At 46.0% G+C, this 576,716-nt stretch overlaps 4 protein-coding genes and 1 long non-coding RNA gene across 9 annotated transcripts; 3 read left to right on the top strand and 2 right to left on the bottom strand.

Annotated features, from left to right (window-relative positions):
• Positions 1-90,910: 90,910 nt before the first annotated feature.
• On the top strand, positions 90,911-367,593 carry LOC146855735 (uncharacterized). The gene is made up of 8 exons (XM_085653647.1): positions 90,911-90,988; positions 97,752-98,117; positions 174,572-174,862; positions 317,806-317,901; positions 327,516-327,549; positions 347,333-347,373; positions 348,216-348,253; positions 364,685-367,593. The coding sequence occupies exons 1-8, from the start codon at positions 90,934-90,936 to the stop codon at positions 364,793-364,795; spliced, it is 1,032 nt and encodes a 343-aa protein (XP_085509773.1). The 5' UTR covers positions 90,911-90,933; the 3' UTR covers positions 364,796-367,593.
• LOC146855738 (uncharacterized) lies at positions 197,705-212,120 on the bottom strand. Of its 2 annotated transcripts, none has more exons than XR_014980870.1 (4): positions 211,992-212,120; positions 211,834-211,915; positions 208,429-208,504; positions 197,705-198,049 (listed from the first exon to the last, which is right to left on the bottom strand). It is a non-coding gene; the product is annotated as an uncharacterized LOC146855738 (long non-coding RNA). The 2 variants fall into 2 exon arrangements; XR_014980871.1 differs by having other exon boundaries at positions 197,705-197,980.
• Positions 213,298-244,831, top strand: LOC146855737 (t-SNARE domain-containing protein 1-like). 2 transcript variants are annotated; one of them, XR_014981380.1, is made up of 4 exons: positions 213,298-213,318; positions 213,416-213,528; positions 213,890-213,971; positions 214,369-215,176. XR_014981380.1 is itself a non-coding variant. In XM_085653648.1 (4 exons), exons 3-4 carry the CDS (start codon positions 243,029-243,031, stop codon positions 244,614-244,616), a joined length of 678 nt encoding a protein of 225 aa, XP_085509774.1. In that variant the 5' UTR covers positions 213,298-213,318; positions 213,416-213,528; positions 242,963-243,028; the 3' UTR covers positions 244,617-244,831. The 2 variants fall into 2 exon arrangements, 1 of the variants encoding a protein (XP_085509774.1); XM_085653648.1 differs by lacking the exons at positions 213,890-213,971; positions 214,369-215,176 and adding exons at positions 242,963-243,608; positions 244,519-244,831.
• LOC146855736 (uncharacterized) lies at positions 274,881-276,695 on the bottom strand. The gene has a single exon (XM_085650649.1). The coding sequence runs from the start codon at positions 276,693-276,695 to the stop codon at positions 274,881-274,883; it is 1,815 nt and encodes a 604-aa protein (XP_085506775.1).
• Positions 367,594-385,750: 18,157 nt separating the features above from the next.
• Positions 385,751-571,277, top strand: TSPAN33 (tetraspanin 33). Of its 3 annotated transcripts, none has more exons than XM_085653644.1 (8): positions 385,751-387,668; positions 461,341-461,398; positions 471,372-471,499; positions 490,810-490,884; positions 499,613-499,708; positions 505,154-505,282; positions 562,552-562,713; positions 567,761-571,277. In XM_085653644.1, exons 1-8 carry the CDS (start codon positions 387,570-387,572, stop codon positions 567,860-567,862), a joined length of 849 nt encoding a protein of 282 aa, XP_085509770.1. In that variant the 5' UTR covers positions 385,751-387,569; the 3' UTR covers positions 567,863-571,277. The 3 variants fall into 3 exon arrangements, with proteins under 3 accessions (XP_085509770.1, XP_085509771.1, XP_085509772.1); XM_085653645.1 differs by having other exon boundaries at positions 385,798-387,668; positions 471,375-471,499; XM_085653646.1 differs by lacking the exon at positions 385,751-387,668 and adding an exon at positions 391,817-391,906.
• Positions 571,278-576,716: the final 5,439 nt, after the last annotated feature.

Below are 576,716 nucleotides of genomic sequence, written 5' to 3'. Positions count from 1 at the left end.
GAGCGCGCAACCCTAGGAGAAGATCCGCCCGAACATTTATAAGTTTCTTATAGATGAGCGAAATCGTGCTCTCTGGCATGTGGCCATCCAGGATCCGATCCTCCAACGGAGAGGACTCGGGCACCTTCTCCCCCTCCACAAGGACTGACCGCAAGGCGTGGCGCACTTGAGCATAACGGAAGAACTCGGTGCTCCCCAGCTCGTATTCCTTCTGCAGCTCCTCGAACGACTTTATCTTACCCTTAACCAAAAGGTCTCCAACCCTGGATATGCCGATCAAATCCCATTTCTCGAACCCTTTTGTGCGCCAGAGCTTCCCCAGAATCTCGGAGTCAAACAGAGGGGTGGCCAGGGTAAGCTTACCCCTCCAGCCCAGCGAGTCCGTCGCCACCTTCCACACATGGACGGCCACTCTGGTGGGCCCCGTGAGGGTGAGGTCCGACGATTTCGAATACAACGCTCTGTAGTAATTACCCCCACGGAGCAACCGCGGTCCATGGCGAAGCCAGGGCTCAGCGCAGGACCATAGACACCATGGTTAATCGCGCTCAACTGGGTGGCCCAGTAATAACGTCGAATATCTGGAAGCGCGATACCACCGTCGTACCACGGAAGCGTCAACTTAGCGACTGCGATACGCGGACGCCCGTCCCATAAGAGCGCGCGCTGGTGGCTTTCGATCTCATGGAAGTAGCTGGCCGGGACCAGGTCAAGAGTGTTCTGCAGGGCGTAGAGGAAATGGGGAAGGGACATCATTTTAAACAGTGCAGCGCGGCCAAGGAGGGAGAGCGGCAATCGCCGCCAGCCCGCCACATCCCGCCGCAGGCGCGCCAAGGGAGGGAGCAAGTTCCTCTCGTAGCGCAAGATGGGGTCGGTGGAAATATAGATCCCCAAATACAAAAAGCCCTGCTGGGCTATCTGGATCGAACAGTTACGCGGGACAGGCGGGACATCCCCACACAGGACATACAAGTGTGACTTCCCCCAATTAATGACTAGGCCCGAGTTTCTACCGAAAGATGTCAAGACGTCACAAACCACTATCAGAGATTTCTTAGGCGAGGCAAGATATAACAGAATGTCGTCGGCGTAGAGTGAAATACGGTCTTCGTGGTCAGGCGACCAGCGAATCCCACGTATATCCGGGTGCCACCGTATCCACGCCGCCAACGGCTCGAGAGCAAGGGCAAACAGCAACGGCGACAGGGGGCAACCCTGCCGGGTGCCTCTCCCGAGCTCGAACAGTGCCGATGCCCGCCCGTTCACCACGACGCTTGCAAGAGGCCGCTCATAGAGCAGCCTCGCCCATCCCACGAACCCAGGCCCGAAGCCAAATTTGGCCAGAACCGCCCACAAGTATGCCCACTCTACCGTGTCAAAGGCCATCGTGGCGTCGAGGGACGCCACAATAGCCGGCTCTCGCATCGTACCCGTCCTGGCAATCACTCCATGGAGGCGTCTAAGGTTTAGTGCAGTGATCCGGGTGGATCAAGTCGCCAAGTACCCGGACCAGGCGGTTCGCGAGAATCTTGGCAAGGATTTTCGGCTCGGCGTTGAGGAGCGAGATCGGCCGATAGGAACCACACCTATCCCGGGGCTTTCCGTCTTTATGTATTACCACAATCGTCGCCAGCCGTTGATCGAGCGGAAGAAACCCATTCTCCCGCGCCTCCACGAACATGGCGGTCAAGTGAGGAGCCAACTTATCCGGACAAAGCTTGTATAGCTCTATCGGCAGACCATTTGGGCCCGAAGCCTTGCCGGAGCGCAACGCATGGATAGCACCTGCCACCTCGTCTACAGTGATATCACCATCGAGGTCTTCCCTATCTATGGCGGAAAGGCAGGGCAGAGCAATGTCACGCATAAGATCACACGAGTCCTCAGTCGGTCTATCTGAGACCGAGGCGTATACCGTACGAAAGTAGTCTGAGAAACACCGGACTATACCGTCGGGATCCGTGACAACCTCTCCCCCATCCGTCAACAACTCCGGCACCACACGATTAACACGCTCCTTTTTGTCCAGCCATGCCAGCAACTTCCCGGCCTTATCACCAACATCATACAACCGCCCCTGCTGCTCCCTGTGGAGGGTCTTGGCGGCACTAGTCACCAGGTCCCTATACTCCAATTGCTTCAGGCTCAAATTGTGCAGCGTGGACGTATCAATATCCCCTTCCAAGGCCAACTCTAAAGCCGCTATCTCGTCCTCCACTTGTATCACCTCGGCGTCTCTCCGCCGCTTGGCGGCCACTACCAAGGACAAGGCTTCTCCTCTCAGTACAGCCTTAGAAGCTTCCCACAAGGACACCGCGGAGTCAACTGAGCCCTGATTTTCGCGAAAATAGTGGTCAACTGTCTTCAGCAACGCGCTGCGCAGCTTGGGGTCCCGAAAGTACCAGGGGTTAATGGGAGCCACCCTGCCCCCCGCCACCCGGCCTATGTCCAGACGTGCCCACACCGGTGAATGATCTGATATGCCCCGTGCCATGTGCCTAGCCTCAGTTACCAAAGAGGCGTGTGCCGCCAGTGTGAGCAGATAATCAATCCGGGAGAGACTCCCGTGGGCCCCGGAATGGAAGGTGTATTGCCGCTGAGTGGGGTGCCGCAGCCTCCAACAATCTGTCAGGCCAAAAGTATCAATAAAGTCGGGAAGCCACTTCTGAGCCCCACCGGTGTCTCTGGGCGGGTACCTATCTAGCATTCCAGAACCAACCGCATTGAAGTCTCCTCCCACCACTAGCATCCCTTCGGGGAGTTCCAACAAGGCCTTGCCCAGATCAGCAAACGTGGAGGCCTGCAAGGCAGGAGGGACATAAACAGAAACCAAAACCAACGTTCTGCCCTCCCCGACACGGCCACAAAGCGCCCCCTATCATCAGCAATGGTGGAGTCGACCTCAAATGGTAGGGAAGCTCTGACGAGTATGCCCGCACCCCTGGATCCCGAGGAAAACCCCGAGTGAGCAATGAATTTGTAGCCCTTTCTGTTAAGTGCATAACACATATTCCCTATAAGGTGGGTCTCCTGCAAGAGGACCACATCCGGCAAGGTCCGTTTCAAAAATTGCAGGACTATACCCCGTTTTATACGGTCCCCTAAGCCATTAACATTCCAGCTGAGTACGTTTAAGCCCCTATCCCCCATCCCTGAACACAAAGAGACCTCCCCCCCCCCAGAGAACCACAATCGGACAATTCTGACAGTCATTACTACGCCTTGCAAGAAAAAACAACAAACCCAAACTACAACCCCAACATCCTGAAACCCCCCCCCCACCCTGCACCCCTGCGTCAGCTTACAAAACCCCCCAACTTGCAGTGTGCCTGTCGCCCTACCAGAAACAAATCTACAAAAAGCACCCCAAGGGAGGAAAGAGCCCCTATCTTCCCCCCGCCGCCCTCCCATTACTGCAATAAGGTGCGAGTCACTGTCCAGGGCTGAATCGAAGCTGGCCAGCACCGAAGGTATCACTTCTGTCCATCCCGGCCACCTTCCACCCCAGCCACGCCGTCCCGGCCGGGCTGCCGCCGAGGGAGTGCATCCAACCAGTCCCCTGCCATGTCCGGCGATTCGAAGAAGAAAGTCCGATCCTCATATACCACACGCAGCTTAGCGGGGAAAAGCATGGCATACTTCAGGTCCATATCCCTAAGCCGCCGCTTCACCCCCAGGAAACTTTGCCTCTGTTTCTGCACCATCTGGGTGAAATCAGGGTAAAAGCTCACAGAGGCATTTTGAAAAGGCATCGGGCCTGTCACCCTCGATGCTTGCAGGATAGCGTCCCGATCTCGAAAGTAGAAGATCCGGGCGACAATCGGCCGCGGGGGGGCTCCCACCTTAGGCCGTCCGCCAGGCACTCGGTGAGCCCGCTCCACCGCGAAAAACTTGCCGAGGCCCTTTGGTGCAAGATGATTCACCACCAAATCCTCAACGAGAAGGTCCACGGAGAGCTCCTCCGAAGTCTCCGGGACCCCAATAATGCGCACATTATTGCGCCGGGCCCGACCTTCAAAGTCCTCGAGCCGGCGGGCGGAGAGGTCATTCGCGGTTCGTTGCTTGCGGACCTCAGCCTGGAGTTCCGAGACATCGTCCGCGAGGCCAGTAGTCTTGAGGTCCAGGGACTTGACCCGCTCATTGGCTTTCCCCAGGTCCGCGCGAATCAAGTTGACATCGACCAAAATCATGTCCTCCTTGTGCGCCAGGGTCTCGAACTGTCGCCCAATCGAAGATTGCATCCCATCTATCGCCCCCTTGATATCCTGCAAGGATAACTCCGAGGCTGGGGATGAATCGGCCTTCTGTGCTTCCAGCAACTGTCCCGATCCACCAGGCGACCCCTTCTGCTGGGCATAACGATCCATATTGTTGGATTGGATATAGGCTCCCCGCCTGGTAGTCTTAGACTTCGACCTGTCTGCCTCCGATTTGGTCGACATCCCGGACAGCAGGACAGTCAATCGCAAGAGGACGTCCCTCACTCGGGTAGAGGAGATAGGGATGACTAGTTCTTCAACAGCCAGTCAGGACCGGGTGGAGGTCTTCCAGTCAACAGAGGATCTGTATGACGCACTCCCAACCCGGAGCAAACAAAGGGCGAGAAAGCGAAAGTGAAAGTGCAGCGACCTCCGTCCGTCAGTTCACACCTCCCAGGGCCGCTGTTGTTCAATTAGTGGCCGGGCATCCTGCCAACGCAAGCCCCTGGCATCCCTCGGAGGTAGGCCGCAATCTTCCGCCGTGTACAACTTCGGTCCCCGGTGGGCGATCTCGGCCCGGACAACGTCAATCGCCCCAGCTGTGACTCATCTGCAGGATTCCGTGCATGAAAATCAGGATTTAGGACAGGATGATTGCCGGAGGGCGCGAGGGTAGCGGGAGCTCAAGGCTCACGCGGCCATCTTGGTCAAGCGCTAGGCTCCTCCATAAACATTTTTAATACACTTCCCACCCTTATCCCCTATAAACCAACATCCCGCTCCTAAAATTTTTTTTTTAATTCTAAATTTAATTTACAATTTCTAGAAGATTATTTTTTAAAATGTACTAATATATAAAAAATTTAAAAACACTTCCCACCCTTATACCCTATAAACCAACATCCCGCTCCTAAAATTATTTTTAAAATTCTAAATTTTATTTACAATTTCGAAATAATTTTTTAAAAAATTCAAACAATATATAAACATTTTTAATACACTTCCCACCCTTATCCCCTATAAACCAACATCCCGCTCCTAAAATTAAATATACATTTCACATTTTAAATTAAATTTAATAATTAAATTTTACAATATATTAAAAAAATAAATTTACTTTTTTAAAACACTCCCCACCCTTATCCCCTATAACCCAACATCCCGCCCCTAAAACAATATCAATATTTCTCATATTATATACATTTTAACTATTTATACAAACAACTTCAAAATATTTACTAAACACACAATAACGATATTTTCACATGTCGATATTATTACTAACGATATTACTTACATCGACATATAAGTAAAAAAAAAAAAACGAGATTTTTCACATCGATATTAGCTATTTCGATATTTTGGACATTCGATATTTTTGACTCGATATTTATGTCCCTCGATATTAAAAAGTCGATATATAGACTGCTCACCACCTCACTGATTCCTTCCCATTCCTTTGGTATTTCCTTCATTCGACATGGAGAATCCCTGCATGTTTTATCCTGCACTGGGATCAGAGTCTAGCGCTGGACTACGTAGCTTCATTCCCTGTACACCTCCATTTTGCACTAATTGGGTTTGTGCCACCATGAATTTTTCCTTTCGCCCTCTTCATTTGGCTTCTAGCATATCGCTGCAATATTTTATATACTTCAGAATTCCATGTACAGGCTTGCTTTGCCAGCAGAGAACACGTTGTATGATCCGATTGCTGATCTCGGGTCCCTGTCATTGTACAAAGAATGAGAGAAATCCTCCCATGTTGTCTACAAGTATGTCATTCAGACGATTTTGTTCCCTATATACCTGCATTAATCTCTCAAAATATGCAAATACTGATTCTTTGAGCTCTTGGGATGTGTGGAAAATCATGGGCCAATTCATCTCCTTATGGGGAACCTCAGTCTTAAGGTGAGCAATGACTGTGTCATACTTGGTTTTAACCAATGGTGAAGGTGCATTTGTGTTTGCTACTCTAGGGGGTTCCTGTGTTGGCCAATTCATATCTCTCTTACATCCTGCCCATAGGTCTTTTGGTACCGCCACTTCAAACGGCACATGCAAATCTTCCCACAGGGCTTTTAGAAATGGTCACTATCTACTCTATCTGAGTATACCATTTATCAGGATTCTCCCTCAGTCTGGGAAGGGAATTTGTGAAATGGAAGAGGTTCTCCTTGACCAGGTGACATGTACATATGCTCCATTCTCGACCTCCCTCAAGGCGTATTCCTTCACTACTCCTTCGGTGCCTTCTCAATCATTGTTCCCTGCACATTCTTTCTTCCATTTCACCGTTGACCTTTCTTTCTTACACCACAGCACCCTAAGTTTCTCCAGGTCACTCCATTCCCTGACACTCTCAATCAGTTCCATCACATGCGTCTTCAGTCCTCACAGTTTAAATAATCTCAACTCCTTGTCGCCCATCATTTTCCTTAAATTCTTTCACAGTTCATTTGCATTTGATCAAATCCTCATTCACCTGCCACTTGCGCAGCTTCCTTACTCATGTAAAAGCAATTCATTCTCATTGCAATGCCCTAAGAAATCTAACCCTACATTACTCTTCACAATCTATTTAAACTCAGGTTTGAATTGGGCTATATTAAGTCTCTGAGGGATCTGTTCTTTGGTTTGCAGGATAATTTTTGGAGTTGCAATAATTATAGTGCCTCCTGCAACGGGAGTTCCTAAGTCTTCTGTAGTGGGCTTGAATCTAAGATACTGGATATATCTGCTGATTTCAGAGAGACACTCGGAAAGAAATAACTCTTTGGCATGCCAGCAATTGCTGTAATGGAGGAGATACTTGGGTTGTGATGGTGACTTATCCAATCCAACACAACGTCTAGACAGGGGGTGAGACAGTAGTCTTGGTGTAACTTGGAGGTGCGCTAGCTTCCAGAGGGGTTGCAGTGCCTGCTCTGTTCCTGGCAACTGCCTGTGCTGTAGCCCCCTGCATTATATGATGGTGGTCTTATTCTTAGGAGTTTATCAATGAAGGTGTCCTCCTCCTTGCTTTCTGCCTCAGTCTCATCCTGACATTTCATTTTATTCATTAGCTTTTCCTTTTCTGTCCTACTTCTCTATCAATGGGTAAGCTCCTTCCTTTTCAATCACTTCCTCACTCATTCTCTTCTACCTGTCATCATCCTGTGCACTTATCCCCCAACAAGTCTTATTGGGGACTTTTAATAGAAATGTATTTTCTCTTTTTGTTTGCAATTTGCTCCTGAAGATTCACTGCTTCAAATTGTGTGGGTCTAGGCTGGGGTCTTAGATCGTAAATTCTCCTTCTCAGGGTTTCTATTCTCGGTATGTGCAAAATGCCACTTAATGAGATTCGTAATTGCCCATCTTTTGTGGTATATTCATGTTATTGACTAAGCCAAATTCTTTAGCTATTGTGCCTTCGGCTGGAACTTCTCTTCCATATTTGCATGCTTTTGCTTTTAAAAAAATGAATTTCCCATTCTGCCAATATCCTCAATCACTCCTTGTTCCAGTCTCACATACTTTCCACTCAGCAGAGTTCACATTTCGTCCACCAATACCAGTATGTTTCAGTCAAAGGTCAACCAATTGCAGCACAGCTCCAGCATTGACAGTCAATATCCTGGCAGGCACCATATAACATAAGCACATGTATACTGCCGGCTCCTCCCAAACTCTTCCTGCCTTTATCTCACTGTTAAAGTCCGTATGCTTCTTGTAAACAGAATTTTTTATAATACAGAGAACACTATCTACTTTCACACAGTAGTAAACCTTCAATCTGTGAAAGTCTACCATAACCCGCACACTCATTGCCGTGCACCAAGGAATGAACAACCACTGAGCTTGTTTAGTACAATCATTCAACAGAAATGTTACATCCCTGTTCCAGTGATAATGTGTCACAGTACACCTCACTTTAGCACAGAATTTTCAACAATTTAATAAATCTGAGCGAGGTACCTCTCTATAATGTTGTACTGTACATGTCTTTCAGCTGAAACAATTCAGACGCTGCCATCTTCAAAAGTCAAAAAACATAGTCAAGAACACAATTTCTGTTGTTCCCGTAAGTCCAAGAACTAATCCAATCTAGTAGTTGAATTCAAAATCCGTCTACTGCATTTCACCACAACTTTCTAAACTTGAGTTACAAAATGCACTGTTTTAAGCCCCACTAATCATTCACTCTTTGCACGTGTATAAAACCCTATTGATACTCAATTTGTTTTCTCTGGGTTACCACAACAGCCACCTCGTTCAGTATCAGGATCAGGATGTGGCTGGGGCAACTTAAATCTCTGGACAAAACAGCCTGAACCACGCAGTTGCAGCTATCGGTTTCATAGTCAATTTACCTCATCCAAGCAGGTCCACTCAGTGGTGGACAGATCCATTCAGAACCATCCTTTGCTTCCAGATCTGACATCACGCAAACCTTTATCTCATTTACTTTCTAAGTGTGCCAACTGCGCGTATCAGAAGCGGTGTAGTCCTATACAGACTTTGATGGTCTTAGATGGACCCGTCTCTCTGTGTTCTTATCAATCCATTTGAATTTAGCTGTGAACAGTCTCAATAAGAAATGCTAGACAAGGGCTAACGTTGAAAAGGTTTACTCGAAGGATATGAATTTTAAAATACATGAGCTGGACAATCATCAATTAGGCATATAAGCATATAATCGTCAGTACATGGAGAACTCTGTAATGCTCTGTCGAAAATCCAGCATAGATTTGCCTTCTAAGAAAGGATAAAGGTGGCCCTCCAATAGTGGAAGTATTTTTATAAGACTTTAGATAAAGGATTTTATACATTCACAACACAAATACATGGTTCACAAGGTATGCACCAATATGATACAAGGAAGAAGAAATATTTTACTACAGAATACATTCAGGGATTCTCTCACAAATCTATTACATTAGACTCAGGCATTCCCAGGGTCTGTTCAGATGGCATGATTTGTAACTTGACTTGTTACACGGTCTGCAGTAGTTAGGTCATTCTTAAGTAGGTACATCACATTCAGTGTGACTGGTAAAATCTTGGCTTCTCAATGTAAGCCTGAAATTCTTTATTGCAGCGAAACAAAAACCACCACAGTAATAGATTAAAATGCCACTTCTAGAATGGAAGAAAGCAAAAAATTGACTTATTAGGGTCAGCTTGATTTCTCGTATGTTAAACTCTACAAATGAGAAAGCAGATCCCATCCTGCTACCACCTCACTTGTGCTACTTAAATCTTGGCAAAGGCAGTAGCCTTTCACCGGTATGAGGTTAGTGCTTTGGGTGCCTTTCCTGAGTCCAACAAAACTGCAATCCATTGGACAGGCCTATGTCATGGCACACCCGCATGATGAGTGTTCACCCATGACAACAAAAATCATCATCAGGAATCCGGACATTGTTGCAGCTGGGGCTCTTAGGGCAGGGGTGCATGTCCATCACTGTGCAAGGGACTTTTCAGTCCCACTAAATATTCTCAGCAATATAAACATCTACAGACTTCAGATGACGAGTTGGGCAAATGTGCCAGGGGGAGCCAGTGATATTTGTTGGTGGCAATGAGCTTAAGATAATCCGCTTTGGTAATGGGAGTAATAATAGCCAAGTTTAGTCCAATGGAATGAATTAGCCCTGATCAGATGGTGGGGAGGGTTATAGAAGAGATTGATTATATAAGTTGTTGATTAGGTATGGGGATGTGCTGTAGAGTTCTTCTCTGATAGAACAAATGTTATTATAAAAACAGGATGAGTGTTGATAAAGAAGATCCTGTAATGGAATCAGAATTTAGTTAGTGGCGCAATGGTCATACTGATATTCAACAATTCAATAAAGTGTGCAAAAGTGTTATTGAGGGCCGACAGAATTTTTGGGGTGTAAGAATTCCTTTTTGCTTTCCTTATTAATTGATTGTATTTACGTATTTGTCTCTGAAAGTACATTTTGTCTGTGTCGGTGTAAGATTTTCTCCAATATGTCTCTAACCACTTTAACATGTTTGTTTCCTAATTAAGGTCCTAATAAAACCACGGTTGCAGGCTGTATTCACATTGCCCAGGTTTTTTTTTCAGAATGGGAGTTTATCTGGGGTGTGAATTAGTTTCCTGCTGAATAGTGTTATTAGGTTTTCGGCCAACTGAATGTCAATAGTTTGTGCAGATAACTGGAATAATTGCCGAATTTGCCCAGCATGATGTGTTTCCAGTTTCTGCAGGAAATGTTAACACTATCTAAATGGGCTTTCCTGATTTGGTATTGATTATTTCAAATTTAATAAGGTGGTGGTCAGACCAGACCAAGGTGTATATTTATAAGAGCCATGTGTTATGTTTGTATCATGCTAAGTGGTACATGCGTGACACAAGGCTCTGAGTCAGATTTATAAAGCCACACAAAACCGCATTGCATGGCTTTGAGTGACCTCATAAATCTGGAGTAAGGCAATGCAGCTTAAATCACTGCTCCACCTTGCTCTGCACAAGGGAGGTGTTCCATGGGTATTGCAGTCGGTGTTCCCATGCAACTCCCATGGATTTTGACACATTCCCAGATTTTCCAGGACTTGTAAACCTGGGAATGCATCACAATCTTACGTCTCCCCAAGGCAGGGGTAAGGAGGAGAAATATCTCTATTTCTCCTCTTTTTTTCCTCTACCTATGTGTGCTGCATTCTGAGGAAAACATCTCTATGGATTGTTTCTGTGCAGGAAGGTGTCCTTTTCTGCACTTAAACAATCCTGCCGACAACACAGGCACCCTTGCACCATTGTGCAAGGGTGCCTGCATTGGTCCTAGTCTGCCGAAAAGACACCAGCGCAGGCGGAAAGGACAGGATTGCACCATATTGGATAAATACGGTGCATTCCTGACCTTTCACTTTGGCATAGAACAATGCTGCAATGTGACTGTGTAATGTTGCCCTAAGCCCAATCCGCATAAATAAGGGCTCAAGTCTTTAACAGTTTCAAGCTTGATTTGGTCAGAGACAAAGTGAAATTACTTCAAGAAAAATGCTCCTGGCATATATTATTAACTCTTTCAACCAATGTAATAAACTTAAAGGTATAGGAGGGGGACTGAAAAAGGAGAATGCAAATTATTTTATTTTTTTACTTATGTGCATTGAGAGAAATAGCACCTCTGTGCCTTTAAAAGATTCACAGGGGAGAACTCACATCTTTAGATTAATATTTCTAGACTCCCTTTAAATGTCACAATTATCGAATAATATATTCTTGTACGACATTATATTCATTGTGTGGATTGATTTCTTTAACATGTATGATGCATCTAGATGAATTCATGGAAAGTAATCATCGTAGAGATTTGGGGCGCACATGCAAGTGCACAATTGTTCAACTGAACCATATAATTGTGTTTCTTTATTTACGTTTTGCATTTATTCTTAAAATTATATGTGTGTATGTATAATCATATATTCAAAGTTCGTGTTGGCTACTGAGTTAATTTAGCCTGACTACAGGCCTCAATTAAAATGTGTTTAGCCTTGCCAGTATGTTATTTATTTTCTCTTAAAGGTGTGTTATTATGTTTCTCGTTAGCTTGAGTAAGGCTTAAAATATGTGTATTTGTAAAGCACATGTTCACAACAAAGGGTATCTTGGAAGGGGTGGGCGGAATTTGCGTAATCGCGTTATGCAAATCTTCACGAAAACGTTAAAAATCTCTGTGAACACGCGGAAATATCGCGAAGACGCAGACGTTTTTGTCCCACCTGTTCGTGATGTTTTTTGCGTGATCGCATTGGAAATGTGTCGCCAACTTGCCCATGTGGTCGCTAATGGGCACGGCCATCTTGTTTTCACTTGTGCGCCCGCTCGCGATGCTATTTCCTGTTCCGGGTAGCGCAATGCATGCTCACACCCGTTCGCGATAGGTATTCCCTGTTCGGGAACGCGTATTACGTGTTTGCGACGCTTTTTGCGTGCTCGGGGGGAAAATATTTAGCGAACTTGCCCATGCGGTCGCAATGGGCACGGCCATCTTGTTTTTCACTCTATTGCTATGGTTCTGGGGCCTGCTTTTCAATCCTCCCTCTATCTTTTCAATCCTTTGTTTCTGGAAACTTTTTTTTGATCTTTTTTATTTATTATCTCTCTCTCTATTTTCCTGATTCTATATTTTTTTGTTTTTGTCTACTTTGTGTGTGTGTTTTAACTACTTTTTCACTCTTTTCTATTACCTGCTTTTTTCATTTCTTTTACTTACTTTTTTAATTTTTACCTTTTCTTTTCCGCCCCCGCCTACCCCAGAACCATGGCAAAGGGCCACAGGGTGCATCGAAGCCAGAGCCGCGACCGCCTTCCTTGCGGAAGGCGGCGCCCACAAGGGGTGCAGGCACGGACGGGCCTTATTTGCGGAGGTGGAGTTGGCCGCACTGGTTTTTTTTGTGCAGCACCACCTCCCCTTAACCCTGGCAGCAGGCAGCAGGCAGCAGGCCTAAGTCCGGGTATGGGCTCCGGGAGCATCGGCAGCGGTAGGGAAAGGTGCGCCGGGCAGTGTTTTGCTGCTCTGGTGTCCGGCGCAGCCAGAACCAGTTGATGAACCGGTGGTCCGATATCCTGGACCGGGAGCAGGACCTGCTGGACCTGCTAGGAGTGGAGGTCCCGGGTCTTGGTGAGTAGCTATTTAATTATTTCTACTTTGTGTCTGTTCTTCTGTTCTGTGTTAAAAATTGCGAATATATATTTTTTCCGACCAACTAGAATGCTGCTGCTTACATTACAGGTAATTTACGTTTAAAAGTCTTCTGTGATTGTTATGACACAGGTGCTCTGCACTACTAATCTTGTTATTTGCAACTTTGCATTTGCGCTCGTTTTGCGTGATTATGTAAGAGTTTATTTTAGAAAACTTAAGTTAGGTAATGCTAGAGTGACTCTAGTCCTTCCTTTGTCCTGTCACTAAGAGATAGGGGTGGATTGATACTTAGGTTTAGTTACTTATTATGAGTTTGTAATCTTTTAGTGGTCTGCGACGCGTGACACCCCCTCTGTTACGTCACGTGCTGCTGAGTGCTGCTAGTGCTTACCCCAGTCCTTAGTAGAACCTTTTGTAGATTGTTCAGTGAGTGGTAATAGGCTTAGCACTAGCAGAACATCAGCATCAACCAACCAACAATTTGGTGTATGCAAAAATGTAGGCATGTGTCCTCCATTTATGCATTTTTGAGGACGAAAAGATGTGGAAATGCTTACTTAATGTACAATTGGCACGCCTGGAATCGGTGGGCTAGGTCAGGTGGTACGTACTACTTAGGCTTAGTTAGTATTCTGGATTTAGAATGGAACACTGGATTAGTGTAGATAAATAATAACTAGTCGGTACATGAATCCCCCGATACTACTTGTCGACCAGATTAGATAGGTCAATTTTATTGCAATTGTTGTTTACACAAATGTTTTTTTGACAGTCTTTTAAAAATATTTTATTTGTTTCACACCAATCAATGTTTGTCTCTTTCTTTCTTATATCTTTCATGATCAGCACCCAGGGGCAAGAAGACAGGGCAGAGTCGGCGGGAGCAGTTCCACAACACCAAGGACAGGAGGACCAGAACGAGGGTTCTTCTGCTGGCCCAGTAAGTCTTCCTGCTTTTAATATGAATCATTCTTATCCACTAACTTTTACTGCACCGTATTTCTTCCGAACTATTGTTTCCGTTTCCTAATGCTATTTTTTACCAACAATTATCCTTCAATCTAGACTATCTGTTTCTAAATTCTTGGTATCCATGCCTCTAACTGCCTCTGCTACGACTCTCTGTACTACTTCTATTCGTCTGTCTGTAGCTAAGCATGCCCAGTTGGTCACTCTTTATCTAAAAGGTTTTAAATAAAACTCAGATTCACCAGTAGCTCTAGCCATTGAGTCCAGTCCTTTGGGTTGTCCTCTTGTACTCCTTCTATTCTTCTTAATCTTTGAGGCTTTATTAATCTTGATGTTTTTCGACAATTCCCACCAACAAAATGCCCTACCAGATTTGACTATTTTGATAGGATAGGCCATACTACTACTGTTGTAGGGATTTTCCACATACAGAACTTTGCACAAGAAAATAGGATGTTGGTGATGGGAGATTGGACCTTCCTCACACCTCAATCAGAACAGAACCCACCACAATCCCCTGCCCGACTGGTTATACTAGTGTTTCATTACTATTAGCTCTCCGAACCCCCCCCAAGATACCCAATGAGTAGACAACCCAGAACATAACACTCCGGACCTCTCAGTCGTGGAAGCAATGCACATGCACACCCTTTCTTTCGCTCGCTCACTCGTGTAAGTCCAGCCACACCAAATACCACCCAGTCTATGTAAGTTCAAAAGTTTTATTTGCAACTAACAAGCTCTGTACCTTGTTCTATAATGCAGCACCAACAGCAAAATGCATAAGATTAAAACTATAAACATTGTTCCACTTAGTATACTTACAAAAACTACAAGTCCATAGAACGAAGAAAACAAAATACGAAATCATGATAACTGAACAGTGGTGGAAGCACCACCAACCCCTTTGTAGGACTATAGTTTATATAAAATTATAAATGAAGATCTCTGAGCGAATTCTGTGGACCCCTCACCTTAGAAGAACCTAGTACTGGTTACATCATAAGCTCTGCAAAGCTCTGGTTTGTAGAAGGGAATCTTCCGTCTGTTAGGAGAAAAATGGTGCGTGTAAGTATATTGCAAGCATTTCTCTGTTGTGCCAAAAAGTGTAGCATTTTGGATAAGCAATATGGACTAAAACCAGAACTCCATAACAAAGTGGCTTGTTTTGTTTGACCTTGTACATAGCGCTTAGACAGTAGCAGTATGAGCTCATGTGGGCTCAAAGGCGTCACTCTTTATACAACAAGCCGCGAGGTAACGACGCGTGTGCAAAAATAAAAGACACAAAGGTAAAATGGTTGCATAACTCGGGCTAACTAAGCAAAGAATAGAATGACCCTAGGGACGATATAATTACTAGTGCCTACTCTACTACTATCTGATTTGTACTAGTGATGTATGTTGTATATGTATGTATTACAATTAACTAATTTTTCAATCTTGCTAGTGAAAAATAGGGGGAGGTGAATATGACACCTAAAAAATGTGTAATGTTTTTTCAAAGGCGCACTACCAACCACCAGTGCCGGGGTCAGCGGTGAAGGCGACGCGGCTGCTGACGGAGGAGAGGATGCAGCAGTTGCAGGAAGAGCTGCAGGGGGTGAGTCAGCAGCAGTGGTGGGCGGTGGTAAGTTAGATTCCTAATCCTTACTTATTGACATTACACTCACTGCAAGGGTGTACTGTATAATACTGTACAGTTGAGACTTACTAAATAAGAAGTTGTTGTGAACGGTTGAAGACACCCTTTACTTAGCATTCGTTAAAGCATTATCGGTGGGAGTGTTGAGTAACCAATGGCCTCTTCTATCTGATTTCAACTCGGCTGTGAAAGTTTTATGGAGAACACTAAAAGTCAGATCAGATGACCTTGATCGATGGGTTGAACAAAAAGGGAAAGAAGAGTGGAAGGAAGAAGGACGGGCGAGATTTAATATTTATGACTGGCAGAGAAGGATACGTGGGATGCATGCATGCATAGGTGGCTGATAGGAATCAGATGCATGGTTGGTTGAATGACTGAAACTCCCACAAATGTCAAAGTCCAAGAAAGTGGGAGGATAGATACATACCACAAATGTTATGTACTGTGCTTGCTAGTGATACGGTGACACTATGGGGTCGATTCTGATCCTGTATTTTTTTTTTTTCCGTATGACCTGTATCCGTAAATTTTTCCGTACGAATCGTACAAGTCCCGGCCGACCCATGAAGTACGATTCCTATTGGAAAAATACATACGGATCTGCCCCATCCGTACGAATCAGATCGGGAAAAGTTGTACGAGACGGACCCGGACACTTTTCCGTACGACACCAAAAAATACAGTCCGACCGTACAAGTACGATCCGGACCGCGTTTCCGATTTACGAATTGTACAGAAAACGTCCCGTACACGGGGAATGACTTTACCTGCTACGAAGCGAACTTAGTACGACTCTTATCCCGGGAAAAGTTGTTCCCGGGGTGCGAGTCGTACAGGGGTACGAGTTGTACAGCCCTCCCCCCCATGTATATATACGCACCTTACAACAACATCGCGTATGTACGCACCGTACATACGCAATGTCGGTGTACGCACCGTACATACGCAATGTTGTTGTACGCACCGTACATACGCAATGTTGGTGTACGCACTGTACATACGCAATGTCGGCTTATGCACCGTACATACGCAATGTTGTTGTACGCACCAATGTTGTTGTACGCACCGTACATATGCAATGTTGTTGTACACACCAATATTGTTGTACGCACCGTACATACGCAATGTCGGTGTATGCACTGTACATACGCAATGTCGGTGTATGCACCGTACATACGCAATGTTGTTGTACGCACCAATGTTGTTGTACGCACCGTACATACGCAATGTTGTTGTACGCACCAATGTTGTTGTACGCACGGTACATATGCAATGTCGGTGTACGCACTGTACATACGCAATGTCGGTGTACGCACCATACATACGCAATGTTGTTGTACGCACCAATGTTGTTGTACACACTGTACATACGCAATGTCGGTGTACGCACCGTACATACACAACACATGGGGGTGTGTGCCTGTTTGACTCGTACCCCTGTACCGTACAGAACCACAGACACTGTAAAACAGCACAAGGAGGGTCAATTCGACTCGCACAACACCACAAAACACGTCTACAGTGCACAAAAAATGGAAATGACTGACCTGGCCACATCCAAACAGGCAAACAGAGGGGCAAACTTACAACCACCCCTTATAACACACCCACCAAAAATTCTAACTGAGGCCCACCCACAAATGGACCAATAAAAAGGGCCCATGCACACAAACCATGAGCCTTTGCAACAGACTTACTGCAGCTAGAGAGCACACACCAACAACTGCACCCATCCACCTTAACATATACACCTTCACACAACCTCCTTCACACATACCCCCTCTTCACATTCATACCCACACCTTCACATTCAGACCCACACACCCACAACCATCCACACCCTCACCCCACACCATGCCCACAGACAAGAATCCAAAGTTCACAAGGGAGGAGCTGGAGATCCTTTGCAATGAAGTCATCAGAGTCGAGCCACAGCTGTTTGGAACATTGGTCAGACAGACCAGCATAGCCGAAAAATCACGCCTGTGGCAGAGGATCGTCGATAGGGTGAATGCTGTTGCACCCATCAGAAGGACCAGGACTGAATGCCAAGCCAGGTGGTACGATCTGCGGAGGTCGGTCAAGCAAAAAATGAATGACGACCGCGCCCAGAGCAACATCACTGGAGGTGGTGGGCCCCGCAGACCAGTACATTTCCATCCCTGGGAGGAGAAGGTGATGGCCCTGCTTCCGCCGGTGGGAGTACATGGACTTCAAGGAGTACCAGAGCCTGGTGAGTACACAAACAACTTATGTAACATGGGGGTAATGGCATCCACACCCCAACTACACAAAATGCACGCAACTACCCCCAAGCCCTCACCGGCCAGAACCACAGTCAAAAACAACGCTAATGCCAATAACATGTGTATGGCCCGTTGAGAAAGCAAGGCCATGCTATGTCCCATGCTACACGAAGCACCAACCCAAGAATGGATGTCCGGTATGCTGGGAGGGTGGGTGTCACAAAACACATTGTTGAACTCCAAATCAGACACAGTTGCCCTCATCCCATATGGCCCAGGTACATACCCATGCACCATGCGCAATGCACAGGGATTGGGAAAGTACTGACAAGATAGCTCACACTTGGCCCGGGTGTAGGCAGCACAAGGCCCTCCTGTGACCAGTGCAAACACCAAGACAACAAGGTCAGATATCTAGGACAGGAACTTACACTCACTGTCATGGCAGCATGCTCCATGGGGGGACAGCTACATCACCTGGGAGCACCAGTGCCAAATCACACTACACACACCAGCAGGCCCTGCCACACACACCCCTTACACAAGCAGACACCCCGGGACAGGCAATGGATTTACCCACTGTCACAATGGACATGTAACACAACAAGACCAATACATAGCTGAAGAAGTATCCAAGCCAAAAATCTACATGTCAAAGACTCAGGAGAACATATCAATCTGTCCCCCGCAACATACCCATCCACAAGTGAACATTGAGGAGAATGCTAGGCACATACAACTACCTGGAGGAACAGTGCCAACTTGAATGTGTATGAAACATGGATTAACATTGTCTGTCTCTCACACACAGGGCAACGTGATGAATCTCCCCCCAACAATGGGGGGAAGAATCACAGTCCCAGGCTCGGGAGGAACCTGATCCCACCGGCAGCGACGCCTCTCAACACTCCGCAGATGACCCCGACCGACCTGGACCCTCTGGTGTCCAAGCCCCTGCAGCACCTGGTTCAGGAACATCTGTGCCAACCACCACCCCCATTCCTGTCACATCCCAGGCGACACCGAGGAGCCCTGCCCGCAGTGAACAACTGAGCCAGTCTGACCAGGAGGGACAAGGTGCGGCGGGCACCCAGGAGGAGGCAGACAACACCGCCACTGCCATCCCTCAGGGGTCCCGTAGACCCGATGTGCCCACAACGGCAGGCCAGGCTCATGTGGGCAGGGGTGGTGGGAGTGGAGGCAGGCGGAGGCGAGAACCTGACCAGCCAGCTGAAGGGACCGGTATGTCACACATAGACAAAATCATGGACGCATACCGGCGTGACACCAGGGAGTTCAGCCAGGTAGTGGTGACCCTCACCGAGATGAAGAACCAGCAGGCCGAGCAACACGCCAGTCAACAAGAACACCAAGGATGGATGGAGGCAAGACTGGTTGAGCTCCTGGCGGTGCAAAGGGACATAAGCCATTCACTCCGTCGGACCGCCGACAACATGGGCAACCCTCCCTGTGCCACCAGGCGAAGACCACCACCAGCCACAGTGAGGGAGGAGGAGGAGGATTCGTCCGACAGAGCGTCCCAAGCATTGTCAAGGCCTGCATCTGAGGGTCTCCCAAGGAAGGTGGGACGTCCACGTAAAAGACTGTGAGAGGCAGCGGCACATCCACATCTCCCAGGTCACCTGGCCTGGCACCTGGCCTTCATGTGCGACAGCATCACCTCATTGACTGACATCATCTGCCACATGGACTTGCTGGTCACAGTCTGACCAATGATGCCAAACACTGTGGTCTGGACTCTGATGACTTCAAATGCCAAGGAACCCATCTCCCCCGTGAACTTTGGATTCTATGGTCCCTGTATTGCACCTTTTTCTGTGCACAAATCACGCCCCAGACCTATAATAAAAAAATTAATAATTCAAATTTTATGTTGCAGTCATTTAGCATGAGTCCACAACATACATGTGGGGATATGTCAAAGTATGCCTGAGTGTGGAACTAACTCCAGCCATCCATGCACTTGGATCGGAGTCCGGTCGAGGACACACATGGGTCACAATGTCTCACCAAATACAGACATGGAGCCCAATGCTCACCTGTGATGGCCTCAAGCTGCTGAGGGGGAGCTTGCAATACTGCTCAGACAGAACAATTTGGAAGAGTATCATGAAGGTGTAGAGGTCATGGGTCATGTTGAGGTGCCCGGGGAGGGAGTCCCAGGTCTGTTTGGCAAGGTGGGAGAACTATCTCCTGCATGCAGTTGTTTTGTGGATGTGATGAATGGTGGCCAGGGCAAGGTGGGCTGCACAGAGTTGGGCCAACGGGGTTTTGGATGACAGACGTCCAAGGTCGGTTTTGGGTCTGGGGTTGTGGACTACATCCTGAGTGTGGGTGAGGAGTCTGAAGGTGATCCTGCAGCAGTGAGCCATTGTAGCTATCTCAGGTGGACGGTGATGTGGCTGGGGCGGGGGATGTTGAAGATGAGGTGTGCGGATGCCCCCTGGATGTGGACAAGTTCTCCTGCAGTTTTGCTGTTGTCCTCCGTAGAGGGCGGTGCGGTAGTTGAGCCGGCTGGTGTCGTGGACTTGGGGGACGGTCTGTCTTGCCTTGGAGTGGATCTATCTGTGGATCATTTGCAGCATGCGGAGGGTGTTGCAGCATGAGGTACAGATAGTGGTGAGTTGCATGGTAATTGTGAGCGATGAGTCCATGATGAACACCAGCTTGCGTGCGTGGCCACTGGGTGCTGGTGCGGTGCCCAGGCCGGTGGGACACAAGGAGTTCACCCAGCCGTAAGGGGACAATCCTCAGATGATGACCTCATTCCTGTCCAAGTCCAGCCTCAGGTGGCTGATGACAGCCATTCGTCAATGGATCTCATACCTTCTTGAAGGTTGGATCTGGCAATGGCTGGGTCTTTGGTGAGGTTGAGGAGCAGCTGGGTGTCAATGGCATACGAGATGATGATGAGGTCGTGTGCGCATGTGATGGTGGAGAGGGGGGTCATGGAGACATTTAAGATCGTCACGCTGAGAGATGAGCCCTGGGGCATGGGCCAGATGACCCCAGTGTACTACATGCTGCAGGGTGGAGGCCAACTCCCTGGGCCTTGCTGGTGAGCTACTTGTTGATTTAATCCTGGGCCCTCCTCTGGATACCAGTGTTGGTGATGTGTGAGCTGACAGTGTGGTAGCACATGGTGTAGAATGCCGTTGAGAGGTCAAGGGGGGTGGTCTCACCATTGTTGAGCAGGGCAAAGTTGTCGTTGGTGGTGGCAATGATGACGGTTGCAGTGGTGTGATTACTGTGGAAGATGGTCTGGTGCCGGTTGCCTGGAGCTGTTTGCGTGGAGGAAGTTTGTCAGTTGCTCGTTGAGTGTCTTCCTGATGACATTTGCTGGGTAGGGAAGCAGGGTGATGTTCCAGGAGATCCTGCGGTACTGCCGTCCGTTGTTTAAGAAGGGCCTGGGTCTCTGCATGCCTCCAGCTCCCATGGAATGTGGCATACTCAAAGGAGACATTCATGACGCGCTGGACGTGGGCCTCAAGGATGGGGAATGATGTGGTTGAGATGTTGTGTGGGAAGGGGCCTGATGGAGAGCCAGAGTGGATGGTGCACATGAGGCAGGTGGTGTATTTGCTGCTGACGGGAGTCCAGAACCTGAGGGGGGTTTGTCCTGCGGGTAATAGTGCTGTCTGCCTCTGTGTGCCAAGGCTGTCGTGTATGGCCATGAGCTTGCAGTGGTAGAAAGTTGCAAGGGATGTGATCTGCCTTGCAAGGGTGGGGTGTCTTTTGGATGGAGATCTGCTGTCAGTTCACTCACCATGCTGATGAGCTCCTTGATGTTGTGTGTTTTGGTGCCTTGGCCCTATCTGAAGGATCTCCACTTGTCCTTGCTGATGATATGGTGATGGCTCTGTGTGGCGTTTTCCAGGGCTGTAAGGTAAATGATGGTTATTGGTGTTGCAAGGTTTGCACAAGAGTCCGGCTCGATCTGTATGAGTCCAGTAGGTCTGCCTTGTCCCAGGTGGCTTAACTGTTGTTGTGCTTCACAGGAAAGTCTGTCAATGTGGCAAGATTGTTGGATCAGTTGCTGATCCAGTGTGTGAGTTTGCAGGGTGTGGCGGTGGTGTTGTTTTGAGTGTCCCACACAGCTTGTCTGTGGTGACTCACATCAAGCATCTTTGGGGGATCGGTAGCGGGGTGTGGCCTGTGGGAGGCGTGGATGCAAATGTTGATGACCAATGATGAATGGTGGTGTGGTTCTCCTCCAGCAAAAAGTTACTGGCCCCCTGCCACATGTAGCCTGTGGAGGTGAGGGCGTGCGTGCAGATGTACGTGTTGATGGCTTAGCAGAATTGTGGATGTAGGCCTGGAGATCTGTAGATGAGTGTTACTCTGAGGGTTGCCAGGGGGTTGGTGCGAAACCGGATTTGTGTCTCTGAGGGTGTACTTGGGAAAAAATTGCAATTCATCCTCCGTGATTGTTGGTGCCGTCCCTGCGGGTGATCTTGTATCCGTCTGAGATGGCAATGAAGAAGTTGTGTGCTGAGGATGCTTTTGTCCAGGTTACTGTCATGAAGGTGATGTGTGAGGCTATTGTGTTGAGGAGGTAACAGAGTCCAATGGTGTGCTGGTGGACGGAGCGGGTGTGGAGTAGGAGGCACATGACCTGGTTGTTCTGATAGGGTCTGGTAGGCGGGGCAGCACTGTGTAGGCAGTTGGATTTGCACACTCACCATGCAAGGGTGTCGTGTGTGCGCTTAGGGGTTGCCTGATAGCAGGCGGTTGATTGTCTTGAGGACATTGCTTGGAGGGTGGCTGCAGCATGAGCCTGTTGTGTGACGTGGGTCATGCAAAGACCAGAGGGTCATGCACTGTGCACGTTGCAGGCGCAGGCGGTCCTGCCTTTGGCACGGCATTGGCGCAACAGTGGCACAGACAAGCTGCTGGCTGCATTTTGAATGGGTGGAGGGGGAAGGGAGGAGCATTTTGGAGGCGTGTGGTTGTAAGAATCAGGGCACTCTGTGGGGCGGTGCCACAGGTGAGGCAGCAGCAGGTGGAAGGGGTGAGAAACTAGGCAAAAAGTAGCACACAAAGACAAGGAGGTCAGAAAGACACAGTGCAACAGGTGTATGTAAAGGAAGGAGTGTCAGATTACTCATGGGTCACTCCGAGAAAATGTATGAACAATCACCAAAAATGACGGCCACAGGATCAGGCAAGAAAATGCAAAACTGCGCACAGGAGACACACCATCAGCAGGCTTTCACGTCCCGTTGTGGGGTGCAACCTGCACAAATACATACACAACCAGGTACTTCATGCACAATAGATATTATTAGCCATGAAGAACTGCATGGATGTTGCCGAAGTAACTTACACCCATATGCTCAATCTTTGTCAATTATGCCATAGATTACGCATGCAAACTGGCAAGAGATCTGCAGTGACAGAGATGAGGCACTTTGGATTGTGCAGAACACCTTTATTCCACAAACTCACACAAAGGGAAATGCATCTATATGAACAGACTCACAGGTCAGTTGACATAAAATGTGGGACATACGCTGGACCCCCCCCCTTCACAACATGGATGATGTAAATCCCAATGAACTGGCACACAAGTTAAGGGGATGAGCCAAACACATCCTGCTGCACACGGAGAGGCTGCAATTCCCCATAGAGCCTGTTGTTGTGATGTCCCACACTATGTCCACCCGTACCATCCACAATGATTCAGAGGCAAGGTTTACACACGGTGATGCCTTCATCAGACTCCACACTCCACGACAGATGACTGACAAGAAGGGTGACTATCATGTCATGGGAGTGATGCTACATGTGATATGCTCCATGGTGAGAAGACATGTATGCATGGTACCACAACATGCACAGAAGCAGTCTCCACACATTCCCAACCCGTACCACCACCAAAAAGCCTTGCAGCAATCCTTACCCAAACTGACATTTACACATGTCCATGCATGGAACTCTGATTCTGCACACATTGCAATCCTCATGAGGAATAGCAGGAGGACAACGATGACACGAGCAGACAACAGGTGCGAAAACCTGGGAATGACAGACACACAAGAAGTCACCCCGCACACATGGTCATTTACGAAACATGAACAATGTTGGACACATGCAAATGTCAAAACAAAACTCTCCCCAAAACTGTGTGGCATGACATCATCACTCGAGTGACACATCAGTACACACATCAAAGTCACTTTGCATTCAGTCAGCTGGACACACACATTACAACACATGCCACTCAATGCTACAAGCTTGCACACTCATACCCAGTGACTCACCACTATGAGAAGAAGTTGCGTATGAGCTGACTCCGGATATCATCCTCCTCCTCCTCATCACTAGCCTCGTGACCAAGCTCTTGATCCTCCACGGGTAGATGTTCCTGCTCATCCGGATCCAGGATGAGTGGCACTGCCTTCTCAACTGCCATGTTGTGCAGCATGCAGAACACGAGGAAGATTTGGCAGACCTTCTCCGGTGCATATGGGAGGGACCCGCCTGTCTTGTCAAGGCACCGGAATCGGCTCTTCAGGAGTCCAAACGTCCTCTCAATCACTCGCCTGGTCTGCCCGTGTGCATTGTTGTACCGGTGATCTGCAGCTGTTCTTGGGTTGCGGAGAGGTGTCATCAGCCATGGCATGTTGGGATACATGGAAACATACTGTAAATAAGTGGGTCAGGAGATGCCGTAAGAGCCAAAGATACGGCAACACACAAGACAAACAGAGTATACCCACCAACAAGACATGCTCGTTCGTTGTGCAGCCACAGCATAATTTGTGGCACCCTGCTATGCCTCAGGATGTAGGCATCGTGTGCTGATCCTGGAAAACGTGCACAGACATGGGAAATCAGCATGTTAGCAAGATACACCACAAGGGCATTTATTGAGTGGTAATGTTTTCTATTGCGATAGGCTTGCTCCTGTGCCTGTGGTGGTACCAAAGCCACATGTGTCCCATCAATGGACCCAATGACATGGGGCATCCCTCCCAGGGCATAGAAATCACCCTTGACATCTGTCAACTCCTCAGGAGTAGGAAATTTTATGAATTCATCAAGGTGCTCCAACATGGCTGCCAAAACTTCACGCAGGACATGGCTGAACATTGTCTGTGACATCCCACCAACATCAGCTATGGTCAATTGAAACGTACCTGTGGCAAAAAAATGTAGGGCTGCCATCACCTTCATCTTGGGGGTCAGCGCAGTAGGATACCTGTGTCGCGGTTGGAGGTGTGGTGCCAGCTTGTTTGTCAAGTCCTCAATCAATTGACGAGTGAATCTGTAACGGTGGATGCAGGCACGTTCCCTCATGGCAGCCAAGTCATGCATTGTTCTTGGGACAGGCGGTGCCCTGCAAGACATTGTTTGGAAGAATGAAGATTGAGAGTCGGCCCACATCAATGTCAATGAACATAGCACATGCTAAACTGCTACTACACATCAGGTAACTATGGAGTCGGGTGTGTGCAATACATCCAGAACACAGATGCCAGCTTGCTGGCACTCCTACGAAAAGCCAGATACACCTGTTGATTGTCAAGTCTACATGACATGCCCTGAAATGAGCTGGGGTAGAGTCTGAGTGAACAGCCAAAGATATCACCGGAGTGACACACATCCACATAGCTGCATTGGAAGGATGTCATCTCATCCAGACAGCTGATTGCAAGGCACACGCACAGGTCACATGGAATGTCAAATGTACATATCAAACACATTGCGATGAAGGGGTACACGTGACAACAGAAAAACACAGCCATTGAGACAAGGCAGACATGTATGCCCCTGGGAAAATATGATGTCCGATGCACACAGACCCTACAGCCGTGGGAATCCACATGTGGCATGATGTGCGTAGATGTGTGCCATGCCCATCTCCACACAGACCCATGTTGGATGCACCAACAGCAGATGTAGTTGACGGAACACTGACAGCAAGCTCATGGGAACACATGACACATACCTGACATAGTCACAAAGGGGCACGCTGATCGTGACATGTCAGTTGGTAGAGTGTCCCTGTCCCTGGCATCAGGAGACAGGTGCGGGTGTTGATGACTGTGCCATCCCACTGCTGCTGTGCATGACACAGTTGGACTACAGACACACATGTGGCAAGTGGCAAGGTGATGTGTGCCACATAGTGCCCCATCACACATGACATGTGTCCACAGGTCATCCCACATCAATTGTGCAACTAGATGAGATGACCTGTGCAATATCACTGGCTGCTGCACCTAGGGCCTGCACATGAAAGTATGCAATGACAAGTACTTGATGGACATCCTTGTGCGACTCGTAGCCCTCCATTCCTAGCATGTGTATGCCTGTATTACCATTGTAAGCGTGTGAAATGCACTGTACAACTAGTGGGTACCTGTACGTGTGAAACGCACCATACAACTAGTGCCGTAGGGGTATGTGTGAAACGCACTGTACAACTAGTGCCGTAGGGGTACGTGTGAAACGCACCGTACAACTAGTGCGTACCTGTACGTGTGAAACGCACCGTATAACTAATGCCGTGGGGGTACGTGTGAAACGCACCATACAACTATTGCATACCTGTACGTGTGAAACGCACCGTACAACTAGTGCCATAGGGGTACGTGTGCAACGCACTGTACAACTAGTGCGTACCTGTACGTGTGAAACACACCGTACACCCGCAATCATTGCGTGTGTATGCTTTGTTTCACCATTGTACTGGTGCCGTAGGGGTACGTGTGAAACACACCGTACACCCGCAATCATTGCATGTGTACGCTTCGTTTCACCATTGTACTGGTGCCGTAGGGGTACGTGTGAAACGCACCGTACACCCGCAATCATTGCGTGTGTACGCTTCGTTTCACCATTGTGCTGGTGCCGTAGGGGTACGTGTGAAACACACCGTACACCCGCAATCATTGCATGTGTACGCTTCGTTTCACCATTGTACTGGTGCCGTAGGGGTACGTGTGAAACGCACCGTACACCCGCAATCATTGCGTGTGTACGCTTCGTTTCACCATTGTACTGGTGCCGTAGGGGTACGTGTGAAACGCACCGTACACCCGCAATCATTGCGTGTGTACGCTTTGTTTCACCATTGTACTGGTGCCGTAGGGGTAGTGTGAAACGCACCGTACCTGTGTGTGGATTTCAAAATTACATAGGGGACACATAAGGGACAAGTATTAGGCCCTAAATGCATGCTGGTTGTCATGGATACAGAGTTTTCAGTTGAAATGTGGCCATCAGGTGTCCTGGAACAGTCAGTTGGCCACAAAATACAATGTTGCAAAGTGGTTGTTGACTTGACATGAAGCTCAAAATTTGAACGATGCAAATGCGTGTCATTTGTGTATGTTTAAAGGGATTGGAGTAAACGTACGATGCTAATGAGTCTGACCAATCACTATGCACTCCTCTAAATGAATGCCCCTCAGCAAGACAGATATAAGGCAGCCAGAACCCATGAGAGGGCACTTGCCTGCACAACTTTCTAGTCGACCACACTGCTGCTGTCTCTGCTTCCTCTGGACCATGTCACGTACTGTGGAGAGGGCCCAGCCATTCAGCATGGAGGAGAATGAGGCTTTGCTGGCCTGCCTCCTCCCACAGTACACCAAGCTTTATGGGAGACCAGGGGAGCAGGTGAGTGATGACTCCACTACCTTTGCCTATGCACCTGTTGTGTGACTGTCAATATTTTGTCCAGGTGGGACAGACATGCAATGTTGTTTACAGTGGGTCCCAGCGGGGGGGACATGCTGATGTCTCTCATGCAGAGCATGATGTAGTTCCTGTGTGCACTCCTCACTTGCATTATGCTTACTGTGACATTCACTGCATAGTGCATGACACATTCAGCCTGGCAAATCCTTGGTGGCTTCTTTTCCTATCGTCCTGAGGTGATTCAGTGGTCCCCCCGGTGTGACAGGTGACTGTACCCACAGATGTGTATGAGTTGAGTGGAGCTGTGGTGAGAGTGTCCAAATGATGTGTACGGTGTACGACCTCATGGGCATTGATGTGTGTGAATGTTCCTTGACATGTGGGTGAGTTTCTATGTGAAGTGTTGCACCACAGCTGCATGGAGGAGGCAACAGATCTACCCATCTGATGTGACAAGTAAGCCGTGCTGTGTGTCTGACTTGCAGAGCTAGCACGACACCTGTGACACCCCACTGGCAAGTGGCACATGTTCAGAGTGAGGGTTGTATCCACTGTTGTCAATGACAGGCGAGTGATCTGTGCTTGGGTGTGTCTGTCTAGTCTGCTGAGGGTGCGTCAGTGGAGTGGGACATGTGACTACTTGGCACGTGCTGGCCATCAGCCTGCTGTTGCATGTGCTGCACAGTGTGTGGCATGATCAGTGAGTGTGTTGCACCCCTCATGCCACCTGTTGACTTTCAATGCCATGTAGTGCATTGGGGCTTGCACACAGGCCAATTTCTTAGTGTGAATGATGCAATTCCTGTCTGCATCCTATGCCCTGTTCAACATTTCAAAGATGTTCAAATGTGTGTCTCTGGGACATGGAGCAGGTGTATTGATGTTGTGTCACTTTGTCAACCTGACAGGTAACTGCCTACGAGAAGGGAGAGATATGGCGGGACATCGTCAGGGCCGTGAGATCTGCGGGGGAGCGTAGTCGGCAGCTGCCACAGGTCCGCAAGAGGTGGCAGGACATCCGGTGCTGGACCCGGCGGATCGCCCGGGTCCAGCTGGAGCTCGACAGTCCTCGCCCCCACGGCGGGCGCCGACGCCTGACCCCCCACATGAGCCGTGTCCTGGCGGTGGTCTTCCCTGACCTCGATAGGCAGTTACAGGAGAGACTGCAGCAAGGAGTGGGTAGGTACATGGCTGTTTGTTGTGTTATGTGTCACCAGCTTTTGGAAGTGCTCTGTAGCCTGGATACACTCCAAGAGTTTATATGTGAAGTGCATTTTCTGTTCCCCAATGTCACCTGGTGCTCTTTTTCATCCCTTCCCCTCCTTGACATGTGTCCCCTGGTCTGTGTGTAATTACATTTGCACATGGTCATCTAGGGTGCCAGAAAATCTAAGTGCACATTGCTTTCTGCATCATGTGGTAGGGTGGTCTGTGACTTAGGTTGGTACCTTGCCTGTGCCATGACCTGTTCACTATGTTGGGAGTCCATATTTGTTGGCACTGATGATGATTCTCAACATAGGAGTGTGAGGTTTCAACTGAACACCCTTGCACCATGCATGACCAATGTTGTGGCCTCAGACATGATGTGCATGAGTGGGAGATATGCATAGTGCCATGACGGTTGATCATGGTACAGTCAGCTCATTCCAGGAACATGGAGCAGTGTGCCCACTACAGTCTCCTGAGACACCCTGGTCTCCAAATCATGTGTGTCATCCAACACTGTGCACATTCTCTGTGGGTTCAGCATAGGTCTGCCTCTGTGGCATTGTTCCCTGGCCTAGTTTGTATTTTTCAAATGTGTGCTACATGTGTCCACTGGACAGGGATACACCATTTTGCTTGTGCATGCTCACACTGGGCAGTGCCTGTGTGGCTATTCACAACAATCTGTTGATGGTTGTTTGTCACAAATATGTGTTGCCAGCCCCACGAGGTGATGTTGTGTAAATGTAGCAATTTTTTGCTGCACAGTTCTTGTAACCCTGAATAAGAGGTGTCACTTCTTGATCTGTATCAATCACATTGACTCAGGTATGGGTGGTTGTGCGGGAGAGGCCAACATGGGCAACCCTGATTTTTCCTTGCCAGGTCTGACCTGTGTGTGAGAATTGGCTGTACAAATAATCAGCGTGCAGTGCCCCTGTGATGCTGGCCAAAGCTTAATGTTCGTGCTTTGCAGCCTGTGTCAGTTTTTCAAAAACATGATTCCTGATCATACATTTTTGGCACCTGTGTGTGGTTCAGATGCAACGCAGTTTGGACTTTGTGTGCTGACATCTGTGTGTACATTCTGGCTTGCCATGAGGGTGTCTCCACAGTACAGCTATGCTTTTTTACAACCCAATTGCAGGCCCATTAGCTTATGCATTGTCCTGGGTGTGGACATGTGTGCCACTCCAGATGACAGGCAGTAGGTCATATGTGTAGCCAACTGTGTAATCAGGTGATGGATGGCCATGTTACAACTGACATAATTCAAGTTGTTATTCTAAACAAATTGTACCTTGGCACTCACAGCGATTGTCAACAGTTCTTCATGTTTTAAATGTGGTAATTTGATGATTTGTGTTAAGCACACTGATGTGCCTACATGAAAGATGTCTCCCAAGGAAGTGCACACCAAACAGCATTTCCACTTTCATGGAACACGCTGGCACCTTTTCAAAGAAGCCACTGTTCAAATTAAATGGTGTTGCAGATTCTCCATATACATGTTCCCACAGTGGTCTTGATTTTGTGAGACTCCTTTGTTGTTGGTGATACAAACTAACGAGTCTCAAGACATCAATACCTCCGTGGGCCCATGTATATGTACTTTCGGCAACACCATTTAATTCTAACAGTGGCTTCTTAGAAAAGGTGCCAGCCTCTTCAATGACAGTGTAAATGTAGTTTTGTGAGACATATTTCACGCAGGCACATAAGTGTTCTTTTCAAGAAATGGTGAATTGGCACATTCAAAACATGTTGATTGTGTAAAGTATTGTGAGTCCCAAGGTACCAAATGTTTTTCGTTTTGTGTTCCAAAGTACTTACAGATCTCTGAGTGTGGTGACACCTTGAGTATTGGGGTGTGTTAGTTTACCTTGGGTGCACCACTACTGTTTCTTTCAGGGTAAACAAGAGCTTGCATGACTTCATTGTATTGGTGTGCTCACCGGTTCACAGACACTAGCTTCTCAGTGTATTTCTCATTCAAGTTGTGGCCTGGTGTGTTATTTTTTTCATGGTGTCCAAGTGGCATAGTGGGTCTACCAACTGGGCAGTACAGGACTTACACATGTGAGGAGTAATCTAGCTGTTACTCATGATGCATTGCCTGATATGCACTGTGACCATTTGTTTTTGTGCTCATGTGTCAGATGTATACAGGTGACTGATGCATTTCGGTTTCTTCTCCTTGCCCACAGCATCATCATCCGCAACAGAGGGAGACACCTGCACGGACCTGGAGGAGGGACCCAGCAACAGTGCCACCAGTGCTGTAGAGTCAAAAGGAGCCAGTGGCACGGAGGGCGAGGGGAGTCAGTCTGAGGACCTGTCTGGAGGCAATACCAGCTACGATGCCGACGGGTCCGACGCTGACCTCCTCGAGGAGGCGGAGGCTGCAACACCACCTGCCAGCATCCCCACATCTGTCCCCGCCTCCTCCGTTACCATCCCCGCCCTCCCAGTTGCTCCCGTCACTTCTGTCTGTGCAGAGGTACACCATGTCTCCTTCGGCCCAGGCACCGCACCCCCTGCCCCTGTCACCCCTGCTGCCCTCAGTGAAGAGTCTGTGGACATACTGCGGCAGTTGCAGGTTGGGCAGGCATCGGTGCTGAATGTCCTCCATGGACACACTAAACTGATCACACAGATGGTGTCGTTCATGGAGGGCATGTCAGCAACGATGTCTGACCAACGCAGGTTTCTGCGGTCCATGGACTCTTCCCTGACGGCAGCAGTTACTCTCCTGCAGCGCTCCGTCCCCCCCCTACCCCGGACCCATCCACACTTCCCTCTCCCATACCTGTCCAATGCACACCCAGACAGTCACGATCGCGCACCCCACCAGACACAGCCAGCACACCCCCAAGTAAGGCGAAGCACACACCTCCTGGCACGCACACTCAGGGGGATGTAGGCACACCCACAGGGTCTGGGGACAGACGACATATACGCAGCTACAGTCGCAGTCCGCAGTCCTCACAACCCTGTCCCTCCAAAACCACTCCCCTTGGCTCCCCTGCCGAACGCTCACCCAAGCAGCTCTTTCTGGGTGAGCAGGACCTCACCCCCGCTGAGACACCACCCCACAAGCGGGCGAGGAAGTCCCCGGGCACGGGAGTTGAGTCCCACACCATGGTGACCCCCTCCCCCACGAGCTCTGCACCCCATCCCTCATCCACCACACCCTCCCTTGACCCTGCTGAATCCTCAGGTGCAGGGGCTAGTATGGACATACTGGCAGCGGTGTGCAGTGCCGAGCTCGCCTCCACCTTCGGCGCTGCACCCCCTGTGTTGGAGACGTCCACCCCTGCACCCACCACACCTACCCTTCCCCCTCCTGACCCTGCGGTGCCTGGGACTGCCACAGATGATGCCCCCCCCCCGGTCAAAAACCCTTGAGGTTCCTTTGTGCAGGCAAGCTAGGGGGAGACGCGGTCCCCTACGTCCCCCCTTGGACTTGAAATTTAGACTGGACATTGGCCTTTGTACATAGTCTCTTTTTTTTTTTCTTTTTTGGTGCTGAATAAAGCCTTTTGTTTTACTTTCAACACTATTGCATTTCAGGTACTTGATGTCGGTGATGAGGCTCCTGGAGTTGGTGTTCTGGTGATGTGTTAGGGTTCTGAGAAATGTTTTTGTATGAGGGTCATGAGGTGGACCATGGTATCTGTGTGCTATCACAATGTGTCTGCAAAGAATCATTGGTGGTGTGTGTTCATTTTGTTTTGAGACATTGTCCCAAGGAGTGTTCCTTGCTCTGTGGCACCTGACATCTTCCCTGCAAACAGTTGCACTATTGTTGTGCTGACCTGTGTTAACATTTTGTTTGTTGGTGATGGATCCCTTCAACAATGGCCATGCCTGCTCACCGATGTCTCCTGCTGAATCGTCTGTGCCATCCTTGCTAGTCACTGTACTTGTGTTTTGAGTAGGTAGGAATGCCTTCAGGGACAAATTCCCCCTTTTCAGCACTATGCATGTGTGTAATCACGGCCTACCACACAAATGGTACTTGTTATGCAGGGTATTTGGGCACCTGACTCACAATTGTGGGCATGGTATCTAGGGGAATTCCACCCTATACCTTCCATGAGAGACAACATCTTGGTGGCTGCACCAGCACCTGGACATTCCTATCACTCCTGGGATGTGCGTGACAGTGTGTGTTCCCTTAGGCTATCTTAGTTTTTTAGGCAGTTACATGATTATACAGTCTTGTGGCATGATACCAGGGTGTGTATTGTGCTGCATCCGCCATGGGTGGGTATGCATGTGTTATATGTCCTCACACCCACATGTGGTGTGTCATGCAGTGTGTGAAAGACATCCATCCTCCTGGGAGTGGGACACTGCTGTCAGTGATGTGTTGTTATAGCACTATCATCATACTCCAAAGTTAGGTATGCGTCCATACCACCATGTAAGTGTGGTCATCTGATAATGATGTACACACCCCCATATCTCTGTTCACTGCTGGTAGTCCTCTGCACCCACCCCCATATCTCTGTCCACTGCTGGGAGTCATATGCACCCACCCCTCATATTGCAGGCCACAGCTGGTAGTCCTCTGCACCCACCCCCATATCTCTGTCCACTGCTGGTACTCATATGCACCCACCCCTCATATTGCAGGCCACTGCTGGTAGTCCTCTGCACCCACCCCCATATCTCTGTCCACTGCTGGTAGTCATATGCACCCACCCCTATATGTGTGGTCACTGCTGGTATTGATCTGCAACCACCCCCATATGGCTGGCCACTGCTGGGAGTCCTCTGCACCCACCCGTCTTATGGCAGGCCACTGCTGGTAGTCCTCTGCACCCACCCCCATATCTCTGTCCACTGCTGGGAGTCAAATGCACCCACCCCTATATGTATGGTCACTGCTGGTATTGATCTGCAGCCACCCCATATGGCTGGCCACTGCTGAGAGTCCTCTGCACCCACCTGTCATATTGCAGGCCACTGCTGGTAGTCCTCTGCACCCACCCCCATATCTCTGTCCACTGCTGGGAGTCATATGCACCCACCCCTCATATTGCAGGCCACTGCTGGTAGTCATATGCACCCACCCCCATATCTCTGTCCACTGCTGGTAGTCATATGCACCCACCCCTCATATTGCAGGCCACTGCTGGTAGTCCTCTGCACCCACCCCCATATCTCTGTCCACTGCTGGTAGTCATATTCACCCAGCCCTATATGTGTGGTCACTGCTGGTATTGATCTGCAGCCACCCCCATATGGCTGGCCACTGCTGGGAGTCCTCTGCACCCACCCCTCATATTGCAGGCCACTGCTGGTAGTCCTCTGCACCCACCCCCATATCCCTGTCCACTGCTGGGAGTCATATGCACCCACCCCTCATATTGCAGGCCACTGCTGGTAGTCCTCTGCACCCACCCCCATATCCCTGTCCACTGCTGGTAGTCATATGCACCCACCCCTCATATTGCAGGCCACTGCTGGTAGTCCTCTGCACCCACCCCATATCTCTGTCCACTGCTGGTAGTCATATGCACCCATCCCTATATGTGTGGTCACTGCTGGTATTGATCTGCAGCCACCCCCATATGGCTGGCCACTGCTGGGAATCCTCTCCACCCACCCACCCACCCCCTTGGAGCAGTACATTGCTGGCCTGGACCTACACACACACCAATATGAAGGTAACATGCAGGGCCAGTCTGTAAGCCCACATTCCTGGCGTATGTACGCCTCGTAGCCCAAATGTACTGGTGCCGTAACAGGGTACATGTGCAACGCACCGTACCCACGCATTCATTGCGTGGGTACGGTCCGTATCACTGTTCTACTGGTGCCGTAGGAGTACGTGTGCAACGCACCATACCCACGCATTCATTGCGTGTGTATGGTCCGTATCACTGTTCTACTGGTGCCGTAGGAGTACGTGTGCAACGCACCGTACCCACGCATTCATTGCGTGTGTACGGTCCGTATCACTGTTCTACTGGTGCCGTAGGAGTACGTGTGCAACGCACCGTACACGTCCACTTCCGTTGTTGCGGTACGCAGGGGTTGCTGGACACGCCCCCCAAGTGACCACACCCTGGTGGTAATGTATGGGCTCCATATTATAGGTTTGGCTTTGGGTATGGGGTATGTTTCCTGCTCCTCACCCCCACCCTGGCCCCTGGGTGTTGTTCTCACCTTCTGCGGCGTGTGCGTCGGGTCCGGTGCATCAGGTCGTAGGCTAAGAGGATCGGGAAGACACATACGATGGGGTTCATGGCGTGAACGTCGCGTACCGGGGCTCCGTTGCGTAGCGGTTCGCATAGGACTCTGCTTTTCCGGCTGTGTTTGGCTCCCGTAAGAAAAGAGCCGTACGGAGTGCCGTAGGGGGTGATTGGCAACAAACCAGAGATCACCTATAGAAAAGGGACCTGTCTTAGAAATCTCCTCAGCCCCAGCTACCCAACACCCGCTACCAGTAAGAACTGGCTTTCCATGTACATGGTGGGTTTCCACAGATGTGGACACTGCTCAGCCTGTAAATGGGCTCTGAGCAAGAAATTGGACTTCATGGGTCCTAACGAGAGACGCTACAAGATTCATACGAACATCAACTGCAACACAAATTTTGTTGTGTATATTATTGAGTGCAGATGTAACAGAAAATATGTAGGTAGCACGATACGACCCCTACGTGTCAGAATAGGGGAACACATGAGGGCGGTCAAACATGGCGATCTAAGATACCCCATTGCGACACACATTCTAGAATGCCCCTCGCAGGGTATACATAAGGACTTCCTATTCTATGGTATAGAGCAGACGATGAGAAACCCCAGAGGGGGTAATAGAGAACTCTTGCTTCGTAGAAATGAAGCATCCTGGATCCTGAAATTACGTATGACTGATATAGGGATGAATATTGATGATGAGATGCACTATTTTCTTGGCAAATGAAAGTTAGGCATCATATACAACCATACTGATGTATCATCCCCTGTCATGCTGTTATTGTATTGAATGGTTCATTTGTTTTTACCTTGCAAAATATCCAAAATTGGATCTCATTAGATCGAAAGAGAACTATGTGAATCATGTAAATATTTTGTTTAAAGATGTCATTCACTTACGCACTATAGTCACAAATATCCACTTCTGATAAACCATTATATACCCTTAACACTTCACGGTATGTTCAGTCTCTTGTGCTTATAAGATTTTTTAGGTTAGCCAATAGGTTAGCCAATACCGGTACATACGAATACCGGCACGCTCAGGCCTCTATACATGTTAAGTTTCTCAACATCATCAAACTTTATCAGATATCCACAAGTGCCACCCCATTTGGGGTGATCCTGATATCTACTGAGCCACTGGATAGGCAGTGCACTCGAGTAGTCTTGAGGGCCATTCCGCTCTTATATCCTAACTAACACTAATATTCAGGGGCTCATATGCACCTTACGCATATCTACGTCTGACGTATAACAAGACACTTCTAATCTCAATAGTCATGGTGGTTGTTCATCTTGGGGCTTTAATAAAGTTTCCTCCTTCTTACTGCCGTGGGTTTATCCTGACCCAAGATGGCTGCCACTCTTCTCCTATACACCATGCTGATTACATTTCTATAACAAGAATTTACTTATGACCAGGCACCTCAAGCCTTTTTTCACCATATACGACGTATGCGTCTATAAATAGGATTCTGGAACTAATTTACCGACCCATTCGTGAACCCGATTACGCTACGTTCTTTCCCGTTTTTTTCACCAGAGATATAATTTCTGGCATTCATGGGCCTTTTCCCCATTTAACACACATACACGAGAGTGGTATTTATTGTATTAGGAATGCTGGACTCAGTCTATTTTACTAGTCCCAACAATATTTGAATATGGCGCCTTTGATAACGATTCCGAATATACACGCATATGACCAACTTCCGGTCACGTGACATCCGAGCCGCAGATAAACCTGCCGAGTAACCTGTTACCGGCAACTCGAATTTGGAGCCAGACGCGGTTGGGGGCAGCTACGGATTGCGGTGATATTTTCTTCTACCCGGAGGTAAGGGAAGAGCCTTTTACGGGGCGCACGTCTACATGTAGCTGACCACGTGTCTCTTCTTTTCTTCGCTTTTTTGAAAGCGAGTGTACTTACAGATAGATTACTAGTCTCTGACGCGGAGAACATATTCTTTTCTTGGTTTTGTAGACGGGGTGTCTAATTACAGAGCTCAGCTGATTTTGAAAGCATAATCCATGCTAAATACCAGCCCCCCACGTCGCTAGATTGTATGACCTGGAATTATCGTCATACCTTATGTATGTATACCCTTCTTGACATTTATTCCTCATTAAGTTTCACCACTCCACAAAGTTGTCCTTAGACGTGGACATTAATAGCTATGTATTCTTTCTCTTCTTGATCCCTTTTTTTTTACAGACTTTGCTTACTAAACAGTGTACAGGTCAGTTTTTTGGAATAACTTTCAAACTTTTCAATATAGCACGTGAGACTTATATACTCATAGCCATTCTATATATTACTGGCCATCGCCCTTATTTTTCGTTCCGGCCTCGTAGACTCTCCATACCGCATGAGATATATGAAAACTGCACATGGAACGATCTTCTATCACATATATGAAATTTTCACATACATCACGGGCACGTTAAAGCTATACATTTCAGATACTCACCAACTGATATGATAAGGCTAGTACTCACCTGATCTCACGGTGCTTGGTAGTACACTATAGCCTTGTGATACCACCACCACACGTACCCTGGGAGCACATTTGTTTACGCTGTTAACAAATGTTTGCAACATCGTTTTAAATAAATTTTTGGACTAATGTGGATTACTATATCAATTTTGTACCTAGCCGTGAACAAGTCGCATGTACAATATTACTAGAGGCGACGAAACACGTGTTGGCTTGGGAACCCCTGTGAAGACTGAGAAATCATTATGCAAATGAGAATATTAAACTGAAGAAAATCATATGAAAGAGACGAAGATTCACTCATTGTGTTATATGCTCATGTGTACTATAACCTGTGTTTATTTTATTTCTGCGTGTGCTTGGGTATCCTTATCTTGCCGTAGGGACGAATCGTACTTGCTGGGCCGGAAACCGCTGCTTAAATAAGTCCGGACGTCACGTACAAGCTGTTCCAGATCAGAATAGTTTTTTTTTTTTTCCCGTATGGTCTTTTGTACGATTCGTACGGAAAAAGGCTTTCTGTACGAATCGTACTTCCTAAGTTGTAAGAAAAGTTTACCGGGTACGAGTCGTATGGAGAAAACGCTCTGTACAACGATTCGTACAGCATTTTCCCAGGATCGGAATCGGCCCCCATGTGTAGAATTAATTTGTCTTATTGCTTTGCTAAGAGTATATTTTGCAATAGTCTTCTTTTTTCTTCTTCATATATAGCTACTCCTTCCAAGGGGAAACCTGACAGGAAGGAGTTGGCAGCCAAGGCCCGGCGCCTGAAGCTGGAGGCAATACAGACTGAATATCGTCGGCTGGTGGTTCTGGAAGAGGAGGAGGAAGAGGCGGCAGCAGCTGCAGCCTCCTCTAATGCCCCAGGCCCCAGCCACCGCCCTCCAGTGGTACTGCGCCACCATCTGGCAGCCGCCCGCCGCCACCCCTCCATCAGTGCTGCCCTCCCCTGTGGATGCAACTGCCGCACATTGAAGCGCCTTGTTGCCCGCCTGGAGGAGCAAGTACGTGCCCTCCAGAGTCAAGCCCGCCGAACTTAAGACCCTGTTTATTGCCCTTTTTTAATTGTTCTTTGAGTGGGTGGGAATCGGGCGTTGGGTTTTCTCTTTTCATTGGACAATTGGATATTTTGTTTTACGTTTTCTTTACAGACATTGGTTGGGGTTAGGGAGAGGGGTGGGTCAGGTGTTGTGGGATTTTTTTACATAGTTTATTTTTGTTAGGGTATTAAATAATATATTTCTACTTTACATACAATGTTGTTAATGTTTTTTGGGTGGGGTTACTGTTTTACATCACACTGTATCCTTCTTTCCTTGCTGGTGCAGGGCCGCCCACAGCCAGTGTTTGATTTTAATAATTGGATGACTTTGTAAGACAGAAACAGATAGATGCGGCACCCCTCACTAAGTGACTTGTCCTACTAGTGCTGTCATTCTCTTCTACTCTAGGCACTCTGCAACTGGACTCAAAGGGGTGTGTGGAATTGAATTAATGAAAACATGTCCATTAATAATTATGCCTGCCCCAAACATCTCTTACCTTTGCTTGATGTTTAACTTAGGCAAAGAGATGGCTGCATGGTGATGATGGTTTTCTTTCCTAACATGCCATGGTTGTGGTGGTGGTGGTGGTAGTAGTAGTTGTAGACACTGGCAGCAGCATTTGCAAAAAAAGGAACTGAGACAGTCAGTAGCCTGAGAGAGACTCTTCAAGGAGGAGTAGAATGAAGTAAAGTACAGAACTTACTGCAAAACAATAATATGCAAAAATACAATAAAACCTAAATGGTGGTGGGGAAAGCCGAGTAGTACACAGAGTTATAAACTATTGTTCTGTCAAGTCACTTGACTAGGCCTACAGTACACTGGACACAAGCGTAACTGTTAGTGCTGTGTAGGAGGATGACAACAAATCCATTAATCCAATCAATGCCGGCAATTAATGCTGATGTATTAGGTTCCTTTGGTAAAAAAATTACCTCACAGATATACTGCTCATGGGTGGGCAAGCAGAAGAAGATCCCCACCGTGCCTTGAAATTGAAGTACTGTTGCTTTTGCCACATCTGCCCCAGGAAGCGTGTGATAAATTATTGGTGTACATTTAATTTAGTCATACCTCAATAAGTCACACAGCCCGGGGGAAGAGGGTTAGGGTTTGTTGAATGTTTGGGAACGGGGGTTTGGGGAATGGTGTGAGAAAGAAAAACAGTACGCATGGACAAACAACAAACGACAGAATCTTTGTAGACTACCATATCCATATCAATATGTTAAGGGAGAAAAAGGAAATGCATGCATGATGATGATAAGGAGACCCGGATTACATACAGTTTGTGTTCAGTGTTACCGGGCTTACTTTTACAGATAGCAAAGAAAATTTTAAAACATCTGTAGGGATGAATTATAAACAGAGAGCAAACCTAATGATAATAATAATAATAGCGACAAGAACACACTATTGTAATGATTGTAGACAAAAATATGAATCGAATTATTTAAAAGATGATGAAAGTTGATACTGTTACTGTGTAATCCTGGTCAAATGGGGAGTTGAATCTCTGCAATTCTCTTGGTCCTCCCTTCCATGGATGCTCCGTCCATCAATCTTGGGTGACGCCACTGCCTGCCTGGCAGATGTACATTAATTGGTAAGGTAAGTGTGCATTGTTTTCCCAAGTATACCACAGGGTAAGGCCCGGCCTGTAACTGTAGATGCAAAAACAAAAGGGATATTGAGAAACCAAGTTGAAAGAAATGCACAAGTTATGGTGTAGTGCAACAAGAACCCTTTCCGAGGCGGCATGGATACATCATCTCTACTCTAGTCTGTTTCCAGCATTAACCTACAACACCAACAGGACAGAGCAGGCCCACGGTGACGGCACCCTTTGTACATCCTCGATTTAGCGTACATTTTTTGATAGAGTTGGACAAAGCACATATCCAGCAACATAGCATTTTACAATTTAAGTGACTAAATCAATGCACCGCAGTCATACCACCGCTATACTTGACTCCACCGCTACACAGACATTTAGGTCTGCTGTGGTTGTTGTTTACTTGTTTACCTTTTATGCCACTCATGAAACGCCCTGACTTATTCCATCAATCATCTCCGATCCATGTAATGAGTGACTGTGAAGATACTATGTCACTGTGGTCATCATGATGGTGTTGTTCAACTCAGTCTGCAGTGTACCGAGTGAGTCCCCTTCCTATATTCAAAATGCAATGTATCGGCCTGCAGTAGAAGTACACATTTGTTATTAAAAATACAGGAAGGGAAAAGGGACTTGAGTTACTTTTAGTGTGTAGATTATTACATAAAGTACACAATGAAGTAACTTCATGCACAACAAACAACAACAAAATCCCTCAGTCAGCATCCAATGCATGACATCATTCATTACCTGTTCCTTCTCATCTTCAATTAATGGGCAGTCTCTCTCGGATCAGAAAGGAGGATAGCTATAGTAGTCATCATCAATCATGTTCCACTTCTTTTGGAGGGACTAGGAAATATTTTCTTTTTTCTTCTATTTTGCATCATCCAATCATCATCTGTCTTCTTGAGGGCAATGGATTTAGGGAGATTCAGGAGGATGGAGGAGCAGGATTCGGAGGAGTGTACTGTGATATGCAGACAGCTGAAACTTGTATATGGCAATAAAACAATTAGAAGACGGAGGTGATGGATTTGTTGTGATTCGAAGTTTCTAATCAAAAAGACAGACACAAAAAAAAAAAAAATAAGGGAGGGAGACAGTAAGAAGTGCAAGCCTAATTGTCAGGGAAGTATAGCTCGTCCTCAAACTCTGGGGGTTCAACCAGAAGTAGGTAATCATCATCTAACACACCACTTCCATCACCTGAGCCGCTGTCCTCATCTTCCTCCCTTGATTCATGTATTGTGTAATTCGGTGGTATAAAGTGCTGATTCATTTTGATCATGGTTAACCTCTCCACGTTTTTGGGTGAGAGACTGGTCCTTTTCACTGTTACAATGGAACCAGCAGCACTGAAAACACGTTCAGAAGAGACACTTGCGACAGGGCAAGCCAGATAGTTTATCGCCAGCCTGCTGAGCAGTGGCCATTGGCCCCTTTTCCCATACCAATACCGCAATGGGTTTTGATCAATGTACACCTCTGTTGGGTCGTCCAGATAGGCCTGGACCATCCACTCAATGTTCAGGGGTGCTAAACTTTTTTCGGGCTCTTTTCTCGTTGCATCAGCACTGGACTTACCAATGCCTTGCTATAAATACCAATCCTGTAACGATTTTATTGGGCATAATGATCCAGTTCTTGCTGTTGTCGATAATGTTGGTGAGTTTTCTGAGCCAAATGCACTGCCCTCAGGCTCCGAAGTTGAACTTGACGCCGGATGCCCTGCTGCAGTACTTGTTGTGGGTTTATCTAGCGGGCTTTTAATTAGCAGCCGTTCATTTTCCAACTTACTCGCTGACTCAGCTATCCAAGTTTTGTACCAGGCAACATCCATTTCTGAAAAAGGAATTAATGTCTTTAGTGCCCATTTTGTCAGTGGATCCAGAATTGTGGCACAAATGTAATGTTTTTGTGACAAAATCTTATTTTGCACCCTTGTATTGTCAGCTAAGCGACGGGCTAAGCTCTACACCAACTCATATGCTTCTTTTTTTCCCTCTACATCTTTGTGTGCTTCAGACACTTCCTTCAGCTGATGCTCTAGTATTTGCAACAATGGGATAGCTTGGCCCATAGTACAGTCCTCCTTGCTGACTTCACGTGTGAAGACCTCGAAAGGAAGAAGCATCTCAGTCAGGCATTTAACTAGGCACCATTGGCACCATTGGTCCATCTGAAGGGCCGTTCACAGTAGCATCCCCTCTTCACATGACATATTCATTGATTGGCCTGTACTGCTCAAACAGACGGTCAAGCATGGAATAAGTTGAGTTCCAACGTGTTGCCACCTCCTGGATGAGTGCTTTGACTGGCATTCTATAGTCACGTTGAATGATCCTCAGCTGCTTCTGAGCTTTAAAAGAATGGCTGAAATGAGTGCATATTCTTCCGCAGGTGGTCAGTAAGTTGCTGACTATGGCTTCTTTTTTCAGAAAGTCTTGAACAATAATATTAATGCAGTGCGCCAAACACGGAACCCAGAAATAGGAACCAAGCTCCATGGCCTTAAGTACATTACTGCCATTATCTGTGGAGACAAAACCAATTTTAAGCCCTCTTGGGCGCAGCCATTCAAAAACCTTGCTGTGAAACTCTTCCATTATGTTTACAGCAGTATGAGATTTCTCCATGGCGAACATGGAAACAGTTGCATGTTTCCGAGTAGCTTTAAAAATCTCAGCTGTATCAACAGCACCTACTTCAGATAACTTATCTCTAACCCCCACAAATGAGACCCAGTGTGCAGTGATGCACATGTAATCAGTGGCTTGGCAACTGGTCCACATGTCTGTTGTTAGGTGGATATTGTGAACAGCAAAGCTTGTCCAACCAATTCCAGCACATCATGATGTAGTGCTAGAACAGCAACTCTTGCGAAATAGGACTGGCTGGGAACCTTCCATTTAGGGCAGATTGTTGACACAAATTCAAGGAAACCCACCCCTTCCACAAATGAAAAAGGGAGAAGGTCCAGGGCTAACATTTTAGCCAGCTTCGCATTGTACAACCGTGCCGTTGGGTGGTTGCCTTGGTACTGCCCCTCCAACCTAAGCATGCTGTCAATGGTAGGCTGGATTATTTTCCTTTGTGGTGCAGTTGTTTTCTCTAACCCAGTTAGGCTCAACAACGCACTTTGTTTCATTGCAGTACTACTTGGTCGCCTTGGTGTCTCAGCCTGACTCTGACTCTTACTGCAGTGTCACTGAGATGTTGCTGAGGTGGATGTGGGCGGTACCACTACACTACTGGGGACAGGGCTAGAAATGTCTCCTTCCACCTCGATAATATCGTCCCGTGATTCTTCATGCCCAACAACAATGGGTTGAGTTTTACTTTGTTCTAAGCGATGTAGGTGAGCCTCCCACACGATAGTGTGGTGTATTTTGAGATGACTTGTTTGGCCTCCGGTACCATAGTTTGTACCAAGCTTACTCCGCCTAACAGCATGTCGACAAATTGAGCATATAGCAATGTTCTCCTCCTTACTGCTAACCGAAAAGAAGTCCCAAACTGGGGAGGAGAACTTTCTGGTGCTGCTGGATGTGCCACTTTCAATACCAGATGAACTGGAGGGTGTGCTTGGAATGTGACTCTGTGCAGCTACACTGTGATTTCTACCACTACCTACTGAGGTGGTGGTTGAGCTGGATCTAGGTCCTTGCCTTTCCTTTGCAAATGAAAATATGGAAGCTGGAGATTGTGGTGGTGTTACCTGTGTTGGTGGTATCCGTGCTACATCCCTTGCAGCCATTTTGGATAGGGTAATAATGTTGGTCTCCATATCCTTTGGGCCGGGAGTGATGTCCGTGATGACTGGCTCATCATCATCATCATCCCCCTCTTGTACATCTACCTTCATAACTCTAAGGCTTTCTGGAACCTTCCTTTTAACTAGCCTTGTCTTGTGGCGTGCATCACTCTCAGACTGAGCTGGTGGCTTCCAAGTGACATCAAGATCATCAGAAGCGGGGCCTGAAGAAGAAGATGATGGACTAACCCTCCTTTTCCTTGCTGGTGGTCTGGAAGACAGTGGATCTTCTGAAACAGTGGCTTGCACCTCTTTGTCTGCAGGAAGCTCGATTTCCTGAAATGCCCCTACTTCAGGAGGAACAACTACTATTGTGGGCTGTTGTTGTGGCTGTTCTTGTGGCTGCTGCTGTTCTTGTGGCGGCTGCTGTTCTTGCGGCTGCTGCTGTTCTTGCAGCTGCGGCTGTTCTTGCGGCTGCGGCTGTTCTTGCAGCTGCGGCTGTTCTCGCGGCTGCGGCTGTTCTTGACGCTGCTGCTGTTCTTGCGGCTGCGCCTGCTGCTGCAGACTTATCTGCTGAGTTTCCGCCTGCGTTGATTGTGTACTACTTTACGATAATGACATTTCAACATCGCTACTCGTTAGTAGACTGGCTACCTCTGCGACACTCATGGGCTTGGGCCTAGGTTGGTGGGGTTGGCCCGCTGGTGCGGAGGTGCTGCTTCTAGCTTGGTTCCCGCCGGACAAAGCTGCTGCAGGAGTGTGTTTTTTGGTCCCAAAAAACAAATTTGCCGGCAAACCAGTCGTGGTTAGTGCCTCTTGCCTTTTCTGTTCCTTCTTCTTCTCACCGGAAAATTTCTTGGTACTGGAGGACCTGGTACCTTTCTTTGGGGCCATCTTCTTCAGATGTCAGACAGGACGCAGGTGCACAAGTTGCAGAGATGTCTGTGGTCACACGTGGACGTGATGTGATGCGCAGCAGGACTTCTGTCTGGCAGTACAACAGATGATGTTGATAGTTACCTCCTCCTCTGTCTTTTTGTGCACCTAAAAGCAAATAAGCCAGGAGAAGAACATAAGTGAAATGTTGCATTTGTTGTTGTGGTTCAATTACTACTAGTACAAACAAACAAATAAAATATATAGTGTAGCCATTTGTGAGACTTTGGCAACAAGGGCTATGGTATACTACTTACTGTGTACAGTGTAAACACTACACTCTCAGGAAGGATAGGAAAGAATAAGAACAACAACCAAAATACAAATGTAATGGAAGGGAGCTGCTGGCAAAGGGGTTGGATGGAAGCAGTAAGCCAATAGGAAAACCATGCAGGCCCATATGGCAAAAGCAGCACACTAATAATAACTCCCATCAGAAAAAGCCACCAGCCACATGGACACTCACACGCAAGAAGCAGGAGGCCTGGGAAACAATGAACTGACAAAAGGACTATAAAAGAAGCCAGGCAAAAGATGCATGCTAACCCACACTGCTGTGTATTCTTAATGCAATAAAATGCAAAAACGAAATTCCACAGGGCAAAACAAGGTCTGCAGGGTGCACACCAACACATCAGGCACACACAACAAAGGTATTTCTTTAACACACACCCAAAAACAGAAAACACATTTTCCAACTCAATCCAATGCCATCCATGCCCTAAATGATGTTTAAATTCAACAGAACACACAGAAACACTTGTTTAATGCACCTGTGGCTACCTGCTCTGAGCCTACTGGATTAAAGCAGGCCAGTGGGCAGACAAGGCCACACAAGCTTGCAGGCCTAGGCTTCAAAATGGCCACCAGCCACATGGCCAGGCCCACCCAATTACAAGAAACAGAAGACAGACAATGCAGGCCTGTTGCAAAAAACACACTGCCTGCCTTCAAAATGGCCGCCAGCCTCATGGCCAGGCCCACAACAAGAAGCCTAGGCCACAAAGGAATAACTTTGCAGGCCTATATATGACAAAAGCAGCACACTAATAACTCCCACCAGAAAAGGCCACCAGCCACATGGACACTCACAAGCAACAAGCAGGAGGCCGGGGAAACAATGAACTGACAAAAGGCCTATAACCCCTTCGATGCGCATGACGGAGCGGTTCCGTCATGCGCGTCGGTTGCGCTGTGCGCATGACGGAACCGCTCCGTCATGGCCCCGCCCGCGCACAGAACCTTTAGCACAGCGCGGAAATCCGCGCTGCGCTGAAGGGGATAAAAGAAGCCAGGCAAAAGATGCATGCTAAACCACACTGCTGTGCCTCTTTAATGCAATAAAATGCAAAAACGAAAATCCACAGGGCAAAACAAGGTCTGCAGGGTGCACACCAACACACCAGACACACACAACAAAAGCATTTCCTTAACACACACCCAAAAACAGAAATACCCCCCAATAAACACATTTTCCAACTCAATCCAATGCCATACATGCCCTAAATGATGTTTGAAAAACATTCAACACACACTAAAGGAACAGTTGCTTCATCATGCACCCACCCATGACTAGCTCTGGGCCTACTGGCTACCCCCAACAATTTTGAAAAAAGAATGATAAGTACCAAAATTGTAGTTGCAGCAACTGCAATGCCCCAAAACAAACAGACACAACACCAACTTACTTGTAAAATATCAAATTCAAAAGTCCTCAAATCCAATGATAATGATGTAGCAGACACAAAGAGTGATCCTTCCAGCTCAAATCCAAAGGCAGAATGAACAGGAGATGGACAAAGCACTCTGAGGAGCCTGCTGGACAGGAACAGGAAGTTGGAGACTCTGTGGCACTTCCTTCCTCTCCCCCCCAAATTTTTTTTTTTTAAAAAGGACTCCTTGCACAACAAAGGGCAGCCAAATGTCAATCTGAGGAGTTTTTTTCATCCAAATCATCATTTACAGAAGGTTTTATGCAACTAGAGTTAATATTCTTCTCCGTGACGTGTTTGCGACCTCACGCTCTCTCTCGCGGTTGAAAATGACGTTTTCGCGATCTCAGACTCTCTCGGTGTCTGATGGCGAGGCGAATGACGTGATCACGATCGCAAACTCTCACGGGATAGCGCGACCGGTTATCAATATCTCGTGGAGCACGCAAACGGATTGGAAAACTCGTCGGCGAACGCGGGGATCCCGGTAAGGCGATCGCAAACGCGAGAATACATTTTCAAAGCGCGAACATGAAAAAAATCTTCGCAGCACGTCAAATAGTGGACATTTTGCCATTTTCGCGCTCTCCGCGGAACGCGAAAATGTAAAAATATCGAAAGTTCCGCAAGTGGAAGGGAATTTGACGCCCACCATTACTAAATAACAGATCTTTATTGTTACCCAATTCAATGGTATCCATTTTATCAACCTCAGATGAACAAAAGCAGGCCGGGATTGGAGCCTGTGACCATGAGGTCAAACACAGGCCCCTATAGTGGACGCATTGCTCCTCTAAACCACCAGACCTAGCTTATTGTTTGTATTAGACTGGCGATAGTGAGGCCTGCAGGGAGGAACCGGGCAATGAACAAGGAGACAATGGGACGCTCAAGGTTGCTGTCTGCAGTCTCAGTTTCAATTAGATGGGAAACTCAGGAGAAAGTGTTGATGCTCCTCTTAGCTAATTATTTGGTTGGTTCCTGGTGGCGTAAGAAAAGATATGGATGTTTTTGAAACTCCTGTGTAGAAAAGTAACCCTCTGGCCCACATATAAGTCCCTTGTAAAAGGTACCAGTGGTACCAAGGGCCTTGTGACCAGAGAGGGTCCCTAAGCCCTGCAGCATGTATTGTGCCACATAAAGAGACCCCTCACCAAATGCAGGAATACTGCCACTGCAGCCTGCGTCTTTTGGTGCATATAAAAATGAAGAGTCGGCCTGGCACACATCCCTGTGTGCCAGACATACCAGCACTGCAAGAGGCATAGGTAAGTCACCCCTACAGCAGGCCTTACAGCCTTAAGGAAGGGTTCACTATGCCTCCTATGAGGATATAACTGCATGTGAAGATATGCCCTTATGGTGTCTAAGTACATTCTTAGACATTATAAGTGCATAGTGAAGCTATACTGAGTACATGGGCTGAGAGCTTGTCATTACGAGTTCCACAGCTCCATAAGGGCTTTACTGAATTCCAAGATGCTTGGTATCAAACATCTCAGATTAATAAACCCACACTGATGCCAATGTTGGATTTATTAACCCCTTCGCCGCGGGGGTAATTCCCCCACAGCGCGGGGGGGTGGCTGCGGCGGCACTGTGCTCGCGACGAGCCAAACTCGTCATGAGGCACAGTGGAGCTGTGCTCAAGATGAGCTGAGCTTGTCACGACCCCGCCCACTGATTGATTCTGCCGCACAGGCGGGGAATCAATCGCTCGTGGGCGGGCCGCGACCATTATGACGAAGCCAGCACCGAAGCGGTTACGAAATGCACCTCAGGGGTTCCCCTCGGAAACCTATCAACCCGATAGTGTGTGCCTGACTGATTCTCACCAGCCTGCCAGCTCTAGACATGTTTCTGCCCCCCTGAGGTAGGAGCCTTTTGCTCTTGTGGGTCTGAAACAAAGCCTGCTCTGGGTGGAGGTGCTTCACACCTACCCCCAAGCAAGTAGAGCATAGAAAGGGGGTGAGCCTCAAAGGCTTCCCGTCCTTCGTTATGCTGCCCAGGGCCTCTCCAGTTTTGGCAGCAAGGTCGGTGGGAAAATTAGTAAGCAATAGAGTTATCCCCTCTCAGTCAAGAACACTCCTAAGGTGCCCTGTGCTTAAGTGACCCCCTCCTTTCAGAATCCTCCATATTGGTTTGGAGGATTGTAGACAATAGGGTTAGGGGGACATCCAAAGGGTGTTGTCACCCTAAGGTAAGTAGCCCATTGGCTACTACCTTCTAATCCATGTAATCCCCCTAAATTGAGTATTTAGGGGCACTCCTGAACCTTAATCCTCAGATTACCAATGACCTACAAAGAAGAGCCATTCAGCAGTGAAGACTGAAGACATCAACTGACTTGGCCCCAGCCCTACCAACCTGTCTGCAGCCCTCCAAGACCCTGCTAAAGAAGATCGACTCGTCCCGCAGTCCAATGACTTCCAAAACCCTGGGAGGCCTACCTGCCTTCTTAAAAGACTCCTAATCTCCCATGGACAGTGGATCTATTCAGAAGAAAACCAACCCTTAAGACAAATAGCTCTGCCTGCAGAATCGCAAAACTGACCACCTTTGCACCCGACGCTCACGGCCTGAGTCCAAGTGGTCCAGCAAAACTTCCCCAGCAATTCAGAGCAAGAGTGTACCATGGGCTGACCCCTGCCAGACTCCACGTCGAAGCCTGCAGGCTCTGCACGTCAACCCTCCCAACCGCAACCTGCACTGGTGAGCTGTTTTGTGACACAAAACGACACCCCTGCACCCAGAGCCCCTGGGCTTTGGGGAGATCCATCAACAGTGTTCTGATGCCCCAACACATCCCAACTGACCTCTGCAGCTATAGGTTTCCATTGATCGGCCTCCTGGCCTGAGCATGCAGCCTTTTTACAAGTTTGAGATTCTGTGCCGCTGGAGGTGTAAGTTTGGTGCTGCCTTGTGGCCTCCCTGTGCTTACTTTAACCCCCAGAGACTGGGTTACCAAACTGTGCTACTTACCTGTAAATAGTACCACTATGATTGCCCCCTTTCTCTATTGGATAACATTGGCACCAGAGACCGAGTTTGACCTCTGCACCAAGCCGCCCCAGTGCCGCTGGTGGTACAGTTTTGTCACTTATCTGACCCTTGCCTGGTACTAATTCTTTATCCAGAAACTCAATGTCGTAAATCGTTTACGAGCATATTGCTGATTGTGTTTCCTCCCATAGGATAACATTGTATTGTTGAGAAATGCACTGTATCCTCTTTTTACATTGAGAAACATTGATATTGCAAAACGTATTTACATTTCTTTGGGCCTATAAAATAAACATAGTAAAAGTAATACATTTACAAACCGTTTGTCTTGGATTTAGTCATTGAGTGTGTGTAATCGTTTATTGCCTGTGTGTGGACAACAAATGCTTAGCACTGCCCTCTGATAAGCCTAACTGCTCGCCCACACTACCACAAAAGGGAGTGTTAGAGTTATCTACTTTTGCCTCTGTAAAGCCTCTGGGGATCTACTGGACTCTGTGCACACTATACCTGTTAGACCTGTCACATTGGCGTGGGTCTCCCTTCCATTTTTCGCTGTTGCCTCATATGTTTTTGCTGATGTTAGTTGCTCAGGGCACTGTGCCACTGCTGTCCAGTGCCACAGTGCAAGTGCTCCCTATTGTAAATTAATGTATAATTTGGGCTTCCATGATTGGCTGATTTGGTTTACTTGTCAGACCCTAGTACAGTGCACCAGGAGTGCCCAGGGCTTGTAAATCCAAATGCTGCTGGTGGGCTTGCAGCACTGTTTGTGCCACCCACAGAAGCAGCCTGGAAAAGTGTGTCTAAGGTCTGCCATTGCAGAGCCTGCGTGCAGTCTGGTACTGTCATACTGACTGGGCAAGTGCACCCACTTGCCAGTCCCTAAACCTTCCCTTTTCTTCATATCAGACACCCCTATGGTAGGCCCAAGGGCAGGGTACATTGTAAGGATAAGGTAGGACATGCCCTGGTGTGTGTGGCATGTTCTAATAGTGAATTACAGCCATTTTTGTTTTTCACTATTGCAAGGCTATCTGTTCTCCATAGGCCAGAATGGGCAGTTTGGTTCTTACATTTTATAATCCTAACTGACTCAGAGAACATGGTAGAAATTCGAATTTGTATGCCTGAACTCAGAATGATAAAATACATCTTTTAGTGAAGTTGGATTTAACATTCTGTGTTTGAAAGTGCCACTTTTAGAAAGTAGGCATTTTCTTGTCTAACCATTCAAACGTGCCTCTGCTAGGCTGTGTATTCCCTGTCTGGAGTTTGAGTGACAGGGCTGGGGAATTCCAGGAGACAGGGTGAGGTGTCCCAGTGGTGAACAGAGAGATCTGCATCTAGATGTGTGGGAGGAGTTGCACCTGGGACCTGAATAGGGCTGTGCCTTCCCTCCACAATGCTGGCTCCACCTCCTGTGGTGCGTCTGATGTCTCTGCCCTGCACTCTGAAAGGAAAGAAGGAGTCAGGTAAACAAAGTGCTCCAGGACTGACCAGAACCGGTTTGAACAAGGCAAAGGCCCCTCTGCCTTCAGAGGACAAAGGATTTTGGGGTATAAGTATTGTGACCCTGATCCCAAGAATTTAGATCACTTTGGGAAAACAAGAAGAACCTCTGCTGAGGTAGGAACCAGAAGAAGCTGAGGAGGAAACTATCTCTGTACCTGGGGGATTGGCCTGCAGTGGTTTCCTTACTGCCAAAGAGAGGAGAAAGGAACTTTGTGTGTACTTTTGCTCAACTTGTGAAGGATCTCCAAGGGCTTGGAAAAGAGCTTGCCTTCTGCTGAAGTCTCAGGAACAACAGACTTCACCCCCCAGCTCCCCAGAGTTCTTTGGAAGTGCCTGCTGCTGTTGTTGGGCCTTCTGAGGGACTGCGTGTCGCAAGGAGCTGGAAGCGCGACTCAAGAAGGAGCAATGTGCCGCCGTCTGTGCTGTTGTCGCATCTCATAAAGTGTGTCGCCGCTGCAGCATCGCATCGAGCGGAAGCATCTCGCATCATCCCGGAAGTGTCTCGCAACGCTGAAGAAGCGTGTCGCTATCGCAGCCATCGTAGCTGCCACATTGCAACGCACCAAGAGAAGACTCTTGCATCGAGGAAGAAGCGTGTCGCCATCGCAGCCTTCATAGTTGTCGCATTGCACCGCATCAAGAAAAGCACCACGCATCCATGGAGAAGCATGCCGCCATCTGAGCTGTTGTTGTCGCATCGCGTAAAGGGGTGTCGCCGCTGCAGCATCACATCGAGCGAAAGCGTCTCGCAACGTCGGAGAAGAGTGCCGCTGCCAAGGCCGCTGGCGTCGCATCGTGTAAAGTGTGTCGCCGCTGCGCTGAAGCATCGAATCGAGTCTTCTCGCATCATCGGAGAAGCGTACCGCATCTGGAAGATCTTCACGTCTTAATTTCTTTGCACCAAAACCTTCAACGCATCAACATCGTTGCAACACTTTTGTTGCCCTGCGTGTCACATCTAAAAGGTACATTGACTTAAAGTGTCGCATTTAATAACTAAAGAGAACTAAGCAAAATTCTACCATCTAAACTAACAGTATTGTGTATTTTTGTCGTTTAATGGTCTTGTGGTAAATCTATATAAAGAGTACTTATTTTTTATATAAAACCTGTGTGGTGTCCATCTGTAGTGTTGTCACTTGGTTACTGTATGTGTTCACAAATGCTTTACACACTGCCTCTGAGATAAGCCTGTCTGCTCGTGCCAAGCTACCAAGGAGGTGAGCAGGGGTTATTTTAGGAGTGTACCCCCTTACCCTGACTAGAGGAGAGGGTCCCTATTTGTCACAAGTGAATACCTGTGCCAACTAGAGACCCCCAAGTCTAACAATACCTTACTTTGATATAGTACATACAGAGCCAGCTTCCTACATCCTTTTATTTTAATTGGTGTTTCCGAAGTTAGTTGGGCAGATTCCTTCAAAATTTGGAGAGGGAACAGTCCTCTTTCTGAGCTTTTCATGAGAGTGAAAAGCTCTATGCTAAACCCTGATTTCCCTCTTTTGCCAAGTCTTCTACAGAAGACTATACTATGCTGACTCCTTATCAGCTCCCTAAATAGAGCCTTGGTTAGATGGTCCTGTAGTCGCTCTATGTTTCGAAGAGAGAAGGGGAAATTCTTTATGGAACATCCATTTACAACAATTTGTTTCATTACTGTTGTGGCTGTCACTGTTCTGTATCTCATTTTATTTATTTTTGGCTTATCTATAAAATTATTTCAGCTTACCGCCTGCATTGCTGTATTTATTGAACTCATTTTTATTCTGTTTATATTCTTGACTGATTAGTATCCCAAACTAAAACCTATTAGATCATAATTGGTGATTCTTGGTCCTCATTGGGAAGTTACATTGGCTTCCCAAGTTGAAAATGTATTGCTGATGTCTTCTCCTTTACACTGCTTCAAGTCAACCAACAAAGGTCCATACGACCAATGGGGAAATGTCTTTAACGACTTCACTAAAAGATTAAGGTGTAAGTACCAGCGCTCCATCAACTGCAATAACTCCTCATTTCTGAAGGCAGAAGTTTTAAATGAGTTTATAATTTTGTGACATTAGATCCTCTAAAATGGAATTACAATCTGGTGTCAGCCAAGTTTTAAAGAGTACATTCAATGACTCGTTGTTAATGAGTGAAGTGAATAAAATTCAGTTTTTTACTACCAATCTCACATTGCAGAGTCTGGCTAGAATTGGGTTCAGGACCTTTATATTCTGTAGTTTGTGCGAGTTAGCAAAAAATCTCTTCTATCTTTAATATTTCTGTGATTGAATAATGTAGTCTATAGTCACTCAGAAACCTCTTGTTGATCATTACGCTTTGATCCCCCTCCACTTAGCATCTATTCTAGTCTTAAATACTGGTTTGAATTGCCACCTGCTAACATTTGTGGATTGTCATAGAATGTCTTTTGCTGTACGGCGCGGCTGGAGTGGCTGATACGTGCTCTATAACTGCCAAGGCTGTGGACACATTAGGGCCTGTTGCATGGGTGTAGCTTAGTCAGTGAGATTTGGGGGGTGTGAATCTCAAATTTCTAATTACAAAAGCAGTTAGACACATGCTATATGTGTGTGTGAAGACCAAGGTTTGGGAGGAACTTTTCCCATGAGGAGCAGGGTCAGTACTGGTTTGCATTTGGTGGACCTTTATTGCTGATTTAGAGTTTGGCAGACAGGTACTCTGTTGCAAAGGTGGCAAAGTACCCTGTCGACCAAATTGATGGTCTGCCTGCACAATTATGAGATTGGCGGACCACAAGTTATCCCCTAATGGATTAAATATACTCTGTCAGTGTAAAACTTCCTTAAACGCCCCAAACGGAGTAGGTCCATGCGGAAGTAAGCCATCGACCTTCCGTCTTGTTGAGAGTGGGCAGTCAGTGACTTTCTTTTAACTGTCCACTAAACTCAAGGTCCGCCTACCCGAATTTGAGGTGTGTGGACCATAAGATTTACGCTGTAAGAGTGAAATTTGCTCTGTCAGTGTAAAACTTCCTTTTAATGACTGACAGAATAGGTGCCATCGGCAGTAAGCCATTTGACCTTCCGCCCTACTTAGGGTGGACGGTCAAATGTTTTTTTTCTTTTTACCTTCCATCACTGCCAGGTATATCTTGATAGTGAGGGACAGTAAAAAAAAAGAATGACCCTCCACTCCATGGGAGAAAACTGTTGTAGTAGTCATTATGTTTTTTCTTAACTTTCAAAAACAAACTACCGCTTTGGAGGGTTGTTTTTGAAAAATAAAAATCTTAGGAAATGTTTGACAGCCAGCATTCATGTTTGACGGTGCCGTCAGTTAAATGTTTTCAACATTGACAGGAACTGCCATGACCGTGGTTCTGTCCAATGTATAGAGATCTCTGCTGGCCTGGCGTACATTTCGAAACATGGAGGGTGGAGTAAAGGCAATTAAGTCCTCTGCCACCCTGTCTGCTTTTACACCATCTGACAAATCCTAAATCAGGCTCTCTGTCTAGAGTGGTTCAGTGGAGGAAAAACAAGGGATTGGGATGCTACTTCGAGAGATTTCCGATGGTTAGACTATTTGCAAGCATTCACCACATCACCTTCAGCTGTTTGATTGCCAGTAGTATGCTTGGAAACCTGAAACTGGGAAACTTTCCAAACCTACTACTGCCAATTTTTATGAATTGTAAAAAGTTGTAAATTTGCATTTCTTCAAGGAGTACTGCTATGAGCGCAGATTTGCTACTTTTTTAATAAACAGGTCCCCGTGGGTCATATTTAGGAAAAAGTGGTGCAACACTGTGCAGCAAGAAAAGTTGCTGGTCTTGCTCATATCACTGTAAGAGAGCAGAACTGCACCATAACTTCAAAGAAATGGCGCAGTTGTGTTCTCTCCATCCCTCCATAAACTGGTGCACTTTGGACTCATGTCTACAACTCTTTGTAAATATGGGTTTGCTTCAAAATCTAGGGGTGGATGCAGGGAAACACCCATGCACTACCCATGGGGCACCTACCTCATGCAAAGTAACGCAGGGCAGCCCTTTTGCGTTACTTTTTCTTGCAAACCCACTTCAATTGGCTTTTGCATGGCTTTTTAAATACCAAATAGGATTTCACGTAGGGTTTACATCACTTTTTTGACACAGCCCGGATGCAAAATTATTTTTGATATTTTGAAAGCCACTCAAAAGTTGATTTGGGTAGCTTTGTACATCTTTGTAAATTTGTGCCTAAATATATTTAATTTTGTGATCTAAAAACATTAGCAAATAAAAAACAGTTAGAGGAATCAGGTTGACAAGGAAAATGGGCACAGACATAGGAGACCCAAACATTTTAAGTGTCAGACTCATGAAGAACAGGGACACCATAACAGGTCACCTACAAAAAAATGGCAAAGAATTCCGCAACAATATAATAATTAAAGGTTATGCAATTATTTTGCAATTATTTAGCACTAACCCATTTCTTAAGGTAAGAGAAATCTTCCACTTGGTTCCTCAGCAACAGCACTCCAGAGATGTATAATACAAATGAAACATTTCTTAACAATGGCTCATAGAACTATCACCAATACGTCTCCAGCTAAACTTCCAGCGGAAGTCTTTGAAAATTTTACATTGGGTACATCATGGAAGCCTCATTCACAATGCATACTTTCTAACAAATGTTGGACATCGCTATTACATTGACGTCATTCACTTGATGCTGATCAAAAAGGAGGGGAGAGGTGGCCTTTGCATGAGACACTGATTGGGAGGCAAGTAAGCAGAAGTTAAACAGAGCTCTAGAACCCACATCCATTTTTCAATAATGGTATTCTACATGAAAATGTGGCATAACTATTCATAGCATTATTTACTCTTCTAATGACCTAGGTAATTTGTTTCATGTGCAATCTCAACAGTGTATCGGGTACAACTATATGCATGATTAAAAATACAATATTTCAAAACACCTTTGCACAGGATTATTGCACATTCTGCATATTTTGAAAGAAGTTTTAACAGTAGTTCTCTTGCATCCAGTGATGTTTGTTTTTAAATCTAATCAATATTGTGATAGCTGGCACTTGAGCACTCTATCATTCTGTGTAGCACTGAAATTGAAATTGCTGTCGTCAGATCATATTGGCTACTTTTTTCAGGTAAATATTCAAGGGTAGATGTGAAAAATGAAGCAGCCAAAGGTATGAATAGTCTTCTGTCTTCGGCTACTGACCTTATGTTGGACTTGGCCCTTTTTGCAGGGTCATCCCTAAACATTTTGTCTTTCTCCTAGCCTTTTTTCTGACATGGTGTTGGCGGTTTTAGGACTCTGGGCATTTTAGCACTGCTGTTCAGTGTAAAGTGCGTGTGCTCTCTGTGATAAAAATGGTAAGATTGGTCTACACCTGTTTGGCATATTTAATTTACCTGTCAGTCCCTTGTAAAGTGGTATCTCATATACCAGGGCTGGTAAATTAAATGCTTCTGGTGGGCTTGCAACGCTGATTGCACCACCCACCAAAGTAGCCTTTCAAACCTATCTCAGGCCTCTACCATTGTAGGGCCTGTGCGCGCAGTGTTACTGCCGCTGTGACGTGGCACCTAAAGTGTGTGCCATGTCTGTGACCCCCCTTTTACTACATGTCAGTCACCCCTAAGGTAGACCCTAGCTAGCCCCATGGGCAGGGTGAATTGCTGGTGAAAGGTAGGACATGTACCTTAAGTGTGTGACATGTCCTGGTAGTGACAAACAGCCATTTTGGTTTCTCACTGCTATGGGGCTGTCCTGCCATAGGAATGCATTGGGGATTCCCTGATAAGTGTTTCAGTGGCAATTCCTGATATGAGAGGAGCAGCGTGGTCAAGTTTGGTATGTTTGGAATAGTAATAATAAATGCTACGCAATGGTGTGCGTAGATTTATTATAACTATTTTAGAAATGCCACTTTTAGAAGTTGGCATTTCTGTGTGCTATGTGTCTGCCTGCCTGATGTGGATTGCATGTCTGGCTCTAGAGTGACAGAGGTGGTGAGGTGTGTGTGGCTCCAGGAGGGGCAGGGCGAGTCAGCGCTAGGCTGAATAGGGCATCTGCATTTGGAGTAATGGGAGGAGTAGTCCCCTGTCCCTGAATACACCTGTGCCTGCTTATGTGAATGCTGGCTATGCCCCCCTGTGGTGTGTCTGAGGGCAGAGCCCTCATCTCACAAAGGAGAGTGTGAGCACTGTACACAAAGTGATCCACACTCCCCAGAACCAGTTAGGACTGGTTCCCCCCAAGCCCTGTGCCCGGGCAGACAGAGAGAATGCTGGTATAAGTACTGGAGCTGTGACCCCATGAAAAGGTTGTTCCTGTGCTTCCCTGTGATGTGGGGGCTTAATGCTGATGCTGCACCCAGGAGGAACCGCCACAAGGGACTGCCTCCCTGCTGGAGGGCCCTGTGAGCTGGCCTGCCTGGGCCCAGCCTTGTGCCCCCTGAAACTTGGAGAATTGAGCACCTTGTGAGCGCTGGGTCACTCTCCCAGGACGGGGAGAGTGCTGAGACCCTGCAGCCCTGAGCTGTGACCTACTTGGAGGGAATCCTGGCGTGGGGATTCTCCCGCAGTGATACCTTCGAGCCTTGAGCTCACCCAGCATTGGTGCTTATTACGAGCGGGAGCCCACCTCGCGTTTATGCCAGAGAAGCGGGTGCCCACCCCGCATTTGTGTGGTTTGGGCCGGATCCTACCCCGCTGTGGATGCCTCCGTTTTAGCGGGAGCCCACCCCGCATGCTGGTGCCATCATTGGTGGAGCGGGTGCCCACCCCGCATTTGTGTGCAGCCTTACCAGCAGGTGCCCACCCCGCAAGTAAGCTTCTCTTAGCGGGTGCCCACCCTGCTGTTGTGTTTTATGTTACAGCGTGAGCCCACCCCACACTTCGCCACAAGGAGATCACCACCACGGCCCGAGACGAAGGAGAGATCGTGGGCGGGGGCTAAGGCCCAGGAAGTAGAGAGCACCGTGGGCTACCACCGGAGGGCAAGACCAGTGTCCCAAGTAGGACGGTGTCTCGCAGGTTCAGCAAGCGGCTCGAGAAGGAAACGGAGCCTCACGGGCTGCTCTTTGTCAGCGTCACACCTTCCCTGCAAAGACCGCCCCCAGGGAGGAGACCAGAAGCCATGGGCACAGGGAGGAGCCCGGTGAATGGGGCTTCAGAGGCACGGTGAGTGCCAGTGCTTGTTGCTTCACAGCTGCGCCACCAGTTAGCAGCAGCTGCAACATGTGGCACATTGTTTTTAGGGCCCGAGCGGGGCTCCAGGGGCACAGTAGGGCCTGCGCTCATTTGGCATGTTTTATTTTGCTTCACAACTGCACCGCCATTGCGGACAGATGCACCAAGAGGGCACTTCTGTTTTTAAGCGTCCCGGAGTGGGGTTCAGGTGGGACAAGTGGTGCCAGGCCTTTTTCCACAGCTGCCCCGCGGGACAGTGGGTAGCTGCAATGTTTGGGGGCCATTTCTTTTGTTAAGGAAGGCTAGAGTTGCGCCCCAGCGCATCTGTGCACGGTGACTTTGCTGCATTGGCAGCTACACCCTGACTTTGTGGGACATAGGGCATTTGAGCCCCAGTGAAAGGCCAGTTGGCCTGGGGTCAGTTCAGTGTGGGCTTGGGTGCTGTGTGCACCTTTTAATTGTTACTGTAGTGCACTGTTTATGCCCAATGTGATGCTTACTGCATAATGTATTTTATGCCTAAGGTGATATATGCTGATGGTTGCCAAATGTGATTTATGCACCATGATTTTTGCATAATTTGTTTATGCTAGTGAGGCCTATTGCGTAATGTGTTTATGCTTAGAAGGTTATTGCATAATGTGTTTATGCTGGTGAGGCCAATTGCGTAATGTGCTTATGCTAATGAGGTTTGGGCCCAATGTGTTTTATGCCTACTGTGATGCAGACATAATGTGTTTATGTTGCTAGATATAATGATGAGGTCATTATTGTGCCAGTAGTTACTGGTTGTGTTTTACATCTGCTACTTGTGCTTTGTGATGGTTCTGACAGTGGCCCGATTGGCCCTGTCCTGTATATAGTTCCCTGTGAATATTGCCTAGTGCCAGTTGGCACAGTGTATATTGTGTGATTATGATCCTAATGTGTTTATGAAGATACAAAGGCTATTTTTGATATAACCTTGTGTGAAGTTTCTTTAGTGGTGTGCCGAGTGTGTTGCTGCTGTGTGAGTGTGTTGCTCAAACGCTTTACACATTGCCTCTGAGATAAGCCTGACTGCTCATGCCAAGCTACCAAGGGGGTGAGCAGGGGTTATCTTCAGCGTGTAACTCCCTTGCCCTCACAAGAGTGGTGGTTTCTGCCTGGCTTAGGCGCATGCCCTAGCCAACCAGAAATCCCATTTCTAACACCTTAGGGAATTATTTAGATCTAGGCAGATCTGGTCCCGCTGTCACTTTTTCAACAGTTTTATTGACCTCCTATTTGGCGGTCCACCCGCTTGATTTAGAAGTTGGGGAGCCCATTGATGAAAGACCATCTGAGTGCTGCTGACTCTGCTTGGATTTCACTCCCCTGTCGACAGTGCCATAGGCAAAAGCGGCTGTCACAATCTGCCATTCCGTCAGGACAACTACGGCAGGAATACCTCCATACTTGAGTTGGCGAATTAGAAAGAAATGGAGTAAAAACTGACCTTTTTTTACTGTTTCCAACCTCCATTTCCATCTTGAACCCAATTGTCCATGTCTGTCCTTTGCTGCTACAACTTGACCATGAGGCTAATCAACTCCATTGTCGCCGGGATCAATGGTACGTTTTTTACACATGTCTTACTAAGAATCGTGTGTTAACATTTCCTTTAGCCTTGTCTATTTTTACATTGCCCTTACATGCAATTTTATTCTTATGGGTAATGCATTAGTGTTCATTTTTCAACTTATCATTATAAAATGAGCACACCTGTATTGCAGGGGTTTCTTTTTTAATTGTTGTTGTGGTTGTGGGTGTTGCGATTGTGATCCATGTGGGTATATATTCATTAGTGTATGTATGTTGTATGTCTGCTATGCTATATGTACAAAAAGGGGCATGACATATTACCTACATATATTTTTAAACCAAACACAACCTATATGTGTAGTGACACATTTCAAAAGTGGTACTTACCAATCTCCACTCAACTAGGGAATCACCCCTTCAGGCAACAGTCGCTAGGACAACGCCAGCACAACTGGGAAATCTAAATCAGCTCGGTGCAAACCCGCTGGCTTGATGGCAACGGAGTCTGTTAGCCAGCAATGGAGTGCACCGCGTCGACAGAGGTGTACCGCTTACGCAACAGTAAAAGGTCTGTCAATAAGGACAGGGATTCAGCCAGCACATGCCTAAATACGGCAGGTGGCACTCTGTCAGCACAAGGGAGCACTTCCAACTGCCTCCACGGAGGGACGACGGGGGTCCCACCAAGATCTAAATCATGCCCTTAGTTCTGAAGAAGGTTTTCTACTGACTCTGAGTGAGGCAGAGATGCAGAAGTGACATGAACAAGCTTCTAACCATGTTACAGTGGTTGAGGCTATTGAAGCGCATCAAAGCGGCACTGTTTTATTTCTTTAACTCTGTAACGCGGCTTACACATTCTATGGGAGCCAATATTGAATGTTACTCTATGCCTGATATTTATGCCCCCTACATCATAATAGCCAGTCAGGTTACTGTAGAGATTACCACAAGTCAAACCTGGGAGATGTATTAGAAGATAATTACCTTCATTGCAAAAATGGTTGATTTCTTTGACGTGTGAACTGCTAACTGGAATGAATGTAAGCAAACCCTGGCTTGTCTACAAGTCGCGATTGCAGTGGTGGCTCCTCCGCGAAGGCAGAGGAGCGTCACCTCACTGCCAGGAGTAGCAAAGAAAGGAAAAAATAAGATGATAATAACCAAAAGTTATTATCATTTTATTTTTTCCTCCTGCTGTGGCAGTGTGTGAGGGGGCGGATGGAGCTGAAGGAAAGGAGTGGTAGAACACTCCTGTGTACAGTGACTGTTTGGTTGGCCCTCTTGGGCTCCCCAAAATAGTCATGCGCTCTGCTCTGTTCTCCATGCAGGCTGCATTACAGCCTGCACGGAGAACATGCCAACCCCTACAGCCCATGGCTGAACGCCGTATCACGGCGCTTAGACCAATCGCAATGCTCCATTGGAGCTTTGTGATTGGCTTATGGGTGGGATGCTGGCTGCCTGCTTCCTGTTCTGACCTGGAGTTGGACACAAGTGAGCAGGAGAGAAGATGTGGGACCTGACGGCAGCGGCGGCGGTGGCGGCAGCAATAAAAGTTTTATTTTGCTATTATGTTTTTTTTGTAATGCAGCACGCGAGCTTCCACCTCCATGGCCCCCCACGCCCGCCCCCCCCCTCCCGCAAGCTGTGCCGGCCACACCCGTGCGTTTGTACTACTGAATTTCAAGCTAAGAACATCAAGGTAAAAGAAAATCGCAGACAAAATATCGAATATCAAAATAACAAATGGTAAGTGTATATCGAGGCAGTACTAGTATCCCTAATCTACATACCTTGAAGATATATTTGTTGTCAAGGTACATATATGTGGAGTTAGATAGAGAAAATCTATACTTACTTACTTTCCAATACTGTGGATTCGATATTTTGTCTTTGATATTTGTGTTCCTAAATATTCTATCTTCAGTATTCAGGGACCATATCCGAGTCACCAATCTTTTTAACCCGTTCGGTGCTCATGACGAGCTGGACTCGTCATGGAACACAGTGGCCATGTGCTCATGACGAGTCCAGCTCGTCATGACACCCATCCACGGGGGAAGCGCTGGCGCTCCCCCCGTGGGCGGCCAATCCGGGTATTTTTACCGGGGAAGGCAGGGGAAGCCCTTCCCCTGCCTCCCCCTGCCCCCTCCTCCTCCGCGTCATCCATGACGTCGGCACGTGAGGTGCGCGGACGTCATCGGAGGTTTCCCATTGTTCCCCAATGCGCAGGAAGCCATTTGCTTCCAGCGCGTCGGGGAACAAACAGGTAAGTTTTGGGGCTGGGGAGGGGGGTTTTAACCAAAAGAGGCATCGGGGGGAAAGGAAATGGTTTTCCTTTCCCCCGATGCCTCTTTTGTGCATTCCTGCTGCATGCCCACTAGCGCCAGGGATTTTTGTTTTTTTAAATGTCGAGTGCTTTTTTGTTGTTTGGGGATGCAGCCCCTTAGGCAAGGGTCGCTTCCCTTATGGGGGCCTTAATTTTGGCTTTGTCTGCCCCCTTGGGGGGGAAGATTTTCATTATTTTTAATTAAAATCGGCCCACTGGACCAGTAGTTTAAATGTAGTGGGGAGTGGCCCCGTGGGCAAGGGTCACTCCCCTTTGGGGGGCATTTTTTTAATGTGTATGCATGTTAGTTTTGTTTGTGGGAGTGACCCCTTAGGCAAGGGTCACTCCCCTTATGGGGGTAATAATTTAGGCGTTGTCTGCCCCCCAGGGGGGGCAGATTTTGATTATATAAAAGAAACTGCCCACTGGACCACCAGGGAGTGTTTAGTGGGGAGTGGCCCCTTGGGTAGGGGTCACTCCCCTTTGGGGGCTATGTTTTTGGCTGTGTCTGGCCCCCAGGGGGCCAGATCGCCATGTTTTCTCTAAATTAGGCTCACTAGACGACCAGGGAATTTTCTGTGGGGAGTTGCCCCTTGGGCAAGGGTCGCTCCCCTTTGGGGTGCATTAATTTGGCCGTTTCTGTCCCCCTGTGTGGGCAGATCAGCTGATTTTTTCTTTTTTTTGTATGGCCACTAGGCCACCACAGATTTATTTGTGGGGAGTGGCCCCTAGGGCAAGGGTCACTCCCCCTTCGGGGCATTGTTTGTGGCTGTGTGGCCCCATGGGGGGGCAGATTTCGCCATTTTTTAAATTTGTGCCCACTAGACCACCATGGATTTATTTGTGGAGAGTGACCCCTTGGTCAAGGGTCGCTCTCCTTTGGGGGCACTGTTTGTGGCTGTGTCTGGTGGGCAGATCTCGCCATGTTTTTTTTTAATACAATGAACGCAACGATGAGGGTTACAGCTATGTGTGCACCAGAGAGTAATATCTAGTGTAATAATGTCATTTACCTACAATTAATGGTCTCCTGCTCACTCCTAGTGGCCCACCGTTAAAGCCACTTAAATACAGAACATTAGAAGTATAATAGAAAGGAGTGGAGTAATATTACATGCTATAAACAAATAAATGTTGTAGTACAAAATAAATTTGAGTTATTTGTTTTTATTTCTTATTCTTTGTGATTCTTTATATGTTTCCTTCCTAATTCTTTCCATTAATCAGTCGTTCAATAGTATTCCAATAAACTGATACATTGGTTTCCATCTAAACCATCACATGTAAAACTGTTACATTAATTCCTATATAATGTTCAAACAATATTCAAAATTGTAAACATTATAATAAGTCCATTCAGTAAATAATGCTCAGTGTATACAATCATACAGCCAACGCGTTTTGTCCTATCTAGGACATCATCATGACTGTAATGAAAGAAAAAGAACATCGTATCACTATACATTATTCAGTATATAAATCCTACAACAATACCTATACAAGGAAGAAATATATCCACAGTATACAGAATATACCTATTTGACAATACAATCTTATTAATCATGATCAGAAATATCCCTTTATGATAGAACAGTGTTAACAGCTACTTTCAATTCTGGTAATGATCGGATTGTTACTCTATCCCCTGATTATCCAGTTGTGCCCATGATCCCACCCATGGCCTGTCATCCATGTTACATATTCTGTTATTTAGGAGGATAGCCCATAATATCCTACTTCCCACATACCTTTTTCCAAGTTTATCATCCATTCAAGATCTCACAATTTATTATTTATTTATTTATGTAAATAATGCAGGACGATGTATCTTCTCCAACTGCGCACCCTTTATTCTCCAAACATGAAAGTATAATCTAAAAATAAAATAATGTTTCCTGAACGTTGACCCTTACGTCATAAATCCACTAGACCTCTTCCCTCTCACCAATAATATCCTCTAGCTTCCATATCCCTGCTAGTTATTTCTCACCTCCATATTACTTGGAACAATCCTTGCAAATCTATGCTCTCATTTACTTCAGTACTCTTTTCAATTCTTCGTTTCCTAGCACTTGACAATAATTTTTTATCCCATTCGATCCTTCCGTATGTCGATTAGTAAGTCTAAAAAATATATAACAAAAGACATATCAATAATAACACTCCTTCAATCTCTACCGTTAATAAGCTGACACACCTAACTACCATAACGTACCTTGCAATAATATATCCTTATATCTTCCACTTCTGGTCCGATAGTCCAGCTCAGTAGCTTGAAACCACCATCTTTATTTAATACATTCCAACATCCATCATTATTCCTGCAATTTCCACTTGTTAATTATCCTCCTGTTTGCTGACAATTAATCTGAAAATATAACCAAATGGCACCCAATTAGTATCACTACTACTGGTCCTCTAAAAGTAAAGTGAATCGCCCTATTCTAAACACGTACCTTACAACAGTGTATCCTCGTGACTTGCAGCCGGTCCGATAGCCCTGCTCTGTGGTCTGAGACCGCTAAAATTCCTTTTAAAAGATTCAAACACCAATCATTTACTCCAATTTCAAGTGTCAGCACACAGGAGGATAATTAACAAGTGGAAATTGCAGGAATAATGATGGATGTTGGAATGTATTAAATGAAGATGGTGGTTTCAAGCTACTGAGCTGGACTATCGGACCAGATGTGGAAGATATAAGGATATATTATTGCAAGGTACGTTATGGTAGTTAGGTGCGTCAGCTTATTAACGGTAGAAATTGAAGGAGTGTTATTATTGATATTTCTTTTGTTATATATTTTTTAGACTTACTAATCGACATACGGAACGATCGAATGGGATAAAAAATTATTGACAAGTGCTAGGAAACGAAGAATTGAAAAGAGTACTGAAGTAAATGAGAGCAAAGATTTGCAAGGATTGTTCCAAGTAATATGGAGGTGTGAAATAACTAGCAGGGATATGGAAGCTAGAGGATATTATTGGTGAGAGGGAAGAGGTCTAGTGGATTTCTGACGTAAGGGTCAACGTTCAGGAAACATTATTTTATTTTTAGATTATACTTTCATGTTTGGAGAATAAAGGGTGCGCAGTTGGAGAAGATACATCGTCCTGCATTATTTACATAAATAAATAAATAATAAATTGTGAGATCTTGAATGGATGATAAACTTGGAAAAAGGTATGTGGGAAGTAGGATATTATGGGCTATCCTCCTAAATAACAGAATATGTAACATGGATGACAGGCCATGGGTGGGATCATGGGCACAACTGGATAATCAGGGGATAGAGTAACAATCAGATCATTACCAGAATTGAAAGTAGCTGTTACCACTGTTCTATCATAAAGGGATATTTCTGATCATGATTAATAAGATTGTATTGTCAAATAGGTATATTCTGTATACTGTGGATATATTTCTTCCTTGTATAGGTATTGTCGTAGGATTTATATACTGAATGATGTATAGTGATACGATGTTCTTTTTCTTTCATTACAGCCCTGATGATGTCCTAGATAGGACGAAACGCGTTGGCTGTATGATTGTATACACTGAGCATTATTTACTGAATGGACTCATTATAATGTTTACAATTTTGAATATTGTTTGAACATTATATATGAATTAAAGTAACAAGTTTACATGTGATGGTTTAGATGGAAACCAATGTATCAGTTTATTGGAATACTATTGAACGACTGATTAATGGAAATAATTAGGAAGGAAACATATAAAGAATCACAAAGAATAGGAAATAAAAACAAATAACTCAAATTTATTTTGTACTACAACATTTATTTGTTTATAGCATGTAATATTACTCCGCTCCTTTCTATTATACTTCTAATGTTTTTTTTTTAATTGGGCCCACTAGACCACCAGGGATTTGTTTGTGGGGAGTGGCCTCTTGGGCAAGGGTTGCTCCCCTTTGGGGAGCATTAATTTGCCTGTTTCTGCCACCCTGAGGGGCAGATCGGCTGATTTGTTTTTTGTAGGGCCACTAGGCCACCAGGGTTTTTTTTTTATGTTGGGGAGCGGCCCCTTGGACATGGGTCTCTCCCCTTTATGAGAGGATGATTGTGGCCATCTCTGCCCTCTTTGGGTGGCAGAATAGCAGTATGTTTTTAGGCCCATCTGCAGAAGCCACTAGACACCAGGTTTTTTTTAATTTTTGTTTTGGGGAGTGGCCTCAAGGGCAAGGGTTGCTCCTCTTTTACGGGGGTGAATATTTAATTTATACTCTTAGGCCCACCTACCCCTTAGCTTGGCTGGTTGACTGTGTGTGGACTGGTGCATTATTTGCATATGTGATTGTAATGTTTTTTCTCCTTTTTATTCTAGTGTAAAGCTTTTGATTTCTGTTTGCGGTTTCCACAGTGGTTGTTCTGCAGTTTTGCGTAGTTGCATTTTTTTGGTAAGAAAAACATTTTTGTTGTATTTACTCCAAATTAAAAACCAAAGGAAATGATGGACGGAGTGTTGAACATTGCAAGCACTCACCCCCAGTCAACTGATCTGGGTTTAATCCATCACCGTTCTTTAGCCCACTCTGCCACCCCAGTTCAGACATGGCCATATGCAAATCAGTCTGACCCTGTGCCTCATGGGAACAGTCCAGCCTGAACTGCCAAGCCATGTCTTCCCTGGACCAGAATCAAGCTTCCTAGGACCGGTTTCTGGCATTTCAGCCGTCTTCAGCCAGGCTTGCTTGAATCCAGTGGCAAAGTGAGCAAGGGACTCACGTCTGAGCATACCCTGCCAACGTATGGCGAACAAAGCAAAAACCAAAGGAAATGATGGACGGAGTGTTGAACATTGCAAGCACTCACCCCCAGTCAACTGATCTGGGTTTAATCCATCACCGTTCTTTAGCCCACTCTGCCACCCCAGTTCAGACATGGCCATATGCAAATCAGTCTGACCCTGTGCCTCATGGGAACAGTCCAGCCTGAACTGCCAAGCCATGTCTTCCCTGGACCAGAATCAAGCTTCCTAGGACCGGTTTCTGGCATTTCAGCCGTCTTCAGCCAGGCTTGCTTGAATCCAGTGGCAAAGTGAGCAAGGGACTCACGTCTGAGCATACCCTGCCAACTTATGGCGAACAAAGCAAAAACCAAAGGAAATGATGGACGAAGTGTTGAACATTGCAAGCACTCACCCCCAGTCAACTGATCTGGGTTTAATCCATCACCGTTCTTTAGCCCACTCTGCCACCCCAGTTCAGACATGGCCATATGCAAATCAGTCTGACCCTGTGCCTCATGGGAACAGTCCAGCCTGAACTGCCAAGCCATGTCTTCCCTGGACCAGAATCAAGCTTCCTAGGACCGGTTTCTGGCATTTCAGCCGTCTTCAGCCAGGCTTGCTTGAATCCAGTGGCAAAGTGAGCAAGGGACTCACGTCTGAGCATACCCTGCCAACTTATGGCGAACAAAGCAAAAACCAAAGGAAATCATGGACGGAGTGTTGAACATTGCAAGCACTCACCCCCAGTCAACTGATCTGGGTTTAATCCATCACCGTTCTTTAGCCCACTCTGCCACCCCAGTTCAGACATGGCCATATGCAAATCAGTCTGACCCTGTGCCTCATGGGAACAGTCCAGCCTGAACTGCCAAGCCATGTCTTCCCTGGACCAGAATCAAGCTTCCTAGGACCGGTTTCTGGCATTTCAGCCGTCTTCAGCCAGGCTTGCTTGAATCCAGTGGCAAAGTGAGCAAGGGACTCACGTCTGAGCATACCCTGCCAACTTATGGCGAACAAAGCAAAAACCAAAGGAAATGATGGACGGAGTGTTGAACATTGCAAGCACTCACCCCCAGTCAACTGATCTGGGTTTAATCCATCACCGTTCTTTAGCCCACTCTGCCACCCCAGTTCAGACATGGCCATATGAAAATCAGTCTGACCCTGTGCCTCATGGGAACAGTCCAGCCTGAACTGCCAAGCCATGTCTTCCCTGGACCAGAATCAAGCTTCCTAGGACCGGTTTCTGGCATTTCAGCCGTCTTCAGCCAGGCTTGCTTGAATCCAGTGGCAAAGTGAGCAAGGGACTCACGTCTGAGCATACCCTGCCAACTTATGGCGAACAAAGCAAAAACCAAAGGAAATGATGGACGGAGTGTTGAACATTGCAAGCACTCACCCCCAGTCAACTGATCTGGGTTTAATCCATCACCGTTCTTTAGCCCACTCTGCCACCCCAGTTCAGACATGGCCATATGCAAATCAGTCTGACCCTGTGCCTCATGGGAACAGTCCAGCCTGAACTGCCAAGCCATGTCTTCCCTGGACCAGAATCAAGCTTCCTAGGACCAGTTTCTGGCATTTCAGCCGTCTTCAGCCAGGCTTGCTTGAATCCAGTGGCAAAGTGAGCAAGGGACTCACGTCTGAGCATACCCTGCCAACTTATGGCGAACAAAGCAAAAACCAAAGGAAATGATGGACGGAGTGTTGAACATTGCAAGCACTCACCCCCAGTCAACTGATCTGGGTTTAATCCATCACCGTTCTTTAGCCCACTCTGCCACCCCAGTTCAGACATGGCCATATGCAAATCAGTCTGACCCTGTGCCTCATGGGAACAGTCCAGCCTGAACTGCCAAGCCATGTCTTCCCTGGACCAGAATCAAGCTTCCTAGGACCGGTTTCTGGCATTTCAGCCGTCTTCAGCCAGGCTTGCTTGAATCCAGTGGCAAAGTGAGCAAGGGACTCACGTCTGAGCATACCCTGCCAACTTATGGCGAACAAAGCAAAAACCAAAGGAAATGATGGACGGAGTGTTGAACATTGCAAGCACTCACCCCCAGTCAACTGATCTGGGTTTAATCCATCACCGTTCTTTAGCCCACTCTGCCACCCCAGTTCAGACATGGCCATATGCAAATCAGTCTGACCCTGTGCCTCATGGGAACAGTCCAGCCTGAACTGCCAAGCCATGTCTTCCCTGGACCAGAATCAAGCTTCCTAGGACCGGTTTCTGGCATTTCAGCCGTCTTCAGCCAGGCTTGCTTGAATCCAGTGGCAAAGTGAGCAAGGGACTCACGTCTGAGCATACCCTGCCAACTTATGGCGAACAAAGCAAAAACCAAAGGAAATGATGGACGGAGTGTTGAACATTGCAAGCACTCACCCCCAGTCAACTGATCTGGGTTTAATCCATCACCGTTCTTTAGCCCACTCTGCCACCCCAGTTCAGACATGGCCATATGCAAATCAGTCTGACCCTGTGCCTCATGGGAACAGTCCAGCCTGAACTGCCAAGCCATGTCTTCCCTGGACCAGAATCAAGCTTCCTAGGACCGGTTTCTGGCATTTCAGCCGTCTTCAGCCAGGCTTGCTTGAATCCAGTGGCAAAGTGAGCAAGGGACTCACGTCTGAGCATACCCTGCCAACTTATGGCGAACAAAGCAAAAACCAAAGGAAATGATGGACGGAGTGTTGAACATTGCAAGCACTCACCCCCAGTCAACTGATCTGGGTTTAATCCATCACCGTTCTTTAGCCCACTCTGCCACCCCAGTTCAGACATGGCCATATGCAAATCAGTCTGACCCTGTGCCTCATGGGAACAGTCCAGTCTGAACTGCCAAGCCATGTCTTCCCTGGACCAGAATCAAGCTTCCTAGGACCGGTTTCTGGCATTTCAGCCGTCTTCAGCCAGGCTTGCTTGAATCCAGTGGCAAAGTGAGCAAGGGACTCACGTCTGAGCATACCCTGCCAACTTATGGCGAACAAAGCAAAAACCAAAGGAAATGATGGACGGAGTGTTGAACATTGCAAGCACTCACCCCCAGTCAACTGATCTGGGTTTAATCCATCACCGTTCTTTAGCCCACTCTGCCACCCCAGTTCAGACATGGCCATATGCAAATCAGTCTGACCCTGTGCCTCATGGGAACAGTCCAGCCTGAACTGCCAAGCCATGTCTTCCCTGGACCAGAATCAAGCTTCCTAGGACCGGTTTCTGGCATTTCAGCCGTCTTCAGCCAGGCTTGCTTGAATCCAGTGGCAAAGTGAGCAAGGGACTCACGTCTGAGCATACCCTGCCAACTTATGGCGAACAAAGCAAAAAGCAAAGGAAATGATGGACGGAGTGTTGAACATTGCAAGCACTCACCCCCAGTCAACTGATCTGGGTTTAATCCATCACCGTTCTTTAGCCCACTCTGCCACCCCAGTTCAGACATGGCCATATGCAAATCAGTCTGACCCTGTGCCTCATGGGAACAGTCCAGCCTGAACTGCCAAGCCATGTCTTCCCTGGACCAGAATCAAGCTTCCTAGGACCGGTTTCTGGCATTTCAGCCGTCTTCAGCCAGGCTTGCTTGAATCCAGTGGCAAAGTGAGCAAGGGACTCACGTCTGAGCATACCCTGCCAACTTATGGCGAACAAAGCAAAACCCAAAGGAAATGATGGACGGAGTGTTGAACATTGCAAGCACTCACCCCCAGTCAACTGATCTGGGTTTAATCCATCACCGTTCTTTAGCCCACTCTGCCACCCCAGTTCAGACATGGCCATATGCAAATCAGTCTGACCCTGTGCCTCATGGGAACAGTCCAGCCTGAACTGCCGAACCATGTCTTCCCTGGACCAGAATCAAGCTTCCTAGGACGGGTTTCTGGCATTTCAGCCGTCTTCAGCCAGGCTTGCTTGAATCCAGTGGCAAAGTGAGCAAGGGACTCACGTCTGAGCATACCCTGCCAACTTATGGCGAACAAAGCAAAAACCAAAGGAAATGATGGACGGACTGTTGAACATTGCAAGCACTCACCCCCAGTCAACTGATCTGGGTTTAATCCATCACCGTTCTTTAGCCCACTCTGCCACCCCAGTTCAGACATGGCCATATGCAAATCAGTCTGACCCTGTGCCTCATGGGAACAGTCCAGCCTGAACTGCCAAGCCATGTCTTCCCTGGACCAGAATCAAGCTTCCTAGGACCGGTTTCTGGCATTTCAGCCGTCTTCAGCCAGGCTTGCTTGAATCCAGTGGCAAAGTGAGCAAGGGACTCACGTCTGAGCATACCCTGCCAACTTATGGCGAACAAAGCAAAAACCAAAGGAAATGATGGACGGAGTGTTGAACATTGCAAGCACTCACCCCCAGTCAACTGATCTGGGTTTAATCCATCACCGTTCTTTAGCCCACTCTGCCACCCCAGTTCAGACATGGCCATATGCAAATCAGTCTGACCCTGTGCCTCATGGGAACAGTCCAGCCTGAACTGCCAAGCCATGTCTTCCCTGGACCAGAATCAAGCTTCCTAGGACCGGGTTCTGGCATTTCAGCCGTCTTCAGCCAGGCTTGCTTGAATCCAGTGGCAAAGTGAGCAAGGGACTCACGTCTGAGCATACCCTGCCAACTTATGGCGAACAAAGCAAAAACCAAAGGAAATGATGGACGGAGTGTTGAACATTGCAAGCACTCACCCCCAGTCAACTGATCTGGGTTTAATCCATCACCGTTCTTTAGCCCACTCTGCCACCCCAGTTCAGACATGGCCATATGCAAATCAGTCTGACCCTGTGCCTCATGGGAACAGTCCAGCCTGAACTGCCAAGCCATGTCTTCCCTGGACCAGAATCAAGCTTCCTAGGACTGGTTTCTGGCATTTCAGCCGTCTTCAGCCAGGCTTGCTTGAATCCAGTGGCAAAGTGAGCAAGGGACTCACGTCTGAGCATACCCTGCCAACTTATGGCGAACAAAGCAAAAACCAAAGGAAATGATGGACGGAGTGTTGAACATTGCAAGCACTCACCCCCAGTCAACTGATCTGGGTTTAATCCATCACCGTTCTTTAGCCCACTCTGCCACCCCAGTTCAGACATGGCCATATGCAAATCAGTCTGACCCTGTGCCTCATGGGAACAGTCCAGCCTGAACTGCCAAGCCATGTCTTCCCTGGACCAGAATCAAGCTTCCTAGGACCGGTTTCTGGCATTTCAGCCGTCTTCAGCCAGGCTTGCTTGAATCCAGTGGCAAAGTGAGCAAGGGACTCACGTCTGAGCATACCCTGCCAAATTATGGCGAACAAAGCAAAAACCAAAGGAAATGATGGACGGAGTGTTGAACATTGCAAGCACTCACCCCCAGTCAACTGATCTGGGTTTAATCCATCACCGTTCTTTAGCCCACTCTGCCACCCCAGTTCAGACATGGCCATGGCAGTTCGGGCTGGACTGTTCCCATGAGGCACAGGGTCAGACTGATTTGCATACGGCCATGTCTGAACTGGGGTGGCAGAGTGGGCTAAAGAATGGTGGTGGATTAAACCCAGATCAGTTGACTGGGGGTGAGTGCTTGCAATGTTCAACACTCCGTCCATCATTTCCTTTGGTTTTGCTTTGTTCGCCATAAGTTGGCAGGGTATGCTCAGACGTGAGTCCCTTGCTCACTTTGCCACTGGATTCAAGCAAGCCTGGCTGAAGACGGCTGAAATGCCAGAAACCGGTTCTAGGAAGCTTGTTTCCGGTCCAGGGAAGACATGGCTTGGCAGTTCGGGCTGGACTGTTCCCATGAGGCACAGGGTCAGACTGATTTGCATACGGCCATGTCTGAACTGGGGTGGCAGAGTGGGCTAAAGAATGGTGGTGGATTAAACCCAGATCAGTTGACTGGGGGTGAGTGCTTGCAATGTTCAACACTCCGTCCATCATTTCCTTTGGTTTTGCTTTGTTCGCCATAAGTTGGCAGGGTATGCTCAGACGTGAGTCCCTTGCTCACTTTGCCACTGGATTCAAGCAAGCCTGGCTGAAGACGGCTGAAATGCCAGAAACCGGTCCTAGGAAGCTTGTTTCCGGTCCAGGGAAGACATGGCTTGGCAGTTCGGGCTGGACTGTTCCCATGAGGCCCAGGGTCAGACTGATTTGCATACGGCCATGTCTGAACTGGGGTGGCAGAGTGGGCTAAAGAATGGTGGTGGATTAAACCCAGATCAGTTGACTGGGGGTGAGTGCTTGCAATGTTCAACACTCCGTCCATCATTTCCTTTGGTTTTGCTTTACTCCAAATTAGTAATATTGTAATGTATGAATGAATTGTTTTGTAAGTGGTGTCATAATGGCAGCATATTTAGTTAGTGTTTTGAGCATGAAATTCTTTGCAATGTGTTTTGCATTGTCTTATGTGTAATTTTCTTTTCTCTTTCATTTTTTAGTGGGATATTGTTGATCCATACTGTGTCTGTGCAGAGTAGGTGGTGGTAAGTTTAGCTGCTTCTGGCAAGTGAGTGGTATAGTTTTGGAGTATAGAGGTATTTCTGATAAAGGTGCATTTTGTTTATTACTTATTTTACAAAGTGTTTGTTGTTGTTGACTTGTTTGAAAAGTTACCTTTATTAGTAAGCATTATGGCTAGCCGTAGAATGACTGCTCAGCAGGTGGTTGGTATGCTTCTTGAATCTTCCTCTGAGCAGGATTATGAGACTGACAGTGCTTCTGAGGGAGAGGAGGGAGGGGAAGATACAGGCAGTGAGTTTTCTCTCAACATGGAATCATCGGATGATGAAGGTTCTCTCAGTGCAGATGAAGCTACTCTTGGCGTGGATGAAGGTACTCTCAGTGCGGATGAAGTGCCTGTTTTAGATGAGGATACTGCTGTGCCGATGGTGCAAGAGGCATCTGGATTGCAGCCTGAGGCTGCTAGGCTTCCTACTGGAAGTGCTAGACTCTGGGTTGATCCAAACATGGTGCAGCCGGTGTTGCCTGCCTTTAGCGGTGATGCAGGGTGTAGAGTGGTTTGTGAACATATTTTGCCTATACAGTTTTTTCAGTTTTTTATGGATGATGTATTTTTGGGTGAGATCGTTGAACAGACTAATTTTTATGCTGACCAGTTTTTGAGGGACAACAGTGACAAACTTAGGCCCCACTCTAGAGCTACCCGGTGGACTCCCACAAATCTGGAAGAGTTTAAGAAGTTATGGGGTTTGACTTTATTGATGTCTTTGATAAGGAAGCCGCCCCTGGCTTCATATTGGTCTACCAGTCCCTTGATGGCAACAGCCATATTTCCTGCAGTTATGACTCGTGATCGGTATTTACATTTGCAACGTGAACTGGGGTGGCAGAGTGGGCTAAAGAATGGTGGTGGATTAAACCCAGATCAGTTGACTGGGGGTGAGTGCTTGCAATGTTCAACACTCCGTCCATCATTTCCTTTGGTTTTGCTTTGTTCGCCATAAGTTGGCAGGGTATGCTCAGACGTGAGTCCCTTGCTCACTTTGCCACTGGATTCAAGCAAGCCTGGCTGAAGACGGCTGAAATGCCAGAAACCGGTCCTAGGAAGCTTGTTTCCGGTCCAGGGAAGACATGGCTTGGCAGTTCGGGCTGGACTGTTCCCATGAGGCACAGGGTCAGACTGATTTGCATACGGCCATGTCTGAACTGGGGTGGCAGAGTGGGCTAAAGAATGGTGGTGGATTAAACCCAGATCAGTTGACTGGGGGTGAGTGCTTGCAATGTTCAACACTCCGTCCATCATTTCCTTTGGTTTTGCTTTGTTCGCCATAAGTTGGCAGGGTATGCTCAGACGTGAGTCCCTTGCTCACTTTGCCACTGGATTCAAGCAAGCCTGGCTGAAGACGGCTGAAATGCCAGAAACCGGTCCTAGGAAGCTTGTTTCCGGTCCAGGGAAGACATGGCTTGGCAGTTCGGGCTGGACTGTTCCCATGAGGCACAGGGTCAGACTGATTTGCATACGGCCATGTCTGAACTGGGGTGGCAGAGTGGGCTAAAGAATGGTGGTGGATTAAACCCAGATCAGTTGACTGGGGGTGAGTGCTTGCAATGTTCAACACTCCGTCCATCATTTCCTTTGGTTTTGCTTTACTCCAAATTAGTAATATTGTAATGTATGAATGAATTGTTTTGTAAGTGGTGTCATAATGGCAGCATATTTAGTTAGTGTTTTGAGCATGAAATTCTTTGCAATGTGTTTTGCATTGTCTTATGTGTAATTTTCTTTTCTCTTTCATTTTTTAGTGGGATATTGTTGATCCATACTGTGTCTGTGCAGAGTAGGTGGTGGTAAGTTTAGCTGCTTCTGGCAAGTGAGTGGTATCGTTTTGGAGTATAGAGGTATTTCTGATAAAGGTGCATTTTGTTTATTACTTATTTTACAAAGTGTTTGTTGTTGTTGACTTGTTTGAAAAGTTACCTTTATTAGTAAGCATTATGGCTAGCCGTAGAATGACTGCTCAGCAGGTGGTTGGTATGCTTCTTGAATCTTCCTCTGAGCAGGATTATGAGACTGACAGTGCTTCTGAGGGAGAGGAGGGAGGGGAAGATACAGGCAGTGAGTTTTCTCTCAACATGGAATCATCGGATGATGAAGGTTCTCTCAGTGCAGATGAAGCTACTCTTGGCGTGGATGAAGGTACTCTCAGTGCGGATGAAGTGCCTGTTTTAGATGAGGATACTGCTGTGCCGATGGTGCAAGAGGCATCTGGATTGCAGCCTGAGGCTGCTAGGCTTCCTACTGGAAGTGCTAGACTCTGGGTTGATCCAAACATGGTGCAGCCGGTGTTGCCTGCCTTTAGCGGTGATGCAGGGTGTAGAGTGGTTTGTGAACATATTTTGCCTATACAGTTTTTTCAGTTTTTTATGGATGATGTATTTTTGGGTGAGATCGTTGAACAGACTAATTTTTATGCTGACCAGTTTTTGAGGGACAACAGTGACAAACTTAGGCCCCACTCTAGAGCTACCCGGTGGACTCCCACAAATCTGGAAGAGTTTAAGAAGTTATGGGGTTTGACTTTATTGATGTCTTTGATAAGGAAGCCGCCCCTGGCTTCATATTGGTCTACCAGTCCCTTGATGGCAACAGCCATATTTCCTGCAGTTATGACTCGTGATCGGTATTTACATTTGCAACGTGAACTGGGGTGGCAGAGTGGGCTAAAGAATGGTGGTGGATTAAACCCAGATCAGTTGACTGGGGGTGAGTGCTTGCAATGTTCAACACTCCGTCCATCATTTCCTTTGGTTTTGCTTTGTTCGCCATAAGTTGGCAGGGTATGCTCAGACGTGAGTCCCTTGCTCACTTTGCCACTGGATTCAAGCAAGCCTGGCTGAAGACGGCTGAAATGCCAGAAACCGGTCCTAGGAAGCTTGTTTCCGGTCCAGGGAAGACATGGCTTGGCAGTTCGGGCTGGACTGTTCCCATAAGGCACAGGGTCAGACTGATTTGCATACGGCCATGTCTGAACTGGGGTGGCAGAGTGGGCTAAAGAATGGTGGTGGATTAAACCCAGATCAGTTGACTGGGGGTGAGTGCTTGCAATGTTCAACACTCCGTCCATCATTTCCTTTGGTTTTGCTTTGTTCGCCATAAGTTGGCAGGGTATGCTCAGACGTGAGTCCCTTGCTCACTTTGCCACTGGATTCAAGCAAGCCTGGCTGAAGACGGCTGAAATGCCAGAAACCGGTCCTAGGAAGCTTGTTTCCGGTCCAGGGAAGACATGGCTTGGCAGTTCGGGCTGGACTGTTCCCATGAGGCACAGGGTCAGACTGATTTGCATACGGCCATGTCTGAACTGGGGTGGCAGAGTGGGCTAAAGAATGGTGGTGGATTAAACCCCGATCAGTTGACTGGGGGTGAGTGCTTGCAATGTTCAACACTCCGTCCATCATTTCCTTTGGTTTTGCTTTACTCCAAATTAGTAATATTGTAATGTATGAATGAATTGTTTTGTAAGTGGTGTCATAATGGCAGCATATTTAGTTAGTGTTTTGAGCATGAAATTCTTTGCAATGTGTTTTGCATTGTCTTATGTGTAATTTTCTTTTCTCTTTCATTTTTTAGTGGGATATTGTTGATCCATACTGTGTCTGTGCAGAGTAGGTGGTGGTAAGTTTAGCTGCTTCTGGCAAGTAAGTGGTATAGTTTTGGAGTATAGAGGTATTTCTGATAAAGGTGCATTTTGTTTATTACTTATTTTACAAAGTGTTTGTTGTTGTTGACTTGTTTGAAAAGTTACCTTTATTAGTAAGCATTATGGCTAGCCGTAGAATGACTGCTCAGCAGGTGGTTGGTATGCTTCTTGAATCTTCCTCTGAGCAGGATTATGAGACTGACAGTGCTTCTGAGGGAGAGGAGGGAGGGGAAGATACAGGCAGTGAGTTTTCTCTCAACATGGAATCATCGGATGATGAAGGTTCTCTCAGTGCAGATGAAGCTACTCTTGGCGTGGATGAAGGTACTCTCAGTGCGGATGAAGTGCCTGTTTTAGATGAGGATACTGCTGTGCCGATGGTGCAAGAGGCATCTGGATTGCAGCCTGAGGCTGCTAGGCTTCCTACTGGAAGTGCTAGACTCTGGGTTGATCCAAACATGGTGCAGCCGGTGTTGCCTGCCTTTAGCGGTGATGCAGGGTGTAGAGTGGTTTGTGAACATATTTTGCCTATACAGTTTTTTCAGTTTTTTATGGATGATGTATTTTTGGGTGAGATCGTTGAACAGACTAATTTTTATGCTGACCAGTTTTTGAGGGACAACAGTGACAAACTTAGGCCCCACTCTAGAGCTACCCGGTGGACTCCCACAAATCTGGAAGAGTTTAAGAAGTTATGGGGTTTGACTTTATTGATGTCTTTGATAAGGAAGCCGCCCCTGGCTTCATATTGGTCTACCAGTCCCTTGATGGCAACAGCCATATTTCCTGCAGTTATGACTCGTGATCGGTATTTACTTTTGCAACGTGAACTGGGGTGGCAGAGTGGGCTAAAGAATGGTGGTGGATTAAACCCAGATCAGTTGACTGGGGGTGAGTGCTTGCAATGTTCAACACTCCGTCCATCATTTCCTTTGGTTTTGCTTTGTTCGCCATAAGTTGGCAGGGTATGCTCAGACGTGAGTCCCTTGCTCACTTTGCCACTGGATTCAAGCAAGCCTGGCTGAAGACGGCTGAAATGCCAGAAACCGGTCCTAGGAAGCTTGTTTCCGGTCCAGGGAAGACATGGCTTGGCAGTTCGGGCTGGACTGTTCCCATGAGGCACAGGGTCAGACTGATTTGCATACGGCCATGTCTGAACTGGGGTGGCAGAGTGGGCTAAAGAATGGTGGTGGATTAAACCCAGATCAGTTGACTGGGGGTGAGTGCTTGCAATGTTCAACACTCCGTCCATCATTTCCTTTGGTTTTGCTTTGTTCGCCATAAGTTGGCAGGGTATGCTCAGACGTGAGTCCCTTGCTCACTTTGCCACTGGATTCAAGCAAGCCTGGCTGAAGACGGCTGAAATGCCAGAAACCGGTCCTAGGAAGCTTGTTTCCGGTCCAGGGAAGACATGGCTTGGCAGTTCGGGCTGGACTGTTCCCATGAGGCACAGGGTCAGACTGATTTGCATACGGCCATGTCTGAACTGGGGTGGCAGAGTGGGCTAAAGAATGGTGGTGGATTAAACCCAGATCAGTTGACTGGGGGTGAGTGCTTGCAATGTTCAACACTCCGTCCATCATTTCCTTTGGTTTTGCTTTACTCCAAATTAGTAATATTGTAATGTATGAATGAATTGTTTTGTAAGTGGTGTCATAATGGCAGCATATTTAGTTAGTGTTTTGAGCATGAAATTCTTTGCAATGTGTTTTGCATTGTCTTATGTGTAATTTTCTTTTCTCTTTCATTTTTTAGTGGGATATTGTTGATCCATACTGTGTCTGTGCAGAGTAGGTGGTGGTAAGTTTAGCTGCTTCTGGCAAGTGAGTGGTATAGTTTTGGAGTATAGAGGTATTTCTGATAAAGGTGCATTTTGTTTATTACTTATTTTACAAAGTGTTTGTTGTTGTTGACTTGTTTGAAAAGTTACCTTTATTAGTAAGCATTATGGCTAGCCGTAGAATGACTGCTCAGCAGGTGGTTGGTATGCTTCTTGAATCTTCCTCTGAGCAGGATTATGAGACTGACAGTGCTTCTGAGGGAGAGGATGGAGGGGAAGATACAGGCAGTGAGTTTTCTCTCAACATGGAATCATCGGATGATGAAGGTTCTCTCAGTGCAGATGAAGCTACTCTTGGCGTGGATGAAGGTACTCTCAGTGCGGATGAAGTGCCTGTTTTAGATGAGGATACTGCTGTGCCGATGGTGCAAGAGGCATCTGGATTGCAGCCTGAGGCTGCTAGGCTTCCTACTGGAAGTGCTAGACTCTGGGTTGATCCAAACATGGTGCAGCCGGTGTTGCCTGCCTTTAGCGGTGATGCAGGGTGTAGAGTGGTTTGTGAACATATTTTGCCTATACAGTTTTTTCAGTTTTTTATGGATGATGTATTTTTGGGTGAGATCGTTGAACAGACTAATTTTTATGCTGACCAGTTTTTGAGGGACAACAGTGACAAACTTAGGCCCCACTCTAGAGCTACCCGGTGGACTCCCACAAATCTGGAAGAGTTTAAGAAGTTATGGGGTTTGACTTTATTGATGTCTTTGATAAGGAAGCCGCCCCTGGCTTCATATTGGTCTACCAGTCCCTTGATGGCAACAGCCATATTTCCTGCAGTTATGACTCGTGATCGGTATTTACATTTGCAACGTGAACTGGGGTGGCAGAGTGGGCTAAAGAATGGTGGTGGATTAAACCCAGATCAGTTGACTGGGGGTGAGTGCTTGCAATGTTCAACACTCCGTCCATCATTTCCTTTGGTTTTGCTTTGTTCGCCATAAGTTGGCAGGGTATGCTCAGACGTGAGTCCCTTGCTCACTTTGCCACTGGATTCAAGCAAGCCTGGCTGAAGACGGCTGAAATGCCAGAAACCGGTCCTAGGAAGCTTGTTTCCGGTCCAGGGAAGACATGGCTTGGCAGTTCGGGCTGGACTGTTCCCATAAGGCACAGGGTCAGACTGATTTGCATACGGCCATGTCTGAACTGGGGTGGCAGAGTGGGCTAAAGAATGGTGGTGGATTAAACCCAGATCAGTTGACTGGGGGTGAGTGCTTGCAATGTTCAACACTCCGTCCATCATTTCCTTTGGTTTTGCTTTGTTCGCCATAAGTTGGCAGGGTATGCTCAGACGTGAGTCCCTTGCTCACTTTGCCACTGGATTCAAGCAAGCCTGGCTGAAGACGGCTGAAATGCCAGAAACCGGTCCTAGGAAGCTTGTTTCCGGTCCAGGGAAGACATGGCTTGGCAGTTCGGGCTGGACTGTTCCCATGAGGCACAGGGTCAGACTGATTTGCATACGGCCATGTCTGAACTGGGGTGGCAGAGTGGGCTAAAGAATGGTGGTGGATTAAACCCCGATCAGTTGACTGGGGGTGAGTGCTTGCAATGTTCAACACTCCGTCCATCATTTCCTTTGGTTTTGCTTTACTCCAAATTAGTAATATTGTAATGTATGAATGAATTGTTTTGTAAGTGGTGTCATAATGGCAGCATATTTAGTTAGTGTTTTGAGCATGAAATTCTTTGCAATGTGTTTTGCATTGTCTTATGTGTAATTTTCTTTTCTCTTTCATTTTTTAGTGGGATATTGTTGATCCATACTGTGTCTGTGCAGAGTAGGTGGTGGTAAGTTTAGCTGCTTCTGGCAAGTAAGTGGTATAGTTTTGGAGTATAGAGGTATTTCTGATAAAGGTGCATTTTGTTTATTACTTATTTTACAAAGTGTTTGTTGTTGTTGACTTGTTTGAAAAGTTACCTTTATTAGTAAGCATTATGGCTAGCCGTAGAATGACTGCTCAGCAGGTGGTTGGTATGCTTCTTGAATCTTCCTCTGAGCAGGATTATGAGACTGACAGTGCTTCTGAGGGAGAGGAGGGAGGGGAAGATACAGGCAGTGAGTTTTCTCTCAACATGGAATCATCGGATGATGAAGGTTCTCTCAGTGCAGATGAAGCTACTCTTGGCGTGGATGAAGGTACTCTCAGTGCGGATGAAGTGCCTGTTTTAGATGAGGATACTGCTGTGCCGATGGTGCAAGAGGCATCTGGATTGCAGCCTGAGGCTGCTAGGCTTCCTACTGGAAGTGCTAGACTCTGGGTTGATCCAAACATGGTGCAGCCGGTGTTGCCTGCCTTTAGCGGTGATGCAGGGTGTAGAGTGGTTTGTGAACATATTTTGCCTATACAGTTTTTTCAGTTTTTTATGGATGATGTATTTTTGGGTGAGATCGTTGAACAGACTAATTTTTATGCTGACCAGTTTTTGAGGGACAACAGTGACAAACTTAGGCCCCACTCTAGAGCTACCCGGTGGACTCCCACAAATCTGGAAGAGTTTAAGAAGTTTTGGGGTTTGACTTTATTGATGTCTTTGATAAGGAAGCCGCCCCTGGCTTCATATTGGTCTACCAGTCCCTTGATGGCAACAGCCATATTTCCTGCAGTTATGACTCGTGATCGGTATTTACTTTTGCAACGTATGCTGCATTTTGTTGATAATTCTTTGGCGTTGCCACATATTCACCCTGACTGTGACCATATTTTTAAGATTCGGCCTGTTCTTGATCACTTTGTAGATCGATTTTCAGAGATCTATACTCCAGGGAAAGAAATATCTATTTCCGTCCTCCCGATTACCTGGTCCGATCATTTTGTAGTTACTTTTGAACTTAAGTATGCTATGAGGGGACCTATCGGCCCTAAATATAAGAAGGAGATTACGATTAGGGCTTGGGGTAAAATCGATGCCAAACATCTTGAATCTTCCCTCATGGATTCAATGCCTACAGTTTCGCATGACCCTGAAGTAGCAACGTGTTTGTATAACAGTTGGCTAAAAGATGCGTGTCTTCACGCAGCACCCCCTAGAAAATGGATGCCGAGAAGTGCCTTACCCACCGCCCCTTGGTATTCAGAAGAGCTCAGGGATAAAAAATTAGTATGTAAACAGGCCGAAAGATCCTGGCGAAAAAACTATGCTACGGCTGATGAAATAGTGTTTAAATCAGCGATTGTGAACTATAAGCAATCTCTCCTGCTAGCTTAGAAAGAATACTTCTCCTCTCAAATTACGAAAGCGAAATCTGATACAAAGGAGCTTTTTAAAACAGTCATTAAATTATCCAATCCCAGGACACCTAATGTACCTGTTATCCCTGATTTTTGCAACACTGTTGCCGTATTCTTTAAGTCAAAAGTGGAAAGTATCTTTTCCTCCCTGTCAGATTTGGTCAACAAAAATATTAATGATCCTACTACCAATATCCCCCCGCCTCCGGTTGGCATCCTGGATCATTATCTTCCTTTGGACACAGAGGACACGATGAAACTTATGAACAATACAAAATCAGGGGCTCCTAGTGATCCCTGTCCTACTTGGATTATTAAGCAGATTGCAGACATTACTTGTAGGGTTTTAACTCCTCTGTTTAATGATGTATTTCTCACCGGAATTTTTCCCAGCTCTTGGAAAAAAGCCTCAGTGCTTCCGCTATTAAAAAAACAATCTCTTGACCCTAAAGATCCATCCAATTATCGTCCTATCTCCAGACTTCCCTTACCAGCTAAAATGCTCGAGAAAGCCATTAACAGACAACTCAGCGACTTTCTTCTGTCTAACAATTCCCTGGATCACTCTCAATATGGCTTCAGAGCCTATCATAGCACTGAGCTAGCGCTTCTCAAATCTACTGAGGAGATTCGTGAGGTATTGGACAAAGGAGGGAACGCGATGCTGATCCTTTTAGACCTATCTGCGGCCTTTGATACCGTGCATCATAAGGTACTGCTTAATCGGTTGTCAGAGATCGAGATAGGAGGACAAGCATGGAATCTGCTAGCTTCCTTCCTGAAGGATAGATCACAAATAGTCGAATTAAACGGTGACACCTCTGATCCTTTTTCCCTGCCATGCGGGGTGCCACAGGGCTCATCCCTTAGCCCTACACTTTTTAATATCTATGTGGCACCCCTGGCTGGCATTATTAGATCCTTTGGGTTTCAGCTCACCTCCTACGCAGACGACACGCAAATTGTGTTGTCTGTGATGAAAGGAGCTGAAAAGGAAACGGGCATCCGCTTCTCTGAATGCATGGTGTCCATCTCCAGGTGGATGTCGCCTAACTGCCTTAAGCTAAACTCAGCTAAGACAGAAGTGATGCGTTTTGGCAATAATCCTCGGATGTGGACACCTGATTGGTGGCCTGACTCGCTTGGTCTCTGCCCCACACTTTGTAGTAAAGCCAAAAACTTGGGAGTGGTGGTGGATGTTAAACTTAACATGGGGGACCAGGTGAGCAGGGTCACATCTGGATGTGCCATGGTTCTCAGAATGATCAGAAAAATTAGGACATATCTATCTGAGGGGTGTCTCCGCACGGTGGTGACTGCACTGATATTATCGCGTCTTGACTACTGTAACGGCCTTTAGGTCAATATGCAACTTCAACATCAAAACAGGTTGCAGGTCATTCAAAATGCCGCGGTCAGGCTTCTGACTCGGACTCCCAGGACTGTGTCAGTCAAAGGAGATTTGAAGAAACTGCACTGGCTTCCCATCCACCTGAGAGTATGTTTTAAATCCGCGTGTATAGTGTTTAGAGCCTTGAACGGGATGGGACCCGAGTTTTTCATAGACAAGTTTTCCTGGTATACCCCCGGCAGAATGCTTAGATCTGCCGGGGCTAAGATAGTGAAAACACCCTGCATCAAAAAGGTTAACTGGGGAGGAAGGAGTTTTGTTCATGGGGCATCAAAGATCTGGAACGAACTCCCTTTTATGTTGAGAAATGCCTCTGATTTCAGTTTTTTCAGGAAAAATCTTAAAACATGGTTTTTCTCTCAGTTTTAGTTCTTTCAGCGTAGGTTATCAGTGCTCAGCGCCAGGACACCGTAAGGTAATCGTGCGCTTTATAAACTTTAATAACATAACATAACATGAGTCTTTGGTCTTGTCCAAGGGCCGTTTGGTTTTTAGGCAGTACATCCCTAGCAAGAGGGCACACCATGGAATTAAGCTGTATATGTTGTCTGAGAGTAGGAACAGGATATGTTTTTAATTTCCGTGTGTACACTGGTAGAGATTCCACTATTGACCCCCCTGGTTGTCCGTCCACTTTTGGAGTTTCAGAGAAAATTGTGTGGGATCTTGCTTGAAGACTGTTTAACAGAGGCCACCATTTGTACCTTGATAACTTCTACACTGCTGTGCAATTGTTTAAGGAATTGTTTATAGTGGACACTTTTGCATGTGGCACAATCCGCTCTAACCGTAAAGGTTATCCAAAAGAGCTTGTTTTCAAAAAACTTCAGAGGGGACAGTGCAGTTCCTTGCATAGTGATGAACTACTAGCTGTGAAATTTATGGACAGTAGGGATGTGTACATGATGACTACCATCCATGATGAGAATACTTCACCTGTGCCTGTTTGGGGTCAGGTTGCTGAAGTGCGCAAACCTGTGTGCATTGTAGACTACAATAAGCACATGGGTGGTGTTGACAGAGTTGATCAGAGGTTGGAACCTTACACTACTATTCGTAAGGCTTATGTCTGGTATAAGAAGTTGGCCATCCATCTCTTCAACTTAGCAACTTTCAATGCTTTTGTTGTGCTCAAGGAGTGTTCTCCTGCGTCAAAGTTGACATTTGTTCAGTTTCAGCACTCTGTGATAGGCAGCCTTGTTGTTGTGGAAAAGTCAAGTGTTCCTAGAGTTGGAGTGGTGGAGGATGTGGCTTGATTGAAAGATCGCCAATTTCCTGATTACATTCCTCCCACATCTTCAAAAGACTTTCCCACTAGGAGATGTAGAGTCTGTTGGCGAAGAGTTTTGCGGAAGGAGACTCGTCTTTTCTGCCACGAGTGTCCTTCTAACCCTGGGCTGTGTGTGCCTGCTTGTTTTAGAGCGTACCACACGCAAAATAATTTTTGGGAGCATCCATGAGTGGTAAAGTGAACTGCCTGGTCTGTATTGTTTAAAAAAAATTATTCTGTTTCAAGGTTGGCATTAGTGCAATGTATTTAGTTTCAGATTTTGTGTTAGTAGATTTGTATCTATTTGCAATTTGTTTGTGGTTTTTTTGTATAAAGAAATCCTAAATGTGATGGCGGTGTGTGTAGGCTGGTGCTTGGCTGGCGGTGTGCATGGTCTGGCGCTTGGCTGGCGGTGTGCGTTGACTGGTGCTTGGCTGGCGGTGTGCGTGGACTGGTGCTTGGCTGGCAGTGTGCATGGACTGGCACTCGGCTGGCGGTGTGTGAGTAGTGACTTGCTGCTGGTCACTACACACACTGCTAGTTGAGCGCCACTCCACGCAATCCATCGGTTTGTGTAGTTGCTGTGTCAGGAATGTGGGCGTGTGAAAGTGATGGGCCCTTGAATGGTGCTGTCTGCTGTTGTGAGTGTTGTAATGTGATGAGCCCGCGGCTGGCGGTGTGACTGTTTTGTATGTGTCACATGTATGAAAGGTGTATGAATGGCCTGTAAAGAGGTTGGTGCCTTGTCTTGGCTTTACAGCTCACGAGCTGTGAGTCAATGGTTCAGTTTCTCGTCCTTTCAATTATTAACAGTGTATTTCATTTTTGTGAAATCACTTGCTAATACAATTGTATATACTGAATCATCACTCACCCTCATGTCAAATCCAACCAGTATGTGTGTGTGCTTGAGGATTAGATGGCTGTGCAGCAATATTTGTCTTTTTTGTCTTTCTGAAGCAGGGTGTACCTTGTCCTTTTTTGTGAATGTTGTGATGTGTTGGTTTCGTGCCTGGTGGTGTGAATGGTCTTGTGTGTATCACGTATGAAAGGTGTATGAATGGCCTGTAAAGTGGTTGGTGCCTTGCCGTGGCTTTACAGCTCACGAGCTGCGAGTCACTGGTTCCGTTTTTTGTCCATTTAATTATTGACAGTGCATTTAATTTTTGTGAAATCTCTTGTTAATAAAATTTTATATACTGAACCATCAGTCGTCCTTGTGCCAAATCCAACCAGCATGTGTGTGTGTTTGAGGAATAGATGGCTGTGCAGGAATCTTAGTCTTTTTAGTCTCTCTGCCAAGGTGTACATTCCATCTAAGAATAACCTACCAACTGTAGATATTGTCGTAAACCCATGGGAGTACATGGTGATGTCTCTCTTGTGAATTCCAACAAGTTATTTTATCCACAATGTCCTGCAAACCTCAAAATGTCTGTTACATTTTCCTTGCAATACTGTGCCAAAATTCACACGCTGCAGAAATAAACAACTAATTATGTCAAAACGATCTGGTTTTGCAAGGGGGGTCACCTGGATTTTTGGCCCCGTGCTCGGCAGCCATCTAGGGAAACCTACCAAACCCACACATTTCTGAAAACTAGACACATGGGGGCTTCCAGGGAGGTATGGCTTGCGTGGATCCCCCAATGTTTCCTTACCCAGAATCCCCTGATTCTACTAGCCAGGGTTAAAAAACTACAGCTAGACACCGCAAAAAAAGGGTAAATTTTCATTGTGAAAATGTGGTGTGTTCACGTTGGGTTTTGAGCCATTTCCTGTTGTGGGCACTATGCCTACCTACACAAGTGAGGTACCATTTTTATCGGGAGACTTAAGGTAATTCAGATTTGTAAAGCAACTGTTATTACCTATTGATTTTTGATGCATTTCTGCTTTCCAAATGAAAGACATTGTGTAAAAAAGAAGTCATTTTGAAAAATGACCGATAATTCTCATGCTAGTATGAGTATTCCCAATTTCGAAAATGTGCAAATATGTTCTGTTTCCTAACTCTATAATTTGTTCCCATTTCAGAAATACATAGGTGTCTTTCATACCGATTTTTCCATGTATACATTTTCCCACAATAATTGCTATATACCCGGTACATAATATAAAGCCATTGCAAATTGCTGCTCAGTTTTTGACTCTTGGTTCGTCTGGTTCTTGGTGAACCTACAAGTCCTAAATATCCCCACAACCAGGAAGGTCCAGTGGATGTAATGGTATATTGCTTTCAAAGAGCTGTCATAATTAGAAGAAGTTACAGGTGAAAACGTTGACACAAAAGGCTGTTTTTTTCAACTAATTTTCAATTTTTCCTATATTTAACTGTTAGTTTCTATAAAGACACCTTGATGGATCTACACAAATGACCCCTTGCTGAATTCAGAATTTTGTCTACTTTTCTAAAATGTATAGCTTTCCATTATTGCTTTCACACCCATTTCTACCATTAACTGGAAGGAGGTTGAAAGTACAAAAAATAGCAAAAATAGGCTATGTCCCAGAAAAATGCCAAAACTATGTAAAAAATGTTGGTTTTCTGACAAAAGTCTGTAATTCCCTAAAAGCTGGGGAAATGGTGATTTCAGCCCCACAAACCCTTTTTTGATACCATTTGCAGGGAAAACCCCAGACGCTTTCATTTGCAGCCCGTTTTTCCCATTTTTCCCACACAAAAAACATTTTGCTGTATTTTGGCTAATTTCTCGGACCCCTCCAGGAGAATCCACAAACCCTGGGTACCTTTAGAATCTCCATGATGTTGGAAGAAAAGGACGCAAATTTGGTGTGGATACCTTATGTGGTCAAAATGTTACAGGGGCCTAAACGCGCACTACCCCACATAGCCCAAAAAAGGCTTAGCACGGGGGGGGGGGGACAGGCCTAGCAGCGAAGGGGTTAAAACAGTGTTTCACAATGAGAATCACAAATAGATAACTGTCACAGTAGCACATTTGCGGCATTAAGGATAGGCTGTACTGTAGCTGAGAGCTCCAAATGCTACAAACACTGGGTACAAGTGTAACAGGACAAGCCAGGATACTGCAAGATGATGTTTTATCTCAATGAACTCGATACCCTTGTAAAGGACCTAATACAGAGACCAAACAATAAAAAATTAGGCAGAGGATCTAATGCCACTCCATTTTGTACGGGAGCTCAGGAAATACAAGTATAGATGTGGGGGTAGCCTAGAAATTCCCCAATTTTAAAAGATGGCACCAGGTATAAATATTTTGCTTGAGGCCTGCCTTGTTTTTCAGATGACTGCCCTGCTGCTTGAGGCTTGCCTTGTTCCCCAGAGGACTGCTGTGCTGCTTGAGGCCGGTGCTGCTCTCTGCAAAGGCAAACTGGACCTGCTCCCTTCACCCCATACTACCTGAGTGACTCCAAGTGTCAATTGGCTGACCTCTTGTCTGAACTACAGGGACACAACAAGCTCCAGAGGTCTCCCTGCAACTGCCCAGCAAACCTTCTGCAACCTGGACCTGCAACTGGACCTTCCTGAGACCTGCTGGCCTCTGCTATAGTGAGTCCCTGACCCCCAAGAGGCGCCTCCCGGGCCCTGGACCCTTGACTGGCATCAGAATGCCCTTGTCTACAAGAAGAGAAGAAATCCTAAAGTACTGGAGTCTTGGTGCCGGACTTTGAGAAGGTAACTTTTTCAGTGGGACTAACCTGGTCTCTGTACCCGGCCTGCGCTTCATCGTGGTCAGCCTGAATTTATGACTTTCTATTCCACCATGACCAGATTACTGCAAGTAGCGCTTTGTGGTTTCAGGTGCTATACTTACCTGAAAGTTTTTAAGTGTATACCTCCAGTTCTATTGATCGGATTTTTGTTGGTTGGTGTCATTCTATTTATTAAAATTGTCTCTATTTTACTAAATTAGTTTGGGATTTTTTTGTGCTGTGTTTTACTTTAATGTTTGTGTGCTGCATAAATACTTTACATTTTGCCTCTATGTTAAAGCCTGATGTCTTTTGCCAAGCTAGCAGAGGGCTAAGCACGGGTAAATTGTATGACTTTTGAGGTTTACCCTGACAGAGATTGTGGTTGTTGCCTGAGAGGGGCTTCAAAGCCTCTCAACCAATAACCTAGTTTCTCACAGTAATTATGTGAACGTTTTTAAAAAACTACATTAAATTACGTGCAAAATATTTGAAATGAAAATCTGAATGCATTTCGCATTAAAAAAAAAAAGCACAAAACCACAAGTGCCGTGAATAATAGCTACTACCCTTTCTGTTCGTTCGTATTGTCCCCATGCTCCCGCAATAGGAATTTTACCTGAACAGACCTGATTTGAACGAATGGCGTCATATCAGGACTTTTTTGTGCCAAGCAAACCTCAAATACCGGAAATTGCACAAGATAATGCCAATTTAATTAGCCATTTCCCAGCATCAAACCTGCTCCAGCACAAAGAGCAGCTAATTGAGAACATCTTGGCATCCGATGCAATACAAAAATGTGACACGAAGACACATCAGCAGAGAACCCAGCACCCCACTCCCATGCAGTAAAAAAAATAAACCTCCTTAAAAAGGTTTGGGATCAAGTATGTAAGCAAATGCAAGTACATGTAGGGCACAATGACTAAGGTCAACAATGAGGTAACATCAGAATGCATGCTGGGAAGTGTCATAAAATTATAGTTGCATTCGTAAATTACATGAGTTGCATTTACTGCTCGAAGTTGTGAGTGAGCTTCACTATTGATGGCCGATCTGCTGTCCTCGGTTTCATGCAGAAGATCCTTCTGTCTGTCTGCCTGACTCTCATGACGAGTAACAAGTCACCAAAACACTTCAGGTGATGTAATGGTATCTCAGCCATTTTAAGAAGCCCATTCTGAGCCAACACTGCGACATGCATGGCATACCCACAAAGGGGGAAGCAGCATCCCATGAGAGCCAGGGTGATACCCTGCAACAAATGTACTCCGAGGCCTCGAAAGGGCCGTGATGCGAGTGCAAAAGAAGCAATGAAAACATTAACAGGCATGGTCGTTAAAATGGTTGCAGAGACAGTGCACTCCATGGAGACAGGCAGGCGAAGACCAAAGCAGAGCAGCCAAATCACATGACCACATGTTCAACCTTTATGGTTATCGACTAACAACCGTAGCGTCCATGTTGTTTTATAGCACATTCAATTTACAGGTGGCATTTGTATTTTCCAACTGTGACAAGGGAAGGGGTTTGCTCCAAGTGACACTTGAGCAGTGAGGTGGGCAATGCCTGTGACAAGACTCTTCCATGGCATCTGTTGCTGAGTAGCTGCCAAGGGTCAGGAGGGGCATTTAACAGAACTGCACGAGATGACAGGGACAGATGGTGCTGTGCATTTTCCCTACAAACAAAAATAAGAGACAAGGAAACCCTGGAAGTCAGAAGGGACCAAGGGTAGACAAGTATTTTAAAGTAACAATGGTCCCATTCACAAAGAGTAGGAATACATATCACAATTACTAAAATAAGAAATTGGAGTTCAAACAAGTGATCAATGCAAATAATGAAAAAAATGTAATTATAATTAGGAACAAGTGATAAACAAAGCAATGAGTGAGCTAGCCGTGATGAGGTAAAAGGGAAATCAGCCGATTTCCTTAACCCAGGCTGGTGACTTTAAAAAGTGCCTTTTTGGTGAACAGTTGCAGATACAGAAAAGTCAGATCAGCGTCTCATACTCAATCATCAAATATACAATACAATATGGAGTTTAGAGACGTAACACTGGAAACTCCAGTCAGAAAAAACTTGATCTAGGAAATAGAATATTAATGCACATTTTTAAACTTTCCCAAGCCAAATTTGTATTTCTTTCAGAAAATGTTTTATTGTTTTAAGAAAAATTGTAACACAAAACAACCAGTTTAAAGAAAATAGCAATATCGGGCTAAAATATCTTTGTGAATAAGAAAGAATGAAAAGAAAGTAATGCCGACCAGATACATGGCTGAGATAACCTTGTGTTAAATAATGATGGTATATTCAGTATGAAATCTTCGTCTTCACACGGGTATATATTACGTCTATGAAAAATAACAAGTCTTATAACACACATAAATTATCAGGTTTAAAATGTAAATAGAATTTACGACATCATTTAACAACAAAATAAATCCCCTCTTTTTTAAGTGACCGCCTGAAAAGAAATGTAACTTTGGATCTGCAACCCTGCAAAGAAATTGGTTTCTGTTTTTCAAGGAAGGGTTACCGCCAGTGACGTGTGATCTGTGGTTGCTTCTTTTAGTAGGTCACACAGATCACAATCTGTCCCCAGGGAGGATGGCACGGCCTCGTCTCTCTTGCCTCTTGCTGCTGGAGCTGGCCCTCTTTACAGGTAGGATTTGTGCTTTTAGTACAAATGTGAGAAATCTCGCACGGCGTAAGTCTCTCGGCAATCGTGAAATATTTTAAAGCAACACCAGTAAAAATAGTATTTTGAAAGAAGTATGGGTTCAGTTTTAAGGGAACTCCTAGTAAAGCAGTGAGGCAGTAATTTCTAGGTGCGGTATTATTGCAGTAATATGAACTGTTCCCCGTAATGGGAAATTACCACAGGACGTTTCTGCGTCAGTTTCTGCAGCTTATTCCTACATGTTTGCCTAATTTCCAGAGCCGTATTCCAGCAGGTTTTTACAAGTATGTCCACGGAGAACCACACTGGTGCGGTACTGTCACACGCTGAAGCCCCAGATTACTGTTTGTTGTTACCAGCCGAATTGGGCATTCAGAGAAACTTGGCATGTGAATACATATATTTAGAATGCACCATAAACTGAATCGTTTCTTCCCCTCTTAAATGACAGGTGTTCTGTTCACCTAACACAATCATGCCCCTTTTTAGGGCCTGTAAGGATGGGCATCAGAATCAGCTGAAGTGGGTTTAGATTTGTAACTTACTGATTACAGTACATGATCTTTTATACAGTGATGTAACTTGAGGGCCCCCCTTGCAAAGTACATGAAGGCCCCCCCACACTCCGACCCATTCAGAAGCTCTCAGGCCAGGGGTCCACCACCCGTGCACAGTGCTGGAGGGGCACCCTGGAAGCTTCCCCCTTCCACACCCCCACCGCAGGAGTTAGGGGAGCTATTGTTACACCAATGAATCTATAGACCATTTATAATATGTCCTTGCTCATGGACACCCCAGAGGAAATTTAAATTGGAATTGCCTAGGTCCATGGTTGAGATGTGTGCTTTATTCTAATGGTGATACTAGGAAATGAGTTGGCAGTGTGTGCTGATCCCTCTGGGTGCCCTGGATGGTAGTGGGCTTGGGTTTCCCATTTACCGGGTGTAGTCATTGCAAGGGTCCATTTAAATCTCTCATGCCATCACCACCCAATGTGACTGGAAATTTTACAGGAGTGCGTGCAGCCTTGGGGTTGGGGCACAGTCCCAGAGGAGATGTCCAGAGAGATCGAATCCACATTTCCGAGTGTTTATCTTGTCAATCTGCCAATGCCCCAACCATGAGCTCCTACATTTGACATCCCTGTGTCTATGTCCTCAGCAGTAGCTCACAGGAGCCTCCCTCTTTGGTGTTGTATTCCATAATTATAACCTGTACTGAATCACTATATCATATCTCAAATTTCCTTCCGTGTTTTTGCTGTTGGCTCCCTATCTTTTTACCTTTGCACGTTATAGGCTTCTAATTAACCAAATTATGGTAGTGCACTAATAGGTGTGCGTTAATTTGCTAATGTAGCATAAGCCAACATTTTCAGACATAAAAATCCAAGCCCCATGGAGTCTCTTTATGCTTCTCTTCTTTTTTTATTCAATAAGTGCTCAAGAAAATTCAGATTCACAAGCAGCCAAGTCATGGTTCCTGCTTGTTAATAAACTTTTTGAAAGCTGCATACAATTCTGTCTTTTGATGGTGTATCACGAAGAAGTACACAAAATCTATACATATTCCTTGTGGTAATTCGCAAGAAAGTAACCAACAAATGAACAGACCTCTTGCAAACCCTGTGCCACCAAAAGAAGACAAATCCACCTTTAAGTGCCCCTGTACCAGGGCCAGAACAGTTCCCCGTGTGCTCTTCAATCAGGGCCGGACTGGCCGTAGCGGGCAACAGTTGTTTCCCCGGTGGGCCGCTAGGGTGGGTGCCGGTTTTGGACCCCAGGAGGGTTGTTTTTGTTACTGGGGCAGTCTTGCAGCATAGCTGCAATATCGGCCCCCTGTAACAAAAGTTGCCGAAACCGGCCCTGGCAAACAGCTCGGCTGCCCTTCACTGTCCGCCCCCATGGGGGTGCTGGCCGAGCTGTTTGCCAGGGCCGGTTTTGGTTCCCAGTCCGGCCGTGTCTTCAATATTTCTACTTTGAGGGCTGGTTGTCAAAGCGACTTTCAAAGGACAGAACCCGAATAGGGGGTGAAGCAGGGCATGTTGTAATTGTAATTGTATTTATATAGTGCTTACGACCCCTGATGAGGCATCAAAGCAATTTTCAGTAAGTAGCACGCTACTCCGGAACACAAAAGGATTAGTGGTGGATTAGTATAGGGAAAAATTAGTTAATTTGAGCGGTGGACATGTGAGTCTGTTAGTTGAATTGAATAAGATAATGGAGAGATAGAAGAGGGCAGAGTCTAGAAAGTGTTATTTGGGAGATCAAAGTAGTATGATAAGGTTTGTGATGAGCTAAAAGGAGATATGGAGGAGGGAAGAGTCTCTAGAAAGAGAATATTAGGGAGATCATAGTAGTATGTCATATATATATATATATATATACATATATATATATATATATATATATATACGTTTTCATGCACAATAGCTGGCCCTTCATTGCTGTGCCTACTAAGGCTAAGAAAAGCAATAATCGTAAGACTTTGAAACTACTATAGTAAATTACTAACTCACCATCAAGAACTACAAATCCTACAATGCCTTTCCAAACACTGTACTAGACCCCGCCCACTAATGGCGTGCATAAAATGAAACTGAGGTGAGCCATCAATGTTTTAACTCTGCCCAAGAAGAAGAGGCGTGTGATGCCTCGAAACGTGTCGGCAACTTCAAAGAAATGCTACAGCAATGAGGAGCGAGCTGCAACGAGGTGACAATGGACCGTGAGGTCGGAAACGTGGTCGAGTGCTCCTTTCAAAAGCTTTAGGGCATTTGGTGAATAAATTTACTGACACGGCAGCCTGGCCGTGGAAAGCTGCACCATTCGTGAATACGAAGGCTGAGGAGCGAAATGGATCGACTCCGCACAGCACCACGTTTTCATGCACAATAGCTGGCCCTTCATCGCTGTGCCTACTAAGGCTAAGAAAAGCAATAATCGTAAGACATTGAAACTACTATAGTAAATTACTAACTCACCATCAAGAACTACGAATCCTACAATGCCTTTCCAAACACTGTACTAGGCCCCGCCCACTAATGGCGTGCATAAAATGAAACTGAGGTGAGCCATCAATGTTTTAACACTGCCCAAGAAGAAGAGGCGTGTAATGCTTCGAAACGCGTCGGCAACTTCAAAGAAATGCTACAGCAATGAGGAGCGAGCTGCAACGAGGTGACAATGGACCGCGAGGTCGGAAACGTGGTCGAGTGCTCCTTTCAAAAGCTTTAGGGCATTTGGTGAATAATATATATATATATATATATATATATATATATATATATATATATATATATATATATATAAATCAACCATTAGTAATATATACATTTGTTAAGCAGACCTAAAGAATATCTATGTATTTTAACATCCATAGTTACTATACATATTTGTACAAAGAAATACACGTAGCTAGATACTTACATATAATCAAATTTTAAATGTTTACGTACACAGGGATATCCTGTACATTAGTGTTTGAGTATGGTGGTTATGTAAATAAAGATAAGCTACATATCTGTGGATCTTATGTAGGCTGTCCCGGACTGGGAATCCCAAGCAGCCCTGGCAATTTTGTCAGTCACGCTGCCACGGGGGCACAAGCGTGAAGCACTGCGGCTTAACAAAACCAGCCCGCAGCACTAGTGCTTTTGTTACTGAGGGCCAAGATTGCAGCATTGCTGCAAAACTTACCCTCACCGCTCCAAAACCGGCCCCCGCCCTTCCAGCTTCCGGGGCAAACGTCCGATGACCGCTATGGTCAGTCCAGCCCCTGTATGTGGGGGGATAATTAATTCCATAGTCTGGCTGCTAGAACAGAGAAAGATGTACCGCCTATGGTTTTTTCTTGTATTATGGTGTTTTGAGGCGAGTGCTAAACTTGAGCAGAGGTTCCTTTGTTGAATGTATTTGGTGATTTTATTCCTGGTGAAAAGTGGTCCTGTTCCATATATTGCTTTGTGGGTGATAAAAAGCAGCTTGAACGTGGATCTTCTGGCAATCGGTAACCAATGTAGGGCCCTCAATGCACGGGAGATGTGGGCTTGTGGCTTTAGATGTAGGAGTAGTAGACAAAGAGGGTCTGTGAGCAAACCGGTGCCCGAAAACGGGCTGACTGTATGGGCAGAGCGATCGTGTCCTGCTTCACAATTAAATTGTTCCTGTAAGATTATGGTGCAATTACTAAACCTGCCTGGCCGACAGTCACCAACTCACACTTCAATACCTTCCACTTCAACAACCCTAATTTCCAACGGCTTGTTGTCATCTCCGTGATCCTAACAATAGCCTTACGACTATTTGAGAAACTCTATGACTACTCCAAATCTCTCTGATATGGTCACAAAAGGAATATGTGAAAGATACAGTTATTTGACAGGTCTGCACTTCGAGGTAAGACTGGGCATGGTTTTGAGGGCACGTGTCAGTACCTTGAATTGTATCCCAATTTAGGTGGGCAGTCAATGTAGTTTTTCCATGATCAAAGAGCATAGCATCAGAGTAATGAGTTTTAAGTATTGTGCTAAAAAAAGTAAGAGCAAACTACAGTCTACCAATATATCAACAAGCTAACAGCTAACTATATATATATATATATGTAAAAGTTTGCTGTACTTAACTCCACATCTATGCACATTGATGATAGATACATTCAAGATCGATAGATGTGGAGTTAAGGATAGTGAATCTATACTTACCAATAAATGCTTACCTCCTCAATATTTTGGTTGTCTATATTTTTGTGTCAATGTTTTTGTAGCAAGACATTTCGGATCTAACTCTGCTCCAGTTTAGATAAGAGTTGAAGACTCTCCTCTTTAGATAACACTACATCACAATGCATTAACAGTCCACAATCCAGCTACCTCTCCTATCATTCGTTAGCTTTATACTTGTCTTTGACGCTGTACAACTTCTGCTTCCTTTTGGCTAGGTTCACACTATAGAAATACCATATACATAGATACATACTTTCTGTAGCTGTTATCCTGATATACAACTGTAACATATGAAAGTGTTGTCTGGCCTTTTGCTAAGTAATTTATTCCTGACGGGGCTGACAGAGTGCAGAACTATCACCTACCAGAATAGTAGGTCCCATGTACCCCACTGTGCATGCAAACCATGAACCACGAAGTACATAGATACCGTCCTACCTTGGAGGCAAAAAAATGTCACTTGCAGATTGAAACGTATCAGTAATTCTAAATAAAATATCTGCCTATTGAGCTTGGCTAGTGAACCACATTCATGAGACAAATTACTCAAAACTTCGAAAAACAAGTGGGAGGAGTTAGTTATCTGTCCTTAATTAATGTTTTAGTTGTTAGATGAGTTTTTTGAGGGGTGTTTTGCAATTGCCAATTCGAAAACGTACTAATGAGGCGATAATAGCATTGAAGATGGTGAATGATCACATTAAGCAGTCTATATAAAATCATGAGACGAGGAGAGGAGTTGGCCTAACGGCTAGGGCGGTCGACCTCGAATCAGGGGAACCGGGTTCAAATCTCTGAAAAGATGCTGAATATCCTGTGATTCTGGGCAAATCACTTAATCTCCCCGTGGCTAACAAAAATTAATGTGTCCTCATGTAACGCAACTGGTGCTATGTAAAGCGCTCTGATACCCGATACCTTCAGGTCAAGTTCGCACTATACAAAACTCCGTAAAAAAAAAATGAGTCTGATATTCAGCCTTAACAGTGTCTGTAGACTAAAGTCCAGACCTTACAAGATTGACCACAGACCTAGATATGAATGCGCCTGAGAGCATTAAATCACAAATTAAAGTCACCCATAACAAAGATCTTGCTTTAATGTGGTTATGTAGGCGGGCTCTGATTAGAACAGATTTGACCCCTTGGGTGGATGATAAAACAGACCTTTGGTGAAGTATCATTTGGATAAACAGCAACATTCCAAAAATGATTTATAGACTAATGCAACTCCCCACCAAACTGCATTGAACAGCAGCCTTCAAGGTAACATAATGCTCGGGGAGGGCCATTGAGAACATGGGGTCTGAGACCTCATATAGCGGTAGCCACATTTTGCTAATTTCAATGATGTTTTGACCAATACACTAGCAAACATCCATTTCAAGAGCTACCGGTGATCTAGCACTAGTTAAAGTATATTACAATGCATTGAATGATGTACACACTTGAGTTAGCAGCATCAGTTGGAGAAAGTGGCATTTCTGTTTACATTGACAGCAGGAGTTTTAGCAAGTGTAAGAAGTAATAAAGTGGTAGCACAGATCCTTTCCTAGGTATTAAAGACCTGTCATTAGGGCTTCCTGCTCCCTTTGCACCTACAGCCTTCTTGGCCTAAGGCACCTCAAGGTGCTGTAGATACATTCATCGACATGGAGGACCCTCGCCCCCTATCAACTTCCCAACGAGCTGTTTAGAAAAAGTCTAGCAAGTGACGTTGTTTGAACCTAGCTTGCCTCACAGGTAAGACAGCTCAGTTTGTTAATATTCCTTCCAGAGTATGCTGTGTGCAACCTGCAGATCTCTGTCTCGGACCTCAGTAGGTCAGACTCCCCCCTGAGACAAAAGGAACATGAGTGAGGGCGGCCTTACTAAGTCCTGCTTGTTGTTCTCTGTGTATGTGTACGGGATGGGATGCAGTGCTTTATTAAAACCAAGCTAGAATGATCACTGCCTGCGCTGTGCGAATGCTTTAAAGATGTGTTATCATTCCACAACCACCTTGTCTTCTCTCTGGCAGGTTTTCTGCGGGGCCTGGGTGTGCAGCAGCCTGCCCTGCTTACAGGATTCCTGGGGTCGTCTGTGACTCTGAACTGCACGTGCCAGTGTCAAGGACGAAGTCTCAATAGGTCGTCTTCACGGTGGGATGTCCATCACAACAACACCACCAAAGAAATATGGCGCGGAGGGGAGGAGCAGCAGACCCTGGGAGCGGCATCTCAAGAAGGGACACGTTACATCGGGCATCATACAAACCATGCCTCCTCCTTGGTGATTAAAGCCCTGCAGATCAGCGATACTGGAACCTACATCTGCACAATGAGAACAATTCTACCCCCACCCGTCCGGGAGGAGAGGGGACATGGGACTGTGCTCAGAGTAGTGGGTAAGTTTCAGGGTCCTATAAATCTTAAGGGGCCGGTAAAATATAGCAATCCATCAATTTCAAAATGCTCACAGACTCTGGGTCAGTAAATACAATAAATGCGCTCGCACTGGGTATAATGAAAGTAGGCCAAACGACACACGAGGGGTAACCATGGTCATTGTAGTCCTAGTACGCCATGCAGGGTAACACGAGGATGAAGCACAAGGGGAGGGCAGAGAGATGCATGAATTCTACCAGAAGACCCAATGGAACACTGTGAATACCAGTGTGTGATTGTTTATACCTCATGGTACACTTTGGTGAGCATGGCATGAAAAATGTTTGCCTCTTTCTCAAATAGGAAATATTCCTTAACAGCATTATGTTGAATACTGTAGTGTTTCTTTATCTGTAGGTTCGTCTTCCCACTTTTGATTCTTTCATTCCCTCCACGCTAACTCTCTTCTAGCGTTCTCTGCAGAAGCATCACTCTATCCCCTGCCTCAGTTCATGCCCTCTCCTGACTCTCCACACTCAGTGATTTACTGATTATTTTAAATCCTCCTGCAAAGCGCCTTGTAGGCAGAGAGGAGGTGGAAGAAATCTCACTCTTCCTTGACCTCGTCTTTCTGCTCATCTTTCCATTCAGCAGAACTCAAAAACTCTATTCCAAATCCTCTGTATCTCTTCACCATACTTACTCAATCCCCTTATGTTCCTGATCATGCCTTTCTCTTTCCATCTCTCTCTTCATTGATTGCCTTTGCCCTGCTCCACAGTCTCGGCCACTGCTATTTCCGACTCGGGTCTCATTCATGGCCTGCATCATGCTAATCATATTCTTGATACGATTTACCAATTTTCCTTCTTTCTAATTTAATTTTCTTTATACCTACTCCTATTTTCTATGCACTCTTTCCTTGATTTAGCACCTAAAAACTGCCTTTTCCTTGCTATTTAGAACAACCGAATATGACCCCTCTTTTTCAATTCATTTCCATTCCATTAGCCTTATTCCTTTTTCTGAAATTCTTGTGTATCATTTACAATTAAAGTCTATCACGACCTACTTTCTGATTGTTTTTTTCTCATCTCTGATCTGATATCAGTCTGCCAAGTTATTGAATCTCTTGTTCTTTCTGTCACTAGCTCTTTCACATCTCCCTTTTTTTTAAAAAAATTCTTATCTTTGTATTCTCCTTAACCTACTGAGTGAGCATAATAGAACTGGCAAGCCTGTCTTCTGCTCTGTGCTTTCTTTGATTGGGATTTTGGGATCCATACTCTCTTCACTCTTTCCTTCTTCACTGTCATACACCTTTTGCCCCTAGAGTTACGCAATCCTAATTCCTTCTTCATCTTCTTATGGGTTTGCCAAAGTCCATATCCTAGAGACACTCTTATTCTCCATCTATTTCAGTCCCTAGCTTACGTTATTTCATCCTTTAATCACTCGGGTGATGATTACACCCCCTGGCTTTACAAATACCATCTCCTCATCCTGTCTGCAATATAGTCTCAGCACTTTCCATGCCTTTACCCTCAATTCTGGTTATTCATTTCCCCATGCTCTTTTGCTTGAATCCCACGTCTTCTATTCTGTTTCCTCCTGCTCTTCCTCCTCCTCATTCTCTGGGTATCATCTTTGACTCTGCCTTGTCTACCAATATTTCAGCAACTGTCCCAACTTTCAGCTTCCCGCCTCATAATAGACTTACAAATCTGTTCCTTTATCAACTTTCAGCCGATCAAATGTCTTATCCGCAGGTTTATATCAGCGGTTTTTACTGTACTATTAACTTTCAGTACTAGCTAGTCTTCCTGAATTTGCCTCCTGAATTTACCTCTTATTCTTTCAAATATGTTTTCAACTCGTTCATCTTCCTTATCTTGAAGCTTCCTCCTACTATCTTTTCCTACTCTTCTTAAAATCAGTTTATATTTATGCATAATCTTTAATTGGTCTTGCTTCCCCGTTCTTCCTTTTTGTTCAATATCTGTATGCCTTCTTTTTAAAATGTGTTCTGTTTCCCAGATCCAGTTGGCCAGCCCTTATCCTCATTGGATAGTTATTCTGTTCTTTTTCTCTATTGACGTTTGTAAAGCTGTTTTGTGCAGTAATTTTTACTCAAAATCTTCTTTTAATATGCTTCTTAGAGAACACTTTTATGCTTCTGTTTCTACAGTTTCATTCTTCATCATGATATTGTCATTAGGTCCTGCCTCGCATGACCTGTTGTATCTCTTCTATAGGCATTTGGTACACCCACCAATTGCCATTGGTTGTTATCTGTGTCATTTAGAAATGCTGACATGCTTTTGGTGCATTTGTTCGAATGCCCCTCCTTTGTGTGCTTAGCTCCCTCCTTGGTGATTACGCTAAGAGAACATTTTATTTGGCAATCACACTCTACACAGCTGTGATGGCCCCTTCTTCCGTCTGGTCAGTCTCACTAAAGCCCAGCCTCCTCGGCTCCTCCTGCTGCTCACGGGGCAGAATTCTGAACAGCTCTTCACGTCATGCCTCATTTTATTCTTTCCCTCACGTGTGTATCAGCTCTGGCGAAAACAAATCTGGCCTCAGGTTTAGAGTAAGCTTGTAAATCTTTCTTTTGAGGAATTTCCCCCCTCTGCCACCCCACCCAATCCCGTCCATCGCTGCCTGTTATTTTCAATGCTTCTGAGCTGTCACTGTCACCTAATATTCCATGCCATGATCCGCTCTCTCTCCTGCCCGTTGCTGTCTGTTCATTTTAGTGCTTTACCGACCGTTTTCCGTTTATTTTGCAAACACGTTCCACTGCCGAGAGACACCCAGTCTGGGCTTGCTCTGTTTACCTTGGTTCAGTTTAACCACTTCGATGCTCATGACGGAATGGTCCCGTCATGAGCATCGGAGCTCCTGTGCTCATGACGGAACCATTCCATCATGAGGACAGGGGCACGAAATCCCTCTGCTGCAGACAGCAGATGGATTTCTTTTTCTCCCCCACAGTAGCCCCCAATCTGCCCCCCCGGGGGAGCAGAAAGCCCACTAAACACCAGGAATTATTTTTTGCACAATTTGTTTTAGGGTGGGGGCTGCCCAAAATGGGCAGGCCAATGCCCCCACTCCCCTGCCACCATTACATCCATTCTGCCCCCCCTGGGGGAAGATGGGGGTGGTAGCCCCCAATCTGCCACCCTGAGGGGGCAGAAAGCCCACTAAATGCCAGGGATTTTTTTATCCACAATTTGTTTTAGGGTGGGGGCTGCCCGAAATGGGCACGCCAATGCTTCCACCCCCGCCACCATTACAGCCTTTCTGCCCCCACGGGGGGCAGAAAGCCCACTAAACAGCAGGGATCTCTTTTTACGCAATTAATTTTAGAGTCGGGGCTGCTCGAAACGGGCACGCCAATGCCCCCACACCCCCCTCAGTCTTTCTGCCCCCCGGGAGGCAGATGGGAGCTGTGGCCCCCAATCTGGCCCCTGGGGGGGTAGAAAGCCCACTAGTAACCAGGGATTTTTTTGTTTTATTCGTGTAGGGGTAGTGGTTTCCCAAAATGGGCATGACAATACCCCCACCCCCAGAGAAATTCCAGTCTTTCTGCCCCCGGGAGGGCAGATGGGGGCAGTGCCCTCTGATCTGCCCCCTGGGGGGCAGAAAGCCCACTAGGCGTCAGCGATCATGCTGATCATGCGTGGGGGCTGCCCAAAATGGTCATACCAATGCCTCCACCCCCACAAAATATAGCCACAGTCCTTCTGCCCCCCTTGGGCGCATTTCGGGGCGAACCCCCCTCCTCCGATTCCCCCCCAGGGCGGCAGACTTTTTTTTAGCAATGTGCCTACCTGTGGTTTTTGGGTCCCAGCTGGCACCTAGGGAAACGTAGCAAACCTGTACATTTTTTAAAACTAGACACAAAGGGGAATCCAGGATGGGGTGACTTGTCTGGTTCTCACCAGGTTCTACTACCCAGAATCCCTTGCAAAACTCAAGCTTTGTAAAAGAAAACACATTTTCCTCACAATTCTGTTGTGGGAAAGTTCTGGAATCTGCGTGGATCCACAAATTTCCTTCGACACAGCATTCCCCCAGGTCTCCTGATAAAAATGGTACCTCAATCGCGTGGGTGGGTCAAGTACCTGCGACAGGCAAGTGCCCAAAACCTAGTGAGGCGACATCAAAATTACCTGTCACAAACCAACCTGGTTTTCAAGGGGGGTCCCATGAGTTTTTGGCCCTGGGCTCAGCGGCCATCTAGGGAAACCTACCAAACCCACACATTTCTGAAAACTAGACACCCGGGGGATTCCAGGGAGATATCGCTTGCGTGGATCCCCCAACGCTTTCTTACCCAGAATCCCCTGCACACCTCAAATTTAGCTGAAAAAAATCACTTTTTCCGCACATATTTGTGTGGGAAAGTTGTGGCATCACCGGGCTGACACCAATTTCCTACCACCCAGCATTTCCCCAGGTCTCCCGATAAAAATGGTGCCTCACTCATGTGGGAGGCCCAAGTACCCGCGACAGGCAAGGGCCCAAAACTTATTGAAGAGACATCAAAATTCCCAATCACAAAACGACCTGGTTTTGCAAGGGGGTCACCTGGGTTTTTGGCCCCGTGCTCGGCGGCCAGCTAGGGAAACCTACCAAACCCACACATTTCTGAAAACTAGACACCCGGGGGATTCCAGGGAAGTATGGCTTGTGTGGATCCCCCAACATTTTCTTACCCAGAATCCCCTGCACACCTCAAATTTAGCTGAAAAAATCACTTTTTTCACACATTTTTGTGTGGGAAAGTTGTGGCATCACCGGGTTGACACAAATTTCCTATCACACAGGTTCCCCGAGGTCTCCCAATAAAAATGGTGCCTCACTCGTGTGGGAGGCCCAAGTACCCGTGACAGGCAAGAGCCCAAAACGTATTGAGGCGACATCAAAATTACCTATCACAAACCAACCTGGTTTTGCAAGGGGGGTCCCATGGGTTTTTGGCCCGAGGCTCGGCGGCCATCTAGGGAAACCTACCAAACCCACATATTTATGGAGGGAGTCCAGCGAGGTATGGCTTGCGTGGGTCCCCCAACATTCTCCTACTCAGAATCCCCTGCAAACCTCACATTTCGCTGAAAAAATCACTTTTTTCTCAAATTTCTGTGTGGGAAAGTTCTGGAATCTGCATGGATTCACAAATTGCCTCCCACCCAGCGTTCCCCCAGGTCTCCCAATAAAAATGGTATCTCACTTGCGTGGGTGGGTCAAGGACCCGCGACAGGCAAGGGCCCAAAATCTATTGAGGCGACATCAAAATTACCTATCACAAACCAACCTGGTTTTGCAAGGGGGGTCCCATGAGTTTTTGGCCCTGGGCTCGGTGTCCATCTAGGGAAACCTACCAAACCCACACATTTCTGGAAACTAGACACCCGGGGGAGTCCAGCGAGGTATGGCTTGCGGGGGCCCCCCAACATTCTCCTACCCAGAATCCCCTGCAAACCTCAAATTTCACTGAAAAAAATAACGTTTTAATCAAATTTCTGTGTGGGAATGTTCTGGAATCTGTGGGGATCCACAAGTTTCCTCCCACCCAGCGTTTCCCCAGGTCTTCCGATAAACATGGTACCTCACTTGTGTGGGTAGGCATAGTGGCTGCAACAGGAAATGGCCCAAATCGTACTGTGGAGATTTATTTCAAAATTACCTATAAGAAAACTACCTGGTTTTGGGGGGGGCACCTGAGATTTTGACCCCGTTCTCAGAGGCCATCATGGGAAAGTACCAAACCCAAACATTTCTGAAAACTAGACACCCGGTGGAGTCCAATGAGGTATGGCTTGCATGGATCACCCAAAGCTTTCCTACCCAGAATGCCATGCAAACCTCAAAATTTGCTGAAACAACACATTTTCCACATATTTTTGTGTGGAATCACCGTGCCGGCACAATTGTCCTACCCGACAGCGTTCTCCTTAGTGTCCCGAGTAAAATGATACCTATAAAGAAACATTGAAGGATCTACACAAATGAACCCTTGCTGAATTCAGAATTTTGTCTATTTTTCAAAAAATGGATAGCTTTCCAGGATCCATTATTGGTTTCATACCCATGTCTACCATTAACTGGAAGGAGGTTGAAACTTGAAAGCACAAAAAATAGCAAAAATTGTCTATGTCCCAGAAAAATGCCAAAACTGTGTAACACATTTTGGTTTTCTGACAAAAGTCTGTCATTGCCTAAAAGCTGTGAAAATGGTGATTTCAGCCCCACAAACCCTTTTTTGATACCATTTGTAGGGAAAAACCCAGACGCTTTCATTTGGTGCACTTTTTTCCCATTTTTCCCCCAAAAAACAAAATTTAGTGGTATTTTGGCTAATTTCTGGGTTCCCTTTAGGGGAATCCACAAACCCTGGGTACCTTTAGAATCCCCAGGATGTTGGAAGAAAAGGATGCAAATTTGGCATGGATACCTTATGTGGTCAAAAAGTTACGGGGGCCTAAGCGCCAACTACCCCAAATAGCCCAAAAAAAGGCTCAGCACAAGGGGAGGGGGGAGGGGGGGGAGGCCTAGCAGCGAAGGGGTTAAAACCATTGCCAGTATGGATCGGCATTTGCAATTTTGTTTCCTGTTTTCGAGGGACTCTTGCTGAATATGAGCAATGTATGCTGTTTCCCTCCCACAGCAGTTGGTTGATAATCATTTTCGATGACAGCCAGAGCAGTAATCTGTTCACAAAATGCGTTTACACCGGGTTACCTTCAAACGTGGCCCTACGCCTTCTGGGTTGATTATGTATCCAAGCTCACCTTCTGCATCTCTCTGAAGGGTTTGAGGGGCAGTGGTCGCTGCTGCGAAAAATGTGGCCCAGATATGATTTCCTGAGTAGCTCAAGCTGCGTGCTTATGTTTTCGCTTTACAATTGTAGTGGAAGAGCTTGTAACTCCACTGATGAACGGCATCATGCTGCCGGGTGTAGTCAGGCTCAGCCTGCTGGACCTATCGCTTTAGTGGGGAGTTGACAGGCTTATAGTAGTATTAAAATGTTGTCGCCGCTAAGCTGCATTTATCATTGCTTTTCTCTTAGGATCCTATCTGGTGACCATAGTGTTTATTCTGTATGGGTGAAAGTCTAAAAAATTCAAAAACCCTCGCAAGCATATGCGGATTCCAACCTGAAAAGATTTCCAATCCACCTTCATCCCCTCCAATCCGTGCACCAATAAAACAATATTTTTCTGTCTTCCATACCATAGCCCTAACCCTGAAGTGTGTGTGTTGTCTGAATTGCTTATAGTGTGCACACGTGTGGCTGCGGTTGCTGTGGGAATTCTGCTAAGGAAGCAATTTTTCATGTTTCGTTCTTCCTGAAAAACAGATGTCGTTGCATGAGCAGTCCCATACTTACTGTACGTTCTAGTGTGTTTTAAGTTTGGAAGTGCAGTGTGTGGGATTTACCACCAAAAACTACTCGGCTGACATAGTTTTCCACCGGTCAGCCTGATAGTTGCCAATGAAAACATGAGCAGTAGATCCTGTATTTATGACTTGGGTATAATATTGTTTACAGTCAACAGTTACATTTACGTGCAGAAGATATTTTGTGATTCTGCCCCTTTTGACTAAAGCTAATGCAGTGAGGGTGCAGGGCCAGGGCAATATCATATTAGATGTTCCCCTACAGCAGCACCTTCAGTTGCAAATGTTCCCCTCAGCCACAGTTAAAAATTAATCTCACTTTTCCTTTTTGTAACAGACATAGCTACAACTGTCTGGACAGCCCCAGGGGGGAACTTATGCTGCTACACGGCACTCTTAACTACTGAGAGGCTGATGGGGGTTGGGGGCTGGGGATGGCACATAGAGAAATGTGAGGTTTAACAGGCGTGCACCTCTGAACCAGCAGCTGGCCTGGTAGCTGTCAGTGCTGCCTGCCTCACATGAGGACTGACTGACTGTCACCAGCTGTTCTGGCCTTTAGGGTCACTGGACTGTTGCCGAATTTCATTCCCCCATCTGCAAGCCCACCGGGTTACATTCAACAATGTTCTATTTATATATACCAAGCATGTACGTATTGACTGCTATACAGCTACCCTCATACCGCACAGCTGAATTAAGCCTTTGACATGGAAAAACAAAAGCACAAGGGTCCCTTCTCTTACACTACTGCCCACCCGTATCTTTCGCAGGAATAGCCTCATTCTGAGTTTGAGGTCAGACTCAAAGGTGTTCCATGTACAGTGCTCTCAGTTCCCAGTTGTTTGCATGTATAATGTCCCCCCAGTAATATCTGGTGGCGGGCCTGCTTTTTGTATAACACTGCGCTAAAACTAATACCATAAGATAAAACTAGACGGAAAGACCATTTCAGCACCTTACTCCACATTGCATGAGGAAAAAATCAGATTCGGAAGCAAAAAACTGCCCAATTCCACCAGCTAGCTCTATTTCCCTTGGTGGTTTTTAACCCGATTATGTCACGGCACACAAAATGAGGCTCTCGTTGTTGTGCAGCGTCCTTAGACAACAAGCATTGAAGATGGTTAGATCTTGATAGGAAGTACTACTGTAAAGCAGTAAGTGCCCCACAATTACACGTCAAAGGTTTATTACATCCAGTTGTAGCTGTAGATGGTCTGGGGTCCACTGCTGCTGAAACCTCAACAGCTCATGTTTTCAAGCATGCTGGATTGCACCGACTTGGCTGAATGAAGGAGAAGACAAGTAACTGGTGGCCTGAGTTCAACACCAAAGCAACCAATTGCTAGTGCCAACTTTGCTTTAAGAGTGCGGAAAACATGTTGTAAGTGTAAAACAAGAGTACAGTTCCAAAAAGAGAGAAGGAAGCATGAGCTACCCTGTGTCTAAATGTCTCTCCGCTTCACTCAAGTAAGGAGATATATTTACACTGGCAAGTTCCATCATAAATTGACTTACCTATAATTTTGCTTTCCTTTCTTGGCTGCCGTTTTTAGATCTCGGCCTGAAGTAAGCAGCGCATGCGCTGCTCTCGTCTTACGAGGCTTCTTGGAATCGATACGATTCCAGAAGCCTCGTCTCAGCGCCGCCTTAAGTTGTGATTCGTGCGCGTCGTTTTGCGTCACGAATTATGCCAAGGGCAGTGGAATGATTGCACTGAAGGCATGTCAATAGGCGCTTGTTGCCACCCTGTCTCCTTTAAGCCCCGCCCACAGGGATTTGATCTTTTACTTGCGGCGGGACAGTGTCTCCTAATCAGCCGCAATGCACTTTTTTGTGATCATTCCCCTTTGGCAAAGGCAGCGCGTGTTTATAATTGCATCGCGCTGCCTTTGCCTTGGCACTGCCTGTCCGCGCTGCAATCTCCTTGCAGCATTACAAACAGCCACGGCCTGTATAGGGCGTGCCACCGGGTGGTGACATTGGGCGAGGAGGGGCAGGGTGGGGGGTTGTAAAATGCGGCAAACGGACAATTTCAGGTAAGTAACGAAAAGAAAAAAAAACGAATTTTGTTGCGCGCACTGCATCGCCAAATGCGATGCAGCACGCACAACAAAAATGTTTTTTTTTTTTTCGTTACCTGAAATCGTCCGTTTGCTGCATTTTACTTCATGTCCAAAAGGCGAGGGTTACCCTACTCTGGACTCTTGGGTTTCTCTACTACTCACTCTCTACTACTCTCTACTCTCTACTACTCTCTACTCTCTACTACTCTCTACTACTCACTCTCTACTACTCACTCTCTAATGCTCTCTACTACTCACTCTCTACTACTCTCTACTACTCCCTCTCTGCTACTCACTCTCTACTACTCTGTACTACTCTGTACTACTCTGTACTACTCACTCTGTACTACTCACTCTCTACTACTCTCTACTACTCACTCTCTACTACTCTCAAATCTCAGCTACTCACTCTCTACTACTCTCTACTACTCTGTACTACTCTATACTACTCACTCTCTACTACCCACTCTCTACTACTCTCTACTACTCACTCTCTACTACTCTCTACTACTACTACTCACTCTCTACTACTCACTCTCTACTCACTCTCTGCTACGCACTCTCTAATACTCACTCTCTACTACTCTCCACTACTCACTCTCTGCTACTCACGTTCTACTTCTCTCTACTACTCCGTACTACTCACTCTGTACTACTCACTCTCTACTACTCTCTGCTACTCACTCTCTACTACTCTCTACTACCCTCTCTACTACTCACTCTCTACTACTCACTCTCTACTACTCACTCTCTACTACTCATTCTCTACTCACTCTCTACTACTCTCTACTGCTCTCTACTACTCACTCTCTACTACTCTCTCTCTACTACTCACTCTCTACTACTCACTCTCTACTATTCTCTCTACTACTCTCTACTACTCACTCTCTACTACTCTTTCTACCACTCACTCTCTACTCTGTACTCTCTACCTCTCTCTCTACCTCTCTCTCTACCTCTACCTTTCTCTACCTCTCTCTACCTCTACCTCTCTCTACATCTCTACGGGGCACACATATGCACATATATAGATATATATAAATATGTATATATATGCATTTATATATATGTATGTGGATATATATACATACATACATACATACATATATAACAATATATATACATCTGCATATCTATTTAAATACAAATATAAATGCATGCATACATACACATATATGCATATATATGCATGTTATGTACATGAAAGTTTGAAAAACACTAATAAAAGCAAAGCTAAAAAGCCACCTAATTACAAACAGAATTGCTTTAACTTAAATGAGGGCAAGACCTATTGCAATTTCAATGCTTGTTATTTAATTGGTGTCTGGTTGAGGCTCCTCAACTGGCTGCTCTTTTGATGGGGCCAGTGTCTTCATATATATCCCATGACTACTCTCTAAACATGTTGCGCAATTGCTGCTTTCTCTATAACATATAGGGGAAAGGATGTGGTGTAATGGCCAGAGCTGCCAACTTTTGAGCTGGGAACCAGGTTCAAGTCTTGGCGTGGGGTCAGCACCTGTGATTCTGGGCAAATCACTTAATCTCTCTGTGTCTATCAAAAATGAATGTGTCCTTGTGTAACGTAACTGTTGCTCACATAAAGTGCTCCAATACCTTCAGGTTGAGTTTACACTATATCTATATAAAAATGCAAAAGAAGAAAACAAAAAAAAACCTAGGTTCTCTGTCTTTATTTTCTGCTCCCTCGTGGGCTCTGTGTGTGCTCTTTGGCAGCACTTTAGTAAGGGAATGAGGACCTATTGGGACTGTCTCCCTCTCTCTAGGGTAGGGTGTCTTTGTTTGACTTCACTGGCTACTGTGGATAGAGCAGCTTTGTGACTATGGTGCCTGGTTGATCTTTCTTGAATGATCTGGCTTTGGGTCCCCTCGGCACCTTCACTGACTGGATTGTGGATGGTCTCTTCATGTGTGTGGATCTGACCAGTCCTTGCCTGCCCTCAAGCTCCTCTTGTTGTAGTGCAGCAGTTTGTACTTATGCTGCTTCCTCCCTTCCCTCTCTGGCTGTTGTCTCCCTTCCTCCGCTGGCTGCTGTCTCCTGCACAGTGAATGTCAATGTCAGTTGCTATTTATATCAAGTGGCAATGTAAAAATTGTCTACTCTTTCTAACACGGAGGTATGTCTCTGGCAGGGCCGGCTTTAGGTCTAGTACCCCCTCAAGTCTCCATAACCACACTCTCTCAGATGTATTTGATTAGTTATATAGCGCAGTTATATAGCGCCACCTACACCAGTTTAGGTTGTCAGAGCACTTTACATCACACACACATTACACAGAGACAATCAATCATATGTGTGTAAATCAGTGTATAGGAAATGTTACAAAGGCCAGAAAACTACAAGGCGAGTCACGTCATCCATATTGGTAGACAGTATAGGTTGAGTGCTTGGTCTTGAGAAGCTTAGAATCCAAATGTAAAACATAACCCCATGGTTGGGGGTTACAGTTAATAAGAATTTTATTTCTTACCGAAATGTACCCTTTTTGAAACATTAGAATAATGAAAGATGGAAAAAAAATCATAACGCTCTAATCTGTACCTTGCAGTTTGCATGGAACTCTTTGATGACAGTTATTAGTTCACTGTTCCATGTTAGGATTTTAACATCCACACTGCTAGTAACAAAAGGATCTCTCTGACTAAAATACTGATATATTTAAACTATATGCACGTTGTGATCTGCATGGTACACTTTCTTTGCAGCAGGGATATTAACCCTCTGTGCTACCATAAAATGAGTTAAAACTTCCACTGGACAAAACTCATTCTCTCTCTCCGAAGAACATTAATCACCGGAGTTATCTAGACATTTTTATTGTTGTATGAAAATTGCCGAAGGCCAGCAATGCAGCAGCAGGTGCTTTTAAAACCATGAAATACTTCCAAAGACGGCGCCCCCTCGACGAGTCATCACCCGGTGCGGTGGCACCGTTCGCACCGCCCAAGAGCCGGCCTGACTCTGCTCTTACTTCACTCTTGCAGCTGCTCTCTGTCGCACAGTTTGCCTCCTAACTGCTTCCTGGCTCTTCGCTGTATGGCCTGGGGCGGAGTGTCAGCACTTCCTATGACTGCATTCTACCTCCTGGTGCTAATGTCTGTAGCTTGGAGGCAAGTGCCTCCTATAGCAGCTCTCTAGTCTGCCTACCAGCCTTGCATTTTAATGTGCATGGCTGCTCGTGGCTTGGTGCTCTGTACGTCCTCTGACAGCATCCTACCTCCTGTGACGGGCCTTTGTAGCGCAGGGGTCAGCATCTCCTGGCTGCATTCAGCCTCCTGTGACTGGCCTTTGTAGCGAGGGGGTCAGCATCTCCTGGCTGCATTCAGCCTCCTGTGACTGGCCTTTGTAGCGCGGGGGTCAGCATCTCCTGGCTGCATTCAGCCTCCTGTGACTGGCCTTTGTAGCGAGGGGGTCAGCATCTCCTGGCTGCATTCAGCCTCCTGTGACTGGCCTTTGTAGCGAGGGGGTCAGCATCTCCTGGCTGCATTCAGCCTCCTGTGACTGGCCTTTGTAGCGCGGGGGTCAGCATCTCCTGGCTGCATTCAGCCTCCTGTGACTGGCCTTTGTAGCGAGGGGGTCAGCATCTCCTGGCTGCATTCAGCCTCCTGTGACTGGCCTTTGTAGCGCGGGGGTCAGCATCTCCTGGCTGCATTCTTCCTCCTGTGACTGGCCTTTGTAGCGAGGGGGTCAGCATCTCCTGGCTGCATTCTGCCTCCTGTGACTGGCCTTTGTAGCGCGGGGGTCAGCATCTCCTGGCTGCATTCTGCCTCCTGTGACTGGCCTTTGTAGCGAGGGGGTCAGCATCTCCTGGCTGCATTCTGCCTCCTGTGACTGGCCTTTGTAGCGCGGGGGTCAGCATCTCCTGGCTGCATTCTGCCTCCTGTGACTGGCCTTTGTAGCGCGGGGGTCAGCATCTCCTGGCTGCATTCTGCCTCCTGTGACTGGCCTTTGTAGCGAGGGGGTCAGCATCTCTTGGCTGCATTCTGCCTCCTGTGACTGGCCTTTGTAGCGAGGGGGTCAGCATCTCTTGGCTGCATTCTGCCTCGTCTCACTGCTCGGTGTAGCATAGGCTCTGCACTTGCAGTGACTGCTCTCTGAAGGGCTGGGTCTTTGCCTCATAGGACTGCATTTTATCTCCTATGGCTGGCTTGTATATCATGGGTTTCTGCACATCATTCGAACGCTTTCTATCTCATGTGGTTGCTTCTATAGCAGGGGGTCTATACCTCCAATGGTACTTCTGTCTCAACATATTGAGGGAAGCAGTAGTGTTGTATATCTTATCTACCAGGATGTCAACATGTAAAAGCTGCAGTTTGTGAGTTTTTGCAGCCTCTTTCAACTGTTCTCCTAAAGTAATCATTATGTCCACTGGTTCTGCCAGTCATGATGAAAAGCGGCTTCTATCTTGGAATGGTAATCATCTTTCACTGGCTGAGGGGCTCCAATAAAAGTATGAAATGCAAGCTTGTGTTTCTGCAAGGTTCGTTTTTTTAGTTCCTCGTGATTTTGTGGCAATTGAACTGTAGTGGAACGCTTGGATGGCAATACATTTGTATTATCTTTAAAAGTTTAAGAGCTATTACACATTTGTATGAAAAAATTAATTCAATATGCTGCTTTGCTAGTGCCAACTCTTCAACCCCCGAAGGCACAGCACCCAAGATAATGTGCTGCATGGCTAAACACTTATAAGTGCCAATGCTTGTTTTTAAGCTGGTATGCCCAGTTTGTCTCCATATGCGCCCTTTGCTTTGTAACTACTAGCAGAGCTTTATACATTTAGTACAAATACAAAACATTTGTATAGTATAATGGAAACATATACTGTTATTGTGAGGGGGTGGGTTTAGTAAAAAAAAACACATTTCAGTTTTAAAAGTATGTTTTGGTTACAAGAGTGGTCAAGGTTTGCAACTGTGTATTGGAATATTCAAATAATATCGAGTCTCGACTGCATGGACTGGCTGTGGTTTGTTTACACATTTGATAATGCGTTTCTGATAAGTCACAGAAATGCTTTTCTTCCCAAACATGATGACTGTTGAAATTACTTTTGTTTGCGCAATAGTTTACCTTTTTCAAGGAGTTTAGGTTACAATCGTGAGCGTGAGTTAGAATTATCCACCATCGTCACAAAGGTTGTGAACTTTAAAAGACAAATAAACGGAGACGATTTTAGCTAAAAGTAGGTTTTTGTGGGAGAAAACCCCCAGGGTCAATCTGCTTTTATTTGAAAGATTCTCTTGCGAAAAGGTGTAAAGAGTGAATTCATTTGAAACAATCTTTTTTTAATCAAACTTTATGTATTTTTTGTTTTATGCTGTGTCGTCACGTAACCTATCTTAATATTGTAACAAGGTAGGTAGTATTTTCAAAATATTTTTATTAGATTTTGCTGTATTAAATCACTCTCGTGGGATACATTATACGTCTTACTAATTGTTCGCAGCCTTGTAGTCGAGTGCACTCTCAGCCTAATGGTTCATAGAATACAAACCAATTAAACAAACAACTCAAACTTAGGGAAATCATCCATGTCAAGCACAGTAAGTACGAGATGGCACACGATTATCGATAGGAATCTTGTGGAATTGTTATCCTGCTGGAGTGTAGGATTATTCTATGGAGATGCAGGATGTCACAATTCATTTTGATAGTTTATTGATATTCACCCCATAGGTGGTTTGTCTTCAGATTTCGTGAGGAGTGCTAATACCAATTCCATTCCATGGCTCCTGCCTTTTTCAGGTTTCTGCATGTGTTATCCTCAGTCTGTGCTATTTATAGAGTTCAGACTTCCATATATCAATGTTTGGGGCGTTTACAGACTTCAGTTTAAAGGCTAATGCCCTTTTACGCAATGTCTACACATTTACAGTTGGGTTTTCTGGCGTTAGTGTTGGCGCTAGCCTCAGTAAGCATAGATTGGTCCCATACAGTCAGGTTCTGTTTCCTTATGATAGTCCAGTTTCTGGTCTAAAATCTTTCTCCTGTACTTTTCTATTTCTTGACACACCAGACTATGTGGTAAATGGTGGACTCATCAGCCTTGCACCTAAGGTCATATTATGGGACATTGAAGAACATGGAGTGCAGTCGGGGGAACAGCCTTTACAACGCGGTTTTTACCACGCGCAGCCATTACATCGCATGCGTAACAACGCATGCGATGTTACAACGCAATGCCATTACAACGCAAGTCTTTACATCGACTTGCGCTAGATGGCGTGCTAACATTACAAATAGTGTAGTTTACTATCCCAACACCTTCCCTACTGTTAAGTGGACTGGAGTTGGAATAGTAAATTACACTTTTCTAATGTTAGCACGCCATCTAGCGCAAGTCGATGTAAAGACTTGCGTTGTAATGGCATTGCGTTGTAACATCGCATGCGTTGTAATGCATGCGATGTAACTGCACGCGTTGTAATGACACGCGTTGTAATGTCATACATCCGTGCAGTCGTGATGGGGTTATTCATGTGTGGTGTGTAACTAAATTAGATCCCATTGAACCTTGCATTTCTTGACCGGAGACACGTGTTGGAGGGCAATGGACAATTTACAGTCAGTTAGCACCTTATTTAGGTCTGTTTGTCATCTATTCCTCTGCTACTCTACCTCCTGTTGATGTGAGTTTATGCATGTTTGCTAGTGTTTTATAAAAAGTTGTTAAAATGCGACACTGCATCCAGCATTTTAATAATGTCTGTAGGACTCCCTATGTTTGCTGGTTCGTTGCCCCATTTGACCCATGCCAGTTCTGCTGCTTTGTGTAGGGAACTGAATGTTAGAAACTCTCCCCTTGGTATCCTTTATCACTCACTGATCTCTGAGAAGGTCATGAGCGAGCCTGAGCCTCACATCTGCCCCTTCAAAGTGATTGACGCCCTCATCCTAACGGCTGGATTTTTAGTAAGTTTCACACATTTGCATTTGGGTCTGTGGTCTACAAGTAGCTTAGCGGTGGAGAGATGGTTTACCTGATTCTAGTACTTATAAAAAATTCCCAATATAGCACAATCTTCACAAGTATATAATGTTGTTTATTTCTACATTATGGCATCCTTAACCTGCAGGCTGTTTCAAAAATATTCTCTACATTCTTTAAATCCAACATTAAAAAACTGTCCTTTAATTTAAGCTTCTGTTTGTCACCACTCCTTTTTCTTCTCTTTCGATGTCTCTCTCCTTCCCTTCCATCCTCTGCATGTCTCCAATCTCTGAGCACAACCTACTTTGACACATGCACGCTTGACTGTTCTCTATTTCAGCGAACTTCCCACAGCTCATTTACAAGATCACAATCTATACTCCTTCCGCTGCAAGTCATACCTAATCAACCTAACAATGCCTAATCTCCTCTAAATGTACACAACCAACCACTATTACTTTAGTCCACCATAAAAACAAGCATTGACATAGCCAATAGGTCTCGCATTTGGGACCTTATAAGTATTTAGTTATGCAGCACAATATCCTTGGTGCAACAACATCAACTGTTGCATGGCTAAACACTTATAAGGTCCCAAAGGCGAGACCTATTGTCTATGCCAATGCTTGTTTTTTAGTGCCTCAGGACCATGTGGAGTGGATTAGGGTGCTTTACAGAAAACATCACAGTAAAACAAATTTCGGAGGGAAGTACAGCATTCATTCAAGTACAGACGGAAAAGATATGTTTAAGGCTGTTCACATAAGGCGGGTAGGTTGAGTTCTGATATAAAGGGCTGGAGAGTTCCACATGTAAGTCACAGTCTTCGGAAAAGTGCTGCTGTTAATTCTTTTCATTGGAGTACTGTGGTTCAGAGAAAAGTTCAGGCATGGGAGTTTAATTTAGTAAATGGTTCTGTAGGTAAGACCACGTACTTCAAATAGGACCATTGTTTGAGCTCAATGTAGATCACGAAACAGAGGAGTCATGTGGCTGAAATGTATTTTGTGACAGTGATGAGTTTAGCCACAGAGTGTGTTTGCTATTGATCAGAAAGGGCAACAACAGCGTAACTTCTGCTACAATAGCATTACAAAGTCCAGACTAATTAAAATAAGAGCATGAATTGTTTTAAAGAGGGGTGCGCGCTCAACGGCAAACACGCGAGTGGTGCGCGTGCAGCAGCACAAAAAGTGAAAGGTCCAGATGGCACCTTGGGCACTGAAAGCTGCCAGCTGTGTGCGTGCACGCTCATGTGAACGGAAGCGCTAGGCCGTGTGGCAGCACTTTCAAACCCCGTACACTAAGGTGCCGATTCCGATCCGTTAAAAATATTCCCCGTACGATTCGTATCCGGATTTTTTTACGTACGAATCGTACAAGTCCCGTACAAACTGGCAAGTACGATTCGTATGTGAAAAAATACATACGAATCGCATTGGGAAAATTCCCCAACACGTCCTCGGGTCGGAAAAAGTGTCCGACATGTCCCCGGACAGTTTTACGTACGAATCGGAAGTCCGAGCGCGCAACTACGATCCGTCCCGTCCGTCCGAATGCACAACCGTATGGAAAAAACACCGTGCGGAGCGAACTCCCATAGCAACCATGGAGACGTCCAAACATGTGCCTGCATACGCGCCGAGCACCCCCCGAGACCCCACCAAGTACGCAGCGTACCCCTTGCCCCCCATGTACGCGCCGTACCCCCAGCCCCCCCCATGTACGCGCCGTACCCCACCACACCCCCGTAGGTCCGGAGCGTACCCCCACCCCGTAGGTACGGAGCGTAGCCCCACCCCACCCCCGTAGGTACGGAGCGTACCTCCACCCCCGTATGGACGGTGCGGACGAGGTCCGCACCGTACCTACGGGGGTGGGGGTACGCTCCGTACCTACGGGGTGGGGGTACGCAGCGTCCATAGGGGGGTGGGGGTACGCAGCGTACATGCGGGGGGCTGGGGGTACGGTGCGTACATACGGGGGCTGGGGGTACTGCGCGTACATACGGGGGCTGGGGGTACGGTGCGTACATACGGGGGCTGGGGGTACTGCGCGTACATACGGGGGGCTGGGGGTATGTGCTCGGGGTACAGTGCGTACATACGGGGGCTGGGGGTATGGCCCGTACCCACGTCCCAAAGGCATGGGTACGGGCCGTACCGCCATTGTTGGGGTGCCATAGGGGTACAGACCGTACCAATGCCTTTAGGACATGGGTACGGGCCGTACCGCCATTGTTGGAGTGCCGTAGGGGTAAGCGTGGTACGACCCGTACCCACGTCCTAAAGGCATGGGTATGGTCCGTACCCCTACGGCACCCCAACAATGGCGGTACGGCCCGTACCCACATCCTAAAGGCATTGGTACGGTCCGTACCCCTACGGCACCCCAACAATGGGGGTACGGACCGTACCCATGCCTCTAGGATGTGGGTACGGGTCGTACCACGCCTACCCCTACGGCACCACAACAATGGCGGTACGGCCCGCACTCATGCCTTTGGGACGTGGGTACGGGCCGTACCGCCATTGTTGGGGTGACGTAGGGGTGGGCGTGGTACGACCCGTACACACGCTCTTAAGGCGTGGGTACGGTGCGTACCACAATTGTTGTGTTGGCGGTTCGCGTCAACGTCCACTTCCGTTGTGGCGGACGCAGGCCTTGGTGGACACGCCCCCACCCCCGAAGTGACCAGGCCCTGGGTGTCAGGTATGTACAGGGCATGTATGATTTGTAACTTGGGTGGGGGTTATGTTTCCTGCCCCTACCCCCCCCCCCTTTGCCCCTGGGTGTTGTTCTGACCTTCTGCGGCGTCTGCGTCGGTTCCTGTACACCAGGTGTACTGCTATGAGTGCCGGGATGACACGTAGGTTGGGGTCCATGGCTGTCCGTCGCGTACAGGTGCTCCTTCTGCGCGTCGTCCTGATTTCCCGGCAGTTTTTGGCTGCCGTAAAAAATAATCCGTGCGGAGTGACATGGGCATGGATCGTACTTGCTGGTTCGTGAAATGCAGCCTGACTCCGTCCGGACGTCACGTCCGCGGTGTCCCGGATCAGAATTGTGGTTATGTTTTTGTCGGTCGGTGGTTTTTGCGATTCATACGGAAATGGTGTTTCCGTACGAATCGTACTTGCATGTCTGTAAGGTTTTATTCCCGGGTACGAGTCGGACGGAGAAATCGCTCCGTCCGACGATTCGTACCCGGTTTTTCCAGGATTGGAATCTACACCTAAATGTCTCGGCAAGTGTAGCGCATGCACTGGATCAGGCGAGACCTAAAAATTGAAATGACTGGATGGAATGGTTTGCTCTGAGTGCACAAGACAAACCCAATAACTAACAGTAACCAATAACACTGAACTTACCATTACCCTTGGGTTACGGAGCAGTGTGCTGCCCGTGTTGAAGCGCTTTGATGCCACGTCTGAGGTAGTAAGCGCTATATAAATGCAATTACAATACAAAACATTTGAACCTAGTATGAGACAATGTAGGCAGCTCATGGAAATACTCATTTTCAAGTATCTTGTATGTGTCTTTTCCAGCCATTTCTGGTCATTTCCAGTAAAAGCGAGTGTGGCTTGATACTCGGGTAGTCTCTGAATAGATGTCAATTCACTTGGGTACCGCCTGGCGCTGTCAGTATGTATCTTTCTTCTGGTGTGCCAGTCACCAACCACTGGAGCTGCACCACCAGATAGTGGGCCACAAAGTAGGGCACCCCCAGGTCCCCTCTCTCTGCTGCATAGACACGTTTTTCTAATGCTACCCTACACCTACCCGGTCTCATGTCTGTTCTCTCTGAAACCTAAGTGCATTACAAGGGGTGCAATATATGAGTTAATTCATGTGTCATCCAGGCCAATGACCTGCACGCCCCGGTCCATCAGCGAGAAAAGGCATGACGTTGTTTGTTTAATCATCAATCCGATGCCTTCTCGAATTCTCCAAATTTGCCCACTGCAGTGGCTGCCTCACTGTCATTTCATGCTTCCACGGTAGTAGGTTAAGAGTGAAAGTCGTCGTATTGCTTTGTTCCACTTGTGCTTTCTGTGCATGCAAGGTAGAAGTCTTTGTGGTATTGATACAATGTTAGGCGATGTTACGTTGTATGTAATGTAATGCAATGCTTTTTAGGTGAAGGGTGCATTGTATTCTAATTTATTTGCCTTTTGTGCCGATGGAGCATTGGTAAAATGAAATAATCTTTTATATCCAGCAGCAAATTATTTTATTATGTTAAAATGTTATGTGTAGGTCTGGTGACTCTCTTGTTTGCAGAGTGCTGTAGTTGTAGGGTGGTTGCAGTAATTTTGGGCATATCTATTAATTAAATTGGCGCTATCTCATTTATACTGAGATGACTGTCATGTACAGTGCCAGTATGTAATCCTAGGTCATTATTCCATACCTGTATGAACATACATAATGCAAGCATTATTATTCTTTTTATAAAATTCTTCTTGAAATGTGTCCAATAATACATTCTTTCAATTTGCCACAGTCTCATACTGATTCCATTTCAGATCGCTGCCACTACTGATACCAAGTACTTTTTGAAATGTTTCTTGTCAGCTGGGAGAAATACATATTGAGCATTGCGTACATGTGCTGATTTGATACATCACAAATATTGCAAATATTTCAAGTTCCATATTTTTCATTTTGCAGTTTGGTCTTTGTATACAAATTCATTTACATTTTGCATTGAAGAGTTGGAAAATTTTGGGGTGGAAAAAGTAGATAAAAGAGCTTGGGTTGGAGATTCGGACACCTTTGCGGCAACGTCCCACTGAAGCTCCCGAGCTTTTAGAAACCCAAAGATTTTCTAAGTTCCAAAGTTTCATAATTTCTGGAGCAATTCCTCTTGCCCATTTCTCCCTGACCTCAGGAACAGCAGTTGGGGCCAGAATTTGTCCAGCAGAGCCCATCGAAGGGTCCAGTCCAGGTCCAGTTGTTACTGGTTACCTGATCAGTCTTGCAGCTTGTTGTGTGCCTGTAGTCACACAGGAGGTCAGTCAACTGACTCCATTTCTCAGCCCTGGTGCAAAGCAAAGGTTGAGCGTTGTTGGACTTGGCCAACCATGTCTTATTGATTGCAGATGATTAGTCGCCTACCCGCAAAGGGTTAAGTACAGGGCAAAGGCTGTGCGTAGTAGGGGCTTGGTCAGCTAATCGGTCTTGGATGTCTGAAGGGAGTCAGCTCCCTCTAAAGACTTCTGTACAAAGGAAAAGCTGTGCATTGTATGGGCTTGGCCACTCACGTGTCATTGATTGCACATGAGAGGTCACCTACCTGCAAAAGCCCAGTACAGGGTGAAGGCTGTGCATAGTAGGAGCTTGGTCAGCTAATGGGGCTTTGATGTCTGGAGAGAGTGGGTTCTCCATAAAGATTTTTGTACAAGATGAAAGCTGTGCGTTGTAAAGGCTTAGCCACCCACATCTCACTGATTGAGCAAAAGAGGTCACCTAGTTGAAAAAATTCCTGAACAGAGTGAAAGATGTATCTTAGAACCCTTTTCAGTGGGCCACAGGCAAGCAGGGGTTACTCAACCGAGGCCGTTTACTCCTGATGTCACGAGGCCAAACCTACAATAGACCCTGAGCAACTGAGCCAAGTATTCCTTATGCACTTGACTATCAGTGGTAGCTATGGTAGAGTAGTCCAAGGCTACCTCGGGGTGGGGGTCAGAGGGGCAGTGATGCTACAGGCAAATGAACGTGACTCATAAATTAAATAGCGCACAGCGATGCCAAGAAATTAATGAGGTCGAGGCTCTAGTGTTTCACTGGCAAAATCCCTGTCCCACCGGTCCTTGTAATGTGGTCAGTGTTATTCCCCATTCACTGGTGGGCGCATCCGAATGCCCACTAGTAGATCTTACTCAAGAGTCCACTCCGACTCTTAGAAATTAGTCAAAAATGTATTTGGCAGCATCTATAGCAGCGAGTTCCCCCAGGCAAGGTAGGCCTGTAACAAGTCTTTTCTGCTCCAGCACTGACGAAGCATTCTGCATCTTAGCAGGTGCCCCAACTGCAGGCAGTCTCAATGCTCCAGTCCTGCTGGGTCAAGTCAGGCTGTATGCTGGACACGCTGTGACTCCCAGCAGGCACTCCCGGAGTGTGCTCGGCCAGCTCCAGCAGCCATCGGAGGTGTTCCTGTGCTTATGTTAGCAAGGTAAGTTCAGTGCATCCCAAAAGGGTAAGGGGGTTGATCCTGGTACTCCCACTCTGGTCCCATCAATGTGGCGATGAACTCATGGTATCCTCCACAGTCCACAGAATAGGTCGGGCAGTCATTGATGCTTGTTTCGACCCACACATTGCGGCTTTTCAGTTTTGTTGGTGGCAGCCAAAACTTCACAGCTCACTCGGGAACCGACAGCTTCTCTTGGTATACAGGGTTGCCACAGGACCTGCTAACAAGGTGCAAAATCTCTGTCCCACCAGTCCTCGTAATGTGTTCAGTGTTATTTCCCATTAACTGGTGGCTGCATCCAGGGAATGCCCACTAGTAGACTCTTAGAAATTAGTCATAGGTGTCTTTGGCGTCACAGAACCTATAGCAGCGAGTCCCCCCAGGCAAGGTAGGCCTGTAACAAATCTTACCTGCTCCAGCTGCGAGGAAGCATTTAGCATCTCAGCAGGTGCCCCGACTACAGGGAGTCTAAATGCTCCAGTCCTGCATGCGTTATGGCTCCCGGCAGGCGCAGGCACTCCCTGAGCATGCCTGGCCAGCTCCAGCAGCCATCAGAGGTGCTCCCGTGTTCTGTTAGCAATGTAAGTTCAGGGCTCACCAATGGAGTAAGGGAGTTGATCCTGGTGCTCCCGATCTGGTCCCATCAATGTGGTAATGCACTCTTAGCGTCCTCCACAGTCCACGGAAACAGGTTGGGTCAGCCATTGATGCTTGTTTCGACCCACGGTTTGTGGCTTTTCAGTTTTCTGGGTGGCTGTCCAAACCTCACAGCTCACTCGGTACCGACAACTCCTCCTGGTGTAGGGGTTGCCTCAGCACCTGCTAACAAGGTGCAACTGCACTGCAGTCTATATCACATAGGTCCCTCCTGTCTCATGGGGGGGTCGCTGCTATGGCCCACACAGGTGTAGGCAATTGTCGGCAGTAATAACTTCCGCAGCGGCATATGGAGCATACAGGGTCTCTGCAATTATGCGGGATGGGTTTCACTCTCTCCACGTAGCATACAGCTACAGAATATCTCTCTATGCTGATGATATTCTGCTGTAGGCTGCAGCTCCACAATGCTCCATCTGTAGAATATTGGACATATTCACCACCTTTGGTAAATATACAGAATTAAACATGTATGTCTTGAACCCCAAACCCAGAATGACTCCAAGAGCTAGTTGGATGACTACATGATCTGAAGTCTCAGGGACATAAAAGACTTCTAACCATCCTGCTTCTACACCTGGAGTGTGCCATCTGTAAGTCTACCCTGCCAAGTGGTTCCACCCCAGTCCTTGACCCTTGAAAGTGGACTTAAGGTGCTTACCAGCAGAACCATGCTTCTTCTCTGTTGAGAGGCTCATCCTCGAGCAGAACCAATGCATCTCCTCGGCTGAGCAGCGTATGCTTGAGTAGAAATGACGTATCACCACTGGTGCATGGATTTGGACCTTGCAGAGAAGGGCAGTATCGCCTTTGCAGTCCTCTGAAATGACGTATCTCTGACCCAGGTCCTCACATCCCTGGTCAGCGGCAGCCTAGACGATGATGACAGACACCGCATCACAGCCTCATAGCTCCTCGGAACTGACATATCGCCAGCTGCGTGCCACATCCCCAACTCTGAACTTCGCATTGCAAGCCTCATCAATGGGATCCTCGATTATGATGATGCAACAGGATGCTGCACAGCAGCCTCACCGCATCTCAGAACCAACGCATCATTTCTGCTTTGTGGCCCTTTTCGACTAAGGTCCATGCAATGCTCAGCAACCAAGATTTAAGGTACTTTGTTCAGCAGGCCTGACTGGAGCACTTCAGTCGTCCCACGCTCCATCAGGCTTGGCCTGAACTTCTAACTTTATCCTGTCCAGCGCTCAAGACATCCCATCTTGGCACTTTGTGCTTTTTGGCGCTTGTTGGAACTGGCAGTTTCTGGTTGGCTGAGGCAGTACCCCAGCCAGGCAGAAACTACCACTCCCATCTGAGGCAGCTGATTGCACACACTTTATAACCTGCGCTCATCCTTCAGTAGTGTGGCACTGAGCAGTCAGGCTTAACAGAAAGCCAATGTGTGAAGTATTGGCACACCACTCACTCACAATAAATACCTTGAATGTCACAAAAGAGACTTCATACGTGATGAATGGGAATAACGTTTGTATTTGTATAATAACCAACACAATGCAGCGCCGGGGACGCCCAAAGTCCCACAGGAGGCGTCAGTCCCACAGAGAGTCACCCAGATCATTGAGCCTGGCAGCCTGCAGGCCTGGAGTCTCTCCTAGCCCTCAGGGATCCCCATCTCGCCACAGACATCACTTGACCAGCGGCACATCCGGGGCACCTCTTTCGCTGGGTCACCGGGACTTGGCGGCTGTAGATTCGGACATGTCCCGTAGCCCAACCATCTGAAAACCTAAGGAAAATAAATTGTGGTCTGGGGGGTTGGCACCGCCCCTCAGTGTGATATAAAGTCGATGAGCCACACACAGCAGAAGGGAGTGTGGGTGGGTACCTCTCATGGTCACCGCGGGCAGAGACCCTGCCTGAATTGTGAAACTCTGCACCCCGGAGCACCACCTGCTCCCCACGACGATCTGTCTCCTCAAGTTACACGGAACTGTTACAGGGCCTTCCTAAGACTTGTCCGACAGTGCCTTGATGAACTTGGGCTTCCACGGTCCCATTCGGGGATGTGTCCTCACTGACTTAGTGGCAAGGTGCCACGGCAGAGCTGTTGCTCCACTCCGCTTGTCTCTCTGCTGATAGACTATACATCCGTCTCCAAGGATGGATCCTCCACGAAACCTAACCTGAGCATTTTAGTTTAGTTCTTACTTTGCTGAAGTTGGGGCGACAGATGCTTCTGTTCTCGAAGTGTAGGGTGGGGGAGGGAAAGGTGTTGGTACCATTGTCCCACTGTTGACATTAAGTTGATGTATTTTTTCACCAGCCTTATTGACCCACACTACGATATTCCCGCGTACCAGCTGCAAAGCGCAGTCACACTTGCTATCCTGTGCCCGCGCCAGGCCCCATACTCACCCACTGCTATTCAAGGTGCGGCGAACCATCATTCTACCCAGCGGCCACCATGACTGACACAACCATTTCGGGAGCGTCCCTCCGCACACTGTCCTGGAACGTTAATGGGCTCCTAGATAGTGTCAAGCGAACAGCCGTCCTACGCTATGCCCAACGGCTATGTGCTGACGTACTCCTGCTCCAGGAGACTCACTTGGTGGGGAATCACTACCCCTTCCTGGCACACTACGGGTACGATAGAGTATGGCATTTAGGGTTTGCCCAGGGCTCCCGGGGGGTGGCTATCCTTCTAAGGAGTACTCTTCCCTTTGTGGCCACACAGGCCACTCATGACGCCCAGGGAGCATACGTGGCTCTCAGCAGAACGTTGGGCGGGAATTCCCTCAATCTTGTGTCCATCTATTCACCCTCATCGATGCTTATGTCGACCCTGGAACGCACCACCGATCTCCTCATCTCCCAGTCCCAGGGCACCACAATAGTCAAGGGAGATTTTAAGGCGATTCCTAACCCTAACCTCAACACTACAGGTCCACCGCCCACCTCTAGAATTGCTCACGCTAAACAATTAACAAGCTGGTACGATTCACTGGGCCTGTGCGATGCATGGAGAATTTGGCACCCTCACGCCAGACAGTTTACTCATACATCTGCGGCACACCACACTCAGGCGCGCATAGAAGCTATATTCGTCCCCTCCACTGACTGCCAAATGATCCAAGACATCTCTATACTTCCTAGAGGTATCTTCGACCATTCACTACTGCTTCTCAGTATCGGGGCTTCTCCCTCCTTGACGCACCCAATCTGGCGGATGAATGCCTAGTTCCTCTAGGAGACAGAATTTAGAAAGGTGTTGGGGATAGAACTTCAATAGTATTTCCTTGCCAACACTGGCTCAGTTCCCTTCCTGGGTACCCTATGGGAAGCAGGCAAAGCCACCATCCGAGGCTTCGCCAAGGGCCAACTCAAACATCAGCAGCAAGACCAGGTACACCAGATCAACCTGCGAGAGGTGCAAGCATTGCTCCTCGAGTAATCCCCTCCTGGTGACTGCGACACCACCCGAGAGAGGCAACTCTCACGCATTCGGGCCGAAATCAAGCAACTCTCCCTGGATGCCACCAGGCTCCTCTGGAGATCATCCATAGCTAGGGTGTACAGATGGGGCATCAAGAATGGGACGATCCTCCACAGATTAGCCACATACCCAAGGGCCAACCGCATCATCCCGTAAATTGTCGACCTTGATGGGCAAGCACACCGATCCACTTTGGCAATGGCCCGCGCCTTTGCCGCCTACTATCGCACACTCTACTCAGCGCAGAGCCCTGCAATGTCCCTCGATGACCTGCTGGGCACAGGCCATACCTGCTTCCCTCGCCTAAGCCCCGCCGAGTCAGCTGGGTTTGACCTCCCCATCACCCATGAGGAAATTAACGAATCAATAGCGCATGCCTCGTCGGGCTAAACCCCGGGCCCGGACGGGCTCCCGCAGGAATACTACGCGTCATATCGAGAAACTCTAGTCCCACACCTCGCAGACCTCTTCGATGAGGCCCTAGAGAAAGGCTTCTTCCCGCCCGAGACAGACATGGCCACATGTTCTCCCTAAAACACAACCCCGTCTCCTCGTTGCGCAGACTACCGTCCAATTTCTCTCATAAATACAGAGATTAAAATATATGCTACAATTCCTGCCCAACGGCTGAGGCCCTACCTCGCCAAGCTGATTCACCCAGACCAATGCGGGTTTATGCCCATACGAGGGACTAGACATTGCCTTCGTCGTCTCCATCTGGCCTTGGCACACCGCCACTTGCTCACACCCTACTTCGCACTTCTTCTCGTCAATTTCGAGAAGGCCTTGGATTCTGTGGACTGGCAATACCTGGGCGCCGTGAGGGAAGAGATGGGTTTCGGCCCAAGCTTTCGCAACCTGTTAAAGGTTCTTTACACCCGGCACCAAGTACGGGTGCTTGTCAACAGGGTTTTATCAGAGGCCTTCCCCGTCCGTAGAGGGACGAGGCAGGAGTGCCCCCTCTCGCCCCTCCTTTTTGCCTTGGCGATGGAGTGCCATGGCGAATTTGATTCGGTCGGAGGAACGCATCCAGGGATGGGAGCAGCCTGAATCGGAGGTGGACAATCCTTCAAATAATTAGGGCTCTGGGTTGCCCTGCTCCCTGACCTCTCCTGGTCCCTCAACATCACCCCGCCGGCATAAAAGGTGAAGGAAGACCTCCACAGGTGGCAGACAGTCCCCCTAAATCCCCTGGGGGGGTTGCCCTGCTTAAAATATTGATTCTCCCCAGATTCCTTTACGTCCTCAAAAACACCCCCTTTCATCTTTCCGCAGGGTTGGTTTCGGGAACTAGACAGTACAGCTACCAAATTCCTCTGGGGGGTTGGGAGGTCCTGTATAGCCCTGACCCGCTGCCGGATCCTGCTCTTCAACAGGGGCATGGGGATGTCCACCTTACACCTATACTACTTAGCGACCCGCCTCCTCACAATACACGATTGGTTCAATGGGGATGGTCTGATCCGGCCTACAGGCTCAAGCTGAGTGAACTGGGCTTGCCTAAAATCCAATCTATGATGTACGGAGGGTACATACCGTTCACTTTACCAGATGTGACATGTACCGTACTTCTGGCCTAGCGGGCATCACTGCATCACACCAAAAGGAAACAGAAACTAACCCAAAATACGCCTCTCTGGCACAGTACTTGGCACCGGGAGGTTATTTGGTTAAGGGGATTTCGGTCTTGGTATCTTATAGGGTTCTCCCAATTCGTTGATGTGTGGGCCGTGGCCCATGCGCTCCTTCCAGGACCTTCAACCCAGGTACTCCCTACACCCATCACAATTTTATAAGTACTTGCAGCTACGTCATGCAGCGACACAGCGGTCCCAGAATACAACCCTCCCGAAGCACAGATCATGATGGGCAATGTGGGGAAAGTGGGCATCTCCCGCATTTACCGCACACTAATAAACAACACCTCGACCACACTAGACCGGCTCAGAAGCCAGTGGGAGGAATGGGTGGGCCCACTGGAGGAAGAAGACTGGAGGGATGCGCTCATGGCACCTAACCTGGTCACTGCTTTGTCTAGACTCCGCCTGATTCAACTGTACTACCTGCATGCTACCTATTTAACCCCTGCACACCTTCACAGGGCTGGCCTTTACCCAAATGCCTCCTGTACACACTGCAGCCAAGACCATGCGGATTTCTTCCATATGGTCTGGGCATGTCCTCAACTGACACGATTCTGGGGGGGCATTGAGGAGAAACTCATGGAGGTTCTGGGGTGGGAAGTTCCCCATGACCCACGACACATGCTCCTGGGGATCACGGATGGGCTGGATGGGTCCAGAAAGAAGCTGTTTTTTAACACGGCTATGGTTGTAGCCAAGCGTGACATAGCCGCTAACTGGAAGCGTCCGGCTCCACCTAGCCTCAAGAAATGGCGGAGGGAGTGGATTGGTGCGCTGCACAAGAAAAACCTATGTATGAAGCACAGGGCTGTCTGAAGAAACACCCCAAGGTGTGGGGCAAACGGCTGGGTATTATGGATTAACTCTGGGTCACATGCTAAATGGTTCTATCAAGCTAAATTTCATGGGGTCGTGCGGTACAAGATCATCATCCAACTGATTGGGAATTGTCATTTCTGCTGTAATGTGCTGAATTGCTGGTCTTTGTTCTCTTCTCAAAAATCAATAAAATTGTTTATCAAAAAAATAATTAACACAACATATACCTCATGTATATAGTGGCACAAGTCACATTTGGAATTATTACTAGCAGTACTAGGCCCAGCCGTGCTCAAATGGGAAATTGTTCAAATTGGGAAAGATCCTTATCTACACCCCCTAGGCAACCTTATGCGGTGCAACACGTTGTCCACCCCAGGCCCACCCAAGTAATTCTTATAATTCAATACCACACAATTAGAGGGCGCACCCCGGGTCACAATGATATCAAAAATATGTACATACACAAAATTATAGCACTTTTTAGCAGCACCATGGGCTGAGGCTGCGCTGGGAAAACCAATGTCAAATATAATGCTTTTCTGGCAAGAAAGCAATGTATTGGGCAAACCACCATCCAGTGTCATGAATCACAGGTGCTTCCCCACTGTCACTCCCACACACACACTCATTCTGCATCGCTACGCGGTACAACGGACATCAGACAAGTCTGCACGGAAGCACTCGTATCCATACGTACTCAGCACCCTAATGCGAGGCACCTGATACCCAGCAGATCAATTGGGCACATTCGGCAGACTCCATGGCCTCAAGTCTCCCTCCGCCCTCCAACTCACCATGACTAGCCTACACCCACAAATTTGAGACACCCCGTACTCCCCCGGGTACTAGGCCGCACATGGCTGAAGTCCCTGTAAGTCAGTGTCCCAGGAAGCAGGTGAGGTAAGGCAGGAAGGTCAGTTAGGAGGCATTAAACAAAATGGGTTTGGCAGCCACTCGAGAAGTTCGCCCACAGGAATCGGAGCGGACCCAGGCCGAGGGCAATAGATGGTCACCCCAAAGTGGTCCTCAAGGGCCTTCCGGCACCAGCCCAATTCTGCGAAGCACAGGGATGTCAACCCGTCAGTCACTCTCACCACCCAAGCCCGAACCAGGCAGTACTACCTGGCAACACGGTGTCACTGGGGAAGGCCGGGTAAAGAGAGGGGGTTGGTCCACCGCGCTGAGGGACAAGTAAGGGAATAGTAGACAAATGGAGAATGAAATAGGGGGGCCTCTCAGAAGGAGGAGGCACCCAATCAGGTCCACATTGATCAGAGTCACACCCAGGCAATCCGGGTCCAACGCAGGGTGCATGCTGATACAAGTCATACCAGACCGTTCCAGTCACAAAAAACGAAGAGTTGTAAAATCCAGATCTCCTTGGGAATGAGGCACAATGTCCAGTGCACGTCAATTTTGGCCACATCAGACAGTTATGGTCACTCACACGCTTGAAGAGTTGCAAATTCTATACCTCCCTGGAGATAAGGCACAGCGTCTGGTGCACGTCGATATTGGTCGCACCAGACAGTTCTGGTCACACACACAGGCGCAAGTTCAGCAATGCCTCACGAGGTAGAATGAGTCACTACTAGGGTTACTCCCCCACCTCCGAGGGTCGCAACCTGTGAATCAGACACCACATGCAATGAGCATACAGTAGGCGAGTCGCATGAGAGAGGTGCAGCACGATCGAAGAAGTTGGCCACGCTGAGTACCACAACCGGTGAAACCACTCACCTCAAACTAGACGTTTATGCGTGCTAAGGTCCCAACGGTGCGGGGGCCAAATGCCTTAGATGCGGAGCAGACTTAGGGGCTCCACACACGGCGAGCCGGTCTCCAGGCACAATCCTTTGTTGCATAGTCACACTGCGCTACCAGCTGGAATCCAGCAGATGAAGTGGGCACTTGAGAGACCACCGCACTTCAGGTGTCACAGGTAAATTCTGTGGGTCCCTCTTAGGAGATCTTTGATGTCTCTGAGACCTTCGAAGAAACAGGGGGCAAGCTCAACCAGCCCTTGAGAACACACTTCAGGATGCCACACAGCAGCAGATAGTCGGTCCAGGCCAGCCACTTTTCAGGAAGGGTACACAGTCCGATTCAACAGCAGTAATTCTCCTTGTGCACAACAGAGTCCTCTGGCAATGTGCACCACACAGTTCCAGGTTCTCCGGTCCCACATCCCCAAAAGCGTATCTCACCCTTTACTGCAGGATGGCACTATTAGTCATACTGGAGTGTGCCTTTGAAGTTGGGGGTGAACTTTGAACTCCCTTTGAACCACAGATATCTCCCCTCAACTACAGTCCTGGTTGTCATGACACTGTGGAATGCAATCTTTAGCGGGGCCATGATTTGGTCAAAACCTCCTCCTACAATCTCTGCAGCCAGGCCCGCAAATGGCAGAGTTCGGTCTTTCCAATTGAATGCCCAGTGTGTTATAGCTGTCGCTGGGGAATGCTCAGATGTGCTCCCCCAACCTCCAGTGTGGACTGGAGACAAGCACCAAGGCACACAAAGAGTTCTAGAGCTTAGAAATTCCCACTTTCTAGTAGTTGCATTTCTATGCGAATCATGGCAAAGCCACCTTGACCACTGGCAAGGGGTAGTCGCTGTGAATTCAATGATTGGAAACATCATGAGAATGCTCCACTGCAATCAACTATTGCAGCCTAATGTAATTTCAGCCATTTCCTCATGTTAGCCTATGGGAAGAGCAAACCTTATAGATAGCGATGACACACATGGTTATTCCTCACTACCTGGTCAGGGGACACATGTGCACATGCCTTGCCTTTCACCTACTACTCATTTCACCCTTTAGGACGTACCCTTGGGGTACTCGGGTGGAAGCGAAAGGTCCACACATAATGACTAGTGACTCACACGGGCCAGTGTGACTAAATGCTCAATTGTGCGTATTATCCTGCAATAGCAGGCTGGACACGTATTTAAGAGCACCATCGATGCCAAGTGCACACATGCCTACAGTGGCAGGCTGGGCACGTATTTAAGAGCACTATTGGTGCAAAGCTCATACCAGCCTGCAATGGCAGGCTGGACACGTATTTAGGTGTACCATTGGCACGAGTGCGCACACCAGCCTACAATGTCAGGCCGGACACGTATTTAGAGGCATTGGGGTAAGCACCACTTCCTAACGTGTGTAGGAAGGCACGCACACTTTCACACTGTATCTACATTGGGAAAGTGCCCTAGGTCATAAGGTCACCGCAAGAGAATCAGTAAAACCCGGAAAGTAAAAGCAAAATGTTTGGGAAACGCTACCTGAAGTGTTCAGGTATAACAGCACTAACAGAGGCTTAGAAAATGGGAGGTGGGGTCTGTCCCAAAATTCATTTTCCCCATGCAATTTCCCATAGGAATTTTGAACACGACTACAGCCTGAACCGCTGAACGGAAGTGGACCAATTATATACATTTGACAGAAAGCTAGATCTTGGTCCAGAAAGAGTTCTTTTTGCAGTTTGGTGTAAATCCTTTCAGTAGTTTTAGAGTTATTAAAGAAAAACGATTTATATTTATATCTAGGCAGGCAAATCCTCTGCGGATCCGACTGATCTCTTGGTAAAATCTGATTGGCTGCCAATACCTCAAACAGAAAGTGTTGACAACCATCTTGGGACTTGGCCGAGTCCGAAGAAAAAACATTTTTAAAAAAACAAGGTGGCAGGGTAGAAATACACATTTTTATAAAAAGTTCCAGCAAATTCAAATCGCAGGTTTTCTTTTTTTTTTTTTTTTTACACAAAAAGCACAATTACCATTTTTTTGCCCCCTGGGTGGGCCAGGTCCCGGGAAGACGTTATTTATATATTAGGGGGAGGGTGCGCATGTAGCTATCTCCCCAGGCTGATTAAGGCCACGGGGACACCATCCTCCAGGACTCGGACGCTTATCTAAATGAGCAGGGGCGCCGTGTGGCCCCCTCCCTGGCCTAATTTCAGACCGGAGACTGTCCCCCCGGGCCACAGACGTCTCAAAAAAAGGGAAAGGGGCCCACATGGCCCCCCTCACTGGTCAGTTTGCAGCCCAGGGGACCCCAACCTCTGGAGGCCCGCTGTGCACACATAAAGGAGCGGAGCATGTGGCCCCCCCTCCCAGAGCCAGTAATGGTCCTGGGGACCTCATCCCCCAGGGGTGGCTCCAGCTATGTACAGGACAGGGGAGCCACACGGCACCCTCCCTGATCCCTTCATACACAGGCCAGCTCAATTACTGCATTACTGCACAAGTGCGTGGGCAGGGAAACAAAAGTCTGCTTCCACCCGGTAGAAGAATTTTTAAACCTCCCGTTGGATGGAAGCAGACTTTTACTTCCCTGCTAGCACCCTTGCGGGCAGGGAATCACGCATTGGTCCTGCCTAGTAGAAGCAAACTAAATCAGCTGATCTCTGCTCCTACAGCATCCAGAATGGGCATGTGTGTGCTCTTCTGCGGCCTCCAATGTATTGTTTGGTGTGTGCCTCAGGTTGACAACAGAGCACCCACCCAGAAGGTGCACAGGCCCCCTCTCCCGAATGCAATTCACCCAGGGATACTTTAAGTATCAGGAAGGGGGGGGGCGCATGTGCCCCTCCCTTATTAATGGAATTTGGCCCACGGGTATGAGATCCCTGGTGCATATTAAGGCTCAAGGGGGGGCACAGCCACCTCCCCTTATTGTACATTTCAGTCAGAAGGGGAACATCAAGCCTCTTACAGGCTCAGGGGGAGTCCCTGGGACCACTATTGCCTTGGGGAGGGGCCATGCCCCCCTTAATTATAAAAATCCCCATGGCCACAGGGTCCCTGGGGCCCTTAGTGGCTCGGTGAGAGTGAATACAGCCGCTTCCCCTTAATAAAAACCCCAAAAGTCCCAGGGGATGGGGTCTCCTGGGCCCTTAGTGGCTCAGGGAGGGGCGCGTGGTCCCCTTCCCTTAATAAAAATCAAAGGCTATGCCAATGGGTTGGGCTGGACCCTGCAGCCAACCCCATGCTGCTCACAGCCAAAGGGGTTGGCTGCCCACGTAGTGTTGGACGCAGGGCATGGCCGCATGCCAGGCCCTGTGAAGAACCCTACGTTGTGCGCTGCTGAAGTCTGTGCATGAGTTGGGGCTGACAGCCTGCAGAGGATTGGCCACAGGGCCTGGTCATGCGTGGTGAGGGGTTGGCTTTACGTATGGTAATAAAATATTACTTTATGTAAAAAAAAGAAATTGGAATTCGCAAAAAAAAAAACCCGGGTTAAAAGAACTTTATGGTTAGGTGAAAATATCAGTTAAACAAACCATTTTAAATTTACAAAACCACTGAAATACATCAACTATAGTTGTCTTAAGTAACTATAACTAATGCTCTAAGGTAACTGTAACTCGTGCCCTGACCATTTACTGCTAAAAACCACCCATTTATTACATCACTCCTGACATCTTCTATGACAATATTGATAATCTCACTGCAATATCTGCACTGAAATTAATGATGACAATAACTGTGTATATATGTGTTTGACTGGGTAGTGAGTTATAGCTACCTTAGGGTACGAGTTATATATTTGAGATAACTATAACTGGTGAATTTCAGTGATTTTGTACGTTTAAAATGATATGTTTTCAATTTCATTTTCACCTAACCATACGGTACCTCTTTTTTTAGTATAATATTTATATCTATATATTACAGAGTGGCGGTAGCTACTCTGTAATTATAGTTAGGGTTACCAGAGATAGAGAGATAGGCTTTCCTGTGAATTTTGGGTGCTAATAACATTGAGCCCATTTGACAAATCTCCACAAAACTCTGCAGACCTATTTCGTTTTCTACATTGGCGGATGATGCAAAGTTTCACCGAGATTCATCAAGAGGGTGCAAAGAAAACAGAGGGGGTACAAAAAGTGTTTTGGCACCAATGCATTTTCCCTAGAAATTGTACTCATGCGTAGCGTGAAAATGACAACTAATTTGAATTAAATTTGGCAGGAATATAGATTATGGTGTGTAGATGATCCTTTTGGGTGGTACAGGTAAGCCGGGTAAGAATTTGTTAACTTACAAGGAATGTTTTTAGTGTTATATTTTTGTCGGGTAATTTTGAAGTATTTAACAAAAGTACAGCAGTACCTAGCAATGACAAGGCATTGTGTGATTGGCTAATTACTACCTTTACAAACGTGTATGGCAGCCATGTTGTTTTTAGGCCACTCGCCCTCTCTTGAGGGTTAGGGGCTTAGATATAGCTAAGTATTAGGTTTGATCATTTTCCCCCACCTATTACCACTTATTACCGCTAGGTAGGGAAAAAACTATAGTTTCTATATAGTTTTTAAAAAGTCAGTACTGAAGAACTTTCCCAGAAGATAGTACAGTACTTAAAAATAATATATGTAAAAAATAAAAAAAACTATGTAATACACTATATTTCACAAATATAGTGTTTTACAATTCAATTTAGATTTTTAACATATTAAATTCTTTATGAATAAAGTGTATGGAGGACTGGGGAAATATAGAGAAAGTCATGTGTGATTTAAAAAGAATAAAAAAAGGTACTTTTCCTTTTAAAACAATGGTATTTCCTAGCTGGTAATGAGCCAGTCTATGCCACTCCGCTCTACACTATTCCACTATATGCCAAATCACGGCCCCTACTCCACTCTATCACCCTCCACTGAATGCTATTCTACTCTGCCCCACTACTGTATGACACTCTAGTCTAGGCCACTCCACTATATGTCACTACACTGCCACTTCACTGTACGCTACTCCATTGTACGCTACTCCACTGTATGCCACTATACTCTACGCCACTCCACTCTATACTTTTTCACTTTATGCCTCTCCACTGTATGCACATCATAAAGTGCTATGCCACTCCAATGCACGCCACCCCACTCTACACCATGCTACTCTACGCTATTCTGCTGTATGCCACTTCACTCTACGCCACTGCACAGTATGCAGCTCTACTCTATGCCACTCCGCTCTATGCTATTTCGCTCTACCCTACTCTACTGTATGCCACTTCAGTGTATTTCACTACACTGTATGCCACTTCACTGCACGATATTTCACTGTGTGGCACTCCACTGTACACTAGTCCTCTGTACCCCACTCAACTGTATGCTATTCCACTCTGCCCTACTCCACTCTACACCACTCCAGTCTAGGACACTCAACCATATGTCACTCCACTTTATGCTACTTCATCCTGCACTATCCCACTATATGCCACTTCACTGTATGTCACTCCACTGTATGCCTCTCAAGTGTACGCCTCTCCACTATACGCTATTCCAATCTATGCCACTCCACTCCACACCACTCTACTTCACTCGACAACCCTCCACTGTGCACAACAACGCTCTGCGCTACAACACTCTATACCATGACACTGTACGCCATGATACTCTACGATACAACACTTTTTGCTTTTGTACTTCCTAGTTTTCTGCTGATCTACATGCTAGCATTAGGACTTTGAGCGCTTTTGAAACTGCCATTCAGTGACAAACCACTGTGCTTGTCATATACATACTGGTGATTGGTGTATACGCGAATGGCTGATTTGAGTTAGCTGTAAGTCCCTTGTCTAAAGGTAAGACATATATCTGGGGCATGTAACTCAAATGCTCCTCTGTGGGCCTGCAGCACTGGTTGAGCCACCCACGGAGGTAGCTTTCCAAATGTGCCACAGGTTTGCTATGAAGGTGCCTGTGTGTGCAGTTTATTGTTACTCGGCTTGGCCCTTTAAAACTACTTGCCAGGGTTCAGCATGTCTCTTGTTATATCGGAGTACTCCCTGGGGACAGGGTGTGGTGTCTGGAAGAGGTAGGGCATGTGCGCATGAACACTATATGTCCTGGTAGTGAATGGCACCAGATGGTTTGTTTGGTATGGTAGGGCCTGCTTCTCGCATTGGACTGATGTGAGGGATTTGTGGAAAGACTATTTAGCGGTATTTCCTACATGCAGAAAAGTGGCAGTATAGTGTTTGATTTTGATGCGCTGGTAATGGCAAATCCTCTTTGGTGGTGCGAGTAGATTTGACATTACTAACGTGGAAATACCTCTTTGGGAAAGTAGGCATTTCCGTGCCTGTGGCTCTATGTGCTTGTCAGCCTGTCTCCAATCCACATCTTGGTGCTGGGGGACAGCTACACCAGTGCGTTCCTGATGAAACAGCCATAAACTAGGGGCTCAAGGGAAACTGCAGACCTCCGACTCTGAGGGAACTTCCCTGGACGGATAGGTGGGGGTTTAACTGGCACTTGAATTCCAAGAGGCAGGCACTAAAGATATTTATCAAGCCTCCCAGGGTAGGATGGCAGACAGGACAGAATTTAGAGCCGGCCCATGTATTTCAAAGGCCCTCCTTTTGAACTGATCTCATCTTCAAAGTACATTGTGGGTATATCTACTGGGGCTCTTGCCTCAGAAGTTAAAGACACTTTGGGGATTGGAGCCATACTAAGCTGGGTCAATGCTGGAACATTGACAAGAGGAACTATTGGGGCAGGACGGACTACAACTGGATTATCTGCAGACTTGTGGTGGCCTGGGGCTTGTTGTGCCCTAGAAAGGGGACTATTACTTGGTGGATTTTGACTGGATGTTGTTGGCCTGCAAGTAATTCCAACCATCGTGAACCAGTTACCTAAGCACTCTCCGAGGGCTTGCTGGACTCCTGTCCACGTGATCCCAGGGACATAAAAGAACTCCTCATTTCCACCAGATTGTAAGGACTGCGCTGGGTGTGGTGGAAACGGGTGGAAGTGATTGTCGGTTGAGACAAGGACCGTCCTGATGTTACGCTATAATCACACTGTGCAGAGGAGTGTGCTTGTAAAGATCAGCAGCCCACCTGGAGTAGCTTGCACTCTGTAGCATGGGGTGGCCGAGGGATGTTGGGGGAAGTTGCCAAGTCCGCAGGACCCGAGCTGGTAGCCTAGAATATCTCTGACCTCTGGATCGGGAGGACAACAGTGCCTGACATCCTGGCCTCAGTTCGAGGTCACTGACTCCCTCTCCTCAGACCCATGCCACAAGGTACTCTGTTATTGAGAACGTCGTGACTGGACCCGAGGGGTCTTGTTGTGCCTTGTGGGTACCCATGCTGGCTGCTGGGAGCAAGTGCAACATGCACCAACACCAGAGGGGGAACATTTCTCCAATTGGGATGCATACCAGGTTCCAGTGTTACAGACTTTTGCCTACGGGGGTATAGTGATCCCACACTTGCGAAGGTGCCTCTGGGTGTCTGTAGGCCTGACCTGGAGGGACGAAATCCAGTAACTGTTCTCTTCCACTTTAGCTTATCCCGATAATCTAATCAAAGTGTCGCCAGCAGGGGCAACGTTTATCGTGGGCTGGTGCGGCTTGAGTAACAGGGGCTGGTTAACGAGGTGTATGCGAAACCTGTGAATTCTTGACCATTGCATCTGTATGGGGTATGCACTATTAGGAATGTTAGGTTTTATGAATTCCTCTGAATAGAGCTCAAGCTCAACTCCACCCTCAATCGTGATGCCCCCACCACCTCGACCGAAGCTAACCTCGCAGCCAAAGAACTCCACAGATAGGTCTCCAACTGGGCAGGCGAGCTCGCACCCTTATGCAACTCCGACAGACAGCGCCACAGGAAGGCCACCTGGTTCACCACCGACCTCCAAGAATCCAGATGCACCTGCAGACATCGCAAGAAGAACTGGAGAAACAGCAAAATGCCAGAAGACCGCACCACCTACAAAAACGCCATGATGGAATATCACCAATGCATCAGATCCACCAAAAGGACCTGGATCAAAAATAGGATCCTCGCCAACTCCAAGGAACTCTTGAGCATCATCCAGGAATTCACCAAGCCCCCCAGCGAAACCATGGACATCACCCCCTCCCAGGACCTCTGCAAGAAGCTTGGATCCTACTTCCATCTGAAAATCAAGGGCCTCTATGACCACTTCAACAGCCAGACACTTGACGCCGAAACCACCTCCTTTTCCAGCAATGCCAGCCAGCCTGCCGTCTCATCATGGACCCCAGTCACCACCGAAGACACCATCTCGACCATGAAAAGCATCCACTCAGGGGCCCCCATGGACCCCTGCCCGCCACACCTCAACCACAGAGCCACCACCACCATCGCTCCAGAACTACGATGCACCATCAACACCACCTTCAAGACCAGCACCTTTCCCAACAATGACCAGAAGTTAGACTCCTGTTCAAGAAGCCCTCAGCAGATCCAACAGACCTCAAGAACTACCGACCCATCTCCCTCCTCCCCTTTGCGCCCAAAGTCACAGAGAAGATCTTAAATGCCCAGCTAATGAAATTCATCGAAGAAAACCCCATCCTCGACCACTCCCAATCCGGATTCCACAGCAACTGCAGCACCAAGACCACTCTACTCGCCGCCACAGATGACATCTACACCCTCCTTGACCAAGGACATACCACAGCCCTGATCCTACTCGACCTCTTGGCAGTATTCAACATAGTCTCCCACCACACCCTCACCGCCAGACTCCATGATGTCGGCATACACGGAATGGCCCTGACTGGATCCACTCATTCCTCACCAGCAGAACCCAAAGAATCAGACTGCCTCCCTTCCTCTCTGAACCCATGGAAATCAACTGCGGAGTACCCCAAGGATCGTCGCTCAGCCTCACGCTCTTCAACATCTACATGGCACCCCTCGCCACCATCGTCAGACAGCATCCAGCTCGTCCTCTCCCTCACCAAGGACCCCGTCACCACCAGACTCAATTTCCAGGAAGGAATGAAGGATGTCGCAGCATGGATGAGCAGCCACTTCCTGAAGCTCAACTTAAAGAAGACAGAGGTCCTCGTCCTCCGACCCTCTCCATCCGCATGGGACAACACCTGGTGGCCCACCGCCCTCGGCAGCCCTCCCACCCCCAAGGACCACGCCCGAAACCTCGGCATCATACTTGACTCCTCCCTCTCCGTGACCCGACAAGTCAACGCCGCCGCCTCCAGATGCTTCAACACCCTCCGCATACTCCGAAAGACCTTCAAATGGATCCCTCCCGAATCACAGAAGACTCACCCACGCCCTCATAACCAGCAGACTGGACTACGGAAACGCCCTCTACACCGGGATCAACAAGTCTCTGCTCCACAACCTCCAGACCATACAGAACACCACAGACAAACTCGTCCTCTGCATCCCTCGTCACGAACACATCACCCAGCACCTGCATACACTCCACTGGCTTCCAGTTGAGAAGAGAGTCACTTTCAACATACCTCCGATATAATGACCTCGCCGAAACCCTGCGCATCGGCAAAGCCAGAACAGGCGGGAGAGCCTTCTCCTACATCACAGCCAAGACCTGGAATGAGCTCCCGATCGACATCAGATGCGCCCCCTTTCTGAACATCTTCAGGAAGACACTCAAGACCTGGCTCTTCGACTGATCGGAGCTGCTTATCCCCCCTTCCCCCAGCGCCTTGAGACCCTCACGGGTGAGGAGTTCACTTACAATCCCCTTGATTGATTGATTGATTGATTGATTGATTGATTGATATATGTTGATGTCGTTCTGCTGCTAAGAGGAGAGTTCTACAATTGCATATAACTGTAAAATATACATCCAATGCATATGTCGTGTTGATTTCAAAGTGTATGTAATACAAAGAACAGTGTTTTATACATACAGTATGGAGTCTTTTTGTAGCATACGAAGTGTGCTGCAAGGGTGGAGTTGTGCCAACAGTTTAAATTTTTTGTTGTTGTTGCAGTTTTATATAGAGAAAACTCGAACTAAAGGTATTAGAGCTCTTTACATGAGCACCAGCTGCATTACAGATGGACACATTCATTTTAGACACAGGGAGATTAAGTGATTTGCTAGAATCACAGGATGTTTGAGCCTCCTGCTAGACTCAAACCTGGTTCCCCAGATTCAAAGTTGGCCGCCCTAGCCGTTAAGCCACACCCACTTGAGGCTAAGCCTGACTGCTCTGTGCCGAGGTACCCAAGGGTGAGCATAGGTTATCGGATAAGTGTATCATAATCATCCTATCTAGGACGGTGGATTCTGTCTGGCTTGGATGCGTACCAGCCAGTCAGAAGCCGCTGGATCTAAGAGACACTCTATGTAACTCTCGCTATGCCATGCCACCTGAATTTACTCCACTTTACTCTATAAGTCACCACTGTACTCTACTCCACTACTCCACTCTACGTCACTGCACTCAACAGCGCTGCATGCCACTTAACTCCACAACACTCCATGCCATTCCACTGTACCTCACTCTACTCTACTGCACCTCACTCCACTCTGCAACACTGTACTCCACTCTATGCTACTCCACTCTAATCCACTCAATAACACTTACCCACACTGTACGACAAAGCATACCACTACATTGTACGACACGCCATTCCATGCTATAACACTTTACTCCACTCTAAGCTATGCCACTACGATGTACTCCACTCCATGGCATTGTACTACACGAGTTACCATTCCACTGTCTGACAGTTTAGTTTAATTTATGCTACACCACTCCATTTGAAACCACTGTACGACAGTTTATTCCAATTCTTCGCCACTGTACAACACTCCAGTGTACGCCGCTCCACTCTACAACCTCTACTCTACTCTAAAAGTGCACTCTACAACACTCTACTACACTCTATGCCAATGTATGACACTGTACTACACAATATGCCCCTACACTCCACTGTACAGCACTTTATTCCACTCTGTATCACTGTACAACACGCTACTCTACTCTATGCCACTCTGTATCACTCTACTCCACTCTAAGGCTCACCACGCAGCTACCTCTATGGCACTCTACAACACTGGCACTGTACTGTACTCTATGACACCCTACTCCACAACTCAACTGCACACCACTCCATTCTACATGACTCTATGCCACTCGACTCTGCAACACTCTATACGACTACAGTCTACCACTGTTGAGATTGAAAAGTCCTCTGCATGGTAAAAGACGTGTGCCCCTGCTTGAGTGCCCAACTGTACTGTTGTTTGGATCCCTAATGCTGATTTGTTTGTCATAGGTGAGCGTGGATCATGCGTTTATGCCATGTCCTACCCCTGTGTCACATATTGCGGTCTTGTTGAACAGAGAGGGGCGCCCAAAGCGCTACCCTCATAGTGGTGGAAGGCTACCGCCTTCACCAGGAGTTAAGCAGCATGAGCGTGTGGGTGGCAGCATACTTTTATGATCAGTAATAGTGAACAGGACCTTTTTACACTGTGTCACATTAATGAGGCCTACAGGCTCACTCACCTTCTTAAAAGTTCCACTGCTGTGTACTTAACTCATTCTTGACCAACATCAAGTAAGTTGTGTAGTACTGCACAGTACAAGGATGGAGAAGTACTGTGCAGTGCATGTGTGGTTAGGTCGTGTAATGGGTGTATGTATGCCAAGAGGAGTACAGTACAAGGATAGGGCAGTATCGTGCAGAACATGTGTGTTTAGTACGTGTGCTGGGCATAAGTATACCTTAGAGGAATACATTACATGAGAGATGTGGTGCTGTGCAGTGTGAGTGCAGAGACCGCATGTGCTGGGTGTATGTGTGCTTGTGTAAAGTAAAATACATAAAGGGTGAACTTAGGAAAGCTTCAGGACTGAACAATGCGCGCATACCGAGTGTGTGTGCTGAATGCATGTGTACATGTGAGGGTAGAATGTATAGAGGTATTAATGCTGAAAAGTAAAGGCCAAATTCACAAAGGTGAACTTACACTTTTGTGTATGTTTACGATTGTTTCCAATTCACAAAGGGATTTATGAATAGTATCTTCATGAGTTTGATGTCTGAAGGAAATGGCCCAAATAGGGTCACCCGGGTCACTCACGACCACCTCTCAGCCTTCCATACTAAATGAAGAGTCGGTCATACAGTACAGAATACAAACAAAACACATTATCTATTGTTCAAGGTCATTCTGCCTGTGCCCGCCACTAGACAAGTGGGAGAAGACCTACATCTAACAAGGTATGTGTTAATAAGAACATTGTATACATTAGTGCAGCAGAACTCCGCTCAGAAGAAAAATAACCTAAAGAAGGCCGTGTCTCAGAAACGGCAAAAGACAGGTTTTGATTACATCTTAAAATGGTGGCCGCAAAAAAAACGGTGCCGCGAATGCTAACTTCAAGTAGATTAACAGGAAAAGCCATATTTATTTTTATTATTCTAACAGACCCTCCTTTAAGCATGAGCTAACAGCTATCATTTTATTGCAGAATACATATAACACAAAAAAATCAGAATGAGCCATTTTAAGAACACTCCATGTCTTCAGCTTCAGGCAGGGAGGCAGAAATGAGGGAAATGAGGGAAGAAGTCTCGAAAATACCCTTGTCAATGTGCATAAGGTCATCCACCTCCTTCTGTATCATTATTATTGCATTCAGGGCACAAATCCTAAAAAAGAAGTGGGGGTACTGACCAAGTCAGGCAGCATGCAAGTGACATCATGACGCATGCTATCAAAGCACATAAGGTCACGACACCTGACATTCCACATGGCATAACAGGAAGTGATGCTCTGATATGTGTATGTTATAACATAGGCCAACTGAAAATGCAATAAAACTATTTTTTACATTGTCTCCTGCAAAGCATGTCATGTAACATGCAGATCACAGATTTTTATTTTATGTAGATAGGTAAGTGGATTACTGCTATGAACACAGAGATCCTTTTGTTACTTGCAGTTAATAAATTGTAATCCTTCTACTAGACCACAGTAAGTTATGAAGGGTATTTGACTCCTACACCTTGTAACCCTGCCTGTCTCATGTAACACATATTGTACATTAATTTACACACTTACATGATTTATTTGGAATGGATAATGTGTATGTTATGTAAAGTGCCTTAACATTCTGCATTGGGATGAGTAGTGCTATCAAAGAAATAAAATAGTGCTATTTAAATTATTTGTGTACATACTGAGACAGACCATCCCATCTGACATTCTTACAGTGCATGCAGTTATATACAACAAAGTAAAAAAGCATGCATTTCTTAAGTACTTACGAAGAGATAACAAGCTGTGTGCTTCTGTTTTCTTGCCAGTGCATTTGCGAGGTTCCAGGATGCCTCCAGTCCCATACTCAATCAAAAGGAGGCCTGGTGGCCCCTTAACTTCTGTATTGATCATTGACGAGCTGGAGGTGAAATAAAGCCCCCTCGCTGCCTGCATGTTGCGACTGGGAATCGAAAGCAGACAACGTGCAGAAGCTGATGAACATGTCCCGGTGTTTCAAATATATACTGGGGCAAGTTCAACGTATTTCTGTGGGACCCAACTTCTTAGCTGGGGGAACGGTGTCTACCCTGTGAAAATAGTGGGTGGATGCTGTGTACCCGCGTGTACCCCCGACTCGTGCCCTGGTTGTATTGGTATCATGAATAGATATTTTTTTAGGGGCAAGAAAGGTGGTGCAATAAGAGCAGCAGAGGGGTAGGCACTGAACCAGGACACAGCAAGAAACTAGAATGAAATCACCCTTTCAAGAATCCAACCCCAACTGCCAAAAAGTGACCAACTCCAATTCCCACTCTCCATTCCTTTTACATTTTCCAAGATGTCCAAAATATGTTGGGTAATATTCTTCTCCGTGTTAGTGATCGCGACTACACATTGGTCGCCCTTTACTACGCACACACCACCGTTCTTAGCTAAAATGAAGTCAACAGCGTATCTAGTCTGCTCGGTATATATCCGCATACTTTCCAATTGGGTGGTGATGTCACACAAGGCTGCTACTGTAGAGTTAGACAGTATCTGCAGCTTACATCCAAAGTATTCTCTAGCTCTTTCACCCCTGGCCATAGCTGTACCACCAAAGGTAATAATAGATGAGAGGATATATCCAAAGCTAATACTATTACTTTAGTTCTTGACTTCCAAATCTGTCATACCGTCGCAAAATTCTGTGGTCATCTTACACTTGGCTTACTATGTTTATATGGGACACCTAGAGGGAGCATCATTCCTAAAGCAACATCATCAGTACCATTATGAACATTCAAATTAGTGCCATCAGACAAAAAATTAAATCCTGGTTGTGCATATAGTGGGCCTTGATAATCTACAGGGGCATGTCGGGTATTCATCCCGAATGTACTTGGATCCTTTTTTGAACTCTAAAGACATTGTATTTTTGAACAATATTACTCCAGAACAGTTGACATATAGAAACTCATCAGTACTATTAATTATGGGGCAACATGCATGATAGTGACCAGCTTTTCGAGTAACCATCAAATCTTGATATTGCCAACCCACTAAGGAGACATTCTGCTCTCTTATGTACAAATTATTACAATACGTATTATTATCACATCCCGGGTACCCCTTTCCTCGTGGTTTTCTGCAATACAAACAAGGACAAGGATACCCCATACCAAACTCACACCTTACTTATAAGAAGTAAGCTGGGCGAGTATGCGTGTAATTAACAAGGGACAATGGATAAGCAGTCCATAAACTTGTAACAGATTCAGTGGGATAGAAAGCTATACCTTTTCCCAAAAATCTTTTATGGGTGTCTAAAAATATATTACTCGGGGGTGTAATCTTCGTGCGGACCTGTGAAACAACCTTATTCTAAGTGCATGACGGTGCATTTTGATCACATTCCAAAACCCAACCCATCCCACCCTGAATTATTAACAGCAAGATCACAAAAATAATGCATAACATTTTCTTTTTAGTAGACCAAAATATAAGTGTATGAGCAAGCGGGATCACTGGCTGCTCTTCATCAGCAGCCATTCTGCCAAAGGGGTGCATAGCAAATGGTTGAACCAGGGGGAAGAAAATGCCAGCAAGGGGATTATGCAAGTTCCCAGTGTCCGTCAGAACCTCACTGGTACGGGCTTCTATTGCTCAACAAACATTGGCGCTCCTGAGCAACGACGATGGAGCTTGCTCTGTCCTAAGCTCAAGTTCCCACGTCAGTCAGGATATGCTATCCCCCTTCCAGGGAATACTTTTAAGCTATCCTGTCCAAATGTTCAAAACAGTGCACAAATCTCACATCGCCCTGAACTACTCTAGCAAAGTACACCCTAACTTACACAGTCCATGCCTAATGAATCTGATTTCTCCTTTGGTGCACTGTCTTTCAACTGGGGGCGCAAATTGTACCTAGTGACTTCAGGCACAGAAGGTTCAACAAAAATGGGTTCCTAATTTGCTCTCATTTCTGGAGGAACCACTGCGTTCAACACTTCATCATTTTCCTCATCTGTTTTGGTACAGGTCCAACTTCCATCAATAAAGGGGACAGACCAGGGCGCCACCTGGCACTCCGAGTCCCCGAATCCATCACTCGCCCATTGATCATAGAGCAGAGGAAGAGGGACCTTGCTGCAGTGGGTTGCGTGCACCCAGTTCTTCCGGTCAGCGACTTTAACAGCAGTACGCGTAGATAAGAGGACCTGTTTGAGTCCCTTCGATCACGGCTCCAAACTCTTTTTCTGCTGGAAGTTGCATATTAAGATGTAGTTGTCAGGCTGGATGTCATGCCTAGGCCCCTCTGGTGTAACTGGCAAAACGTCCCGGATCTGTTGGTGAATAGAACGTACATTTTCAGTTAACTGGCAAAGGTAATCTATCAACAATGGGTACTCAATGTCGGAGAACCGCCAAGGGCGCAGGACACCCCAGACATTCGCCGGGCTTCCAAACACGACCTTGGCCTGTGACAATCCTGTTCTTGAATGAGCTGCTGTTCTAGTAGATAAAAGAGCTAGTGGTAAAGCATCTGCCCACTGTAACCCTGTAGTCTCTTGAATTCTTGCCAATTTCAGCTTAAGAGTACCATTGTTCTTCTCAACCAAACCTGCTGACTGTGGATGATTGGCACCGTGCAACTTTTGCTTGATACTCAAGCCATCACAAATTAGCTGGATTCCTTTGGCGTTAAAATGACTTCCGTTATCACTCCAGATCAAACGTGGCATACCAAAGTGAGGAAAGAATTCCTTCAGGAGTACCTTTGCAGTCATAACGGCTGCATTGTCTTTAGTGGGATAAGCCTCAACCCATTTACTGAAGGTGCAACCAACCACCAAAACATACTGAAAATTATTGCACCTCTCCAGTTTGATGTAATCCATCTGGAGAACCTCAAAAGGAAAAGTGGTGGTACCAAATTACCGGGCAGTGTAGGGGTACCCTTACCAGGAGTGTGCTTCATGCATTCCATACAATACTTCACTAAATGTGCGGCCATTTTCTAAATGTTATCATTCTGCCATACAGGGTCTAGTAACTTGCAAATACCCTTAGCACTAATATTGGCTGGGCCATGGGCCATTATGACTACAGAAAGAACATAGTAATATCTGTGCTTCCAACTAAGTTTGTTTGCATCCCCCTTTGGGTACTCACTTTGTGCCTTCGTTGAGGTTGGAAAATTAATCGAATCCAAATCAAAAATGTTGTCTTAAATCAGTTCCTTTTTATTTGAAATTATTTTCATTTCAGTTTTTCTTCTTGTACATTGTTAATTCATTCATATATTCATGAGTCTCCAATGCATTTCGAGCGTTACTCGCTCTTCATCAGGGAGCAATTCTACAATAAAGACATGATGCACTGTTTATGTCACTTTGTACTTGCATTCAATCAAACTGTGCATTGTGTACATTTGGTGAGTGAAAAAATGCCCTCGTGTTTATAAACTCATGTGCCCATTCTTTACTGTGCTTAGTGTGCATGCAGTGAATACGACGTGTGTGTACCCATCTCGCCCGTCTTTTAAAATTGAGCTACAAATTTAAACTTTAAACTCACGAGTGTGTTGCGTGTTTGATCGAATATTCTCGGCTAAAAGTTATCTGTGTAAATGAACAAAAACCATGATCCTCATTAGAAGGATATCGGTGTTCAAAACATTGTCTCATCCAATTTTTAAATAAAGTTCTAAAATGCGTTGCAAGATACACTTACTCAGGAATTGATTTTCGACAGCTGTGGGCAGTCTCCAGCAGCATGTTCATGTTGCTTAGTGCAGCTCCGATTATTAGTCACCAAACGCTATGTTTTCCTCGCGGTTTGTGTACGTGACGTCAGGCTGCGCGAGATTTAAAAAACGGACTGTTTTGTGTATGTGTGTTGTGGCGGCCATGTTGGATGTGAGTAAGCCTGAGTGTTTCATTATGGCTTCTATGCCTAAGTAAAGAATATGTTAATAATTGCGCAAATGTGTGTGTGTAGTTAATGTAGGCACCTATTGGGACATTGTGAATCACTGTCTATACTAATGGTACAGTACAATGTTTATAGATAGTACAATTGCAAATATTAGGCAACCATACAGTTCCTCAGAACAGGGCGATTTAATAACTAATTATAAGTAACATGCCTATTCAATGCGTTCATTGAGACCATTCGGGCTGCATGATCGCATTTTCATAATCCAATAATTTTCACGTTTTAGCAGATATTTTCTGTTGCCTCTTCCTTCCACCCGTTCAATTACTTCCAATATATCGTAATTGGGATATGTTGTGTTTGGCCTCCAAGAAATGGGTAGCAATCGTCGACATCATGTTGGCTGTTCTAATATTGGACTTGTGTCTGTTAATCCTTATCTTGAATTTTCTTTCAGTTTTCCCACGTATACTTTGCCGCAGGGCATTTCAACATGTAAATTACATTTTCTGTATCGCAAGTGGCTGTCACGTAGATTTTAATAGCGTGTCCTTTCATGGGGTGATTTATTTTAACTCCTCGTATGATGCAATTACAGTTATTGCAGTTCAAACAGGGTATGGTGCCCCTGGGGTTAGTTATTGTTCTGGGCTGCTGTTTTAGTATTTCACCTAAATTTCTACTTCGCGTGTATGCGAAAATTGGTGATTCTAAAAATGAGTTCCTGAAGTCAGGTTCTATGGTTAACATGGGCCAGTGTTTGGTGATAGTTTTCTTGAACATTTTGCTTGCTGTTGAGAATTTTGAAACTATCACCGTTCTGGTGTTTCCCGGTTTTTGTGTAGTTTTCAGTAAATCATCCCTTGTTTTAGATTCACATATTTTTTTGCGTTTTCCAAAATTGTGGGAGGGTACCCTCTTTGTCTGAATCTTTCTTGTCGTCAGGTTTGAAACAATCGTTTTTACTCTCATCATTTGTTATGTGGGTAAATGTGTTTTTAATGATAGTTGGTGATAACTGCTGTAATGTAACATGTTGTTCCTGTCAGTTTTCTTCCGGTAGATGTCTGTTTCTAATCCTTTTTCAGTTCTAGTGATTAGCACATCCAAAAAGGTTATGTGGGTTTCCGAGATCTCACTGGTAAACTGAATTCACCCATCTATCGAATTCCATCTTGATAAGGCCATTTTTGCTCCTTCATGGCTGCCTGTCCACAGCATGAATATATCGTCGATGTATCTAAAATACGCTTTTATGTGTGGCTTCCATTGGGGGTTAGACAATATATGTTCCTCTTCAAATCTCTGCATTACTAGATCAGCATACGCCGGCTCAGTACAATTGCCCATGGATGTTCCGGTGAGCTGAAGATACCATTCATTTTGCCACTGAAAATAACTCTGATAGAGGGTGAAATAGATTAATGCCATGAGGAAAAACCTGCATTGGTATTTCAAGTTCTGTGTGTGTCAGCGCATGTTCCATCGCTTCCAAACCCATTAAATGTGGGATGGAAGTGTATAATGATTTTATGTCCGCTGTACATAATAATACTGTTTCATGTTTCATCAAGGTTATGTTTTGTATTTTGCACAAAAAGTCGGTGGTATCCTTAATGTAGGAATTCATCTTTTTCACACTGGGTTGAAGGTATTTGTTAATGAATTGACCTATAGGTTCATGTATGCTGCCGCAGGTAGACACGATAGGTCTAAACGGCGGATCTTTTTGGTCCTTATGGATTTTTGGAACCATGTATAATACAGGGGTCCTGGGGTTTTGTTTGATCAAAAATTTAATGTTTTTTTCTTTTATGACACCAGAATCAAAAGCTTTGTTAACTATTTCTTTAAGTAAATTTGTGAACTCTCTTGTGGGATTCCTCTCCAGTTTCATGTAGGTGGTATGGTCTGATATATGTTCTTGTACTCGACTCTCATAATGTGCTTTGTTAATAATTACTAGTGTGCCTCCTTTGTCAGCTTTCTGACAGATGATATTAGGGTTGTTAGCTAGTTTTTTCAGGGTGTCCAAATCATTTTGTGTGAGATTGTTAGTGGAGTGGTTCTTCTGTTGTGATTTATTTTTGATAAATCCTTTTTTATTAAATTTTCGAATAGATCCAATGTTTTATGGCTAGCAGGAGCCATAAAAGTACTCTCACATTTTAAACCTCGTAGTTCATCTAGTTCTTGTGGTCTTTGATCTTGTAGAATGTTGTCGAAAAAAATTCTCAATCGTAATTTTCTCATTAGTTTGAACAAACTTACTTCCAACTCCAAAGGGTTTGTTGTTGTGGTAGGAAAAAATGATGTCCCTTTTTGTAATTATTTTAATTCTAGTGGTGATAATTTGTAATCAGAAATGTTGATGACTAAGTTTCCTTTGGAGTCTTCTTTTTGTCCTTCTTGGTCATGGTTGTGCTCCTTGTGTTTGGGTGTTCTTTTTCCCCTCCTGGGTCTCCTTTTTCTGATTGGCCTGTTTCTAAAAAAGGCTGTGCAGAGGACGATTGGTGTGCTGTTTCGTCTCTTTGGACTTGTAACGATCCACTTGGTGTTGATGTTTTTTTCTGGAAAGTTTGTTGTTGTGTTCTAGCCATGCTTTTACTCCCGGATGAAGATGTGTCTGTCTGTTGCGTGTAAGGGTGATTTCGTCGTCTCTGTGCGTATACCTCAGCCCATGTATACACCTCCCCTAATTTATAGTCCAGGGTGTCTCTCCTGAATTTTCTAATTTTACGTTCGTTGATTTCTGGTGAGTGTATGGAAATTTGTATATTGATATCCTCCAGAATGTTTGACCAATCTTCGGCTGACATCATATTAGTCAATTTGTTTCTCACTTCCACGATCTCTTTAGATAACTCTTCTAATATGTTTGATAATTCCTCCACAATAAGTAACATTAAATCAAGAGAGCACTTGTTCAAGATGGCATACCAATGTTCTTGGAACTTTTGTGCATTTTTGCAGAGGGATGGTTTTAGTGCTATCCTCAATTCACGGGGTATGCGTTGCGCCCTATTATATTTTATCAGCGTGCTCGCGTGCAATCGTTGGTTGATCTCTCTTTTTGATAAGTACATCGGTTGTTTAATGCTCTGTTCCTTGGTTCGGTTAGGGGTTGCCTGAGACGTTTCTTTATGTACCAGTGCATAAATCCTAGAAGCCTCATCATTTGAGAATGCGAATGTTTCCGCTCTTTGGTCTGTTGTTTTAGTTACTTCGTCATTTGACATTTTTTGTTTGTATTATGGTGTGCTGCAGGCTAATGGACGGAAATGTAAGCACAGTAAAGAATGGGCACATGAGTTTATAAACACGAGGGCATTTTTTCACTCACCAAATGTACACAATGCACGGTTTGATTGAATGCAAGTGCAAAGTGACATAAACAGTGCATAATGTCTTTATTGTAGAATTGCTCCCTGATGAAGAGCGAGTAACGCTCGAAATGCATTGGAGACTCATGAATATATGAATTAATTAACAATGTACCAGAAGAAAAACTGAAATGAAAATAATTTCAAATAAAAAGGAACTGATTTAAGAAAACATGTTTGATTTGGATTTGATTAATTTTCCAACCTCAACGAAGGCGCAAAGAGAGTGCCCAAAGGGGGATGCAACCAAACTTAGTTGGAAGCACAGATATTACAGTGAAACGTTGACGTACCTTAGGACGGTTACGTCACCCCAGGAGCACCTCAGAAAAGAGTAAACTCACTCAAAGATCCAATTACCACAAGTTGTGCGCACAACTATTATATTCATTGATCAATACAGAAAGAACATACACATCTGGTAACATTCATCTCTGTTTTCCTGAATTGTCAATCCAACACCCCTCATCATTCAATTGTGCTGTACTTTCCTGCCACACGGCTAATTCCTCTATTGTAGCTTCACTTTGTATCTCTTTTACATTCTCAAGTATATCTTCAAACATAGTAACTTCAGGCAACCACCTGGCGGGACCCGCTACAAACATTCTTTTCATTTAGTCCGGGCTGTTTCCTTGGCTATCTGATCTGCAAATGCATTACCCCTTCCCACATCATCAGTAACCTTCCGATGGGCACTACACTACACTATAGCCAATTTCTTAGGGTGTCAAGGTGGATAAAAGCCTTAATATAAGATGCCCATGTTGGATCTTTGTGCCATGTGAAGTAAGGAACCCTCTCTCTGTCCAGAGTCACCCAAAGTTGTGTGGAACTCCGAAGGCATACTGGCTGTCAGTATAAATATTGACAAGCAGTCCTTCACTCAATTTACAAGCTTGTATCAAGGCAACGAGCTCTGCAACTTGGGCTGACTGATAGGGGACTCGGGATGTCTCAACTACTGTACGCAGCTCAGTACTAGCATAGGCAGAAGTTGTTCCATCTGGTAATTTGAAACAAGAGCCATCAACAAATAATCTCCCTTGTGGGTCAGATAAGGGTACATCAGTCAAGTCTACCCGTCCTTTTGCTTCTTCTTCCATCCAGAAGATAAAGTCATATTTGTTGACTTCATCACTCTCAGAAGGGAGGGGCAGTAGCGTGGCAGAGTGGCACATCTTTTAATCGTGATGTGTTTGGCAAACAATGTTAATTCATAACCAGTTAGATGTGCACTGGTGAGGTGCTGTGTCTTTGTCTTATTCAAAAGGGTATCCACAGCATGAGGTACCATGACTGTGAGATCAGTATCAAGTACAAGTCCAGTCGATTGTCTTATTGAGACGGCCACAGTCGTGACCGCTCTTAGACAGCTCGGGAAGGCTCTTGCGACAGGGTCAAGAACAGCAGAGAAATAAGCACACGGCCGTTGCTTATCTCCAAATTTTTTTTATTTTTTTTGCGAAAACCTTTATTGTACATAAAAATCAATACAAACATGGGCCTACAACCACCAGGGCCGGCCGCTAATATGTACATGATCAACAACATCAGGGCAGCAACAGGCCCCCTGGGGCCCAGCCGAATTAACGAGTTACTGAGTACACCTCAGAGATTATCAGGATACATAGATTTTAGAAATACAAACAAAGAAAAAGAAAATAACACCAAAAAGCAAGGCGGAAACCATCGAAAAAGGGGGCGTCTAACCACATCCGGGGAACTGCACAATACATACTCCACCCTCAGGTGGACAATGAGGATGAGCAAGAGGGAGGTGGGGGCGACGGGAGAACCACAACCGTCTACAGGTAAAATGTAATAGTCCGGGAACCTCAGGATCAGGGGGACAAGGCAGCATCAGATGTGTCCACGAGGGGGGGCGTGCAGATGTTCCCTCGGTACGCGTTCCACTGACCCCAGATTCTACCCCACGCCCCCGGCTTACCCCGAGACACATACACAGTCTTCTCTCTGCACATGCACCAATCCATGCTCTCCTTCCATACTGACACGGTGGGAGGCCGTCGGGAACCCCAACGCTGTGCGATGTCCCTCTTAGCAATCATGTTCCCAAGGGCCGCCCACCGAGTCTGAGCCGCATTATAGTCATTAGGCTCCCACACGTTCAACAAACATCGGCGAGCCTCGGGCAACAAAGCGACCCCAGTGACGCATTCCATGACAGCATGCACCCGGCGCCAATACTCCGCTACCTCACAGCACTCCCAGAGAACATGGAGAAAAGTGGCGCTGAGCCCACAGCCGCGCCTACAGAGCCCGTCTTCAGAAAAACCCATCAAAACTAAACGAGGGCCCGTCACGTAGACACGGTGGAGAATTGTAAGCTGGACAAGACGGAGACGCGCGGGTATGGCCACTTCCTTAGGGGAGGACAGCGCAGACTGCCAGTCCTCATCGTCCAGTTCCACACCATCCCCGGTCCACGCCTCCCGAAGGCGCACGAGGAGATCCGCCCGCACGTTTATTCGTTTTTTATAGATAAGGGAAATAGTACTGTCGGGCAAGTGACCTTCAAGTATGCGGTCCTCGAGTGGCGAAGACACAGGGACTGCAGTCCCAGCCCCGAAGGCCGAGAGCAAGGCGTGCCGAACCTGGACGTACCGAAAGAACTCCCGCTCACTCAATTCGTACTCACTCTGCAACGCAGCAAAGGATTTAACCGCACCCTTCACCCAAAGGTCACCTACTCTACTGATGCCAATCGTGTCCCAACGCTCGAAGCCCTTCGTCGTCCAGAGGCTTCCCAATCTTTCAGACGCAAACAGAGGGGTCGCACCCGTCAAACGCTCATTCCAGCCCATGGCCACATTCGCAGCCCTCCACACGCGCACAGCAATCTTAGTGGGACCGGTTAAGTTCCTCCCAGCCGATCGAGAGTAAAGCGCTCTGTTAAAGTTGCCGCCAGGCAACAAAAATCTATCCATTTCGAAAGCCGGATTCGGACCAGGTGCGTACGTTGCATGGTTAATAGCAGATAGCTGGGAGGCCCAATAGTACCTCCTGATGTACGGGAGCGCAATGCCCCCGTCATACCAGGGGAGAGTCAGTTTTGCAAGAGCAATACGTGCACGACCATCCCAAACAAGCCTCCTCTGTAAGCTCTCCACCTCCCGGAAGTAGGCCGCCGGAATAATATCAAAGGAGTTCTGAAGTGCGTAAAGGAATCGGGGAAGAGACATTTTAAAAAGCGCCGCACGACCGAGGGGAGACAAGGGAAGCTTACACCAACGGGCCACGTCTAACCTCAATCTCCGAAGTGGAGAGAGGAGATTATGCTCGTAGCGGATCGCCGGGTCCAATGAGACGTACACCCCCAGGTACGTAAAGCCGGAGTGGGACGCCTTAATAGGAAAACAAGAAGGCAAGAGAGGAAAGTCACCGGATATAGCATAGACACGATTCACAGAACTAACTTAAGACAAAATCCTAAACTTACTACCATTTTGGTATTCACAGAAGGCACTTACTCATTTTGGTATTCACAGAAGGCACTTACTCATTTCGGTATTCACAGAAGTTAGGAGTCCTAACTTTAGGACTCCTAAATGCCTTCTGTGAATACCGAAAGTCTTAAAATTAGGATTTTTCGCAGTTTAGTAGTAGTATAGTTAGGACTCCTAACTTTAGGACTCCTAAATGCCTTCTGTGAATACCGAAATTCTTAAAATTAGGATTTTTCTCAATTTAGTAGTCCTAAATTTAGGACTCCTAACTTTAGGACTCCTAAATGCCTTCTGTGACTACCGAAAGCCTTAAAATTAAGATTTTTCTCAGTTTAGTAGTAGTATAGTTAGGACTCCTAACTTTAGGACTCCTAAATGCCTTCTGTGAATACCGAAAGTCTTAAAATTAGGATTTTTCTCAATTTAGTAGTCCTAAGTTTAGATTTAGGACTACTAAATTGAGAAAAATCCTAATTTTAAGAATTTCGGTATTCACAGAAGGCATTTAGGAGTCCTAAAGTTAGGAGTCCTAACTATACTACTACTAAACTGCGAAAAATCCTAATTTTAAGACTTTCGGTATTCACAGAAGGCATTTAGGAGTCCTAAAGTTAGGACTCCTAACTTCTGTGAATACCGAAATGAGTAAGTGCCTTCTGTGAATACCAAAATGAGTAAGTGCCTTCTGTGAATACCAAAATGGTAGTAAGTTTAGGATTTTGTCTTAAGTTAGTTCTGTGAATCGGGCCCAAGATTTGGACCAGTTAATAATCAAACCAGAGTTCTTGCCAAAGGAAGTAAGGATGTCAAAGAGCACATTGAGTGACTGACGTGGTGAGGTGAGGTATAAAAGAATGTCATCCGCGTACAACGAAACTCGATCCTCGAAGCCAGGGGCCCACCGGATCCCTCTTATCGACGGTTCCCAACGAAGCCAAGCAGCGAGCGGCTCCAAAGCCAGAGCGAAGAGCAGGGGAGACAACGGACACCCCTGCCTAGTGCCTCTCCCAAGAACGAAGGGCCGGGAAACCCTTCCATTAACGACAACCTGAGCCAATGGAGCAGCGTATAAGAGTTTAACCCAACTAATAAATCCCGCCCCGAGTCCAAACTTTGCCTGGGCGGCCCAAAGATACGGCCATTCTATCGTATCAAAGGCCATCGTGGCGTCCAAGGAAACCAAGATGGCCGGCTCTGAGAGATATTCCGCCCTTGCAAGTACGCCATGTAGGCGCCGCAAGTTAAGGGCCGTATTCCGGTGCGGGATAAAACCGGATTGGTCCGGATGCACCAGGTCACAGATAACAGTAAGCAGGCGATTAGCAAGAACCTTGGCAAGGATTTTCGGCTCAGCGTTCAACAGAGAAATAGGCCTGTACGAGGTGCAACGGTCCCGAGGCTTACCGTCCTTGGGAATCACGACTATAGTGGCCAAGCGCTGGTCAGCAGGGAGAGAACCAAGTTCAAGTGACTTCGCAAACATACGACGGAGAAATGGCGCAATTTTATCCGGTTGCAGTTTGTAAAGTTCAATAGGGAGTCCGTTGGGGCCCATAGCCTTGCCTGAGCGAAGGGAACGAATCGCGGTAGCAATCTCGTCGACCGACAACGGGGCATCTAACTGCTCACGCTCATCCACCGACAGGCAGGGCAAAGCAATATCATTCAACAAGTGACGGGAGTCAGCCTCATCCCTATCAGACACCGGGGAGTACACAGCACGGAAGTAATCAGCGAAACACTCCACAATCTCACCAGGGTCAGTCACACTCACTCCCTCCGACGTCTGAAGCACGGGGACCACTCGATTCACTCTCTCCTTCTTATCAAGCCAAGCAATCAATTTACCCGCCTTATCCCCAGCATCATACAGTCTACCCTGCTGTTCCCTATACATTGTTCGAGCAGCATCCGTAACAAGGGATTTATATTCGAATTGCTTCAGGCTGAGAGCGTGGAGCCCGTCCTGAGTGACAGCCGTCTCCAAGGCAGCCTCCAACCCCGATATCTCGGCCTCCAACGCAACCACCTCCCCGTTCTTAGCTTTCTTGGCCTCCACGATCAGGGATAGGGCGTGTCCTCGGAGAACCGTTTTGAAAGCCTCCCACAAGGACACAGAGGACAAGATGGACCCCTCATTCTCAAGAAAATACTTGTCAAGCGACTTAATGAGACCCTTGCGGATCTTGGGGTCACGCAGGTACCAGGGGTTAATGGGGGCGACCCGCCCGGCGGATCGCATCCCGGTATCGAAGAGGAGCCACAATGGGGAATGATCGGAAATGCCCCGGGCCAGGTGCTTAACCTCCCGGACCCGGGTGGTCTGGGCCGCTGGCATAAGAAAGTAATCTAGTCTGGAGAGACTCCCGTGAGCCCCGGAGTGAAATGTGTACTGACTCTGTGTCGGATGTATCAACCTCCAGCAGTCCACTAGGCCAAAAGTGTCCAAGAACCCGCCGAGCCACGCCTGGGCGGCAGAGAGGGCTCTGGGAGGGTAACGATCCAACTCGCCAGAAATCACGGAATTAAAATCCCCACCCACAAGCAAGAGACTATCAGGAAGTTCAAGTAACATACGACCCACATCAGAGAAAGTGGAGGTCTGGAGGCCCGGGGGAACATAGACCGAGACCAATGAAAGAGTCTGACCCTCCCACCGTCCAGTCAAGGACGCATAGCGCCCTCTATCATCAAGAGTAACTTTGTCAATCTCAAGCGGGAGGGAAGATCGCAGTAAGATGCCCACCCCTCTGGATCCAGTGGTGAAGCCAGAATGCGCAACCAATCGGTAGCCCCCCATGTTCATGGCATGACATACATTACCCACCAAGTGCGTCTCTTGAAGGAATACCACATCAGGGGCCAATCGGCGCAAAAATTGCAACACCACCCCACGTTTGATACGGTCCCCCAATCCGTTGACGTTCCAAGACATGAGTTTCAACCCATCCCCCCCCATCCCAACACAAGAAGCTGGAGTCCCCGGGCACGCAGCCAGACACCTAAAACTGAAAGGAAACAAACACACCGCCTTGAAAAGAAAAAACACACAACCCAACAACCACTGTCCCCCTCCCACCCCCACGCCATTACAACTCCCCCCACCCTGCACCCCTGCGGACTATACAGCCCCCCCAACTTGCAGTGTGCCTGTCGCCCTAACAATCCCATGCTACAAAAAGACCCTAGAGGAGGGAAGGGACCCGTCCCCGCCCGCATCCAAACAGCACATTAATAGACAAAATATACAATTGAAGTAGAACCTGGCTGGGCGCAGAAGGAAATGTCAAAGTAGAGGACCAAGAATCATTCCTGCGGAGGCCCTCCGCCCTCAGCACCGCCAGTACGCCCAGATCGTTCGCCCCGGTCCGGCAGGGAGTCTAACCAGTCACTCACAATATCAGGGCGTTCAAAAAAGATAGTCCGATCTTCATATTCCACACGAAGCCTGGCAGGGAAAAGCATAGAGTATTTAAGTTCCAAATCTCGAAGACGGCGCTTCACCCCCTGAAAGCCCATTCTCTGTTTCTGAACGAGTTGGGTGAAGTCCGGAAAGAAGTTAACGGAGGCATTCTCATAGTTAACTGGGCCGTGTACCCTCGAGGCCTGCAGGATCGCATCCCGGTCTCTGTAGTGAAAAAGTTTTGCAATAATAGGCCTCGGGGGAGCTCCTGGTCGAGGCCTACCGCCCGGGACACGATGAGCACGCTCCACGGCAAAGAACTTGCTCAGGCCTGAAGGAGCAAGATGATTGAGGACTAGATCTTCGACCATGAGGTCCACCGGACGATTATCGAGAGTCTCCGGCACACCTATGACGCGAATATTATTGCGTCGTGCCCGACCCTCGAAATCCTCCAGCCGGCGGGACATCGTGTCGTTCGCCGACTTTAGATCGCCAAGAGTTGCCTGGAGGTCTGATACATCCGTGACAAGAGTGGATGTCCTCAAGTCCAGCGATTGAACCCTCTCGTTAGTCTTAGAGAGATCCGCCCGAATTAGCGTGACATCAATGGCAACCGTGTCAATTTTACGGGCCAGAGCCTCGTACTGCAGGGCGATGGTCTCCCTTATGCCGTTGATGGCACCCATAACGTCTTGCAGCGACAATTCCGTGGGCACGGACGGGCCACCACCAGAGTCCTCCACGGCGGCACTTGCTGGCCCGGGGGATCCTTTACCCTGGGTATAACGATCCATGATGTTACTCTGGACTGGTCCCCCACGGTGGGATGTCTTGGTCCTCCGTTTCTCGGGATCCCCCTTGCCCGCCATGTTAAGCGATGCTCACCGGAGGGGTCCGCCAGGACCGATAGCAAAGGGGTGCCATCAGATCAGACACCGACTGTCCGAGAGCCCGCTCGGAAAAGTGGAGAAAAAGGCACAAATCAGTCCAGTACAAAGGCCGGAGGACGCCCCAGTCGCGCGAAGCAGCTCCTCAATCAGGCCATGCAGAAGTGCGAAAGCGAAACCGAAAGTGGGGGCGCGGTCATTGGCAAGGCTCCGATGCCGTTGTTGTTCAACTACTCCCCGGCCCCACAGTTCACCAAAGCACCGGGCACAGCTTCCAGGTGGGCCTCCAAAATGCAAGACGCTATATTTCAGGTCTCCCAGGTCCGATTTTCGTTCTGAAAAGAGTTATGGATTCAGCCAAGGTTCATCTTCCAGAATCCGTTCACAAATCCAGGATAATGTCAGGATAAGTTGCGAGGAGCGGCAAGGGTCCGGGGAGCCCTGTGCCTACGCGTCCATCTTGGTTGCGTGCTAGGCTCCTCCTATCTCCAAATTTTTGTGTTAAAAAAAAAGCACGCAACTAGCCATCTCATGGACGCACAATACAATCCATTTAGTATAATCAGGTGTGCCAAGTACTGCAGCTGAGCAAAGCACAGTTTTCAAATGCTCAAAAGACTGCTAACATTCAGGCGTCCAAGTCAGAGACTCATGCACGTCTTTCGTGGTTAGAGCAAGCAAGGGTTTGATTAGTAAGGAGTAGTTAGGTATCCACTGCCTTCAGTGGATAGTGATACCTATAAAAGCATGCACATCTTTCTAAGTCTGTGGGATGGGCATTTGAACGATGGTGTCAGCCTCCTACCCTCCTTCGACAGTAGGTGACCTCCTGTCGACAATACTGAAATTTAGAAAAAGAGACTTTATGTCCCCTTTGGGCCAAATGCAACAACAATTTAACTGTACTATCTCTATAACCCTGCTCTGTATCAGAAGTGATAAGGAGATCGTCAACATACTGCACCAATACGTTACCTGTAGGAAGCGAAAGGGAATCTAATTGACTCTTTAAAGCCTGGCTATAAATACTAGGACTCTCAGAATAGCCCTGAGGAGCTCGACAGAACCTAAAGCTCCTACCGGCTAGTGTACACCCAAACAAATACCTGCTATCTGGATGAATAGGGATACTAAAGAATACATTATTCAAGTCAATGACAGAGAAGAATTTAGCGGTAGAAGGAATCATAGTCAAAAGAGTAGTAATGTCCGGGACCACTGGAAACTGGGGAACCACTATTTTATTAACTTTGTGCAAATCAATCACAAAACGATAAACATCTTCATGATCATCAGCAGAACCTGAAGGTGTCCTTTTAAGAATGGGAAGAATAGGACTATTACAAATATTGGCAGATGTGTCCTCTACCACTCCCTTCTTCATCAAGTCCTGAATAATTTGCAATAAGGCTCGCTCTCCTGCCTGTGGTATTTTATACTGAGGAATACGTGGCAAAAAAGCACCATCCTTAACCTGTATCAAAACTGGTGATATCTGGAGCAGTCCCACATCTGTATCACCTGTCGCCCACAAAGTGGGTGGCACGTCCTTAGATTCAACAGGGGGAACATTTTTGGACAAACACTGTTTAGCGCGCACTACATGTGGACCCATTGTCATATAGACACCTGCTGGAGAACAATAAATTGTAGCATACAGGTTCTTCAACAAATCCAAACCCATCAAATTTTCACCACAATTAGATATCAACAGGAATGGCGAATCCACAGTGAAAGGACCAATAGTTAACGCAAGGGGTTTTGAAATGGGGCTTACAACCGGTACGCCAAAAAAACCTACCGAAACATTATTATGGTCAGACAGAGTCGCCCCAGGGACCATATTTTGAGAAACAGAGGTTTTTGTCGCACCTGGGTCCACCAGAAGTTACTTAATTGAACCTTGCAGTTCTGCTGTTACATAAGGGCCACGCTGATCTAGTTATCAAAACTGGTCCCCCACTCTGTCGCTGGGTGTCCTAGCTGTAAGACATTCCTGTCGCCTCATCTATATCATAATCACCATGATAATACAGCCCCTCATGAGGGTCATCAAAATTATTATTATCAGAAAGACCCTGTGCTGCTGCAGCATTCTGAACTCTATCAGCCCCTCCAGCTCCACGACCCCGTCCACGAGAACCTGGTCCTCTAGGGACTGCCACCTTCTGAAAAAGCACGGGACACTCACTACGCCAATGTCCCTCCTCCTTACAGTATGCACACTGATTTGGCCCCAAAGGTGTAGCATTGGGCTGCCTACTAGTACGTGGAAGCTGTTGGGAAGGACCACCACGTCCTCTGCCGATCCCTCTAAAAGCCTGCTGTAACAACACCTTCGTTTTCAAATCTTTATGCTTCTTCTCCTTCCTCTCATTTGCCTCATTATCCCTATGCTCATAATACTGTGCCATATTCAAAATACCAGAAGGGGAAGAGGTCGCCCAGGTGCTTTTGGAAGCCTGCAACAAGTCACTATTTCAGGAAGCAGATTGGAAACAAATCTATTAACAAACAACCGAACACCTCCCTCAATAGACAAATCCTGTCCACTGTAATCCAAAAATGTGTCTTCAAATCGAGTAAAGAAATCAAACATGTTCTCATCTTTCTTCTGTCTATAAGCTGACAATTTATTCCAATCTACCTTCCTCGGCAGAATAAGAGAATGCATATATATATAATAATGCAACGAGGCAAGGCAAGTATCTCAGCTCGAGGTTTGTCTCCCGATTTCCTTTCCTGATCCCATGTCTTATTTTGGTCCCATGTTCTTCCTAACTCCGCAACATGATCTTGTGTGTGTACCTGCCTCCAAATGTTAACCGGAACCAGCAGGTCAAAGAACATTTCAATATCAGCAAAAGTCATTACAATAGAAGAAGCAGCTTCAGTCAATTCCTTATAATATGCAGTAGGCTTTTTCCCAGGCTAGGGCAAATTAGTTTTAAGAAACAAAACTTCACTTCTTTTCCTTGGAGAATAAACCCGTTTGTCTTGAAAAAGGGCCACCTCCCTAGCCCTTGTAACATTACCACGGCCATCCGTTAATTCTGGTATTTCTGGATGATATATGGGATGAACCTCCTGCATCGGAAACTGAGACACTGACCTGGGACTTTTCTCGTGTAATCGCCCCCTATAAGCTATTATTGTTGTAACATTAGAAAAAACTTGTTCTTGGCCCATTTCACTACTATATACCCGATCCCTGATGTCATATAAAATTTTATACACTTCCGCTTTGAAATACTGTTGTAAAAGACCAATCAATGCACATGTGTTTAAGAGCATGCTGCTGTATAAAAGGTTAAAAATCTTGCATTGTCGCCCAAACATCCTCTACACTATAAATAGGATTACAGGCCCACTGCACAGCCTGGTTAGCTATTACCTGCTTCTCATCATCTGCCACATCAGATCACACTAGCGGTCCCATACGCTCCTTAAATCTCATCTAATCCCTATCCTCAAATCCACGTATCGGTGTACTGCTACTTACTAATATCGGAGGATGAAAAACCATAGTGGGAGAAGCAACAGAAGTAACAGGTACCTAGATCGCTGATGTTTGCATTACAGGAGAAAGAGCTGGCGAGACGGACGCTGGGACAATAAGTGTGGCAGGGGTACTAGAAGACACAGTTGCCACAGACGGCAAAGATACAGAAGGAAGAGGAGGAGCCGAAGCCACAGCTTTTGAAACAACAGCAGTAGATACGGGAACAGAGACAGTGGAAGCAACGGTAATGGGTGGCTGTGAAGGCACCGGAACAGTGGGGTGGATTCGTTGTGGGGCATATGGAGGCGGGGTTGGGTGTCTAGCAACCCTTCCACAAACACATCATCTTCTTCCTGAACCACATAAGATTTATCAATCTGCAATCGAAACCTCCTATCTTCACATTCAACACCTTTTTCCTATTTCTCCCTATCGTAAGCAACTGCTTTCGGGTTAGTGTCTGCATTCTCCCCTTCCGAGCTTCCTTCTCAGCTTTCAACTGCTTCTGCCTAACTGCTTTCTGCCATGTCCTAAGAGAATCAAACTTAGACTGTCTACTTCATCTATTAAATAACTGTTCTTGTAAATACTCAATCTTCTGTCCATCAAAATTACCAGTCAGTGGCCTCTGCAACTCAGCATTGTCCCTCGTATATTAGTGCCAGAACGTACTAAACATAATAGGGCCAAGACCATGTTTCACATACATATCAAAATTCTGAGTGCCTTCTGAAGGCGCTGGCTGAATTTCTTCTAATTGAGCATCAGTAGAACAAAAACAACAACCCATAGAAAACAGCTTACTGATTCCAGGCATTCTCCAAAGAAAACAAGTTCACTGTTTTATGCCTGGCAAAACAATTGCAATTGTTTTTATCCAAAGGACAATCGTTAGACCATACCAAATACAAACCCAAATTGTAAAATATCCACAAAGAACCAAAACAAACTGACCTGGTATACGCAGGTCAAACAAATTAATTCTCCACTGCCGACTCTTCAAACCAAACGGTCAGATCCACGGATTTCACTGTTCAGGACTCCAGTCGGGATGACCACTGGTCGAAGCACCGTCCAGCGGGACAGAAGGGGCAACTGCAAGTGTCAGAAACTCTTTGTGCAGGGATCCCTGATCTGTCATGCCGATCCGACGATGACTTTGACCTCCCCCCGTCCGCAGAAGGGGATGGGTCACTCACCCAAAGGAGTCCCTGTTCAGGCGCCAACTGAAGGAAATGGCCCAAATAGGATCACCCGGGTCACTCACAACCACCTCTCAGCCTTCCATACTAAATGAAGAGTCGGTCAGACAGTAGAGAATACAAACCAATACTTGTTTATTCAAACACACCCAGAGTGGAGCCCGGTCTGTCCAGTCACTTAGGAGTGCTGCACAGGGACTGACATAAGCAAACACAGCAATACATTATGTACACTTCGAAACCAGTGAAAGCACGCCCACCATGGAATTTTCCAAGCAGATGCAGCTGATTGGTAAGACCAGGCACACATTATCTGTTGTTCAAGGTCATTCTGCCTGTGCCCGCCACTAGACAAGTGGGAGAAGGCCTACATCTAACAAGAAAGGTATGCGTTACTGAGAACAGTGTATTCATTAGTGTAGCAGAACTCAGCTATGAAGTAACATAACCTAAAGAAGGCCGTTTCTCGGAAACGGCAAAAGACAGGTTTCAATTACATCTTAAAATGGCTGCCATAAATAAAATGGTGCAGCAAATGCTAACTTTACGTAGATTAACAGGAAAAGATATATATTGTTTAAAATTATTTTAACATGTCTCCTCAAATAAAAAGATAGGTTTTATTATGTGTGGAGACTCCACACTTGTGAAGATGCTACTCTTAAATCCCTTTGTGAATAGCAATCAGTCATGAACTTACACAAACGCGTACATTTACCTTTGTGAATCAGACCCTAAGGGGCATATTAACATGAAAATGGCAGAGCCCGGTGTTACGCCAAAATTGGTAACGCAGCACTCCGACAGTTTCAAAACACAGGGATGCGCGATATTCACAAGAATGCAACGCACCCCTGCATTACCCCTAGTAAATAAATAATTTTCCCTCGTCGTCTATTGAGTCCCCACACACCCCGCCCCACCACCCCACCGCTCTTACCTGCACAGGCAGCTCCTGGCAGCTCCGATCACTGGAAACTGCCCAACAATAATGCTAAACAGGAAGAGTCTGCGCCCCTGGGCGCTGATGAGTTCATCACGAGCGGCCCGACTTCTCTGATCAGGATCCATACTTAGGAGTGCCCGAGGAGTGGGTACTTGCTGTACCGCTAAACACTGTCACATCACTGGAGCCGGTACGACTGACACCGTGCCTTTGGGGTCCTGGGGAATCACTGCCTGAGATGCTGCAGCACAATAGACGCTTTATACTGAACTCATGAAAAGGGAAACAAGCTTCCTAGGACCGGTTTCTGGCCATGTCTGAACTGGGGTGGCAGAGTGGGCTAAAGAATGGTGATGGATTAAACCCAGATCAGTTGCCTGGGGGTGAGTGCTTACAATGTTTAACACTCCGTCCATCATTTCCTTTGGTTTTGCTTTGTTCGCCATAAGTTGGCAGGGTATGCTCAGACGTGAGTCCCTTGCTCACTTTGCCACTGGATTCCAGCAAGCCTGGCTGAAGACGGCTGAAATGCCAGAAACCGGTCCTAGGCAGCTTGTTTCCGGTCCAGGGAAGACATGGCTTGGCAGTTCGGGCTGGACTGTTCCCATGAGGCACAGGGTCAGACTGATTTGCATATGGCCATGTCTGAACTGGGGTGGCAGAGTGGGCTAAAGAATGGTGATGGATTGAACCCAGATCAGTTGACTGGGGGCGAGTGCTTACAATGTTTAACACTCCGTCCATCATTTCCTTTGGTTTTGCTTAATTGCACATCGCTACAAACAACTCTGCCAGCACCAGAACATGGTTCCAGATCGGTGCATCGACCATGGCTTTCACCGCAAGCCCCAGCTTTCCATCGCAGTGCATCAGAAAAACCGCCGCACCGTGAGTTTCAACTAAGAGCAAGAAGTGTCCTAGCCGTCACCTTTCAATTGCTGCTACATTAATTTGACAGACTATGAACCAACAATTCAATTGAGGTTGGCTTGAGGCAGGTATTTGCTGCTCATTTCTATGATTCAAATGTGGAGTACAGTACATAGAAATGAGCCGCAAATAAATGCCTCAAGTCAATATCAATTGAATTGTTGGTTCATGGTCTGTTACATTAATGTAGCAGCATTTGAAAGATGATGGCTAGGACACTTCTTGCTCTTAGTTTAATACGGCCCCGTCCAGCCACCGAAGGCCAAACCCCTTGATGCTTTTACGCACCGTGAGTTTCAAGCACCGCATCACGAAGTCCGTGCGACGCACCACTCCACTCCAACACAGTGCCTGCTTCATCACTGTGGAATCGACACAGCATGTCTGGATTTTCTACGCATCATCCCTGGGTGCCGATTTCTTCATCAACGTTGCCCAGCAGTAAAGAACTGAGTCAGCGTGTCTGGAGACCGATGATTCACCTTCCCTTCCAGGGAGGAACCAATGCATCACCTACCCTGACAGTAAGGAACCGATGCATAACCTTCCCTGCACAGCAGTAAGGAACTGACTCATCACCTCACCTGGCAGTAAGGAACCAACGCATCACCTACCTTCGGATTAAGGAACCGATGCATCACTTTGCTCTTCCAGTACCTCACCTCCACTGCGCCTGACACATCCAAGGTATTTTGCGCTACAAGTGACACATCCATAGATTTCTATAGGCTGAACTGATTTAACCTTTGAAAAGTGGTATCTTTACTTATGTATGTTGGCTTTTTGTCTTTTTGGTCTTGTTTTATTGAGATAAATATTGGCTATTTTCCTAAAATGGTGTGGACTCATTTTGTAGTGTTTTTTCTGTATTACTGTGTGCGTGTGTGTACAAATGCCTTACACATTGCCTCTGAGATAAGCCTGACTGCTCATGCCAAGCTACGAAGAGGGTGAGCAGGGGTTATCTTATCTCGTAATCCCCTTACTCTGACTAGAGTGAGGGTTTCTACTTGGACAGGGTGCAAACCACTGCCAACTAGAGACCTCATTTCTATCATTGCTGAACAGTAAGTGTGCAGTAAGTGTGCTGATAGTACACTGAGTAAATGTGCCTGCAATGTTACATTGTTTGGGGGACTTTTGGTTCCATTTTGTGAAGTCTAGGCCTGCCTATTAAAAACATAAGGAATAGAGGAATCCCCCCAGACATATTTGTGTATTGCTACATTCTAGTGAGTTGGGTGGGAACCCACTGGGTGGAAGGAAGAGACTCCCTTTACATCTTAAAAGGTTGCTCTTTTTGATTCAGTGATGGATCACAAGGAAGGGACCTGGACACATCTCAGATGGAACTCATAATAGAATCATAATGAGTAGGACTGGGGATCTGGGATTAACCCTCTGATGCACATATCATCAAGGTGTAAACTCTGGTCATTCATATGAATTTAGTTGTGGACAATCAGCTTCTGAGTCATTCCTGCAGTGACAGACCTCTTTCATGAAGGAAGATGAAAAGGAGAAATCCCCACTTCAAAAGAAGCAAAACCCCAACATAAAACTTCAAATATCCAAACCCTTAATCCCATTTGGTGCCTGGAAAAAGACTGCAAGAAGAGGAGGTGGAGTCCACAAAGGTTTGTCATCTTCTAGGCAGAATTAGAAATTAGAATTAGAAACAAAATGTTACTTTTTCTTATAAAAGTAAGTATTTGGCTGGACATTGATTGATTGTTCGTACTGTGTGCACGTTGAGTTATGAGTCATGTTCACTGACCTGTATGTACATCCCTTGACTTCTCAACTACAACTACCACTGAGAGTCAAGTGCACAAGGGGCACTTGGCCAGATGAGCAGGATCCATAGGAGTTTGAGCCCCGAGACCTCAGGAGCAAAAGGTCTCAATCACCACAATTGTGCCCAGTAGCTCCTGCATGCCCTGTGACCCTCTGAAAGGAGTTCTGACAACCACACTCTACAACACTATACTGTACACCACTCCATTCTACCAGACTCTACTCCACTCTATGCCACTCAACCGTACACTACTGCACAACACCTTCCAACACTATACAACACACCACTCCACTCCACAGTACCACACAACACTCCACTCTGTGACACTTTCCTACATTGTATGATTCACCAGACCACTTCATTTCACTCCACGACACTCAATTATACAACATAATACTCACCTGTATTACAGTTGACTACATTGCATCCCATTTCACTCCACTGAACTCCACTTCACTCTACTCCACTGTACGATACTTTAGTCCACTCTACGCCTCTCTTTCGGACTCCACTGTACACCGGTCCACTGAAAGACACCCGGCTATACTCTATGCAATTCCAGTCTACAATATTCTACTACACTTAATGCCACTATATGACTCTTTACTCCACGCTATACTCATCCACTCTATGCCACTGTATTACCCTGTATGACACTGTAGCACATGCACCTCCACTCCTCTCTACAACACGCCACTCCACTATATGACACTGGACTCCATTCTACAACACTCTCCTACACTTCACAACACTGTACCACTTTCCACTGTACTCTATGATACTACAGTGTACGACACTACACTATACGATTCTCTACACCACTCTACTGGATGACATTCAACTGATCTGTACAAAACTTTACTTAACTGTACTCCACTCTATGCAACTAAATCGTACAACACTCTTCACCACACTATGCCACTGTAAGACAATATACCCCACTCCATGATACTGCAGTCGACAACACTCCACTCTAAGACACTCGACTGTATTGTACATGTCACTTCACTGTACAACACACCACTCCACTCTACAATACTCCACTCCACTATACCACACACTATGCCACTTCACTGTATAACACGTTGCCACTCCACTGTATAACATTTTACTCCACTATATGCAATGCCACTCCTCTCTACTCCGCTCCACTCTATTCCACTCTAAAACACTAAACTCTATGACACTTGACTGTGCTACACTGTCCTTCACTATACTCTAAGACACAGCACTTAACAACACTTAACTAAATGAAAATCGGCACTACGATTTGAAACACGTTTTTATTTAAAAATAAAAAACATTTAAATATAATGAAAAAAAACCAAAGGTTAAAGATATGTTATAGTTCGGGAAACTTTAATTATTCTTTTCATAAAACCCAACTTAAACTGTGCAGACTTTAGAAATTCTAAAGTTTTAGCTATTAATTTCTGAGCACCACCTTCAATTTACTACAAGTCATTCACCTCCGTACACAGTGTTGTCACCTCAGTCGCAACACTACATTAACTCTCTCTCTATATATATATATATATATATAAATATAAATATATTCTAATTCAGTGCTTTATCTCTCTCTCTCTCTCTATATATATATATCTTCAAAGCAACTCGGCAGCGTCCCCCACCAGAGTATCCACAGCACAGAGGAAATCCACAGCACGGCAAGGTAGTTCAATTTATGTTTATTTCATTTTCTTCAAACACCAGGTGCCAACATATATATTATTACCTATATATAGTTAGGACCTATTTGCCATAGGAAATTTGCAACATTCTATTTGGAATAACTTTGGCGCCGATTGCCGAATCTTCGCAAAATTTTCCAAACTGTTGGCCAGCTCCGGTCCGCTCCTATCCTGAAAGTTTCACGGTGATGCGATAAGCGGGGGTCGAGAAAAAAGGGGGGTCCCAAAACGTGTTTTCCCCATGCATTTTCCCATAGGACCTTTAGCCACAGCTACAGCCCGAACTGCTGAACGGAATTACACCAAATTTGGCAAAGAGGTAGTCCTCAGTTCAGACTCATGCCTTTTGCTTAAATGGTGTAAATCTGTTCAGTAGTTCCTGAGAAAATTAGAGTTAAATGTACATATATATCTATGGCCTCGGAGGACCCGCGCACCCTCCCGATCATGAGCTGAATTTTAATTGGCTGCCAACACTCTGAATCAGGAAGTGTTGGCAGCCATCTAGTGCCTCGGTAGAACCGAGGCACAAGAAACCCCCCAAAAAAGGCACAAAACGCGAAAAGGGGGCAGGGTAGAAACACCCTGACCCCCTAGGCCTGCTCAGGGGGTCCCACAAGGACCCCCAAGGCCAAAAACAATTTGTTTTAAACGGGAGGATGCACGCTGGATGCGCGCATCCTGCCGATAGAAAAAAAAATAGCATATTTCCTGCATATGCTAATTTGCCCCCAGGGGCCCAAATCCCAGGGGCATATTGAAAAAGGAGGTGTGGGGGGTCCCAATCCCCCCACACTGCCCCGGGGACCGCCACCCCCGGGGCACTAACATAAAATAGGCGGGGGCCTCATGGCCCCCCGCACCCTGTGGACCGCAACCCCTTGGAGCTTCTTAAAAATGGGTGGGGGGGCTCTCAGGCCCCCGAGCCCGGGGACTGCCACCCCCCGGGGCTTGTTTAAAATGGGTGGGGGGGCTCTCAGGCCCCCCCAGCCCCGGGGACCGCCACCCCCCCGGGCAACTTTAAAAGAGGTGGGGGGGCTCTCAGGCCCTCCCAGCCCCGGGGACCGCCCCGGGGACCGCCACCCCCGGGGCAACTTTAAAATAGGTGAGGGGGCTCTCAGGCCCCCCCAGCCCCAGGGATCGCCACCTCCGGGGCAACATTAAAATGTGGGAGGGCGCCTTCCTGGAACCTTGTACAGGCCCTGAGGACTGCCACCCCACCAGGGCCGGCTCCTGCAGTGTCCCGGGGTGCCCACCCCGGGACACCTTGCGGCTCCCACCCTGCCATTGCAAACTGCTTTGCTTCATTGAAGTGAGAGCAGGGAAACCTGCTCTCGCTTCAATGAAGCAAAGGCGATTGCTTTTCCACATGGGGAGCAGCATATTAGCTGCTCCCCATGTGGAAAAGCAATGCTGGCTCCCGCAGGAGGTGGGGAGCCGGCTGGGACCGTGGGGTATTGTGAACCCCCCACGGTCCCCCCTCCCCATTAAAGAAAAAAAAAATTAATAACAAAAACAATGGCCGGCCCCGGGGGATGGGTTCTCCGGGGCCTTAAGTGGCCAGAGGAGGGGGGCTACGCAGCCCCCCTCCATAAAAAGAGGAAAAAAGTTGGCCAATTAGTCCCCCAGGTACCTCCAGTAAACGCCAAGGAGTTGCGTTGTAGAGTGTTGTAAAAAGGGGTGTGGCCTCATGGCCCCCCGCACCCTGTGGACCGCCACCCCTTGGAGCTTCTTAAAAATGGGTGGGGGGCTCTCAGGCCCCCCGAGCCCGGGGACTGCCACCCCCCAGGGCTTGTTTAAAATGGGTGGGGGGGCTCTCAGGCCCCCCCAGCCCCGGGGACCGCCACCCCCCCCGGGCAACTTTAAAAGAGGTGGGGGGCTCTCAGGCCCTCCCAGCCCCGGGGACCGCCCCGGGGACCGCCACCCCCGGGGCAACTTTAAAATAGGTGAGGGGGCTCTCAGGCCCCCCCGCCCCGGGGATCGCCACCTCCGGGGCAACATTAAAATGCGGGAGGGCGCCTTCCTGGAGCCTTGTACAGGCCCTGAGGACTGCCACCCCACCAGGGCCGGCTCCTGCAGTGTCCCGGGGTGCCCACCCCGGGACACCTCGCGGCTCCCACCCTGCCATTGCAAACTGCTTTGCTTCATTGAAGCGAGAGCAGGGAAACCTGCTCTCGCTTCAATGAAGCAAAGGCGATTGCTTTTCCACATGGGGAGCAGCATATTAGCTGCTCCCCATGTGGAAAAGCAATGCTGGCTCCCGCAGGAGGCGGGGAGCCGGCTGGGACCGTGGGGTATTGTGAACCCCCCACAGTCCCCTCTCTCCATTAAAGAAAAAAAAAATTAATAAAAAAAACAATCGCCGGCCCCGGGGGATGGGTTCTCCGGGGCCTTAAGTGGCCAGAGGAGGAGGGCTACGCAGCCCCCCTCCATAAAAAGAGGAAAAAAGTTGGCCAACTAGTCCACCAGGTACCTCCAGTAAGCGCCAAGGAGTTGCGTTGTAGAGTGTTGTAAAAAGGGGTGTGGCCTCTGAACACCTCTCTGCAACCCAGCTCCCTGGCGCATACTGGAGGTACCTGGTGGACTAGTTGGCCCCAGGAGACCTCAGGATTGAGGAGGAATTAATTCCACAACTTAAGACGCGCCACAGGGCGTGTTTGCACACATATCACCTCAGGCCCCGCCCCCTTCCTTCACAATTGTGCAAATATTCCTCTAAAATCAGCCGAACTATGAATTCCGATTTACTCACCTGTTATCAGGAGAGAACCCAGGGCTGCATCTTTTAGCCCAGCACTGACCCTGAAAAGTACTTCTACGTACTTACCAGTAACTTGTATTTCCTTCCATAGGAATCCATTGTGTGGTTTCCAGCAGAAAAGTTTCTAAGTGTCTATTTTCACAAACTAAAAATATTCCTAAAGAATTGTCTGTATGACTTAAACACATTCATTCAACTGTTTACAGGAGATTCACCAGTGCTGGATCCAGGATCCAACACTGAGTAAGAAAAAGTAACAATAACACTACTTACCTGCTAAGTGAATTTTCTGCCATAGGATAACATTGGTGATTCTATGTGAAACAATTTCTAAGTGTCAACTTTTAAAATACAATAATATTCCTTAAAAATCACTACTGTAACCAAAACGCTTTTACTCAACTGTTTACAGGAGATGTCCAAGGACTGAATCTAGGATCCAGTCCTGTAGTTAGAAGAGTAATCTATAAAGTAACTAATTGCATTTGACTAGAAATTCACATTGAGCTCAATGTTGCATTGTGTTTAAAACGGTGTTGCCCCTTGCAACAACTGTAACTACTGTACTTAAAAGTCTATTGCCTATTTGCAAAGTATTTAAACTAAAGTAATTTATTCTGAGAAAGTATATTTTGTATTGTAATGTATAATGTAATTATAATGTAATTAAAAAAAATCTAAAAAATAAAGTTTAAAAAATGTAGTAAATCAGTATAAAAAAAATCAGTATAACAATTAATACATTAAAAATTGTCATTTACAAAACCTTTGAAATTCACTGAAAAAACCATAGGTTTCAGGCCTGATATAGTTAGGAATTAGCATTTAAAAAAACCTTTGAAATTCACTGAAAAAAGCATAGGTTTCAGGCCTGATATAGTTAGGAATTAGCATTTAAAAAACCTTTGAAATTCACTGAAAAAACCGTAGGTTTCAGGCCTGATATAGTTAGGAATTAGCATTTAAAAAACCTTTGAAATTCACTGAAAAAACAATAGGTTTTAGGGGTGTTATGGTTAGCTGGACATTTCACTTGAACAAAACCATTGAAATTCCTCCGATATAGTTAGCTATACTAACTACATCTCGCGCGCCCGCAATCCACTGCTGATGATGTCACATATTACATCATTCATGACATGGTCAGTGACATCACTGATGACATCTCAAAGGACATCACTGATGACATCATCCACGTGACAATCAGATACACCTCATCATACACTAATATAACCTTTCCTCACTCACTGTAAAATACAGAGTGCCAGATTTAAAACCATTGACACACCAATACAAGTTTCTAAATACCCACTCAGTGATTCCTAGATCTATAGACACATCTAATCACTTACCTATAGATTCACTCATACATGCTGTCAATGATCAATAGAACAGTAACAAATAAACTTATACACCTATATCGACATTACACACCAGCACACATCCTAATCATTTATGAAGTCATCCTACTCACTTATGCAAACAATGGATCATACTTACTTTTACTTAGCTATACACTTATAAAAACACCACTTCATCTATTCATATATATAATAGCTCATACTAAGGTGCCGATTCCGATCCTGGAAAAAATTTCCCCGTACGAATCGTATCCGGATTTTTTTCCGTACGAATCGTACAAGTACCGTACAAACTGGCAAGTATGATTCGTATGGGAAAAAGTCCATTGGGAAAATTCCCCCACACTTCCTCCGTCGGAAAAAGTGTCCGACACGTCCCCGGACGATTTTACGTACGAATCGGAAAACTGTCCGAGCGCGCAAGTACGATCCGTCCCGTGCGTCCGATTGTCCAACCGTATGGAAAAAACACCGTACGGAGCGAACTTCAATAGCAACCATGGAGACATGTGCCTGCATACGCTCCGAACACCCCCCCAGCCCCCCATATGTACGTTACGAACACACCCCCAGCCCCCGTATGTATGTGCCGAACACCCCCCCAGGCCGCTGAAGGACGCGCTGTACCCCCAGCCGCCGCGGAAGGACGCGCCGTACCCCCACCCCCGTATGTACGGAGCGTACCCCCACCCCCGTATGTACGGAGCGTACCCCCACCCCCGCATGTAGGAGCGTACCCCCACCCCCGTATGTACGGAGCGTACCCCCACCCCACCCCCGTATGTATGGAGCGTACCCCCACCCCCGTATGTATGGAGCGTACCCCCAACCCCACGTAGCGCTGGGGTTCCGCACCGTACATACGAGGGTGGGGGTATGCTCCGTACATACGGGGGTGGGGGTACGCTCCGTACATACGGGGGTGGGAGTACACTTCGTACATACGGGGTGGGGGTATGCTCCGTACATACGGGGGTGGGGGTACGCTCCATACATACAGGGGTGGGGGTACGCTCCGTACATACAGGGGTGGGAGTACGCTCCGTACATACACGGTGGGGGTACGGTGCGTCCTTCCGTGGGGGGGGGCTGGGGGTACAACGCGTACATACGGGGGCTGGGGGGGTGTTCGGCACGTACATACGGGTGGCTGGGGGGGTACGGCACGTATCTGGCCCCCTATTCCGCTCGCATCGCGGCGTACTTAGCTTTTCCGGCACTTTTTGGGTGCCGGAAAAATATTGCCATCCGGACTGCTGTGGGTATGAATCGTACTTCCTGGTTCGTGAAACGCAGCCTGAATGCGTCCCGACGTCACGTCGGTGCTGTCCCGGATCACATTGGTATGTATTTTTTCCTCGGTCGGTGTTTTTTACGATTCGTACGGAAATGGTGTTTCCGTACGAATCGTACTTGCAAGTTCGTAGGGTTTTTTTACCGGGTACGAGTCGGACGGAGAAAACGCTCCGACCGACGGTTCGTACCCGGTTATTCCAGGATCGGAATCTACACCTTAGTGTGTTATAAAATCCCTATTACAAGTATACAGTTATCCATACAGTCACTCATACAATCACTGACTCTTATTTATACTTATTTCTATACAACAACTGACACATACACTGGCTTTTATTTTTCTAGTTTGTTGGATATGTACCATTGAGACATATATTTGCTCATCACCACACCCATAAAGATATTCCCTCACCCAAACACGTTATAACATGTAGTTTTAACTTCATATACCTACTGAATCAACTATTCACACATCTTTGGTCTGTCACACACCCCCCACCGAACCACACACACGTTCACTCTCCCATACAAATACTCAGTTAACTAATCAATAACTAATATAGACTTTCACGTAGCTAGTAACCAATTGGTGCAGCAGTTTACACAACAACTGACAAAGTGATACAGATATTCACACAGTTTAGTCAATATCCAATATATTTAGTGAGACACTATAGATTAGTCAAGTAAACAGTCAATCACACTGCTACTAAATCCTCTATCCATATATTTACATATATATATCCACTCATTCTTCAATGCAAATTGCTATATATATATATAATACATATTTAAATAACGAACCAAACCACATTCACTGGATGATGTCATCAGTGATGTCATTTGAGATGTCATCAGTGATGTCGCTGACCATGTCATGAATGATGTAATATGTGACATCATCAGCAGTGGATTGCGGGCGCGCGAGATGTAGTTAGTACAACTAACTATATCGGAGGAATTTCAATGGTTCCGTTCGAGTGAAATGTCCAGCTAACTAGAACACCCCTAAAACCTATTGTTTTTTTCAGTGAATTTCTAAGGTTTTTTAAATGCCAATTCCTAACTATTTCAGGCCTGAAACCTATGTTTTTTTCAGTGAATATATATATATATATATATAGTCAATAGCCGAAAAAGTATGAAATATATGCCAATTGCAGTTTATAAGGTAGCTCAGTGGGTTGAACACATGTGGACAAAAGCTATGTGTGACTTAAAAGTCATAATTTCAAATTCTAGTAGGGTTCCTACACTATTTTATCCGTCTCAGGATTATAAAATGTACATCATTGACCTTCCTATACCAATTAAAATGTAAATATTAATAATATCTTTAGTTTGAGGTTAGCGCTCCATGAAAAGACAATGGTATGATTATATTAAAGGTTTCATCATTTGCTCTTCTCTGCAGCGCCCCCACGTGTCCGGCTATCACTGTCTCCTGCTGATAAGTCCCCCCTGGCAGTGGTGCTGTGTGCAGTGAGTGAGTTCTATCCAGACTCTATAGATGTCACATTGGCCTCAACGTGTGGAGGATCCCAGGATCTGGATGACTACACAAACCCAATAAAGAACCCCGATGGAACCTACAATACGATGCACAGAGCCCGACTGAACACCAGCGGCTGCGCAAACGGGACAGAGGTAACCTGCTCTGCAAAGCACGAGACTGGAGAATGGAGCAAGAAGTCCAGGATCCCAGGTACAAATGGAATGAATGAATGAATAATCGACTTGTAGAGTGCAAACAAATGCCCAAAGGCGCCGGTTGGTCTGTTTATTTAATTATTAATTGGTTTGTTCATTACATAGAAGTGGTATTACTTTTGTTTATAAAGCACAATTCGACTAGTCGTGTCAGTGTATGGAACGGGATACCTTTCACACAGCGCACCCTGTGAGCTGAGTAACAGGCACAAGGCCGATTTTGACCGCTGACTTGGTGCTCACTGAAAATGGCAGTATTAGGAGTATGGAATGAGGCTGCCACGGCTCACGCAGGCAGCCTCAAAAGTGCGGCCACCTTAGTGCCACATTAGGCACACTGCCACCCCTCTAGTTGAGGGGACCCCAGGGAGGAGTCCCCCATCCTGGAGCGCCGGTCGCATCACTTGCGGCGCGCAGTGGGTAGGGGCGAGGTATTTATACCTGCACACACCCATCTGGCGCCCTCTTTGGCTCTGGACACGCCATCACTTGGGGGCTTGCCTTGCAACGCTCCGCCCTTAAAAGGGCGTGAGTAAAGTAGTGGACCAGGGGTTCACGGTATTCAAGGGGGGGAATCCCCTCATAACTGGAAGCACTGATTGGATTGGCCATGGTGCAATTGGGCTCTTCAGTCGGTGAGGGCAGCATAGGTCGGTCACCGCTGCCAGCCCTTGGATCGCCTGTAAATTAACCCACCACGTTGGCATACTTTTGTATGGCATAAACCTGCAGCAAACTTTTCCCTACAAAATTGTGTTGTGTGATTTATTTATTCCAATTGCATGCTAGGTTCTGCAAAGGTGGGGAGGGTTGCCTATATAGGCACTAAGTTCTGATCACATGGGGTAAACGTCATCTCAGAGGACATACAAAAGTTTATCGAAGAGGATGCACAGTACACTAGCGCCTTATAGCCGTTTACTGCCTTTCTCTTACTATATCTGCTTTTCTACACACCAAGAAACAGCCACCAAAACGTGATATCTAGTTGCACTGTGCTCTTTACGAAATCTGATTCAAACCCTTGTCCTGCACTGTGCACTTAAAACCGAGGGGGGAGGGGCGGGTGGAGGACTGCGTCTTCCACTGCAACTGTTGCAGTTGTGACACGGCCGCCAGGGTGGTGTGTGGCTTGAGCGGGTGCTAGCTGCGCATTAAACCACCTGGCGATCTCCTGCCTGTGCTTGATCCAATTGGCATCCCCATATAGTGTGAAGCTAAAAAAGAGTGATAGTATGTGAAGCCCACAGAGAGCAGCTCTGATGGGCTGACATGCGAAGGACAGAGGGCCAGGGCCCGGACCCATGTTTTTCTTGATTCAGTTTCTTCATGTGGTTTCGCCCAGGGGAGGGGAGGCGCCCAGAGCTGCTGATAAATCTAAAGGGGGTCCTTGCCTCGTGTACCCTTTCAGATTAGTGGCTCAAATATCTCTCCCTTGTTGTATGGATTCAACATTTTGGAGGAAAACATTTAGGTAAAAAAGTGAAAGTAGATATTTCTGGAACTGGAGCAATCCGTTCTATAGACATTGAGGCTCCCACACACAATGGAACTGATGACCAATGTCACTTGTTTGCCCCAGTTCTTCTTCGGTGGAGCAAGGGTCCTCATCGTTCTCCTGTGTGTTACACTTCCCTTGTATCTTATAATTACAGAGTTAAGCTGTGTAAGTTTGCCTACTACCTCCATGTTACCAACTGATAATGCTTGTGCTCATCATGGCTCTCTCCAAGGGTCCTGGGTTTACCAGGACACCCAGGGGTGTTCATTCGATGATGATATTGACTTGACATGACCCCCCTCGATGCTGAACTGGATGAGGCTCATGAAGGGTGCGTTACAGTGCATTTCAGAAGCATTACTGACAGTTCATTAACAATTAATTAACAACATTCTTTGCAATCCATCTTACTTCAAGCCACACACGGTGAGATGTGCCTAGCAAACATTGTGGGCCTGATTCACAAAGGTACACTTACACTTTCCTGTAAGCTGACACTTTCTCCATCTCGTGGAAGTTATTTGCAAAATGCGTAGCAAGCTCTCCAGGAGGGGAAGGGAGAGAAAGACAGAGAGAGATGCAAGGGGAGAAGAAAGAGCGAGAGGAGAAAGGAAGAGAGAGAGAATGGATGGATGGATGGATGGATGGATGGGAGAGACAAAAAGAGATAGAGAGAGGGGACTAATGGCGTGGGGCTGGTTGAACATTTTGCCAGTTTTTCCTACTGTTCTCTAGCATAGCCAAAAATGTATGTCTGGCTACAAGTCATTTCCAAACTCGGCAAAGCCCATGCATAGAGGATGAGCAAAAGGCAATGGCAGAGCCATTCATCTTAAAGGCGAGACCTACTGACTTTGCCAACGAATGTTAGGTCTCAACACAGCACCCCTGTGATTTTAAGCAAATCATTTACTCTCCCTGTGTTTGAAAATGAAAAAAAAGTGCCATCTGGCAAAAAATTCTATTACGGAAAGAAAGCAATTGCACCCATGTCAACGTCTTAGTGGAAATACATTTGGAAGCAGATAACATCTGTTGTAACAATAAATATCCATTTAAAAGGAGGAAAGGGCTTCTTTGAAATGATTGTGGTATAGTAAAATATAATTACAAATCCAAAGAGGTTCAACATGGTTGACAGGGAAGAAGAAAATATAAAAGGAGCTCTTCAAAGTCTGCATGATCAGTGGAAGGGTTGCAATCAAGCCAACGCAATCAGTACTTGGTCCATACTCCAGTTAAAATAAGAGCAAGTGAAGCCAGCACACACTGGCCAATTAGAAGGCAGCAAATAAGAGTTACAATGAAGCCAACAGATGTTAATCAATGGACGGGCTGTAAGCCCCTTGCATACAATATATCTCGAAAGTGAGAGTTTAGGGGTGGGCAGAGATCGCAGAGTTTTACTTTGCGGAATTCCACGGAGTTGCATAAAAACTTAGCAGAAGTCTGCAGAGTTTCTCCTGCCCCTAATTTTAGCACACAGCACAATGCATGCATGAGTTTTGGTGTACCGCATCCCGCGTAGGTTAACAAAAATGCCATGGTGAATACATGCACCGTGGCTTTGATGAAAATCAAACGCAGGTCAGCTATCGGCTATAAACTACTTGCTCGATGAGCGTGTACCTCACAGGAATGGATGTGCAACATGGACTTCCATAAATGAGGAGGGGGGGGGGGGGGTGCACACAACAATCTTACATGCAAGACCCATAATGCATTCTATTTTTGACAAGATATTATTCTATTGGCTGATTAGAACAGGCGCCTGAACTGCTTTCCTCATGAGGCAGCTAGGTTAAACAATGCTCCCTCTTCTAGCCCTCCTGACCCTGTACAAATGATCCATAGAAATATAATCTCAGAAATTGCTTACCCCCTCCGAATCTTCAAATCCATACATGTACAAATTGTCGTACATGGAGGTTTAACAACCCAAATCACGGCATAACACAAAAAACACAAAAACAAAACATTATCAGGATTACTACAAACCAGAGGCAGGGGACAGATAGGGTGGAGGCCTTCACGAGGAGCTCAGCCTGCCTGGTGCATTTTCAGCGGACTCCTCAGCCGAGGCTGCGTTCATTCACATTATAGCTATGGGGAGGGAAGGTTACCCAAGAGGCAGTCCTGACCTGGCATTTTATTTGCCGAGCAAACACCGAGCAAGACAGCAAAAGCAGAGTCTTCCCGAGCAGGCGTCGGTGGTAGAGGGACGCATGCATGGTCCTGCATGCTACAGTCAGCTGGAAGGGCGTTCTTCCAAAATGCATGTTTTAAAGCAGCAAACATAACACCTTGCAGCAACTTCACAGCGTTTTGTGGCACACCCAATGGTTGAATATCAACATTTCTAGAGTACAATGGGGCCGCCTCCTTGATCAATTTAGGAAATAAGCTGCCTTAATCGTTGCACAAGTTTCCCGTGCTCCTTTCCCACTACCCCCTCTTCAATCAATACATTAATTTCATAACAGACAGATTTAGGCCGGTGGGAGAGTTGTATGACAGAGGCACGCATGGCTAAATCATGCGTGCCTCTGCAATGCAGCCTGATGTACGAATGCATCTTAACTACGCATTATTTTACCACACATGCCTTTACCATGCAATTTTGTTGTAAAGGCAAGATTGGTAAGGAAATATGGGGGGTTAAGTTTGCCACTACACCGACCCCCTGCCCTAAGCCCTAAAATTCTATTCCCGCTACCTCAACCCCCACCATCACCCTGAGGCCAAAACCTACCCCATTCTTCCCTTAAAACTACCCCTTCCCCTCCCTGAGGCCTAAAACACTGCCCCCTTTAAAAAAAACGACCCCTCGACCCCCTCCACCCTGAGGCCTTAAACGTATCCCCGCTCTGCCTGTAAAACAACCCTTACCCCTTCCCCCACCCTGAGGCCTAAAACCTTTCCCCATTTAAAAAAACTACCCGACCCCCCTCACCCTGAGCTCTAAAACCTACCCTCAACGCTAAACCCCCCAAACCCAGCCCCAGTCTTTAAAACTACCCCAACCCCCTCACTCTGTGCCCTAAAACCTACCCTTACCCCTAAACCCCTCCAAACCCAGCCCCAGCCCTGAAAACTACCCCAACCCCCCTCACCCGGCCTGAGCCCTAAAACTGAAAACTCAGCCCCCTTTCCAAAAATTACCCCGACGCACCCACCCCAGGCCTGAGCCCTAAAACGGACCCCCAACCCTTTAAAACTGACCGACCCCCTTTATTGTCCACGTCCAGAGCTTCCTGTTCCAACGCTTCCTCTCTTGACGTATCCTTTCAGACTCCCGGCCCATCTGGACAGCTTGATCACGCACTGCCTTAACCATACATATACGTGGTTAAGGCATTTGCGTGGATAAGGCAAGTGTGATTTAGCTTGCGGAGAAACGGCGTACATGTCTCAGCCCATGTAGTAAAGGCCGTACCTGTTCTTGCACCCAGTAGCTCTTCTAAGATGAAGCGCACGACCACCAGCAAATTCGACGTCTGCACGTCCATGCACGAAAGTATCTACTTGTGTCCGGGTTTTACATTGACCCATGTCTGGAGAAATAGTGTGGTTTTCAGTTTCACTCTGCTACGGGACTTGCTCCTTCCTGTGCCAGCTAGAACCCCAAAGAGCCATGCGCCTAAGCCTGGGTGCCAGGGGTGCTCGGCTCCTTTTGTTTCAATGTAGTTAGCACTCTTAGTCGACGACAAACTTGGGCAATGAGGAAATTCTAGTTTACTATGGGGCTGATATTAGCATAGTCCTCTCTTCTTCAGTACCCCATCTTGTAACTTCAACTTTTTGAATCTTCCCGCGAAACAGAATAACGAAATCAGACGAAAATAAAGTGGTCGCCACTAAGGATATTTCTTCTGCCGGCTGATAAGGAAGGCAGCTTGTTGTCAAACGTGACTCCACAGAATGGCCAGTTCAGGTGCTACTGGAGGAGGGATGTACAGAGGAAGAGGAGGAGGACTCAGTGGGGTAGAGAGGGTTGGGATAGAGATGGAGCTAGAATGCATTCCCCATTGGACATCTGACCTCTCAGTCTCTTGTGTAGGGTGGGAATTACAAGCCACTAAACCCTCACAGTTCAGGTGCCGCATATAAGTGGCAGAAATGTTTCAGCTCATGTGGGCAGTGGTCGCATAATTACTGGCTGGTGGCCGTGCATGCAAGTGTTAAAATTCACTTTGTTTGAAAACCCAAGCGAATCTTTGACATGTCCCCATCAGCACTTGTTAAAATAAGGTGCCAACAGTATATACAATTCAGAAATGTTAAATGCCTCAACTTCTATGGGTGGGTGCTGGTAAACTCTGCTACCCGAGAAGGGTGGAGTTTTTTGCCGAACTCTGTACTCCAAGCAGAGTGGCAAAACTCCGCCAACTCCACCAGCAGAGCGGAGCTTTCCACCCACCCCTACAGTGCATGCGGTGCATGCGCTGTCGCAGATTAGACCTACAAATGAAGAGAGCACTCACAGAAACTGTCGTCTTTCTTCCTCATAATTAGCTGGAGAAGAGCATGAATAAGGAGGCCAGAAGAGATATATGCTTCAGACAGCATTCCATAACCATTTACAAAAGGAAGAAAAAGCTTCCATTGCAATAGTCATGACCTCTTAAATCAAGGTTTTCATACGCTATGAACTGAACATGTGCATACAATTACTTATGCCTTTACCAATTTTTCTCAGCAGCCCCTAGAGGCATCAGAAGTTTAGAGGATCCAAGTGTTGTCAAGATTATCTTCCTGTTAATCCTTTCTTGATCTTAATGTTTATCAAAAAATCATGGGTTCTTCAAAACTGGGGATTACTGGGCTATACTGAATTTAATAAATTATCTCGGAATGAGAACGAGGGTCACCGCTTAGGAGAACTATTAACGCTGCTATCAAGTCATCCAAGTTCTCAAAAAAGCCATCAACCGCCAACTCAAGTGACACCTGGAGAACAACAAACTTCTGAACATCTCCCAGTCCAGATTCCGCACCAATTACATAACCAAAACTGCCCACCTCGCCGCCACGGACTACATCAGAGCCCTCTTTAACCAAGAGGAAAGGGCGGCCCTGAACCTCCTCGACCACTCAGCAGCATTTGACACTGTGTCCCACCACAACCTTATCAAGAGACTCCACCATATCAGAATCCAAGGAGACTCCTACAGATGGATCACCTCCTTCCTCACTGGAAGAACCCAGAAACTCCACCTTCCTTCCACACTGCCGAGTGTGGTACACTGTGGTGTACCTCATGGCTCATCCCTCAGCCCCATCCTGTTCAACACCTAAATGACACCCAATGGCCGACATCATCAGAATCCATGGACTTAACATCATTCCTACGCCGATGACGGCCAACTCATCCTCTCACTATCAGAAGAGCCCTTCACCACAAGAGCCAATTTCCACAGATGTATGACGAACTTTGCCGATTGGATGAAAGACAATCTCCTAAAACTCAACACAGATAAAACAAAAGTACTGTTATTTGGGAACATATCTCCTTTCCAATCAGGAATTATAGTTTAAAAGTGTATGAAGGAATTCCCAATATTAACCTATGAGAGGGGTAGGCCTCACAGTAGTGAAAAATGAATTTAGGTGTTTTTCACTACCAGGACATGTAAAACTTAAAAGTACACGTCCTATCTTTTACTTACACAGCACCCTGCCTTATGGGCTACCTAGGGCCTACCTTAGGGGTCACGTATGTGTAATAAAAGGCGAGTTTAAGGCTTGGCAACTGGTTTTTAAAGCCAAGTCAGACCGGCAGTGAAACTGAACACAGAGGCTCTGCAGTGGCAGTCCCGAGACATGTTTAAAAGGCTAATTGTGTGGGTAGCATAATCAGTGCTGCAGGACCACTACTAGCATTTAATTTACAGGCCCTGGGTATATGGTATACCACTTGACAAGGGACTTACAAGTTTATTTTTATTTTATTTTGAAGGTTTTATATAGTGCGAACATGACCCTTGCGGGTATCAGAGCACTTTACAAGAGTCGTGCATAGGGAACAAAAACAACATATGAAAACATCGGTAAGAATTGAAATACAGGTCTTAGTTGTGTGGATGCAAATGTACCAGACTTGACATAGGTCTAGATTAGGAACAAAAGGAATGTATGAAAACATAGCTACAAAATTGAGATACAAGTAAATTAAATATAGCAATTATGTATACACCAATTTTGCCATTTTTCGGGGAGAAGCACATGCCCTTTCGCATTGGTCAACAGTGGTAAAGTGCTTAGAGTCCTAATGCCAACAAAAAGAATTAGCAAAAAAGAGGAGGTAAGCAGGAAAAATGTTTGGTGGAAGGCCGCCCTTAGGCTGACAGATCTAACACATATCTTTAGCCAATGTATTGTTATGTTATACATAGTTTGATAATCACACATATCATTTATTTGTCCTCATTGTATGAATCTCAAAATTTTGATTAGTACAATCCACCCACATCTCATATTGTCATCCCTCTTAAAAAGACACATCTTTATTCATACTCCACACATTGTATACATACCATCTCCTAAAAAAACATATACAGGTGTCCAACACCCATGGATATAATCTTTTGTTAAAGTTTCCAAATCAAAATCATCCCATCAAATTCATTTTGATATTAATCTACATAATTTGTATTCGTTTCTCATAGTTCTCCTTTAAGCGGCCAGTGTTGGGCCTGTCATGTCAGATTGTAATATCCTTCCGATTGTGGTTCCAAACATTGTTCCAACACATGTTTTGGTGTAATACAGCAAACACTGGACACCTTCTTCAGGACACTAGCAACAACCCACCTAGAACCAACATGGTTGACCTGGGAGTTGGCACAATAACCTACAAACTTGATAGATCAAAGTAAATATTACAAAGGACTCCATAATGTGTGCATAAATAACAATAATAAGACACTCCCTACACCACTTACGTATTCCACCACGCCACAATGTCCCCTCAACAGTGAAATTGCTATCATGCAATAAGTTTACACCATTAAGGGAAACATTACCCATGCATATCTCTAACTATATATATAGCACCCACTTATTCAAACACCAATCATGCAAAATTACTCCACCAACTCATCAATCAGTCACCCTTCTTCATGACCTTTCTACCTCACTCTTCATTACTGTAGTTATTGAAACTGAGATATTTGTCTTCCTTTTCCTGAAAACTGGAGTAAACAACAACAAAATGCACTGTGCCTTCTGTATTATCTCATTAAATTGGCAATAACATTAGAACTAGGCCTCTAAATTTAATCAGATTACGTGCAATGTGTGATTCTCTTGATCTAAACAAATATTGCAAGAGGCACCTGGATTCAATTCCTATTCAACAATCTGGTTTTACTCCACAAAACGCCCCATCAAATATATGCAGTATTTTGTTCCTAAAAAAACAGATACAGATATATATAGAGTCAGCCTTATCTCACTCTCAAACAAACAAGTTCTATCTGTAACTTATATAAACAACGAGAGTGTCCCAACCAAAGCGACTATATGGGGATACCAAGGGTCCTGACTGCCAAATACCGATATCACCACCCAACAGTCCCTAGCATACTAACCTTCATAATGTATAACACGGGGTCTAGTCCAGAGGATCTCCGTGAACACGGGGCAAAAAGAGTGACTCCAAACAGCAGCCAGAAATAAATATCTTAACTCCCAACATGCCACAGGTCCTCTAAGATATAAACCAGGGGGAATACAATATAAACCAGAAAACAGCAATAGTGTGCCAAAAAACATAATCTATACCCTAGAACTTAAATGAATCAACATGAGAAAAAAGACTTTCCTAAAGAGATCAATCAGCGGGAGTATACTATATGGCATTTTCCTACGATATTTTAGCATTGAGGCCCTGCTTGTGTGTGCCCAAAGTAAAAATCCAGTATACTTCTCTTTTTTTTCAATAAGGGGTGCTGTCTTTCCCTTGAATTGTTCTCATTGTCTCCAGTATAACCCACTTGCAACTACTGTCTACGTGATTGTATTCTATACAGTTTTGCACCACGGGGCCGGACTGCTGACTTATGTTTGCTAGATCTATGGAGGAATTTACACCCTGTTTTCCCCACATACCCAAGATCACAAGGGCGCCTCCAAACATCCACCACTGCTGAGGCCCCGGTGATGAGTAGCCATCGGAGTGGGCACGGCCATACATTCCAAGGAGCGATGGCAACTGCTAACATAAGATACACGGGTCTACCGATAGTATTGAAAAGGATGACCAATTGTAGAACATCTAATGTGGTATTTCTAGTCTTATGCCCTTGTGATCTTGGCTATCAAAAGGAGAGAGACGTACACTGGATTTTAAGTTTGTGCACACACAAGCAGGGCCTCACTGATAAAATACTATGGGAAAATGCCATATAGTATACTCCTGGTGGTTGATCTGTTTAGGAAAGTCTTTTTTCTCACGTTTATTGATTTAACCCATAGGGTATAGATTATGTGTTTTGGCACACTATTGTTGCTTTCTGTTTGTGTTATATTTTTTTTGTCTTGGTTTATGTCTTAGAGGACCTGGGCATATTGGGAGTTATGAACCTAGTTTAAGATGACTGCGGTGAAGTACATTTGATACAGGGTCAGCACTTGCCTTGCCTGCTTCTGTTTATGATGTGTTGAATACTTATTCTCGGTCAGTCCGAAGGCAAATATGTTATTCATATATTCAATGTTTTTTCTCTACATCAGTTTTACTCTTAGGAGTTGGCATTTAGTGTTCCTAACTAAATACTATTTTGTTAAAATGACAGGTAGTGTAGAACCATAAGGAGCAGTCCTAAAGCTCTTTGTTAATTATATAACAATTGTGACAAATATTTGACTGTATTGGGGTTGTTAATGTCCCTGGTCTCAGCATATGAAACATTTGGTGGTAATAACTATTGTTTTTATGATCTACTCTAGTCACACAAAGATGGCCGCCTGATTAGTGCTACAAGCAGGGAGTGCCATTGGGCTCTCACTTAATGACTAAGAAAGGCTACGGATATTTATCTTTCTTTTTGCCATGTTCATGGAAATCCTTGGGACTAGAACCTGTGTTATATGTTACGAAGGTTAGTATGCTAGGGACTGTTTCATGGGGATATCGGAATTGGGCAGTCAGGACCCTTGGCATCCGTATATAGTCACTTTGGTTTAGACATTTTTGTTGTTTGTACAAATTACTGAGCGAGCCTTTTTGTTTGAGAGTGGGATGAGGCTGACTCTGCCTATATCTGTATCCTTTCTGTAGGAATAACATACCGTATATGTTTGATGGGGCCTTTTGGGGAGTAAAACCAGGTTGTCTTAGAGGAATTGGATTCAGGGGCCTCTTGGGATATTTATTTAGATCAAGAGGATCACACATTGGAGGTAATCTGTTTAAAAGTAAAGGCCTATTTCCAATTTTACTGCCATTTTAACGAGATAAGACTTGACTGATAGAAGGCACAATGCATTTTCTTGTTGTTTACTCCAGTTATCAAGAAAAGATAGAGAGATGTATATAGCTCAGAATCAAGATCTCCAGTAACCTGGTGTGAGTTAGGAAGGTCGTGGAGAAGGGTGGCTGATTTTATAAGTAGGTGGAATAATGTTGCACGATTGGTGTTTGGATAAATCGGTGCTAGATGTACAGCTAGAGATATGCATTGGTAAAGTTCCACTTAGGGGTGTACACTTATTGCATGTTTGCAAATTCACTGCTGAGCAGATATCCTGGCTTGCTTGAATACGTAAGTGGTGTCAGGAGTGTTTGATATTATTTATATTTTATATTTGTAATATTTACCTCAATCTATTATGTTTCGAGGTTATTGTGTCATCTCCTAGGTCAACACTGTTGGTTTTAGGTGGATAGTTGCTGGTGTCCTGAAGAAGCTGTACAGTGCTTGCTGGATTTCACTGAAACGAGCGTTGGCACATCTTTTGGGCCCTTGATTGGAAAGACATTACCATCTGACATGACAGGCCCAACACTGGGTGCCTAAAGGAGAAACATGAGAAAGGAATTCAAATTATGTTGATCAATATAAAATGAATTTGTTTGGAAGGTTTCAATTTGGAAACCTTAACAAAAGATTATATTCATAAGTGTTGGATACATGTATATGTGCTTTTTAGGAGATAGTATGTATGGGATGTATGGCGTATGAATGGAGATGTGCCTTTTTAAGGGGGATAGATTTATGAGATGTGGGATGATTGTAGTAATCCAGGTTTTGAAATTCATACAATGATGTGAAATAAAAGACATGTGATTATTGAACTATGTATTATATGAGGATCCATTGTCTAAAGATATATTTGTCCTAATAAATATGGTTTCATAGGAACAGTTGATTTTAAATGAAATATGTTAATGTTCTGAACTAGATTATGTATGTAAAATGACTGGAAGACGAATTTTGTTTATATTGTTATGCCTTGTTCTGCTCCCTTAATCTGTTTTTCAGGGGCTCTCTGTGTGGTTTTTCAATCTGTGGCATTTCCACCGGAGCTTTCTACCTCCTTGGCCACCAAATGCAGAATTCCATAGTGCTCTCTACTCCCCCCAATGCTGTTTAAATTCTAGATGCGCATACTGGGCCAGCTGATTGGGTCTATTGGCTGTTTGGCCCGTCTCTTATGCAGATGACACACAACTAATTGTGTGTTTTGACAACCACCTGCCTAAATCTCAGTTAATCTGACTAAATGCTTGCATGAAGTCCAATATGGATGTCGATATTTACTAGATAACAACTTTGAGTGATGGCAAAACAACCAATGGCCTCCAGCCATGGGAGAAGCCCACTACCCAGCACCAAAGCCAAATGCCTAGGAGTTCTGTTAGATAAAGATATTTCCTTCCAGATTGATGCAGTCTCTCCAGCATGTTCCTGCTCACTAATACTTCTGGGAAAAGTTCTCCTGTTCTCACCAGTGTTTATCTTCAAGTTCAGGCGGTGTTGGCATATGTTTTTATAGAGAATTGATTACTGAAAAAGCTCTACCTGAATCCCCCTTAACTAAGCTGCATAAAATACAGAATGTGGCAGGAAGGAAAGCAAGTAACCTTCGAAAATACTTTCTCTACTAAACCGAAATTAAACTCTATTGGTTTCAAGTAGTGAATTCTCTTTTTAAATGATTGTAAGTACATCCCGGCGAGAAACCTGCTTTTCAGTTCGCACCTTCTCTTCTCTAATCCTTGCTTTAAGCTATCCCAGCTGAACGGGCGCCCTCTTCGTTTGCTTGGTTCTCCTCTCATTACCTTTTTCTGTTGCTTAAGAACATGTACTCACACCTTGCATTCTGAAAGGCCTTAAAAAGTAAACTCGTTTTTATTTGACTCTTATGCTTTCATTGTCCTCTCGTTTCATAGTGCCTAGATGCCTAGGTTGGTAAACATGCACTCTACAAAAAGAAATCAAATCAAAATAATTTTAGGTTTCATAACACGAGTTGCTGACGAAGTTCATGTATCCAAAGTCAAGCACTTGACTCAAGATTGCAAGAGGCTGAATGTACATTAAGGAAGAAAATAAGCACTATTGTCACCGGGCATGATGCATATGTCAGGTGCGGTACACCTTGGGCCCAGCTGAAAGAATTGACAGAATCCATCATATCATAGGACCACCAATTCCTGCTTCAATAATCTGGGTTGTAGAGTGTCATAGTTGATGGTGTTATATGTGCCAGGGCTCCAATAACATCTCAGTACAAAATGGTTCTCAGGCTGTGCCCAGGAGCATTCTGTAGCTCTTCCAGATCGGAAACCTGACCTAAAGGGGTATGAAGACACCTCAATAAACGCTGACCAAATAGTCGACAAAGGAAAAGCGTGTTGAAAATTGACCTGTAAATCCTCTGGTCTTGGAATGCTTTTCCAGAAGAAGAGTCACTGCTCCTTTCAGAGCAGCAGACTCACTGAGGGGCAGATTTATGTTTCCTGGCGCATCCCTGCAAATCAGCAGGGATGCGCCAGGAAAGATGCGTCACGCAAGTTTACCCTTGCGCCACCACAGAAGTGCCGCATTTACAATGCAGCGCATCGTGGCGCAAGGATAAACAGATGCGTGACGCATCTGATGGCGTAAGGGCGGCGCATTGCTGTAGTCGCGTCGCAAGCATGACGCAACTCCAGCAATGTTTAGGGGCTGCCCATACCTAACATGCTGCGTCATGCCTTACGCCTGCTTCAAGCAGGCGCAAGGTTTTGACGCAGCAGCGTCGGAAAAGTGACTGAGTGAAATCTTGTAGATTTCACTGCGTCACTTTTCCAAGGCTTTTTCCGATGGAACGCCCCCCCTGCATACATTAAACCTGACGCAGGTTTAATGTAGCACAGGGCTTTACAACGTGGCGCATCTCCCTAGATGCGTCACGTTGTAAATAAGGCGCAACATGGCGCATGGTTTACGCCTCCGCTGCGTCACAGAAGTGACGCAACGGCGGCTTAAAAGTGGCGCAAGTCTAACATAAATCTGCCCCTGAGTACTTTGAGTCAGCCTACGTAATTTTCCAGCTACAAGGTCAGATCGGGTCTGGCTGCTCAGTGGAAAATGTATCCATTGAATGGACTTGCGCCTGCTCCCTTGGTCACTGGGTCGAATCGAGAAAGTTTTCAGCCTTTCACTTTCAAACGACTTTGATTGTCCTCTATAGAGAACATGATTTAGGTGGAGGTGAAGTGGCCTAAACGGACACTGAGAGAATTGCTAAAAGGACAACTCTTCTGAAACCCATGTGGGGATGTGCTTCGTCAGTCACATGTCAGACCTGTGCATCTGTAAGACCTGTACCGATACACAGACAAGGTAAGTCTGATCGGACCAGTGACCGATGTGTCAAAAGTTATGAGCACAAGATGCCAATATATAATAAGTGCAAGGCTTTCCCAAAAGGTTATCCATCATTCATAAATTATTTTACTCGAATGCAATATTTCCCCACAATGATATAACATGGCAAATCCTACTCATTGGGTGAAGAGAGGGCATTTCATGGCAGTGTTTGCCTGAAATGTTTGGGGAAAACTACAAGCTTGAGAGTTTGTAGGCATTATGAACTCTTTTGCAACTCTGGAAAAGCTCAGTTATTTACTTTTGTTGAGGGCTGGACCACAACACTTTCCAGAGAGGGTAGGGAAAACCCCCAGAAATGGAAGGGTTATGGAGCAAAGGTTTTCTCCTTTCTAGTAATTAATTTTTCCTATGGAGAGAACATTTAAGCAAATTGTATTCCACAAAGGATAGGACATTTTATCAAGTGTTGATTGTACAACATGTACAATTAGGCACGTGATAATGCCTACACAGAGACCAACAATGAAATTCACAAACTTTTTTTCCTGGATGTGTCCTGTAAACGTGTAGCTGTAACAATTTCCCAGATGTACTTTTAGAAACTTTTGTATATTCTATAAAGTCATAAATCTGCATCCATGTCAAGCCGCAGACCTCTGGGCGTGGGTTCACAACTTCATCTGAGCATTGAACCCCAGCAGTCTTGTGGCGTCAGAGGGCAGCTCCCACCCTCACTGCTTTTTCCGGAGAACGTGCCTCAAACCAACCCTAATGACACCAACATGATCTTTCTGTTTAAAACTATGTCCGCCGGCTGTGGAGGTGGTTTCACACCTTCTGTCTCTCTCTCTCTCTCTCTCTCTGTGCTGCAGCGTGAAACACAGAAGTCTTCCATTCCTGTTGAGGCGGCCCTCAGATGTTCGTATTTGGTCATGCCCCGCACTGATAGCCAGGGGCGTAACAAAGGCCCCCGCAGCCCGAGCTCCAGGGGGGCCCCTTCAGCCCAGTACGCTGTCAGATGAGCTCCTTAGTGTGGTCGGAGGGGGGCCACTTCATGTACTGTGCAGGTGGGCCCCTTCGAGTTTCGTTACGCCACTGCTGATAGCGCCTAGCAAAACTGACCCCCATACATGCTGCTGGGCTCAGCTGCAGTAAGGAGATGACAGGCTATGTAGAATACATTCAGACTCCTGATCGGAGGTAAAGGGTGTGGCTGTGTAATGGCAAGAAACTGGCGACTGCTGCCTTCGTTATTGTTGCTTGCTGCGTTCACATAAACAGAGGTAATATGTGGTGTGATGCAGAAGTGGAGTTGATGGCTTTGAAACTGGCTGAATGCTAGCGGCTTTGGGATTTATGTTTACTTCAGCACCACATTATTTCACCAGCATTTTTCTTTATTTAGCAAGAGCAGAAGGCAAAGTCTGTAGACTGTATTCGAAGAAATAATCTGGCATGGCCTGAGCTAGCTTCAGCGAGTCTTTCCCACATTGTGCAAGAACTATTTATTGCACGTGGCACTTCCGGCCTCTGAAGAAAAGTGAACAGCGCCTCCTGCTGGGTTCTCCAGGCGGAGAGCTGTAGGGAGCACCTGTCCACTGTCGCACACCAACCCACGCAGGCGCCAGGCCTCCGCTGTGCCCGTCAGAAACACCGATTAACCCTTCACGCCGAGCTCCACCACACAACCGAGCACACTTGGGGGCATATCAACAAGCAGGCGATAAAAAATTATCGCCGCTTTTCGTACGTTTTTGGCCGAAAAGCGGCGATAATTTTATCGCCTAATCAGCAAGGTCACGCTAACGCGTGAAACCTTGCTTTAGCGTGGGGATTCCTAACGCCCAGCTTTGCATCTCTAATGAGATGCAAAGTGGGCGTTCCTGACCGGGCATGACAGGAGAAATGTCGCTAAGCGACATTTCTCCTATCAGCAAGACTAACGCTATTAAGCATAGCGTCAGGAAAAGTAGCTATAACCCCTGTTATCGCTACTTTCCTTACGCCTGCTTCAGGACTGACTTAGCCATGATAGCCTATGGAAGGTGGATATCATGGCTAAGTTTGTGAGTCCCTATCAACTAGCTAACGTGAGATTATCGCTGGGTTTCCAGCGATAATCTCACGTTAGGCAGTTAGCGCTAGGATTTTTATCGTGGATGAGATAAGCGTTGCTAATAGCACGCTATCTCAGCGATAAAAATCGGCGCTAGCCGGCGATAATTATCCGAGCGCTAAGTGCGCTCAGCGATAATTATCGCCAGTTGTTGTTGATATGCCCCTTGATGCTTGAAGCTACTATTAGCAGTGATTCGGGGAGGCCAGCGAGGGATGGGTCCGAATGTGTTTCTAACCAGGAGCTATGGGAAATACAACAGATTCTCCTCATGTAGGCCATGCTTTACTTTTACGATGATATTAGCAAAAAGACACATCTGATAAGAGGGGGCAAAAAACAAATGGAAGTACTGACAAAAATGGCAATTATTAATTTTGCCAAAAATAGAAGTGAGGGGACCAGCTGTGATTGTCATGATGAGCCAATCGGGCTCAAGTAGGAGCTGCACAGTACTTGGGAGAAATCAGGGACGTGCCTGACAGAATAGAAATGGAGCAGGATAGAGGGTTAAACATCAAGACACTATAAAGCGCCCCACCTTTCCATCTAGCTGCTTTTATAAGGCAGAATGGCCCCTTTCAAAGCAGTGGAATGGGTTGTTTCAGGTTTGTCTCATTAAGAAATCCATTCTGCCCAGTGAGTTCTGATAAGGAGCAGAATCATTTTTATCTGTTAGCACTTATGCAAATGTCCAGTTGTTGATTCTATTTCTGAGCACTCAATTAAGGGCACTTAGAGAGAGATTATGTGATTTGCCCAGGATCACACGGTTTAGGTCTAGAGGAACACTAGAAGTTGTATTCAGGCCCGATGGGTTCACAGTAAGAGTAGTCATTATTAGCTGGATTCACAAAGGTAAACTTACACTGTTGTGTCTGTTTATTCTTTTTTAATATTCACATACTATGATTTTGGCCCTGATTACGATGTCCAAGCAGACGTGAGGTAACCGACTGACCTCAAGTCGGCGGTTCCAACTGCATCATTTGGATGTGACTGCACACAGTGCGGTCAGAGACATACATTTGTTTATGGGAGCATGTGTTGTGGGCGGAAATCGCCCGCAGCAAAAAGCTCCCATAGAAAAATTGATGTTTCCAAACATACCTGCACCTCAAGGGGCCTGCCACATGGTGCAGGGATGTAGAGTGGCGCACCATAGGTGCCCACAGGGCAGTATATGGAGGCCGCAGAAGGATGGGGGCCCTGCTAGGGGCCCCCAAAGACACTCTCTGATAGCAATTTTCAATGTCGGAAAGGCAGACATGGAATTGCTGTTGGATAGTGCCATCATAATCCCAACAGCAGAAACGCTGTCCTTAAGATATTATGAGGCCTTTCATACTGCCGACGACAGCATCAGATTCCCCGGCTGGTTTAAACTCTGACTGCTGACATTGTAATACGGCGGTCGGACTTTAAACCTACAATGTCAGTTGGAATGCCTCCGACTAGTGGTCAGAGGCTTTTCGACTGACATTCTAATTAGGCCCTTAATCGTTACTTTACTACTGTGGAGATTAAGCACTCAGGGCAGAGAACTGAACATAAAAAATAGGGCACCCTATCTTTTTAGTTTGTGAATTCCGAAAAAGAATAAACTTACACAAAAGAGTACGTTTACCTTTGTGAATCAGACAGCAAATCTTTTTTGATTTACCATCATAAATCTTGTACCAGACATTATAATTTGTTTTAGCTATGGCTAAAAGCAAAGAAAACGACTCAACTAAAGCTTAGTGAAACAGTCCCAAAGGTTCGTTCAAGGCTGTCGGCTGGGAGCATTTTTCACAGAAGCCAGAGAAGGCTGTTTTAAGAATTAGTGTTAACCCTTGGGTTTTTGTGAGAAATATTATATATAAATATATCCTTGGGATTTTGAAAACCATATACCATATTTGTACTCATTAGTAGTCATATAAAAGCATTGCCTTTGAAATGTACCTGAGACTAGTCCTCACAAATCTAGAATGTTAGAGAAGTGGTCTCTGTAGTAATTCATGTGTTAATTGCTTTACTACAGCCTACAAAATACTAGATTTTCAATTTTTTTAAAAGTTTCTTTGTGTATATATATATATATATATATATATATGTGTATTTGGTATTTCTATAGCGTGAACCTAGCCAAAAGGCAGAGGAGCACTGTACATGGTCAGAGTCCAGCATAAAGTTAATGAGCGAGAGGAGAGGTAGTTGGTTCATGGACTGTTAATGCACTGTGATGTAGTGTTCTTTTAAGAGAAGCGTTTTCAACTCTTTCTTAAATTGGAGCAGTTCTCGTGCAGTCCTAATGAATATAATCATGTTGTTCCAAGATAGAAAAGGCCCACTGCCTTTAAAATAAAAAATACACTCCTTAGACTGCAGTCTGATGGTATCCTGGCTCCGCATGTACGGAGAACTATCAGAGATGGTGAGCTTGTCTGCAAGATAAGCATGGGAGCTGGATGTGGTGGCTATGTAAAGGATTGTCTTGGTTTTAAAGATGGCATGGGCTGGCAAGGGAAGGTAATGAAGTTCCTTCAGGATAGGAGTGAAGTGATTATATTTCTTCAGGGCATGGATGAGATGTGCTGTGGTCTGCAGCATTGGGTGCCGGTGTGGAATCTGGGAGGCCATGGAGTAGAGAGTTACCACCATCCCGATGCAAAAGTATGAGGGCTTCAACATGATTTTTAATGTCATATTCTGAAGGTGAAGTCTTTGTATACAAAATAATAGTAGCAGTCATTCTTTTGGCATATATCACTTGCAGCAAGGGTGACTGGAAAGTAATGAAACCTCCACCCATTGTACTGCAGTGTTGTGCCTCCTAACACTGCCCCCTTGTATTTAAACCAAATAAAATTGTTTTGATGTGTTTTTGATGGTTATGTCCTATGCTGTACTCTTGTGACTCTGCTTTCTCTCTCATGGAAAATAATCAAGTGTGTTTAGGGTTTTAAATGGTAGGAAGGACACTAGTGGCAAACGACCTCAGTCATCACATTTGGGACCCACTAGCCGCCTGGGTCTCACTAGGGGCATTTATACTTTCATGATGAGCAAAAAGACAATACCTTCCAGGCCTGTTGGGAAAAGAGTGAATGTGGAGCTCACCCACAGAAAAGTTTGGGGGAAAAAAGGGGGGGGGTGCAAAATTGTGCCTTTTGCAGTGTAGTTTAATTACATTAGACCGATTGATAGATTATTATGTGTGGCAGTCACAGTTGACAAGTTCCTTATTGGAGTTGGGTAATCCAACATTTTTAATGTGCCCTAGGATGTTGCAATTAGGGTAATGGTGCAATTGTTTTTAAAGGGGCGGTGCTTTGTTTCCTCCTACTCAATAGCAATAAAAGTTGACGACTCTACAGATAATGTAACCCTCTGCTGAGCATGGTCTGCCACCTCATCACAGTATCCCGTCCCTCAGATACTTTAATATGGTTGTCTACATAATTCACAGTACATTCTGAGAACACCTGCTGATTTTACTGATGCTATTTGAATCCAAATGAATGTCAGGCTCCAATGCACCTTAAACTGTCTTCTAGGGGGAGGGTGATCATTATCCACATGCCTTCCCTCTCTCATCAGGCAAACAGGAATCTAAGCTCTTAGAGAGGTGTGGCTCAACAGTAAGAGCAGCTGACTCCGGAGCTTGGGTCTCACGGTTAGATCCCCGGTGCGATCCCAGGTGCCCGTGGCAGCTCAGCCCAACAACATGTGACTGTGGGCAATTAATTAGAGACAGATAAAGGACCAGGCTCTGGCTGGAAAACTATTGATGTTAAACAACAAAAACTGCAGTCCCACCACTCACCCTTACCATCCACCAAGTGACAGGACTCTGGAAGAACTAATCAGCAGTCATTTGCTAACAAGGCTCTCATGGAATTTCTAAAGGTAGCCCCATCCTCATCCTCATCCTCCTCCCTTTAGTTTCTGGTTCTCCTCCCCCCACCCACAGAAATGCAAACAATACATTTCCACTGTCTGGGGAAGCCACTGTCACCCTCAGTGTTGTGCCATGCTAAACCAGGAGCATTCAAAATGTATCCCGCTGGCCCCAGTACCCAGACTCATGCATCAAACATACTCATACAACCCAACATGTGCCACACATGTACTATACTCACACACACACTCAACATACAGATGGGATGGATTTCACATAACACCAGAACTTTACACAAGAGGGGTCAGTAGACCACGCACTCATTGACACAGCCAGAATGGTCTATTGACACTAATTCACAAAACATACCACTGATTTATGTGATGTACCTAGAGCATGGACAGAACTCCACTGTCAACAATGAATGCACACGTGGTACAGCCATTCAGGTCACAGGACAGGTCCTTTTTCTCAAATTGTATGGAGAAGGATTCTGCATACATGCTAGATGAGCATGACGCTAGGCCAAAACAAAAGACAGGATAACATGCAGTTTCACACTCAGGGCCAGATTTCTAAAAGGGTTGCATTGCCCTTGCATCACACAAGGTGACACAAGGGCAATGCGAGCCTTAAGTTAGATTACCTATGCCAAGGAGAACAACATTGCGTGGCATGGTAAATCTAGAGTAATGCAACACAGTGCAAGTTGTCTTGTGTCATTTTACTCTGGAAAGGCTATTTTAATCACCTAGTACACACCTCTACACCCACATCCTCACTTGCACTCATCTTAACGGCTAAGATCAGAAGATCTCCGACAAATAGCCCCCACTGAGGGGCCCGTCGGACATTGTAGCGCTGGCTCGACAAGTAGCAGCCCTATGATGAAGCATGACACCCATCTGGGTGTGTGAGGACATTCAGGTCTGATCACTTCAAACCCCCCGGATCCCTCTGGTCAAACCTCCAGTCTTGACCGTCACCTTTATACCTTACACTTTCCCTCTGAGGAACAGTACCCTCCTTTCTTGTGACAGTGTTCATGTAGGAGCACGGATGCTGGACTTAATTAAACCACGCCTTGTCCCTCCCTTGATTTACTCAACTGTACATCAACATGTAGAACACCATGGTTAAATAGAGCATCTGGAATGTAAGCAACCTAAATTCATCTTTAAAGCTTCTGGGGATTCTATAATGGCAGCTGAAATTATGGGAGTAGACCTATGTCTGCTTGAAGAGTGATTGGCATCATCTTTAATCCTCAACTTTTCCTATACAAATCTTTGTCAGACCAATCAAAAACAAAAAGGAATGTTACACTCCTGACCAAAAAAGTGATTGATATACTGACTGGCCCACAGGGGATATGGATATTTCTCGCTTCACGCGTAAATCACCTCTAATTTTTGCACAGTGGGGTCATCAGCTAAACGCCCTTTCTTGATAATACACCTGAGGAGAGTCTTGGATTTGCAGAAGGGAGCAAATATGTTATGGTATTAACGTGGTGATGGATGGACCAAAGAACTGAACCATACAGAGATCAGTATCTGCTGAGATTTTATCACCCAAGGATAAGGGCGGATGTTGATCTGGATAGCACATTGAACACTAAAATTAGGTGGCCAGCAAATGATTTTGCTAGTATATATTAAATGTATAGCATTGTTGGACAAAACAGGAATACGCTTACAAAACCAATATTAACACACTTAGAGACTGATTTAGAGTTTGGTGGATGGGATACTACGTTACAAATGTGACGAAGTGTGCTGTCTGCCATATTACAAGTGCCACAGGACAGAATGCACTTGTAATATGGCGGACGGGATAACGGCCACGTTTGTGATAGAGTATCCCTTCCACCAAAGTCTAAATCAGGCCCTTATTTCATAAAGTAAGGGTAATGATATGATCATTAATATATAAAGAAGAAGATTGTTATCTATGGAAGAAAAGTTTGAAAAAAAATAAGGTTGAATAGCTGTCACGTTACATATGACTGTAAATGTTGTCCTAGGTTGTCCTAGTATTGTGGGTGCCAAGTTCACCATTTAGCATCGCTTACATTGAAAGACCCATCTCTCAATTTTACCATAGACAGCAAGAATGACTAACATTGAGTGGGATCCAATTCTCTTGCTTTTAGTACAGAACTTCATTCTAGGCCTCTGATGAAGCACATACACCCCCAAAAAAGTGCATTTCAGTGATAGGGCTTGAGAACAAATCTTTCTTTTAATTTACTGTTTTTGCCAAATGTTTGTATCTACTGAGTCCTACATATTTGCAAAGTTGTCCAAAATAGAAGGTGGTGAGGGCCTCACACGTGTGCGCACTGGTGAGTATTTCAGGTATATTGATTAGAAGTATTGTGTTTTTTCAATGCTCAGTTTTCCATGGTCCACCGCTCCTAGGCCACAATCCTCATATAATCATCCCAATAAGTATCAAGTCCGTAGGCAAGCTTTCTTTGTAAAAAAGTTCTGTAGTTCATTTGGAGACATCAATTTTTCAATAAAATCAATCGAAAAACTTGTATAACATAAATTACATCAGCCTACGCGTTTCGGCCGCACTTGGACATCATCAGGGCTCAATATTTATGTATTGTCAATTATTTCCACATAAGTTTCTCAGTTCTTCTTCTCTTCCCAATCTTGGGGGATTATTTCTCCTTAGTAGCGTTGTTCCCATCTGAGCATCAGTGACGCAGCCGGTCCGATAAATCCCGTTGTGTCACACACATCATGCATTCGTTTTGTGCATTAATTTACATGCTGGCGAAGGGTCACAAAAAGGAAATGTGAAGTGACATAACCATCATTGATTTTGATCATTATAATGACCTGCAAAAATATTCATACGATGTGTTTTATTTATTTTTTGTAGCATGACTGTTTTTCTGAGACTCATTGTTAAAACATTCGAGTTTATATGCTTTCAAATAAGTTTTTAGGATTAAATTGGCAAAGAAGTAGGTGTGAAATTGCTGTGGGTATGTTCTGTGTTGTTTTACAAAGGAGGGCCTTGTGCAGAGGGAAGGAACTTCACTTTGTGCACAGGGTCTTTGAAAGGGGTCAAGGAGGGACCCAATGACAGATGACGTCAACACACATTGGGTAATCATCGCTATCTAAAAGGAGCATGGGCAAAGAGATTGTACTCTCTCTTCATTGGGATGCTGAGGAAGCAGTCTGCCTCAGTGCACAAGCTCATAGAGGTAGCCTTGCAGGCCACCAAGGAGTTGCTGAATGCCAATGGGCTGTAATACAGGCAAGAGAAGAGGTTCATGGCCAAAAGTCTAGACCTATAAGAAATTGGGTTATTAATTGAGGGAAGTCAGTGCCCACCCCAAATAATAACCACAGTCCTTATCAGGGTAAGCCACTAAAGTCATTAAACGAACCTGAACTCAACTCCCTGGTAACTATGGCACAAAGCAGACAGGCTTAACTTAAAGGCGATGTGCAGTAATAAAGTAGAAATGCTAAACAATACAAATCTCAAAACAAATTAGAGTAATAGAGCACAATTTAATAACCAAAATGGCACCAGAAGTGAAACTGGAGATCTGATTTTTTTTTTTTTGTTTTAAGTAAAGTAGCATCACAAAGCAGAACGTGTCAATGGTAGTCAATGGTTGAGGCACAATTTTATGCTGACCACGATAGAGTGCTATTCAGATACTCCAACCAGGTTCATCCTGGTCCAAGGTTTTACCTTTTGGCTTAGGGCCTGATTTAGAGTTCGGCGGATGGGTTATTCAATCACAAACCTGACGGATATCCCGCCCACCCTACTACAAGTGCATTATATCCCATGGCACTTGTAATACAATGGACAGGATATCCGTCATGTTTGTAATGGAGTAACCCGTCCGCCAACCTCCAGATCGTGCATATAGTCCTTTAAGTTTCAATTCACTACAGGAGTACACTTCTAAAATATCCCCAGAATCTCAAGGAATGCACTTAGAAACTCACAAGGTGGAAGGCAGAGGCCTTCAGGAGAGTCTAGTCCAGGTCCAGTTGCCACTGGTCAGCTAAGCAGTTGCAGGACAAGACCTCTTGTAGTTTGCTATGTCCTTGCAGCTTGAACAGGAGGTTGGTATTATGAACTTTGCAGTCCATTTCTTTATCCTGATTAGAAGAGGGAGAACACGCCAAGTCTTCATGGCTCTTCTCAGGTCACAGACTGGAGGTCAAGTTCTCTTCTGTTCTTCCACACATCCAGAAAGGATTCTGAAGTGGGTGCCTGGAGATGTCACATTTATGTCTGGCACGTGCTAGTGGGTGATAATGACCCTTGGAGATGCCCAAACCAATGGGGTAAAAATTTGCAAAGCAAACTCTATCCACTTTGGGCATTTTCAAGGTGATGGAAATCCTGGGACATACTAAACTTGGGCTCTGAGGGTGTGTGTTGGGAATGTACTATGGTAATCCTAATGTTCTCCCACATCTAACACTGAGGTCCAGTTCGGGGCAGGTCCTGTACCCACAACAACCTCAGAGACAGAAGTATGGAAGATCAAAAGCTGAGTTTTCAGCAAGTGACAGTGGATACACCAGACGTGTTTAGGTAAACTGTTTCCCTCCTTTGAAGTGTCCTCCAAGAATCATATGAAAAATCCCAGCAGGATTAGACACTGTGATGTTAACAAGAGGCCCACTGTGAATGGGACGAGTCTGGCTGGGGAGATAAAAGAAGAGTGCAGACCTGGCAGCTGGCTCATCTGCTTGTGATAGAGTAGGTCTCTTTGAAGTCAATCAAGTTCCTGGGCTCAGCCCACAGGTCATCCTGTCAATGTTGTAACAACATCTCCCCACACCCAAGACCTTTTGTTCCTGTCCTGGGAGCAAGTCACACGTCATTCACACATATCAAAATGCAAATTACAGGCTGGCAGAAGGGGGGGGGAGCGAAATGCAGATTAGCTTCCAGGGACATCAGGCAGGACAAAGGTAACTTTCTAAAAGTACCTTTTCCTTAACAGTTGCACAAAATTCGATTTTACCATTAAATTAGACTTTGAATAACTATTAAAAAGGAAGTAATTGAATATTTTTTTCTTGCTGCTTCATAACCAAAATTAGCAATATTAGATGCAACAATGTAATTCAGTGCTTTCCTATAGAGCAGTTAGCCTTGCTACAGTAAAAATAGCTTTTGAGGCTTTTTCACTGTAAGGCCATGTGAAACAGTAAACTTTTACATGTTTGACTTTTAAATAACATGCACCCTGCCTTATGGGCAATAAGGCCTACTGAGGGGTGACCTATTAATATTTAAAAGGACGGTTTTGACCTGTCAAAAAAGGTTCATTTTGGCAGGTTGAAATAGCAGTTTAAAACTGCACAGTCAGGCTACAGTGGTAGGCCTGGAGACATGTTTGCTTCATCACTGCAGTGGGTGGAACAATGGGTGCTGCAGCCCACTAGTGACTTTTCTACTTACTGGGTACACTTTGTACCATATACTAGGGATGTTTAGATAAGATAAATATGCAAATCAGGTGTATACAAATTTCAACATGCTAAACGTGGGAACATAGCACTTTACTGCTAGTTAGCAGGTGTAAAGTATGTCAAGATCTATGGACAGCAAAAAATAAGGTTTAGCAAAAATGTAGGGTGACCCTGTCAAAAGGGCGAATATCTATCAATTCTAAATAGGACAGTGTCTGTGAGGACACCCGTAGCAGTATTGGCCTTCAGGACACCCTGCAAGGGGAAGCACCAAGGGCCTCCAGGAGCAACAGAGGGGCTGCTGTAGTGCACTAACAAGGCAGAAAGGAGCAGGTCTGTCTGCAATGGCTACTGAAATGAGGAGACAAGCCTCTGTAAACACTGCAGCACACACATGGCGCACGCCCTTTTACAATTAAGCACCAACAAATGGAAGGCAGAGTTGGGGGCCTCTTGGAACGGACACCCAGGAAGGTGTCACCAGGGCGATGTAATGGAAAGGTCAGGTCACAGGTGTAGACATGACCAGGGACAGGCCACTAGACAGCAAGAAGAAAGGAGTGAGCAATACTGGAGCAGGAACAGTCAGTGGTAAGGAGGAAGCAATACAACAGGTGCACAGGAACAGGAGGCAGCGGGGTGGCAGGTGAGGCAGAGGTGGATGGAAGGGCAGAGAAGCATGAACAAACTGGAAAGCAAAAGGAGAGGGCAAGAAAGAAGATGGAAGGTGAGCTACAGCCCGCATTAGTCGGAAGACAGTCACAGCAGTGACAGCGGCAGTTGTTAACGGTACAAGGTCCCAAGAAGAGGGATGTAGGTGATAAGAGGCCAAGGTTGATGGGTACCCCACCTGCCCAGGTTACGGATGCAGATAATGATTTTGCGGGGGAATGGTGGTTAATTTGGGGGAACGAAAAAAATGGACAAGAGAAGTCAAAAGGGAAAAGGACACAGGAAGTGGGGTAATAAAAGCAGGATGAGAGGAGAGAGTGAGTTTGAAAAGATCCAAAATAAATGGTAGAAGTCTTGGGCTAAATTCTTTGACTGGAAGATGTAACTGTGGAAAGAAGGAGGGGATAGAAAGGATGGGGTCATGTAAGTACAAGAGACAGACAGCATTGGGCATGTGTGGATGGAATGTAGGGCAAGGTGAGAATTGAGCCCCACCAAATCGTAAGGAGGAGTGAATCAGAAGTCATAGTTATACTGTATAACGCCAACCCGGCCAATACCAATTGTTTACACCACAAGCTGGTTACTTGTGCCATGTAGCCTTTCAGGGCCACTCTGTCCTGGGAGGTGTTGGGCCCCAATATAAGAATTGACCAGGCAGCGCATGCTGGAACATTGGAAAGGGTAGTTGTTTCAGGTCACTATGTAGGTTTAAACATGAGTGCTTCAAGTGTGGGATAAGTGTCATTGGTGTAGTGCTTGACAGGTCAGAGAGAGAACACCAGTGCAGGGTAGGAGCAAAATAAGGAACATGGGTAAATGCCAATAAACCAGTTAAGTTGGAGTCATTGAAGCCATGGCTGTGCCATTTTCCTAATAGGGCGACCACGGAGAAGTTAAGGAGAGGTTTTAAAATTCGATTGGGGGGTACAATACACTGGATGTATTCAAGACACTGAGCTGACAACTTGAGATATGTAAATGGATTGGAGACCATCATGCTTGGCAAATTGACAAAAGAGGTTTGACTAGTCAGGACAGCAGGCCCCTTTGAGGAGATGCCCCTCCTCACCCTGATGACACCCCGTTAGGGATTGTGCCAAAGAAGACAAAGGGAGAATACAAGGTGATTCACCACCTGTCTTGACCATAAAATATTTGGTCAATGACTACATAACAGAAGAAGTATGCTCAGTTTAATACACAGGCATTAATGAAGCAATAGCATTAGTTAGGACATGTGAGCTCAGAACAGAAATGAGAAGGCAAACATAAATGTAGCCTTCTAGGCTGCTACTGGTACACCCAAATGACTTTCCAGTGGTAGGATTCTACTTTGTACACAAGGCCACATCCTATTGGGTGCGTGTTGGCATGTGCAGTTTTTGAAACGTTTATCTATTTCTTGGAATGGGTGATGAATCATGGATTAGTATATGAAAAAAGTTATCACAAAGACCCAAGGTTGAAAGAAAGTCTGCTGGTTATATCACAGGAATAATTACCTGAAAAGAACCCTCTTGAACATCTTTTTTATTAGATATTGGTTCACTCCTCTGAGGGATAACATGGAGCTAACTACTGAGGGGCTTGAGTGTGATGGAAAGATTTGGCTACAGTCCTTGACCTGTCTCCTGAGGAAGAGCATGTCATGGTCTTGACGTCTGGTTTGGTTTCTTATGCTATTTCTCGACATCAATGGCCTAGTCATCAAAGACATATTCTGCCATAGATGAGGGTGACCCCAGTTCCATTACCCATGATGCTGCTGACACACAAAAAGTGCCTAGCAGTTAGTGCCTTCCAGAAGGAGCCCCAAAGATGGAAACAGCTCAATAGGCAAAAATCTTCAAGAAAAATCAATGAAGGCCCCGGAAGGCTAAGATTACTTGACTCCAGAAGAAGCCATGCGGTGAGCTAGAAATTAGCTGGATTGATGGCAACTGGAATTGCCATCTTGAACAATGGTACAGAGAAGGCAAGGTGGGAGTAGGAGACCACTGAAGTACAAAGGAATTATGGAAATGAAAACAGGCAAATGTTCAGAAAGAAATCTAGGAACAAGGAACCGGTCAAACAACTACTCAAAGCATTGTAACTCTAAGATTAGAAGGAATCACTTTCTTTTATAGGTCAGGAAACAGGAAGTCGGTAAGGCCCATGGCTTAATACGCGCTGTCTGCAAAAAAAATCCCCCAAAGAAGAATACCAAGAAGAAGGACCACACCAGTGGGTCGGCTGTTGTCAGGTACAGCGTAAAGGGAAATACAGCGATCTACCATGTGGAGAAAGAAAATCATCTTATCCACCTTAGCTACACTCGAAGAATGGTGAGCGACATGGCGACTGAACCCAGGAATTGTCACTGTGGCTTGACAAACCACTGCAAAAGAGCAGCATCACCCTCCTGAAGGGCATTTCTTTTGTTCCCTGATGTCAGAAGCAGGGCCGGCTCTAGGGCGGCATGACCAATGGAGGCACACCTGGGGCTGACCTTCACTGGCAACATGTTTAAAAATGACTGGTTTCAAAACAGATGCTGCAGTGTTGTGGTCTTCTAGGTGTTGGGTGAGTTGTTGATTGATTGCTTCCTCAAGGACATTTGCTGGATAAGGGAGCAGAGAGAATAGGCCAGTAGTTCTTCAGTTCAGCTGGGTCGCCAGATGTTTTTTTCAGGAGGTGCCTCACTTCAGCTTGTTTTCAGTCCTCAGGAAAGGTGGCTTCAGTGATGAAGTTGTTCAGGACCTTCCTGAGCTCTTCACCGATAGTCTTGCTTCCAAGGTTGAAGATGTGCTGCAGGCATGGGTCCGTGGGTGCTCCTGACTTCACGGAGTTCATGATGGATATGGTGTTTTGCATGGTGAGGTGTTCCCAGTGGGTGAGAAGGTGTTCAGGATTTGTGTTCATGATTGTGCGCTGGTTGATGCTGTTTGCAGTGGTGGGTTGGCATTCAAAGTTTTCGTAGATGGCCGAGATCTTATCATGGAAAAAGTCAGAGAGATTGTCACACAGTTCCTTGGAGGGGTGATGTTGTTCTCAGTGGCTGTAGGATTGGTGAACTCCCTCACAATAGCAAAGAGTTCTTTCTTGGGTTTTCGCAGGCTTTGATGAGGTCTGCTAGGGTGTTCCTCTTGGTTTCTTTCAAGAGGTGGTGGTACTGGTTGAGAGCATTCCTGAAGGTAGTGTGGTCCTTTCTTTTTTCCTTTCAAGTTGTTGGCACTTGCATTTGGAGAAGTGCAGTTCCTCGGTGAACCAGCTTGCTTTTATGTTTTGTTCTTTGACTTTGGCGGTCTTGGCAGGGGCGATGGCATTGGCGCATTCTGTGATCCACTGGGAGAGGCTCTTTGCTGCTTGTTCAGGGTCATATGTAGGTCTAGGGGGTGAGAGCATTCCACTGTTCTTGTGATACAATTTTCTAGTCCCTTCGTGTAGATCTGGGGGGCACGGAGCCGGTGTGGGTGGGTAAAGTGTACACTGTGGTGGTCAGCTCAGGTGAGTGGTGTGCTGTGGATGTACCTGACTTTGTCTCTGGAGGTGAAGATGGGGTCATGCGCGTGTCCTGCGATGTGGGTACGTTCAGTGATGAGTTGCTTCAGGCTGATGTTGTTAAGCTACAAGTGGTTCTGTTGGGTAAGTACCACGCGGTGCTGGTTCAGAACCTGATTATTTCTTTCACAATCAATACTGAACTTTTATAAATGTACCACACCTCAGTTAGTTTTTATCAAAAATATATATTTTTTAAATTATTTGTTCTGTTTTTCTATTTTACTCGCCAACTGTGTAAATAGTTTTATACAAAAAGATAATACCAATGGGGGCTGTCTGACAAAGAAAACACAATAACAAACACACAGACAATTCGATGGGTGACTGTGGTGACATATTGTGCAAATGAGTGACCTTTCAAACTCAAATGATACACAAGACAATAACATACATTCTCTGTTCTTTTCAGGTCTTTCACTTTAGCTAGTCCTATTTCTTAAATTAATTGCTATAGTGAGCCATTACATGAGATGGTTGTACGTCGATGTTTCGATCCTGTTTGTATTTGTGTTTGCAGATACATCAAGTAGGGCCTTCCTCAGGACAAAAGAAGGAAGTGCGACAGCCTTTTCAATGGAAAATGAAATTCCTATTAGTATGGTGTGGAATAAAAATGTACAATGTGTGAGCCACCATACTCTTGGGGTACTCATGCTTGGTGGTTGGGAGGTCACAAGAATAAGTCTATTAACTCCTCAGAGCCTGGAAGGAGTTTTTATTCAAGGATCATTTGTAAAATGGTGAGAGTGCCAGTTACTATCTGCATCCCTATATGTGTATAGCTAATACTCTATGCAATTGCTGCATCCGTTACATGTACTCACCATTCAACTAGCTGTGTACCTGTAATGAGAGAGAAAGACTAAGTATACTCCTCTCCCTTTGGTAAAGCAAGCCCACACATGGACTCCCAAAGATGACCCCTCAATGTAAGGTCTTAGAAACTCACCCCTCTGGATGTGCTCGTTGGCCTCCAGGGGGTAGGGAGTTCAAAGTATTAGTAGTATTTAGTCCTTAGAGATCATCATGTATTGATGCCGAAGTCCATCAGTGCTTCCTTCACAAACCTCCTTAAATCCTGGAGGCAACAGGAACATAAAATTAATTTAAGAACCTAAGCGCTCAGCGGTGCAAAACTACATGCTCCCGCCTACCCGCATCCCAACAACAATCATAGTCTCCTTACCCGTATTCTCGAGTGTCTCTAACCAACTCACAGACAAGTGAGCTGCGGCTGGTGTTCCCTGCTTAAATAGATTGCTGGGACACCATGTGATGATGTCACATGGCCATGAGATGTCTGCTGTTGGTGAATGCTAACGTGATGGCAATCTTGACCTCTGTTGCCCCGTCAGGATACACGTGGGTATGGAAGCAGTGTGGTGCAGTGGGTGGTTACTACCGCAGCCCCAAGTCAAAGAAATACATTTTCTTGATAGACTCATGTCTCACCAAGGCTCGTGATGACTTGAGCTGTGGCTGGAAATTCTATATATCAGTGCTTACATCACATAACAGTGTCACATGGTCAAAAGAGGTCGGGCGCCTGTGACTAGAAATGTGGTGGCCTTCTTAACCTCTGTTCCATCATATAGAGTGTAGGGGCTCACGATGTGGCAAATGACTACTCACGTCGCCCCGAATGGAACAAAACAATTCACAAGAGAGATGCACAACACCCCCTCGTGGTTGTGCGGTTTGAGAAGAACATTAGAAATAATCAGGTTCTGAACCAGTACCCCTTGGTACTTACCCAACGGAACCACTTGTAGCTTTATAACTATTAACCCAGGTTCCAAGGGATTCAGGGTGACCTCATTGATCTTAATGAGGCTGATGTTGCTCATGCTCTCCAGAAGGTCGGTGGAGTTGGGATTGCTGGGGTCATAGAGGTGTAAGTTAAGGTCCTCTAGGAAGATATAGCATTTAGAGTCGAATGCAAGTAGGGTGAGGAGTTCTGGAATGGCAGAAGCTGGGGTGTGTCCTGGGGGTCTGTAAGTGAGGGTGCCTCTGATGGTGCTTTTTCCGTCTACTTGAAGTTGGAAGTTGAGGTGTTCCATTATAGGTATTGGGTCGTCGAGGGATGACGTGCAGTGGATGTTGTCCATGTAGATGATGGTGATTCCTCCTCCATGTTTGCAGTGGCGACTGGTATTTACCGTGGGGGTGATGGATTGAAAATTCAAAAGACATTTGCCTGTCTGCTGCAGCCGCTGCCACCTCCTCCTCCTTTCAGTCCTCTTTGCCCGCAGGGCAGGAAGCACCCAGCTCCCAACCTCCTAATAGCCAATCACAACATAGCAATGCAGCGTTGTGGTTGATCTGAACGCCGTGGATCAGTGCTCAGCCAGAGAATGGGAGGCTAGGCATGATCTCCATGCAGGCTGTAATGCAGCCTGCATGGAGAACCTACAAAGTACACATGACGGTTTGACCAGACTGAGAGGGCCAGCCAAAGCGTCATGCACACTCCTGCCCTGCTCTGTGAGCAGAAAAGCCCCGGCCCGCCCTGCCCAGCTGAGCAAGGACGTTAAACTAAAATGATAATAACAATTGAACGTGCGTTGAGCAGGATGCACTGGAGTTGTATTCTGTTGACCTTGGTAGATGTAGCGGATACGGCTGCAATTGCGGTGTCACTGTTGTCGTTGGTGACTACAGTGCTGAAGGTGAGGCAGCAGTGTTGGCAGGAGAACGGGCCTCTCGTGGTGCAGCGGGATGTGCAGCTGCAGAGGTTTTGGTAGGTCCAGGGCTGGTGCTGGGCACAGTCCAAACGCAGACGGGCTTGCCTTTTTTGCGCCAGCAGTGCGGCATCACAGTGGCCTCCATAAGTTGTACTTGGAGGTGGGAGGGGCAGGCAGGGAGACGGGAGGGCTGGAAGCAAGAGAACAGCAGGAACAGGAAAATGGCGGGGCTACGAGCCAATTAGGAACCAGGAACTACAGAGGAAAAACAGGGTGCCAAACAACCAAGAGCTCTAAAGTAAACCCAACCCTAAACGCAAAACACAAACTACGTCCAAAAACTCCAGTGGACCCAATAGACTCAATAATCCCAATTAGGTGAGAGTCTAGCCCAAAATCATCAGTGGTCACCTGACAGCAGGACCAAACTGGCAGTCTCGGGCTGTGGAACAGCTGCACTGTCAGCAGGAGACAGGCGGCAGAGGCAGCGGGGAGAGCAGCGTACAGGACCAAGAGGTCAGGTCCTACTAAAGACACCCTACTCAGCAAGAGATTTGATTGTGCCTAGGATTAGAGGTTAGTGACTGTCTTACAACAATAACATATAAAATAGCCTGGGGATTGCGGGTCAACTCCCCCACCCCTACACAAATGCATGTTTGCACATCACCATGAAAGTGTCTCAGAATTGACTGCTGTCTGCTCTAGCATTATACTCCACGGCCATACACTCTTGCTCGAGAATGTCCTCACCAATTTTAGAGCAGCGAAGGCAGGACAGAGCAGTGACGATCGAACAACCACGCCTGAGAATGCGGCTGGTAAACAAGTTACTAACTAGTAAACTCTTACCTTATTTAGACGCTTTATCGTGTGCCTGTAACTCCGACAGGAAACATGCAGGACTTCCTGTGGGCAGAGATGTGTCCTGTAGGAGGAAGTGAGATCTAGATCACAATATTTATTTTTACATCATAGATTACTCTGAAAACCAGTCTCCAGCGTGAGACTCACCCTCACATGTTCAGGATTGGGACAAGCAAGGGGGGGTCAGGGAGGTAACGATTTATTCCTCTGGAGACTCCTCCATATTTGGCTCATTACACTTTCAAATGAATCTTTTATTCAGCTGGCCTTTTTTTGTTTCTTCTTAGTGAGTCACTGAGGGAAACAGTAAGTGGTGCAAACATTGGTGTCTGTGCTTTCAGGCCATTACCCTATCTCCTTGATCTCCTTATAAAAAGATATACATAGGCTGTCTATTGAGCCTCGTTCCTTGACGTTAAATGGGTCTTTCCTAAGAGATCTAGTTGTAACAAGTAGTACCCCCAAGCTATTGCCACTTATTTGTAGGAAAACAAGCCAGAGGATAAAAAGAGCATCCAATGGGACAAGTCTAAATAAGCAAAGACTCTTCACATCGCATTCCGATGCGGGCACCACCTAAACAAAACAATAGATACAAAACTGTTGGAGTTGGATTAAAGAAACATAAAACGTCCCAATCCCGAAAGGTCTGTCAAGTCATTGCAGTCTGGTTGCAGCTCTGAATGCTGAAGCTAGAAAAGTACAATTTTCCCTGCTCCGGGTCAAATGATTCTATTTTGAGGGTGAAAACAAGGAGGGGATAACATTGGCTTGTAAGCCCAAGACAACGGATTCCCTGTCCAGGATCAAAGAAATGGCTTCTGCAATGGAAGACATTGTCATTAGGGTTACAGGTAACTCTTCCCCATTTCAAGCAATTTAGCAAGAGTTATTCAGGGAAGAGTCACTAGACACAAGGGTTTTCTATCTTATTTTATTAAGGTTTCATTACCTTACACTCCCTTGAACTAGTTGATAAACTGATACCTCAATCAACATTGTGAAAAATAACTTTGTGATCAAAAAGGTGAAGACCGAGAAGCCTCTGGGTCTTGGTGGGATTTATCAAAGTCTTTGCCATTTCCTCACCAAGATACTGGCTTAGCTGTTCAGTGGGTTTAGTGACTCCCACATGGGAAACAGCGTTTGCAACGCTGTCTCCACAACGCGGTACCTTTACAACACGGCCTTTACAACGACTGCTTTGTTACCACACATACCAATACATCGCAAGTGGTTTCAACGACTTGCTGTAGGGGGCGCGCTGGTTTTGGATTTACAATCAAACATCTTTCCTACTGTTGCGCAAACTGGGAGTAGGAATAGTAAATAATACTATTCCTAAATCCAGCGTGCCCCCTACAGCAAGTCATTGTAACGACTTGCGATGTACTGGTTCGCGTTGTTGCAACGCAGTCGTTGGAACGACCAAGTTGTAATGGCATGCAATGTATTCACATGCCATGTGAAGATACATATTCCTCCCACATATAATGCCTTCATGGCAGAAGCTCTGAACTCATAGTTTCTTGAACCAGGGAAGGACCCTCCCATCCCCAGACATTGGGGCAGGGGCGTAACACAGGCCCCTGCAGCCCCCGCGGTGCGGAGGCCCCCCGAGCTACAGAGGGCCCCCTCAGCACAAAACTCGGGCCCAATAAGTCCGGATTAAATCTGAAGAGGGGGTTGTGTTTGTGTATGTGCAAGGGGGGCCCTCTCAACATTCGTTACGCCACTGCATTGGGGATCCTAAAAACCAAGAGTTCTGGCAGCTCGCCTTAATCCACTAATCAACCAGACCTCACTGGGTTTATTACACGGCAACATAGTGGCAATAATAGCCAACAATTATTGCATACAGTAGATAACATTAACAAGCCAGGAAAAAGAGGTGTGCTTTTTGAGCGTTGACTCAGAGCAGGCATTTATACATTGTTCACGGAGGCTTTTGGTTAAATAAACTGAACCGTGTTGGTATGGTGGGGAATTATGACCCCAGGTTACTGATAGGTTATCATGCTCTGAAAGTAAGAATCAGGGTAAAAGGCTGCTCATCATCTCACCTATAGATCTACAGAAGCACTAAACAGAGAAGTCCCCTTTCTCTGCTTCTTTTTTCCCAGACCTTGGAGCCTCAGGTGTCGAGAAACCATTCTAATCCACTTTTGAGATAATATAAATGTGTCAAGAGGTGATTAAAATCCCTCTGTATGCTTGTTGGACCTGGCCATGTTTGCAGGGTCATCCCCAAACCTTTTCCCTTCCTCCTTTCTTTTTTTCTGACATGTTTGTTGGCTTTAGGACTCTGGGCACTTTACCACTGTTGGCCAGTGCTAAAATGCATGTGCTCTCTCCCTTAAACATGTTATGATAGGCATGGTTACACTTCTACAAATGTACACCTTACTTTAGAGAAGGCAGAATTTACACACACACAACCCTGACTCCTATCTTTAATTTCACAGGCTGTCCCCCCCCTCCCCATTGTCCTGATGAAGACCCGCTACAGGTGATTATGAATCTGCACTAACTATTTGGGTCGAAACGTCGACGTTATTTGCTCAATTTGTCCTCGCAACACCCCATCTAGAATTAGGAATAATCATATCCTGTTGGGTGTTATGCATCTTATGCTGGACACACTTGTAAAATATTTTCCTTATTTGTAAATATGTGTTATTTATGTCACCTATGTACAGCACCTTGTCACTGATCACGACTAGTCACTCGCATCACCTCCGCATGCTACATTGTATTTGTACTTTTTTGATAAGCCCGTTATTTAGTTGTATTACTAAAAAGTAAAAAAACTCACTAAGGAAGTTTTCCTATGAGCTAATTCATGTTGTGTGTGTTACTATTCTACATTCAATGATCAATGTAATGTCATAAATCATATTGAGTACACTTGATCGAAGTACACGTGATTCCCAACAGAACCATTGTTTTTTACTAGTATACCTACCCAGGTTCTGAGGGTTACCCCATTATTGCTAAAGTGGGCAAACAACAGTGGCATACAGTGTATGTAGAGAATACAATGCTACCAAGCAGCAATCAATACAGTTAATACAATACATGCTTATTAGGGGAAGTCAGGAGGCTCAGCTTCAAAATAGGTTGTGCAAAATAAGCCGAATCCGTGGAGCAAGGGCACACTAGAAGGAAATATACAGTGTGGTGAAACCAGCTGAAAACAAAAGCGATAGGTCACCAGTAAAGTGTGCCGTAGTTGTTTTCTAATTGTAGAGGAAGGAGTCAGGCACACACGGAGGGACCTGATATAATGCCAGTAGCCAAAACCATAGGATAGTGTGAGGAATGGATTGAAGATGTGAAGCCCAGACAGAAGAGAAAGCACGCTTCAAGGCAGATAGAATAGATAGCTACCTGGGCTCCTGGACGGGCGGGCTGATAACAACAGACAACCAGCTTCCCAAATGTGGGAATAAAACTAAATCCAAATATACACCTGATAATAAATAATAACAGATGAAGTATACAGAAAAACAGAATAAAGGATAAACAAATGGAAAACGGAGTCTTACCGCAAAGAATAAACAGTGTTAAGTTAATTGAGTTTAAGCAAAATAGTAGTTCAGTACAGCGATGCTTGAGAACTAGGTATGGCAAGCATAAACTCTCCAGACGACTCCAACGACTTGAGAGAGGCCTGTGCAGGAGAAAGAACAGAACGCTCGTTTTCCATAGTGCCGGAGCTTTTCCGTCTAGGGGCAGAGAACAAGGAGGGGCAAAGATGGAGGAAGAGCGCCACGCAAGAGGGCTAGGTACTACAACCGTGAGACCATGTTTCAACCCAGAAACAAGGAACAGACTGATTTAGTTGTCTGCGTAACTAAACACTCTAACTTCGAACACAAGATACGCCAAATAATAAACTCTCAATGGCATATCTTAAATTTGGGCCAACAGCCACAAGTGATCCAGAAGCCCCTTTTCGCCTTCAAAAGGAATAAGAAACATCTTGGTGAGGGCTAAAAGACCTAATAAAAATCGCTTCATCCAGAAGTCCATGATGGGGGCCCAACCAGTCAAGCACAACCACAAATGTGGAACTTGCCAAGCCTGGCCCAATGCTATAGTCAATGACCACATTTGCATCAATGACCGTACAGTCTTCTTTAAAGACATGACCAACTGCAGATCGTCCAATATCATCCACACGATTCTTTGCCCCTGCGATTTAGCATACATTGGGGAAACTGGCAGGGAGTGTAGAAAACACATTGGGGATCACAAATCCAACATAAGGCTACTTAAACGAGCCGCCTCCCTTGTTAGTCATTGGATCGAAGTCCACCACACAGAAGGAGATCTCTGTTGGACCATACTGGAGAAGATACATGTTCCGACAGTTACTGATGCCACGTAAAAAACAAGAGGTGTTCTGGATGTACACCCTCAATACAAAAGAGAAGGGACTTAATGAGATTCTCCAATGGGAGAATGCAATCACGTGAACTAGAAATCTGCATATTAGGTGGGGCTCCACCTAGATGTAATTCTCTGATATTTACTTCCTTGTGTTTACAACCTCCAAGCTATCGGGATTCTATCTTTGCTTTTGTTTCCCATTAAATCTCAATTTGAATGCATTTTGGGGATTTTGCGTACTTTTTCCTCCTTCCCTTTTTGGGCTATTAGAGTTCTCTCTTTTTAGAGGAGCCCTTGGACAACTGCTCTTTCCCGCGCTGCTTATTAGTTACCATTCATATAGGTGTAGTCCCGCCCCTACCTTCTAACCGAACGGCCGCTGACTGGGTCTGTATTTAAATACCGCTTCCCGCCCTTTGGCGTTCCAGCTGATCCTGCCTTTGGCCGGCTCTCAGCTAAGCGGTCTGTTTCTGCAGACAGGTAAGCCTTTGTGACCCCCGGGATCTTTGTTACCAAACTTTTCTCCCTTGCGCAGCGTTCCCCGTTTACCTGTTGTCTTTTTATCTTTCACCTGTAGACAGAGAAGCGTCCGCTCGATTCAGTTCCTAAACATCATCCCCCTCCTTTGTGCGGCCCTACAGATCTGGCGCCCGACCGGCCATTATTCGAGTGGCTTGTTTATTGAGACAGGTGAGGCTGTCTGACGTTAGGGATGCTTGCCATTTTGTTTCTCTTTCTTGCGTGGCGCTCTTCCTCCATCTTTGCCCCTCCTTGTTCTCTGCCCCTAGACGGAGAAGCTCCAGCACTATTGAAAGCAAGTGTTCTGTTCTTTCTCCTGCACAGGCCCCTCTCAAGTCGTTGCAGCCATCTGGAGAGTTTATGCTTGCCATACCTAGTTCTCCAGCATCGCTGTACTGAACTACTATTTTGCTTGAACTCAATTAACTTAACACTGTTTATTCTTTGCGGAAAGACTCCATTTTCTGTTTTCCATTTGTTTATCCTTTATTCTGTTTTTCTGTATATTTCATCTGTTATTATTCTTTATCAGGTGAATATTTGGATTTAGTTTTATTCCCACATTTGGGAAGCTGGTTTTCTGTTGTTGTTAGCCGGCCCGGCCAGGAGCCCAGGTAGCTATTTATTCTATCTGCCTTGAAGCGTGCTTTCTCTTCTGTCTGGGCTTCACATCTCCAATCCATTCCTCACACTATCCTATGGTTTCGGCTACTGGCAATATATCAGGCCACTCCGTGTGTGCCTGACTCCTTCCTCTACAATTAGAAAACACCTACAGCACACTTTACTGGTGACCTATTGCTTTTGTTTTCAACTGGTTTTACCACACAGTATATTTCCTTCTAGTGTGCACTTACTCCACGGATCCTGCTTATTTTGCACAACCTAGTTTGAAGCTGAGCCTCCTGACTTGCCCTAATAAGCATGTATTTTATTAACTGTATTAATTGCTGCTTGGTATTATTTTATTCTCTACATATACTGTATGCCACTGTTGTTTGCCCACTTTAGGCACATCCCACGGCCACTGTCTCGGATACATTCGCCCTGAGGAAGGTGAGACCCACACGGGGGTTGAACACCTAAACGCTTGTCGGCGTTGTAACATTCTCGTAGACCACATTAAGTTTATGATTAACCCTGTCTGTCCCAATATGTTGATTTGAACTCAAAGGTTGTCATTACACATCATGTCAGTTTGATCAACGATTTGTGCTTCCTTAAAAATATTACTATAATGTTATTATTGGCTGAATATTTTGGTCCATTTGTCAATGTATTGCCTTTGGTGCTTTCTGTATGACTGGATTCCTGATTTTCAGGACGTATGAGCATGTGTGGGTATGAGTTTGGTTGTTTGAATGGCTGAGTGAGTGTGGGCTGGGATGGGATCTATTCTATTTATTGCTTATTTAATAAATTACAATGTGAACTGATTATTCATAAATTTTGATATGTCTTGATACTTTGATTGTGGGATATTTTTGTCAGTAGGCCAGCTTCTTTGGTGTTTATATAATTGTGACGTACAGCGCTTTTTGATTCATACCGGGAGATAATGTTTGTATGAGTAGTTTGTTCATTTCCCCTATTGTTCTCTACCTTTATTTGAGTTTAGGGGCCCCCTCTGTTAGAGTGGTCTTTGTTACATGCATTGAAAGTAATATTGAGGAAATGTTGACTTTCCACATCATTGTGATACTTTAAACCTGCATACCTGCGAAAGTACTTATGTGTTACAGACACCTAAAGTGATATTAAGACCTTTGTCGTTTGGCCTTATGATGTTTTATGCGCAATATAGAATGCTTTTTTTGTATTACCCGGTGTTTTGTCTCTTTTGTGGTGTATTCATTGGGTTACTGTATGAGTGTGCTGCACAAATGCTTTACACATTGCCTCTGATGATAAGTCTGCCTGCTCTGCGCCAAGCTACCAGAGGGTGAGCAAAGGTTCTCTTGGTGTGTATCTGATTTGCCCTGACTAGAGGGGTAGGTTCTGCCTGACTGGGTGCATACCCTAGCCAACCATACACCCCATTTCTAACAATGCTAACAATATTATTGTCATCATAACTAAGCTAGAAACCTCTCCTCCGGTGCTTCTTGGGTGACAGGAATTTTCTAAAACTGAATCAGGTTTGAAGACTAACACCCTAAAAGCGATTTTTTTAATTTGTACATCCGTCTGAAACAGGCAAAGGCACTTGAACAAAAATATGGATTTCATTGACGATCAAAAATGAACCAATTTCGGGACAAAAATGCAATCTCCTCTATCAAGGAGATAGGGTTGAATTACCCAAAAGACAGAAAAAAGCCACGGGTCCGGAGAACAAGAGAGGTCAAAGGTACAACCAAGTCTACTCATCCAAATGTTGGGGGAATCCCTTCTCAGGACGGTTCCTCTCACACACCAAAGGTGTCATGCTTCATTATAGGGGTGCCTCCTCGCATGAGGGACCTAGTCTCTACGCGGGCTACAACCTCCTTGCTGTGAGGGAGGAGCTCAGGGATGTTTTGGTATGGGTAAGGTGGGTGTACTAAAACCCTATGTGAGCTTGGTGTGGTGAGTGAAGTGCAGTGCTAGTGTGTACGTAGTTAAAACTACAGGGTTAGCTATGCAACAACTTTATTCGACTACCCTGTGTCAGGATTAAAAAATAGCTGGTAACGCAGTTGCCGTCATTAGAGGCATCTGTGTTGGTGCATGACCAACATGTTTCGGCCTAGGGACCTATTCAAGTGTCACAGCCTTCTTCAGGGTCAGATGTTCAGCTACTGCAATTTAAGTGAAAAATACAAGCTCATGTGAAAATAGATTTGCATTATTAATGGTGTTGTATACTGAACCAGTGATCCTGCTGTTCAGTATGTTCCCCGTGAAACCTGTGGTGAGAGAAGAAACAAAATGTAATATTTACATACGTGATAAATTGTGGTAAATGTATTTAGGTTTGGTAGACTAGTGATGCAATGTATCCTCTGATGCAAAACAACACTGGACAGCATTTAGCTAATAGGTAATTGAGTAACATATTAAGATACGTGAAACCCCATCATTGGTTAAAGAATTCGCCACATCTGTCCTGACATACTAGCCAAATTGTACGTTGCGCCTAACCTATCGGAGAAGGTTTGTGGCATTTTAAAATGAGAACAGAAGGCGTAATAGAAAAAAGAACGTCATGAAAAAGAGACTGCAGGTTTTACTGTGTTCGTTTTAGGATCAAAGTGCTGGAAGAAGGGGGGAGTATGTATTCTTTAAAAGTTGATAGGCATCTAGTGGAGGACCCGTCTTGTGTGTACAGGCCATAGAACCGTGGATACTCAGGTAACCAGAGATGGGGTGTTAAAGTGTCTACAACGGCACCCCCATGGCTGGTTGGTATGGTAGGCAAATGCGCTGGAGGGTGCGGGTAGCCCATCTCAAGAAAAGGACTCCTGTGTGTTGTTGTGTCCAAATAATTATTCCAAGGGCCACACTTACCACTGGCCCGCAATATTAAGAAAAATAAGGAGCAGTTGGCAACGTGAAAGGTTCAAACGTTTATTAGCCACCACAGAACTCTATATAGAGGAGCCTCGTCGATCCTCACCCATCAGGTGCGCCGAGGAAGACTGCTGGCTCCTTGACAGTAACACACTTTTATACATTATCAGTACAGCATACAAAACCTTATATGTGGAAAAGTACCAGTTAGTCCTGGCGCTCCTAATGAGCTCATGCCTATTTCTAGTTTCGGTTACACATACAAAGGGTTACTATCTTTACAGAGAAGGTCGAAAGGGTGACTCCCTTCTCGTCCCAGGTCTAGAGGAATTTGCTTGATACTCCCTTTTAGCAGATGTGACCTTGCTTCTCAGCAACTCAGCCTGTCTCCTAATAAATGCAAGAAAAGGGGGAGCAGAGGGTGTGCGGAAGAGACCACGTGATTCCCAAGTGAAAGAGCCGCAATCCAAGATGGAGGCGGTTCAGTTCTCGGCCCTTTTGTCGTGCTAAACATAACGGGGATTTCTAACCTTTGAATACACCATAACTAATCACACTATCATTAGATATACTGAGCTAATCATACCATAGTGACTTGAATACCTCAGAACGGCCCTTTTAGCGCAGCATAGCTAATAACGGGGTCAGTCTTCAAAAATACCCTCATCGATCTGCATTAAGTCATGCATCTCCTTCTGAGCCCGCTGGGTATCCATCCTGGTTTGGACGGACTTGGGCCTAGGGATGGATCGGCGGACCTGAGTAGCGCAATACGCACAACAAGCAGGTCCGCACTGTAGACAAAGGCAGCAGGTGAAAATGAACCCTACTACTCCCAAAAGAATCATGAATAACTTCCATCCCCAGGTGGTCACCAAATCCCAAAACCACCCGGACAAAGACCAAGTACCAGTCTCGGTGTGAATTTCAGAGGCTAGCCGATGCAGTTTCTGGATGGCTAAATGGACAGAAGGGGCGGAGTCAGGTATATATACACAACAGGAACTGCCGATGACTCTACAAGCTCCTCCGCGATCAGCTAGGATAACATCTAAAACAAGACGATTTTGAAGGGTCACGGGCCGGGTCGCCTGGAGCTCCACTGTGATATTAGTTAATATTCCTGCAGTAGTATTAACCACCCCTTCCACCACTCTAGATAGCCTCCTAATTTCTTTACTAGTGAGGATGGGTCCCCATATGGGCAACACCCCTTTTATGATATCAACGAAGTGTTGGGCTGGAGTGTCAGTCTGGTCAGTGGCATCATTACTGGCGGCTTCAGCTTTCAGACTCCGCCGATTTAAGGAATGGGACTTATGATAATCAGAAGGAGCTATGTAAACCGGTGGGTAAAGGAAAGATAAGTAACACCTACCTGCCCATCCTCTGGGTAGCCAAGTGTATGCGTTTTCACCGCACACAAAATAAACATTGGGAGGGGTGAGCGTTGGGGGACTGCTGAACGTCTGCAGTCTATAAGTGTAATTACATCTACTATAACCTACAAATAAATGTCCAGTACCCTGCACGCAGAAGGAGGAGGATGTATTCAGTACCGGGACCGGAATGATTTTCTCATCTGAGACATTTCGCTCCTGGAAATACTTGAAATACTCAGTAAAGTTAAAAGTCATGAAATCCAATACTTCATCCCTCAACCAGGTATCATTTTCATGATCAGTGTACACGTTCATGCAGGCGGTAGGATCAAGGGTACCATCCGTTCCCTCAGCATTAGGAGTAAAACCTTGGTGTTTCTCTATATAGGCTAGAATCAAGGCATACTCCTTCTCTGAGAATCGACGTTCATCTATAGTGTAGTGTTCATATAGCATGGATAACATTTTGAACCAGGCTTCGCAACTACCTAAATAAGATAAGGGCATTGATATAAACAAATCTTGCTTATGCATCACTGACGGGAGGAGACCACAGACCCAACAATCAGTAACATTTGTGGAACTATGAGTCTGGTGCAGCATCTCAATGAAGGCATTATGTACATATGTCTGTCGGTGCCTTTCCTTATGAGGGGCAAAGGTCTGAAAATGATGTTCCTTAGGAGCAGGGGTAGACACTATCAAGGTGTGTACAGGATGGCGGAACTCTAGATATATAAACAAACCTAAGCATAGTACAAATGATACAATCAGTATAGAAATGAAAACAATTTTAACACGCAAACTCCCTGAGGAGAACATTGGCAAATGCGGGGGAATGGTACGGGGTACTATGGGACGCCCTTCTTCAGGGACAAAACGAGCAAAAGGGTACATTTGTCTCACTAAAAGTCCAATATAATCTCGGGAAAAGGGGCTGCAAGCAGTCTGACCTGCCGGAGGGTGCTTCTTTCCTGTGTCCGTATAGAGCCTCACAGGCAGACTCCTATCGTTCAGAGCAACCAAAAAGGTAAAAAAGATAAAAACTTCTCGCGTTGGGGTCGCACTTGATGCAACCCTTGTTGAAAATAAACTCCACCTGGGCCCCCACCAATCGATCAATGTCTCTATCTTCGTTCTGAAAAGAGCTTTACTTAAAGTTCCATGCTCTCAACGAGTTCAGTCCAGTGTTCTACCAATCCTCAGGTCTTTGCCGAGGCCTCCAACTTCGCTCGCCAAGGCTAGACCTGGGATTCTCTATTTCCGGGGCCGCAGGTGATATCGATCCCGACCAGGGGTTTCAGGATTCATAAACAAAGCGGGCACAGTGGGGTCAGACGAGGAGCTGGGCTCCCAACCAGATGCCTCGCTTTGGGCAATTGGGTGGCCACAAAAAGGGGTTTCCAAGCTCACAGCACTCTCCCCTCGCCCTTCAACCTCTCTGCGGGTGTCCAGGGAAAGTGGCTCTCTAGTGCTGGGTTCGCCCTGAGTTGGCAGGCCTTCCTCCTGGTCAAGCTGCTCCCTGGGCAACGGGAGGGGAACTCGCTTAGGATGGGAGATATGGATCCAGTGCTGCTTCCCCTCAACTTTCACCGCCGTTCGCGTGGCCAGGAGCACCTGGTACGGCCGGGACCAGCGTGGATCCAAACTCGACTTTCGTTGGTAGTTTCGGACCAAGACCCACTGTCCAGGTTCTACGCTGTGTCCAGGACCCTCTGGCAGGGGCTGCAGTACGGCAGATATCTGTTGATGAATGGAATGGAGATCTTTAGTCAAAGCATACAAATAGTCAGTCAACATAGGATGGTCAATGTCCCTTAAGGATTTGGGCCGGGGTACTCCCCACACATTGGCAGGTCTGCCAAAAATTACTTCATAAGGGGAGATACCGCTCCGTGAATGGGGAGTAGTTCTCACGGACAACAGGGCCAGGGGCAGGAGATCAGGCCATTTTAATCCTGTCGTGTCCTGAAGTTTAGCCAGTTTCAACTTCAGAATCCCATTATATTTCTCAACCAGGCCCGCTGACTGAGGATGTCGGGCTGCGTGAAACTTCTGCTGGATGGACAGACCCTTGCATACATACTTAACTAAGTTAGCATTAAAATGTGTCCCGTTGTCACTCCAAATCACCCGTGGCAACCCATATCGAGGAAAAAACTCTTTTACCAGAGCTTTCGCAGTTGCCAGGGCAGTATTTTCCTTTGTGGGATACGCCTCTACCCATTTACTAAAAGTACAAATCACCACTAGCACGTATTTCAGATTGTTAACTCGCTCTAGCTGGATGTAATCCATTTGGAGTACTTCATAAGGCAGAGTGGGTGGCGCAAAATTACCCGCCAAGACGGGAATACTAACCCCAGGATTATGCTGGAGACAAATTATGCAATGCTGGACCAAGTTCCTAGCCGTCTTATGGATATTAACATTATACCAGACAGGATCCAATGTTGCACAGATGCCCTGAACTCCCACATGTGAAGGTCCGTGTGCCATGGTTACTACCGCATTTACAAATGCGTTTGGCAGTAACCATCGACATCTCTCTGACAAGTCAGTCCAACATCCATTCTCATCAAGCCACCCCACCTGTTCTTGCCAGTATGTCAGCTCTTCCGGGGTCTCTTCCTTTTGTAGCTCTTTCACACTATCTATGGTGTTGTTAAAAAACCCCTGCTTCTATCATTCTTGTTACTACAAACATGGAAGTGGTGTCAGACTGGGCCGTTTCCTTGGCGATTCGATCCGCAAAGAAATTTCCCCTCCCCACATCATCAATTATAACCTTGTGTGCACTGCATTTGACTATGGCCAAGGTCTTGGGCAATGTTAATGCGGCTAGTAATCGCTCAACCAATGGTCCATTCTTTATTTTCTCGCCATGGGATGTCAAGAATCCTCTTTCCGCCCATAACCTCCCGAAGCTATGTGCTACACCGAACGCGTACTGGCTATCGGTGTAGACATTTAGCCTTAAGCCTTTCCCCAACTCGCAGGCCCTGAATAATGCAACCAATTCGGCCGCCTGGGCCGACCGGTATGGTATCTTTGCTGCCTCGACTACCGTTTGTAGGGTAGTGATCGCATAAGCCGCAGCTGTCGTACCATCCGGTAATCTGAAACAGGACCCATCAACGTACAATTCTCCTTGGGCATCAGATAGTGGGGTGTCAGTTAGATCTATCCGGCCCTTGGTTTCTTCTTCAGTTCGAAAGATACAATCATGTATGTCTTGTCCACCGTCTCCCGAAGGGAGGGGTAACAACGTGGCAGGGTTCAAATTAAGTAATCACAAAAGAGGCACTGTTCCAAGGGGAATCAGGTCAAGAAGCGACCGTCATCCGCAAATAGAGGTGAGACAGAAGAAGAAGAGGATTGGGTCAGGGTTTAGGTACTATGGGTGACAGGGGAGACACGTTATTGTCTCTTGTTGCCCTCACACACCCCGAAGGATGTCATGCTTCATCATCGGGCGTTTGCTCCTCGTCGGGCCGGCGGTGCAATGCCCTACGGGTCCCCCGAAGGGTCTCTTTGGCGGAGATCTTTTAGAGAACTGCCGATGGATGCATGCGGGTATGTGGAAGGGAAGTACCAAAGTGAGCAGTGCAAAGAGTGTGTGCTATGTGAATTTAAAAATGCCTAAGGATACCAAACAAGTTATCATTTAATAAAGAGATATCCTTGGTATAGTAAAAAACCCGTAGGTTAATAGTTATCTGTCGAGACGTTATGTGTCTGGATAACTTAGAGGATGGTCGACATGTTTCACGCCTTGGGTGGTCACAGTGATCCTTGGCGTTTCATCAGGACCAGTGGTGGTGGTGAGATGTGAATAGTGCACAGACTAAAAAATGCGGGTAGGGTGATATTAGCCCTCTCGCTATTAAAGGGAAGGGGGGGAAGACGGTTTAGATTACCTCCATAGGTAGTGTGTGTAAAAACCAGTATGTTATGCCCCCTTTGGAACTGACCTGTAAAAGAGAAGAGAGAGAAGACAAAGGAAAAAAGCATGTTTTTAAGGTGCAGGCCACTGACATGGCAAAGGCGGGGCACACTTGTCCCCGCACAGCGCACCGGGTACCGCAGAAACATACACTACGGAACAACATGGCAAAGGCGGAGCATACTTGTCCCCGCACAGCGCTCCAGGTATCAAAGAAACAGACATTCCTGACATGACAGAGGTGGAGGCAGATAAACACACGGTGTACAAGGTATGCGTGCATTTTACACAGCGTCAGCTGTCACTGGGTGTGCGGAGGGAAGTCGGGCCCCTGCAACATGAGCCGGGTGGGCACGGAGGCAGAGGCCAAACCAGCACACTCCAAGACCATCCAACGCAGGCTCAAACACGGGGTAAAAAATCACGCTCGTGAGTGCGTACCGCTAAAAATATATATTCCCGGTTCAAAGTTTACCGAGCCCCCAACCGAAGCGTCGGGAATGCGAGCTTACCTAAAAGAGGAGTAAGTGTTTCTCCATGAGTCTGCGGCGTAGGATGCCCACACCATCTAGGGCTGTAGGCAAGGGGAACGAATTCCAGTTCAGCAGGACCCACAGGGGAGGAGGGAGGAAGTACAAGGAGTGGAAATAGCATGAGAAATTACATAGCCTAGGTCACACTCGTAATGTCGAGACTTACTTTGTGCGGGGAGGTAGGTGGAACTTCTGTAGAATACTCACGGGTTACTCAGGTGACGGCACTGGAAACCTGCCCAGTCCAGACGCCAGCTCGAAGGTGGATTGTGAGTTGCAGATACGCTGTATTTAAATGCGGTGGGCTAGTGAGAGTGGGGAGGTGCCCGTTTCCGGTTTGGCGCGAGGAGTAGTGTCTCCAGAGATCTCGACGCTCATGCGTGTTGTGTGACACTTGCCCAGATAGTCTCGCGCATGCGTGGAAATTAAAAAACAGTGTCTGCGTATGTTAAGAGCTGTGACGTACGACGCAATTCAAGTGGAGGCTGAATAGTGGTTAAAATAGAGCGTGGATTAAGTGCTCATCAATTAAAGGTACATGCACTCACGTGGTGATCGAGAGAGTGTCGTTTAACACGTCGTGGAGCCCACGGCATTGGTGGTTGAGAGACGTGTGTCTAAAGCCAAGAATGGTTAAGGGAGTAGGATGAAGATAAGGGTATAGGTAGACAGTGATCCGGGGTCACACGTCCGCCTTACAGATGTTGTAATCCGAGACGAGGGTCTCCAATAGTATATGCGTGCAAAGACAGACGTATAGTCCAGAGGAAGATGGGAAAGGCGGGTACTGGACACAGTGGTTGCCCTGGGGGTCAGTCTTAAAGTTCTGACCACGGGATGTCATCGTTCAGGCCCAGTGTGTCAGTGTGTAGGCGATGGACCCAGCGTTGTTCTTGTCTGAGGAGGGACTTACAGCTCCAGTTGGAGTTAGTTTCCAGAATAGTCCATTGGATGGCTTCACATGGGTGGCCCTTCTCCAAGAAATGGTTCGTCAATTTTGTGGCTGCGCGTGCTCGTCTGATCGTACTTTTGTGTTCACTGATCCTTTTCTTGATAGCTCTAGTCGTCATCCCTACATAGTAGAGGGTACAGGGGCATGAGATTAGATATACGCAATTCGTGGTATTGCAATTCGTATGTTTTCGTTGTTCCCATCTAATGTTGCCTAGTTGTAGTACTTTGGTGTGCTGGGTGGAAGCACATGCGCCACATGAGCCGCATGGATAGTGACCTCTGACGGCTGGAAGGTTCCAGAGGGTATTTTCTCTCGTCATCTGTGCAGGCCGGGGTCTGGTGTTAACAAGTTGATCCCTAAGGTTCTCTGTCCTTTTGAAAGCAAAGCGGGGCGCTGGAATGTTCAGGTTATCGCTGTTAATGATGTGCCAATTGCGACTGATGACCTTCTTCAGTTGATTGGAGAGTGGGGTAAAGGTGGTTACGCATGTGATCAGGTTGTTGGTTTTTGGCTCCCTTGTCTCCAGGAGGCCGTCACGGGTATTATTTCTGGCCCGCCTTTTGGCCTGCTTGATCACCTGTTGAGGGTAATGCCTTTGCTTAAGGTTTTCTGCTAAGTTCTTGGCTTGTAGTTCGAAGTCCTGTGTTTTGCTACAGTTGCGTCGTATTCTCAAGAATTGCCCGTAGGGAAGGTTTTCCCTCAGGGCTTTCGGATGATGGCTTTTGAAGCTCAGGAGGCTATTGCAATCCGTATCTTTCTTATAAGTATTGGTGTGTAGTGCTCCATTCTCAAGGCTGATGGAAAGGTCCAGGAAGGCAATCCTTTCCTTGCTAGTTGTCATGGTGAACTTGAGATGCGGATCTAGGTTGTTAATCCAATTGTAAAAGTCTTTAGTCAAGGCTAAGGGACCATTCCAAAAGACCAGAATGTCATCAATGTAGCGTTTCCAGGTCACCAGGTGTTGTTGGAAAGGGTTAGTGTCCGCAAGAATGTGAGTTGTTTCGAAATGGGACATGTATAGGCCCGCCAGGCTCGGCGCGAAGGTGCTGCCCATGCTGGTACCCTGAACCTGGTGGTAGATGGTGGTTTTATACATAAAAAAATTATTGGTAAGTGCCAATGTGATAAGTGCTGCGATGAAGGTTGCCGGGGTCTGAGTAGGGAGCTCGGATTCCTGCAGGAGGTTACTCACCACCTCGATGGTAGCACCTTGTGGTATATTGGTGTACAGTGCTTCAACATCGAATGTGAGTAGTAGATTGATGTTTTCGGTGTTCTCCTCATTGATGTTCTGGATGAGGTTGAGGACATCCCGGGTGTCCTTGAGGTATGCAGGTGTAGCTTGGACCAAAGGGCGCAGGAAGAAGTCACAGAACTGACTGAGAGGCTCCAGTAAGGACCCAATCCCTGAGACAATCGGGCGGCCTGGACAAGGGGAGACCCCCTTGTGGATCTTAGGGAGGATGTAAAAGTAAGGCATTGTCGGTGTCGAGTTTACCAAAAAAGCTGCTTCTTTGGGTGTCCTCCATCCTTCCAAGGAGGCTTCGTTGACCAGAATGCGGATCTGCCCCAGTAACGTCATTGTGGGGTCGGTCTCCAAGATTGCATAGTATTCTCTATTGCTTAATTGGCGACAACATTCCCGGTCATAGTCCTGTGCATTGAGAATCACTGTGGCACCCCCTTTGTCCGCCGGTTTGATAACAATGGTGTCGTCATTTTTGAGGGACGTCACCGCGTCTCGTAGTTTTCTCAAAGTTGTTAAAAGTCCTGGGTGGTCTCAGGAGGTTAATTTCCTTCAGGACTGCTTTTTCAAAGGTGAGAACCTCCGGTGGAACCATCCCTGTGGTGGGGGTAAACCTGGAGGGGGGTCTCAAACCTGTGTCGTCCTGTGCTGGTATTTCCGTGTCCTTGAAAAATGACCTCAATCTCACTTTGCGAAAAAGTTGATGAAGTTCTTCATTAAGTCTAAAGTTGTCCTCTTTAGGGGTAGGAACAAAGCCCAGACCTAGTTCCAGTGCTTCAACCTCGTCAGGATTAAGTACTTTTGTAGAAAGGTTAACGATCAGTTTTTTTGCTGAGTCATACTCCTGGTTGTCCTCTGTTGGTTGTTCTGGTCTTGCCATTGAACTTGTTTGTTGCCTCTTCTTCTTCCTCTGCCTCTGCCCCTGCCTCTGTTCTGAAAAGGAGGTGGAGGGGTTTGGAAGAAAGGTTGCTGGAATCCCGGTTGGGGTGGGCCGTAGGGAGGGTACCACATAGGTCCAGGGTGTGGAAATGGTTGGGCATGGAACCCGTAGAATGGTGGCAAACCTGGTGGAGGTAGTAGGCCCTGTTGGTTGGAGCGTCGGCCCCAACTTTGGTTGCTCGAGTTGCTGCCAGAGGACCGGCCTGATTGGTTAGATGTAGAGGAGCCATCATCAGAGACTGTATCATTCTCTGTGGGTTGGAAGTCCTCTTTAGTGTACGGATAAATCTTTTCCCGGTCGAATCTTTTGAGGTCCTTTTGTAATTTGGTTATCTTTTGGTTGAGCAGGTAGTCTCGATGGTCGGAGATCTCGGAGTTAATCTCCGCCAAACGGGTCTTATATGCCGAAATGCTAATGCCTGTTTTTAGGCCATTCTCAGCAATGTTAATTTTAATAACCAGAGCCTCAGATAAGCGTTTAGCCGTGCTAATGATCAAAACGATCCAGTCACGGGTGCACTTCCATGCTATCTGACTCCATTCTCTTCTGAACACAAGGTCTTCCAGGAAAATTCTTGGTGCCGTCCGTACCAGCAATCCATTGGGTGCTGCATTGGCTCTCAAGTATTCAGTCAAGACCGATCCATGGAGGGCGATCTTTACTTGTAGTTTTTTAAGGGATGCCAATGAATTCCAGTCTCCTTGCGTACTTGTACAGGCCGTGTTACCGTCACCATCTAGTAGTGACGGGGTTCTTAGGATCTCTGCTACTAGATCCTCGCCAAAGCTAAGGCCTAGGTTATCCCCCATCGTGGATAGTGACATGTCCGTGAGGAGTGAGGAGAGAGGGGAAAGAGATGGGAAGAGAGAGAGAGAGAAGGTCCGTGTGCCATGGTTACTACCGCATTTACAAATGCGTTTGGCAGTAACCATCGACATCTCTCTGACAAGTCAGTCCAACATCCATTCTCATCAAGCCACCCCACCTGTTCTTGCCAGTATGTCAGCTCTTCCGGGGTCTCTTCCTTTTGTAGCTCTTTCACACTATCTATGGTGTTGTTAAAAACCCCTGCTTCTATCATTCTTGTTACTACAAACATGGAAGTGGTGTCAGACTGGGCCGTTTCCTTGGCGATTCGATCCGCAAAGAAATTTCCCCTCCCCACATCATCAATTATAACCTTGTGTGCACTGCATTTGACTATGGCCAAGGTCTTGGGCAATGTTAATGCGGCTAGTAATCGCTCAACCAATGGTCCATTCTTTATTTTCTCGCCATGGGATGTCAAGAATCCTCTTTCCGCCCATAACCTCCCGAAGCTATGTGTTACACCGAACGCGTACTGGCTATCGGTGTAGACATTTAGCCTTAAGCCTTTCCCCAACTCGCAGGCCCTGAATAATGCAACCAATTCGGCCGCCTGGGCCGACCGGTATGGTATCTTTGCTGCCTCGACTACCGTTTGCAGGGTAGTGATCGCATAAGCCGCAGCTGTCGTACCATCCGGTAATCTGAAACAGGACCCATCAACGTACAATTCTCCTTGGGCATCAGATAGTGGGGTGTCAGTTAGATCTATCCGGCCCTTGGTTTCTTCTTCAGTTCGAAAGATACAATCATGTATGTCTTGTCCACCGTCTCCCGAAGGGAGGGGTAACAACGTGGCAGGGTTCAAATTAACACATCTTTTGTTCGTTATATGAGGTGCAAACAGGGTCAATTGGTACCCTGTAAGACGCGCACTAGTTAAGTGCTGCGTCTGTGTCCTGTTTAATAATACGTCCACCGCATGAGGCACCATCACTGTCAGATCCGTATTCAGGACTAGCCCTTCCGATTGTCTGATCGCTATGGCCACTGCCGCTGCAGCCCTCAGACAACTGGGAAGTGCTCTGGCGACATTGTCCAAAACCGCCGAGAAATATGCACAAGGCCTTTGCTTACCACCAAAGTCTTGTGTCAACACTGAAAGAGAACAACCGTCCACCTCATGCACGTAGAGCACAAAAGGTTTCCGGTAGTCAGGGGTGCCAAGCACAGGAGCAGAGCAAAGAGCAGTTTTCAGAGCGGAAAAGGCAGTCTGGCATTCATCAGTCCAAGGTAAAGGTTCATGCACATCCTTCGTAGTTAGATACAGGAAAGGTTTAGTCAAGAGAGAATAGTTAGCAATCCATTGGCGACAGTAGGAGGTTATACCAAGCAAAGCGCGGACATCACGTTGCGTGCGAGTAACAGGCATGTTAGTTATGGTTGCGATGCGCTCAGAAGTCAACCGTCTTCCCTCCTTCGACAGGAGATGACCGAGATAGGTCACCTCCGGTCGACAATATTGAAATTTAGAGAGCGACACCTTGTTACCATGAGTAGCCAAATGCTGTAGCAGGGTAACCGTGGCATCGCGGCAACCATGTTCTGTATCAGAGGCCACAAGGAGGTCGTCGACATACTGCAATAGGACATTACCTGGCGGCAATTGTAAAGAATCCAATACTCTCTTTAGGGCTTGGCTGTAGATACTAAGACTTTCGGTATACCCCTGGGGGGCGCGACAGAATCTAAAGCTGCGGCCCCCCAATGAGAAACCAAACAAATGTCTACTATCTGGATGTATGGGAATACTAAAGAAAGCATTCTTCAAATCAACCACCGAGAAAAATGTTGCAGTGGGAGGAATCATGGTCAAAATGGAATTAATATCTGGTACCACAGGATATTGGGGTACCACAATCTTGTTAATCTCTCGCAAGTCAATCACAAATCGATAGGTATCAGCATAATCAGGGGACTGGGGTACGGGGGCTCGTTTAAGAATCGGAAGAATAGGGCTGTTGCAGATGTTGGAAGTCATTTCCTCCACCACCCCTGTTTTAATCAGAACAGAAATAATGGCCAGTAAAGCGCGTTCTCTCTCGGGGGCTATTTTGTACTGTGGGATCCTCGGCAATTTGGCATTCTGTTTCAAAGTGATGGACACCGGGGAAATTTGTAGGAACCCTACGTCAGTGTCCCCCAGGGCCCAAAGATCCCTCGGGAGTTTTGCAAGCTCAGGGGGTAAGGAGTCCGTTTTTGAAAAACATTGAATGGAGGAGATAGAGGTATTCCTAATGGTCAGGTAAACTCCATCGGGGGAGCAAAAGATGCGGGCATGCAATCTTTTTAATATATCCATACCTAGGAGATTTTCCCCACACTGGGAGGTGAGGAGGAAAGGCGATTCTATCGTTACCGGTCCCAGAGTAAGGGAAAGTGGCTTAGAAATGGGGCTCACCACCGGAGTTCCAGAGAACCCCACGGACACATTAGTCTGGCCAGACAGAGCGGCCCCCGGGACCAGGGCACGTGAAACAGAACTGTTCATAGCCCCTGTGTCAACCAAAAACTTACCTGATGCATCCAGTAATTGTGCATGGACATAAGGTCCAGCTTGATCTATCGGGATTGACACATGCCCCTTACTCTGCCCTTGGCTGTCCTATGCTTGAGTATATCCGGAGCCTTCGTCCGTCACACGTCCGTCATGGTAGTACTGCTTACCTTGGCTTTGGTCAAAATAATTCTGACTGTTCTCACCTCGGGCTGCCTGTTCTTGTCTCGTGTATCCACCCCGGTGCCCACTCATTCTTCCACGACCCCTTGAAGCAGTATTCTGCTCATACAACAACGGGCACTGTGCTCTCCAATGCCCCTCCTCTTTACAGAAAGCACATTGATTTATGCCTAGATCTGTTCGCCCGGCTGTTTGCGCGGGTCCCGCCCCTCTTGGAGCGAAATTCTGCAACCCTCTTCTTCTTCCTCTACCCCTCTCCACTTGCTGCAGTAACACTCGTGTTTTCAAATCTTTCGACTTTCTTTCTGTCTTATCCTTGCTCTCATTTTCCCGATGCTCATAATACTGAGCCATGCTTAGTATTGTGGAAGGCGTGGTGGTCGTCCAGGTACTCTCAGCTGCCTGTAACCGGGCTGATACCTCAGGTAGCAAATTGGTTACGAATCTATTGACAAATAAACGCACACCCCCCTCCGTGGCCAGGTCCTGTCCGCTGAAATCAATGAATACTCCCTCAAACCTCGTGAAAAAATCGGATACACTTTCATCCTTCTTTTGCTTACAAGCCGTCAGTTTATCCCAATCTACTTTCCTGGGTGGGATCAATGAATTCATATAGGTTATTATTTTTTCAGGCAAGGTCAGTATCTCAGGTCGGGGCTTGTTCCCCGGTTTACGATCTCTATCCCAGTTTCTCAGTTGGTCCCATGTCCCACCAAATTCCGTAACATGGTCCTGGTCATGTACCTGGCGCCAAATGTCCACCGGTACTTATAAGGCAAAGAATAATTCAATATCCGCTAACGTCATTACTGCTGATGAGGCGGCCTCGGTCAGTTCCTTGTAATATGCAGTGGGGTTTTTTCCAGGATCTGGCAACTGGCTTTTTAGGGATAATACCTCACTCTGCTTCTAGGGGGTATAGACCCATTGTTCCTGGAACCGGGCGTCTATTCCCGGGCGGGTAACGACACCGTGGGCATCCACCACCTCAGCAACTTCCGGATGGAAGATAGGGTGCACTTCTCGCATAGGGAACTGGGAGAATCCGGCGGGAATGGCAGACTGTAAACGAGTTCTATAAGAAACCAAAGTCTGCACCTTCCCATACACCTCTTCCGGCGTCAACTGAGATTTGTGAATCTGATCAAGGATATCATACAATATAGCCGGAGCTCTCCCTCCCTGGTGTACCTGTTCCCATACAGAAATAAGATGGTTGGCCATATGTTCCAGTGCATGCTGTTGCATCACCGGTTCGTAGTCTTTCATGGTACTCCAAATATCAGAAAGAGTATAAATAGGATGTCGCATCCACTGGGACGCTTGTGTGGCAATAGTTTCTCTTTCTTCCGCTCCCAAGGCAGAACGAGTGAACAACCTCCTACCCTCCGTTAGACTGGCCGGATGTATCGGAGTAGTCACAGCTGTTACCGGCGTTGTACTGGCGGAGGAGGAGGGCAGAACAGAAGGGGAAGACATTGACCCCGGCAACAGCGGAGGGGTCCCGGCTGCAGCTGCTGTCAATAAATTAGGCAGCATGGCCATAACTTCAGACACAGATGTCGGCAACCGGGAGAGGTTCGGCAGGGAGGGAGGGGTAGAAGTGGCCGGGGGAGCCAAAGCCGAGGCCCCCAGAGACATATTTGGGGCCGGGGCCGAGGCCCCTGACACCTCCGGATATATCCTCTGCGGTACATAAGGGGGCGGGGGCCTGGTGTCCAATAAATCCTCTATTTCATCTTCCGCATTCGGGCGGGTCACATAGCTCTTATCAACCTTTAATCTAAATTCGCGATTCATGCAATCCAATCCCTTTTCTACTCTGTCTCGGTCATAGGCCATAGCTTTCTGAGTAACATTCTGTCCTGCCTTGGCTCTAGCTACTTTCTCTTCCCTTATTCGCCGTTGTTTGGCCTCCTTCTGCCATGCGATTAGAGCATCGAACATAGCCTGCCTACTGCGCCTAGAAAACAGTTGTTCCTGTAGGAACGCAATTTTCTTCTCATCAAACGAACCCGTCTTGGGCCATCTTAACTCCTCATTTCCCTTAGTATACTTATGCCACAGAGTGCAGAACAATAAGGGAGAGATCCCATGTTTGACATACATAAAATGGCTAGGACTGCCCTCCGGCGGGGTGGGTTGGCTCTCAGCTAATCTGGAGTCACTTGTTCGGCAGCAGCAGCCAAAACAATTCAGTTTACTAAAACAGGACATTTTGGTTAGTTTTCAGACATGTACACACAAAACAACGATCAACACGAATCATACATAATATACAATCGGTTATCAGAGAACCAAGCCCGTCGACTCTGGTTCACAGTTCAGACACCAAACTGCACGCGGGATTCCGGCCACCCTTCCGGCTCACCACTAAGACCAGCTCCCAACGAGGACTTGCCCCGTCAGGAGTATGCCTTGTGGCTACCCAGTCTAGGTCGCAGGTCCTTCCACGTGCAATCCGTCTATATTCCTCCGGCGCGCTGTTTTAATCAAACCAATACGATCTGTACGTACTTCGAGTCAAACCACTGTAACGCTAACCCGACCAAGCAAGGCACCACCCTCCGGTGCGCGCCTTCAAATCAATGCACCGCTGTCCAGCGCGAGCTTCAAACAAATGCAGCCAGTGTTCAAATCAAAAAATGCATCGTTCTCAACGAATGCTCTTAAATCAATCAAATAGCACACCGTCCTCAACGCGTGCTTCAACAAAAATAATGCACCGTTTACAACGCGTGCGTCAAATCAAATCAATCTATACTCACCGGGTGCACCCAGATACGAATGTTCATTCTCCGCTGCCAACTTCTCCCGACCAAATCAGTCCATTTTCTGGGTTAAGCCCGTAGGACCCCGGTGAAGGGTGACTAGCAGCAGGGGACGTACCGAAAAGTCGCGCAGGGTGGGAGAAATCCTCAGGCTCCTCTCCCGCCAACCGGTCAGGACGCCCCCAATCCCACCACCCGAATACGGGGGGGGAAAGACCCTCTCACGGGGTCCCTTCGTGGTCGCCAACTGTTGTGTCCAAATAATTATTCCAAGGGCCACACTTACCACTGGCCCGCAATATTAAGAAAAATAAGGAGCAGTTGGCAACGTGGAAGGTTCAAACGTTTATTAGCCACCACAGAACTCTATATAGAGGAGCCTCGTCGATTCTCACCCATCAGGTGCGCCGAGGAAGACTGCTGGCTCCTTGACAGTAACACACTTTTATACATTATCAGTACAGCATACAAAACCTTATATGTGGAAAAGTACCAGTTAGTCCTGGCGCTCCTAATGAGCTCATGCCTATTTCTAGTTTCGGTTACACATACAAAGGGTTACTATCTTTACAGAGAAGGTCGAAAGGGTGACTCCCTTCTCGTCCCAGGTCTAGAGGAATTTGCTTGATACTCCCTTTTAGCAGATGTGACCTTGCTTCTCAGCAACTCAGCCTGTCTCCTAATAAATGCAAGAAAAGGGGGAGCAGAGGGTGTGCGGAAGAGACCACGTGATTCCCAAGTGAAAGAGCCGCAATCCAAGATGGAGGCGGTTCAGTTCTCGGCCCTTTTGTCGTGCTAAACATAACGGGGATTTCGAACCTTTGAATACACCATAACTAATCACACTATCATTAGATATACTGCGCTAATCATACCATAGTGACTTGAATACCTCAGTGTTGCCGCGGGTGTGACATAACATGTCGGCCGATAAAGGCCAGTACAGGAAAGTAGAAATGGCGGGAAAACCGGGAGCGGGCTGGGAGCCCGCTGGGCTGCTGGTGTAGCCTGAACGTAGCGGCCGGTGCAGGGGACTCGGGCTCTCAGTGATAGCTGATCCTGCCTGATGGGAGAGGCAGTGGGAAGTGCAAGGTGTACAAAACCGGAAACAGGCTGGAGGCCTGGTATGCTGCCCCAGTAAGGTGGACATCTAGGGGTGGAAACAGTACTTGCCGCTAATTTGCGGCATCTGTGACGAGAGGCACACGTCCACAGGGCAGGAGACCGAAGCCCTGGGACTGCTCTTGTTATATAGTGCCGATCTGAGGGAGTGCAGGTGCTGTGAGCCGCTGACGGCGACCGAAAGTCTGCCGGAAGTGAAAGACTCAAGGGAGTTGTTGTTCATGTGTCTCTCAAGCTGGGGCGGTCTGGCAAGTACGAAACGAAATTGGCTCTGAAATGGAAATCGGTGCTTCCTAAGGTGCTAGTGAAATGACGGAAGAATGTTAAAAAATCAGACAATGCTCGGGAGGGCGATGTGGCAGGTTCAAGCCCCGATTATGGGCGAGCCGGCAGGATCAATGGCAAAATAGGAATGCAGGCGCCTCTAATATGGGTCGGAACGACGACATCCCCTGGTTGGCACTCTCCTGAGCAGCATACACTGTTTGTTGTACACCACTTTGCTCTCCATACCGCCCTAGGAGGATGCCCCCCCCCCCCTTTTTTACCCCAGACAGCAGCCTGTCCCACCAGACCGCAAAAGCCAGCAGCCTCATTACTGGGCAATGACGCGTCTCACATATGGAGTTGTCAGGTCTACCATGCAACTTGAACCAGTTGTCTGTTTCTCTTGTGTGTCGCTCATACGTTTAGCCTACCTCCTCCTCCATGCTCCCCACCATCAGCATGTTACATTGTGGTGGCAGTACCATCCTCTTTCCCAGCCACACCACTGTCTCCACTGTACCGGGCTGCAATTCAAACCTTTGGATCAGGACTCTATTGACTCTATTTCTGCCGGCTCGCCTGCATTCTTATTTTGCCATTCATCCTGCCGGCTCACCCGCAATCGGGGCTTGAACCTGTCACATCGCCCTCCCTAGCGATTTCCAGATTTTGTAAACATCTTTCAGTCATTTCACTAGCACCTTAGGGAGCATCGATTCCCATTTCAGAGCCAATCTCGGTTCGTACTTGCCTGACCGCCCCAGCTTGGGAGACACATGAACTACATCTCCCTTGAGTCATCCACTTCCGGTCGCCTGTGCCCGACTCCTGGGTACCTACCTATCCTCCAACTACCCAATTACCCAACTTACCTCTCGAAGTGGTGGTGGCACCTGAAGAATCTTCGTCCCTGAGCTTGCAGCCTTTGTTCGTCCTTGAGCTTCTCCATAGCAATCCATTGAGCGCCCGAAGGCTCAAAAGCACCCTGCACCCAGCCGCCCGAGTGGCTCTGGCAGTGTAACTTCTACTCCTACCTACTTCCCCATTTGGCCTGAGCAAGTGACCAGGAGCCCAGCTCCCACAGCCGCGTGGCCTGCTAGTCAGCAGCCACCAACCAAGGGCCCCCTGCCTCCCTTAGGATAACATTGGGCCTAACTCACTTTGCACCCGGCCGCCCCAGTGCCGCTGAGGGTGTAACAACTGTACTTACCTGATCCTGGGTGACCCCCGAGTCTGTGCCCAGAAACTTAACTCTGCCAGTCGAGTACTTACCGAAAAGCCGATTACTCACTTTTCTTCCATAGGGTAACATTGACTGGTTTCTTCTGAAATTTCTTCGACGCGTGGAGTTTCTAAAACTAAAAATATTCACCTAAACTCAACGAAAACGGAAATACTCACCTGCTATTAGGAGAGATCCCAGTGCTGGATCTTGGTGCACAGCACTGACCCTAAAAAGTACTCACAACCGTACTTACCCAATTTTCTTCCATAGGAAATCATTGACAGTTTTTCTGTGAAATATCTTCTAAGGGTCGATTTTTGCAAACTACAAATATTCTTTAAAAATCGTACCAACTGTGAAAACGCAATTACTTACCTGTTTTAGATATAGGTCCCAGTACTGAGCCTAGGAGCCCAGCACTGGATTACAAAAGTAACGAGAACATACTTTACCCGTAACTTGAATTTTCTTTCAAAGGAAACCATTGACTGTTTTTCTATGAAATTTCTTCAAAGTGCCGATTTTGCAAACTTATAAATATTGCCTAAAAATCGCCTGTATAACTTAAACGCAGTTTCTCAACTGCTTACAGGTGGTACACTAGTGCTCAATCCAGGATCCAACACTGACCTAGAAAAAGGAACCATAACCCCACTTACCTGCTAAGTGAATTTCCTTCCATAGGATAACATTGGTAATGTGATCAGAAAAAGTTTCTAAGTGTCAACTTTTAAAATAGCAAAATATTGCTTAAAAATCACAACAGTAACTAAATCGAATTTACTCACTTATTTCCAAGAACTGTCCCAGGACTGAATCTAGGATCCAGTCCTGGAGTTAGAAAAGTAATCCTGAAAGTAATCAATTGCATACAACTTTAAATTCCCGTTGACCTCAATGTATTATTGTGCTTGAAATTGTGTTGCCTATAGCAACAAACTGTAACTATTACCTACAAAAGTCAACTGCATATTGCAAAGTGTTTAACTAAAGCATCTCATTCTGAGAAAGTATATTTTAATACCTATTGTTGGTTCTAAAATAAAACAACCATATATTTTTATACAAACCATTGGCCTGAGTGTGTCAGACCATTGGCTGACTGAGTGTGTACAACAAATGCTTTACATTGACGAAGAGGTGTGGTGCCGAGGACAGTGCGATTGACTCCGGAATCTGGGGATCACGGTTTGATCCCCAGCGCCGGCGGCAGATTAGCCCACCACCATGTGACTCTGCGTAATAGCTTGCTTAATCTTCCCGGCGGCCCCCAGCACCTAGAGACCCTTACAGGTGATTGTTCGTGCTTTACAAATGTGGATTATTTGGGAATAGTATATATAGAGCCACTTTCCTACAGGAACGCCCACTTTGCATCTCATTAGAGATGCAAATCTGGGCATTCAGTAAACAGGCGCTAAGGCAAGGACTCACGCGATAGCGTGACCTTGCTGATATAGCGATAAAATTATCGCTGCTTTTCGTCCGAAAACGGCCGCAAAAGCGGCAATTTTTTAGCACCGCCTTGTAGATATGCCCCTAAGTTGTACAGACCTGAATAATAATCTACTTTTCTGCCCCTCACCCAGCTCTTCGGTACCTTAACAGCATAGTCTAAGCACTCAACCCTGCTCTGTGTGGATAACTTATGACTGGCCCTGAACCTCTGTCAGTATTTTTTCAGGTGTAAGCCCAAACTTATTGGTTAAGATGGCCTTCATCACAGTGTAGCAGGTCTGGTCCCCCACCTCTAGTGTAAGAAGAGTCTCCCTCCCCATCATGGACATGTACCTGCATTCTCTACTACCCCAGAACTCCTCTGGGACCTTGTGCATTCTTAGAGCCACTTCATGGGCAGCAAATCACTTGTCCACATCATCCTTCACCTCCTTGCTAGCCACCATATCCTTGGGTATTCTGACTCTTGACTCATGTAAAGACACTGCAGGTATGCTGCCACCATTACTGTTACTGGACCCTGCTTGCAGGGCTCTGATATCCAGCTCTCTGAGGTTGAGCTCATGGCGAAGTTTACTCTCCTTCAAAGCCATCCTCCTCTCCTCCAGAGCTGGCTTCCTCTCTAGCTTTAGCTTGCCAAGCTCTAGCTTTAACTATCTCTCCTCCCTCCTGTCTGCCAGCTCCTCTGGGGACAGGTTCTTGGAGGAAACGCTGCTGCCTGCTTTGGGACCCACTACTGCTGCTGGCAAGTTGCTGGCCCCGTCTACAGGCAGGTCCAGAGCCACGGCAGACTCCAGAATCAGCTCATCTTCTTACTCAGGACTTTCATTTTCCTGATTTAGGTTCTCATTTCCTACAACCCGGGACTTAGCCCAGGCCCTCATGGCCTTCTGCAGCTCTACCTACCAGGTGAAGCCTCTCTTTGAAACAGTGTAAGACTCTAACCTGGCCAGATCAAATTCCAAAACTTCAGGTGCAGTTGCAGGTGTAGCGTCTCCAAATTGAGGTTATTTTAGCAAGAAAAATCAAAAGGCCAATCCGGGAGAATTGAAAAAAATAAAAATGATCTAAGTATAGAGTTGTAGTGAACAATCAGTTACCTTATGGTATTTCACAAACACAAGTCCTATCCTCACCACTGATCACCAATGTTAGAAGCTGGGTTTCTGGCTGGCAAAGGTGTGCACCCTGTCCAAGTAGGGATCACAATCCTTGTCAGGGTAAACACTAAAAGATAACCTGCGCTCATGCTCTGGTACCTGGCACAGAGTAGTCAGGCTTATCTTAAGAGACAATGTGTAGAGTACTTTTGCAAAACACACACACACAGATACAAAGATTAACACAATGAATACATCACAAAAAGACTCCACACAAATTTAAAGAAATCGGTTATTATATTATAAATAAAACAAGACCAAAACGACAAAAATCCAATGCATAGAAGTTGAGATATTCAATTTTAAAGGAATAAATGCAGCAAAGCACTTAGAAGCAAGTAGCACTAAAAGGGATACTTTAGGCCACGCTGGACCGGGTCAAAGTCAAAGGGGCATATTTACAAGGAAACTGCCGGAGTGTGGTGTTAATACAAAATTGCTAATGCTGCTCTCCAACAGTTTCAAATCGCAGGGATGCACCTTATTTACAAGAATGTGGTGCACCACTGCATTTCCCCTAGCGTTGGCGATAAATATAGATGCCTAGCGCCAACACAGGCACCCTTGCACCCTAGTGCAATTTTACCTATGTTGCAGGGAATGATAGTTCATGTGCAGGAAGGCGTCCCTTCCTGCACATAAACAATCAATAATGGCGATTTGTAACATCTATGTGTGCTGCAGAATGCAGCACACACAGAAGTTGCCAAATGTAATTTTTAAATGGTTGTTTATGTGCAGGTAGGGACAATAATGGCGATTTGCTGTTTCTAAATGTGCTGCATTCTGCAGCACACATAGAAACAGCAAAAACGAGGAGAAATTATTAATTTCTCCTCATTGCGTCTGTTTAAGACCATGTTTTCCCTGGTCTTATTTTTGGTGCTGCCCCATATTTATGCCACCCTTGTAAATAGGGGACAGCGTCAAAAAGCAATGGGTGTTGCGGTGTAACCCATTGCCCTCCCCTATGCCGCAGGGGAGTGCTGCCGTAATGGGCATAATTACAAGGTGGTATCAAGTGACGTCAAGTGGCTTAACGTCACCTTGTAAATATGGAGCAGGGCATTGTGCCACAGAAGGTCATTAAAAGTGACGTTCCTGCGGCACAATGCCCTTGTAAATATGCTCCAAAGTTCAGGCTGACCATGATGGAGTGCTAGCCGGCTACCTTACCCACTCACGACCCGGTGAACAAAGTACCTTTCCTTGTCGCAAACAGCGAGATGCTTCGATCTTCTCCACACAGGGAAGGCGATGCGTCAGTTCAGAAGACAGGTGCTGGCATCAAGAGGCGTCGAGCAATGTGCCAGATTCTGCCACACAGTCGAAGGGATGCATCGATCTCACCAACTTGCAGCAGGGGCGATATGCTGTCCCATGCGTCGACCTCTGGAGGCAAAGCGATGGTTCCGATGCAGTGCGCCGATTTTGCTTCCTCAACCGGTCCGATGCACCGGATCTGCTGCAAGCAAACAAGAGATGTGTTGAAATCTGTGTTGCAAGTATCTGGTCCACTTCAAGTGAGCCAGGCACAGGAGCAGGGGTAGAGGATTTGATTTCCCTAAGACCCAAGCAACAGGAGGCAAGCCAACAAGCCCTTGGAAATCACTGGAGGGAAGGCAGAATCCAGCTTTCCTTCAGCAGAGTCAGAGAGCAAAAGGCAGCAGGGCAACACAAGAGAAACGCAGGCCTTCCAAGTCTGTAGTACAAAGATGAGTCCTTTAAGCAGCACAGCAGTCCTTTTGACAAAGGTTCAGTTCAAGAGCCAAAAGTGTCTGATTTTAGAGGGTCAGAGACCCAGTACTTATATCCAGAAGTGCGTTTGATGTGGGGTGAGATCAAAGCAGCTCTCTGAACTACATGGGTTCCCTTTTCAGCACCGTCCTGTCTGCCAGGCTATCTATGGGGGATAAATCAGCCCTTTATGTGAGAACAGGACACTGCCTATTCAAATGAAGTGGTAGCCCCTCCCTTCCATCCTGCCCAGGCAAGGCCATCAGAATGCAGATGTAGGTACTTAGATACACCTATCCTTCCTGTAGTTCGGCTGTCTCGAGGGAATGCACAAAGTGTAGCTGTCACCCATCCCCAGCGTGTATTGGAGACCGGAAGTCAGGCACACAGAGGAGTAAGCGAAGAGAAATGGCCACTTTCTAAAAGTGGCATTTCTAAAATAGTAATGTTAGATTCATCTTCATCAGTAAGGAAGATTTATCATTACCATTCCAAAGATATGAAACATGAAAAATCTACTCCTCTCTGAGCAGTAATTACAGCTTAAATGTGTTTTAAGAAATTGCCAACGCTAGCCTATGAGGGGAGTAGGCTTCACAGTAGTGAAAAATTAAATATATGCTGTTTGTCAGTAACAGGACATGCAAAGCATTAAAGTACTTACATAGCACCCTGCCCTTAGGGATACCTTGGGCCTATCTTAGGAGTGATTTATATGTAATAAAAAGAGGGGTTTATGGTTTGGCAAGTAGTTTTAAATGCCAAGTGGAAGTGGCATTAAACCGCACCCACAGACACTGCAGTGGCAGGCCTGGGACAGATTTGAAAGGTTACTTCTGTGAGTGGCTCAATCAGTGCTGAAACCCACTAGTAGCATTTAACTTACAGGCCCTGGATATATGGTATACCACTTTACAAGGGACATACAAGCAAGTTAAATATGTCAATCAGGTATACACCAATTACACACATGTTAAGGGATGATGCACATGCACTTTAGCACTGATTAGCAGTGGTAAAGTGCTCATAGACCGAAGGCCAACAAAAAGAGTTAAGCCAAAACAGGAGGAAAGCAAAATGTTTGTAGTGACCCTTCAGAGAGGGCCATTTTCCAACAGGTCCTAATTCATATTCCTTTCAGATTCAGACACCGGCTTGCACCATTCAGATGTTTGATTGCAGGTGTGCAAATGTGCCAAACTGTACAAAATCTAAGGGGCATATTTTTCAATAAGTTGTATCGCCTTTGTGCCATGCAAAGGGGTGGAAGAGCTATGCAACTACTAAGTTAGATTTATCAAGCCATGCAAGTCTACCTGAGTGGCTTGACAAATCTTGAGTAACGCAACACCGCGCAAATCGCTGCGTTGCATTACTCTGCCCCAGGGAGGCGTTCCATAGGTGGAGCGTAGGGGTGTTTCCAAGCATCCACCCATGGATTTTTGCACATGTCCATTTACCATTACTGGTAAACCTGGGAATGCGTCAGAACGTTAAGCCTTCCCAGGTGAGCTGCAATGAAGAGAAACATCTTTCTTTTTCCTCAATATTTCCTCTTTCTTTGTGTGCTGCATTGGGCAAAGCACATAGAAAGAGCAAAATGCCTCAGGGGATGGTTTCTGCATGGGAAAGTGTCCCTTCCTGCGCAAAAACAACCCTGCTTATAATTCAAGCCCCCTTGCATCATGGTGCAAGAGTGCCTGCATTTGCACTAAGCAGCATATTGTGCAAGGAAAAGACAGGCATGTGCTGTATAATGTTAAATACGACCCATTCATGCCCTTTCCTGATCACACGGCACAGCGCAGATATATGTGCCCTTGAGTTTGTACACCTTGAAACAGGGAAATGTGCTATTCTCACGGTATCCCACAGTCCCATGTCCAAAACTCAGAGTGATGCGTAAACTACCCACTCACTGCTAAATATCACACTCTGTGGTTTTAGTATTTTCCAGGTGCACAACTTGCTCAAATAACACTCAGGGGCTTATTTACAAGAGGCCTGCACTGCCGGAGTATCACTGTTTTTGACGCTCCGTTGGCGCAGGCCTCTCGGTCATATCTATGTGGAGATGTTAAGCCACCCTTCGTGGCTTTGCATGGTCTCATTGATATGGAGTAAGGCAGGACAGCGCAAGGCACTGTGTTGCCTCACTCTGCGTTAAGGAGGCGTTCCATGGGCATTGAGGTGGGTGTTTCCACTCAACACTCATGGATTTTGACGCTGTCCCAGAGTTACAAAATCATGTGAACCTGGGACAAAGCCAAAACCTTACACCTTCCCAGAGCAGGCGTAACGAGGAGATAGGTTTTTATTATTTTTCTGCGTTTTTTCCTCTTTCCATGTGTGCTGCATTCTGAAGCACACATAGAAGGAGAAAAAGCATTTGCAATGAACTAGGTCTCGCATTTACGAGAGTTTGTAAATTACAATGCCTTTTATTTATGTGTTGTTTTTAAAACAGATAAATAAAAGGCATTGTCATTTACAATGCCAAAAGCTCAAATTCTCGCAAATGTGAGACCTATTGCTTTTTGGAAAATAGTGCTCATAGGCTGTAAATAAAGCCTACTGAGTTACAACACTCGTAACATGGGTGTCGCCATGGGAGGTTACAAAGTGAGACAAGCCAGTACTAAGGAGGGACTACTAAGCCTATTGACCAATGAACAGCCACAGTTTACAGCGGACAATGACACAAGCCAATGAAAAATATGGGCAGAGAGTGGGCGGAGTTTCAAGTCTATCTGAATACAGCATGCCTCGCAGAGCAGCGCATGCGCTGCCCAGGCTCGACCTAAAAACGGCTCCATGAATTGTTTTTGTGCAGGAAGGTGCCCCTTCCTGCACAAAAATAATTCTGCCAGCCATGCATCCTGCCCTACGCCAATTTGTTGTAAATGAGGCCCTCAATTGTCATGGCGCTATAAACAGTGAAACAAAGCATAATTGTTGATGCGTTCTTTTAAGATGTCATCCCAAACAATGTTATGATGTTCGACTGACTTCCAATGTATTGCACTTCATGCAGTTAATGTGAGAAATTAAAAAACAATACCGATTAGAAGTATTTAACTACAAATGTGTGTTAATCTCCCTACAACATTTTACCTTGCTCGCAATGGCTAAACTTTTCCGTATATATTGGTATGAAATATTAACTGTTGTGTACTTGGTGGTGGAGGAACAGGGAGGGGGCTCATCATGAAAAAGTGTGGCGAGACTTAAAGAAATAACTTCTTCAACACATTTTACACATGGGTCTACTAGACTCAAATAACTGGCCTATGGCGCCATCTACCGAACTTGCTTATACATTTTATTATTCTGCCGCAGTTCTATGATTTTTACCATGTCCGTATTGCCCTAGGCACTAATTTACAATCATTTTACTATACCCATGCTTTCTAAATTCATTGGGCGGTTTCCTGATACATAAGGGCTTTTGCAAAACCTGGCTTGGCATATGATAAGGAGCTGACTCACTTAGGACTGTCTGTATTTTCTTATGATTACATAGTGGAGTTTTATTTTCAAATACAAAATAGCTGTATTACCATCATGATTTAGGGCATGTGTTTTTAGAACAATGGCACTGTATTATGACATGGTATTTTATTATTTGTGATAAATATGTACTTCTAACTTTGTATACTATCTTATTATTTAGGTTGTGTCTTTGCAATCTTATTTATTTCTTTATTGAAATTTGTTTAGCGCAACGTACATCCCTATAATTTAGTCTAACACAACTTTGCATATCTCAGTCCATCGCAAGAAAATAACACCGTCTTAATGTCCAATTTCCAACCCGGCAGGACCATGCGACAGCAGCATGAAAACGCGCCAAATGACCGCATAAAAACCAACGCGACAAACAAAAAATGCGAAACACGAACACCCAAAAAGTTGCGATGCCACAAAGCGGGATACCAAAATCTGCGAAAACCAGCGACAGGCCTGCAATTCCCACGCGTCATGGATGCATCGGACCGAGTGCAGAGGACAACCCAAACCCAACAAGCACCACGGAGGACCTGCATGGAACCCCGTGTTCGGGGAAGGGCAAGGAGAAGAGGAAGACGGGGTTCAGTCCGCAGGAAGACTGGATCATCGTCATGGAGGTGATAGAACACCATCAACAACTGTTCATCACCTCCACTGTGGCACTGGCAACCCAAACGGAAACATGGCATTCCATCGTCACCAACGTCAATGCAGTCGGAGTGTCGAGGAGGTCAATGGAGGAGGTCAAGAGGCGCTGGCATGAAGTGCACAGCCAAACCAAGCAGAAACTCGCCGCCAACAGGAAGGAAGCAACGGCGACTGGAGGTGGGAGTCCTGCACCGCAGGAGGAGCTGGATGAGCTGGAGGAAATGGTGGCCACAGTCATCAGTGTGGAGACGGTGCAAGGAGTTGGGGGCCTGGAAACAGCTCGAAATGACCTGACCCAACAGCAACAGGGTGAGTAACCACCAGGGACTGGGGACGGGGGAGATGGGCACAATGGCACACAATCATGTGTAGCACACTGCACACGTACAATGACTGTGGAACATGCCCCTGATACACTTGCAACACTGCAGCACACATACAAACACCAAGTAGGCCCCCGTCCACCATGTGCACATATGGGCCCCCTCCAAATCACCAACGACACAACCGAGCCATGCACATGTGATGAATCCAGAAAAGCAGCGTCTGTGTGAGCCACACTGACTATGCAAATGACACTGCATGCACGAAAGCATGGCAGCATCCAAAAAACATGACATGGTGCACAAATCGACATGGAGGTGGCCCAGTGCGAATCACATCCGCAAAGGAGCAGGTCACACTCTGACATATCGACGTGCACCCACAGCCCATGCCGTCCAATACACGCAGCAGACGAACAATGCACAAGGCCACAAAATCAATGCAAGAGCACATATGACCCAAGACGCAAACATTTCAGCCCCCGAAAAGCACACAATTCAAAGGCTCACCGCCTCAAAGGGATAAGGGTACACAAAATCAGAGCTGCAGGGGAAACTCCCCCACAATGCAGCACACACACATAGCAATCACAGAACATCAGCTATGATGGCAATGTGGTACAAAGTGCAACACCACAGGACAGAGGACACAACAGGTTCCGCTCGTGCGTAGTAACTGTCCAATCACATCTGGCATTGCCTGACTCTGTGTGATGATAACGTACGGGCATTACCACACATCCGTCATGTAGTCGAAAATCACACTGTCTGCCATCAAATAGCCAGCTCCACCAAAACAGTCACAATGTACATTGGTATGCAGTCTGAATGTAAACATCTGCAAATCGTCAACATACATGGGAAACTCTGTTAACCTGCATCTCCCCTTTACATAGCAGAGGGACAATCAACACCTCCTGCAGAGCAGACCACACATCTCATCAGTGATGATGAAGAGCACAACCTGCACATATGTCAAGACACCCTCCAATGAAGGGTGATCCCTGGAACACTCTGCGACATTCACCCGGACCCCGACACGGACTACCATATCTACACTGCTGGACAATTACCCAGCAATCCTGCTGCGGACTGCACTCCCCCTCTTCCAAATCACTTTTCAATCCCCAAAGGACTCTGGTTGGCCCACCACTGGGCTGCCATGTTATGTGGGCTTGGATGGCCATGTACAGCTCCAGCTCCGTCATTAACCAGAATGTGAATAAAACATACTAAATCACACAGATGTGTCATGACTATGTTCACTCACGTATGGAAGTATGGCTGGATGTAGGGACAATGATTTTACATGAAGGTACACCCTGGTAAATGACATCAATGTGCATGTTTATCCCTGAGACACATGGCCAATTGGTTGACTGTGAAGGCGAGTACTAGCTGTGTCCCCATTGCACATTAACAACAATCTCACAACCCCGCAACGTAGACCCACGTCCAGGTATTGAATAGCGCTGTGTGTAGGAATGACCAAATCAGTAGCAGGCCAGAAGTGGTGTCCTACATCACATGTGACAACAGAACTTCATGTCGCCTACCTACTCACACACATCTGTGTGGACACATTCTGTTTTGATTTATAACATTTCTCTACATGGTCAAAGGTTGCACACCATACTCACATTGCTGAAGACACGTAAGTGCACAGGTCGGCCAGCAACTATCCCAAAACAATGTCTGGCTCACAGAGGTGGAGGTGTCAAAAGGGACCCACCCCCATTGTACATGCGTCAGTCAGTTCCTCCCTGTGTAGGGACGATGCTCATTGTGGCACACGAGTGGTCAATCTAATCAACACTCATCACAGTTAGACACCAGTGGAGTTGCGTACACTTTATTGGCATGTGCGTATCAGTACGGACAAGGCAACGGCCACAACAGGCAGGGACATGCTTAAGACACTTACACGCAGCATGGGAACATGTCGAGGTGCAGGAAATGGGGAGGCAAAAATGAAAAACAATCAACACGGATGGTAACGGTTTCACCCACCTTGCCTTGCTGGACGAGTCATGTGTTGTTTGGCGTCTGCCCATTGCCCCGTGTGAGGGGGCACAACTCAGAGCCCATGGGGTCTGCATAGTGCTCTGCCACCGGACTGCGCCAACAGTCTGCTATTGTGACAGTGATCAGGTGAAAGGGTCCGACAAGTTCACATGTTGTGCTATATTGCCATGTGTGTACTCTCTCCCCAGCAGTGTGTCCGAATTGGTAATGTTTCCAAACAACGTCGTGTTGCTACGACCATGGAACTGCATCACCTTGCACAGGTGTTTGTACACACGCGTAGTTCCACGCACATGCATTCAGAGTCCAGACAAAGGCAGACATGTCCTCTGTTGTGGTGGGCTATGTGAGCATTCCCCATGATGCAACAAGGTGTTGGGATCTGTGCTGTGGTTGACAATCCGATGTGGCTGCAGGAACGTAGTTACTCGTCCATGAATGCCAGCGCAGCTTCATGTGCAAAGTGTTCCAATAGTACGTCGTTGTCGGGTTCAAGGAACACCAGGGTGAGCCAATCCATTAACTGGTCCAGGCAGATGTGCACAGTCCACGCCGTTTCCCCAATCCGCAACAAAGCCCAATAGGGGAGCGCCTCGATGTGGTCACTGCACACGAGGAGTTGTGCAATCTCCCATGCGCAACTGCCAGCACATACGCCAAAGATCAGTGCATCCCATGCATGGCTATCCCGGTGCCACTCCTGTTCGTGGGCCAAAAGGGGGCGCACTGTCAGGTCATAATCCAATTCCGCTACTGTTGTGTTGGATAGGCAGACCTCCATGGGTCACTCGAATGTGCATGATCGACAGTGGAACCAGGGCTGGACGCAGGTGACGTAGGCAAGATGGAAACAGACGGAAACTGATTTGCAACACTGCCATTGGCAGGGATCCCATCAGATGCAGCATTCATGCACAGTACAGTTCCACGTGACAGGGGTTGTCAATATGCCCGGGAATGCCTGCCATTGCGTATGTTGCTATAGTTGCACCGGCACTCCTCAGCTCTGGGCAATGAATCGTATGTGTGTGCAACGTTTGGACGTATGGGTAGTTTTTAACCAATGTGTCAAGGGCATCCTTTGTAGGTGTAGGTTGTGCAAGGACAAGTGTGTGTGGGGTGTGGGCACGTTGGTGTTTCATTGGCACAGTTCGTGGTGTGGGATTCGTTGGAGGCTGGTATGGTATCTCATGCAGGGTATGCCAGCCGCATTCAGGACCAAGGTCGGGGGTTCGATTGGCCTTCGGCCTTGTGTGTTGCGACAAAAGAGCTTTCATTCCTTATTTTCATCTGACTACTGCTTCCATTTCTTAATTGTGATGTGGCCTCCGCGCTGACTGGCATGTTTGCATGAGCCAAGGGCCCGATTATTGGCCTTGCGCTCCTTGTTCAGTCTCTCTCTCTCTCTCTCTCTCTCTCTCTCTCTCTCTCGTGTTGTCGCGGCGTTTTGCACGGGAACGCCTACTCTGCATCTCATTAGCGATAGTTGCGGGGGTCATCTGTGGCGATGTTTTTTGCGGCTGCTATCGCGGCTTAACTGGTGTTTTGGGCTGTTAACACCAGCTTGTGAATGGGGCGATAAACGTATCGCAACTTTGGCTGCGATAAAGTGCCAATAACTCGGCGATAGCTCCTTGAGAATATATATTATTTTTTTTGATTTCAAAGACCTTTATTGTAGCATTACAAAGTATTACAGCACCACGCCTACAACCTCACGGGCCGGCTGCATTCGAGAACACCCGCCTGTTACTCTTGCATATATACACAGCCATTTGTCCGACAACCCGGAGGTCCGGCGGCAAGATTCCGCAACACATCCCGCTTACCATCCCCGCTTGACATACAACAGTCCAAAGGTCCATGAAGTTATTTCTGTTTCCCTATTTTTTCTCCTTCGCTGCTTAACAACAGCGAAGTTAAACTTGGGGTATGGACATCCATAATCCTAACGCTAAACAGAAAGCCACAATTGCCATAGTCCTGCCGGGCATACAGCTGTAGTCACTTACAGAACAGGTGAACAGGTTCAGAAACCTGAGAAACCCCTCGAACAGGAGCAACCCCCCGCCCCAAAGGTCATGAAACTAAGCCGCAATATAGGGCTATAAGCCGAGGAGACCGTCAAGCATACCTGCAGCACATATTACGCCTCCCATCCCTGTGGGCAATCTGCTATGTCACATAGTGAGTTAGTTATTCCAGGTCAATAACCCCCTATAAATCGTATGCCAGACCCCGCGCTCTGCAACCAGGCCATCCAGCACCTTCTCATCTCCAGCGCCGCTATAGCCATAGTACCGCCGTCTGATAGAGCATCTCATCACTGTACCACACTCCCAGCTATACTTACTCATTCACAAATCACATCCTTAAAGCGCCTCTCCTAAACATTCGTGATATCTGCAGGGCCTGTATCCACTGCTACATGATTTCCATCTCCATCTGAAGTGGCATGAGCTGCCAAATATTCTCTGAACGGATCCCATATGTCCCTGGCCCTACTACTCAGTGGCTGTGCGTCAGCATATATTGTGTTCTGTTCTTGACAATATAGTAAGTCATCTATCCGCTCCTTAAATTTCAGTGCACGGCCCCTCCCCCACCGACATGCAACCCCTCGCTTCGCCAGTAAGAGTGCAATGTTTCCAAATTTCCGATTCACCTTGGGTATCTGCATAGTATATCCCAGCAGCATCATGAGCGGGTCACGTTCAATCGTTTCGCCCAACATAGCTGTTAGTGCTGTGTGGACCTGCATCCAGTAATCAGACACCCTCGGACACATCCAAGCCAAGTGTAAAAAACCAGCCCCCTCCGAGTGGCAGCGCTCACATCTGTCATTATCCGATAGTCGGAACCTCATCTTTCTTTCGGGCGTGCAGTGCAATCTCTGCAAAAACTTATAATGGATAATCCGTAGCCTGCAGCTGGCTGAGATCTCGGAAGTGAGCTCACAGCAATATGCCCACTGTGCCTCCGTTATATCCCTGCCTATATCAACCCACCACTGCCTGTGCGCTCTACACTCTCCACTCCCACTTTGCTCTCGGATACTACGGTACAGGTGAGAAACCAGATGCCTGCCATCCGCAGAGGTAAGCAGAACTTGTAATGGCAGCACTATTTCAGGTTCCTTCGGAAACTGCGGTAGAACAGCCCTCAATCCCTGCCGCAGCCGGATATAGTAAAAGATGTCCAGCGGTGTAGGCCGACACCCCCGAAACAATTGTTCTTGCGTTTGAAACTGAGCGTTCACAAACAGATCGCCCCTGTAGCGGATTTTCAACTTAGCGCACATCCCCTGGAACCCCCCTTCTTGCAACCAGGATAGACCCGGATGGTAAACTAGCGGCAAAGTCGGTGCATACAGGAAATTAAGTGTGATCCTGCGTAGGATCCGCTGCCACGCATCTATCGTGCACGTCACCGTAGTAGCCGGCGTCTCTATCGCACTTACTGGGCCCTGAACAATGCCCTTCAGTGGCAGAGGTCGAGCTATCCAGTCCTCCACAGCCAGCTGCGTCATGCATGGCGTAGGCGCAAACCAATGGTATGCGAAATGGGCTTGAGCACTCAGATAATAAGCTAGAAAATCGGGGACATCAAATCCCCCTCTACTATATGGCTGGGTAATAATCGACCATGCAAATCCAGGTTGCTTACCCGCCCAGAACAGCTTCAACAGCTCTGAACGCAGCGTCTGAAAAAAAAACGCACCCGGATAGTACGGGATGTTCTGGAACAAGTATAGAAAACGAGGTAAAACCACCATTTTAATTAGTGATGCCCTACCAGCCATGGTAAAAGGTAAAGCAATCCATCGTGTTACATCCTCCGCCAATTTAGTGATGGCAGTGCCATAATTCAATCTTAACGTCTCCTCCCTCACCTTTGATATCTGGATCCCTAAATAACGGAGATCCGAGTCACACCATTCAAGCGGATAGTCTAATGAAAATCGGGCCACCGCTGGAGTCAGGGGAAAAAACTGTGATTTCTTCCAATTGATTTGTATACCAGACAATCGACCGAAAACCAAAAATTCCCGGAGCAGCGGATTGAGGTGAGTCTGCGGATCTACCAGATACAGCGTTAAATCATCCGCATAGTGACACATCTATCTGACGTTGGAAGCATTTAAAAGCACTTTGTTTGTGCAGCTGTCGAATACGGCATGCTAAAGGTTCAATCGCAATCGCGAATAGCAATGGGGACAATGGACACCCCTGTATGGTACCTCTGGTTAGGGAAATCGGGTCCGATAGCTCGCCATTAATTCGTACTCTCGCCATTGGTTCAGTGTAAAGCAACTTTATCCATGCCACGAATATTTTTGGAAACCCCATCCTATACAAAATGGCAAACAGGTAGTTTCACTCGACCGAATCGAATGCCTTGGTGGCATCCAGGATTATGGCAGCTACAGGTAGGTCCGGCGCTATTGTGTGGATCAGAGAGAATAGGGTTCGCAAATTACTGGCCGTAGATCTCCCGGGGACAAACCCAGCCTGATCCGGAAGGGCTATCTTAGACATCAACAGGGAGAGCACCTTCGCCAATATCTTGGCGTCACAATTGATCAAAGAGAGCGGTCTATACGAATCGCATTCAGCAGGGTCTTTACCTGGTTTCAGCAAAGAAGTAATCACCACCTCCCTGATTGACCCCGGCAAAATTCCCACCTCCAAAGACTCCTCAAAGACCTCCTTGAGCACTGGGGCCATTATATCAATATAACATTTATAAAATTCCGCTGGCAGCCCATCTAGGCCTGTCGCCTTACCATTATTAAGAGACATAATTGCATCTCGTATTTCATCAAGTTCAAACGGAGCTCCACGGTACTGCCTATGGTCGTCACTGAGCCAGCATAGTGCCACATCATCCAGGAAATTCCCAAATATGACCTTCCCAGCGCAGCGTGCAGTATATAACTCCTCATAATGTTCAGTGAAGAGGCCTAATATCCCCTTCGTATCCTGATGCGTGACACCTTCCAATGTACGTATCTCCAGTACGTGCGTGTTGCACCGCGGATGTCGAGCGATCTCTGCTAAGGCGCGACCTGGTCTCTCCCCCTCGCAGTATCTTCGAGCCTGCCAGTGTTTACCTCTGAATTTGGCCTCTCTATCTGCTTCCTTTTCATATTGCGTTAGCCTTTCTCTAAATTCCTTATGAATTGGGCCCATCGGCTCCCGAGCCATCCTAGATTCCAGCCCCTTAAGTTCTTTCTCCAGTTTCGTAAGCGCCCCTCGTATGTCTCTCAGCACCCCAAAGCTCTTTGAGATGTAATATCCCCGGACCGTCACCTTAAACGCCTCCCAGATGGTATCCACACTATCTACCGATCCTTTATTGCGAGGGAAAAACTCCGCGATTTCCTCTCCCAACTCTGTTTTAAACAGTGGATCCAAAAGTGCCGTGGATTGCATACGCCAGGTCTGTACGGCCCTACCATAACCGGGGACTGACATCTGAACCAGAACCGGACAATGATCCGAATAAGACCTCGGTAAATGCGCAACTCTGCCTAAATTGACCACCAATCCGCGAGACAAAAAACAGTAATCAAGTCTGGCCCATGTGTTGGCGTAGGCTGTAAAGTGCGTACCCTCCCGGAGCCCAGCATGCACGAACCTCCAACTATCTATCAGTCCCCCTTCCTCCAGTATACCCTCTAACGCATCCCTTGCACTTTTATTGTATTGAGGGCTGCCGTCAGACCTGTCCAATCCTGGGACCATCGCAACATTAAAGTCTCCTCCCCATATAATATGCATCGACCCCGTGTTCAGTATTTTTCCCCAAAGCTGTGTGAAAAATGTGGGGGAATCTACGTTAGGACCATAACAATTCACTATTGTGACAGTGTCAGTGCCAAGCCTGCCCTATAGCAAGACAAATCTCCCCTCTGTATCCGTATGCTCACCTAGTTTCACAAAAGGCACCGTTTTTTTAATTAAAATTGCCGTGCCCCTGGCATACACTGAAAAGGAAGAGAAACTGCGTACCGCCGCCCACTTGCTAGCCAAGGCATAATTAAAACGTGGACTAAGATGCGTTTCCTGCAATAATGCGATTTGTACCTGATGCTGCTCTAAATAGGCCACTACCCTCCTGCACTTTCTTGCATCATTTAAACCTCGCACATTCCATGATAAGACTGTGAGTTTCGTCATCCGTTCAGCATCGGCCATCACTCAGCAAATTCCCATAATCCGAATAGCCACATAACATAAAGTACGTTCCCTTTCTCAGGATCCCGTAGTCGTATCAAGAGTAGCCATAGCAACCACAGCATTGGACTTTCATGAACAAGCAAATCAACATTCCAATAAGCTTCTCCCACCACCCTCCTCTGTAGGCAAAAACCCCTCAACTGTCCCAAGTTTCCCCCCCTTACACAAACTCCAAACATCCGTCCCTTCCTCTAACCCTGTATACCCTCCCCACTCCCACTGAAGCAAACCCCAACCTGCCAGCCATGTTCCCTCCCCTTCCCTCCCATAATTGCCCCAATAACTAGGGCTAGTAGTCTCCCCCCACAACAAAACTAGTCTAGGGTATTTCCCTTCGGGGACCATATCTAGGTGGCACCACTAATTCCCCTCATCATCGCCAAACCACAATGTGACTCGTAGTCTGGCCTGGTGACCCAGAGGGGTGTCCGGCGCTATAACCATAGGCAACAAATGTACCGCATCAGCAAACAGTACTGTCCATAGCCAATAGAATAGAGAAAACCCAAAGCACAAACGGAATAGCAGCCAATAAGTCGGAGGTCTCAAAATTCCGCCCACCTCCCCGTGCTCACAACATTAAGGAACAGTCAGAATGCCGATCCCAGTGCAATGTCTTTCTCAGCCGAGAGCACCATTCTCAACTCTCGTGCACCATCCTCGTATATCCCATAGTCATTGTATGCGATCAGCGTGCACCCTACTCACTGTTCACCTTCCAGCATCTCCCTGTGCAGTGGATCCGGCTCCTCCTCCGCCCCCTCAGTAGGCTTGTGAGCACGCCTATAATGTTTGAGAAAATCCTCTACTTGCTGAGGATTCGTGAAAAAGTTTTGTCTCCCCTGGTACGTGACTCTCAGACGAGCCGGGTAGAGCAATGCATAGTCCACTTGCAAGTTGCGCAGCTTGGCCTTTACAGCTAGAAATTTCCTACGCTCCTCTTGTACCATCGGAGTGAAATCAGGGTACAGCGTAAAATAATTTACATCATATGACAGTGAGTGCGTGATGCGAGCAGCCCGCAGAGCCGCATCCCGATCCCGGTAGTTCAGCAGCCGGGCTATAATTGGCCTGGGGACCGTACCTGGTTTCGGTCTGGGGCCCAGGGCACGATGCGCTCTTTCCACTATAAATTGGGGCGAAAAAACGTCAGAACCAATCGCCGCCAAGTACATCTTCTCAACGTACTCCTCCATTTTGCCCACATTGGTCGTCTCCGGAATACCTACTATGCGGACGTTATTACGTCTACTTCTCGCTTCCAAATCCTCATTTTTAGCCGCAATAACTCGCAGCAGGTTGTCCATTTTGGATAACTGCAAACTGTGCTGTGTCACAGTGTCCTCCGAATCCGATATCCGCTGTTCTGCTCCTTTCAGACGTTCCTCGCAAGCATCCAGTTTCTGAACCACTGCATCCATGCGCGATGACATCCTATCGACTTTGTCAGCAATCGTCGTAAACCCTTGACGCATCTTGCGCAAAACATCATGTAGGTTAGTCGCCGTTTCCGGTGAATCCCCCGCGGCTCCGCTCGTTCCAACCGGGCTGTGTTGAACCTCCCCAGGTTTGGTCGTCTTCTTGCTAGAGTCAAACGTGAGCTTGGGCTGTCTCGTGTCCTGCCTGCCCATCTTGACCAGCAGTCAGTGCAGTATATCGCACCTTGAAGTTGAGCACTCTCCAAGTCCCCAGCCCGCAGGCCCAATTTGGTACAAGAAGCAGTACGTGGTGGGGGAGGGAGAGGATGCCCCGATATCAGCATACGACAGGTCTCCAATGCGTCCCCCAGTCTCAAGTCGCAGGGCTTCAGGCCAGGTAATGCGTCGCACCCTCTCACAACCAGTGGTTTCGATTCATAGGACAGTGCACTCTGCTGGGGCCAACTGTAGACCTGAAAGGACGCTTCCGCCTCCTGACCCAAAATGGCGCCGTTCTTCTCGTGTATCCTCCCGGCTCTGTTATCCAGCTCTAGCCGTCCAGTGCAAACAGTCCAAGGTACCGGAGCCCTGTGCAGCTCTCCCGGCACCTCAGGCGGCTCTAAGGAATCCCACCATATTTAGATGCACCACAGTCGCAATCCCAGCTAGCGAGCCCGGGGACAGGGCCACGTGCGCCCTCACCAGCGCAGCCCAACACACTCCACCAGCACACCCGACAGTGCCAGTGCTGGCCTTGGTGATCTCCCCGGGGGGAGTACAATCCTCAATGGGCTATCCGTACCAGCAGCAGCGCAAAGTTCCAATATATCGTCATCGCCCCTCGGTCCCATACACCACTTCACCAGGCCGCCAGCTCAGCTCCTCCGCACATTCCCGGCTTGGTCCCCGACGATGCACCACCCCCTCGCGGGGGACCCCGTCAGTGCACCGCTGCCTCAGGCACAGGAGGGGGGATCGAAGTCTCACCACCCTAATCTGTCCGGCGGGGAAACTGCTCACCAAAGTGTTTGTGCCTCTAGCCAGTAGAATTCAGGGCCGTGTAGCTCCCGGGCAGCCTCGGCACTCCCCAGCATCCGCCCTTGGCTCGCCAATCTCGGCCGATACTCTAAAGGGGGGGAAGCCTTGCCTCTACCACCCCCAATCGTGTCCTCCTCATATGCCCAGTGCTCCGAGTGTTTCACCGGTTTGACGCCGTAGCGCGCGTCGCTCACCTCACGCGTCCCGGAGGCCTGCGGCCGGATCCAGCGCCGCTGCCTCGACTGGAATCCGCAGCCCGCCAAGCTCCTTGCTGCCTCCAGCCGACCTGTCCGCCGGAGCTTCCGGGGCGCCTCTCTCCCGCTGCAGCGCTTCAGTAACGCTCAAACTCGGACAGCAGTTGCCAATTCTTGCACTAGATCTCCGTACGTAATTACAGCACCAAATATTGCACACTACAGGATATTTAAGCGGATATTTGTTGCCGGACTGCGGGAGCCCTACACGAAGGCTGCCATATGCTAGCGCGCCACCTAGCGTCCCCCAGCTCCTTGAGAATATGCCCCAGTGTTTCTTTGCGCTAGAGAACCGACATTTTAGGGCACAAAGTCCGCAAAAAAGTGTGAAGGATACTTTATTAAGGCATCCTTAAGAATAAAGTGTGAAAAAGTCACGTTTTAAAAAATTTCCAAAATTTCTGAAGACTTGGTTCAGAATGGCAGAGAATTCAAATGTTTAACAGCTGCCACAGAAAAGATTTTGCCGCAAATTGTTTCGTGGCCCATTTTAGGAACCGTTATAATTGATGGTTAGCTGATCTCAGTGAGCGGCTGGGACAATGCCAATGAAATCTGCAGCAAGAAGGAGAAACTGAAAACATATATACTATTTTATGAACCAAGTCCATGGATCTGATCAAAATCCATTGTTTCACTGAAAGAAAATCGGTTACTGGTTAAGGGGGTGAAACCCTACTCAAGCAGTAACTACAATTCTTGTCATGGTGAAACACAAGCAAACCCTAAATTAACCTGGACTTAACCCTTTGATAGCTTGGCACAAAAGCAGTCAGGCTTAACATATAGGAACATTTTAAAGTAAAAGTAAATAGAGTAAAATGTAATGAATTATTTGACAACAAAATGACAAAAATACGATTAGTAAAACCAGAGATATGCAGTTTTAAAGATTCAATTAAAACTGTGCTTAGAAGCACAAAGTGCCAACTGGGGTTATCTGGTTGCACTGCACCAGGACAAAATTACAAATTCAAGCCGACTATGATAGAGCACGGGCTGGATACAGGGGCTGATTTTAGCCTGTTGAACAAAGTATCTTAAATCGTGGTTGAAGAGCGTTGTGAGATCCCGCATTGAGGATGCGTTCCTGTGCCGAGGATGCATTGCTCAGCTGCAATTCAGAGGAGCTGTGGAGCTACAATGTGAGGTGCTGTGTTCAGGATGCCTCATGCAGCAGCAGTAGGGCTGCAATGTGAGGTTATGCGTCAAGGAGGCATCGCACAGCAGTGGTTCAGAAGAACTGCAGTGTCCTGCGTCGGGGATACATCAGACACCGGCAGTTCCGATGCAGAGCTGAGAGGAGATGCATCGTGCTGCATTGGTTCTGCCCAAAAGACCACAGCTTGACTGTCAAAGCATCTTCATGCCCACTTCTAAGGGGCCAGGCCTGGCGTGATACCAACAAGACTGACAGCAGGCAGAGTCCAGGTGCAGGGTTCAAGGTGGATGGTGCCTTTTCTGACCCTGAGGCTCTGGTGAGGAGGCAAGCCAAATAGCCATTGGTCACTCTGTTAGTCCGGGTGTTATTTCTCAGGCATCATGCCTGGTTACATAGCCTTGAAACACATGAGCATAGAGCCCTTTTTAGGTCTAGCCTGACCCAGCACATGCACTGGTCTGGCAAGACTTTTTGTGAAGGCTCAAAAAATGCTACCATGGCCAGCCTAGAGCTACAGTGCATGTGCGCGGGCACGCGCTTAGGAGCAGAGGCTGGCAAACCTCGTCATGCTCATTAAGCGCCCGCGATCACTTTCACTTTCGCCCGCGATCACTTTCGCGGCGCCCCTTTGATGTTCTCGTTCAAAGAACATCAAAGAACATGTTGTGTTAATGCTTTGCTGCGCCCGTTTGACTTACAATGTGCTTTCTCTTTCCACAAACTCGATGTTTGTGTTCCTTTCTTTTGAGATGCTTTTAGTATTACTGTTTTGTGACTTAAAGAACATTAAGGAAATGTTACTGTGAAACTGGACAACGTTCACAGTGTTTATTTCTGATCGCAGCGGCTGCTTCATGTCCGTTGCACCATTCAGGGAGTCCTTTCGTTGGCGCTTTCATGAGGACATAATGAGGAAGATGGAAACTTTTGCCACATTCTCTTTAAAAGCACAGCATGTTGGCGACTGGTTAATCGATTAGACCTATGTAGCACTTTAGATCTCAAAGCGCTAGGGTGGGTGCAGCAGTTACAACTCATGAAATATGGGGTGCAACTCACAAGGAGGGGGCAGGTTTTAGTGCACATTGACAGCAATCGAACTCTTAAGATGATGGGCTGTGTATATCCATTATCAGCACTCAGTCTTCGCTAGGTGATCTTGTTTGTTTTGTTGTTGTGTTAATGCTTTGCTGTGCTCGCTTGACTTACAACGTGCTTTGTCTTTCCACAAACTCGATGTTTGTGTTCCTTTATTTTAAGAAGCTTTTAGTATTACTGTCACACACACAACCACACCCACACACACAACCACACACACACACACAACCACAACCACCCACACAACCACACATATGACCACACACACAACCACACACATACACATAACCACACACATACATACAACCACACACACACCCACACACACAACCACACACACACAACAACCACACACACCCACCACACAACCACACACAACCCCACACAACCTCACACACAACCACAACCACACACACATACAACCACACAACCAGACCCACAACCACACACACACAACCACACACAACCACACAACCACACACACAACCACACACACAACCACACACACACAACCACACACAACCACGCACATGACCACAACCACACACACAACCACACAAACAACCACACACACAACCACACCCACAACCACACAGACACCCAACCACAACCACACCCAACCACACCCACAACCACACCCACAACCACACCCACAACCACACACACAACCACAAACACACACACAACCACACACACACACAACCACACACACAACCACACACACAACCACACACACACAACCACACACACAACCACACACACAACCACACACACAACCACACATACAACCACACATACAACCACACATACAACCACACACACAACCCCACACACAACCCCACACACAACCCCACACACAACCCCATACACAACCACACACACAACCACACACACAACCACACACAACCACACAAACAACCACACACACACAACCACACATACAACCACACATACAACCACACATACAACCACACATACACAACCACAACCACACATACAACCACACATGCAACTACAAACACACAGCCACGCACACAACCACACACAACCACACACACACACAACCACCCACACACAACCACACACACAACCACAACCACACATACAACCACACATACAACCACAAACACACAGCCACACACACAAACACACACACAACCACACACACACAACCACACACACACATAACCACACACACAACCACACACACACAACCACACACACACATAACTACACACACACAACTACACACACACACACAACCACACACACACATACAACCACACACACAACCACACACACACACAACCACAATCACACACAACCACAATCACACATACAACCACACACACACAACCACACACACAACCACACACACAACCACACACACAACCACACACACAACCACACACACAACCACACAACCAATCACAACCACAGATGCAACCACACACACACATAACCACACACATAACCACACACATAACCACACACACAACCACACACACAACCACACACACAACCACCCACACAACCACCCACACAACCACACACAACCACACACACACAATCACACACAACCACACACAACCATACACACACAACCGCACACACCCACAACCGCACACACCCACAACCCCACACAACCACACATCCACACCCGCACCCACAACCACACCCGCACCCACAACCGCACCCACACCCACAACCACACCCACACACACAACCACACACACAACCACACACAACCACACACACACAACCACATACACACACACAACCACACACACACACACACACACACACAACCACACACATTCAACCACACCAAGCATTGGCATAGCTAATAGGTCTCACCTTTGGGATCTTATAAGTGTTTAGCCACGCAATAGTTGATGTGGTTGCACCAAGGATATTGTGCTGCATAACTAAATACTTAGAAGGTCCCAAAAGCGAGACCTATTGGCTATGCCAATGCTTGTTTTGTTTATTTCCTTGTTTAGTTACTTATAGAATAGCATTTCTCTGTGTGGTAGCCAGTACCATAAATTACCCTCCCTTATGTTTCACAGCACCTTCGTGAGTTACGTGGTTAACTGTATATAAACCACACTTCGGTCATGGATCGTGCTTGGCTTCAACAATTCCTGTTTGTGAATTGGACCATGCCTCTGGTTGTCTATCCTGTTTCCCAACTGCCCGTTCGTCTATTCCCTGAGCGGTCTAGTCGGTAGATGTTGTTCGTATTTCCGGTTCCTGGTTCCGGTGTGTAGCGTTCGATTAACAGATGCGTCTGAAATTCTGAGGCATCTGTTGGCCCAAAAGTGACGCATTGCTGGAGTTGCTCATGAAAGTGACGCAACTCCAGCAATGCACCACAATGGATAGGTGAGTCCCATTCAGAAAAGCCCTGCGTCATTCCTTACGCCTGGTCTGAGCAGGCGTAGGGATTGTGATGCAGTGAAAGCGTAGAGTGGCGCAGTGAAATGTTGTAAATTTCACTGCGTCAGTTCTACATGGCTTTTTGCGTGGGAACGCCCACCCTGCATACGTTATACCTGACGCAGGTATAATGTGACGCAGAGCTTTACAATGTGACGCACCTCCCTAGATGCGTCACGTTGTAAATTGACCGCATTGTTTACGCCGCCATTGCATCAAAAAAAGTGACGCAATGGCGGCGCAAAGCGGTGCAAGGGGCTTGCAAATCTGTCCCTGTGTGTCCAGTGGAGAATCTGGTGCATGCTAATCCGCCTCATGAAGGCATGTCGCTTTTGCGCTTAAATAATAATAAATTTTACACTTGGGTAAGTCATTTGCGTGCAAAGGTTTTGCACAGTTGCAAAATTAAAATTTGTGACACAAAGAAGATTATTTCCCCACTTGATTTTTTTTTTTTATTGATAATGTATTTACCAAGAACGTGTCGGAACAATAGCCTGCAAGCCTATGTGTTGTAAGTGTAACATTTGATCAAATCATATTTTCCCTTCTTCATAGAGGAAAATGCTATGAACGTCAAATTTGCACCATGTAGATAAATAAATATGACAAAATCAATAAGAAATATTGGATTGGTATTTTCTACACCTCTTACCTCTATTTTCTCTAGCTATCATAGTGGCCGCCCTAAGTTTCGTCACAACATAAACAAAAGGCTTATCACAAGCTGAGTTCCTTTTGGCTTATAACTAATTGTTCTTATTTACACCAAATCTTATTTCTTTGCCTTTTAAAACCCTCTCTCTCATTACTTTCAAAGAGCGAGAGACAGAGAGGGAGGGGAGGAGGGAGGGAGGGAGAGTGACAGAGAGAGAGAGAGAGAGAGAGAGAGAGTGAGAGAGAGAGTAGGAGCAGCCTGGTCCAGAGGAAAACTTACCTGTAGAAAGAATTCCCATTGGCCTGTTAGAGGATTGTGGAGACAATTATGTCACCAACTTTGTTCTGAATCTTTGCGACTGGATACTTGGAAGGGTTAAGGAAGACACCCTCTTGTTCAACCCCATGAACAGAGAGGTCAATGCCCTATTTGATGAGGTGTACTTGCATGGAGAACTTTTTTCCGAAGCTTGAGAGTTTAGGTATTGGAGACAAAGAATTATGTGCCCACCTTGAAGAGCAGGAGTGGACCATTAGCATTCGAATAATCTCAAGTGGACTGGACATGTGGGAAGCCTTCATACATCCTGACCTAGAGAATTAGGTCAATAGAAACCTTCCCTGTTTGGTGGGTTTTGGAGTACCAGGAAAGCTCTGAAAGTTGGACAAAGTGCCCAGCTCGCTCGAAATATGTGACCTAGCCAACAATATTTTAGTGACGTAACCCACTCAGAACTTTTGACTGCAAAGACTGAGACTCTCAGGACTTCGGAGAGGAAGTATTTGACCCTGTAGAGTCCTGTCCGGCAACAGCTTCCAGCCGTGCTCTGCTGAAGGTTTTCAAACTCTAGAAATTCTTCGCAGGCCCTCATTATGAGTGGCCAGGCGGGGGATGTGTTAATTATCGGCCACAATCAATTCTGATACCTTAGGGCTCTGTATTTATCAAGGCCAATAAATCCCTCCTGTTACAAGGTTTCCCCATCCAAATGGGAATTATCATGTCGATTTTGTGTATTCTACACAAATCCACAAGTCCCAGCGTTTATGAGGCGTTGTTTACCTGTTCAATTTCAGCGAACTTGACCTGTGAAAATTTTACTTTGGGGGTGGGGACGGTTAGACTTTATTGCATGGAGTGATTACTGAGTGTGGTAAACTTTAACATACTTATAATTGCAACCCTTGTGCAAACAGTTCCTCTTGAACAGTTCTCCAGCTGGCCCTTTGTACCTTGTCCAGGCTGGGCCACGGCCAGAGACAGTACATTTAACATGAGAGGGGTTTAAAATAACTAAGATAAACACACACGCATATAGCTGATCAGGAATCATATCAACTTCTACTTATGCAGAATTTCGTGTGCCCCTCAAACATCTGGAATTCAAATATCAATTTTAGTCAATGAGGTGCAGTAGAGACAGCTGTGCTACACAGCTGCCTGGTAATGAGTGGGGGTGAGCGAAGAGTTGGTGGTTTGTGCTAGTAAAAGATTTGCCTTGAGAATCCAGGAGCTAAAAATCTTCGGAGGTACAAGGCTGTAATCTGTAACCGATAGGGCTCCAATAGGTTGGTCAGTCGTTTTGCGGACGAAGGGTGATTCAGACAAGCATTTACAATGCAATAGGTCTCGCAATTACATTATTTTGAGCTATTGACATTGTAAATGGCAATACCTTAAAAAAAACGAGTTTAAGCTATTGACATTGCAAATAACAATGCCTTTTGTTTTCTTTTTAAAAACCTAAATAAAAAGCATTGTTATTTGCAATGTCAATAGCTTAAACACGCGTAACTGCGAGACCTATTGCATTGCAAATGCTTGTTTTTGTTTTGTTCTTCAAGTACTTTACACCAATGTACTTCATTATTTTGTAACTTTTAAACTGACTGCTATTGCATTAGCTAAATAAACATTTTTATTGAATTCAAGGGAATTACAAAAGGTACTTTAAAGGATGCACCAAAGCTGAATAAAAAGGGACAATATATATCTATATCTATGTCTATATCTATATCTATATTTATATCCATATATATACCTATTGAGATTATATAGGAAACTTTTCTGTAAGGCAATGTTTTACCTTTCTTGTTGTTTGATTCGTCATCAAGGATTTATCCTGTTATAACAGAGTATTTACACAATGAGAATGGTTTTCAGTTTCTCCTAAACAGAAAACAATATGTTTCCTAAGGATGCAATACAATGAAAAACGTATTTCTTTTTAGATATTTATATATATCTTCTTGGTTTTTAAACCGTAAGGCATTACGATATATATGTTTTTCATAATACCTACGAAGTCTGTTTTCTCGGTCTATTATCATGTGACCAGGAAGTGGGTGTACACTTTGCAGCGCTTTAAAAACATTCAGTGTGACCTCATTCCGCATGTGAACAAGGGCTCTTGAGCCCGAAACGCGTCATTTTTTGCTGAGAGAAGATGGTCGAATAAAACACCTTGCCTGAAGATTAGCGTGGTCCGTCTCTCCTTCTTCGCCGTCTGGAGGTTGTGGGAGTTCTAACGTACAGAATATATATATATATATATATATATATATATATATATATATATATATATATATATCCACCAAGTTTCAAGGGTCACAGAAAGGCAGCACACCAAAGCAGCAAATCCAGGTCAGTTTTCGTCAGTTTGCTCAATTCATTTATTTTGGTTTCCTTCTTTCTTTTCTTATTTACAAAAAACAAAGTGTAGGATGCATCAGGTAACAAGAAAAGCGACCTACGCGTTTCGGCCAAGGGCCTTCGTCCGGGTCATGTGATAGACAGTGAGGGGTGTTTAAAAAGAGGTTGGTTTGACCCGCCCCCAATTTAACCAAAAAAAAACCAAATTCTTTTAAAAGAAAAAGTGCGGCCCACGGGGAAAGTAATTAAGATAATTGTTTTGAAATACAAACATTTTTCGAGATGCGGCATAAATGCAAAAATAAACATGTGAAGTACTCAGCTCCGATTACATTATGTGGCATCTGTATTTCTCATTGCAACGGAAAAAGGGAGAAAAAGGTAAAGGTAAAAGGAAAGGCATCTCATGAAGTCAAGATTGCAAACATAAGACATCACGTCAGTTCTAAGCACAGTATAGCAAAACTAAAGTGTATCAGAGACATTATAATGACTATGTAGAATTCTATCTATAAAATATATATATATATATGGAGAGGCAAATCTGCCAACAAGAAAAGGATCCTGGGATGTCCTTGTCTAGGTTTCTTTCTCAGGCTGCACACAGTATCCATTATAGTGGATAAGTGAAAATTCAAATGTTGTTCATGCTCCATAAGTGCAGAAACAATCTGCACACATTTGAAATTTTAAAAAATTGCTAAATGTATCCTTTTGCACATACAAAAAGAAAAATAATACAGATAGCACAAATGTTATGTATCCTCATGCACAGTTGTGCACTTAGAAAGTTTTAATCTGGTTAATAAATGCTTTCCTCTTAGCCCCACCCCTAGCTCCGCCCCAAACTCCACTCTAAACTCCACCCTTAGTCAATGGCTCAGTTTGGCGAGTACCTGCACTTATATTTTCCCATTTAAACCACTGCACTAGGGTGAGGGCTCTTGGGATGCACACGTTGTTGAGGGATGCTTGCACTGCTCATTGCTTCTCCGCCGCCTCTGACTCGCTTCTGAAGGGGCTGGCATCACCCAATGCCTGGATGCACGAAACTGCCAGTGCGCCACGCGCATAAAACAAAAGTCTGGCACGTAGGCGCGCTATAAATACACGACAGTGCTGGGAAATCGCAGCCGGGGCCTTCAGAAATTAAAACTCCGTGAGCAATGGGAAGAAAGAGCGCAGCATTACCAATTATGCCGTAAGTTACAAGGCGCGCGGGAGCCGTGGCACCTGAGGGGAGATACAAAGGAGCCCCCCCTATTCCTCTCCGCCCAGACATGAAAACATCCAAAGTGTTCTGTTCCACTCAATTGGCCGCTCCTACCTGCCTGCTCCCACACTGGGGCAGTGGGGAGGCGGGGTGCGTTACAGGATTACTATTAACAACGCTGAATAGCGTGAAAGTGTGTGTGTGTATGCTTGTATACATAGCAACCGCAAAACAGAGGCTTCACGCTCACACACACATTCAGACAGAGCCACTACTAACGACAAAAAAAAACACAAAGCACAACTACAAGAAATGACACAGGGAGAAGAAAATCCAAGCAGAACAAGATGCGGGAGCTGCTGGTGTGCACGCGCGGTTGCGAGCAGCAGCATATGTTTTCAATTATCGCGCCCCTGTCTGGGCACGATAATTGGAAACATATGCTGCTGCTGCACGTAACAGACACCAATAGGCCATGAGCGGAGCAATGCGCCCGCCTTTGGCCAATTGCGTGCTGTCTTTGTAAAAAAGACGCACGCAAAGGCCAATAGCGTGGCCTAAAAGGAAAAGCACACGCTTGTGCGTGTTCGATTCCCAAACCCCCTACAAGAGGTCTCTCGCTGCGCGAGACCTAAAAAGCAAAAACAGGAGTGCTGAGCATGCTACAACAATCCGGCACGCGATCCTTCACTGGGGAGCACAGAGTTGGCAGTCTCTGTGACTGGGTGGGCCTGAGGGCAATTTGTCAACTCCTAAATATGGCTTCAATTATGGAAATTGTTTCCGTCAGCATATCGGGTATTTTGGGATCCACCCACGTTCCCCGTTATTTTCTCTATCTTCCCTTCCCCTCGTGCAACCACCAATAGAAATCAGGACATAGTCTTGAATTCCACTAGTCGGTAGACATCATTTCCATTTGTCATTGTTTCTGAATCAGAAGATGAGCTTAGCCGACAGATGCCTGGATCTGTGCAATACCATCAGCATGGTGACCGCCAAGAGACCTTATGGTGAACGTGCGCTCTATAAATTCCCAATAACATAACATCAACATGTGTGCTCATTCTGTCTCAAACAATTGCCATCAGTTTTTCCATGGTGTAAGATGACTACATATTAGACCACCATAAACCCATCGGGAGAGAGCTGTGGACCTTCCAGAAATGTGCTGTGGTGGGCCTTCCTGCCAGGAGTATGTAGGTATGGAGTTCACCAGTGTTGAAGTTAAGTGGGTACTCAGAATCCTACCCAGTATGCCCAAACAGAAACGCTAGGGACTCCAGATTTAGGTTAATCGCCTTTGTATTTTTAATTTGCCCCAATTTGTTTTTCCAAAATGGCTTAATGCCCCACATGACCAAAACATATGTCATCATTTTTATCTCTCCAGCAGTGCACTTCAGAGCAAAACATTGCATGCAGTTCCACTGGTGTAAGGTAACATCTCAGCAGTATTTTACAGATATTCTCTTTGTCCCGACTACGTACAAAGCTTTAGCTACCCTGGAAGGTATATTCAGCCAAGACTTCTCTAGGATTTTGTATTCCTAATTCTGTTTTCCATGTGACTATGCATGTTGATTTTGTTGTTTAGGGTAAGTTGTTTAATGATCTCTACAGTACTGAGATGCCCTTTTTTGTAAGGTGTTCTTTGAGGAGTGATTCAATTGCTGTGAAGTCCCTGGTGGCTCGGCTTTTCCTTTCCCTCTGTGTTGCCCTGTGCGCTACATGAGCATTACTATATGGGTTATTGGCGGGAGTTGCCACAGTTGTTGACATAATAATATCGATCTAGCTTGTCCAATATCAAAGACATCCCCCAGATTTCCTTCCGGACAGAGTAACATGGACCTTAATCCTCTGTCCTGTTGTCCCGGTAAGTAGTCTGTGTTGTAAAGTATTGGAGTCAGGAGTGACAGTACTTCCCCTCTTCTAACTATTGATTTCGAATACTGTAATGTGGTAGTAGTGGGATATAGTAACAAGTCTCCCCATCTAGTTCTGGTGACAACCAGGGTCTAGTGTGCAAGGGAATCTTTGATTATCTTCCTTCTATATGGACCCAGAATTTCTGGTTTTGAGGAGGTGTAAGATTTATTAAAGGTTTGTGTAGCCAGGATATAGCACTCCACGCATTAGAAAGCCAGGCTTCTATCATATATGGCCTTCAGCATTTATTTTTTTGGAGACACTAGGAGCTTTCTTGACCCATATAAACACAAGTAATTTATCCTGAATACCACTGAAAATTGCCACTTGGAACATCAGGGGAAGTGTTTGTGGCAGGCAGAGTAGGCGCAGGAGGAAGCCAGTAAATCGCATTTTTAGCCCCAGAATCTAAATTTTTGAAGAGTGTGTTTAACACTGGTGGGAGACTGACCTCATACAATCGCACTATGTCTGAGCTAAAGGTTTAGTCCTACTTATTCCAATCGCCCAGATGAGAAGGTAAAGCCACTGATTCGCATTGCAGCTATGCTGTTGGGACACACGGCTTGAACTGCCAAACACTCTGATTTTAAATAACTGATTTTATAACTCAATATCCTGGAAAAATCTATAAACTCCAGGGCGAGGCTCAGTAATGTCTGTGTTGGGTCACCTACGAAGCAAATTATATTATAGGTAATCAATGCCAGTTTGTGCATAGTAGTACCAACATCTACTCCTCAGATTTCGGAATCGGCTTTGAGATTTTGTATTATGAGTCACATTATAAGAGCAACTCAAGATGAGGACATGGCACATCCCTGTCTCGTACCACTAGACAGAATGATTGGGGTATCACTGTACAATTAATTAATTTTGATTTTTGTGGCTGTGTTTACAAAGATCGCTGCTATATAATTTCTGATTTTGGGGCCCAGTTTTATCTTTTTTGAGATTTAGTGCATAAATGTTAAATCAGCTCTGTCAAACGCGTTCTCTGCATCTAGTGAGAGAAGGATCATTTGATGTTCTTTTGCTTTGCCACTTCCCTATGGTCTAGTGTAAGGCAGACATTGTCCATTGCCCGTTTGCTTTTAATTAAACCTGGCCATGCATTGCCACACATGCCAAGGATACCCGCTATATGTAAATGATGGTCTGAAATATGCCAGTTGTTACCATCACTATGAACATAGATGCTATTGGCTTGATGCCAGATGGGATGTGCTGGTATTTCATTGCCCATGTGTAGGCATTTTCTTCTGATAAAGCCACTTATGTCCTTACAGTTGTTGATCCCGCCCAGTGCACTGTGGTCGTCTCCGCTGTTAATCTGGCACTGGGCGGTGACCACTGAAATCTTGCCTGATGTGTTTACTGTTGCAACAGTGATACTTGTTGGCATCTCGGATGGTATTCATTGAATACACATAGCTCTCAAGGTTGGAGACTTCTCCTCTAAGCAGCAAGCACTCCTAGCTGGTGAAGAAAAGGGACTTCAGATGCAGCATTTACGCCTTTAGCACAGTAGACCGCGACTTATTCCCCCTACATGGAAGGACCAGACTCCACTAATCAGAGAAGACACAACCACTGAGCCAGAGCTCCACCGGTCTGTGGCTCACCCGGCAGGCCAGTTTGCAGTTTGTCCAGCAGAGAAGTAATCAGGAGAAGCAGCGAAGATGTCACTTCAACACTAGAATTTACCTGTAGTTTACAGAAACAGAATCCTTTCTTGAAAGCTCAATTTATGAAAATCCGGCTCTTGCCAGACACAAGGAAGCGTAGCCCACGGGAGCCCTCCGGACGCAGACGCCGATAGAAGGATGTCTGTGGGGCTGGATGATGGAGAGCACCGGACCCACCACTCCAGCATTCTGTGCCTGTCGAACGGTTCATGGGAAAATGGAAGTGACCTTGTGTAACTCAACTGGTGCTCATGCAAGGCGCTCCAATTCCTTCGGGTCGAGTTTGCGCTACATAAAACTGCAAAAACAAACAACAATAGATTCGACCCTGCAAGTGCACATGGCTCTATTCTCGAATCAATCCCTTTCAAAAGTCCACCCCTAACCGACGGGCCCTCTGGCGGGCCCTCTGGCTCCCTGGCTCAATACATCACACACTACAGGCCGCTTATATCCCTGAGCTGTAGCATAGGGTGGCCTATGCAGTAATGCAGTCGCACACGTTATGCACATCTGCATATGCGTTTTCATAAGTGGGTGATCTAATTAGGAGCCTAGAGCAGAAAGACACACAAAAAGTCAGAAGGAGATATAACTTCTGCCTCTCTCCGCAGTGGCGTGGTGAGCTGCTGGCACGCGATATGTCCGGCCTGGGCCCTGCAGATCAATGCAGCCTCAGCCCCCAGCGCCTATTGTAGCTCGGGCTCCTGTGAGCAGGAGAGCGAGGTGGGGGGCGGGGGGGTGGGGGGGTTCTGACGTAGGAGTTGACGTTGGTACCGTGAGTAATGGTGCTTGCGCTAGAATTGTGTTTCACTTATTATAATTGGTTTCTCGTGTGGTAGTGGAGATATGCGCACCAGGGCAGTGTTTACGCGTGCTCGGTGATGTCCAGGCCAAGACACAGATCATGCTGACAATGCAAGGTGTTTGACATGTCAGAGAAATGTGGATTCTGGCAAGGCAGTGGGGCTTTATGCACCAGAAATATGTGTAGAGGCCTGGGAATGGGGCTCCCCGATTCCGGCTTGACTCTGACACTTTACATATGGGGTTATATTGACTCAGACATGACAGCAGATCATTATACATGGGGCAAGGTGGATTTCGGGGCAAAAATGGTGAGCACCTATCTCCTCATTCTGGGTTTGGCAGCATTATTTAACATACAGGAGCAATGTGGCAACTACCACTGCAATGTAATCTTTTCACAAGGGAGCGGTGTGGCATTGGCATAATGCCAGTTACTGCAACCTAATGGTTACCACCCATGTCTCAGAATTGTGCCTGTGCAGCAGTCATTAGGACACCGAGCGTCTCCTCTCGCAATGACTGGCAATGGCCCTAAGCATCATAGATCACATTTCTTGGGCTGGTATTGAGCAGCTCTTATGGTAGACCAATATTTCTAGTTTCATGTTGTTAGCAGAACAAAATCCCCAAACAATAGTAAGCATTATATCCTTTGACAGAATTTAAAAGTGGTGGTGTTCTTCTTCTTATTGACTTCTCCATGGGCATTTACTTAGGGGGAACAGTCTATTAGACTGGTGGTGCATTTAAAGTGGCCCAAATGTTTCCATGCTTAGCTTCCAGTTTTTTTAAATTCCTGGCACACACTTTTTTCATAGGTGCATAACTTTGGGGAAATACTGCTCAAGATAATCATAAGTGTCACAGACCCTAAGTATTTCACTAGTTCTCCTTCACAACTGTGTGTAAATCCAAAGGCCATTCTCCAATGTATGTGCTTGTGGTCTCCACCTTAAACATGGTAAAAGTGGCTAATGAATGAGTACCACATTTACTTTACTTATAAGTCCCTGGTATATGGAACTATCCATACTGAGGACCTATAAATTATATGCTACTAGTGGGCTGCAACACTCAGTGGGCCACCCTCTATAGTACCCCTTTAAAATACGCTGCAGGCCTGCCACTACAGCCTATAGTGCTTTTTAGTTTTCACCTGCACAGCGCTTGCACTGTGAGCGCAAAATATTTTGCATAAATGTATCTTAAAAGGGACTTACATCCTGCCTTCACTTCTTCTTCACTTCTTATTGGTCCTTGTGCTTGTCACTTTAATATTCCTCGTTTCTATTGGCTATAGCCATTCTATTCTCTGTTCTTCCATATGTGTTTCTCTTATCAGTTTCCCCAAGAGCAAAGTACTGTATTCATCCACTTTTGGTGGGTGGAACTTCTTTTGTTCTATTTCGTTTGCACCACGTTTTTTTTGTTTAGGTTGATACCTGCTAGACTTTTGCCTTAGACATTTCTCATACAGTGCAGTATAGTCATGCTTCCTACTTGTTGATACAAGTTTCGCTGCACGTTGTATGCCTGTTGAACGGCTGTAGTTAATCCTCCTTCATCATGGACCCATACTTTCTAGCCAAGTCCAGAATGGCCTCTGCGCTCGGTTTAATTTCTACAACCTATGTGCATGCATGCAGAAGCGTGCCGCTGTTTACAAATAAAAATGAGATTTGGATAGTCCCTGCCCTTATTAAGCAGAAGCAGATGACAGTTCTAGTGTAGGTAGGATCGAAATTTGGCCACATGCAAGGATGGAATTTCATCACTCTCCCTATCTGGGTCCTCTGGACTTTATTTTAGTGCCTCTAACTACCTGTTATAGGATATTTTTACCATCTTTGTCATCGCTGGCACCACCGTATTCTTAATCCCAGCTGTGAGGTGAAGAAAAATTATTTGTCAAGGCTATATTTGTATGGCAGCGAAGTTTGAGATGCTACAGTAGTTAGAAAAGTCACTAGGAGCCCAAAGAAAATGCAATGAATAGTACAGCACCACATGTCTTTCTATTCATTCTTGCTGCGGGCAGTGTTTATTTTTGTTAGACATAAGTAATTTACTCAATCAATCAGTACATTTGCAGACCACACAACTCACCCGTGAGGGTCTCAAGGCGCTGGGGGGGCGGGGGTGCTGCTACTGCTCGAACAGCCAGGTCTTGAGGAGTCTCCTGAAGACCAGCTGGTCCTGGGTTTGTTGTAGGCGGATGGGGAGGGTGTTCCAGGTTTTTGCAGCGAGGTGAGAGAATGATCTGCCGCCGGCGGTCGCTTGACGGATGCGGGGGGTGGTGGCGAGGGCGAGGTCAACGGAGCGAAGCTGGCGGTTCGGGGTGTAGAAGGTGAGTCGTTCGTTGAGGTACGCGGGTCCAGTATTGTGGAGAGCTTTGTGAGCGTGGGTGAGGAGCTTGAAGGTGATCCTCTTGTTGACGGGGAGCCAGTGTAGGTCTTTCAGGTGGGCTGTGATGTGGCTGTGGTGGGGGATGTCGAGGATGAGGCGTGCAGAGGCGTTCTGTATGCGTTGTAGTTGTTTCTGGAGTTTGGCTGATGTTCCTGCGTAGAGAGCGTTGCCGTAGTCCAGTCTGCTGCTGAAGAGGCCAGGCTGACTGTCCTTCTGGTACCGGTGGGGATCCATCTGTAGATCTTGTGGAGCATGCAGAGGGTGTTGAAGCAGGAGGAGGAGACGGCGTTCACTTGCTGGGTCATTGACAATGCAGAGTCCAGGATGACTCCCAGGTTGCATGCGTGGTTAGTGGGCGCCGGTGCAGCTCCCAGTGCGGCAGGCCACCATGAGTCGTCCCAGGCGGATGGGGTGGATCCGATGATGAGGACCTCCGTCTTGTCCGAGTTCAGTTTCAGGCGGCTGACCGTCATCCATTCGGCGATGGCCTTCATTCCTTCATGGAGGTTGGATTTGGCGGTGGTGGGGGCCTTGGTGAGGGAGATGATCAGCTGGGTGTCGTCGGCGTATAAGACGATGTTGAGGTCGTGCGATCTGGCGATGTTGGCGAGCAGTGCCATGTAGATGTTGAAGAGTGTCGGGCCGAGGGACGATCCTTGGGGTACGCTGCAGATGATCTTGGTGTCTTTAGAATGGAATGGGGGAGGCGGACACTCTGGGTTCTGCCAGTGAGGAAGGAGGTGGTCCAGTCCAGTTCTTTGTCACGGACCCCTGCGTTGTGGAGGCATGTGCGGAGGGTGTGGTGGCGGACAGTGTCGAAGGCGGCCGAGAGGTCCAGGAGGATGAGGGCCGCGGTTTCTCGGTTGTCCATCATGGCCCTGATGTCGTCCGTTGCGGCGATGAGGGCTGTTTCAGTGCTGTGGTTGCTGCGGAATCTGGATTAGCGATGGGTCCAGGATGTTGTTCTTTTCGAGGAAGGAGGTCAGTTGCCTGTTGACGATCTTCTCGATGACTTTCGCCGGCAACGGGAGGAGGGAGATGGGCCAGAAGTTCTTGAGGTCCTTGGGGTCAGCTTTGGGTTTCTTGAGTAGGGCGTTGATCTCGGCGTGCTTCCGGCTCTCTGTGAAGGTGGCGGTCTCGAAGGAGCTGTCGATGATCTTGCTGAAATGGGGTGTGATGGTGGAGCTTGCTTTGTTGAAGAGGTGGTGCAGGCAGGGGTCGGATGGTGAACAGGAGTGGATGGTGATCATAATTTTGATGGTGTCTTCATCGTTGATGTGGGTCCAGGAAAGCAGGGGGTTGATGTTGATGTGGCTTGGGGGCAGTTAGTCGGAGGTGTCTGTGTCTGTCGGGGGGGCCTGGTTGCTGAAGCTGTCGTGGATGTCTGCGATCTTGCGGTGGAAGAAGGTTGCTAGGCAGTCGCAGAGGTCTTGTGATGGCGGGATGTCGTTGGAGTTGGAGCTGGGGTTGGAGAGTTCCTTCACAATGTTGAAGAGCTCTTTGCTGTTGTGTGCATTGTTGTCAATGCGCTCTTTGACGGAGGTCCTTTTGGCGGTTCGGATGAGTTGGTGGTGTCTGCGGATGGCGCTCTTGTAGGCTGTGTTGCTGTCTGGTGTCTGTTTGTGGTGCCACTTCTTCTCGAGCCTACGGCAAGCCTGCTTGGATGCCTGGAGGTAAGCAGTGAACCAGATGGCTTTTCTGTCAGTGTCTGTTCGAGGGTTTCTTGATCGGGCGAGAGTGTTGGCGCAGTCATCGATCCATTGCCTGAGGAGGGCAATGGATCGATGAGGGTGGCGGAGTCGGTGTCGGTAGTGTCCGTTGGTGGGTTTCGGGCAAGGGTGGAGACTAGCTGGTCTTCGGTGACTTTGCTCCAGCTGTGGTGGGGGGTCCGTTGTGTGCGGTGGTGCGTGGTAGGTTTCTCGAAGGTGAAGTGGGCGCAGCAGTGGTCGGTCCAGTGGAGTTCGGTGGTGTGGCTGAAGGTGACGTGGTTGCTGGTTGAGAAGATGGGGTCGAGCGTGTGTCCAACGGAGTTGGTGGGAGTCGTGACGAGCTGTTTGAGTCCAAGGTTGGCAAGGTTGTCGATCAGGGTGGTGGAGTTGCCGTCGTTGGTGTTCGAGGTGGAAGTTCAGGTCTCCGAAGAGGATGTAGTCCGTGGACGCCAGGGCATCCGGAAGTCGGCGATGGAGTCGCTGAAATTCAGCCGGGGGCCGGGTGGTCTGTAGATGAGGGTGCCTCTGAGGGTGCTGTTGGGGTCGGCATGGATCTGGAAGTGCAGGTGTTCAGTGGTTATAGGCGTGTCGTCGGTGCTGGTTGAGATTCTGAGGGTGTTTCTGTGGACGATGGCGATTCCTCCTCCGGTTCCGTTGGTGCGTCAGGGATGGCTATGGCGATGTCGGGTGCCGAGGAGGGGTTCATCCAGGTCTCATTCAGGAAGGCGACGTCTGTGGAGGTGGAGTCAAGTAGGTCCCAGAGTTCAATGGCGTGTTTGCGGGCCGAGCGGGTGTTGAGTAGAAGGCATCGGAGGCTGTTGCAACCTACCCCGGTGGGCGTGGTGGTGGTTTGGAGGTTGGTGTAGCGGAAGTTCCGACAGGAGAAGGGTCCATGGGTCCGCTTTGTGGTGGCCCGGAAGCAGGTGTGTGATCGGCCGGCGTTGAGTGCATGGAGGGGGCTGGCGTCGTAGCGGTGTCGTGGCATTTTCAGAAGCCAGGGGGTCTGGCGCTGGGCACGGTCCAGGCGTGGACGGGCACAGACGGGCTTGCCTTTGGCACGCCAGCGGCGGGGCTGCGCAGTGGCCACAATAAGAAGGGGAGGTGGGAGGGAGGAGCAGCTGGGAGGCAGGAGCGGGACGAATGGGTGATCGGGGGGGGCGGGGCCGCAGGGGAGGCAGCAGCGGGAACAGGAGCGCCGAGCGGGTGGAATTATCAGAAGGGCACAAAATGGCACAAAGCAATACAGGAGAATAAAACTGAAATTACAGCACAGAACAGAGCAAAAACACAGTGCGCAGACAGGAAAAAATAAAGGGCAGAGCGAGCGCACAGGACCTGTGGCCTACCACTGGCCACCAGGGATGAGGCGCAGGTGGTAGCCTGCGGGTGGAGGAGGACCTCGAACTTCCAGCAGAAGCGGCAGCAGTGGGCTCAGGGACACGGACACACAGGTGGTGCTGTGAGGTGTGGGGAGCAACCTGCCTGGAACAGGGTCAAGGGTAGCTCTCCTCACCGCGCAGTGGCCGCCATAAGAAGGGAAGGTGGGAGGGAGGAGCAGCTGGGAGGTGGGAGCGGGACGAATGGGTGATCGGGGTGGCGGGGACGCAGGGGACGCAGCAGCGGGAACAGGAGCGCCGAGCGGGTGGAATAAGCAGAAGGGCACAAAATGGCACAAAGCAATAGAGGAAAATAAAACAGAAATTACAGCGTAGAACAGAGCAAAAACAAAGCGGGCAGACAGGAAAAAATAAAGGTCAGAACGAGCGCACAGAACCTACGACCTACCACTGGCCACCAGGGATGAGGCGCAGGTGGTAGCCTGCGGGTGGAGGAGGGCCTCGAACTTCCAGCAGAAGCGGCAGCAGTGGGCTCAAGGACACGGACACACAGGTGGTGCTGTGCGGCGTGGGGAGCGACCTGCCTGGAACACATACCTGTATGCTTGTGTAGTCTGTAGGCAGTTTTTCTGCTTGAAATACTAAGTAAGCTGTGCTGCTCACTATCAGTCTTTAATTCTCTGTCTAACCTACAAGTCAGTGCAGCCTATTAGTTATCTTTTGCCCACACTTTAATGTGTGCATTATTACAAGGCAGGTCACTCAGTCCATTTGTGTCTTCTAGGACTGTGGAAACTATTCCTTAACTATATCCCCACTCTTTGAAGTTCTGGCACCCTTCATCTCAGCAATGGTTTGCTTGTAAGCCCGTATCCCAATTGCTTACCAAGCTACAACTTACAACAAAAAGCTGCTTATATCATTAGGCTTTCCTCGTTTCAGTTTCAATTTTGGGTGAATTCTGGTGGTGTTTTTTCAGTGTTTTCCAGTGATTTCAAAACCTCAAAAAAACAGTGCTTTTCAGTGGTTACTCATTTTCGCCCCAAAAAAACAACTGAAACGGTGTTTTACCGGTGTTTATGGGACGCTTTGCTTTTATTATTGTTTGCTTTCTTAATTGGTGCATGGAATATAGACAGTCTATGTACAGTGTATATGAGGTTAAAATACATTTTTACAAGTCGAATTTATTGTAGTACACCATACAATATTTTTTCAGTGAATCTTTGGTCATTCGCGCTCTCTCTTTCGTACCCATGTACACTTTTATTTGGGAAAAGGCCCTCTCGACATTGGCACTTGAGACTGGCAACGCCAAAACAGACAGTACACAATTTGCCAACTCTGGCCACTGACGTAGCTTTCCATGCCAATACTGGTGCACCTCAAGGTTGACATTCTCTGGGCCAGGTTCTGCGACATATGCGTTGAACTGGGTGCATATGCCCTCCGAGGTGTTAAAGCGGTCAAAAATGAAGCTGTACTTCGCAAAGTCTGGAGAAAATTCCCCTTTATGGAAGGGATCTAACACTTGCGCAGAGTACCAAAGTGAGGCTTCATTGGCTTCAAACGCCATGGTTGGTGAAGGGACATTTCTATGTATCATAGCTAGCCATTTCTCATGCATTGTGAAATAAAATTTCCTGAATTGGTCCTCAACGCTTCTCTGCATACCAAGTGGCAAGCATTCTAACAGGGAACATGTTGCAGTGCCAAAGTCACTAAAAGTGTCGCCTAGCCTACTCTCGAGGAGATGTTTGACATCTACACCAATTATGCTGAACACTTGGTAGACCAGGGTATTTTCTGACTCTAGTTTTTTGATTATGTCCACTACAGCAGTCATGTTTTCCTGTAGGAATCTAAGAATGCAGTACAATGTACTTTTTTTTACATCGCTATCAATATGCACCCGAAGATCCTCACATTTCTTGCCTTTTGCATCATCACTAAGCAAAAAATCAGTAAACGGTCGCCACATAGATAAAATTGCATTCACGGCCTCTAGGACTGAGAACCACCGACTAAATGACACAGTTGGGATTACTTTTTCTTTGCTGCCACACAAAACACAAAATGAGAAATATTTGCGTTTTAGTTCCCGCGCATAACGAAACAGTGCACCTGAATGGACTACAAAATCAATAGCATTCTTCATTAGCTCAGAAGATTGTAGAGCTGCTTTCAGCATACCATCTAGCAAGTGGCATGGATCTCTTACAGGGAAACACTTCAGCTCAGGTATTGCTTTTGACAGGTCATCACATAACTTTTTCATATACGTAGCGGAATCGCTGCAAATACAAACAATATCACTCCAATCTTTGTTAAACTTGGTAAGAACTCTCTGCAGCAGCATTCCAAGTGACACTGTGTTGCATGTTTCCAGTACATCTAGATCTGCCATGATGGTACGTCTGTACAATCCATTTTTTGCATCACAAAATGTGATTAGCACTGCCACTGCTGGGTCGCCACGCATCTCTGGGGTTTCATCAAGCGTAACAGAGATCTTTACATCACCTTGGAGTAACTCTGAAATATGTTCAATATCTGCAAGGAACACCTCTGGTAGGTATTTGTCATACATTTGTGTTGCTCTTGGTAATGTTTTGCATGCTGGTGCACGCTTGCGGAACAGATTCCCAATGGGTCCATCGGCTTGGTGTAAGCTGGTTCCAGATTGCACTAGGGCACGTACAAATTCATGTGCCACATCCATTTCTTCCTCACGTTTTCTTTTGAAGCGTGTCATTGTCTCAGCAAGAGACATCTGGCATAGGCTGTCGCTATTAGGTGGCTCTTTCAATTTCAAGTGGGTCTTGGTGACAAGATGTTCAGCAATTAGGCTTGCAGTCTTCCCAGTTACTATTGGGACAGTCACTCTGCAAAACCTGCAAATTAACATCTTTTGCCCACGCACTTCTTCAACCATGAAATCTTTGTTTTCCAGCACATAATCTTCTGCCGTCTTTATTCTGCGGGGCATGTTGTTCTGCGCAAACTAGATCATAAAAGAAACACTTAGAAACCGGTTGTGTACTGTTGAAAAAATAACGATGCCACTAAACAGGCTGCCAACCAATTGGTGAAATTGACGAACACATATTTGAGGCATAGCATAAGAATCCATTTTATCTTTAAAGCCTGATGACACCAAACAAAAAGTCTACCCAGCCACCCTAATGAGACTCTCAGTCCAATCTGACATGAAAAATGCGTTTCAACGATGGGCACAATGTGGCTCAGATTCCTCGCTCTGGGACTCTCTCCCTTGTCCTCTTGGCCTTGAATTGACTAAGGATGCGAAAGTCTTCAAAATGTGTTTGTTGCAATAGCTGACCTTGAAGCAAAACCTTCAGCCATCAGGGCTCTAACAGGAACATTCACGAAAACTGGCAAATTTCAGTTTCTAAGTGCTTTTGATTTAAAACATTAAAAATCTGTATCCTTGGTACCCTAAATGCTTTTTAACCAACATGCTGTTAAAAAAATCGGTTCTGGGTGTATGCACATTAGCTAACCTCCAGCTTGCCTAAAAGTGATTAATACTTGGTGGTCAAAAGTCCTTAGGCCAATTTCACGCTTTAAAAAAGTCCAAATAAATGCGATGTATATACAGATGCAGGTCAGGTAACCTATTGTCAGGAGAATGTGCAGCTTAATGAAAGGGGAATGTTGAATCCATGTGTACAGTATGAAACATTCATATACAGTTCAACAGTAATAAGGACCAGCGGCGTAAATATACCTACATAGCTCCCAGATGCGCAACTACAGTCAAATTTCGGGGGGGGGGGATTCTTCCAGCAATCGGCAGAATGGAGATGCAGGGGCTCTAAGAAGGGGAGAAAAACAAGAAAGCCTCGTTAAGTAAAATGGTCTTTTACAGACCTGTGAAGTACTCAGGTGCGGTTGTAGTAAGACAGACGCCAGAACACAATAGCTCCTCTCCCCCCCCATGTGAGACAGGCAGGGGGCCTGGTGTTGCTCTGGCCCTTTGGCCATTCACACCTCGGCACCCCATTCTCTTGTCTGTCTTCGCGCCCTGCACTCTGTGTTGCACTAAACAATGTCAGGAGAGGTTGTACCGCAACTGGTGCTCATGTAAAGCACTCTGATACCTCCGGGTTTTTGTGTGCGCTATATAAAACCCTCTCCCCTGAAAAATTAAGCCCAGGAATGCCTGCAAAGATTTTACACTTCCTGCCCAGAAACGTATACATTCCATTTTTAAACGTACGCCAAATGTTCTCAACAAGACTTCACCAAATTCAGAAAAGCACACTGAAGACAGAGGCCTCTGTGTACAACGTTCGATGACATACTGGTCAGGCAGTTTTATCATGCTGTCCAAACAATTAACATACACATTTCGCAAAGACCCATCCATGATAGGCACTTCTTCCCTATAACTTTTGAACGCTTTCATCAATTGGTTGAAAACCTTTTGTGGTCAAGCAAAAGTGGAATACATTTTATGGCAACGTAACGTGCATGTTCGTCGAATTAAGAAAAAAGGTTTTTTAGCAAAACCCAAAATACTTTTCCTACAGTTTACATGTTCTAACCTTTACTACAGAAAAGCTGCAACCACTATGTAATGAATTTACATGGAGATGTTATTGATAAACACGCACGCAGACAAAAAATATACTATTTAGAGGCTTTACTGGCGCCTCTGTAGTTATGGTTAAATCTAACTTTGCACAGGAGAAGCGTTGTGGTTTTGCTACTAACTGTCAGTCAGCTTTTTTGTTTTGCACTTTTCCTTAATAAAACAACAGCTCTCCAAAAACAAGTTACTCTCCAATCTACAAAATCAGCATATTTATTTACATGTGCACAATAACTAGTGTGTGCAGAATACAAGTTAACCTTCTTCATGAAACACAACGTCTAATAAATATACATTGTCGACTTTGTAAGAAAGAAAGAGATGTAGAGCAGGGTCTTGGCGAGAACATCCATGCCAAATTTTCGGGGGGGCTGAATCTTTTAAGCCATAGGCAGAGTGCCATGCTGTGAATGAAGCCAGGGACCCGGGCCTGAATGTGGCACGGTGGGACATGCAAGACGGAGACAGTCAGAGGTGATGAGCAAGGGAATGGTCAAAAGGAAGATGGAGGAATATATACCTCGCGTACACAGTGTACACTGCTCTGATTCACTTAAATAACATTCATAAAGTGAGTGGTTTAGTGAAGAGCCTGTGCATTAGTCTCCTCCATGGTTTAGTCATAATAGCATCCTATGTACTGAATCTCGACCAGCTCAAAGCCAATCAGTGGCAACGCTGCCCGGGACACCCAAGTAGCGGCACTGTTAGAGCAGAGACAGTCGGAAATGGTGCAAAGTTTTCTAAAATGAAACTGCTCGGCCACGTCATCCTTTGATAACGGTAATGGCTTGTATCCATCTGTGGGCTATCGACTCGTGGTCCCCGGCTTCTGTTTGGGCAGGTATATGAGTGCTGCAATAAGGGCTTGCCTACAGGTTTGATTTGCAGCTTGATCGAAAACCCTCACCCTGCGCAGCCTCGATCTACGCTCGGGTAGGTAGCAGGGCTAGGCAGATACAGATGACATGCGCGCCTTGACTCCGACTGCACCCCACTTCGCTTGATTCCCTCAATCATGTTTTATGCCCGTAAATACTAATCGTAAATCATGAGGGCACAGCATAGGCGCAACTAGAGCCAACTTTCGGGGTGGGGGGGGGTAAGAAAAAATGTCGGGGGGGGCTGAATCTTTTAAGCCATAGGCAGAGTGGACCTGCAGGGGCTCTTAGAAGGGGTGAAACAACAGCGAGGCCTCATTAACATGCAAATGGTCTTTTAAAGACCTGTGAAGTGCTCGGGTGCGGCTGTATGTGCGCCGGGAACCAGTCTCATCCCGGGCTGCCACACACGACGGGGGGGGCGAAGCCCTGTAAGTCCAATAATAATTTTTTTACACTGCTGCCGCTGCCGGCTTCTAAGCAGCTTCGAGTCTGAATCCAAGTGCTGCCATGCCATGCTGTGAATGAAGCCAATCAGTGGCAACGCTGCCCGGGACACCCAAGTAGCGACACTGTTAGAGCAGAGACAGTCGGAAATGGTGCAAAGTTTTCTAAAATGAAACTGCTCGGCCACGTCATCCTTTGATAACGGTAATGGCTTGTATCCATCTGTGGGCTATCGACTCGCGGTCCCCCACTTCTGTTTGGGCAGGTATATGAGTGCTGCAATAAGGGCTTGCCTACAGGTTTGACTTGCAGCTTGATCGAAAACCCTCACCCTGCGCAGCCTCGATCTACGCTCGGGTAGGTAGCAGGGCTAGGCAGATACAGATGACATGCGCGCCTTGACTCCCGACTGCACCCCACTTCGCTTGATTCCCTCAATCATGTCTGCACTCTACTTCAAAGGGGGTGTCACAGGGACAAAATTGTGCAGCAAACCTTCGAAAGGGGAAGGTTTGTTCAGACTGGCTGACACAGATCGGCCGCAGTTGCACAAGCACGGAGTATTGTAAATAAACGGTGCCTGCGCCTGCCGTGTGGTCTCTCTCTCCCCTCGTCAGTCCCCAGTGCGCCGAAGGGTGCCCCTGGAGCTGGGGGACCCCCGCACCGCGGGGGCTGCGCGGGGCCTTTGTTACGCCCATGGATGTATCCACCAATAGCTCTGGGAGTAGTAATGAAATCACCTCGAAAATGCCTAAAGGTGGAAAGATGGTACAGTCTCGTTATATGCACACATTAACTAAAACGAAAGAACTTGAGGAGGTGGGCCTGCATATTGACGCAGATCTTCCAAGCACTCTTACGGAGATTATTCACTTGGCTTTTAAGCAAAGAGAGTACTTTACAGAACCAGCACAAAATTGAGGACACCGAAGGCGTGGATGCTGTGAAACCGTGGTATGGGGACATGAACACACACACTTTCCACTTACCTGCTGGGCCTTGGAGCACTTGGAGCACTGGTGGTCGTCGTCTCGTCGTCGTCTCGTCGCCGTGGGGGTATGAAGTGCGCTGCGGTGTGGTGTGTGGGGCCAGACAAAGTCCGGACAGCATTTTCAATCGGACCTGGCCCCACCCACCAACCTTGCCAACCAATGTGTGTCCCCGAAATTAATGGGGGGGACACACGTTCCAAACTGCTCTGTTCTCGGGCCTAAATTGGGGCTTTGCATCTAACGCTTTGGCTCCATCAAGTGGCCAAGTGGTGCAACAGCAATGAAAATCAGTGACACTCGGTTTAAACAGAGTGCGCTGATTTTCATCCGGTAGGGTACTGTCGTTTAGATTCGGTTTAAACCGAATTCCGGACAGCCTATTTATCATATAGATGAAACATAATGCATTTACCACTGCTTGTTTAAACTGATAATTCGACCTAGCAAAATAATTTGCCAGACCTAAACTTTCCTTTTCAATACTTATAGGTCACCCCCCAAGGTAGGACCTGAAGGCTCATAGGGCAGGGTGCATGATATTTAAAAAGTAGGACATGTATACTGACACTTCCTTAAAGTGATACCCCCCTCCAAGAGGTGCCTCCCTTGTTTCTGGACCCTTGGCTGGTTCCAGAGTGTACACCTCCAACTTGCGAACTTCAAGAATTGGGATCAAGTTGAAAACCCAGATGTTATGGGCTCTTTCCACTTAAAATGAACCATCTCAGTTCTCCTCGTGAATCTGAGTGGACTTCCAACGTGAGACTTGCATTCAACTGCGGATGCAACGTTCCTGGCTACAGACTCTTGACTTCACCTGTATGGTGCTCTTCATGTTAGCAACGACCATCCCGCATTTACCTCAAACATGAAGATATAACTAGCAAACAGCTCTTTGCACCAGCAATGAACTCCTAACGATCCAACTCCAATAGTCAACCAGATCTTTGCAATGACAGCAATCTCTTCGCACCCCCTGCCAACACGAAGCTCCGGCTCAGGCTCCCTGCTTGAAACTGGAGACTTCAAAGGTATACTTTCCACCGGGACGAGCCTGCTCCCAGTTCCAGCTCACCCTGCTGCCCAAACAGCAGGGCTCCCACATCTGCCATTTGTGCCTTTCTGCTGTTTTTGCCTGTTTTTGCCCTGTTTACCTCTGTATTTGGCTGTTTAGTCCTGTTTAGTCCTGATTGTAACTGCCGGTTTAGTCTCCACTGCAATCGTTTTGCTAAGGGCCTGATTTCGATCTTGGCGGATGGGTTACTCCAGTGGTTCCCAAACTGTGCGCCACGGCCCCCCGGTGCGCCGTTAGGAGTAGCCAGGGGCACCATGCACGATTTGGGAAAGAAAGCGTGTGCTGAGGAATCTTCTTATCATGTAGTTGTGAGAATGTGAGCAATTAACTATATATCAGCCTGAAGGCAGCAAGTGAAGCTTATTTAAATTACACTCAGCCGCAGCGCAACACATGGGGGAGTTTCAAATGCTACCTGTGTATCCCGAAATCATGGTTTGGCCCAAGAGGGCACGGCCGCTGTATGCGTGTAGGACATGCTTTCACGTAGCCTCCGCATATGCAGCAGACTGTCGAGCGTTATTGTTGCTCGTGTTCAGCTGCGCCTCTGAGGACCCTGTTCACAACTTACAAGTAGGTTTTTTGCACACTAGAATACTCCTTGCTTTAAGATTAAATGCACAGAAGGGGAACATGAAAAAACTTGTGACCCCCAAGCCAGTGTGTTTATGCTGGCTGCTGTTCCTGCACATTGTTCTGTGAAGAAACACCGCGCCGGAATTTACTAGGTAGAAATTGCAGTAGGCATAACACCCGCACAGGACCCACTCCCGGGTGGCCTGCCAACTTCCTTGCAGACGTATTACCAAAACACAGCCAACACGAGTTGTAGTTTGTTGTGGTCGTTGTTGGCTGCAGTTTTATTACCATTATATACAAACTCATTTTTTCTGTCCCCTGGGCACAATTTTGTGTGGCCAGGGTCATAAATCATTAGCACGGCTTAGCATAAATCATGTGTCATACACCATCCGTGTGTCATAAATCATTTGTGTCATGACAGCCCTAAATTGAGCATCATAAATAATTACCGTCACTTGTCATAAATCATTTGTCGGTCATAAATCATTTGTTTGTCATCACTTATTTGCATATCATAGGATCGTACATCGTGTGTCATAAATCATTTGTGTACCATAAATCATTTGTGTCATGAACAGTCATAACTTGGACGTCATAAATCATTTGCATTACTTTGTCGTAAATCATTTGTCATCCATCATTCTTGGTCATAAATCATTTGCTTGTCATACCTCCTTTGCATATCATAGAATCATAAATCACCATGACAGTTCGTTATTCCGCTCTCTTATAGGCGTCTCTCCTTTCTTGCCACTTTTGGGGTCCAACTTGTTGTTGGTTTCCATGACCCTTTGCGTGTGGGGGTAGCCACTCCCCGCAGTTAGGACCCAACTCGCTACCTTGCTAGTCTCTTTTGTGCCGTGCCGTCTGGCTGGGTCTGGGCTGCGAGCGCCATCTCCGTTTGCTACACCCTTTGGTCAGGCCTACTCACCCTGCCGTACGGCATCCCAGAGGGAGTGGCCCTCCTTCTACAAACTGCCCTGTCGGTGTGTCTCCATAACCATCCGTTGTACCTCTCTTATCCGCCACACCGCCAGGGAGGCTTCCGTCTTCCTGCGGCTCCCCCCTCCTTGTGACGCTCGTAATGTAACTTCTGCTGCTCTTTATATGCAGCCTGCTGTCAATGGCGTGCTCTGCTCTATTTACTCCAGGAGCCCCTTAGTGAAAGTACATCATGGGCCTTAGCCACCTTCTGTGTCTATGTTCACTTACCCTGTGTAAAACTCGGATAAAACACATACACATTCTGACAAAGCAGAGCTTTGGCAAGGAACAATTATTTCGTGCTCCTACATATATATATATATATATATATATATATATATATATATATATATATATACACACACACACTTGAAGATGAAGGATCACAAGAAAACAACAGCCAGCCAGGGCATACACACTTTTTTTTTTTATGCCACAGTTTCATGCCGTAAATGAAAGGCCCGGGGCCTCATAGCTGCGAAAACATGCGCACAGCCATAGAGATCCCTGAAGTGATGAATTCGGTGGGCCGTTCTGGTGAATTGAGCCCAGAATTTCGCCACAGTCAGACATTCACTTTTAAGAGTGATAGTATTCTTAAAGAAGTGCATGTCGGGCATTGCTAACGTCGAATAGCACTTCCGGGACAGGGAATTTGCAATACTGGATGAATTATAATTTTGCTAGCCGGTGACTGTTGATTACACTTGATTCCAATTTTTTTTTTTTTTTGCACTATCTTGACCCGGCGGTATTGGGTATCAGAGCTCTATATATGAGCTCCAGTTGCGCCAGTCAAAGACACCTTCATTTCTGTTAGGCACGGGGAGAGGAAGAGACTTGCCCCAAATCACTGGATGTCGAACGTCATTGCCCACAACTCGAACCCTGTCCCTCAGCTTCGCGCTCCACTGCTCTAGCCGTTAGGCCAGGCCCTCCCCCTTACAGAGATTTTTCCGCCACCAGACATGCCGAGACTCGAACCACGTTTTAAAAAGTCAAAGGTAGCGCTGGACGTGAACCTACCTCCCTGAGAATTCTGGTTCTGGAAACCTTCTCCACATTAAGCTCGACATTTAGGATTCCGGGCACTTTACACGCACACCAGTTGCATAGCAGACAAACACATTAATTTCTGTGCATGGGGAGATTGACTGATCTGCCAGAATCACAGGCTGCTTGAGCATTCCTGCCAAGAGCCAGGTTCCCCAATTTCACCGCAATTCGCCATCTGAACTTAATGACTGTAGGGCTGCCCCGGGACCACAAAGGGGTCGCTGCCAAGAGGGTGGCCCCCCTTAGTGCCACAGGATGGCACACGAGTCAGCCACCCAGTGTTTGGGACCAGCGAGGGTCCACATGCCCGTGTCACTTCCGGGCAGGAGGGGGGTGCGGGGGGCGAGGTACTTATACCTCTCCCGCTCACTGGTCACCCTCTTTGTCCTGCTGCCCTGACGCCGTTTGCACCCTCCGCTGCCGATGCACGGCAGAGCAAGTCGCTCCCCAACTGCTCCATGGAGGAAGAGGGTGTGACATACGGGCCCGCAGTGGACCCGACTGCTACGGGTGGAACCCCCACGGGGTCGGCCTCGGCGGTCATGCTAGGCCTTGCATGACTTTGCCGTCTTTTTACGCCTGCATTTCCTCCTGGCCACGTCGCCTTGGGTGGTCAGCAGCGGAGGAAGAGCAGAGTCTGCGTCAGGTGGGTGCACCTCACGGGTCCCACGCTTCTTAAAGAAGGGAGATGTGGCCTGAGGATCAGAGCTCCTGAACTTTAGAATTGAGGAGCCACATAAACCCAACCCGTCCGTTTGCCTTCTGAGCTATTGCTGGCGTGGTGACTACCGGGACAGCTTCCATATGGGCAGCACGTGTAGCCAGCTATGACTTCTCCAGTCACAAGTTGTTTCACCCTGGGCTGTTTTTCTGGGATCCTTGCAGTCGCACGGGGCTCAGTGCGGTTGCGGGAGCAGGGGTAACATATAAGCAGCATGTCTCGGTAAAAGTGCGTCTCTGGGGGGAGCACTTTTCACTCCTGTATGGTCCTGCCTTTCTTTACTTGTAGCTTGTTCCGCCGTGCTGGGTTCAGGTGTCTAGAGGCTAGCGCCGATAAGAACAGCGCTACCTTCCTCCTGAGTTCGCATCGCATCCCCCACCCCTGCCTCCCTCACACTCTACCGCTGCGTTCCGGTGGTAGAAATTGCGGTATAAAGCAAACAAACTGGAAAGGGGGGGCTCTGGGCCCCCACGCCTGCATGGCAGTGCGGCGACCTCCCCCGAACTTTGCGGTGGTGGGGGCGTGTCCACTGGGGCGCGCCCTACCACCGATTGGCTGCTTACGCGACCCGGATGTCGTTAATCGACATCCGGGTTGGAGGGGAGGGGGGGCGGGCCACTGGGGGGGATAAAGAGGTGGGGAGCGCCCAGGTGACCCCCTTGTTGCCTGGACGCTCCCCCACAACGGACGTGCCCCGGCGTTCAGGGCGTTAAATTTTCCCCACCCACCATCCCTGGAGTACGTGGTTGATGCGTTGCTAGTCCGACTAGCGGACATTGGGCGCGGTAAACTGTTAGGAAATGTTAGTTTCTGATGAGGTTTTCTTTTAGGACTTTTTCTCCCATTGTAGCGAGCAATATTGTATTGTGAAGTTATGTTCTTGATTATGCTTTCTCTTAGGCCTTTTTCTCCCAAGGTAGTGAATGATACTGTATTATGTGTAACTGGTGCAGTTGTGTTTAGGCCTTTCCTTCCCTTGCAGCTTTATGGTGTTATACATGATGTGTGATTTTAGTCAGTGTAGTTGTCCTTTAGAATTTTCTCCCATAGGTCGTCGTATTTATTAGGTATGGGGCATGCGGTAAGGTCATGACCGGTGAGCAACTATTTGAAGGTCTGAGGGGGCGGGCATCATCCTACGGAGGTGCCCGCCCAGGGGGAGGGGCCATTGGCCCCTCCTAGAACTTCAGGGGCAAGGTAACTGCTGCTTCAAAGGGGCGCGGGTTGGGGAGTCACGCTTTCCTTAGGCTGGTAGCCACCCCGCGCGCGCATACTCATGACGTCACCGGATGGCGCAGAGTAAGGGCCCTCCTTTAGTGGGTAAATGAAGTTCAGGGCGTGGACCGGGTAATTACCGGGCCCGGCTGCGCATGCGCACACCTGTAGGGGAAGCGCAACTAGTAGGACCTGACACCGGTTAGCGACCTTGCCATATGGCCCAGAAATGTTAGTATACAAAAATGCAGAGGAGGATGTTAGACTCGGTTAGGAAACAACCTGTATTAGAGTCTTTGTTAAGGATAGTCACTCACACCTGTTGACAATAATGTATCTAATGTCCTGCTGATTTTTGTATAACTGTTTATCATGCAAATTTAAAAATTTATTGTTTTGTACTTAATAAATACGGCCGGGGGGTCTCGCGACCTCCCGCCTTCCAAAGATACCACGTCTATGTGCTGTGTCCGGGGGTGGTGTGGTCATAGGGGGAGGGCGGTAGCCAGTCACTGACCATGTGTGATCCCGAGTGCATTGGAGGGAACAGGGAGCCGGGACCGGGTCAGGGAGTGCTTTCACCAGCACTTTCATTGCGTGGTAACCACATGCTGCAACGAAACACTTCACTGTTAGCACAACTTGTCTCTGCTGTGTCCTGCCTGTGGCGTCTGAGCAATGCTGGGCACGGGCGGGAACGGGGACAACAGGTGTAAGGCAGGGGTGGCGAGCGGGCAGCCTGTCTTGTGCTTACCCCGCCCCCATGAGGACCTAAACTTTATTCCTCAGTCCCGGCCAGACGAGCAGCATCTCAGAGTTTGTACATTTTGAGCGCTGTTTTTCGATGTGTGGTTTGGCCTGGCCTCTTTCTCTCTCCTCTTCACTACACATTTCAACTGGTGGCTGGGGCTCCCCGCAGTTGTCCGCTCTGCTAGCCGGTCATGGGGGTTTGGGGCGGCATTGATTTGCACAATCATGTGGTTGCGTGCTCAGACGCGTGTAGGCCAGTGTACATGGGATGTGGTGAGGCCGAATTGCATGTACCACGGTTTTGTGGTGACCGCAGGGATCAGGGCCAGGGTGCGAGCAGCCCCTGCCCTGCACCCCGCGATGTCCACGCGGCTTTGGGCTTAAGGGGATGTGCGCGTTGTTCTTTGGGGTGGCTTAGTGTTTTCCCTGTTCAAGGGATAGTGATACACATGCTGTTTGGTTCACAGAGTTGTGATTCAGACTGTTTGTCCCGCGACGAATGCTTGGCCAATCTTGCTATTGGTCCATTAGGTTGGGCGTCTAGGTTGGTAGATAAGGGGCGGGGGACTTCTTTGCTGGCAACAGTGCAGATGGAAAGGTTTTAATGCATGCAGTGTAAACTCTTATCCAGGGTTACAGCCCTTAGGCATGCAAAGAACCAGTGACTGAGCTTCGCACGATCGTGCTCTTGACCGGATCGTACGCGGTGATTGACCGCATCACACCGACACAGTTACACCTCTGTGTAGACTGCGTGACATACGGCCTAGAGCGGTTTTCCCCTACGGGTATCTAACCTATGTGCCCCTGTTCTGCATGTGGCAGTACTCTGTATGGGCCGTCACAGTGTAATGCGCTTGACGGCATTTATCACTAGACTCCTGAGAGGTACGTCGTTTTGTAGAACTCGGGAAACAGTAGTTTTCCTGGATGAGCAACGTTCGTCTCCTCATTCAGGGCCTCGTAGGGCTGTTAAGTGACCCATATTGGTTCAGTTTCCACAGCAATATGGAGGTAACTTCGATTGGTAGGTTGGGAATGGGTTGTTTTACTCGTGGAAACATAGATTGAGGGTATGTGATTAAGCATTTGTTCCTGCTTTTAAATGCACAGGTGGCATGGTTTTCAACTGGTAACTATACATGTGCACTTCATCAGTGCCTGCTTTTCTTTGTTATTTTGGTCATGCCGCTGGGATGTTGGCGAGGAGTCTTCCTTCCCTATCGTTTTGTTTTGTTGTGGGCCATGCCTTGGTCTCAAGTTATATTATGCGCTGGGCAAGCAGTTCTGCAGGAGAAGGGCAGCGCTCTGGATGCACAGTTGGCCCTGCGCCAAGGGAACGACCGAGAAGTTCTCGTCGTATCCCAGGGAACATTTCCCCAAACTAGTCATACCTCTAGTAACTCCTACAAGGGGGGCAATACTACCCACCAAACTACAGCGAGAAAAGGGAACAGGAGTTCACCTGAGGAGACTTAAACGTTGTTACCAACTGGGGTTCACAACTAACCCTGGGAGTAGGACTACGCTACACTCACGTAGTTTGTGTAGTTTGCGCAACTACGCGCTACACGAATTGCACGTAGCACAGTGCAAAAACGCGTTGCGTAGCAGGCATTTTTTGCTTGCTTGCGGTCCTTAACGTTAAGTTGGCGACCGCGAGCAAGCAAAATGACACCCCGGCGAGACTTTTTCCTTGTTCGCGATCAGCATAATCAAGTTGCTGATCGCGAGCGTGGAAAATAAACCTCCCAGTGAGATTCTCAACGCGTGGAGGTCAGGTTTCTCATTGCGAGTGGTCGCGTATGCTCGCGACCGCTCGCGATAAGAAACTACCAGTCCGTGTTGAGAGAACTGCCGCTCGAGTACAAATCGAGCGGCAGAAAACGACCGCTTGCACTGTGCAAGATGCCGTTTGCAATGATTGCACAGTGCGGACAAGCATCCGGCACTGTGCAATCAGTGCAAACAGCATTTTCCCTACCGCACTACGCAGCTCGCGTAGCTACGTGTAGCTTGCGTAGGGCGAAGTGCACTTCGCGTAGGGTAGCGGAGCGCTACTACGCAAACCACGCCCAGGGTTATTCGCAACTCTGCCCTGGGTAGCAGAACAGGCGATTAAATGCTTTGGGATACAGCTCGAATGCATGTGGTTATCACTAGTAAAGATGAGTTTACGAGCAGGGTGACAGGTAAGGGGTGTGTCCCTGGGTCACGCAACTGGTGATCACAAGTGTAGATGCAAGGCGTAGGGTAGGGGATCATTCCTATTGGCTGCGGCAGTAGTCCTTGCTGTCCACGCAGCGTGAGGCAAATAAAAGCGGGGGTGCAACTGGATTTACATGGGCAACCGTGCTGCTCTGAGCCTGGGGCACACGCAGGGGATGCATCGCCATGGTTTGGTAACAATTTTCTCATACCACCTACTTTTCGGCCCGACTCGGGGCACATATTGTCAGAGGCTGCAAGATACCACTTATATATATCAATGTCATTCACATTAAAGGGGGACTAACTTACACAATATTGGGCACAATGCATTCATGACTCTTGGACAGGGGCAGGATCAGTGTGGAATATGTACTGTTTGGACTGTGCTGTTTGTCCTCTCTAATTTCAATAGCATTTATGAACGAATGAGGCCCCATCCACTGAGGGAAGGGAAGGGTAGATGCACAGATAAGTGTAGCGTATTTGAAAATCCCATGAAGGTACTACTTCCTTGGCTCAGTCTGATCAGTTCAGAATGGAGGAATTTTTAAATTCTTACATGATAGCCACAGTTGTTGCTTAATTACCTGATGCAACTACCAAACAGCGACAAAGCCAACAGTCCTGGCTGGCCACAGCTCCTAGGTGACAGGATGAGTAACCACATGGGTAGAATGGTAGAAGACTTGTCTGGTCCTCATTGAGGGATGCATGGAGGACTTATTCACAAAGTTATCGGCAGATCAGTATATGTGACAAACAATCGGTTTTGCACACATCAGGGGGGGCTAACATTTTCTCCCCGTCTAGTTAGTCATGGGGTATGCACTTGTCAAATTTGTACCTTGTTTAAACCCACAAGGTGAGAAAGTCAAGTCTGGACTTCCGAAAGTGTGGCATTGGCCCACCACTGCTATTTTCAGCAGCAAGTTCAAATCTGGCTGGCTGTTTTTTTCTGGTGCGTGGCACCGTCACTTAATTGTCACCACCGGCGCCTCTGATAGTCTGCCACTAGGTGGCACTGTCTGGCTTTTAGAGAAGACCACTACAACAGGCACTGAGTAAGTCAAGATCATTGTTGACTATTGCCTTCTGCCCAAGCTATCCTTTTAGCCTTGGGGGGCCTGGATTGCCTCATTTGTCACACTTCGAGTTCAAGTTAAATAGAGGCTTGTCAGCTCTGTAATTTCGATTGCGACGTTTGCTGTGCTTCAAGGACAGAGGTTGAATGTCTCCTGACAAGTTCTGCTTGCATTTTAGGTTTCCATTGGGTTTTGGTGATTACATTATCCTATCACTTGCGGTCAGAGAAAGTAGATAATCTGGTTGGATATAGCAGTGCATGATCTGGGACACTTAGCAGTACAGCCGGCAAACATGAAGCACATAGAGCGTCATCCGGAAGGGGGAGGCAGATATGTCAGTTCTGTTTGGACAAATGCTCCTGTAGTAAGAGAGCTCCGTGGGTTAATGCGTGCATGGCAAGGATCTGGGGGTAACCAGCGAAGGTTTGCTTCCTGGGTTTGTAAAGTTGATGAGACGGGCCAAGTTGTGCTGCAAGACACCGTGCATAATCTATAGGTCACAGTTTTGAATACTAGCACATGTCGTGCATAATCTATATGTCACAGTTTTGAATACTAGCACACGTTCTATGCACAGTTACTATTAGGTTCTGATTCCTCTACTCCTGCACAACATCACATATATTGTACATTCAGGACACATGTTATACGTTCCACCGACCCCAAGGAGAGGTAACCACGCATCTTCAGCGATGTCAATCATTGCGGGTCAAGAGGGGCGAGTAGGGGTTGCAACAAGACACCTGCAGCAGGGAGTGACGCCAGGCGGCAAGGAGTTGGTGAGTAAATAGGACTGGCAGGTCCCACTGGGAGCCTGCCACCTGGACACTGCAGGTTGTTTATGGTGATTTCTAAGGGCTTAGGAGGGGTCATGGCAGAGTAAACCTGGGCTGATTCACCTGCCGGGGGTGGTGGTGGTGGTCCGTACCTCATTTCACAGGATCACTCCCTGTTGGGTCTATCTAACGATCATTCCAATTGGCTTTTAATTTACAGCCGCTCTTGTTTTGCCATACTGTGAGTAGGTTAGCCATGGACTTTAATAAAGTGCTGCAATGGCCCACTAATGCTATAGTATGGCATCTAGTTTCCTGGTGCTATATTGGACCACCATTAGCACCAGCAGCTGTCACATGGTTAGCAGTAAAGCTTTCTTTTATTTCGCCTGGGATTGGGGCTGGCAATGTCATCAAACTTTGCGGCCAGAAACGGAATAGACAAAGACATATCTGTGATTGTGCAACACGCACTCAGCAGTAAAGCAAGCTAAGTTTCAGAAGAATCCTGGTACAATTGGTGCAGATTGGGGTGTACAAATTCTCCCTACTTCCACGGATAGAATAATTTCACAGATACACGCACATGCACTCATCATACACTTGGGCCCATTTCACTAACATATACTCAATTACTCTATCAACGCTGAACCTGTGGAAAGAAAACTCCTAAACACCCTATATCTACACTGAGGCCAATAGGATCAGTTTGATGTTATCCTGAGTCATGATCTAAACAGTAATCTAAACACCAATAATCAAATAGAGAACTCAATAATTGACAAGAAATAACCACCAACACTGTATTTAAAATTATGGTACTTTATCTAAAATTAGTCAAAGGAAATCAATCAAAGTAAAACATTATTCTCATAATTACCTATTCTAGCTAAATGTCATGAATGGGTCAGGACAGGTCTCTCGATAGAAGTCTCCCAAGTCGCCGTCCTCACAGCATTGATCCCCACGAACGCCGGTTTGGGAAGAAGTGGCCACCAAAATTCAAAACGCAATGACACAGACCCTCTCTAGTCTAGTATATTTATAATAAATTTAACAAAAGAAAGCAACATAAAATGTTTTAGATATCCGCTGAACCGCTGAGCAGAGCGAGCAGGAAAGGATGTAGCATCGCTACATTTGGAAAATCTCCGCTCAGAAAAATCACAAAAATAAAAAGACGGAAGAAGGAAACTCGGATTTGCAAATGTTTCTTTTTACGTTCACATTTCCTCGGAACCAGCATTGTGATCACAAAGTTCATTGTGGCTCCCTTGTCCTCCAAGGACACTTGGATATCCGCCCAGAGCTGCTGTCCTCACGGAAAATTATAAACCAGGCGAAGACTGTGGTCAGAGGACTCTCGACCATGTTCAGCAAGGCCTTCTCATCACAAATCGACTACTCAAATGCAGGCTTTAAACGGCAGCCATTTTCTACTAGGCCAAAACGTACCATCTTAATTAAAAGAGACAAAAACAACGTTACCACAGCATAGTGATTAAACAGTGTTAACCCCACTAATACCCTTATGTGTATGTAATTATCTAGCCTTTGCAACATAAGGAAAACATTAGTACACGACATTTTAAAAGCGTTTTGTACTTTAAAACAAACAGCACTCTGCAACATTTATTTAATAAACATGCACATTATTAGTAAGCAACATGAACGCATCCCCACGTGTAGTTTTCTCTTGTTAGTTCGTATTGATTAATCAGAACATTTACACAAAACAAATAATTAGTAGTTACAAATTAATATTTTTAATTTTCTCGACAATAGACAAACCAGAGCTTTAAAAACCCAATAGATTTTCAACAGAAAACTCTGCTCCAGCAATCCCCCCTTTGGTGATATTATCACCAAATAAACAACCCAAAAAAAAATTTAGTAAAATTTAGTCCCATTTTAGGAGAAACTGGAAATGTCTTTTTCTCCTTACACAACACTACACACCAGACTCCCTTTCATCATCCCTCTTTGTTTCCAAATAAACACTCTCCCTCAATTCTTCTAATTCTATTTCTTGTGGTTCTCTGTTCAACCTTTTATTTCTCTTTTCATTATTTCTTTTAATTAATTTCTTTTTCCCTCCCCTGTTTTTACAACCCACACACACCAATCTTAGTATCAATAAAGCAACAATTATACAAGTCAAAGGAAACAATATCTTACCTATGTACTACCTATTTTTACAATAAAATTCTTAACAGCATCTATTTTATTAGCTATTTTATTCCAAATACTCTCAGCTTCTAGTGGTACTAATTCCTCATGCAGATCAGTAATATTTTTGATATAGACCTTCAGGTCCTTGCTTTCATCAGGAATGTAAGTGCAACAATGTTGAACTTTCAGCATTCCACAGACCCCACCCTCCTTGGCTAATAGAATATCAAGGGCAAGTCGATTTTGCATAGACATGGCACGTACGGCAATCAATTCCGTATTCACCAAAAGAAACCCTCCAGCGGTATTTGTCGATAAGCGATCAACCACTGTTGACAGTTTCCGAATTCCATAAGCATTCAAAGAAATTCCCACTGCTGGAATTAAAGCTGCAAATATATCACCAACTATTTCTGACCAAGTTTCTCTCTTAAAACGTGTTAGTAAATTAATATGTTCTACATCTTCTATTCTATCTATATGAAAGATCTTTGGAAAGACCAGGCCCACATAACACGTGCCATACCAATGGTCAGGCAACCTGTAATAAGCCTTGTTCCCACAAACATAATACACTCCTGGGAAAATTGTATCTTCTCCACCCTTAAAACCCCATCCTGTTGCAATGAAGTATGTATCATGACACTCACTAGTCCCAACAAAATATGTATCATATTGGGATTTCCTTCTTGTAATGCACAGCTTACCCTTCTGTGGTGCATCTAGAGCTAAAGTTGGACTAGCCCCATTTCTCAATTCTTTCCCCATCTCAATGTCCCGAATTGTCTCACTCACTTTGTATTTCCCTGCCTTTTCATGCATGCTCAATCTCCTTTCCTCTACCATGTTTAGGAAAGCTTTCTCCTCTTCTCTCAAACTGCAAGTTAAATTGTTCTTAAAAATGTAATCTAATGTTAATTCTTCTTTTTCAATAAAAATCTCACCAAAAATATTAGCTTCTTTAGCTGGATTCAGCTTTTTGTTCATAGGCAAGTGCCCAAAAATACTATCTTTGTTAGACATCACATAATCTATTTTCCCTAACAAATAAAAAACACTACTCAATACACTACATGAAATTCCATACGTAGCTGGTAAATGGTGATAAGTAACACCCTCAAACGGATGCAGGTAACTGCATACATACGTAGCAATCCCTAACTTCCATTGTCTTCACGTATTCGTACAACAATTTTGAAAAAACATTGCTAGAAAAATCATTAATTGACCTATCTTTATGTATGTAAGTATTACTAATTCTAGTTGGAACTACTTTTTGTGAATTCTTCTCTACATTCGTCACATTCTCTGCATGTATCTCAAATGTACCTATTGTAACTCTAAAAGTAACTAATAAAGCTAATACACCCCATAACAGCATTAATAATCCAGTACAGCAACAGCACATTCTACACCATCTTTTCAAGAAGGCACATCTACTTTGGTTATTCTCTATGTTAGCCATTTTACTACTTTGACCTTGTCTTTTGACTTAGCCTCTACTACTCCACTACTGAAATTTCTTGAACTCTGGATTTTTCAACAATTAATTTTCAGACTTTCTTCTTTTCACTTTCTCCCAAGTGATTTCTTCTTCTGTTCATTCAGTTTGGATACTTGTCATTCTTCACTTCAACTTCTTCGACATCAAATTGTATTAGATCTCCAACATCATCCTCAGTATCCGACTTTTCTCCAATGTCAGTCAAGATTACTTTCAGGATTTCACCTGTATCTTCCTCAACCACTTCACGTATGGCCTCCTCTGGATTTCCTTGACTTTCTGCCTCTTCACCTTCAGACAGTGCCACGTACGTCCATTCCGGCGACCTATACTTCTGGTTAGGTTTTCTTATCCTCTTTATCTCCTCTGGTTCTTTTGACTCTTTTCTCTTTTCACCTTTTGCTGAATTCTGACTCGACACCTCATTCACTTGTTCAGCTTTCGAGGTATTTGCTCTTATCAGTCTGTATCTCAGCTTCTTTATTCTGTTGTTAGGCCAAAGATCTCCTCTTATAACCTTTTTCGGCCTTATTTCTTTCTCCAATCCAAGTTCTCTTTCTCAGAACTCGACCCTCTGATTTCTCATTCTCACTTTCATCCGATTCTGTTTCAAATGCCTCTTGCTCTTCAGCAGTTTTCTTTCGCTCCACAGTCTTTTCCACCACTGTTTGAGACTTCCCTATTTCTGTCCCGCCTCGGGTCTCCGACACGCAATCTTCTTGCTGTCTACTTGTCCCTTCACCTAGCTTGTCAAGAATGTTCCCTACACCTCCTCGGGGGTCTTCCGCAATCTGTCCCTCTTTATCTTCTTCTGACCCTGCTTCTTCAGGTATAATCTCAAGTGGTTCTTCAATCTCAATCTCCTCTTCTGATTCAGGAGTAGTCTCTGTGGAATTGCTCTTTTCTCTTCTTTTTCCTCCACTGCTTTTTGGAACTTCAGGCTCTCTTACAGAATCTGATCTTCCTTCTGAGACTCTCAATGGTTCTCTTGAAGCCTTTTCTGCTTCTTTTTCTGAACTCCGATTTTTTTTTTACTTGTTCTGTGTCTTCATCATCACTGGAATCTGACTCTTCAAAATACTCCTTACCAGTCCCATCTTTTGGGTTTGGAACTCTCAGAGTATGACTCGCATGTACCCAGTTTTTCACACCAGCACACTTCACTGCAGTTGTCGTAGTCAGAATGACTTGTCTTGGCCTTCCCCACCTTGGAACCAAGCAATTTCTTCTTCTGTGTACTTTGATTCTCACCCAGTCCCCTGGACTCAGATCATGAGCTTGCTTCTTCTCAAGTGTGGTAGCGTCTTCTCCAACCTGGTGAAACACAGAATGAACTGCGTCAGCCAGGCCTTTACAGTAATCCAAAATCATGTCATCAGTTATTGTCATCAACTTATTGACAGGTACAAATGCATGACGCATTGCACGTCCCATCAAAATCTCGTGTGGACTCAAACCAGTAGTTCTATCTGGAGTAGATCTAATAGTCATTAGCACTAGAGGCAAGACATCAGGCCATTTCATTCCAGTGGCTAAACACATCTTACCAATCCTGTTCTTGATTGTGCCGTTCATCTGCTCTACGACACCAGAAGCCTCTGGCCTGTATGCACAATGTAGCTTCTGCTGTATGCCCAATGCTTCACAAATCAAACTCATGAGCTCATTATAGAAGTGTCCACCTCTATCAGACTCAATCGTTACTGGAAACCCGTACCTAGGAATCAACTCTCTTAACAGTAACTTTGCCACCGTTATTCCATCATTTCTCCTAGTCGGATAGGCCTCCACCCATCTTGAGAACAAGCAGACTACCACTAGAACATACCTCAATCTGTTCACTTGGGGCATTTCAATGAAATCAATCTGCATTCTTGTGAAAGGACCACCTTCTCTGCCTATCGTTCCCAGACTCACCACTGTCTTTTTCCCAGTGTTAAATTGATGGCAAATCAAACATCTTTGACAGATGCTCTCTGCAATTGTCCTGAACTTTGCATTGTACCAAGTCTGTTTAAAAGACCTGATCATCGCATCCCTTCCCAAATGTCCCCGGCCATGATACATCCTTGCCATTGTCGACAGCATAGAGTTAGGCATGACTGGTCTGCCATCTCTATAGACCCAAACATGGTCTGTTTCTCTTGGGGCACAACCTGCCTTGATCCAGTCTTTCTTTTCTTCTTTTCCTACCTCATCCTGCAACTGTTTCACTTCATCCCACGTTTCTAGGACATTAGTAAACATCACAGAACAAAAAGACATTTCTCCTTCTCGTTCCCTATTAATCGAGTGATTATTTTTAGCACAATACTGTGCAATGTCATTAGCAAATCTGTTGCCAACAGTTACAAAATAATCTCCTTGTCCATGAGCAGCACATTTCACAACTGCTAACTCTTTAGGCAGCTGTATCGCCTCAAGTAATTTCCCAATCACTTCAGCATTCTTTATTGGAGTCCCACTCGACGTCAAGAAACCTCTCTGTAGCCAAAGCTGGCCAACATCATGCACAACTCCAAATCCATACTGACTATCAGTCATCACAGTCACTCTCAGCTCTTTCCCAATTTCACAAGCTTTCGTCAATGCCACCAATTCAGCAACTTGTGCAGATTTCACTCCTTTTAATGATGAAGCTTCCATGACTTCTGAAACCTTGCACACTGCATATGCCGCACTCAGCACACCCTCATCATTCCTCAGACATGATCCATCCACAAACAGCACATGATCACTCTCAAGCAAGGGAAGATCCCTTATGTCTGGTCTCGGTTTTGTACAGTAATCCAGCACATCCAAACAATTGTGATCATCTTCTGTTTTCACACCCACATTTTCAATATCCGGCAACAATGTCGCTGGATTCACATTCACACATCTCTCAAGAGTCACATTTGATGCTCCCAGAATGACTTTCTCATATTTAGTCAGCCGACTATGTGACATGTACTGAGTTCTGCTTCTTGTCAAAAGAATTGCCACATTATGAGGTACGAATACCCTTACAGGATATCCCATTATTATTCCCTCACTCTGTTCCAGACTTCTGCATGTTGCAGCCACAGATTTCAAACAACCTGGTAAACCCACAGCTACAGGGTCAAGTGTCGATGAGAAGTACGCAATAGGCCTCCTCAGTAGTCCATGCTTCTGAATTAACACTGAAAGTGCACAACCATTTCTCTCACTGCAGTACAACTCAAACTCTTTTTCATAGTCTGGCATACCCAAAGCAGGGGCTTCACACATTCTGCTCTTCAGCTCCTCAAATGCTGCCATTTGTTCTCCATCTAGTTCCAATGGGTCTGTCATCTCACTTTTTGTCAGCTTAATCAGTGGCTTTGCTATCAGGGAGAAATTAATTATCCACTGACGACAATAACCCACCATCCCCAGGAACATTCTCACTTCTCTCTGCGTTCTTGGGGCTTTCATTTCCCTGATGATTTTAATCCTGTCATCAGTCACCTTTCTCCGACCTTTTTCAATATTGTGTCCAAGATAATGCACCTCTTTCTTGCAAAATTGCAATTTAGCTGGAGATACCTTTAACCCTCCATCTGCCAGATGATTCAGTAAGGCTATGGTATCTACTTCACAAGCTTCACGTGTCTTTGATGCCACAAGTAGGTCATCAATATACTGCACTAATACTGAGTTTTCAGGCATAATCAAACTCTCCAATGATTTTTTCAATAACTGATTGAATATCGAAGGACTCTCTGTATACCCCTGTGGGATACGACACCATGCTAAAATACGCTGGCCAAACCTAAATGCAAAAATCGGTTGGCTGTCATGATGCAATGGAATTGAAAAGAAAGCATGACACAAATCAATCACTGTGTACCACTCAGCATCATGTGGAATCTGATACAAAATCACTGACGGATTTGGCACAATGGGACAACATGCCACCACAATTTTGTTAACTTTTCTCAAATCTTGTACAATCCTGAACTTCCCATTAGGCTTCTTTAGCCCCATTATCGGTGAATTACACGGACTACTCAGTAGTTCTCTCAAAACTCCTTGCTGAATCATTTTCTCAATTATAGGAGTTATTCCTTCAATTATTTCTGGTGTCATTTTGTACTGAGGAATGTTAGGATAAACAATTCCCTCTTTCACTGAAATTTTCACAGGATCTACATTATTCATCAATCCCACGTCCTCTCCAGTAAAATCCCAAACTGTTCTCTTCACTGTGTCTCTCAGCTCTTGAGGCAAATCCTCCGGATCAAACACAGCATATGCACCAACCATTTCACTCTCTCTATTTCCTAGAGTCATTCGGTACAAAACATCCTCATCTGGTGTTTCAAAAGCTATTCCATCCGGTGTACAAAAAATTGTACAGTTCATCTTACAAAGCAGATCCCTGCCTAACAAGTTCACTGGACTAGTATCACAGACAATACTCTTACTGGTTCAGTAAGACGTGTCTTGATTTGTGTATTGGCTACACCAACTACTTGGATTGCTTCATCCGAGAGAGGAAGATTTCTAATATCTGCTGACCTGACAGTTGATCTTGTCGCACCTGTGTCTACTAAAAAAATAACACTTTCTTCATTTATTTTCCCATCTACAAATGGTCCTGCCTGGTCTATTTCTAGAGTTGCACCAAGTATGCACTCTTCCTCCTCTCTTCGGCACAGTCAATAATCACCTTCAGACTCACTCCCTTCATTCTTTAACAAGTACTGCTGTACCTGGTTAGAACGCCTTTGTTTGTTTACCTGCTCATCATTGTAGAATCCTGAATCCTGATTGTACTTTTGTGACCCTTTATTCTGCGGCAAGGGCGGTTTTGGCTCTTGACTCTGCTGTCTCACAACCTTCTGTTGTTGCTGCTGTTGATTATTCCCCTCGTTCTGCACCTGTTGATTTAAGGTTTTACCCTCATTATTCGCTAATGGTGGATTGGTACATTCAGATCTCCAATGTCCCAGTTGGCCACAGTTGTGGCAAGGGAATTTCTTTTTGGCTTCCTCTAGATTCCCCTTTCCTTTCCCTGCATACCTGGGCCTATTCCCTGCATTATTTCCTGCATTATTCGCCTGTTCCACCAACTGTGCTTCCTGTCTTTCCGCAACTTTCACTTCTGCCCACATTGCTTTTTTCTTTCAGGTTTCTCTGTTTTGCTTCAATTTCATCACTGAAGTATTTTGCATGTCTCAGAATCTCATCTATTTTCTTACTCTGCCAATCCACTGTATGCTCACGAATTCTCTCACTAATCTCAGGTCTCAGGCCATATACAAATCTGTATACAAAATGACTCAAATCTTTGTCACCCAGGTGTTCATCTCCACTGAATTGTTTAAAAGCCAGTATCAGCCTCTCATAAAAAGCATGAACCGATTCTTTTGCTTCCTGATGTGTTCGATCTATTTTAACCCAGTCTGTCTCTTTTGGAGGAACTTTACTTTTCAGGTATACCATCACCTGATCATACTTTCTCATTACCTCTGGATCTGGTGCTCCTGTTCTCTGGTCTCTTGGATATTCCTCAGTAGGCCAACTTACAACTATTTTACACTCAGCCCACAAATCTGCTGGAACAATTATATCAAACAGACTATTCAGGTCAATCCACAGCACTTTTGACAATTTCACAAACCTATCTACCTGCCTATACCACTCGACGGGCTTTTCTCTCAGTCGAGGAAAATCATTCGTGAATGATAAAATATCCTGTCTGGTCCATGGAACATGTACATATCCTCCTCCAGGTATTTCTCTCATAGGATAAGCATCCTCTGTTTTCTCTTTTTCTCTCACAGGAAATGCTGAATAAGTCCTGTCCACTGATTCTTCCCTTTTCTTGTACCACCTATCCTTCCACTTTTCTACATCACCCCATTTTCGCAACAATGCGACCATTTCCTTAATCTGTCCTGTTCTACCAGCACTATTCAGATTTTCAATATCTTTATCCGTAAAATCCATCCTGTAAGACTTCTGCAGAGCTTTCACCTTATCAATGTCAACTCCCTGCTCATTCGCTACTGCTCTTAACCTGTCATGTGTATTTCTTGCTCTCCAGGTGATGTTTTTGCACATAAACAACAACTCACCATCATGATGATTTTTTAGAATTTCTGTAGGAACTGTCCCTGCAACAAGCTCCTCTAATTCTACACGTAACCTAGCCACATCAATTGCCTCTTTGAAGGACTTTCATCCAATCATTCAAGTCTTCAGCTGTTATTTCAGTAGTTTTTCTCACTGGAACCACTTTCTTCTGCGGTTCTAAAATCTGCATCCCTGAACAACTAGCTTCACTAGCATCCAATCTCGAATTAGACTGTACCTCTAATCCTTCACTACATGTGTCATGTCTGGATTGTCTCAGATCACTACTTTCTGTCCTTCTTCCTGAGTCTCCTGAGGGACCAGCCAAACTTGTTATTTTATTCCCAACATATGGAATCACCAAACCATTTTCTCCTATCCTCTGCTTATCAAAAACAGGCATAACTGGACCTATTGTTACAGGCACCGTAACAGCTTCCAGATTCTTTGTCAGCTCTCTAATCTTTTCAGTCAGTTCTGATGTAGTTCTGGCTAATTCTCTCGTATTCTCGTCACCACATCGATTCTCTCTTTCCCTGAAAGGATTACCACTTCTTAACTCAGGTGTCACATTTTCTGTCTCAATGATACGCAATGTATCTCTTATCGGAGAAACAACTGGTGTGCTCTCTTCTGGTCTATATGGAGGTGGTCTCTTGTAAATCATATCATTCAAGACCTCATCCTCATACTCGTTAACTCCATATCTTTTCACTTCTGCCTCAGAAACCCTTTCCTCAACTGTTCTCATAGGATATAATCCCTCTGACATACTAGCATCCCGCCATCTCTTCATTCGATCATGATGAGTTTCACGATCATGCCTCCTTCCAAACATGTATCTATAATTTCCTCCAGACCTCTGCTTTTCTCGCTCATGTACTTCCTCTTCCCATTCCACTAAAGCCTCAAACTGTGTCGGCCTTGGTCTTGGGTCAAGACACAACATCTTTTCCCGTAAATTTTTCAACACGGCCAGATTAAATGAACCATGTTCTGGGAATGCTAGGACACCATCTTCTTTAGTATACCTAACCCAATTCTCCAACCATATACAGGTATGATACCCATATCTCGCAGCCATAAAGGATGCAGGTGTTTTCGTTGGAGGTAGCAATTCACCTTCTCTTGTTTTAACATCTTTATCCTTGTCAAACCATTTTTTAATCTTTCCGAACAAAGATTTTTTCTTTTTCTCTTCTTGGTAATACATTTTAGCGTTTACCAAAGCTTTCTAATCCCTTCCGTATTACAACTGTACAATACGATATTTTATCCAATAACAGCGCGACTCACACTTACGCACCAATCCTGGAGCATCTACGTCACTCTGTATCCTTTCCAATCCTTGCGCGGCTCACACCAACGCACCAATCCCAGCGCGAACACTATTCTGATCTGCTATCCAATCAGAGCGCGGTCTGTATGATGTCAGCAGTCGCTGCAGTCTCTCCTGCTCCTGTCTCCTGTCACTCGTCTACCCCTCCTTTACAAAACTTCTCAGTGGACTTCGTGTCAAATTCTACAAAATCTATTAGTTACAACATATAAACATCTCCATTGTCTGCTTCGCTAACCATAGAATAGTAAAGAAAATCTATTTCACAAGAATCCCGTCTTCCACCCACTTCTGTTTCAGTACGGAATTAATACTCTCGTTGACACAGTAGCACATCCCTCTACTCTGCCCTTCTATCATGCATTCATTAACTGTTTCCTCTAGGACTGCTCCAAAGAGTTTTACAATCAACTAAATGCTCATACATTCACGCACAATCATACAAGAAAATGTAGTACATACACACAGAATCCTGCCTTCCCGAGAACAGCGAACAATCTGCCCTGCTGCAGAATTATAACACACGTTAACCAAGCAGCTTACCTCTGCCCAGTCCTTCAAACAAGCTCAGAGAATACCTATTACTTCTCCCGCGATAAGCTTTAACGGTGAACCTTACGGATCCCTGGGACTTAAGACCAGAGTTTCACAGATAACCTTCGCTACCATACGCACTCCTTTTATACCAGAAATATATTTCTAATAGTAACATACGACAATGTCACTGATTCCAAACCAGACAATGACGTGCAACTTCAATTGTCACACGTTTTTCCTGCATACATACAGGACCAACAATCCCGTCTTTCCCGAGAGCAGCATATACTTTCCTCTGCCCTACTACGGAACTGCTACTAGCTCCCAAGTTCCAGAAGCACTACATAAAACTCAATACGACGACTCCAACATATAGTATTAGTACATATACCAACATCAATCAATAATCAATGAATCAAAAGCCAATATACAAGCAATCTAATCAGATCAAGATAACCATCAAAACCATCAAATTCTGCTACCAGGAAATTGGTGCAGATTGGGGTGTACAAATGCTCCCTACTTCCACGGATAGAATAATTTCACAGATACACACACATGCACTCATCATACACTTGGGCCCATTTCACTAACATATACTCAATTACTCTATCAACGCTGAACCTGTGGAAAGAAAACTCCTAAACACCCTATATCTACACTGAGGCCAATAGGATCAGTTTGATGTTATCCTGAGCCATGATCTAAACAGTAATTTAAACACCAATAATCAAATAGAGAACTCAATAATTGACAAGAAATAACCACCAACACTGTATTTAAAATTATGGTACTTTATCTAAAATTAGTCAAAGGAAATCAATCAAAGTAAAACATTATTCTCATAATTACCTATTCTAGCTAAATGTCATGAATGGGTCAGGACAGGTCTCTCGATAGAAGTCTCCCAAGTCGCCGTCCTCACAGCATTGATCCTCACCAACGCCGGTTTGGGAAGAAGTGGCCACCAAAATTCAAAACGCAATGACACAGACCCTCTCTAGTCTAGTATATTTATAATAAATTTAACAAAAGAAAGCAACATAAAATGTTTTAGATATCCGCTGAACCGCTGAGCAGAGCGAGCAGGAAAGGATGTAGCATCGCTACATTTGGAAAATCGCCGCTCAGAAAAATCACAAAAATAAAAAGACGGAAGAAGGAAACTCGGATTTGCAAATGTTTCTTTTTACGTTCACATTTCCTCGGAACCAGCATTGTGATCACAAAGTTCATTGTGGCTCCCTTGTCCTCCAAGGACACTTGGATATCCGCCCAGAGCTGCTGTCCTCACGGAAAATTATAAACCAGGCGAAGACTGTGGTCAGATGACTCTCGACCATGTTCAGCAAGGCCTTCTCATCACAAATCGACTACTCAAATGCAGGCTTTAAACGGCAGCCATTTTCTACTAGGCCAAAACGTACCATCTTAATTAAAAGAGACAAAAACAACGTTACCACAGCATAGTGATTAAACAGTGTTAACCCCACTAATACCCTTATGTGTATGTAATTATCTAGCCTTTGCAACATAAGAAAAACATTAGTACACGACATTTTAAAAGCGTTTTGTACTTTAAAACAAACAGCACTCAGCAACATTTATTTAATAAACCTGCACATTATTAGTAAGCAACATGAACGCATCCCCACGTGTAGTTTTCTCTTGTTAGTTCGTATTGATTAATCAGAACATTTACACAAAACAAATAAATAGTAGTTACAAATTAATATTTTTAATTTTCTCGACAATAGACAAACCAGAGCTTTAAAAACCCAATAGATTTTCAACAGAAAACTCTGCTCCAGCACACCGTCATTATAAAAACGTAAGGTTATGGGCTACACACGAATGGGCACTTTCTGTCAGCTGGGGCATGAGTGTGCCATTCCCAAGAGAGTGCGGTTTGCCTTGATAGTGCTGATATGGAGGGGATGGAGCACTATTACGCACAACTACCAGAGCACATTTTGCAGTCATAGTTAAGAGGCCAGAAGTCGGCCCTGGGATACAAGTTCACAGGCCTGTGGAGCGGCAGAACTGATGGGGCTTGTGTTCAACCGCTTGGTTACAGGTTTAGATCCTGGTAGGTCCACTTAGCATTTCATTCTTCTGAGGTCGATAAAACGAGTACCATTGAGTTGAGTAACAATAAACATGTGTAAATTCTCCCGCCCTATAGCCTTAGCTGGCAGCCATACAGGTTGTGGAAGTTGTCATCCAACAAGTGTGCTACGGTGCAAAGATTGGGGAAACTCTAGGAAAGCACAAATGGGCTACAAAGTATTAAAGAACATTTGGGATTCCCAGTATTCAAAAAGGGCAGGTATTTATACATATAGTTCCCCTCCTGGTCACACTGTCTTGTCTGCTCCCTGGTATACTAGCAGAAGTTTGGGAGGGCAAGGCGTCACCTAGGGTGGTGACTGGCTTAATTCGATGGACATGCTCCAACAAGCACTATACACGGATAACTGGGTGAGAGGAAGTAAGGCGGGCTTGATAACTCTTACTTCTACCCACATTGGCACATCTTATCAGGAGTTGCTTGTCAAAGGTATTGCTCTTCAGCCAGGCAATGTTAACATCTAGCCAACACCAAACTAATTGTTTTAGGTCATCCTGGTCGCATATACACTTGTTGGGGTAGGGACACTAGTGTCGCAACACAGCACCGGTTGGCAGTTGCCATTATACGCAATGGGGCAGCCAGGTTGATCCTACTATGTCTCTCCTTTTCAGGGCAGCACTGAAGGAATGGGCGAGGCAAGTGCCCCGGATACTGGGTCCCCCTTCGAGTTTCGGACTCTACGGGACATGCTTGCCGTTGGGGCGATGGGAATCCCAAGGCGTGAAAGGGTACAGCTGGGCGTAAGCCACCCTGGGAGGGGTAGTGTTACTGTGCAGGCACTGGAACAGCTTCTGTAGAAGCAGTGGCACTGGCAGGTGGGTGTGTTTCCCCTCTTATCACTGCGGTCTGACACCTGGGAGGCAATGATTTGACTTTCCAGGGTAGAAGGGTACTGCTGCCAGAATTGAATTCCTGCTGTTGTAAGTTACGCACACATTGGTGGGCATGTGAGTTGGATGGTCAGAGATACCCCAATGTAGTATGGGAGGGCCCCGGCCAGGGAGAATGGACCTGTTCTTGCTTGATCTGGGGGAGGCCTTGGAATCAGCAGTGTGTAGGTAACTAGGCCTATCGTGGCGGGGGGCCCTGAGGTGACGGTGGCCACACCCAGTGCTGTGGCGGAGTTACAGGGCGATCCAGAGGCTGTAAGGTACAGAGGGGTACCCTCTGCACGAGCACCACAAGAGTGCAAAGGCCAAATATCCCCAGGGAGGTCCTCGCGTTGGACCCTGGAGGAGCGACGGCGCCCCGTTAGTCCTACGGGCGGTTGTGGACCTGAGCAACCGGGGGTTGCCTGCAACACTCTGCCCCTTTCTGGGGGGTGTGAGTAAAGGGGTGGACTGGCGGTCCACCGGGGGGAGGGGCTATCCCCTCCCCCAAATCTGGCAAACACCAGTTGGCTAGGGCCACGGTGTCATTTGGCTCATCAGGTGGGCAGGCGGCGAGGGGCTGCCTGCCCTGGGATCGCCAGTAAAATAACCCACCATGTTGGCATATTTGTTATGCAAATAAACCTGCAGCAATTTTCTCCACAAAGAATGTGTCTTGTCTGATTATTTCTCCAGGCTATTGCTGTGGGAGGGATGGGGAGTGTTGCCGATATTGGCACTATTGTTGGGTGGCGCTTTGCAAAAACAGATTACTGGTTCGGATAATTCCGCTGCAAATTCCGACTATGCCAACAAACTGTTCTGTCACAGTGAGTAATGTTAAAATAATGTTCTTTACTGCAGTTGTGACTAGCTTTACAAAAGATAGCTACTTTGCATTATTCCGTAGCAACTTTTACTCGGTATTTAATATAAAATTGCAGACTGCTTCATGTGTGATTAGCTACCAAACTAGATTTGATGATAGGCAGTAAACGCTAGAGGGCACTGTTGTCTATAATACAGTCTCTTCCTTCCCGTTCCTGCGGATAACCTGGCAGCTTCTTCCAGGACTGCAGAGCTGCAGGATGTTGGCCGAATCTAAATTTTTTTCTTTTTGTTGCAGTTTTATTCAGCCCGAGCTTGTACGCCACCTAGTTTGTCATGAGCACAATGTTCCCTTGTGTGCAGCATCTGGTGCTTTCTAGTGGTATATTACACCGGTGATATGTATTTTACGCGCACTGGCGCCATCGTTGTGTATGTTTATTTCCCTGTTTATTTTAAACGGAGTCTCACCTGCGATAGTTGCTAAAAACAGCAACTGTTGACCTTTGAACTCTTCTGGCTTTTGGAGAACCGTGCCAGAGTGCAAACAGCGCCAAGGTGAGCAGGTCCCTTTTTTTAACACATCAAACCGACGTTGGAGCCCCATAAGGCAGGAGCCCTCTTTTCGGGGAGAGTGCCACCACCTCAATCAGATCACCTTTGTGAACCCATATACACAACCAAGTTTCAAATTACTGTAGGGCTGCACTGTTCCACTATGATCGCACTGTAGCGTGCTTCAGAAGGGGGCCACTAAATATGGGAATAATCGTTACTTTCTCAGACAGATCTCCGGATCTCGAGCGTTAGAAATCGCATAAACAACGTCTTCCGTGAAGTGCACTTTCCTCCAAGGTGTTCACATACAATACAATGATATTTACCTCGCTCTATCTACTTGAGCTTGCAGACATGCACAGCTTCGCCTACTAGCATTCCCACATTTATCGCGGAAATTACCATTATACAAGCAGGCTTTGCACACATCACCACGAGGCCGTAGTGACTCCTCGTCACCACATCAATGTGCCGAATGCAACAAGCACCCTTTACCCGTAACCAGAAGTAATATTTTACTTATATAGCGCTGGCTCGGCCCAAAAATACTAGAGTGCTTTACATGAGCACAAGTGTAGTGCACCCGAAGACGTGAATTAATATTTATTTTTCCGGTGATTAAGAGATTTGCCCAGAATCACCAGCTATTGAGCAGAGACCAAGAATCGATCCTGGCAGAGGGCCTGAGTGCATAGCTTGGTAAAACACTTGTTTTAAAGCGCTACAATGGCTTTTTATTCCGGTTCATTGTTAGACTGTCCGACCCTAAAGGCCTACTGACTGCCGGTGCCAGGCCCTCACATATAACATTTGTAAAGTGCGGGTATACCCCAGGGTACCTTGGTGCTGAACAACAGATCTCTGTCACCAAACGATGCCCATCTTATTGACCCCAGAGGGATGGAAGGTGGAGTGGCCCTACCGGGACCCGAACCTGCCGCCATGAGGTCGGACACAGGCCGCATGAATCCGCTAAGCCACCAGCTCCTTCCAACAAAGAGACAAGCTGGCCCCTATCAATGATCCGCAGCACACCGCCTTAGGGTAATCCACTCTGGGCTTCTACACTACAATGCACCACCGCTTTGTTACCCCCATTAATGATCAAGTCCTTACCGTTGCCATAGGGGTTGCTGTTCGCCGACAGTGGCGGTAATCTAACTCTTGGGAGGTGAGGCCGGGCAGCGATTATTGACCAGTATGTGGAGTGGGGGAAACTGCCCGAAACTGCACCGCAAGTCCGCTCCGGACAGTGCCATTTGTCAGTTTGCTCTCGATTCCGCGACATCTTGAGAGTTAATCACCGACTCGAAAATCCTTCTGCGCCGCTCCCCAGCTCCACGATGTAGTGATGAGCTGCAGTATGGATAGCGGCGTTTTATAATCCCCCCCACAATTGTCCCGCCCTGAACGGGTGGTTGCTGCTATTGGGGGAGGGTCGAACCTCACCTGCCCCCCCCCCCATTGGCCAGGTGACTAGGCGCTGCAGAGTTGGCGGGCGCTAGGCCCACATACTTGTAGAATGATGACACACAGACACAAATAGTATGGGTGGATAACTGGCCCAGAGCACGTGCGCTCGGCCCCTTGTATTATCAGGGTCACCTGACTGGCGACGCCTGTGGTGGGTGGGTGTGAAGTGTGTCTACATTATCGTTGAAACACTAGAATGTATCCAGCCGGATACTACATCCCTCCCAAACTTTAATGAAGGTCAAACCAATGAAGTACGAACCTGTGGGAAAGAATATAATTTGGAAACAAACACAACACAATAATAATGACTTCCACGGAGTCTCTTTCGCTGCTGGCCAACCGCCGACAAGGGTATGCTTGCAGCCGGGACCACTAGTTCTCTTTGGCACGATGTCAGGGTGCCCTGTGGATGCAATCTTTTCTTGGACTCACAGCGTGGAAGTGTGCCCTACAGTCTCTCTCTTCCTGTTCTACATACAGTGGAAGTGCAGGTGGGATGATGGTGGATCAGTTATGTGTTATTTTCCACTGTACAGTCCTGGTTGAAGTATTTTCTCCATCTGGTGAATCTCTATCTCCCAACCGGTTTTGCAGTTGCAGGACGTCCTTCTCACGGATGCCCCTCTCTCGTGGGTGTCCCCTCTCACCGGACGACCCGGAGGCCCTTTGCTGCCAGGCTTCCACTGGACCGGTGGACCTCCGCCTTGTCGCTCCAACCACGTTGGAGGAATCGCTATGGGTCCTCTCTCCGTGTCCCAAGCTCCACCTGAAAGGGTGTTGTTGGCACTTGCTCCTTTGCATGCTACCTTTGTCCTCCCAGGATTTCCAGAGCGAGCTTCAACAGTCCATCTCTCGTGTCGGGACCTGCCGCCACCGGTGTCCCAGAGGCCTCGGCCCCTTGGATATCCACGGTCCTGTGTCCGTTCCATCCCAGAGGTAATTGTTACCAATGGACCGGCCTGCTCGCCTCTGTCGTCGCCAGGTGATCTAAGGATTCGCAAGTAGATGTGTACTCCCAGTAATACTGATGTTCTCCAGGCACTGCGTTCCGATGTCCATGCACCTTTGCACGTTTCCCTTCGGGTGTTTTCCTTCTGGTGTGTGAAATAACCTGTCACGCACATCTTTTTACTCTTCTCCTCTGTTTTCCTTCCTTCGTCATGGCGTCTTGCCACTCAAGTTCTGTCTTCTCTTTCTTTCCTTTGCGACGCGGTCTGGTCTTCTCTCCTGCTGGTCTGCCCTAACCAGGACCCCCGGGGTAGCGTGCACTGCACACGTGTCTCCGTGGTCTTGTCCTCCCCTAGGACGCTATATTCACCACGATCTGTGACTGAACCTGCCTTCGTGACCTTCTTTAATTCGTTTACTTCTGACTTCTAGTTAATGTCTTTAAACTTCTCTTCTGTCACGTCCTGGTCATCTTCGCGGACCTCTCCTCGGTCGTTCACTTCACAGACCTCTTGTCAGATCTCTTCCTTCTCTCTGACCTCTTCGCAGGTCACGTCACTCTCTGACCTCTTGTAGGTCGGTGTCATCCTTGCGACCATCTGACGGGTCGGCTTCTTCCTCCTTGCGACCATCTGGCAGGTCGGCTTCTTCCTTCTTGCGACCAACTGACAGGTCGGCTTCTTCCTCCTTGCGACCATCTGGCAGGTCGGCTTCTTCCCCCTTTGTGGGTCTTCGTGCTTCTGGTGGTCTGCGCAACCACTTCTTCTCTCCGCAGTCGCATTGCTTTGGCGCGTTTCTGACTGCGCCCTTCTTTTGCTTCATTGGGCGCACTTGCTGCGCATTCTCTTCAGTAGTTGTAACCACTGTTCCAGCGCTGCTGCGCACTTGCTTGGTGCTGGGTTCCTGAATCACCTTTGTCTTTATAGTGGTGCTCCTACCTTTTCCTGCTGCTGCAGCGACAACCTGTGGCCACCAGGTACAGCTGCACCTTCGTTCTCACTGTGTTCAGGGCTCCCTTCTCGCCGATACCCTTCTGGCTGTCGGTGGGTTCTGCAGCTCTTGTTCCTGTGCTGCCTTTCACCTTAGACGCTTTTTAGGGTTCTCTTGACACCATGAGCTTGCTCCTCGTGTGCTACCTCCTGCGCATATTCGTCTTGCTCTCCTTCCGGATTTGCTTGTCCCGGTATTCAGAGCGTGTGCACTGACCTCTCCATTGGTTGTGTGTTGCAATAGCTGTCCCTGCGGTGCATACCTTGCTGCCACCTCAGTGTAGGCGGTTGCTTTATTTGTCCACTCTCTCCTTCCTTTCGGAGGCTTGCTGCCTTTTGTCAGTCTGCTGCAACAGTTACTTTTGCTCTTTACCTTCCCAGCACGTTTGGGCTGTAGCAGCTCCCTCTGTGCTGCATTAATTTCTTCCTGGCACATATGTATTTTATTGTTGCACCTACTTGCCATCCGGGCTCGCTCTTCTCCCCGGGGTACTTCACACTCCCCCGCGGCTCTTCACATCGGTGCGGGGTGGGCTCCCGATCACCTTCCGCCCTTCATGCAGGCCCGGGGCTTTCGCACACGCCCGCAGGCTATCGGGAGCCTCTACATAGAGGCAGATTTACTGCAGGCACACGAGGTGTGGGGTGGGCTCCCGGTCACCTCGCCTTCACCCTGGGACTTTGCACACGCCCCGCAGGCTTTCGGGCACGTTCCGCGTTGGCTTCTGGGGGTGCCCTCGACACGGGCAGCTCTCTCCCCCTTTTCCACAGCTGCTGGGCTGCTGCAGGCACGGGCACAGCCCCCTCGTCGCCAATGTAGAGTTGGCGGGCACTAGGCCCACATACTCGTAGAATGATGACACACAGACACAGATAGTATGGGTGCATAACTGGCCCAGAGCCCGTGCGCTTGGTCCCTTTTATTATCAGGGTCACCTGACTGGTGACGCCTGTGTTGGGTGGGTGTGAAGTGTGTCTACATCATCGGTGGAACACTAGAATGTATCCAGCCGGATACTACAGGCGCCTTCCTGGTGCGAGTTTTGCTGTGATGAGAGCACCCCTTCTGCTTCGGGGCACTTACCGGCGGTTAGAACCGGATCCTTCCGGGGCACTGGCTTCCGTTATGGCGCCGGCCCTCTAGGCTCCCTTCGGGGGCCGGCCTCTGCAAAAATCGCTGTGGAAATAGGCCACATTGCAGCCTGGATTAGTTTCCCGGCCCCAGTCTGACCCTCAGCCAAGGCCAGACAGGAAGATGTAATAAATAACCCGTTTCATTGGGCTCAGTGAAAGCAGTTACTCCTTCTTCCCTCAGTATATTTCTCCATGTTAGTGACAAGAGTAAGACCTCCCAAATTAAATGAGTAGTATACCTTTTCTGCAACTGTTACTACCCTCTGAAGCTATTTCTTACAGCTGAAGATGTATGTCACCTAGAGAAAATTTAGTGTTATGAAACAACTGGGCCCACTTACATTTTCTCCACTTTTGTCCGATTCAGAAAAGCTTCCCTTGAACTCGGGATAAAGATTTTGGAGCTCATTCTGAGTGGTCTGATGTGGTTATTTCTGCTTTAATTTGGGTTAATTACTGCTGCACAATTACCATCTTTACTGATTGTGGAGTTAAAAACAGTCAAAGTGTGTTTCTGCTCACATTTTTACTGGCTGAAAGCAAGTAGGAAATATAAACAGAGAAGTACCTGGAATTCAAGGATTGCATGCTATTAAATCACCCCAGACTGCGCCACCTATGTTTTATATCTGGGAAGAGGAGTGCAGCAAAGGGATGAGAGAAATACAGAAAACTAAAAGTGACACCAAGACTTTCAGTCTGATAAAACAAGGGCAAGCAGCAGGTGGAAGAAGGAATACATGGGGGTATAACAATGCGTGAAAGAATCAAAGGGGAAGAGAAGGAAAGCAGCACTTAAAGGCAGAGAGAGGGGAGAAATAGAATGTATGAAAAGGAAAGGCAGCAACAAGAGGTGGAGAAACGAAAAGGATGAGGGAATAGAAGACGCTTTAGCTTTTTCATAATTGAAAGTTTCACAAAGCGTCAATAACTGACCATAAACAGATACAGCATGGGCTGCAACAATGCAAGCTTCCTTTAATGCAAAGAACAGGCACGTCTATAGCTGCTTTTTGGCTCTCTTAGTGTTTAGTAGTGCATTCTAGGGCTTGTAGTTTGTCTTTTTTACAATATGAGTATTATCTCACAACTCATGGCAAGCGATACTTAATAGGTGACTCTGAGTATGAGAGGATTAGGGCAGGCAGCGGGCCGTGCCTGTGCAGGGAGGCCAGAGAGTGCCAAAAAGCCAAGTGTTGCAGTCCGCATTTTAAATCATGTGCCATTATAGAGGAAGAGGCAGTGATTATTAGGCGGCTGCTTGTCTCTGACAGCTCTGAGTTTCAGAGTTTTAAAATTGGGCTGCAAAACTTGGCATTGGCAATTGCTGGCCTCGCTGCACATGCCCAGGGTTTGCTTCTTCACTGGCAGCAGCACTTTCAATCAGTGCTTACTTCAATTATTACTGAGGTGGCATGGTGGTCAAAAAAACGACGGATTGGGATGCGCCCTGAGTGATTGCCAGTGGTTGAGATTAATTCAAGCATTCCAACCATCATCTTGTTCTTTGTACTTCACTTATTAGGAATACTCATCACCTTCATCCCAATTAATTTCAGGGAGAAAACTGGAAGTACTTCCGAGGTCGGGCTTACATCCCCCACCGGTATTGTGGAGGTCCATGAGCTTTAATCCCTGCAGCCCTGGCCTACCCTTATCTGGGGCCTTTGGTTTCCACTCTTCAATGATGCCAGTGGTGTCAATTTTTGCTAAAGCCACGGACGGCATGAGCATCAGCTCGGGGCAGGCTGCATAACAGTTATTAATGGCTCCCTAGCCCACCCTTACCCAAGGCGTCCTAGAGTGGGGTCAGTAAGCATCACAGACCCCATCCTACTCCATGACGAGTTGGAAAAGGTTGGGGTTACCTTACTCTCCTAGACTCCAAAAGCCCTCCTCCCAGTCATCGTCACCCACTATTACTGATGAATTTGTTTCCTACATGCTGTATAGAAAGACAAAGTTGAAACATAGTTTTTGTCCATCATGCATCTCCTCTTGTAGTACGTGTAAGAGTTTAAAAAAATGTGTCAGCTCAGGGGGAGATCAGATTGCAAAAGTAAATATTAACTTGTGATAACATTTCTTTCCACAAAGTTCCACTCTGTCAGCGTGTATGAAGCCTACAAATTTGTCTCAGAGCAGATATAAGGCTGGTACAGTTATATTCATTCATGGTCTCTGTGTGTTTTTATATGTTTTGTCGCAAAAAGGGGGAACCAGGAGCTATATTTAGGCAGGTCCTGCAAATAAGCTCCAGAGCGTAATGAGTTGCAAAGGGGTGTGCGGTTCTTAGGGAAAGGAGGAAGGGAAGGGAAGGGAAAGGAAAGTCTTTCTTCGTGATGCCCTCACACACCCCGGAGTATGTCATGCTTCATCAATGAGCCTTGCTCCTCATCGGGCCGGCGCTGCAATGCCCGACGGGCACCCGTAAACGGGGCTCTTTGGCGGAGATCTTTTGAAGAAGCCGTTAGGTGTGTGCGGGTGTGAGGGCTGTGTAGTGCACTGAGCTAGTGAGATAAAATAAGTCTAGAGCGGTCCTACTATAATGTGTTTTATTCCTGTGGTAACTCTAGCCTAATTAAAATATGGGTAAGCCCCTGCTAGGGTGTAATGTTCCTAAAGGGCTAAAGTGGTGTGATCGGTTGACATGTTTCGTGCCTGTTGAGCCCCCGCATCTACGGACATTGATCCCCTGAGACATCACGCCGTAACCTACGGCTAAAGGCCATCGCGCCCACAGAGCACACTCCCGTGGTTCTTTTTCTGATTCAACAATTGATGCATTACGCTAAATTCCTAACTTTACATCGCGACCTCTACCTCCGCCACTCCCATTGAGGACATTCCCGCTACCCTTACTCACCGACGTATAAATCCACGTAATTTAAGGCACCTATAATTCAGGCATGCTTATTTAATGTCCTGAAGATGATCCACACATTTGTCTCCTGGATCGAAACGCTGTCGACACCCTAAAACACCTCAAACATACACTATGATGTTACTATTTGTCATGTAGAGGTGTTCCTTGCGATTTGTTTACCTATAACTGTGAATTTTTCTCCTGAGAACAAACCGTGAGCGTTGCCTAAGCCTTGCTTAAATGTTTCTATATGTTTTGTATGTTTCTACGTTTCTGTAGTGGAATGCAGGCTTGTGTCCCACTCTCAGTATATTGTCTTGAACATATCTCCAAGAATTGCAGAAAAATTAAACATTGAACCTCTGTCCGGCTGGACACGTTTAACTAATACAGCACTGACTGGGTCTGTATTCATCAGTTTTGTTCACCCTTTCCTAGGGACCATTGTTGCTTAGAATAATTTACCCAACTTCTAGGCACTTTCATTTGTTATATTCAAGAAACTAGAACATGGCGTGGTCTTCCCAGGATCACACTGTTAATCAAAAGTGGGGTTTAGGGTTATAGGTGAGGTCCTCATGGCTCCACGAGCGATAGCGGGTGGTTTCTAGACATTGCCATCTCATGGCAACCAGTGCGACCACAGGGGTGCAATGATGAGAGGGACACACAAACTGTGAGCTTTGATTTTAAGAAATTGATGCCGATAAGTGGGCGAGGTTTATGTGTCTTCCAAGCTCACTGCCCCTGCGGCAGAAGCGGAGAATCACAGCTTACCTTAAACCCCAGGTTGCAGTGCCTTGTGAAGATGAGAAAACCTCCATCCTGTGCTGCAGCGCCAGTGGCATGTACGGTGGGCAAACTAAGTGGGCCCGCTCAGGCGCATGGCACACCAGATGGGCAAGTGTAGGCTGACTAGTGGACATTGTCTGAGCGGACATCTGCAAGTACTGAGGATTCACAACATTCAAACTTGTGTGCTAATGATTCTTTGATGTGTGTATGTGGCTTTTAATTGTCCTCACTTTTACATTAAAATTTCGAGGTACGCAGGCGTGCGTGTGCAGTTCAACCAGACAGAATCTAACATGTCAAAATACCAAATGCAGAATTGAGGACAGTCAGCTGCGTTGTGGAAAAGGCTCACAGAATAAGTTTTGTATGATGCTCAACAGTGTACCTCAAGAGATGCACCAAGACAGGAGCATAATGCTGTTGTGACCTCTGCCCATCAAAGACAAGCCTGAGATATCCTTCTGCAAAGTGTAAAGCTCAAGCACCTGTTTATGTCCTGGCAAATGGCTTGCAGCCTAAAATTGTGGTTTGCTCAAAGCTGGCACCGCCACCCCATTAAAATGCGGACAACAAATACGAACCATTTGGCAGTACGTAAACCCGGGAGCTGGTGATGGATGGCTAACTGCGTGTGATGGTGTTGGAAGTGGTGGTAAGCATGATATATGAGTTCAGGACCGGCTATAAACTGTAGGAAAGCACATTTTAATTTTTTTATTTTTTTCAACACAACCATAGAACGCCTACCAAAAATAGAACATTAAATACTGTAGTTGCACAGAAATGAATGGCAGTGATTGTGTCATGTGTAAATGTTACAACAACATCTAACATCCGAGTTTTGTTTTTAGAATTGAGTAGCTGAGAATCTGAGAGGCCATAACTACTGTGTTTAGTTTGAGCATAGAGAGAACTGCAAGTGGGGAATATTGATTTAGTTAAGACATGATACTCTTTTTTTCAGAAATTTTACTGAGAGCACCTCACCTCTATGACAAGTTGACATAGGACATGATGCAGTAATGCAGTAACATATGGGGAAGGTGTTAATGTGTTTACATATTTCAAGGATACGTACTTATAATTGCTTAATAAACTTTCATGCCTTTTCAAATTTGCTTTCAAATGCACCATTTGCCTTCTCTTTTTTTCAAAATGTTCTGGGGAGTCCTCCCTCCCCACGAACCTCCCCTTATGACATCAGGCTTACTTGCTTTGCTAGCAACATAGCACTCATTTCCAAGTTTTACTCCTCACTACTCTGAAATGTCTCCAGCTGCCACTGACCACTCACCTCCGGAAGAGACTGCAAACCATACGCAATTCTGCCAGACTCATCCTGGACTTCCCCAAACGGACCCACATCAAACCTCACCTCAAGAAACTCCACAGGTTCCCCATACAGAAGAGATGCCAATTCAAGATGCTGATCCACACCTACAAAGCCCTACACAACCAAGGACCAATATACATCAACTACTGCCTGAACTTCCACCAGCCCTCCAGACACCTGCATTATGGCTCCCTCTCCCTCGCACACACCCCAAGCAACAGTGGAGGACGCTCCTTCTCCTAACTCACTGCAGAATCCTGGAATGACCTCCCCCTTAACCTCCAGACCTCCACCTCTTTCCTAGAATTCTAGAAAAGACTCAAGACCTGGCTGTTCAACTGAACCCAACCAAAGCAGCAAATCCCTCAGCGCCTGGATATCCTTATGGGTGACTAGCCACGCTTTATAAATACGATTGACTGATTGATTTAACCTATTCTGTATCGCAGTCAGCCGGAACATTTTGATTCTGACCTGGTCCACGTGATCAGTTAACCATGATTGGCGCTTTCTGCTTCTTGGTGCTATTTTGGTGTCATTTTGTTTATTAAAATGTATTATGTTTTTCCAAATTGGTTTGGGATTTTTCTTCCATTGTGTTTTCAGTTATTACTGTTTGAGTACTGCCTAAATACTTTACACATGCCTCTAAGTTTAGCATGACTGCTTTTGTGTCAAGCTACCAGAGGACTTAGCACAGGTTTACTTAGTGACTTTTGTGATTCACCATTACAAGGACTGTGTTTATTATTTTAGTGGAGCTCTCACTACTCTCAATTAATAACCCAGTTTTCACACCCATATTGTCTGTTTGGAAGAACTTCCGCAAACCCACTGAAGAGGGTCAAGAGCCTTTGCTTGCTTAACTTGCAAGATGGAATATGGAGCTTGTTTGAACATGTTTGGCAGACTTGGCTTTGGCTCCTACTCGCGTTGTGATGAAAAAGGGCCAGCCAATCACAAATCAGGTTTTCCGGATCAAAATGTTTAGAACGCAAAAGCACTCTTTGTTCTATATATTATGTAAAGAAGACGAAAGCTTAGCCTCTTAGAAATCAATGGATCTTAGGAAAGCGTTGTAAATTGTCATTGGAAGCATATTTGACCGGAATCTGAAAAAATGTATTTGCTCTCTTCCAGATAAGGCACCTGACCAGGCCCTGAAATTGATAATATTTGGTGTGTCTGGAGCTGTTCTTGTTTGTTCTGTGATTCTCATTTTATTCATCTTCAGAAGTAAGTACTAACACAACTATGTTGCTATAGATTTGTAACTAAACCACCATGAACATTAAGGGCTGTCCAGGTGTAAAACCACAAGGAAGGTGGGTTGTTGTGTGCTGCAACTTGCAAAGATCACATTTTGGCCTTTTATACATGAGGGGACGGGGTGAACAGGAAGATGATTCCAGGGTGTCAAATCTTGAGGATTTGTGTTGAGAAGGTCTAACCTCCTCAACCCATGTATTCGGATTTGGAGGACAAAGTGGCAGCTGGGGGTAGAACTTGCTTTCTGCTCAATGAGCTCGTTTTTACATAGATATATGGGTGAGCAGTCTATATATCGACTTTTTAATATCTAGGGACAGAAATATCGAGTCAAAAATATAGAATGTACAAAATATCGTAATAGATAATATCGATGTGAAAAATATCGTTTTTTTTTTTTACTTATATGTCGATGTAAGTAATATCGTTAGTAATAATATCGACATGTGAAAATATCGTCATTGTATGTTTAGTAAATATTTTGAAGTTTGTATAAATAGTTAAAATGTATATAATATGAGAAATATTTATATTGTTTTAGGGGCGGGATGTTGGGTTATAGGGGATGAGGGTGGGGAGTGTTTTAAAAAAGTTAATTAATTTTTTTAAAATATTGTAAAATTTAATTCGAAAATTTTATTTAAAATGTGAAATGTATATTTAATTTTAGGAGCGGGATGTTGGTTTATAGGGGATAAGGGTGGGAAGTGTTTTAAAAATGTTTATATATTGTTTAATTTAAAATAAAAATAATTTAGAAATTGTAAATTAAATTTAGAATTTTAAAAATAATTTTAGGAGTGGGATGTTGGTTTATAGGGGATAAGGGTGGGAAGTGTTTTAATTTTTTTTATATATTTGTTAATTTAAAAAAATATATATTTAGAAATTGTAAATTAAATTTAGAATTGTAAACAAAAAAATTAGGAGCGGGATGTTGGTTCATAGGGAATAAGGGTGGGAAGTGTTTTAAAAATGTTTATATATTTTTAAAAATGTTAACAAAAATTTTAGAAATTTTTTAGAAATTGGAAATTAAATTTAGAATTTTAGAAATAATTTTAGGAGCGGGATGTTGGTTTATAGGGGATAAGGGTGGGAAGTGTTTTAAAAATGTTTATATATTGTTTAATTATTTAATAAATTTATTTATAAATTGTAAATTATATTTCGAATTTTACAAATATTATTAGGAGCGGGATGTTGGTTTATAGGGGATAAGGGTGGGAAGTGTTTTAAAAATGTTTATATAATGTTTAATTTTTAAAAAAAAATATTTAGAAATTGTAAATTAAATTTCTAAAATTACAAATAATTTTAGGAGCTGGATGTTGGTTGATAGGGGATAACGGTGGGAAGTGTTTAATTTTTTTTATATATTTGTTAATTTTTAATAAAAATTATTTTGAAATTGTAAATTACATTTAGAATTTTACAAATTATTTTAGGAGAGGAATGTTGGGTTATAGGGGATAAGGTTGGGAAGTTAATTTAAAATGTTTATATATTTTTAAATTTAAAAAAAAACATTATTTAGAAAATTTAAATATAATTTAGAATTTTACTAATCCCATAATTAAATATAGATTTCAGTCAGAATAGTAAATTAATTAAGTTCAGTGTCCAGCACTTATCTTAATTAAATATAGAGTGGAGTGGGAATAGTAAATTCATTAAGTTCAGTGTCCAGCACCTACTCTAATTTAATATAGGTTGGAGTGAGAATAGTAAATTAACTTCAGTGTCCAGCATCTACCCTAATTAAATATAGATTGGAGTGAGAATAGTAAATTAATTAAGTTCAGTGTTCAGCACTTATCTTAATTAAATATAGATTGGAGTGGGAATAGTAAATTAATTAAGTTCTGTGTCCAGCACATACTCTAATAAAATATAGGTTGCAGTGAGAATAGTAAATTAATTAAGTTCAGTGTCCAGCACTTATCTTAATTAAATATAGACTGGAGTGGGAATAGTTAATTAATTAAGTTCAGTGTCCAGCACCTACTCTAATGTAATATAGGTTGGAGTGAGAATAGTAAATTAATTAAGTTGAGTGTCCAGCACTTATCTTAATTAAATATAGACTGGAGTGGGAATAGTAAATTAATTCAGTTCAGTGTCCAGCACATACTCTAATTAAATATAGGTTGGAGTGAGAATAGTAAATTTATTAAGTTCAGTGTCCAGCACTTATCTTCATTTAATATAGATTGGAGTGGGAATAGTAAATAAATTAAGTTCTGTGTACAGCATTTATCTTAATTAAATATAGATTGGAGTGGGAATAGTAAATTAATTCAGTTCAGTGTCCAGCACATACTGTAATTAAATATAGGTTGGAGTGAGAATAGTAAATTTATTAAGTTCAGTGTCCAGCACTTATCTTCATTTAATATAGACTGGAGTGGGAATAGTAAATTAATTAAGTTCAGTGTCCAGCACCTACTCTAATTTAATATAGGTTGGAGTGAGAATAGTAAATTAATTATGTTCAGTGTCCAGCACTTATCTTAATTAAATATAGACTAGAGTGGGAATAGTAAATTAATTAAGTTCAGTGTCCAGCATCTACCCTAATTAAATATAGATTGGAGTGAGAATAGTAAATTAATTAAGTTCAGTGTCCAGCACTTATCTTAATTAAATATAGATTGGAGTGGGAATAGTAAATTAATTAAGTTCAGTGTCCAGCACCTACTCTAATTTAATATAGGTTGGAGTGAGAATAGTAAATTAATGAAGTTCAGTGTCCAGCACTTATCTTAATTAAATATAGACTGGAGTGTGAATAGTTAATTAATTAAGTTCAGTGTCCAGCACCTACTCTAATGTAATATAGACTGGAGTGGGAATTGTTAATTAATTACGTTCAGTGTCCAGCACCTACTCTAATGTAATATAGGTTGGAGTGAGAATAGTAAATTAATTAAGTTGAGTGTCCAGCACTTATCTTAATTAAATATAGACTGGAGTGGGAATAGTAAATTAATTCAGTTCAGTGTCCAGCACATACTCTAATTAAATATAGGTTGGAGTGAGAATAGTAAATTTATTAAGTTCAGTGTCCAGCACTTATCTTCATTTAATATAGATTGGAGTGGGAATAGTAAATAAATTAAGTTCTGTGTACAGCATTTATCTTAATTAAATATAGATTGGAGTGGGAATAGTAAATTAATTCAGTTCAGTGTCCAGCACATACTGTAATTAAATATAGGTTGGAGTGAGAATAGTAAATTTATTAAGTTCAGTGTCCAGCACTTATCTTCATTTAATATAGACTGGAGTGGGAATAGTAAATTAATTAAGTTCAGTGTCCAGCACCTACTCTAATTTAATATAGGTTGGAGTGAGAATAGTAAATTAATTATGTTCAGTGTCCAGCACTTATCTTAATTAAATATAGACTAGAGTGGGAATAGTAAATTAATTAAGTTCAGTGTCCAGCATCTACCCTAATTAAATATAGATTGGAGTGAGAATAGTAAATTAATTAAGTTCAGTGTCCAGCACTTATCTTAATTAAATATAGATTGGAGTGGGAATAGTAAATTAATTAAGTTCTGTGTCCAGCACATACTCTAAGAAAATATAGGTTGGAGTGAGAATAGTAAATTAATTAAGTTTAGTGTCCAGCATTTATCTTAATTAAATATAGATTGGAGTGGGAATAGTAAATTAATTAAGTTCTGTGTCCAGCACATACTGCCAACTCAGTGAATTGTGGTGTACCAGAAACTCAGCTCAGAACCCAGAACCCAGTATCCGGCTAGTATTAGTGTCCCATTCGTTATCCGAGATTAGGCTCAGAGATCCCAATGAAAAGACAACCCAGAACAAGCGACTCAGTATACTCTCAGGAATGGTGGGAATCGGAAATACCTGTTCGTATATTATTCTCACATCAGTCCACAACAAGAATCAACAGACACGGTGAAAATAAAAATAGTTTATTTTTCTAGACCACGTGTCCTAAGATGCAGTACTTTGGCTAATACAAGCAGACAAATGATTAAAATCAAAACCATCAGCATCGTTACAATACCATAGAATATAAAAGGGGTGATCATATTATAATGACAGTGGATAATACCACCTTACCTTTACTAAGAAGCTAATATTATTATTATGCTAATAGAAGGTCTCTTAGGCTTGAATAGGGGACCCCATACCTCAAAGATCAGCTTAGTGAAATCACATCACAGGAGCATCAGGAGTCTTCTCGCAGGAAGGCTCGTCTTCGGTCTGAATAATAAACATGATGTCTGTGTTATTAAAAGCACCAACTTTCAGGTATTTACAGCTGCCTGTGTGTTATGTCTAAATAGTGGGTCGATCAACCTAGAGTAGAAAACATGCATTGTCTAACAAACCAGACTGTTTTGTCACACCATGTACAGACCAAGGTCGCTGCGCAGAGCTCGGGATGGTAACAACAGATTGCTTCCGTGTGAGGCAAAGCTCGAGTCAGCTGTTTGTTTAAGCAATAACATGGAAACGCAGTGTCGTGCGCAAAAGCGGCAAGATGGCTTTCTAACATCTAACGCGGTTATGCTAACTTAACAATGTATGTACGTATTAAGGGAGTCCTCACTACATGCCCCCTTGATCGAAGCACTATACAGTAGGCAAGAAAAAAGAGAATGCAAAGTTCAGTTTCGACACAGCAGAACAAGGCGTATTCAATTAATAAACAATATATAGTTCAGGCAAAAGCCGAAAACATGAAAACCGAAAAGGGGAGAAAAAACAAAAAAACCACAAACGTGTGATGGGAAAAATTAAAAAATGTTGCTGTGGACAGCAGTCCAAAGGCACGGGAGAAAAAACCTAGAGGACCACAGTTCACTCAATCCATGAACGTATATGCAGCATACGTGGCCACTGCTTCCAACAAGAAATCGTTTGCAGAGTCACTAAAAGTTTCAGCCATCCAATTAATCAAAGAAAAGGAACATACATGTTCTTCAATGAGCGGAGCCTCTAGCACAATCAGAGGGCAACCGAATTGTTCCTCCAGATAGCTCATATTCAAGAAATCATAGGCTGCTCCTGCGATGTCCCAATTACCCAGGATACCATGCGCCGCACCACAGGCCATAATCCGAACACCAGAACAGGCAAACTCGTGAGACACTAAGGGCCTCATCAGTCGATCATAATCCGGCACCGGAGACACCGTGTTGGTTAAGCAGAAATCCAAAGGCCATTCAAAGGGACAATCTAGGCAGTGAAAGACTGGCTGTACGCAGGTGAAGTAGGAATACCGGAAGGATAATCCATACGCCAGGCTCAAAGTCACCAATGGCAGCGTACCATAATATTCAAGCATCCTGTCACGGAGAAGATGCAGACGGGACAGGTTGTCGTGTGGCACAGAAAGAGCAGCCATTTCGCAGTATGAAAAGTAAAAGCAGCACTCCTGCCACAAGCGCCAGAATCAGCGGGACACCTCCAAAGATGCTCGAGAAAATAGAATGGAAAAATGCCGGAATCACACCAAAAATAGTTTGGAAAGAGGTCACGAGGCCCGAGCCCACAAGCTTAAAAAAATTAGCCGGGCTGGTCGTGGACGAGGCATTGAAAATTGTTTGGATCAAAGCACCGAAATGTAGGGGGAGGTCAGTATTCTAAAGTGTCTGTACCTCAGTACGCGTATTTGCAACGTGAAGGACAAATGTTTCACGGGAGGAAGTCAATGGCACCTCCTTTTGGGACAATAGCGCCCTTATTCTGCTCATCTTGTTGAACTCTGCCTTCAAGGTCGGAATCGAAGGCCAGATGGAAACATCCAGCCGTCCATGCGGGGGTGGAAATAGAACATTATTGCAGCAGACAACTCTCTGCGATACAGTCACTATGTAAGGGATTCCCACTAACATCCCGCAGCAAGCTTCATTGTTCAAAATTAAATAACTACCGTTTGCAAGCAGCGTGAAAGATGGCGTAATCACTGGCACTGGGATATCTTTCAGGACGCAGGCCAAATTTGGAGATTGTACATTGCATGCACCGTGTAACTGAATGTGCCTACATACTACAGAGTGATCAGGTGTCGTTGTACATTCCTCACCCGTCAGATAAACCTCAGTACCGTCCCTTGTACATCTATACATAAAAGGGAGGGACCAAACCTCATGTATGAAAGCGGTGCCCAGCTGTTCATATCTACCCAGAGCATAGTGTTTCATACAGGACGTAAACTTGAAAAGCGCGAACGGGAGAGTGATTAACCCATGTAATAACCACACGCCTGTATCCAATTCCGCTACAGAGAAAGGTAAAGGTTCTAATTTTTCAATATGTAACAATGAATATGTAGCATCTTTCATGGACATGAACTGCTGTTTTTCAGTAAGGTTAAAGGGAAGAAATAAAGATGTTGTATTCAAATAGTCCCAGGGGACCTTCCCTGCCTTTAACGTTTGTAATGTCCATGCAAACTGCATAACAGAACGCAACTGGTTTTGACCATGATACAATACAGACACATCATCATGCACAATATCAACAATTGAAGAAACAATATTGTCCAATGTATAAATACGGGAAGAAAGAGTACTAATGCTGTTATCAATAACTGCTAATACCTTTTCCATATTAGCCTGATCAATAGCTCTCAATCGTGACGCTGCCTCTATTTGTGACAGTTTCCATACTTCGTTGTAAATAGCATATGCCCACCTTTTGGATCTGCCACCCACAGGACCTTTAACAAAATCATTCAAATCTATTTTGTTATGTAATCTTGATAAATGAACTTTGACAGATGCCAAGGTGGAATGTCGCAGCCAGGATTCACATAACTTTCCTACAGAGTATGTAGTTACGGTATGTAACGACTCAAACCGAGGGTCCACTCGTTGCTGAGTATACCCCGGTTTCAGACCTAGAAAACGACGTTGACATGTATCTGAACTGCTTTGCCAAACTAACCATCCATCACTACTAAATTTCGAAATATTGAAAGATGTATTAGAAATCAATGACTGCAAAGCAGGAAGGGACAGATCTGTGTGGTTATCCCAATTGGGGTAAGCACCCAGATCCGGCACAGAAGGTGACTTTAGTTGTTTAGAAGTGTCCAATCCGAAACAGGTGGTTCGGAATATGGTTGAATTTAAAAACCACATATGATTTGGTACAAGATAGGCACGATGCAAAGCTTCAGTTCCCTGAACCTGCCATGGTTTGGAACCCCAAACCGATTTAAGATCAATAGTAGCCTTCCATAGATCATGACCTTTGATTGACAACTCGTCCATAAAGGACTTAGAATAAAGTAACTTGGTGTGTGTGAGTCTAACCTTTGTGGCAGACTCAAGCATAACCTTAAAATAAAAGGAAGCCGGGTTGGAAACAATGAAATCAGTAAAATAAGTATGCTTATCAACTAATGTAGGTGAACTGCCGAAAGAGGGAGTGGGACAGTGTTCCCATTGGGTAAAATTTACAAAATTACGAAAAGTGTTTGCTTTATGCAGAAAGTGATTGCCATAATGTTGAAAACAATATTGTTCCGCATAATTAGCCGCATTTTCATATAAATCTTCAGCATCAAAAGCGGCATAATATTTCAAATCTGAAAATAGTGCTTCAATGGCGTGAACATCCCAATCATTAGAACGTATGTTTTGCTTAACCACATCACCCATAGAAACACGAAATACATTAGGTACAATATTTTCTTTCGGTGTTTGGAGTAAAATCTGTAGTGGAAACATAAAGAGATGGAATATATACGTTAGTTATTTATTTGAGTAAAGATAAATTAGTGTTTTAGTTTAATTGGCAGTTTAGTTAGAAAATAATATTTACTTACGTTTTTAGAATAGTAGTAGGATGTAGGTTTCTTCTGTTTAGCAGAGTTTCTTCTTCGTTCAATGCTTTGGTTTAAGGCACAGTAGAAGACTTGTTTTAATTGGTTTATATAGTGGTTTTAAATTGTTTCTTGAATGTTATTGGTTGTTTTCTGTTTGTGGCCTTTCTATTGGATGGTTTGAATTTTTTTTTGTTAATTGGTTTTCTTTTATGGAAAATGCTAAGTAAGAGTATATTTAGTTTTAAAGGAGGAGAGTTTTAAATCATTAAATATAAAAAGATTGTTTATAATGTGTAGTGAATGTTTTTTAAATGTGTTCGAAATGCCAATGTGATTATTATTTCAGTGTTTTTTTATTATGTTGTTAAATATTGAGATCGCTATAAATGTTATGTTTATGTTTAAGTAGAATCTCATTTGAAAAAAGTATGTTTTGGGAAAATATTGTCTTTATGTTTAAAATATTGGTTTTATTAGTGTTATATATTTAAAAAAACGATATTATTGATGTCTATATTTTGGTTATCGATATTTGTGACATGTGTCATATTTATTTACTCATGTCTATATTTAGTATTGCGATATTTATGTGTGCGATTTTTGTGTGATCGATATAATTGTATTTCGATATTGTAGTGTCGATATTAGTGTCGTTTTTTAAATAAGTATACAATGTCGATATTTTTGATGTCGATATATTTGATGCGATATTTGTGTAGTTCGATAATGTGTCTGTCGATAATATGTCAGAGATCCAGATATATGGAGTGGCCCACCCATTCCAACATGGAAAGTCCCTATGCAGGGCGTTTAAGTGTTATGCTAGCAAAGATCGGAAGCTTCTTACGAAGCACTAAGAAATTGATATTTATTGAGGATCTTCTGAAGCCGTTTTAGTAGCAATAAGGCAGTCATAGATGGAGTTTATTATTCAGCCATCATTGGCCAGATAAAGGTAAGATGGTTGTAGAAGATTCTGCACAGGGGTATTAGTTGAAGATATGTATCGCCTTCATCTGTGGGTCATGCTTTGGTTGCTGTTAAGGTAATAAACAATGTTTATAGAAAATTTTGAATAAGTAACTGGCTGGTTGTACTGCTTAATTTGTGCCAGTGGTTTTGGGTGGTGTGCACCAGCTCCCACTTTTGGCGACCAGGACTTACATTTCCTCGTTAGACTTTGGCGTGGAGAAAGAGAAAGGGAAAAAGTAGGAACACAATAAAGATAAGAAAACAGTCACAAAGAGAGAGCCACAGAGATGACAAAAGAGCCAGTAAAAGTGGGATAAGGTGGTAAGAATTGTAGGATGGTGGTAGAAAGAAGCATCAAGTGGCATCAAGAGTAAAACGTACTGTCTGGCGTTTGGCAGCAGCACAAATGAACTAATAGATAATATCTGGGTTTCAGCACTTATTTCTTAGCACATTAAACTCTGGATGTCAGCCAAAAGTGGAAGCAAGCTGGGCGGGATGTGAGAAGGAGTCTTAAAGAGTTGGCTGGTATGGAAAGAAAGACGTCTTCAGGCAAGGAAGTACATGTCCTACTTAGTATTTATCTGTTGTTTCTATGTATCACTCTGAATATTTGTGGGACTATCTTTACTGATACACTACAGATGAACATTACCCTACACCCTGTACATATATTTGTGTAGCTGTACAGTATGGTAAACAGCAGAATGGTCTTGGTGGTGGTAAAGCGAGCCAGGCAGTGTACATATATGCTGGAAATAATTCTCCTTCACTTGTCTTTCAGGTAAATTGCAATGTTGCCTTTCAGAAAATAAGAGGTAGGTGGATTCAGGCTCATTCAAAAGTTGCAACTTCTAAATTCTTCCAGGAGTGGAGGGGAAGCAATAAGACATAATCGTTGACCAAAGTAATGTCGCAGAAAGTGGCATCAGAGGAAGTCACATCACAGTATGCGTCATCGCATTATATGTGGCTGTGAGAGAAAGTAACTTAATATATGGGAGTGGGAATGTACACCCGCCTCCCTCCCAGTCCCAAAAGGCCACGGAACCACCTGTTCAGAGGCCGAGAAGGATCAGGAAAACCTGAGAAAGTGGAGAAAGAGCAGAGGGGAAACTAAACATTTGACCAGGATGGTCCACAGTCACCAAGTCCTAAAGTTAGATGAAGCTTGGAAGTTTGGTGACTGTTGGTCAGATAATGATTTTAAAAAAGTGTTTTGGATTTTACTCAATCCTTGCAGTTTCATCGTGTTTTTGAATTAAGGGTTAATCTTTGCCAATGGTTAACACTTTCCATGGAAGTTCCTTATAGAAGAGGGCAGGACCTCAGATTCATAAACTGAAGAAATACTGCATGCTGTTACAGTTTAGCCTCTCTTCGATCCCCAGTTTTAACAACAATTTCTTTTTTTAAATGGTAATCATGTTTTATAGCATTTCATGCCACTCTCTTGTTCCTTCATTTCACTGTCGCAAAAAGTATGCTTCTTACGTTTAAGTCAATGGAAGGCTGTACAAAACGCAGGCAGAGATGTACAATCATACATACATTCACTGTCACTGCCGTTTACATATGTTCATGAGCAGAGCACCAAAGTGGGGATGTGCAACATTGCATTTCTCAGGGCGGTTAATTGGAAGGGTGCTGGGGCGAGGTTGAGGTTCTGCAGGTGGCAGTGAACTTCTGGTAGGAGGATGGAGGGCCAGGGATATAGTATAGATGGTTGTGTCTCCATGGGCATGGACCAGGACGCAGCTCTTTGATGAGCATGGACCAGTGAGCAGCTCTTTCGGAGGCATGAGCGAGCAAGGAGCTCTTTCAGGTGCATGGACCTGTGAGCAGATATTTTAGAGGCAGGAACGAGCGAGCAAGCAGCTCTTTCAGGTGCATGGACCTGTGAGCAGATATTTCAGATGCAGGGGTGACAGATCAACTCCTTCAGGGTCATGGAGCAGCAAGCAAGTCATTCGCGGTTATGGACCAGTGAGCAGCTCTTTCCGGGACGTTGTACAGCAAGCAGCTCTTTCAGGAGTATGTACCATATTGCAATTCTTTCAGATGCACGAACCTGCAAGCAGAAATTTCAGAAGCAAGGATGAGAGAGCTGCTTGTTTAGGGGCACTGACCAGCAAGCACCTCCTTCAGGGGCACGACCAGCAAGTGGCATCTTCAAGGTTATGAATTAGTAAGAAAGTCTTTCAGTGGGATGGGCCAGTAGGCCTCATTTTCAGAGGTATGATTAGCAAACAGCTCCTTCATGGGCAGTGACCAGCTTTTTCTGGAACATGGACCTTTTAGTTGTGGTTATGGGGTGTGTTCTCAGATGTTTGTTTCGGTGTTTAGCACAGGATAAGCACACCTTAGGCAAGCATAACTTCACTTTAACCTTTATTTTTTCAATGGATGGATGGGTGGGATTTGGGTGGATGGATGAATGCATAGATGGATGGATGGATGGGTGGGTGGATGGATGGATGGGTGGGTGGGTGAAGGGGTGGATGGATGGATGGATGGATGGATGGATGGATGGATGGATGGATGGATAGATATCCTACGTCCCACCTTATCACTCTGCTTATGCCTGACCCTTGTTATCTTTGATCTTGACTGATAATTTGCTAAGTGGGATTATTTCATTCTGTGAGGCTTTTTGACCCATTCTGAGCAAATACCTTTTCGGTGTACCACAAGCTATTTTAGTCAACTTTTCCTTGATCAACTTCTCATCCCATGCTCCTACCATCACTGTATGTGCCCTGAAGCAACCATCATGCAGTCGGAGCTCTACATAAAACAATAACATATTAATAAAGTCAATTAAGATAACAGGGCAGGCTGAGGATAAGTCAGTGGGTCTACACATAGGCCAGGTATTCAGAACAGTTTAGTATTAGAACAGTGGTCCTTAAACGCAACAGTTGAATAAATAGGATAATTATAGACTTGAATCAGTACTATAATGTGAGTGTCCAGCTGGACAATCAATTTAATAAATCAAAAATGTCAAAGAACAAAAATACAAACGTAGCAATTACGTGGGACACAATCCTGCATCCTACTTGAACACATGACAAATACATTTAGAACATAAACAAATCAGGCAAGACTGGCTAGCTTGTTGAATATTGAGCACAATTTCTAACAAGCTAAGATAAACCGTAACTGCACTTTTTTTATCATGTGCGATTAACGTGCAAAGTGTTTACATTAGTCGACGACGTTTCGATCCTTTAAAAACAATAATAGGATCTTCATCAGGACAGTTAAGGTGCAAGCCTGAATCAATGAAAATAGCCTGTGGAAAATGAGGAAAAGGGAAGGAGATTGGGGAACGTCTAATACAGAGCCGTAAAACATTGTGCCAGCCGTGGGGCAGTCAAGGTGTTAAGCCGACGCAACATGCACATGGTTGAGTGCACTCCAACCATGAAATGGCGAAAGGTTAGACTTAGGAAGGTGATGAACGGTGATAATTAATGAAGTGCCTACATAAAGGATAAAGGATAAAATCACTGGGATGCTTGCAGCAAGGGATATACAGCAAGCACGTGGTACGTCTGCCAAGAAGGTACGAGTAGCTGATGGACAGAGGGATTGGTTGTGAGCGAGTGAACACCGCCAAGCGGGAAATGGAGAACTATAAGCAGTGTGGGCTGCGCAAGGGTATGACGGGTGATATAGTGCGCATGGTACTTCTTCCCAGAAGGTACGAGTGTCTGATGGCCTGAAGGCTTGGTTGTGAGCGTGAGAGTTGCGCCAAGCAGGGCAAGGAGAACTTCAGGCAGTGTCAGATATGCTAGGGTACAAGAGAGTGATTACGGGTGTGAAGGCTGCGCAAATGCGGGTATGCCGGGTGGGCTGAAGATAAGTCCAAGGCAGAAGGCGTAGAACGTAGCGCGCTAGTGATAGGGGCGAACAATAGTGGATTAAGGGTAAGGTTCACCTGGATAATGCTTGCGGGAAAGGATAGCCGTACCCGGACTCAGGAGGGGCCGGAGCCGCAGTAATGATGGTTTTAAAGGAATGGAGAACCATGCGTTAGGTGTCGTGATGGCTAGTCCAATATTGTGTTAAAAGGTGATTAGCTATGGGAAAGTCCTCACCTGTGGATAAGGTGGTGAAGATATTCGGGCGTTTTTAAGCAATACGTGATAGTATATTCAATAAATTAGATTGTGGCGATGCACTACAAGGTAAGGAAGGAAAAAAAGGTTTAGGACCCATATCATAAGGAGTAGCAGGGGGTCGGGTGACTGAACGGGACAGCGCACTTACCAGAATGATGTGAGATCCGATGCTCAGTAGCTGGGAACCAACCGACCAATAAAGGTTGCATGTATTTAAAGTGAACAGTGACTCAGCATATTGGCGGCCATGTTTGGTGAGGGTTTATGCAGAAAATAGAGGACAGACTATCCACAGCAGAGTTAAGACTAGAGAGCCGATCGGTTGCATGGTTTGATAGAGGGTTAGTTAACCCAACTAAATGGTACTAATAAAATACTACTAATAATCATAATAAAGGGAACAGAATCCGCGTGGAGTGAATCGAGCCCTTGCTGCATTTGAGATGTATAGGGTTGAGCCATAATAACGCGTGGGGTGTTAGTTGGAAGTGTCTCAGGACAGATTCAATTGGAAATACGAATTATTGAGCAGAGAACAGGGAAAGCCATAGATTTAAAGTGTTTAAAACTACTTATGCCACGATAAAAAACATATGTGACAAGTGAATTTGCAGTAATGGCATATTAGTGACAGAATCAACTCTGGTAGAGGTGGCAGAGGCAATTTGAGAGTGTTAGGATGCCGACGGGAGGGCAGCTTTGGTAATGCTAGACCTCTCGGCGGCATTCAAAACAGTGCCTCATTCCTTGCTCCTTAACCGCCTCTCGGAAATTGGTATCGCGGGTTCTGTCTGGGGCTGGATTAGGTCCTTTCTCGAAGCTTGAACGCAGCAGGTTTGGCTTCCCTGTGTGCCTCTGAGCCTCAGCAGATGGCTACTGGTGTTCCGCAGGGGTCATCCCTTAGTCCCCTCTTATTTAACATCTATGTTACACCGCTGGTTTTCCTAGTGGAATCATTGGGGGCTAAGGTGATGGCCTATGCTGACGACACCCAGCTTTTGTTTTCTTGGGGAAGAGACGATTAATATGTCCAGTCTGCGCAACACTGTTTAGCCTTCATTTTCCACTGGCTGGCCCAGGCTCAGCTGAAGTGCAATGAAGGGAAATCTGAGGTTCTCTTGTATGGGACCTTTCTGGTTGATTTCAGAGTGAAGCTGTGGCCCCCTGGCTTCCCCCTGCCTAGTGCAGGGAACAATACTGCTAAAAATCTATGGATTTGGTTTTTGGGGAATCTGAATTTCTCCACACAAGTTAAGAAGCTCGTTGGGATGTGTTTTGGCACCTTGAAAGCACTGAGAAAGTTTCTCCCCTTTCTCCCAGGACCTGCTAAAGAAACGGTGGTCCGTGCTTTAATTTTATCTCGCCTGGATTATGCCAATGCCCTTTATGTGGGCATGTGGGCATTCCTGGTTACCTCTTAAGAAAATTGCAGGTTTTGCAAAACTCTTCTGCCAGACTCCTGCTAGGTGCAGTGTGCGTGTTCCTTTGCGCTCTCTGCACTGGCTTCCTGTTGAGGCTCATATTCAATTCAAAATGCTCCCCATTGCCCACAGTGCCCTCTAAAGCAGGGGCCCCAGCTATCTTCAGAAGAGATTTGTCTTTTACACTCCAGTGAGACAGTTGCGCGCCTCTTCTCAACTTCTGCTGCAGACCCCCAGATTCAATCGTCCAAGGCTGGGCGGTTGTTCACTTGTCAGGAAAGCTAGCCTGGCCTGGAATGCTTTGCCCTTGGCTCTGCTGAGCATTCAGGATCATGTTATCTTTAAGAAAAAGCTCAAAACATTCCTCTTTTAGTTGTCCCTCTGGTACCCTCTGCCTTTACTTCTGCACGCGCCGGGACACTCTGCCGAGCAGCTGAGCGCGATATAAATTAATTTAACATAACATAACATAGTGAGTGAACAAGTAAAATCATAAACATGTTAATGAGATTTTAATAACGTGGCACTCTGACTGCAAACCATATTCAGAGTTAGAACCATATTATGGGTCCAAGGAGAGTTCTAGAGCAGGGTGGTCCAATCCTCATTCCGGTTCAGTCCATTCCTAATGCTGTTCATGCGGATGATCAGTCTAGCTCCTCTTTATTCAGGAGTTGCGCAATATCTCCACCTCTTGGAGGTTGTTTCACAACATTAATGACTGTCCATTTGATGACATCTTCATATTGGCTGGCCTCAGTGAAGTGATCCACTAAAGGCGCGTTGGGAGTTTTGCAGCGCACTCTACTCCGGTGTTGCCCAATTCGGGTCTTCACTTTTTGTGTTGTTTCGCCAATGTAAATAAGCAGGCAGGGACATTGAATCAAATAAATAACATTGCAAGTATTACAGTTTGAGAATGATCTTGATTTGATTATCACATTAATGAAGGTGAATTCTTTGCCTTCCATGGTTAAATCACAGACATTACAATTGCCACATTTAGCGTGTCCAATTAGTGGTTCAAGACCCCAGTGTGCATCAAGGGTGGTGGATGGCTGGGGGTTAGGTAGAGCTGCCCGTACAAGATGGTCTTTAAGATTGCGGCTTTTGCGGAAAGCAAAGAGTGGTCGTTCAATGCTAAGGTTGCCTGTGTTCACAAACTATGTGATTGTTATCGGACTTGATTTTGGGGGAGAGCAAGATCTCTCTAGGGTCTTATCCACCAAATTGAAAGCGTGTGGCTATCCCAAAGGTTTGGTGCGCACGGCACAGAAACAAGCCTGGTATTGCCCTAAAGAGATCTTGCTCTCCCCCAAAATCAAGTCTGATAACAATCGCATAGTTTGTGTGACCACATTCTCTCCTATCTCTAACTCCATCCGCAAATCTATCATAAAACACTGGCCCACTGTGAGCGCAGGCAACCTTAGCATTGAACAACCACTCTTTGCTTTCCACAAAAGCAGCGGTTCTAAATATGAATATGGTTTGCTGCCAGCGTACCACGTTAATACAAATCTGTTTATGATTTTAATTGTTCACTCACCATGTCACTTATATGCCATTACTGCAAATTCACTTGTCACATACGATTTTTATAGTGGCATAAATTGTTTTAAACACTTTAAATCTATGGCTTTCCCTGTTCTCTGCCCAATAATTCGTATTTCCAATTGAATCTGCCCTGTTATTATGGCTCAACCCTGAGCGTCTCAAATTCAGCAAGGGCTCCATTTACTCCACGCGGATTCTGCTCCCTTTATTAAGATTATCTGTAGTATTTTATTAGTACCATTGAGTTGGGTTAACTAACCCTCTATCAAACCATGCAACCGATCGGCTCTCTAGTCTTATCTCTGCCGTGGATAGTCTGTCCTCTATTTTCTGCATAAACCCTCACCCAACATGGCTGCCAATACGCTGAGTCACTGTTCACTATAAATACATGCAACAATTATTGGTCCCCAGCTATTGAGCATCGGATCTCACATCATTCTGGTAAGCGCGCTGTCCCGTTCAGTCACCCGACCCCCTGGTACTCCTTATGATATCGGTCCTAAACCTTTTTTTCCTTCCTTACCTTGTAGTGCATCGCCACATGCTATTTTATTGAATATACTATCACGTATTGCTGAAAAACGCCCGAATATCTTCACCACCTTATCCACAGGTGAGGACTTTCCCATAGATAATCACCTTTTAACACAATATTGGACTAGCCATCACGGCACCCAACGCATGGTTCTCCATTCCTTTAAAACCATCATTACTGCGGCTCCGGCCCCTCCTGAGTCCGCGTACGGCTATCCTTTTCCCGCAAGCACTATCCAGGTGAACCTTACCCTTAAACCACAATTGTTCGCCCCTATCACTACCGCGCTATGTTCTACGCCTTCTGCCTTGGACTTATCTTCAGCCCACCCGGCATACCCGCATTTGCGCAGCCTTCACACCAGTAATCGCTCTCTTGTACCATAGCACATCCGAGACTGCCTGAAGTTCTCCTTGCCCCGCTTGGCGCAACTCTCACAACCAAGCCCTCAGGCCATCAGCCACTCGTACCTTCTGGGCAGAAGTACCACGTGCACGATATCACCCGTCGTACCCTTGCGCAGCCCACATTGCTTGTAGTTCTCCGTTTCCTGCTTGGCGGGGTTCACTCGCTCACAACCAAGCCCTTTGTCCATCAGCTACTCGTACCTTCTTAGCAGACGTACCACGTGCTTGTTGTATATACCTTGCTGCAAGCATTCTGGTGGTTTTATCCTTTAAATAGGCACTTCATTAATTGTCACCGTGCATCACTTTCCTAAGTTTAACCTTTCGCCATTTCATGGTCGGAGTGCACTCAACCACGTGCATGTTGCATCTGCTTCACACCTTGACTGCCCCACGGCTGGCACAATGTTTTACGGCTCTGTATTAGACATTCCCTAATCTCCTTCCCTTTTCCTCATTTTCCACAGGCTATTTTCATTGAGTCAGGCTTGCACCTTAACTGTCCTGATGATGATCCTATTATTGTTTTTAAGGGATCGAAACGTCGTCGACTAATGTAAACAGTTTGCACGTTAATCGCACATGATAAAAAAAAGTGCAGTTACTGTTTCTCTAAGCTTGTTAGAAATTGTGCTCAATATTCCACAAGCTACCCCATCTTGCCTGATATGTTTTTGTTCTAAATGTATTTATCATGTGTTCATGTAGGATGCAGGATTGTGTCCCATGTAATTGCTATGTTTCTATTTTTGTTCTTTGACATTTTTGATTTATTAAATTGATTGTCCGGCTGGACACTCGCATTATAGTACGGATTCAAGTCTATAATTATCCTATTTACTCAACTGTTGCGTTTAAGGACCACTGTTCTAATACTAAACTTTTACCCAAGGTCCTTATCTACCTTCTGGGTTCCCTTGTTTTTGTAAAAGTAGGTATTCAGAACAGAGCACCAGGACTTTCCCACATTTTACATAAAAGATATATAACATTGAAGTCAGAAGAACCCATACCTATGTGAACAAAAACGGGGTGGGAGCACACTGCCTCCTATCCCAGCACTCAGTTCGCCCCAATGCATCATGGTAAATGCAGTGCATGCTAACACTTACTTCAGTGACAGTCTTCAGTTCTTTTCCCTTGTTGGTGCAGCACGTGCTGTATATTCTAGACAGGTGTTTCGGGATAGTTGTCCTTCTTCAGTAGAGAGCAACAAGATATTTTTGGGGTGCGGGGAATGCTGCCCAAAGTCTTCTTGAGTCTCTGTACCACTCACTGCACGCAGGTGCATCAGCCACAGCTCGTCAGCTCATTAGCTCAAAGGGAGCCTTTTCAAACAAAATGGGGGTTGGCGCACAAATCCTCACATCCCAGCACTCGGCTCTTTAGGCAGCATTTCAAGCACCCCAAAAAAAACGATGTGTTGCCCTCTACTTAAGAAGGACAGCTATTCTGAAACACGTGGTCAATGTTTTTTTGTCGATGCTGCAGAGCATCTGCCAAAAAAAAGTAAAGAAAAAATATGTGATGATGCAACAGGTGCATGAAATATATGCGTTATGTCATGCGGCTGCATCTTTCACTTTATAAGGTACGCACATGCATTTGTCACCACACATGAATGTGCCTACCGAATGATGCGGGCTCCATTGTACTTTTTTTTTTGATTTACCGATGCAAAATTGTGGGCGTCACTTGGAGAAGTAGGTAAAGTAAAGCGACCTGTCAGCAGGTGGAGCTTTCCAAAAAAAATGTTTGTCAAAACAGTATTGTAAGGACCTCAAGGGGTGGTAGAGCAACAAAGGAGCAGGTGGGGGAAAGCAATAGCAAGAGGGGTGGGGCCAAATAGCAAACTTTAGGTAATGAGGGGATAACATTAAAAATAAAACAGGGTGGCCGGGAAGGCAGAAGCACAGAGCAAGTGGGGATGGGGCGGCATAAGATATCGAACGGGAAAACAAGCAGACAAGGGTGGACTAGAGGGGAAGAGAGGGAAACATTTAGCACAGGTATGTGGGGAGAGCCAGCGCACAAGGGAGAGAGCTGGAAAACACATGCAGTCTCAGGAAGTGTACATATTTGATATGGCCCTCAATAAGCTTTCGCCTACCAGACAGATAACAAGCACTGAAAATGCAATAGGCCTCGCCTTTTATTAAGTTAAAGCCATTTGCTTTGCTATATAATACCATTAGCAAAGCAAATGGCTTAAACTTAATAAAAGGCCTATTGCATTTTCAATGCTTGTTTCCAGACTGCAGTGACAGGCACATCGATGTGCGCGTGCTCACACTGCTCACTTCTCACAAGTTTAGAAGATACGGCATGACGTCATGCCAGGTGAGCATTGTAGGGGAAGGGAAATCCTTCAGAGAGGCATTTTCTCTCTGGATTCCCCTTCTCTTTTTGAAACTCAGGAGCAACAACATCGTCATGGTGTCACCAGGGCTTTAAGTGAAAACTTTTTCAATATTATATACAAGCCATAGTTGCTGCTTATTTATCTTATGCAACGAACAACCATTGACAAAGCCAATAGTCCTGACTTATTGTAGGTATGATGTTACTTGCTGTATCATATATCTTGATGCAGTGACAGAAACAGTAAAATACAAGTCGGGCGGCACACTATGCTAAGCACAGATTCTTAGCTTACCTGTTTTAAGCCACGCCCTTAATTACATTGGCCACGCCCCTTTGAGACAAGTCCCCCCCCCCCAGTTTTTTCATCCCACTTAAAGCCCTGACTAAACCCCTCTCCCTCTTTGTACTTGGCAGAGGAGCAGCGCTGCACCAAAGACGGTGCTATTGCAAACCACAAATTACATTCACCAATTTATATCATCAATCACCATTATGAAGCACCATGCAAACACTGCAAGCTCCTGCGAGACACAAGCTGATGTATGGGGCCACGCGGCGTTCTTCTTCCCCCGTGAGTCACACCGACGGGCACAGAAACTTTGCAACCTGTTTTTTACAGTCGCACAGCATGGAGTGGTTGTTGACTGCAGAGGCCAGGCGTAGCCACCCTCAAAGTGCAAGATTTCCATATTTGTAAGTTTGCCTGTGCTTATGCTGGCTTGGGAGGGGCCCCGGAGCCCCATAGGCTGCTTCATGTTCTCCACAATGCCAGATTCAAAGAACGGCACCACTTGCGGCATTGCGGGCCAGTGTCGTTAATGGACAAGGGTCGCAATGCCAGCGCGTTGCGAATATGAAACTGAATGATGAGATGGTAGTCTGCCGTAACATGCAGGCTTCCGGCCCAGCAGTTACAAGTGATAACAATGAGTTTCAAGCTGTTTCCCTCCAATCAATGTTACTGGCGTGATCAGTTTGTGCCTCAGTGCGAATGGTCCCTTCACAGCAAGAGATCTGAGAATCTCTCACGCTGCAAAGGGCACGTGCTGCCATCAGACTCAGTTTGTTTAAGAAGCTTGTGCACACATACGCAGCTCTATGACTGTGGTTGATAATACCCATCTAGACCTCAATTTACACACGAACCTGTATGCAAAATGCACCCAAACCAATTTGCAATTAATCCCACTCTATACGGAAAATAATATTAGAAATCATAAAGCACAAACATCCTACCCTGAAACATACTACCAATGTAAAAATGATGCCCCCGCCTGGAGTAAATTAGCCAGCAAAAGTAATCAATGCCCCTATAATAATAGATCGAGTAATCGCCCATCCCCCACCACTGTCGAGGCACTGCATCCCAGGGCAAGATCATAAATTAATAGACTAGGAAGAGGCGGTTCTTACCGTCCAAGGGTAGGAGCGACCGGTTCACTTCGTGGCCCCTGGCGGCGGTGTGCGAGCCGGTCTCAGACAAAGGGCCGCCTCCGTGCCCCGGCTCCTCGCAATCCCTCCTCGTCAACGCTCGCACAGGCACTAGCCCGCGCACGGGGGAGGGGCCGCCTCTTAAGTGGCGGCCATCTTGGGGTCAGGCTGCGCATGCCCATTCTTTCCGCGTTCTGTGGGAAGAAGTGGCCTGATCAGGCTTAGCCGCCCACCCCTCCAGCCAGGATGGAACGCAAAAGGACAAACAGGACTGTCGCCTGACGCCGATATGGACGCTGCCTATGACACTGATCCGCCTCTATATGCTTAATTCAATGTGCTTAGAGAAGCAAGCTGCACAGGCGCTGTCAGTTTGCTAATTTGCAAGCCGCCATTTTGCCTTCCTTACCTAAAGACAAGCAGAGCGCGGTCCTTGGTCGGCTGGTCCGCTGATCTCTGGGACCCCGCTCCAGCAGGGTGAGAGCCGGCCCAGTTGGACTGGCTCCTGAGCCGTCCCAGTTGGACTGATTCGTATGACTGGTTTCTTATCTTTATGGGGCCATGTGTTTGGCCCCATAAAGATAAAAAACCTTTTACGCCAGCAGTAAGTCGGGGCAGCCAGTTCAACTGTGACGGCTCTAAAAGAGAAAAGTGTACGTCACGAGACGCTGCTTTCCAATGGCTGGCCGCCGTTTAGCATAAACAGTGACGCCAGCCAATGGAAAGGAGGGACGGGGCTTAAAGCCCACTAGAGAAATCTAACCTAAAACGTTAAATCTCGCCAGCGAGACTGCGCATGTCTGCGCAGTCTTATGCCAGGTGAGACCTAAAAATGAGCCAGGCCTTCTGTCTCTCCAAGACAGCACCCCTCCCCCCACACACACACAGCATAGAAGAAAGCTGTATTTAAGTTCAGCTTTCGGATCTTGTGACTATCCCACGCAAAATACTTGCTGTTTACTCAAGCTGAAGAATGCACACAAAGTTTACTTAAAGACGTTAGAAGCACGCCGACATTCTGGCACACAAACTAAACAGGAAATATTTCACTATTAACGCAGCTAGAGTCATGGTAAGAACTTTGGGATTTGTGCTCAAAATGGTGTATTATAGTTGTGAGGGATACAGCCCTGTGGCCGCGCAAAAAAAGAAAGAGTGGTCTGTTTACCTGGAATTCAATTACCGTAATCTCTGCGGGTGTCTTTTTTTTTTTTTTTTTTTTTTTTGAAACCGTTTATTGCAGTTTGTAAAAGTTACAGGTATGGGCCTACAACCACCCGGCCGGCCGCTAGAGTGACAAAAGCAGATTGCATACATACAGTAAAAGCCTCTCGGCAGTGCAGAGTAGTGAAACAGGAGTAATCAATGGTGCAGGCCACATAGCTCCATGCCCACAGTACGGTTCCCTTTTCTTGAATCAAAACAACACCAAGAAAGAAAACCACACACCCGCAAGGCAACCCGCGATCCCAAGTGATAGCACGTGCTCCATAAGTGGGGGATCCAAACCAGCAGCAGAACTCTGAAGAGGGGAATGGGAGTAGAGCAGGGACTGGGGGACCGCGCGCCCGCGGCCGAAGGGGGGGGGGGCCGTCTAGGGAGACGGAGCAGGCGAGGCGGCCGGTAGCAGTGGCGGCTCACAAATACCCCCGCGGTAGGCGTTCCAGGGGCCCCAGAGTTTCACCCACGCCCCAGGCTTACCCCTCGCCACATACACCACCTTTTCACGAAACATACACCAATCCATATGCTCTTTCCAGGCCGACACCGCAGGGGGCCTCTGGGATCCCCACAATTGAGCAATATCACGCTTAGCTATCATGTATCCCAGAGTCACCCACCGCGTCTGCGGGACCGAATAGTCATTTGGTTCCCACACATTCAGCAAGCATCTCCTCGCTTCAGGCAGCAGCGCGACACGCGTAACCACACGCAGGACCGCATGCACACCACGCCAGAATCGCTCCACCTTCGGGCACTCCCACAGTATATGCATGAAAGTCGCCAACGCACCACAGCCACGCTTACACATTCCGTCACCAGCAAAGCCCATACGTAGAAGCCTTGGCCCCGTCACGTAAACCCGGTGAAGGATCTTAAGCTGGACGAAACGAAGGCGAGCCGGGATGGCCACCTCTTTCGGAGAGGCCACCGCGGAAATCCAATCCTCGTCGTCCAGCTCCAGCCCGTCGGCAACCCAAGCCTCGCGGAGACTAGTCAGCAGGCACGATCTATCGTTGATCAGTTTTTTGTATATGAGAGAGATCGTGCTGTCCGGGACATGGCCATCTAGCACTCTGTCCTCCAGGGGGGAAGACTCCGGAATGGATGCGACATCCGGGAAGACGGAGCCCAGCGCATGGCGAACTTGTAGGTACCGAAAGTACTCACTGCCCTGCAGCTGAAACTCCGCCTGCAGCGTCTCAAAAGTTTTGAATCCCCCCCTCGTCCAGAGATCTCCCACCGTGCTGATTCCGATCGTGTCCCACTTCTCGAAGCCCTTCGACGTCCACAGGGAGCCCAACCTCTCAGACGCGTACAGCGGTGACGCCCGGGTCAAACGGTCCTTCCACCCCATAGCTGCATTAGCCGCGTGCCAGACACGCACCATGACACGCGTCGGTCCCGTCAAACGGGAGTCGGGCACGCCAGAGTAGAGCGCTCGATTATAATCGCCACCGGGCAGGAGCATCTTGTCCATCTCAAATGCCGGGTTCAAGGCGGGCCCGTAAAGGCCATGATTAATTGCAGCTAGTTGGGAGGCCCAGTAATACCGTTTAATGTCCGGGAGGGCGACTCCCCCATCGTACCACGGGAGCGTCAATTTAGCCAGAGCAATGCGCAGCCTCCCGTCCCAGAACAGGCGCCGCTGGAGGCCCTCCACCTCACGGAAGTAGCGTGCCGGGACCAAGTCCATAGTATTCTGGAGGGCGTACAGGAAGCGCGGCAGGGACATCATTTTAAACAAGGCCGCTCGGCCGAGCGGCGAAAGCGGCAGACGCCGCCAGCGCACCACGTCCTCCTTCAAGCGCTGGAGGGGGGGTAGCAAATTCCGCTCATAGCGGGCCTCCGGGTCAAGAGTGATATATATACCCAGGTACCGAAAACCTTGGGAGGCAAGCTGGATCGGACAGTCCCGTGGTAGGACCGGAGCCTCCCCGGAAAGCACATAGACACAGGATTTCGCCCAGTTGATGACCAGGCCTGAGTTGCGACCGAATGAGCGCAAAACATCAACCAGGACGATCAGTGATTTACGCGGGGAGGCGAGATACAGAAGGATATCATCAGCATAGAGAGACACACGGTCCTCATGCTCGGGGGTCCAGCGGAGGCCGCGGATAGAAGGGTGCCACCGCAGCCACTCCGCCAGGGGCTCTAGGGCCAGGGCAAACAGGAGAGGCGACAGGGGGCAACCCTGTCGCGTGCCCCGCCCCAGCGCGAATGGGGCCGAGACTCGCCCATTCACCACCACCTGCGCCAATGGGCCCGAATATAGCAATTTGACCCAGCTAATGAAACCCGGGCCAAACCCAAATTTCGCCAGCATCGCCCAGATGTAGGGCCATTCAAGCGTATCAAACGCCATGGTGGCGTCCAAGGACGCCAAGATGGCCGGCTCCCGCACAAATGGGACACGCGCGAGCACCCCGTGTAAGCGCCGCAGATTGAGCGCCGTGTTGCGGTGTGGTATAAAGCCAGATTGGTCTTGGTGGACCAAATCGCCCACCACGCCAACCAACCGGTTGGCCAACACCTTGGCGAGGATTTTGGGCTCCGCGTTCAAGAGCGAAATCGGCCTATAGGATGTGACCCGTTCACGGGGCTTCCCCTCCTTGTGGATCACCACAATTGTGGCCAGACGCTGGTCCGGCGGGAGGGAACCCTGCGAGTGGGCCGCCAGGAACATCGCGCGCAGGTGGGGCGCCAACACATCCGGGCGTAGCTTGTATAGCTCAATGGGAATACCATTGGGGCCCATGGCCTTGCCGGATGCAACCGAGCGAATAGCCAAGGCAATTTCGTCCGAGGTGGGAGGGGCGTCCAGCGAATCCCTGTCCTCCACCGTAAGGGAGGGCAGTGCGATGTCCCGAAGCAGGGCATGGGAATCTTCCTCCGAGCAGGGGGAAACCGGGGAGTAGACTTCGCGGAAATAATCCGCGAAGCAGGAGACAATGGCTTCCGGCTCAGTGACACACGCACCATCCACACTCTCAATCAACGGCACCACGCGGCTCGCTCTCTCCCTCTTATCCAACCACGCAATCAATTTGCCAGCCTTATCACCCACATCATACAATCGCCCCTGCTGCTCTCTACTGAGGCCCCTGGCCGCCTCCGTGACGAGGGCCCGATAGGCCGCCTGCTTTAGGTGTAGAACATGCAACTTGGCGTCTGTTACCCCGCTCCCCAGGTCACCCTCCAGTTCTGCAATCTCGGCCTCTACCCGGGTCACCTCCTCCCGCTCGCGCAGCCGGGCATGGGAGATGAAGGAGAGGGCCTCCCCTCTAAGGACTACCTTGAAAGCCTCCCACAGGGAGATGGCCGAAGGGACCGACCCCACATTCTCGTCGAAATATCGCTGTAAGGATGTGATCAAATCGGCACGAATGGTGGGGTCGCGCAAATACCATGCATTGATTGGGGCCACCCTGCCATCCCCCCTCGGGAAGACATCGAAATGCAACAACAATGGGGAGTGGTCTGAGATACCCCGCGCCAGATGGCGCACCTCCCCCACCCTCCCTGCATGGGCCGCCGGGACAAGGATGTAATCAAGCCGCGAGAGGCTACCATGGGCACCCGAGTGGAAGGTGTACTGTCGCAATGCGGGATGCTTTAATCTCCAGCAATCCACCAGGCCCAGCGTGTCCAAGAGGCCGGGCAGCCACGCCTGTGCCCGGGGGAGGTCCCTAGGGGGATGGCGATCCATAGACCCAGAAGCTACCGCATTAAAGTCCCCTCCAACCACCAGCAGGCCACTCGGAAGGTCCAGAAGGAGGCACCCCAGGTCCGCAAATGTGGTGGCTTGTAACCCAGGCGGGACGTACACTGATATAAAGATAAACACTCTACCCTCCATTCTTCCCACCAGAACAGTGTAACGTCCCCTCTCATCATGGCGCACCTCATCAATCTCCAACGGGAGCGAGTTCTTGATCATGATACCCACCCCCCGCGAGCCCGAAGTGAAGCCGGAATGGGCCGCCAACCGATATCCCCGCCGATTCATTGCATGAAAGGAGTTACCTATAAGGTGCGTCTCCTGCAGGAAGACAACATCTGGTGAAATACGTTTTAAGTACTGCAGGACCACACCACGCTTAATCCTATCCCCCAGGCCGTTAACATTCCATGACAACACAGTCAAATCCCTACCCCCCATCATACGTCGAAACAATCGGTCGTCCCCCACCGAGCATCTTAAAAACAACAACACAGTAGCGGGTTTGCCTTGCGGTACTAACAAACAACACACCCCCCCCACCCCCCGGTCCCAACAGAACTCCCCCCTCCCTGCACCCCTGCATGAGCCCAGACAGCCCCCCCAAAGTGCAGTGTGCCTGTCGCCCCATAGCTAAACACTAACTAGTCCCCCAGAGGAGGAGGGAAGCCCCCAACAGACCCCGCACGACCTCCATAGGAGGGGAACATACGCAATCAATAAATGGTGAAGGAACAACGTCCAGAGCAAGGCCTATTCAGTCACCCCTCAATTCTGATCCGGCGGGCCCTCCTCGCCAGCTGTGCCCCCCCCGCCCCCCCGGCCCCGACCACCAGGCAAAGTGTCCAACCAGTCCCCAGCCGCCTCGGGCCGGTCAAAGAAGTGCGTGCGACCATCCACCTCTACCCTCAGCTTAGCGGGAAAGAGCATTGAGTACTTGAGGTTCAGGTCCCTTAGGCGACGTTTAACACCAAGAAAGCTCTGTCTCTGCTTCTGGACCGCCGGAGTAAAGTCTGGGTAGAAATGTACCTCCATGTTGTCGAGCTTGACCGGTCCCTGTTGCCTGGAGGTCTGGAGGATGGCATCTCTGTCCCGAAAATTAAAAATCCGGGCAATGAGAGGCCGCGGCGGGGCACCGGTCTTAGGTCTGCCCCCGGGGACCCGGTGAGCACGCTCCACCGCAAAAAGCTTACTCAGCCCCCGGGGCTGGAGATGGGTCAGGATCAATTCTTCCACGAAAAGATCCTCCGCCTCTCGTCCCTCCGGCACCCCCACAATACGGACATTATTCCTCCGGGCCCGACCCTCGGAATCCTCCAGTCGCCGGTCCATCAGGGCGCTCGCCTGGCCAAGCCGGCGCACCTCCTTCTGGAGGGCCACCACGTCTGTCGTGAGGCTCGTTGTGGTGTGGGCCAGGGAGTCGACTCGGTCGTTTGTTTTGGACAAGTCTGCCCTCACAAGGCTCACATCCACCAGGACCGAGTCTATTTTTTGCGCTAAGGTGTCAAAACGCTGGTCCACCGAGGCCTTCATCTCTGCGATGGCGCCCATGACGTCCCGGAGGGTCAGATCCACCGGATGAGCAGATGCCTCCGTCGGGCCCACCGGGGATGCACGCGATGTCTCCGGAGATCCCTTCTGGAGCGTGTAGCGGTCCATACTGTTAGCCTGGCACGCCGTGCCACGGCGGGTCGTCTTCACCTTCGCCCGGTCGCCATCTTGTTTGGTGGACATGCTGGCTCTTCCACCGTCGTGCCAAGCTCCCCGAACGGGCCACTATACCAAGCCACGGGCGCCAGGGGGGGGGCGGGGGCGACCACCGAACCGCAGGTCAACCCACCGCCGGCGGGTCAGCCGGGCTCCTGGACAAGACCACACCACCGCACCCCGCTCCGCAACCCGACCCTGCCTGAGAGCAAGGAGGGCGCAAAAGCGAAAGCGAAAGTGCGGGGTACGCGAGTCGCCCAGCCCCGCTCGCCGCTGTTATTCACTTTGTCCCCGGATCGCCCCACTACTCCAATCCGGGGGGCCAGCGAGGAGAAGGCCGCAACCTTCGATCGATGCTCCCACCGGTGTTCGGGGTCCGATTCGAGCCCAAAAAACGGGTGGCGCCTCTGCTCGGGTTCCCCGACACAGTCCCCTCAACAAGGACAGGATATCACCAGGATTAATTTAGGAGGTCGCGGAGGTCCTCGGGAGCCTCGCACCTACGCGGCCATCTTGGTTGCGCGCTAGGCTCCTCCGCGGGTGTCTGTTTTAATAGTTTACTTTTGAGACATGATCCGCGTCGGCCATGTGGGACGGGGTGTGCTTAGGCGACCGGGAAGGCTCAGCTCATCCCTTTACAGTCTCTGTTAATAGGTCAACGCTGTCAGATGGACACCTGTGCTCATTTTATACAATTGCTCTACCATAGCAGAGCAACATAAGCACTGACGGGTTACCGGTTGGAAACTGGTGCTTAGACCTGCCCACTGATCTCGTGGGATCCTAGTGGTATGACCCACGCTGTCATGAGAGGAGCAAAATGTCAGAAGGAGGGGGCAGTGGCTGGCAAGTGGGTGGTTACTGAGCCTGGAGCCATTGGAGAGCCTACGGTGCTGTGTCTTTTCTTACCGAGTGGTCTCCCTGCTTGCGGGCTGCCGAGACGCTGATGGGTTTCTTCTTGAGAGTGAAGGTTCTCCTGATCCCAGACTGCTAGGGCAATTCAGTGGGTTTCCTCTGAGTTTTGGGACGGGTGAGCAAAAAGACCCCCATTTTGTAGAGCCCTGAATGAGCCATATAACCTGACAAGGAAATGTTACCGAGTGCAGACCACCTGTCTGCAATGCCCTACTGACATCCCCGGCTCAAGTGACAAAATGTCCTGTTTCTGCTGCTTTCCTAATCCTACATTTATTATATCATTAAAAACGCATTCTTTGATGTTCTCTAAATTATCCTTTGTACTCAAATGTCGTTCTAATGTATCCATTCACTACAGACTCTGCCTTCTCAACCCTTTTATTCCTTTGTTAGTTTATCTGATTATTATAATACAGCACTTTAGTCAGCAACTGGTGTCACCATAGTAGGGTTCCTTTTACAAACGTGATCAGAAGAAATGGGTCATCCATCCATGATTCAGGAGTTGAGTCACCCACACAGACAACACCACCTCTCTATCCACTCACTTATTCAATCATCTAATGCCCACTCATGACATTTAACTACCCAATCTATAACTTCTCTAATCAACTAGCCATCTCACCACTCACTCATGGTCTGTCAACCATCTATCTTACCAGCCATGCAATAGCCTAGTGGAACAGGCATTCACCCATTCATCCATCCACTGACTCTCTCAGTCAATTATGACCAACCTATTCAAATTAGAACTTCTATTTGGAACAAAACAGCTTTTAACAGCTGACTACTTGCCTTCCACTCTCTCATCCACAAAGACTTTAGAGTTCCAACTGGTAGCAACTTCTCTCGGAGATATCACCTGTGTCACAATAACGGACAGTCAATGAGTACTTCTCTGGACAAACACAGCAGCAGTCCCCACTCTGCATCTTCTCTCTAGCTGTGTAGATCAACATTTTTGATTTCCAGTGTTGTTGTATCTTTGACTCAGTAGCAAATAGTTAACCAAGAAGGAAACATCTGATTGAAATGTGGTTATTGGTCCTGGGTGCTTGCAGTCGGTGATTGAAGTTGCTGGAACGCTGTGTTTGTGTGTTTAGTGTGATCTGCGATTCAGGATAGGCTTCGAAACATGTCATTCTCATTACCAATACGGCTCTTTTTTATTCTTTTTTTGCAGACAATCTTTATCGCATGCAAGTGATAGGAGAAACTGCTACGGTAAGGTGTCACATCTGCCTGTACTGATAGAAAGATCAAAGAGTTTCAAGGCATTGTTTGGGTATTTAATGACTCCTTAGGAGAGACAGACCTGCATCCTCTGGGGTAAATCTCAAACTCCTGGACAAGATGAAACGTCAACAAATCAGCCCAGCCTTCCAGGGATGACCGATGGCTGAATGTGAAATTATGAAATGCATAACTTCCACGGAGAGGTCTTCAAGTAATCTCAGTTCCTTTACTGTTCCTGGCAACAGCCCTCAAGGGATAATTTTCACAATTTGTAACAAACGATAACTGCTGCTGCACAAATTCAAAATATGAGTTTCTGAACTCAGGGGTATAAGTTTTAGACTGAACCCTTGTGTGACTGTAGGTCAGTGAATGACTACCAACCAGGCGCACATGTTTCATGTGTCAGTCCAATTCAATGAAAAATCTGTTTGTGGATGTGTGCTAAAGAGGTTTTATCGTAAATCAATGTCTTCATGGCGCTTGAATAGTAATTAGATATGTACACGAATGCTATGAGTTAGTAATCAACAATAAAATCCATCCTAAGCGAGTATCTTGGACTCATCTGCATAATGTATGTTTATTGAGCATCACTGAATTATCGCTTCACGCCCCTCCATGCTCTGTGCTGAGACCAATGATGAGCGCCTCCTTGGCTGAGTTACACTTTTACATTGTTTATTTCTGTCTCTACGCTGGAACCAAGTACACTGTGGGACAAAACCGGGCTCCACTTCTTATCCAAAAAGAGGTGCACCCTAGACAAGTGCTTATGCTGGCAGAGCACGCTACTCCCTCCTCATTGTTGTTCTTGTGCTTTATTACAGAACTGAATTCCATTTTACATGACGAAGAAGGTCTCGAGGTAAGGACACAAAGAAGAAATAAACTGAACTAGGACTGAGCAAGATTAGGGGTCTTTTGTAGAAGAGGTTCTTCCTGCAGGGCCGCACGACAGAATCCTCGGCTCCCAACAGGCAAAGTGTTGATCCTGAGTTCAGGCACTTGTTGAGCTTGTGGTATGCTGCAAAATTCAACTGTAAATCCCGAATTGATCAGTACATTAAGCTGAGACCTTCTGACCAGCTGCATAATTCAGGTCCCTGCGACCTATGCGCTATAGGTGTGAGAGCATCAGGGCCCCTCACAACATTCTGTAGGGAGGCCCCATCATTATGTGACACAAGTGAACTGTCCCATCCCCACAGTGAAACCAAATGCTCTACTTTGGATGGACCTAGCCCCACCTAAAACCCAGGAGTCTTGTACATGTGATGTGGTCCCTGCAGACCAGGGCAGACCAACTCCCTCCTCTACCCCCCAAGGATTGTACATGATCTGTTATGGGTGAAAATGATTTCCTCTTGCTTTTGATCTTTGGCTAGGGGTTTCATAGTGTCCAGCAGTGTGCATCACCTGTGTTCAAGCTAGTGAAAGGGTGGGCTCAGAATCCATGCAAGTTCAGTCTTCTGCCTCTACAGAAACAAACATTATGGGGTATATTTACAAGGGAATGGCAGAGTGTGGCGTTAAGCACAAAATGCTAACACCACGCTCCGCTATTCCGAAAACGCAGGGATACACCATATTTACAAAGATATGGCACATTCCTGCATTTTCCTTAGCGCTGGTGCTAAATTAAGCTGTCTAGCGCCAACGCAAGCACACTTGTACCATAGTGCAAGGGTCCCTTGCGTTGAGGGAATGATTGTTTATCTTCAGGAAGGTGACCCTTCCTGCACATAAACAATCACAAATGGTGATTTGTACTTTCTATGTGTGCTGCATTGTGCAAGAAGTTGCAAATAGTCATTTTTTTAATGATTGTTTATGTGCATGAAGGGACACCTTCCTGCACATAAACAATTCTTCAAGGCATTTTCCTGTTTTTGTGTGTGCTGCACAATGCAGCACACACAGAAACAGAAAAAAATGAGGAGAAATAAAGCATTTCTACTCATTTCGCCATGTAAAGACCAGGCTTTCACTGGTCTTATTTTTGGCACTGCCTCCTATTTACGCCAACCTAGTTCAACACCTGTATTCACTGCCCAAAGATTTAAAAAATGAAGAGGTAACTGCGTCTGTTTGAGGTCAAAAAATGGACAAGGACAATCTAGATGAAATATAAAATGGTAGCCAAGTGGCACTGTGGCTTTGTGTCACCTTCCCGCAGTTCTAACAGTGCGCAGCCTCTGCCTCCTGACGCTTTGGACCTAGTACATGCCTTCCATTTTGCAGTATGTCGTTACCCTTGAGGCTTCCGTATACCACCTGTCGAAGTGGGACAAATGGTACGCAGTTTAAAAAACAATCTTCGAAGGGGAGGAAAAACGAAGGTTGTCACCAAGATGGTACCAAGCATGCTCCAGTTGCAAAGAAAGAACAGGCTAAGGAGGAGGAGTTTAAGAAAAGTAAAAGTTGATGGACAACATTATGTTGAGTTTGTTGTTGATGCTCCAGTGTTATGCATGGAAAAAAGAGCAAGACACACATTATATTGATACATGATGCTAGGCGCCACCTTCACATAACTAAGGCTGGTTGCAAGCATGTTCCTTCTGCAGCGCTTAGGTCTGATAGCGACAGGGGTTGTAAGGGTTGGAGCTAAGACTGAGGCATTTAAACCAGGTACAAGACGTGCAACACAACGGGTCTAATGTGTCTGACTCTGGGGCTTTGTCTCACAGTCATAGACTGTGTCACATGTCCCTCATGGCATGTTGCAAGGCACGTTTTCGAAAATATTAAGACCCTATAAGCCCCATTATGGTTGTCTGGGACGCCAGGAAGCAGTGGTGGACTGTGGGACCGTTTTCAGAAGTCCCAGGACAGTCAGAGCTTACTGGGCTAAAATGGTGTCAATCGGAGCCTTTTGACATTGGAGTCTTGACAGAGTACTAAGCACACGCCGTTTACACTTGACCCTCAGGGTAAGGCAAGGGAGGAGTCCAATTCTTACTCAGGGAGGTGTTCTGTGGATGGAGACTCAGAACTCCATAAATAACCAATACCAGTTAATAATTCAGTGTCCAGCCACTGCTTGTCCTTTCGAAAAAGAAGGATTATGCCCAAATCACACATAACAAAATACTGTAGATAATATTTAATAAACAACAAATTATACCTGGTAGTTCTAATGATATTCAGTGACTGCTAAGGAAGCAGCCTGTTGTGCTCTCATGGGACAACCTTCTAGGGTACTCTCTGTGCCTTAGTTCAAGTGGCTGCAGTCTCCATTGAAGGGGGTCTGTTAATGGGACAGTACTGCAAGAGTGCTGACCAGGTTACGGGCAAGTACGTCAGAATATCTGTTCCCCTCATCCGTCAATATCTTGTCACCCCTCCTCCTGGATTTCCCAGTTTCCTTTCTTGTTGTCTCAGTCCATTGGTGATACAGGCCATGCCTGCATTCTGCTGGCTGAGCATGCTACGCAGAGTTGTGTTGCACTGCACAGCAGAGGCGCAAAAGGAGAGGTGATCCTGCCCTCACCCTGCTGAACGGTGCGCTAGCAGCATCTTTGTCACCGATGCGAGGTGAGCGGAGAAAGTGGCAGCAGCAATATGCTTTGAATGCAGTGGAGTCACGGTGCGGGCAGCGCTAAAGACATTGTGGCTTGGGTTCTTCCATAAGCCCAAAGAAAAAACCCAACACCCAAACCAAGTTAGCCATCCACCCCTCGTGGTCCTACTGAGTACTGAATTCGGGACACAAGCCTTTCTTTCAATGTGCTTATCCTTTGGTATTCTTGGTTCTTCTTTGCGGGGACCATGGACTGCAGTCCAATTTATTTGAAACAATGTGGCTTCTTGGAGATTAGTATTCTGCAACACAATTCTATTACAGGACCGGAGTCTTCGGATTATTGCTTCTCTTTCTTTACTGTTTAAAACACAGCAGCCAATGAAAACTTGTATACAAAAAAGAAACTATGTTTCCCATAATGCTCTTGCAACCCATCATATCCTGTCATACCCATAAGAGTCACCATCTCCTTCCCATGAGCCTCTTTCTTTGCTGCTCACGGCAGAGATAAGTGCTTGTCATTTTATTATATTTGCATTACATTGTGATATATGATTGTTGGTCCCGCCAGCGCGCGCTTGTTGAAGGTTAATTGATTGTATATGCTTGCATTGTACTCGTGATTTTTTGTATTTTGTTATCTTTTAGCCCTTTTGTGTGTGCGAGACAGCTGCGCTTACTAGCATGAAATGTTGGCCCCTTCAGGCAGGGGATAATGAGGCTCACGCTGGGAGCGTGAGTACCGCATCGCCATCGGCGGTGTTTAATTTCCAAATTTGGCCGCGTGTTCCTCACGTTTACCGTCAAGGCCTTCCCTCATCGGCCGGAGTATGGAGCAGAGCCTGCTACCGTCCGACGTGCGTAGCCCAATTGGGCTACATTTAGGCAGTTTTTTGGGCTACGCATGCGCCCCCTGCTTGTTCCAAGGCTCAGAAAGCCTGGAAACTTCAACGAGTAGTTTTCTTTTCGTGACACCTGACTGGCTGAAACGGCAGTTGGCCCTTGGAGTGAGCACACGCTACCTAAACAACTGTTGGCTCTTACGCCATAAATAGGGCTGGAATAATTTTGACTACAGCTGCTGCTGAGGAGCTAGGTACTCAATTCTTTGCTTGTGTGCATATGGGTTGGTTCCCCCTGACTCCTCCAATAATTACCTTGCCTTATTCTACATTATTATATATTTGGAAAGAGCAAATTAAGTGTGTGCAATGGAAGAGTGGGTTAGATATGAAGAGGAGGACGAATCGTACCAGGATGGACAACAGGAATCTGTCGTAGAGGACAATATTGTTGACGCTCTGGACACCTCGGTCCAGCAGTCGGTCAACAGGGCAAATGAGAATACGGTTCCTAATACTGTGCAGCAAGCCTGGACAGCTGCATTAAAGCCTATCACTAAGCAACTAGAAAGCTTTGCAAAGCATCAAGGGTTTCAAGCCCCAGTTGATTTTCAACCTGACGATCCCACGAACAAGTCAAAGTCGGGGCCATGGCCCCATGCGGACGCTCTGGCGAACCTGCCACAGGTGAATGCTCTTGATCATGGTTATTCCACACCCTCTACCACCGAAGGTGGGAAAGCGAAACGCAAACAAAAAGTATACACAGATACCGACACTACTGCCTTTTTAGCAGAGCCGGGCGAGGCAGGGGACGTTCACCAGGCTGTCAGTACTACCAAGGTCCTCCTAGAGGAGACTACAGATGTAGTAGAGGTAACTGGGACTCCACCAGAGGCGGAAACTTCTACCCCACAAGACAAAGATTCAATAAGCGTCACTTCTTCAGGGGTGGACACCGAGCCGGGTTCCAAGTCCAAAACTCTGCAGGTAAGAGTTACCAAAATCTTTCAGTTACCCCTGGGGGGGGGTCGTACTCAATGCTTCAATCACAATTGGAAGAACAATGGTTCCAGTGGATAATAAAGAATGATTTAGGCAATATATATGCACAATGGCAATAGATTTATAAAGGACTCTGTACTGTCAGAGGACAGAATGAAATCTCTACACAGTTGAATCAATACTGTATTTTATGCATAGCAATAAATGGTATATACATTTCTTAAACATACAAAATGTTTTAACCATAAAAAGGTTTTTTGGTGCATAGTGTCCCCAAGTGAAAATTGGAACCCAAAAGTGACTGTACAAGATAATAGTGTTTCTTAGAAGATTAGGTTTCCATAAATAAGAAAAAACAAAACAAAACGACCATATCAATACAAATTCTTGAACAGTTTATGTATACAATGATACAGGCTGAATTGTGGTCTGTTCTGTGTGTATGTCGACGACGTTTCGACCCTCCTGTGAATGTGGGGTCTCTTCAGGACTAAGGATACTGGGACATCTATAATAAATAAATGAAAATAAGCATAAGGCCCGTGTACCGGCACAGATGCGAGACACTATAATGAAAAGGCTAAGTTAAGGGAAAGTACCTGAATGTAAAGGGTGCAGCTAAAGTGAAGTGCTTTTGTGAGAAGTGAAATAAAAACTCACGTGAGGACCCAGCCGGGTTCTACAGTCATGATGGGGGACAAAAGAAATGTTACGTGTTGTCAGACATGGTTGTGGTCACAACGAGATATAATGGTAAATTTTAAATGATGTGAACATTTCCAGGAGAAACTAAAAAGACAGTTTACCTCACGTGGTTGCCGGCTCTTTGGATAGGGAAGACAGGGCAAAAACAGCTCCTCTGATACGTTGCTACAGCCGTAGCAATTAGAATCCCTTTGTCTCTTCTTGGCGTTTTAGGGATCTGTCATACGATAGTGAAAAGCTACGGAGATGTTGGGAACAAGGGCGGATAAGTAAGGACTGATTGGGCGGCGAGTGAGTAAGTCAAACCACACTGTTGGGGAGTGCACGTATGTACTTACAATTGGAGTTCAATCTCCTAATCGATGCAGTGATCTGGATAAGCTGCAGATGAATGGGCGTGCGATGCGCTCTTGGTGTAATAACGGCGAGTATTTGTCGTCCGCTTTGTATTATACAGAAGTTGGCGCCAACCCGGCTTGCCGTTTGGCACGTAGCGTGCAGAACGCGGAAAAGTCGTTCTATCGGGGATCGGAGCGTGGATAGGTGGAAACAGAGGAAAGACTGTGCCCCGTGATGTTGAATCCCGCTAGACATTACAGTTGATTGTATAGTGGATAACGTCTATTGCTGTTGTGAGAGATAAATTAAAATGAACTAAAATAAATTGAATGAGGCCAGTTAGAACTATAACATGGACGCAATGTGTGTCATGTAGTCTCATGAAAGGGAGGGTCCTCCCGTTCTCCGTGTTAGAACATGAGACCTCCCAGGTAGGATCAAGTAATAGATAGGATATAATGAAAATAATAGTGACAATGTGATAATAATTCTGCTGAAAAGCACATTAAAAATGATATAGACCCAGGTATACTATACAATAAAGACACATTTTCTGTCATACGTCCTCAATCGAGGAAATCATGCTCACAATCTCAATATTCTAATCTAGAACAACTTAGACAAGGTATGGGGGAAAAAAATGTTGTACAATATAAAAGATGTTATCATAACCCCAATTGAGAGCAGGAACACTCGGATACTTAGAGCAAGTGTTTGCCAGATGTGCCACGTATGACCCTATGGTGTGCTGCAAATAGGGTCTTATTCCTTTAGGCCAGTATGTCAGAGGACGAAGCTCCTCTCTACACAGAAGATTACATTGCGAAAATAACCAGTGGACCATCACTTTTTTCTACACATCCAAGTACAACTAGCAACCCTAGGCAGCAGCTGCTAGAGAGACTAGAAAAGGCCAAAAAGAAACACGTTCGAACCGAGCTTCATGCTCGCATGCTAACAGAATACCTAAAAGCTGGTATTATTCCTCAGGGGCTACAAATCAGGAACGTCCCAGGAATTTTCAGAGACGATCCCAAATTTAAGGGCAAATTTAGCAATATCTCTACAACCTGCTCACGCCACTGGATGGTGCTTGGCGTAGAAACAGCCCTAGAACACGCAAAAGCAGAATTGAAAGAGATTGAAGATCTAGAAAAAGAACTTCAAAGTGGAAACACATTAACTGAATCTAAAGCATTACTTGATAAACTTAACAAAACTATCGAAGAGTTTAACACCTTTGAGCTCAAGAAAAAAGCAGATAAAGTTTCCAAAGATATAAAGAATTACTCAAAAGAAAGGGCATACCCTTACCTTAGAGAAGATTACTACACCACTATTGGGAATCAAAATAGACAGAACACTTGGGGGAGGTTCCGAAGAAACCAGACAATCACATTCTCTGAATCATCGGGGGGCTCAGACGAGTCAGACGCGCAGGCAGGCCCTAGCAGAATAGACAACCATCCTGGTCAGTCTTTTTTAGACCGAGGAGGCAAAGCCAAAAACAAGACATGGTATCAACACCCTGGAGAAAGACAAACTCGCAGGAAGCATTACCAATGGGGTCCTCAACCATACTAACATGTAACATCCCTCAATTTGAGACTATCCCCATCTTCAACCTATCACAACATACCATGTCATCAGCAGAAATCTCCTTACTCAGTAAAGGCCTTTCCTTTGTCATCACAGAAAGAACAAACTTCTTTGCCCTCAAGACAGAGATTTTTCAATTATTTAGAAAAATCAGGCTTAAGTTATTTTTTCAGGATAAGGAACCTCCTATTCAAGACTCCTGTACGGGACTTAGACCCCCTCAAATTTCTACCCTCCCAACGGTACGATGCCTCCTGAGCTACTAGCTTTCGAAAGACTGATCCTACAGGGCATAGACAATATGAAATTGCAGAAATCATACATTCCATACAACATCACATTAGCAGAACGGCAAGCGCTAGAAGCATTGAAAAATGATGACTCTATTATTCTAAAACCTGCAGATAAGGGAGGAGGCATCGTAATGCAAAATCGCAAAGATTACGAGGCGGAAATCCAAAAACAAGTGAATGAGAAAAAACATTATAAAAGGCTTAATACCAATCCCTTACCACAAATCAGCAAAGATATTCTGCTGGTTACCACTGCAGCAAAAGACGAGGGTTACATTACTAAGAAAGAATTTGAATTCTTAAATGCCGATAACCCTAGGACCCCGGTCCTATATACTATACCCAAAATACATAAGAGTACCACTAATCCCCCAGGCCGCCCTATACTATCGGGATGTGGCTCTGTGCTGGAACCCATAGGAGCGTATATAGACTATTTCATCAAAGAATTTGTTCCCCTACAGGATACATTTGTGAAGGACACAATGTACATGATAAATCTAGTGGATGGCATGCCGTTCAATCTAGGCAGTGATCTATTGGCTACACTTGATATAAGCTCTCTGTATACCAACATACCTCAGGAAGACAGCATAGAGATCATACAAAACCTATTAGAGACTAGACCAAGGCCGATACAGGTACCAACCAGTTTCATCATTAGCTTACTACGCATTGCTCTACAGAGCAACTATTTCATCTCAGAAGGGCATTACTACCAACAGTGCTCTGGTACCAGTATGGGAGCAATTTTTGCTCCAAATCTAGCAAATATCTACATGCATCATGTTGAACACAGGTTCGCCCTCAATGACAATAACCCCTATCATTCACAAATAAAATGCTGGAAGCGCTATATAGACGACATCTTTATTATTTGGAGCGACACTGCTACCGATTTCAGTAATTTTGTTACACATCTCAATACTGTTCAGACACATCTCACGTTTACTTCAACAATCCATACGTCTACTATAGCGTTCCTAGATCTCAACATTAACCATGAAAATGGCAAACTCTACACTTCACTTCACAGAAAGATCACTGAAAGGAACACATTACTGTCATATCGCAGTCAACACCCCCGGGCCCTCAGAGACGGTCTACCATTCGGGCAGTTTCTCAGGATCCGCCGTAATTGTACCTACAAGGAAGATTACATGAGGGAAGCGGATATACTCAGAGGTAAATTGGTCAACAGAGGCTATCCCAATAGATTGGTCAAAAGATCACTCAAACGAGCTTGGTACTGCCCGAGGGAGGAACTTTTGAAAACCAAAGAAAAACCCAAGATGGAAAAAATTGTTTGTGTCACCACCTTTGGTACGCATACCAATCAGGTACGCAACCTCATTAGCAAAAACTGGAGCATTATCAGAAGCATAGACTCATCCTTCGAATTACCACTTTTCGCCTACAAAAGGGGCAAAAATATAAAAGATCATCTGGTTAGGTCAGCCACGGACAAGAAGGTGAAATCACCCAATACTCTCACAAACGCGTGGGGCCTACCAAAAATTAAAGGACACCATAAATGTGGTAACTGTGTCTCGTGTGAGTTTACATTCAACACCTCGACCTTTGAACATGGCACACTCAAACACACCCTAGAAAACTTTTCAAATTGCAACACACGCAATGTTGTGTACTGCATTTGGTGCCCCTGTAACCTGCCCTATATAGGTCAGACCCAACAACCTGTAAAAACCAGAATCTGTCAGCATCGTAGCCGTATTCGCAGATCTGTTCCAAATGCCCCTATGGTCTCCCATTACAATGAAAAAAACCACACGGCCGATCAATTGAAATGGCAAGTGATTGATATCGCCTCCTTACAAGAACGAGGCGGTGATATAACCAGCATACTACAACGTACAGAATGTAGATGGATAGACAGGGTCAATTCGATAGCAGAAGGCCTAAATTCCGCCGAAGAATGGAGAGGGTACGTCATCACCTTACAGTAAAGACATAAGCTCCATCTATCCAATACATTCACAAAGGATAAGGCACCTGCATGCTGCACTCCCATGAGGCAGCACACCATAGGGTCATACGTGGCACATCTGGCAAACACTTGCTCTAAGTATCCGAGTGTTCCTGCTCTCAATTGGGGTTATGATAACATCTTTTATATTGTACAAAATTTTTTCCCCCATACCTTGTCTAAGTTGTTCTAGATTAGAATATTGAGATTGTGAGCATGATTTCCTCGATTGAGGACGTATGACAGAAAATGTGTCTTTATTGTATAGTATACCTGGGTCTATATCATTTTTAATGTGCTTTTCAGCAGAATTATTATCACATTGTCACTATTATTTTCATTATATCCTATCTATTACTTGATCCTACCTGGGAGGTCTCATATTCTAACACGGAGAACGGGAGGACCCTCCCTTTCATGAGACTACATGACACACATTGCGTCCATGTTATAGTTCTAACTGGCCTCATTCAATTTATTTTAGTTCATTTTAATTTATCTCTCACAACAGCAATAGACGTTATCCACTATACAATCAACTGTAATGTCTAGCGGGATTCAACATCACGGGGCACAGTCTTTCCTCGGTTTCCACCTATCCACGCTCCGATCCCCGATAGAACGACTTTTCCGCGTTCTGCACGCTACGTGCCAAACGGCAAGCCGGGTTGGCGCCAACTTCTGTATAATACAAAGCGGACGACAAATACTCGCCGTTATTACACCAAGAGCGCATCGCACGCCCATTCATCTGCAGCTTATCCAGATCACTGCATCGATTAGGAGATTGAACTCCAATTGTAAGTACATACGTGCACTCCCCAACAGTGTGGTTTGACTTACTCACTCGCCGCCCAATCAGTCCTTACTTATCCGCCCTTGTTCCCAACATCTCCGTAGCTTTTCACTATCGTATGACAGATCCCTAAAACGCCAAGAAGAGACAAAGGGATTCTAATTGCTACGGCTGTAGCAACGTATCAGAGGAGCTGTTTTTGCCCTGTCTTCCCTATCCAAAGAGCCGGCAACCACGTGAGGTAAACTGTCTTTTTAGTTTCTCCTGGAAATGTTCGCATCATTTAAAATTTACCATTATATCTCGTTGTGACCACAACCATGTCTGACAACACGTAACATTTCTTTTGTCCCCCATCATGACTGTAGAACCCGGCTGGGTCCTCACGTGAGTTTTTATTTCACTTCTCACGAAAGCACTTCACTTTAGCTGCGCCCTTTACATTCAGGTACTTTCCCTTAACTTAGCCTTTTCATTATAGTCTCTCGCATCTGTGCCGGTACACGGGCCTTATGCTTATTTTCATTTATTTATTATAGATGTCCCAGTATCCTTAGTCCTGAAGAGACCCCACATTCACAGGAGGGTCGAAACGTCGTCGACATACACACAGAACAGACCACAATTCAGCCTGTATCATTGTATACATAAACTGTTCAAGAATTTGTATTGATATGGTCGTTTTGTTTTGTTTTTTCTTATTTATGGAAACCTAATCTTCTAAGAAACACTATTATCTTGTACAGTCACTTTTGGGTTCCAATTTTCACTTGGGGACACTATGCACCCAAAAACTTTTTTATGGTTAAAACATTTTGTATGTTTAAGAAATGTATATACCATTTATTGCTATGCATAAAATACAGTATTGATTCAACTGTGTAGAGATTTCATTCTGTCCTCTGACAGTACAGAGTCCTTTATAAATCTATTGCCATTGTGCATATATATTGCCTAAATCATTCTTTATTATCCACTGGAACCATTGTTCTTCCATATCTAACCATTACCCTGGTTCCGCTGTGAGTAGGGTTCCCCTGTTGTTACAAGTGTCAATCACAATTGGGGGATGTTGTCACACGATGCATGGATTTTGCAGACTATTCAGGGGTTTCACATAGAATTTTATCAAACGCCATTCCAAGACACTCAGCTGAGACATCTCAGTTTTCCCCAACAAGAGTGTGCTTTTATAGACGCAGAAATAAAAGAATTGCTGCAGAAGCATGCGATTGCTTACTGCGACAACTGACCATGCGGGTTTTGCAGCAATGTTTTCTTAGCACAGAAGAAGGGTGGAGGTCACAGGTTAGTATTAAACCTGAGAGAGTTCAATCAGTTTATGACCTACAAAAAACTTCAGGATGGAGGGTATCCATCTTCTAACAGATTTAATAAAGAAAGGAGATTAGACTTAAAGGATGCCTACCTGATGATTCCAATTTTCCCTCCCCATCGTCGCTTCCTGCAGTTCTGATGGCGGAACCGATGGTTGGAGTATTTGGCCGTTTCTTTTGGGCTTTCCTCTGCTCCTTGGTGCTTCGCCAGGGGTAATGAAACCGGTGTTAGCTCATCTACGAGTACAGGGCATCCGCATGATAGTGTATCTGGACGATATACTTATCCTGGCACAGACGCAGTCCTTAGCCATTCAACACTTACAAATGACCATTTCGCTTCTGCAGAACTTGGGGTTTGTGATCAATAAACCCAAGTCATCTCTTAGTCCCTCTCAGACAGTGGACTTTCTGTGTTTTGTCATAGGTTCTCAGACAGCTCAATTGAGCCTTCCCCGCTCGAAGTTATGGGACCTCAAGAAGGAACTCACAGCGGTGCTAACCAAGCAAACAGTCCCCCTAAGGACAACTGCCAGAATATTTATTTATTTATTTATTATGAGTTTTATATAGCGCTGGCTAGACCCAAAGGTATCAGAGCGCTTTACATAAGGATCGGCGGGTTAAACAGCTAAAAACAGTGTTGCACAATAACATTAGTTACAATAACATAGCAGAAAATAAAGACATGTCCAAAGGGGTATGTAAGGTAGGGGGAAGGAAAAAGGGGAGGAAAAGGATCGGACCAGGTAGAACCGGCAAGGATAGAGGTGCTCCAAGGGGGCCAAAAGACAAAAGGAAAAATTGAAAAGAAGGATAAAAAGAAATAACATCAGGAGGCGAGGTGAATGAAAAGGGAAGGAGGGAGGAGTGAGACCACAAGGGGGGGTCAGGACAGGGTAAAAGAATTGTCGGGCGACAAAGGGCGTAGTTCAGCAGCAAGTGAGGTGGACGGGTCCTCCAAGATGGATTACCCGGGAAACGGGCACCGTATGCAAAGTCACAAAATGGCAGGGCAACTCACGAGAACCAGTTTGCAAAACAACACGGGCACTGGAATAAAGTAGCAGAGCAGAGGGGGGCAGCCTCAGGAGAAAGGAGGGAAAGAATAGTGGGGCGATTGGCATCCTCCATACAGGTGATCTTCCCGGGCACTCTACATTACCAGGCCCTTCAGAGACTAAAAATTCAACACCTTCAGAAGGGTCTGTCTTATACAGATCTGGTTCCTCTGTCCCAGGAAGTACGGGAGGAGATGCAGTAGTGGTTGGGTCACGTAGAAGCGTGGAACAGCAGAGCTATCTTCGGTTCACAACCAGAGGTTATTATAGAATCAGATGCCAGCCGTTAGGGCTTGGGAGCATGTTGCAGAGATATCTCCACAGAAGGGATGTGGTCCCTTCGGGAACTAGATCTCCATATCAATTGTCTGGAATTGTTAGCAGGGTTGTTAGCGATTCGGACACTCTCTCCCAAACAAGTCTCTTGTTGCATCCTCCTTAGGATGGGCAATATCTCAGTAGTGAGATATATCAATAAGTTGAGAGGTACGAGGTCGTCTCTTCTAGTGGAGATAGTGAAGGACTTTTGGCACTATTGTCTGAGTCATCAGATATCGCTCAAAGTGGAATACATTCCGGGACAGTCGAACACTGTGACGGAATGGAATTCCAGGTATCTGAAGGACTACAGCAATTGGTAACTCCAACCGCAAATATTCCAATGGTTGCAGGCAGTATGGGGTCCTGGCAGGATAGAACTTTTTGCGTCCAGACTGAACCGGCAATTGCAAACGTTCTTCAGCTGGAGGCCGGACCCATTAGTGAAGGCGACAGATGCCTTTTCTCAGGACTGGTCAGTGGGCCTGAATTATGCCTTTCATCCTGATTTCCAGAGTGACCACACAAATAACCTGTCAACAGGTGGAAGTGATATTGGTGACCCCCCTGTGGAAGTAGCAGTCCTGGTTCCCAATACTATTGGAGATGAGCTGCAACTTCCCCCCGAGGCTTCTGTGGTCTCAGACGATGCTCCAGGGAACTCATGGAGAACTGCACCCGATGGTGACATCGGAGCAGTTGTCCCTGATGGCATGGAGGCTCTCCGGCAACAATGGGAAATGCCGGGTTTTTCAGACAAAGCTTCCGAATTCATTAAACAAGCCTGGGCCCCTTCCACAAGGAAACAATACTCTTCAGCTTGGAAAGGCTGGGTACATTGGTGCTTGGAACGGCACATAGATCATGTGGGGGCAGAATTATCCCATGTTGTGAACTTCTTGTCAGATAAATCTTTGGAAGGTTTAGCGTACCCATCAGTCAATAAGTTCGGATTGGCCATATCGGCAGGCCATACACGGGTGGATGGTAAGCCAGTGGATATGCATCCAGTCGTGTGTAAGTTATTAAAAGGAATCAGAGTAGCTAATCCTCCTAAACCAAAGTATTCCTCTTTATGGGATGTTTCACTGGTTCTAGCTCTATTTGACAAGTGGCCGACTAATAAACTGTTATCCAGGATACAGTTGTCAGCTAAGCTGGCTATGCTGTTTTGCTTATCTGCCTGCAGACGCTCTTCAGATGTGAGAGCCCTGGACCTTACAGGTAGAGTATTTACTCCCGAATGTGTTTATTTTAATATTACTGGCAGGACGAAAACATTATCACGTAGTATTGAATATAATGCTTTTCTCAGTAATGCTAAGTTATGTGTAGTCCATTGTCTTAAAGCCTATGAAGAAGGCACACGGTCCTTGCGACCAGAAGTTTCCACGCAATAATTGATTGCCTTACAAAAGCCGATTAAGCCAGTTTCAGCAGCTAAGATAGCCAGATGGTTGAAATCAGTCATGCAAGAGGCTGGTATTAATACCCAGATTTTTGGTGCACATTCTGTTTGTGGTGCCATGGCATCCAAGACTTTTATGTTTGGTTCAACTGTTCAAGATATTATGAGATCTGCTTATTGGTCATCAGAGTTTACGTTTAAGCAATTTTATTATAAACCGGTAGTTTTTGATAAGCGTTAAACGAGCAATAACCCGATGCCTCCGGTCCTGTAATAGAATAAAACATTTGCTAGCATTCGTGCAAAGAATTTTCAATTCTAATTAGGACATGGATGCGAGAATTATCCCTCCCGGTTATATTTTGATGATTTGTAATAAAATACCCGCCCGTTGGTAATATGTATTCTGTTTAGCAGAAGTTACGGGTTTCCTTATGTTTCATTTATTTCAGGTTCAGAAAAGAAGGCTGAGAAGGTGTTCTTCTGATTGAAGAAGATATATGATGTTCCAGTTTAGGTTATGGTTCTTCCACGTTGGAGGATGAAACTTTGGATTTGAATTAATGTTTGTAGTAGGACTAAAAGACTCAAGCAAAGAAAGAGGCTCATGGGAAGGAGATGGTGACTCTTATAGGGTCTGACAGGATATGATGGGTTGTAAGATCCTCATGGGAAATGTAGTTTATTTTTTCTATACAACATTTTCATTGGCTGCTGTGATTTCAACAGTATAGAAAGAGAAGCAATAATCCTTGCCTCCGTGTCCTTAATAGAATTAAAAATTCTTGGTGCGAATGCTAGCAAATATTTTACTCAGCAAGACACAAATTCCTCAGTATACCTTCCATCCACTAGGGACACACAGTTCCACTTACACAGAGGGGTAACTTTAGGATCTCTGGGAATCACCCTCACAGAGCGGTCTTCAGCTCACTCTGCCTCAGCTCCTTCATTGCCCTCTCCTTTTGAGCAGCATCTTCATATGTAAGCGAACGCCTGATGCCCCTCCTAAACAGTCAGTCAGCCCTCTATCTCAAAGCATGATCAAGGCAGCCGCTCCAGGAACTATTGTCAAAGCTTCCAAGGTTCTGCTCCCAAACCTGTCAAGAGAAGGTGGTGGTAGATATCTGTACCCTAGATAACACAAGTGTTGTTCAATCATCACGGCTACTGAGTCCCCAGATTCTAGTGGAGAAATGATGGTACACTGGCTGGAGGATTCTGCTCCATCTTTATATTAAAGTTATAGAGAACAGGTGTGTGTTATAACAGCCAGCTCTAAAACAGTTGTGGGCAGTGAAGCCACTCACGCAAGGGCCTTATTATAATGTGCTAGAAGGAAGGTGGGGGTTGGGACGGCTCAGAGAGACTCTAATTAGGTGAAACCCAGAACAAGGGTACAAAAGCAAGAGAGGCCATTCCACCTAACTACATGTTAACCTGTGGGTATGGCTCTTCCAGAGAACAAGGGGTCAGGAAAGTCCTCTGTCCCCCCTCCTCCACACCCAAAAGTACGAACCTCTACAAAGAATCTTAGAATGTCTTAGAAGAGCCCTGCAGTTCACATCAGTTGTCTAGGCACTCTCCAACCCTCTATCTTAGGTACCATTTATACTTATATTCACTCTCATCGTTGTTCTAAACCATCCCATTAGACTCTACCAGAGTTTGTCATTGGAGCTCCATTCCTTCCAGCATTCCACCAATGCACTTCTAGTCTACCCAATTGCAATTCCAATCCACTGTTTCACTTCGTTTTCATTCAACTGCCCATTGACTCCGCTTCATTGTGCTTCCAGACAATGCTTTTCATTTTCAGTTTGTTCCAGTGGACTCCCATAACTCTCAATTATATATATATGGCCCATCATGTTGGAATTATAATTATGCCCATAAAACATCCATCCCACACCACTGAGTTTTACGAATCCCTTCAGTCTCACTTCGATTGCACCCCACTGCACTCCCATCCATCTTCATTATGTTTCCAGTGCATCCCACTGGACCTCCATCACACTTCCACCTAATTTTGTTTAATTTCTGTTTGACTGTGCTTCTAACCTTGTTGTGTTTCTTGCAGAATCATACAGACATCGTATACGCAGTGCCAGATTTCCAAAGGACTGGCACACGAAGAGAAACTCTCAGAATGGACCCACAGACAGAATACAGTGTCCTTTGCCACAAGTGACCCCTTCCGCCCTTACTGCACATCTGCAATGGAGAAGACAAACTTCCAAAGGATGCATAGATTACAGCCAAATTATCCACTCTAGAAGTGTAGCCATTCTTTAGCCATTTAAAGTCATCAACCTCATTGAAAACAAGTCTTCAAAGAAATTATGCCATTCCACAATGGCCTTTTTACTTCTCCATATGATGTTTACCCCAGTGAGTTAGTAGCACTGTATGAAACTTGAATTTCTATTACCAGCAAGAAGACAATGTACTGGCTCCAATGTTGGGCTGCCACAAAGAATCTGGTACGCACTTGTGAAGCATAGTTGATGCTACATAGGGAGGATTCTGGTGTTGGCTGTGGCATTCCTAGTGGGGCAGTGTTCGGTAACTGCTGACTTGTTTGCTATTTGAGCTGCCTTTGCGTTAGGCGTCTCCTGTATAGTGGCTCACTCTTTTTGGGCCTGCTCTGCCTGCCTTTATAGACCAGTAGCAAAATTTGTTGTCCTTCTGCCAATAGTATTATCAGATCCAAAGCGGCCTTATCATAACCCATTTCTGACACAATCTCTTGATGGTTCAAAAGGAATAGGATGCAGGGTTTCTAGGCTTAGTAACTTTGTTGCGGCAATACTGAATGGTCCAAAGTCAATACAAGAGAAAGGAACAGTTTGTTCAGTCAAGCTTCTCTTTTGTCTTTCTTTTGCCTGTAAGGTAGTTGGGTCAGTTGTCCCCCTTGAGCAAAAAAAAAAACAATTAACAGGGTGTTAATGTTGGAAAAAGGTGACTGTGGTGCAACAATTAATCACCCACTGGTAAAACAAAATAAATATGTTTAGAACATCAACTGTGCCCTATCTTTACCATACAGCAATATTGTGCTCTTTGAGTGGGAAGGGTTTGTAAGGGAGCCTCTTGCAATATGCATCTTAATTCCTCTTTTCTTGATTTCACACAAGTCTCTTGGCTCATTCCCACCAGTCCAGTATCACTTGCCTAAAACCGTGACCTGTTCTTTGACACGCAGCTTGAGGAAACAAAGTGTTAGGCTCTTCCTGGAAGTGTTTGTGTCCTGGCGTATTCTACAAGTTATACAAAGGTTATTCGCAGATTGCTGGTTTCCTTGACTCCCTTCTTGGTGTGAAGTCTTGTATATGGGTTATCATCTCTTTCTGCGACCTCCTTTCCTTCTCCGTCTGTGGCTTCCTCTCAGCTTATCCATTTGTGTACTGATCCTCCTTTGAATGCCTGACAAACACCAGTCATCTCTCTTTGACTCCCTGTTTCAAGCAGGCATGTGCTCCTGATTTGCTGCAAGACGTCTATATAGTGACGTCTATGGAGTTGGTGTTTCCTTTATCCACTGATTAATTAACAGTCACATTATCTGCCGGACATTTGGTATCTCCATAGGATTGAGTATGGTGGTATGTTCTGTAGTCTGTTGATAATGTTGAACAGATGGCATAGAGGTGTGGTCGGGTGTGCCATCTTTGACTTCAAGATAACAGCAATAGATGTAGGATTTCTTCACACTGAGTATAAGCAAAAGGATAGAGCTCAGTGAATGAATCTGGCCATATGAACTGCAGAGGCAGTTGTAGAACTCTCTATCATCATAGCTACACCCTTAGATCACCTTTTGAAATCTGGATTCTGAGTTAAAATTAGTTTTTGATCACCCTCATATAAGTACCCTATATCTATTTACACAGTGAGTGGTCTAGACCAACAAGTTTCTTGTTTAACAAAAACATAAGAAGCCTGATAGAGAGACACAACATCCTGGGAGGGTGAGAAATTGTTATTAATCAGCATAGAAAGCCTCAATGAAGTAGCAGAGATTTTTGAACACACAAGAGGGGAAATTGTGGAGTCTGAACTCACCACCTACAAAACAAGATTGACAAAATTGCTATTGGCTTTTTAATGCTGAAAAGGGAGAACGTGCTAGACTAGAAACTCAATAACTTATTAGGGGTAAAAAATTGAAAAAACGTTTTAAGTGTCGAGGGAACTGTGATTGATGGGAAGAATGACTTGAAACAGAACTGATATATCAAGATGGAATTCATACGAACAGAGGCCTTTGGAAACACTGTGGGCCATATTCTCAAGGATCTATCGGCGAGTTATTGGCACTTTATCTCTTCCAAACTCGCAATCAATTCATCCCCCCATTCACAAGCTGGTGCAAACAGCCTATATCACCAGTTTTCCGACGACAGCATTCTCAAAAAACACCGCCACAGACGAACCTGGTAACTATCGCTAATAAGATGCAGAGTAGGCGTACCTGAGCAAAAAGCCGCGACAACACCACTCCACAACATTCTCAATGACCAGCCACATCGGTGATAAGATCACAAAACGGGCGATAAGGCGCAGTACCACCAAGAAACTAACACCTGCTCTGATCTGGTGTAAAGTCGAACGACAACCAGCACCAGACAAGGGAGCACAGCCCAAAGCCAAACATGAAGAACAACAGACGCCCCTGGGCAACTGAACATGCAGCCCGGAGCCCCAATAGGGCAAAAACACCCACCGCCACCACACCCAGGCCCCACCCCCCCACCCCAGAACCCCCCCCCCACCCTGGACCACCACAGAGGCAGCACGGACAAAGACAGCAGACCCACAGGAAACACACCAGCCTTACAGACTCAACACCAGAGGATGCCATTGCTCACTACAGGCTCAAAAGGACAACCATACTTTGCATCCTGAACATCATCGCCCAACTGGCCGACGGCACCAACACAGCGGACAACCAACATCCCACCCCACACAAAGCTGCTGGCTGTGATGCACCTGTTAGCCTCTGGTATGGGGGTACCAGAGGCCAACAGGTGCATCTGGCACTAGGGTACCAGGCTGATGATGGCATTCAGGACAGGTGTGAGGGACTTGAATGCGGCTGGCTGTGAGACTCCTCCGACTCTGGTGGGTGTTGGTTGGGGGAACCAACACCCGCCAGAGTCAGAGGAGTCTCACAGCCAGCCACATCCAAGTCCCTCACACCTGTCCTGGGTGCCATCATCAGCCTGGTACCCCAGTATCTATACGTCCACCACAATGCGCAGGATCCGCTGGAGACCAAGCAAGGACCATACGCCATAGCTGGATGCACACACGTGTTGGGGGCAATCCACAGCACACATCTGACTTGTGCCCCCTGGTGACATAGCACACAATCACCACAACAGAAAGCACACGCATTCCATCAATGTGCAGGCAATAGTGGACCACCAGGGACTCTTCACCAATGTCGTTGCCAACTACCCAGCCAGTGTGCATGATTCCTTCATCCTCCGACAGTTCATCATCACCCAGCGCTACCAGGATGGCACCAAGGGAAATGCACAGCACCTTGGCAAGTTCCAAATGAATACCCCACACACCTCAACTCCACAACCATGCAACTCACAACTCTGGCAATACACACGTCACAAAATCACATACAACATGCAAAACAACATGCCTAACCACCAGACATGACAGAACAACTTACAATGTTAACCTGGGCAAGCCATGAACATGAGCCATCAACGGCATGGCACCCCATCCACACAATAGCGGAATGTGGGGAGAGGTGGGAACCAGGCATGTGTGAAGAAGGCAGGAGAACCATGATTGGGAAAGTACACAATGCCAAGAGTGGCGGCGATGTGCTGGACAGACCGCAGTATGCAGAACACACCCATATCCATGGCGACTTACACCACTGGTGTATGGAGATTAGTAGACAGTGGACGCAACCATGTCACCCCAGCCAGTGGGGGAGTACACGGAAATGTTGCCTGTTACGTCCCCTCCGTAAGCGTGAGCGGAGTGGGATGGCCCGGCGTACGCCAGGCAAGCGTAGGGGTGTGAATAAAAAGCACATAGCCCTGGGCGTGGTCCTCTTCCGTAATGCCCAACGTCTCTGCCAGGGCGGCGCTTCTCACCCCGCCACGAGACCGACGCCGTCCTCCTGAGCCGAGTTACCTGCGATCCTGTGCGCCTGCCGTACCCCGGCCCACTGGACCCCGAACCCGTAAGGCCCGCACCTGCGCAGCCAGGCCACACTGATCACCTGCCGACACCGTTGTGTTGCAAGGAGGGCCCACCACGTGCCGGCGCAAGCTCCAAGCCTGAGGCCCAGGACCCTGGCAGCCTCTCAGACCATCACGGCCTCCACGACACAGGCCCGCTTTACTCCTTTCTCCTTGACGTACTCTACTGCTGCACCCGGCCTACACTACGGGTAAGTAGGTCACACATTTGGAACTGAGTCTTCATCACAAGATGGCAGTGAACATTATTTAAGGTAGAGTTTATGTCACTATACTCCCTTCGATGTGGTGCCACCAAGTCTGTGCATAGCATTACAACCACACGTGTCTGTGGGCCTACGCGGACTACTGCCCTCGGCCTACGCTGCGCACGAGTAGGTCACAGAATTGCAACTGAACATCGATTATTCAAAGGCAGAATACATATCATTGCACACAAGGAGAGGCGTAAGGGGATGACGCCTTGCAGTCCGGAGGGAATAGGATCATCGTTACAGAGGTGATCGAACACTACCGACAACTGCCCTGGTGTCACTAACTCTGCGCATCACGAGCCAACGACATGTGGCTGTGGGCCACTGCTGACCGCTGTCTCCGGCCTACACTGCGGTCCAGTAGGTCAAAGAGTCTTGATTTAGCGATGGCGGAGTTCATATCAGTGTACCGGCATCATCGCAGACTGCATCCCCTCTCAGCCCTGGTGCCACTAAGTCTGTTTATTCATGGACACTCTCTGGTCTTACATTGGTGGTGTCTGAGCCTATGGACTAGGGGGTAGTTTTCATCCTCATGTAGCTGTTACAGAATTGGTGGTGAAAACGAGGCTGTCGCTTTCCACTCCACCATTTGCTGCTTCCGGATAACATCAGACCTTCCGCATCATGCCCTGGAGAATTGGTGGTGAAAACGAGGCTGTCGCTTTCCACTCCACCATTTGCTGCTTCCAGATAACAATAGACCTTCCACATCATGCCCTGGAGAACACCTTCCTCTGTCCCCCCCCCCCAAGCCTTTGCCACATTCACCTTTGACATCGATGAGGACCTGCTCACTGCGCCAGGCCCTACCTCAGTGCACCACAAGTCACAGTCCCGTGGCAGGGTGCCTGTGCCGGCCGCTGTGCATTCGGGGCCACTAACTCTGTGCTGGTCAGGTCCGGAACCCCTCCTTCTGAGATATTGGATGGCCTCTGATATAATGGCCTTGGGGTCATCAAAAGCCATGTGTCTGTGGCCCTGCGCTGTCCGCTGCCTTCGGACTCAACTGCGGCCCACCAGGACTCACATCAAATCGAGTCCTGACCGGCCCGGACGTCGCATCACCGCAGGAGGCACACGCCCCCACCGCAAGGACCACCTCCAACCGCCATCTGCCAGAGTCGAAACGGTGGTCCTGACAGACTTATGGAGTTGCTCACACCTGTTGTGGATGCCATCATCGGCCTGATACCCGGCTCAGCACTCCAGGTGTCACTAACTCAGTGCACCGCAAGCCATCGTCCGTTACTGATTGAGTTTTGTGCTGTGGAGAGGTTGCGCAGCAATCTCATCTCAAGCAGTGTGGGAGACCTGGGACGTTGATGAGGAAGATGATGCAGGTCTAACACACCCCACTGCATCTGCATCAGGAATATCTCGAAGGGACCCAATCCGAGACTTTTTCTTCACATGAGCACGCTCATTTCTAGTGCACCAACCACAGTGCACTGCAACTCACGGACACTTCTGTTTGCATGTTGGGTGTCCTGGACTTTCTCCGGCTCCCTTCATGTTGCTCAGTAGTTGACTCTGTTATGCAGGTGTTTTCAGTTTCCGTTGCACTGGTGTCCACTGTTCAAGTGGTTGCCAGCACCAAGCATTCCGCGCATGCTGGCTTACACTCACCCCACACACATTCAGCACAGGCGTCACTGTACATGTGGCCCTGCCAATAAAGGGGTCGGGCGCACGTGCCCGTAGTCAGTTAAAAATTATATATGCGTGTGTCCCTGTGGTCTTGTTGTATGCATGAGGGCCCTGTGCCCGACGACATTGCATTGTGCTGTGTACAGCGGATGCAGACATGTCACCGTAGGCAGAGGGTTCGAGCTTGGACATGTAGCTTTGTCGTCACCCACTCAATTCGTAAGGGGAGTGGCCTGGGCCGTCGTACGCAGAGCCAACGTAGGTGTGTGACTGCTATTTGCGTGACCCTGGGCGTGGTTCTGTACTGTGAATGTGCATCTGCATGTGTCTATGGCAGTGAGGGTCTCTTTTGTGGGGTGTAGGTGGTCCCTGAAGGGTAATAGACACCAACGGATGTGATCTAGTTCGCCTTCCATGGGTTCGGACCCCACCCACACCTGTTCGGCCACCTCCTTTTGGCGTGCTGACACATGGCATTGAGCTGCCGTGGGTGTGTGAAGTGTCGTGAGCCAGCTGTGCTTGCAGGTGCTTTCTGATGTGTGGTCTGTTGCAGGCTCTGTGTTCTCCTCTGAGTAGCTTGGCTGCCCGGGTCCTGGTGGTGGGTTGCGTGGGATATCCATGGGCTGTTGTAGGGCGTCGGTTTCGAAGGTGTGGTGGTTCTCTCTGGCATCACAGATGTGTTGTCTTCTGTGCTCTGCTGGAGGTGTTGTGTGCCCCTCTGCAATGTGAAGGGGAGATGCATGTTGACATTGTGTTGACATGTATGTTGGCGCATTTTTCTGGTTTACATGCAAACTGTTTGACAATGTACATTGTGACTGTTTGGGAGGTGCTGAGTACTGCTGCGGGACAGTGTACATTTGGACTACATGACAGATGTGAGGTCGTACGTGTACTTTTCCATTGCACAGTTCCCTGCTCTGTCAGGTGTAGTAGGCATGTTTCTGTGCCTGTGCGGAGCCAGTTGTGTCCTCTGATCTGCACTGTCAGCTTTGCACATTGTACCACGTTGTCGTCAATGTGGGTGTGCTGTTCTTGCTATGTGTGTGTGCTGCAGTGTGCCAAGGTGATCAGGGACATGATCCAGGGTAATTGTGGGTGTGCAGTGTGCTACACCTCATTGTGCATGTGTGCCATTGTGCCCATCTCTCCCCGTCCCCCCAGTACCTGGTCATTATTCACCCTGTTGATGTGTCCGGTCCTCTCAGGCTGTGTCCATACTCCCTACTCCTTGCATCATCTCCACACTGATGACTGTGGCCTAGCTTTCCTCCAGCTCCTCCTGTGGCACAGGACTGCCACCTCTTGTCGCCGTTGCAGCCTTCCTGTTTGCGGCGGCTTTGTGCCTGAATTAGGTTGTCACATCATGCCGGCGCCTCTTGGCCTCCTCAATTGGCCTCCTCGGCACTCCGACTGCATTCCAGGTGGTCTACATGTGTGTCAGTTGATGGTAGTGTTCTGTCACCTCCGTGACGCTGATCTGGTTTTGCTGCAGACTGCACCCCGTCTTCCTCTCCCTTTTCTCCTCGGCCGATGCCGTCCCCGTTGTTCCTTGCTGGTAGTCTGTGGGGGTTGTGGGGTTTGCGTTGGCCTCTGCGCTGGGTCATGGTGCATCCATGGTGCTGCACACTTTGGATTGTATCTGGTGTGTTTTTCTTGTACTGCTTTTATAGTGCATTTTCGCGCCAGACGCGTGGGATTAGCAGGCCTGTGGCTGGTTTTCACAGATTTTTGTATCGCGCTTGGCCTCATCGCAGCATTTTTAGGCGTTCGTGTTTCGCATTTTTGCAGTGTGGCGTTAATTTTAACGCGGCCATTTGCCGTGTAATCTGGTGACTATTGCTTGGTACCGCCGTTTTGTGAATACTTGGTTAACACGGCATATATTTCCCGCGATAGACTGCGATGTTGTAGGTTGCATTAAGTAACTTTTGCGATGGTTATCACACGTTCTTGAGAATATGCCCCTGTATTTGTTAAGCCAGAAATTGAGAGAACATGTGTGTTGAGTCAAAGAAGAGAAAAAGAAAGAAGGGACATTGTTAACATTTGTAACAATTAAGGGTTTTGATGATATGCCAAATACCGCGGGAAGCCATTAAACTCGTTTTTTCCAATAAAGGGAAGACATTCCTTCTTTAATAGAAATTTTCAGTGTGAGAGATAAATAAATGCAAGGCTATCGACCTAGTAAAGAGATTACAAGGGAAACCGGAGATAAACATTTGTAGATGCACCCTGGACTAAAAATTTATTTCCCAAAGGGCCTTCTAAGTACTGAAAACCCAGTGGGGCTATGAAAGGTAGCAAATGCAAATAACAATTCTGCAAAGGTTTGCCATTGTGCATACAAAACCTTTTCAAAAGGAAAAGTTGTAGAGAAATATATCTGCATATTTTCTCTGCGATTGAAGAGAAAATGAGCTCGCTGTGTGATAAAAATTATCTTGCATTGTATTAAAAACACATTTGCTCTGGTGAAGGTAAACTAGGAAACTGCGACCTTGAACCATAAAAGTTAGCAATTTTGGTGAAGCATAAAAATCAGAAAGTGTGTAAAACTTTGCTGGTGTTAAAAAAAAAAGCTTTGTACTCTGCTACAGTAGATAACCAGAGGGTAATTTTGGAATTGTGTTAGATGAGGTACTTCACTGATCTCAATACAATGGGTTGATCTTGAGGAAAATGCATAATTCTATATTAAGTGAGGTTTATACAGAACCAAATAATTTAACGTTTCTAGATTTAGAAAAAAGATGGCCATTTTACTCCAAGGTTTGAGGCCGAAATCTGAGACTAACTTCTGAGGCTCCCCTGGTTGTAAAGTTAGAGCAGCCGGTCCTTTGATCTGAGACACCTATACATGACACCTAAAGAAGCTGAATACAGTCTGTCCACCCGCTTTCCCAGTCGAGGAAAGAGGATATCCATGGACACACTGATGATGTCATGTACCTTTGTACATATTGTTGTTGCCCCCAGTCTTTTCAGGGTGTGCCCTGATTTTCTAGGCTTTACTCTTGATGTAAAACTCTGTAGCAGCCCTTGGATGTGGTTCACAACTCTAAATAAATATATAGGACTTTTGATACCACAGTGGACTCCTTAGCGCAGGTGTAACTCTTGGCTAATCAGCTTGATGCAGTCACTTGGGAATACGCTGGGAAATGATACTGGGCCAGCATGCATAAAAACATCAAACCTTCTCCTTCTAGGAGCCACATATCATTGGACTTCCATGTGTTTGCCCTGGATATCATGATGGTAACAGGCTAAAATGGTTGCATAATTCATTGTAATTGTTTTTTTAAACAATGCATGTAATTGAGAAATATGCATAGTCATAATTTAGCCCAATTACTGAAGAGAGGTTACAATGTCTGGTTTCATTAAATTATTGCCTGCTTATCCTTGCCAGATTGCTTTTTTAAATCCTGCTTTGAGTAAATAAGAACTAATAAAAAGTGTTTTAAAAACACCTATGCGTTTACGGGTTATTGAAAGAACAAACACACTTGCCTGATGCTTACCGGGATTATTTAGCAACTGGTTAATGTTGAAATTGAGTGTATCACAGAGGAGAACGTCAGTCAAGAGACCAATGTCTATGAAGAGAATATCTGAGAGTACATGTCGAGTTACATGAGACATTGGAACGCTTTACATGAGCACCAGATTATGGAACTGATTTAGATCTTGGAGGACGGGTTACTCCTTCACCACGGTGACGGATATACTGTCCGCCGAAATATAAATCCCATAGGTTATAATGGGATTTATATTTCAGTGGACGGGATATCTTTCACCATTGTAACAGAGTAACCCGTCTGCCAGGATCTAAATCCGGCCCTGTGTTACATATGGTCACACTAATTTTGTTTTTGTTGTGTTGTTGCCTGTCCCCTTCCCAATCCTGCGTTGTTGCTTGCCCCTTCCCACCCCACATTGTTTTGCTTTCCCCCATTGATGTGCTTGTCCCCTTTGTTGCCTGCTACCGTTGTTGCTTACCCCCTGTGTAACCACATTGTTGCTTGCCTGCCTTGTGTTACTTACCCACTCCCACCTTCTTGTCATTGCTTGCACCCTTGTGTGCTTGCTTGCACCCTCCCATTATTGCTTGCCCCATCCCATGCTCTCACTATTGATTACCCTCTTCCACAGTCTGAGTGTTGCTGGCCCTATCCTATCAAACCAAAAAGTTCTCACGTACAAGACATATTGGCTTTGTCAAAGTTTATAGCCATGTTGCACAATAGCGCTGATGATGTGCAGCATGGCTGAAAGTTTAAAAAAAGAAAAAAGCGGTATGATGCAGCCAGCACTGGCCACAACTAGCCCTTTTTTGTTGCTGGCTGGAGGGTGGGAGGCATGTTTACCGTCCATGTTGCACGTCGTTCCTCCCTTTGAGATACCTCCCTCCAGCAATATTCGAGAAAGTGATATAACACAGCCAGCGTTGGACACTTCATCGCACTTTAAAAAAATCTTCACCCACGATGCACAGTAGCTGCTCTGCTGTGCATCATGGCAAAAACATTGACAAAGGAAATAGCTCGCATGGGAGAAACCTATTGACTTTCTTGTCAATGCTTGTTTCTTTATGTATTCACTTCACTTTAGCTTAGGTATCTGGTGTGAATACATATATGTGGTTATTTTCACCTGTTATAGGTTTAGGTTATAGGTATCGAGTTCCTTGCAAATTCACCTCGGAGAACAAAAGTCCTCTTTCGGGGAGAATAAATGTATCACATTATGTTTTTTCACTTTTATCTGGTTCTAGCCAGAGGTTCTCTGGTTTCCAAAAGGCCTAGGAAGAGATACATAAACAGTTGTTTTCGCTCTGTATCCAATCATGAACTAGGGCGGCCTCACTGGAGTCCAACCACACACAGCACAAACCATTGATGAATTTCACAGAAGCCAGTGTGTCTCCTGGTGATCCTGGGAAATTGGTGATTGTGAAAATGTGTGGAAAACATGTGAAAATATGATCATACAAAGATGTAAAAATCATATTTATTTAAAAAAAAAATTAGGGGTAGAACAGAACAGCCCTCATGGGAGTCGTAAAACTGTACATTATAGAGAAGCAGGGAAACGGACCTAAAAACCTGCACTGGAACATAAGAAAAAAAGTAGCACATCTGTCTTGTGCAGAGGGATTTTGAGAGAGAGTGAGAAACGACTGTAGCAGAACATAACAGAGAGTATCATAACAGTCAGGAGAGAGAGGTTCATCGTAAGGATTTCATATAAAAGGGGTGGTCACGCTATTTGTCTAACCACTAGGTATCATCTCCCTTAGAAGGAGTGTTTTGTGTAACTTCTTGAAACAATTCTTCTACTGAGTGGAAAGAATTACAAAGTTTTGGCGCACCTCCTGACAATGCTTTCTGAGCGTCTTTTGCTATATGTAACGAAGTGGAAATCAGGGATTATGGTTAACATTTTTCTGAATTTTGTATAAGAAGTGATAGGGATAATTGCTATTTGGAACATTATGAACCTGCAACCTCCGGAGAAGAATGGAAGTTCAAAGAACTGAGGCTGAGACCTTTGATCTTCATTGGATGAGACGTAGGACTTTTTCTGGGTGAAGTTCTCAACTCAGGGGTGGGGGGGGTCTGGGCTGCCCAGAGTTAAGGATTAGATTCACCCCACTTCTTTTGTACGTGCAAGACGCAGTTTTACTATCACCCACAGCATATGGGCTACTGTCCCTGACAAACATCTTCTTCATTTTTGGCCTCCACTGATCTACCTACCAACAGCACTGAGCACAATGTAATGTCCCTTCGCTCAAGAGTAAAACGTAACACAAACTATGTTCTGGGTTTCATTTGTGAAAAAGATAAGGGCTGGTGCCGAACGTTTTCATTCCTGCTTTCCTCCTTTGTCAAATTTTCCCCACATTTCTCTTCACCCTTTCCCCATTTTTTGTCTTTCCTCCTGCTCTGGGTCTTGTTCAAAGTCTGATTAGCAACAGTAAGCCCTTCTTTAAGTGCTGGGTTCGCTGTCAAAGGCCAGTCCCCTGTTGAAGCAAGTTTGCTCCCTTCCCTCTTTAGGAATGTTTTTCAATCTTCATCAAGGGCGCACTGGTTTCAGCCAGACTTGTCCGTTTGTCACAAATCAGTGGCACCAGCTTCAACCTTGCTCGGTATCACAGACTGAAGATAGAAGCTGCGTTTCATTTCTATGAAACCAAAGCAGCCCCAAGAGCTTTATATGGCGCAGGGTTTCGGAGTTACGTGAACTCTTTTTTGAGGGTGGGAGAAATCGTTCTTTTGAGGAAGCTGTTGGGCCTGACCCCACTCAGTGGGCAGTTCTAACACCCAGCTGGAAATGCTTCTTGGCTGCTCGAGAGGTCCATATTATGGCTCTTATCCAACGGTGGGTCCCTTTACAGCTACATTTTGTGGCCCCTCTTCCTAAAGTCCTTATATATATGTCATGAATCTGGATAAAACACAGGACTTCCAGAGGATCAGACATAACAAGGGGTGCTGTTATTGGTTCATTTCAGAACGACACAATGTATACTACTGAGGGAAAAACCCGCCCTGCCACTTTATATATAACGCAGACTTTATTTCCCATACACGTGCCCCCCTCCCTTTAAAGGCCCCTGGGGATGGGGTCCCTGGGGCCACTTCTGGCTCAGGGAGGGGGCCACAAGCCCCCTACCTGCTTACAAATATAGTTTAGCTCGCACTATGGGGTCTACAGAGATCAAAGTGGCTTGGGGAGAAGGGCCACATGCCCCCCCCCATTAAAAAAAAATGCCCCAGAGAATGAGAACCCCAGGGCCTGAATGCCAAACATATGCAGTGCATGGCCTAAGGCAGTACATGGCATGGGGTTGACTGTTTGCAGGAGATGGTTGCAGGGCCTGGCCGGAAGAGGTGCACAACATGGGGTTGGCTGCCTGCATGGGGTTGGGGGGGGGCACAAGACCTGGACACAGGCCAGGCCCTGTGGCCAACCCCTCAAAATGGACTGCTAATTACCTTACATATTACATCACTCATGCCATCTTCTATGACACCATTGACAATATCACTGCAACATTTGCAATTAAGTTATTGCTGAGAAAACTGTGCATGGCAGGGGCACGAGTTAGCGTGTGTGTGTGTGTTTCCATATATATAACACATATATATTCTTCCTAAATTGGTGTAAGAAAGCCAACAAAGAAGCATCTCAGATGCAGGACATCAAAGAGATCTATGAGAGACTGAAACACCAATTTACTCATTTAAAAGATTAAGAGACAAGGTCAAGCTTGTATTCTTACTGTCTCCAGCTCCTCATTTGTTTCTCCAAATCAGAGAAAGTCAATGAAACAGAGGGGTGTACAATAATTGTTACGAGTTTCTCAAAGCCGGCAGGCAATGCCGTTTGTGCACTAATGGTGGCAGTGCCAGTGATTCAGTCAACTGGAGGAGTACTGGAAAATTGCATGCATGTGAGTGCAGAAATCAAAGTGAGCAGCGGTGAGACAAGTAAGCGAAAAGCAAGAGGATGCAGTAGCACCCGCAAGACAATAATCTAAGTCCAGGACATTCCTCTTCCAGAGCTTGTTCTCACTTAGTACCATACCAGGCTAATGCTACATATCAGAACGGAAGGCCCATAGCCCTGCCATAACACTGAATAGTCTAAGATGCCCTATGGTATGCTGAGTGAGAAAACTTGAAAGAAACCTCCTAAACGTACAACACACCCCTTCATCCAGTTAAGTAGATAGTGGGAGTTTTGAAGATGTGCAATATACTGCTCTCTTTTCCCTGCTAGAGTACCCCAGACCTGTAGCAAGTGGCCCATTCATGTCCCTTCGGCCCGACTATTCAGTAAATACCAAACAATAGTTCCCCAAAATCTGAAAAAATCCTCTAAAATGTTATGAAGCATTACAAACTGTTTTTTGAAAGCTATAAATCCAATTGGGCTGATGTGAATCCATTGTGGTGCCACATAGTGTTGGTGAAGCTCCCTGTGTTTGTGTGTTTTTAGGAGTGGCACCACTCTACCTTGATGGTGAGAATCCTTGGTAGATCTGACTAGCTGTAATGCAAAGGACAGAAGGTCAGTACAGATACCAGCTGGAAGGTAAATACCAGTAACCACTGAAACAAGACTTACCAGCTCCACCAACAGATGTTACAATGACGAGCCATGAGCAGACCAGGAATCTGGCAAAGGCCCAAGGACACTGCTGGAGAAACACAGGTAAGACTCTACAAAAAAGAGGTACAACAAATGACCAAAGAAGAGTGCAACGATAGGGAGGAGACCAAGAGAACTGAGAGGTAGAAAACAACACACGGTGCAGAAGTAAAATGGATGTGAACTATAGTGAGGATCAGAAAATTAATGCAACCACACAACTCTTTGCCAGGCGCAGAGCTACGGTCCAGAGAGTCTAAATAGAGCTCTACTTATCTTGACCTGGAAATGATCCCAACCCAGGAAGTGAGTATGCGTGTATTTCCAGGAAGATAGCAGTCTAGTGTTCCTTCCCATCTAAGTTTACACCGTTGCATTTCCAGCACTTCCAGCCTCTGCGTTCCTGTTGGCTAACCCTAATTCCTGACACACACCAAACCAAAAAAAAACTATGCTCATCCAAGATTCCCAGAGTCAATACCCTAACTTTTTAGGACATAGTGAGGAGATAATTCCAGGATGCTCTGTAAATACCTTGATTCTAGTAGACCAAAATGTGCCACATGAATGATGTATCATTAACATCTCAAAGCCCGCCTCATGCCCCACTGACACAGGTGCTAGTTTATCTGCTATAAAGGCCTCCAAATTCCTTTCCTTACTTCTCTCTGGCTTGACAATTGATGCAGTTGGCATTTCAAATACCTGCGTCCCTCACCATATAACTCATCCTTTCTCCATAATCCAAAGTCCCACCGAAGACCAACATGATTTCCTGTTGTGCCATACTTCTCTAGCCAACCTCTAGGGGAGAGAGCTTTTGTGTAAAATTGACTTTGCTATGTATTGTACTGGTGATAGTGTACACTTGAATTTGCTTAAAAACAATGAAAATTAAGCTTTACCTGTACTATGCAAAGCACAAGAATGCGCAAATGATGTGGATTCTAAAAATACCATGCTGGAATCAATTGCTGATATTCTTGATAAAATGCTTTGTTGTTTGAACATGCTAATGATGTGGAATGTGTTCTAATGGCTGAGCCAGAAAAGATTAAAGTGAATCCAATAAGGAAACTCCCTCACATTGCTCAAAACCCATTATACCCTGAGGCAGAAGAAGGAATTCAACCTGTTATTGCGTTTCTGATACAACATGGGATTCTAGTGCTCACTGTGAGTGTAGCATCCCATTTTGTGGATCAAAATGCCTGGTAAAGGTAGATACAGACGTACATGATATAATTGCTCTGACAATACCTCGTGTTATTGTCATTCCTAACCCTGCAAGCATATTAGCTTGTATCCAGCCTCTTCCAAATGTTCACGGTGGTGCATCTTTATTCTGCTTTTTTTCTCCATCCCTATACTCCCTGAGAACCAATATTTCTTTGTATTCTCTTTCTTCGGGGACCAGTTCACATGGTTGTGCTTGCCACAAAGCTTCATCTTGTCACCTTCCATCTTCTCAAGAGAGATCTAGATACCCCTGCTTTCTACGAAGGTCTGCCTTAGTTTAATATGCAAATGGTGTATTGGTAGCATCAGACTCTCCTCTCTGGACCAAACTTAGGTTGCCTCCCTGTATCTACTCACTGAAGTAGTTAAGAAGGGGCACAAAGCTTCTACGGGAATACTATAAATCTATTTTATCCATGTTCATTATTTAAGTCAAGTCATCACAGCAGGGGAGAGGCACTGCATTGACGCCATTCATTCTTAAGTTGCCTAGAGCAGTCACTGTTTTATAGGTATGCACTTTACTGGGGATAGTGGATTACTGCAGACAGTGGATATTGGGATAATCAAGCCTTGTTATAGCCTCCAAGATTTTGTAACAAAAGATATCCCTGAACAGTTACATTGGTCTACGAAGGCAGAACAGTAATTCTGAAATTAGCAGTATCCTCTGCTCTAGGACCAGGCCCAGTTCTAGCAGGGGGGCCGGGTGGGCCAGGCCCACCCAAACATGGCCTTTGGCCCACTGAGTTACCGTAGAAGAGGCCATAGAGAAGGAAGCTATTAAGTGTTTCCTCCATCTGTGTTATATGTTTTTTCACTGTCTGTAGAGCTGAAATTGGGCAGTGTTCTTTGGGGGTAGAGGTGGGTGTGCCAAAAAATCAACAGGGAGAGACCCAGAGCTGAGTTATGGCTCTGGCTCAGCTCTTAGAGCCCATGCACTAGCCGAGTGCGGTTTTCAAAAATGGATAGGTTTGCTAGGTTTCCCTAGGTGCCGGCAGAGCTAGGGTTCAAAATCTACAGCTAGGCACGGACCCATTTTCACTGTGGAAATGTGGTGTGTCCACGTTGTGTTTTGAGCCGTTTCCTGTTGCGGGCACAAGGCCTACGTAAGGTACCATTTTTCTCTGACGACTTTGGGAAATGCAGGGTGGGTGGAATTTTGAGGATCCACGCAGATTCCAGAACTTTCCACCACAGAAATGTGAGGAAAATGTGGGTTTTTTTAAACATATTTTGAGGTTTGCAAGGGATTCTGGGTAACACTACCTGGTGAGAGCCAGACAAGTCACCCCATCCTGGATTCCCATGGGTGTCTAGTTTTCAAAAATGTATAGGTTTGCTAGGTTTCCCTAGGTGCCACAGAGCTAGGGTTCAAAATCTACAGCTAGGTACTTTGCAAAATTTCACTATAAAATGTGGTGTGTCCACGTTGCGTTTTGGGCCGTTTCCTGTCGCGGGCACTAATCCTACCCACACAAGTGAGGTATCATTTTTCTCTGACAACTTTGGGGAATGCGGGGTGGGTGGAATTTTGGGGATCCACGCAGATTCCAGAACTTTCCACCACAGAAATGTGAGGAAAATGTGTTTTTTTGGACACATTTTTAGGTTTGAAAGGGATTCTGGGTAACAGAACCTGATGAGAGCCAGTCAAGTCACCCCATCCTGGATTCCCCTGGGTGTCTAGTTTTCAAAAATGTATAGGTTTGCTAGGTTTCCCTAGGTACCGGCAGAGCTAGTGTTCACAATCTACAGCTAGGCACTTTGCAAAAAAAGAGTCAGTTTTCACTGTGAAAATGTGGTGTGTCCACGTTGCGTTTTGGGCTGTTTCCTATTGCGGGCACTAGGCCTACTCACACAAGTGAGGTACCACTTTTCTCGGACTACATTGGGGATTGGGGGTAGGTTGAATTTTGTGGATCCACGCAGATTCTAGAACTTTCCACTACAGAAATGTGTGGAAAATGTGGTTTTTTTTTTACAAATTATTAGGTTTGTAAGGGATTCTGTGCAATAGAACCTGGTGAGAGCCAGTCAAGTCACCCCATCCTGGATTCCTTTGGATGTCTAGTTTTAAAAAATGTATAGGTTTGCTAGGTTTCCCTAGGTGCTGGCAGAGCTAGGGTTCAAAATCTACACCTAGGCACTTTGTACAAAAGGGGTCAGTTTTCACTGTCAAAATAAAGTGTGTCCACGTTGCGTTTTGAGCTGTTTCCTGTCACGGGCACTAGGCCTAACTACACAAGTGAGGTACCATTTTTCTTGGACTACATTGGGGAATGCGCGGTAGGTTGAATTTTGTGGATCCACGCAGGTTCTAGAACTTTCCACTACAGAAATGTGAGGAAAATGTGGTTTTTATGGACAGATTTTGAGGTTTACGCGGGATTCTGGGTAACAGAACCTGGTGAAAGCTAGACAAGTCACCCCATCCTGGATTCCCCTGGGTGTCTAGTTTTCAAAAATGTATAGGTTTGCTAGGTTTCCCTAGGTGCCGGCAGAGCTAGGGTTCAAAATCTACAGTTAGGCACTTTGCAAAAAAAGGGTCTATTTTCACTGTGAAAATGTGGTGTGTCCACGTTGCGTTTTGGGCCGTTTCCTGTCACGGGCACTAGGCCAATCCACACAAGTGAGGCACCATTTTCTCTGAAGACTTTGGGGAATGTAGGGTGGGTGGAATTTTGTGGATCCACGCAGATTCCAGAACTTTCCACCACAGAAATGTGAGGAAAATATGTTTTTGGGACAAATTTTGAGGTTTGCAAGGGATTCTGGGTAACAGAACCTGGTGAGAGCCAGTCACATCACTCCATCCTGGATTCCGCTGGATGTCTAGTTTTCAAAAATGCATTGGTTTGCTAGGTTTCCCTAGGTGCTGGCAGAGTTAGGGTTCAAAATCTACAGCTAAGCACTGTGCAAAAAAAGGGTCAGTTTTCACTGTGAAAATGTGGTGTGTCCACGTTGCGTTTTGGGCCATTACCTGTCGCGGGCACTAGGCCTACCCACACAAGTGAGGTACCATTGTTCTCAGAAGACTTTGGGCAATACGGGGTGGGTGGAATTTTGTGGATTCACACAGATTCCAGAACTTTACACCACAGAAATGTGAGGAAAATGTGTTTCTTTAGACAAAAATTTAGGTTTGCAAGGGATTCTGGGTAACAGAACCTGGTGAGACCCAGTCAAGTCCCCCCATTCTTGATTCCCCTGGGTGTCTAGTTTTCAAAAATGTATAGGTTTGCTAGGTTTTCCTAGGTGCTGGCAGAGTGAGAGGTCAAAATCTACAGCTAGGCACTTTGCAAAAAAAGGGTCCGTTTTCACTGTGAAAATGTGGTGCGTCCACGTTGCGTTGTGGTCCGTTTCCTGTCGCCGGCACTAGGCCTACCCACTCAAGTGAGGTACCATTTTTCTCGGGCGACATTGGGGAACGCGCAGTGGGTGGAATTGTTTGGATTCACACAGATTCCAGAACTTTACACCACAGAAATGTGAGGAAAATGTGTTTCTTTGGACAAAAATTTAGGTTTGTAAGGGATTCTGGGTAACAGAACCTGGTGAGACCCAGTAAAGTCCCCCATTCTTGATTCCCCGGGGTGTCTAGTTTTCAAAAATGTATAGGTTTGCTAGGTTTCCCTAGGTGCTGGCAGAGTTAGAGGTCAAAATCTACAGCTAGGCGCTTTGCAAAAAAAGGGTCCGTTTTCACTGTGAAAATGTGGTGCGTCCACGTGGCGTTGTGGTCCATTTCCTGTCGCCGGCACTAGGCCTACCTACTCAAGTGAGGTACCATTTTTCTCGGACGACTTTGGGGAACGCGCGGTGGGTGGAATTGTTTGGATCCATGCAGATTGCAGAACTTTCCACCACAGAAATGTGTGGAATTTTTTTTTTATTTTAACAAATTATTAGGTTTGTAAGGGATTCTGGGTAATAGAACCTGATGAAAGCCAGTCAAGTCACCCCATCCTGGATTCCTCTGGATGTCTAGTTTTAAAAAATGTATAGGTTTGCTAGGTTTCCCTAGGTGCTGGCAGAGCTAGGATTCAAAATCTACACCTAGGCACTTTGTAGAAATGGGGTCAGTTTTCACTGTAAAAATAAAGTGTGTCCACGTTGCATTTTGAGCTGTTTCCGGTCGCGGACACTAGGCCTACCCACACAAGTGAGGTATCATTTTTATCGGGAGACTTAGGTTAACACAGAATTGTAGAGCAACTGTTATTACCTATTGACTTTTGATGCATTTCTGCCTTCCACATGAAAGACAATGTGTAAAAAATAAGTCATTTTGAAAAATGACCTATAATTCTCATGCTAGTATGGGTACTCACAATTTCGGAAATGTGCAAATATCTACTGTTTCCTAACTCTATATTGTGTTCCAATTTCAGAAATACATAAGTGTCTTTCATACCGATTTTTCCATGTATATATTTTCCCACATTAATTGCTATATACCCGGTACATAATAAAAAACCATTGCAAGATCCATTATTGCTTTTATACCCATTTCTACCATTAACTGGAAGGAGGTTGAAAGCACAAAAAATAGCAAAAATAGGCTATGTCCCAGAAAAATGCCAAAACTGTGTAAAAATGTTGGTTTTCTGCCAAAAGTCAGCTTGTCCCTGAAAGCTGGGAAAAGTGTGATTTTAGCACCACAACTCCTTTGTTGATACCATTTGGAGGGGAAAAAAAACCAGACGCTTTCATCTGTAGCCCTTTATTCCCATTTTTAAAAAAAAATCTTGTATTTTGGCTAATTTCTGGGTCCCCTCCAGGGGAATCCACAAACCCTGTGTACCTTTAGAATCCCCATGATGTTGGAAGAAAAGGACGCAAATTTGACGTGGATACCTTATGTGGTCACAAAGTTACAGGGGTGTAAGCGCGAACTACTCCAAATAGCCAAAAAAGGCTTAGCACAGGGGGGAGACAGGCCTAGGAGCGAAGAAGGGGTTAAAGGACATAACTAGGTAATGCATCATTCCCGTGAAAAGTTAGGTTTTGAAATCGCTGCCGTTTGCGAAATATCCACAGCCTAATATGTGATACAGTTGTTAACGTTAAGGTTAAAGTACACAGGGTCAGTTAGGGAGGACATCCGATCGCATAGAATGTTCTTCTCACACATGGAAATCACCAACATATTTAAAAAGCAAAAATATTTAAAATGCAGAAAAATGTATGTAAAGTAATAATATGGTTGCCTTGTCAGCGTTGCATTAGCATGCAGAAATGCACCCAGGGGCAGTCACAGGATCATCAGCTCCAGTTGCTCTGATGTCCTTGGCATTCCTATGATTGTTTCTTGTCTGACTTTCAGTTAAAAGAGCAATCACTGGTTGTGACGGGGGTCACTTGCTGTCATCGTGGAGGCTGAGATCTCGGGATTGGAGTGGGTAGATCAGCTACGCTGTGCAGAGAACGGTTCTCCATCTTCTAAGTGTACTTCTCGGGGAGCTCTATGCCCCAGTTCTAATGTCAGAGTGGAGCCCATATAGCACTACCTCGTCATAGCCCTTTTAAGAACTGCCATCTCAGACAGACGGTGTGGAGTGAACTACCGATAGAGGGTAACGAGGCGGGCCAGAAAATGTTAAAAGAATGCAAGACGTGCCGTACAGACCTGTAGAACTGAAAGCACAAAAAAGGGGTCGGGGCGCAGGGAAACGATGAATGAGAGGGCACAGCCAATTGGAGTGGAAGAGGCGGGACCAAGGCGTGAGAGGGGCGCGGCCTATGTAGATAACGAGGCGGCTCTAAACACCTGAGGAATGACAGGGGGGTGCGGTCGCCCAAAATAGGTGGGCGGGGCAAGGGCGGCCAAAGACCGACCTCCAGTCCAGACTGACTACTCTTTGGATCAAAGTCTATCAGCTGTTGAGGTCTTGAGCCCCGCCAGTGACTCCCTCAGCTTCTGCGCGATCGGGAGGCAATCCGCGCAGAGAAGGAAGAAAGCGTGTGCTACCCGTCCAGTCAGGTGCTGGCATAGTGCAGGGACAGAGGTGCCTAGACACGGAGAGGGAGGGCGCTATCCAGGCATTTCCTGCGTGAGCCCGGCAGCGTGAATGCTTGGTGTAATTTGGGCACTAGAACCGGAGGTTCGGAGGAGTCCAGTGCCTGTGAAAGAAAACGGTGCTTCCCAATTCCATGAGTGGAGAGGGTGTATCTGGGAGAGTGTGTGCTTCTAGGTGAAGAGGGAGGCCCCCTAGATAACAAAGGTGGGCCAAGCTAATTTATTTCTTTATTACATTTATTGCGTAAGAGGAAGGACGAATGCGTCTCCGTGTGTGGTGTTTTTTTTTCAAGAGAGGTAAGCTGCTATCGTGTGCAGAGGAAGGAAGGTGTTAATGCGTTTACTGATAGTAAGATGCTACATAGAGAAAGTGGATGCTTGAGGAGGTAAGGTGCTTCTTGTGCGTAGAGTTGTTGATCCTTCAGCTGGGTAAGGGGCCACTCTGTTGCGAAGAGGCTGCCTCAGAGACGTAAAATCCTTCAGCCGGTGTAGCCAGTGAGTCGCTTTAATATGCGCTGTGCTGTACCCTCTTGGATACATCCCTTGCACATACCTACACACCACAATCTGACCTGCCAGTAGCGCGCAGGGCCTGTGGCTTTGTTTTTTATCGCCTAACATGCACTGAGACGATCTGAGCATCTAAGCTGCACACATTCACCCGCATTGATCAGAGACCTACGACTCATTTTTTTCTGTCCCAGAAATCTGGCCTTGCTTCCTGGGTCATTGGTGGAACCTCCATGGTGCACTTGGGGCCTGCTTCACCCATCTGAAAGGCCGCCACCACTGGTCACAAGTTCCACAGCCAGTGTCTCATTTTAACTGGTGGCTGCAGGTGGTGGACCTCTGGCACTCATTTTTGGGGAGCAGTACTTATCTTTTTCAGACTTTGACCTAGAGCCAGAGAGAGGAAACGCATGCAAGGGGAAAGGAGGAGGAAGAGAAATACGGACAATGACAAAGGGACAAAGCAGTGATGATAAAGAACCTGAAAGAGTGAGATAATGAGGCAGAGAGTGTCTGGTGGTGGATTAGAGATGCATGAGGTGGAATCAAAACTATGGAGCCTTGGTATTCAGCACCCTCAATATTCAGTAGCTCTGGCTGCGCACTTATGAGCAAAGCTGTGGACCCTGGCAGCTATTTCTTTACAAATTAAGCACTGACCACAGCAGACTTTCAGAAAGCTTTCCCTGGGCACTTTGTTTATCCTCTACCCGCTTTGCTTTCGACTAGACACTGTGTTTGTGTTTGTGTTAAGGATCTTTATAGTAGCACTGCACGTACATAGGTTTTAAGGTCCTAAGTGGGTTGATACTTTACCAAGTTGACGGTCCCCTAATTGGACAGCCACCACCTCTGCTATCCCAAAACATCTACTGCTATTCAGCCACCATGGCCCCCAGGTCAGCCGCCACCCTCCCAGGGGAAGACTTCTCCTTCGTCAGCCGTACTGTGAAATTCCTTCTCTTCTTCTTCAATATGCTCTTCTGGGTAAGTGCTATTCATGCTATTAGTCCCGTTATTTGCACGGAGAGCGTATGACATAATGACATGTTGAAGCCTCTGGTGTTGTTCGTGCTACTGCTGATTCGTAACAGGCAGCTCTTACTTGTCTTTTCTATACTACTTCCATTGTCCGTCACATGGGAATTGAAAGTGTGGTGTAGTTTGTGAAGTAACTTTGACCATGGAGTACAGTAATACCGGACTCAATTGCAGACTAGCTTCATGGCATATTTATTATGTAAACATATTGCATGTTTATTATTGGTGCAACAATGTATGCTAAACATATTAGTTTCAAATGACGTTAAACGTATTTGGCATAAATGCTTAGATAGGGGACCTCCGCAGCTGCAACATTACGTGGCGAACAAGCAATCCTCAAACTCAGTTGGATCACCTTCTGAAAGACACTCCCAACGACATTGAAACCTCAAACAGTTCCATGCTACACCAAGACATACTGACCGTAATAAACTGACCACTTTTACTAAACACCCTTTTCCGCATCCTAGGTGGATTTCACTGAGTGGTGTAGCTGCTGAACTGTTTTATTACCTGCACAATCTGTTCTTTTTGCTTTCATGGTGTCCTTCAGTTTACTCAGTTGTTGCCTGGCATGTTCTAATCCTTTCCTGCCTCCCTTCCACTGGCTTTCTAAGGTTCACTATTAACATCAGTAAGAACATTTGATTATGAGGCATCAAAATGATTGCAGTTTGTTTAGCCGCATTTGTATTCTTTCACGCTCGCTCTACTCCTGCTTGACTTTGTTCAATTAGATCTTGATATGTAACTAAGGTAGCAAAATATTTCTTACTGTGCCGTACAAACAACTGGTTTGGTATGTGCAAATAGATTGTTATATTGTGTCATCCTATTCCTTTATGTTCCATTTCCCCTATACCTTCACGTACCACCTTATTAAAATGCAACAAAAAAAACCACTTCAAATGATTTCCCTCATGACTGATTCCATTAGTAAGAAGAAAAGTAATAATTGGAACCTGTGCAAAAAACCCTTATGGTAAAACAAAGGATAGCCCCGGGTAACTACTAAATAAGATGCCAGTGGTCTTGTTGTGGCAAAGGTATTTAATACAAAAAGCTCTCAATGAGAATCAAATCTAACTAAAAGTTTGTAAATGATTGTAGGAATGTTAACACAATCTGGCAAAAGGTTCTATGACTATCTGAGTGGACTAAACTGTCTACAGAGTCAGACTAATATTGTTTATTGGTGTATTGTAAACTCACTATACACTTTGATGATGCCTTTGTTACCCTGGTGTGGGTCAATTTTGAACATTTCAATAAAGAAAACAAATGATTTTACACATTAAGGGGGAATACATTTTTTTAAACATCACTTTCAACTTGACGCTTGTACTTTAGACCATATCCTTCTGCATGTAATAAATGATTTATATATGAATGCAATGTAGCAACCCGTTCCATTTTATTATGAGAAGGTAGCACATTGGACAATGCTTTTTGTTCAATTTTGATTCACACTCTAGTTTAAAAGCATTTTATAGTTACATTAGTCCATCATGGGCATCGTAATTAAAAATGTATTAAAGATTGGTCACATGTGAGCCTTTAACTGCGCCAGAGTCTATCTTTATTGTGCCAGTGCCACAGTTGCCAAATCCTTCCTACACGAAGAGATGGCCTTCTCCAAAGAGGTCCATTTGTTACAAGTCTAGTTCTACGCCAGCCCATGAAGGAAGCTCTCGTATTTTACTGACATTCAACTAGAACTAACTTAATTCCCCACCCGATAAACCTCACCTTTTTTAGAAGCATTTAGGATATACGGACCATTTATTTTCCTTTCTTCAGAAATCTACATCATGCTGTTCAGCCGACACAGTCGTTATTTAGCCTATGTCAACCAAAGTTTGTTGACCGATTCTGAAATACTTACATTTATTCAGCAGCTCTGAGTCCGTACGCAGTGTAATCCATTATTTAAGCGGATCGTGTAGATATTTGTTGATCAACCAGGAAACATAGTTATTTATATAGGGCTTATTTACAGCTTGTGCAAGAAAAATATTTTTGGGAGAAGGTGCTTTCTGCAGTACTGGGCAAATTTAGCATTTCACATTGAAGCTTATGAGAAAAAGGAGGGTATGCTTGATTCTCCATGATGCCCTGGGGTGATAGTTTTGTGCTTTACAAATAACATAGTGGCCAAAAACAGGAAGTAGAGACATGGCAAGGGTGGAGAGGGGCTATTGTAAGGGAGGGAGAAACACAGAGAGGTTATGTAGGGGGGAAGAACACGGGCGCAGAGACGCATAGAAACAAGATTGCCAGTGAGGGATACAGAGACAAAGAAGTAATGGAAAAGCAAGCACAGGGTGAGGACAAATGTAGACTGAAGTGATGGCCGCATGATGAGGATCAGCACAATAAGTAGTCATGGTGGTCTTGAGTGGCCTCCCCCCCCCAAAGACGAATCACTGCCATGCGAGATCTTGATATGTGTGATATAGTGCACACGATGTGCTGGATGTAGTTATTCTGCCACAGCTAAACTATGGATACCGGGCCCGCTGCAGCCAGGATACATGGGACTGCTTTTGGATGTTGCAACTAATCTACAATTTCCATTATCTCACAATTCGACCCCAAAATTCTCCCTGACACTTTGTTTGCTCTATAACAGGCTTTTCCAACGAGTAGCTCATGAGCTACTGGTAGCTCTCCAGCTACCTGCAAGTAGCTCTCCTGTGTGCAGCCTAGTCAACTAAATTAGAAGCTTTTGCTTGGTTGAATAATATACATAATACCAAAATTGAGATTGTATATTCAATAGGAAAATGTGTTTATTTTCAGAGCTCATAAGCTGATATTTGTCGAAAAATAGATACATTTCCAAAATCTGTTTAAAGATAATATTTGAGTGATAAATCATGTGGCATTGGAGTGATTTTTTTCAAATTGTATTACCTCCGTGCCAGAGGCATTGTAGCTATGGATGTTATATATTACCCATGTAGAGGCATCCCATATTGACAAAGCCTTCTTTATATTTCTGCTGGCACCATTCCTGATGCACTGAGGTGATCACTGCTGGTAATCTTGCATATGGTGGCCACTTATGTCATCTTGTCTTATGTGGTCCCTTTTACAACACTAATAATAAAAGCAACTGTTGAAAAGTTGCATTGGCCAGAAATATCCCATATTACAGAAAAGTTTGGAGACCCTTGCTTTATAATGTGCAAGGGAGGTGATGCTTGTGCCGCCCCTCTCATTTGTCAATTTAGAATGACGCCTTTGCAGGTCCTCTTGGTCAATTGCTTTCTAGGGAGCAAGCCCTTTCAATGTGTGCACACCTATTCCAGCCTCCATTTTAATTGTGACCCTGTGTTTTCCAGCAACGCAATCAGCATCTGGGTGCCAACTGGAGGTGCACCATGTATTATTTTACCTGCAGAACACCTGCATCTACCGGTCTGGAGTTAAACCAAAGTGCACTCCCACCACCTCCCCATGCCCCCCCACCAAGGTGGGGAATGGTTAAAGCCACCCCCCCCACACACTATGCGGGGACAGGCTGTTGGTGGCAGCTGAGGTCCTAGTGAAGGAACATAATGTGCAGCTTGTGCTCATGGGAGTGGAGTCTACCAACCCTCTCTGGGATAAATCCAGTCAGTCCTCCAGTGTCGTTCATTTCTTTCAACCAAGTATGTGTTTGGGTTTACCTGTAGTTTACATGGAGGCTGTGTGTGGTATAAATGGTGTTCATTACGATGACAAATTGCATGCAGCACAAGATGGCGGTTCACCTTCCTTGACCTTTTAGCAGCCACTGGGACTCCCTCTGAGAGACCCCATCCATGTTTAAATTCACTGCAAGCTGAATGCAATCAAATTTGCTTCACTAGTTACAAGACTTGCCATTAGCGTAGACATTTTTTAATACTGGGTCTCACTTCATATGTTGAAAAATATTGACTTCTTTTTTTTGTTGCTTATTGCTGGTGTTTTTATCAGGTGATGTGGAGAAACCCAAAGTAAACATATTGAATAGTAATACATCAGAGCCTGCAATCCTATTAGCCCATCTTTCATTTCTTATTACAGCCCACTTGTGATGTCTGTAGTCTCCTGTAATAAAGAATGGCATAGCTGCTGAACCATAATAACTTATAGCAATTGTGTTCTGAAGTCAACATGCCTGCTGTCCCATCCAGCAGACAGGGTGAAAGGTAGGTTGCAAACCATAATTAAAATTGCATTTTAGACAAGGAAAATTGAAAAAGGGTTTTTCTTCTTGTTTCTTTTTCTATAAAGAAAAAGTGATCAAAAGAAATGAGATATTTTTGGCAACATGTTAATTTTTTCCACACTATAAGTCGATTTTTCCCAAACTGTGGGTTTCTGGTGGGTTGTGAGACGATTTTTAGTGTTTCACAAAAGTCCATGCAATAAATAAAGATGCCTTTTAAATTCTGTATTTATCTTATCACGTTTGCTGTCCTTCAAAGACGAAGGTAAAATGTAAGGCTAGGTCTACTGACAGATTGCTGCTTATGTTTTTTAACATGGGGATTGGTGTTTTCAAACTCCTCCCACTTTGCAACTAGAGGAAGTAAAGTGATGTGTGTGGCAATTGTGCTGGGGTACAGGGAGTGGGAATGGAAGGACCTAGTATGTCATTTTTTGTAGCACATAACAACGTGTAAATATCTATAAATTAACTGTAGAGATTCAGCAGTTAGGAAAGCAACAATGAAGCACCTTTTTGTAATTCTAAAGTGTGCTTGAAACCAAGATTTTAATGGGATCAGAACAAATCAAGACCCTTTATTTAGTGATGCAAAAAATTATAATCCGTGAACCCCCAATTTCCTTACATTCTTTTGAGTGCAATAAAGTTTAATCATTAAAACTGTATGTCTGTGCAATATTAGTGGCCATTTCAATGGAAATTGTGCTGTGTGTAAATGACAGTGCGCTACCACTCAATGCGTTAGTTACATTAAAAAATCATGCACTACATGTCCATTAAAACGAAGTGGGTCATGAACATTTGTCATTCTAAACATTGGGTCGTGGTTCAAAAAGTTTGGGAAGCACTGCTATAGGTCATTGCAGGAAAGATAGCATCTCTGCATATTTTTACACAATCAGGGTCACAACATTTTTTTTTAATGTGCCTTATATTAAACTGATTCTAATATGTTTTTTGCAAACAATACTAACTTCTTTTTGGTGTGTTTTATTTCATAATATTGATTCTGCTTTTATTCTTCTAGTCTGCAATGCACATGAAATAGCAAGGCACCAAGGATTTAGGAAGTGTATGGGCAGGATATCATGGTTCTCCATGTATTATAAGGAATAAAGTAGCCCCTGTTAGATAGTATAAGGCTATTGCAAGGCACAGTGTAGTTCCATGATCTTGTAATGGTACTCAGCCTTTGGCCTTGTCCCTCTAAATGTTCATTGAACTCCTCAGTGACTTGCAATATCCTTTGAATGTGTGGCAGGGTGTACTTTAGTGATCATGACACAGACGTATAAGGGAAACGGTTTCAAAAAGTAGTAACAGCTAAAAGCCTAAACCGTTCACCTTCCTAGCACGCTCTTTCAGAGCTTTGATAATGAAGAGTCACAGTATCCCCACCATGTTGATTTTTTTTTTTTTTTTTTTGTTAACATTAAGATTGTCTTTAAAGATGTTTAGTTTAAATGTCAAATGGGTTCTGATCAGACCACACCCCCTCCTTTAGCAGTCTGTCACTGTGAAAGAGGGTGTTTGTTTGCTATCCCCATATTAGTCCCTGGTACTTTCTTCAGGTTACAGATCTCTCCGTGCCTTAGTTGTGCATCTGCATCTTTTTGTTGCTATACATTTCTGTACCTTTTCATGAACATGTAGAATTATAAATGAGTAAAAAGTAAGTAACAAGGATGTTTTCATCTGTGCATTCTCAAGCGAAGCTTAAGTGGTCTATGATGGCACTCAGAACCTTGAGGTGAAAAAAAACTTGTAATTTGGCTGAAAAAGGATGTATGAATGTGAGTGTTGGCTACGAAGGATGAAAGAACGAGTATATTTTGCATATTGCAACTTGGTCATTGATAAAGTGTTGGTGGAATATATCCAGCATTTATTCACAGAAAAATATATCACGATCTGTGACAGAGAAATAAGAAAGAATGCAAGTGTGTAAACGCGTGTGCTGGCAAAACAAGAAGCCAGAATAACCAATGGAATACGAACTATTTTTATACAGCGAGAAAAATATATCACTAATTTTTCTTCCAGCTAGTATATATAAAATATCCACAGTATGGAGATGTGTTTATATGAACAACTCATTGGTTGTTTCTCATTCATGCTTTTATTTCCACAGACACCGAAGATACGCTATTTTCTATCAACAGAGGTCAATGTACCTTTAATCATTCTCTAAATTTGGAGGAGTGATAATTCAACGAATAGGCATACAACCCTATTAAGATTCCGAGTGTAGTAGGGACATAATAAGAATTTTTTAGGTCCTGATGAATAAAGCAGTGGGGACTGCTTACGAAACATGTTGACCCAGTAGGGAGTATCTAATTGACATACACCCCCTACGTAACCCCATTTTTAATATTCTCAGATAGGGAATAGAATAAAGTCTGTTTTTTCCACTAGCTAGAGGATTTTTTAAATTTTGTATTCACTCACTAACCCTATCACACTCACCATCACCTTACACATAGTCTTCTTCCTTCACCTAACAACAGTGCTCCCATTTATATATTGGTCGAAGCACGCCCCGCCCCGTAGAGGGACGGGAAGACCCCCATGATGAAGCACGACACTATGGGAATTCATAGTGTGTGAGGGGTATTTTAAAAAAAACACTCAGTGCCTTTATTGACATCACAAAAAGCACTGCATTATTTATTCACTATTTGAAAATAACAAAATAAAAAACATTTCTATATCACATTGAGTAGAACCACATTGTTTATTTGAATTATGACATAGGAGGTAGGTTCTACCAGGAATCCTCTTCACTCCCTCTCTTTGTTAATTTTTGGTCTATGATGGCACTCAGAACCTTGAGGTGAAAAAAAACTTGTAATTTAATTTTTACTCATCTATAATTTTATCTATTCCCCCCTCCCCAAATCATCTGTCACTCAGGGGCAGAGGAGTAATGTAGGAGCCATACATAACATGGTCTTCTTTCCCTGTCCCCATGCAAAAAAAAAAAAAATATATATATATATATATATATATATATATATATATATATATATATATATTATACCTGACCTCTGCTGCCCAGTCCCCCCACTCTTTGGCTTCCCTTCCTTCTCATCCTGAAGCTGTGCTCACTAGCCTCCAGCGCTTCGGTCCCGTCCCATGCCGCCTTCTCCTTCGCTTCGGCAGAAGCAGGAAGCACACAGGCTCCCTCCCCTAAGCCACTCACAATGCTGCAGTGCAGCGTTGTGATTCGTCTGAGCGCTGTGGTTCGGCGCTCAGATGGGGAATGGGAGCCTGGGCATGTTCCTCACCAGGCTGTGTAATGTAGCCTGGTGGGGAACATGCAAATTGCGCATGACGGTTTAGCCGTCCAAACAGTCATGAACACTTAAGGCAGAGCTTTCCAAAGTATGTGTCGCGACACGTTACTGTGTCGCCTGACCTTCGTGGGTGTGTCGCGCAACAGGAGCCTTGGCCCTCGCAGTGAGGGCTTGAAGGCAGGGGCGCAACGGAATTGAGCTCAAAGAGCTGTCTGTGTGTGCGCGCGCCCAGGCTGAGACAGCTTCCCACACACACAGACAGCTTTGAGATTATCGCAGCCGCACCCGGGTACTTCACAGGTCTTTACAAGACCATTAACGAGGCTTTGTTTTTTTTTCACCCCTCCATCTCCACATGGCGAAAGGGACAAATCCTTTGTTTGGCACCGGTAACCTTTGCCGACTGTCCTGCTGCGTGGATATTTCCTTTTCTATGCAGTGCAGGAGAAAAGAAGTTTGTTTATTCCTGTCACCTTTCCCGACCCCTGCAGCAGTTTATCACACCAGGCTGTGACACAGTTTGACTAATAAAGTAGGTAGGAGAATTTGTCACTATTTGTTTTTCGATTTAAAATGTGCACAGGACCAGCAGGACACATACTTTGTGCGTGCTTCATTTAAACAATTTTTTTATCATTATCATGACCGATGCAGGATAAAATAAGACAACACAACATGCCCAGATAACGCTGGTGATTAATGATCCGCTGGAGGGCAATCGTTTGTCTGTCCGTAGTTTTTAAATGCAGATGAACTGTGTTTTATGTGGATAGCTCAGTGGGCTACTGCCTTTGTCACAGAGATCCTTGTGCTACTTGCAGTTCAGAAGTTACAATCCTAACATAGGACAGTGACCAATGAACTGTCACCAAAGAGCTGCATACAAACATGAATGGTGTAGTTAGAACTTCGCTTATTTTTGTTTTGTGATGTAGTTAGAACTTCCTCAGTCTTTCATTATTCTAATGTTGCTGAAATGAGTATGTTTGGGCAGATATACATTTTTATCAGTAAAGCTGACCCCCATGTAATACTCTTTAAATCCTAAAGTTGTTTCCCCAGACCAAACCCTCTTAAAATATATTGCCCACCAGTATGGATGACGTGATTCATACACCTTGTAATCCTCATTGCTTATGTGACATTCCCTGTAGACTGATTTACATACTTGTATGACTCATTGTCTCTGTATAATGTGTGCGTGGTGTAAAGTACTGACACACACTACACTGACATGAGTAGCGCTGTACAACAAATGAAATGCATATGAGAGAGGGGCTACGTAAAGATGAGGGGCACTGTTGGAGGGTGGCAGCGAGGGAATCTGAGGAGGAGGTGGTGGTGGGAGGGGCTATGGAGCAATGAGGGGCACTGTTGGAGGGCGGCAGTGAGGGAATCCGAGGAAGAGGTCATGGGGTGGAGGGGGGGAGCTAGGGAGAGACGAGGAGCACTGGTGGAGGGTGGTAGAGAGGGAGTCTGAGGAGGAGGTCATGAGGGGGAGGGGCTACAGAGAGATGAGGGGCACTGGTGGAGGGTGACAGTGAGGGAATCCGAGGAGGAGGTCACGAGGGGGAGGGGCTATGGGGAGATCAGGGGCACTTGTGGAGTGTGGCAGTGAGGGAATCCGAGGAAGAGGTCAATAGGGGGGCCATGGAGGGATGAGGGGCACTGTTGGAAGGTGGTAGTAAAGGTATTTACGGAGAAAGGGGTTATTAGTGTGGCGCCAAAAAAGACTTTCAGCATCAGCGCTAAACCCGGCCCTGTCATGGCCTTTCTGTTTTTGTTTAATTAGCAGTCTGGTCATACAGGCTACTGTGGAACATACTTTAAAGTGCGTGCTAATTATATTTACTGCTTTATTCAATGTTTTAAGTTTGAAGGTGATTTTACTATTGTTTTTACCGGGAAAAATGAAAGTGGAGCCCGATGGTGCCTGATATGGGGCTAGGGCCCAAGGTCAGCTGTGAGATAAGGTGCACTGGAGAGGAGTAGTGGATAATCAAGCCTGTAAGGGAGTGCGTTGCAGAGTCCGGGGTCAGGTGGAGGTAGTAATGAAGAGGCATTCTCCCTAAAGGCTCGCTCAGAGGGAGCCCGAGTAGTGTCAGTTGCCTGATACTACCACCTCAGGAACCTCCTTTTCCCATCAAAGGAACATTTCATAGAAAAAACACTTTTTGAGAGTGATAATATTTAGAAAGAGATTTGGAAAAGAGTGCGTTTTACTGGGCCTTGTAAGACTAAGAAGAGATAAAGGAGGGCACTGAAGCAGGCCTGCCTAGACATATATGCGACAAATCGATCCCGCAGTGCCCCCCCCAAATGCACCCTTGGCCCACCCAAATAAAAATTCCTGGAGCCGGGCCTGATCAGGATAATTAAATAAGAGGTCGCAGGCCATGGGGCCATTTTTACCAGCCCTTTTCTACCTTATTTCATGTCCCTCTCTCACTTACACACACCCAACACCCCAACCCTTTTGGTTAAGACATGTCATTAAACAATCCCTAACGCACGGCTAATGCAACATGTTCACTGCTCTTTAGCAGTTACTGCTTCAAGCTGTTTCAGGCAATACTCTCCCCCCTGCACCCGGCTGTATACAAAAAGCTGAACTAAAACCACAGGCTTTTCCCACTGAACGATGAGTTGAACAACTGTATTACTTTTACCAGGTAATAACCCGACAAAGCAAAATGACAACTATCAATTATTTAACAAATCCTCTCAATTATCTCACAGCTTTAATGACTGCCCCTGAAAACAAAAACTAAAAATCAATATTAGTCACTGCCAGTAGCACAAGAAACCAAACATGAAAGTTATATGTTTGTTTAGCAGGTCTATCGTAAGTACATTTGAGCTCATTACAATATTTAACAAATTAGATTTTGCTTCGGGGTTGTGCAAAAAAATTATGCAACCCCGATGCAAAATCGGGGCCTTAACATGTATTTATTTTTTTAAATCCTGCCACAAAGAAACTGGCAACAAGGAGAAATGTGGCAGTAAATCTGTTCTACTCAACTGGTTGCAAAGTCTGTATTTTAAAATATCATGGGGTTAAGGCACCTGTGGCAGAGATCTTTGTGTGCTCAGTAAAGCTCAGGGAATAATAATAATGGTAAAATAACTATTTGCTGGAGAGGTTTGTGTTTTGTCTAGTCCCAGTTTTGGATCAAAGTAGCATTGAGGGTTAATAGGTCTCCTGGAAAGCACATTATGTAACGCGCAGATGACAGATTTTTACTGTATGTAAATGGGCAAGTGAGTTAGCTCTTTGAACACAGAGATCCTTTTGTTACTTGCAGTTCATACATTGTAATTCTTCTAATATAGCACAGTGAGCCAAGAAGGACATGTGGCTCCTACACCTTGTAACTCTCCCCATCTTATGTAACACTCCCTTGATTTACACACATCATTTATTGTCAATGAATAATGTGTATGTATAAAGCACTCTGACACTACAATGGGATTAGTAGCACTATAGCGCTGTAAAAGAAACAAAACAAAATAGTGGCATTTAAATTGTTTGTGTAAATACTGGGACAGACTAACAAATCTGACATTCCTACACACATGCATATCTCTTATATAAAAGGACTGAACAAAGTCAAAAGCATGCCTGCCTCTTGTGTGATGTGATGTGATAAGCTATGTGCCTTTGTTTCTCCTCCATTTCATTTAGATGTGAGGCTCCTGATAGCTCCCAGCCTGGATACTCCAAGAAAAGGAGACCTGATGGCCCCTTAACTTCGACCTTTGTTATAGGCCCAGCTGGAATCTGATAAGCCCCTTCCCCGTCTGTACATTGCTGCTTGGAACAAAAGCAAACAATGTGCAGGCACTGTTGAATGTGTCCCGGTGTCTAAAAATTGAACCAAGACAAGTTTACCATATTTCTGTGGGGCCCAATCTCATAGCAGGGTAGACTGCGATCACCCTGTGAAAAGAGTGGATAGACTCAGTCTACCCTCAACTTGTGCCCGGTCTACTACATAGTGCCAAGAGATGCATGTGCATCTCTTGACGCTATGTAGCAGCTATTGCTAGTTCACCTGTGTGCCCTAATACTGAAAAGCGAGGGCAAGAGATCTTTGCAGTGTAAGTTAGTAGATAGGTACATAGTACATTTCCTTTACAACGAACCATGAAGCGGTGTTTAGGAAATTATTAATATGCTAGTTAAAACAGGTGCATTTAGAAAACTGAGGCCCAAGCTCCTAACTAGCAGGAAGGCCATTTATTTTCTTGATCTGTGCGTAAGTGGATGAGCTCAAAGGGGTAAGTACACATCACTTATCATTTTGCTGGCTCGGTGAGTGAGGTGAATAATAAAGCCGATCTACAAAGAAAACGAATCAACAGGGTTGGGGCGGGTGGGAGGAGATGGAGTGAGTGAAAACACCAGCACCCGTGTGGAGTGCTCAAAGACAAAGAAAATAGTAGCTCCTATAACGGGAGTAGTGGATGGACGCAAGCACTTGGTCCATGTTCAGGGGGAGGGTCAAACACAGGAAGAAGCATGACGCTTTTATGCTATGGACTAACGGGAACGACGGATATGAGAGCACGATGGAGCAAACAAGTGGTAAGGCAATGGGCGGGCTGAAGCCCACAGATTGAAAACATGCTGTTCGAGACAGCACATGCGCAGCCTAGACGGGACCTAAAAAAAAAAGGACAGAATATGACAAACAAGGCCAACATGCTTAAAGTTGATTATTATATAATAGCTCACCAGCAACTTAATATTTGGCCCAATACAGGAAATAGGTTTTCTTTTGATAATGTGGCGAAACAAAAACTCCACAACCCAACCGACAGTTGATCTAATGTACTGCCTTGTTTTTTTTAACTGGGAATTATTCTAATTTGATTCACATGTTTCTTTTTAGTATTTAAGAAGGAAGAAACGTTTGCCAAAACCAACACTCCATATGCTGTGGGGGTGCCCTTTTTGTGCTGTAAATCCCTGGGGCATGTGTCGATGTGTGCATGATTATATTCTTGTTTCAGGCACAAACCTAACCTTACGCCCTGTTTTGCCAGTCACTGTCTTTGTTAAAAACAGATTCACAATTGCTTTATTAAACCTTCTTGCTTTCTCCAATTTGATTGAAAATGCACCATTTGCCCACTATTTTTTAAACCCCCCGAACACCTCTGTGGTGATTCCGGCTCACTCGCTACGCTCGCTCGCATTACCGTGTCACTAAAGCAGGAATGTCAAAAAAGTGTGTCACCAGCATGAAAAGTTTGGAAACCTGTGACTTAAGGAGTGCTCACCACTCCTCCCCCTGTGACCCCAGCCCCGCCCCGCCCTAACCTAGCCCCGTAGTGAAACATAAAATGATATCAACGGGGTTATTATCATTTTATTTTTGCCTTCTCCTGCCCTCGGAGCAGTGGGGCGACGCTCCTCCGCCTTAGCAGAGAAGCTGCCCCTGTGATCCAGGAAAGTAAGGGAGTCCAGTGTAGGACCAGAAACACTCCAGATTTCCTGAACATCCAAATAGGATGAATTGACATGTAATCTAAATGGAAATGATTTGTTTATTCCGTGCGCAGCCTGCAACTCTGGCATGGAGTAGGCCCTCTTGATTCTGTGTTGGACACCCCTCCTATAAAGGCACCAGAAGCATGCCGTGCCTTGTAAGATCCTTAAAGATGTGATTCCTCAGATACGGAGTACATAGGTAAAGAGACGCACCGGTGAAGGATGCAACGTCTATGTGCACCTCTCTTGCAGGTAGAGTGAAGACCTACTCCTCGCTGTCAATGGTTATCCTATGGCCAAAGGAAGAGCGCTAACATTAAAACAATACCTTGTGCTGCTGTCTTTTTGCCGCATAATATCCAGATGGGACAGGGCCCGCATTCTAGAACATGATGCTAAGTGGGGATGGCAGTCCAGGAGTTTATCGCAGTTGCATCTGCAGAGTTGTTTAAAAAGCCGGAGGCCATGTATGTTTGTTAAAAAGTAAATGTTTACATTGCAGAGACCAGCTGCAGACTTAGCGACGGAAAAATATACCCGCTTAGTTGGAAGAAAATATCCCCGTACGGACGTCCAGTGAGGCCGTATTCTTACTTCGGGTGACGTCTGGCGTCCAAACCCGCCTGAAAAATGCAAGCAGTGGCATGATTCTATAAGAAGATCCCCCCCCCCCCGTCCTTGACGCGGGCAATACAACCCCCAGCTGTGCATACAGACACTGGACTGTGGACAGTGATTGTTGCCAAATCCTTCTGTGACTTTCTTAGAGGCGCTTCACTGTTTCCGTTCGTCGCAGAACATCTTCTTTCCCTACTGTTGGGACCTGCCATTCGTTGATGGACTGGACACATCTTGTGCGGTAACAGTAACACGTGCAAGTAGCTATCTCATTCATATTTCACTATACTAATTCAGCACTAATGCTTCTTGGGTTCAGGAGTAGCGTGCTATTGTCAGGGGTAGTAAGCGCTATATAAATGCAATTGCAATACAATAAAATCTCAGCACTGTGGGAGCTGTTTTTTTTGCAATTTCAACAGTACTTATTTAATCGCTCCCAGAAGGCTTGAAGGCCAGCCTGGCCCCTTCCAGAACTTCACCCCATAACTTGAAAATACTAGCCACTATCGTTTCTGAGTTCTTGGGGATACAATCACTCTTTTATTCCTGAATGCATAATCCTGGGAGTCCAGTGCGGAGAGGAACAGGCCAGAGTCTGTAATTAATTCTATTGGAAATGAGGTGCCCTGAAATGGGACTTTCCTTCTCTAAGTACTATTTATAGCGCTTCCTGCCATCGGGCGGCGCTGCAGAGCAAAGGCTTCAGCGAGAGGAGATTAGGAAATTCAGCCTGGGCGCCCCCTCGTTGCGGTGGTAGCGCAGCGTGGAAGCCCAGGCGACAGGCTCGGGGCATGTCTCCATAATGCCCAGGATTCCCGATCATAGACCCCTGAAGGGCGTCAGAGGGGCAGATACTGGCCTTTGGTAGGCAGCTTACTCTATGATGCTGAGTGGAAAGTGGGAGGGTTGCGAAAACACACTTAACAGCAATTCGGAGCCAATGCTGCTCGTTAAGATCACTGAGACACAGACGATGTGCACGCAGGAGGATTTCACGACACCTTTGGTCTCCTGTCGCTGTCACTTAATGAAGGCAGAGGGGTTGGTTTTGCCGGTATCACCTGCCCCTCCATTGCTTATGCTTTCTTTGTTGCTGCCGGTGTTGGTTTCGGTGAGGCTGGGGTGAACTCTGGCAGAGATCCCGTGCCCAGATCTAGACCGTGGACCTGGTCCTGCCTCGCCTTTCATTTTAGCAATAGACACCCAATGCCCATCGGAAGGTTTCTGTTCCAAAGCGCGGTGTCCATTTCACATTGCTTTGTCTCGGCCATTTCACGTGACGGCAGACATAAACCAGCTCATTGCTGGCCGCGCAACAGCCTGAAACGTAACATACATAAACCACATTCCCTTTCTGGCCTCCTTGTCTCCCTACTCTCTGTAGAGATCACCTTCCAGTGTTGCTGCGTCATATTAAGCTTTTGTCTAATCCAGATTTTTTAATTCATAAGAACATGAATATTAATATGGATCCATCATATATCACAAACCCAATACAGTAGTCCTATGTACATCACCATTACAGTGCTTTGAAGCAGAGAGAAAAATTACTCCACTAAGGCACATAATAGATTTCAAGATTTCAGCCATTCATATCAAGGCAATGGTTCCAAATCCACCCAGTATGCAATGGTATTAACTAGTAGTACAGGTTCATAAACTATTTTAGAAGTAAGTACATGTCAGAATAGGAAAGTAGATTTAAGTAGACGACGAAAGGGAAAATACTTTCTAGAATAAGGAGAACTTGTGGTTCAAAAGAGTCTGTGCAAATACAAATAAGCTTAAATATCACCTATAAAACCACACTGGTCTTCGAATTCTTTACTTCTGGGAAGTTTCTCTTTTCCAGCTAATCGTCTAGTTTAGTTCATAACTCATCTGCCTCAATATCTTTGTGGTAATGTCATTGCACATTGGAACATGGAGTTTTCTCGCCCCCATATGTGGCAAGAGTATGTTACAGTTATTCCAGTTGCACAAGAACAATTTTTGCCTCAACATAGCAGCACACCAATCTCTTCCAAGGTCCGCTTTATCACAGTGAGTACTTAGACTCATATAAGTTTGAAATGTATTTGTGACTATGGTTAATATCAGAGATCACAGACCAGAAGAGTTGAATCAGCCTGGAATCCGCTAACATGTGTAAAAGAGTACCCTTCTCTTCTTTACATTGTCAACACATTCCAGCCTCCTGCGAACCACGCTTCTGCTTATGCAGTGCTATTGCAGTGTCTAGCAGCAGTCATGCAAATGATGAAACCTCCTCTGCATAAACATTTGCTCCATAGGATGAATTAAGCAATGTTCACCAAAAGCTGGCATATCATAACTCAGTCCCATTATTGTCTGCATACAGTTTCCATTGTTTAAACTAATGTAAGTACTAATTATCTCAGATTGTCTAACATCCTGCAAGTATTTCATACTAAATTAGTTTTTTTCGTTTAATTGGGAGAAGATTGCAACTAGGTCTTCTGTAGGGGAAAGTACACTTCAGTTTGGCTATTGAAACCTTATGCTTCAAGAAAGCATAACAATCAATGTAGAAACCTTCTGCTTCAAGAAAGCATAACAATCAATATAGAAACCTTCTGCTTCAAGAAAGCATAAAAACCAATATTTGGGAGGCCTGACTTCCATTGGAGTTGAATCAGTGAGAGAAATTGAGCCCAACCCATTGCATATTTTATCACTTGCCTTGTTTTTTTCTGTGTACCTTATTCATTTTGAAGTTCAGTATTTAAAAGAATTATGCTGCACACTTTTTTTTTTTTACCAATATTTAACCAGACCAGGATTCTATTTTAGTTTTGAGTATTTTATCAGGGACTTTACCGTGTCCAGGAATGTGAAATTAATGACAGACATGATATGGTATATGCATTCTCACAATTTGTTTGTTCTCAAGCATATCTGGATCTCCTTTACAGTTCTTGGATTTTCATTGTCTGTGATTTGATGTTTGTATTTAGTTCTGTTTGGTATTGTTTAGGTGCGAGTCATATAGGATAATGGCTTGTGAGGTCAACGTAAACTAATGTATTATTGAATGATTCATTTTATTTTATATGGCCATATAGAACCTGTTATGAATCTTTGTGGATGTGTGTACTCAAGAACATTGCCGTTTGTTTCTTTCTGATGGTACAGTTGTCTGCTGCTCGGCTTCAGGTAGTTGTTTTGCTCTGCTGTACCTATTCCTGTTATGAGGTGTTGATGGCATTATATGTGGTTGTGATGGATTTAAAATAACTTTGCCAGGCTGGTTAATATGTAGATTAGTCAATTAGATATTGTGGAGCCGCTTTGAACGCTTTTGAAGGTGCCAGGAGTTGTGCCTAATGTGTACTGTTGTTTTTGTTTGATAGGTGAATATTGCTCCCAGTTTGTGGTCTTGAGATGGCAAGCTTTCAGCCAATCTTATGACTTGGGAGCTTTGTTGTGCACAAGACGATGCCAGGAATCTACTATGTACTTTTGAGGAAGTATGAAGGATGTATTTAAATTGATATGGATGTGCCAGCGAGATGGCAATTGTATAGCTAACAGTATCGCTTGTAGCTATGCTGTACATGTGATGGTGCCAGTGGCTCTGTCTGTGTGTTGTTGATCTACTGCAAGATATGCATCGAACTTGATATGGATGTGCTGTTGAGGTGGCAAACACTTAGCGTTGTGGCTTGGAGCCATGGTATGTGCTTGATAAATTCAGGGGCTGTGTCTGCTGGTATGATATAGAGGTTCCGGCCATTAGCATCTGCTGAATTTCGGATTGCTATGTCGGAGAGGAGTATGGAATAAGCAGAGAAAGTCTAATAGTTTTATAGTCTTAGATCCCACTGTAGCCATTTATTTAGGCTGGACGCATCACTAAATATGGAATAGGTAATTATCTAGGCATTCGTTAATTATCTAGGCATTCGTTCCCCGAATATGGTGTACCTAAAGCAAAGAAGCCCTAGGTGTGGGGCAGCCTGCTGAACCGGAAGTGCAAGAGCGAAGCTTTCTGCAAATGCAGCTGCTCTGTTGCACCATATACCCCTCTCTGTGGTGATATCATGGAGCACCTACGAATACTGGTGGTTGAGGGGTCTGTAGGAGAAGTTGCACATATAGAAAATAGAAACATAGCTGTAGGTGCGTGGAACTTCCAGATTTCACCAGTGCCACACGTGAGTTGCAAAGGTGGTGAGCCCCACTTTGGTTTCTTTGCATGCAAGCCCCCAACAAACTGCCTGTGAGAGGTGGTGCCTGGTGCAGATGTGAGCCCCAAACAGGTTGTTTCTATTGGACAGTATACAAAGAATGAACCCGTTCTGCTAATCAATGTCAAACAATTAAAACATTAAAATATGAAAAAGGGATATTGTGTTCCACTCATTTAATTCGATGAGCAAAGGGTTAAAACAGTAAAGGTGCTCGTGCTGGAGGTGTTCCACAGTAAGCAAAAGAGAAACTGTTAGTGTGATCAAAAAACAAGCCGATATATGACCATCGAAGTGAAGCTGTTTAACTTAAATCCAGTAATGACAACATAGAGAGCATCTTGCTTGCGTGTTCGCATATCATGAAGTCGACAGCCTTTCAGCCCTCTCAGACTGCGCGGGTCATCGCCAGGACAACTGAAGACTGGGGCTCTCCGAGGTCTGTGTCAATGGAGTTCCCAGTGAAATCCAGGGAAGAGGACAAACAAACCCTGCTGCAACAGGAACAGTGCACAGGTATCCTCCCTTCCTATGCAACTGCGCGTTTATAATATCATCTGAAAGAATCCCTAAGCAGGGAATGCAGCAGGAATATCTTGGTTGTAGTTTCCTGGTTCTGCCACTTAAAGACCTTCAGCCGCAGTGAAGCTAAGGACCAACTACAACCTAAAGTGCAGATTTTGTAGCTGTAAGAAAGAATCCTTTACTCACGCCTCTGCTGCGCCTGTCGCACCCCTCTGAAACCTCTGTTGTTATTATATGGAAGCCGAACTTTTAAAGAGGCCATATCACTTTGTCTTAATTCTCCCGAGATTACGGTCTTGGCCCACAACAGGAAACTTTTTTAAATAATTGGAATTTCTTTTAAGAACAGGACCCCTTGCAAACCTGTCGGTCCCTAAGGTTCTTTATCATAAGATCTCCGGAGACAGTTAAACTATTCCAGACCTCCAATGGGGCGAAGTGGGTCTGGTCAACATGTAAGCCTAATATAGGTGACCATTGCACTTTAGTTTGTTTCCTTTTGTTGCTTATTGACCACCATGATTGACTGAAACTACACAAAACGCACCTTAACCAGTACCCAACTGCGTTCAGCGGTGCGCAGTCGCCCAAGGGATCCCATAAAATAAGAATATAAATCGGGTGGGGTGGACAGTGCAACTGCCATTAAAAGTACTGTTTTATATCATACTAGAACATATCGACTGATACAAGGCAGCCGCCACCTTAACATGGACAACTGTTTTCTTTGTTTGTGTCCCGGAGTTTGCACTGGTCTCCGTGAGCCTCTCTTAGCATATGGATTGTGTATTTTATGGGGTTTTGAGACGATGGTCTGGATCTTTTGATTGTATCTTTTTTTCTCTACATTGCTCTGATTTTTATTCCTTGTATTTTTGGCGATTTTAATTATTCAAACAATAAATGTTTTGACTGACTGAAGTAGCATGTCTTCGAAGCGCTGCCCAGCGGAAATACTGCAAACAATCAGAATAGCTGTTTAAGACTCCTGCAGCATCAAGGCACTGTGAAAGTAGGGAGCGAAGAGGGGGATTAGAGAGGCGAGTGAGGCAACAACAGAGAGGAGATGGGGAAACAGTATTTAAAACGAGGAGAGGAGGACGGAGGAGAAAGAAAGTGAGAAAGGATCAAGGGAAGAGAGGAGAAGAGGAGAAAAAGAGGAAGGAGATGGGAAGAGACCATGAAAGAGCAGAGGGAGGAGTGCACAAACCAGAAATTACAACATTGAAATGAGAGCGGAGAAAAGGGAAATTGAGAGGGCAAGGGGAGAATAGTGAGAACAGCAGGGGTAAAGGCAAGGCGAAATGAACGCAGACAGAGTGGACGAGGAGAATTTAAAGACAAGCCAAACTAAATTTCCGTGGGTTCACCTTCCAGAATCCATTCTGTAGCATCCTTCTTGGAGACTCAGAAAATAGAGCGGCATGATCCCCTCATTTCCCCTTGTTAGAGAAGATAAAATGTGCTAGAATTAGTAGCCAACAAAGGACAACGAAGTCATATTCTCAATGCCAAAACCGAGGGGAGGACGGGTACCATGGAGCTATAAACACTCATTCTGCGTCATGGAGCAGTTGGGGCCATGAAGGGCCAGACCTCCTGGGAGTGAGGCTCTGGATGGCAGCTAGCTTGTGCCAGGCAGAGGTGAGAAGGCTGGAGAGCCCTAAAGTTCTGTCCTACAAACTTGTCAAATCTCTGTAGTGTGTTGGAGGGGGTCTCTAGCATGTACTGCAGGTAGTTTATCCATTTTTTATCCGTTGGGTTGAATGAATGTGTGCATGCTCCAAGGTCCTCTCCTACGTCCAGCTGCATTCTGGTCATAGTAGTTCATTGGTTTTCGAAGTCTGTGCGCAGGCTCATGAACGATGGTCTCTTTAGCCTTGCATTATTACATGTGCGTCCATTGAAAACATGGAATGTTTCCAGCCGTACCGTGTCTTAAAGCTGAAGTGTGACTTGGTTGCGTGGTGTGCTTTAGCAACTTGTGAAGGGCTTTAGAATGTGTGTCACACTCCTGTACGCTGTGGAGACCTTTTCTGTCTTGCCTTTAGGGGCCTTATTTACATTATTGCTATAAGGAGACAATGGCTCATGCGGATTAATACTTATCAATATAGTATATAATCTCAAAATAATAATCAAAAAAAGAAATGGGGAATATAAAAGATGTCAGAAGAAAAGGCAAGACCATACACGCTGGTTCTTATTTTGTGAAGAATGATCTTCGTTTATATTACTAGAATTTCGACACAAGAGGTGTACATAGATATACAATACAATTTTGACATTAGACAAACAAATTACAAAATTAGTGTCCCAATAAAGAAAACCTAAACAAACAATTAACATACCATATAACATACAAACAAGGTTTTGATTTCACTTTACAAAGGCAATCACATATAATTAATAATTCAAATTGACAACACTTAATTAATGTAGGTGTTGATTAGTGATTTGCCTATCGCGTCAACGGCGTTTCGACCCTGTTCCAACTTAGAGGGTCTCGTCAGGACTGTCTAATATAGGGACACCTGAAAGGAAAATAATAAATGTGTGTCAAAATAAGGGGGGCCAAGGAGTGGGAAAGGAAGAAAGAAGGGGAGGGGTACTCCTCTCTACCTTAACGTCCAGGACTGGTGTGTATACAGTGACACCGTGTTCGAGGTGAAAAGGTTAAAATATACTCACAGGTACCCGGCCGGGTGCTGTGTTAGAATCAAGAGAAAATGATTATTATCCATACCAAAATCTGATCCTTAATGTATCAGGTAGATACCAGAATTTCTACTCACCCCTGTGAGAGGAAGCTCACACGGAGGCAGTAGCCCACTGTGACTCGATGTGCTCGTGATTGTGCGTGAAGTGAGGATACTTCTATATTCCACACTGGGCAAGGTTCCAAACTTTGGTATAGCTGTCACCTCGTGGAGGCGAGTCCGATCAACTGTAGTGAAAAAATACACAAGCGCGGGGGACGGTCGTATTACAAAATCTGAAATGGGAATGAGTCTAAGTGCTATGCAACTCTATGGAAAAATGCTCATACCTCTCTCTCTTCTAGCGGGTGTCCGAATATCCCGCGAAGTGTTGCAGCAGGCAAACCAAGGTCCTGTCTGCGAGGTACGATCACAGCGATAGAGCCGTGAGTAGAGAATTTGAGCTTGATTCGCTGAAGCACGTCCAATCGGGAGCGTCGAACAGTGGGAGTGTTACAGACGCGAACGTGCCGTTGCTAGGTGACCCAGACCTGCAGACTCATAGTCGGGTTTAATTACGAGGCTTTTCAGTGAAATCAATCTAGCCGTATTTAAGAAGTGAAAAACAGGCCACCCTTCGCTGCTAGCTTAATGATGGTGGAGGAACCATGAGCGAAATACCTATCGGGGGCGTCGAACAGTGGGAGTGTTTCAGACGCGAAAGTGCCGTTGCTAAGTAACCAAGACCTGCAGACTCATAGTCGGGTTTGATTAGGAGGCTTGTAATTGAAATCAGTCTAGCCATGTGTAAGAAGTGAAAGTGATCCGCTCTCCGAAAACCCACTGAGCGTAATACACTACTCGCTTATAATAGTCACCATTCTCGGGCCCTGAGAGATGGATTGCCTCATGGACAATTCTTGCGAATACGTCGCAATTGCACCAAGAAAGAGGACTACATGAGAGAGGCGTGTATTCTACAGGACAAATTGTTGACTCGGGGATATCCAAAAAGGCTAGTAAAGAATTCTTTGAAAAGAGCCTGGTTTTGCCCTAGAGAGACATTACTCACTCCTAAAGAGAAAACCAAGGTTGACAAATTGATCTGTGTCACCACGTTTGGTATCCACACGAATGATATTCGTAAATTGGTCACAAAAAATTGGCACATCATTCAAAATATAGACTCTAGCATTGACGTACCAATGTTTGCCTTTAAAAGAGGCAAAAATATTAAAGATCATCTTGTAAGATCATCGCTGGAGAGTCCATGCCAAAATGTAAGATCATTAGAATCAACCTGGGGCTTACCGAGTGTCAAAGGTCACTACAAATGTGGTAATTGTGTCGCCTGTGAATTTACAGTGAACACCAAAAAATTCACTCATGGAAAAGTTGATCAAATACTTGATTTCTTTGCCAATTGTAATACAAAAAATGTAGTATATTGCATACTGTGTCCCTGTGGACTACCATATATTGGACAAACCCAACAAATTGTTAAGGCACGCATAGGACAGCACCGAAGCAGAATCAGGAATTCTGTTCCCAATGCCCCATTGGTCAATCACTTTGAAGAGAAAGGGCACAGTGCCAATGATATTCGCTGGCAGGTAATAGATAAAGTGATTGCTCCAAAAAGAGGTGGAGATGTGACACAGATATTGCAGCGACTAGAGTGTCGTTGGATTGAACGTACCAACTCCATACTACAGGGACTGAATTCAGCTGAGGAATGGCGAGGGTTTATTACTACCCTTTCTTGATCATTGTTGCTTATGTACCCAGCATTTCTCTTAACACATTTGCCTGTATATGATTCTAACTGAAAATTCACAGAGTCCGTGAGATGCATTTCCATAATTAACCTGATCTGTACATGTGTGACGATTGGTGATGTATATAACGGAAGGTAGGGATCCACTTCCACATGTATTAAATATGAATCCTGTTGACTGAAAAGTTAATTATTGATTGAAGCATATTGTCTTGGATAAGATAATCCCTCTAAACCTTGCTGTAGTGTCTGTCATATATGTGCATTTATCATTGATTGTTTCAAACCAATTGATAATTTAAACATTTTGTTTGCATTGCAACATTCACTGCACAGTGTTTAGATAATCAGAGTTATTGCTAATTCTAGAACCGATGTCCATACTTTTAAGTCTGATATTGGCAACCACTGTTTCCTCGTGTAACATTACCATTGTTATGATAATAATAATTTTTTTGCCGATACCATTATCCTCTTCAAGTTCCAAATGAATGATCACTACCGTAGGATGCGGGACCACTTTCGACGAATTTAGTGACTGTACACACTAGTAAAGAATTCTCATGAGTGCCTCCATTATTAAGCTGGCAGCTTCGGAGAGCGGATCACTTTCACTTCTTACACATGGCTAGACTGATTTCAATTACAAGCCTCCTAATTAAACCCGACTATGAGTCTGCAGGTCTTGGTTACTTAGCAACGGCACTTTCGCGTCTGAAACACTCCCACTGTTCGACGCCCCCGATAGGTATTTCGCTCATGGTTCCTCCACCATCATTAAGCTAGCAGCGAAGGGTGGCCTGTTTTTCACTTCTTAAATACGGCTAGATTGATTTCACTGAAAAGCCTCGTAATTAAACCCGACTATGAGTCTGCAGGTCTGGGTCACCTAGCAACGGCACGTTCGCGTCTGTAACACTCCCACTGTTCGACGCTCCCGATTGGACGTGCTTCAGCGAATCAAGCTCAAATTCTCTACTCACGGCTCTATCGCTGTGATCGTACCTCGCAGACAGGACCTTGGTTTGCCTGCTGCAACACTTCGCGGGATATTCGGACACCCGCTAGAAGAGAGAGAGGTATGAGCATTTTTCCATAGAGTTGCATAGCACTTAGACTCATTCCCATTTCAGATTTTGTAATACGACCGTCCCCCGCGCTTGTGTATTTTTTCACTACAGTTGATCGGACTCGCCTCCACGAGGTGACAGCTATACCAAAGTTTGGAACCTTGCCCAGTGTGGAATATAGAAGTATCCTCACTTCACGCACAATCACGAGCACATCGAGTCACAGTGGGCTACTGCCTCCGTGTGAGCTTCCTCTCACAGGGGTGAGTAGAAATTCTGGTATCTACCTGATACATTAAGGATCAGATTTTGGTATGGATAATAATCATTTTCTCTTGATTCTAACACAGCACCCGGCCGGGTACCTGTGAGTATATTTTAACCTTTTCACCTCGAACACGGTGTCACTGTATACACACCAGTCCTGGACGTTAAGGTAGAGAGGAGTACCCCTCCCCTTCTTTCTTCCTTTCCCACTCCTTGGCCCCCCTTATTTTGACACACATTTATTATTTTCCTTTCAGGTGTCCCTATATTAGACAGTCCTGACGAGACCCTCTAAGTTGGAACAGGGTCGAAACGCCGTTGACGCGATAGGCAAATCACTAATCAACACCTACATTAATTAAGTGTTGTCAATTTGAATTATTAATTATATGTGATTGCCTTTGTAAAGTGAAATCAAAACCTTGTTTGTATGTTATATGGTATGTTAATTGTTTGTTTAGGTTTTCTTTATTGGGACACTAATTTTGTAATTTGTTTGTCTAATGTCAAAATTGTATTGTATATCTATGTACACCTCTTGTGTCGAAATTCTAGTAATATAAACGAAGATCATTCTTCACAAAATAAGAACCAGCGTGTATGGTCTTGCCTTTTCTTCTGACATCTTTTATATTCCCCATTTCTTTTTTTGATTATTATTTTGAGATTATATACTATATTGATAAGTATTAATCCGCATGAGCCATTGTCTCCTTATAGCACGTAATACCCAGGCTCCTTGTGGGTAGGGTTTCCTTGTTTCCCAATCAAGTTATTTACATTATTGGGCAGGCTGTCTGGGCCCCAACTAGCATAAAGGGACTGGAATCCCTTGCGGAGCAGTCTCTGGCCGTGATTCAAGATTTGCAGCAACCTCTGGGTTTCATGGCTTTCTGCTGCCCACATTTGGGTCCTATCAGTTAAGCTTGTGTGCACTCCAGGCTCCAGTTACATTAGGGAAACCAGTGACCTGCTGAAAGTTGGCCTTTGCACCTTTGGCACTAACGTATGTTGGGACATGCTATCTATATACCCGCAGAGCCCGTTTGGGAAAGTCTTGTCCCAGTGTCACGTTGCACAGACGCTTATAAGGTAAAGTGCTAACTAGGGGATTACTTATGAGACTATTTGGACCTGAAATTACTAGTTAGCAAAAGGAATTAATCCAAAAACCGGCATTTATTGTTAATTAAATAAAATCATAATGGGAAAATGAAAACCGAGTGAAACAGGCGTACACAAGGAAATGTGAACAAATCATGTATATTGTGTGTTGTTTTCATTCAAAAGAATCAAAGTTGTAGATTACAATGAGATAAATCATACCTGCCATTCAGTCATCCTCTAACTTGAATTGAAAATCCTATCCAAAAATCATAGATTAATGCATGTAAAGTCCACTCTCTTGATAACGAAAAACCGTCCTTAATACTTATCCATCAATCCAGGGATCCAGTTAGTAACAAATGAGCGGTGGAACAGTGTTGACGTTTCGGTCTCTGAAATTGTGAGTACGTGAGACCATCCTCCGGTCCATAAATATCAATAGGGTTTCACAAAGACCCAGAAAAATGCAAGAATGTAGCTGCTGTATGTCAGCTAAGCCAATAGTTTATAATAGGCAAAATGAATAAATCAACTAAGGACTTATTACATGTAAGGTCACGTTAGAGCGTAAACAGTTTGCCAGTTCGTGTGTTGACCGCTTACAACTCAGGCTTGATTATTCAGCGGAGCCTCACTTATTTGATTAGCTAACGCAATGTGTTGATTTCTTTTGGTGAGATGCGCCCTCGTGTCTCTCTGCATGTATTTATGTGCTTTTAAAAAGTTCAGAAACAGCCTTTCTTGGGATGACCAGGGGGTTGCGTGAAGGAGGGATGGACATGTGTTTTTTCAGGCCTTATACACTCCATGGGTAGGCCCAAACCAGGCATCATAATCACAAATCAATTAGCCCTTCCAGCCACGCTGCTTTGAGGAAACTCATGAGCGAAAATAGACAAACTATTTGCAGACCATATGGATTCCCCAGACGAAGAATCATAAATGTCAATATAGTCCTAAAACTGAAGACACATGATTTCTGTATAATAAAGCCCCGTGATCAGAGTTCAGAGAATTTCGATTCACACAATTATACACACACTACCATACCTCTCACATTCAGAATTGAGATAAGAACTGCATTTCCTGTCTCCAGTTAGCTGATTCGTTTTGGAGAAATGGCCTCTTGATGCGAAACAAATGGTGGCTGTGTTGGACATCTGACTTTTACTCTTCGACAAACAGTGTATAGTATAAATGAAACTCAACAGATACCAGAGAAAGCACGATTTTACTTCTGATTTAATGTGCACGCTATTTGTTTATAAATGTGCCTCCAAGTTCATGTTTAATAAGCGCTTTTGTTAAAGTGTGCTGCAGATAGGCTTTGGAAGTCTGGAGGCGGGAAGTGGGGCGGGGTGGTCTTGCTGGACATGGCAGCCTATAGAAAGTGATTCTTTGGAGCCTGGAGCACCTGCCATGATGACAACATGCAGGAGATGCTGCAAAGCAGGAGGACTTCAGTGAATATTGACTCGGGAGCCAATGCTCCAGAGCCGAGCACGGGTCCCTTAATGTCAACCCCGATGTGACGTGTTCACCCACGAACACCGGAAATAGTAGCCAAAGCAAGTTGGAGTTTTCTGGAAGTGGCTGATCACCTGAGCAGGATCCTCTCTATAAGGGGGTGGGAAATGTCAGATGAGCAGTTGGAGGGTGTTCTCCAGTGCCGAGTGAAAGTGAACAGTCTTTGTTAGGACCAGTGTTATGCTGGATCCTCAACTAGCTTCTCTAGTGCTCCCTGCCAGAATTCTTCAATCTCGTACCGGAAGTGGCAGTCACGGTCACCTAGACATAATAGTGTAGCTCTAGAGGGCAGTAAGAGTGAGGATTCCTAAAATCCCAGTGCTAACAAACCAAACCTGCCAAGGGTTGTCAATCTCTGGATCCGGGATACAGATTAAAATGGTTGTTAATGTGTCACCATTACAGTGCGTCATCTTGCAAATAGTACGGTCTTAAGCCGTTTGTTCTGACAGGATGCCAGGCCCTCATCTCACCCATTCCGGCATTTAGCCCAAAGGCCTGTCTTTAACAGGCTAGGGGCGTTGATCAATAGCAGCATTTGTCGGCTCTGTGAGCTTTAGGGTGCTCCAACTTGCCCCTCGACGTCACGGCTTTGACGGCGTGACGTGGGCGTAAAGTCTTCGAGGGCGCTGTATTATTTCCGGGCCTCGGCTGTTCCCCGGGCGACGGGTCCCAGCCTGAGCTCCGGATGGGCCTTGGCAGCGCCCCAGTGAGCTCGGCGGAGGAGGCGGCAGGTGCGTGCCTGGGCACAGAGTAAAAGGGAATGATTTATGATGCTAACTTCCAAAGCACTTTCTCTGCCTGATCGCTTCAATTACCGCACTGAGTAAATGTCAGCGGCAGTGTTTAAATTATCGGAAGTAAAAGTGTTCCAAGTCTTTAGCTCGTCAGAGCAGCATATCCAACAACGGAAAATACCACCAAGACGTGTTCCTTAGCTGCGTGTACAACACCAGAGTGCCTCACCAGGCCTTTCTGTGAGCAGATTGTACAACAAAGGGAGATATCTGCTCAGGTCTGTCTGCGAGCAGCATGTGCGACAACACTGGAGAATACCTCAGGGGCCTGGCCGAGAGTCAGGCCGGCTTCAGGGCAGTGCGACCGGTGCAGCCGCACTGGGCATTTACCTGTGGAGTGGGCGCTGTGTTTAGCAATAACTTATGATTGGAGAGATGAGGGACACTTTTGCTCGGTGGTAGTGAGAGAATTCAAGGAGGCGGGTGTGGGGTGCCAAGATTGATTGTCGCACCACCAGCCCTAAAGCCGGCCGTGCTGAGAGTAGTGTGTTCAACACTTAAGAATACCTCGGGCCTGTGTGAGAGCAGTGAGTTCAACACTGGGCCACGTTATAGGAGAGTATGACTTGGGGCCTCTCCGGGAGGACTGTTTACTAGAGGTGGACGAGCCAACAAATTAACAGGGAGAGTTGAGCCAGAGCCGAGCCAGGGGTCTGGCTTGACCCTTCGAGTGCACAAGCCGAGCCCTGAAAATGTTTGCTATGTAAATCATACAGCAAACATCATGTAAAATATGATTAGTCTCTTCAAAAAAGGGGTATTTCTTTAACATGTGGAAACTTTGACATCATACTTCACATTATAGCACTGCACTGAGAAGTAGTTGTTTGAAGTGATCGTTATTCAACATAAAACCATTTCTTAACTAAGAGGAACGGAAGTTGTGACGCAAACTCTATACATGGCCCAGATAATTAAAGAGCAACATTTATAATCTATGAAATCAAAACAATAGGTTTATGTCTGATCTTGCATATTTAAAAGTGCTTTTTTACGTGATAATGAAGAGAAAGGTGAAATAATAATATAATTGCCTTAAATCACACTATCTAAACAGGGAAGCCACTATTTAACCAAGTTTCTATTTTTACTTTGTACAAATCAGCCACTAAATAGGCATCTATTTGTCTTTCCTTTTTTATGTTTCCTCTTTGTTTTTACCTCTTTGTGCAGTTTTTATGTAGCATTTTTATATAGGTATTGAAGAGGTTTACCTGAGCACCAGTTACATTACACATGGTCAGATTAATTTTTACAGGCATGTGGAGATTAAGTGCTTTGTCAAGAATCACAGGATGTTGAGATGATGTCGCTATTCTAACCTGGTCCACCAGGTCCAAAGTCTGCAACTCTGGCCGTAACGCCACATCCTGGGTAGAGGGAGATCGGCAGGCAGAAGCCACTTGAAAGCTCAAGGTTCCAAGAGGACCTCGAGCTGGACCAGAGCCAGGCTTCAAGCTCAAGTCTGGATCCATCTATCAGTGTCTCACCCACTTCTACTGTTACATCACCATATCACCTTGGTCCCGACTACTGAGAGATGTGTCTGGAACTGGGAAGGGCAGTCGTGCCCATTCTTTGAGCAGTCTCTACAGTGCAGGGAGGGTGAACCTCAGACTTGTCTGTGAACTGTGTGTGCAGCACTGGACAGCATCTCCTTGGACCTGCCTGTGAGAACTGCTTCTAGTTCATGAGAGGGTGAGTGTCGAGAAGAAGTAGGAAAGTGGTCACATGTTTATTGCTGGCTACCTGAGCTGTCGCAGTGCCCATCATCAGCCTCTCCCGCAAAGAGGCCAGGGAAAAGGACTGCTTAAAGTGACTCATGAGCCTCTCCTTAGATAGCACAGATCTAAACTCAAAGACTGAGCTGCATCATGGGTCAAGGTGAATGCATGAATCAATAAGCTCAACTGTAGTTCGGTTAGAAGGCAGTGTATGTGAGATCCTTCCCATAAGACATATAAAACAAGCATTGGCGTAGCCAGTAGGTCTGTTGTAAGCCACGTAGGGATGTATTCCTTGTGAAATGAAAGCATGCCGTTGCTGATAATGAAGCCAACCAATGACTGAAGTGGACTGACAAATTGCACCTTGATGCATTCTGAAGTGGGTGAAAGAAAAATGTGAATGATACAACCGCGGACTAATGGGTGAAGTCTGGCTGAAAACACCTATAAGTAACTATGTTACAAACATTAATTTCGGTAAAACCAAAAGGTCTTGCCTAACACAGACCTAAAAAAGCTAATTGGTCTGGAATTTGCTGCCCGCCCTTTACCTTTGAGGAAGAAGGCAAGAAAGAAAGAAGGCAACCAAGAAGGAAGGAGGGACTGAAAGAAAAAAGGAAAGAAAGAGGAAAAGGAAAGAAAGAAGGTGAGCATGAAAGAAAAAAGATTTGAAGAAAAGAAACAAAGGGAAAGGCAAGGAAGACAAGAAAGGAAGAAAATGAGGGAAAGAAAGTAAGAGAAAGTGGAAGCAAAGAGAAAGGAAGGAGAGAAAGTGGATACAAAAGAAAAAGATGGAATAAAACAAAGGAAGGAAAGAAGGAACAAAATAATTAAAGAAATAAGGTAAGAAAGAGAGATGGAAGGAAGGAAAGATGGGAAGAAAGGAAAAAGCCCAGAAAGGAAGAAACCAAGAAAGAAAAGGCAAGAAATCAAAAAATGCGCAAGCTAGAAGGAAAGAAAGATGATCAGAAAGGAAAGCGGAAGACAAGACGGTAGGAGGAAGGCAAGGAAGAAAGCAAAAATGAAAGCGGAAGGTAAATAACAATAAGGGAAGGGAGGAAGAAAGGGAAGATGGACGTAGAGAAAGTAAACAGAATGAAATACATCAAATGCATCCAAGAAAAGATGTATAAGAAACAAAACAGTAAACGAAAAAGAAGGCAATAAGAAAGAAAAGGAATGAAAGGAAGGAAAGAAGCGAAAAAGATGAAAAGCAATACAAAGAAGATGGAAAGAAGTTGAGGAAGAAAGTAGGCAGGAAAGAAGGCAATCAAGAAGAAAGAGAAAACATGGAAAGAAGCAGAGAAAGAAAAAGGAAAGCTAGAACAAAGAAAGATGGCTAAATAGAAAGAAAGAAGGAAAGAAGGACAGACGGGTTGCAAGGACAGAGCACACTCAGGAGCTCATATTCAGAGTTTGTGTGAGCTGCTGTTCGTATTATTATTGTCCTTTTGAAAGACTCTGTTCTGCACATTTTCAGACTAGTGCCAGAGGGGGTGCACTATTGTTATTGCAGCATGTAGAATTTCGCACTAACTATTCATTTAACAGATCCATTACAGCACAAAGAATGCTGACCGTTCATAGAATTCACAGCACCAGAAAGACAAAGGTTGCATTACAGTTTGGGATAGCTTACCGATTCCACTGTAGTGAGCTGTCTAATTGGCTCATGAATGTGTACATAATTGCACTCTTCATGAACAACCTCTCTGGCTTCAAAAGTATCCATGTATATATTGTAAATGAACCATCTTATGACCGCTTGAAGAGAATTGTAAATGCATTTTCAAATACTGAGGCACCAGTACGTTTTTCGGTTGTTTTCTAAGAGTTACATTATACTTTTACAGTTTTCGGAAGCAATTGAAAACTTGTCTTTTCTCCCTCCCGTGATGGCAGCTGTTTGGTTGATGCTGTTTGGCTTCTTTCCTTCGGCGATTTCAGCACTTTGACGCCATCTGACATAATGTCCTTTATAGATACGTTTCCCTTCCCCTTCATTCCATACCATGTTGGATACTACTTTTGCAGTCTTAATTTAACCCGTTCCAGTTTTTTCAAATAAACAGTAGTTTGAAAGAATCCGTATGGAACAGCCCCCCATGGTAGGGTGAAATCAAGCTATCAATCACACTTCTCCGCTCGGTCTCAACCCTCACCAGGTCAGTGGTTTCTTAGCACCCTCTAGCCCCATCTATGTTTAAATAAAAAGTGTTACAATTGTGCTGCACGTTAACCACGAGGGCCCATATTCTGTATCGGGCGCACCTTCAAGCGGGTGCTCTGGGCCCAAACATGAACAGTGCACCGGATTGCAATGAATGCATTGCCCTTAGGGCACCCGTGGACTCCGGGCTGCCGTCCAGGGCATTCAGTGAAATGAGGAGCGGCTGCTTTAGCAACCTCTCCGATTTTCACTGTGCAGGCGGCACCCGCCACATGCTACATGTGTGCCAGTGCTATTTGTGTTACAGACGGGGCATCACAAGCGTCTGTGGCCCCTTCTGTAATACCAAAGTGCCCTGGGGCACACAAAGTAGGCACATATTCCAGTTGCGCCCCAAGGCACTTTGTTTATTACAACCCCATAAAGGTCAGTTTTGGTCCTGGGTAGATTTTATTAAAGAACCATTGGTGAAACAGAGTCCAGGAGAAACTGGCTCTGCAAAATTGTCCGCTTATGAATTCACATCCTATAATAGTCAAGGTTTCAGTTTGTGACCATATTGGAATAGATCGATATATTTACACTTCATTGCATGCAAAGTCGAAAGAGGATAAATTGATACAGAACAGTTTCACATAGGCACAAACTTCTATGGTGTGAAAAACAGCAGTCGGATAAACAAAGGCCACTCCAAATGGAATTTACAACAGAATTGCCAGGAGACAGGAACTGATAAAGCTGGGATGTGCCCTGTATTCACATCTGTTACAAACCATCCTGCTATCACATCAGTCTCTACACACAAAGGCAACACTAGTAATTCTAAAGTAAAAACTAAAACACTGGCACTGAAGTGCACTACCATGAGCGCGGATGTGCCCTTGTGAAAGAGCAAAATGCAGTCACTCAAAGTGAAACTAACCAGTAGTTTAAGTAGGCTTACCCATTGCCCCATGCTGTGTGCTGTAGTGGGCAAAAGCAGAATGTCTGTGGCACAACAAGAGACCAATGGACGAAGGGAGGTGGTTAAAAGCCCCCTTAAGTAAATATATTTTACATATCCTTTTATTAAAATCCAAAGGTCCTGCCTAACGTCAGACCAAATAAGAAAATGTGTCACTAAAGTAAAAAAGGATACACGTATATGATGTGTAAAATGTATCCCTGCGACTGAATGCAAATACTAGTCTTAGCAGATGCATGCCAATTAGAGTCCTGTCACTTTGCACTTTCAAAAGGATAAAATCCAACTGAAAATGAGAGGAACATAACAGGAGCGTGGCTAGCGAAGCCAACATGATGGACATCTTCTAACGCCGCTCCTATCTCAGTGATCGATCGTTTCCCCTAGCTGAATCCAGTGGCATCAACCATCAACAGGCAGGAAACACATCCCCTCCACACAGGTTCACTGATTTAACTTGGTGAGATGGAATACAGCCACCTATCGTCCCCTCGTGGCTTGCTGCAGCTTTCTGCCTTGATGGAGCTCAGACGGAGTAATTCTCTTCACTGAGGGCTCGCTGAGGGTCCGTTTCCAGCGGCGAGGCCCAGTCCGGTTGGCCTAAGACTGAAGTCTTCTGCAAGGTGCTCACACTGTCTCTGACTGCACTAAGGATCCTACCGGGCTGGAAGTAGCTGACATCTTGAATGCCGGCGGGGTGCAGCCTGCGTTGCAGGTGAGGTAGCAGGCTGGTGGTCCTGAAACACTAGACTAACAGCGGTGACTGCCTGGTTGAGGGCCACTGGATATATCTATCGCACCTTGAGAAGGTGATTTGGCGTTGCTGTCTGGTTCGGAGGCACTAATACCACCAATCGCCTCCTGCAGAGCAGGAGCATGCTAGAGCCCAGACTGATTGGTGCAGTCACTTGCCCCCACTCCTGCAGGTGAGCTTTGTGGGTTCTTGACAGGCACTGGGGTGTATGGGGGCACTGCTTTCTCCATCTACTCTTTGAAATCAGCCCCGTAAGGTCCCCCCACCCACCATCAACATAATATACCTACACTGTCAGCAGGTCTCCTTGGGCCATCTCGTTTGATCTTCTCTGCCTATTGATTTTAAACTTACCCACCAGACCGTAGGAGGCAGCGAGGTGCCCATGCTGTGTTCTGGGGCAGATCTGCCAGCACTGATTGATCCTTACTTATGTAGCCTCTTCGCTCTTTGAGGGCTGGTCTCCATGGGGCCTTTATTTGAGACCTGATGGCCTCCTTTGTCTGGCACTCTTCCTGGTAGGAATCTGCCATAGAGGTTCTTCCTCCCCCTTGTGTAGCAAGCCCTGGGTACGCCAGCCCCTCTGGTTAACTCAAGGGCTTAGCAAGCGGGCTTGCCTTCTCTACATGGCATTGCCAGCAGCATTCATGAAAAACCTTATTCCTCCCTGGGTTGCCGGCTGCCCCCTGCTCGTCTCCATCCAACACAAATACACTGTAACCACTATTGTGGGCAGGACTAAACCACTGTACCCAGGAGCCAATCTGCTTGATAGCCCCACTCCGCCAACCGTGCATGCCACAACTTAATCAGCTCAAGACATCATCTACATACTTCTTGAGGCCATCAGCCCTAGCATCCAAAGAAGCCAAAGTAGATGCCATAGTCATTGATGTCTGCTTTCTGCGAGCAGATGAGAGGAAAGTTAACAAAGTATCTCCTAAGCGGAGTCCTCCATTGTCAAACTGATGCCCACCATCCAAGACCATCACCTTCAACTCTAGGACTTAGCTAAACAAGTGTGCTTTGTGGAGGGCCAGAGCTGAAGATGCAGAGGGTCGCTCCAGACTGTGCAATCTTCATTTGATTATCCTTCCTGCGGGGGTGAAAAGGGCAAATCAAGTGTACTTTATTGATCGATGAATTAAGACCTTTACACTAGCCCAGAATCTAACCCCCTTTTTCACGGTGGAGCAGATCCATGGTGTTCCGGCTAAACATCCTCCCCTGGGCACACCCCTGCGCCCTCTCCTAGCTCATTTGCTGCACTACAGAGATGGGAACGAGATGCATAGAGTGGTGCTTGAACCTGGGCACGTAGAAATCTAAATTCACCAGGTGCTGTTGTTTCCTGATTATACATTGGCTAGCCTGCACCAGCGTGGCTCTTTTCTGGAAGTCAAATGGAAACTCAGGAAGTTGGGAGTCAAGTATTCCCTCCTTTTCCTGGCGAAACTCCAAATCATGTCGGACAACAACACACATTTCTTTCCTTTAACCAGGGGCTGTCTGGTGTTGGCTGAGGGTTGCCTACCCTTCCCAGATTGCTCTGGCACCCATCCATAGCAGATTCGAGGTACAACAAGGAACACTTCAAATGTTCCTTACCACTATGGCCCATTCCTGCTCTCTGAGCACTCATTTCCATAGTGCAACCCAACTATCTATCAGATGGGTTGGCAGTTGATTCTGTGCACTTTAGAATCACAGACCAGTTTCCATCCTCTCTACAATGCAGTTGCTACAACTAAATCTCTTGTTTGGGTGTTTTGCTGTTTGGTTACTGCCCGGGTTGGTTCAAGCTGTAATACCCAAGTTGTATACAATGTTTAACAAAAGCTGTGATTTCCCATTCTTGATATTATATGCACGTCCCAGGGGCATTTGTTCTGACTTACTTAGTGTCACTCAAGTAGAAAATGTTTCTTAATGGACTGATGACATCCATTTTGTTTTTGAGCTTGTAACTCTGATTTTATTCAATAAATTGTAATGTTTAAAATGATAAAATGCAAATACTTATGACCACCTGCGTACCATAATCGCCCTGTATACCTCAAACCTAGCCTGGTTGACTCAATTACTAATTAAATTACCACTTTACACTGATTCCAGCACACACTGTATGAAATGGGGTCTCTAGTTGGCAGTGGTTTGCACCTTGTCTAAGTAGGGACCCTCACTCTAGTCAGGGGAAGTAATTTACACACCTAAGATATAACCCCTGCTCACCTCCTTGGTAGCTTGGCACTGGCACAGAGTAGTCTGGCTTATCCCAGAGACAATGTGTAAAGAATATAAATATAATACACTCTCTCTCAAGTAACTAAACAAACTACGGAACTGGTCCTCCCAAAGATAGTATTTGTCTGGTTCTGTCAAGGTTAACCCACGCTATGAGGACCAAGCGGGTCCCTACGGTATTGATTATACATGCCCACACACACAATACGTCGAGTTTTGGTGATGACGTGCTGGTTCCGAACAACGCTTAGCGTTAATGCATGAATTTTCTTCTTTGTGTCACCAGAAATCACTTACAAGGGCCTAGGAACTGTATTTGGCACCACTGGGCAGAGTGATACTCGCATCAGTAGAGTCCAGGTGATTGTGTGTAAAGTATTTGATGGCCCTGAGACTTCTTAACAGGATTCAAGCTCAACTCAAGCACTTGGAAGCAGGATGTAGAAAGGAAAGTCCAGTCCTTTCACTCCCAGGACAGAAGCAGAAAGCAGCGGGCCAACACCGCAAATTCAAACAGCATGGTGGCAGTCCTGCTGACAGCAATCCAGCTCTTCTTCCTGGCAGAATGTCCTCAGTCCAGAAGTGTCCTGAGTATATGGTGTCACAGGTCCAGTACTTGTACTCGTTTCAGCCTTCAAAGAAGGCAAACTTCAAAGAAAGGTCTTTGTAGGGCACAAGACCCTGTCCTGGCTCCAGACACACTACAGGAGGTGGAGACTTCTTTGTGTGAGGACAGGCAGAGCTCTATTCAGGTGTCAGTTACAACTCTTCCCACCAATCAAGCTTAGGGAGGCCCATCAGCCTGGTAATGGGCCAACAGGATATGCAGAGCACACCTCAACTCCTTTTGTTTGACCGTCTAGAGAGAATGCACAAATAGCTCAACTGTCATCCTAACCCAGACGTGTATTCCGAGACGGGTAGAGGCACAGAATGGGAATCGGGACTTGCCCGAGTCCCAAGAAAAAGGTTAACATGCATTGGCATAGCCAATAGGCCCTGCCTTTGTGACCTTATAAGTGCTTAGCCAGAGCTATTGGCTTTGGCAATGTTTTTAAGCAATGATGCTTAGTGATACTGAGGTGGTGGTGCTGTATTGGTGCTTAGGTGTAGTGGAGTGTGCAGTGATGTTGAGTTGTTTTGCTGAAGCGATGCTGATGTGGTGCTGCACTGATGCTGAAGTGGTGCTGAATTGCTTTTGAGGTAGGGTTGTGCTGGTGCTGAATTATGGCTGCACTGGTGCTGAGGTGGGGCTGTGTTGGTGCTGAGGTGTGGCTGAGGTGGGGCTCTCTTGATGCTCAGGTGGTGCTGCACTGGTGCTGAGGTGGTACTGCGCTGATGCTGATTTGGTAGTGCAGTTGGTGCACTGGTGGTGGTGAAGAGATGAGGAGGTAGTGCTGTGCTGATGCGGAGATGGTTCTGCTTAAGTGGTGTGTGCTGATGATGAGGTGGTGCTGAGTTGGTTCTGCACTGGTGTTGAGGTGGTACTTAGTGATACTGAAGAGGTGCTGAGTGATGATGAGGGGGTGGTGCTGTCTTGGTGCTTGTGTAGTAGAGTGATGCTGAGTTGTGGCGAGGTAATGCTGATGTGGTGCTGTGCTGATGCTGAAGTGGTGCTGAAGTGTGCTGAGGTGGGGTTGTGCTGAGGTGGTGCTGAGATGGTGCGTTGGTGGTGCGTTGATGCTGTGCTGGTGCGGGTGTAGGAGAAGGTGAGGGATTGTGTGTGCTTTCAACTAGTGGGGGAGAGGGCCAGGGGAGGAAGCTTCTACTGCTCTACAGATTACTGTATATTAAAGCTTTGGAAAATGTTAGATGGGCTGGGGAGAGGTCACCTTGCCTTTAGACTTGCTCATTATCAAATACACTTATGGTGTGAGCTTGTAACAATCTATAGGCGAAGGTGAGGGAAGGAAGATTGCAGTACAATACGATTGTTGGGATCCAGAGTTTAAATATGTTAGCTGAGTTGGGGAGAGTTCACCCTTCAGTAGTAATCTGCAGTGGATTTAAAAAGGAGAGCTCACCCCTCCGTAGTAGTCTGGAGTGGAATTAAAACCTGTGGGTATTTATTTGTGAAATATTTACATCCACACAGTAAAGTAGTGTTCCGGTACTAAGTATGAACACCGAAAAGCGTGCAGCCTAGCACCCTCCAAACTGCAAAGTCTTAAATTGTAAAGTTTGAAAGTGCACAATGCGTTGGGGCGCTGTTTAACTAGCTTGAATGTAACACCGAAGCAATCCCACAAAGACATGAAACTTGAGGTGTGCTGGGGAGAGGCCACTATAATTCAAAATGTTATCGATGATCTGGAACATGAAAGCAATGCCTACATTAATAACCACGAATACAAAACCGCTCCAAACTGTGCAGCTCTGAGTGCACAAAGCAGTTGTGTACAGTATAATAAAAAATACTTTCAGAGGCCAAAAAAACCAGAACGCTCCGAAGTGGACAGGTTTATTATGGAGAAAAAGGGGGTAATATAGGGTGTATTTACAAATGGTTACTTAAATTTTAAAAAAAACACGTGCAATTGACTGTGGAAGGTCAGCTTGCAGAGGTGCTCTAACCCTTTAACAATGTGTATTGTCTATGCCACTAACTTTTTCATAGGAGAGGACCAAAAGAGGAGGCTTGAACTCCTTTGTAGATTGCTGCATATTAAAGCTTTAGATATGTTAGATGGGCTGGGGAGAGGTCACTTTGCTTTTGACCTGTGCGTGGTGTGTGCGTCTGACGATCTGTAGGAGAAGGCGAGGGAAGGAAGCTTGCAATACGATTGGTTTGTGGGTGATCCACGCTTTAAACATGTTCACTGAGTTGGGGACAGGTAACACAGCAGTAGTAGGCTGCAGCAGAAATAGCACTAACTGTTTATTCTTTAGTTACATATTTACTACCATAGAATATTTTAATTTATTATAAGACACCATAGGGTAATAGTTCCCAAGTGACCACACGCCTAAGTGCTGTGAGAAAACAAAACTGTGAGCTGATAATAACTGAATAGCAGTGCCTCTGTTGGTAAGTTTAGACATGGTAGCACTCCTTTGTAGATTAATGTTTATGAAGGTGTGATGGAAAAAAGCACATAGAAATAAAATGTAAGACTTATCAACAAAAGGAATACTAGTGTGAAGTTGGAAGATAAAATGCAAAACACTTGATAACACCAAAAACTTTAGTTCTATAATAAACAACATTAATAATAAGGTAGTGTTTGCAAATAACCACAACTGTTTATTAATGTAAAAACATCTGAAAATGCCACGTTGCCCTTACCCTAGCTGTACCACAAAAGCTGCTCACAATACACTGTTACCATGTTTTCAAATAAACAAAGAGTCTGGGTTGGTGTGAGCCTTTTAATTGCACTTCTCCGGAAAGCAGGCATCTAGAGTACAAGTGACCCGAGAGTAAAGATTGTTATCTTTATTACAGTGACATGTGTTGAATAGAGATTAAATACTGTATCTTAAACAGCTGGATGTGAAATTCCCAATAAAAACGTAGTCATTAAGCTGAGAAACCATTTGTCGGGAAGAAAAAACTACTCAGCCCTACAGTCATAAATACATTTAAAATGCGCTCGAAGCATGATCGAATAAACTGTGAGTAAATGTTGGGGAGTGTGTGTGTTCAGAAACACAAGTGAAACACAGCATCCAAAGAGGCATAACTAAAGATGCCTGGGTTGAACATATTAGCAATGAGACCGGGAGGCATCAGAGCCCGCAGTTGTGCGCCTTATATGTAAAAGATCCTTAGAGTAAAAAAGAACCGGATTGATTGTAACGGGCCAGGTTTGTTTGTAAAAAGGAGAGTAATTTGCTAACATTTATATTATTGCTCTGGATAACAAAGCCGACTGTAAGCCAGAGACAGCATTGCAACGCTACTTCTAGTCTCCACAGGTCTGTCTCCATTTAGTCGCACCGTCCGAAAGCCAATAAAGAAGTGTGAACTCCCCATATTAAAGTGCGTTTAACATACCTACGGGGCTGGCTGACACAGAATGCTTGAATGCTACCTCCTACTCCACACCTAATGGGCCATTAGCATTTCAAAATGTTTGGTTTGATGAGAAGATTTCAGAAGGAACTGTGAAGAAATCCGGGAGGCTATTTGTCAACACAGAAAAGATGCTGCGTCCAAAGAGGCATAAGTCAACATAAAATAAAGATACTGAGAGGTTAAGCGCATTTAAACATTATTACCTTTGGAAAAACAACACGTAAGCTTGGCTTGGAAAAAGGTAACCTTACAGCCCTTTAACAACCCGTATTGTGTATATGTTTCACTACTAGGGAGGGGACGGGGAGTGATTAATTTTGGGGGCCCGCTGTATAGCTAGCTGGGATACAAACGGGAGCACACCTAAAAATAATAAAAACATGTGGAGTCGACTGGGGAGAAGTCTGTATAATTAAAACATCTTCGATTGAAAATGTAAAAACGTCTCCGAAAAAGAAATTGCAAAACACTTGGTAAGAGCTTAATTTTATTATTTACATGGCTACAAAGACCATTACATGCTAGCACCAAAACAGAAAACACACTAGTGCACATTATATTACCAAACAAAGACGCACTGCAAAATGTAAAGGTGATCACCTTTAAACAAAAAACAAAAAAAACACGTGTGCGTAAACAAAAGCAGTCTGCAAAATGTAAACACAGCGTCTGCAAGTCTTAGCCATTACCAAAACAAACAAAAAAAACGGGTGCGCATTACATGTACAATAAAGGATCACTGCAAATGTACAAAGGCAGCCTTCTTTAACAAACCATCACCGAGAGAAAACAATCGGTCTTCACTTTTCAAGCACTAGTGCTTGTGGCGGCATCCACCTTGCGTGAGCGAGCAGAAGCGCGCAGGTTACATGTGTTTGTAATTAACGTGGCCGCGCCGCTGCTCACTCCTTGCAAGTGGATGCCATCACAATCATGAGTGCGAGTGCTTGAAAAGTGAAGATCGATTGCTAAAGCCCCTCTTCTAGGGCAGCGCATGCGCGCTGCCTAGGCGAGACATAAACAGCACAATAAAAATACAATGGGGCAGGTTAGGAATACCCTGACCCCCTAGGCCTGGTGGTGGTGTTACACAGGGACGTTGCCGTGGCCCAAAACTGTTTTAAAAAAAAGATTTTGTGCCACAATTTCGCTGAGGACCCACGGCAACATAAATAAAAATCCAAGCGCAGTTAGCCACGCTTGTGCCTGCCAGCCTGTTGGCCCAGATCTCAGGAGGTTATTATGGGGGTGCACGTGGCCCCCCCTCCCAGACCGATATTGGCCCCGGGGACCCCATCCCCCAGGACCCGACCGATATTTATAAGGGGAGGCAGGCATGCAGCCCACCTCCTCGGGCCAATTTCAGCCCCAGGGCCTGGTCTTATTATTAATTGGAAGGGTGGCATGCGGTCCCCCTCCTGGGTTGTTTTCGGCCCCACGGACCCCATCCCTGGGGTCTGGCCATTAAAAGGTATTGCTAGGGGGAATGCAGCCCTCTCCTGGGCCAACATTAGCCCCGGGGACCCCATCCCCCGTAGCCCGGCTATGAAAATTAATTGTGATAGGGCAAAGTTGAAAAATGGGGGGGCACGCAGTCCCCCTCCTCAGGCTGATTTCAGCACAGTGGACTATATCCCCCAGGGCCCGGCAGCAATTTGAAAAGAGATCCCCCAGGGCAGGCTTCTGCTATGTCCCGGGGTGCAGACCAGAGTTAGTTGAGCCTCACTTGCCAGGTCCAGGGGTCAGCAGGGAAGTCCTTTGTTGGTCCTTTCTCCAGTCCAGATGTAGTCTGCAGTTCGGGGTGTCAAGGGTGCCATATTTCTACCCAGAAAGTGCCCTGGAGGGATGATGCAGTCACTAACCAAGGGGCTTCCTGGATCCCTGCCACCCAGTGATGACTTCTGGCTATGTGTGGCATCTAGCAAAGCCAGAGTGCACTATTCAGCCCACTCTCAAGATGTCTGACCCCTTCCTTGGATGTTAGAAGCTTGGTAGCCCACCCTAGAAGTGTGGCTACCTGTGGGCTACACACCCATGGAAAAAACAGTTTGGCAACTGGATTCCCCTCTCTGTTCCCACCGCCAGCTCGTCTACCTGAACAAAGTGGTAGCCCTTCTCAAGTGTGATCGCCAGGTGTCCACCAAAGGAGGATTCTCCTTTGAAGCATACCTTTTGGGCCAACACCTTCTGTGACTTTCTGCGAGGGGCGGTAACACCTCACTCTGTGGCAGACCTCCATTGTTCTTAAGCCCGGGAGTCGTTCACACAACTTCCCAGGAGGGCAGAAGGCTGTCTGGTGGCCAGCAACTGTAGAAGAAGGCCTCCAGATAATCTGGGCAAAAGAGTGGCAAGTTTCTAAAAGTTGCTTTTTCTTAAAAAATACATTAAATTCGACTTGGAATCTAGTCTAGTTTAAAGATTAATTTGATTACTTGAAGTACCCATTTTGGTAGTCCCGTTCAGAATTAGCAGGACTCGATGGCAGCCTGTAGCTCTGTAGTCACAAGTGGGGCTACTACTTTTGGAATTTGTTTTAATGTTAGGAAATGTTAACTTGCATGTCTTTACTTAATTCTATACCGCTTCTTGCCTTAGGGATCGATAGGCATTCCTTAGGAGAAACTTTATATATGTTGTTAAGGGAAATGGGGGTGGGGGCTTTGCCTTTTGATTTAAATGGAAAAGTTGAACCAGCAGTTTTACACTGCGATTTCAGCCTGCGGTGGAAGGAAATCTTGTGCTTTACCTCAAGATATTTTTAGCCCCGACAATTGGATCCCAAGAAAATTATTCATATTAAGTAATTTCGAAGAACTCCCTCAGGATAGTGACACTTGAAGTAGAGTCCGCCCTTGTAGTACCATCTTACCAGGGTGGGATGAGATGGCCTATGATGAAGCATGTCACATTAGGGGAGTGAGCCCACCTCATACAATACTTGGAATTGCCAAAATCTACAATTGAAAAGTAGGATAGATAGACAGAATCTCTGGAGAGGCACAAAAAAGCATGGTTGTGCCTCACTAACAGGCTACCTTATCAATGTGGGATTTGATTGGATTCTTGCATGCCAGGTAATTGTAGTTGAACCATAGAAATGGCACAGAAACCTCCCTTGTCACTGGATGGGACAAAGTCTCTGGCACTCACCAAAACCTTGCCACAGATGATACCAGTGATGGCCCGTCATTATGGGTGCTGTGGCTCAGCCCCCACCACCTTTGTCAAAGCATGAGGGGCTGTAGGGCTGTGCAAGGGTCACTCTGACAGACAATCATCATGGTAGGTTTATGGCAACCAATTTCTTCACATTTGCTAATGGACAGGCCCAGGTCAGTCTGAGCCAAGATTTGCTTGGCTGTTGACGTCACTGCCCTGTGGGCACTGACATCATCAACCCTGCAAGGATCCTCACCCTCACAATGAGGGGGAGCGTCACTGATAAAGTCAGCCTTCGGCACTTCAGGTTTAAGCCCTGAAATGAATGACTACCACTGATGCCTCACATCACCCTTCCCTCACTTGTCACAGAGTGGGTGAGATAAGCAAGTTCACTAACCCCACCACCCAATCTGAAAGGAGTTAGTGAAGGTCCTCCTCTCATTGGCTAACCCTCGACAAGGCTAACCAATGAGTGAAGGTCACATTTCCAGCTTACTTCCCAAAGCCTTCATCTTCCTTCCTGAGCCATTGTGCTTCTCCTTCTTGCCACCCGCTGATCCTGTCATCAGCCTTGCAGACCGGTAAGTGCCTTATTGAATGTTTGGGTGTGTGTATATATAGAAGTATGAATATATATATATGTATTTGTGCATATGTGCTGTGAATGCAAGAGTGTACGAGTATGTGCTTGTGAATGGTTTGGTGTGTTTGTGAATAGATGGGTGTGAGTATGTGCATGCAAGTCTGCTTGTGAATAAATGTTGTGTATGTGTGTGCTTGTGAATGGGTAAATGTGAGTAAGTAAATGTGAATGGATGTTACTTGCAGTCACCCTAGCCCCCCTCATCATTGCTTACACCCGCCTCCTTACCCTGTCATCGCTACTTGCACCTGCCACTCTCCTGTCGCTGCTTCTTCCACCCACCCACTTACTCCCTTCCCACACAATTGCTGCTTGAACCTTCACCCCTTTTCTGTTGTTGCTTTAGCTGTTCTCCTGCCCACCCACCCTCCCTTTATTTCCCCCATCCCCTTAGACCTCTTCCCCTGTTGTTGCATGCCTGTCCCCCTACCCCTCTCCCTGCCGTTGCTTGCCCTATACCCCTGCCGCCTTCCTTCAGATAGAAACATCTGAGAGAAGACTGCAGTCCTGAGCAGTTCACGTACTTCTGGGGTCTCTTGATGCTTTGTCTGAATCCTTTCTGGGGCTGGTTTCATAGTTTGCAGACAGTGGAGGGTCACCCTCTCTCTACACCCCCCGTTAGTTTCCTTCACTTTGAACCAGGAATTTAGTATTTGATCTTATTAATTACAAAAGGCAGATGTTGCCCTTTAAGGTCCCTGCTTCAGAATTGGGTTTTCTTCACTATGTGAAGGCACAATTTTAAACACCACTCCTACTAAATTTTTAGGACAAGCCGAAGCGAAGCATGGTGTATCCCCTCTGTGGGCTTTGGCCATGCTCATCACTTATAATTGGTTCCTTGTAGTGCTCCTCGTATAATCTTCCTGTACTATGGTCTCTTTGTTGTCTATGTCCCGCCTTTTGGCTGTTTGTTTCCGCCCTGGCGACTGACCCAGTTACATGGATCAGTTCACTTTTGACCACTAATACACATTTGGCGCACCACGTTTTGTATCATGATTATTCCGATATCAAGCCAGACCTACTCTAACTTGGCCATCAATAGTCATAGACTTTGTGGTACTTATAAGACTGATAATGAAGAAATATAACAAAATGTTTCATGACCATGTCAAGAATGTTTCATATTGCATGCCCTTCCTAAGCAGATGCACCCCTTTTGCTATTTACCATAAGCCTTGATGTTTAAGATAAAATAAAACCTCTTCAATCCCCTTAAGCATTCTCTGGGAGACCAGCTATGCATAAATATGGAACCGCGGAGCATATTCTATTCTTAAAGTACTCAGCAATGGTGATGTCGCATTATTACAACATGTTTTACGTAGGCAAAAGCCGTAAAAATCTAAGATTTATATTGAAATTGTTTTAATTAACAAATATACGAGCAGTGCATGTTTATTACCCCTTCAGATTCTATTTCTTCTTTGTGATGATCTAGCGGACTAATACCCTTATCTGTCTTTCTACCGTAGAAGGACATGGAGTGGCTGCTCTGCCCCTTGCTATCCTCAGCCATAGCAAGCGGCCATTTTGGAATTGAAAGGGAATTGATTTTGCTGGACAGAGAATTGTTAAAGTGTAAATGCCGACTGTAGGAAACTGGCTTTATATATACTACACCAAAATGAGGTATAGTGTGTATAGAGTCCAGGTGGCCCCAGAGGCAGGCAGTGGTTAAAGTTAGATAGAACCTTACTCTCTATTTGTGGTAGAGTGGTCGAGCAGTTAGGCAGTATCAGAGGACAGTGTTAAGCATTTGATGTACACACCTAGTCAGCAAATGAATTCACAAACCCAATTGTTTTTGTATAAAAAATATACTGTTGTTTATTTTTAGAACCAAGCAAGCCTGGCACAGGTAAGCATTAAATACTTTTCAGTAATACGTTGCTGAATATAGAGCAGTTTGAAAATGCAATAGAAATGGTACTTTGTTTGATTTACAGGGGATGCAGTAGGTTGCAACACTTAGCAAATACAGTACATTGAAATGAATAGGCTTTTTCAGTAAATTACAGGTTAGTTACTTTTTACGTTAATTATCTAACTCAGTGCTGGATACCTAGATTCAGCACTGGGACATTTCCTGCAAACAGGTAAGTAATTATGTTTTGGTTACTTGTGCGATTTTTAAAGAATATTTTTAGATTTCAAAACTCCACACTTAGAAACTTTTTGGAAGAAAATTGTCAATGCTATCCTATAGAGGAAAAACCGGTTATCCGTTCACAGGTAAGTAATCAACTATGGGAGTTAAGGTTCTGGGGTAAGACTCAGTGGTCCCCCAGGGTCAGTGATGCACTCTTGTTACACCCTCAGCGGCACTAGGGCGGCCGGGTGCAGAGTGTTGAGGCCCAATGTTATCCAATTAGGGATGGGGGCCTCTGGTTGGTGGCTGCTGGCAAGCAGTCCACTGGGTTGTGGGAGCAAAGCTCATAGGGTTTAGGTCAGGGCAAATGGGGAAACAAAGTAGCACAAAAGGTGCACCCTCAGCTGCACTGAGGCGGCCGGGTGCAGAGTGCTGTTTCGACGTCGGGGGCCCTGTTGTTTTCTATGGAGAACCTCCGGTTTGCAAGCACTGCAGGCAGGGAGATGAAGGACTTCTGGGTGCGACCACCACTTCGAGAGGTTAGTTGGGAAGTTAAGAGTTGGTTAGGCACCGTTGGTTTGGGCACACAAGGCCGTGGGGCATCTGCTGCAGGGGTGCCTTTTGGGGTCGGATCTTCTTACCAGCTCCTGGTCGTCGTTAGGGGGGCCTTCTGGATTTAGACTGCAGGCATCGGCTGAAGGCTTGAGGCAGGTCTGGGGTAACCGGATCTCAGGTCAGGATCGCTGGGGTGACCTCCTCGTGGTATTTTTCCACTCGAGCTCGGGCTGGGTTCGGCGGGTGCAGAGTGGACTGGATTCGCGGTTTCTGGCTACTGCCAGAGGTTGCTGTTTGAATAAATCCGGGGTTCACGGGAGAAGCAGTCTTTGGAAATGAAGGCAGGCAGGTCCTCAAGGGTTTTCTAGGTTGCTGGCTGCAGGACACACCAGGATTTCACAGGAGCAGGTTTGAGGGGAGACAGGCCTGTAGGGCTGGGGCCAAGTCAGTGGGCGTCGTCCTCTTGTTAGCTGGCTGCATGGCTGTTCGGTCCTTCTTCTTCTTTCCTGGATCTGAGGAAGCAAGGTTCAGGGTGTCCCCTAAATTCTAGATTTAGGGGCGTTACAGGTAGGTAAAGGGCAGGGACTAATTGGTCCCTTCCTTGGGATGGGTACACCCCCTATCGTGCCACCCTCCAATGGGAGGGGGGCAAGAGCCAGTCCCTGGTTGGTTGGGTCCCCCATCCTCAAGATGGTGGGGCCTCAGAGTTGTACTTCACCTCGCCTCCCCCACCTGAGGGGTGGAGTTGGCAGAGGTGGGCACGCCTCTTTCCCCTCACTTGTTTTTCCCTTTCCCTCACTTGTTTTTCCCACTCCCTCACTTGTTTTTCCCACCGGCTCTCCCACCCAAAGTGGGGGGGTAGAACCAGTGGGGACCAGTTGCTGAAAGCAGCAAATGGTCTGGGGAAGCTTACAAAGGCGGCATGCCTTTGAAGCTTCCCCTTCGTGAACCCTGCCCATCCTGGGGGCGGAGACTTGGCACCTTGTCCCAGGATGTGCATTGTTTCAGGCCCCAGAGAGCAGCAGGCTCTTGGCCCAGGGGTCCAGAAACATATCTGGTGGTGGCAGCTGAAAGCAGCCACTCAGCCTGGACAATCAGCCTGGACACTAGTGGTGGGTTAGTTTTCAGGGGGCATCTCTGAGATGCCCTCGGTGTGCATTTTTCATTAAATCCCACACTGGCATCACTGTGGGTTTAATGTGCCGAGAAGTTTGATACCAAACTTCTCAGTTTTCAATGTAGCCATTATGGTGCTGTGGAGTTCGTAATGACAAGCTCCCAGCACCATATACCCTTAATGGCAGCACTGCACTTGCAATGTCTTAGACACTGTAGGGGTACAGTGCTCATGCACCTGTACACTCACCACTGGCATAGGGCAGCCAGCTAGGGGGGTGACTGATCTATGCCAGGGCAGTGGGTTGTAGGCATGGTAATGCTATCAAGGAAAGGGACGAAAGGGCTTATGGAGGTCCAGCATACAGGCCCTTGTCTAAGTACCAAACAAATAGAGTATGCAGTTCCTAAGGGGATACAAGGTGGATAGGCGTGAGGCGGGATCCAATGATGGCTAAGAGAGGACGGATGGGGAATTTCTAATATGGCTGCCGCTAATGCACCACAGGTTGGTGGGCAGGTCACAGTCTAATGTCGCGCCACTCTCGGAGAAGCACCGCAATGCGTGCCAATTCCGCTGGTACTTTTGCAGCCAGAACCGGGTTTGCAGTCATCTCCTGGATCCGGCACCGTAGGGTAGGCCGCTGAGTGGGCACGAGACAAACGTGAGTACTTGGGACCCTTGCTCTCCTTTTCCTCATAGGTAATCTCTCCAACTCTTTGTGTGTACAAGGCAAGCCTCCCGAGGGACTGTGCTCTGATATCACCCCTAGGTATCAGCAGGACACTACCACCAGGCACGTACACTACAAGTACTCACTGAGTGATGACAGCATGTCGACATCAGAACTGACGGTCCGGGCAGGGTGTTTGACCCCTCGGGCCATCACACGTTCGGCCCTTGGTTCCGTGTGGTTTTGACACCACTCAGGCAGTGGCATACAGTCCTTGAGGTGAAGCGCTGACAAATAGCCACCCCGGGCGAGGCACTCCGCCCTTGTTACATCAGACGCTGGGTCTACCACACCAGACCATGAGAATAGACCTTGCTTTCTAACTTTGTTGCCTCTAACAGTTTACCACCTTTGGCCCCTTTAGGACGCTCGTTACTTTAACGTGTCCATTCTATGCCGCGAATCGATGGGGCCAGCCATGATTACATTTTAGGTGAGTTATTGGTTCTCACAGCGCTACTGCCACAGTACCTTTTAACGCTTTTTTAACACACTTTACCTACCGCACTAAACTCTATAGTTGCATAATTAGTGCTTGACTTATGATATATAAGCAATTGCCACGTGAAACGCACAGGGGTGTTGTATAGGAATGTGGGTGGCATAATCCTCCTAAATCGTCATGATCAATATGACTTTCTTCATTTTCTCATTATAGATTGGCTACTGCACCTACGGATACTACACCTTCCTGGTGCAACAAGCTGGTAAAACTAGGGTAAAATACCACATTACCACTGACTTGAGTGTAGATACATCATTTATTTAGGTCCTGAAGAATTGCCGCCAGATCCACCCGACTAATAGGCAAGAAACATGTTGACCAAAAGGTAATTTAAGCGCAACTCTCTTGAACATCACTGCAGATAGTCGCTACACTGATTTTTAATCCGGGTGGGAGGCAGGCTCATTAAAATCAGTCTCCCTGATCCTCCCATTCCCCTATTTTAACTCACATGGTCTACTAGAACCTACACTTCTGCACTTCTACACTTTTAAGGCCCCTTACACGCACTGCACCATACGGCAAGGAATAGAAGATCTCCGCCAAAGAGCCCCTACATAGAGTGCCCGTCGGGTATTGCAGCCCCGACCCGACGAGGAGCATGCCCTATGATAAAGCATAACACCCAGCGGGCTCATTCCGAAAGGAAGGATTCCCCATCTTTCCTCTCGTTAGCCATCATTGGATCCCGCTCACGCCTATCCACCTTGTATCCCCTTAGGAACTACATACTCTATTTGTTTGGTTGTAGGCATGGCACACAGGGATGTCTGACATGTCGACTTTTTACTTTGTTCTGCACCAAAACACGCAGTCTGCAAAGGCAGTGTGTGTAAAGGTACAGGGCCTCTAAGGGTGGCACAATAAGTGCTGCAGCCCTTAGAGGTCTTCCTTGGTCACAGTGCCCTGGGTACCTGTGGTACCATTTACCAGGGGCTGACCTGTGGCCAGAGATGCCAATTGGTTTAGTCAACTCCTTGTATTCCATTATTATATGATTTAGGTCTCCAGCCCATTGAGGACATGGTAAGGTATAGACCCCTAGCGTTTTGGCGTAGTCTGTGGACCACACCGGAACTGTCTATTTACGCCAAAGCACTACTGGAAGTTAAAGGGCTTGAGGGTTCACATAGGATCACTTGGTTGTCCGAAATCAAAACATTGCTGACTGATATAGGGTTGGGAAATCTTTGGGCTAATCCGGACACAGCTGTTTTTCCTTCGAAAACTGTTGTTAGGGATGCTTACTGGTGCATGATTAAGGCCAGGAGATTTGCTTCCCTTACGGGTAGTTCTATGACTGTAACGTTCCTTGCTCTTAAGGATGAGTCCGTTTATGAAGGATATTGGGACACTATTACGAAGCAACTTGATCGTAAACTGTATTACCAGTTTAGAGTGGGCTCCCTACAACTGCGAGGGCTAACAAAAAGCTGGAGCCTTCTTGGTAGTGATAAGTGCCCCTTTTGTGTGGACCAGATAGAATCCATGGATCATTTTCTCTTCTGCTGTCCGGCATATCTATTTCCACGGCGTGTGTGGCTCCGTCCAGTATGTCGTTTAATGAGAACTCGTTCTGCACAGGTAGCTAGTAGAATTTTGAAATCTGACACTTCAAAACCTGTGGTTATAGGTGTTGCTAAATTCATCAGCTGGGCTTGGATTCTTATGTCTCGGAAGGTTAAAATCTAACTTGTCATATATGTCATTCCGTTGATTTTTAACAACCATTATTCCATGGCTACAGGGTTACGTATTGTGTCTTTATACTTACCTATTACGCACAGTCATTGTGTTTTAACAATATGTATATTTAATAATTTTTATTGGTTTTATTAACTTCATATTTATTGTTATGCGATATAACTATTTTATATGCATTTTTATTATGTATAGTATGTCTTTTATGATGAAAATCGAATAAAGACTTTTTGTATGGTATGGTTTAGTTTTGGGGAAAGAACACAGGCCCTGGGAACCTGATTGGCAGGGACCCAGGGCACATCAAGAAAAAGGGCATCAGTAGTCTGGCAAGAAGTGGGGTGGTTACTGCAACAAAAACCCACTTTCCTACACCGACCCAGTGGATTAACTTCATGCCTGACTGCTATAATGGCGGACCCGCTGACAAGATGAGAATCAAATATTTTTTTTAAAGTTCAGTTCTTTGCATGTTGACATCACTTAAACCTACATTTGAATAATGCGATGGGAATTTGCTTTAAACAAAGAGGTGAGGATAGTTTAGTATTACTGACCACGTTCTCCTCAGGGCTTCTGCTCCCTCTGATTTTTCCTAAACTGCGAGTAGAAAAGTTCACCTTCCCACAAAGCAGCAAACTAAGGAAAACCGATCTAGTATTTCAATTCAAATTGCAGCCCCACTTTTATGTTCATATTGATGTGTTAGAAGGCAGGGTTCTGGTATTCTTTGCATTCAGTTCCGGTTTTCTTTTACTTTGGGGTACATGTTGGTTTTTCTACTCTTTATTTACCCTGGGATTGTTCCTGGCTACAGCACTTATTAATCTGACCGCAGAGTGGTCTTCAGTCTCCAAAGAGGATTTTTGTTTTATTTTGCGTCTTTAGTCCGTGTTCTTTGGGCTTTGTTCAAAGTTGTTTTATTGTTGTACTTTGCTCCTGCCATTCGGTTTGAGGTGTGTGCTGCACTGAGGTTGGTATCCACGTGCAGCCCACAGAGCCTCGTTAAATTGAAAGAACAGAGTGGCAGTGATATCTGTACCGAACTCGTATGTATCGGAAGTGGATACTGGTGGACACCAGACCAAGTAAATCCATTTCTTGTGTATTTACCAACTGCACATACCTAGCTCAGATGATCTCCCCTATTTGAGTTTGCGAAACTACGTCTTGGTTCTTATAAATCTAACGCATCTTCTACCTCCACGTCGCACTGGTGACTTTCAGTCTGTTGATTGAATTTATTATTTAGTGAATTAAAATCATAGCAAAAAGTTACAATTCATACTAAAACCAAAATTCCAAAAATGACACACCTCCAGTTTTGTTTTTCATAATGTCAAAGACATTTGTATAATTACTAGAGGTAACACGAAAAATACTTATAAAAAAAATCTAAAATCACCTCATGTAAAATACCAGGAGCAAAAGATTAACCTCTGCGTCAGCCTTTTTTAGGTCTCGGCTGCGAAGGCTGCGCTTGCGCAGTCTCGCTCCGAGATTTAATGACTTGGAGAAGAGGGGCTTGAACCCGCCCCTCTTCTCCCCTGTTCTCCATTGGCTGGCCTCGTAAATGCTGGCCAGCCACTGGAGAAGAGGTCAGTCACTCCCATTAGGCCCCGTCCTTTTCGGATCGGGGGGCGTGTTTTTTGCGAGAAGTCTCAGGGAGGAGACAACAGCAAAACACGCCCCCGAATCCGAAAACGATGCTGCCTTTCTCCGAGGCATTTCTGCTCTGCCTCGGAGAAAGGCAGTGGTGTGCTCGTCCGCTCCCCCTGCTGCTCTGGTCTCCTCACCTCTCCTCACCCTGTCCTGGCCGCTGCGCCACACCTCTTACACTTGGTTATGTGTGTATTTCCCACTCGTGCGTTATATATGACTAAAACACCCCACGCTTCCGACGGTCGACCGTCTATCTCGGTCTACCTAGAAAGTACATTTACACTTTCATTACATGTTTCATCTGTTTGTGGCGTTTCATCACCTTCAGCCTTCCACAGAGTTAGCAGTAACATAATTACGAATAAATCATTAAATCCGGGACACAAGCTAAACCCCGTTCTGCGGGCTGTGTCGGCACGAGGCAGCTCCTGCAGCGTCTCGGCTCAAAGAGGGCGGGCACGTGTGTGACAGTGCAAGGACAAAAATGGCGAGGGACACAGGCGCATTGAGAGAAGGGGGCTGCAGAGAGGGGAGTAGTAAAGCCAGGTCGTGAGAGAAATGTTTTTTTATTCATTCTGGTAGGATGAAATTTTATTGTCTCCTTGACTGCATTTTATGAATGTGACTGATGCTGGCTAGCTTCCCGTTCAGAGGTCGACCGGGTGACATCGCGTCTACGCTCTGCCAGTGCATGTTAAATCCACAGTTCTATATATGGCTCTCTAATAGCAGGGTGAGCGTCGAGCTTCCTGTTCTCAGACACAGCCTGGCTCCCTCACACCGATGGCGAAATATGTCTCCTTAGCCTTCCCTGCAGAATGATAATTTTGTAATTTTGCAGAGTGCTGTTGCATTAGGAGCCCTGGCTGTCAAGGGCGCCATGTGGTGTTTATTGGGAGCAGGCTTTAGTGGTGGAGGTGTTTAACGTTGCCTCTATGCACTCCCCCGCCCCTCCCCCATGCTGCTTTCCTAGAAACTGTTGTCAAGGGGGGCAGCCTGCTGCAGTGAGCAGATGTGCTCTTGCCACAGGAGGGTCTAACTGTTTGTCCCACCTCTCTCCCTGCAGAGGCTGTAATGTGGACATGGCATGCATCACCGCGCTTCCATGCGCCTCCCTTCTGTTTGAGCTATTGTTCGTTTTCTGTCAGATATCAACCTCCTCCTGCCTCTTGGAAAAGATGGAGAGAAGGCGGGAGTAGCAATAATTCACTAAAAGCTTGTTTTACGTCACAACTGATTTAAGCTGAAGGGTGTCTGGGAGAAAAGCCATCGAAAGATTATCTGATCTTTTTTTTAAAGAGAGAGAGAAAAGACCTGGTTAGCTCTTTGTCAGAGCAGTACACGCAATTTTACTAAAATTAGCTTCTTGAATTGGGGGGAGGCTGCTGTACGGGGAGCCAGTCCTAAATCTGATTATCCCCTTGTTTCTTTGCACTACCGCTTCCCCGTTGACATTGCAACTGCCTCTGGCTGGAGGGGAAGGAAACAGCCAGAGCTTTAAAGGGTATGACATTCGGAACAAGCCCTGCGCGCGCGGAGAGCCGCAGACCCAGAGGGCAGGAGCGGCAGCAGAGAAACGCCGCGCGCTCGCAGATGACGGCAAACCGGGTCCGCATGTTACATTTTGAGGGCGAAGGGCTAGGTTTTCATGCGTTAGGCACTGACATTATTCATGTTTATTAAAATACGTTACGGATGGAAAAATCAAATTAACAATACCAATATATGCAGCTACTCTCGATCAGCAGGTGCTACTACAAAAATAGATTCATTACATTAGAGGGGGGCTTTAAATATCACAAACCCCAGCCCCAAATCACATTGTTTTCTTAATTATATTTTTTTCCTACAAAGTTTGCAACAAATCTCTGATTATGTAGGTTTGTAATTAACGGACGTACGTTTTATCCAGCCCAGGGAATCTCGTGGCACCTACCTCTTAAAATACTGAATCAAACATAAGACTTTCTGGCATTAGAAAATGTCTGCAGCGGGCATACACCACACAATTAGCCCTCCAACGTCCACTGATGTATCTACGTTCTAAAAGAAAAAAATTAAGCAGGTAGATATTTTCAAGAAGCGACAGGACGACTTATTGCCACATTCAATATACTGAGTGCTAATATGCACGTTCAGGCGCGCAACACCCATTGGACTCAAAGGGCTTCAGCCACCCCGTCGTGTGTGGCAGCCGGGATGAGACAGCTTCCCGGGCATCCACACAGCTGCACCGGAGCACTTCACGGGTCTTTAAAAGACTGTTTGCATGTTAATGAGGCCTTGCTGTTGTTTCACCCCTTCTAAGAGCCCCTGCAGATCCACTATGCCTATTGCTTAAAGATCCAGCCCCCCCACCCCAAATTTTTTCTTAGCCCCGCCCCCGAAATTTGGCTCTAGTTGCGCCTCTGTGCACGTTCATACCAATAAAATGAACCACCCCACCGCCGCACCTTTCAGGCGCTAGCTGTGCGTGTGCTTGTATTCAGCAACCGACCAGAGATTACCCGTACACAGTCTGTAGTAACCTCGCAGAAATGGACGCTTTTCTCAAATCCCACGTACGCGCTTATTAAACAATGTCCGTTTCTCGCTGCACAATGTAAAATCGGCCATGTTTTCTTCACTAAATTTAATATTTCACGGAACAGGACGTTTGAAGACCTGGCACAAACATTATTCATGGTACAAACTGCCCTGTGCTGCGACACCTTTGGGTACCCCCGCCTTAATCTGGAACCACCTCCACCTGTATGATTTCTGAAACTCTCGGGTTGACCTGCGTCACGTGTGCATGTATATCCCGTTGTTAATTTCTCCTGTGAACTCTGGTATTTGTCGTTCAGCTCTCAGCGACTTATGCAAGCAGAGCTACCCAGTGGTCCTATGACAACCGACCATGGCAGCCTTTCATGACTTTTCAGTAAACAACACTTCGCTTCGGATAATATGTAGCCTCACACAAGAGAGAGACCTGTATAACTACATTTCCCAGAATACACCGTGTTGGCTAAAAAGCCAGGTTAGGATCAAGATATCAAAAATTATATAACCAGATACTGCGCCTGAAAATGAGAGAGACTGGAGAGCACTCAAGCCTTCTGCAGCAGCCGCACTCGGAAAAGAGGGGTCTGGCCCAGTACACAGCCCTGCCAAGTTTCTTATGTAAATGTGCACCATCTTCATGTGTAACTTACTGCTCAAGTCCAGGTGTTTTGTTTACGTTCCGCGATGTGTAGTCTTGTTTATTATGCCATTATACAACCAGGGCTGCAAGTCCCAGAATTCACAGAACAAACATTTACAATGCAACGGTCTCGGCATTGTTAAAGTTAAAGATATTGGCATTGCTCATGACAATGCCGTTTCTTTCAATGTTTTAAAAACAAACACATAAAAATAATGTCATGAGCAATGCCAATAGCTCTAACTTTACCAATGCCGAGACCATTGCATTGTAAATGCTTGTTGTTTTTCCTGCTCACCACCCGCGACCGTCCCACTTTTTTTCCGAGCGCTGCACTACCACCTGCTTTTCTTGCTGCCCACTTTAGCCCTGCCCATTGCCCCTGGAACTCCTTCCCCGTCAGGCGCCTACTGAATTTCAGCCACAGCAATAACCAGCCATTAAGCAGATACTACCTGGCTCTGCCTGCCCCACTTACCTGTGCCAAGTTCTCCCACTATGCCTTGCAGCTGTAGCTCCAATGCTGTTCGAGGCCCCCATCTGCTTCCTTTCTCCATCTAGCATGTCTTTACTCTCTAACTTCCTGTGAACAGTTTCTTGTAACTCTTGCTCTCTCCCTCTTCGCTCTACTTTTTATCATGCTTTGTGCCTGCTTTCCAAACACTTTTTTTGGTACAACTTTTCAACATGGTGTACAGCAGCCACAATGCTCTACAACATAGCTTAAAAACATTGGAAAGCCAATAACCCTGGCTAAACACGTGCAAGGTTCCATAGGTGAGACCTATTGGCTATGCCAATGCTTTTTATTTTTTTACAGTAATCTCGTAAGGCTGCTCAGCAAAAATGTGCTTTGTTTTCCTGCGATTTCGATGCCTTGCACATGTGTACATGTCCCATTGCTCACTGGTGTTGGCTACCCTTTGTCATGCAGAATTGCCTTTGAATTGACTAAAGCTGTCAAATTACCTCCTACCTATTTCCAACTTTACTCCCATAATCTGTGTGCCTTTCCAAATGTAAGGCTCATTGTAGTAGTTTATGAACATTGCCTTCACATTAAAACAAGTTTGGGGAAGTTTCTAAAAAGGCCCAATGCACTGCTTGCTCTTTGACAATTTAACCTGCTTTTGAATAAGTATGTAGCACACGTGTTAAACCCGTACCATAGCAATAATAGCATATGACGTCTGATAAAGACAGCCATGATCTCAGTCTACGTAATTATTGTCACGGCCTGTATGGTGTCTAAGGTGGTTATAAGTTTATGTGAAATTGCACAAAAAAAGTGTACAAGACATTTTATACGTTTTATGTAAAAGATAGGTGTAAGTCTACATGAGGAAGTTGTAGTACATGCTCAATGTTCTCTATGCTCATGGAATGTTTATTCTCCTATGTTCTTCATTGCCTTGTGAGTTCTAGGTTCTCTTCCAAGACAGTTGCTGTTGGCTTCTGTTGTGGAGAGTCCGTTCTTGTGTTTGCTCTGACTTATTAAACTACTCTACAAGAAGATACCTATCTTCCCCTGCTTATTTACAACAGAAGTGTTCTCTCTTTCTAAAATAATTGTGCAAAAAGAAAATTTTAAATTGAAACTCGCAGTCAATAAATAGGATTGTTGAGAAAAGAAATAGTGTGATTAATGGTGTCGGAGGCAAATTTGTGTTTATAAGGTCATTGAACTGATTCCGGCCTCTGAAATCCTTATAGAATCAACCCCCTGTCTTTCATGCCCAGTCTGATAAAGAGAGCCATGATCTCAGTCTACGTAATTATTGTCACGGCCTGTATGGTGTCTAAGGTGGTTGCTGTGAGCTCATTGTTTAACGTTCACTTGTCACAATCTTGCTAAATGCTGGCCTGAAAATGCGCCTGACTTTGACCCTTTAACCTGGGGTTCAATTTTTAGGTCCATAGATTTCGTGAACTGTGCTGGAGTCCTTTTCTTTGGCAGTAGTAACAGAAGAGAGGTGACTTCCAAGGGACAGATGGGATCCCCGACAGAACATTCGTTTTGGCGGACTGGTGGAGAAGCAGGCTTATTCTGTTAGACAGTGTCAATGAAAAAAATGGCCAAGATGTCAGGGAGATACAGTGATCGTATTTGTTACAGTATTTATGGATAATAAAGTGACAGTATTTATTTTACGAAAGAAAGTGCAGTAATCTTTAAATAATAAAGAGTTGTCGTTTTTTTGCTTCACTCCCGTCCCTAACCCACTCATCCACCTTTTTTTTTTATTTGAATACTCGAATCCGTATATTTAAAAAAAAAAAAAAAAAAGTCCCTGTACTTTTGTATGCACGCACATGACTGTTGAATGCATGCATGTGCCTACAGGCGCTGCATGGTTGTGGAGCATGGCTACAAAGCATTGGCAAAGCCAAGAGGTCTTATAGGCAAGACCTATTGGCTTTGCCAATGCATGTTTCCTTATAAGACAGTTTTGTCATTGAGGTGTGATAGGCTAGTCGAAGGTACGTGCTTTGTAAAATTGTGCCTGTGCATGTAACTAAAAGGTCAGAGGTTGAAGGGCAGACAGGCCTCTGACCTGCATCCTCTCATGGGCAACAAGTGGTCGCCATTGAGCTGGGAAACGTTAAATGCAGGAAGTATCTTGCAGCCAGCGTCACATATGAAGAGTGCCCGCTGCATCCTGTTCTACTCTACAATAAATAATTCGCTGCTGCAAGCCTTCGTGTTTTCATTGGACGCCTGGGTCTCGGGATACATTTACGTCCGTGATCTCGGATTTCTTCCCTGGAATGTATCCTGCGGTTTGTGGCTTCTAAAGCTTGTAAATACTGTTCGTTTCTGTTTGGATTGTCCTGGGGTGGCTTTTTCTCGGCCGTCATCAGTGTATCGTTTTACTTTTCTCGTTTTCTCCTCTGATGTTGCTTAACGCTGGCTCTCTCGTTTCACGGGACGGCGCGTTTGTTGGCTGCGGAAGTCTCCACCTGAAACAGTCAGGTGGGGGCGGCTGACATCTGGACCAGATGTCAGCTTATCTGAATTGCCCTTCGCCTATTCCCGAGTCCCTTGAGTAAACATGGTGGCGCGAGCATGCACCCGTTTGTAAAGCTGTAAGTTAGCATCAGCCTTGAACAGGACATGGTAATGCAGGATTGGGACATCTCAGAACAGCACATGATAATGCAGGGGCTGACTCCTCTCCGAACAGGACATGGCAGAACAACTGACACCACATGACATTGACAATGCAGCTGTGGTCTCACCTCTGAACAGGACATGGTAAAATGTATTTACTCAGATCTGAACGGAGCTTGGTAATGTGGGAATTGGTGCATCTCAGAACAGCGCGTAATGCAGGAACGAATTCCTTTTCCAACATGACTTAGTGGTACAACTGTAGACGCCTCTCAGAGCAGCACGTGATACTGCAGGCATGTGTTCCGACCTGAAACAACGCATGCAAATGACGCACCTCAGGGCAGACTACGCTGATGTAGATATTGGCCAATATCAGAACGGCACATGGTAATGCAGATATTGATTCGTTTCAGAACGGCACATGGTAATGCAAATATTGACTAATATCAGAACGGCACATGGTAATGCAGATATTGATCCGTTTCAGAATGGCACATGGTAATGCAGATATTGATCCGTTTCAGAACGGCACATGGTAATGCAGATATTGATCCCTTTCAGAACGGCACAAGGTAATGCAGACATTGATCCATTTCAGAACGGCACATGGTAATGCAGATATTGATCCGTTTCAGAACGGCACATGGTAATGCAGATATTGATCCCTTTCAGAACGGCACAAGGTAATGCAGATATTGATCCCTTTCAGAATGGCACATTGCAAAGCAGATATTAGCACGTCTTTAAGGAGGGTGTGGTAATGGGGGTGTGGACTCATCTCAGCCCAGAGGATGGTAATGCGGTTATTCAGTATGTCAGATGTGATATTGACCTATCTCAGAACAACCATTGATAATGCAAGTGTTGGTTCATGTCAGTAAATGTCATGGTGATGCATGATGCCTGGGTGAGCAGGAATCGACTTCTCTCAGCAGATTAGACAGGAATGCAGACGTTGACTAAATTCAGACCAGGGTATTCTAACGTATGTATAAAAGTCATGGGTAGAATTTATGTATTTGCTTGATTTACGTCTTAATCTCCAAATTATTGTATTGAAAACATTTTTTAAACTTAGTGCGCTTGCAATTTTTTGGTTTCAGAAAAAGCCAAAATGTCTTTAACGACCAGAACAATTAGTATGTCCTTCGTCGACGTCGAAGCTTACAATCATGAGATATAACTATTTTCAGTTACAAATTCCGGGCATTAAAACGCGATCTCTTCAGTTCTAGGAACAGTGACCTATTGCATGGTAATGCTGGTATTGGCTCAGCTGGAGCTGCACAAAATTACTCAGATGTGAGTAAACAGCTGCATAAAACATGGGGATTTAGGTATTGACTCCTCCACAAATAGGACTCCTGTGCTGTTATTGACCCATTTCTGAATGTGTCATTGTAATGAAGGACTTGACTCCTCTCACACGGCACATGGTATTGCAGGTGTTCGCTCATCTCTGAGCAGCACATGGTCAAGTAAGGTAGTGACCCATTTCCGAGAGGGTCCTGAACCTCCTGGGTGCCCACTGAGATGCCCAGACCAGCAAGAGAAAAGCCTGAGCATAAGCAGGTAACCTTACTTACCATTAGGAAAAGGTATCCCACCAAGAAAGGAGCCTCCGGCTAGCTTTAGAACCGCAGAGCACCACACATCATCCCAGTTAACCGAAACACACTGGACACCAGGATGCTCAAGCTACCCATAAGGCCCTGGAAGCAGCAGGAAGTCGTTACCCAGCACCGGAAGCGGCACAGAGAACAGTAAGCCTCATTCTCTGGACACACTCAGTAAAGACTATGAGTCCCCACCGCCAGGCACTCCATAACAGTAGTATGCAGCCCAAGGCCCACACATAGCTGGCTACAAGCATGGGCGCAGGCAAGACAAAGAGCTCAAGAAGGTGTCCCACCCACCTTCACCCCCAAGAGGGCGTCCCGACAGGGACGCAGGAGAGGGCAGCTGCCACACAAACAGGGCTGCTATAGGGAGATGGCCTACAATGAATTCTCACCCTGACGGTACCTGGCTGCCACTCGCAAGTACAGACGATGCCCCCTGCCCCACCGCAGGAGAGGTGACCAGGGGGGGAAAAAGTCCTCTCTCTCCACTCGTGCTGAACACTCTGCTCCAGTGTAGAGGTGAGTTACAGCCCTCCTGGGATCAAACAAGAGACACTTGTCCCAGCGAAACAGTGGCTGAAAACAGGAGCAGGAGTGGATATGGGCCCCTTTTTTGGCTCCTCCCCAGAGAGTGGTAGAAGGCGTTGGCATTTGGGAGGTCATTTTGATCGTCTTGAAGGTGAATTACCTCCGCTTGAAGGAAGGGGGTGAGGAAGTGCCCCTAGAGATAATCTCAGGCTGGACATGGCCGTGCAGGTACTGGCTCGTCTCAGAGCGGGCTGTGGTAATTCAGGGTATTGACTCCTCTAGAACAGCACATCTTTATGCCGCTGTTGATCCATCGCTGAACTTCATCCCCAAGAACACAGTAATGCAGGTCTTGGCCTATATCTGAACGCGCTATCATGAGGCACGAGTTGACTCCTCTCGCACAGGAGATGGTATTACAGGTCCTGACTCCTCTCTGAACATCACATGGGGCTGCAGATGATAACACACGCAGGAACAGACCATTTGACAACAGGCTCTCATACGATGGCAGGCGCTGGCATACAATCTCTAAACATACAGACACACCTGGATGGCTGGAGGGAGGGATGCATACCAACTGCTATGTTATTGAAGAAAGACACCATTTACAATGTATGTTTTTAGCTCCTCTGTGGAAGGAATTAATATGGAGAAGAGACTGGAGTGCCCACACCGATTTATCCTCCTGGAGAAATCACTTCTACTGGTGGGCGATGAAACGTCCCAATCTCACGCCCGATCAAATTTATCTTCTCTTTCAATGATGGCTTGTGGTGGGTACCTGTTACTGTGCCTTCTGTATGCCTACTAGCTGCATAATTACACTAGTCTGCATAACTCAACACTGCCAAGCTTTGGTTTCCAACCAAAAAATGAAGATGTTCTTTATGGATGAAACAATTTCATTGTCTGTTTTCCTGCTTTAAGTGAATGCAGTGTGCTTCCGATTTGCATTTTACAACAGCACAGTTGAAAAATACCATCTTGCTGCACACATTATGTTCTTTGACAGCCTTCAAACCTCTTCATCAGTCTTTGTTTGGATTTCTTAACACACATGAAGTTGCCCATGAGATAAAACATTGTAACGAGGCACGAAGGAGGGGAGTCCCACTTTGAAATTGATGACTTGTTTTAGTCAAGCAATGCGGTGATACACACAGACTCCGACAGCAATTGCCCAGTGCCGGATTGGTTTGCGTGAAGATAGGTTTTGTGTTGTTTTTTATCGGTGCCACCAATGGAAAGAGGTGACTCTTCAGAAGATTGTACTTTAGAATGTTGGAACAGTTACACTACACTTCTGATTAACATGTGTATGTACATCGGCTGCTGCTCCAGTCACAAAAGCTGCAACTCTACATAGCAGCACAGAACCCAAAGCCCTCTTTCCAGATCTCCAAATGATTTAACGTGAATGAAAAGAATGTATATGGTCCACTATAGCCGAGGTGTCCAAGCACTAACTGCTTTTGCAGCAAACATAAAATAAGCATTTGCAATGCAATAGGTCTCGCATTTACTAGAGTTTGAGCTATTGGCATTCTAAATCACAAAGCCTTTTATTTATGTGTTTTGAAAACGTACAAGCAGTGCGTAAACACCCACTTTGTACTCCTAGTACTTGCTTACGAAAAGCAAGGCTGGCAGCAACTATGCCTCTTTTGCTGCCAGCCTTGCTTCTCGTAAGCAAGGACTAGAAGTACAAAGTGGGTGTTTACACACCGCTTGAAGGTTTTTTTAACACAAATAAAAGGCATTGTCATTAGAATACCAATAGCTCAAACTCTTGCAAATGCGAGAATCTAGGAGCGAGAGGCTATACTTCACCAAGGAATGTTCATCAGAAAGAGGTGAGAGAAAGATGGATGAATTGAGAAAGCACTAGATGGCCTTTCAGCGCTAGAGGAAGCTAGATGGTTGGAATGGTGCTGGTGATTTGAGCTACAAGGCTGAACCGTCAGGTTAAACAATAATCCGAAAGTGTGAGAGACAGAGCCAGGGAGGCGTGAATTATTGGGCCCCTGAGCAGTGACTGGTCCCCTTTCCCCCACTTCAAGGCTTGCAGTGAGAGGAGAAGTGTCATTCTACTGCTTTATCAAGAGACATGAAGTAGATTATAGAAGATTAGAGGGTGTTGGAAAGCTTTTGAGGGCAGTGGAGAGAGCAAACCTCCAGCCGGGGAGACAGTGCGAAGGAAGAGAAGAAACGCAAGGACCTGGAATCTGGGGAAGAGAACCAAAGGGAAGAGAAAATGAAAAAGCATTTGCAATGCAATAGGTCTCGCATTTATAGGAGTTTGAGCTATTGGCATTGTAAATGACAATGCTTTTTATTTAAGTTTGGTTTTTTTAAAACATAAATAAAAGGCACTGTCATTTATAATGCCAATAGCTCAAACTCGTATAACTGCGAGACCTATTGCATTGCAAATGCTTGTTTAACTAGGTTATTGTAACACCCGCTTTTTACAGGGCCAAAAAGCAGCGGAACCGTATAACATGGCTGTGTTATCACTCTATTGTTATATATGTCTAATTTAAGGCGATAGATGCTTTATTTAGGTAAATGTTAGTATAATCTAAACATTGCATGTATCCACTTATGAAAGCTAATCACGTGTAGTAAAGACCATGTGTCACTGTGCAGCACTTTACAAAAATAAAAATTACAATATTCCATCTGCAAGTGATAAGCCAACACAATTTCCTTTAGATGTACTTTTCGATAGCAGGCAAACGGTGTTTTCTTTTTGAAGTCTTTTACCGCAGACTAAGAAAAGCATCTTACGTTCCCTGATATAAATAGTGTCTGGTAATTCCCTCATAAACAGGGCTGTAAAATATTTCAGAAAGGAAAGAATAAAAAAACGTATTGTTTGTTCTTCGAGAACTCAAACCAGAGATCTGCCTTATCAGAGCGGAGAGAGTTATATGGTACTAGCCCTAAGCCAGAGATAACAGACAAGTGGGGGAGGGTGGGGGGGGAGTGGGGCTTCGGTTTAAGCAAAGAGACACGGAGGTGCAGAGACGGCTGCACGGGAAGGCCTGCCCCTGGAGCGTGCTGGTGCCGGTGAGGCCTTCAAGCCTCAGTATGGGCCCCTGGGGCCCACACCTGAGCACACCATTCATGCCTTCTGCACGAGTTGGGCCCCGAAGAAGGTTTGGTTGCATTATAAGGGGCTTCTGTGGAAATATTGTACTGTAACTGGATTTATATAGCGCTTATTGCCTCTGACGAGGCGCTGAAGCGCTTTGAGGCGTGAAACTCCGATTACTACTGCAATATAGAATTTATAAAGCGCTTCGTGCCACTAATGCGACTACGAAGAGCGCCACTGGCCTGGTAGGCATGAAGAGCCACCCTCCCCCGTGTAATGCCAGCTGCTGCAACAGGGGGAGGGACGGACTCTGAGGAGAGAGAGCAGAGGAGGAAAGAGTAACAGAGAACCAGTCTGCCAAGTAGGTGCGAACGTTAAAGTGAAAGTAATCATTTCGCAGGTGCTTTGATGTTCGCAGTGGCCGCGCGGCTCACTGAGAACATCAAAGCGCCCGCGAAATGTACATGCAGGCTGCCAACTGGTGCGCGCGCCCGGCGCACATGCACTGTAGTTGGGGGCCTGAAAAGCACTCGTTTGCACTTCCAAATCACCGTTTTCTATAGCTCTCGCCAGAGCAGCGCTAAAGCGCTGGCGAGACCTAAAACTGTTTTTTTCATGTTACCACGTACAAAACAGCCTCCTTGTTGTGTTGCAGAAAGGAAAGTGAGTACTTTGTTGTTCACGAAGTGCTACAAGTTGCTAGGGGGTACATCATGTATCTTAATTATCAGCCTTCTGGCACAGGCCATATTGACTGAAGCAAATGGGAGGGGAGGGGCTGTCCTGGAAACTGCATCGGTCTGGGCTGTGACACACGTGGGGGCTGCTAAAGCCTGCTGTGGGGTAATGGCGGAAAGACAACAAACTGCCAGAGAGGGGAGGAATGTCTGTCAGCAAGTGTTCAATCCACAAGGGTCATAGTATCTGTAGCAAATGGGGAGGGGCTATCTGTAAATCTAAGGCCTGGGATAGATTAAAGTGATTACTCGTGTGAAAAGCTATTTAATGAAATTACAAAGATGCAATAGTTTGTAATAATACATTTAAAATAAAGATCTTGATGAAGCTTACAGCAGGAAGAATAAATTAACAAGTCTGAAGTGTTTTTATCTGAAGCAGCATCTGCGTTTTCTAAGGATTTTTTTATTTTCTCAGTTAGCCTCGATATTTTCTTTTATCCATTTTTTCCCCAAGAGCTTGCATGCGGGGGAAGGGAGCGAAGAGAGCTGAGATGAAACAACACCTTGGCTTCTGAAGGGGGAGAGCGGAGAGCGAACAGGAGTAGACTGCTAGAACTTGCCTCACACTGTTACTAGTGATTCCTGTAAATGGACAGCCATTTCAAAGAATGCTGGTTAGAGAAAAAGCACAGCTTTAACTGGTTCCTGGGAAACACAGCAGAAGCACCCGTTAAACTCAGAGTTAATTACATTGTATTAACTATGCTTGAATCGCACCTTCCATGAAGCATGTGCTGTAGAGTAGAAAAAGTGAAAGCATGGCGCTCATGGACGTCGTGCTGAGCCAAGAAAACTCTGCACTGTGAAACAAGGTGTGGGGGGAGAATGAATAATTACCTTTGGCCATGATGTCAGCTGGGCTGGCTGCTCTTAAGCGGTTATGTGCATGGGGCCCTTCGCCTAGCATACCCCCTGCTCACAACACCCCAGGGCTGAGCTGTTATGCTTTAAATTGCTGCCCCCATTCTGGGCTCAGCTGCATTTCCGTCATGATGCACCTAAAAGTGCAAAGCTGAGAAGACAGCAGAGAAGCGGCATGTATTTACAGTTCGCTGGCGCCCTCACTGTAGGCGTACGTGCACCTTGGTCTGCCATGCACAGTGCTCACAACCAGCGCGACTGATGTGGGAGAGAGGGAATGATCAACAAGCGGCGACACAGAGTTAATAAACTTTTACTAACTGCGCTTGAAGCTCGGCGTCCCGTGTCCGTGAAGCGTGTGCTGCTGAGATGTGAAAGTATAAGTGCGGCATCCATGAAGTGGGTGCCATGCTGAGCCACGAGAACACTGCACTGTGAAACAAAACTAGTAATGTTGCCTAACTGCGCTTGAAGCTCGGCGTCCCGTGTCCGTGAAGCGTGTGCTGCTGAGATGTGAAAGTATAAGTGCGGCATCCATGAAGTGGGTGCCATGCTGAGCCACGAGAACACTGCACTGTGAAACAAAACTAGTAATGTTGCCAGTTGTGGGTGTGCTGGCAGAGGAGGCTGGGTCTGCGGCCGCGAAATTGAAAGTGATCGTGATCAAAGCGGCCGTGCGGCCGCGAAAGTGAAAGTAAGCGCGGCGCGCGCGCCCGCGCACATGCACTGTAGCTTTAGGCCACGGCAGCACTTTGTAAAGCCCAGATATAAAATGTCTCTTCGAGCCTTTGGCTCGCGAGACCTAAACAGAAGGCATCACCTCAAAGTGTTTTTGCACAAGACTTCCGGTATAGCTACAACCTTGCAAATTGTGTTGTCTTGGCTTAGAAAGACAACTTCTTTCACTAGTGAGCTAGACTGCTGCAATAACATGGCAGGGCGTAGCTTGGGATACACATTAACTGCATACAGGCTGATTGAAAGAATGACCTGTGCACGTCCCCTACTGTCTTCTTACCTCATGCAACAGATAAAAACCACAAGATTTGGCAAAGCCAATAGGTTCTGTCGCTGGCTTCAGGCCTTCTACCTTTGTCAATGTTTGTTTTCATCTGTTGTCATTTTTGTAACAGTTTATTGTTGAGAAAGCTGCTGAACCCTCGTCAATATATTTTAAAAAAATGTCTGAAAGCAAAAAGAGCACACATTGCCATAGTAGTGACTGGCACCACTGAAAGAAAGTGCTTTGTGTGCAGATGTGCTCCTTGTGAAAGAGCAAAGTGCCTTCACTAGTCTTTGGCTGACGTGCCTGTGCTGGAGCGGAAGACGCATGTGAATGACACACCATTAGACTAGCGGATGAATAAAGCGGATTAAAAGCCCCGACAAGTAATAGTAGGCGCACAACGTGACATTCACTCTTCCCATTTGCCCAAGAACTCTCAGAAACAGAGCGTGTTGTCCATGAGAGTAACAGTATCCCTTTGGGATATAAAAATTATCAAAGCATCACTCTTTAGCGGTATTAACTTGACGAAGGCTGCCAGGCAATTAGGCACAACATTACACTTGAACTTGAGCTTGGCCGTACACTTTAGTGGCCTTGGCCTGTCAAAGGCAGTAAAGAAGATATGCACCACATTACATTTGAACTCTTGAACTTGGCCATACACTTGAACTTGGCCGTCTCGGCCCACCAAGCCCCCACTCTGCTGTGCACATTGTGCCAGCAGGCCCCAACGCGCTACAGCGAACAGTTGCACTACTTGTAAACCAGGGCCCCGCATGGCACACTGGCATGCCCACCGGGGTACCTGCACTCAGGCAGCCTCCCCAGGGTTCACCTCAGTCCATAGGTTGAGGGTTAGGGCAGAAGAGTCAGGGACCACCAGCAGGCCAGTCCCCCCTTCCGCCTACCCTCTGCACACGTGGCTCCTACCCCTTTCTGGGGGCCATCCAGTTGTTGAACCGCCATTGTTGTGCTTGCTTGTTGTTAACTGTCACCGTTCCGCCCTCGCTCTCTTGCCGGGTGGGTGGGTGGTTGACGATGTGCCCCTGCAGCTTGCCGGAGGTTCAAAGGGACAAAGAGGCTGACGATCGCAGGGCGCGGATTTAAATAACCTTCCAGTGCACCCCGATGACGTCACCTCATTCAGCCCCCTTTTCGGCCCGGGGGAAGGTCCAGTCCCGTGGCGCTACTAAGGGCGCCCCTCCTCTAGGCGCGGGGGGCGCCGGTCATTATATATATATATATATATATATATATATATATATATATATATATATATTTTTTTTTTTTATTTATTTAAATCTAAAGGTCTTGGCTAGTATCGAACCTAGTGTTTTGTAAACCAGGCCTTTCTTTCTCCCATTGGGAGGGAGAGGATAAATGTATATGGGGCTGATGGTGAGGGAAGGAGCGCGCATGGTGAGGAGTAATATTTCGGTGCATTAGCTACTGTGATGTGGAAGTAGGTATCATGTTCATGTGTGCAATAATATGAGAGGATGGGGCGTCGGACCTGGTTTTGTGAAGCGAAGAACCATTTCCGTGTGTCATAAAACACACGTTATGTACAGCTTCTTTTTGTGCAAGTGCACAAAGGTTGCGCAGGACGGGCTGGTTCAAAGGCCTTCTTTTGTATCCGCGGCAAAGGAATTGGGTTGCTTACCACAAAAGATGGGATTTCTGTTGAATAACGACTTCTAAAGCCTTTAGCTGCAAATAATAGGTAGTGAGGATTTGTCTGAAAGTAGGGCTGCTTGCATCATTTTTTTCTTCTTTTTAAAACCTCAATCTATTTTTAGCCCTGTTAATCCCCATGGTAAGACCTGGACTGTGTCTATCCCCATGGTAAGGCCTGAACTGTGTCATCTTGTGAAAGTTCGGAACTTTGTTCTGTTTCCTACATTTGCATAGTGTTTTGAAATAAACTGTTCACTCCTTTCATTCCAGGCTCTCACTTCAGCCTCCTTTGTGAGCGCCTCATGTTTTGAAATGGCACAGCATTGTTAGGATGTACTCGATTAGAATGAATGACTATTTATAACTTAAAATGTCCAAATGTTGGATTGTGAGTTAAAATACTGATCCGACAAAGGAATTTTTCAATATTTTAGATTGCTTCGCCTGTTGAGCAAGGCGTGTTCAATATTACTTCTAGCATGAAAGGAAGCATCTTGCATAAAACATATCTGCATTCATTCATATTGTAGTAGGTCCCCCCCAACATCTCTTGCTGTATTGGGGTAACCTTTTCTAGGTGTGTAAATTCAGGTCGCTGTGGAGAGCACTTTTAAAATGAGAAGGGTGCTTTATGTAAATTAAGGTAAAGTGCACAATATTTAATTTCAGTCCCCAAAGATATGTTTTGTAAACTGCACATGGAATCCTGACTTCGTTACAGCCTGTTACTTCTACCGAATCTGCAATAGGCTGGAAAGGGGGTTGCCACACCTCGTTGTAGCACAGAGCCCTCTAATACTGACAGCACCTCCTTTTCAATGCAGAGGTGCTTCTGATCTAGGCGGTGCCTTTCTCAATAAGTAGCGCCCTTCGACACCATCATCACATTGTTTAATAGACGGTTCCCTCTAATGAAACAATACTCCATTTTGGTGTTTCATCAGGCTGGCCCTTGTGCGCTGCGTCTTTAGTCTAGCCTTGGTGCTGGTGTATTCCTTAGTCTGCCATGAACACTCACCCTGCCATACCTCTGTCACTGAGATATATGTCCCCTCCCCCGCACCCATAATCTTAATTTCCTTTGATATATTCTCAAATCTATGAGACTCCACACTCCCTCCGCACGCCCTGCTAGCTTTGAAGGGAAAGCCTCAGTGGTTCCCGAAACAAATGTCTTAAACAAGCCAGCACGTGTTCCGTCACTATGGATTATTTGCCTTAGACTTCATCAGGGCTCACAAATTAATTGCTGCCTAGTCAATATACATGTCCAATCTAGTCAAAATCTAAGTAATAGATCAATATTCACTTAATGTGTGGTATAGGAAATTGTATCCCAACAGAACCCAATGGGAGAATACTCCATCCAAGCATTGTGCCTTCCGGCACGGTTGACTATATTTAACATGTATATTGGATAGGCAGCACTGAATTTGTGAGCCCAGATGAAGTTGGAGGTGAATATGCCATAGCGACGAAACATGTTGGCTTGTGTGGGTTTTCAAGAGGGCTTCGGCTTTGGGATTTCAAGAGGCCTGTGGATCTTGTGAAGAGACTGAAATGAAAGAACACAGGAATATTATTTGACTCTTCGGTTGATTGTTCTATACACATTTGAGTGCGCTCGCGGGGCGTCTGTGTAGGTTGGAAATAATTATTGCTTCTTTGTCATGAAAATGTTTTCATTGTTCATTAAATTTAATGATGGACCAGAGACTGTGTTCTCAAAACTATATCAAGAGTGCACACCCAGTACAGAAACATCTGAAATGTTTGACTTTTCATTTAAAAATATGTTTTGAATCTGATGTTTTGAATTTTACAGTACCTCCATTTCTGCTGATTGCAACATTGTTTGTTTTACACAAGCTATTTTACTCCGTCCGTTATAACGGAAAGTGTTAATTAAATGGTGTTTTTTTACGTTCTGGTAGCAGGGGTGGTCAAGATAGCTCGCTTTGTGTATTATGCAGGCAATTTTTAAAGTCCATTCTGACTCTCTGGGGAGCTAGTGCAGTGTGGTCAAACATTTTGGCTCCTGGTGGGAGTCAGACTGCCATGTGGTGAATGGGTTTCTAGAAGAGCTATAATGCATCTAGAGTGGTCTGACAATAAGATGTTGCCCCCAACAAGCAAAAGAGGATCAACACCTCTACCACATCCCTGAATTCTGTCCAAGGAAAGGGTTTGAACTTTTAGAGAATGAGCAGTTGGAATGAGGCAGTTATCATTAACTTTAAGACTTGACTTTGCATCATGTTGTCTTGGTCCTTGATGAAACCAAGCGACTTAGCACAGAGGACTCATTTGAGTGAGATGTTCAAGTGTGAAAGTTGGAGAAGCAAGTCCCAGATTGGAGGGCGGTTACTTTGGAGTAGAGTAGGAGAAACTCGATTTTTGCATGAGTCGGTTTCAGGGACAAAGCGCTGCTGAACAGTGTTACGTTTTAAGATCGAAGCCTACCAGACAGCACAGGTGTCTGGTTTGCTAAGGACTCTTGGGGACGTTCGGAAAGCTTCCCTAGGAATGTGTTCTGGCCACTGTTTGCCATTGGTTTTGGGGTATGTAACAGGCCTTTAAATCTTGTTCTTATCTTGTCACATTTGTTGTGCGTTCAAAGACAAAGGTCAAATAGCAGGCTCTGTCTTCCATCAAGCTTAGTGTTTACTTTCTTTCTCTGTCTTCAAAGTGACAGGATTTATGTGATAATCATGCTGGCTACTGAGTATATTTGAGGAAGACTGTAATGTTATGTTTTTTTCTAGCAAACAAAATTTAAATGTCTGTAAATTAACTGTGCAGCTATTTCAGAATATATCAGAAATAAAAATGCACAAATGAGGCACTTTTTTGGTAATTCTGAAGTATGAAGGAAATACATATTTAAATAAGATCAAAACATATACTAAGTGATGACATTTCCATACATTATCGTTTGTGTTCTGGATAGTTTCATCAGTAAAACTGTATGTCAGTGCAGATGTAATTGTCATTTCATTTGAAGATGTGTTATGTGTAATGGCAGTGTCCTACCGCACCATGCATACCCCACTTTACCCCATTCTACTCTGCACCACTCCACTCTTTTCTACTCTACAGCACTCTACACCAGTGCAGTCTATCCCACGCTACTCTGCTATGCACCACAGCACTTTTTTCCACTGTACTCTGCACTACTTATCTATGTGCTACTCCACTCTGCAACTCTTCTGCAGCACTGCACTTTGCCACTCTTTTCTGCCACACTGCACTCTATGCCACTGCACTCTATGCTTATGCACTCCACTCTGCACCACTCCACTCTGTACTACTGCACTCTACTCCCCTATTCTCTATTCTGCAACAATTTATGCCACTACAGTCTACGCCATTGTACTCTCACTGCACTCCACGCAACTCTATTATACTTTTCATCACCTTACTCTGCGCTACTCTACAGCACTGCATTCTACGATAGACTACTCTGCAAATCAACTCTACGTCACTTCACTCTACTCCACTGTACTCCACTCCGCACCACTGTACTCTGTCACGCTACACAACTCTCCATCAACCCACTCTATGCCACTAAACTCTACAACACTGCACTCTCTGTCACTGAACTCTATGCCACTCTTCTCTGCACCACTGCAATGTATGTCACTGCACCCTACTCTGCACCACTCTACTCTGCCTTTCTGCTGTACTCTACGCCCATGCCCTGTACGGCACTACAACCTATGCCACACCACTCTGCATCACTCTTCTGTACCCCACTGCACTCTTTGCCAAACCACTTTAATCTACTTTGCACCACAGCACTCTACAACGCTGCACTCTACGACACTGCATGCTATGCCACTGCATCTACTCTGAAACCATCTACTCTCTGCCTCTGCTCTCTCCGCCACTCTATACTACTCTGTGCCTCTCCATGCAACTGCAATATACCCTGCGCCACTCCGTTCCCCACCACTGCACTCAACACTACTTTACTCAAAACTAATACACGCTAAGCCAATCTACTCTACTGCACTATATGCCACCATACTCCAGTCTGCAACACTCTACGCCACTGCGCTCTACGCCACTCTATTCTATTCCACTTTGTCACTTTACTCTGCACCACTTTATGCCACTGCACTCTATATCAATGCACTCTGCCCCACTCTTCTCTACACCACTTCACTCTGCAACACTCTACTCTGTGCCACTGCACTCTACTCTTCACCAATCTACACTACTGTCCTCTACACCACTCTACTGTAAACCAATGCACTCTACACCAATTCACTCATCACCACTGCACTCTGTGACACTCTGCTCTGTGACACTCTGCTCTGTGACACTCTGCTCTGTGACACTCTGCTCTGCAAAAATGCAATCTCTGCCACTGCATGCTATGCCACTCTACACCATTGCACACCATGACCCTGCACTCTATACCAGTCTATACCACTCTATTTTACTCTACACCACTCTACTCTTCGCCACTCTGCAGGCAATCTACCTACACCACTGCACTCCTCACCACTGCACTCTACAACACTCTACTCTGCAAGACTGCACTCTCCTTCCTTGAACTCAACGCCACTCTACATTAAAGCACTGCACGCCATGCCACTGCATGCTACACAACTCTACCCTCTGCCACTGCAATCTACATCACTCTACTCTACACCACTACACCCTGCACCACTCCACTCTACTTCACTCTGCAGTGTTGTAGAGTAGATTATTTGAGAGTAGAGTGAAGTGGCGTGGAGTGCAGTGATGTAGAGTAGATTGTTTCAGAGTACTCTATGCCACTGTAATCTACTATGCACTACTCTATTCTATACCACAGTACTCTAGGCCACCCTACTCTACATCACTGCACTCCACGCCAATGCACTCTATACCACTTTACTCAAAACCAATGCATTCTACGCCAATCTATTCTGCATCATTGTACTTTACACAGCTGCACTCTAGGTCATTCTACTCTATTGCACTCTACTCTACAATACAACACTCTATTAAACTCTACTCCACTCTATGGCACTCAAAACACTACTCCACTTTATGCCATTCTACAGCACTACTCCACTCTGATGCTCTGCGATATTCCCTCTATGCCACTCCATGCCACTTTACAAGACTCTGTTTATCAACACATCCCACCACTTCACTCATCCACATACTACACCACTCCACTCCTTGCCACTCCACTCTGACACTCTGTCACTCTATGCCACTCCACCCCACCCTACTCTCTACACTTTGACACTCCACGTCACTCTCCTTTACACCACTAACATTTTGCCATGCTGAACAGCAGCCACTCTAGTGAGAACTATTGGCTTTGCCAATGCTTGTTTGGAGTATGACTGTAGGATTGAGATGTCGCATCAGGGTGATACTTTAAGATAAAGTATGTATGAATGCTTAGTGTTCTCTGTGCTAAAATACTACCTTCTGCTCAGAGTGTTTGAGCTCTCGATTTACGAATCAGGAAAGCCATGGTGGTAAGTGCAGCACAGACTGCGAGCAAGCATCGTTTGCATTCGGCACCCATGTCCGTGCTTGGAACATTAACCAGCCCTGCCAGATTGCTGCTCGACCGGCCCTGGGAGCGGAGGGGGGGGTGCTAACAAGAAGGAGGGGGTGGATATTGCAGCACTGCTGCAAAACCGGCCTCCCACGGGAACAAAACTGGCCCCCACCCCTCTGGCCCACCGGAGAAATGCCCGGTGCCCGCTACGACAAGTCCAGCCCTGTCGGCACCTCATTGGCACTAACACTGACACAGGCACAGACACTATACCACCACAGCTGGGGTTTCAGTGACCCTGCCATACTGAACATTTCCTTCACGGCTAACTCTGCTGTACTTTAATTAAGCTTTTGTTTTACGCATTGTCCTTTCTTGAGACTCTAATAAACCTGAATGATACAACTGTTTCACCTGTTCACTGCATGGGAAGTCGGCGACTGTACTTTAAAAAGGGTTCCTTTCACTTGTTGCATGTTCAGTGGTCTGTCATTGACAAAATGTGCCTTTTCGAGCAGAGTAATGTGCATTCACCGTCACAGGTGAACGAGAACAGGGTCCCCCTACATGGCCACTTGTGTCACATCAGTTACTTGTGTCTCCACAGGTTATTGCCATGGTGATGATCTCCATTGGTGTCTATGCGCAGGTGATGAAGCATGCTGGTAAGTATTGTGTTGTAACATTTATGCAATGCATACTGACCCTATGTGGGGTGCTGAAACACTTGCATACGTGGGTAGCATGGTACACATGTACGGTTTGTGGTTGGAAGAGCGTTGTTTGTTTTGGTCCAGTGAGGGAAATGTTTCCATGACGTGCATGATGACTACCGAGGTGCAGTTATCATGTTACGGGATGCATTGTCTAGCAGAGTAGCGGTAGAAGTGGTGTGAGGGAAAGGCGTGCAGGTTATGGTTTTTAGTAGCTTTGAACACCTCTATAGGTCCCTTTTATAGTAATTTTTAAGATCACAGTTTGCTAAGCTGGTTGTCAGTTCTGAGATGTTTTGTTTATGGTACTAAGCAGGCATAGGACGGAGGGAGACCTTGTCAGGAGCTCTCCTTGGATATACTTCATTGCAAACACCCTTTATATGATTGCCTTTGTGAAATGACTAGAAGCAGTCCTAATGTGTAGCTCGTAGCCATCTGTAGTGATGGACTAAATAAGAGTTGTCCGGAGGCCAGTAGTATGTGGCGGATCTCTTCACTTATTCCATGCCTGTTCAGTGGCGAGTGGTTTGTTGCTGTTTTCTAGTACACTACTGTGTGTATTTCACATGTTGGGTGTACCATACAGGAACAGCATTCATACTGAACGACCTATTTAAGAGCCTCCGTTCTAGGAGTGGGCTGAGAACCTCATCTATCAAGCTCCTCACCAACACTCACAAATCTGTCTGGATGACACTATCAAAGATGACACAATGAATTAAATATCCTTGTGACACTGCTCCCTCATGCCACTCCAAGTATTCCCCTGGTACCATGCAACTCACCCATAGGATTGATGGTGTTAATTGGTGATTTGCTGTGTGTTGCCCCTTATTGTCCATACAAGCAATTGGCATGTCTGGGTCCACCAGCTCCTTTCTGGCCCTTGTGTCTCATGAAGACTGGGTACTTGACAAGGATCTTAATGAATCTACCCAGCAATGGCTCAATTTGCCTTATTTGTTGGCTGTTTACTCCAAGAGTCACCTCAGATCTGGAGCCCTGACATTATTCTAGGGATCATGTGCGAATGCTGCCGCCTGCACAGGCTTGTGGGTGCTGCGCCACCGTCTTCAGAGACCAACTCTTGACTTGATTCCTCATGCAGGAAATGCAGTCATACACACCGATGCACACATGACCAGCCCATCAGAGGACAAGAGCCATGTCTGCCAGACAAGCAAGAACCCAGAAGATCATTTCTTCTTGATCATTTATAATCCCACAAAAAACCCGAGACCCAATAGATCACCACTTCTTACTTAATCCCACTAGGGTTGTCGAATTCATTCATTCATTCGTAAACTTTATTTCGGCCACAAAGGGCCATAAAAGCAACAATACATAACAACAGTTTTTTGTCCAAAGCAGAACACATTTCAGCCACCAAAGCAAAATACAGAAACCAATTAAATTGAAATATCCAAGTGATTAACAATTGGTGGCAAATTTCCTACGCTGCAACCATACAGCATTTAAGAAACGTGAGACAGCAAAGACAATTGGGGGATGGGTGTCGTATTTTAAAACTCGCAGGGCGTTAGCACAATCTCTAAAACCAAGATTCTTGCAAATTAATTTTACCCAGCGATTTCTGTGTGCACGGTACGTTGGTCAAAAGAAAAACACATGGTTTTCATCCTCCTGTTTATAACCACATGCAGGGCATAAAATGCTTTTGTTGGTGTCCCATCTAGAAGTAAAAGACCGGAGTGGTAGGGTGCCTATTCTAAATTGGACATATAACTTCCTGGCAACAGGGGGAAAAATCACATCCAAAAATGACTCCCTTTCATACATTGGTTTAACCAAAAGAAACTGCTCAGTCAGCCTACCTACATTTGAGTTCATATGCAAGCGGAGTAGATTAAAATGCCTGATTTCCTCAGCAAGATTGGTTTTAGAAACAACTGGGCAAGAGATTCCTGGAGTATCCCAGAGTTCCTGGCGACCAATCTTGCGGCAAATATCCCTAACCTAGATTAGCCAAGGGATATTCATATGTTTTATTACGGGCCAAAGCTCCAGAAAGTCATCTCTATAAATTTCCAGGTCCGGATTGGACCAAAGTCTCTTCCAGTATTGCACGGGCCGGGCCGCCACCACTTCTTCGATTGGAAGCAGTCCCAAATCAAATCTAATGGGGACTAACGGTGTGCTAGAGGGTAAGCTTAACAATTTCCTTATAAAGGAGTTTTCAACCCTCGATAGACTACCTATTTTGGAATGACCCCATAGTTCCGCTCCATAAGTTGAAGCCGGTCTGGCCTGTGTTTTAAAAATTTCTACTACTGGTAAAGCCGGTTTGAAGACCGAACCTTTGAATAATCTGGCCATACCTCCTGTAGTTTGGGTCAGCTTGAGGGTAGAGTTAATAACCTGACCTCCCCAGCCCAGGTCTTCTTGCAGTGTAATCCCTAGATAGGTAAACGTTTTCACCCGTTCCAGGGGGATGGCGTTCAGGACTGGGTTGGGGCGAGTACGTTTAGGAGGGTTAAGGATCATAAATTTGGTTTTGGCAAGGTTGATCTCGAGGCCCCGGTCACTGCAGAAGTCTACAAAGCCATCTAAAATACGCTGAATTCCCATGGGGGTGCGTGACAACAACAAAGTGTCGTCAGCAAACATTAGTGCTGGTACCTTGCCCGAGGCAAGCCTGGGAACATCAGTGTCTTTTAGAGCTAGAAGATGTTTTATGAGCCCGTTGATGTAAAGGCAGAACAGTGTGGGCGCTAACACACATCCTTGTCATACTCCTCGGCTAACAGGAAAGCGTTCGGAATGTTCGCCATACTTTCCGCATCTAACCTGGGCAAAGTTGGCCATATGTAGATTTTTCAAGACCTCTAAAAGGTATGAGGGAACATTGAGCATCTGAAGCACAGCCCAAAGCTTTTCTCTCGGGACCAGATCGAATGCAGATCTTAAATCATCAAATCTCTTTAAACATGTTGATTTTTGTCTGGAGCAACAAGTTTTATTGTCTGTTTTTGTCCGGTTCAAGTAATCGATAAATTACGATATGCACTCCGGTGCTCACAGCCAATTAGGCAGGTAGAAAACACCTCATTACCACTAGAAAGTGTGGAGCCTTAAGCACCAGATCTCCAAAGAAACAGCTGTGAGAGTGGTCTGCATTTGCTTAGGAATAGATTGAGAGGGAATCACTGCAGCACAGGTGTTTAGCAAAAACCTATTTCAGACATTCAAACACAATGCTTTTCCATAGGTTAGCTAATAAAGTTGATCCACGATGTAATAACAGAAGCAGCCCTAAACCACCACGAAACTGACACGGAGCCTTCAATGCAGCTCTGTAAATGGCACGACGGTAGCTGCTCGTCCACTCCGCCCTGAACGGAGAGCACAAGGGAGCCTGTGGGCACCGCTCTCATTCTTTCCAAGGTTCCTCCAAATCCAACCTCATCCTGACTGCGATCACGGCATGGCACCTTGTGCCACTGCCCCGTGTCACCCACTGATCAGGATCTGCCAGTGGGTGCTGGAGAGCAGGCCTGCTGGAGGTATGCGCTGACCACAAAATGTGAGCAGTGTCTGAGTTTGCTTTCTCCTCACTGTGTGTCTGCAGAGTGTATGTGTGTGCAGTGTCTGTGAGTCTCTGCGGAGTCTGGGGTGTGTTTTTGTGGAACTCCGCAGAGTGAATCTGTCTCCAAGAGGTAGGTGTGCCTGAAAACAGCAGAAGTGTCCAGTGCAGGATCAGAAGGGCTTGGTCCATGCCAGATGTTCAGGCTATGCACGTTGGATACATTTGTATCCTCTGGGTTCGACATGAATCGACCCTTCAGGACGCATTAATCCACAAGTATTCAGGATGCCAATGGTACAACCCAGGTTTGAAATCAGAAAAAGCAACACTTCCAAAGCTTGAAAACGTATGGCGTAACAACCTTAATTCTGTAGATAAAAAGAATTACATCAAACAGCTGCGCAAATGTAAGTATTTACTAATGGGAGCAAAAATAATATAATATTCGAATGAAATGTCAACACCCCTAATATTTCAATATAACGTTTTTGAGTTGTTAATTTACTTAGAAAACTGGCAGCTGACCTCTCTTGCTAAATTCTTGTGGATACCATGTGACTTGTTTCTCTCATAAAATGAAGAAATTCAGCTGACCATTAATCAAACCTTCTCCTTATGTTAGCTGTGCTTTCAACCCACAATTCACCAGCTCAGTTTCAGATTTTAAGTTACTATTAAAGACTGTGAAGATCTGATAGGAAAAAAGCCACTTCCTGTTGCATATTGTAAATAAAATAGGGAGTACATTAGCCCTAGTGTTTGCACTATTCGTAACTTCTCACAACTTGTGTGCTAGTCCTTCACAACTTTAAACATGCCACTGTCCGACTAATTCTAAAAGAAACCCTCACTGAATTCCAGGTAAGTGAGGGCCATAACCATGCGGTAAGTCCTTGCCCTCTGTACACTCTACCCGTCATTTCATTAGATTGGATAGTTTAGTGAGGTCCTCAGATCGGCCCTGCCGGGGTCAGCAATGGCCATGGCAATGCTCTGAGAAGACAATCAAACTCGACTATCTAGCGGAGGTAACCCTCACTAATTCTTTCCAAACTAATCAATTACAGACTCATCTCACTGTTTCTGTACTTTGCTAAACATATGGAAAAAGAGGTTTCATCACAGTTTCAAAGGTTTGTGGAATTTAACGATATCCTACATCCCATGCAGGCCGGTTTCACACTGGAACTATAGTGAATGTGTTACTACATCACTATCTGATCACCTACATATGATGGTTGTCAAGGTCAGAGAGGGGATCCTGATAATCCTAGACCTCTCGCCTGCCTTCGATACTATTGACTACTCTATCCCTCTACAATGGCCACATAGTTTAGCAATAGAGGGAGCCAATATATAATTGATTAACTTCTTATTAATCGATGGGTCTCAACCTGTATCACTGTAAAACTTTAATTCCCTTTCTGTTGAGTATTATAGGGATCAATTCTGTCAGCGGTTCTTGCTAACTTTTGTCTTTGCCCTTTAGCTTACTTGCTGTAAAATTTCCAAATTAAGACTTATTACTATGCAGAGACAATTTATATTTAAATTTTCTGTCAATCTTAAAAACGCTGGGATGACTCTGAATTCAATTCTTACTACTACTCAAAACTGGAAGACCAGAAATGTTTTGATGCTGGACCCCTCAAAACCCAGATCATTCCAATCATAACAAAATATCCAGACAGGACCACACCATCTGGCCCGCTCCAGGGGCATCTGCCAAGCACCAGTTTGGCAGTCATTAATGTGGGCGTCATGTTAGATACTGAAGATATTTTACCCTTTCCCTAGTCTTCTTCCAAACAATTGCAGTTGCCAATACTTTCATTCAATCTAAGCCTGCTTTTAGAAATGCCATCAACCTTAGTCTGACAAATAAAAGCATTATGAGCCTCCAGTGCATAGAAAAAGTGTTAGAATATAGAAAGGAACTACACTGGCTTCTTTTTTGTCAACAGATTCAGTTTTACACTGCATGCATCTTGCACAAAATTATTTCTGGTAGCAGCTCATTCTTCTTCTTACAGAATTTACAGAATAATGAGTACACATGTCTACTTAGATCAGCAAATTAACTTGAATGTGTCATCCCCAAGTACAAACTTGACAAAATGGGAAGGCAGGACCTTTTCCGCCCTTGTCTCTAAAGTCTGGAATTCCCACCCTCTCACTTTGAGAGCTGAGGGTAATTTCCTGAAATTCAGGAAACCACAGTAGTCCTGGATTGTCTCCAAATCAAATAGTTGGTATAATTAGGACTGAATAATGTAATCTACCGTCTCGCACCCATAGCTTCTGAATCTGAGTAATGATGCGCATTATAAAAACAGAATATAAAAATGAATAGTGATCAAGCTGAGGAGTTACTGTTGGTTTCCTGGTATCCTTCAAGCTCGTGGGTTTAGGAACTTGGTAGCGCTGGCAGCTTGAAGATCATGGAAGGATCTTACTTACTTACTATGCCTACCACCCCTTCTGGGCTATAGGCCATCAACCAGGACTCTCCAGTCATCTCTGTCCTGGACTTTTCTTTCAATCTTACTCAGTATAACCCACCTCCTTGCAGTCTGGCTAGGCGCCACAGTTTGACACAGACGAAGAAGATGAATTAGGGGGTACTATACCACCAAGCATATTTGATCTGACTCTAGGAGGACATTTGGCATGGGACAACACCGTATACAACGTGATGATAAGTGATTCTTTTGATTTGTTGAAGGATTAACTGTGGCTCCTAAGCAGTGGGGTCATGGATAGTTGAGCAGAGTTTATAAATCGAATAGAGAAACATTACACTAGTGCGACATTGAATGGCCCACACTGCTATTTTCTTGGTCTTTGCAAAGTCCAGGTTGTCTAGCTGCATCTAAGGTGTCCACTGGATTCCATTTCTTCTTCTTGCTGTGGATGTCTTCATGATCCAGTCTATGGCTGGCAGGAAGAGAAAAGGTGAAAACAAACATCCCTGACAGACTTTGGTCCTCACTTGAAAGGCTTCTGTGAACTTTCTTCCATGATCTATATTGCAGGTCATTCCTAGTGGTGGGCAGAATGTTTCATTCCACCCATGGAATTGGCAGAAGTTTGGTCACTCTACGTTACTCTTAAATGTGGAGTTCCAGCCAAATTCTGCCAGTTGCTGCATCATGACCTTTTTCTCCTGCGAGGCTCCAGAAAATGCGACCTGGCGAGCGAGATTTGGCATCGCTTAGCGTGATTTTTTCAAAGTGGGCGATCATGGGCGGTTGCAATCAGAGGGCTGCCGCTCAAGTAGATTTTCTGCCGCTCAAGTAGACTTTCTACTTGAGCGGCAGCAAAATCAACTCGAATGGCTGTGCGCTCTTGCACAGTGCATGTTGCTGTTCACGCTGATTTTTCAACATTGCTCGCACTACCACCACTAAATGGCAGCGAGCTGCATACTTTCCACCTAGTGACAGAACTCTGTTGAATCTCACAGAGTTTTAATGTACCTCTGCAGAATAATGCCGAATGAAAGCTTGAGAGTTCCACCCACCCCTAGCCATTCCCTTGTGAGATTTCCTGATGATTCTTATGAGTTTATTTGGCACACCATAGTGGCGAACGAGTTTCCAAAGGGCCCATGCTATTGAATGCCTTCTCATAGTTGATGAAGTGGACATAGAGGGGGTAGTTCCATTCCATCATTAATCAATGATGATGCACAGTGTTGCAATCTGGATTGTGCAGGATCTATCTTTGCAGAAGCCAGGTTGCTGGTCTCGCTATAGAGCGTCTTCTTTTTCCCTCATTCTGTTCAGAATGACTATTTTGAACATTTTGCCTGGGATTGACAAAATAGTTATCCCTCTGTAGTTTGCGCAGTTACTCGGGTCACATTTCTTGGGAATCTTAATGAGATATCATCCTTCCAGTCTGATGGCACCTTTACTTCTTCCCAGATCCTTCCAAAGAGCATATTTACTGATGCTTCAATGCCTTCCCTCAGTACCTCTGCAGGAATATTGTATGGTTAACAGTGTTGAGGATAAATAATCTAAATCTCAGTGTGGCGTAAAGAAAGAATGGGTATATGGTTTGTCAATATAGATTGTGGAATACGAGGCTGGTGCATAATTATGTTGTCCAAGTAGACCAAGAAAATTGATTTAAATGTCACCGGGAGGAGAATTTAGCTTATCCAGACATATTTTTAAACAATATGTTTACTGTGCTATTAATTGAATTAATACATAGTCTGAGGGTAAGGTTGATTACCTTCTTAGTACTCCCAGCACCAACTCTATCTGAGCCCTGTGTACAAATTTGACATATTTTAGAGTGCCTTGGACAGGAGGTGTATTTACGAATTCTCATACAAGATGCCCTTTTCTGGCTCATGGCTGCCTTGGTTACGATTCTCACGTGACCGGTCTGTAATGTCAGGGGCAGTGATAAGCGGTCCTGCCTGCTTGGAATGAAGTCTTGACTGAGGGTATGTGGAGTGCAGGGGATGTCCCATACAATTTTTTCTTTTTATTTAGTGTTTTATAGAGCGCCAATGTGACCCGTTAGGGTATCAGAGCACTTTTCAGGGATAACACGTTGTATACAAGTATGAAACAGTCAAAGAAAAAAAAAACATAAGTAGGAGTAGAAGGAGGTGAAAAATCTGGGAATAACAGGGTGTATACAATGTTCAGATCATAATGCAGACAAATCCAGCAAATACATTTGTGGGAGTTCAAGGTTCGTACATGATAGATAGCAGCCAGTCAGTCCAAACTCTAGCTGCAACAAAAATAAGCAAAGCCACTGAGTGGTGTGTGCAATACATAATTTATGGGAGAAACTTGCCCATTAGGAAGGTTTTGGCTTCCTTTGTAAATATTGACAGAGAATGTTTCTGATGACATATGGCAGCGAGTTCCAGATTCTTTGTTCAGCCCCAGAGAAAGTACGATTGTAAGTTTTTCCCTTTCGGAAGCAGGGTGGCTGGAGCACAAAGTCTCTGGCGGACCTGGGGTTTCCAGCTCCTTTAGAAAGCATGATGTTCTGGGCGAGATATGCTGGGGATTTCGTGTGTAATGCTTTGTGGGTGATACATGCCAGTTTGAGTTGGATTTTGGCTTCAAGAGGAAGCCAGTTCATGGCCTTCAGATGCGGTGAGATGTGGTAAAAAATGTTTTTGCCTGTTAAGAGTCTGGCGGCGGCGTTGAGGCAAGCTTTTAGGGGGGCCGTGGAGCTCTTGGGCAGGCCTTAAAGGGTTGAGCATCCTTATGTTTACCCCTAGTTCATGGAGCTTGGAGGGTGGATTTGTATTCCAAACCCAATGTTCATTCTTTTCCCCTAAAGATGTGGGTTCCAACCTAACCTGGAATCCATCTTTTGACATCTCATTCAGCATATGTAAAGTAAACTCCATCTAGTCCCTATGGAAGCAGACCATGGTGCTAATACATATAAGAAATTGCATACATTCTATTTACAGCAATACGTTGGATGGGGTAGCTGGCCAGCATATCTGTAGATGGTCACAAAAGTGCTGCTGGAGGGCGTTTTCTAGTGTTCCAGTAGAAGACGTTTGAATATGTGAGTGAGTTGGTAAATGTTGAAGCATCCCATGGGAATCCAGACTGTGCATATACTGCAATTACAACAAGACTGAAACTATAGTACATGTATCATTAGACTGTTCTCGCGTTCATTATGAAAGATTGGATAAAGAAGCATACTCGCTGTCATATAGGGCTAATTGTGAATTAGTAAAATGTAATGTTTTAACAAATACTGATTATCTGAATCAAATACATGTTGTGAGCTAATTTTGTAATTTTTTAGCAAATAACGAACTATGTGAATATTGGATTCAGTAATTGATTGTGTGAACAGCATGTTGATACGTTGTTAATAAGCAGGTAGTAAACAATTGTATTTAAATACACAGTCTTTGACTTGGCAAACCTAGAATAAATCTTTGACTTGGGGCGTGAAGTGTTAGGGTAAAGACAAAGAGGCATCATGTGAAATAGAACTATCTTTATTTGCAAGGTTCTGTGGGAAAACGGTGACTTACACCACATACCAACCTGTGTGGTCTTTTTTGATCAGTACACAGACTGCAACTGCTTTAAATCGCCACATTTCACAATGTAACAATTTTTTAGTGTTCAGGCTCAATTAGGGAAGTACGTACGTAAGGTGTTTAGCATGGTGTGTGCGTCTGTCCTGGGCTTGATCGTTTGACTCAGGACGAACTCCTAGCTGGATTGCTGTGCACTCTAGGTTCACCTTGCTGTAATGATGAGGGCACCTCTCTGGCCTGGTTTCAACCATTGACTGTAGGCACTAGGATGTCGTTTCTCGTTTTAAGGTATCTCCTCTACACTTGCATCTTGTTTGTTACAGAAGCTGCCATTGCTTGCCTAGCCATAGACCCTGCCCTCCTGCTCATTGTGGTGGGGGTTCTGATGTTCCTCATCACCTTCTGCGGCTGCATCGGATCTCTGCGTGAAAACATCTGCCTCCTGCAAACAGTAAGTTGCTTGCACTAAGATGGGGGTGGGAGGGTGCATAAGACTGGAATGCAAAGTCAACTGAATGGAAGTGGTTGCTGAAGAGAGAATCATGAGGACCAAAGCTTGGATAGGTCAGTGGTGGATCTAACCGAGAACTCCACTTCGACTGATCGGTTATAAAATCCGAAGAACACCATTTTTTGTCTATGTTCTTCACGGAAAGGGTGTAGTGGAGAGGGAATTCAGCAAGGTGTACACCGTGCATGAGAGCAGTCATTGTGTAAGAGAGAAAGTGATGGAGTTTCAATAGGGAGGGTAGAGCAGGCAGGCCAATGAGTGGATTTCATGGGATGGGGGTCCTGAGCTCTAGGGAAAAGTGAATGTAGCAAGCGGGGCAGTGGCTACTTTCCAATGAATTAAGTGTTGGTTTTGAAAGGTGCAGCAATGTACTCCTTTGCATCTAAAGTAGTTATGCACGGGCAATGGCAAGACCATATTTTCCAAACAAGCTCATCACTGTGCCAATCACCTGCTTTTTAGAGCCAGTTATTTAGATCACGTCAGTGCTTGCAATCGATATACTAAAGCCTGTCTCCTGTGGCAGGAGCAACTCAAACTAAGGGCAGTCGGATGTGGACCTGGTGAGAATCGACTGTAGAAGCTAGAATTAAGAGGGGGGATGGGTTGTATGTTATTTGGACAGTCCTAGACACACACTGCGCCACTTTTACGTATTTACATGAGAGATGTGTGCAGCTTGATGAACTGGGAGGCAGCAGTTTACACAGGTTCGCAGGATTCAACTCATTTGCTGAAGATGGGGTTTGAGCCCAGGTCTCCAATAGTCTATGCCTGTAGTTTAGCTTCTATTACACATTTCTCATTAGAGAGGCCTAGCGTTTGGACAAAATATACGGTCACTTGAATTTAACGTAGAAGGGCTGGGCACACTCCTGGGTAAAAAGGATCGCTCAGCTTTGCAAAGCCGCTTCCACCCTGAGCCTTCGTCTCTTGGCACCAAAGGTAAATTCCAGTATGGAGGTGCATGCCCGCTGGAAGCTGGTCTGGGTTAAACCTTTCATGTGCTTGGCTTCTGCTGTCTTCCCACCAAACATCTGAGTTTTGTTGCTGACCCAGGCCTAGATGTGTGACCAGCTCTCTACCTGACCTGCACGGTGCGGTGTGCGAGGCTCCTAACTGTCCCAGTGCTCCTCCCTCCCTCCAGAGCAAGATGTGGACACAGAGTGAGGTTCAATAAATTGCACTGATGGGCACATAACCTGGTCAGCGCTAAATAGTGTGGCGGTTGAAGTACTGGGGTTTTTAGGACCCCAGCGGTGCCAGGGGTAGCACCCTATGACTTCGAGTTCTTCCTGTCTTGGACCACAGAAACACAGAGTCTTGTGGTGGCGTCAAAGATCGATTTTATTATGACTGCAGTCAGTAACGGGTATCCTAGAAGTACACACGAGTATGTTCTCAGGAGACTGCTCAAAAAACAAAACCAGTCTTCTCCTTATATACAAAATATCGTGCTTCAGGCACACATTCCTCGTTTTACGATATGGTTATTCATATGTATTCATTACAAACGAAAAGGCAGAGTCATGATGACCATCCCACATTTCAGTTCAGCCAGCCCACAATTTTTTACCCAGCGAGGCTCAGATCCCTCATCAGATATCAGCAGACCCCAATAAACACGGGCACCTCCTCCTCGTAAAACAGGCGATAAAGCAGGAAGCAGAGTCAGGTGTGAAAGAGATTAGTCGGGGGCTTGTGTGGGATGAAAGGCTTTATGGTGTGTCAAACCCTGATGCTAATCACAGGTGGCCGTAGGAAGGGGAGCTCGTGAGACCGGACTGACCTCGGGCAGTGGAGCCAGTTCGCACAGGTCACACAGGTCACAGAGAAGTCAATGGAAGGTACATGTGTTCTGAAGGCCTGTGCATGTCCTTAATGTGCAGCCTATGTGAGGGCAACCATAAGATGGCTACCGCTCTAAAATGGAACCCATGAAGTCAATGTGTAATATCGTATAGAAAGTGAATTTATCGATGAAACGTTATGCAAAACACTTGTACATACCGCATTGGCCATTCGCGGTTCGCTGATACCGAAATAGGCAGGGTAGGGCCATGCCTCCTACGTGGTCCCAAAATTTATAGTACCACAGACCCTCCTTTTGCCCTTACATAGGCAATAACTATACTCGTATTAATCCGAGTCCAGGTCTATATTCATAAGGTCATGGAGATGTTGCTGTAGCATCATCCTATTGCTTAGCTCGTCCCTCGATACAGGTTTCCTTATACACGATGTAGCACAGAGGCCACATACTGTAGGAGCACACTGTACACACAGACAGAACAGGAAAAGAATGGCTAAGATCATTCCAATGACCATCAGAATCTTCCATCCCCAGGCAGATATCAGTTCCCAGAACCACCCCATCAGTGACCAATCTCCTTTATCCACGTGAATAGATTCAGATATTTTATGCAGTTTGGAGATGGCTTGATAAACTGTTGGAGCGTTATCTGGTATGAAAATGCAACAGCTAGATTGGATGACCTTACATACCCCACCACGGTCTGCAAGTATGACGTCTAGAACCATACGGTTCTGCAAAGTCATGAGGCGATCCGCTTGGAGCTCAGCTGTCAAATTACCAAGGGAACCAGCCGTTACATTAACAGTGGATTCAACCACACGAGTCCGTTGTCTCAGGTTCCTACTATTGACCATCGGTCCCCAAAACGGCAGGAAACCCATAAAGAAGTCTCCCGCTTCCTGACCGGCAGTATCCTCCTGACTAACAACGCCTCTCACAACTCTGGTCTTGTGATAATCAGAGGCAGCAGTAAATGTTGGCGGTAGCAAGTTTGCAATATAACATGTGCCCGAGAAATCAGGGGGCAACCATGTATATGCTCGGTCATTGCAGACAAAATATGTACCCTTGGCAGCCAAAAACGCTGGGGAAAATTGTGATGGAAAAGTGTACGTTTCAGTACAGTCACTTTTCCCCAGTTGAGCTCTTGGATTCTGACCATTACCTTGCAAACAGAACCGACCTATGTGGGGTACGACCCAAATTGGGGATGAAATTTTGCGCTGCTTTTCCCCCAGACTAATGCTATACCCCGTCGCGTTCCAACCTTCATAAGCTCGCAATTCATTCTTGGGAATAGATGAGTATGCGTCGATATCTCTGCTCATATCAGCAACTCCTTTCATTAAGGCCTTATTGTTTGTGCTAGGTCTGATGGAACGCGGTTGTCGCGGGGAGTAGGCATCTAATGCAAAAAGAAACATAGTCTGGAATGCCCATGACGATCCATTATAGCTAAACGGCAGCACTAGATATGGGATACCCTTATTAATGGTATGTGGCATTAAACCACACACCCAGCAATTGGTTGTATTCATAACTAGTTGGTGCTGGTGCAGGAGTTGAATAAACAAGTTGTTTATGAACTCAGACCGTCTAGCTTGTTCGTGTTCAGGCAGAGGGTGGAAAGAGTGTAAGGAGACAGTAGGAGGAGGTATAGGCTGTACAGTGGGTGCAAATGGCACTTGAGAGGACAATAATACATATCCCACAGTAAACATCATCATACTAACTAGTGCAAACAGACATAATAATACAAAACGTTTGCTTTTCATTATTTTACATATTTTTTTCTTCAAGTTCATTTCCTCAGCGGGTCTCTCCATCTTGAAAAACTCCATCCTCTAATCGTGCTGTTCGCGGCGGGTGAGTTTCTTCTGCTTAGGAATACACCTGTCAGTCCAGGGAACGCCCCAGACTAACCAGAACCGTTGACCTAACGTCTCCGGCTTGTACCCCAAAGTCTTGGCACCGCGACCCTACAGCTGAACCCGGATGGTGGTTCGAAAAAGAAAAACCAAAAATAAGAAAGTTTCTCAGATGAGAGAGAGCTGTGCTGTCAAAAATATCAAAGAAAAATAATTTTTATTTGTCCATAGTTCTAGGCCTCAAGTTATAGCGTTCTCGTCCGGGTACTGTCTGATCTTGAAACAAAAGTTCAGGCTCTGTAGTATCCAATCGGATTGACGGTGGCACAGCTTTTTGCAGAATATTGTCACTTTCTTGCTCAGAGCTTGTTCCTTTCACATGCGCATCGCTAAAAGGCAGAAAACGAGGCACGGTCTCAGTTTCAGAATCAGCGTACCCTCCTGAACCCACCGGTCATATGGCAAAGGCAAAGGGACTCTTTTACAGTGGACACCGTGGATCCAGTTCTTCTTTCCTTTCACTCGGACAGCCGATCTTGTAGAAAGAAGGACGAGATGGGGGCCGGTCCAACGGGGCTCATCATTCTTTGCCCGTTGAAAATTCTTCACCAGCACCCACGTTCCAGGATTGATAGGGTGTCCTGGAGCTTCAGAGGCTTGAGGCAGAGTATCGTGCACCTGTTGGTATAAAACACGCAATTTAGCCGTCAATTCATGCAGATAATCAAGCAGTATTGGATGTTCGATTTCACTGAATCTTGTAGGCCTTGGCACTCCCCATATATTGGCCGGGCGGCCAAACACTATTTCATACGGACTAAGTCCCACTCGTGAGTGCACAGTCATTCTTGTTGACAGGAGTGCTAAAGGCAGCGCATCAGGCCATTTAAGACCAGAGCTTGCTTGAATCTTAGCCAATTTAAGTTTTAAGGTGCCGTTATTGCACTCTACTAATCCAGCTGATTGGGGGTGATTTGCAGCGTGAAATTTCTGCTGAATCCCTAGCCCCTCACATACTTCTTTCATCACTCGACCCACAAATTCACTCCCATTATCACTCCAGACCATTCTCGGCATTCCAAACCTAGGGAAAAATTCTTTGACAAGGGCTTTAGCTGTGAACAAGGCAGTATTGTCTTTTAAGGGGTATGCTTCTATCCACTTTGAGAAGGCACAGACCACAACGAGTACATATTTTAGATTGTTGCACCTTTCCATGTGGATGAAATCTAGCTGCAAAACCTCGAACGGATACGTTGGAGGTGCAAAATGACCAGCTGGAGTTGGGGTTCCCCTACCAGGATTGTATTTCAGACACACCATGCAATTCTTGACCACATTCTCTGCACATTTGGGAATTCCAGCATTTTGCCATACTGGAGCCAACAACTTGCAAATCCCTTTTACACTAATATGGGCCATTCCATGAGCCATCGTCACCACTGCAAGCACATACGCATCGGGTAACAACCAACGCTGATGTTCTGACAAATCGACCCAACAACCTTTTTCATCCAATCTACCCGTACTTTCTCTCCACTTGCTCAATTCTTTCTCTGTGGCTTCAGCTTGAAGGGACTTCACGCTCTCTATCGTGTCTTCACAAATTCCAACATCACCAACCCATCTTGCAGGGCCTGCAACATACATTCGATTATTTACATTCTTTGCTGTTTCTTTCGCTACTTCATCAGCAAATGCATTACCACGACCGACATCATCTGTAACTTTCTTGTGTGCACTGCATTTTACAATCGCAACTTGTAGCGGCAAGGTCAGTGACTCAAGGAGATCATTCACCAACTGACCATTCTGAATTTTGGTTCCATGCGAAGTCAGGAATCCACGTTCTTTCCACAAGCGCCCAAAACTATGGGCCACGCTAAAAGCATACTGACTATCTGTGTATATGTTCACCCTCATACCTTTCGACAACACACATGCTCTTGTGAGTGCAATTAGCACTGCTGCTTGAGCCGAGTTATGTGGTATACGTGCGGTTTCAACAACCGTGTGCAAAGTCGTGACATCATATGCAGCAGTTGTATCACCATTCGGAAGCTTGAAGCATGAACCATCCACCCATAAGGTACCATCACACTCAGTCAAGGCGGTATCTTTAAGATCCACTCTCCCTTTTGTTTCTTCTTCTGTTCTAAACAGACAATCATGCTGTTCAATCTCATCTGTGTCTGCTGCAATTGGCAATAAGGTAGCTGGATTCAATGTGTTGCATCTTTTTATGTGTACATGACTCGCTAATAGTGTCAACTCATAACCTGACAGTCGAGCACTAGATAAGTGCTGTGTCTTGGTCCTGTTCAACAACGTGTCCACTGCATGCGGAACCATCACAATTAACGTGTTATTCATTACTAACCCAGCAGACTGTCGAATAGAGACATCTGCTGCCGCTGTGGCTCTCAAACAACTTGGCAAGGCCTTAGCTACCGGATCCAAGGTCGATGAAAAATATGCACATGGGCGCTGTTTGTCTCCAAAAGACTGTGTCAACACTGACAATGCACAACCTTCTTTCTCGTGAACATACAATGTAAAAGGCTTGCTGTAGTCGGGAGTGCCCAACACAGGAGCTGAACATAATGCCTCACGCAATTCAGAAAAACTTTTCTGACACTCTTCAGACCATGGGACGAGATTCGGTGTATCTTTACATGTCAATGCTATTAAAGGTTTTGCCAGCAAAGAAAAACTCTGGATCCACTGCCTACAGTAGGAAGTAATACCCAAGAAAGCACGCACTTCTCTCTGTGTTCTTGGCACGCTCAATTTTGCAATGGCCTGAATTCTTTTTGGGGTCAGTTTCCTTCCCTCCTTCGAAAAGAGATGACCTAAGTAGGTCACTTCTTGTCGACAATATTGCAGTTTTGAGAGAGACACTTTGTGATGGAAGGCAGACAAATGACGCAACAATGACACCGTAGCTTCTTTACAAATCTCCTCAGTATCCGCGGCTTTTAAAGCTTGGCTGTATATTGATGGGCTTTCACAGTAGCCTTGAGGAGCGCGTTTAAAACGGAAGCTACGACCTCCTAGGCTAAAACCAAAAATGTCCCTACTTTCCTCTGCAATCGGGATGCTAAAGAAATCATTCTTTAAATCAACCACTGAGAACCAAGCAGCGGAAGCTGGAATCATAGTTAACAAGGCAGTTATATCAGGGACAACTGGAAACTGTGGCACAACAATCTTATTTACCTCTCTAAGATCGATCACAAATCTGTAAACAGGTGGCTGTGAAGGGTCAGTACGTTTTAAAACAGGCAAAACAGGGCTATTGCAAACGTTACCTCTTGTCTCTTCAATTACATCCTTTTCAATCCGATCATAGATAATCGCTAGCAACGCTTTTTCACCTTCATTAGAGATCTTGTACTGGGGAATGCGTGGCAATTTAACATTGGCTTTCAAAGTTACCACATATGGCGGTATTTCCAAAAGGCCCACATCATTAAGACCAGAAGCCCAAAGAGCATCCGGAAGAGACAACAATTCAGCTGGCAGTTCATTCCTTGACAAATACATTGGAGAAATCACTTCCCTACCAAGTGTAAGTTGTACTCCCGAGGGGGAACAATATAATGTCGCATGTAATCTCTTCAACAAATCTAATCCTAACAGGTTTTCACCACAACCTGTCGTTAGGATAAGGGGTGCTTTCAGCTCACAAGGTCCAACAGAAAGGGGCATAGGACTAGAGATCGGGTTCCTAACCGGGGCACCAGAAAAACCTACTGAAACATTCATGTCGCCAGACAAAGGTGCGCCAGGGAGTTTTGAATGCATAATTGAACTTTTTGCAGCACCAGTATCCAACAGAAATGGTTCTGACACACCCGCTGTAGTCACCTTGACATACGGTCCACTCTGATCCACTGGCACTGAAACAACTCCCTCTCTTTGTCTACGGCTATCCTAGTAATCATTACTTTCTGCATTTTCATCTTCTGTATAATAGTCATTGTTATAGTACTGAGCTGTCCTACCAGTTGCATTGCCTTGCTGATCAAAACTATTAATCGTATTTTGAGATGGAAGAGGACGCGCGTTCTGGGGAACATTCCCGCGTCCCCTACCTCTAGGAGCTTGTTGACCACCTCTACCTCTGGTGCTAAAAGCGCCATTAGCGCGCTGTAACAGAATAGGACAACTAACTTGAAATGACGCTCTTCCTTGCAATATGAACATTGATTAGGGCCTACAGGAACACGTGGTTGAGAATACTCGTACCTTTGCACGTTTCTCTGAAACTGTTGCTGTTGCTGATAATTACTCTGGCCACCACGTGGTGGGTAAGCTTGCTGTAAAAGAACCTTCGTTTTTAATTCTTTCGTTTTCTTGTCTGCTTTATCTTTTTCATCCTTATCTCTATTTTCGTAATACTGTGCAGTAGCCAGTATTTGCGCTGAAGAGGAAACAGCCCAAGAACTCTCTGAATCTTTTAACTTCTTACACAACTCGGGAAGCAAATTATGCACAAATTTATCAACAAATAATCATTGACCACCTTCCGTACTCATATCTTGACCACTGTGGTCAATAAACGTTTCCTCAAACCTGGTGAAGAAATCAGACACTGTTTCATCTTTCTTCTGCTTACACGCAGACAATTTATCCCAATTCACACGCATCGCGGGCATTAAAGTCTTCATGTAAGCAATGATTCTAGCAGGGAGTTCTGCTACCAAAGAGTCAGGCTTGGCACCACCATCTTGTCCAGCATTAGCAATAATAATATTAGCCCATGTGTCACCTAACTCTTTCCATACCGGAGGGACTTCTCTCATAGGGTATTGTCGCACTTTTTTACCATAGGGGTCATGCTCAAACAGTTGCTGGGAAGGATCCTCAATCCTAAAAGACAACAACGCCACAACTGCTTTTTCAACATCAGAACCCACAATCGTGCCTTTTTCGAATTCAAACCGTAAACGACACAACTCCTGTGGAATTGCTTCTAAGCCATTATCCTCTAATTCCTGACAAAGGAAAGCACACATCTGTTCAAAAATGTATCTCTGCTTTGGTGCTTCCCATTGATGAAAAACACTTAGAACAGATTCCACATCATATCTCGAAGGGTAAACAATCCATCTATGTGCCATGCGGTCTAATACTTCTCTCTCTTCAGAACCAGGCAGCTGACTACGCAACTGCTTTCGTTGTGAGCCAGGGATCACACTAGATAACCCAAGGAGAGGCGACACAAAACTAGTAACCGCACTAGTTATGCGTTGTCGTGCAGAAGGAGAATCTGACATAAGAACAGGGGAGAAAACAGAGGGAAGCACAGTAGGTGTAGATGCAGATGCAAGGACAGTATCGGGAAGAGCACCAAGGGAGGCAGTTGGTGGGGCAGGCAAAGTCGCAGAAGGCAAAGGGGATGCTGGCAGCAAAGTCGGCGGCCCTTGAGGGGGCTGCACCACAAGAGCAGGCGCCGGCTGAGGAGGAGCTGGCGGCTGCAGGAAAGCTTGCGGCACATTAACTGGAGGCTGTGCATTCAAGGGTTGCGGAGGTGCTGTAGCACTCTGCGCATACGGAGGTGGCGAACTCAGCAAATGTGACATTAGGGGATCTTTCTCCTTTTCTTTTAACACATCTTGTTGAGGGTGCGGTAAAACTGGGTAACATTTATCGACCCCTAGTTTACGCTGTCTATATAACTGCTCATTCATTTGTTCCTCCTCATTATCTTTAAATTGTACAGCTGCTTGCATTATCGACATACCTTTTTCTCTCTTATTTCTTTTTGCTAATTTAATTTCTTTCTGTTTGGCTTCCTTTCGCCATAGGCGGAAAGAATCAAACATCGCCGGCCGGGCTTTCTTTTTAAATAATTTAACTTCCAAATTGTCTAAGATATCTGTATCGAAACTACCATTTTGGGGCCATTTTAAAACACCGTCCTTCCTAGTGTATCGGATCCATACTTCATTATATGCAATGGGGCCCACACCATGTTTTACATAAAGCTCATAAGTTGGAGTTCCAATTGGAGGAACCGGACACGAATCCTCTAATTGGGAATCCCTTTTACAACCCAAACAAAACAAGTTTCCAAATACACTAGAACCAGGCATCTTTGCTCACTAGTCTAGTTTCAAACTTCAAAGGATTATCAAAACGCGATAGTCTCGTGAATACATGAGTCCTTCGGCTTTGGCGCTTGCAAGCTCCAAATCAAAGCGATCCCGAAGGGATACCAAAGCTAAGAACCAAACTAAGAATTAGGAGACGCTCCACTTATACTTAACTGAGGTATCGATGACGTCACCAGAAGACTCGGTTAATCGTTTCGCTCTACCAAATTATCAAGGGTCCAAAACAGGGCGATTAGTCAGGGCAGCAGTCCTTCGTAGCCGTCAGCAAGCGGGGAACCTCGCAGCAAAGACTTTCGGACCACGTCGACATGCAGGGGTCGATGAAGTGGCGGCCTTCCTCCAGAATTTCCACACGAAGCTCCTCACGAACCTCTGGCTTGGACCAGTACCGCTGAAATTGCCCCGAGTTGGGCGCCAACTGAAGTACTGGGGTTTTTAGGACCCCAGCGGTGCCAGGGGTAGCACCCTATGACTTCGAGTTTTTCCTGTCTTGGACCACAGAGACACAGAGTCTTGTGGTGGCGTCAAAGATCGATTTTATTATGACTGCAGTCAGTAACAGGTATCCTAGAAGTACACACGAGTATGTTCTCAGGAGACTGCTCAAAAAACAAATCCAGTCTTCTCGTTATATACAAAATATCATGCTTCAGGCACACATTCCTCGTTTTACGATATGGTTATTCATATGTATTCATTACAAACGAAAAGGCAGAGTCATGATGACCATCCCACATTTCAGTTCAGCCAGCCCACAATTATTTACCCAGCGAGGCTCAGATCCCTCATCAGATATCAGCAGACCCCAATAAACACGGGCACCTCCTCCTCGTAAAACAGGCGATAAAGCAGGAAGCAGAGTCAGGTGTGAAAGAGATTAGTCGGGGGCTTGTGTGGGATGAAAGGCTTTACGGTGTGTCAAACCCTGATGCTAATCACAGGTGGCCGTAGGAAGGGGAACTCGTGAGACCGGACTGACCTCGGGCAGTGGAGCCAGTTCGCACAGGTCACAGAGAAGTCAATAGAAGGTACATGTGTTCTGAAGGCCTGTGCATGTCCTTAATGTGCAGCCTATGTGAGGGCAACCATAAGATGGCTACCGCTCTAAAATGGAACCCACGAAGTCAATGTGTAATATCGTATACAAAGTGAATTTATCGATGAAACGTTATGCAAAACACTTGTACATACCGCATTGGCCATTCGCGGTTCGCTGATACCGAAATAGGCAGGGTAGGGCCATGCCTCCTACGTGGTCCCAAAATTTATAGTACCACACGGTGGCAGTCATGGTTGTAGTGGTGGTGTGCTGGCCTATTTTGCACTATACCACAAGTGGTGGAGAAATAGCCAGGAGTGCAACACCAGCACCTGGGGTGCAGGGGAGCCCCCACCATTCAGGAAGCCCCCAATCACGCTAAGATCAATGAATATCTGTGAGATATGGGAGACTCGGGGGCCCCTCATCACATTCTGCAGGGGGGCCATCATGTTGAGTTACCCCCCTGGAAATGGCAGCACTGTTTGTTGGACGTCTCGTGTTTGGAAAAGATATTTGTGGTTTCCTTAATGTATGTCCCTAACAAAAAGCACTATAACTTTGCACCAAGTGTTTTGTTTCATTCCCAGGCTTAGAAACAGAATAAATGTGCTCATTCGTGTATGCTGAGAATTCTTTGAAAAAAAGAAACAAGGTGTTTGCATTTAATTGTGTACAGGCATGAGATAATTACATTAAACTTTGTGGTAGTTATAAGTTGTTTGTAAATTAGGATGCTTTCATTAGGGCAGTACCGTCAACAAGGCTTAGTGCATGCCGGCAACTTTTTCGGTAAACGGAGTAATACATGAAAATGCTGTGAACTCTTCCTCTTTCATGCATGTGTGTGTACAGTCTTACTGAACTGCATTCATCCATGTACCGGAGAAGTCTCAGAAAACAACAAGCATTTGCAATGCAATAGGTCTCGCAATTGCGAGAGTTAGAGCTATTGGCATTGTAAATGACAACTGGCATTGTAAAATGTGGGACATGGTCTGGTTTAAAGTGAATGTCCAGCATAAATCACGCTGTAAATGACCCCATTGGTTCCAAACATCAGCATCTTATTATACCAACGATTTCCTGCATAAGAGACCCCAATGACCCATGCATGGGCTCCATAATGCCAAAAATGTCCACAGTATGCCAAGGATGGTCAGAATTATGCCATGGATGAGCACCATAATATCAAGGATGCCCACAAAATGCCAATTATTAGGTGTATTTTTGCCAGGGGTATGCCAACGATTCTTAGTGTGAGAAAGGTAGACTTCATTACACCAAAGCCAGGCACCATTGTGCCAAGAATGACTAGAATATAAAATTAATTGCCAGCACTATGCCACGGGTAGCATTGGAATTCCAAGGAGGCCCACAATATATAGTGATTTACCTCAATAATGTCAGGGACTGCGCTGTGCCATAGGTTAGACTCCTCATATAATGGGTATCTACTGCATGTCAATCATTCCACCCTCAGTACAGTATTTTGGGCCCAGTAATGCCTCCGGTGTGCATCAACATGCAATGCAATAGATCTTATATTGTGTCCAGAGATGCTACTGCTCAGGTCATGCTGGCAGCCACAGGGGGACTGTCCATGCTGTGCTAGAACACAGACACTAGCATTACCACTCCCACTCCCACACAACATACTGACTGACACACCCACTCGTGCAGACAAATGCAGATACTCCAACATGCACACAGTCCCCCAGGAGCAGCAATTCAGTGCTGTGGACCACAAGCATGCCATCAAACTACGTATTTCAACTTTGATGATGGAGTACACAAAAATATGTCCGTAAACATGAATCAGAAATCTACATCTAGCATCGACCCAACTGTATGAATTGCCAACAATAGGAAGCGTGCCTGAAGCCCCTGGCGTGCCAAAGGGTGGACCCATGATCGTGGAGAGACCTGCTGCCTGTAGACCTATGGTCATTGCCCAGACCCTCCACAGACAATGACTACAGTGCCATATGTTAAGTTCCAGAAGTGCAAAAGTTGAGTGTATGATAGATGTATATATGTAAAGCAGACGCTACATCAAAGCTGAGAGACTGACCTGTCACCAGAGGTCATTTCTGTCTGTCACATTGTAAATTAAAGTTTTAATATTTAAGACAATGAAGTCAACGCACTAAGAACAAACTGTGGTGCTGTCGTTTAAAATATAATTGTCCCTTTAAAGAGAGAGTTTCTTAAGTGGAAGGGAAGTTATTAAACAGCAAGGCGATGCGCACGCGCTTTACAGTTAAACAAACCTTTCTTTTCAGCGCAAACATAACCAGGCTCAGATGTTAGCACAGATCGTTTGGAGAAATAACAAACTGCGATCACGTGCAAAAAGATTATGCACATATCAAAGAAAGTCTGCGTTTCAAATTTAAATAATTCTCAGCTTTTCTTTCAGCTATGCGTTTCAAAATGCACAGTGGTTAACGTTAGGTTTGTAACACAGATTAGTTTGTTTTGGGAATCAAAATGCAAATTTAAAAACAAGTGTAAAAAAATTAAAACTGTACATGTTAGCATGCATTGTACGTTTTTAGTCCCTGTGCCCTTTCCTCAATTACGCGTCCTCTTTCTGTAAATAGAAAAATCCTTGTGAGCCTCGTTCTCTTTCACCAACATTGTTTTCAAAGTTAGTGAAACACATTTTCAAGGCATCTCGATCTGCCGTATTTTTTCTGCCAACCTCACGCACATGGGCGTCCGCAGGGGGGGGCAAGGAGGGGCGCTTGCCACCCCTGGAGTGCCCCTCCTTGCCCCCCCCCCTGCAGACGCCCTTGCTTTTACAGACGCTGTTTGTCTGTAATTCTGGGCCCTGCAGGGAGCAGAGCTGTTTTCTGCCAGAGGCCTCAACTCCCTGACGCGGCGCCTCGCACTCCTCCTCGCAGCCCCTCCCGCCCATTGTCATTCTGTCTGTGGCTCATTATCACATACAGAATGACAATGGCCAGTTTGGGCTGCTAAGGCATACTTCCCACCCTGGAACCTCTATAGCCCTTAGCTTAAAAGGTATTCAAACGGTGGGGCGCGCCCCCCTGGGAGTCCATGGCTGCATTCCCAGGGGGGCGCGAATGCGTCTTCAACTAGTTGTTATTTTTCACAGTGTGCTAACAACCTGCTCTATGTCTAAGTGTGTGGCCGATCCAGCCGATCGTGACGAGGCTTGAAAAGCTCGCACTCCTGCACTCACAATACTGGTGTTTGAGCGCCGAAACTCATGAAGGAGGAGCAGCGCTATCTCCACTGCCGTCCTGCAATCTCGGAAGGCTGCATTACAATACCACAGTCGAGCCCCAGAGTCCCTGTGAAACACTGCCAGTCTCATCCCCAAGGTACCGGGAGTGGTATGGGCCCAGAGGGTGATTGTGGCACGTTCATAACCCTCGCACTGCGCCTACCCGGTATGACCTCAACCCCTGCTCCCCCCGCTGCACCCCCCCCTGGCGATCCCCAAAAACTTAGCCAACAAGAATGGTACAGTTGTGGTCGTTGTTGGCCGCAGTTTTATTCTGGTTACATACATCTGGCATGACATCGGTCGTATTGGGTTACTTGCGAACTGCCATCTCTTTGGACACAAAGCCGTGCCCCCATTCGTAGTTCGTTGTCCCTCCAGTTCGTAAAGTACCCGACCCACCAACCAGGTCTGTTGTTGTTCGTTAGTATTTCTCCTCTGGTCCAATTACCACTGGGACCACCCTTTGGTTGGTCACCCAAGCTTTTCTGCGTGTAGGGAGGGGTAGCTTCCTCTCCCCCCGGAGTTAGGCCCCAACTCGCTACCTTTTGTGCCCTGCCGACAGGCCGGGTCTGGGCCGCGAGCGCCGTCTCCGTTTGCTACCCCTCTTCCGTTGGCCAGGCCACATCACCCTGCCGTGCGGCATCCCAAGGTGAGCGGCCCTCCTCCTACACACCGCCCTGTCGGTGTGTCTCGTTAGCCAACCCTCGTACCGTTATTCCGCTACGCTCGTGTTGCTGTCCAGCACTGCGACATTGCTGTATCCTAGGTGTGGGTGGGTGGGATTTGCAGAGACAACGTTGGGGCGCCGCTCTCCCTGCTCCCCGAAGTTAGGAGCCCCTTGGGAGAGCGGCCCCTTATATCCCCCCATCTCTTCCTTCCCGCCGAACAGGCCTACCCCCCCATTGGGGGGTTTGCCTCATGTCTTGCCCCCCTATTGGCTGCGGGGGGGGGGGGTGTTAGCCGCGAGGCCAGCGCGTGGGCAGGAGGGGCTACCACCCGCCGTCTTTGGTCGCCAAGGGCGCCCAAAACCGGTTCCTTCCTGTCCCCCTTCGGCGCGGCGTGGGTTATGGCGCCGGCCCCTTAGCCTCTCCCCCCCCTTCGGGGAGGAACGGCGGGCCTCTGCAAATACAGCGGAAGACCTTGATTTTATGAGACGCAACACGAGCGGTCTTCACTGTATTGTGCAGCGCCTCATGTTCTGTGCTCTCTTCACCTGGATTGGGATTGGAAAGGTGAGCAGTAGGGGATGTGAAAGAACAGTAGTGTGTACGTGTGCGCTGTCCACGGGTTTCCCACCCTTCACACCACCAACTATGAAAGATAGATCAGTAAAAGGATGGATTGATGAGTGAAAGGGTGGATGATGGGCGAGTGAATGGGTGGATGGATGAGAGAAATGATGGATGGATTGATTAATTAATAGGTGAAAGGGTGAATGAATGGATGGATGGATGACTGGATGGATGGGTGAAAGACTGGATGAATGAGTGAAAGGGTGGCTTGGGTGAAAAGGTAAATGGCTGGATGGATGAGTGGTGGATGAGTGAGAGGATGGATCGGGTGAAAGGGTGGATGGGTGATGGATGGGTGATGGATGAGTGAAAGGATGGATTGGGTGAAAGGGTGGATGGTTGATGGATGGATAAGTGAAATGGTGGCTGGAGTGGTGAAAGGGTAAGTGGTTGGATGGAGGAGTGGATGGATGGGTGGACGAGTGGATGGATGAGTGAAAAGATGGCTTAGGTGAAAGGGTAAATGGTTGGATGGATGAGTGAATGGATGGATTGGTGGAAGAGTGGATGGATGAGTGAAAGGATGGATTGGGTGAAAGGGTGGATGGATGATGGATGGATTGGGTGAAAGGGTAAATGGATGAGTGAAATGATGGATGGACAAATAGACGTTGGATAGGTTTGCAAATGGTTGAAAAGGTTTGGATATGGATGGGAACACAATTGGAAGAACAGAATGAATGGTGAAAGACTGAATGGTAGATGAAAACACTAATAGATAACAGAAAGTACATTTGAAATGGTAGCTGTCAGGGGTTTGATGGAAGGATGAATGACTAGATCCCTGGACAATATACCCCTTCTGGGGAGGGTTATGATGACTTACTTTGCTTTCTTGGTGCCATAAGAGCTTTAGTTCAAAGTGGGAGGTATTTCAATTTTCTGGCTATTCCCTTGCCTATGTATTACTATTCTGTATTTGCTGTGTACTTATGTGTGGGATCCATACATCATACATACGACATTTTGAGTGACACCCAACTACTACTTAAATGTTACACTAGTAATTGTAAATGTTTGCATGCTTTGTTTTAGGTGTAAGGTTTTAGGGAGAGCCTCATAGTGCCATAAGCTGTGCTTGAGATGTATATTGTGTTTGTAACAATAGGCAAGGTGTCAAAAATAAACTATGTGATAGTGTATTGACAGTGCCTTCTTTAAGAAAGCTGCAGGGAAAAGCACCTTTGTGACTTCCATCAGCTAGTGCAACTCTCTGCGAAGCCCCCATAAGCAAAGTCAGATTCCATATTTTAAGTTCCACTTGCTGAAACACCCATAATGCGTTCCCTACAGTGGGTTCATCACAGCAATCCTCCCTTTAAATCACCTATGCTTGCCGCTTTACATCTCACAATGGCACTCAGGTAAGAGATGCTGGTAACAAAGTCTATCCGAGCAGATCTTCCTCAGCACTTCTCGCACCATACATGTCTGCTCAAGACCATGAGTTGTAAACAAAACATCAGACTGGCTAACCCAGTGCAGTAACCATATAAATAGATTATTATCATATGAAATACCTCAAAAAGACCTGCACAGTTGTTCAAAGCTGTGCGCATACCAAAAAACCGTGAAGTGCACGATTGCCTCAACTTGATATAAACTTATTTTGACTTGTATTTAAGTGGATGGAAACGTCAAGGAGGACAGTCCCCTCCGAATATGCAAATGTAGTGTAAGCTCGTAGTGTTCAGCTTTTGGGGTGCCAGGTGGTAACTTAAGGATTCAGGTTGGGTGTGTGTTTTAGGGTGCCAGGGAGTAATTTTAGGGTTCAGGGTGGGTTAGGGATTGGGGTGCCAGGGGGTTATTTTAGGGTTCCGGGTGGGTATGGGTTTTGGGGTGCCAGGGGGTAATTTTAGGGTTCCAGGCGGGTATGGGTGTTGGTGTGCCAGGGTGTAATTTTAGGGTGCAGTGTGGGGATGGGTTTTGGGGTGCCAGGGGATAATTTTAGGGTTCAGGGTGGGTATGGGTTTTGGGGTACCAGGGGGGTAATTTTAGGGTTCAGGGTGGGTATGGGTTTTGAGGGGCAGGGGTAATTTTAGGGTTCAGTGTGGGTATGGGTTTTGGGATGCAAGGGGGGGACATTTTAGGGTTCAGGGCAGGTATGGGTTTTGGAGTGCCAGGGGGGGGGTAATTTTAGGGTTCAGGGTGGGTATGGGTTTTGGGGTGCAAGGGGGGGACATTTTAGGGTTCAGGGCGGGTATGGGTTTTGGGGTGCCAGGGGGACAATTTTAGGGGTGAGGGCGGGTTTGGGTATGGGTTTTGGGGTGCCAGGGGGACAATTTTAGGGATCAGGGAATGTATGAGTTTTAAGAGGCCAGGGGGTAATTTTAGGGTTCATGTGTGCTCTAATTTTTGCCCAGTTTCAAATGCAGAATTCACTACTTTTTTTTTTCTCAGCTTGGCCTGAGCATTACCCGATCCTGATTGTCTGCCATTTTAGCCCCGCCCCTATTGATTAACATTAGCCACGCCCCTTCATTTGCCAGGTTAGCCCCCCCCCTGGAAAAATTTCTGCGGACGCCCATGCTCACGCAGGCCCAGGTCCTCACAAGCATAATAAAAGGACCACGAATCCCGTGCGCTCCCCACCTCGCCCCTGGCAGTATAATCCCATTCTGCGATTTTATGCACTTTTATCGGAAGATTTACAAAGCCTGAATTTTCCTTTCCTGGAGGTTTAATTTCCGGATACCCCCATTTGATCTTGCAGTGTTGGGTCAAGTTTATGCTGATTTTATGGGTGAGCGGCTGGAATCAATGACGGGGAGAGCTGAGGCCCGGCATGACTGATGAAACACCAGAACGCAGCTTGTCAGCGTGCTGCCTCTAATGGCCCCACAAGGGCATACCTGTTGTGGTTCAGCGGAGGTGCGTATCCTCGCAGCCCTCACACTGCAAGATGGATAGCACCAGCACACTGTACGTCAATGGAGAGCAAATCTTTACAGATGGGGAGGCAGGCTTGCATCCCCTGCAATAACGCGCAGGTTTCGTTTTTGGGGAAGGGCAAGTCAACAGCAGACAGCATTTATTCAATCTACCTTTCGGGAGTCGATTTTTGGTTGGACACGGAAATAAGGTTCATGAAATTAAGTAGACCCAACATTAGATGAAATGTAGAGTCTGCACAGCACACTACTAAATAATAATATTGTGCAATAACAGCAACGTTTAGGGCCAAGTTACAAAACAACGCATGTGACTTATGTGTTTAAGAAGCAGATTGTTTTGTTATTACTATATAAGCGGTGTTGGTAAATTGGGCGTGACAAAATTAACATGATGATAAAGTTACAAAACCTCAACCGGATAGAGAAAAAAAATACAATTATGGTGATATTCGCTTCTAAGCCAAGGGGATTTAAACAAGCACATGTCTGCCTTGAATAGTTGCAGCACGCAGTGAAACTAAAACCTGGGAGAGCGCGAGCGCGCGGTGGGAGCGTGTGAGGCAGAGAGGAGACGCCATGCGCGTGCACATCGCCTGTCCGTGCACGCACATGGTTTGTCTCCCTTCGCGCACCAAACCGACAACAATAGTCCTGCCAAGGCAATGCAGCGCATGCACTGCGTTCGCTAGGCGAGACCTAAAAATGGGGCGTAAATCCACTGCGCTGCATCTGATTTTAGCTTAGGGTTTATTTGTGTTTGTCATCCATGCACACTGACACAAAGCCTTTAAGCCATCCGCCACAAGCTGTGTATTCCAGCCCAGATCTGTAAGGTCAGAGGCGGGACCCTGCTCCAGTGTGTGTTTGCGTGTGTGTTTTCTGGTTATAGGCTGTGGCCACCCTGTTGGCCACAAGCTCATAGAAGTAAGGTATTTATGTGTTTCTTTGTCATCCCTGCAGTTCTCCGTCTGCCTGACCATTGTCTTCCTGCTGCAGCTGACGGCGGGAGTCCTGGGCTTTGTCTTCTCGGATAAGGTAACACCTGCAGCACTGATATTATTTTATTAAACAAAAAAATGTATGCTTAGAAAAGAACTGAATAATATAGAGACATCAGTCCGTATCCTCAGCAGTGTTCCCGTTCCTTCCTGTGTATGTTCACAATTATTATTCTAAGAATATGTCCTTTTGTGCTTGTCCGTCTCCTTCTCTTTCCTTGGCTGCATCATCGTCATCCTATATCTGGTCTCTCTTCTTCATCGTCTCTTGTCTTTTCTTTGTTCCACTTGTAGTCTCCTTCACTTTTCTCATGTCCCTTTCATCATCTGTCTACTTCCCTTTCAACATCTCAACTTTTCATTCCACATCTCTTCTTTCGCGTGCACATTTCTCTTCGTTGTTCCTCTCCTTTCTGCTTGTTTCTATCTGTTATATTTGATTTATTAGTACATTCAGACCGCCTACCTTCACAGTAATTGATTGTTTTAGAATCTCTCACGCAAACCGAAGAATTGACCTTTTTAGAGAATGGAATACTGATTCAAATTATTGACCTAATATTAGCCACTGCTTTTCAGCAGATCACAAAAAACTGGAAAGATGCCTCTAAACTCTCATATTTAGCTTGGTGGTATTCCGTTTGCCATAATCACAGACTTGACACAACTTTTGTATTTCCCATTTCTCTGAAGCATAAGAGGTTGCTTTTATGGTCTCCTGTTACAGAGTTTTTAGATAATAGTGCTAAAAGATCCTTTGCTCCAATACCACATATTCAAGAAGTTGCTCAACCTCCTTGATTTCTTAGTTTTTGTCATTTTGTTATTTATATTTCATATATTGTACTTTTATCTTCATTGTGCAATTATTATGCTTCATACCGGTTCTTAATTTTCTTTTTACCTTTTGCCCTTGTTTTGAACCCTCCATTCTTCCATGATTTTTTGTTTATCTGACATTTGCAATATGCTTTGTACTGTTCATCTTTGATGCTTTGATATGTGATATTCTCGTTTTATCTATTGTGACATACTTTTAATAAACTTATCCTTTGAAACTTAAGAGAATGGAATACTGGGTGTATGTGTGATCACAATTCCCCATGCCTCCTCACTCACAAATATCAATACTTTCCTACCACTTCAGTTGATGGAACAAATCTTCAGAACACACTGTTCTTCCTTAAGACAACACATCTGAGGTTTTCCTCCTGCCTTTGCTTATGGTATTGATAATCAGCTTGTACAGCTCTGTGTTTGTGCTAATTCGCCAAAGCTGAATTAAGCCGTTTGTTGCAGAGTCTGAGCCCGAAACATGACTGGCCCCACTTTCTGCTCTTTTATAAGTCATTCAACATTGGCTTCTGAAGTGGCCATACGTTTTTGTTTGCTGCTGAGGCAGATCTGTAGGATTTTGTTGCAGACAACCAGAGGAAGAGGCATCAAATGGGTGATCCGTTGTTTTCACAGCCCTTCTACGACCGTCCTCCAAATAAATTAATCTGTCCATTCTGGACAGTTAATCCTGACAATTGGGAAAGAGTACTCCCAGCCACAGGCCAATCAGAACTAGAAACTCTGAAGTGAGTTACATGCCTAACACCTGTCAACCTCCAAAATGCATACAGGACCCAAGACCACCGGTCCCCCAAACTGAGGTACCTTTTGGACCTGACTCTAAAGGACCCTAGTTCAGAGGTGCCATGAGGCCTGAACTGGCCACAAGCCCTCACCAATCCAAGGTTGGAATCCTCCATCGTCATTTTCCCATATATTCTATGTATTCCATATTCTATGATCTGCTTTTAACCTTTACATAGACCCCACTAGCAAATAAAAGCAACCAGTAGGGGTCCATAATTAATTTTAATCACTCTTTACCAATCTTGCAAGCTAGTCCTGTTAGTGTCGTCCAACATTGGAAGCATTCAATTTGCACTTTTGCACTTTTGCAACTTGATTGGTGATAAGAAGATCTCCATCAGACCCTGGGGTCTTTCTGAGGTCATCTGCTAGCAACATCTTTATGAGATGTTGTGTGGTTGGGCTTTTCCCTGTCTTCAATTTCCTTGAGGCACACATAGTCCTCATTTTTTGATATGTAGCATTGTCATATTTCGTTGGGAGAGGCCCCTCTGGCTTCTGCCCTTGAAGACATGACTAGTGTGGTGTGGTATATGCACCTTCCACCTCTAGTGGGGCCTACTAAACTCTCTTGAGTTGTAGAAAGGGTGTGCTAAGCCCTTGACACACAACTCTAAGTTCAGTAGAACTTACTGTATTCTAAACTTGATTTATATGAACCTATAGTGGTTTTCAGTTAGTCACTCAAAGAGATTATCTGGTAAAGCAATAGCAAGCTTGAATCCAACCGCTGCACACCAATGTGAGAAGTTGGCCTGACATATGCTGTCCACTAGTTATAGTGGGCACCTTGCACCAGTCCAAACAACCCTTATTGATGATAGGTTTAAAGACAACCTTTATTGAAAGCTATCCTAGTGGTAGCTATGGAGAGCAGCCTTCAGGCTAAGTCTTGAAGGAGTGTAAAGCAGCTTGGTTTACCAGATTATAACCACTTGAATCACTAAAGGAAAGGAGAACCACACAAGGTATGTGTGTGTGTGTGTATATATATATATATATATATATATATATATATATATATATATATATATATATGTGTGTATATATATATATGTATTTATTTGTAAACACTCTCTACTAATCCCTTTATGAGATTAGAGAGCCAGGCACACAATAATACAGTTCTAAAACGACATTAAATAGCACAATATACAATGGGCCCTAGGGGCGGACCAAACCATATATTACGAAAGTGGTATAAGAACCACGACTTGACTAGACGCAGTGCCTAGAGCACGTAGAATCGCTGGGACCCCAAAGAACCACCCAAGGTAGTGACAGGAGACCCAGGGGGACGTGTGCAGTTTGAGAACACAGCCGTGAGCCCCGTACTATTCTATGGGAAAGTCGTGGTTGGAAGTTTAGAAGTTAAGGACACTTAGGAGAGGACTTTGAGCAAACCCCTTTAGACTTAGGGGGTTCTAGGGCCAGCACCCACGGGAGCACCGTAGTACTCTAGTTACCTCACCCAGAGAAGCCGGGTGCATAGGTGTCAAATGGTGTCGGGAATCATCGTTGATTTCAATGGCGATCTGCTGCAAAGTGCTGCTGCCGGGAAGGAGAGAAGTGTCCAGTGTGATCCAAGCCTGGATCGAAGATCAGAAGAACCTGAAAGCAGAGGGGACAGAGTCCGGGTCACTTGCCAGTGACCCGGGGCATGACAGACGAATGCCCACCGATGTCGGGTGTTTCAGGTGCGAAGAGGTGAAGATGGACTCTGCAGCCACGATGACCAGGAGGCGTCGTCGATGACCAGGAGCTGGATTTGAGCTGTCCCACAAAGGATGTTGAGTGCTGCGGTATCGGTGCCCGGATTGGACCCAACAAGCCTTGGCAATAGCAACCCACGGAGGAAGAGGAAAGATGCTTCGGTGCGGACCAGCAAGGTCCTGGGGACTCCCCAAGCAGTGGAAAATCAGGGCACATCTGGAGCAACCAGGTAAGCCCCATTAGCAGTAAAGTTGCCTTCACAGGGACCCACCAATCGACGGACTAGGGATCGCAAAGGGACCTCAAGAGAAAACACAAAGGGCCAGCTCACGGAACACTCGTGTAGGCGAGCAATCTTCGGTGCAAATGCTACTTGTGGTCAGGGCTACAAGCAACCCAAAGCTCAGCTGTAGGAGTCGTTGGAAAGCTGATGCTTCTGCAAATGGTCGCGGTGTCCAAGGGTTCGGGTTGCACGGTCTTCCACAAGGGATACAGGCCTCAGAATTGCTGAGTGCACAGATCGACCTCCGAGACCATGGAAACCCACCTCCTGTGTAGCAAAATTCTTCGGAGTCCGGCGGGAGCTTCGGAGATGCAAACCGGACAGATGCGTCTTTGGTGCCTGCGAAGCAGGGGAGTAACTCCTTTTCTCCAAGGGAGATTCTTCAGTCATCTAGTTCAAGGTAGATCGTCGAAGTTCCAGGATTCAGTATCAGAGTTTCGTCCAGGTGTAATCTAAAGTCCTGTAGCCAGGGGTTCCTTTCTTATACCCAAGGAAGGGGGTGGACATACTCTAGGGACCCACCTATGGGAGGGTCAGGAAAGAGGGGTGGCTATACCCATTTCCTTTGTCCAGTTTTGCGCCAGAGCAGGGGCTGGTAGCCCCTGCAGCCAGTTTGAACTGGACTATGCTCAGGGACACCAAATGTGCCCCGAGTGCTGAACTTCAAAGCGCTCTTGGAGTGCTCCCACCCAGCCCCAATACACTAAAGCCTGTCTGGGAGGTGGTGACACTTTCCTGTGACAGGAAACCTATTGTCCAGGCCTCCCCTGCCGGAGTTTTGTCCAGCAGCAGGAGGGCAGACTCGTGTCTGTGGCTGGCAGCATCCATTTTGTGATGCCAGGGCTCTGTTAGCTGGTACCGTGTATACCGGTGCTGTCATGTCTCTCCCTCTAGAAGGGTGGGATCATACTCCTACACCAGTTACTGGTGTGGGGGTACGATTCCAAGGTGTTTGACACCAAACACGTCATGTTTCCGTGCAGCCATCCCAAAGTTAGCATTTACTGTTTGGTTATAATACACTTAAGAGTATATGGTTTGGCTGCATCACAAACGACCCCGGAATAAAGGTTCCAAAGGCTGCAGAGGGGCCCTGCTCATGCATGGGCACCCTCTCACATAAAACCCAGCACCCTGCCTTCAGAATTAGTAAGGCCTACCATAGGGGTGACTGATAGGTGCAATGATATTGAGAGATATAGTGAAACAATATCTCAGTAAGGGGTGCATGCACCACCTTACCCAGGCTGCAGTAGCAGTCCTGTGTTGTCATTTTGGAAGGCTTACCAGGGGTGGCATAATACATGCTGCAGCCCCTGGTAGGTCTCTGGAGGACCTATGCCCTGGGTACCTAGTATACCATATACTAGGGACTTATAAGGGTACCCCAGAATCCAATCTGGAGTGTACCTAAAGTACTGGGAATCATTTTAGAGAGGAAGCAGCTAGGCTGGGGTCCTGGTTAGCAGGGCCCCAGCCAGACTAAAGTCGAAAAACAGTGAAACATCAGCAAAAAGTGGGGGTAACTATAAGAAGCAGATCCTACTCTCCTACATTCCCTTCACCAGGATTCCAGCAAAGACCCTGATGAAGTGGTCAAACTTGCCTCTGTGATATATGATTTTAGGAAACACTTTCAGTGGCTTCTGATCCAAAATAACTACCCAAACTGCTCTGAGGGCCAAACTATGTGAGAGAGGTGTGGCGCAGCGGCCAGAGCAGCTGACTCCGGAGCGTGGGGCTCACAGTTCGATCCCCAGCACCGGTGGCAGCACAGCTCAGCATCATGTGACTCTAGACAATAGCTCACTTAATTTCACCGACGGCCCCCAGCGCCTGGATACCCATAGGGGTGATAAATTGCAGTTTACAAATCTGGCATTAATGTTTGTGTGTGTATATGTATGTGTGTGTGTGTGTATGTATATATGCGTGTGTATGTGTGTGTGTGTTTGTGTATGTGTGTGTCTATATATATATGTATATATGTGTTCACAAACGTTACATAAAACACACAGATATTGATGGGACAGCCCTTCACAAACATTAGTGTGTCTGAAGTAGGGTTTCATGAACATGACGGGTATACGTAAGTTAGATTTACCCTTAAATGTTTCCAGACATTTATCAACATAAGACGAAAGACAAGTGCTGCCCACAGAGAACACCTTTCACATCTTCTTCCTGCACGTCCTTTTTGTCAGGCAGTCTGGGTGGAACGCAAATATTTTCCCACCAGACTAGCCCATAGTGGGTTCACACGTGCCCCTGCAAAGAGGTTCCTTCTATCCCAGACTCCTCTCTGAAGAGGGACTTGTCTGGACCTTTGGAATTGAGATGCACTGCACATTAACAGGCAGCAGGGATTCAGCCAACTGCCCATCTTTATGTATACAACTGGAGCTGTTCAACAGCACACTGATCATTTTCTGGAATAAAAGTTGTGCAAACAGCTACAGAGGTGCATCCAGAGCATGGAGCCAGTGTTGATCCCAATTCCTCCTGGCTAGGACTCAGCCTGAGGCCCTGCTGGAGATCTGTTTGCCTGCCCCAAGCTTTCCGAGCGTGGAATCCCACAGTCAGCGCCAAAGGCATATTAATAGTCTGAGTGTGCAATAACCTTCACTATAGATGGAAGCAGGCATCCAAAGACTTGAGATCTACATCTACAGCTGTTCACAAACATCCCCAGATTCCTTGAGTACCACACTGCGAGAGCAAGGCAGGCAGCTCAAGATATCGAATGCTGCAAGTGCTTGTGAAACAGTTGTGACTCAGCCTGGTGAGCACATCACTCTTTGCGCCAGCTTTTAAAATTAATTTTATCCATTTCACTTGCTCAGTTTGGTCTCCAGTGGGTGATAGTCCAAAAAGCCTGTTGGCTGTCTAGGTAGCCAGACCGGGAGGAACTTTGTGATCCATTGTGACTCCCTAAGATTGGCATACCTCTCCTGTAGTCTCCTTTTGCGGGTATGAACTTCCAAAAACTTTTCCTTGCAGGTACCCTTAACACTGTTAATACTTTTGCATTCGTTTTCTGTTGCATTATGTAATTCAGAGACACAAAAGTTAATGTAAGGAATGCTTGCAAATAGTCTAACCGCTGCTTCAAGCTACACCTTACTGACAGATAGAAAATAGTCTGTGGTTGCTCATGTTTCCTTCTGAGTGGGGCCTCACCAGGAAGCTTGGGATGGACTGTCCCATGAGGAGCAGGGCCAGTACTGATCTGCATAAGGTTGGCCTCTATCTAGAGTGGCATAATGGGTGAAAACCAAAGGGTTGGAATGCTATCCCAAGTGGGTGCAAGTGGTTAGATTACTTGCACGCTTTCATCCCATCACGTGTTGCTTGTTTGGAATTATACATCTCTTCACACGTATTTAGATTTGAAAATAAACTATTAAATAATACAAGAACTACAAAGTATGCTATTGTACTGTGAACATTGATACTCCATTTTGACAGTGACCATATTCATTAAGATTTGCAACCACTAGCTGTTTACAAACTTTTTTTTTTCACGGCTGTACCTGTACAGCCTATTTTGGTTCTTTATGGGTGTTTTCTGTTGTAGGTAGTTCTCAGCTTCTTGAACACTAGAGTTTCAGAAACATTAGAACTGATCATGAATAATCTATAAAGTTTAGCCAGGTGCTTGATGAAGGAGGTGTTGGTTGCCATGTTTTCAATACTGCCTTATTGTTTACATCTGACCTAACTGCCGCGAGATAAGCCCACGCTAGATCGCCGTTCTCAAATCGTGTAGCCTTTCTCTCTGCATCCCCAGATAGGACATGTTCGTGCCCAAGCAGAAGAGCAAAATGAACCACGCCTGCATAACTACAGATGTGAACGGTCTCTGTCCTGTCTAAGCAGCTTTCCATTTCGCCTTTGGGCCTCAATGTTTCCCAGTTCGAAATTCATGTTCATTTTTGGCTTTCAGGCACTTCCACTGTTCCCTGGAATTAACAAAAATGGCGGCACTTTTCACAACCTGTGAAAGCATGGGGCTTCGCAGGGAAGAGCCCCGCTGCCGTCGCAAATTCCTATCGCCAGGGAATGGGACCAGCTATGCTTAGAATGCCTGGAAGCTAGAACAGAGGATACCGGACCCATGAGAAGGAGGCACAGCTTCCCATTATAGCTTGAAAGAATTGACCCCGGGTGACTGCAACCACCGCCGCTAAGCAGTAAGATGCATGAATAGAGCGGGTATATGTCCCTTTCCTTAGAGGAAGTAAAATGTCCCTTCTGATGGAGAACATTCCCGGACATACGTGCAGCCCTCCTATCCCTGTCAGGACACATGTACTGGCCCCAACTTCCAAACCATGCCTTCGCCTGTAGACACCGTCCCTCCACCAGTTTTAGCATTTAGGGAAATGTTGCTTCGATATTTTCTGTTATTCATCTGTTTTCCAAGTTTGTTGGTAGTGTTACTTTAAAATGCCTCTTTGTCAGGATGGACTGATGATGATTTAATGAACTGTTGTCAACTTTTCACATGTGCATAGCAATCTATAATGATACCTAGACGGTGCCCTTTGGGCTCACGTGTATTGGTGTATAAACTGTACCTCATGTCCTTCTTATGGATAACACCATAACAATGCATGTATGCATGGCCCTTGATAAAAAGCTCATAAAGGTAAATAAAAAAATAATAAAAATTAGGAACTTGTTGAAATGATCCATGCTCTTGCCCAGATGATTCATGATGTTGCCCATGTGGGGCAAAATCGTTTCTTCTACTGACTCCGTGTGTTTCTGGAGATGGGAGGGTCGCTTCCCCTTTGCAATCTGAGGGATGTTGCTAGCCCAGCAGCGGGTCTAGTTCTGCATTTTTCATTTTATCGCTTCTTCTCTGTACTTATATTCCTCCTTCTTTGTCTTCTTTCTTTCGTTGTGTCTTTGTCCCATTTCTCACCCTTTTTCACCGTGTCTCTTCTTCCCCTTCTTTTCTTCCTCTTTCTGTTTATCATCTTTCCCTTCCTTGCCTATCTCCTCTCCCGTTATTGTCTGGTTAGACTTTATCTTTGTCATGCCACCGGTTGCTTGTTGTCTCATCTTCTGTGCATCTGATTCTTCGTTTACACTCATGGCTCCTGTTCTTCCCTTTTAGGCTCGAGGGAAAGTCAGTGAAGTCATTAACAATGCCATTGTGCATTACCGCGATGACCTGGACCTCCAGAACCTCATCGACTTTGGACAGAAAGAGGTGAGCAATCATTTGCGGATGTACTGTGGCATCCAACAGGTATCATCTGATGGCCAGCTTTACTGTAGTAGGCAGGAACCTGTAACGCTACTAAACCCAGTGTGGTTATAATATGGAGTCCTAGCATTCTAAACAACAAGCCCCTTACCCGGGCAGGTCCTGGCTCCATATGGGACCCACTGGCACAGGGAGCAGTCCTCTGACAGAGCAGCACTTGCCTACTCATTCATTACTGCACGCCCATGAGAGGCTGGCATGTTTCGCTCCCCATTAGTAACAGCATCCTAGAGTCTTTGAATAGAAACCTTCCACAATAGGTAGTTTGAGTAGTACTTGGATTAATGTTGGAAATGCCCTGGAATGTGATGGCAGCCCGCTGGCACGTAATAGCACTGATCATGATTGTAGTTTGTTTTATGGAAAGGAAATGTTGATCATTCATTTATTACCCGGCATTGATGAGCATTATGCTTTGGCACAGTATTTAAAACTGTTTATTTACTTTAACATACAGGTTCCGTCTGTCAATGGATAGCACTGCATTTGATGGCCACTGTTTTTCTGTGGTTTTTCTTGTGTCATGCAAGGCATGGCTTACAAAGACACCTTGTGGTGTTACTATTCAGTTGATTCAATAGGACAGGTGCAGACTGTGTGGCCGTACAGTTCAGTCCTCAGTGGGGGTTGTGAGTGCTCATATGACCATGCGAGAGGATAATTTAATGTTTGAAGAGACTTGCTTTTACTATATTCCTATATTTTACTATATTCCATACTTTAGCCAAGGTGCTAGAGGCCCATGTGGCAAAATGTTTGTCCAACTTTATGGAACAAACTAATTTCCTTGACCCACACCAAGCTGGATTTCGTCCAGCTCACTCCACGGAAACTGTGATACTAGCGGTACTGGACTCCCTAAAAGGAAAAGGCTGACAGAGGCTCTCCCCAGGCCCTGGTGCCGTTAGACCTTTCGGCTGCTTTCGACACGGTCGACCATGGTATATTGGCGGACCGTGACAGAGAGGCAGGCATCCAGGGCCCAGCCCGTAGCTGGATCAACTCCTTCCTGAAAGATCGCTCCCAGGCAGTCCGTATTGGCCAGTTTACGGCCCCCAAACTAAAATCTACGTGTGGGGTCTCACAGGGCGCTTCGCGCTCCCCGCACCTGTTTAACCTTTACCTTCTCCCGCTGATCATGTCCCTGAAGGAAAGGAAAGTGGTCACTTTTAATTATGCCGATGACTTTCAACTATTCACAATCGACAGTTCTCCCCAGTCAATATCTGACTTTCAGTCTAGCATGCAATTCATTCGTCACTGGATGGACCAAAACCACCTAAAAATAAATCCAGGCAAGACTGAACTTTTCCTGACGGGTGGCGGACACAATCTGTGGGGCCCACACTATTGGCCAAACGAATTAGGACCCCCCCCCCATCCCCTCCTCCTCAGTAAAAAGCCTGGGGGTCACTATAAACAATGACCTTTTCCTCAAATCTCATGTAGTCTCTGTGATCTCCACCTGTTTTTTTCAGCTGCAAAAAATTAGGAAGATAAGCAGGTTACTTACCCAAGCAGCTTTGATACAGGTCTTGATAGCCATGGTCCTATCACACCTAGACTATGCCAACGCAATCTATCTTGGTATACTGCTCTGCCTTACTAAACAGTTACAGATGGTACAGAACCAAGCGGCAAGATTGATCTACAAACAACCCAGGGGGAGGCAACATGCCTCGCCCCTCCTAAGAAAGCTGCACTGGCTTCCTATTCCCCAACGCTGTGCTATTAAAATTGGCTGACTGGTGTTTAAATCCCTGAATGGCTGGAGCCCTAAATTCATAGACAGCCTCATATCACGCTACACCCCCTCACGCAAATTCCATCCCCTGGAAATCAGGTCAAGCATGGATCTACTGAGTTTCAGAAAATCCCTCAAAACATGGCTGTACATCCAGGCCTACGAATAAACTGTTCTGGTTCGGTATTTCCTAGATTTAGCGCAATGAAACCAATCTTTGTACGAGCGCTTTATTAAACCCTTTTAACATACCATAACATAACAAACTGTCCATGACTTTGATATGATCTTGAATGTCCATGCAGGTTATTCTATTGTGCTAAGGTTGCTCAATTTTGCATGGGCTGCTCACAGATTTTGGTGTTTGGGTCATGTCTTGCAATGTTTTTAGATACTTTGGACCATAATCCCATACGATGCAGTGGGACGAGTTCATTGATGCAACAGTGTCATGGAATCACAGATTTTAGTTTAAAGCAGACTCGTGCTGCTTTGATTTTGGAGTACTTGTAGTTTCGGTACTTGGTAGTTGTCGAGGTGCGTGATGTACATATGGCTTCGTAAATCGGTTTACATCTTGTGCATCCACTGTTTTCAACTGGCACACAGTTTTGTGTAGGCCTTCACATGATTTGCTCCTGCAGAGTGATATCGACCTTGCTTCTGTTCTAGACCCTGCAGAAATCTTGTATTTATCTGTTTCTGTCAAGTACTCAATGCAACCAGTCGGCCACTTGAGTGTACAGTATTTCATTAGTTCGCTTCCAGACGTTCTTGTAAAACTATGTTTTTTCCTAATGTATTTTGGAAGATTATGCTGTCAAATGCATCATTAGGTTCCTTTTCCAAAAAAACAACATTAACAGAATTCTGCCCACCTTCTTGGCACACACTATGAGCAGCCAAATGAGACAGAAACATTGGACTAAAAAATGATAATTCCCACATTAAAATATTACAAATTGACACTATGTTTGCGACCCGTGAAATCACTCAAAGGTCCTGTATTGTAGTCCTTGCCTATCCATCCTCCAGCGCTCCAAACATACAATTCTCTTTACAGGGCTGCCTCGCGCCAGTTGCACCCAGTGTGTCAATCATTTTTGGTGCCCCCCCTCCCTTTGTCCAACCCACAATGACCTCCTTTCCACAGATTCCCTCACTACCACCCTCCTGCAGTCCTCTTCTCTTCATAGCCCCTTTCTCACGTGTTTCATTTGTTTTATAGTGCTACTCACACTACTGTAGGGTCTCGGAGCACTTTACATCTCACACACATTATCCAGAGACAATGAATCATACGTGTGTAAATCAGTGTATAGGAAATGTTACATAACACAATGAGAGTTACAAGGTGTAGGAATCACATGTCATCCATACAGGTACGCAGTATCTTTTAATAGTGTTTGGTTTGGAGAAGCACAAACTCAGGATTTAAAATGTGCCATGGTAGTTGGGGTTGGTTTTACTAATAAGGATGTATTTCTCTCCAATTGAACATCTTTTAGCAACATTAGGTTAATGAAAGACTAGAGAAAAACAAAGTTCTAACCTATACAATGCAGTTGACATGCAGCTCTTTGATGGCAGTTAATTGCTGACTGTGCTGTATTAGAATTATAACTTATGTACTGCAAGTAACAAATAGCACCCAGGTGATCTTTGATATGATATCAGGAGATTTGTCCATCTCCAAAAACAGTAACCCACTGAGCTATCCACATAAAATACAGTTCTGTGATCTGCATGGTACACATTCTTTGCAGAAGGCACATTAACCCTCTAAACTACTTTGACTCAAAAATACCATTAGACAAAACTCCAATCTCTCTCCAGCAGGAACATTAATCACCACAGTTATCTTGACATTTGTATTGTTGTCGGAAAGCTGCTGGGCACACAAGAAACTCTGCAACAGGTGTGTGAATCTTCTGGGAGCGAGGGGCACTTATGGAGGGGGGAGAGTGCATCCCCCACGAGCACGAGAGCATCTCTGAGGCCCGTGACAGTGAGTGCACGTGTGAGGATGTGTGAGATCCGCAGAGCCGTGTTTTTTTGTCTTGTAGGTTTATATAGCTCGAACTCAACCCGGAGGTATCAGGGCACTTTACACGAGCACCAGCTGTTCCAGACGGGCACATCCATGTTTTGTTAGGCGTGGGGAGATGAAGTGATTTTCCCAGAATCACAAGAGGTTGAACCGCAGAGACTCGAACCTGGTTACCAAGCTTCGAGGTCGTACGCTCTAGTCGTTGGGCCATATCTTATTGATGCGGCCGCGAGACGCGATATGTGGTGGGGGAGGGGGAGAAGCGGGAGTTGTGTGCGCGCGCGGCCATTGCTTGGAAAAACAAGCATTGAAAATGCAATAGGTCTCGCCTTTGATTAATTTAAAGCCATTTGCTTTGCTAATGGTATTGTGTAGCAAAGCAAATGGCTTTAACTTAATAAAACGCGAGACCTATTGCATTTTCAATGCTTGTTCCTGCTAGCGCCCGCAACTGAGGGCAGATGGTCAGACGAAATGACTAAATTCAAAAGAACGCAGTAAGGGTTCAAGGAATGGGGCTGATCATGCGTAGGGGTGTTTCCCTGGGCAGTGAGAATGAACAAACAGGGCTTCATGTGCCTGGAGGGAGACAGAGATGGTTCTGGAGGGAGGCAGAAACTGGTCTGCAGGGAGAGAGGGGTCTGCAGAGATAGAGCTGGGTCTGGACGGAGGTCGTACAGGGCACCGAGGGAGACAGAGATGGGTTCATAATAGTGAAAAGGAAACACAAAGCAAGAAAGGGATGGCATAGAGTAATGATTTTTCTTGCCAATATTTTTGGATCATCAGGTCATTTTTCTTATAGTACTTCTTTATTCTAAATATGTCACTGTGAGCCTACAAGAAGAGCAGTGAACCCGGCGAACAAGACTCTTCTGTTCTACGTCACAGTAAAACCTGGTCTTTGGGGCAGACGTGCTCTGCGTCCTGTGACCTTCTGGGCACCCGTAGGATGCCTTCAGTTGATATTGTATCCTCTTATAGGCCATCAGACTCTGGAATATTCCCTTTACAAGCCTCCCACTCGATGCCCTCTTTTAGGGGCATTTTCTAAACTCGGAGGTATGGTTTTACCCTAAATGTTGCTTATTGAGCAAATTAATGTGGAATGATCTGTCGCAACTCGACGGCACATATTCCACAGTTTTTTTGAATTTGGTTTGCATTAGCCTTTTTATAGCCGAAACTCTGTGCTGTAATTCTGAAATAAAATGCTGTAGTACTTATGTTTGTCTGCATTACCGCGCGGTAACGTGAATAAAGCATATTTCTGCGCACTTCTTGAATTATACTCCATTGTTCAATGAAGGACTACAAGTCTATCAGCCTGCAGCATGTATGATCTGCTCAGCCCAGGATAATTCAAATGTAATGAACAGCACCTATGTGCGTATCTATAAATGACCCCCCCCATTGTACATGTGGTGAGCAGGGCAGTCTCACAGATCACCCCATTCAGTGTGTTGTAAGATGACTTCCGATTACGTATAAAGAACAGGACTGCCCCATCGTGTTGATAACATCACTACTTTGGGAAAGTAGAAAATGTAAATCTGTAACCCGCTGCTACCCTCTGCTGTGTGTTTCTTTCTAGTTTGACTGCTGCGGGGGCATTTCCTACAAGGACTGGTCCCAGAACATGTACTTCAACTGCACGGTGGAGAACCCTAGCCGGGAGCAGTGCTCGGTGCCCTATTCCTGCTGCCTCCGCTACGACCGGCAGGTGAGTGTGCCTCCTTGCGCCTAAGCGACAACATTCACAACCTGCAGTGTGAGCAGCAGGTAAGTGCGCATCCTTGGGCATAAGTGGTCGCTTCTATGCCTGTATACTGAGCGGGGCGCTCCTGTGGGTGCGGTTGTCTGTGTGCCACCCTAGGCCAAGCTGCTGTTTAGCAAGCAAATACCCAGTCAGGGAGCCAGCAAAGTGTTACATTGAATAGCTGTCGGTAGTAAACATCCGTTACCATTACCTGATTTGTTGTTCAACACCGTAAATGCAAAAACCACACTCCACAGGCTCCTAAAAGTCATTTCAAAGTGCACACAGATTGTGGAGAAGACACCTCGGCTACATGGGGTAACAGGGATCGCCATTCACCTGGGCTTCTCATCATCGGTATCTTCCTCCCATCTCTATGGGCAGAAAATTAGGGAGGAGAGTTGGGGTTTGAGGTTGCAGGGATCAAACAGCTTAGTGGTCACCCACAGATTCTGATCCAGAAGAAGCAATCAATCAGTCAATCAGTGATCCAACAGTAAACCATCCTCATATACTCACCTGGGTCCATAAACACACACACACTTACTCAGGCCAGTTAATACACTCTGGGGTCAATTTTTAGATTTTATTTTCTGAGATTAGTTATTTGTCATTCCTAACCAATCTTTCACTGATCAAATAGTTCTTTCCTCTGGTCAATGGACCATTAGTTGAACTAGTTGATGGTAGGTAGGTAAAGCTTTATTCGATAAAAAATATCATAAAAGCACAACATACAGTAGTATAAAAAGATCAAGTTAGACAATAAAAAGAATCAATCAATCATAAATATATCTAAAAGGACTATAAAAGTGGATAAAAGCAATATGTGCAAAGTACAAGAAGCTTGAGGACCCAAAATTCATTATAGTGGATAAGTGATAGGTAATGAAAACAGATTACATAGGAGATTTAGTGCATTTGAAGGGCCAGATTTTTCTTCCGCAATAACCAAGCACAACCCAGATACTTAGCAATACCACAAACAATGGTGAGAGACGAGGTATCTGTTTGCAGAATGCGTAACACAATACGGTAGTCACGGCTGCCGAGCATTCTACAAATCGGTCTCAACCACTTGGCTCTCACTCTTCTGTAGTGGAAACAGGCAAATAAAAAGTGGGGGATAGACTCTTTGGGTGCTGTACAACTCGGGCAACCAACAGAAGTAGAGGGGAATCCCTTCCATCCAGCAGTAACACAGTTAAGAGGAAGGGACCCCAATCTGAAGCGCACGTACAGTGATCTATCCAGAGGAGTCTGAATAAAGTCAAGATAGGGTTCGAGTTTGCTAAGAGGCTTATGTTCAAAAAAAGCTTCGCTCAACTTCCCCATCTTCACATTGTTCAGCTCTCTTGTGTTTACCCAACTCCAATAAGCCTTCTTGAGGTCCTGTTTCGAAGGGGGTATCTGGGATTCCCAACAATCTTCATAGCCAATTGACCTCAGCGTTTGTTCTACATAGGAGATCCATTTTAACCTCCTCCCAGTATCCACTAATGTAAGTTCACTTAAGCCTGCAGCGTATTTGGCAAGTTCTGGTGTCCGTCGCAGTCTTGCCCAAAAGAGTAGAGGTCGGAGACGTGCAATGTCCTGGATGGAGTGTCTGCCTAAATCATAAAACAAGGGTTTCAGTGGAGATGAATTGGGGACAGAGATGAGGTTCCTCATGAATTTGTTCTCGGACATGACCAGGTCATGGATGTTTTCATAGCCCCAGATTTCTGCCCCATAGATGGAGCTAGATAATGCCTGTGCTTCATATACCACAAGGGCCGGTGCCACTGGTCGACTAGTAGAGAGATGTTGCTCTCTAATAATGGCACCAGATACCCTCTTGTGGCATAGGAGCATCTTGGTCAGGTGCGAGCTCCACTTCATCCCTTTTGCAATGCGTATGCCTAGATAGTCGAAGGAATCCACAATGTCTAGCGGTGTGCCATCCAGACTAAAGGCATATCTAAAACGTCTCGGAGGATTAATAACCATTAATTTGGTTTTCTCTGTATTTATGATGAGGCCATAGGACTTGCAAAAGGAATCAAACCTATTTAAAAAATTTTGAAGGCCAGCCGGCGATTTGGAAATCAGGAGAGTGTTGTCGGCGAACAGGAGAGTGGGAACTTTTTCACCCGCCAGGACTGGAGCATCAGCTGGGACCTCTCTAAGGAGATCCACCACCCCGTTGATGTATAAAGAGAACAGGGTGGGGGCTAAGACACAGCCCTGGCGTACCCCCCTGTTCACCGCGACACTCCCTGTAAGCTGGCCCTGAGCAACCCATCTAACATTAGCATGATTGTTCTCGTGGAGAAGCTTTAGAAAGGCAAGAATCTCTTGGGGGACACCTAATTGGGATAAAACCTGCCACAACCTTTGACGGGGAATTAAATCAAAAGCAGACTTTAGGTCTATAAAAGCTAAATATAAAGTGCCTTTGCCTAAAACGACCGCTTTCCAGTATATCATAAAAAATCTAAAAACTTGATCCATAGTGCCTACCTTTTGTCTAAGACCTGCTTGATAATGCGATAAAACATTCCTATTCTCAATCCAACACCTTAGTCTCATAAGGAGAACCCTGCCAACCACTTTCTGTATCACGTCAATTAGATTAATGGGTCTGTAGTTGGCAGGGTCCTCCCTATTGCCCTTTTTATAGATGGGAATCACCACTGCAGCTTTCCAGGACTCAGGTACTATAGAACCCTTGGCTATAGCGTTCATGACAACAGAGATAAAAGAAGCCCAGGGGATTGGATCGTGTAAAAGAAGATCACCTGGTAGGCCATCTGGGCCTGCCGCCTTACCAGGCGCAATACTTTTAATAGCCAGGATCACTTCTTGGGTCCCAAAGTTGGTCTCAGCTGGGAAATTAACTGTAGGGGGCAAATCGTCCACCACAGGAACTACAGGGACTGTCTCTCCCGCATATATAGCAGAGAAATGGTTAAACCATTGCAGCTCCATTATATGATTTGGGATACTAGCCGTTTTGGCCCGTTTGCCTCTGTTTAAGAGGTCCCAGAAAACCGTTGAATTTCGATTTAGTGCTGCCTCTTTGAGTTCCTGCCAGTGCATTTCCTCCCAGTTCTGTTTGGCGACTATCAAAGATCTCGAATAGTCTCGTCTCGCCTTTCTAATTAAGTTTCTATCTTGTTTTCTTAGGGCTTTTGACAAGGTCTTTCTGTCCCTTCTACAATCTTTAGAATACCATGGATTAGCGCTATGCGTGGGGTCCACCTTGCAACGAGAATTCTCCCCCGGAATGAAGAATTCCCCTATCTTATTGATAGTGTCGTGGTAAAGGGAGGGTATGAGTTGGGGATCATCCGTTTTGTTACTAGCTTCGCAGAGCTCGGTATGTTTCCTGGCTAATAGTTATGTTATGTTATGTTATGTTAATCGTTTTTATAAGGCGCGCAGCTGCCCCAGCCAAGGGGCGTCCCGGCGCCTGATCAGGTACCACAACACAACAGATCGATGCTAATAAGGGAAAAGGAGGGAATCAGTCAGCGGTTGGAAACAAAAAAGTTTTTATGGCGCGCCTAAAGGAAGTAAGGCTATTCAGGGCTCGAATATGGACAGGGAGAGAATTACATAATCCTGCTGCTAATACTCGAAAAGAGCGACCTCCCATCCTACTCAGTCTAAACCGTGTATTGACCGCCAGATGGAGAGATTCCGATCTAAGAGACCGCGTAGGAACATAGGAGGAGACAAGCTTAGCGAGGGCTGGAGGAGAGGAAAGCTTTAAGATTTTAAATGTCAGGCAAAGAGCCTTAAATTTAATTCTCTGTCTAACCGGCAGCCAGTGAAGAGAGGTCAAAACTGCAGAGACAGAGCACTGTCTAGGGAGGCCAACGATGGCACGCGCCGCGGCATTCTGCACCCTTTGCAATCTAGTAGCCTCCGCCTGATTCACTCCGAGCAGCAGCGCACTCCCATAGTCCAGCCGAGAAAGAATGGAGGCTTGGACCACCAGTTGCCGAGTAGGGGGGTCGAAGAATTTGAGGACCGGTCTCAGCCCTCGCAGAATACCATAACAGGTAGCTGCAACCTTCTTCGTGTGGCTGGTAAAAGAGAGTGTAGGATCCAGCCAAACCCCCAAGTTCTTAACTTCGGCAGCTGGGATGGGAGTCACCCCCAATTCTGGAGGCCACCACTGGTCTCCCCAAAGCTCCGCCTGCTTTCCTAAAATCAGGACCTCGGTCTTTTTGGCATTTAACTGCAAACAGTTAGTACGCATCCAATTTGCCACGGCTATGAGTCCTGCACGAAATCTGGGAGCGTTCACCTCGGGGGCACCGCTGAGTGTCACCGCCAGCTGCGTGTCGTCAGCATACGATGTCATAGTAAGGCCACATTGTCTGACGACTGCAGCCAGCGGTTTCACATATAGATTAAATAGAGTGGGGCTCAACGCAGAGCCCTGCGGAACCCCCAGCCCCAGTGGATGGAAAGAGGACTGACAAGGTGGAATAGCCACTTTAAAAAACCGGTCCGAAAGGAAAGAGCGAAACCATTGGAGAGCAGTCCCCTCAATTCCCACTCCCTCCAAGCACCGGATCAGGATGTCGTGGGACACCGTGTCAAACGCGGCGCTCAGATCTAACAGGAGGAGCGCCGCTGTCTGCCCAGCATCCAGCACCGTTCGCAAGTGCTCGGTCATAAAGAGCAGTGCAGTTTCGGTGCTGTGTTGTGCACGAAAACCATTCTGGCTCTGGTCAAGAATGTTATTACGAGAAAGGTGGGCAGACAAGATGGAGTTCACGTGTGCCTCAGTAACCTTGGCGGTCCAGGGCAGGAGGGAGATGGGACGATAGTTTTCTGGCAATAGGGGGTCAAGGTTAGGCTTCTTTAAGATAGGGCTTAATTGATGCGAGCTTCCCCTCGTGTTGCGAAATCCCATGCCATTTAAGGCGTCTATTACATCCTGCCAATGATACTTCCTTAGTTGCCATCAAAGGGAGTCGATTGTTCGCATGGTGCGGGGTCACCCAGATATCCTTAATTTGTAAACAGAGTGGATTATGGTCGCTATCTATAGTATTTTCGACAACCATATCCAGAATGTTCCCCCAGAAATAGATATCGACAAGGATGTAATCTATGCGAGATGGAGTAGTTAGCCTATTGAAAGTAAAGGCACCGCCCTTGTCAGATATGGATCTACCGTTCACTGCTCGTAAATTAAACTCTTGAGTGAGGACATTCAATTGAATAGCCCTTTGAGACCATTTCTTGATTGGAGTAAACTCTAGGGGCGGGATTCCCCAATTGAGGTCAGACTCACTGGACCCCAGTAGATCTTCCAAGGCTAGGGGTTCAAAAGTGCAGTTGAAATCCCCACAAATATTAATACTAGAGTTGGGATCGATAAGAGTTAGTTCGTGATCTAGGGCAGAAACTGTCTGAGACGTCTGTCCTCCCACAGTGCCTCTAGCATAAATATTAAATAATTCTAGAGTAGGACCGCCATGTGAACCTTTTATAGTCAAGTGTGGTAGATCGGGGGAAACATTATTATGGGTCTGTACCAACCAGTTGTACTTAATATTTACCCACACAAGTAGTCCCCGCGATGGGCGGCCTTTCCCTGAACTTGAGGCCGATATGAAATATGTGGTATACCCTGATTTGTGTAAAGGGATTGTACTCCATGTTTCCTGGAATGCACAGACATCAAACGTACTGATGAAGTCGTGCCAATCCGGGATCAGGAGTTTTTTGGCAAGCCCCGCGATGTTCCATGAGACAAAATTAAGAGATGGCATAGAATTTTCAAGTGTTGTGATTGCCTGGATGTGGGGGGGCATCTCACAAAACGGAGAGGACAATAAAAGAGGTGGTGAATTCTGGGGTGGTGCAGTAGTATGATTATCAACGATAGAATCCGGCTCCACAAGACAAGACTTAGGGGAAAGATCTTGAACCAGTCAGTCTACCCTGTTCAGGTTAGAATCATTGCTTAAAATCCTATTTCTATCCTGTGACTCGTGGCCTCTTGGAACCCAGAGTGGAGTACGCCTTATCTGAATACAAGAATAGTCTGGAGCTGAAGTACGGTATTCCAAAAGAACCAAATTTTCGGCCAGAATCGTATTAGAGAGTGTAAGCTCAATACAATCAAATTGGCTATTATGGCGTGAGATTCTTCTAGCCTTGGTAATATCATCACGGATAATTGACCTACATCCCCTAACATGCCTGGCCCAATGTATAGCTTTATTTTTTAGTGAATCCTCATCTTCGTAGGATTGGGTGATGGTAAGTCTAGGGACCTTAACCATATAGGCTGTGTTTGAATTAGCCAACAGGTCACCTGAGATAGGATTTGATACGGTATTGCCTCTAAAACAAAACTGAGCCTCCTGAAAACTGGGTCTTAAGGGCCCAGCAACCTCAGATGTAGATGGAGTAGGAGGGATTTCATTACGAATTCTTTGGCATTTCACAATGTCCGTATATGAAGGTTTACTGCTACTAGCAGAGGGCAAAGGTGGCTTTCTAATAAGGTCCGTCGTATTGCAAGCTAAATGATTCCCCCTATGTGCGGTTGGCAGAGGGCCAGACTGAGCAGATGTTGAGGGTACAAGTGGTATTGGAATCCCAGAGCTACTTGGAGTGGTCAACTGCATAGGAATTGGAGGGACCCTCCTACTCAGTTCCATGATTATATTTTTCAAGAGTTAGTAGTTGGTCAGTTTTCTGTTCCAGGGATACACCCTGAGGACTGGGAGTCTGAACTGCTTTGGAGATTAATGGACCAAGATCTCGGCATACAGGAATTTCCTCCTTTAAATCTTCCAAAACAGCAAACCTATTAGAGCAAGAAAGCTCAAGTGAAGTAATAAAGGGTTGGGATTCAATACTAAGTATGGGATCCGGAATATCCTGCTTGTCTTTCTGGCAGGGCTCGAAGTCATTGGTCACTAGTTGATGGTGAAATGACCTATTTAAAATAGTCTTCTCTACAAAGAAAAATGATCACAGACTCAGGGAAAATTTTAAATGCTTTATCTAAATTAAATTCATGTGAGCCAAACTCAAAGTACAGTACAGTCACCGTCTCCCATAGAAGGAAAATTTCAAATTAGCGAAACTTGATAATGACGATACTCGGAAAGGAGAGGATAGAGAGAGAGAGAGAGAGAGCAGCACAATTGAAAAATCTTCAGAAATTATATTTACCTAGGATGGTGTGAAAATCCAACCCCTTAGCCTAGGAGTTAGGGAAAAGGGTCTCCCTGGAAAAGTCAGGAGTCAAAGGCTTCAGGTTTCAGGACTGGATAAGGTGAACTCTTCTAGATCCGACGCCTGCGTCGCACCCCTCTCTGACACTATCTTCCTCCTCGAGATTCTTCCGCGATCTTCTAATTATTTGGCTAAGTTTAGTAATTCTGCAATTGGGTTTTTCTTCAGCATTCGCTCATCACTCAAACAGCATCCCGAGCTGCAGCATTTTTCTTCTCAACGCGCCCCTCTCACTAACTAAACTACTCCAATTATACCTTTCAAATGCCATGTACCACCAATTAATGTTTCAATCTCATAAATTTACTAACCCTGATTGGACAGGCAAAGAGGATGATCATCACACCATACCAGATTTTTAAATATAATCCTTCAGCTCATTGCTAAATGATCCCACCCCTTAATTTTTTATTCATAAATCTTTATTCCCACCCGCATTCACATCTTTATTCAACACAAAGACTACACTTCATATAATTTTCTTCCTTTTCACAGGACCTCATACTGGTTCCCAGGGTATGTTAGTGTTCTCGTCCTTGAATGGCGTTCAAGGATTACATCGCGGCTTCTGGCTCACTTAGACTGCGCATGTGTAGAGGTCACATGAGATATCGACTTCGGTTTCTTACAAAGACCCGAATAAGAACTAATAGGAAAAGTCAAAAGAAAGTATATTAATTTCAAAATAAAATGATTTCACTGTATACCACCTATCTCTATTCTAATCCCATTTACTTATAAATGCTCTCCCCGCATTAGCAATTAGTAAATATCTTGGTTTAGTGCAGATGCTTAGCAAGTGAGCTTTTAGCGGCCAATTTTAGAAGCGTCTGCGCAAGTGCAGAAAATTCCCTCCAAGCAACAGCTCGTCATACTGCGTAGATGCAGTTGAGGCATGCGCATGACAGTTTTCTGCGTTTAGCAGACATTTTAGAGTTCACTCGAGTTACTCGTTAATAAGACACGTAAGCAAGCTTCTTCTATTTCTCATAATTGGAAATGTAGTGCAATTAATTTCGCTATACACAGTTAATACGAGTTATGAGTTATTACGAGAGGATTGTTTTCAAGCAATTCCCCTTTTTACAAATCCTTACTCCATCAGTCCCCTCTCTGATGGCATTTTTGAGCCATCACAAAATTATCCATCACAAACCAAATGCCAAATTTAGCACATCTCAATTCCCTTTCCAGTCTTTTCATTCCCCTTCTCATCTTTTTCTTTTAGGCTTTTCATCTTTTTGTATAAATTGCCTTTCATTTCTTCTAACTGTATCTCTTCATACTTTCTTTTCTTTCCTTTTTCATTTATTTCATATCCTTTTTCTTTTTCTGCAGCATTTATACCATAACATTAATGCTAAGACTATAATGGATATTCCCACTACTGGTAGTGTTGGACCCGGCCTCGTGGCGTGGTCCTTAACCCCCTGGATTGTGCCCGTTCCCCGCCCCGGCTGTCACGGGCCACCCGTCTGAACTGCACCAAGGCCCTTCACCCGGAGCTGCACGTGGTCGCATACTCCTCGTGGCTCCGCCATCTTGTTGGCATCCACGTCACACCGTGCACCAGCCGGCGCGACCCCGCTCAACCCGGCCTCGACCCCAGCGAAGCCCCGACATCGAGGCACCACGAACTAGCCAGGGGGTGCCGCAGGAACCATTCATCGCCCCCGGCGGAGGACAGTATCGATGGGACCCCCAACTGTCCTCCCCTCTCGAGGTGTGATCGCCCTGCAACTCCCATGGGCCTGGCGCCTCTCCTGCTGGGCGTCTGGCCACCTCCACCCGGCCACTCCGCCCCCTCGGGCGCATAGGTCCGGACATCAAAGGGCTCCAGACCTATATCTGGGGCGACCCCACCACAGCTGGGCAGTTGTATCCCGGAGTCGAGAGCCCTGCTGATTGAATCGCGGCTGACCCTACGGAGAAGAACTCTTGTCGGAACCATCACGAGCCCTGCTGACTGCGTTGCGGCTCCTTCTTGTGAACCCTTTCTGAACCACTTGGAACATCGGAGCCCTGCTGACGCTGTCGCGGCCCAACCTCGCTGAAACCTTCCTCGGAGCCCTGCTGACGACGTCGCGGCTCGAGCTGAGCAGAAACCATCTTGAGAGCCCTGCTGATTGAATCGCGGCTCTCCACGAACTGTACGCCAGGGCCCTGCTGACGCCGTCGCGGCTCGACCCATCCGAGATCCGGAGGTCCTCCAGCTTGAGGATAAGAACTGGGCCCCAGGTACCCTCGTACCGCATTCCGGCCAAAGACTGTCCCGCTACCCCGACCCTCCCAAAGAGACATTGAGACTTTTGGTGGATCCCTCGATCCCTTCGTGTAAATATTGACCTCGTAACCTTTTTATTGCTGATAAAGAATTGCTTGTCACCAGACAACCTCCCTGAGTCCTGTGTGGTGGTGTTACTGTGCTAGTACGTGATAGGAGAAGGATCTCTCAGGAGACTTCTCGGCAGCGCTCGGCTACTTCGTGCAGTGAGAGGGCCCCCCCTTGGTGGTCTCACCGACTCCTCGGGGTCCGCCTTCCAACATTTGGTGGCCAGCGACGGGATCCGAGCCGAACGCAGTACGTACCAGCCAGTACCCACTAGCTACCCATCCAAACGAACAGCATCATGAGCAGCCAGGAAAACAACGCGACAATGGAGTTCCAGCCCGAACGGCTGGAAGAATATACGCACAAAGAATTAAAACCGTTCTGCAAAGACAAAGGCATTGCAACCACCAGCCTAGGTACCAAAGAGGAGATGCAGAAAGCTCTGAGGGCATGGTTGGAGGCCGGGGCAGGCCCCTCCCAGGAAGAAGGGCCCTTGCCCCTGACGGAGACCACAGCAACCGCACTGACTCCGGCAACCGGAGGAAGAAAGAGCCTAGAAACCGGCCTCTCCGAAGAAGAAATACGAGAGCGGGAAAAGGTCCGGAGCCACGAGCTAGAGCTCGCCCGACTGCGGCTGGACGGCGAACTCCAGCTGGCAGAAAAGAAACTGGCCCTAGAGCAGCTACGCCTTCAAGAAGAGATAGAAGAGAAGAGACGACACCGGGAGTTGGAGGAAAAGAAACTAACTCTTGAGCACGAGCGCAGTCTCAAGGAGCTCGAGATCAAGGCCAAGAACGGAGGGACCGACACCCCCAGTACTAGAGACACTCTACCGCCTTCCGAGGCCAAGGTACATATCCCGAAAGAGTTCGTCAAGGAGTATTACAAGAATGACGACATCCAACAATGGTTCAAGGCCTACGAGGTGGCCATGACCTCCCATCGGGTGCCCCGAAAAGACTGGGGCGCGGGCCTGTGGGGGCGGTTCCTGAGTGAAGGGCGGGACACGCTGCTCCAGCTACCGGAGGAGGTGATGACCTCCTACGATCACATGAAGGAGGCCCTGCTCACCCGCTACGGGCTAACAGCGGAAATGTACCGCCAGCGGTTCAGAGACTGCAAGAAAATCCCGGGTACCACATGGGTGGAATATGTGGACTTTTTCAGTCGGGCCCTAGAAGGGTGGATCAAAGGGAGCAAAGTAACCACCTACGGGCAGCTGGTCGACCTCATCGTGTGGGAACATCTTTCCAACAATTGCTTCGTGGAACTGAGACAGCACCTCCTCGACAGCAAAATGACCGACCCGCGAAAACTTGCCGTCGAGGCCGATCGATGGGTCAACTCCCGGGTCCCCCGAACTCAATGGGGGAGTACCAGAGGAACCCCAACGGACCCCCCCGCCACCGCGGTGGGGGGGGAGGGCCGAACAGGAACCGAGACCCTCCCGCCGGGGCCCCCAGGAGCCCCCCTCGAGGGCCACCGCAGCCACATCTCTCCCCGAGCCTAGCCCGAAGGGTGGGCCCAGCCCGACCCGGACCACGGCCACCAGTGACCTGCTACGGCTGCCAACAAACCGGACACTTTGCCAGCGATCCGGCCTGCCCTCTGAACCGAAGAAACGGGGCCGGCGGGCCCCCGCCCCGGCAGCTGACAGCCGCCGCCTTGGGGGGAGGAGAAGAGGAAGAGGAGGCCCTCGACCGAGAGAACACTGAGTGGGAGCCGGCAGCCATGTCCCTGGTCTGCCTGGGTAGCCGAGAGATGGTACCCTGCACCCCCATCCCAACCAACACCCAGAAGTACCGGCAGCAGGTCACGGTCAATAGACAACGGGCCGAAGCCCTTCGCGACACAGGCGCCAGTATCACCGCTGTCCGCTGCCACCTGGTGACCCCTGAACAGATTCTACCGAATGTGCTGTGCCCCGTACGGACGGCCGACAACAGTGAAAGCCTATGCCAGATGGCCCTGGTCCCCTTCGAGTGGGGGGGGTGACGGGCCTGCTGAAGTTGACAGTGCGCGACGACGCCCCGGTCGACTGCCTCCTGGGGAACGACTTGGAAAGTTCCCCCTGGGCTCAAGTAGAGCGACGAGAGCACCTCCGAATGTTGGGACTGGCTGATTGGGCCTGCGCCATCACCCGGTCCATGACCGCCCAGGCCCCCCGCTCATCCTCGACCTCCGGGACCGCCCAACCCGAGGGGCTCACACCCCCTCCCACCAGCAGCGAGGAGGAGGCGGACACCGACCCTGGACCCAGCGAATCCTCCCCCGAAGAGATGGCTTCTCCGAGCGCCCTACCAGAGCTGACACAATGGCGACACGAAGGGGGCCCCACCCGAGAGCAGTTCCAGCAAGAACAACAGTCCTGTCCCTCTCTCGAAGGGGTCCGACAACAGGCGACCACGCAAGCCAACGGTGACCAGACCGGCACCCACTGGATCTACTGGGCCGAGGGCCTGTTGTACAGTGAACAGAAAGTAGCAGAACTCGGGGCCAGCCGCGTGTTGGTGGTCCCCCTCCGCTTCCGGGAGTTCCTCCTCAACCTGGCCCATGATGTGCCCCTCGCCGGACACTTGGGGCAAGACAAAACGTACAGTCGTCTGGTGACCCACTTCTACTGGCCCCGGATGCGGAGAGATGTGGACAACCACTGCCGGTCCTGCCAGACCTGCCAAGCCAGCGGAAAGACGGGGGGCCGGGTCAAGGCCCCCCTCCAGCCCTTTCCCGCCGTCAGCACCCCGTTCGAACGGGTCGGAATCGATATTGTGGGACCCCTGGACCCCCAAACCGCCCTGGGCCACCGCTTCATCCTGGTCCTCGTGGACCACGCCACCAGGTACCCGGAGGCGGTCCCGCTAAGAACTATAACGGCCCCTGTGGTAGGCCGGGCCTTGATGGGGATCTTCTCCCGAGTGGGATTCCCCAGCGAAGTGGTGAGCGACCGCGGCACGAACTTTATCTCCAGGTACATGCGGTCCCTGTGGCAACAGTGCGGGGTCACATACAAGTTCACGACCCCCTATCACCCTCAGGGGAACGGACTGGTTGAGCGGTTCAACCGAACATTAAAAGGGATGATCCAGGGCCTGGAAGAACCCCTCAGGCGGAAATGGGATGTCCTGCTGCCCTGCCTCCTGTTTGCCTATCGGGAGGTCCCGCAGAAGTCCCTGGGGTTCAGCCCGTTTGAACTATTGTATGGACACCCGGTCCGCGGACCGCTCAGCCTGGTCAAGGAGGGCTGGGAGATGAAGCCCCGAGGCGCCCCTCCTGACGTCTACCGATACCTCCTGACCCTCCGAAACCAGACCCGCAAGTTCCGAGCCATGGCCGAAGCCAACCTCGAGGCCAGCCAGGAGGACATGAAGCGGTGGTACGATCGCAACACCTCTACTATAGAATTCGAGCCAGGTCAGAAAGTATGGGTCATGGCCCCGGTCGAACCCGGCGCCCTCCAGGACAAGTGGACCGGGCCCTTCAAGGTGGTGGAGAAGAAAAGTCCCGTCACCTACCTGGTCGATCTGGAGTCCCCCGGAACCCCCTCCGAGTCCTACATGCTAACAGGCTAAAACCCCACTTCGCCCGGACCGAACTGAGCCTGCTGCTGGCGACCGACGAGGGGGGCGAGGACGACTCCGAGCCCTTGCCCGACCTCTTGCAATCCGACATTCACGATGGATCGATCGAAGGGGTCCAACTCGCCTCGTCCCTGACCCCGGAACAGCGCAACGACTGCCAGCAATTACTGCGGGACTACGCAGCCCTCTTCTCTCTCACCCCGGGGGTGACCCACTGGTGCGTCCACGACGTCGACACCGGGGAGAGCCCCCCCATACGACACAGAGCCTACCGGGTGCCTGACCGAGTGCGGGCCTGCATCCAGGCCGAAGTAGCGAAGATGCTGGCCCTGGGGGTCATCGAGCCTTCCGACAGCCCGTGGGCCAGCCCTGTCGTCCTGGTGCCCAAGGCCGCAGCTCCCGGTCACCCCCCGGAGTTGCGATTCTGCGTGGACTACCGAGCCCTGAATGCAGTAACCAAGACAGACGCACACCCGATACCCCGGGCCGACGAACTCATCGACCGCCTAGGGGCCGCTCGCTACTTGAGCACGCTGGACCTCACCGCCGGGTACTGGCAAATCCAGCTCACCCCCGGCGCCCAAGAAAGATCCGCCTTTTCGACTCCGGATGGGCATTACCACTTTCGGGTGATGCCCTTCGGAATGAAGAACGCCCCGGCCACCTTCCAAAGACTGGTGAACAAGGTTTTGGCCGGGCTTGAGGCCTTCAGCGCGGCCTACTTAGATGACATTGCCGTGTACAGCAACCACTGGGCCGAGCACCTCCTCCACCTGAAGGCCGTCCTGGCCGCCCTCCAGCAGGCCGGGCTCACAATCAAGGCCAGCAAATGTCAAATCGGCCACGGATCCGTGACCTACCTGGGCCATCAAGTGGGGAGCGGGCAGGTGGCCCCCCTCCAAGCGAAGATAGATGCCATCCAGACCTGGGAACCCCCCACTACCCAGACCGCTGTCTGGGCCTTCCTGGGCCTCACCGGATACTACCGGCGGTTTATCCGGGACTATGGGAGCATTGTTGGCCCCCTCACAGAGTTAACGTCCAAAAAGCAGCCCAAGAAGGTACACTGGACACCCCGCTGCCAAACAGCCTTCGACACCCTAAAGACAGCCATGTGTACTGCTCCGGTGCTGCAGGCCCCGGACTACCAGAAGGAGTTCGTGGTACAGACGGACGCCTCCGAGTATGGGATCGGGGCCGTCCTATCCCAAGCCGACGAAAAGGGGCTCGACCGACCAGTGGCCTTCATCAGCCGACGACTACTGCCCCGAGAGCAACGCTGGAGCACTATTGAGCGCGAGGCCTTCGCTGTGGTGTGGGCCCTCAAGAAGCTCCGGCCCTACCTCTTTGGCGCCCACTTCCGGGTCCAGACCGACCACCGGCCCTTGCAATGGTTAATGCAAATGCGGGGCGAGAACCCCAAGCTGCTGCGGTGGTCCATCTCGCTACAAGGGATGGACTTTGACGTCGAACACCGGCCCGGCAATGACCACGCCAACGCCGACGGCCTGTCCCGCTTCTTCCGCCTTGACGAGGAGAATCCCCAAGGAGATGGGTGACTCTCCATGCCTTCGGCTGGGGGGGGACGCCTGTTGGACCCGGCCTCGTGGCGTGGTCCTTAACCCCCTGGATTGTGCCCGTTCCCCGCCCCGGCTGTCACGGGCCACCCGTCTGAACTGCACCAAGGCATTTCACCCGGAGCTGCACGTGGTCGCATACTCCTCGTGGCTCCGCCATCTTGTTGGCATCCACGTCACACCGTGCACCAGCCGGCGCGACCCCGCTCAACCCGGCCTCGACCCCAGCGAAGCCCCGACATCGAGGCACCACGAACTAGCCACGGGGTGCCGCAGGAACCATTCATCGCCCCCAGCGGAGGACAGTATCGATGGGACCCCCAACTGTCCTCCCCTCTCGAGGTGTGATCGCCCTGCAACTCCCATGGGCCTGGCGCCTCTCCTGCTGGGCGTCTGGCCACCTCCACCCGGCCACTCCGCCCCCTCGGGCGCATAGGTCCGGACATCAAAGGGCTCCAGACCTATATCTGGGGCGACCCCACCACAGCTGGGCAGTTGTATCCCGGAGTCGAGAGCCCTGCTGATTGAATCGCGGCTGACCCTACGGAGAAAAACTCTTGTCGGAACCATCACGAGCCCTGCTGACTGCGTCGCGGCTCCTTCTTGTGAACCCTTTCTGAACCACTTGGAACATCGGAGCCCTCGCTGAAACCTTCCTCGGAGCCCTGCTGACGACGTCGCGGCTCGAGCTGAGCAGAAACCATCTTGAGAGCCCTGCTGATTGAAACGCGGCTCTCCACGAACTGTACGCCAGGGCCCTGCTGACGCCGTCGCGGCTCGACCCATCCGAGATCCGGAGGTCCTCCAGCTTGAGGATAAGAACTGGGCCCCAGGTACCCTCGTACCGCATTCCGGCCAAAGACTGTCCCGCTACCCCGACCCTCCCAAAGAGACATTGAGACTTTTGGTGGATCCCTCGATCCCTTCGTGTAAATATTGACCTTGTAACCTTTTTATTGCTGATAAAGAATTGCTTGTCACCAGACAACCTCCCTGAGTCCTGTGTGGTGGTGTTACTGTGCTAGTACGTGATAGGAGAAGGATCTCTCAGGAGACTTCTCGGCAGCGCTCGGCTACTTCGTGCAGTGAGAGGGCCCCCCCTTGGTGGTCTCACCGACTCCTCGGGGTCCGCCTTCCAACAGGTAGTATTATTTGGCCTATAAAACTCCTACCTATATTAGTAAATCAAGTCCCTATTGAGGAAATTCTCTTTGTTAATTTCTCCCATACACTATCAACCTCCAGTGATTTCAATTCTTCTTCTATTTTCGTAATATTTTTAATATATCCTCCAATTTCTATACTCTTGTCGGTATATAAGTGCAACAGTGTTGTTCTTTCAACACTTTACAGACTCCACTCCACACTCTTTTGCTAATAATATATCAAGTACAAGTCGATTTTGTAAAACCATAGACCTAATTGCAACCATTTCTGTATTGATCATTAAGAAACCTCCAGCAGTATCAGTCGATAGTCCATCAATTACTGTGGACAATTGACAAATCCTATGTGAGTTCAGAATGACTCCCACTGATGGTATCAATGCACTAAATATATCACCTACTATTTCTGAAAAACTAGCTCTTTTTCTATATATTAGTTCTTTAGTGTTTTCATTGCTTCCAGTGATTCTTTTTACATGATAATCTTTAGGGAATACTATTCCAAAATAGCAACTCCCGTACCACCGTGCAGGTAGCTGATAATAATCTTTATTCTCACACACGTAGGAACCACCTGGAAACACTGGATCTGTTCCCCCTTTTAGTCCCCAACCTCCAAGAATCAAAAAGTTATGTTCACACTCACTGGAACCAATAAATCTATTGTTATAGCCAGTCTTTAATCTATGGAGGCAGGTCTTCCCTTTCTTAACAAAATCTAGGGACATCGCAGCATGAGTCTTCCCTCTTTCACAGCCCATCATGGGACATGGGATTTCTTTTCAAAAGCCTTTCTTTGGAAGTCCTGTCTCCTTTCTTCAACTAAGTTCAAAATTACCTTTTCTTCTTCATGTAATTTTCATGTTAAATTATTCTTGTGTGCCTCTGCTATATCTATTGACTTCATAGTTAAGAAAAATTCACCCATAAACTGCATCTGGACTACTAAGTACTGGATTCATACTCTTTCGAATAGGAATCTCTGGAAATATCACATCTAACTTTGAATAATAATACTTTAACTTTCCTGTTCTATAAAATAAACTTGTTAAAATACTACATGAAATACCGTATGTCAATGGTAAATGCTGATGTGTAACGCCCTCTGCTACTGAAGTTGGTAGTTTCATACATACATAACAATCACTAATATCCATCATGTCTAAATACTGAAATAATAACTTTGTGAATACATTTAAAGTAGTGTTGTTATCTGTCACAGTGTGATGTAAGTCTAACTCATCTGGTGCTTCTAATTCTACTCTATCTCCCTTTATGTTAGCTAACTTTTCATTAGTGTCTGTCTTACATTTCTTATCTGTTATCATAAAGTAAGGAATTGCTATTGTTAAAAATAGCCAAACCATAACCACTAATAGAATACTACATATACAATTTTACAGCACTTCTTTACACAACTTCGTTTTAGTCTTTCAGCAACCCTATCTTCAGCCATTTTGGTCTAAGAAGACTTCTCTTCTTTTATTCACTGTGTTTTATGATTCTTATTTCTTTGGATACTTCAAGGGGGTCTCACTTCTCCTTCGTCAATCTGTTCTGCAATTGTTTCCTCATCACTATCTTCATTTAAATCTAGATTCCTTGAGTTCTTCAATAATCACATAAGTCCATTTAGGACCCTTGAACTTATTGTTCAGAATTCTCAAACTTCGGCTTCTTCGTCTAGTTTTCTCAGTCAACTGCCCAGACTGACTAGTGACTTCATTCACTTGTTCAGGTTCCTCACTTATTGTCTTTTCGCGATATTTTAACCTTTTGACACCACCTGGAGAGTTACCACCTTTTCTGACCTTCTTGGCTTGCACTGCACTTTCACTTTCCTCGTCTTTTTCGAGAACTCTTTTATTTTCGTTATATTGTGGCACAATTTGAATTTCCTCGTCTTCAGAGTCCCTCTCTATCTGTCCTTGTTCAGGTCTTGTTATTGTTGTTTCATCTGCCTGAACACGTTCTTCTTCCTCTACCTGATCCTGTTCAGGTATTATTTCGATTTGTTCTTTTCCTTCCTCCTGAACTTTTTCTTCTTCTCCTAACTGTTCCTGCTCCGGTCTTACTGCACCTTGTTCTTCTGCAGCCTGAACATGTTCTTCTATGCCTGTCTGTCCCTGCTCAAGCTCATTTATTTTGCTGCTTACCTGAGTATTGTTTTCTTTCCCCGTCTGATCCTGCTCAGGGTCTCCAGCAGTTTTATTCACCCTATCCTGAGCATGTTCTTCTACACCTGTCTGGTCCTCTCTAGTTTCCTGTCTTTCTAATCTGGTTCTGCTTCTTGTTTTGATAATCACCTCAGGAATGTCTACCACTGGTTTACAGTCTTCCTGACTTTTGCTTGGTTGTTTTTTGTCAGCTTCTTCAGAATCTGTTACTCTAGATTCTTCAGTTGCACAACCTTCAGTGGTCTCAACTGCTTGTGTCCATTGCGGTCCCTCTTCTTCAGGAGCTGGAATTCTTTTAGTATGACTCGCATGTATCCAGTTGGGCAACTCTGCACATTTCACTGCTGTTGTTGTGACCAGTATGACCTGTTGTGGGTCATCCCACCTGGGTGCTACACATAACTCTCAGGTGTGATTCTTCACTACCACCCAATCTCCGGGATTCAAATCATGTGCTTGATCCGGCTGCCTGGCAACTGCGTCCTTTCCAACCTGGTGAGAGACAGAACGCACTAGGTCAGCCAATCCTTTACAATAGTCCAATACCAGATCATCCGTTATGTTTAACAGTTTATGTCCTGGTATAAATGCTTGTCTCATTGCTCTTCCCATGAGTATTTCATGGGGGCTCAGTCCTGTGTTTCTATCAGGAATGCTTCTGAGTCCCAACAGAACAAGAGGTAATGCATCTGGCCAACACAGTGATGTGGATGCACACACTTTTGCCAGTCTTGACCTGATTGTGCCATTCATTTGTTCCACCACTCCAGAAGCCTCTGGGCGGTATGCGCAGTGCAATTTTGTTTCAATTTTAAATGCTTCACAAATTAACCAAATTATTTCATTATTTAAAGTGAGATCGTCTATCTGATTTCAGAGTTACTGGAAAACCAAACTGCAGAATTAACTCTCTCCACAATAATCTGGCCGCTGTGATTTCTCCTAGTAGGATATTCTTCCACCCACCGTGAAAATAAACATATTATGACAAGAACGTACTTCATTCCCCTGCATGGTGGCAATTGTATGAAATCTAACTGCAACTTTACAAATGGTCCTTCTGCCTTTCCACTTTTTCCCCAACTGACCACTGTCTTCCTACCTGGATTTATTTGTTGACAAGTTAAACTTCACTGGCAAAGACTCTTTGCTACTGCCCTAAACCTTGGATTGTACCAATATTGTCTAAAAAGTCTGATCATGGCATCCCAGCCTACGTGTGTGTCTCCATGATACATTCTGGCCATTTGTGAAAGCAAATAGTTTGGCATGACTGGTCTGCCATTTTGATAAATCCACACGTCATCTTCTTCCCTTCTTTACATCCTGTCTTTATCCAACCTTCCTTTTCACTCACTTCCACCTCATCCTGCAGTTGTCTCACCTCATCCCATGTTTCTAGTGCTGAGAATAGCATAAGTTGGCAGCTGATTCCACTTGTTTCAATTTTCTTGTTTATTGCCATTTTATTTCTTGCACAGTATTGAGCAACCTGGTCAGCGTATCAATTACCAGCTACCACATAGTCATTTCCTGACTGGTGAGCAGCACATTTGACCACTGCTAATTCTTTTGGCAATTGTATTGCTTCCAACAATTCCTTTACAAATTTCCCATTCTTTATAGGGGACCCTGAAGAAGTCATGAAATCCCTTTGCATTCAGAGTTGGCCAAAGTCATGCACAACCCCGTAACTATATTGGCTATCAGTAAATATGGTTACTTTCCAAAGTTTCCCAATTTTGCAGGCTTTAATTAAAGCTATCAATTTGGCTACTTGTGCAGACATGACTCGTGGTAAACCGGATGCTTCAACTACTCCAGTAATTTTGCATACAGCATAAGCTGCACTTAATCCTCCTTCCTCATGCCTCAAACATGAGCCATCTACAAAAAGCTCATGTTCAGATTCTTTTAGGGGCTCTTCCTGTATGTCAGGACGGGGCTTAGTTCATAACTCTGTCACATTAAAGCAATCATGCTCAACTTCATCTCTCACTTCTTCTCCATGTACATCTGGCAATAGGGTAGCAGGGTTTAACATAGTACACCTAACCACTGTCACATTTTCAGCTCCCAAAAAGATTCCTTCATACTTAGTCATCCGACTAGGTGTAAGATACTGTGTTTGAGTTCTTGTTAAAAGAATCTCAACTGAGTGTGGAACATATACCTTTACTGGATGTCCCATCACAATTGACTCACTTTGTTCTAAACTCATACAAGTAGCAGCTACTGCTTTTAGGCTACCAGGTAATGCTGAAACCACAGGATCCAAAGTAGCAGAAAAATATGCTACAGGACGTGGACTCAAACCATGTCTTTGAGTTAAAACTGAGAGCGCACAACTTTCTCTCTCACAACAGAATAAGGCAAATTCTTTCGTATAGTCAGGCATACCTATGGCAGGAGCCTCGCACAGACAATTTCTTAGTTTTTCAACGGCTTCCACACTTTTGTCATCCCATACTATTGAGTCCTTAACTCCTTTCCGTGTCATCTGAATTAATGGCTTCGCTAGCAAGGAAAAACCCACAATCCACTGCCTACAGTACCCCACTACACCAAGAAACATTCTGATCTCTCCCTGGGTTTGAGGCAACTGCATCTGTTTTATTATTTTTATTCTTTCAGGGGTCACTTTCCTCACTTCCCTTTCTATTTGGTGTCCCAAATATTTGACTCAAGTTCGACAAAATTTTAACTTTTCTGGGGATACTTTGTGTCCACCATCAGCCAAATGATTTCATAATTCAATTGAGTCAGTAACACAGTCATCTCGAGACTTTGACGCTCCAAGTAGGTCATCGATATACTGAAATGAAATGAAATGAAATGAAATGAAAATGTGACTTGTAGAGCGCTGCAGCTGCCCTGAGGCGTCCAGGCGCTAGAATCAGAGAAAGCCCTCATAAGGTTACTTTGTTAAGCATTAAACAGGTGAGTTTTTAGCTGTTTGCAGAAGCTGGTCAGGTTAGGGTTGTTTCTCAGCTGCAGAGGGAGGGTATTCCAAAGTTTGGAAACATTGTACGAAAAGGAGCGTCCTCCTGCTCTGGCTCTACAGATTCTGGGAATCTTGGCTAGAAATGCCGTTGAGGAGCGGAGGGTCTTGTTGGGCCTGTAGGGAGAAATCAGGGAGCGGTTAATGTCAGGGCCCGTTTCCCAGAATGTCTGGTGGGCAATGCAGAGTGCTTTGAATTTTATTCTGTCCTTGACAGGTAACCAGTGTAAGGTGTTTAGGCCGGTTTTTATTGAGGTCCTCCGAGGGATTCCCCGCAGTGCCCTGGCGGCACAGTTCTGGGTGCGTTGAAGCTTTTGTACGGTGTTGTCTGGTGCTCCCAAGTAGAGGGCGTTGTTAAAATCCAGACGAGATTGGATGAGGCCCTGTATGATTATTTGTTTGGCCTCGAAACGGAGGAGGGGAACTAGAACTGAATTTCGGGGCATAACTAGTTTCTCTAGACACTTTTTCAAACTTTGGTTGAAAATTTAAGCGCTTTCTGTATACCCTTGAGGAACACGATTTCATGCTAAAATACAATCTTCAAATTTAAATGAAAAGAGATACTGGCTGTCTGAATGTAAAGGAATGAAGAATGCTTGACATAAATCAATTACTGGAAACCATCCCGCATTCCAGGGTATCTGATACAGAATCACTGCTGGATTTGGTACTACAGGACAACAAGGCACCACAATCTTATTAATCTTCCTTAAATCTTGTACTATCTGGTATTTTCCGCTAGGCTTTTTGAGACCAATTATATGTGAATTACAAGGACTGCTCATTATTTCTTTCAAAATGCCTTGTTTAATCATTCGATCAATTTCAGAAGCAACTCCTGCTTTGACTTCAGAACTCCTTTTATATTGTCTGGTGTTATGGTAAGCTACACCTTCCTTCACAGTCACCTTTACTGGGTCTAAATTTACTATTAAGCCCACTTCTTTTCCAGTGAAATCCGACACTTCTGGATTCACAGTTGTTTTTAATTCTTCTGGTAAGTCGTGTTTTGTCATTAATGAACACATCTCATCTACTTCTGTGCCTTGTTTTGCCAACATTATTTTGTACACACTGTCTTCATCCGGGGTCTGAATAGCAACACCATCCGGTGTGCAATAAATTGTGCAATTCATATTGCACAATAAGTCCCTTCCTAGCAAGTTTACTGGACTGGAGTCACACTCCACAAATTTGTGCATTTCTTTACAATTCCCAATGCACACCTCCATTGGGGTTCTAATCTTCTTATTGGATACACCTACTACTTGGATGGCTTCTCCCGAGAGGGGTTGGTGTGGGATGTCTGCTGTTCTCACAGTAGAACGGATAGCACCAGTGTCCAACAGAAAAGTGATCTCTTTTCCTTCTACTTTCCCATCAATAAATGGACCTGACTGATCTACAGGCAAGGATGCGCCAAGTACGCACTCCTCTTCCTCCCCCCGCAGGCACCGTCATTGTTCATTGTCGCTGTCACTGCTATTTTGCAAAAGAAATTGTGAGATTACAGAATTTTTCTTACTACTTCCTCCTGGAAATCCGACGTCCACACTGTACTTTGGCTTGTTCACAACATTTTGCATAGGGGCAGGTGGCACCTGACACTGCTGATTACCAACCTGCTGCGGTTGATTCATTAGCACCTCATTCTGCGTCTGTGGATTTAAATTTTGATTTGGGCCATTATTCTGAATATTTTTACACTCTTCTTTCCAATGTCCCAGCTTTCCGCACCCATGACAAGGAAACTTCTTCTTTGCATCCTCTCTAGCCATTCATCCTCTTTGTTTTCCCCCACTCACTGCATTATCACTCTGACCCTGTTCTTTTGATTGACCTTCAGTCTGACTGTTTAATTTTAGTTCCTGTTGTTCTGCCAATTTAACTTGTGCCCACATCCTTTTCTCTTTTAACTTCTTATGCCTGGCCTCAATGTCATCTCCGCAATATTTGGTATATTTTAATGTTATCTATAGGCTTCCCCTGCCAGCACAACATGTGCTGTTGAATCATCTGACTGATTTCTGGTTTCAGACCGTACACAAACCGATACACAAAATGACCCATGACTTTATCACCAATGTTTTCAAATCCACTACACTGTTTAAAAACCTGTAACAGGCGTTCATAATAAGCATGTACAGATTCATTCGGTTCTTGGGTTGTTCTTCTCTAATTTTACTCAATCTGTTTCTCTATGGTTTAATTCTTTTATTGATATTTCAAAAATACACAGACAGGCTCCAACCAAGGAAACTTGCAACACCTTGCTCAGCCTCCAAATGGTGGGTAGGTCTCACACTTAGGGTGTTATGGAGCAAACAATAAAACTAAAAACTTCCCACTCACCTACCCTAACCCACCCCCTCCCCACGTTCCACGTCCATCTGTCCCCCTTCCCCCACTGTCTCAGCCGCTCCCCAGCCCTACCCCTCCATTCGCCCCTCGGATAGCCGCAGCAAGCGTAGATAGCGGGGACACGTAACCTCCATAAATTCGGAGGACAACAATGCCAAAAAGGGCTTCCATAGCTCCCCATGTTTGGAGCCCTCCCCTGTCAGTGTTAGTGTGAGTTTTTCCATGCCTAGAACATGCCACAATCGGTATAACCAGCCGGTAAACGTTGGTGTGTTGGGGGTGCGCCAATGAGTAAGTATGTTCTGCATCGCTGAGCCCAGCGCTATGGCTATCTGTCGGCCCCTACGCGGTTTAAGCGGGTATGTCAGAGGGTTTGGGAGACCCAGCAGTATGTACGCCGGGAAGCGCGGTATCGTAGTGTCGAAATGCTTGTCTACCTCATCAAGCACCTGGGTCCAGTATGGCTGGACACCCTCACAGTCCCAAAGCAAATGAGTCAAGGTACCCATCCGCCCACATCCCCTCCAACAGTATGCGTCTCTCTTCCTGTCTATCGCGTTTAAGTGCTCCGGGGTGTAATACCAATAGGTCGCAATCTTTGTGAGTGTGTCCGTGAGTCCCATATGGTACGCTGAGTGTCTGGCCCTGTAGTATATTCCCTCCCACTCCTTGGGAGTCAGATTCCTACCGAGCTCCCTTTCCCAACGTGTCTTCCCTGCATTGTAAGTGTGCGCGAGCCGCATTTGGAGCATTCTATACAGGTCAGAGATTAGTTGTTTATCTGAAGAACGCGTTATTAACCATCGCTCATACTGGGAGAACCGCCTGTCAGCAAATGGGCAAACCCGTCTATCCAGCGCCTAGTGGCGAGCCTGGAGGTATCGGATCCATTCCGTCTCCGGTAGCCCGTATTCCTGCCGAAATTGCTGAAACGAGCGCACCCCATCCGCATCGTACATATGATAGAGGAAACGGCAGCCAGCCGGTTTCCATCTGTGGAAGGCAATCGAGTCCATTCCGGGAGTGAACTCTGGATTGTCGAACAGGGGTGTAAGCGGGGAGGGAAAGGTGGTGAGATCATGAGAGACATTAGTATGATCCCAGACTTCTAGGGGAACGCGAGTGATGTGAGAGGCATAGAGATTGGGGGGGCTTGTGCTACTTTTGCAGGAAGGGGATTTCCTGTACAGGTCGGGCTGCTACCGCTTGGTCTTGAAACAGCCAATGCTTCTCTGACTCCCAGCGGCTCCACTCCACCAGATAGCGTAGCTGTGCGGCCTGGAAATAGAGTTGAAGCTCAGGGATCCCAAGCCCACCACCTTCAAGTGCGAAAGTAGACAACGACCTCTTCATGCGCGGCTTCCACCCGTTCCAAATGAACTGGGCCAACTCTGATTATGTCTGCCGAAGCCATCCGACAGGCGGATACAGAGGAATGGTGCGAAAGAGATAGAGGATCTGTGGTAGTATGGTCATCTTGACCGCCGCGATCTTGCCCAACCACGATAGGGGATAGTACTTCCACTGCCCCAACTCTCTGTGGATCTTCCGGCGCAAAGCGGCATAGTTGAGGGCCACCACTCGTGAAAGCGTAGGGGCCAACTGGATCCCCAAGTAGGTGACCGCCTCCTCCGCCCATTGAAAAGGGAGTGAGCTCTGCAAGTATTCCCGGGTGGAGGGAGTCAAGGAGAGGCCAAGAGTCATCAACTTGTCCGCGTTAATCTTGAACCCTGCCACCCGTGCAAAGGCGTCCAATTCTGCCATGCACGCTGGCAGCCCCTCCCGCGGATTTGATAAAGATAATAGCACATCGTCTGCATATAGGCTGATGGTGTGAACATGCCCTCCGAACTTAATTCCGGAGATCCTTGGATTTTGCCTGATCTTCTGGGCAAGGGGTTCCATATATGCAGCAAAAAGTAGCGGCGACAACGGACACCCCTGCCTCGTGCCCCATGTTATAGGGAAGCTAGTGGACATGTGGCCATTCACCCGAACCATCGCCGACGGAAATTTGTAGCAATTAAAAATATGGGTGCGGAATTTCTCTCCTAGCCCCATCCGTATCAACACCAGCTCCAAGTAGGGCCAATGAACACGGTCAAACGCCTTTTCAGCGTTGATCGCAAGCAACATGTACTCTCCCGCCGTACAGGAGGCTTTCTCGATCAAATGCAGGACACGTTTCGTATTGTCGGGGGCTTGACGCTCTGGGATGAACCCAGTTAGTATGATCCCAGACTTCTAGGGGAACGCGAGTGATGTGAGAGGCATAGAGATTGGGGGGGCTTGTGCTACTTTTGCAGGAAGGGGATTTCCTGTACAGGTCGGGCTGCTACCGCTTGGTCTTGAAACAGCCAATGCTTCTCTGACTCCCAGCGGCTCCACTCCACCAGATAGCGTAGCTGTGCGGCCTGGAAATAGAGTTGAAGCTCAGGGATCCCAAGCCCACCACCTTCAAGTGCGAAAGTAGACAACGACCTCTTCATGCGCGGCTTCCACCCGTTCCAAATGAACTGGGCCAACTCTGATTATGTCTGCCGAAGCCATCCGACAGGCGGATACAGAGGAATGGTGCGAAAGAGATAGAGGATCTGTGGTAGTATGGTCATCTTGACCGCCGCGATCTTGCCCAACCACGATAGGGGATAGTACTTCCACTGCCCCAACTCTCTGTGGATCTTCCGGCGCAAAGCGGCATAGTTGAGGGCCACCACTCGTGAAAGCGTAGGGGCCAACTGGATCCCCAAGTAGGTGACCGCCTCCTCCGCCCATTGAAAAGGGAGTGAGCTCTGCAAGTATTCCCGGGTGGAGGGAGTCAAGGAGAGGCCAAGAGTCATCAACTTGTCCGCGTTAATCTTGAACCCTGCCACCCGTGCAAAGGCGTCCAATTCTGCCATGCACGCTGGCAGCCCCTCCCGCGGATTTGATAAAGATAATAGCACATCGTCTGCATATAGGCTGATGGTGTGAACATGCCCTCCGAACTTAATTCCGGAGATCCCTGGATTTTGCCTGATCTTCTGGGCAAGGGGTTCCATATATGCAGCAAAAAGTAGCGGCGACAACGGACACCCCTGCCTCGTGCCCCATGTTATAGGGAAGCTAGTGGACATGTGGCCATTCACCCGAACCATCGCCGACGGAAATTTGTAGCAATTAAAAATATGGGTGCGGAATTTCTCTCCTAGCCCCATCCGTATCAACACCAGCTCCAAGTAGGGCCAATGAACACGGTCAAACGCCTTTTCAGCGTTGATCGCAAGCAACATGTACTCTCCCGCCGTACAGGAGGCTTTCTCGATCAAATGCAGGACACGTTTCGTATTGTCGGGGGCTTGACGCTCTGGGATGAACCCCGCCTGATCCGGGTCAATTAGATTTGGCATATAAGGTGCCAGTCGGCCAGCCAAGATTCCCGAGTAGAGCTTAAGATCGACGTTCAACGGTGAGATGGGACGAGTCTGATCTTTCCCTGGTTTGGGGATGACTGCTATGTGGGCCCCCAATAGGTCCGGGGAAATCGCCCCTGTGGTCGAGAAGGAATTGAAGAGCCGGGTGAGAAGGGGTGTCAGCAAGTTGCAGAACCTCTTATAGAAAATGACGGTGAAGCTGTCCGGCCCAGGAGCTTTCGCCGGTTTCAACCAGGAGATAGCAGCAATCACCTCCTCAGGGCGGATGTCCCCATCCAGCTGATCCGCCTGGACCTTGGTCAGAGCGGAGAGCGTGACCGAATCTAGGAAGGCCGCTCCATTATCGGCGGTCAACTGTGAGCCGGCGTACAAGGTAGCGTAGTATGCACGGAATGCTTCAGCTATGTCCCTGTCTTCAGTAACTCTCGTACCGTCCTGCCGGTAGATCTCGCGGACCCCCTGGCGTTTCCGGACCTCTCAGAGTTTGTGCGCAAGAAGGCGCCCGCACCTATCCCCTCCCGTGTAATAAGCTTGTTTTAAACGAAGGGCAGCGTATTCCGCCCTATCCTGATCAAGAGCTGCCAGCTGCTGTCGGGTGGCTTTCAGCAGCTGCCATACCCTGGGGGCGCCCGTCCTCTGATGCATTTGCTCCAACTCCTTAGTTTTTTGTGTAAGCTCCTCCCGCTTGCGTCGCCGCTCTAAATTGTCGGCAGCAGAGATAGCAATAAACTCTCCCCTGAGGACCGCCTTCAACGCCGCCCACTGTGTCGCTAAGGTTGTGTCGGTGTTGGCGTTGTGTGCAAGAAAATCTGTGATCGATCTACGAATCTGCCCCATCACCTCCTCCCGGTGTAGCAGGGTGTCCCTAAGGCGCCATATCCTATCCGGTCGTACCACCGGCGGCAGGGTCAAAGTGGCAAACACCGGAGCGTGATCAGAAAGCGAAGCCACCCCTATCTCTACTGCCGTTGCCACTTCTCTGACCGCGGAGGTAACCAAGAGGTAGTCCAGCCGCACATACGTTTTGTGTGCATGGGAGTAATAAGAAAACTCCTGACTCTGAGGATGGAAGCTACGCCACAAATCGTCAAGCCCTAATTCTCGTAGTCGGTCCAGGCCCGCCGCTGAGAGTGCACATGCCTGATGCGTGCGCTGACATGATCTATCGCGTATGTTATCAAAAACGAGGTTCAGATCTCCCCCCAAGAGGATGTGGCGATCGCTCGTCGCCATGACTTCCGTGAGGGCGGACTGCAGAAAGCGCTCCTGACCCTCATTGGGAGCGTAAATAGAGCCGATGGTAAAGGTTAAGGCTCCTAAGGCGAACCTGTAGATCAATAGCCGTCCCCTAATTTCCGCTTCCTTCTGCAAAACTTCCCCCCTAAACCGCTGGGCCACCAGGATCGCCACCCCCGCCGTCTTGGTGGGGCTAGAAGAAAAGAGTTGTACCGGAAACTTGCGGGACCTGAGCCGGTGACAGTCTTGAGCTAATAAGTAGGTCTCCTGGAGGAGACAGATGTCGGCCTGTGAGTTCTCCAAACAGGACAGCACAGCTCTGCGCTTTACCGGGTTATTAAGACCCCTAACATTGAGTGTTAATACCTTAAGTGTGTGCGGCGCCATGTACTCCGTCTAGCAGTATCAAAAACCGCAATGGGAACCGCGCAGCTCGTGCAAGAGGACTGCACCATGGGCGAGTGCTGTGTGCTCCCTGTGTGTTTGCGACCATCGTAACCCCACCCCATGATGGACGTGGAACCCACTCCCCCCAAACCTCCCCCGGATAGCCCAACAATTGAACAATAACAGTCCATAACCAGTGTCCTCCACCTTCCGGTGGATGGTAATGTAGGAGCGTAAGGTGCGGTAACAAAATGAGAAGGCCCCCCTCTCACAGGTGGCCCGTTAGGAATCCAGCGGTGAAGCCGGCTGCAGCGGTCACTCAACCCCGCTGGGCCAAAGGCTATGCAAACCTACGGAGACTGTCTCTAGTGCTGCTTGCTGTCCTCTGAGGATCTCCGCCGCTGGAGGTTTCTTAGCGCGCCTACGATGGCCCTGTTGGCGCCAGCCAGGCCCGGCCGCCTTTGCATCCACTGGGCCCCCCTCAGCTCCACTGTCCTCCGCCGGTAGATCCACCCCCAACAGCTTTGCCGCCTCTGACAAGGACCGTAGTTGGTAGAGTGTGTTGTCAATGCGGAACACCAAGCAGAAGGGATGACCCCAACTATACTGAATGTTGCGCTGCTGGAGGTGCGCCGTGATCGGCTTAAAGTCTACGTTTATGGAGCGTGAGGGCCGATAGATCCTGGCATAGCACCGGTACGTGATCTCGGAACTTCACTGGGTGTTGCTGACGGGCTTTACGCAGTATGTCCTCTTTGGTGCGGTAGTCTTGCACGCACACTAAAATGTCGGATGGGGTGGTGGATGAGGGCCTCGGGGGACCCACCCTGTGTGCACGGTCAATCCGCAACTCCGACTCCAGTGGACGATCTAGGATATGATTAAAGAGCTCTTTCGTGAATGCAAATAGATCCTTCGAGTCCTCGGTGATTCTCACTCCACGGATGCGTATATTATGGCGTCGAGACCGGTTCTCCAGGTCTTCTACATGTGATTGAAGGTCTACTTGCTGGTCATGGATCCGAATGATCTCTTGTTGTAGCGCCGCTATTTCCATGTCACAGCCATCGCATTTGTCCTCCAGCGTGGCGACCCTTTCCCCGATGCCGTCCACATCCCTGCGGACTTCTTTAAGCTCCGCCGCAAATTCTTTTTGAAGATTTTGGATATCCGTTCTCAGGCCAGTGAACATGAATTCTAGAAATGCCTTAGTGATCGGTTCAGCTCCCTCTGACTATGTGGGTGGGGAACCAGACGCACCTGCCGCCATGACGCCTGCTGTGGGCCCCACCTGTGGCTTCGCGAACAGCTCTTTCAATGTCTTGTCTCTGCGGCCCTTCGGGGGGGACCATAACGTGCCCCCGGCTCCTCCACCGGCCCGCCCGGGAAGAGGAGCGGCTCCGCCCGACAGCTATCCAGTGCCAGCCACCCGCCTACCTCGTCCGGCTCTGCTGCCTCCGCCATCCAGTCCACTCAGGCGGGCCGCACTCCGGATGCCGAACCCCACCGGGCTGTCATGCTGCCCCTGGTACTGCCCTGGAGCCGTGCCCTCGGCGACTCTTCTCCCGGGTATTCCGCCGTGGTCGATCGCCCATCGGGCGCCAAGCGCCGTCCAGCCTTGCTGCGCTCCTAGACCCGCCGCGGAGGCCTGGGTGTTGCCAGTCTGCTGGGGGAGCAGGGACCTGGAACGCTTCTCCATCCCCCGGTGGGGCCCCCACCTCGAATTCCCTCACCACTGCCTCGCTGCTCGGGTATCCCCAACGGCTGTCCGGACTAACCCTTGTCGGCAGGACCCACCACAGGACGACGGGCCCCAGCCGCGATGCTCTGTGTCAAGTATACGGGGAGCCCGTGTCTCTCTGGGTGCTGCACCGGGGCTTACCTCCAATGCCAGTACATGTGCTTCTCTAATCAAGACCCATTCAAACAAGCTCTGGGCCTGCCCTCGCAGAGCCCCCGCCGTACACCGCTGGTTCCACCGCTGGTGACGCCTGCCGCTGCCTCCACTTCCTGCGCAATCGTTGCCGGACAGCTGTAGGGGCAGGAGGCCCCCGACGCAAGAGTTGGCCCCGCTACTCGCTCCGGGCTGTCCAGATAGTGGTGTCCACAGTGGTGGGCCCAGTGTCTGTGGGGCACCTGCCCCAAACTCCCACCCACTGGTTCCGCTGCCCCTGGCCTGTGCACAGCCCCAGCGCCTCACTAGCTGGCAGGCCCCGGTCCCAGCGTCCTGTTTCTCCCCTCTGCGCCGCCCGTCAGGTCTCTTCTGGGCCCCACGTGTATGCAGGGCCCGCCGGCCCTCGGCGCAGGCCTCCGTTTCCTTGGGCGTGTTGTCGGGTGCCGCGAGAACCCTGTCGTAGACTCCTGCCTGCCACCCTCGGGACCCCCACCGATGGCGCTGGCAGCACGATCTCTTGCCTGTCCGTTGGTGGGGTCCCGTCAGGGTCTCTGAGCTCCACTCTGCTCCGGGGTCACCAAGTCGCCGCAACTTCCTCGAGGCAGCTGATCTGTGCCTCGCCTCTCCGGGCCCGCCTCGCCAGCGCTGCGTCTCGCTGGTTTCGCCGCCCTCGCAGGGGCCCACGCCGCCGCCGAACAGGCCCACTCTCCGTCTCGCCGGGCCCAGGGTGTAAGGGTTCCTCTGCACGGGGGCGGTCGGTATCGTCACTCGGCAGGGCCCGTCTTGCCAGTCCTCCTCCCGGGGTCCGCGCCACAGCAGGCTGCCCCCGGTTGATCCTGCTCGGCCTCAGTTACTACGAGGCCGCGCCTCCTCGCGCCCGGCCTCTACCTCGCAGCTCCGCTCTCTGTCACCTTTGGTTGGACCCCGGGTGGCCATGTCCACGCCAGGCTGCCGCTCTCGTACCTCCGCCGTCATGGCCGGCACCCGCTGGGCTAATATCGGAGGTGTCGGCCAGCTGGAAACTGCCGATCACCGAGGCTATGCCGGGCCGACCGCGGGAGAGGCAGAACTACATGTCCGCCTAAGCCGCCATCTTAACCATGCCCCCTCAATCTGTTTCTTTAGGCGGAATTTTCCCTTTCAAGAAAGTAATCACTTGGTGATATTTCTTCATTACTTCATCTGAAGGGGCTCCCGTTTTTGAATCTCTTGGGTACTCCTCACTAGGCCAATCAACTGTGATTTTGCATTCTGTCCATAAATCAGCAGGTACCACTATGTCAAACAGACTATCCATGTCTTTCAACCAAACCTTTGAAACCTTCACAAACCTTTCAACCTGTTTGTACCATTCAACTGTTTTTTCTCTCAGCTTGGGAAAGTCATTAGTAAATGACAGAATATCTTGTTTACTCCATGGAACATGTACATAATCCCCTCCAGGAACTTCCCTCATCGGACACCATCACTCCGCCTTTCCTGATTCTTTTATTAAATATTCAGATGCTGTCCGACTTGCCTGTGCTTCCTTCTTCTTCTTCGTCCACCTAGTTTTCCACCTGTCTAAGTCTCCCCACTTTTTGTAAAATAGTCATTAACTCTTTAATTTGTAATTTTCTTCCAGACACATTCATATTTTCCAGATCTTTGATAGTAAATTCTGCTCTATAGGGTTTCTGCAATAACTTTGATCTCCCTATTTCAATTCCCATTTCAGAGGCAAGTTCTGTCAATTTTTCATGAAATATTTTTTGCTTTTCTAGTTATGCTTCTACATAGGAACAATAAGTCTTCGGGGGCGTGGCCAACTGCCGGGCATGGAGGACGTGAGCTGAAAGCGCTCCGTACCCTACCCTGACACTTAGCTGAATATCCTACGTTTAACTGGACCTACGAGGCTGGGTCACCCATCCTGAGGCTGAGGAACTCCTCTGGACCCAGTGGCTGTGCTTTGGGCGCCTAAGACCTGGCGGAAACTGCCCAAATCTGTGTGGCTTTTGGACGGCCGGTACCGTGGAGCGACGAAGGGCGGAGCTGTACGGCAGCCCCGATAGGAATCGCAACTCTTACTGTACTTCCAGCGCTTCTGGGCAACATTGGCGTGTGGACTGAGGACGCCGCTCCTGGTCGGTGGTGATTTGAGACGCGACTGCGGCGAGCGTTCGTTTTCCTGAGTTACTGCGCAACACCAAAGATCGCCGGAAGCAAAATGGCGGATGCAGCTGACCATGACTGAGACCAACGCGAGTGTGGACGAGAGTGAGAGGCGCCCTGGTGAGAGAACGTATACTGGCTGCGGACTTTGGCGTTGCAGAGTGTGGGGACTGTGGACATTTTACCCCCCCCCTGCATGGGATATATGCTGATGATTCCAGGGTGAGCATACGCTGTAAGGAACGATATGTGAGCCTGTGTGGGGACGTCCCTGATCTTGCGCTGGGCATCGCTGTCTCCCCGCTGCATGCGGACGGCCACACTCTGCGTGAAGTTGAACTGTGGTGTTGTACACACGCTGCCTCCGCCTTTTAATTTTAATTTATGCGCTTCACCTTCACTGTGCTGAACAACGCGCTTCAGCAGGGCCCACTTATGAACATTTGCGCCCCCACCCTCCATGATTGATGACCACACGTGCTGGAGATGGTGACGTTCTCCACCTGCTGTCTACCTTGGCTATAGGGGAGCGCCCTGGATTGGATTGGAGGTGCACTGAAGTTTTTATCGCCTGGTTTGATCTGCATCCCTGACTGTGAACTCGGGGAGTGGACAACCAGTGCATGGATGGGACTGAAGACCTGTGACCTGCGGGACTTGTGTATATAGGCATAGTTTGTGGGCACCAAGGACCTGAGCCTACTTGTGCGTATAACCTGCAATGTGTGGTGCCTAGAGGCCCCCCAAGTGACCATCCTGGAGCAGAGACGGACAGGCGGACGCAGTGGCGCGATGGGATGCACCAAAAATAAACAAGCGGATGCTGCTGCGGATGGCGAAATGCAGCTCACATTTGGCAGTGACCCCTCCAATGCCTCGGACAACGATGTGATACCTCCCACTCGTACAGATCCCCATGATGCTAAACTAGACTTAATCTTGAAAGAAATACGAGACTCCCGAACGGCGCTGGAGGTGCGCATGGGTGCGATGTCCACCAATCTCAGCCTGCTGCAGGCGGACCACAAAAAGCTTGCCGACAAGGTCAAATCGAATAAACTGGCATTGGATGATCTCATACCCCAGCAGACTAGGCACTCCACTCAACTCAAACAATTTCAACGTCAACTGAAGAGCTTGCAGGACAGAGTGGACGATGCGGAAGGGAGGTCCGGCCGCAATAACGTTCGCATACTTGGTATACCGGAGCGCAGCGAGGGGTCCAACCCCACACAGTTTGTTGAGGACTGGCTGAGAGACCATGTGGCGACAAAGTACCTAATATCCTTGTACAGTGTGGAAAGGGCGACACGATCCTGCGGGCCGCCAGAGAGAATGCTCCCGTGCGTTTCGAGAACAGGATAATTTCTCTCTACCCGGATTTTACTCCGGCAGTCCAGAAAGCTAGAGCTACTTTTTTAGGAGTCAAGAAGACGCGAACGCAACTTGAAAAATGCACTGGTTTTCCCAGCTAGACTGAAAGTTGTTTACAGACAAAAATCATATTTTTTTGAAAACCCGGAGGAAGCAGCAGACTGGCTTGAAATAACTTTTACACCAGAGACTTCTCAGACTTCACTGCCGTCGGGACAACTACGTCGTGCCTCCCCGATACGAACGACTGGACTACCCCGATCGGGAGATGGCAGTAACATAGTCACTGTGGACACTGGCCCAACATCTGAACGGATCACGAACAGCCAGAAGGATGCGCTCCTTACAGCGGCAGCTTTGGCTGCTCATGATGCTCAGGGTGAGGCAACCTCGGAGCACTCATCGGATGTAGACACAGTGCGCTCTGACTCTGAAACTAGCATAATGCTGTTCCCCTCGATTACAGCTCAGGTTGCCAGAGACTTCTAATGTTGTGACCCAGGACTCGTAAAGTATATGGAGGTTATGCAATATATGTATAACTGTTGGTGGCTGCTTTGTGGGTCTAGTGTAACTAAGCTTTATAGGGAAGTGTGCTGATGTAACCAAGACATATTCGAATGGGCAATACGTTGTTTCTACGAACTGTCGCATTGCAGGCCTTCACCCCCCGACGATTGCGATGAAGCATTTATTGTTTGGAATCCATGTTGGACTTCTGTTTCAAGTTTGGTCCTCTGATGTTGTGTGGGGGAACGTAGTATTGGGGAATTTCTATGTAGATCCATGCTCAGCTCGTGGGCAATTTATGTTTGCAGGGTTTCGGTTTCCACATGTCCCATGGACACTACGCTTTCTGCACCACAATGGCATTACATAATAAATACACCTTCTGCACCTGGAACGTGAGGGGCATGGGTTCAATCCATAAAAGACACCGGGTCCTGGTGCAACTTAATAGACGGAAGGTTGCTATAGCTTATTTTCGAGAAACTCACCTTAATACTGATGAGGCAGCCAAGTTACAGAGAAAGTGGAGGGGGCAACTGTTCGCTACTACATACTCCGCTTTCTCCAGGGGAGCGGCGGTGTGGTTGAGAAATAATGTCCCTTTCAAGCTCCTTGAGCGGAAAATAGACATTAACGGTAGATATGTGTTACTCCATGGCTTGTTGGACGGGGCTCATGTGGTTATGGGCTGTATATACGCACCAAACATTGACCAGGATAAATATCTAACTACACTGAGCGCAGCCTTGACAGACTGGGCTGAATATCCTTGGGTGATAGAGGGCGACTTTAAGGCTGTGTTAGATGTTGACTTAGATAGGTCTCACCCCCCGTTACATGCCACAGAAAGGAAGAAGCAAGCAGAGGTGCTTAGGGGGTGGGTGGAGGGATGGGAACTTCACGACGCATGGTGGGCAAACACCCAGGGTACAGGGAATACTCCTTTTATTCACCACCACACAGACTGCATACTCTGATAGATCGGTTGCTATGCTCCGGCGCCCTGATGGGGTCCATTACTTCGGTGCTCCATATGGGGAAAACCCTATCAGACCATAACCCCGTGGAATTAACTCTGCAGTGGGGCAAGGTTCCAACTCGATACCGACTTGGAAACTACAACCTGCGTTGCTGGAGGATCAGGTCTTCCGCAGTGCCCTTTCGGATGCGATTGTGAATGCGGGGTCTGCTAGCTCTCGCCAGATGGAGTGGGATGCCTTTAAAACGGTCATCAGGGATTGGCAATTAGCACAAAGACAGGAGTTCGACTCGCTCTCATAGAATGACTTACGGAGATAGAGGGTAGCTTAGCCGCACTGGAGCGGGAGGCTACAGGGACAAATGAACAATTGACACAACTCCGGGAGGCGAACATTCAATACGCAGAACTCCTTGAGGAGCTGCGTGTTGTTGATTACCGGCTATACACACAGAAACAGCACACACAAGCTGACAGGTCAGGGCCATTACTAGCACGGTTGGTTTGAAACGCCCCCTTGCCCGCACCCATATTAGAAATTCAGAACAGTATGGATGTAGTGGTGAACACGCAATTAGACATCAATACCGCGTTTAGGGACTACTATGAGCACCTATACAGTCCGTTACCTGAACTTACTGACCATGAATTCGAACCCTTTTTCGACGGATTATGCTTCCCCCCCCAACTCACACAGCAACAACGTGATGACTTAATGAGACCAATAACCGGGGCGGAAATCCGGCAGGCGATTAAGGCTTTACCGCGTAATAAAACCCCAGGGAATGATGGCCTGCCGGTTAAATTTTACGCGGTGTATGCCGACTTGCTAACTCCTCGTTTGCAATGCATATATCACGAGTCATTGGAAAAGGGTGGGCTTCCCGCTACTACATAACAAGCGTTAGTGCTTTCTTTATTAAAACCCGGGAGGGATGCTTTGCTCATTTCGAGCTGCAGACCCTTATCATTCCTCAATATGGACTATAAAATCCTGAGTAAGTTGTTGGCCACTCGACTTGGTCAGTTTATTCCCATGCTAATACACACTGATCAATGTGGGTTTATACCTAGTAGGAACACGGCACTTAACATCAGACGCCTGCACCAGGTCATGCTTGGCACATTAGACACGGAAACTAGGGAAGGTTGCATATCGCTTGATTTGAGGCAGGCATTTGACTGCTTACGTTGGGACTATATTTTTTATGCCCTCGCACGATTTGGTATCCCTGAGGAATATATAGCATGGGTGCGTTTACTATATACGAACCCCACCGCGCGGGCGCACAGAGGTCAGCATATTTCAGGGCAATATACTGTGGCTCGGGGAACCAGGCAGGGCTGCCCCTTGTCGCCTTTGTTGTTTATTCTGGCACTGTATCCGCTTTTACACAGACTCTGTGCTTTCGAAACCTGCAAGGGAATAACGTGAGGTCATGCATCTCACACTGTCTCAGCATATGCAGATGATCTCATTCTTTAATTCAAAGTCATGGACGCAGATCCACACCCAATGCCTTTCATCTTCGAGTCATTCCAAGATATTTCTGGCCTGGCTATTAATGCTGCCAAGTGGTACGCATATTTCTTTGATAACTCTGTGAGAAGCGGTCACTTTACGTTCGGTCCTTGGACCTTCCACATAGCGCCAGATACTTTTAAATATCTCGGAATACAAATTTATCGCAATGCCACAGACCTTTTGGATGGCAACCTGGCACGCGCGATCGCCGCTCTCAAATCTAAAATTCAATTCTGGGTCTCATTGCCCCGGTCGGTGGCGGGCAGAGTAGCCATCATGAAAATGGTGCTGCTGCCGCGGCTACTTTATTATTTTGCCAACTTACCGATACTTGTCCACTCGAAGATCTTTAAAGTATTGAACTCTGGTGGCAGACCTAATATGGGGTACAGGGCGCAGATTTATTAGCCTATCGAAATTACAACTCACCACATAACAAGGTGGGGGATGGAAGTGCCGGATTTGCGTGCTTATTGCTATGCCAGCCAATTGCAATGGCTAGCATATTGGCTTGCAGGACGTAATTTGCATTAGTTGGATATGACGCCACGGGACCGGGACAAGGGGGTCATCCACAGGCTCTTACTACCTCAGGCCCCCCTATTGACGTCGACACCCCACTTATTGAAGTTAGCCATTACTTACTGGCGGAGTGCCATTAGATACACTGGACGGACCGTATGCCCCCACTATTCCACTTCTGAGTATCCCTACACGTTCCGGTCTGATCACTAACCGTGCTCTACAAGCATGGACTGAAGCGGGTATCACCACGATAGGAGAGTTCTTTTCGGAGGGTGTATTAATGACACATGAAACGTTTGTGCGCGTACATGGTGCCTCCGCTACATTGTTCCTCTTACACGCACGTATATCCAGATATATACGCATTACATGGTCGCCCAAGGACACTGAACCATCCACAAATACACTACTTACCATGCTATACCTAATGGGGGAATGGGGCACGACTGACAAAATGGCTAACTCACGGGATTCGAACTGAGAAGGCGATCTCATTACGGCCGTTATGCGACAAGTGAGTGGGGTATGTAGGCCGGGCATTTACAGACAAGGAATGGGACACTATATTGGGATACCCCAAGAAGGTCTCTCGTAAGCCTAAATTTAAATTTATTCAATTGATGTTGCTACACAGAGCATATTTAACCCCACGCAGACTGAGCGCTATGTTTCCAGGGGCAGGTGATGCCTGTCCGCGCTGCCACGCACCCAATACACCGTTGATACACATGGTGTGGGATTGCCCTCGACTGGGACACTACTGGCGACGGTATGCAAAATTTTTACGGAAATGGCCCCGGTGCGCCTTGACACCTTGGAATACTGCATACTGGGACTAGGGCCCCGTGAAAAGAAGGGCAACCCTGCCTCCCGATTTGTTAATCTTGCGCTCCTTCTAGCCAAAAGAGCCATAACCACACGATGGAAAGCCACTAGGGCCCCATGCCTGCAGGAATGGCATATGGAAATGTTGAGGTGGGGTAAGGCGGAGGGGGCTGAACTAAAGAGAGAGGAATACAGAGGCCTAAGGAAAACACCAATCTCGTTGAGTTGGAACGCAATGATGGAGGAATATGCTGCGATAGATATTTTGTCCTACTGAGGCGTAATCTGTCTATCGCATGGGGGCCAGATCCACGACTACAGGACACATGGACTCCTCACAATAACTGTGGGCTATATTGTGTAAGTTAGCAGAACTGTACAGTTCACTTACGACAAACTTTAAAACCGAGACATACACTACTTCAGATATGGAAAATGTACAAATGCTACTGTTAGTTACTTATTGCCGAGCATGCATGGAGGGGAGAGGAGAGGAGGGGAGGGGAGGGGAGGGAAGGTTGGGTAAAAGTTTTTTGTTAGGATGAGATAACTATATTGGATCCTGAAGGATTTGACTAATTATGCTATGTTTGGCTGGACTCTTGGTGTAGGCGAGACTGCTGAGGATTATCCGTATTGGCTTGCCGTTAGGGGTTCATTTTAATGATTACAGACCACTATGTGATGTCAATCAGGGACTCTCATGGATGTCCGATACTAACTATGTGTATTATCCTAAATTGGTTGTAAACATGTGAAACTATGCCATATACCTATATGTACATATATCGCTCTACGATGTCTGGCTCACTGTTAGGTAAAATCAATAAAAACAAATTTAAGAAAAGAAAAAAATTAACAATAAGTCTTCTTCATCGTAAGCATTCCGTCTATGTATTTTCATATTTCCAGCTATCATGTCTTCCAATTCCACTTTCAATTTGAAGATGTCTGGAATCTTTGGAGGTGAGCTTTGTTTTTCTATACCCTGTGCCCATCTCTCCAGATCCTCTGGAGTTACTGCCGTTGCACTTCTAACTCCTGAAGATGCCACTGACCTTCCTTCTTTTAAAAAACTAGGTATAACTCTTATCGGGGTCTCATTTGTTTGTTCCCTTACTGGCAGATCCATTAAGGATATTACTGAATCACACTCACTTATCTGATCATCGGTTATTACAATTTCTTTTTTAGGTTTATTCAAAGGAGCTGTTACAACTGGCGGTTTTGGACAATTCACTTTATCTCCATACAACTAAACAACGGGTCCTATAGTTACCGGTATAGTTAATGCATCAGGGTGTACGTTTAGTTGGGTTATTTTCTGTATTAATTCCCCCCTGTTTTTATTCAGTGCTTCTTTTTCCCTATCCTGAAGTACTCTATTAACTGTTGTATCATGTAATATCTGTGGAACTAAAGGTGTTCCAAAGACTGGTGCACTTGGAGTAACTCTGCTAGGTTCTTCCTGATATGGTGGAGGGTTTTTAGTTAAAATGTCCTCCATAATATCATCTTCTGATTCTCCAAAACCTGACATTGTCAGGTGTTTATTTTTCTCCTTACATTTTCCCCCTGACTGTTCCTCAGCCATCAACACTGGATATAATCCTTCAGTAATCATTGCTTTCCTCCATTGCTTCATTTGATCTTCTCTTGACTCGTGCGCTCGTCTGGGGAAAAATCCTCTATGACTCCTACTACTTCTAGATCTATCACGCTCCTATGACTCAGTTTCCCATTCTTCTAATACTTCGTATTGTGTTAATCTAGGTCTGGGTTCTACATCATTTATTCTCATTCTTAAATTCTGAAGAATCCTCCCATTAAATGTATCATTCTCTGAGAATGCTAACACTCCGTCATCCTTTGTATATTCTATCCAATTTTCCAACCGCACACAGCTATGAGAACCTCTTTCCATCATCGTAAATGAAGCAGGTGTTTTCGGAGGCGGAATTAAAATTCCTTCTCTAGTCATGATGGGCTTATCTTTCTTAAAGTAGTTTTTAATTTTCTGCATAAATTCCATATTTCTCTTCTCTCCGTACATCTTTGGTGAAGGTCTGTATATGAAATTCTCTCTTGCAAATCCTAAATATCTTCTGTCCGGCGATTCCCTATCAAAGTCGGATCAGGCTTCCACATGCAACCTCCTTCGTCCAATACTAGTACAGCTTCTATTTTGTCAACCAATTAGAATCAGTCTCACACTTGTAGTTTGACCAATCCCAGCATGGCCTTTTGTGATGTTTGTATCACTCGTTACAGCTGACCCCTCCTTTACAATTCTCTTTCTGTCACACGCCCGCTGCTTCAACCAATCCCAGCGCGGCTCCCTGTGACGTCTGTACTACTCTGCCGACTGGCCCTCCCTTCACAATGTAATACGAAAACATTTCTTCCTTAAATTTGCATTTAAATTCTCATTAATAACAACATAAAAACATTTGCTACTCTGTCTGTTCCACTAAAACCAAAGGATAGATTATTTCCTTTTGCTACGCGTAAACCCTTCCGCTTACCCTTCATATACAGCGAGTAAACCCTTCCGCTTACTCTTCATTCAAGCTCAGACTAACCTGCTACTCCTTCGGTGTTACCCTTTCTAGGGGATATAACACAAAAGTTTCACTAGCGAACTCCTTACTGTCAATCACTCTCTCTTTCAAACACAAAATAGTGCCCAATTTACCACTGGTAGCTCTGCATAGGTTTTCAGCACTTTTCTAACAGACGAGTAGCCTCACTGCAGTGTGGCTTCTATTTTCCACCCGCTATTCATTTCCCGGGAATTGCCAGACGACCTAAAACAAAACAGTAACCGTTTTGTTAAAACTTAAATCAATAATCAAATACTTATCACCAAACTAGTCCATAATAACCATTGCTCTGCTACCAGCCTCATATATTCACCTGGGCCAATAAACACACACAGACTCACTCAGGCCAGTTAATACCCTCTGGGGTCAATTTTTATATTTTCTTTTCTGAGATTAGTTATTTGTCATTCCTAACTAATCTTTCACTGATCAAAAAGTTCTTTCCTCTAGTCAATGGACCAGTAGTTGAACTAGTTGATGGTGAAATGACATATTTAAAATAGTCTTCTCTGGAAAGAAAAATGATCACAGACTCAGGGAAAATTTTAAATGCTTTATATAAATTAAATTCATGTGAGCCAAAATCAAAGTACAGTACAGTCACCGTCTCCCATAGAAGGAAAATTTCAAATTAGCGAAACTTGATGATGACGATACTCAGAAAGGAGAGGATAGAGAGAGAGAGACCAGCACAATTGAAAAATCTTCAGAAATTATATTTACCTAGGATGGTGGGAAAATCCAACCCCTTAGCCAAGGAGTTGGGGAAAAGGGTCTCCCTAGAAAAGTCAGGAGTCAAAGGCTTCAGGATTCAGGACAGGTTTCAGGACAGGATAAGGTGACCTCTTCTAGATCCGACGCCTGCGTCGCACCCCTCTCTGACACTATCTTCCTCCTCGAGATTCTTCTGCGATCTACTTCTAATTATTTGGCTAAGGTTAGTAACTCTGCAATTGAGTTCTTCTTCAGCATTCGCTCATCAGGGTCCTGAGCTACAGCATCTCCTTCTCAACGCGCCCCTCTCACTAACTAAACTATTCCAATTATACCTTTCAAATGTCATATACCACCAATTAACCGCATGGGTGCTCATGACGGCTCCCGTAGCTGTGTGCTCATGACGGCCGGGAGCCGTCTGACCGTTGCTGCTTCGTCCACGCGCGGCTAATTCCTCGCCTGTGCGGGTGAATTAATTAGTGGGCGGAGTTCGGATGGCTCCCGGCCGTCATGAGCACACGCCCACCGTGATTTATGACGTCCAGGAGCCGTTCTGGGTGCCTGAGCGCCACGCCCAGCCCCGCCCCCCCCTCGCACCGCGACGGAATTTGCCACGCGGCTAAGGGGTTAATGTTTCAATCTCATAAATGTACTAACCCCGATTGGACAGGCAAAGGGGATGATCATCACACCATACCAGATTTTCAAATATAATCGTTCAGCTCATTGTTAAATCATCCCACCCCTTAATATTTTATTCATAAATCTTTATTCCCACCCGCATTCACATCTTTATCTAACACAAAGTATACACTTCATACAATTTTCTTCCTTTTCACAGGACATCATACTGTTTCCAAGGGTATGTTACTGTTCTCGTCCTTGGATGGCGTTCAAGGATTACATCGCGGCTTCTGGCTCACTTAGATTGTGCATGTGTAGAGGCCACATGAGATATCAACTTCGGTTTCTTACAAAGGCCAGAATAAGAACTAATAGGAAAAGTCAAAAGGAAGTATATTAATTTCAAAATAAAATGATTTCACTGTATACCACCTATCTCTATTCTAATCCCATTTACTCATAAATGCTCTCCCCGCATTAGCAATTAGTAAATATCTTGGTTTCGTTTTCAGCAAAGCAGATGCTTAGCATGTGAGGTTTTAGCAGCCATTTTAGAAGCGTCTGCGCAAGTGCAGAAAATTCCTTCCAAGCGACAGCGTAGATGCAGTTGACGCATGCGCATTACAGTTTCCCACGTTTAGCAGCCATTTTAGATTTCACTTGAGTTACTTGTTAATAAGACACATAAGCAAGCTTCTTCTATTTCTAATAATTGGAAATGCAGTACATATTAATTTCACAATACACAGTTAATACGAGTTATGAGTTATTACGAGAGGATTGTTTTCAAGCAAGTCTCCTTTTTACTAGTCCTTGCTCCATTGTCAGGGAATTGTAAGCGTGCTACTTACCCGTGAGGGGCTCAAGGCGCTGAGGGAGAGCGATTGGGGGGGTGAACAGCTCCGTTCATTAGAAGAGCCAGGTCTTGAGCTTCTTCCTGAAGAAGTTCAGCGAGGGGGCGTGTCTGATGTCGATCGAGAGCTCATTCCAGGTCTTGACCGCGATGTAGAAGAAAGCCCTTCCACCCGTTCTGGCTCTGCGGATGTGCAGGGTTTCGGCAAGGGCAAGGTTGGCGGAACGGAGGTTTCTCTTGGGTGCATGGAAGGAGATTCTTTCATTGAGGTATTTGGGTCCGGTGTTGTGGAGGCATTTGTAGGCATGGGTGAGTAACTTGAAGGTTACTCTCTTCTCGACGGGTAGCCATTGGAGGCCTCGCAGGTGTTGGGTGATGTGTTTCTGTTGAGGGATGCCGAGGACGAGTCTGGCTGCGGTGTTCTGAATGTTCTGAATTTTGCGGAGCAGCGACTTGTTGATTCTGGCGTAGAGGGCGTTTCCGTAGTCTAGTCTGCTGGTTATGAGTGCATGGGTGATGGTTTTTCTTGATTCGGGGGGGATCCATTTGGAGGTCTTGCGAAGGATGCGGAGGGTGTTGTAACGGGTGGAGGTGACGGCGTTGACTTGTCGGGTCATGGAGGGGGAGGAGTCGAGTACGATGCCGAGGTTCCGGGCATGGGGGTGGGTGGGCTGCCGAGGGTGGTGGGCCACCAGGTAGTGTCCCAGGCGATGGGGGTGGGTCCGAGGACGAGGACCTCTGTTTTCCCCGAGTTGAGCTTCAGGCAGCTGTTGCTCATCCAGGTTGTGACGTCCTTCATTCCTTCCTGAAAGCTGAGCCTGGTGGTGACGGGGTCCTTGGTGAGGGAGCGGATGAGATGGGTGTAGTCGGTGTAGGAGACTGTTGAGTCCGGATTATTTGGAAGCTTATGAGAACACTCTATTAAGGAGCCCCCACAATCCAACTCTGCTCATAAACTCTTACTTTAATCTTTTTCTGGAATCTCTTCAAGATGTAATCCCTTATGCCCATTTAGGGCAATATTCGGTGCAGCAAGATTGATACGGGACACATACAACCACTAAAACACACTCTTATCAGCATCACTGCAGTCCACATCTGTTTTTCCTGTTCTTGGTAATTTTGGCAGCCCACTTGAATCTTTTGTCTGTCATTCTGCTGGTTCACGTTGGAGGTGTCTCCTGCTTATAGGTCACTATCTTGTTTAACAATATGTCGCACAATGCAACATCTCCTGCATTACATCCTGTTAATACATCATCATGGAAAGTATTTATTATTATTTATTACTAACTCGACCTCAACTGAATCACCCCTACAATTACCTCGAGTTTTTTATGCTGTAATTAATGTCTTCTTTAGTATAAATATAACTTATTATTGCTATTTGTTATTATAACCGAATTTTCTGATTATTTTGCTTTATTCTTCCTCTTTTGCTTATCCTAAAAATATTTATTTTTCCTTTTATCATAGCCACAAACTCTTTTTAATTGGTTTTTAAATAGTGATGTATTTTTAACATTTTATAAATTACCATACTTTTTAATTACCTTTAATTACATTACATCTATTCTTAAGTTATTTTAGCTACAAATTATCCTATTCTAAATGTTGACTAAATCTAGTTTTTACACGAAATAAATTAGTATTCTCTACTATTTTTATTAGATTAAGTTTCATTATGTTTTAAACTATCCTCCTCGTTGGTAATATCTGTTGATGTAGTGGTGATGTAGCGTTCTGCTCGTGTAGAGGTGGCAATGTAGTGGGTGTATACAGTGTGCTCTGTTCGTCTTTATTAAAGGAACTGGTTATACCTGCTCAAGTATGCCAATGTTCACAACAGTTCTCTTTTTTGGGAGATTGCCATTTAAGGTGGGCACTGATCACAAGCTCTTTTCTCTGTTTTTGTTTCTCCTCTTGTGGTCCAGAATGGGTCACTCAGGATACTGAGGTGGGTGGAATGTACGAAAGAACTTTATCTCCAAGTGAAATATTTAGTGAAGAACAAGGCAATGGACTGTTTATCCCAGTTTCCTGTAATGGATGAAGTGAGGTCTGAGAAGAGACTCCAGTGATGTGGGTGAGGGAGACGTCCATAAATACGGAAGAATGCGATCAGTCATGCTCTGCAGATGAGTCATTAAAGGGAGTTATAAAGAAAGTGATAGAGAGTTCCCTCTTCGGAAAGAAGGAGGAATGTTGACAGGTAAGGGATTAGCATATTGAAAGCAGGAGTTCAGATGGTGATGGTTGAAGGTAGATCACTTAAAAAGACATTGAACAAACCTTTTGTTCCCATCACACTGCACCTAATCATGTGAATGGTGTGTCTCTACATGAGAAGGTAAAAGAGACGTTAGTTTTCTAAAATGTTGTGATTGCTGTGAAGAACTTATGAATTATACTAATGTTCATTTCTGGAGCACTTAGTGATTATTATTTCCCCCAAAAATGTTTTTAGCAAACTACAAAACAAAAACATTTAGAAAAATATGAGTGAGGTCTTAAACTTTTGCCGTGCAGTTTGCACGCAGTTCCTTTGTGCCAGTTCATAGCTCACAGTTCTATATTACAAAGAATTGTAACTTGTGACCTGCAGTTAACACAAGGATCTTTGTGACAAGAAGAGTAACTCCTTGATCTATTTATATGAAATACATATTTGTGACCTGCATGTTACACACTGTGATTTGCAGCCGGCACTTAAGCCCTGTATGCTATTTCATGATGAGTCAAACCTGTAATTACCTTACACACCGATCTCTCCAGCAAGTGCAGTAGCCACCAGAGTTATCTTACTATTTTATACCTTGAAACCTGCTGGGTATACAGATATTTTGCCAGTATGTACCTTAACCATGTAGGATATTTTAAAATGCAGTCTGCTTCTGACCAATCAATTTATCTAGCAAAAATGTACTGTCACATTTATCCTAGTTATCAATTCTTTAGGGAAGAGCTTTATTTTTTTTTAAATGTATATTGATTGTTAGCCTGTGTTCCTCATGATTCCACCCCTTGTGACTATGCCCCTTTGTGCTGTCTTTCCCTTGGCCCAATTTATTAAAGCCCTCTAAACTACTCCGAAGAACGCAGTAGGTCCTATTAAACGTCAGTGCGCCAAATACAAGGCTGCATTGTCTTGAATCCACCTCATGCCTATTTAGTACACTATTGGGCACTCTCTGCCCCTTTACGTCACTCCTGCAGTCTCACTTTGTGATGGTTTTTCAGTTTTCATCTTTAATTCCCCTGTGTTTGTTTTCACCTCTGTCAATGTCTTGTGAGGGGAAATAAGTGCTGGTCCCCAAAAAATGACTGCTGTTGAGCCCCACCGGTACAAATTAAGCACTGCCCAGAGTATTTGTTTCCATTTCCAACACTAGTTTTAAACTGTGCTGTCACCGCCACTCAGCTTCTACTCATGTCAGCAAAATCGTAGGGATCGGGAAGGTGCCATGAAAATAACTTTGAACTTCTAAGGACATAACATTGAATACACTGGCATGATCATAGACCCAGCTGGATGAAGGATGACATCACATGGCTATTGACTCTGATGAAATAAAAATATTCAAAGAATCACTACTGAAAAACAAATTAAAACATCTAACAGAAGCAGATTAAAGTCAGGGATAGGAGTTACAACAATTTGTAATTTCAACCCCTGCTAATATAGTTTAGAACAATGTTTGCCAAACTGGGGGTTGCAATCTGCTGATTGGTAGCCATCCAATTTTTGGTGAGTCGCAAAAGTCCAATCAATAAATAAAGATACCTTTAATTCTGTGTTTATCTTTCACATTTGGTGCTTCAAAGACAGAGGTCAACTGACAGGCTGTATGTCTTCTAATAAATTGTTGATTAGGGGATCAGTGTTTACTTTTCTTTCTACGACTGTAAAGCGAGAGGAGTTTTTTAAGTGAACTGTGTGACAATCTTGATGGAGTACAGGAAAGTGTGATTTTTTTTTTTTGCAACACTTAAAAAAATGTATATACTTGTAAATGAACTATATTCAGCAATTAGGAAAGCAAGAATGAAGTGGATATTTTTGTAATTCTGAAGTGTGCTAGAAACAGAGATTTTAATAGAAACAAAATAAATCAAGACACTTTACTTGCTGGTGTACACATTATAAATATTCACAAAAACCCGATTTCCACACACTATCATTCGTGCACTATATAGTTTTATCGGTAAATCAGTATGTTTGTTCAAAGTCAGCGGCCACTTTAATAGAAATTGTACTGACTGTAAATGACAGTACGCTACCACACAATGCTTTAGTTACATTGCAAAAATCGCCCCTTCTCATGTCCCTTAAAGTTAGGTGAGTCACGAAAGTTTTACAATGCAATAAGTCTCGCAACTGCAAGTTTCGGAGCTATTGGCATTGTAAATGCAATGCCTTTTAAAACAAGTTTAAGCTGTTGGCATTGTAAATGAGAATGCCTTTCATTTGTGTTTTAAAAATGAAAACAAAAATAAAAGGCATTGTTATTTGCAATGTCAATAGCTCAAACTCGCTTAATGCAAGACCTATTGCACTGGAAATGCTTGTTAAAGGTTAGCAGTCATCATTAGAATTCCGCTTCGATTGGTTCTTCCAGCAGGTTGGTTCAACATACACAATGGTATGTGTCTCACAATGATTGAGCGAGGTTTGAGGTGCGGCAATCCGGACCTGCAAAGCCTGCTATTCTGTTGTCAAAGTAAAGCTGTAATGCGCCTCAGTCCCGAAGTGTGTGCCTCCTGCTCTTCCAGTACAGAGACCCCAAACAGCTCTGCCATGGAGCCTCAGTAGTGCTCAGAAGCGGCTCCCCATGCTCCAGTACTGAGACCAAACTGAGCGCTGCCCTCGCGCGCAACGTTGTCCATTACACTATGGCTTGATGGGCACCAGATCTCTCTCAATGCACCTCTATCCTAAACTTCAATCTTCTGCCTTGGCCGCCTCTCCTCTGTAGCTTCTGAGACGCGATTGATTTACAAATGCGCAGTCGTCACTTCTTTCCTATCCCTTTAGCTCCAGACTTCAAATTCCCGCGTTCCCCTCCCGTTCTGCGGCGAGCCACCATGCCCCTACCTCGCCGCGGCTGGCACCAGACCCTTTCTTTTACTGCTGCTGAATGCATTTGCTCTGCGAGGTGTGGCCACTGCCCATTGTTGTGGCATTTTAATTTTAAATAGGCAGTTTGGGAGGGAGCAGTGGGGGTAGATAAACCCACAATGAATTGCAGCCTGAGGCAGAGTGGAATGAGAGATTAGGAGCAGGGGCCTGTGGTGGGGGAGAAGAGACACCCCGGCCTGTCACAGTTAAAGTATATGGTAGCGCCTAGAAGCAGCACTTACTGGCCGTACATGGAAAAAGCAAACTTTCATAAGAGTGAAGAGATTTGTACATAGTAAGTCATAACGCCTCCGAATTAGGGCTTTTACTAGAAAGTTATAAAAACATGCCATTCAGGACCACAGGATGTTGAGGGTTTCTACCGAGACTAGAACCCGGTCCCCCAACTTTAAGGTCCATCGCTTTAGCCGTTCGGCCATATCCTATTGCTGTGGGTAGGCCCAGCAGGACACGTTAATCTCAAGAGCTCATGTTGTATATATCCATCCTAAACCACAACAAGGTCTTTGTAATGTATAAACTGTAGCGCTACGAAGCTGTGCTGGGCATCTGGTGTTTTTACAAGATCTCATTACAACATTTTCCAGTGAAATCCACAGTAAGAAGCACCGTGTTAAAAACCTGCCCCATTCTTCCCCGCTTGTTGTGCAGTCAGCAAAGCGCCCAAAGGATGCCCTCTTGGCGATTCTCACAATTGCACGAGCTTCGCTCTCCGAGCTCCCAATGCAGAGGTAGGGTGCGGAGAGCGTGTGCTTGATTCCGTGTGGACTCGACCGAAAGTATGTGAGCACATTACATGAGCACCAGTGGCGTTACAGATGGAACATTGATTTTGTTACGCATGGGGAGCTTAACTGTTTTGCCCAGGTCCACAAGATGTTGAGGGTTTCTACAGGGTGCGGAGAGCGAGTGCTTCACGTGCACCCCGAGAACAAATAACACCCGGACATGAATCAGAGGAGCATCGCTGTGCACAGTACGTTATTTTGAGAGGCTGTAGTGAAAAAACAGGCGCTGGCAGCCTGCAATTGAAAAACAAGTAAACACCGGGACAGGGGCTTTAAAAATGGCAACGTGTGTTAGCGCCCAAAGGTTGCCCTCTTGGCGATTCTCACAGTTGCACGAGCTTCGCTCTCCGAGCTCCCAATGCAGAGGGAGGGTGCGGAGAGCGTGTGCTTGATTCCATGTGACTTTATCAGTGAATTCTACATTCAAATTTCCAAATGAGACTGGGGACGATGCAAATAAGTAATAATGTCACTGGTGTTTATTTAAAAAATAATCAACGTTTTTTTTATATAGCGCGGTTTCGACCGAAAGTATCTGAGCGCTTTACATGAGCACCAGTGGCGTTGCATACAGAACATTGATTTTGTTAGGCACGGGGAGATTAACTAGAAGCAATAACACATGCTCAAAGGTAAAGACATTCCTGTATTCAGAGATACTAGCCCCACAGTCTGCCGGAATACCCCTGTACTCCCTGTGACCCCTTGCGCCTCTGAGCTCTGTGCCTGCCTGCCGCCAACCAATCACAGAGCCGACTGGTGCATGCTCCAGGCGTGAAGACAGCGTGGTTGCAGGAAGCCCAGAGCACTGGCTTGCGTGCTTCACAGCTGTCGTGAAGACTTTTCTTATCTGCTTGTTAAATAAACCAGCAGATAAGAAAAGTCTTCACAACAGCCGTGAAGCAGGCGAGCCAGTCCGGGTGGGCCAGACAAAAAAGCGAAAAGGAGGTACCCCAGAAAGCTTATTTAGAAAGGCAGGCCAACTCCTCATCAGCAATAAATCTCGCCGAGCGAGCTACGCATGTGCGCAGCAACGCTAGGCGACACCTAAAAAGCATTGATTTCCATTACTACAGCACGTGCATATTTCTTCAGTACCACAAGGTGGCAGCATTGCATCTTGAAAGAAACACGCACCAAGCTTTATGGCTGTTTAATGGGTAGCACGACGGTAACTCATTGCTAAACCCTCCAGTGTACAGCAAGCAGCAATGCCAGAGACTTTAGTCAACAAAAAAAGTGACAGATTTATACAAATCTTAATGCAATTATTCTTATGCAAGGACGTCATGTAATTCAGGGGGTGTAAGTGTGAGATTTCCGAAGAAACACAGCAGCATGCGCAACTGAAAAGATGGCACAAAGAACAAGTGGAGCATTGGGGGAAGAGACTGAAAATGAGCTTTTTCGAAAGAGTAAAGGTTTCAATGGGGTCTTAAAGATGTCAGTAGGAGGGTGGAGCTCATCCAGGAAAGTAACCTTCATCCGTGAAGCCCTTCAAATCTGTTTGGTGTGTAAAAGTTGAATGTAGGCCTTAGAAACTGTGTCACTTGCAGGTTATAGACTCACATCTCAGTGATACAGCTAGGGTGACCAACCGTCTGTAAATTTCACGGACTGCCCTTTATTTGGGCCTCTTGTCCGTGATGATTTCTTTCACAGACGCCTTTTGTCCCTAATTTTGGGGATGGCAGCCAGCTGTGCTGTTCCCCTGTGACCATTGGAGCCAGCTCGAACTTCTCTTTGAACTCTAGAGGCTGCAGCAGCCCCTCCCTGTCCTTACACAGACTGTGGACAGGCCCATTTTCATTCTGACTGTGGATGATTATCACATAATGAATGACAACGGGCCAAAGGCGTAGTGAAGCACCCGCTATATCTGCTTAAGTGGGGGTGTTACGGAGTCAGATAAAAGTGTTTCTTGGACCTTTCTGACTTTGATCTGTGGCTCTCAGGTCAGCATAAGACCGAATAGCAAATAAACACAGCAGAAAAATCACCGTGATGCAGCTGTGGGGAGGGGGCTAAGGGTACCAAAGTAGACAAAAGCGGTGACAAAACGTGAATTGCAGGATTGTCTCAACCTAATGTAAACTTATTTTGACGTCTACGTATGTTGGTTGTCTATTTACTTACTTATGTACTATTTTGCAACCTCCTCTGATGTGTCTGTAAAACGTACCTTTTGTCCTGAACTTTTGTCCTGAATTTTGACCTTCTGTCCTGAATTTTCATCCTGAATTTTGACCCTTTGTCCTGAATTTTCACACTCACTGTCCTGAATTTGCACATATGCTAGTTGGTCATCCTGCTTGGGTCTTTGTATAATCTGCAGGTCATATATTTGGTTAATAGACCTGATGCACAATGTATATGAGAGATAGAGAGCGAGGGTGTATGTTTGAATTGTGGTGTGGCAAGGCTTCTAGGGACCCTAATCAAGTAAAGACTTACTTTCATCATGAGCACGCACGGGTCAAACAGACAAGAACGTATGATCGTTTTCACTTGCACTATTTTTCTAAACCTACACTTGTGACATAACGTTCTGAAAGTCTGCAATCATGTGTGAATTAAGAAATCCCTGCACTAGAAAGGCTGCTCTGAAATGTTACTTGCACACTAAACCAACAAGACTGTCAAGTTCAAAAACACCTACTGAGAAATGATTTTCATTAAACAGAACCATGAGAAATGCAAATTAATTGAATGGACTGTTCTGCACTGCGATCATAGAAACAGAAGTTTAGTTCATAACCTTGAAATGTTTCAAAACACATCCCTGTAGCTGATGAAGCTAACGGGAAAATTTTACTTTACGCTTACACATTTGAACATGCATTTTCATAAATGTGTTATAGTTACGTCAAGCAAACCTATGTTAAGCATTGTTTTTAAAAACAAATATAATTCGTTTTTCACATGCCTTTGCTACACCCTCCCTGCCCCATGTTGCTCTCTTATATTTTTGCTCCCTCCTCCATGTTGCTCTCCCTCAGTCTGCTTCCCCTCACCCACACTCCCCCATGCCGCTTCCCTTACCTGCGGCCTCCATGTTGCTTCCTCCCACCTGCACCCCTGTGTTTCTGCCCACCCTCCTATTGGTACCTCCTGCTCTGCGTGGCTTAACCCCCCTTCCCTCTGTTACTTCCGCCTCACCCGTGTTGCTTCCCCCACCCCGTTACACTATGTTTCTTTCTTATTGTTAACCAATCCAACTTGGATCACTGAACAAAAAGAAAAAAAAAGTGCTTGCATCATTTTGTAGGTTCCTGCATGCTTGTTGCACACGCCTTCAAAATAGTGTCGCCTGCCCTGTCATAGGCTTTTATTTCTCTGTTTTTAGGTCGAGGACTACCGGTCTGCCGAAGGCAGAACCGGAAGTCGGAAGATTTAATGTTTCCTAGAGTGGCTATTTAGCCCGCCTCTCTTTTTGCTTCTCCTCCATTGGCTGGCTTCCTAAACGGAGGCCCGCCATTGGAGGAGAGAGCCGTCCCTCCAAATAGGCTCCGTCTTTTTCAGATTCGGGGGCGTGTTCCTTGCTGTTCTTTCCACTTTTTAGCCACGCCCTTTTAGAACGGCAGGAACACGCCCCCGAATCCGAAAAAGTTTCGAAGTTTCCATCCGCCATTTTTTTGCTATCGTTTGGCCGGCCGTGAGGATCTTCTTGCTGTTGTGCGTCGAGGACATGAGGTAATGCCTTTTCTCCTTTCCTCTCCTCGCCGTTTAAAATGATTCTATGTTTGTATTTCTTGATGGATATTAAGCGACAATGACGCATCCTGAGTTGCATAATAAACAATAAAGCATTGGGCCGCCTGAAAAGGGACATTCATTTTCCCGTGTAGCCCTCCCTCTTTCTTTGTCAAATGCTGGCATTATGCTTTTCGTACAAGACAAGGGTCATTGAACAAACTAAAGCAATGCGAGGGAATAATATTATTCATATAATCAAAGTTGATTGTAAAACATAATCCTCCGCCATAAAATGTAGTGCCACGAAAAGCGGCCCGGGAGCCTCGAAGCACGTGTATTCCTGTGGTCACGACTTTTTTTTGGCACAATGAGTCGGGTAGTAGTTGATGAAAAACAATACATTTTTAAATGATTCTCGAGAAAATGTCTACTTAAAGGATCAGAGAAGATAATATTTGGATAATGCAGGTACCCCCCCCCCCCCCCCCTCAACCAGCCACCGTTTTGCTTATAGGATGTGGCGCCGGAGGCGGTAGTCCTTCCTTTTGGGGTGCAGCCGCAGCACTTCCGCATGTTTTCTGTATTTACCACAAACGCCACCCTCTCTCGCAGTAGAATAGGAGTAACGGGATTGGAAAAAGCACCTTCACGTGTCGTCTGTCCGGCTTTGTTGAGCAGTGCACCCTTCACCCCCACGCTCATTACTAATTGAAGGAGCACGAGTGTTGGTCACAGCCTAGGTCGACCTAGGAAACTACACGCGCTGCACCCCCTGTTAGAGATGAAAACATCTCGGATGAGAGAACACAGAGGCCCGCCCGACTTTACCCAGGATTTAAATCTGAGGATCATTCTGGTGTTTATAGAACACAGGAATCGCACATGACAGGCTATGACAGAGATTGCAAATATAGCCACTTGGACAGATTCTTTGGCGGGCAGACTGCCGGGTGGATGCAGGGATTGGCGGGGCGAGAAATAAAAAAATCGGTAGATTTGTAGTCTGATTCTTAGACAGTTAATATATTCATAGGTTCTTAAAAGTGACAGCTGAAAATAGTTGGTTGTATGGACAGAAATACATAGATTGGAGTGCATAAATACACGTAGAGAGGCATAACTAGAAAATAATACATAAATAGATAAATGGAGTAGATAGAGGTATTGTATTGCAACATTTATATAGCGCTTACTATCGCTATATGGGGCGCGAAGCGCTTGCTACATTATACTTACCTAGACAGGCATACATAGATAGTGCACATATAAATGTAGATAGTCCTAAGTAGTAAATAGATGGATACATAGTTGAATACATGGATAGATAGTCCTAGGTAGATGGGTATAATAGACAGACGAATAGAATGGAGTGCATTGATGGTGGAGAAGTGTGGCTCACTGGTTAGAGTAGGCAGACTGGAAGCAGAGGTCAGCCTGGGACCAGGGTTCAATTCTCGGCTCGGCTGGGTCTTGAGTCCATAAATTGTCCATGGACTCGATAATTCTCGCTCCAGTGCATACTTGATTCATGGGTTCACACTCTGCGACTTTGGGCAATAGCTTGCTTAATCTCCACAATGGCCCCTCGCGGCGGGATACCTGGCTTTCACCTTGTGGATGCCCTGCTGGGTTATCTCACAGGGGAATACCAGGATGGGTTCCCTAAGCAAGCGCTTAGAGACCGGTTGGTGATTTGCGCTATATAAATATCTGCACATTTACATTTACATTTACATTGATGCTTTTAGATAGTCAAAGTAGATAGGCATACACAATGGCTAAAGAGAGTGGGGTGCACAGAATCATGTATAGACAAACGTAGGTAGGCATACATGGATAGATAAATAAAGCGAAGTGCATAGATACATGCAGACACACGTGGAAAGGTATACATAGATGTATACATAGTTGAATAAATGGGTTGATAGTCGTAGGCAGATGGGTATAACTGACAGACGAATAGAATGGAGTGCATTGATGCTTTTAGGTAGTCATAAGTAGATAGGCATAAACAATGACTAAATAGAGTCGAGTGCACAGAATCATGTATAGCCAAACGTAAATGGGCATAAATAGATAAATCGAGTGAAGTGCATAGATATATGTAGACACACGTAGATAAGTATACATGGATGGATAAATAGACTGGAGTGCACAGATATATATAGAAAGATATCGATATATGGACAAACAGATACACGTAGAAAGATCTAAACATATGGATAAATACAGTGGATTGTGCAGATTATACACGTAGAACGACATAAAATATGTGGATGAATACAGTGGAGTGCATAGATGAAGACAGACATGTGGATAAGCATAAATGGATAAATAGATTGGAGTGCACAGATTCATTTAGATAGACAAATGTAAATAGGCATAAATAGATAGATAAATGGAGTGAAGTGCATAGATATATGTAGACATACGTGGATAGGTATGGATGGATACATTGAGTGGAATGCATAGATATATGTAGAAATATATAAATGTATGAAGACTAGAGAGATTACATAGATGTAGATGGAAGTTTATGTATATGCATAAATAGATGAATAAATAGAGTGGAGTGCGCACGTAGACAGATATATATGGGTGAATAGAGCGGAGTGCATAGATGTAGATACACTTTTTGTGGATAGGCATAAATAGATGACAGACAGACCTCAATCACTCTCTATCTCTCTACCTCACTCTTTCTATCTCACTAACTCACTTTCACTCTCTCTTTCACTACCTCTCTCTATCTCACTACATCACAACATCACTCTATGCTTATATATCACTACCTCACAACATCCCTCTCCCTCACTACCTCACTCTTTCACTACCTCACTCTATCTCACTACCTCACTCTCTATCTACCTCACTCTCTCTCACTACCTCACTCTCTATTTCAATACCTCACTCTCTCTCTCTATCTCACAACCTCACTCTCTCTCTGCTAATGCAATAGGTATCACATATGCAAAAAAAAGCTAATGCCAATAGAAATGACAATGCCATTTATTTAGGGATACAAAAATGATAAAAAAAATAATGAGCAATACCAATAGCTCTACCTATAATATTGCCGAGACCATTGCATTGTAAATGCTTGTTTACCCATGCTGCAGAGCATCACAGATGCTGTAGAGCAGGGCACACACTATTCCATACCAATATATCCCATAGGTGCAAACTATTGGCTTTGCTAATGCTTGTTATGTTTCTGGCCGGGTGACATAAGCGAGATCTGATTACACCCCATAGAATCCCATCAGTCTCTGGCTTGCGAAGGGACCTAATTTTCCTGACCTGAGGAAGGAAACAGTGGTTTCAGCAGTATAGCCCCTATATGCTCTCCCAGAGCTATACATGGAAGTCCAGTCGCAGACCGTTCTGTTGTAACCTGCACTGACGCGACGCTTCATTCCAGCATAAAAACAGGAAGTCTCGTCTTAATTGACACGGCACCTCTAAAACCTTTGTGTAAAGCATTTGTGAGACTGAGCCTCTCCTTCTGAAGCCAGGAAACACCGTGTGGCGCCCTGGAAGAAGAGGGAGTCAAGTGTATATGAAACAGACATTTTTTCTGAGGTTTCTCATTGAAACTACCTCACGTTCACCTCCCTCCCTGCTTTGTATCTCATAATTAAGGCTCCCTGTTTTACGTTTTTAATGATTTTTACAGATAAATACAGACAGAAAACCATTTATGTTCTTGTCTGTATTTAATTTTAAATGTGGATAAAAACGGAAAGTGGGTGCTTTTTGAGTGATTCTAAGTAAACTTTGCCATGACAACCAGGCCAATAACTGTGTGGATTGATAGGTAAGGGGGTTAAAAAAGAAAGGAACTTTAGTAAAGAGGATTAAACGGCAGTAAATATGCAGAAGGCTGAAACAGAAATGTACATATTTTCATATAAGTGCATTGATTTATCTTCTGCGGGTGATCATATTACTGAAACCTGGCAGGCATTCAAGCAGGACTCTATATTTATTGATTATATAAATGTGAAAATATACCAGTTTCAGCTTTAATTTTTTCACAAAACCCATTAGAAATATGGATAAATACAGATAACGTTGACAAACAATAAATATGGATAAATAGAGACGGAAATGTCAAACATGAATACTGTGAAACCGGTAGGCCTACTCATATGTCATTGGTAAGCATAAGGCTGAACGTGGCAGCCATTGCATAAAGTTATAACAATTAACTGAACACAAAATTGATTGTCGTCAATGAAAAAAGTGAAGATATGAATCCTCGTTCTTTCTTTACCTGTTTTTTATCTACCGCTCCATCTTCTATTTTGCGCTTTTTCTCTCGTTCCTTTTTCGTTATTCATTACACTTTTATCCATCTTTTGTTCATTTCATGTGTTGTTTCCTCTCAAATGTCTACCTTTTTTCTCTCTTTCATCCCGCCATCCCTCTCATTCGATCTTTCTATAATGTGTTTCTTCCCACTTGGTTTAACCAGTAAGCACCGTCTCACTCCGCTTTCTGCCTAATGACTCTTGTTTCCCATTCCACTTCCGCAGTCCGTCATTAATACCATGTGCGGGCAGGGCATGCAGGCCCTCGACTACCTGGAGGCCGGACTCTACATCCACACCAGCGGGTGCATAGACCGACTGGTCAACTGGCTGCACACCAACCTGTTCCTGCTCGGCGGCATCGCGCTGGGCCTGGCTATTCCACAGGTAAGGCGTCCTTCCCTCGTGTACATTCCTTGAGTCCTACTGAAGAAGATGTCCGTGCTACAACCTTGAAGGATGCAAGAGTTTCAGTCAAGTGCTTAAAAGCAGTCTTCTCTTTTGTGGTCCAGAAGCATGTAGTATTGGAAAGTCCTTCCTTATTTGCAAACTAAAGCTCAGATGCATCAGCTGCTAACTCCAAACATCTCCCAACCTTGAAGCAGCAGCTGGTGGAGATACCAAGGTGCAGGTCTGGTCATGGCCTAAGAGCGCTCAAAGTGTTTCCTGTTCGGCGTTCCTCCCCAGAGCAAAGTCATGCCAATGTCTCCCAGACCAGTCCCTTCAGGGCTGATGACAGAGTACCGCTTCTCCGCACAGGGATGTATATTCACCAAAATCTTGCATTACCCGGCAGTTGACATTGCACAAACTGACATCATAGTACCATAGATCCCAGTGATGTAACAAGAGGTGACATCACTTTGGTGAATAAACCGCCTTACGATAAGTAAGATTAATAAAATATTAACATGTCACTAACTTAGACAAAAGACAATTTTACTTACCAGCCTTCTGTTAATAGTGTCTTGCCATAGTATGCCATGGATGGAGCCATAACGGGCCACTGGCATGCAATTACAAGTTAAGTGCAGAGCCTCCAAGTGCCCAGGGACAGACGCGTGCGCTGATGCGTCATATTCTAAGTGCAGCCTCATAGATCCAGGTACAGCCTCACTCGCAGACCAAGCCGAGGTGCTCTGTCGCATGCAGAAAACCTTCATTTCTTGGCAGGAGACAAATGCCCTCTCGTAGGACATGATGGAGCAGTGATATGCCTGTTGTGCCCGTGTTTACTAAGAGCGCTCTCATATCCTGTCTCCTGACACTATTTTACCTTATGTGGGTCAGCCCTACTGTCAGGATGGCTGAGGAGGCCTCTGGAGCCCAGGATACTTTGGCACTCTCTCATCCATGGGAGAGGGAGGAGCAAGGGTGGGGGGGGGGGGGGCTAGACCCTGAAGTTTGTGTAAAAGGCTGGCATAGGCCTCTTATACCAGGTGATGCTGGGCAGGTAAGACCTTTCCACTCCGCTGTTAGCATCTTCTCAGATACACCCCAGCCAGCTGTTCCTAGATTCATTCATCAGTTCTAAGCAGCTGGTTCTGCCTTTGCTAACACTGGTGACATAATCCCATTTTTTTTCTCAATTTCCACCATGTGACTCCCTTTAGCCCCTCAGCTGCAAGTGAAAGACCTCTGACGGCCTACAGTTGATATTATTTCACGTCCACTAACCATGGCATTTTGGTGAATTTAGTTCCAGACTTAAACTTAGAACATCTCTTTGCATTCCCTCCAACACACCTGTTGCCCTTATCTTGATTAGATATGAACTATAGTCCAGCATCAGTGGAGTATTTCTGATTTAAGATATCATAGTCTTATATCAGTACCCTGACGGTGCCAGAATGCAAGTACCTTCTGTGCTAGCCATTGAGCTGGAGACTTCCCTCTCAGCCAGCATCTCGCAAAGTGTAGGCTTTGCTCCAGAAAGGCTGCACTGTGAGGTTGGAGACCTGTAAATAAAGTTGCAGAAGTCATCAAGGACATGAAAGCCATCTTTGGGCAGGCTTGTTGCATAAATAAAGGAGAGTCTCCGACTGGCGTTGGCATTGATATTTGGTCCATTCATTTATTCTTCAACATAGTTTCCATCTTCATGGGTGTTTTTAGTGTCTTTGTGTGAGCTTTCTAGATAAAGACATTAGAGGGGTTTGTCAGGGTCGCTCAGCATTTTCCCACTGATGTGACCAATTTTGTATTTCTTTATTTGCATTTTCAGCCCCTCCTGCAAAGAAACGACCTTTTTAGATTTGAAATGGTTCGTTTATGTCCTGCCTTGTTTTTATGTGTGTTGTCAGACGTGCAGGAGTCAACTACAGCTTATTACTTTTATGTGAATTACAAAGATCCAAGGAGTCTTTTTCCAACTGATATCAGGAGAGTGGGTGGACATGCTTCAGACTGTGCTGTGTTATCAAGCATTATTTACAGGCTGAAAATTCACACGTTTTGTTTTTTTCTCCTTTATAATTACAGCATAAGGTTACGTTTTATTCCCTATTGAGGCAAACAAAAAACATGCAAGGTATGTCATGCAATGTGAGATTACGGTTTATTGGGAGGCCTGGCCAGGCGTATCTGTTTGTTATCCGATTCTGGAGGATATATTCCAAGGTATTGTGCGTGGTGGGTCTTTGGCAAGTTTATACGTTTTTGTCGGTCTGTTTTAATATTGCATCTCTGGTGATTTGATTGGCTTTGTGGATCCGTTCCTGAGAGCTTTGCATTTGTGGTCGATTATCTCATTGTAGGCCTTTTGTCATGTTTTTGGCTGGCTGAGTCTGTTGTCAGATTTTTAGTGTGGTGGGTCAGTCTCACAGATGCTTCTTTCCCACATGTGGTAAACTATTTCTCTGCTAGTACATCTTCGGACTGATGTACTTATTGTTAAAACTTTTTTGCGTTATGTTGTTGAATTTGGGACAGTTTGCTGACTGTTATTAAGTTTTAGTCTGGTTGGTCTATAATCATAATTTGGCCTGTGCTATGTATTATCAGATGTTTAGCCTTGTGTATCTGTTACATTTTGGACGTAGTTGGTCTATTGTAATATTTTGGCCTAGTGAACCTGTTACAGGATTTTGGGGCCTTTTGGGTCTCTTGTTTGGTCTGACGTAGTTATGATCATCATAATGATAATAATAACTGGTTTTTATTGAATATCTCTTCATTGCTCACTTCTCCTGTTTCTAAATGCTTAGAATAACAGATGTTGCTATTTCAAATTTTTTAGCACTGAACTTAAGGTGGCCAAGGTGACTAGTAACCCACCGACCATCTTGCCAGAAATCAGGTTTCTTGTGTGGGTACTTACTAGTAGGTTTTAGTGCAGCGGATTTACTTTCAAACTCTTGGCCGTACTTGTTTTATAATATTTTTGGTTGGGTATGTCTACTATCAGATGTTTCTGATGTTTGCTGCATGTAGGTCTCTTACTGGATTCTGGGTACCATTGGTTTATTATTATACAATTTATTGAATTCCATATCCCTGTATAAAGGTTAGTCTCTAATTTCTTTATTTCATTTCTTTCATCTTTATTTCTGTCTCTTGGACCATAAAAGAATTGCAGAATACATTTTTTTACAGGTAATAAAACAATCAGTTAGAACAATTAACCCAGATATAAAACAAAATCATTCATTTGAAATTAACTTAATTTCTTTATAATCAGTGACTTGTGACACACCCAGTCACCGATTATTAAGAAAAGAAGTCCGAACTAGACTATTGTGGGATAATACAGTCGAGCTCTGAAGTCACGATGCCTGTTGCCAGAGCCAGCCGCCGAGGTAAAAGGCAGGCCAGGTCATGGAGCATAATTGAAGCAGCTGTTTAAAGCAACAAACACGGAACATTGCTTTTTTGTGCTTTATTTGTCTAGCTTGCAATGACCAGCAGAAAGAACATGTTTCTTTTTTGCACTTCTTAGATAGTTGAATAGCTAGAAACTTTCTGCCTTCATTTTTATTCTTCATGTTTGTAAACCTGCTCGCTCTTTCATATGAAAGAGCTACGCACCAAGGTGTTGAAGTCTTTTTGTGGGAAAGGTGATGGTGTGACCATGTATTATGTGGGAGAAAGTACCCCCTGGCATACATGATAAGGATATTACAACTCACCTAGGTGTTCCATAACCTTATAAAGGACACACTATATGGTTATGGAACTCCTGCATGACTTGCAACAAACCTATAATGTATAGCGGGGGTACTTTATCCCTTATATTTTAGAACAGGTCACTCTGTCATCAAATGGTAGATGTGGTGGTTGTGTTATCATTGAAATTAATTGTTCAGTTTTTTAAAACCATTACAATAAAATATAATTACATTCCACAAAATGTTAAAATTAATTGAATTAATTGGTTTTCATCAATACTTATTCTTAACACAAAGTAAAGTGCTCTGAATAATATCGGCCCTCCAACTTCACCTTCAGTAACTACTACTAACCTGATGTGCCAAACATGTGTATTCGCCTTCTGACCCCAAGTTTTATTTTCACATGTTACACCTGTTTTGTACATGCTATTGCATGTGAGATTCATATTCCTATTGGTTTTACTTTCATGAAAACACAGTTATAAATATGTTAAAACCTAAAAATAACTATTCAAGCCCGGAATTTAATTAGAATTAAATAGTACAGATATATTTACTTTATAAGTGACGTGTTTGATGTAAACCATTTAGATTCACAGCGACCATCCTTGGTCAGATTGCTACTCCCTTAATAAGCAGGTGAACGTGTTTCTGTAGTTTACTTACTTCTACTTTGTGCAACTAGCTAACTTTGTGCAAATTCAATTCTATGGCCCCCAGCTAACGTGTGGGCTATGTAGTATTGTGAGCAATAGGAAGTGTGGAAGGGGTTTTCCACTTTCTGTAGTTCTATTGTTGCTAGTTTGAGGTATTTTAGTAATCCGCAGATTATATGGAGACCTGAACCCTGCATAGACCTTGTAATAGCTTACTTAGTTGACCTTCCAGCTAACCAATTAAAACATTGGTGTTAAGACTTCCTTCGTAAAATAAATAAATGTGGAACGAAACATATAACTTGTACTATTGATTCAAGATGGCATACACAACCTCTATAGCATTTACACGGGCTGTTATCGATGCTCACTAAAGAGAGTCCGTTCTGTAGACTGGTTTAGCTTCATCTGGCTTGCTGGTGACTCAGTCTTGTCAGAGTTGTTGCTTGTGACGAACTATAAACCTGATTACTCCTAGGGTGTTCCTACTAGTCGAAAAAATTATCACTTTCATCCTTTGAGCACTCCTTGGTGACAAAAAAGTACTGGACCTGCTTGACCCAAGGAAAGTCCTCATTGAGCACTGAGAGTTTGTTTCTTGTAGTTTTTGAGCAAGGCACCTGTCAAAGTCCAACTAATCTATTCTTGTCTTTTGTCTTTTCTTTACAGTTGGTTGGAATTCTTCTGTCCCAGATCTTGGCCAATCAAATCCGAGACCAGGTGAAATTGCAGAGCTACAATCAGCAGCACAGAGCAGACCCATGGAACTGAGTGGTATTGCGTAGTCAGCAACCTCTGGCCAGACCCATCGAGATGGAGTTTGGTGTGGGACATTGATAGTCAGCACGCCTGAAGGCTCCCAGATGGAGCAGTGTGTAATATGTCTCATGGGTTTGGTTAACCCCGGAGTGAAACCTTGCAATGAGGTCTGATGTGCGGATAATACAGAGGAAGACACAGGAGGATCCTTACAAAAGGAAGCTGGCAAGGAGCTTAGCATAGGAGATCTCAGACAGCATCTTTGGAGTGAGGGAATACTCGCAGTCAACCCTCTGATGGTACATGGTAAGGAGACGATGCACCATGAGTCCGCCTTCTAGGAAAGCCCTGAGGCAGGGTTTGGTGTGTGTGCGTGTATATCAGAGGAAGACTTTCTGGGCACTTCGCCTCCAAGAAGTGGAGAATGATACGTGGAGTTGGTAAAACGCCCAACTGTACTTTCTTCAACTGAAAGTGGACTCATCTGGTGAAGCCTGTTGCGAAGTGGCCTTACTAAGGATCTTGTTCCCCTAATCTCCCCCATATAGCCTGAAAGTCCAGAGTAAGACTTTTCCATTGATTAAGGAGTGGAACCTAAACATTGTGCTTCCCACACATTTGGAAAACCCAAGAATCCCTGTGACTGAGCATGGCATGGGGCTTGCATTGCAGATTTGCCAAATATTATAAACAGATCACAGTCTCAGAGCGGAAGCATGGTACTTCCTGAGGTCTGAGACCGCATATGCCAGTCTTCTGAACAACTGGCAACCTCAATATGGGCTGAGTTCTATGTGGTGATGATGTCCTCCCGGAGGCTCAGCAACCATGCTCTTATCCCTAGAACATATCAAGGTTTGAAATGTACCCGTGGAGAACCCATTGAACAATCTGCAGCACCATTAGCATGCGATGCATTTTTAAAGTCCCTGAGTTTACCATGCTCTCGAGGAGTCCTGTGCTGTGAAGCAGAGTTCAACGTGCAAAGAGGTTCATTGTGTGTGTCACTAAAACAGAAGATGTGCTATTGTGATTATTGTTACTCCCCTTTACAAACTTGTTGACTCTTTCCTGGCTTCTTTTGTTGGCTGAATCATAGGGAGCCCTACCCAGGGCCTGAAAGGAAAGGGCAGAATTCTTAAACGTTTTAGGCAGTGTCCACGTGCAGTATGAGGTGCGAGGTATATGTACAGTATGGGTTGGGTGGGTGTAGAGTGCAGGATGGGAGGGGTTTTTACTATACTCCAAATATGAGGCATCTTGTGGTTATCATCTTGGAATATCACATCTTGGAATATCATAAAGTCTCTGATCAATGTTAAGGGACTTGGGGAAAAAAGGTATGGTGCACAGGAAGAATCCACTAAAACTTCTGAGGTTGTGATGTCGCTGTCAACATCATGGACAACTTCTCATCTAGCATATTGTTTTCAGTTCTGGATGGGTCATTTCAAGGTGGTTACCAAAAGATTGGAGATAGTTTGCCAATTTGGGGTGTGTCATGTGTGGTTTAAACCACAAATTTCATTACAGCAATAAAATGATGCAAATCTTTTGCATTTCAGAGAAGTGCATATTCCTAAGCAGGGCTGTGCCCTTCAAGGACACCATTCTCAATGGGCGACAATTATCACTCCAAAGACATCACCCTTAGTGCTCTGAGCACTGAAAATGTAGGCATGCTAACTATTAAAGTCCCCAGTGCATACGTTCTAAAAAAAGAAGTGGGGGGGACTAACCAAGTTAGGCGGTATGCAAGTGACATCATGGCACATTCCATCAAAGCGCATGGCATCGCACGCGGCATGGTATCTCACCAATTAGGGTCCTTTGGAGTATTTTACAACACTCGCCATACTACTCCTAAACAAATAACTCACAAAATGTATGGGGCAGGTGGTACCAGAATTATGGGATGGACAGGATATTAGTGAAGAAGCATTGCTTTATAAAGCACAGAACCCTCACTCAACCTAGGGTGACATGCTTCATCATTGGGTCCCCTCTTCACACTGGGACCACAAGGTACCCAGTGTGGGCTACGACTCACCCTAGGGTGAGGAGCGGGAGGGTTTGTTTTTTGGTCAACCCTATTTGTACTCCTATACAGGAGGAGGGGCAGAGTGTGTGTAAGTGTTTATCTAAATAGAAGTGAATTAAAACTACCACTTGGTGGGTATAACTAACTTTATTTTGGACCCCCAATGGGTAAGGTTAAAAACAAGCTTAGTGAAACAGGGACATGGATTTTCTCCCATTTCATATTGTGGTCATCATGGTCAACATGTTTCTTCTTTAACTGCCAGTAGGTGAGTGGCATTCATCAGGACCAACAGTATGTAAAGTCACACTGCTTGTAAAAGTGTCAATAAAATAAAAATTATACTTTACAAAACACTATTCTGTGGTATGTTTCATATATTAGGGTCCACAGGTGCGTAAGTACAGTGAAATCTGTCCCACCTTCAACAGTCCCTTCAAAGCAAGTCGGGGCAGATTCCTTGCGACTGCCGCTACTACGAAGGGCTGGATAGGCCCTCATCTTTAAAAAGCAATGCTTCTTCACTGATATCCTCTCCATCCCCTGATTCTGGTAACACCTGCCCCATACATTTTGTGAGTTATTTAATCGCACATGGCATCCAAGGAAGTGACCTCACTGGAAGTGACATCACAAGAAGTGACACCAGATATTAAGACCTTACACATATGTTTATCAGGTATATTATGAGTACATTTAAGCACATTATGAGATTTAACAAATTAATTTTTGCGTTAGGGTTGTGCAAAAGTGGCGCAACCCCAACATAAAATCTGGGCCTCAACTAATACATTTATGTTTTTTTTAAACCCTACCTCAAAGAAATTGGCAACAAGTAGGAGCATAGTAGTAGATCTAATCTGCTTAATTATTTGTAACTTCTGCATTTGAAAACATTTTATGGGGTTAAGGCACCTGCTGCAGAGATCTTTGTGTGCCCAGTAAATCTCATGGAGTAGTAATAATGGTAAGATAACTCTGGAGATTAACGCTTTTGCTGGAGAGAGCTGTGTTTTTTGCTGTCCTAGATATGAATCAAAGTAGTATCGAAGGTTAATGTGTCTCCTGCAAAGCATATCATGTAACGTCCAGATGACAGATTTTTATTTTATGTAGAAAGGTAAGTGGGTTACTGCTTTAAACACAGACGTCCTTTTGTTACTTGCATTTCAAAAACTGGTATTCTTCTAACATAGCACAGTGAGATTTGGACATGTGACTCCTACACCTTGTAACCCTCACTGTCATATGTAACTCATCTTGTACATTGATGTACACGCTTACATGATTATTGTCAATGTATAATATGTATGTTACATAAAGCGCTCTCACGTCTTGCACTGGGAAGAGTAGCGCTGTAAAATAAAAAATGTTGTGCTATTTAAATTATTTGTGTAAATACTGGGACAGACCAACACATCTGACATGCTTGCAGTGCATGCACTTACATACAGGGATTGAACAAAGTCAAAAGAATGTCTCTCTCAAGTACCTGTGAAGTGATAAGCTGTGTGCTTTTGTTTCCCCTCCGTCGCATGCAAGTGTGAGGTTCCAGACCGGGTCCAGTCAGGCTTTTTGATCAAAAGGACTCAAATATAAAAATCTCAAACTTCCTGATCCTTCCACAAAAGGTCTAAGTATGGCTCTGTTTAGCGACTTTAGGATTGAGCAGGTCTGCTTACAGACAAGGGGCCTTTCTGAACAGTAATCTACTTCAGTGCAGGAGGGGTTCCACCTTAAAGTCTTATCCCCTTAACTAGAATTCTTTCAGAGTGTGGTGTGAAGTGAAGGGGTTTAGATACACTGCAGGCAGATGTGGTGAAGATTCATAACTTTCTTCAGGAAAGGTTTCCCTAACGTGTCCTTCGAGGTCTGTAGTTCCTAGCTGGGGCTTGATTCTGATCTTAGAGACTCTAAAGCATCCTTCTTTTGAGTCTTTTTTTTAGTCAGTAGATTTCGTATGCTGAATCTGAAGACTTTGGTGTGGTGATCACTTATGTTAGGTGTTTGAGAGAATTAGGTTCTCTTTCTTTCAGACAGACATTTTTTTTTGTTTTTTTCCGGATATGGTATCCCTTAAATTGGGGCCATCTTTTTGTCCTCATAACATGATGAGGAAAACAAGAAATGGGTCTAAGAGGTAGTGCTTTAATTACTTAACAGTATCTTCATTACACGTTAAGCCTAAACTTTCTCGTTTAATTCAATACTCACTTCCTCAGGCTATCATCAGGCCGACTTAAGCAAGGGTTTTAGCTTAAGGTTGATTATAAACAGGAAGTACTTGTGCTCTGCGGGGTTTCATATACCACATGTAATTATGGTGGACTGGTCTTTAATTTTCTTTTTATGGTTATGTGTTGTTTTAAAGGGAATTTGCTGTCGGGGGAGGGGCACACACCTCAGATGTAATAAATTAAATGAAGAAGCTTGGACTTGGAATAATGGAATTACTGGTAAGTAATTTAAGCATTTTGAGTACTAGCCATATGAGGTTGCACAAAAGTGATAGATGGAAATGCTTGAACTAATCAGACTTATAGGAAATTCTATTTTATTACTTTTTAGCTTGTCTCTATCATTACAGGTAAACACATCTTGGGCACATCCCAAAAATTGTCAGTTTAGCCTGAAACAATGAAAATGCTTCCCTTCAGAAAGATAGCAAATGAAACATCAGATTAATTTTGACCTCATCAAAGAGATGCACTCATTGTCCCTTTTTAGGTCAAGCCTACCACAAAGTGGAGTTATCTGGTTGCAAAAAAAATAATGTGGGCTTACCAAGAGCTTGCAGTGAAACCATTGCTTTCCATTGGTTGGATTTTTTTGTCATTCATTTGCTTACCTGTTACTCAATGGCTTTCCTTGCCCCAGTTTGTCCCTCCACTGGAGCATAACCTCTTAACCATCTGTCTGATTGGTTGGATTCTATCCTTCCACTGCTCACTTTTAGATAACTACTTTTTTCTTTTTTCCTTCGCAATCCATGGAAGCGCTTTTGTTTTCCAACTGTCTCCCTTCTGTGCTTCTCTTCCCTCACCCTCTGTGCTCCATGTTGGTCTCATTTATCTGTGTGCTCTCCCCTCACCTCTGTATTTTCTCTCTCATGTGTTTCAACCCACGTCCTCCATGTTTCTCTCTTTTTTTGTGTGCTTCTTTTCCACTCTCCTCCACCCACCATTAAGTTTTATCTAATTTCTCCTCTCCGGCCTAGTCCCCATTGCTTACCAACATTAGAGATGTTGGGGATTTGGGGGTGAGTGATGTTCGAAGATGTTGTTTAAATGTGCGGCAAACATCACAGTGCATAAGCTTAAGGGGTCATGGAGCTCATTAATAGACACAATCACACATACCTACCATTTTAGAAGTGGTCACTTTCCTATAAAAAAGGCCTTAGTTTCTACATTAGTGGGTTCAGCAAGTGTATGGTATGTTTAGTCCACTCTGAAGCGACAGAGGCCTGATCCTCAGGGTGCACTGTCAAGCAACCAGGCTATATAGAGTCCACACAGAAGTGACAAGCACCCAACCCCAAGCATACACTGTAAAACAACCACAGTATGCGACATGTGGGATGCATCCAGAAGTGACAGAGGCCCAATCCTCACTTAAGAAAAGCTCTTGGACACAGACTAATGATGATAAGGGGGTGGTATAGGAGTGGAGAGGTAAGGCAAGGGGATAGTGAGGGGAGGAGAAGCCAGTATAGTGGAGGACATAGAAGAGGGGAGTAGAGGGGGGGGGGGGAGGTGAGAGGAGATGAGGAGAGGAATCTAGTGAAGGCTATGCTGTACTGGAGGGAACCACTATGAAACAATGGGTCCTCTGTGAGACAAGAAGGGAATAGACGGGGTTTAGGCCCAAAGCTATGTCCAGGCCCTAATATGGAACAAACAACACAATCTCTCTGCCTTTCACATGGGTGTCCAAAGTAGATGCCATGGGAGGAGGGATTAAGAATGGTCAAGTGCAAGACGGGAAGGAGCAATCCACCGAAATAAAACACCTCCTGAGCTATAGGGAGCAAAGGGTGGGTGGGAGGGAAGTAGCACAGAGCATGTCATGTGGGTAGTAGGTTGGAAAGTCCATGCCTCACCAAGAAGTAAACTCAGTCTAACAGTCACTGAAACATGCATTTTAGAGCAGATTTCACAAATCCTGGATAGTTGTTGGATGGATTTGCATTTCATTGAGGAACAGATAGATTGACACCATAGATGTAATTTAGGGGTCGTCAGGGCCAGCAGCTGTGACACCTGGCATGTGTTTACATGAGAGAGAAAATGTGAATGTGTATTTATGTGTAAACGTGTGTGTGTTTGATTGAAAGTGAAGGTCAAATGGCATGTGATATCACTTCCGCTACCCATGGGATTTTGGTGAATTGATGTCCATGGTTGACAGAGCGAGTCAGGAACCACTTGTTGACTTAACCCTTGCCAATTGTGGCGAGCAATTTACATGGCACCTGTGATCAGTGCTATTGCTAACAATGCTGTTATACTTCCAAGGTGCTCAAGTTTTTAGTAGACAATGTGAATGGCTGGCATATCTATTTTCTTTACGTGGAGCCACACTAAAGATGTCAGAGTATTGGTTCTGAGAACTGCTTTTTTTAACACTGTGAAACATTCCCTGCAGCATTGCAGCAGTCTATTGCTTCAGTGGGATGTGCTGAATCGCTTTGCAGCAATAAGCGAAACGCTATGGGAAGGGTATTTTTACTGGAAAATGAATTCACCAGAGGAAGAAGGGCTTGGGGGAATTCTGGAGTATTTAAGTAAGCGGGTACATTTTGCAGTCTTACTTGAAGGATTAGATGTCACAATGTGATGTTGATAGAGGATGCTTGGAAGTAGCATTTGAAAATGTGTTTACAGAAATTGTAAAGACCAGCCGCAAAGCGGGATTGGCAGGGGCAAACCCCGAAACGTAGAAGGGTCCCTGGCAGGCAGGCACAAAGGAACAATGGTGCTGGAAAAGCAAGGAGAAAGTTGGAGACAATATTGACTGCCAGGACAAAGCTGATGTATCTGGTGTTATTTAGCCATAAAAATTCCAGGATTACACATGAATGGTTTTGTTCCAATGATGCAATCACTGTATATAAATAGATGACATACATTCTACAGTTTTATTTTACTTGCTATTTGTTTCTAAATATCCTAAAATGCCACATCTTAATAAACTATTGTCTTTGCAATGTTCCTTTGTGTTTCTTGTTTTTCAGAGGTTGGGTAGAATCTTGGGCAGAATCAAACTTGTTTTACAAAGTGCTGTTTTTTATTAAATTTAAAGGCAGGGTGCAGAGAATTGAATAATCGTAATGAATAGAGGGTGGTTGTGGTACCGCAGAATCCCTCTTACTGCTGAGCTGAAGTGCAAGTGACCCAGAGAGTAGAGAGTCTTTTTTACGTCTGCCTTGGCAGTGCAGTTGTTGCCAGATCTTATGAGAGCAATAGAAAAAGCTTTTAGAAGATGTACTGCAAGTGGGGCTTTGGGCTTTGGCTCGCCCACATGTTGAGTCGCTGCAGTACAGCAGTTGAATGGCAAATGTTGTGTGCTTCCACTGAAAATGAGTGCATGTATTCCAATTTTTGCCTTTTGGGAAAGCTTATGCTCAACATGGCAAGACTGGGTTGTTTGTGGTGGCAATTATCGAGGCTCTAGGCCTGATCTGTTTATCTAGAATAATTCTGAGAAATGCAGCAGGCGTGATGTATTTATTGTGAAAATTCCATGTTAAAGCAAACTGGAATTTAAGGGTGGATTGGTATTACACTTTGCTAAAGTCGGTAGAGGAGTAGTTTATTTTCTGCAATCTCGCAGATTACTGTAGTGGGCAAAAACTTTGCCATTGAGTACCCCCTCTGGGAAAGCTTTGGGTTAGAAGATTTGTGCTGTGGTAATCCTTATTAGGCCTTCTTCAGAAGGATTGTAAATTGTTTTGTCAACTGTCAGTTTCTTCGTATTTGTAATTTTATGACTATATCTGATGCTTGCCTGATCAAGCCTGCGTCCAATAAATGAGGGTGGAGTTGATCATGGTGACAAGCCAGTGGTAAAGGCTACAGGCCTCGTTGGTTCATTGGGAAGAGGTATGTCAGATAACATAGGTCTGATCTGTTCATTATAAAATGTTACAACAAAAGCAGTAGGCCCGATTTATTTATGTTAAAGCACACTGTGCTAAAACCTGTAGACGGGTATTTTGTTACATGAATCTCACAGATTACTGTAGTCGACAAGGGGTTTGGTGTTGGTCACCCTCTCTGACCAACACTTGGGGAAGCAGATTTCCAGTGTAGTAATCCTTGTTAGGCTTTCTTAGGAAGGATTCTATAATATTTTACTAGCTGTAATTTTGTATACTTAGGTCTGGCTGTGTGTTGGAGGGAGGACCACCGGGGAGTCGGAGGGACTACTCCGGGCACCTTCCTACCGCCAAGTTTTAGCCGAGCACCGCTGAGAAGCCTCCTAGGAGAGGTCCTCCTATAATCGTACTAGGCCCAGTAACACCACCACACAGGACTCCGTATCAGTTGCTTATCTTGGTTCTTTATATAAAAAAGGAGCACGTTCAATATGTACAGTGGGATCGAGGGATCCAGTAAGAGTCTCAATGTCTTTGAGGGAATAGGGTAGCGGGACAGTCTTAATACCAGCCAGGTACGGAAGGGCTCTGCGCCAGACCTTGGACGCTGGTCTCGGAGCGGTTTGGACGTGGAGAGCCGCGACGGCGTCAGCAGGGCTCGGGTGGTAGTTCCGCTTGGGTCGAGCCGCGACACAGTCAGCAGGGCTCCGGTGGTAGGTCCGCTT

The sequence above is a fragment of the Triturus cristatus genome, chromosome 4_1 (assembly GCF_964204655.1).
Source record: "Triturus cristatus chromosome 4_1, aTriCri1.1, whole genome shotgun sequence".
NCBI lineage: Eukaryota > Metazoa > Chordata > Amphibia > Caudata > Salamandridae > Triturus > Triturus cristatus.
The sequence above is the reverse complement of the archived record's forward strand: the minus strand, read 5'-3'. Positions and strand labels throughout refer to the sequence as shown.

Bases quoted from the DNA above. Each gene is read 5' to 3' on its own strand.
- LOC146855735 (XM_085653647.1), top strand. From the start codon at position 90,934: ATGGCACGGCCTCGTCTCTCTTGCCTCTTGCTGCTGGAGCTGGCCCTC. The intron at 98,118-174,571 runs GTAAGTTTCAGG...TCTTCTCTGCAG, and splicing joins GACTGTGCTCAGAGTAGTGG to CGCCCCCACGTGTCCGGCTA. The intron at 327,550-347,332 runs GTAGGTGGATTC...CTTTTTTTGCAG, and splicing joins TGCCTTTCAGAAAATAAGAG to ACAATCTTTATCGCATGCAA.
- LOC146855737 (XM_085653648.1), top strand. From the start codon at position 243,029: ATGCGAAACACGAACACCCAAAAAGTTGCGATGCCACAAAGCGGGATA. The intron at 243,609-244,518 runs GTGAGTAACCAC...CCCTTTACATAG, and splicing joins CCTGACCCAACAGCAACAGG to CAGAGGGACAATCAACACCT.
- LOC146855736 (XM_085650649.1), bottom strand. From the start codon at position 276,695: ATGCCCCGCAGAATAAAGACGGCAGAAGATTATGTGCTGGAAAACAAA.
- TSPAN33 (XM_085653644.1), top strand. From the start codon at position 387,570: ATGGCCCCCAGGTCAGCCGCCACCCTCCCAGGGGAAGACTTCTCCTTC. The intron at 387,669-461,340 runs GTAAGTGCTATT...GTGTCTCCACAG, and splicing joins TCTTCAATATGCTCTTCTGG to GTTATTGCCATGGTGATGAT. The intron at 461,399-471,371 runs GTAAGTATTGTG...TGTTTGTTACAG, and splicing joins GCAGGTGATGAAGCATGCTG to AAGCTGCCATTGCTTGCCTA.